Below are 576,716 nucleotides of genomic sequence, written 5' to 3'. Positions count from 1 at the left end.
CACTTTGGCTCAAGCTACCATCATTTCTCAGCTGAATTACTGCTGTAGCATCCTGCCTAGTCTCCCTACTTCCATCCTTGCAAAACATGCTAGGTCATGTTACTTCTCTGCTCAGAGCACCTCATTGGCTTCTTACCGCACACAGAGCAAAAGCCAAAGTCCTTACAATGGCCTAACAAGACCCGTTCATGGACCGAGACTAGTTACAATTCCAATCACATCTCCTATTATGCTTTCCTTCAGTCCCAGCTGTCTAACCATACTGGCCTTGCTCCTAAAACATGCTACATAAAAGTCCACCCAAGGCCCTTTGCACAGGCTTTTCCTGATCGGCTCTTCCCACTGATATCCTCATGGCTAAGTCCCACCCCTCCTTCAAGGCCTTGTTCAAATGCTCCTCTCTCATGGAGGCTACCTTAAGAGCCCAATTCTAAACTGCAACTTGCCACCCATTAGAGATCTTTATTCTCCTCCCTTGCTCTATTTTCTTTCCACAGCATTTATCACTGTGGCTGTCATGAGAATGTGCCGCTCAGACATCCAACTATGAGAATAAAATCGACCAGGGGTCCCAGCTGTTGTACTCTGAAATCCATCCCTGTATTTGCATCAAGACCGTGCCACTCAGGGGTTACTCCCAGCCATTGATTGAGTCTGGCAGGAATGCTAAAATAGGCTCATTCCTTGGAGACACAGGACCTCTCTGGTAGCTGACTTTGGCTCCAGCACTCTCTGATGGCCTTGCCGATCCTCCTTACACTGCACTGCAGGTTGGACTGTTTTCACCCAACTTTCCCTCCCTCTTGCCTTCAGTCTGGTCAAATATGCACCATGGTCTGACCACTCTCCCAGACCTTCCCAGCTCCAGCCTTTGCTGCCTACCTCCCCATTTTTTCTCATACTGTCATTCTCCTAATAAAATCAAACACATTTAATCCATCTTGGCATTTGTTTTTCAAAAGGACTCAGACCAACATAGTCATCTTCTCACCTCCTATATTTTGCTTGTTTATTATATTTATCTTTTACTGCCTTCTAGACTATAAGTTCCAGCAGAGCAGGAATTTTGTTTATCCATGTATCTCAAACATCTAGCACAGTACCTGACACATCATAGGGGCTCAACAAATATGTGCAGAATAAATGGATAACAAATGCTGAAAATTAGCAATTATTAGTATTATCAGCTAAATAAATGAATAAACACATGATGATCCCAATCAGTTATTACAGTTTTGCTCCCTCCTAAATTCCCTGATTCTCTTATTTAATCTAGTCCTCCCCTTACACTAGAAAACACTTGGGTTTTCCCATTACAGAAATGAGATTTAAGAGGTAAATTGGTTTTAGGAAAAGATCCAGACTAATAATTGGATGGCTGCCATCTGTTCTGAGCAGCAAATATGCAATTCTGACTGAGATATTTATCACTACCGCTCTCTTGTCTTTAATTTCAACCAGGATCTGCAGATACACAAAATCAAAATTTTTAAAGGTTTGATCTTTTAAGCTTAAATATCCATCCAATAGCATTCAAGCTTGGCCCACACCTGGTCAATTCTCCCATTCTCTAATCTCCCTAAATGTCCCTTGAGGATGTATGAGTAAAGACAAACTACACTCATGTATGACTTCAGACTGTGGAAACTGGTGAGTTTCACCTTAGGGTTCTATGGTAGGGTGACTTTAAATGACAATATGGGGAAATCTTTTCTCACTAGGGCCACAAAGGTCACCCAGAGGAGATCCCCACAGAGTTCTAACTAAGGGGTTTATAACCAGCTCTAAGTGTTCTGGGAGCTAGATGGAGGAGGAGGCTGGGGGCCCAACTCTTTCTCATAACGACTGATGTAACCTTCAGCCTGTGTTTCACATTGCCCTGTTTCTTGGGCAGAACTGATGAATGGCTATTAGAAAGTCCAGGTTCCAATCCTGGCATTGCTACTTATTACCTGTGTGACAAATGACCTCTCTGAGCCTCAGTTCCCTCATTTTTAAAATAGGGCTAATATCGCCAGTACCTTGTAAGAAATATCCAACGTAAAACATTTGCCTATAGAGAGTACTGAACAAATGTTAGCCATTATTATTACTGATATCAATAATGCAAAGGAAATAAGAACATCTGTTCAATGTTTGGGGTGTCCTTTTAACCTCTTCAGCTGAATGTTGATATGAAGGTGCTTGATAGCATCTAAACATGTAACAATGAGGTAGATGGTAATTAGGATTTATTACATCAAAATTTAATTAAAGAAATGGTAGGGGAAAGAACACAAAGTCAGTCATAAAGCTTCCCAGCCTCTGCTTTGACCTAAGAGTTTCGCTGGGCTTGACTTCCTCTTTCTAAAGGGCCAGGGAATACTCACATGGTGTCAGACTACATGAGTTACAGAATGTCTCATCACACTTTCAAAGTCTCATTCCTTTCTCTTGCATAACTGGTGAGGTCAAGATGGGCAACTTTCTGAGTGTCATTGCTGAATAGGATCCAAGAAAGAACTGCATTCCATAGAAATCCAAGACAAGAAATAAGGGAGGGTGGTACTTGACATTTAAACCACACTGAACACAGCCGGTGGACCAAGTTCTTAACAGAGTCACGTTAATGCCTTTAATTTCTCCATGACCTAAAGATTCCAAAATTTGAAACAAACTGCTGAAGTAGGAGGGGAAGGGAAAGGCAAGGGCAGCCTGACGTAAGTTTACCACTATATTAAATTCTAAAGTTACTCTAGAATTTTGTATTCTTATCTAAATGCAATTAAAGGAAGAAAGGCAAGCAAGTGACTTGATCCAGTCAAGGTAAGGCTTTGTCTTTGCAACTCTGGAGGACAGTACAGGTAAACAACTTTGTACAAATACACACAGACCCACACATGCAGAGATTTGCTTGTGTGTGGCTAGAGCAGAGGCTGATTAAGCACTCAGTGCATGGGCTTCTAGCGCTACTCCTAGGAAAGAATGAATTGGGTAAGGAACAGTTAATAAGAAAATGTGCCTTGCTAACTGTGCACATTACAACAAAGAGCTGGCAGCTCCTGAAGGAAAAGGGCTTGTACGGCTGCCGTTCAAACTTGTCAGTCAGCCCGTGCTAGCAGCCTCAGCGTCTGCTTCCCCAGCACACCCTCATTACATGTGTCTGGCCTGATCTGTACATCTGCTCAGAGACGCTCCTGCCGAGTCGGGGATTTCTGCTTTTCTCCACCGCTGCCAAAGCGGATTTCTCCCTGCTTCTCTGACACCTCCATTCCTCTCCCCAAGGAGGCTCCTGCTTTATGGTAGTTTTGGACTTCCCTCACTGGCTGCCTGTCCTTGACTTCTAGAATGGAAGAAGCTGAGCTGGTGAAGGAGAGACTCCAGGCCATCACAGTAAGTCTTGCATACAGTTATAACTCATGGAGAAGGTTGCTCATACAAACAACAGAAGCGTTGCTAGCTGCCCCGGCCACTGAGCCCCGTAAGTGGAAAAACAGAACTGTCACCTTTCATGGACGACGGGTCTCTGCCACTCTCTTAACCCTGGTGACCCTCTGTAACTCTTGGTTTTCCGAACCTGAGTACAGGGCAAATGTTCTTGATTTCCACAAAAACTGTGCCTATGTTTTAAATAGCAGTCAGAAGCTTTTAAGGCAGTTTGGTTAACCTTCTATGTACCTTAAAAAAAATGCAGATTTTCCTTAAATTTATATTCGACAAACAGTAGATCAAAAAACAGATCCCTAACTTGGAAACTTTTTTAAACAATTAATTCACCAAAAAGTTAAAATCTTTTAAAAGGAGGAGAGAAAAAGAAATAAAACAAATGACTTGAAACTTTTTATTTGTAGTTGTGGAAGTGTGTCCAGAAAGCCTAACAAAATTAAAATGAATGTCGTTGTACTTAAGCTAAGCATTAAACAAGAGAAAAGTAGGTAAAAGCATGTATCAGATTAATTCTAAGATATCAGTTTCCAGCAGAGTCACAAACTGAATAAGATCCTGATAAAGGAATGCAATGCATGCAATGCAATGGATTTGGAAAATATTTCGTTAATACCGGGAAGGAGAATAGTGCATTTTTTATGTTTGTTCTGGGAAAGAGTCAAAGTGTGAAATGAATTACTTTCCTTAAATGATCCAGCTTTTTTTTTTTTTTTTAATTTTCCAAAATCCTCTATTTGGCAGTAACCTGGAAATCTCTGGCACAATCACTTATCATTAGCTACAACTTATAATTTTTTTAAAGGAAAACCACTTTGGAAATCAACATCCCAATTTTTTCAGCATTTTCTGCCACTGAAATTAACCGTCAGGAGTACTTTTTAAAAACTGATGCATAATATCACAGATGCGGATTTATTAATTTCAATGTATATTGGACATTACTATCTATAAAAATAACTCTTCGTTGCCTTGTGGAAAGAAAACTGATGCAAAATCAGGGTGGGTAGAAAGATATTACTCTTTGCTCTTCAAAGTCCCACAGCATAAATTATTACTATGCTAAGCCCAATTTAGAATTTTTATTAGAAGGATACAATGTTTCAGTTCCACCCAGAAAGATGCAATAACTTGAAATATTTTCTCAGCCAATGGTTAGGAACCAAAAATCCACAGATAAAATTGGCACTTTTCCATAAGACAGTGTTCTCGAAATGTCCAACTTCTAATTAGTACATTTTCCTTTCAGAAAACCTTGGTTTGGATTATTGTTGGTTTTGCTTTGTTCTTTTCTGTTGTTAAACTCAGCCACCATTTCAGCTGTCCCGCTTTAAGGGACAGGAACTGGACTCTGCTCTGTTGTTTTTGGCGTGGGCCTTTTAGGTTACAGCTGTTGTCTAAAGGTTACTGTATTAGACTGTGTGACTTGTGTGGGCACAAGCTCCGCTTTTCCTGATGCTTCTATCTCCTAATTAACTAAATTAAATCATGTATCCAATGAAATCCACAAGTAGCCCCTTGTTCCACATTTTCCTTTTTGAATCACAGCCCACCCTTGCTTCCACCCTTTTTACACCCAGTGCACCTTACAACTCGTACTAAAGCGCATGTGTTCTAAAGGTATGACTGCATACAGTTATTCAGGAAAACTAGGAATTTTCACAGAGGGTTCCAAATGCAAATAGAACTAGAACAAAAGTCATAATGCCTTAAATGCCTTACAAGCAGACAAGACAATAAATAGGTTTTTGAATATACTGGTGTGTGTTTTTATGATCATTTAAAAAATAAAATAAAATAACAACTACTTTTCGGAATATTTCATTAGCTTAACCATATCCCATTAGAAAGAATTAAGCAAATCTCCAAAGTAAAATCACAAAGTAATTCTATTTTGGAAGTAAGATACTTGTATAAAGATTGTAGAGAAAAAATTGAGAAGAGTTTGTGGGAGCAAATCTCCAATAGTGTACACCTCACCAGACTAAGTCCAGTCACAATGGTCACCACCTAAAAGGAAAAAATGGAGCAGTGGTGTGTCCATGGAAACAACACATCCACTCATCTCCCCTGGACACCCTGGGAAATGCCAGCTTTCTCCACCCTTGCCTTACGCAGGAAGCCACCTCAGCTATTGCCCTTCCCCCTGGGGAAATGAAAACACACAGTGTCCAGAGAGTTTGCAGGGATTGTTTCACTTTTGGAAGTACTTAAAATCTTCAAAATCTCTGACCTAGACTAAAACTCAGAGACAATATCCTAATTTTAACTGTTTTCCTCTTATTTCCCTACACTGAAATAATTTTTATATACTTTATAAAATCATAAGACAAAATCAAAATCATAAGACAATTGCCCAATGTAACCCAACACAGCAACTCATAGGCACTTTGTTAGAAAAAATAAAAAACTTTTGACAGTCTAAGAAAGATCTATTTGATTATTATACTAAAAGTTATCCCTCCAATTCCTGGCTGTGTAATGAAATAATCTTCACTGTTATATTTATTCCACATGATTTTGAGCGTCCAAAAAGTCATTATTTCCACTGCAAGGAATTTAAAAAACAAATGTATATGCCTATAACTTGACAGACTCAAGTGCCAGTTTTATTGTTCCTCTTTTTAAAAAATCAGATTAAGCGTAGTAAGTAGATGGAATGTGACACCAGGCTCTCAAACTGAAAACAAAATTACTGTGATGGTGACATTCATTTCTCATATCAGTAAGTTGAATTTTAGATTAGTCAGAAGTCCTTCTCAAAGACTTTAAGAGGGGGAATTCCCTGGCGGTCCAGGGGTGAGGACTCTGTGTTTTCACTGCCGAGGGGATGGATTGGGTTGGGCAACTAAGATCCCGTAAGCCACAGGGCGAGGCCAAAAAAAAAAAAAAAAAACTTAAAGAGAATAAAGACAAAATTATGAAAGTACACAGAAATGATTGTTTAAAAGAAGGCACCTCATTTGGGTATACCAAATATGGGTTATATTTTGTACACTTACTCTCATGTTTCTCCTTCATTACTTTATCCATGTACAGGCATACCTTGGAGATACTGCAGGTTTGGTTCTAGACCACTGCAATAAAGCAAATATCATAAAAAAGCGAGTCACACAAATTTTTTAGTTTCCCAGTAGAGATAAAACTTATGTTTGGACTGCATAATACTATTGCATAACATAATACAGTAGTATTATGTCTAAAAAATAATGTATACACCTTAATTAAAAAAGACTTTATTGCTAAAAAATGCTAACCATCATGAGTCTTCAGCGAGTTGTAATCTTTTTGCCATAGTAACATCAAAGATCACTGATCACAGACAAAGAAATACTGTATGTTTTCACTTATATGTGAAATCTAAAAAATAAAACAAACAAATAATTATCACAAAACAGAAGCAGACACAGAGGAAAAACTAGTGGTTACCAGAGTAGGGGGAGAGGTGAGGGGCAAAATAGGCAAAGGAGATTAAAGGTACAAACTATTAGGTATAAAATAAATAAGTTACAAGGAGGTAATGTACAGCACGGGGAATACAGTCAGTATTTTATAATAAATTTGTATGGAGTGCAATCTATAAAAATATTGAATTGCTAGGTTGTACACCTGAAACTAATATAATATTGTAAGTCAACTATACTTCAATTTAAAAAAAAGACTGCTCACAATGAAAAAAGCCAAACAAAAAGATCCCTGATCACAGATCACCATAACAAATATAATAATAAAGAAAAAGTTTGAAGTATTGCAACAATCAGCAAAATGTAAAAGTGATCAAATGCTGTTGAAAAAACGGCGCCAATAGACTTGCTCCACGCCCGTTGTCACAAACCTTCAAACTGTAAAAAAAGAGAAAAAAGCAGTATCTATGGAGTGAAATAAAAGTGAAGCACAATAAAATGAGGTACACCTGTACCAACTCTTCACTTACTAAATTAATGGTCAAAGTATATCTTAGCCAAAGAGTTTAGTTTTCAACTCTAAGTGGAAAACAGGGTACTTCAAACTAATTAAATATTACATTGATTAAAAGGTCTCTTGAGGCTTAAGTTAGTACATAGTGTTTTAACAAATAGCGGATTTTGATACAAAAGGAGAGCTACTGAAGTAGGTGATTGGAAATGTGCTTTGAATATCACTGGAACTGATAATACCAATGTCTCCAGCGTTCTCAGGAAGAGTGAGATGAAGGACTGAAAGAGTTATCCCTACAGGGTTCCTCTCTGGAAGTAAACATGGTCCATACCAAAGAATGATGAAAAGGTGCAGGTAAATTTCCCTCAGAAAGAGCAAGATCCCCTTATGACCACTAATATCCTATACTGCTCACATCCTCCTCCAACAAGGAACACGTTTTCTTGTCTCCACTCCGATGGTGACATTAGAAAATACTGTTACTAAATACCATGGGGAGACTCAGACTGGAAAACTCCTAGATCTTAAACTGGCTAGAGATCATAGATTCACAAAAATAGGACTGTTTGGGGTGAGGGGGTTGAGCTCAGAAGAATTCTGAGAACTAGAAGCAATGTACAGAGAACAAACCAGCTGAGGAGAAAGGGGGTAAGAATAAAGCTGATATTTTTACTCTTTTCAAAGCTTAACCTTTAATGTTAGAAAGGCATGTTATCCACTCATTCTCTCATTCCCTTTATTCAATTTATGGTTATTGAGCACTTACTCTGTGCCAAACCTCACGCATTCACATTAAAATAAGTGAAGAAAAGGGAATCAGGAGTGTCAGGAGTGGTATGGGATGGGTTGCAATTTGCAGTAGCATGGTCAGGATGGGCCTCATGGAGAGGGTGACATTTGATCATAGATGAAGGAGGTGAGCTTGGTCAAAAGTTAGACAACAGCAATAATCACAAGGACAAGCACCTGCCTAGGACTGACTCCTTTTGGTAATGAGCCACTTAAAGGCCTGATGCTGGAATCTGAGCAACAGATTTGCAGGCCAAATCTGCTCATGACGCAGAATTATCAAGAGCTCTCACATTTCCCCGGATCCACTCCCTATTTTGTTCCACTCCCAAGGAATTTTTTCTCGACTTGTAAACATAGGAATGTAGGAGGTAGAAAGCTCTTTACATAAAACAGAAATCTACCCAATACAAAAGACCACTATTAAAACAATAACATAAATACACACAGGTTCTATTAATAGTTACTTCCTCAGCACGTTTCCTCTCACTAGACACCCCACCTCATCTCGTTATCTTTTTTTTCAATATCTGGAATCTTCTAACACTTAATAAAACAGTTAATGACCTCAAAGCAGGACCTGCTACATAATTTGTGAGGCCCCGTACAAGATGAACATGTGGGGATCCCTGCTCAAAAAGTGTTCAGAATTTCAAGGTGGTAACAGCAGAAGTTTAAAAGCATTCAGACTAAACACTGGGCCCTTCTGAGCATGGTGCCCTCATGTATGACTTCACAGGTCACATGTCCAAGAAGCCCAGGCTGCTGGCCAGGTACATTTTTTTTCCCTGTTCATTCTTCCCGTACAAATGAGAGCACGAAAACAAGTGCAAGCCAGCCTGGATCTTGACAGAAGTTAGACCTTAACATGTGTTTGGATTCCTGTGTTATTTAGAGCTCTAAGGACTCCTTAAAGTAATAATGACTAAAAGGAAGCATAATGAACCATTGTTCCACTGTACCTCGCGGTTAAGACAAAGTTACAGGAAGAGTTCCCAATTTGTCATGAACATCCCAAGACATTCACATAAAGATGGTATGTGGAGATACAGGAATCTCCTAAGTAAAGATGTCCTGTGCCACTATATTCAAACAATAAAGCCTCCGCAGAAGTTTCCACAGTGCTATACTGAGATTACATGTTTCTTCCAGAGAGGGAAAGGTTTCTTCAAACAAAAGTACTATGCCACATTTCTTTGCCAAACATAATAGCCCACCCACAAAGGAGACCATGTGATGAGGTATAATAATTTTGATAGCTTATTAAGGAAACTGCCTTTTGATAACCAGGGGTGGTTTTTCCAGTGTGCTACAGAGTGATAATGCTACTTTGCAAAGCCCTCTACTGACAAGGATCCCCATGAACTTTCTCAACATTACTAGATGGTGAAAAGGAAAAGCTTCTTTTATAGAAAACTGTGATTAAAACAAACCAGAGAGTAAGTCTAACAAGAGTCTAAGCAAGTACAGCATAGTTCAGGCTAAAACCAAAACAGAGCTTCCACTTCCTAATCTAAAGTCTCAAACTACCTAGCTTCTCTTGAAATAAAATAAGAATATTTTAATTTTTAATTTATTTAAATGGCAGTGGTGTCATTCTGGGGAGCTCAAGAAGTTTCCTCACCAGGAACCCTGTGACATGTCTATTTTTCTAAAACACCATAGGAGCAGTTTGAGTGAGATCTGAACTTACAGTTTTTATGTAAAACCCCAGTGACTGGATTCACACTAACCATTTCAGACATAGAGCCAGGTTATTTTCTGAACCTCTGGCTTCTGTCTTAAGCATCAAGTTTTCAATGTGTAACTGCATCAATGATTGATATGGGGTGATACAACATGTTAAAAGGAGCTACAAGAGCTACTCAAAATCAATCTATGCTAACAAATATAGATATAAAGACATATCCTAAGCACAAGAATTCTGCGATTAAAAATAATAATAACACCAAACTCCCAGTCCATCCCTCCCCCATCCCCCTCTCCCTTGGTAACCATAAGTCTGTTCTCTATGTCCATGAGTCTGTTTCTGTTTTGTAAATAAGTTCATTTGTGTCACATTTTAGATTCCACAAATAAGTGATATCCTATGGTATTTGTCTTTCTCTTTCTGACTTACTTCACTTAGTATGATAATATCTAGGTCCATCCATGCTGCTGCAAATGGCATTATTTCATTCCTTTTTATGGCTGAGTAATACTCCGAGGTATATATGTACCACATCTTCTTTATCCTTTCATCTAATGATGGACATTTAGGCTGTTTCCATGTCTTGGCTATTGTGAATAGTGCTGCTATGAACATAGGGGTGCATGTATCTCTTTGAATTATAGTTTTAGGAGTTTGGGGTTAGTAGATGCAAACTATTACATATAGAATGGATAAACAACAAGCACAGTTCCCTGTGCTACTGTATAGCACAGGGAACTGTATTCAACATCCTGAGATAAACCATAATGGAAAAGAATATTAAAAAGAATATATATATATACAAGCTGAATCACTTTGCTGTACAGCAGAAATTAACACAATATTATAAATCAACTGTACTTCAATTTTTTAAAAAAAGATGGAAAAAATAATAACAGTTTGGGGTTAACATATACACATTACTATATATAAAATAGATAACCAACAAGGACCTACTGTGTAGCAGAGGGAACTATCCTCAGTATCTTGTAATAACCTATAATGGAAAAGAATCTGAAAAAGAATATATATATATATATATATATATATATATATAAAAACTGAATCACTTTGCTGTACACTTGAAACGAACACATTGTAAATTATACTTCAATTTAAAAAATAATAATAACCTATTCTTGCATAGCATTTAGACTTTAAAAATAAAAACAAAAACTTTCACATTCATTATCTCATTTGTCCAAACAGTCGTATGAGTATTTTCAATAGCAGATGTTGCCATCCCCATTTTATAGGTGAAAAACCTAAGACCAAGGAAAGCTAAGGGGTTAGTTAAATAGTAGAAAATGGCAGAGTCTCTGCTCATAACATCACAATAAATTCTAGTAAACTTCAAAACCATAAACCTCACCCTTTTTCAGAACTTCCTCTGTTGTTCACTCTTAATAAAGTTTGAAGTGGAGCAAAGAGAAAAATCTATGGAGGTTCTGCTTCACGTAATACCCTTTTTTAACCCAAACCAGTCCTTCACACCCTGAAGTCTCCTCTCCTCTTTCCCAGGCTGACAGGAGTAGAAGTGGGAAAGGAAAGAATGTGATGCCATTGCAGAAGCATTTGTTATTGCTTTAACAGGATTGGGACAGAATCATTTTTTGGAGCATCCCATATTCTAAGCCTCGGAGTAGGCTTCCACTTCCACTACATAGTCTCTTCCCTTCCAGCCAGGATTTCTTAAGGCAAAGACATTGTTGCATCTCTCACAGCTCCCCCCAACACCGAGCTCCACACTAGCTGGAGCCCAAAAAACCCATTATGAATAAGTGAATGAGTGAATACCATCAAGCTGAAAGGAGGGAGAGAGCTAATGATTGTCCACCCAGCTAACAGATTTTTTTTTTTACTGAAGACATGGCCAAGTTTACCATCACCCTTTGATTATTTAGGAGTTTGTTTTGTGTTTATCCTTGTTTTGTTTTGTTTTGTTTTGTCACGATTCATTAGAACAAACAGGAAAGGGTAGACAAAGGAATAAAAGAGTAGAACATAAACCACATTCTATTTAGAGATCTGTCAGAATTTGTTGTAAAGCTGGGAAAGAAGACTAAATTTACTAAATAAAATGAGGTTTAGAAAATTTGTGCTTTTTAATTCACCCCATAAGTAGCAGTGATAACTACATCTAATTCCCATGGCTAACATATGAATTAGGGTTTTTCAAAGCTAAATTCAGAAATAATCATAGGACCAGGAGAAAACTTAGAGATTTCATCCACATTCCCATCCGCATTGTACCATGCTCGAGAGATGCTCATCCAGTTTCTCCTTGAGCACTTTCAACATCAGGTGGATTAATACCTCCCAAAATACCCTATTCCATTTGAGAACAACTCTCTGTGTTAAGAGTTCTGACATAATGTGGCAGAATCTAGTTTCCTTTAACTGCCTCCCAATCATGACTCTAGCCATTGAAGCTGTACAGCTTTATTTTCTTGATTTCAATCATTCTTCATATCACAGGCTCATTCTAGACACTCTTTTAAATGTCAGTGTCACTCTTAAAATTTGGTGCTGAGAGTTAAACAGAACACTCTGACCAGTACAGAGACCTTACTGCTATAATTTCCCTTGTTTGGCTAATCGTATTTCTACAGATATATTTGGGAAGTGATAAGGAGTAGTATAAGGAGCATTATATTTGGAATTATAGAAAATTAGGATCAATAGCAATTCCAACACTAGACCAACTTTATGACTTGGGGAAGCTGATAAACTCTCTGGTCCTCACTTCAGTGTCTCTAAAATTAATAATGAATTAACCTGAAAGCTCAGTAATAAGATACACAATAAATATACAAAAATCAATAGCTTTCTGAAAAACAATAATTAGTCAGAAATTGTAATGTGAAAACATCCCATTCCTGATAGCTACATTTTTTTTAAAACTGTTGAAACCTAAAAATAATCCTATTTAGAAAATGTGCAGAATTTATATGAAGAAACCTTTATGTTTTTATACCTACTGAGGAACTGTGCAGGATATATATAGTGAAACTTTACTAAGTGATATAATATATATGTCTAGAGAAGCACACCATTCCTTGAGGTAAAGTTTGAATACAAAAAAGCTGTCATATATTTTCAAATTTATTTTAAGCTTAATGCAATTCCGATCAAAATCTCTAACGAGGCATTCTTGTTCACTTCTGATGGCACCATGAAATTGCTAAAACAGGATGATTTGGCAATTGGTAAAAGAAAACTCAAAAACTGTTTTACCCTTTGACCAAGAATTTCATTAACAAGGAAATTTATATAAAGAAAAATAAGAGATGCATACAAGATGGATTCCTAAGATGTTCATAGCATAATAAAATCATTTCTTATAGTATATAGTACAAAAGTGTAAGCAAATTCAACGTCCAAAAATAGGCACTAGTTGAATAAACACAGTGCAAATATACATGTGTGTATATATATGCATGTATGTGAAATAGAATAATGTGCATCCATTAAAAATAATTTAGAGGGCTTCCCTGGTGGCGCAATGGTTGAGAGTCCGCCTGCCGATGCAGGGGACACGGGTTCGTGCCCCGGTCCGGGAAGATCCCACATGCCGCGGAGCGGCTGGGCCCGTGAGCCATGGCCGCTGAGCCTGTGCGTCCGGAGCCTATGCTCCACAACGGGAGAGGCCACAGCAGTGAGAGCCCCGTGTACCGCAAAAATATTAATAATAATAATAATTTAGAAAACTATTTAATGACATGGTATATCATTATGTTCATGATATATTAAAAAAATAAGATTACTAAGTGTGTAACATACAATTCAAATTTTATATGAGCTATAATATATCATGCAGATGTAAATCATATATAACACTAGCGATCTCTGATTATCTCTGGATAAAGATAATTACTATTAGAAGTAACTTTTAAAATTCCATCAGGGTGTGTGGTTTTTTTGTTTGTTTGCTTGTTTGGTTGATTGGTTGTTGATTTTTTTTTTTTTTTGGCTTGGTAGGGAGTGATGAAGCATAAGGAATTGGTTGAGTTTTCAATTTAGTTTCTATTGGAATGTAACAAAATGATTCCAAAGTCCAACTGGGAAAAAAAACTACTGCTACTAATCAAGACATTTTAAAGAAAAGCAACAAAGGAAAACTTGCCCAATAAAATGTTAAATTATCTCATTGGTGCTACATAGTACCAAAATCTATAACTAAAGACACTATACAGATAACCTAGAGCCAGGCCCTAATGTACATTTTTTGTGTGTAAATGATAAAAGTTAGTAAATGATAAAATTAGTAAACAAAAAAAGTAAACCAATAGGAAAGAATTCTTTGATAAAACTTCAGATTTAGTTTAAAATTTGGGAAAAAAATATTAGACCCTCAGCATTTACCATAAATCAAAATTAATTAGGCTGGATTTAAGAGGTTTTTTTTAAAACTCTTTAGGAAACTGGAAGAAAATATGGGTCAGATAGTCTGAATATATCAGATAGAAAATATCTCAGATAGTAAAAGATATTAAAAACATAAAAGCATTAGGAAAGGGCTTCCCTGGTGGAGCAGTGGTTGAGAGTCCTCCTGCCGATTCAGGGGACACGGGTTCGTGCCCCGGTCCGGGAAGATCCCACATGCCGCGGAGTGGCTGGGCCTATGAGCCATGGCTGCTGAGCCTGCGCGTCCAGAGCCTGTGCTCCTGTGCAACGGGAGAGGCCATAACAGTGAGAGGCCCGCATACCGCAAAAACAAAAAACAAAACAAAACAAAAAAACGCAACAGGAATAATCTTTCAGTAATTCTAGGAACACCATAAATAAAATTTAAAGGCAAATAGGAAAAATTATTTACAACTAGTATGGCAAACAAAAGGCTACTATTCCTAATTCAAAGAGTTCTTACAAATTGTTGATTAATTAATAAGCTTTACCCAAAAATAGGTAGCCATCACAAACAGGAAATTTTAAAAAATAAATAATACAAATAGCCAAGAAAATTATGAAAAATATTTGACCACTAATATCAGAAATCTGATTAAGACATCAAGATAAGACACTATTTTTGCTCTACTTATATTGCTAAAGGATCTTTTACTTATAATATTCCTAATTAGAGTGAGGTAATGGACACTGTTTTGCAGAAATATAAGTTAAAATAACTTTTCATTGAAGTCCTTTTACCAATCTGCATCAAGAATTTTTAAAACATCCGTACCCCTTGACGAGCTAACTAAATTCTAGGGACCAATAGTGAGGAAATAATCAGACAAAAGCGGTCAAAATTTTACAAATAAGGAACTTTATCATACAACTACTTATAACACCTAAAGATTCAAAACAACCTAAAAGGCAGAAAAAGGGAGACTGATTAAGCAAATTACAATATTCTGAATAAAATTCAATATATTTATTAATAAAATTCAATTAAATGAGAAATGCTCATGACACAATATTAAGTGCAAAAGGTGGAACGCAAAACTGTGTGTATGGGCGTCCTTGCGTGGTTTTCACATGTGTGTCTGTATAAATTTTCATATCTGTGTTTTGGGTACACTGAAGAAACATTGGAATAAAATGCACCAAAATGTACATAGTAGTTACTTCTAAAGTAGTGGGAGTATAGGAGATTTTTATATTTTTCTTTAAAGTCGTCTAGATTTTTGAACTGTTCTGCAATTAACATATCCTATAAGTTTCATAGGGTACATTTATTAATAATAAAGTTAATCATTAATTTGGGTCCCTTTTTCCTACCAGACAAGATGTTTGAAATCTTGGCTTAGTCATCTTCTATTTCATTGGTTCCCAAACCGGGCTGTTCATTACAGTTGCCTGGAGCAGCTTCTAGCAACAAGTCTTCCAGTGCACACCCACTTCACCCTTGAAATTATGGTTCAGAAAATGAGCTAAATATGTTTATGTTTACTTTTTTATTGGGATTAGTCTTTTTGTTTTTCTTTTTTATACAGCAGGTTCTTATTAGTCATCAATTTTATATACATCAGTGTATACATGTCAATCCCAATCACCCAATTCAGCACACCACCATCCCCACCCCCCCACCGTTTTCCCCCCTTGGTGATGATACGTTTGTTCTCTACATCTATGTCTCAACTTCTGCCCTGCAAACTGGTTCATCTGTACCCTTTCTCTAGGTTCCACATATATGCACTAATATACGATATTTGTTTTTCTCTTTCTGACTTACTTCACTCTGTATGAAAGTCTCTAGATCCATCCACATCTCAACAAATGACTCAATTTCGTTCCTTTTTATGGCTGAGTAATATTCCATTGTATATATGTACCACAACTTCTTTATCCATTCATCTGTCGATGTGCATTTAGGTTGCTTCCATGACCTGCCTACTGTAAAAAGTGCTGCAATGAACATTGGGGTGCATGTGTCTTTTTGAATTATGGTTTTCTCTGGGTATATACCCAGTAGTAGGATTACTGGATCATATGGTAATTCTATTTTTAGGTCTTTAAGGAACTTCCATACTGTTCTCCATAGTGGCTCTATCAATTTACATTCCCACCAACAGTGCAAGAGTGTTCCCTTTTCTCCACACCCTCTCCAGCATTTGTTGTTTGTAGATTTTCTGATGATGCCCATTCTAACTGGTGTCAGGTGACACCTCATTATACTTTTGATTTGCATTTCTCTAATAATTAGTGATGTTGAGCAGCTTTTAATGTGCTTCTTGGCCATCTGTATGTCTTCTTTGGAGAAATGTCTATTTAGGTCTTCTGCCCATTTTTGGATTGGGTTGTTTGTTTCTTTAATATTGAGCTGCATGAGCTCTATTTTTTTTTTTTTTTTTTTTTTGCGGTACGCGGGCCTCTCACTGCTGTGGCCTCTCCCATTGTGGAGCACAGGCTCCAGACGCGCAGGCTCAGTGGCCATGGCCCATGGGCCCAGCATGTGGGATCTTTCTGGACTGGGGCACGAACCCGTGTCCCCTGCATCAGCAGGCATACATCAACCACTGTGCCACCAGGGAAGCCCCTGCATGAGCTCTTCATATATTTTGGAGATTAATCCTTTGTCTGTTGATTCATTTGAAAATACTTTCTCCCATCCTGAGGGTTGTCTTTCCATCTTGTTTATGGTGTCCTTTGCTGTGCAAAAGCTTTTAAGTTTCATTAGGTCCCATTTGTTTACTTTTGTTTTTATTTCCAATACTCTAGGAGGTGGATCAAAAAAGGTCTTGCTGTTACTTATGTTAAAGAGTGTTCTTCCTATGTTTTCCTCTAGGAGTTTTATATTGTCCTGTCTCATATTTAGGTCTTTAGTCCATTTTGATTTTATTTTTGTGTATGGTGTTAGAGAGTGTTCTAATTTCATTCTTTTACATGTAGCTGTCCAGTTTTCCCAGCACCACTTATTGAAGAGACTGTCTTTTCTCCATTGTATATCTTTGCCTCCTTTCTCATAGATTAGTTGACCATAGGTGCATGGGTTTATCTCTGGGCTTTCTATCTTTTTCCATTGATCTAAGTTTCTGTTTTTGTGCCAGTACCATACTGTCTTGATGACTGTAGCTTTGTAGTATAGTCTGAAGTCAGGGAGTCTGATTTCTCCAGCTCCACTTTTTTCCCTCAAGACTGCTTTGGCTATTCAGGGTCTTTTGTGTCTCCATACAAATTTTAAGATTACTTGTTCTAGTTCCGTAAAACATGCCATTGGTAATTTGATAGGGATTGCATTGAATCTGTAGATTGCTTTGGGTAGTATAGTCATTTTCACAATATTGATTCTTCCAATCCAAGAAAATGGTATATCTCTCCATCTATTTGTATCATCTTTAATTTCTTTCATCACTGTCTTGTAGTTTTCTGCATACAGGTCTTTTGTCTCCCTAGGTAGGTTTATTCCTAGGTATTTTATTCTTTTTGTTGCAATGGTCAATGGGAGTGTTTCCTTAATTTCTCTTTCAGATTTTTCATCATTAGTGTATAGGAATGCAAGAGATTTCTGTGCATTAATGTTGTATCCTGCAACTGTACCAAATTCATTGATTAGCTCTAGTAGTTTTCTGGTGGCATTTTTAGGATTCTCTATGTATAGTATCATGCCATCTGGAAAGAGTGACAGTTTTACTTCTTCTTTTCCAATTTGTATTCCTTTTATTTCTTTTTCTTCTCTGATTGCCGTGGATAGAAGTTCCAAGACTATGTTGAATAATAGTGGTGAGAGTGGACATCCTTGTCTTGTTCCTGATCTTAGAGGAAATGCTTTCACTTTTTCACCATTGAGAATGAAGTTTGCTATAGGTTTGTCATATATGGCCTTTATTATGTTAGAGGTAGGTTCCCTCTATGTCCCTTTCTGTAGAGTTTTTATCATAAATGGGTGCTGAATTTTGTCAAAAGCTTTTTCTGCATCTATTGAGATGATCATATGGATTTTATTCTTCAATTTGTTAATATGGTGTATCACATTGATTGTTTTGCATATACTGAAGAATCCTTGCATTCCTAGAATAAACCCCACTTGATCATGGTGTATGATCCTTTTAATGTGCTGTTGGATTCTGTTTGCTAGTATTTTGTTGAGGATTTTTACATCTATGTTCATCAGTGATATTGGCCTGTAGTTTTCTTTATTTGTGACATCCTTGTCTGGTTTTGGTATCAAGGTGATGGTGGCCTCATAGAATGAGTTTGGGAGTGTTCCATCCTCTGCAATTTTTTGGAAGAGTTTGAGAAGGATGGGTGTTAGCTCTTCTCTAAATATTTGATAGAATTCACCTGTGAAGCCATCTGGTCCTGGACTTTTGTTTGTTGGAAGATTTTTAATCACAGTTTCAATTTCATTACTTGTCATTGGTCTGTTCATATTTTCTGTTTCTTCCTGGTTCAGTATTGGAAGGTTATACCTTTCTAAGAATTTGTCCATTTCTTCCAGGTTGTCTATTTTATTGGCATAGAGTTGCTTGTAGTAGTCTCTTAGGATTCTTTGTATTTCTGCGGTGTCTGTTATAACTTCTCCTTTTTCATTCCTAATTTTATTGATTTGAGTCCTCTCCCTCTTTTTCTTGATGAGTCTGGCTAATGGTTTATCAATTTTGTTTATCTTCTCAAAGAAACAGCTTTTAGTTTTATTAATCTTTGCTATTGTTTCTTTGTTTCTATTTCATTTTTTTCTGCTCTGATCATTATGATTTCTTTCCTTCTGCTAAATTTGGGTTTTGTTTGTTCTTCTTTCTCTAGTTTCTTTAGGTGTAAGGTTAGATTTTTTATTTGAGATATTTCTTGTTTCTTGAGGTAGGCTTGTGTAGCTATAAACTTCCCTCTTAAAACTGCTTTTGCTGCATCCCACATGTTTTGGATCATCGTGTTTTCATTGTCATTTGTCTCTAGGTATTTTTTGATTTCCTCTTTGATTTCTTCGGTGATCTCTTGGTTATTTAGTAACACATTGTTTAGCCTCCATGTGTTTGTATTTTTTTTTGTGTGTGTGTGGTACGCGGGCCTCTCACTGTTGTGGCCTCTCCCATTTGGGAGCACAGGCTCTCCGGATGCACAGGCTCAGCGGCCATGGCTCATGGGCCCAGCTGCTCCGCAGCATGTGGGATCTTCCCAGACCGGGGCACAAACCCACGTACCCTGCATCGGCAGGCAGGCAGACTCTCAACCACTGCGCCACCAGGGAAGCCCTGTGTTTGTACTTTTTACGTTTTTTTCCTTGTAATTCATTCCTAATCTCATAGCATTGTATTCAGAAAAGATGCTTGATATGATTTCAATTTTCTTAAATTTACTGAGGCTTGATTTGTGACCCAAGATGTGATCTATCCTGGAGAATATTCCATGCGCACTTGAGAAGAAAGTGTAATGTGCTGTTTTTGGATGGAATGTCCTATAAATATCAATTAAATCTATCTGGTCTATTGTGTCATTTAAAGCTTCTCTTTCCTTACTTATTTTCATTTTGGATGATCTGTCCATTGGTGTAAGTGAGGTGTTAAAGTCCCCCACTATTATTGTGTTACTGTTGATTTCCTCTTTTATAGCTGTTAGCAGTTGCCTTATGTATTGAGCTGCTCCTTTGTTGGGTGCATATATATTTATAATTATTATATCTTCTTCTTGGATTGATCCCTTTATCGTTATGTAGTGTCCTTCCTTGTCTCTTGTAACATTCTTTATTTTAAAGTCTATTTTTTCTTATATGAGTATACCTACTCCAGCTTTCTTTTGATTTACATTTGCATGGAATATCTTTTTCCATCCCCTTACTTTCAGTCTGTATGTGTCCCTAGGTCTGAAGTGGGTCTCTTGTAGACAGCATATATATGGGTCCTGTTTTTGTATCCATTCAGCAAGCATGTGTCTTTTGGTTGGAGCATTTAATCCATTCATGTTTAAGGTAATTATCAATATGCATGTTCCTATTACCATTTTCTTAATTTTTCTGGGTTTGGTTTTGTAGGTCCTTTTGTTCTCTTGTGTTTCCCACTTAGGGAAGTTCCTTTAGCATTTGTTGTAGAGCTGGTTTGGTGGTGCTGAATTCTCCTAGCTTTTGCTTGTTTGTAAAGCTTTTGATTTCTCCATCAAATCTGAATGAGATCCTTGCTGGGTAGAGTAATCTTGGTTGTAGGTTCTTCCCTTTCATCACTTTAAGTATATCATGCCACTCCCTTCTGGCTTGTAGAGTTTCTGCTGAGAAATCAGCTGTTAACCTTACGGGAGTTCCCTTGTATGTTATTTGTCATTTTTCCCTTGGTACTTTCAATAATTTTTCTATCTTTAGTTTTTGCCAGTTTGATTACTATGTGTCTTGGTGTGTTTCTCCTTGGGTTTATCCTGTATGGGACTCGCTGCGCTTCCTGGACTTGGGTGGCTATTTCCTTTCCCATGTTAGGGAAGTTTTCTACTATAATCTCTTCAAATATTTTCTCTGGTCCTTTCTCTCTCTCTTCTCCTTCTGGGACCCCTATAATGTGAATGTTGTTGCATTTAATGTTGTTCCAGAGGTCTCTTAGGCTGCCTTCATTTCTTTTCATTCTTTTTTCTTTATTCTGTTCCGCAGCAGTGAATTCCACCGTTATGTCTTCCAGGTCACTTATCCGTTCTTCTGTCTCAGTTATTCTGCTATTGATTCCTTCTAGTGTAGTTTTCATTTCAGTTAATTGTATTGTTCATCTCTGTTTGTTTTTTCTTTAATTCTTCTAGGTCTTTGTTAAACATTTCTTGCATCTTCTCGATCTTTGCCTCCATTCTCTTTCCGAGGTCCTGGATCATCTTCATTATCATTATTCTGAATTCTTTTTCTGGAAGGTTGCCTCTCTCCACTTCATTTAGTTGTTTTTCTGGGGTTTTTGTCTTGTTCCTTCATCTGGTACATAGCCCTCTGCCCTTTAATTTTGTCTATCTTTCTGTGAATGTGGTTTTTGTTCCACAGGCTGCAGGATTGTAGTTCTTCTTGCTTCTGTTGTCTGCCCTCTGATAGGGGCTTAGTTTTATTTTTCTGTCCCTTATAGGGCATTGGTTTTTTAAAAAACACATTAAGACAATCACTTTCAAATAAATATTCCTCTCTTTTCACATTTACACAAATTTCCAAAAGAAAAATAATAAGAAATTTTGTCAAAAGTCATACTAAAACCAAGATATACTGAATTCCCATGATCTAGGTTCCTGTGCTCCTCAGTTTCTTTACCTGCATATGGGGAATAAACATGGTCCATACTTCCTAGAGACTTGGGGAAAATTAAATTGATACATTTAAGTGCTCTAAATAGTTCCTGACACATAAAAATCTCTCAATAAATGTAGCTATTGTTACAACCATCATAGTCATCAGCAGCAGCAGATCTTAAAAAATGAAGCAGAAGAAATAGTCTTAAATGTTTTGTTTTTAATAACTGAATGCTATCTCTTAGACATTCCTTGTCTAAATACAAGACTGTTTAACAATTCATTCTACAACTTTGCCGGGTATTAACCAATACATTCACCAGTCATTAAATGTTCATAATTGACCTTTTTCTCTCTTCAAAAAACTGGGTCATTTGCCACTTTCAGCTTTCTGATGCCTCTTCACTTCACCCAAGATTCCAAGACTACTTAATAATATTTTCCTGTCATGTCTATAAATTTTTCTGCTCCCTGAAATGAAACCCATTGGAGTCTGAGCAGTTCTATCTTTAGTGCTTTATATCTTCTTGGGCTTTGATTTCCCTTTAAGCATATTTGTTCTACCCTTTCCAGGATCAAGATTATTCTCCTCAATCAAAAAGAATGGAAGTAAAATAGGAGTGAAGTAGTTCTAGTTTATCTCTGACATGTTGATATTACACTCTTCTCAGCAGTAGTCCTTTTGCTCCCAACATAACTTAAATATTGAATATATATATATATATTTACTTGTACACACATGCTTTTTGTGTCCTCAGTGTTTTTCACATGCTTCACATCTTGTCAGCCTGAATTTGTACCTTATTTACATATTTGTACATATTTGTACCTATTACAAATGGGTACCACCTGTTTATCTGTATTCTTGGTTTCACGAGCTTTGGGGAAGCTCCCGGTGATATTAAGCTATTTAGTTTGGTTTTGTTTAGTTCTCTTTTCTTTTTACTTGAGATCATTTTTTAATTGGGTATCAATATTTCCATTGGTAAATTGCCCATACTTCATGATCTGTCTTCCTTCTTAAAATGCTTGCCTCTTTTTCAAGAAATTTTTAAAATAATTTTTCAAGAATTTTTTTCAAGAATTTAAAAAATCTACTTTCATTGAAATGTAGTAAACCTCTAACTATGCTCAGGATTCAATTCTAGGAGCATTGTGTTAGCACATCCCTTTCCTTCAAGGTTATCATTATATACATTTCACCAGGAAGCTTTGCATTGTTGGTAGTATTTAAATCCAAATAGTAGCTTCTATTATTGTTCTTTTGAGACCTTAAACAGTGAAAATATCAGCAAAGGTAGTCAAGAAGTTACAAGATACTTCTATCAGAATGAATCTGAAACCATTTACCTAATTGAATTCACAAAGTTCTATTATCAATAATGTCTAATTAGTCCCAAAATAAATTTCCATATGTGTTCCCTTCCTCCAATACCTCTTAAATGTAGGTGTTTCACGAAGGCTCTGTCTTTAGCTCTCCTTTACATAAATATGTCTCTTGTCATGCTCTGATGTAGTCTCCTGGCCTCAGCTACCCCTTCCAAAACTCTGGCATCTTTATCTCTAGCTCTGACTTCCCTTCCGATCTAGCTCCATCCAACATTTCAACTACCTGCCAGATTACTCCACCAGGTTGTTCCAAAGACACCTCAACCTTGGTGTGAATCACCATCTTCCCCCCCAAACTCTCTTTCTTCTCCTGAATTTCCTATTTCTATTAGTGATTCTGTTCTCCTCTCAGTTTACCTGGATATAAAAGCCCTATACCCCATTTGACCTCTTCCTCTCCTGCATCCATATGTCATCAGTTGCCAAGTCCTGCTAATTTTAACTCCTTGGTATCTCTGACATCTACACCCTCTGTTACCTCTTGTTCAAGCTCTCTTGATCTTATGTATGAGTTGTAGCCTAACTGATTATCCCTTTCAAGTTGTCCTCCTTCAGTATCTATAAATCAGGCTATTTTAAACTTCTTAAAACATGGCTTTAATTCTATTATTCCTCTCCCTCTGAAAACCTTCCATTGCTCCCTATCTCAATATGTAAATAAATTCTAAACTCCTTTCCCTGCTTTTTAGTATTCTCTATTAAGGATTTATCCTCATTTCATTTTCTTATTTCATTTCCCTCTACTCTCTGTATGACAACTTGGATTCCAGACTTGCTATTCCAAATAATGTCCCAATTTTCTACAACAGGCCTTTGCTCACAATGAGCTCTAGAGGTGAATGCCCTTCCTCCCCACCCCCAGCCCTCCAGCAACTACCCAACATACTCTATTTGGATGCTACTTGAAAGCCTCTCCTAACCAGATCATTTAGAAACAACCACTCCCTTTTGCCCCTCAACTCTCACAAGACCTCACTTGTGCCTTAGTAATGACATTTATCACTTATTTCTTAGACTATAGTTCCTTGCACAAATGATTTTCCTTCTTAAAGACAATGTAACCTCCTTGGTGAAAGTATCTACTTCTGAATAATTTTCAAACATAGCACAACTCTTAACATCACCTTAGCATAGCATTTATAGAGAAGTTCCTAAGTGCTGAATAAATTAAAAATTATATAACTCAGGATCAATCCTGCCTTCTTGATAGATTCAAGCATTTTAGAATATTAGCTAATCATTAATCAATAATATCTCTAAAATACACTCCTAAGTATTGTGCTTACTTTTATCAAGTATGTGATTGTAGTAATATCAATGAATCATAGATGGTCACAATAGCTTTATAGTTGTACAATTTTACTAAATTAATTTTCAAAACAATTAAGAGCTAGGCTTTTACAGAACTGGAATCTGTGGGTGTCAGCTGCTAAAATATTCCAAGTCAGACAGCTGAAAATCTAGGCAATTGTTCATTGAACAAAACGTCTTTACTAGTTGAACACTGAAGAAGTAAACAGGACTTCTCTGGTGGTGCAGTGGTTAAGAATCCGCCTGCTAATGCAGGGGACACGGGCTCGAGCCCCGGTCGGGGAAGATCCCACATGCCGTGGAGCAACTAAGCCCGTGCGCCACAAGCACTGAGCCTGCGCTCTGGAGCCCGTGAGCCACAACTACTGAAGCCTGCGCGCCTAGAGCCTGTGCTTGGCAACAAGAGTAGCCACTACAATGAGAAGCCTGCGCACCGCAACGAAGAGTAGCTCCCGCTCGCTGCAATTAGAGAAAGCCTGCGCATAGCGACAAAGACCCAATGCAGTAAAAAATAAATAAATTTATTTTTAAAAAAAGAAGTAAACAGAAATATATGTTATTACGAAGTGAGAGAGTGGCATGGACATATATACACTACCAAATGTAAAATCAATAGCTAGTGGGAAGCAGCCACTTAGCACAGGGAGATCAGCTCGGTGCTTTGTGACCACCTAGAGGGGTGGGATAGGGAGGGTGCGAGGGAGACGCAAGAGGGAGGAGATATGGGGATATACGTATATGTATAACTGATTCACTTTGTTATAAAGCAGAAACTAACACACCACTATAGAGCAATTATACTCCAATAAAGATGTTGAAGAAAAAGAAATATATGTTATTCATATCTGACGTGCTGGATTATGACAAGTGTATATAGAGATGCTCAGGCTTCTGGGGAAATTCTGGGAAGCAGATGGCATTTCAATAAAAATCCATTTATTCCATGATAATTGGGAAGGAAGTAGCTGGCTATGATAACTTTTGGTATACTAGCAATAGAACTACATGTAAAACTTATAATTTATTCTGCCATAATGAAACTAAATTGTTGCCATATATTTTTCAGTAATGCTTATAGATCTTTATGAAATTTGGCAAAAGGATAATAACTTGCTGCTGATGAATATCTTATGAGGAAAAGTACTCCTATGTTAAAATAGAGTCATGCCCATAACATTATAAAATTACCTTCTTAACTTCCTAGACTGATATGAGACAGGCATCACATTACCTCTGAGTGACAAAACATTGGTATTCCTTAGCAACCCTTCGATAAGCATCGTGTTGCCAAAACACTTAGACGCCCTGCCTCTACCCACAGCTTTCATTACCTTATCACTAACCTCAGGACGAAACAAACAACCCAAACTGGTTACCGGCAGTGGTGGGGAAGCGTTGCTGGGTTCAGCAGTCACAGTCACACATACATAACGTGATCTTTTCTATGGGCTGTCCACACAGAGATGGGCGGTTGCATACCAGCATGCAGGGAACTAAAAATGTGCTCCTTTCTAATGAGGGGTCCTCCTCCGGTGCTGGTTGTGCTGGCCTCCAGACCTCAGTACTTCCCGATAGACAGGGCAATGGGGAAGGTGTGAGAAGCTGGACTAATTTCCCACTCAGGGAAATGGTATAGTGAATTGGCTAAGAGGCTGAACTCAGATTGCCTGACTTCAAATCCTGGCTCTGCCACTTACTAGTTGCGAGAACCTGGACTGGTTAGTTAATCTCCAGAAACTTCCATTTCCTCTTCTATAAAATGAAAATACTACAATATCTCTTTGTTATCATGACTATTAAGTGTAATATTATTATATCTCTGTTATTATGACTATTAAGGTTAAATAGTGCCTGAAAAATACTTACCAAAATGTTTGGTACAATAAGTTTAAACTATTACCAACATTTGCTCAGTAACAGTTTTGAGATATAATGGAGAACTGACTCACAGAGGTCTTCATAGTTTTTATTCCTAATGACCAGATTTCATCCAAACAAACAAGTGAATCTGAATATCGATGCGTGTTGCCTAGCTCTTTTTTTTTTTCCAAAAGAGCTGTTTATGAAAGTTAAAAAACAATACAGGCAAGGTCATATACACTTCTTACACACAAAGAGAAACATGACATAAATTTGGACAGCAATGTATTTTCAAATGAATGCTGTTACATTCAACAAATATACCTGAACTTATGCATCAAAAAGGAGATTTACCTTCAAAAGAGTCACATCAGGAAGCCATGCACTTGTTTCAATAACGCTGCCAAATATTTTTGGAACTCTTCCTTCTAAATTACCTCCTGAGCCTGCTTCAAATTCTTTTAGATGTCTTCATTGGAAACAAATGTTTACCTTTGGGAGTTTTCAATTTTGAAAGCAGATTTAAAAACAACTCATAAATAAGATGGAGGATAATGTCACCTCTGGTCAAAAAATAAGGAAATAAGGGCCTTTTTGCATGGCTTGTAAAACATCTCAAACAACTCCAGACATGGAATCTCTAAAACATTTCAGACCAATGGAACCATTATCAGAATTAGTGTGTTGCTTTCTGTGTGATTAACAGATTACATGTTTATTTACTTAATTGTATTAAACAAATACTTGTAGAGCACTATGTGTCAAGCCCTGTTCTAGGAGCCTTTGCATATTTTAGCTAATTTAATGCTCATCTTATGAGGTAGATGCCCTTATTACTTCTATTTTACAGATGAGGTAATGAGGCACAAAGTTAAGGGTTTTGTCCCAGGACACACAGCTAGTTAATGGCAGAGCCAGAAATTGAAACCAGGCTTTCTATATAGTATAGAGGCTATATTTTCTAAAAAGTACAACTTCTGTGTATAGATAGTTATTCTATCTGGGATTTTAAGGTATTGCAATTTAAACTTGGTGAAAGATACTATACCTCTTCATAAATTTTTTTTAACCTCTGCTAGAAGCCCTCTTAGTGTTAACATGCATTATCTGATCCTTCTTTTTTTTCTCTCTCTCTGCCCATAGCAAGGTTTACAGGAGGAAACAGTCTCACTTTCTAGTTTCCTCGTGTTCTATCGCTCTGTAGGCTATCCTGTTTTCCCACATAAGCAGATCTTTTACCCAGCAGTTTCTTCAGCCTTATGCCAGGAACAGTCTCTCTCCTCACAATGTTTCCTCATGCCTATTTCAAAACTCCCTCCTTAAAATTCACATTTTCCATTGCATCTCTAAGGAGCTCAATCTTGTTAGACTTAATGGGGAAGATAGAAAAGATGAGGGAGGAAGGAAAGACATTAAAATATTTTTAAATTCTCTTTGAAAAAGCACCTTATATCATTTTCCATCAGTAAAATGCTTTGAATGTCTCACTTTGCTCTCCTTTGCCTTGAAATAGGAGTTTCCAAAGCAGCTTCATACCAATGCCAAGAGCATACCACTGGCCAGCCATTCGATAATGACAACATCCCCAAGGAAACATACTTAAGCAAATTGAAAAAAATAGATTATGCTGGAACACTTTTTATTTCAGGATAAAAGAAAAATACAGGAAGAAATCTCACAGAAGCGTTTGAAAATAGAGGAAGAAAAACTAAAGCACCAGCATTTGAAGGTAACTTATGACTTTAATTTCATTTCAATGATTTTGCATTCAAATATTCTAATTGCACTCAAATTTCAGTAGTAAAGATGCTTTAGGAAGGAAAAAAATTCCAACAGTTATACTAACACCCTAATAACCACAAGGGAAGCCAATAAGCTAGGAATATTTGCATAAGAGACTAATACCTCCTGGCAAACATGTGGAAAATTGAAAACATGGTTTTATTACTTTTACCCTTTATTACTGAATTTCCTCACTTTCTTGGGTAACCTTGAGAATTCAGTCTTGATAGTTTGGCCCTGAATATAGTCTTGCTTAACATCCCTTGGGAGTGGATCCAGCTGGGAAGTCCGTTTTGAAATCAATGAAGAGCCAGCCCTTACCCAGGGCATGCAAAGCAGACAGTGTCTGGCCTGCTCAAGGATGCTCGTATTCAAAAGCTCAGTGCAATGAATTCAATGTTGTTTGAGTGTGGTTCAAGGTTCTGTTTTATTTTGTTTTGACAGAACATGAGATCATAACCAAAAATAAACCTCCATTTTTAAAATCAGACTTTACATCTTTCATGGGTGTGGTCATTTTGTAATTTAAGCACACTTAGTCTCACATTTTATTATGTAGCTTAGTCATAGGGTGCAACCAAATGACAAACAGGAGCTCCTTGTGAACAGGCCCAAGCAGGAAACTACTTACCTGGCAGGGCTTCTATCGATAGATGTAATAAATCCCTCAGTGAAACAATGCCGCACACTCGTGGGGTCTACAATCTTTTGGTAAACTTGCCGAATTTAGCTAAGTCCATCTTTCTGATGGATCAAGTAACCACCTCTTGAGAGAAAAAAGACACAGGTTAGGATTCCAATTAGCCTCAGCGCTCTGGATTCTGTTTGCTTCTTTGCTCCTATACAAATTGACATTTCCAATGTTTGATGAATAATTTCAATATGTAGTCAGCCTGCTATCCTTACAGTTTGTCACATTGAATTTACATGAGTAGGAGACATAGCCAAGAAATGCCGTGTGTACTCCCAGAAAAATCAATGAAATAACAAATTTTACCAAGTCATTGTGATACAAGTCAAATGAAGTCAAAAGCAAGTCTACAACAATTTTTGAGATAGGCAATCTCTAACTCCAAAATCTCCCTCTCTCTCTCTCTCTCTCTCTCTCTCTTTCACACACAAACATACACACACACACACACACACACACACACACACACACAATTTGGATCGCACAGTGAACTAATTACTGCTTCTGAGTAATTGCTATCCTTGCAGAATGAGTAGCCAAACAACATTAGAGTTCACAGTAGAAAAAAAGTTTTATATATCCTCTCTGTTCATTCTAGGAAGTAAGTTTCACACAGGAAAATTCTAACACACTGAGAGGTCCATTTCTGAAGTGACACCTCATTTCAATACTTAACAAAAACAGTCCAAAAAGTAATATATACTGTTCCCTATAGGTTTGCTTTCTGGATCCCAGAAGACCTCTTCTAATCCAATCCAGTCAAAGCATGTATCATGCTTTGGACTGCAGTACACAGTTGTGCAGATGGTATACTGCGTAAAGTTACCTGAGACAGGGGGGTGCTGAAATCCTGCCCATACTCCCTTGGAACAGTGCACTCTGGCACAGGGCTGCTTCTGTCTGGAGGACAAAGTTTCTTTCTCTCTGCACAAAAGTGCTGTCCACCTTCCCAAGCTGTGCACTGACCTGAAGGAGTAGGAGTGGGGAACTGTACCTTTTCCTAATTTGCATATTAATGCCTTAGAGACTAGCGGTAGCCTTGAGAGTTGTAGCCCTTCTGCTTGCAACCTACTGGGAAATTCAAGGTTAAGTAAATAATTAGTACAAGTTAAAGGATGATTTTTTTTAATTTAAGCATAAGTGTAAGCATTAGTAATTCTTTAATCTGGGGTGGCCAAAAAAAGTTCTGTTAAAGGTGTGGGATTTAACCTGAGTCTTAACTGATAAGTAGAAAACCTTCAGTCAATAAACATTTATTAAGTACCCATTATGTGCAAGGTACTAAGCTGGACATGAAGAATATAAAATAAGTTTGATCTGTGCCCTTAAATGGTAACTGACACATAAACTTATAATGACATTTATACTGTGATGAACACTATATTCAAGGCATCAACTGCAAAGGGAACATAGAGGAGAGAATGGCTGTTTCAGTAAGTACATTCTTCCAAGTTCTGCAGAAAATGGTTGGCTATTCCAACAGCAACTAGGCACAATTCCAAAATAGGGTTCAAAAATGTGCAGAAGTGTTCTAAAAATTGATTCCAAAATATCTTCACCAAGTCAAAAAAGCTCTGTTGGCTTCTGCAATTACCAGCCTTTCTTTTTATTTTCTTCTTCATCCATTTGTCTCCATTCCAGTGACTATCCTCACCACTTTCCCGATTGCAAATTATTTCATTACATGTCAATGACTCACTTTGAACAACACAAATGTAAATATTTACAAAGTGCTCCTTCTGGGTGAGCAGTACACACACTTCAAAATAGTTGTGGTAACTCACTCTAATATCCTTTAGCTCTGGAACCTGACATTCATACCAATGACATCCTGGAAAGGGAGTTTCCACGGCCATTAACAGCATTCTCACATTCAAACATTCTGAGACGTGTCCACTCTTGATCTTTTTGCCTAGTACTCAACCTAGAAAACTTTTCTGGAAGTCCATTTAAATCATGGTATGAAAAACTAATTTATTCTTAACGTCTCCTGTAACTGCTGTGCAGAATATAGAAGTGTTTCAAGAAAACCTTTCCCTAAAAGACTGCCAAAAGATCTACTACCTGCGTATCACTTATATTTTTATTTAGTTACTATGGCTTTTGATTCTGAATGTCATTGTTGTGAAATAGATTTTATTCTATTCCTCAATCTCATAGACTAAAGCATAAGTCTAAACTGTGACATAAAAGCAAAATAACTGTCTTGTGGTTACCACAATACGTGATTATACCATATCATTCTGATTGTACATCTAAATTATATATTTTATATTTAGAGGCAAAAAGTTCTCTGCCAGAGTTAAATGACAATTCCTGAACTATGAACAAAGCTTATAAGGCTAAAATTAAAATTATTCTTAGTCCTAACCAGACTAAGAACCAAGAATGAAGCCCCAAGATAACATAATTATGTCACAGAAGCCATTCTCCACCCTCTACAACTCAGCATCATAAGACCATCCCATCTGAGTGTTTCTTACAGTGATATGGATGTAATTGACTGAAACTATCCTTGCAGGTGGTTTGTAACAACTGTAATGTACTTTGATGGATGTCATCTATATTCTTTACTGTGCATTAGCTATCATCATATTCCATCAAATAAAAATAAACCAAAATCAAGGTAAATTCTTAAATGCTGATATATTGAGATTTTCTTGGCATATTATCAGGAAATAAATCTTGACCTTTTTAAATAATATTTACTGTGTCTGTGGGAACACATTTTTACAAACAACTGAACAGCTATAATTAAGGGAAAAGATAACATTATGGGAAGGAATCTGGCTACAAACTGGAATAATACAAACTGCTTTTATGGGGTGTGTTGTCCACATGAAATTTCTTGAAACTCTGAAAAAAACCAACACAAATATGATGATCTGGGTTGAGATAATTACTGACTTAATCTAGTGGTTTTCAAACTGTGTCCTGTGCATCTGTAGGCTTCCAGGCCCCCTCATTGCTTCAACTAGAGCAGGCCACATTTCATCTATTCTACAAGTTATAATTCCAAATAACATTTATTTGTAATCAGTGTAATATTTTTAATGATTTGAAAAAAAATTGCCTTAGTTAAAATAAACTTCCTTTGGTAATTATCTAGCCCAATCAACCTTATTTAAATTTATTTTAAATTCAGAGGTATTTACATTCCAGTTGTATTAATTCTGTTTTAAAAAACAAGCATGTTTTTTAAAAAAGACAAATATTCCTCTTACTTGCTTTCATTCTAATTCATTCTAATCATGGTGTTAGAGAGAGAAGTGTCAAAAAAATAAGGAAAATTCCCATTCTTCTCTTCTCACCATTTTAGAAACAGTAAATTCCCAGGGAATAGTTATTGAACAAATAATTTACAAAGGTAGATAGATATATAGTGACAGTACTTTTCTTCAGGAAAAAAAGAAGAAACTCAAGCACTTTGAAAATAATATCTAAAAGTTTTCCCTTGAGACACAGACAGGATGCTAGCTAAAGCCCCCTGAAGTTTACAGGTCTTCTTCATTTGCTTTGTCTTCTTAGGCTCAAGTCCAGGAATGTAATTATTTCATGCAAATTCGAGGGCATTTTTTTTCCACCTGATGAAACATAAATCTTTTTTGTTTTATTAAAGTTGACAAAAATTCAACTCACAAATATTTAGACAGATCGGTGAATTTTATGTATCATATGATTGGGACGAGTAGGGAGCTGAACGTAAAGGATATCTAGAACCAAGGAGGCTCTCAGAAGAAAGAAGGGGTACTGGGTAGGCAAAACAATAAATGTCAACCACAGAGCCTAAGACTGTCATTGAATTAGTTTAAGATACAATAGCAATCTCTTGTTTTGCCCACCATTCCAATTAATCCCACAAAAGATTTTACTTTTTTTTGGAGGGGTCACTATGTACTGTCACTGGGATGAATAGCAAATGGCTTCAAGGAGCTTGTTACTTTGACACAGATATACACCCATCAACCCAACAAATCATAGTAAGGCATCATCATGATGAGGTCCCTACATGACTGTTAAAAATACAGTAAATATACAGTATAGGTAAACATACACTGCTGTGTGATTCTGAAGAAGGAGAGTTCCCTGGGGGTGAAGTGAGGCTGGGGGTGGGGTGGGGGAAGATGCAGAGGTAGGACAGAGATCTTCATAGAGAAGGAGGACCTGAACTAGACCTTAGGATATACATAGGATTCAGATACATAAACCCTGGCTTTAGAAGGGGGTCAAGAAGGGTGCAAAGTAGGAAACTATCAGATTTATTCAGGCAAGACAGTGAGAGAAAACAATTTCTCTTTAATATTTCCACCATTGAAATTAATAAGATTTGAAAGCATTCAGATTTTGGAATTTTCGATTGATATAAGAACATATATTTATGTTTCCTGATATCAGAAAAAGGCCTTGAGGGAGAAATGGCTTCTAGATGGAATCAGCAGTGGAAAAGAACAGGAAGAGATGAAGAAACAAAATCAACAAGACCAGCACCAGATCCAGGTTCTAGAACAAAGTATCCTCAGGTATGGCCCTCTCTGAGATACTCCACAACTACCTTTATTTTGACTTTGTCCTATGTTGAATGTATAAAGGCCATTCTCCTTTTTAGGGGCACAATCAGATCTTCCATTTGGATTTCTAAGACTAAGAAAACACACCAGAAAGCAACAACAGAAATTTTGCTGTAAAGGTCCCCAAAACATAGCAACACGAGACTCATTTTTAAAATACATATGGGTGGGGCTTCCCTGGTGGCGCAGTGGTTGAGAGTCCGCCTGCCAATGCAGGGGACACGGGTTCGTGCCCTGGTCCAGGAAGATCCGACATGCCGCGGAGCGGCTGGGCCCATGGGCCATGGCCGCTGAGCCTGTGCGTCCGGAGCCTGTGCTCCGCAAGGGGAGAGGCCACAACAGTGAGAGGCCCCCGTATCGCAAAAAAAATAAAATAAAAAAATAAAATAAAATACGTATGGGTGACTTACCCATAGCCCTCTGAGCCCATTTCCTCATCTACAAAATGGTAGTAACAATATCTATCTTTCAGAGTTGTTGAACAGATTAATAAATGCATGTACTAAACTACTAGCACCTACCTGGCATTTGGCAAGAGAGCAAAAGCAGTTCTTCACTGCCTCAACCCCCTCTCTCATCTTAGGACAGGTGACAGTTATAAGAGTGTGTGCATACTCTCCCCCCATCACGCCTCTTCCCAGGCTCTCCTTTGCCTCAGCCATGACATTTTGGAAGAGAAGACACTGTAGGACTACTTCACTAACATTTTCTCTCTTCTACTTCTCTGATTGGTCACAGGGGTTGACTTCACTTCTCAGTGTCCTTTCCTGACCATCAAACACAATTAGTACAGACTCAGCAACTTCGGATATAGCAAGTAAAGTTTTTTAATTGCCTTGGCTTAAAATGAGGTGCTGGACCTGAAAAAAATTGGAAAGCTCAAATATAAGATAGGATTATTAATATTATCACAAAGTATAGATAGCACAGAAGAAAAAGGTGTGAGAAATGTCAGAATCATTTTCTAGCCCACACATGGAAAAAAGATGGAATTTTTTGTGGTATGATAATGACAATAATTTAAAGCCTACACATCTTTGAAACATAGGTAACTTTCAAAGCCTCACTCACTGCAAATTTGTTATCTTTTGTGAGGACCATAGGAAAGACCGGGAAGATAAAAATGTCCAATAGCTGTGCTATGACCACATTTTGTCCATACTCACGACACTATGTAAACAGATTGCATTAGGCCTTAAATTGACAACATGGAAAAAAAAAAAACAACTTTCTTTTTGCAACTGATTTTTATTTTACTAGCTTAATTTCATACACTTGTATATTTAATAGCTAAAATCATTGACTGCGCATTCTTATTTAGATGTTTTTAAATTAACCATTCTTTTAAAGTTATATTTTATAACTGAAATGTTTATATTTATAAACTCCTCAGTTGTTTGTTCAAAGATATGTACTGCTGCTGAATGGAAGATAGTAAATACTTTTAAAATAACTCAATAAATCAACTCTACAGTTTGGAAAACTTGATTATTCGTAAGGCATCCCTTAGCAAAAGCTTCCTAACAAAGTCTGGTTTAGCTGAAGATTGCTTTCCTCACCCTTCCACACACAATCCTTATCTCTCAAGGAGCTCTGAATTTAATCCCTGTAAACCCTTGCCCTGCACAGACACCTCCTTTCTTCCCCCTCAGAGCCCCTTCTTTGGAGTCTTTCCACATACTGAACACCTACAACTTTCTCTGCATCTGATGATAAATGAAGTAGTTACATATACTCAAAGTCCATTAACGAGTTTGGGCTGCTTTCTGAGTAATCCAAGAGCATTTACTAGGACTATACTGATTGCTTTCAGGCCTTGCCTGAATGCTCTGAGAATCACATAAGCTTCTAGGAGTTTTGGTAGTGGCTTGCCTAGTTAGGGCTCCTATGTGACGAAAGAGAGAGAAAAAGAGGGAGGGAGGGAGGGAGGAAGGAAGGGACAAAGGGAGGAAGAGAGAAGAACAAAAACAAGGAAGAGGAGGAATCCTATTTGCTGAGCCATATTATGCACCAGGCGCTTTGCCTATATCATCCCATTGAATCTCCATAACCCTATAAGGCAGGTGTTATGATCTTCACTTTTTGCAGAGAGATTAAAGAATTCACACTGTTAGGAAGTGGCAGATCAGAGACTACTTAATCTGACTATCCAATGCTGCCTATAAAATAATGGCACACAGCAACCTCTGTGGACTGAAAATTCATTATCTTGTAAGAAGTCTTTGAAGCATGTTCTGTCCCTTGGTTCTGCTTTCTCCAAACAGCCTTTACCACAATCAGGATCTTCTTCCACGTCCAACTAATGTCTTTGTTAAACTATCAATTAAATGTCTATTCATTACCCAATTTCTGGCATCTCACTGCGACTTTATTTTAGATCTTTAGGATGTCATTAACCCATCAGTGCTCCTTTATTAACACCAAACGATTTTAATCCCCAAATATAAATAATAATAACAGTAATGGTTCATTTTTAAATGGCCTTGTGCAATTTACAAAGCAGTTGCACTTCCATTAAGTCATTGATTACTCACAGCAACCCTAGAAAGAAAGCATCAACACCTCCATTTCATAGATGAAGAAATACGCTCAAAGAGGATAAGGGACTTCACTAAGATCACAGAGCCAGTAAAGGATAGATTTGGGTCTCAAAGTGAGTCAAATTCAGTGCTCTCCAGCTGTAAATAGAGAGCTATAGGTGTCAATGCTCTGGAAGTAGTAAAATACCTGACACCTAAGAGCAAACTGCATTGTTTAAGGAGTCGTCCTAAAAAAGATGTATTTGCAAAGAGCTAGTAAAGAATTTGCACCATCATGACCCATAAAGGCATATTTATCTCATTAAAAATGTGCAGGGAACAGAACATTCTAAAGCAACATACGGAGACAAAAAATAACTGTGCATTGTCAGTATTAAGCAGCCTCCACTACTGCCTAGCATTACAGAAATCACGTTGCCAAAGCAGCTTTACCTGATAACTGAACATTTTTTCCTCAGATATTTCTAAAGCTGCTAAATAATCAGGTACATGTTTTAAAATTCATTCTTTTTCAGAAACAACTACCCACAGTGCTTAAGAAGCTTTTATTACCAGCTAAATACAGTGCATTTTCCTGTAAGCTCTGAATGGCAACCAAGCCAACTGATGAGGTTGAAGTAGGCAGAGCCATCCTCCTTCCCTAAGCAGAGAAAGTATCCCAATCCCTGAATGTGATTTATCACCCTACTTAGGTGCCTGCTCAAGGGTAACATTTGCCATCTGCCAGGCCTCTCAGCTACAGGATAAGATTTTAATAGGCACATCAGAATAGAAATGTTGCTATTACCTCAGAGTCTGTAGCAAGGCCAGACTGCCCATGAAGTTTGCATTCCTTTTACTTCCACGGTTTCATGAGATGAACTGAAAGAGCATGGTCTTTGTCATTCAAATCCCTGTTCTGCCGACCATAGTTCATAAGCCTAGCCATGTTCTTTCATCTCTTTGGGCCTCAATTTCCTTGTCTGTAATAGTGGACCATCATAAGCCACTTCACGGGACTGGGATGAGTGAAACAACTTCATGAGTGCCTGACACATGGTAGGTGTTCAGAAAACATTAGATACTATTTCTTATAAGGAATCAAAAATAATTAAAAGAAGGACACTGCCTAGAGCTTTATCTGGAGATTTTCATCTTTTGGCTAAGAACTCTCATTTCTTTATGCTAGTACAAAGAATCTTTTTCTTTAAGTAATCTTAGGTTATCCCCCAACTAAGATTCTTTCCATATGGAAAATAACTGATGGATTTTCTTTATGGTTTGAAGACTAAAATGTTAATAATATCAGTTAATTTTTACAGAGCATTTGTTGTAGACCAGGCACTGTACTAAGCACTTCATATATATTATTTCGTGAATTCTCACAACCATCTTATGAGGGAGATAACATTTAACAGGTGAGAAAACTGACATTTATAGAGGCTAATTTGCCCCATGTCATACAGCTAAAAAATTAAGAGCCAGGATTTAAAATAGAATTAAAAGTCCTAATCATAAAAATAAATTGTGTCTTGGATCCATAGCAAAATTTTACAATAGTTAAATCCTACAAAAGCTATCCTCTACAGCATTTTTAATTTCCAATCCATGCTATCATTTCGCTTTTATATGCATCATTTTATAGAGACATTCATGTGACTCTTTATCATATTAAAAGCACTCAGAGTTTCCCTGACTCACACATAACCTTTAAGTAAAGTATGTCTTCATATTTATCCTCTCATTTTTCCTTTCAAAGAGAGGCAACATTTCAGAAACTAAGTGGGTTTCCATAGTTCTTGTTTCTGAGTCACACGTTAGCTCTGGAACAATATTAGGGAGCACTTTGACTTGTGCCCTGATTAATACCTTAGGAGAAAACATTCCCAGGGGGAAAACTCTATTGAACATCTTCTGAATCACTTTGCTCAAATTAGAGTTTCAATTTGCCTCCCAAATGAGCCCTGCTCTTAGTGTGACCACTGAACCCTTTACTTCCTGATTGTAGGCACAGGTGCAAATCCAGCACTGACTTCTCAATCCAAATATCCATGCGCACAGATTTATAGGCTGAATTAGAAATCCTGTTCTGTCACTTCTGCTGCTTTCCTCCATCCAATACCTACCCTCAAAAGACACCCCAAGCACCCTAAAAAGTGTCCAAGGGAGCTATGTCATTCACTTGCTAGGTTCCTCTTTGCTATCTAGCTACCCTGGAGTTCTCCATGACTCCCTCTGCCAAACTGCCTTGCATCAAGCTCCCTTCCACATACTTGCTACTTTTTGTACTGTGTCCAAAGACCTCTGACTTCAATTGGAGTACACAGAGTGCCTGAAAGAAATGTCATAAGCTTAAAATGCAAAAGGTTAACTGCCAAGGAGAATGATGCAAATATACTGCATTCCCTTTGAGAAGGATTATCCACTTCTGATTAAATGTTCCCTAGTAACATTTAATATTCCAAAGTACCCTTCGGACCATCTGCCTTTCTTTAATGCACTTTCATTCGTCTCCAAATAGGCAGAAACTGCCTTCCACGTATCATACTCAGGGGAAGGTGCATGTGAAGCTTGGATTTCTATGTGATTGAATGTCATGAGAAAAGCTGGATAGTGGGCTGTTATAGCAGCTATAGCTGACTCACATCACTTAAGGGAAATCCCTCCACAGGTGGAGATGGACAACTAGAAAATGCACTCTGCTCAACAGCACATAGAGCAATAAACTACTCAGTTAACTCAAAAGATAGCAGGCAAGATTCAATTTCAAAAAGGAACCCAAAGTACTGCTATAGAAATATAAAGGTTAAATGACTTTGTCGCTGGTTATGGCTTATCAAAGTTTAGCTCATTATTATTTCTATCCAAGTTTAACCACTACCTAATGTTCTTATCTACCTGTACAAACCAATTGTATCTTAGTGAAAATAATGTCTCATCAAACACAGTGGCACATGCTGCATGGAAAATATCACAGGCTAAATATTTCTGTCTTCCTGCTCTGACCCAACCAGCCACATCTAACATCACATTGCACGGAGATAGACAAGCTGCTCTTCTGTGACAACATAAGAGAAGATAAAGGGGGAAAAGGCAAAAAGGGAGAAAAAAACCCCACCATTTGTTTCTTCTTAAATTTGCTGTTGCCTAGAAACACACAAGAAATTATTCTGAGGCAATTATCTGAGTCAAAATCATTCCAAGCATGTTTTTCACTGCCAGTATTTGACTAACTGGTTTACCAGATTTGTAAGAGTTCATCTGCGGTTATTTTTAATTTCCCAGATATTCTGATTATTTTTAATTCAGGAGCTTTTTTAATTTAACAAAAAGAGCTAAGTTAACCAAATTTCCAGCATAAGGAAAGGGGGAAATTTATCTCCCCCCACAAAAAGATACAATTCCTAGCACATAGTAGGAATATCTATGACTACATAGCTTAATAAATGAATGAATGATGGATGGATGAATGGACTTGAAAATACCACATATTTAAGGAGACCAGATGAAGATCAGACATTGATTTGAATGTTAGTAAACTACAAAGGAATATCTTGAAATTTTTTAAAAAATAAAGAATAAACACCCAACTATCTTGAGTCAAGGGCAAAGTTACGTGGCTATCGTGCCCCTGGTTTTTGAGGCAATTGTTGATAGCATGTTTCACCACCTCATCATTTTACTTTCTCACTTTCCCCCTTCTTCATATGCTCTTTTATTTCCTTATCCCTGCCTTCCAGCATTCTCTCTTGCTCATACCTGCCAATCTCGTTTATATGTTAGTAGAAATAAGGATTAAATGGTTACCTAGAATAAACACTCCCCCACCACAATGGTAAGCTGAAAGGTAGATTAGAATAACCTCTGAGAGCCCTCTCCTCACCCGACTGTAATTCAGTAACAACAGCTATCCTTTACAGAGTACATATTATGTACTAAGCATTATTTTGAGAATGACAGTTCTCTGAAGGAAGTCTAATTAGCCTTGTTTTACACATACAGACACTAAAGCACAGAAAGCTACGAACCTTGTAACAACTGACCTGTAAGTCACACACAGATCTTTCTGATTCCAGACCCTTTCCATCATGCTTCACCCTGCTTATTCTTGATTCATTTCAATGAACATTTATTAAGAAACTGCCACATATAAGTCTTTGTTCTTCTAGAGGAGATTTAAGAATCATAAACTCCTCAAAGCAAATTTTTATTTGTTTACCTCTCTTTACATCCTTTAACTTTTCAATGTACTTTTACATTAAATATCTCATTCAATACAATATTTGGTAACTTGAAACACAAGTTTAAGGCAGTTAACAGGGATGTCATAGATCTTTGGCTGTATTGGCATGAGTAGAGAAGGAAAAAAGGAACAATTGAACAATCTAGAAAGTGGGAGGAGAGTTCGTTTCAGTGATCCATCTTCCAGGTGGCGGTCATGTTCAAAAGCAGAGACTCATTGTGTTAGAGAAAGGGTCTGTGCTGCCATAGGGCCTAGGCTTCCCCATTCCCCAGGAGAGTCCCCAGACACTAAATTTATAGCTCAGAAAACTTCCACACCACCCCCTTGCAATGCAACTTTTGTCTGACATAAAACAAATGTCACTTAGTTCATTTAGACCACCCCAGGCTAACTGGTCTTTGTTGGTTATTCTGTGTTATACTGAGGTTGGAATTTACATTTTTGGTGTTCAAATAATAAGAGTCCTGTTCTTGGCATCAAATATGAACAATTAACACTAGGCGCAAAGTCATAATGAAGTGGATAGAAAGTAGAAAATATAGTGGCTGCTCTATAATAGTGTCAGAGATAAATGTTAAGGGTTACAAGACACTAAGCCAGTAATTATTTCTGAATGGAGAGAGTCACTGGCTGTATACATCACTGAACATGTTTTGTCATTTCATAATATGGTTACAAGTAGTATATTCACTAAAATTAGTTTTCCCCTACAGCTTATTTTTTTTTTAAGAAAAAAAAGCTTTCCAAAATCATGGATAAGCATATCTGCAGTTAACTTGCCATGACCTGGCTACGACAGTATTTGAAGGTCACTGGCAGAACATCTGAGAAGCCCATAACTAACCAATTTGCCATATCACACCAACCTCCCGGGTGTACTTCTATTTGTGTTCATTTGAAAATCACATTTGTAACTCGCACATAAAAATAGCTTATTCTCTGAAAACCGGTTTGGATTCTTGTTTTTCATGGCAAATGCATACCTTAATTTACAAAATATTATTCTGAATGAGAGGGTTTGGTTTTCTACTAAATCACTCTCTTGAATGCCTACCAGGCAGTTTCAAATCGTGATAGTATTGTCTGCCCAAAAGATAATTGTTAATATTTACAGTTATATTAGAAGATGAGGTTCACCCCTGTAAAATCTGCTCACATGTAACTATAAATTATTCAGCTTTTCTAAACATCTGCTCTGTTCCCAATTATCAGAGCAAACTGACACTTGTTTCAATGTCACTGTTGGGCCAGCTCTCTGCTTCTAGTTATCTTGAAGCTACTGTGCTGTATTGCTTGTCCTGTTCTTCAGTGCTCAGGGTTAGAGGCAGTAGATCTGACTCGGGGCAAACAGTGTTTGCTGTATGCCAAATGCCCTTTAATTCTCTGGCAGGCTTACCCGTGGCATGTGATTGTTTGCACTTGTGGGTTAGAGCTTTCTTATTATACATGCTCTTCGGCAAGGGCCGATTGAAAGGCAATTCTTGTCCTATGTTCACGCATAGGAGCATTCTTCATCTTTTTTGATATACTTTTATTTCAGTTCGGTGAAAAAATATGCCTGACATGTAGTAGGTGCTTAATAAAATGTTTGTTAAATGTTTGATGAAAGTTATTGGACCCCAACTTTAAAAATAAAACAAAACAGCCTACTTTCTACCTGATTACATACTCCCAATTTTATTTGGAAAATATAGTTTGACATTCCCATTGGCCACATTATCTGTAAAGATAAAATATCTATAACCTCTGACCCATTAGTAATAATGTATCTGCCCATTACATGTGATCAACACACAACAGTCAAGAATACCTGATTAAAGTCATCAACTATGTGTATTCAATAGTATCCATTGCAATTTCAGAGCAAATTTTTTAGATGAGTTATGATTAAAAAATAAAATGACTCCCTTTTTTCATAGCAGACTTTAGCCATTCAATATTAACTAGCTTATGTCAACACAAACCATGTCAGATTTGATATATCATTTAGAAACATGTAAATTCTTTAACCACTTGGAGCAAAGACTGATTTATTATTCTATTGCTACTGGTGAACTGCCTGAAATGCAAGATACTAATGATTAATTCTGCAAATCAACAAAAAAAATTATGAAAAAATTTGTCACACCAAGACTCATCCTCCAGAAGGTTATACAATAATTAACATACTGGATTTTTTGCTTTAAAAGCCTCCAGAAGAACAGTGGCTTAAACAGGATTAGAAAGGTTCATTTTCCTCCTACACATAACAATCCTAGCTGGGAGAAATTCAAGGGAGGGGAGCGGCAACATTACATGAGATGATCAAGAGACCCTGTTTCTTTCTGTGTTATTGCTTTGCTACCCCCTAAGGGATGCCCTTGGTTGTAAGGTTAAAGGCAGCTGACCATCACCACATCTGCATTTCAGCTTAGGAAGGGGAAGATAAATGGAGGGCAAACAGCTCTAGTTTAAGGATATGACCTGAAAATTGCAGAGGTCACGCTTGCTAATACGCTATTGGCCAGAATTTAGTCACATGACATCATTTCAATGCAAATAAGACTGGGAAACGTAGTCTGTAGGAGGGCAGCAGGGAGACACATAAAACTCAGGGAGTTCTATTACTAAAAAGAACAGGAGAAATGGATTTGGGGAGAAATCAGTGGGTTGTCAAAGCAAACTAGCATATTCTTTCTTTAATTAAATAGACATTGTTTATTAAATTGCATTTATTAAATAGACACTATCCCCATAAAGGTTATGAAAATTCTAATAATGCTGGAGCACTGCTTTTTCTGTTCTGTCTAGAACGGTATTTTCAAGGACAGGTGTGTTTCTTTTTTTTTTTTTTGGAGTGGAGCACATTTTATTTTATTTTATTTTTGGGGGGGTGTTATACATGTTTATTATCTTTTCTTTTTAACCTCTTTATTGGAGTATAATTGCTCCACAATGGTGTGCCAGTTTCTGCTTTATAACAAAGTGAATCAGTGATGCATACACATATATCCCCACATCTCCTCCCTCCTGAGTCTCGCTCCCATCCTCCCCATTCCACCCCTCTAGGTGACAGGTGTGTTTCTGACGCTATATTAGCACCATGCTTGCTCTAAAATCATTGCTTTCAAGGTTGAAGATCAAATCCAAAAATGGACCCGGTAGGTTTTCTCTTTCACTGGAGTTGTCAGAGAGGGCCCTCCTCTCCCTAGAAAACTGAGGAAGAGAAAGGAGTAACTAATCATTATTTAGGAATTCCTCTATGTCAAGCCCTGTGCTAGAGACTTACAAACATTATCTCATTTACCTCCTCAAAACAACCCTTTGTGAATATTATTCCTTAAATGAGAAAACTGAAGCTTGGAGGGGGTCAATAATTAGGCCAAGTGAGTTAGCTTTGATATGAGCTTACTTTCTGTTTCCATGGGTAGAGCTGGGGGAAAAAAGTGGACCTCCCCCACCAAAAAAAACCCTCACGAAACATAGGTAAACCACCAGTCACCTCCTGTTCTCCCAAGATTCAGTGGGGAAGAAAAGAAAGAATCTCTGGCCCAAGGGAAGAGTCAGGGATTACAACTGCTTACAACTCCACGTTGAATTCAACACCCTGTTGGAGGCAAACATATCTGAGAGCCTGTAAGTCCCAAAAAAGAAACTGGGTCCTTCTTTGTCTAGCCTGAGGTGGGCTTGGAGAGGTGGTCCTAGCACGTCCATCAACTGGTCTCAGAGGTACATCAATAGTGGCACAGCCTGGGTCTAAGAACTGCTGACTCAGGCCATCCCAGAGAAGTGGCCATTTGGCACCCTCTCTATGTAGTCCTGGCTTTTAATAAGAGAGCTTGAGTTACCAAGACATAAGTATTAATTCATCAGTCCTTTCAAAGTATATAGCTAAAGCCAGTCATAAATTTAATTTCAAACATAGCATTGGTGGTTACATTCAAATTGTGGAGTTGTAATCAAATTGTATAACCAGCTTTATATTTAAGACCTAAAGCTTCCATTATTTTGAACAATAATCTTGTGTCCAAGCAAAGAAAATCTCTCTATAAAGTAGCACTAGGTTGGAAAACCTCAGACTCTTTGAAAAAGACTATTCTAAGAACTCCTACCAAAAACCAGACTCAAGCAGCCAAAGAGAAAAATGACAAAGCCTGGACTTTAATCCTGGTCGTACTGACTAGACCACTAAGCAGAGAAGTTCTCTGCACAAAATCACTCCAATGAAGACCAGGAGAGAAATATTAGCTTTACAGGTAATGAGTCAGCACTGTTACATTGTGGTAGACCCCAGCTAGCATTTCAATCTTCACTTTATTATCACAGAAAGTAAAAAAAAAATCCTTTTGTACTGTTGAGCAAATGAATGTTGTTTGTAAGTTCATAAGAATCCATTTTTTAAAGTTTTGTTCCCATCGTGGCTAATCAGCAGGGAGTTCAGAGCTCAGGCTCTCTTGGCGGAGACTTGATTTCAAATTCCATCCTGTCACAGGCTACCTGTAAGCCTCTGGACCAGTTGTCTTTCTAGGTGCCCAGTTTGCTCACCTGTTGAAAGGAACTAATAACAGTACTCCTGGGGGGTGTTGTGAGGACTAATTAGGCCAGTGCCTGGTACGGTGTAAATACGCAGTACATATTAAATGTTGTTATAATCGCTAACAAGTGAAGTACTGTAAGGTAGGGCATAAACTTTTGAATTTTTTTCTCCTGATTTCTCGTTTGTTTGGCGCCTAATAGCAAACCCCGTCAGGTTGTTAATCCTTGTTAACACCACCAAAAACTGAAAGAGATAAATGGACCCTTAGCAGCAGAAAAATTGCCTTCTGAAATAACCCTTTCTTGGCGCATGCAGCGTTAATGTGCTGTCCTTTTTCTAAGACAATAACTTGCATGTTGGAATTGGATGGGGGATATTATCTCATGATGATTAAGGAAAATTATTGCTAGAACAGTGCATGAAATGAAAGCTACCTGCTTTCACCTAGGGAGCTCTTGAAAATAACCCTCTTTTTCTCCAGCAAATAAGCAAGGAGAAGAAAGATTCCAATAATGGATAGCATTACAAATCCTTTTTCATGTACTTTGCTTATCTAAATTGGCACATGATGCCTGCTCACCATCTCTCAGAAACTGAGAGAGGTACTAACTCATCCATCAGACCCCGCCTAAGAGCCCAGGAGGCACCAGGAAGGATATTTCTCTTTCTCTGCTGCCTGTTTCTCACCAAACTGAATCAGCATTTCTAGGAGCTTAATTCCCATTCGGGAAGGTAATACCTTCTAGAGATGGGGGTGGTAGCACTTATGGAAATTCTAACCCATCAGCTGAGAGATAAGTAGATGAAAGTTAGAGAGTTATCCCCCAGCGATCTACCCGAAGCTTTCCAAGTAAAAAAAAATTAGTTTTACATATGCATGTATATACACATAAATTTATACTTTTATATGTAAAACTAAAATTTTATATATGCACACACAAAAATACAGACATACATATATACATATATGTGTATACACGAATGTACCTATACACACATACAGATATATAGATATATATTTCCCCAATTCTTCACTTATACTTGCTAAATTTTCTCTCCACCCGAAACCTTTAGAAAAGGATTGGATATGAGGCCCTAATTCAAGCCCTGCATTTTGTTTGGTTTTGTTTTCTTTTGGGCTGCACCACATGGCTTGTGGGATCTTAGTTCCCCAATCAGGTATTGAACCTGGGCCCTCAGCAGTGAGAGCACGGAGTCTTAACCACTGGACTGCCAGGGAATTCCCTGCATTGTTGGAGCTTCAAATCAGGGTTAAGTATACTCTCAATTATGAATGGTCACTGAGCCAGGAAATAAATATATATTTATATATAGAGAGAGAGCAATTTGAAAATCAAGTGAACCCAAATGATAATTTTCAATAAAAATAGGATGATCAAATTCTATTCAAAAAATAATAAGTTTGGATTCTATATTACAGCTAAATGGAAGAGAGAAATAATGAGGAAAAAGTAAAAATATACCAGAGGTAGATATTTCAAAATCTCTTGTAAAGCACCTATACTACACCAGGCACTGTATTAGGTGCCCAGCGTTTCTCCACTTCAGCACTATTGACAGTTTGAACCAGATAAGTGTTTGTTGTGGGGGACAGTGCCGTGCATTTAGGATGTTTAGCAGCATCCCCAGCCTCTACCCACTAGATGCCAGTATCACTTCTCAAGCTTTGACAACCAAAAATGTGTCCAGACATTGACGAATGACCTCAGAGAGGAGACTGCCATCAGTTGAGACCCACTGTACTAACTATACAAAGATAGCACCTGCCTACCAGTTGTAATTTTTGTTTTATGTTCCTTAAGAATCCTCATTCCTCAAAAACTTGGTACATCATCTGGTGTAGAGGTTGTGAGGACTCTTCTTCTACAGCTGGGCTACCACAGTGCCTGCCCCTCTGAGTTCTGGTCTTTTGAGAGGGTAGGCTAGAGAGAGGCCGGTTCCTTATCTTCAGTTACTATTTCCTAGGTCTCCCATTACTTCCACTGACATTCTAATCTTTTAGAAAGCTTTGTCAGAACAAAAAACATCTAAAGTTTTTCTCTTAATAATATTTATGTTATCCACAAATAATATACAGAATATATATATCAAATCAACATATAAAAATAGCATATTGAAGTGAGAATTTTAAGAAATGCTCTATATCAGTAAGCATCTCCTGGCAGAATTTTGCAATTCTAAGTAATTAGCACCAAGATACTTCCTTATTAACCTATTTAATGGAGAATTGGTTGTAATTGTTATAAAGAAGAGAAAGGGGTGCGTGTTTGTTTCTATTTTGTTTTCACAAACATATCATGATGTGTCATTTGACGACAACCTCATATTAATTCAGCTTTCACTGAGGACTTGAAAACCTTCAAAAACATTCATTAGCAGATACTCTGACGAGGTTAGCAGGCTTTCAACCTCATACTCTTACAATATTAGTCTGAAGATATTCATGAGAACTACATGACATTTCGTTATGCATGGGCCTCTCTACAGAGGAAAACAACTACCAATACCAGCGCATTTCATACTTCCCTGAGATGTAATTGCCCAGGGAGATCAAGAGCTCTATCTCTGTGCCCCAGGAATAGAAAAGGGCAGAGACAGGAGGAAACTAGCATTTGCCAAGTGCTCGCTATTTCTTTTATTTTATTCCTTATTAAACCCTACGAAGTAGATAACATTGCCCAGACCTCTAAATGCTTAATTGCCCCAGGATTCAGTCCTTGGAATCCCTAACTTTCTAGGAAATCTTATCCACTCCTATGGCTATAAATACCAACTCCCAACTTTATATCTTCAAACCCAGACTTCACTGAGCTCCCAACTTTTATATCTGTCCTCTCCATATCACCATTTGACTGTCTCACATTTAACACTTCCCCACCAAGCTCCTTCCTTCTCCTTTCCAGGTTAGTTTGGTCAATTGCATTCATATTTTTTCAATTATTCAGATTACAAACATTGGAATCACCTTTGACATCTCTCTTTCTCTCACTTCTCATATGTAATCTATTGACATAGCCCGGCAGCTCTTCCTTTGAAATATTTCCAGCATCCAATTACTTCTCACTCTTCTACCAGCAAGGACCCTGGATTAAGCCATCTTCGTCTGAATTATTTCAACAACTGAGACCTCCATGTTTGCCCCGCTCCAGTCTATTTTCAACACCGCAGCCAATGTAATTGTTTAAATTTCATGTCTTGGCATGTTTCTCATCTGCTCAGAATTCCCAAAGGCTCCCCACAGGCCTTACCATGCCGAAGGCCCCCTATGATCTGGCGGCTACCCCCTCTCTGACTTTATTTCTCACCACTCAGCTCCTTATTCCCTTGCCTCTCATTTCAAGTTTTCAAATTACTCTTCCCTCTCTATGAAGCACACTCCCACGACACCCTTGTGTGTCCCTCCTTCACTTCCTTCAATCTCTACTCAAATGACTTTGTCAGAAAACTCCCCATCACCACACTCTGTAAAATAGAGCCCCCTCCCCAGGCACTCTCCGTCTCCCTTATTCTGCTGTTTATAGTCCTTATGCTACTTTTTTCATGGAAACATTTTTCTTCATAAATAAATGTATATATGTGTGCATATACACATATTTGTTTATTATGTATATATATTTGCATATATGTGTGTTTATAAGTATATATATGAGATGTGTATATGTATATATACGTATATGTATATACATATATATATGTATATATACGTATATATATATATATAAAGTCCAGGGCTAGATTCGATCCTGGGTCATACACACACAACATTTACAGGAGTTGGCAAATCTAGCCCTGGCCTACTTTTTATATAGCCATGAGCTAGAAATTGTTTTTATATTATTAAAAGGTTATAAAATGGAAAATACGAAAGATGAATATGCAACAGAAACCAAACGTGGCCTGCAAAGCCTGAAGTATTTACTATTTGCCGGCCCCTGTGTTAGTGTGTTGTCCACTAGAATGTAAACTCCTTGAGGACAGGAACTCTGTTTTGTTCACTGTTATAACCCAGCAAATAGGATAGTGCCTGGTATAAAGTAGATGCTAAACAAACATTTTGAATGAATGAATGAAGAAAATGAGACTTAGCAAGGTCTGGTGACTTGTCTAGGGTCACCCAGGAACTTGACAGATGAACCAGAATTCAAACCCAGGTCCGCCTGGTTCCACAGCTGGATCCTGAGGTCCCAGAACTTTATACAGCAATGACTTGAAACTTCTTGTTTTCTACCCAAAAGCCCCTCATTAGACTGTCTCTAACATGCTGTCAGGTAAAGGACCCTGCAGAACAGGACATGGAATAGACATGGTGTATTGCAGAAAACCTTTGATAATTATACCATAATAACATTTACATCTGATATCAATTATATGTAATGTGCTTTCAAATACATCACTGCTTCTTAGCTTCACCATGTTTCTGTATAAAGTGAGGCAGGTGCTATATTCTCATTGTACATGTTACAAAACTGAGTTCCAGGCCAGTTAAAAGAATTGGCTCTCACAAGTCGTGAGTAGCAGAAACAGAATAATCCAGATACATCACTTTCAGTATAGAACTTTCTACTGTACCAACCAACATATATCCCCACAACTCTACTGATGGGCAAATGTGCTCCATGGATGTGGAGGGAATTTAATAGAATGGCATCACATCTCAGTAACTTCTGAGAAACCAGAGGTACTGCATTTTACTTGGAGTTCTATGATATGCAAGAAAACCTCCTCAGCTATAAACAGCCAACTACCAACAGCTAGGGGCAGGAGGAAAGTCAGAATTTTGAAACGAAAGCAATAAGTAGGAGAATGATCTGCTTGGACTTGTATTGGTGTGACAGTGGCACAGGAATTTTGAGCTGCCAGATGCATGACCATCTTAAAGAAGGAAGTCAAAATAACTGACAATTATCTTAGCTGACAGTAATACCCACAGCTGTCATCTCCTGAACTAGCGCGCTATATCGAAGCAGCCATCTTTTGAGGCAGCTTATTTGAGAGCTAGGAGTATTTGGCTGAGAAACTACATGCGTTTCACGGCTGCCCAGGGCCAGCTTTACTAACTTTGTGAATGCTAGTGGTTGTGTGTTTTTATCCAGGATAGAGGTCACAATGCCACACCCTGGAATTAACTTGAATCAGACATGTAGCTCTAAACTAGTCTAGATACCAGCTCAGAAAGCAACAATCTAATTTCAAATGTCTGTTTCTGTCCCTACGAGTTCCCTTATACTTTGTCAGGCTATGTGATAACATTTTTTTTCCTAGGAAACGTAGTCTCCATAAACAGCAGCAGCTGAGGCCACTGTACTAGATTTTGTCCATTTCTCACCTCTTCACTCTACTCTCTATAATATGGTACAACTTTTAGAGAACTGTGAAATTAAAATGAAGTGTCATTCTCAATGTTAGGATATGCAGGGTTTTTAAGTGTTAAATATCTATGATTTTAAATCAAATTTAATAATTATAATGTTACAAAGTGTTGCTTGGCTAGAAAATAAAATTATAATGTTTTCTCCAAACAATTTATATGAAAACTTGTGTAAGAAAAATTAACAATCTGAAGGATAATGACAGATGGACCATTCCTTTTGGTCCAACTTTAAACTTAAGTCTCTTTGTAAAACAAATCTCTGTTTCATGTGGAAGTAACATTAGTAGTCGCAATGAAGAAAATGGGACCAAGGGTCAAATATTTTACCTAAGAATCCCCTTTGTCAAAAATAAAAAAACTTTCATTGAAAAATGTTGAGCCAAATTCAGGTATTGGGTATCTTCTATGTACTTAATGTGATGTTTGGTGTGATGCTAAGTTCTTAGAAGGTATCTGGATACTTACATTTAATATTCCAAGTAAAGTTTGTGTATGGGGAATATATATTTGAGAGCTCTGTATTTGTACTGTCTTAAGTAATATAAAGTATATCTTTTTGTTCAGACTTGAGAAAGAGATCCAAGATCTTGAAAAAGCTGAACTGCAAATCTCAACCAATGAAGAGGCAATTTTAAAGAAACTAAAATCAGTTGAGAGGACAACAGAAGACATAATACGGGTAAGCGTTAGCTAATTTAAAAACTGAATCCCTCCCAAAGTGATTCCACAAATAGTATATAATTCTTCAAAGTATATCCATATATAGAATTTATTTTTTAACTGTATTAATCATGGAGAATTCTTTTTTCTTATAGTCTGTGAAGGTGGAAAAGGAAGAAACATCAGGAGGTATGTTTTTGAGCAGCCTATGCTATGTCTAACTGAGATATTTTTTGACAAGTCCACTGAATTTTTCCCTTTATTCTAAATATATTCTAAATATATTTTAAATTAATATTGATTTTACAGAGTCAATTGAAGACATCTATGCTAATATCCCTGACCTTCCAAAATCCTACATACCTTCCAGATTAAGGAAGGAAAGAAATGAAGGAATAGAAGATGATGAACAAAATAGAAAAGGTATACAAAAAATCTGTCTTCAATGGTAGGTTCTCAAATTCAGATTTTACAACATCAAATATTAGCAACTTGCTGTGACATTCTATCCTTCCAGGTTAAGCAATGGTCCATTTTACAAAGTTCCATGAGGTATGTGAGTCACTTACAAAAGTAGGGATAATGGGGTTACAATATTTATTCCACGCATTTCATTTCCCTGCAAACCAGGTAAGAACAGGGAAGATAAAGGCCTGAAGGAAACAAGAAGCTCTTAAAGCAAAGCTCTCCTGCTCAAAAATATCTCTCCCAACATATTCCATGTAGTAGACACTAGAATAAAATGAAATGAAATGAATGAAGTGAAAATATTCCCCTTGAGAAGGCTCGGCATTACTTACCCCCATGTGGGAATGATTTGCATGACACTAATACTTCAAAGCCCCAGGGAAAATGAAGGCTTGTATTGGAGCAGAGAGGGAACCTTTGAATTTTAGAGTGAAAAGAGAAGCTACACTCTATCTGCAGGAAGTAGTCATTCATTCATTCATTCATTCATTCAACAAATATTCAGTGAACCCCCTACTCTATGCCAAGCTCAGTTCTCACACTAAGAATACAGTAATGAATAAAACAAAAAATCTCTGCCCTCATAGAGTTGACATTCTAAGGGAGAAAATAGATTAAAAATTAGATAAACAAATAAAATATATCATATTAGGAAGTGAAAATACTAAAGAGAAGAAGAAAACAGAGAAGGGGGATAGGGCAAGTGTGGGTGAAGGTGTTGCAGTTTTATTTGGGTAGCCAGGGAAGCCCAAGAACCACTGGGCTACGGAGGAGAGATGACATGCAAGATGCATTCACAGAGGAAGGCGGGAGCACACAGTAAAGCAGGCAGTACAACGTTGTAATTTTGCCCAGGATCCCATTGGCTTTACTCTGCCAGTTAAAATCACAGCCCTCAGGATCTTGCCAGGGACATGAAGCAGATTTCAACTTCCCCAAAATCAACCAGTTCTCCCCAGTTCAGTTGTTTTAGTATAGCTGATAGTGCTCTATTTTTAGCCCTTCTTAAAAATGGGAGTGAAAATGAAAAGAAACATAAGGCAAAATGAGAAGCATGTGATTCTAGCCTACTCCCTCCCTCTTCTATACCAGTTCTACATTTAACAACCTCCCAGTTGGGAAAATTTTAGAACACTCCTCTCTAATTTCAACAGGCTGCTGGCCTGTGCAGCAAGGCTGTAACAATAAAATATACAGTGCTTGGCCTTTTATCTACAGTAATGCACAGAGCGATATATTCTTCCTCACTAAAAAAAAGATCTGATCCCTGAGCAATGTAAAGAATGTAAATCTGTTGTGTTGGATTTATTCATTAGAAAGGGGATATCTTTTGGTTCCCCAATGAAAATCCTTACCGTTAGGAACCATCAGTTTCTTTTCTCCAATCAGCTTCTCTTCTTCAATCTTTTCCATTTTTTCAGTAATTTCATACATCCTTACACAAAAACCCATGTCATTAAACTATTAGTCATTATATAATTAATGAATAAAATCAGAAATTTTAAAAAGACATTTCATAAAAGAACACAAAGGGGATACTTAATATAAAAATAAACACTGTGAAAGCTAGCTAGTTAAAAAGAGAAAAAGTTAACTAAATCAGGGATCAAATTTGTCTCTCGACAGCTTTGTATGCCATGGAAATCAAAGTTGAAAAAGACTTGAAGACCGGAGAAAGTACAGTCCTGTCTTCAATACCTCTCCCATCAGATGACTTTAAAGGTACAGGGATAAAAGTTTATGACGATGGGCAAAAGTCAGTATATGCAGTAAGCTCTAATCACAGTGCAGCATACAACGGCACCGACGGCCTGGCACCAGTTGAAGTAGAGGAACTTTTAAGACAAGCTTCAGAGAGAAATTCTAAATCCCCAACAGAGTATCATGAGCCTGTATATGCCAATCCATTTTGCAGACCTACAACGCCACAGAGAGAGAAGGTAACTCCTGGACCAAACTTTCAAGAAAGGATAAAGATTAAAGCTAACGGACTGGGTAATGATGTGAATAGATCCACACACAACATGGACAATGGACTTTCAGAGGAGAGCGGCAACAGCTTCAATCACATCAGTCCCGTTCGGCCAATACCTCAACCCCGATCGATGCTTCAACAAGCAGAGGAGACACCCCACACCCAGCAAAAGAGGCTGATGACTCCTTGGGAAGAATCCAATGTAATGCAGGACAGGTATGCTCCCTCTCCAAAGGCGGGACTGAGTCCCAGCGAAGCACTAGTTGGGAAGTCAGAATGCCAGGGTTCTTCACCTACTTGCCAGGAGGATGAGGAAGACATTAGATATAATATTGTTCATTCCCTGCCTTCTGACGTGGATGAGAAAGAACCCGTGACAATGATTTTCATGGGTTATCAGCAGGCAGAAGACAATGAGGAAGAAAAGAAGCTTCTGACGGGATATGACGGGGTCATCCATGCTGAGCTGGTTGTGATTGATGAGGAGGAGGCGGGTGAAGGAGAAGCTGAGAAACTATCCTACCATCCCATAGCCCCCTACAGTCAGGTTTTCCAGCCTGCCAAACCAACACCACTTCCAAGAAAGAGATCAGAAGTTAATCCCCATGAAAACAGAAACCATAAATCTCCCCACAAAAATTCCATATCCCTGAAAGAGCAAGAAGAAAGCTTAGGCAGCCCTGTCCACCATCCTCCACTCGACGTTCAGATAGCAGGAGATGGGACTGAGGATCCCTCCCTAACAGGTAACAAAAACGACAAGGTTTGTCACTGCTGTCTAGTCCTGTGATAATCTTCTCTTTGTGTTGTTACCAAACCCTCGTGCTTTCAGCTTTTTTTTGACCACTTCATAAGCTAATACATGCTAAGATTTTTTTATTAATGCTGATATGAACTGTTATCATCATAAGCAAAGTGACTAAGTCACTTCAAAAGATAAAGAAAGTGAAACAAAAATTTGTTGCCTTATTTGGGTACTGCATTGATTGACCTTAGTAACTTGAAATTCATCTTCTGGCATGGTATGGGTGTAAATGTATTTGAATTACTATCATGTTGGATCAATATTAGATCGTTTCCCATGAGAATCGAAGCCAGCTCTTTTTTTGTGTCTCTCTGTGATTTAAACTTCCTGCATAAGTTAACAAATTGCCTTAATTTTGCACGAAAAAACAAGAAACAAATTTTACTTTCAATGTGATATTTTATTACTTTGTTATATCTTGTTTCTCTATACTTTTATAATTTTATTAACTTTATTTCCTTAATTTTTCTATATTTTAAAAAAGAATATCAGTTTATTCTACATTATCTATAACATTTAATGTCACATAATCTTCCCTAACTTAGAAATTTCATTCTTTTATTTTCTAAACATTTGCATTCCACATATTCTCATTCTCTGTAAAGTTTTAGAGCTATCTAGCTTTTCTAGCATTGAATAGAAAATAACACTTTTTCTACAAAACTAATAGCTCATCAATTTTAGATTCTTTATTACCACTTGAATATTGTTTTCTACTTACTTTGTACTTTGTTACTACATTCTTTGTAAACAATAAATAAGAATATGATAAAATTAATTATAATAGCTGATAAAATGAATTATAATAGCTAAAGACATAAATCAAATTACCCAGACATACGTACTAGATCTGTGAAAGGAACAGTAATTTTAAATGTTCTAATAGAAGAATTTTCATTAAAAAGCAATAACTATTGAGTCCCAGCTAATCCAGCAATCAAAAAACCTAATAATTCTACAGAACTGTTGGTAGTACCTGCACCGTTCAGGAAGGATTCTTCCTCTGCAACCAAGAAACCCAGTCTTAGGTTGCCAATAATACGATAAAATGGACCTCTTCCATTTTTGAAGTAGTTAAATTAAACATACCTATTGTAAATTTAATTATCTGAAGAATTTCTAAGCTCTTGGTAAGTGCGCACTTATATTATCTTCCTAAATCAGAGTTGAATGGTGTGTCCGCACAACGGAAACCTGATAAAACTAAAATCTCCCTTCTGTTACGAGAATGATCAAACTTTGCAGCTTAAATTCATTTTTTAAACAACAACACCAAAGACTTAGAAAACAGGAGCATGCTGTTTATGGTCAAGAGCAGTGACATTACACACTATAAAACCTCCCATTTTTTAACTTGGATGTTAGCCAGCTCCTCCCGAACACCCTTATTCCTTCTCCCCTACCCATGTCAACACATATATCCCAGAGAAAAAGACAGGAAGTGACTAATGTTTCCAGACAACACTAATCATGCCACTGAACTAAAATAATGAAAACAGGAAGACCTTTTGCAGACAAAGTAACAATACAAATGTTGTACTATCAATCAAATCATCTTATAAACAGAATGCTCCAAATTCCTTGCCTTCTGTTATGACATCATTTTACATTCCCATTTTCCAATTCACCATGTGGATTACAGAACTGATATTTTTAATGGGTTTTTTAAAATAAGTATATCATATTGACATATGCCTTCAGGGTACGTCCATATTCATAGAATATATAGCCACCTATGCATTTCAATTTCACAAGCACCAACTAGGTTGAGTTTCTCCCTCTAAACGCCTCCCCCCAAAAAAAATACATATTGATACTTGAAAATCCACCATTTCAGTCCATTCCTTTATTTATGGTATAGGTGCCCTACTATATATAAATATTCCTAGTAGGCACAATAGTTAATAAGTGTAAGTCTCTTTTCTCTTAGTGTAAATGCTGTTATCAAAGCCTGACCTGAGAGCAATTTTTAACTTGAAAAAGAACATGAAGGAGGAAGAAAGATGGAAAAAGGTGGAGCCTGGAGACCCTAAAGATCAGATTTTTTAGCCAAAACTTTGAAAAGGATAAGACACAACAAGAAAATTTAGGCAAATTTATGTCCATTTATTTATGTATCAATAAATATAACAGGATCATGTTCAAAATATCTGGCTCAGTGCCGAATGCATCTAACGAGTGGCCCCTGTAAGCTTTTACTGGGACTCCCCTACTATCCCCACCAGCCAGACAGTTGACTCCCTTTGGTAATCCTCACCAACCTACTTTTGTACTCCTTTTAGCTCTGTTCTCCCTTCTTACAGATGTCAGTGGCATTTCAGGATGAAGAGGTAGGGAAACTCAGCTCCGGGGGATTCAAAAGCTAGTGGTGGCAAAATTGCCAACCTGTGGCAACCATTAGAAGCCAAGGAACACCGAGAGTAAGGAGGCAAGCTCTCTTCCCTCAAGTTAATACCAGCCAAAACTGTGCATCTGAATTGCTATGAGGAGAGGAGATATAGAACTGAGAAGAACAGAAAGGAGAAGTAAAAAGGAGAGCTGATGATTCAGATCTTTTAGCTGCTACACCAAGGGGCCTTCCCATTGCCAGAAGCTGTGTCCCCACACATCTACTTGGAACTCACACCATCTACTCACCGTAGGCCTAAAGAAAGGAAGAGCAGATTCTAACAATCTAGAATTCTTTTTTCCCCCTTAAGAAACGGGACAGTGAGTTACTGGATTACCCCACTCCTGAGGATGCAAACATCCAGGATGTCCTTTAAGAACTTCACTGAAAATCCACAGCACACTGGCTATGCCTGATTTACTGAATCTAAGTTGAGGAGTAGCTGTAGGGAGGAGGATTTTGCCCCAGCCTTAAAAGAGACCTTCAAAAGTCCCTTAAGATGAACGTTTCCTCTGTTTTCATTTTTGGTATGGGCAAGATAGAGGTCCAAAAATCCCAAAGTAAAACCTATAAAGACTTGCCTTCTGCCTTCTGCCTTCTTGCTGTGGAAGCACAGTCCTGTCCTTCAGTTTCACCGTCTGACATCTCCCAGCAATCGACACCATCCTCCTGGCTACAGAGCAAAGGAAATTCTCTCAGCTGGTCCTGAATTCAAGGGAATATTCTTGATCCTGCCACTGGAAATAATCATTTCCCTTAAAATTCCAAGGGAAATAAAGCTCTTTGACTTCATTTAAATGAAAACATTTCATATAAGTAGAGTGAAAATAAAAATGACCGTGGCCTTCTTACAATATTAGATCCCCAACCTTCTCGTATTTGTGAAAAAGAGCTTCTTAGAAATAGGGTCATTTCATTTGTTGATGGACAACTAATATATGGCTGTGAAATAAGAAAACATGATTTCCCTTTTTGATTTTTTTTAATTAAACAAAATTTTGCAAACAGTTAAATAGCTGGTTCTTGGGCCATATTACACATGATTGTAATGATCAGTGCCTTGAAAGCATCTCTCAACTTTTGGAACGTGACTGAGACAGCTATACTCTGTTCTTAAATATTAATGGCATGATACCAGAACATCAGAGAAATGTTATGAATTTTAAATCTACATTTTTAAAATGGTTTCTACATCTAATATACCATTAGCAGTGAAATATTCTCAAAAAGATAAATTTGCCCTTTGAAAGCACATATAACATATCTTGACAAAGACATTTTATCATGACTTCAACTCCTAAATACTGGTTCGTATCGTTTCATTATTAAAAATTTTGTTCTTGTTATTCTATATCCAAGGATGAAGCCCTTTGGGATAACCAAGTTTGATGAGTTAAAAGATAACCCAACCATCATGAATTAGGGTTTATGTCAATGCCTTTTTTCTCTTTAGTAGTACATAGCTCAGAAATATGCACAAAACAGTCATTGACCCATAGCTGTTTATCTATGGCTAATAGTGATACTGTGCACTAATCCTGTATTTACTCAATTTATGCTGTGTTTGCTCTTTTAATTTTTATAGAAATAGGTTCCTTCTAGTTCCGAACCTGCTTCTTCCCTAAGTTAACCATAGCTTATTATTTCTACTATCTTTTTATGCTACTAAAACAATGCTCACATTGTTGGATAAAATCATCTGAGGTATGTTTCAAACTTTCCTGCAATCTATGTAATGGTCATTTAGAGTGAAAAGTAAAGCTTTTTTTCCCATAACTCTCTCTCTATTTTTTCTTTATTTTGCAGCCTTAAGGATGAGAATGGCAAAGCTGGGGAAAAAAGTTATCTAAGAGGTGTACCATCTACGTAAACACCCTTTGAAGAAGAAACTAAGAAACATTTGCAAATTTCTCTTCCAGATATTTTGTTTCTTTTTCCTGAGATACAAAAAATTATAATTATACCCATATTAAGCCATGTGAATAAGCAGTAGTCATTATTTGAAACAAATACCAAAAAAGCTGGGGAGAACAAACTCTTAACTTTTCCAGTTACTTGACATGATTCAGTGGGGGGAAACCAACATATTTTTATTGTATTGATACCAAAGCATTTCTAATAAGAGCTTGTTAAATTTAAGAATAAAGTTATTTAAAATAGCCCGACTGTATTTTATTAACTGACCTTGTAATTTTGCTGACACAAAGATTGAAAGATCATAGGAAGCCACTGCACCTCATCACAGAAATATTCATCTTCAACTCTGACAAGTAAACATGCCATCCCAAGTCAACAAGGCTCTAAGACAACTACATCCTCTTGCTAAGGACCAATTCAATTGAGACTTAAAACTCTTTGCATACATTTTAAAGGTGCATGCAATAATTATCCTCATATTTGGGGACTGGATTTGGATTATCTTGATAGCGTACATGACTTTACAGTTGATAACCAATATGTTCAGTTTTCTTGAAATATCATCTTTTCTTTCATTCAGTTCAATGTGAATTCCAGGGTACAATGACTGATTATGACCCAAGACTGTTGGATGGAGGACTTCCCAAATTCTCAACACAAATCTGATCTAATGTTTGACCAATTCTTGTAAACAAGTTAGAATCCTAATATTAAAACATTATAAGAAAGTGTACAACATTTCATTCCTAAGTATTCTTGCCAGGATATTAAATCATGATTTGAAGGAGAATACTCCCATACCAATTATTTCCTGCCTTACCTTGTTATACTGCCCTCCATCCAACACCCTCAAAATCCACTCAAATACTTCTTCCCCTGGATCGTGCCAGTGCTAATTATCCAGGTCCTGACAAGTCTTTCAGTGAATGGTCTGTTTTCTCTTGGGAAAACACTGAATTGCCCTGGTGAGACCATGATGAAATTATCTTAGCTACTAGTGTGGAGGCAATGAGAAGTAAAACAAGCAGATCCTGATGAGGGCAAGCATTACCTGGAGAGCATCAGCCTCAGATGAGGTGTCTGCAAGGGGCAGTTGTTCTCTAGGAGGAAAGAGCTCCTCTGCTGGCCTGGAATGTTCCAGGAAATCTGGAAGGTCAAATTTCAGAAGCACTTTAATACAAACACCCCTATCCCAGGTCCAAGGGTCCCATTCCTTCCTTTTCATGCTTCTGACTTTAGCATAAGTGACTTGTCAAATCTGCACATTCTTTTGTAGCTCTGCCATCCTTGTGATTAAATCACTGGGTTTGGGTTTTGGTTTTTGTACACAAAAGTTTATTAGAACACTGCCTGGCACCTAGTAAGTGATCAATAAGCAAATGAATGAATAAGTGGTTCAGAAGGGGAAAGATGTAGTCTGCAAGGGGAGGCTGTGTAACACCAGTTGGGTTCAAGCAACATAAGCCTGAATCTGTCTGGCAGATCATGAGGCACGGACCGGGGCTTGTATGCAGAAGTGGCCCAGCATGGCCAGAAGGTGTGGGAAGTGGGAACTGGTCTTTTGCCTGGGGGTAAAGCGGGCGCTGCTGCAGAAATGGCTGCCAGGTGGGCAGAATGGGGTCTGAGTGCAAAGCTGGAACCGGTCAGTCAGGGCTGCTGAGGTGAGTCTGGACCATCTACACACCAATCCACTGGCTCCTGTGCTCAGGGAAAAGGAAAGAAAGCTGGAAAACTGAAGTGAGGTGCCTTCTTGCTGCTATTGCCATGCAGCATCCCTCCAGTACCCTCTACTGGCAAAGGCTAACATTGCTTCAGCTGGCAAAGAAGAAATGTTTACATCACAAAGCAGGGCAAAGAAGGGTGGATTTGGAGATGAAGCATTAAATGATGAAGATAAAGATGAAGAATTAAACTGGCACTGTCCACTCATTTTTCTACCCAGCTTCCGTGTTTATCTTTCTACATACTGTTGACCATTCAAGCAACTAAAAAACAACTGTTTCCATCTAATAAGATGCAGCTATCCTTTAATAAAAAAGATCTCACCTTCTCACCCAAATGAGGAGACACACACTCCCGAGTTATGCTACCCACAGCTAACTATATTCAACATTAAAGAACAGTTTTAGATTAAGAGAAAAATCCAAAACATAATACAAAGTTCCCATATACTCCACACCCAGTTTCCCCTATTATTAACATCTTACATTAGTATGGTACATTTGTTATAATTAATGAACCAATAATGATACATTATTATTAATTAAGGTCTTATAGTTTATTCAGATTTCCTTAGTTTTTACCTAATGTCCTTTATTCAGTTCCAGGATCTCATACAGAAAACCACATTACTTTTAGTTGTCATGTCCTCTTAGGCTCCACTTGGCTGTGACTGCTTTTCAGACTTTCCTCGTTTTTGACAAGCTTGACAGTTTTGAAAATTACTGGCCAAGTATTGTGTAAGATGTCCCTCTGTTGCAAATTGTCTGATGTTTCTTTCATGATTAGACTGAGGTCATAAGTTTGGGAAAGGAAGACAAAAGAGGTAAATTGCCATTTTCATCACATCATATCAAGGGTACATACTTTCAACATGAAAGTGCATACTGTTAATGTTGACCTTGATAACCTGGCTGATATAGTTTAGTCAGATTACTTCACTGTAAAATTATTCTTTTTTGCTGTATGCTTTGGCGGGAACTCACTATGCACAGCCCATACTTAAGGAGTAGGGAGTTAGGCACACTCTCCTTGAGGATAGAGTATCTACATCAATTATTTCAAATTCTTCTGCACAGGAGATTTGTCTATTCTCCCGCATTTGTTTATTTATTCAATCATTAATTTAAATCAGTGTAGACTCATGAGTGTTTACACTACACTTGAGTTATAATCCAACACAATTTGTTGCTCAAATAGCTCCAGCTCTGGCCACTGCAAGCTCTTTCAGTTTGTTCCTATGCACCTTTGACATACACCCATAAATGTTTTGAACATGAGATGACTTTCCATTTCATCAGGTCTTCTTTAGTTTCTTTCAATAATGGGTTGTATTTTTCATTGTACAAGTCTTACATCTCCTTAAATTTATTCCTCTTTTATTCTATTTGATGGTTGTGAATGGAATTGTGGGGGTTTTTTAACATCTTTATTGGAGTATAATTGCTTTACAATGGTGTGTTAGTTTCTGCTTTATAACAAAGTGAATCAGTTATACATATACATATGTCCCCATATCTCTTCCATTTGCATCACCATCCCTCCTACCCTCCCTATCCCACCACTCCAGGCAGTCACAAAGCACCGAGCTGATCTCCCTGTGCTATGCGGCTGCTTCCCACTAGCTATCTACCTTACGTTTGGTAGTGTATATATGTCCATGCCTCTCTCTCGCTTTGTCACAGCTTACCCTTCCCCCTCCCCATATCCTCAAGTCCATTCTCTAGTAGGTCTGTCTCTTTATTCCTGTCTTACCCCTAGGTTCTTCATGACATTTTTTTTTCTTAAATTCCATATATACGTGTTAGCATACGGTATTTGTCTTTCTCTTTCTGACTTACTTCATTCTGTATGACAGACTATAGGTCTATCCACTTCATTACAAATAGCTCAATTTCGTTTCTTTTTATGGCTGAGTAATATTCCATTGTATATATGTGCCACATCTTCTTTATCCATTCATCTGTCGATGGACACTTAGGTTGTTTCCATTTCTGGGCTATTGTAAATAGAGCTGCAATGAACATTTTGGTACATGACTCTTTTTGAATTATGGTTTTCCCAGGGTATATGCCCAGTAGTGGGATTGCTGGGTCATATGGTAGTTCTATTTGTAGTTTTTTAAGGAACCTGCATACTGTTCTCCACAGTGGCTGTATCAATTTACATTCCCACCAACAGTGCAAGAGAGTTCCCTTTTCTCCACACCCTCTCCAGTATTTATTGTTTCTAGATATTTTGATGATGGCCATTCTGACTGGTGTGAAATGATATCTCATTGTAGTTTTGATTTGCATTTCTCTAATGATTAGTGATGTTGAGCATTCTTTCATGTGTTTGTTGACAGTCTGTATATCTTCTTTGGAGAAATGTCTATTTAGGTCTTCAGCCCATTTTTGGATTGGGTTGTTTGTTTTTTTGTTATTAAGCTGCTTGAGCTGCTTATCAATTTTGGAGATTAATCCTTTGTCAGTTGCTTCATTTGCAAATATTTTCTCCCATTCTGAGGGTTGTCTTTTGGTCTTGTTTATGGTTTCCTTTGCTGTGAAAAGCTTTGAAGTTTCATTAGGTCCATTTGTTTATTCTTATTTTTATTTCCATTTCTCTAGGAGGTGGGTCAAAAAGGATCTTACTGTGATTTATGTCATAGAGTGTCCTGCCTATGTTTTCCTATAAGAGTTTGATACTTTCTGGCCTTACATTTAGGTTTTAATCCATTTTGAGCTTATTTTTGTCTATGGTGTTAGGGAGTGATCTAATCTCATACTTTTACATGTACCTGTCCAGTTTTCCCAGCACCACTTATTGAAGTGGCTGTCCTTTCTCCCCTATACATTCCTGCCTCCTTTATCAAACATAAGGTGACCATATGTGCGTGGGTTTATCCCTGGGCTTCCTATCCTGCTCCATTGATCTATCTTTCTGTTTTAGTGCCAGTACCATACTGTCTTGATTACTGTAGCTTTGTAGTATAGTCTGAATTCAGGGAGCCTGATTCCTCCAGCTCCGTTTTTCATTCTCAAGATTGCTTTGGCAATTTGGGGTATTTTGTGTTTCCATACGAATTGTGAAATTTTTTGTTCTACTTCTGTGAAAAATGCCAGTGGTAGTTTGATAGGGATTGCATTGGATCTGTAGATTGCTTTGGGTAGTAGAGTCATTTTCACAATGTTGATTCTTCCAATCCAAGAACATGGTATATCTCTCCATCTATTTGTATCATCTTTAATTTCTTTCATCAGTGTCTTATAATTTTCTGCATACAGGCCTTTTGTCTCCTTAGTTAGGTTTATTCCTAGATATTTTATTCTTTTTGTTGCAATGATAAATGGGAGTTTTTTCTTGATTTCACTTTCAGATTATTCATCATTAGTATATAGGAATGCCAGAGATTTCTGTGCATTAATTTTGTATCCTGCTACTTTACCAAAATCATTGATTAGCTCTACTAGTTTTCAGGTAGCATCTTTAGGATTCTCTATGTATAGTATCATGTCATCTGCAAATAGTGACAGCTTTACTTCTTCTTTTCCGATTTGGATTCCTTTTATTTACTTTTCTTCTCTGACTGCTGTGGCTAAAACTCCAAAACTATGTTGAATAAGAGTGGTGAGAGTGGGCAACCTCGTCTTGTTCCTGATCTTAGTGGAAATGCTTTCAGTTTTTCACCATTGAGGACGATGTTGGCTGTGGGTTTGTCATATATGGCCTTTATTATGTTGAGGAAAGTTTCCTCTATGCCTACTTTCTGCAGGGTTTTTATCATAAATGCGTGTTGAATTTTGTCGAAAGCTTTCTCTGCATCTATTGAGATGATCATATAGTTTTTGTCCTTCAATTTGTTAATATGGTGTATCACATTGATTGATTTGTGTATATTGAAGAATCCTTGCATTCCTGGAATAAACCCCACTTGGTCATGGTGTCTGATCTGTTTAATGTGCTGTTGGATTCTGTTTGCCAGTATTTTGTTGAGGATTTTTGCATCTATGTTCATCAGTGATATTGGCCTGTAGTTTTCTTTCTTTGTGACATCCTTGTCTGGTTTTGGTATCAGGGTGATGGCGGCCTCGTAGAATGAGTTTGGGAGTGTTTCTCCCTCTGCTATATTTTGGAAGAGTTTGAGATGGATAGGTGTTAGCTCTTCTCTAAATGTTTGATAGAATTCGCCTGTGAAGCCATCTGGTCCTGGGCTTTTGTTTGTTGGAAGATTTTTAATCACAGTTTCAATTTCAGTGCTTGTGATTGGTCTGTTCCTATTTTCTATTTCTTCCTGATTCAGTCTTGGCAGGTTGTGCCTTTCTAAGAATTTGTCCATTTCTTCCAGGTTGTCCATTTTATTGGCATAGAGTTGCTTGTAGTAATCTCTCATGATCTTTTGTATTTCTGCAGTGTCAGTTGTTCCTTCTCCTTTTTCATTTCTAATTCTATTGATTTGAGTCTTCTCCCTTTTTTTCTTGATGAGTCTGGCTAATGGTTTATCAATTTTGTTTATCTTCTCAAAGAACAAGCTTTTAGTTGTATTGATCTTTGCTATTGTTTCCTTCATTTCTTTTTCATTTATTTCTGATCTGATTTTTATGATTTCTTTCCTTCTGCTAACTCTGCTGGTTTTTTTGTTCTTCTTTCTCTAATTGCTTTAGGTGCAATGTTAGGTTATTTATTCGAGATGTTTCCTGTTTCTTAAGGTAGGATTGTATTGCTATAAACTTCCCTCTTAGAACTGCTTTTGCTGCATCCCATAGATTTTGGGTCGTCGTGTCTCCATTGTCATTTGTTTCTAGGTATTTTTTATTTCCTCTTTGATTTCTTCAGTGATCATTTCGTTATTAAGTAGTGTATTGTTTAGCCTCCATGTGTTTGTATTTTTTACAGATCTTTTCCTGTAATTGATATCTAGTCTCATAGCGTTGTGGTCGGAAAAGATACTTGAAACAATTTCAATTTTCTTAAATTTACCAAGGCTTGATTTGTGACCCAAGATATGATCCAACCTGGAGAATGTTCCATGAGCACTTGAGAAAAAAGTGTATTCTGTTGTTTTTGGTTGGAATGTCCTACAAATATCAATTAAGTCCATCTTGTTTAATGTATCATTTAAAGCTTGTGTTTCCTTATTTATTTTCATTTTGGATGATCTGTCCATGGGTGACAGTGGGGTGTTAAAGTCCCCTACTATGAATGTGTTACTGTCGATTTCCCCTTTTATGGCTGTTAGTATTTGCCTTATATATTGAGATACTCCTATGTTGGGTGCATAAATATTTACAATTGTTATATCTTCTTCTTGGATCGATCCCTTGATCATTATGTAGTGTCCTTATGTGTCTCTTCTAATAGTCTTTATTTTAAAGTCTATTTTGTCTGATATGAGAATTGCTACTCCAGCTTTCTTTTGGTGTCCATTTGCATGAAATATCTTTTTCCATCCCCTTACTTTCAGTCTGTATGTGGCTCTAGGTCTGAAGTGGGTCTCTTGTAGACAGCAAATATATGGGCCTTGTTTTTCAGCCAATCTGTGTCTTTTGGTGGGAGCATTGAGTCCATTTACATTTAAGGTAATTATCGATATGTATGTTCCTATTCCCATTTTCTTAATTGTTTTGGGTTCATTATTGTAGGTCTTTTCCTTCTCTTGTGTTTCCTGCCTAGAGAAGTTCCTTTAGCAGTTGTTGTAGAGCTGGTTTGGTTGTGCTGAACTCTCTCAGCTTTTGCTTGTCTGTAAAGGTTTTAATTTCTCCATCAAATCTGAATGAGATCCTTGCTGGGTACAGTAATCTTGGTTGTAGGTTTTTCTCCTTCATCTCTTTAAATATGTCCTGCCAGTCCCTTCTGGCTTGCAGAGTTTCTGCTGAAAGATCAGCTGTTAACCTTATGGGGATTCCCTCTTGTGTTATTTGTTGTTTTTCCCTTGCTGCTTTTAGTATGTTTTCTTTGTATTTAATTTTTGACAGTTTGATTAATATGTGTCTTGGCATGTTTCTCCTTGGATTTATCCTCTAGTGGACTCTCTGTGCTTCCTGGACTTGATTAACTATTTCCTTTTCCATATTAGAGAAGTTTTCAACTATAATCTCTTCAAATATTTTCTCAGTCCCTTTCTTTTTCTCTTCTTCTTCTGGAACCCCTATAATCTGAATGTTGGTGCATTTAATGTTGTCCCAGAGGTCTCTGAGACCGTCCTCAGTTCTTTTCATTCTTTTTTTCTTTATTCTGCTCTGCAGTAGTTATTTCCACTATTTTATCTTCCAGGTCACTTATCCATTCTTCTGCCTCAGTTATTCTGCTATTGATCCCCTCTAGAGTATTTTTAATTTCATTTATTGTGTTGTTCATCACTGTTTGTTTCATCTTTAGTTCTTCTAGGTCCTTGTTAAATGTTTCTTGCATTTTGTCTATTCTATTTCCAAGATTTTGGATCATCTTTACTATCATTATTCTGAATTCTTTTTCAGGTAGACTGCCTATTTCCTCTTCATTTGTTAGGTCTGGTGGGTTTTTATCTTGCTCCTTCAACTGCTGTGTGTTTTTCTGTCTTCTCATTTTGCTTATCTTACTGTGTTTGGGATCTCCTTTTTGCAGGCTGCAGGTTCGTAGTTCCTGTTTTCTTTGGTGTCAGTCCCCAGTGGCTAACGTTGGTTCAGTGGGTTGTGTAGGCTTCCTGGTGGAGGGGACTAGTGCCTGTGTTCTGGTGGATGAGGCTGAATCTTGTCTTTCTGGTGGGCAGGTCCACGTCTGGCAGTGTGTTTTGGGGTGTCTGTGGCCTTATTATGATTTTAGGCAGCCTCTCTGCTAATGGGTGGGGTTGTGTTCCTGTCTTGCTAGTTGTTTGGCATAGGGTGTCCAGCACTGTAGCTTGCTGGTCGTTGAGTGAAGCTGGGTGCTGGTGTTGAGATGGAGATCTCTGGGAGATTTTCGCCATTTGCTATTATGTGGAGCTGGGAGGTCTCTTGTGGACCAGTGTCCTGAAGTTGGCTCTCCCACCTCAGAGGCACAGCACTAACTCCTGGCTGCTGCACCAAGAGCCTTTCATCCACATGGCTCAGAAGAAAAGGGAGAAAAAGTAGAAAGAAAGAATTAGTAGAAGTAGAAAGAAAGAAAGAAAGAAAGAAGGGAGGGAGGGAGGGAGGGAGGGAGGAAGGAAGGAGGGAAGGAAAGAAAAAAGAAAGAAAGAAGATAAAGTAAAATAAAATAAAGTAAGATAAAATATAATAAAGTTATTAAAATAAAGAAATAATTATTAAGAGGAAAAAAAAAAAAGACGGCTAGAACCCTAGGACAAATGGTGGAAGCAAAGCTATACAGACAAAATCTCACACAGAAGCATACACATACACACTCACAAAAAGAGGAAAAGGGGAAAAAATCATAAATCTTGCTCTCAAAGTCCACCTCCTCAATTTGGGATGATTGGTTGTCTATTCATGTATTCCACAGATGCAGGGTACATCAAGTTGATTGTGGAGCTTTAATTTGCTGCTTCTGAGGCTGCTGGGAGAGATTTCCCTTTCTCTTCTTTGTTCTCACAGTTCCCAGGGGCTCAGCTTTGGATTTGGCCCCACCTCTGCGTGTAGGTCACCATAGGGCATCTGTTCTTCGTTCAGACAGGATGGGGCTAAAGGAGCAGCTGATTCGGGGGCTCTGGCTCAATCAGGCCGGGGGAGGGAGGGGCACGGAGTGCCGGGCGAGCCTGTGGCGGCAGAGGCCGGCGTGACGTTGCACCAGCCTGTGGCACGCCGTGCGTTCTCCCGGGGAAGTTGTCCCTGGATCCTGGGACCCTGGCAGTGGCGGGCTGCACAGGCTCCCCGGAAGGGGGATGTGGATGGTGACCTGTGCTCACACACAGGCTTCTTGGTTGCGGCAGCAGCAGCCTTAGAGTCTCATGTCTGCCTCTGGCGTCCGCGCTTTTAGCCGCGGCTCGCGCCCGTCTCTGGAGCTCCTTTAAGCAGCGGTCTTAATCCCTCCTCCTCGCGCACCAGGAAACAAAGAGGGAAGAAAAAGTCTCTTGCCTCTTCGGCAGGTCCAGCCTTTTCCCCGGACTCCCTCCCGGCCAGCCGTGGCGCACTAACCCCCTACAGGCTGTGTTCACCCCGCCAAACCCAGTCCTCTCTCTGCGCTCCGACTGAAGCGCGAGCCTCAGCTCCCAGCCCCGCCCACCCCAGTGGGGGAGCAGAGAAGCCTCTCGGGCTGGTGAGTGCCGGTCGGCACCGATCCTCTGTGCGGGAATCTCTCCGCTTTGCCCCCCGCACCCCTGTTGCTGTCCTCTTCTCCATGGCTCTGAAGCTTTCCCCCTCCACCACCCACAGTCTCCACCCGTGAAGGGGCTTCCTAGTGTGTGGAAACCTTTCCGCCTTCACAGCTCCCTCCCACTGGTGCAGGTCCCGTCCCTATCCTTTCGTCTCTGTTTTTTCTTCTTTCTTTTTCCCTACCCAGGTACATGGGGGGTTTCTTGCCTTTTGGGAGGTCTGAGGTCTTTTGCCAGCGTTCAGTAGGAGTTCTGTAGGAGCTGTTCCACGTGTAGATGTATTTCTGATGTATCTGTGGGGAGGAAGGTGATCTCCGCGTCTTACTCTTCCGCCATCTCCCCGGAAGTCTCCAGAATTAGGTATCCTTTGATCAGCAGCAGCATCTTTTGAAATTGAAGTTGGATAGATTATATGGTGATCTGCCTCTCTTCAGAGTTCGACTGGGATATATGAGCCTTGGGAAAGGTGATATCCAAGATCCATAATGGCTCTTCAGTTCCACAGTTCTACAAGCTCCTAGAAGATTGGAAGTGTGGGCAGAACCTCATCATAAAGAGGAAATCTTTTCAGATGAAAGCCTTTTAAGCCGGGGTCCCACAAGGGTCCTCCTGCCGGGTGTTGCTGGCCCCAAGGGAAAGCTTCGTTCTTTGATGAATGAACACGGAGACCGAAATATTTTGTATCAGTCCCCTTAAAGGAAAAGTTAGCTAGCCCCTGCTTTGGAGAATGGGCCAGAGTTTCTTGGTTCTTTTTATGTCAGGTAATTTTGGATTGTCGTCGGTACATCATAAAATAAAATACTGGATTCTCTTATTTTTCACCAATGAATATGGCTTCTTTTGTTTTAGCAGGCAAATAACTGGGTTGGACTGCAAACTCTGTTTCTTGTGTTCCAGCTCCAATCTCAAGTTAAATTTTTTTGTTTGGTCTAGCTGCTTTGCACCTGCGTTGTGCATGTGAACATATTCAGGGATCAGTCAGAGCTATGGGAAAACAGGATTTGGGATGCCCTCTCTAGTGTTTTCCTTTCCAAGAAAGGAACTCCCCTCCCTTCACCCCACTCTCTTGATAGCTGCAGTTGACCAGCCATCAGTCCTCTGGATTTCTAGGCCAGAAACACTGCAGTTCCCCTGCCACCCCACACCACATACACAGTTGACTTCAACTGTCCTGAAACTAAAAACTGAAAACAGGGAACTCCAAACAACTTTCCTCCTCTGAGTGTGGACACCTCATCCAAATCTTCCTGCTTCTCATCACTCTCTGGGGCTTTCAGACAGCTGCTTTTTGAAGCTTACTCTAGTTTTCTGAAGGAGAGTCTATTTGGCAGGATCTTAGCCATTACTGGCAGTGGAAATCACATATTTAGAATGTATGGGTTCAGGAAATTCTTATCCACAGAGCTTGATTACCATGTCTGAGTACCTGATTGGGAACCAAAATTTTGTTTATGTTCTTACAAGAAACCCAGAGTACAATACAATTTCTTTTATGTGTTTATAAGATATATGAAGAAGATATACTTCTAAAGATATCACAGGGAGATCAGCTTGGTGCTTTGCAACGACCTAGAGGGACAAGATAAGGAGGGTAGGAGGGAGGCTCTAGAGGGAGGGGATATGGGGATATATGTTTGCATATGGCTGATTCACTTTGGTGTACAAAAGAAACTAACAGAGTATTGTGAAGCAATTATAGTCCAATAAAGATCTATTTAAAAAAATAAAATAAAAATTGGGGGAAAAATCACTACTTAAGGTTTTTGGTAAAAAATAAAATAAATAAATTTTAAAAATTAATAAAATCCATGAAAAACCACTGGAGAAAAATAAAGATATGTTCTAGGAACTGTCTCTCCTCTAAACCAGAGTTATATGACCAGGCATTATATAAAATGACATTAACTTATTTGATAACGAAATAAGAAATTAAGCTGATACGAATTTTAGGGCAAGCAAACCTCCCAGATCTTTCCACCCAAAGATATAATCCAAGAGTAGTAATCAGATAAATATTTGTTTTACTGAGGTGAAATTCACATAACATAAAATAATCCTTTTAAAATGGCATTTCTTATATTCACAATGTTGTACAACCACCACCTCTATCTATCAACAAAATATTGTCAGCACCACAAAATAAAATCTTATGCCCATCATGCAATTACTCCCCATTCCCTCCTCCACTCCCTCCCCTCAAGGCCCTGGCAACCACCACTCTGCTGTTGCTATGCATTTACCTATTCTGGATATTTCATATAATCATAATATGTGACATTTTGTGTCTGATTCACTTAGCATAATAGGTTTTTTGTTTGTTTATTTGCTGTTCCTCTTCTTATTCCAGCCCTTTGATGTCTCTGGTAGCCATGGAGAAGCATAAAGTTCTGAAGGTTCATCTATGTGACAGCATGCATCAGTACTTCATATCTTTTTATGGCTGAATAATATTTCATTGTATGTATGTACCACAATTTGCTTATTCATTTATCTGTTGATGGACATGTGGGCTGTTTCCATCATTTGGGTATTGTGAATAGTGTTCCTATAAACATCAAATTTTTAATTATTTTTTTATTGTGGTACAATATACATAACACAAAATCTTCCACTGTAACTACTTTCAAGGATACAATTCAGTGCATTAAGTACATACACAGTGTTATGTAAGCATCACCACTATCAATCTCCAGAACAATTTCATCATCCCAAACAGAAATTCTGTACCCATTAAATAACAGCTCCCCATTCCTCCCTCTCCCCCAGTCCTGGGTAATCACCCTTCTACTTTCTATGAATTTGACTAGTCTAGGTACTCCAAGTAAATAAATCATATAATAGAGGTCCTTTCTTGTCTGGCTATTTCACTTAGCATAATGTTTTCAAGGTGAATATCAAATTTTTTATCAAATAAAAACTACACATTCCATAGGTAAAAACTACTAAAGTTTAACACTGTAATCAAAAGCAATGACATCATCAACAACATGTACAAAGCACCTTTTGCTGGTACCACTTCCTTCCTTCCTCATAACTGCCCTGTGAGATGGGCTTTACAGATGAAGGAATGAGGCTCGGAGAAAATGAGCAATTTGCCCAACGACATGAGTCTTATAAATCAGACAAGCATGCTTAGGTCTTCCAGCTCCGCTCCCAGACTCCCAGTCTTTTTTATGTACAGGGTTATCTGCCTCCCAGCATACCATTTATAAGGATGGTCAGGAGACACTTATGTAGAAGGAACAGTCAGGGAAGCCTCCAAAAACAAGAAGGATTTTTGAGCCAGAACTTAATAAACTAGTTTTTGCTAGAAAGAAGGGAACAGAAAGGGCATTCCAGGCAGATGACCATCAGTGACCTGGGTGCAGAGATGAGCCTGGTGGGTATTGGGCAAGAAGGAAAGAAGCAGGGTGTGCACAGTGACAGTGTGTAACCTAATCTGATTTGAAAAGAGCTTAGAAGAATCCTTTCTTTCATTCCCGTCTACAATGGATTATCTTAAACAAGGACCTTTGTCCTTTTTTTTTCCTTGCTTCACCAGAATATACAGACAAATAAAATTTCAGCCAAAAGCTACAGGTCCCCCCTAGGGCTTCCTGGCTGGCATCTGCTGCATCTGTCTCTTCCCACCACAACCTGGACTGGGACAAGATGTGGAGGGATGAATATCACTTAACACACATTAGAGCCAAAATCCTAATAACCAAGTAGGCACTTAAGTGTTATTCGATAACTTATGCCATAGGCTACCCACGTCCTTAAGATTGATTTCCAAAGATAAGAAAATAATAAAAACAAAAATAGCCTCAGTTATGAATGCTACCCCAACCACAACTTTCTAGAATTTGTTTCACTTTTTTTTCAAAAATAAATAGTTATTTTTATTTTATAGAAGAACCCATCTTTAAGAAGAAAACTCATGATTTTGCTATTTGAGGCAACATTGCTGAAGATATAAAGGCATTTCGTTTAACAATTACTCCTATCAAAAGATATCTTTAGGGCTTCCCTGGTGGCGCAGTGGTTGAGAGTCTGCCTGCCAATGCAGGGGACACGGGTTCGTGCCCCTGTCCGGGAAGATCCCACATGCCACGGAGCGGCTGGGCCCGTGAGCCATGGCCGCTGAGCCTGCACGTCCGGAGCCTGTGCTCCGCAACGGGAGAGGCCACAACAGTGAGAGGCCCGCGTACTGAAAAAAAAAAAAAAAACTTTAAAAAAACAGATTGTTTATTACAAAATCAAGAAGGAAAACTGAGAGGAGCAACGAATAGGCATTTTCAATTTGTAGATGTCAACCATTCATAAGCAGAAGAATCATAATTTGATATTAATGAAAAGGTTTGTTGGTCTACTAAGGTTAGATGACAAAGACTTCTTTGGACAACTCTGTATATCAATTGATGATATATCAAAATAGTGCCAACAGATGAATCAATGAAAAAGAAAAGTTAAAATAGGTTAGCCTCAGCACTGGAAATCCAGCAAGCTCACGAATTTGAAAACGAAACCCACCAAGGTTCATCTTCTCCTTAAACAAATCTTTCCTTGTCAAATGTATGATATAATTTCTTAAGAGAATTTTATTAACCTTTAGGCCCCTAATAATTGAAAGTTAGAGGAAAATATTTTAGTATACATTTAACTTTCTATACTAAACAAAACGTTTTTAAATAAAGGCATTCAAAAGGAAAGTTTAGACTGTAAATAGCCTGGCACTTATAGAACATAAACACGGAAAGTTCACATCTCAAACCCTAAGCTACTTATGATAAACACCTGTATAAAGAACAAAAACATACCATTTTACCCAGTGAAAGATGTAAGATACATCGCTGAGGCTATTATTTATGCCAGATAGAATTTAGGTCCTTGGATCAATCAGAAAGAACACATAAAAAAGTAAAATATGCCTCCCTAAACTTTTTATTTTAAGAATGTAGAGTTTTGCTTGTTTCCTCTGCCTAAGATAGTTATGTTCATTTGTTACAAGGTCACGGGAATGTAAAGGGAAGTATCAAACAACGGTTATAAACAATCATGGTTAGAAAACAAATAGAATTGAAACCAGAAAATAACATTGGTCCCTAATTTCAGTTTGTAACCTATAACTGTTAGGAAAAGAAAAAAAGACAGAAATTTTTCAAATAAATATTAAGAGTTGGTGAATTTTAAGAGAAATGCCATCCCAAGATATTATCTAAGTACTAAAAATGAATCAACACAAGTGAACAGTAACAAAGCAGTAGTATTATGGCGCCACCCACTGGCTAGAAGTCCTCATAGCAAACATGAGACCCAGTCATAAAATAGAAATTATTGGAACCGGAAGGGAAATAACATTGATAATTCTAATTCATTATAGCATCAGGATCTTCTAACAAAACAGTACCACCCATATTATTTTATTACCACAAGGACAAAGAATAACTCTTAAATATGTTCACAAGAGTGAATTTTATTAATTTTGAAATGCAAGTCTACAATCTCCAAAGGCTAAGACAACCTCAGAGTCAAAACAATTAGCATATAGAATGCCATTTTAGCTCTGTAGCTGAATATATAAAGACACTCTTAATCAGAAGATGCACACTTGCATTTCACTGCTAAGAAAGAAATTATAATATTAATAATATATTTAAATGTTAATGAAATGGTGTTAGCCCTACTTTCACCTTTACCAGGGAAGTAACAAAATACACGAAACAAAGGATATGTCCAAAACACTGGATCGAAAACGTGTTTCCAAAAAAATTTTTAAGAAAGGGGGTAAGGGGAAAAAAATCCTAAAAAAAGACCATTCAGATAAACTAGTAAAAATAAATGTTTTCTTTAAAGTACCACAGCACCTTTATAGTCCAAAATATATTTACCTTAATACTATCTGCATTTTATCCTATGACATCTTTTATGTTTTTCCAAACAGTTATTTTCTTACATGCTAACATTCTTAAAACTTCAGCATAAAAAATATTTGAGTCATTTCTCCTCAAGTACAATCTTCCCTTTAAGACTCAGAATAATATGTAAAAGCTTGACATCAGTTTGTAGCCCATAGGACCCTAGTGAATGTTGATCTCTAAAGACCAGACTTCCGAATTTCTCTACAGACATGGCCTGGTCTTCCTAATTAGAAGTCATGAATACACTCCAGTCGATACAGGCATCAAGTTTTTTGGCTTGATGATAATTATCACCTGGTCTGCAAAAGCCAAGGTCTTCGCTCGCTCATAGATGGTTGATTGCAGATAAGAACATAGTGAGAAAAGTCAAATTCCCACAGACATAGATTGCTAACACCGCCTTTTTAAAAGCATAACCCTGAAAGAAAAAAATTGAGATATGAAAAAAAAGAATAACTATCATTAAGGTTTGTGTCAATAAAGAAGAAAAAAAGACTTACTTCTGCTTCAGCTGCAGTAAATGACTGGAGGATCTGAATTCTATCATCATCCAATATTTCATCTGTCAAGAATAAGAACATAAGTTTGTAAGGCCAGTGGGTATGCAGATAAACTAATTCTCAAAAAAAAAAAACAAACCTGATTTGTAGCGTTTGCCGATTTCCAGGATGTTCATTCTCCCATTTCAAGTGACCAAATGTTGCAAACTTCTTGAATACTTAAGGCTCTCACAAATTAGGTCAAGCTGGCTACAGCATACATTTGTTAAAAGACTTTCTCCTAGTCAATAAACACCATACCAAACTCCTAACAATCCAAGTTTTAAGTACATATGTATTTTAAATGGCAAGCCATAATCTAGCGATCAAAAGTCCTTTAAGACTCAAAACCCATACAATATGGTAAATCAACTGTACTTCAATTAAAAACATCAAAGAAAGACTCAAACCCTATATATGTGACCCAATCAAGAACCAAAAAATGGTAGGACAGATATTTAGTACTCAGTTCCTAAAAGCCGCCCAGGCTCCTAGATTCACAGCACACACACTAGACAAAAAACAGGTTTTGTTTTTAGAAGGCCACCTTTACTTATTTGAGGGGCTGAGAACTAGATAGGACACAAAAGACAGTCAGACTAGAAATCAAGCTAAAATATCACTGATTCTCTACTAATCTCTTCTAATGGCTACGGGTATCTTACCCTGCCTAGAGGTGAGACCAAAACAGACCTTGCCACTAGAGAGCACCGGCAAAATAAATCCTTCCTATCTAGCATGCTGGTTAGCTGGCTACATATGATGTATAGGGCAACCTAAGTGACAGCACACAGGAAGTTTGTCAAATAGGTAAAATTTGTCTGCAGCTTTGCCCTGTGTTGACCATGGGCATCTCTTCTTCCTCCATCTCAGGGGTCTCTCAGCTCCAGGCATTCAGGGCTCTCAGTGCATTCTAGCCCCAAGTCAGACCAGCATGAAAAGTAAAAAGTACCTACAAAGAAGGCCTCTTCCCTAAAACCTCTTTCCCTTGCATTTTACTCACTGATTCTAATACTAATGAATATAAAAAACAAACGCAGAAATTTTCCACTATTTTTACCACAGACTGAGTAATCAAAAGAGAAACTTTTAGTAAGCTACCATGTAAGGGTCAACAATTAGTGTCAAGAAACTAATTATATTCCAATAGTTTGTATAAAAGTGATTCTACATAACACTGCTCTTTCAACAGGTTACCTTTTCTAGAGAGTCGGTAAGTGTGTACCTCCAGAACAATCTCTGTCCCAACATGCCAGGCTACAAATCCAATCATTGTATAGGTTTTCCATGGCCCAGGAAGATTCAATCCTGGTAAATCCATTCCCAGGAACATTGTTGCCACTACATTCATAAGGAATAAATACATATACTCAAATGCAATTCAAGAGGTAACGTGTATGCATGTATGCATGTGTGCTAATTATATCAAGTAAAATATACTAGAAGAGTTTATGATATCAATTAGATTAATATTTAAGACCAAATAGTTAATTTAGTCTTTTTTTTAATTTTAACACCAGAAAGGCTAAGATGGGAAATTATAATTACAATCTACCAATTGTTAAAAAAGAGGTACCCAAATTTTTCAAAATGTTTTAAGTCTGCAATGTAGGAAGGGAGAAACGTATGGAAACCATTTCTGATTATACCTCCCCTTCCACGAATTTCTATAGACTGTAGAAATGTGAGGGTAGGAGGTGTCAGCTTAGATATTTCTTACATAAAGCATCAAAGTACACTGGATAATTATACTTGACTTTTGAAAAACACCTTTCCCTGGAAGGTACCATCCCCATGGAGAAAACCTGGAGACAGAGGGCTGGGACCCTGTAGCCCACTTCAGCCCAACCCACGACTGACCCTCAAGTTGAGCTGCTTAAATGTTTGGTCATCAGCATAGCTTATTCTGTTGGCAAAGGCAAATGCTAAAAAAAAGTCTCAAAAGGAGAGTTTTAAAGTCATTTTAAAAACCTTGAAACTGAAGTAATGGCTTAAATAGTTACCTCTAGAAATTACTTTCTGGATTTCAATGTTTGACTGATTTCTCCTCAACAGCAAATTACTCCAATTACTAATGCATCTAAAAATCATTTAAGCCAAATTACAACTTGCAATATAAACAACCTGCAATTATATATGAATAAGTAGCATCACAATTACTTACCTGCTATTATTCTAGCAGCTGTTCCCATACTCCAATGAGTCCACTTAAACATTTGCCTTCTACCAAATAAAGAACCAGTCAGTATTCTTGAAAGTGATGGAACTACAATTAATTCCTAAGAGAATAAAAAGCATGTAATTTCCCTATTGCCTAGGAATTAGATATCTGAAATACATTTTAAAACCTTTTAAAGTAAGTATAATTTATCACTGAATTTTATAAGATGCAAAAAAGGAATTGGTTTCCCAACTAATGACATCTACATTAAAAGCATTTATAAATAAAGACTTAAGTACCTTGGGTCATGTAAAGGTGGTCTGAAGGCTGCCGAAAGAAGCTGAAGAACTGCTAAAATCATCACTATACAACCAAGGTATGGGTGATAACCTGCATGCTGAACAAAGTTATATCATTTTAATGGTCTCAATCTTGCCGATCGATTAAACCCTCAGGTTAAAAATAATACACACAGATGTATTCTTAGCGTTTTTCTGTAGCTTTAAACATTTAATAATGATAGTTATAATAACAGGCACCATTCACTGAGTGTGTATACCAGGCACATACTTTATACATATTATCACTAATGTTCACTATGATGCTTGACAGTTATCAATATCCCACTTCTACAAATGGGGGAACTGAGGGTCAGAGATATCAAGTAATGCATCCAAGGCCACACAGTGTGTAAATGGTTGTGGTGGAATCCATGCACAGAATGCTGCCTCTTCCCACCAGGATGTTAGATGACCATCAACACCAGCACAGCCATCTGAAGCCCACCTAGGACTAGTTAGTATCTGCATGTCAGGAACAATCAACCCAGTGTATTTTAATTACTTGTTCAGACCTCTATGTTTCCTGGAGCTGAAGGTTCTACTTGATTCCTTGTAACCCATATGCTTAACAGAGCCTTAGTCACTCAATAAATGTTTGCTGATCAAGAGAACAACCTGCACAACCACTGTATTAAAATCTCATCTCCTCTGTTCAGAACGAAGGTCTAAACCAAGAAAAATCATCAACACAATATCTCAACAGTTTCGGTTACACTCCTCCCTCAGTGATGTGTGCCTGCTGAAAACAGCAGACAGTTGGATTAGACCACTTTGCACAATTATTTCATTTAAAAACTTAAGAGAAGAATTAAGAAGATGCTCTAATACGTTACACGTTTAAATAGAGGGATATCACAGTCTGTTGTCACTGACTCCCATGCTTGGGAAGGCTCTAAAACGTGTGATCTAGAACAAGGACATAGTGGTTTCCAAGCCAAGATAGGACGATTTTGCAAATTAGGAACTAAAAGTTGACAGAAGAGCACTATAAAACTTTCAAGTCATGGACTCAGTTATACACAGATAAGTTATAACCTGGACCCTGGAGATGGAAAGTGCCTCTCTCTAATAAAAAACAGTAACAGCAGCAACAAAATTCTTCTATATTTAGAATGTGCTGGGACTATCCTAAGTGCTTTCAGTTAATTAACTCTCAACCCTCAGAAAGCCTATAAGATAGCTACTCTACTATCCCCACTTGAGTAAACCGAGGGACAGAGAAGTTAAGCAACTTGCCCAGGGTGTCCCAAGTAATAAATGATGACATGAGGATTTGAATCCAAGCAGTCTGGCTGTACAACTGTGCTCTTAACCTTTTTACTACCATAGTCATAAACTGCAAAGACTACAAACTACAAAGTTTACAAAATAAGTATTACGCTTGTCCAAGTACCTGGATAAAATAAAGTTTCAATATCTTGAGTCATATCAGAAAATCTTCATAATTTCCTTTTAAAAAAAATTAGGTTGACCATGGAGGTTCCTTAAAAAAACTGAAAATAGAGCTACCATACCATCCAGCAATCTCACTCCTGGGCATATATCCAGAGAACAGCATAATTCGAAAAGATACATACACCTCAGTGTTCATAGCAGCACTATTTACAATAGCCAGGACATGGAATCTAATCTAAATGTCCATCAACAGAGGAATGGATAAAGAAGATGTGGTACATATATACAACGGAATATTACTCGGCCATAAAAAAGAATGAAATAACACCATTTGCAGCAACATGGATGGACCTAGAGATTGTCATACTGAGTGAAATAAGTCAGAGAAAGACAAATATCATATGATATTGCTTATATGCGGAATCTAAAAAAAGGGTACAGATGAACTTATCTACAAAACAGAAATAGAGTTACAGATGTAGAAGGTAAACTTACAGTTACCAGGGGGTGGGGGAAGAGGGGTAAACTGGAAGATTGGGATTGACATATACACACTACTATATATAAAATAAATAACTAATAAGGATCTACTGTAGAGCACAGGGAACTCTACTCAGTACTCTGTAATGGCCTATATGGGAAAAGAATCTAAAAAAGAGTGGATATATATATATGTGTAACAGATTCAATTTGCTGTACACCTGAAACTAACACAACATTATAAACCAATTATACCCCAATAAAATTAAAAAAAAAATAGGTTGATCAATCTATAAACTACCTAAAAAGCAGAAAAGAGGTTTCCTAATAATATTGTGACCCAAGAGTCATCAATCTTAGCCCTTGTAACAACAGCCCAAACGGAAATATTAAATTTTAGTATCAAATTCTGACTGGCTCTTAAACTAGAAGAGTATAATGGAAGCACAGGCTCTGACCTTAGGTACATCTCCAATTCTCAATAAGCCTCATTCATTCATTCCATAAATATCTACTGAATATCTCATGTGCCAGAATCTGTTCTGGGTGTTAGAGATACAGTAGCAAACATACCAGTAAATATCCTGTCTTCTCATGGAGTTCACATACTAGTGTGAGAAGACGGACAAAGAAAAGATATAATATTTAAGTAAATTATCTGAAACGACGTAAGGTAAAGATTGCTTCAGGAAAAAAAATGAAGCAGAGCAGGGCTCTTTGAGAAGCTATTATTTGAGCAAAGACTTGAAGAAGGTGAGGGAGTAGAGGAGGCATGACCAAGGCAGAAGGAAGAATCTTTGCAAAGACTATAAAGCAGAATAAATAAATTAATTAATTAAAAAAAAAAGACTATAAAGCAGGAGCATACCTAGCATTAGCCCAGTGTGAAATGAAATGAGCTATTGGATGAGGAAAAGAGCAGATCAATTCAGAGAGTAACTGGGAGCCAATCATGGAGGACTTTGGTTTTAACTTTGAGAAAAACTGAGAGGCATTAGAGAAACCAGTTTGGGGCACAGGAATGACCTCATCTGATTTACATTTTTTAAAAATCACTCTGCTTCTTGGTTGAAAACAGATTGTACACGAGCAAGGGTTGAAGTAGAGAGATCAATTAGGTGCCGCCTGCAAAAAAGTCCAGGCAGAAGATGATGGTGGCTCGAAGTCACATAGTAGTGCCAGTGATGGTGAAAAGTGGTGTTTTTGACATGTAAAGCCAATGGGATTTCCTGACGGATTTGACATGGGGCGTGAGAGCAAAGTTAAGAATAATTCCAATGTTTTGGCCTAAGAAGGGAACTGCAAACAACTAATATGGGGATGGCAGCACATGGAGCAAGATTGGGAGGAGAGGTCAGGAACTCCGTTTGAGGTGCCTTAGACGTGCAAGTTGAGTTCCTGAGTAGACAGCTGTTTGTGTGAGTCTCAATCAGGGTAGAGGTCCAAGCTGGAGATACACATTTGAGAATAAGCCTCAGTTTCTTCATTTGTGACATGGGATTATTATCAATAACAACTTCATTTGAGGTTTAAATTTGATAACACATGTAAAGCACTTAGCACAGTTTGTTCAGTAGGAATGCAACTAATGTTAGCTTAGTGATAGTCATAGTATTAGTTAGAGAAAACCACTTACAGTGTTCATGTTCCTCAGATATAATGCTTTCAATTTGTACCATTCTATAGCAAGAAAATTTATTAAAGCTATATAGTGTATATTTAAAATTTGAGGCAGTCTAAAAGTACATTCCATTACCAAGTAATCTGCACTTACATTCTCACTTCATCCCTGACCACCAACCATGTGAAATAGTCATCAGATGATTCAAAAAGGAAGGAAAGAGGGATACGTGCAGAAATATCTTTTTACCCATCATCTGAGAATAAAACAGCAATCTCCTTTGGCACCAAAATGAATTTTAAACATATAAATAGAATAAAAACATTCTTTTTAAGATCTACTTACCCAATTCCAGCCTCCTCTGTAAATAAAAGGCAGAAGAAAAGCAATGAAAGTGAGGGCAGAAGTAGTAAGCATGAGCATTCGATGTACCTGCAAGGATGAAATCACAAATGAGAAGAGAGTTAACTACATAAGAGAAAGGAGATGACGTCACTATGAAGGTCATGGGATGAGATTCACAGAAGGCATGCATTCAATTGACACCTAGCCACAATTCGTGGTCAGTTAAAAACAAAAATCTTACTATTCCACTGAACTTTAAAGCAAAGCCTAAGCTGCCAACCTCATCATTCTAAAGCATCTGCCAAGAATTCACCTGCCCAGAACAGCAGGAATGGATATTTCACACACACAGAGCACTTACTTGCCAAGTCCATCATTTTCTTCCAAACACATTTATTAAGTTCCACCACCAAGCACAGTGCTTGGATACAATGAAACTGCAAGGAAACAGAAAGTACTGTTTCCTGGGGAGTCTGGGATTTAATTGAGCAGATAAGAAAACATATTTGAAATGTGTAATTCATTATCCAAATGAGGAGGATACCGAGAGTGAAAATGGGCACTGTTAGTTGATTATGTGAGGATAACTGGTGCAAACAAAAACTATCCCAGAGAATGTAGGACATATAATCACTATATACACAGATAGATAGATACACACACACACACACACACACACACACACACACACAGAGACATATATGGGGTGTGTGCATATATATATATACACACATCAGCAGAAAGTAGAACATATAGTCACCCTATATACATATAGACACCATAGTTTTAAAGACAGTGGAGGGTTTGAATTGGTAAAGAGGAGACATAAAGAGTTTTCCAGTTGGGAATATCCACATGAGAAGAGGGGGGAGAGAGAGAGAGAGAGCAATCAAAGGCAGAGACAGGAGCAAGGATATAGCAGTCATTACTGAGAACAAATAGAACAGATTAACACTGCCAGCCAAAAGCAAGAAACAATTTTAGATAAGGTAAATCTTAAAAGCTACAAATTTATATAAAGTTTCAAGAATACCTCTTATAAAGTCAAAACTGTTCCAATAAGCAGTATTTTTTTCTATAAGCAGACATGTACATTCTATCTCAACACATAGTCATTGATCTTCCACTATATGTGCAAATATCTATACTCCATGACAAATGAAAGATAAACGTTTGTTTTGTTTTGTCTTGAGGGGTATTTATTGACTCTTGCTCATGTTTCTATTAAAAGACTGCCTCCTCATCCCACGGGAAGGGACAGCATTAAAAAGGACACTTTTAATTTCTCTTCCCATCCACACAGGAGATACATGATCTTGACTGGTGAGCTAGGGACGGCCTAACATTCACTGGCCCATCAACCAGAGGACAGACCACTGCTTTGCAACATAGTAAGCACCCACTATTTCTTTCTTCTTCTCTGCTGCCTTCCTCAACCCATCTGTACTCAGTGCAGTGGGTAAATGTTCTTCTAGTCTCTTCTTCTGCAACTAGACGTGTAACTCAAGATCGTTTGGGTCCCAAAATCCATGTTCCAAAGAAACGCACATGGCACAGATACATTCTCCAATCCAGCCTGGCCCTTCATAGGGCTGTCTTTATTTTTTTTTTCCATCAAGTACCTTGTGTCTATTCTCAGTTGGTTAGGAAACCAAAGAGCAAAAAGAAATTATGAGGATTCCAAAATTACAACTATAACCATACATAAACAAAAAAAAAATCCGCTTACTTCATGTGTTTTCATGTTGCAATGTTCAAATAATATGGAAATTGCATTAACCTTTTTCTCCACCTACCTGAAACCAAGCTGCATCACCAAATAAAGGCTTTAACCAAACAGGTTTGAAGAACCGGGCAATCAGTACACCTACGCTAACTGTAGTCATCCATGCCACAAACATTAAGGCACCTACAGGTGAGAAAATGCAACGGTTGACAACACAGTCTAATTAAGCTGTCTCTTAAATGACCAAGCTAAATGCATAGAAAATGTAAATAGCCAACAAAAATACATTCAGCTGACATAAACATAACCTAAATATCAATGCTTTTACCACCACCACTACTACTTCTAATAGCTAACACTTCCAAAGCTCTTATTTCGTGCCAAGCACTGTCTCTGAGTGCTTTATGTGTATTAATCTAATTGATCTTTACAACAATTCTTATAAAGTATAATTATTATTCCAGTTTTGCTGTATGGAGAAGGAAAGCACAGAGAAGTTAAGTAACTTGCCCAAGGTTACTGAGTTGGAATTTGAACGCAGGCTGCTTTGAATAACTGTGCTCTTAATCATTATACTGTCTGAAGTTATACAGCCTTTCTGAACTTATCTCAGAATCTTCTCACATTTCACTCCAAAAAATAATGGAAAACAAATAGGCACATTACTTCTGAATCCAATTACTGTTCAACTAGAGCTACTGGTAGAAGCAAAATAGCAACAATAAAGATAGCTTCAAGCTTTATTGAAACTCTCACTAGAATGGATAACTCTGGAGAATATAAAGGAAATATACCAATTAAGGAAAGTTCCCACCAATATTAATACATTACAATAGTATAGTATACACTTACACTATTTCCCTATTTTTCAATCCCGTTTTTCAATAATCAACTGGACTACTTTTCAAATGGAATCAACTTTCACTTGTAGAACCAGAGTACATCAGAGCCTTATTTCTAGGCTACTGCTCTTCCAACTTGGTTCCCTTCATCACTTTAAGTATATAATACCTAAGTATAGCACTGAGTTCTTTGTATACCCTCAAATACTCGTACATTGATCAGTTCTTCAACAAAAAAATTGTATTTTTGAAACCAAACTACTATTATAATTAAACAATCACAAACCACTCTTTTATTAGCAATTTTTAATAAACGGTATAATTAATGTCTCATAAAAGTTAAATTAATTAACCCAATGATACTCAATCCTGGCTGCAATTAGAGATGACTATCGTACTTTTTTAAAATTACAGATGTCTTAAAAGCTGGTCTAGTGATTTTAATGTGCAGTCAGGGTGATTTTAATGTGCAGTCAGGGTTTTAATGTGATTTTAATGTGCAGTCAGGGTTAAAACCTGGTGATTTTAATGTGCAGTCAGGGTTAAAACCACTGAATTATTCCTACTCTTCATTTTTAATAAAAATTATCAAACATTAAAATAGATAATGCTACCTGCAAATGTTATTGTTTATGCTACCTACAAATGTTATTGATTTATGAACGTTTGCTAAATTATGCCTGGTACCATTCTCAATCTAGCCAGCACTAAATTTATTCCACAAAGTTAAGTATATTCCACAAAGCAGTAATAATGTTACACATGTAACTTACCATGAACCTTCAGAAGGAGTAAAGAATGGGATCCTCCTATGTTCTCTGGATAGCCTGTCACATTGTATTTGTCATATGTAATCAAAGGTTGCTGAGAATGCTTATGAATCCGACCTGAAATTTAAAAACAAAAAAAAAAGAAGACGACGAATTACTTTCTCAGGAGAGAAGGAATGGAGAGACAATGGCATGGCATGGAAACAAAATTTCTTAAGGTAATAAAAAATAAATAAATTTCAATAGACATGATATATATATATACTATTATATATTGATATTATATTAATACACATGTATTAATATAATATAAATATATGTAGTATTAGTATATAATATAATAATATTCATTATGTATAAAGTTAAATCTGTGCATGTATAGAATTATTCCAATTAGTCTGTGTATATGGGTATGTATGGGTGTGTGTTCATTCTGGGGATCTATCTTACAGAAATATTTACCAAAGGTATATCTATAAGCATGTTAATAGATACTTTCTTTTTACACTGGCTAAAAAAAAATTTAAACAAGCTAAATGTCCATCATTAGGAGAATGAGTAAATAAATTATGGAAAATACATTGTTTTTAGAATACAATGCAAGTGTCAAAAAGAATAAAAATAATTAAGAAATTTGATATGAGATATATATGAATCTTTGTTTCAAACAAATAAGTGTTAGACCACAGACTACACCTCAATGATTTCCAAAAAGAAATATTTATATAGGTTATATTATCTATCTAAAATGAAACAAATTAACAACAGAAAGCTAGGAAACAATGGTCCAGCTAGATATTTAAGAAACTCCTCTTCTAGGGCTTCCCTGGTGGCGCAGTGGTTGAGAGTCCGCCTGCCGATGCAGGGGACACGGGTTCGTGCCCTGGTCCAGGAAGATGCCACATGCCACGGAGCAGTTGGGCCCGTGAGCCATGGCCGCTGGGCCTGCGCATCCGGAGCCTGTGCTCCACAACGGGAGAGGTCACAACAGTGAGAGGCCCGTGTACCGCAAAAAAAAAAAAAGAAACTCCTCTTCTAAATAACCCTTGGGTTAAATAGGAAATCAAAACTTAAATCACAAGTCTTCTTAAAACGAATAACATTGAAGGCACTTACTTCATAGCAAAACACATGTGATGTAATTAAGGTACTATTCAAAAGAAGTTTTTAATCATCTTTAAAGCATTTCCTTAAAAAAATATAAAAAGACTTTAAAGTATTGAAATAATCATTTAAGTCAAGATGTGTTTAAAACAAAACATAACCCAGAAAACCAAAAAGGCGGATTGATTAAAAATAAAGGTAGAAATTAACAAACCAGTAAGTCTAAAAATGAGAAAAATCAATTCTGTAAAAGGCCAATAAAATCGATTGGTTTTTTGACAATCTGACCACAAGATAAAAAGAAATATCACAAACAATATTAGAAATGAAAACAGTGACATAGCTGCTGATATAGAACATATTCTTTAAAATTATGTGAAAATGCTATATACAACTTTAAGTCAGCCAAAAATATTTCAAAATCTAAATAAAATGGACGAATTTCTGAGGAAATCTAGAATTACAAAAATTGATCAAAGTAGTAGTAACTCTGGAGAATCATAACAATAAAAAATTTATTTTATTAGTCAAATATTTCCATTCCTAAAGTCTCAGGCTGTTATGTGGATGAGTTCTATCATACCATTTAAAAAATTTTTTAACTTTAAAAATTCATATTTATTTAAACTTTTCTTGAGTTCTTTCTATGAGATTATCATAACACTGAAACCAAAATGAGGCCAACATGCACACGCACACAAACGCACAGAATCCTATGACCATACACCAAAATCATTTATGAATATAGATGTGAAAAGCTTAAATAAAATATTGGTGAATTAAATCAATTATGCAATAATAAGAATAATAAGACATGACTTTCATCCCAGGAAAGTGAGGATTGTTCACCATTCAGAAATCTACAAAAGTAATGATAAACTTCAGCACACATCCATGACATGAACTCTTTGTAACATTAGGAACAGAATATTTCCTAAACACAATAAAATATACCCACCAGAAAAATACGACACGATACTGAATATCAGAAGCATTCCCATCAAAATCAGGGATAAGATAAGAATACTTACCATATCACCACTGCCATTCCACATTTTTCTGGGAGAAGTAAGCAATGCAGTGAGACAAGGAAAGAAAGAAAATGAGGGCTACTATGCTTGTCATTATTTGCACAAGATATGATGTTTCATCTAGAAAATCCAAGACCATCAACTGGAAAACTAGGTGGCTACATTCAAGATAAGCATTCAAAGATCAATAACTTTCCTATACACCAACAAATTTAGAAAATGTAAGAAAAAATAATCCCATTCACAATAGTTTGTATTAGAAATCTATAAAATACATAGGAACAAAGTAACATAAATAAATAAGCCCTACAGGAAGATATGAAGAAAACCACAGGATCTGAATAAATGAAATATCCCAATATACTCCTGGATAGGAAGACTCAAGGACGTTGATTATTCCACAAATTAATCTAAAATTTCATTTCAATTCCAGTCATAACTCCAATAGGATTTTTAATGAAATTTGATAAATCATTTCTGAATTTTATCTAGAAGAGCCGATACACAAGGAAGAGGCAAGAATTCCTGAATTCCTGAAAAAGAAGGCTAGGAGGGGTATCATGCTTTATCAAAATTCACAACCTATTATTAAGCTATAGTAGTTTCAACCAGTGCAGTAATAGACAAACAGATCACTGGAAGAATAAACTATAAACAAGTTGATTTACTGAAAGATTTTTAGTGTATAATAAAAAGGCTTTTGAAACAGTAGAGATAAAATGGACTATTCAAAAACTGGTGTTTGGACACCAGGTTATTCATTTGGTGAACTATTATATCATGGCTTGTTATTACAGAGAAGATCCGAGATAAAGCAGAAAACGAGAAGAGTTTTATATCGTGAACACCTAGAGACCTGTGTCAAGAAGAAAGAGACAATAACTATCAGAAGCTACAAAAATGTCAAAAAGAAAAGAATGAAAAAAACTATTGAAAATGACAAGAAACGCACTGAAGAATACAAAAATACTGTATTAGTAGAGTGGTAGTGATAAAAACCAGACCACATTCCTAACAGCCTGAGAGTCAAGTTGGAAGAAAAGTGTTTTTAAACTCTGATTCACCATGGAGCCATGGGCTAAGATGAACTTAACCTTCATTAAAGCAGAAGTCCATCATAATTTTGAAGTTCCACTGTATGGCTCCATTATAATTTAGGCGTTATGCTCTAAGGAACGTTGGGTTCATGTGTAGTACACGGCTCTACAGTATTATTCCTAAATTGTCAAAATAACAGGTCATGTGATAACAGGGTCTCTACTTCATTAATTATTTAAATTGGTAGATTTCCAGATTGGGAATTACTTATTCACCCAAGTGAGTTCTATCTTTCAGTTCAAACACTCAGCATTTCACATGACTGCTTATTTCATGATAGGATAAAGTCAGCTTTCTGGGGGCAAAACAGCAGTTAGAAAAACGTGTTAAATTTGTTTTACTAAATATGACAGTACTTTCAACTCTCAATTATCTTTAGTTTGCTTCTGACCCCTCTTCCTAGGTGACTTCTCCCATTGTGGGCCATTTCTCAACATTTTCTTTTTAAAGGAAAATACATATCTTATTTCTTTTCATTGATCAGGTCTGTAAATGTGTGCTGAAAAAAAATCAGAGTTTATTTATAAACAGAATAATTTACTCACAGGGAAGGTTTTTTTCCTCACTGACTTTGTGTAATGCATTAATTCCATTTGTCACCAATGGATTTCACCAGCCTTGTTTACAAGGGAATCGGGTAAAAATTTATACTGTTTTGTTCGTTGCATTTAGTAGACATGAATGTTCAATAGTTATTAAATTGTGATGTAAAGAAATGTGACAATATTCAGGTATCTGTTTTCTGAATGTTTCAAATTCCAATCTATGACCATTGTTGACACCCAGAGAAGAGAATAAAATTACCTGTGAAAGGGTGGAAAAAAACCTCAGCAGTTAGAAAAAGAACAGAAAGATAATTATGTGCTAGCTTACAGCAAAAATAAGGATAACATGAAAAATTAGTAGAAAATGAAAACCTGAAAAGTTATCTGAAATCTGAAAATGTTAAGCAATTTCCCCTGTATTTTAGTTTTGATCACTCTTGCTGAATCACTTTTGCATATTTGGATGAAGAAAGTAGTTAATTTTTCTATTTTTACTAATAATGTAGCATCCTTCAGAGCTTGGCATAGTCTTTAAGAATCATCTGAAGCATCTGACTCACCATGGTGTTCCCTCTGACCTTCAGACTGCCAGTAAACAATGCCTCCTGAGAAACAGATTTGCCCAGGACGACCTCATTCTACATTAACATGGGTTACAGAGATTATATGACTGCTTTGAAAAATGGTTTCAACCTAACAAAGTCTCACTGCTTTTAAGCAGTGCGCAGCATATAAATGATCCACATACATATGACTAGATATCAGAAGTGACAGTTGATTTATGTGGTAACTGTACTTTGTTCCCCAATACAAGGGAACTAGAAAGTGAATTCCCTGAAGCGGTAACGTTTAGATTTGGTTTTTTGAGGTTTTGTTTTGTTGCTTTGCACTCCACCAGTTTAAAAAAAAAATGGGGGGCTTCCCTCGTGATGCAGTGGTTAAGAATCCGCCTGCCAACGCAGGGGACAAAGGTTCGATCCCCGGTCCGGGGAGATCCCACATGCCGTGGAGCAGCTAAGCCCGAGCGCCACAACTACTGAGCCTGTGCTCTAGAGTCCACGAGCCCCAACTACTGAGCCCGCGTGCCACAACTACTGAAGCCCACGTGCCTAGAGCCCATGCTCCACAGCAAGAGAAGCCATGACAATGAGAAGCCCACGCACCGCAAGGAAGAGAAGTCCCCGCTCGCTGCAACTACAGAAAGCCCAGGAACAGCAACAAAGACACAACACGGTCAAAAAAAATAAAATAAATAAATTTTTAAAATTTAAAAAAAACAAAAACGAGTCTGTGACATATGTATATTTATGTTAATAAACGTATTTATGTACTATTGTTTTAACACATTATGACACTATTAAAATAGAACTTTTTAGTGAGATAAAATAAATCTAAGAAAAAAGTTCTGGTATTGTTTTCTGTATCCCCTGGACTACCTTACAATATGTACACCTTCGTTGGAAGAACATTGTCCTAGAGCAGTAAGTTATCGAACCACAGTATACAGAACAATTACCTGAAATGCTTGTTAAAATGCAGATTCCAAGCACAAACAACAGAGAGTGTGGGATGGAGCTAGGGAAACTGCCTTTTGAGCAGTCATTCCAGATGGTTCTGAAGCAGGTTATTTGAGCCCCATGCTTTGGGAAACACCACAAAACACAAGGTAGAGATTTTCCCTACCATGCCACGAGCACAGCAACACCAGCAGGAAAGGGGGATAAAACAGTGCTCTATTCTGTACATGAATCGTCCACAAACTAGGTTTTTCCAGGAAAATGTTAGAACTATTACTTAACATATTGTTTCTATCAGAAAATGCATTCCAAATTCTACAATGCTGGCCTAAGAAGAAATTTTTGGCATCACCATACACCCAAAACCACACATAATTTATTGCACAATAGAATTCACCCATTTAAATGACACTGCTTTTCTTTTAAAGTATAAACTTTTTAAGTATAAACTTTTTTAAAGTACAAATGCAAACTGTTAAAATCTCCTAGCAATTTGTCATCCATTCAAGTCAGTAATCATTTATGGAGCACCTATAACATGCTGGGCACAAAAGGAAGCAGTTTGATATGATGAAAAGGGCACAACTCCTGTAATTGCAACAGAGTTGGGTTTAATTCCTGACTCTGCTGCTTGGTTGATTTTGAACAAGTTACTTCACCACTCTAGGCTCCAGTTCTCTTATCTCCACAATGGGCAACATAATATCTATTTACAAAGCCTCTGTGAGAAATAAATGAGATATATGTAATATACAATAAGTGACAGCTGCAATAATAACAATAAGACAATAACCTGCACTTTAGAAATATTTGTTTAAAACTGCAAATATTTGACCTTCTCCTTAAAAATTTATTTCCCACATTTCCCATGTTAGAAAGTGAAACACTTGGGCTCTGAGGTCAAAGAGTTCAGGTTCAAATTACAACTCTACCATTTACTTGTCTGGGCAAATGACTTAACCTCTCTAAGCCTGTTTCCTGCCAGATAAAATAAGGTTAATAATAGTACTTATCTTATGTAGGTTTCTATGAAGATAAAAATGAAAACATTAATGATAGTGCTGAGCCAGCAACTGGCACTCATTAAGTACTAAGTAATTTTTGTTCATTATTATCATTTAACCAGGAAATTATTTCCAGCTACATTTGCTGTTGCTGGTGCAAGTAAGAATACATGATTTGACTAAGATAACCAAACATATCATCCACAACTAAAGCTGCAAATATTTCTAAATTTTCTCTAACACTGAGTTGATATTTTGTCCTGCTTTAAAACGTTTTGAATCCCTACTTTACTTATAGTACAAAATTTAAACCACATGAGAGAATATAAACTACTATATATAAAATAGGTAAACAACAAGGTCCTACAGCATAGCACAGGGAACTATATTCAATATCTTGTAACAAACTAAAATGGAAAAGAATCTGAAAAAGTATATATATATATACATATATATATATGTATATGTATATATATATATGAATCACTTTGCTATACACCAGAAACTAACACAACATTGTAAATCAACTATACTTCAATTAAAATTAAACCACATGATTGGGCTTCCCTGGTGGTGCAGTGGTTGAGAGTCCTCCTGCCAATGCAGGGGACACGGGTTTGTGCCCCGGTCCGGGAAGATCCCACATGCCACGGAGCGGCTGGGCCCGTGAGCCATGGCCGCTGAGCCTGAGCGTCCGGAGCCTGTGCTCCGCAACGGGAGAGGCCACAACAGTGAGAGGTCCGCGTCCGGCAAAAAAAATAAAAAATAAAAAAATAAACCACATGGTAGAATACGCAAGGCTTTTCACAATTCTGCCTGTACCACATTTCTGTTCCTGCTCCTCTTTTACCTCACCCTCATCCTTCCATTCTATATGCTCAGCTTTTCACCATTTTCAAAGTAGGCCATATGCTCAAAGTTTGGGGGTAGTATTATCTCCAGGGAGATGAGTCACTAAATATTACACTACCTTGGCATTTCCTGCAGTTCTTCAGAATATCATTAGCCAAGACCTTAAACAAAATCTAATTATTCTTATTAATATGTGTTGCAGTACCTACCAGGGCAGTCTTAAGTATAAACTAAACATTCAAACTCTTAAAACTACCTTAGGCTACACTTGGCATCAGACTGATTGAGAAGAACATGGGACAGGAAACACAGCACACCTGCAGGGCACCATGAGGCATTCTTTTTCAAAGGGAGGTCCTGTGGAAGCTCACTCAGCTGTCCAGGAGCTATTCTCTTTACCCCTCTCTACCTCCCTGGAGAAAGCTCAGGTCCAAGGCGATGAGATTCATACTGGATAGGACATCCACAAGAGCCGATATCTCCTGCAATAACCCCGAAGTCCTGCTTCTAGCATCCCTGCAAAGGATCTGCCAATGTCACTGCACTAAGGGAAGCCCAAAGACATGGCTTCTTACTAGGTATTTACTCCTGGTCGAAATGCAGTCTACCAGCCAGAAATCACTTTTATCATAAGCAGATTGCCTTATAACCCAGTAAACACTACCTTTACCTAGTTTCCAGGGGAACAAAGCTAGAAGGTCAACCAAAGTCAAATTATCAGGCAAAAATGGAAGAGGGTTTAATAACTCTTTACCCACAAATGTGTATCTTAAAAAAGAGCAATTACCATAGTCTCCCCCCAAAAAGAGGGAAAGGAATAAAGTGAGCAAAAAAAAACTTTAAAAGGTAGTTTTTTATCAATATACTTACCATGATCAGCTGCACCATCTGCTAGAAATATGTAGTAGCTTGCATTTAGATCAAATCTATTCTTAACCCCAGGAAAGGTAATGTTTCTTCTGAAAGAACACTGCATAACACCATCTGCCAACCTCCAAGCCATATCCTCAAGAGGATCCTGCAAACACATACAATGGGTCTTCTCAGCACTTTCCAAAGATTTGCTAAAAATAAAATATGATCAAAATCCTGACCTGTTCAATTTCCTTTCCCTAAGTTCCCCGTTCATGTTTTGTCTGCAGCGTCATTGTTTCCCCACTTCCTCTTTGAAGAGTACAAGAAACATATTCTCCCAGTTTATTTGTCTTTATCCCACTTGGCAAAGATAGTATTTTTACTACCTAGGCTAGAAACTTTGGCAGATGTACTAACTTCATCTGGCCACCAATATACAATCAACAACACTGAAGAAACACTTAGCAAGTAATACTCTAGTGGCCAAAATGCAACATGCAACTGGGGAGAAGTTCCAACCCCATGAGAAAGCTATGCAGAGAACAAAACATGTCATTAGATGATAGCTACTGCTCCATCAGAGCTCATTTGCTTGTCAGTTGCCATGTGAAAATGACACTTCTCTACCAGAAATAGGCCATCTTTGGCACAGGTGCCAACAACGGGCACTTAAGACAATTGCCCAAGGCACTGAACCAGTACCTACCATATGTGCACCTCTTTCTCACCAATCAAGAAATTCTGTGTCACTTACATAAGCCTCTTAAAAATCTGTCTGTAAGTTTTGGAAATGGGGCTGATGACCCTCTTAATAAACCATAAAATATTTTTTGTAAGATGCATTAATAAAAGGATTTAAGTAACACAAGCAAGAATTCATCTTTTCCTCAAAGAGAAACTTTTCTTACGCTTTCTAAAGCATAGAAAAAGGGCACAGTATCTGTAGTTAATACTGTACTATATACTGGAAATTTGCTAAGAGAGTAGATTTCAGGTGCTCTTATCACAAAGAAAAAGTAACTATGTGAGGCAATGGATACATTTATTAGCTTGACTCTAGTAATCATTTCACTATGTAGAAGGATATCAAAACATCATGTTGTACACCTTAAATACATACAATTTACATATATATATATATGTTAAAAATAAAACGCAGAAAGGCTTCTCCCAGATTATAGTAAGAGAGGAACCCTGCTGCCAGGCCCCTGCTTGGTCTCTGCTGCTAACTGCAGGTTTGGAAGCTATCTTGCAGCATAGCCATGCCACTGTCAGCCATGTAGCCAGAAGGTGGACCGGCCAGATGGAGATTCTCAGAATTTTCACACCTACCCTGGAGTCCATTACAGGGTGACTTCGCCCTGTCAGATGGGAAGGTTGTATGTGCACAGTCTGATCTTCAAGAATACACACATAAGCATCATCATCACCCTGAAAAACAATTGCAAGTGAGAAAAAGTTCAAGGGAATTTCATTTCTTTAAAAAAGAAAAGTCCCTGGGGCTTCCCTGGTGGTCCAGTGGTAAAGAATCCGGCTTCCAATGCAGGGGATGTGGGTTCAATCCCTCGTCAGGGAACTAAGATCTCACATGCCACAGGGCAACTAAGCCCACGCGCCACAACTACTGAGCTTGTGCGCCTCAACGAGAGAGTCCACGTGCTCTGGAGCCCGCACGCCACAACTAGAGAAAGAAAACACTCATGCCATAACTAGAGAGAAGCCCACATGCTGCAACTACAGAGAGAAGCCTTCAAGCCACAACGAAGACCCGACGCATCCAAAAAAAAAAAGCCCCTAATGTTATCAAATAGTATTTGATGCTTTTAAAACATAATTTACTGACTCAATCTTAAAACGATACCACAAATTCTAAAGAATTGGCTGTCTGATATATTAATTAAAAATGATTGTTATCATGCAAAAGCAATAAAATTTCAGTGTATTAAAATAGACATATAACATGGTTATATGCCCATAACCCATCATCAATTGAACACCACTGTTAATGCTTTTGCATATATTCATCCAAACCTATTTGTATTTATAACCTATTTTTCTCCCCAAATGGGAAAATATAAAGTTTTGTTACCTTTTTCACTGAACTTTTCATAAACGTTGCTCTGGATATTTATTTGTAAATAAATGTGTCCTACAATTTTCATAACTGTAAGTGCACTGCATTCTGTTGGATTTGGGGGGGTAACTTTTAAGATGTAAGGTACTATAATCTAATATTGTACACACTTAATAGATTTACTACTGCATATTGAGACCACAGTATCTGAGCTCAAGGGGGCATTCTTTGTCAGTCTAATTTTTATCTATCCTTTAATCTCCAACATTCCTTAGCTCTAAAAATTAAATCTTATTTAAAGTGACTATCGGAGGGCAGACTGCATCTTTAAAGCACATTTAAGTCACGGTACAAAAGAATAATCTGGATTTTAAATTCTTGCATATAGTTTTGGTTCTTTCATCTATTCTAAACTGCTCTCCATAAACTATCTAACAAGGTCTTTTATGTGCTTTAGTCACTAAACTCCTTAAACAAGATCCAAGACTAACCAGTTATGATTTAAATTTTGCTATGAATACCAATATGATATTCTAACACGTTTTAAATTTATTTTTTAAAGTTCCAGTTTTAACTCTCAAGTACATAACCTTAGCAAAGAAATTATTCCCTGTTACACATCTTATATTCAAATCAGAATTAGTGCAACTCAAGATAAGAAACTTGTAGTCGTCATAATTTAAACGGCTGCACACTACAGCTCACAGACCAACTTCAGCCTGATGCCTGTTTTTGTACAGGCCACAGGCTGAGGATGGTACTTACATATCTAAATGTGTTTTTTTTTAATTAAAAGAATAATATTTCATGACAAGTAAAAATATATTAAATCCAAATTTCAGTGTTTATAAATAAAGTTTTATTGGAATACAGCCACCAACTTACGGATAATCTACAGCTGCTTTAGCGCTATCACACCAGAACTGAGTAGCTGCAACAGAGATCATATGGCCCACAAATTCCCAGGTGGTTGCTATCTGGACCTCTGCAGAAAAAGTTGGCTGATCTCTGATTTAAATAAACAATGTGTGTTTTCTAGAATGTTTAGCATCAGTGAGGTATAGGAATTTTCTTGTTATTTAAAACAAAATTTAATATAACAGAATGGTTGATTTTGAGGCAAAGTGATGATAAGAAGTCAACTGAGTCATTAAGGCAGACCTCCCAAATACTGGAGAGGATGACAGGGATGGAGAAGAGGAAACTCTCAATTCTCACTACTCTACAATGAGGGTAAGATAAGGTGCTACGACAACCTTAGGCTCCAGGCAGCTGTAGAAACCCCAAATTTGGAGCATGGAAGGACACACATGAGGAGCTTCAACCAAATCCCTGAATTGGACAGAACCTCTTACCCCCGTTTGTTCCTCTCATTCCAGCATTTAGAATGCACTCTATGAGAAAATATCATGTGGAGGAAATAAAGATGACAACATAGTTCTTACAATCAAAGACTATGTTTTAATAGAGGAGACAGTTAAAATAGTACATGAAATATGATAAAACAGAGATTTAAACAAATTTAGACAAATTAGGTAGGGCCAAAGGATTGAAAAGGCTTATCAGAAAAGATAGCATTAACTAGGCCTTAGAGAATAAAAAATATATGTGGATAAGGTAGAGCTGCGATTAAGAGAAAAGTTTTTCAAACTGAGGAACTTCTAGGACCAAAGATACAGAAATATAAAAAATATAGGGAAACTTTAGGAAACAGGTAGTTTTGTGAGCTAAAATATATACAGGGTAAGGCCAGAAATGGACTTTGAAGAGTTTTGAAACTATGCTAAAGAAAAAAACATTTTCCTATAACTACTAAAGTTTCACCTTACCTACTAAAGGCTTTTGGGGCTAGGATTGAGATTACTTAAATGTGGTCAAAAACCATATTAACCTGAGTCTATTGTAAAAATTGTGGGATACTACAAAACAACTGGCCTAAAAGAAAAAAGGTAGGGTAACAGTTCTAAAGTAAAGGAGATTAAAGAGATATACCAATAAAATGCATTGAGTGATAACTGATTAGTCTGTATCAGAAATTTTTAAAATATACATATACATATGACTTTACTGGGATAATTGGGGAAATTTGAATATAGGCTCTATTGCATAAAATTATTATATATTGTGATAGTGATCTTATAGATAATTGTAGGAGAATATCCTTCTTAGGAAACACATGCTGCAAACTAGACTTAAAATGTCATGATATCTGCAACTTAATTTTCAAATAGTTCAGGGAAAAGAAATGTGTGTTAATATACAGTGAATAAGTCAATCTACACATACACACACACACAGAGAGAGAGAGAAAAAACAACAAATGTAGGTGAAGGGCTTACTGGTGTTCATTGTACTAGTCTCTCAACTTTCATGTAGGTTTAAGGCTTTTCAAAACAAAAAGTTGGGGTGCATGAGAGAAAGAAGCACCTGAAAGGTAAATAAAAAAGAAGAATCTAAATCACAAACGAAGTTTCCTTGAACACCAGAGAAGTTGGTGGCAGCAATGAATGAGATAGTCCCTAAATTGCCCCAGACAGTATCTGAAAAGAAGAAAGAAATCGACAATAGTAGTTGCTTTTTTTACTATTGTTGTTGATCATCAAGAATGGGAAACACAAAAGGACAGCAGGAGGGTAGATAATAAATTCAGTTTTACAGATGATGGTCTGTGTTGTCCAGAGTACTCAGCTGGAAGAGACCACCCAGCAGCTGGAAATTCCAATCTGGACACACACAAGAGAGGTCAGGATTGGGAACGTTCTGGAATTTGAGTGTTGAGAAATTATGTATAGAACGCAGAGAACGGAAGCTAATATAGTGTATATACTTGAATACTCTATCTCATATAGCAAAATTTCTGAGATGAGGAAGAGGTGTATACTTTGAATTTCAGTTAAAATTCAGATATTAGCAAGTCACTGTTAGCAAAAATATGGATAGTTGTACTTTCACCAATTTTAGTGATGAGCTCTAATACCAAAACAACTACTATCATTAATTTATAAACCAAACTGAAAAAGCTATAATTTAGGTTATCTAGTCAGTATTCATAACATCAGATACCTTCAGTATTTAAATTTACATTACATACTGATAAGAAATAGCAGGTCATAAAAATATCCTAAGATTTTTTAAATAATCAAAAATAGAAACAACCTCTTCAAAAATATTTTTGAGGATGATTTATTTTCCCCCCAATTTAGGCAAACAGGTGTACAGATGATTTTAATCATCAAATAGGGTTTCTCTGTAAATCAACTGCACCTGCATAATTAAGTCTTTTTTATAAACACTGTTGATGAGTACTATACTAGAAACATAAGATTTCTAAGTAAGATAAATATATCTTGAATTAGAGATAAAGGTTTTTGTGTCATCTATGCCTACAACTTCGAAATAACTGGTCTACTTGCAGGCGCCTCATCACAACACTCACTGCAACAATACTGTCTTTTCCTCTGGCTGACAGATTTTATGTGACCAGAAAAGGAAATGTGTTAGTATACTTTTGCATGAAGTTTGGCTACAAAGTGACTAGAATATTTTTAATGAAGTGACTAGAACACCTATCTAAATGTGTACCCTACCTTAGACATGCACCATAATGAAGCTACACACTTATTCCAACAAGGCTACCATTGTTAACCCTTGTTGGATTCATCTTCAGAGTTTCCTTCAGAGCCAGTTCCATTCACACAACAAGCCACCAACTTTCCTTACTGCTCTACAGTCATATTTTATTTTTAACCCAGCCCCCTTATGCACCTTAGGCATAAGGTTCATTTTTGCCAGAATTGAGAATACCCAAAAGGATATGCTGTAGGTCTGATGGTAATTACAAAACGGAAATGGGCAAAATGTTTTGAACAATTGCAACATCATTTGAACAAGTATAAAATTTCCCATAAAATCAACTTTAAAAAGGAAAGAGTCATAATTTATATGCTCTTTTTAGAAGTCGATGACATGTCTTCTATCTCATAGGTTTAAGGTATACCCTTCATTGAATGAAAAAAGATAATGAGCGCATTCTGGAACTATATAGTAAAATATACAGGTCATATCGTATATTACAATGACATCCCCCTAAAAAAGTTACACCTGGCTCCCTGCAATATTTGCAGCCAGCGTAACAAGGACCACCATGATTAGAGTGCACTTTGAAGGAAAATATTTGTTCTTCTATCACAGATTCTCAGAGTTCCTTTTCTCTTTTATTGAAATAATGATTTCCTTAAAAAGTGATGTTAAGTTTAAAACCTGACAGGAAGAAAACTCTCAAGAAAAGACGCCTTGCATTTGCTAATGTGGAAGTAAAAAGCCTTCTCCATTTGTAGTCATCCCCCTCCACAGCCAGCTCTGCTGGAACGGGACTGTCACATGTCCTGGCCTTTACACCCTTCTTCCCTCTCCCTGGGAAATCAGAACGCTAATGCAGAACTCTGCTCTTCCACACCACAGCACAAGGCTGCCACCTACAGAATCTTTTAATCCATTCAGCACTACCCAAGGAGAGGGAGAATCAGGTGAAAATAAATGCTGCCTTCTGTAGACCTGGTAAAGAATCCATTTATGCCTGGACATGCCAGGTTTAATTTTCTGCTTGGGAAATGTGCTGATGGTGGGGGGCAAGAAGATGAGCACCCCATGCTGTCGTTGCTGGCCACTTGAGAAAACTAGGAGTTGAAAAACATCACAAACAACATTTGTATGCAGAGCAACTTTTTCTTAACTGCACTTCCTGTTTATCACAGAGATAGACAGAGGTAGACAGATAAAGTGGCAAATCCACTGAAAATACAACTAACTTTCCTAATGTCCTAACTTTCCTCAGGACAGCCTTGTTCTTAGAGCTATGTAATTGCCCAACTCAAAGCTGCTTAAACTTAGAATCTAAGTTAGTTTCTCTGCCCTCCCTTTCCATTCCTCCCTTAAGTATGATAATTTGACTCTGGAACAAACAGCTAAACTGCTATTGATGAGAGCTCACCCCAGTGACTCTCATTTCATTACCACTTATGTAAGTGAAAGGTACAAACCATCCATTGGTCGTGAGAAAATGCAAAGGATAAATAGCCTTTACTGGGACCGCTCATTTCAACCATCACTGACTTGGCATCTCGCGTGAAGGACAAGAAGACACAGGCAAGCTCTTTCTCCGGGTCACAGTTCAAAGGACTCCTAATACAGAACTTCTTGTTCCCACAATCTGAAGCATTGAACTAGAAAAATGACAGGGGGAGAAAGTCAATTATCAAACAGGCAGTTCATTTCCAATGACAGAAGAGCTACTACTTTGAAGTATGGGTTTTAATAAGAATACGTTTTCATAATAAGGATTCAAACAAGGGAACAAAGACACATCCCAAATTAGAAATTATCAAAGCAGTAGTTAGGCTGTGAACTTTTAAACTTAATTAATTTTAATTAAACTTTAGAAGACACAACATTAATTGGACTGTAATTATGCATGAGTATTAAAATCCCTTTAATACACAAAATACTTCATGTTAATTATGTTCTGGAGCAAAGTTTCTGGTAAATTTTGAGAATTTCTTAGGGAATATTTACATCCACATTGACATTCTTGCCTAAAGGGTATCCTCTAGTTTTCAGAGATGGAATTTTTAAAAGCAAACCCTTAGCAAGTTTTATATTTAGATCCTGGACTCTGCTTCTAGAATTCAGGTTCAAATTTGACATTAAGATAATGTAAGAAAAAATGGTTACTCCTGGGCTTCCCTGGTGGCACAGTGGTTGAGAGTCCGCCTGCCGATGCAGAGGGCAGGGGTTGGTGCCCCGGTCCGGGAAGATCCCACGTGCCACGGAGCGACTGGGCCCGTGAGCCATGGCTGCTGAGCCAGCACGTCCGGAGCCTGTGCTCCGCAACGGGAGAGGCCACAACAGTGAGAGGCCCGCGTACCGCAAAAAAAAAAAAAAAAAAAGTTTACTCCTATATATACCACCACTCCAAATAATAGTAAGAACAATGATTTAATTCAGAGCTTCTTGGTGTGGCAAATAAGAAAGAACAATGATTTAATTCAGAGCTTCTTGGTGTGGCAAATAAGAAAGAACAATGATTTAATTCAGAGCTTCTTGGTGTGGCAAATAAGAAAGAGTATTGAAAAATGTCAGCTCTACAATATGACAGGGCAAACAAGCAGTTATCTTGTGTTAGAATGAGCTGTGACACGACATTTCAAAAGAGAGCTAAACATTACTTTAAGTAACTAGATTTAATGGGAACTGTACAGAAAAACTCTCATTTCTCCTTCTACTCTACCAATACTTCTGGCCACCAAGTGGGTGCGGCTATTTCGCACACTAAGCAATTCTGCAATTCTTTGGAGACATCAGCTCTGTGTCCTACAATTCAATTCTGTTCTGACACTATCTACCTGAAGTTAGTGTCAGATCCCACAAGTGAAGGGCTCAGTCCCACAAGACTGCACCCACTTCAGATGCCAATCACAGATGCCAACCACAAGTCCCAGGTTGTCACCTGTACTTCTGAATGGTCGGCCATAAATTGGAGGTTTCCAGCACCTAATCCTCAAGTTGGATAATTTACTAAGATGGCTCACAGAACTCAGGAAAATAGTTTACTTAGTAGATTACCAGTTTATTACATTGATAAAAAGATAACCCAGGAACAGCAAGATGGAAGAGATGCGTAAAGCAAGGTATGTAGGAAGGGGCACAGAACTTCTGAGGCACCACCTTCCCAGCACCTCCACGTGGTCAGGAAGCCAGGAGCTCTCTGAAACACATATTTCTGGAATCATTATGGAGGCTCCATCACGTGGACATGATGGATGTTTAGCTCAATCAGCCTCTCTCCCTTTTCTGGAGAATGGGGGGAGGGGGCCTGAAAGCTGCAAGCTTCTAATCATGGCTTGGTCTTTTTGGTGACCAGCCCCCATACGGGAGCGCACCAAGAGTCACCTCATTAGAACAAAAGATGCTCCCATCATCCAGGAAATTCCAAGGGATTTAACAGCTCTGTATCAGGAACTGGGGTCAAAGGCCAAATATTAACAGAAACCAGGTAGAAGCTGTTTTATTTTTTTCCTTATTTATTTCACAGGAACTTAAAGAGAAATCCTAGTCGAGTAGAGAGAACAAGCCATGAGGAGCTAGGAACCATGGGTTTTGATCTCTGCTCTCCCCTTTACTCCATCACGTTTGCTAAAGAACTTATTCTCTCAGGGTCTCTTTACCTTTAACTATGCAGCAGTGACCCTGAGGTCACTCCTAGTTCTCTACAAATGCCATCATCCTGTGACTCTGAATGAACCTCTCTATAATTAGAGATTATAACCTTGGTGCAGACATACAATCAAAAGCTCCAACAAGCGCTAAAGCCTTTTATATGAATTTATGGAAAGATAATAATCCTGTCAACAGATTCCTACTGGGAAGCTCAGGTCCAAACTGACTGTGGACTCGCCTAAAGCAGCTTTTAAATAAATAAACATTAACACTAAATAAACTGAGAACTAGCGCAAATAATAGATCGAATTGTTTGGTCAAACAAAAGTTCATAATAATGTAATCAAATGGCTCATCATATATTGCATAATGTAGAAAAGAAGGAAAACAAAATGAGACACTGTATTGGAGTACAAGAGCTTTATATAGTATGAAGAAACAAAGGGTTACAGGGCTTCCCTGGTGGCGCAGTGGTTGAGAGTCCGCCTGCCGATGCAGGGGACACGGGTTTGTGCCCCGGTCCGGAAAGATCCCACATGCCGCGGAGCGGCTGGGCCCGTGCGCTATGGCCGCTGAGCCTGCGCGTCCGGAGCCTGTGCTCCGCAATGGGAGAGGCCATGACAGTGAAAGGCCCGCGTACCGCAAAAAAAAAAGAGTTATAAAAAGACAAGAAAGGGAAGGAAGAGAAAAAAATGAACTAATATTTACTGAATATCTATTAAGTACAAAGCCATTAGAAATTAGTTCTCATAGTAATACTATGTAAGAGCTAGATATTATTTCTCATTTTACAGGTGAAGAGACTGAGACTTTAGGAATTAAGTAATTTTTCCAAAGTCAAACAGAAATTAGACAAATCAGGATTCAGGCCCAAATTTGTTCTTGCAACTGTAATAACCTACTTTACGACATTTTTCATTATATTCACTTCTGAATTGATAAGTATAATTTATCAGAATTGCTTTCAGTAAAACCTTTCTAATGTTTCTAATATGCATCACCCTTTCTAAGGTATGTTTTTTTAACAGTAATTCTTTTGAATCAGAGGGCTTAAATGGAATTCTAGCTGATAAGCTTGCAAAAGCGTTTCTGTGGTTCAACACACAGAATTCCCCAGTACTCACTGGCCTTAATCAAATAAGATTGAAGAGTGATATCACCATTTCAAGATTCTCCTCCAAATCTTGTCTAAATTTAGCTTAAGCTTGAAGTTCTCTCTCCATGTGTGATATCTGGCTGTGTTTTTTTGGGTTTTTTTTTAAAAAAAAAAGAATGGAAGAAGGCTGCTGCTTCAGATTCACTTTCAAATGAAAACATATCCACCGCTAGTACAGACTACATGTGAATGTCATAACCACACTTTGAACATGCAGGGTCTTACACTCCTCTTATTCTAACCTATAAATCATAATGTTACAATGAAGACTTCCTCCTGATTTCCTGAAGGGAATTCAAAAACTTGCTACCACAACCCAGGACAGCTACTTCTCTACACACGTTGCCAAGCACAGAACCACAATTTCTAAGGAAGCTGTTCCTTTAGATTGCATTTGGTGAAACCATAAAAATGTTACTTACTGATTTCGTTAAATGGGAGACTGGAGGCAATGTTGGCATAGGTGCTATGGTAGCTTTCGGTGTTGTAAAAGGAAGGACGTTTGGTTGTGAAATTATAGGACCAGGAATCCTCACCCAGTAGGTATCGTACTTCTCAACAACTGTGGCTCTGAAATGCAGTACCAGCGAGAGTGAGATTAGACAGAACCATGATTGTGGCCCACCATAATCAAATCGAAAAAAAAAAAGTAATGAACTAGGGACATACCACTTAATACAGGTATACCTTGGAGATATTGCAGGTTCGGTTCCAGACCACCACAATAAAGCGAATGTCACAATAAAGTGAGTAACAGAATTTGGGGGTTTCCCAGTGCATATAAAAGTTATGTTTACACTATACTGTAGTCTATTAAGTGTGCAATAGCACTATATCTAAAAGAAAAACAATGAATATACCTTAATTTTAAAATATATTATTGCTAAAAACTACTAACCATCATCTGAGCCTTCAGCAAATTATAGTAGTAACATCAAAGATCACTGATCACAGATCACCATAACAAATATAATAATGATAAAAAGTTTGAAATATTACAGCAATTACCAAACTGTGGCACAGAGACACAAGGTGAGCAAATGCTGTTGGAAAAATGGTGCCCACAGACCCACTCAATGCAGGGTTGCCACAAATCAATTTGTAAAAAGACAATATCTGTGAAGCCAAATAATGCAAAGCACAATAAAACAAGGATGCCTGTAATACCTGGCAAATCTCTAATGACTCTCTTCCACTTCATCACCAAATGAATTTTAATTACTCTCTCTCTCTCTCTTCTCTTTACTTGTCTATTCTCTGGGCATATTCACAGCAACCAGGAATGTCAGACCCCGGGACTAAAGTGCACAGATTTCCACTCCTGACATAAGAGAACATACTACTACTACTACACTTTTCATAGTGGTCAAATTATTCCAAAAGCCACGTGTAGCAGGCAGCTACAGCAAAAAGCTATATAGAGGCTGCATAAGCAACCATCAGTTCTTACTGGGGTCATATCCCCTTTCTCACATTCCACTCAACACACAGGTGCAAAGCTGCATTACTGTGTGCCGGTGACCTGTGCACAAAGTGAAGCAGAAAATAGTGCCAGGCCAGGAAAGCAATTCTCCCTTTAAAATATGTCTATAACACCACTCAGGAGTCATTGTATGGCTTTATGACATTCCATTTCCCCCTTGCATGTAAGATTAAGAGATAAGTACTATTCTAATTCTACTGAATTTCATAATTCTGAGGAGCACACATGATTTTACTTTTTTGACAATCTAATCTGCAAGTTGTGACACTGCAAAAAAAAAGTCATCCAAATTTCAGGACTGCTTCTTTTCATATTCTCATACTAATACAGGAAAAATCTATAAAAAAGTATTAGTCCATATACCATATAGACTCAAGTATTAATTGATGGCTCTTATTAGTGTGAAGGCACTACAACACTTCATTCACTCAACAAATGTCTATTAAGTGTCTATTAGGTCCTTGGTCCTGTGCTAAGTTCTCAGTATATATGCTGAAAAAAAAACAAACAAAAAAGCAAAACAGCCACTTACATCAGTAAGGTGGTGTCATTACTACACCACACCGCTGCCATACAGGTGAATGTCCAATAGGTATAAAAAAAGATACAGACTATCATTATTTCAATTATACTAGTTACTGAGTTGTAAACTCTTCTACTCACAGAAACTTTATGTGGTTTGGGGCACTGCTTGGAGCATTCCAATAGACTTTAATTTCTCTTTTATTGGATGGACTTGTGTGACTCACAGCTGATCCCTGAAATAAAATGGAAAAGAACTACCATTCAGACACTCAATAGCTCAACATAGCTGGAACTACAGCCATTTTGCAAAGTAATTTACCATTGCATGACCTTGGCATTGTGGTAGACTTTTATTTAGAACAGGGACTCAGGTGCTCAATAAATACATGTTGATTGATTGACACCAAATTAGCAGCCGGCTCTATGAACAAACTAGAGTCAGCAGAAATTTAAGAACTGAAGAGAGTTATGAATACTGAGTGTGTTGATGTTATATAAAGCCTGCTCATTATTTCATTTATACTGTAAGTTTATTTTTTATTAATAGATGCAAACAGAATGCATAAGATTCATCAAAAGAAAAAATTCCTGCCTCCAAATATGCAATATTATATTTTATTAATTACTTTCTCTTGAACAATCTTGTTTCCCACATTCTTTCACCTGGCAAATTCCTACGCATTCTTTGAGGTCTAGCTAAGATAATCTCCACTCTCTCAATTCCCTCCAACCTGTGTGCAGCACCTCTGCTATGCTTCTCACCCACCCTGTGTATGGTTCTAATCTAAGTCATCATACTATTCCATTTATGTGTTTGTCCTATATCCATACGTTCTACTTATGTGCCATACAGCATATGCCCATATGCTTTACTTATGTGTAAGGCTATGAGCTCTTCAAAGAACAAGTCCTGTCCATCACCATAATCCATGCAGGAAAGTTCCTGGTATAATAAATGTTCATTAAATTAATTAATTACAAAAATTAGACCTCTGTTCCACTCTAGAACTCTATCTTCAATATTAACATCTTTCGAAATTCAATATAATAGGAGTCTATACTATATAAAATATCAAAAGCCATAAACTCTTCAAGCTGCAACCCTACCTCTTCTAGGATGTTGTATAAAAATATCTTGCCAGTAGAAAAATTAGGGAGAAAGTCTGATCAACATGAATGTACTCAGATGTCTGCAATGCATGGGTAATGTCATTGTTTATCTTGCAAACACCACCTTGTAGTGAAAAGACCCATGGAAACTGACAGAAATCAGTTTCAAACTAAACACAAACCTGTATATCTTCACAGGTCAGAAGCTGTGACACTTGACTGTCAATCAATGTGAAGGAGCCAATAGGAGGGCCAGTCAAATTCTCATCACGTGCTTCTAAGAGAAAGCCTTTAAATGGTGGCCCTGACAAAGTAACTAAGAAACAAACAAAAAGATAAGTTAAGAGTTTAGCAACATCCCCCAAAAAACACTGTTTAAAGGAGGTACATCACCAAATCGGGTGTATATATAGAAAGCTACTCCAGGAGAGAAAACAGTAGAGATCATCCTATAGTCAAAGAAATTCTAAACCGTGTTCCACAGGACATTATTCCATGAGATGTAATAGCCATTCCACAGGGAAGAAAAGGTTGGTTATGGTCAGAGTGTGGTCCATGGGGCCAAAGTAGTTTGAAAAATGCTGGTTGAAAGTAAATACTTTTGTCTTTACTGCAAACGTCTCAGGCCCTTTAACATTCTACTGTGCAGTATGAAACTGTAAGAAATATAATATATATAACAGAGTGTTCCAAATTAATTTTCCATATACCCTTTTTGCTAGAGCGTATCTATTAATATTCTGCATTTCTAAAGCTGCAGAAAATAGAATTTGTAAAATGCTTTTATAGATACATCCTTAATAGACTATTAAGTTTCAGCCTACCTTTTGCCAGAATTAGGGAAACACAAGAGATTATACTATGTCAAGAAGGATAAGGGTTTAACATCTTAAGCCAGATAAAATAAGCTTTATTTTATGTATTTCTATTGAGTAAATAGTACTGTTAATGAAGATATATTAAATAATGACAAAAACATATTTTCAAACCTATTCTGGGGAATTCCCTGGCAGTCCAGTGATTAGACTTGGTGCTTTCACTGCCAGGGCCGGGTTCATCGCTGGTCGGGGAACTAAGAGCCCGCAGGCCATGTGGTGTGTCCCAAAAAAAAAAACACCTATTCTGAATGGATAGTAAATATACTACTTAAGTAATATAATCATCTGTAGTAGTTAAACACAAAAATGAGAAGTATAAGATCATGGTATCTTATAAAAGCAGAGGAACAGATTAACTGAAACTGTATAAATCCAACAGTAATAAAGATTCAATTTACAGTAAAAAAGTGAAATTCAAAATGTAAATTGTTAATACCAGCACAGTACCTTTGATCTGCTCTCCTGGCCTGAATGTCATCTGATTCACTGAGATGTAGTAAGGGGGATCAGACTGTGGAGTATGACCATGTTCAGGAATCATTCCACGGCATGACTTCGTTACTTTTCCATTGGGATAATTAGCCACAGAACTAACAAGCAACAGAAGTATGAAGGCACCAAGGGTAAATCCAGGAACTGCCATCTCAAAAAGAAGATTAAAAGCACATTATTTTTAAAGGTAATTAATTAAAATATAAATGCTTTCACATCACAGGATAGTAAGTTCTAGACAACTATTTACTTTCATAGTCAGTTAACCACATTCTCAAATATATGTACTATAAAGAATGTGATGTGTGAAGTTTGTCCTGGATTTGAATCTCAGCTCTACCAGTTACCAACTGTGAAACTTTAAGCAAGTCATTAAGTCTCATCCCTTACCTGAAAAATAAGGAAACGAAAACCCTCCTTTCAAAACTGTTTTAATAAAATTTAGATACAGCCAAAGGTCTGACAAGGAAGATAGTAAATGTTAGCTTTCATTAGCATGATGGGGAAATAATAAAATAATCCAGTAAAAGCAAAAGGTTTTGCTCCACTTCATCCTAGAAAGCTTAAAGAACAAATAAGAAATGTTTCTTCTGGATTTAAATATCATCACCTGAATAAAGCTCTGATATGATTTCTCCCAACTTCCCATTAAACTAGTCATGGTGACAATTTAATTTGCAACACTGAAAACTGAGGCTAACAACCAATTGCAAGAGACAGTATTTCTATTACCTATAGCCCAAATACTTCTGAATTAAGAAACATGATTGTTAACCCAGGCAATTTTCTTCTCTCATCCAGTTTATCTGCCTCTTACCATCTGCCTAACAGAAAACCAGTCCCACCCTTGTCTAGCTCACTTTGTGCATATATGCAGAACCTGCAAATCATAGTATTTAACAAGGCTAGAGGTAGATGGGCAGGGACATGTTATATGGCAGTAAAGTCCACACAGTGGACAGGCTGCAGATGAGAAGAGCTCAAAGGCAGTTCATTCTCGACAGAAATGGGCGTTTTCTATATATGGTCATAGACAAAAATAAAAGCACCCTTAGAATCACTAGAACAAATTATCCTTTTATAGTCATGTAAATTATAAACCCCACATTGGACCAGAGCTAAACTATAGAAATTCCTGCTAGACACCAGAAATTGTGCTGGAGTTATACTCTTTAACCAGCCCTGCACATTACACCAGTAGCTACCAAGTAGATAGCTTTGGGTCCAACTCTATACCCCTATCTTTCATCAAACATTGATGCTAGATAGAATTCTTCTTATTTAAAGATAAGCAAAAGGAACAAATGAACCATTCAAGAGCTTCTGAAAAATTCTATATCATAAGAGCAGCATAAGATTTCTCTGTAGACTCAGAGGAAAAGCATAACCCTGAAAATAGTTAATTACGATAGGAAACAATATTTAAGAAAATAACTGCTAAGGAATGGAGCAATAGAAAATCTTCTGTTCAAACATGGCTTCCAGGTCCTTTCGTTAGGGGCAGACCTGATTTTAGGACCATACAAGGTTTACTGGAGAGGATCAAGGTAATTATTTTAACCATGTGATCTTGGCTAAGTTATTATGAAAATTAAATGCAGAAATGTGCCTCACTCAAAGAATGGTACAGTGGGAAGAGTTAGTTTGCTTTAACAAATATTTATTTGGCACTGACTTCCTGCCAGGTGAAAGTGGAAACCAGACTTTATTTCTAGTCTCTGCTATGCATTAAGTAGCTGAATAACATCAATCAGGTCACTTAATCTCTGTCTCAGTTTCTTCATTTGCAAAATATAACAGATGAACTGGAATAAATTCAGGGCAATACTAATATTACGATTTTAGGATAAAGCAAAGTGGAAAAGCATACTGGGAATTATTAGAGCATGAAGTATAAGATGGGAAAGGGAAGTGACAAAGACACCACTACCTGTCATTCATTAGGAAAATATAACAAACAAGGTCAGCGAGAGAAGTAGACAACAGCAATTACTTTGTCCTTAGTCAGATACTGACCACTCAAGGTAAAGTTCTATTTTCATAACAATGGCCAATGACGGTTTCCCAGTTAATGATTTAAGGAAACTTTTTCAAATGAATACATTAATTCAATAGGCAATCTATGCCAACAGATTGCATAGTTATGAAAAGGAATAAAGAGTTATACGTGGAAACATTTAAGCTAAAATTATGGAATGTGGATATGAGCTATTATATTACGAGATCATTCGTCAAACCCTGGAAAAACTTGTATGATTTTTGTATTTTGTATGATTTTTACAGGTATGTAAAATTTTGTATGATTTTTGCAGGTTTTTAATATTTTGTATGATGTTTATAGGTTTTTAATATTCACATTCTACCATGAGTATAATATAGAGAAATAAAAGAAAAGATATCATAACTTGCATTTTGTCATCCCAGGACAAAGACAGACCTATTAGTTTAAAAGGTTAAAAGAGAGGTTATCCTGATTCTCTAACTGAAATATTACCAAACCTGATGAGATTTATACAGTTTTCTTTCTTGCCTGAAAGACAGGCACTTAGTAAAAAGGTATAGCGACTGCCTTTACCATGCGCTACATACATCTCACATGAAGATAAAACTTCAAAACGAGTGTATTCTTTATTATCTGAATACCAGATATTGATAGGCCACTCAATATGCTATTACTGAACTAGGCCCAGTTAACAGTAGCCAAAAGTCTCCAGACCATCTGTCTTACTAGTCTGTTATGGTCCAGGAAATGGTTCCCTCTTGTTGCTTCTTCCCACAACTAGAGTTACACTATTACAATCAATGATCGTATAGTACTATATATTTGCTCAATTGTTTCAGGTTTCCTAATCATCACTAAATGTATCTGAGGTTCAGCCACACGTTGGTAATGCAAGAAACAATAATTGTGTAAAATAGGCAGAATACAAATAATACAGCTAGTAACATTAATAAGGTCATAAGTAAGAATTTAAGCTAAGAACTTCCATTAGGTATAGCCCAGTATCTCCCCAGGTCACCTGACCAGTTTGTTTCACACCAATCACTATCTTTAAGGGAAATAATATATTGGCATCGTACATAAAGTTCACCAAAGATGTCTGCATGTACAAGGTGTGTGATGGGTAATCAATCCCTTACTGGATTGAGAAAGGAATGTTATTTTTCAAGGAGTTACATGACTGGTGCCAGAAGAAAAATCGATCTTTATGGTTGAGCAGGTATTTCTGCCTTTGGGGAAGTCTGGTTAACCCATAATACAGATGCATAGTGCACACTAGGGGGGAGGGAGGGGGGAGTGCACACACAAAGGGGCAGAGAAAAAATATTATGTTTAAATTTTTCTTGTATTGCCTTAAAACGTGAATATTTATTTCATCATAACCATAATATACAAACACTGCAGTCCCTAAAGCACTTAAATGCTCCATTCAAAATTTCCATCAAGTACATACTACAAACAATGTATAAAGTAAATAACTACTTATTCAATATTGTTTTTATTTTATTTTATTACTAAAACTGCAATGGCATTATATTCTTTTACTTTGTTATAAGTATAAAATTTTCAATTAACTTATGAGTTAAACATGCTTTAGTTTCTGGGCTTTTGGCCTAGTGACAGAACCACCATTTATAATATTGCTTCCATTAAAAAATAGAATTGAAATTCCAAGCTGAATTAAAAGTTAATTTTGGGACACAGCACATGTGTAATTTCAGCATTTCATCTAGGATCTGGGGCAAACCTGGTAGGCCTGTGACCAAAACCTAGATGGACTGGGGTTAGAGGTACAAATAGATGTTCACTTGTACAGTGAGAGAATTAGGCAGAAAGTTTTAGAAAAGTAGGTAGAACCAGAGAAGGATAAGGAGGTTGATAAAATCAGAAAAGTTAAGACTAAGCACAAGAGATATACAGAAAGCAATGAAATTTCTATAACAATAAGAAAGGAAAGGATTACATTTTAATACGGGGTGGGGGCGGGGGGGGGAATAAAGGGGCCATAGTGTGAATAAGAAGAAAAAGAAACAGACATTTGGTGGGAAACTGGTAGATAGTACATCTAATGTAATCCTTACAACAAGCAGATATTATCATCATTTTAGAGATGAAGAAACTGAGGCCAGGGAGTGTACCCGAAACCGTGTACACTTTTAGGATTAGAACCTAAATCTAACTCCAACATTCTCATTCTCTTCACTCCACATCATTGCTCCCTCCTTGGAGAGAGAAGGATGTGGAAAGTAAACAGGTACAGCAAGAATCCAAATTTCACAATGAACAATGTGAGTGGGGGCATGCTGTGACAAACGTGAAATCTAAATTAGCCTACTTGGGCTTCCCTGGTGGCGCAGTGGTTGAGAGTCCGCCTGCCGATGCAGGGGACACGGGTTCGTGCCCTGGTCCGGGAAGATCGCACATGCCGCCGAGCGGCTGGGCCCGTGAGCCGTGGCCGCTGAGCCTGCGCGTCCGGAGCCTGTGTTCCACAACGGGAGAGGCCACAGCAGTGAGACGCCCGCGTACCAGGGAAAAAAAAAAAAGTAGTACAATGCCTAAAAACACTAAGTTGCCAATAAATGGTAGTTGCCATTATTTATAATCACTAGCAACTTTCCGCATCACCAGTATGTGCTAATTTCTTCTGAACACTATTGTGGTTAAACAACGGAGGTTTCCATATATTTCTTTCATCTGCATTTAACTTGTTCAAGCTTTCTGAAATATTTCAGAAAATTTGCTCCCCTTCTTTCTAGCAATTTAACTTTACATTCATAGAAAACTTCCACATCAAGAGTTAAATTGACTTTGATAGCTGGATCTCAAATTATAGGGAAATTGAAAAACAGGTCAAGTATTTCCACTTCCCCAGATAAAAATGTTTCAGACTCCATTTTCACAGCAGGAAGTACAGAGAAAAATGATTTTTTAAATAAAAAATGGGAATTATGACATTTTCAGTAAAGATTCTAAAAAACATAGAGCATAAAAAATGGTGGCACAATGAGATCTGTCAGGTCTGACAACCTAAAATGGTTGAAAAGAATTCTGAAAAGAATTTAGAGTTTAAGTAAAAAGAAAGGTAGAGGAAACCACTGAAGAAACAGGAATTGGGAGCTCTCTGATATAATTCTGATTCCTCTAATCACAGCATCATCAGAAAGCAACTTTTCCACTTTATTCATTCTCTGGAAAAATGATTGGAAGCAAATATCTTATTACACACAGAGCTTTCATCTGGATCATTCCACATGGCCCTCACAATAGTCCTGTCCTAAAAACAATATTAGGTGCTAAGTGGAATGGTCCCTTCTCTAAAGGCACAAAACTAATAGATGAAACAAAAGCAAATACCATTAATATATCATTTAAATGATGTTACTATTTATTGAATGCCTGTTCTATTCTAGTCAACATAGTAGGTGCTTCACATGTATGAACTCTAATCCCTGGAAAAAACAAAAACGTATTTTTATTGCATGGAAATTGAAGCTCACAGAGGTTATTTAAAAAAAAAAAAAAAAAAACTACTGCCTAAGATCACATAGGGACAGAACAGGAAAAAAACTGCATTTTATTATGGCAATTGAGAGGTAAAGGAGAATATGATAGAAGCGCTAAGGGCTCACAACATATCAGGCATCATGTCAAGGACTTAGCACACATTCCTCAAAACAACCCAGGAAGGTGTGAGGGGTATTATTGTCCCCAGTATGTAAAACAGGGCACTGATTAAGATTCTTGCCAAAGTCACAGCAAATGAGTGGTGAAAAGTATGATCTCCAGTCTAGTCTGTGAGGTTTTAACCACTAAGTTATCCACAGCTTCAAATCAGACACTAAAAGCTGACACAGTAATCCCACAGGAAAAGGGATTCAGAATGAGCACACTTTGGGAGCAATAAAAGAAGTAGAGATAGAAAGAGCAAAGTGAGAATGGACTTTGGAGGGCAGTGAAGAATAGCCTAACTAGGTCCAAGGTCAAATGTTAGAAACAGTCGTTATAAAAAATACTATAAATCTGGTCTCTCTTCATGACCCTTACATGAAGATATCAATCCCCAAGACTGTTTTCCTTGACCCCCACATTTCTCTACAGGCTATCCCTTCCATAGCTTCAATTATCACCCCTGAATAATATTTCCCAAGCCTTTCAATTGCCCCCATCCCGCATCTCCACAATGCTTCAACTCAAATTTCCAACTATACATAGATTTCTGTTTGGATGACATTAAGCTCAATTTTTCTGAAATGAAATTCATTATTTTTTCCTCCAAACTAGTTCTTGAATCTGACTTTCCTATTTTGACGGTGGCCTATCAACACATTTCTAGTCAACAAGATTTGAAATCCCAGGACTTCCCTGGTGGCTCAGTGGTTGGGAGTCTGCCTGCCAATGCAGGGGACACAGGTTCAAGCCCTGGTCCAGGAAGATCCCACATGCCGCGGAGCAACTAGGCCCGTGCACCACAACTACTGAGCCTGCGCTCTGGAGCCCATGAGCCACAACTACTGAGCCCACGTGCCACAACTACTGAGGCCCACGCACCTAGAGCCCATGCTCTGCAATCGGAGAGGCCACCACAGTAAGAAGCCCGCACACCACAAGAAAGAGTAGCCCCCGCTCGCTGCAGCTAGAGAGAGCCCGTGTGCAGCAGCGAAGACCCAACGCAGCCAAAAACTGATTTAAAAAAAAAAAGATTTGAAAGCCCAAGTTCTCAAGATTTGACTCCAAACACTCTTTGGGACCCCAATTTCCAAATAAGTTCAGCAGATTCGACCTCCACCCTTCCGGACATCTACCTAGCCCTTCTGTTTCTCTCTTCTACCTTCCATTCCCTCTATTACATCTGTCTGCAGTTTTCCATTCGGACACCACCTTCAAGCACAAAGCCTTCATTATCTGTCACCCAGATTCATGAAATACTCTCAATTGGCCTCCCTGTTTCTGTATCTCCATTCGAATCCTACGCAACACCACAAGACCATTTTCCTAAGGCACAATTCTCATCATATCACTCCGCTCACCAAAAACCTTCAACAGCTTCCCTGGAATTATTCAATTAAAGACAAAAGCATTAGGCATTTAATGTGTATTCAGCCCAATCCATGTTCTATCAACAATGTACCATTTGTACTTATTTCTGGAACAAGTACCTCACTTTTTTTCCTCTCCATGTTCTGTCTTCTAACTGGGACCTCCATTATGCCATCCATCAAATTCCTACCTATGTAAAAACAGATATATGTTAAATGGGAAAAAAAATAGATACAGAAAATATCTGAACACTGTGCTTAAACTATGTTAAAAATAAAGGTACATTGCCTATTATTTCATGTAAAATGCAAAAGACTGATAATATCCAATATAAGCAAGCATGTGGAGAAATAAGTGTGCTCATACACTGAAGAGTATAAACTGCTGCAATATTTTTGGAGGAAATTTGACAATTTCCTACTAAACTAAAATATGTTTAATCTTTGACTGAGGAATTTCACTTCTAGGAATTTATCCTATAAAAAACCCCACACAACTAACAGCACAGGGAATACAGTCAACATTTTATAATAACTTTGTATGGAGTATATTCTATAGAAATGTGAATTACTATGTTGTACACCTGAAACTAATATAATATTGTAAGTCAATAATACTTCAATTTAAAAAAAAGAAAGAAAGAAAGAAAAAGAAAACCCCCACAATTATGCAATGATTATTTGTAATAGCAAAACTTTAAGACAATTTAGGTGGTTACAAAAATATACTATGCTATACCCAGACTCTAAAATACTGTGTACCCACCACTACAGATAACCAACAAGGATCTATATATAGCACAGAGAACTATATTCAATATTTTGTAATAACCTATAAGGGAAAAGAATCTGAAAAAGAATAGACATATACATATGTGTGCATGTAATTGTGTGTGTGTGTGTGTATATCTGAATCACTTTGCTGTACACCTGAACTTAACACATCATTGTAAATCAACTATACTTTAATAAAAACAATTTAAAAATAAAATACCGTGTACCCATTTAAAAGAATGAAATAGAGTAGACGACGACCAAAATAACAGCTAATAATTCCTGACTGCTTTCTAAGAGCTAGGCATTCTTTTAAGTCCTTTACGAGTGTTAACTCTTTTCAGAAAAGCTTAGGACGTGAATCTGCATGTACTTAGGTGGAAACATGCTCTTGTCACAATGAGGAATGAAAACAAGCAAACTACAAAATGATACATAATGTACCAAGTGCATATAAAAGAAAAGGGAAAAGAAAAAACACCATGCTTTAACCGTTCTCAATAGTGGTTACCCCCTAGGAAACTGTTTTCAATATGGGAAAAGAAGTGGACTTCTTCTTTTTAATCCTCTTTGAATTTTGCATATTTTTTAAAGCCTGTAGTGCTTTGTAATTTAAAAAACACTACAAGACATGCATATTTGAAGACTATAAAGAAACACATTAAATTAATTGTAAGGTGTTCAGATTTTTTTCTTTTTTCTATTTTCAAACATTCTATATTACTTTTACTGTTATTGTCATTCAAGGTCCATTTAAAATGCTATCAGCTACTCTGTCCTATGAGACAGTGTGTGGTAAGGACTTTGAAATCACACAGACCTAGGTTTGAATCCAGCAGGTACCACCTTAATGACTGACCTTGGACAAATTATTTAATCTCACTGGGCCTAAAATTTCTCATTTTGTTAGAGACAATGCTACCAATATCAAGGGATTTATGTGAGGATTAAATGAAATAACATCTACAAAACATTTAGCACAGTGCCCACCATAAAGGTCTTCCATTAAAATCCTTTCTTCCTTGGAATTTTGCCTAATTCCGCCAACTTTCACCAGTCTCTTCTGGGACGCTCCAAAAGCTTTGGTTTTTTTGCTAATAAAAAATTTTTCGGCCACAACTGGTTGACTTGTCTTAAGGCAAATTTCTGAAGGCAGCAAAGGCATCCTACTCCTTGATTTCCTTTCACAATGACTAGCAGACAACCTTGAAAACAGCACTCAATGCAATGTACTACAATGTGATTTCCAGGGAATCTGACATTACCTAAGTGGACAGGTGTGAAACAGAAGGTACAGCCAGCAAAAAGAATCCACGTACTGGCTTATTAAAAGACTTAGTAGAACACATCCCTTTAAACAAAACCATCCTTTAAAAAGTCTAGCTCGTTGTTTTCAGTAAATCAATAGACCAAATTTTAGCCTCCCACTTCTCCACTATCCAAGTAAACATTCAAATCCTTCTACTTTTTCATTAATTCAGAGAAAAAAGAAAATATCTGAACTAAGAAGTTTAGCTTTATAAAGAAATACTTCTAATAATACATTTACAAACGGAAAACTCCCCTTTGCCCTTAGGGCAGCACAAGACAGGGCAGAGGTAACACCTAGTCACCCCAGAGAGTCTCTGAAATTCTAAAGGCACACCAGAGGTGGGGGTGAGGGGAGCTAAGATTTCTAAATTAAAAGACACTTTAAAAGCCAAATAGGGCTCTAAGTAACCTCCATATAGGTAATTACGCCATTAGCTTTAGATAAAAAGGGAGTTTCCGTTGCTTAAAATTAAAAACAAAAAATAAAAACACTGATGCATGAATAAAGTCAATGCTTTTCATGATCCCAGACACGTCTCTACTTACAATCACCCTTTTCATGGGATTAAAGCTCCGTAGTCAAAGTCACGTGTCTTGTCATTAATCTAACTCGTTCGTGAGCACTCATTAGCTCAACACAAGCTCGCAAGCTCCAGAACAGTTTGTTAATAAAGCATCCATCCTGCGTCGCCGACCGCCCGGGTCAGCACAGGCGCCTGCTCTCTCAGTACTGTCACCGAGCTGGATTCAATTTGTAAGCGCTTTGCGAAGAGCTCGGACATAAAGAAAACAGGAGACACTTACCTCGAGAAGCAAAGGCAGCCTATCCAGCTTCCGGTTTTGTTACAACTTATATCTCATTTCAGCAGCTGGGTGGAGCCAGTTTACCCATAAAGAAAAGAGAACGTTTCCCAAACTGAAACGGAAAACTGGATTTGCAAGACCAGTGCTAGTCTTAGGACTCAGTTTCTGAGAATTAACCATTCTATTTTACACAAAGGAACACTTTTTTCCAACTAATAATTGTTTCACTGAGAAAATTAAGTTCTTGTCTTTTACTATAAAACCATTTGAAAATACAACCTGTTCTATATAATGCTAAGTAAAGACAAACCAAAGAACCTGTTTGTGTTTAGGTTAGGGTTGCCAAATTTAGCAAATTAATGTATAGGATGTTAAATTAGAATTTCAGATAAACAACAAATAATTCATTAACATAAGTATTGTCCTATGCAATATTGGGGATATACTTATATTAAAAAGTGATTCATTGTTTTCCTGAAATTCAAATTTCTATTTTATATGGCAACCCTATCTAGAGAATAACAGTAATTAGCAAACTATTCCAATTAACTACAAAAGGTGTAATAGAATCAGACTGCATAGAAATGAAGCCTTTGAAAGTGTAAATGACATAATGCAAAAGAATTCTTTTATTATGCAAAATTTACCTTGGAATTTAGGAGTTCTGTTTGTTTTTGTTTCTTTTTAAGCCTTTAATCATTGTTTTTCCAAGATTCTTTTTGCAAAAAAAAAAATCAGGTCTAGGAAAAGATAATGTTCTGAAAATATTAAACACTTCAGACCATGACTAACATGTGCAGACTGGAAAACAGACTTTGTCACAGACGCCGTGACCTGTGATCACTGGTTGGCAATCACACTAGTAAACTCTAGAACCATTTCTAAAGGGGAGAAAAGTAGGGAAAGAACACCATCACTTTAATCTTTCTCTTTAGGAACTTGTCACAAGTAACAAAAGCCCCCTTTACAGGATTTTAGAGAGAAGCTTTATATAAAGAAGATGCAGCTCTGGTTTTCTATCCTAAAGCTGCTTGGAACGTGAATGAATTTAAACTAAGTCAGTTGATCTTCAGTCCTTCTATATAAAGCGCCAAGTGGTGACATAACTTTCTCTAGTTTTAGTTAGACTCTTTCCAGTAATAGTCCCCAGTGGACACTTTACATGCCAAAAGCGTGATAAAAAGTCTATAAAACAAATAATTCTTAGAATATACTATCATAATCTTTAATCCTAAAGTACAGTAGAAAAAACTGAATGGAGAGGCTTAGCACTATCTAAAACTACCCTTTCCAGGCCTGTCATTTCCCTGAAAGTCCCCAGTTATAATTCCCCTTATCATTCCCTCCCAGAAGTTCACCTCTACGGGGTTCTTCATCAGCTACTTGTCAGCTGCCAGAAAGGAAACCCAATTTATTAAAGTCTACAATGGACCTTGGACTCTGAGAAGTACATACTAGCCTATTGGGGCCTGCTCTCATGTCTCTAAATTAGCAGTTCTCAAATTTTTTTGGTTTCAGGACCCCTTTGCAACTCCTAAAAATTATTGCAGCCTCTAAGAGATGTTTGGTTATGGGGGTGATGTCTGTCAATATCTATTGTATTAAAAAAAATAAAGTGAGAAATATTTAAATACTTATTCACAAATTCCACAAATTTATTTATGGACAAATGACAATAATGAACTCTACATGTTGACATGATATTTTTTTACTCTTGCTTTTATAAATGTTTTTCAAAAATAAGAATTTAGTGAGAAGAGTAGTATTGTTTAAATTTTTACAAATTTCTTCTGTGCCTGGGTTAATAGAAGACAGCTGAATTCTCATATCTTCTGTATTCAGTCTGTTGCAATATCATATAAGCACATCATGCAGCCACTGGAAAAATCTACTGCATACTCATAAGAGAATGAGAATGAATAAGGCAAATAAAGTATAGCAAGAACAATAATAACGATCTATTGAGCTTCTGTTTTGACCGAGGCACATGAATTATCCTATCCAAGTCTCACAAGGACTCTAGATAAAAGGTATTTGTTATGGACATTATGCAGCTGAGAAGGCTAAGAATGTGCCTCGCTAAGTAAATAGCCCAAGGTCAGGCAGAGAAAAGTGACAGACCCGGTTCTAAGCCAGAGCTATTAACTCTCTACACTGTCAAGTGTGAATGAGGGCTGATGGGCCAAGCTTAAAAACGGGAGCGGTGTGTTTCACTGGTGGCGCAGTGGTTGAGAGTCCGCCTGCCGATGCAGGGGACACGCGTTCGTGCCCCGGTCCAGGAAGATCCCACATGCCGCGGAGCGGCGAAGCCCGTGAGCCATGGTCGCTGGGCCTGCGCGTCAGGAGCCTGTGCTCCGCAACGGGAGAGGCCACAACAGTGAGAGGCCCGCGTACCGCAAAAAAAAAAAAAAAAAAACACAAAAAACGGGAGGGGGAAGGGTAAGCTGGGACAAAGTGAGAGAGTGGCATGGACATATATACACTACCAAACGTAAAATAGATAGCTAGTGGGAAGCAGCCGCATAGCACAGGGACATCAGCTCGGTGCTTTGTGACCACCTAGAGGGGTGGGATAGGGAGGGTGGGAGATGCAAGAGGGAAGAGATATGGGGACATATGTATATGTATAATTGATTCACTTTGTTATAAAGCAGAAACTAACACACCATTGTAAAGCAATTATACTCCAATAAAGATGTAAACAAAAACAAACAAAAAAAACCCTTCCTATTATAGTCAACATTTCATTAAAAATTACATTGAAGTAAAATATCTCCAATTGATTAGACCCTGCCTCAACTCAATAAAACCAAACCCACTGTCTAAAATGGACTCATTCTCACTCAGCCTTTAATTATGGCCATCTCATCCAAATTCATCCAAATTCATCCCCTCTTCTCTATCTCCACTGCCATCACTCTGGCTTAGGTCCTCATTACTTTTCAGCTGGACTATGGTCATTATCTACTAAGTGCCTCCAGTTTCTCATCAACCTAATAAGCCATCCCACATGCTATCATATTAATCTTTCTAAAGTATAAGTCACATCATGTAATTCTTCCGCTCAAAAAACCTTCACTTACTACTTATTACTGAATGAATGAATGTCCAGATTCCATATACAGATGGTAAAATGAAATAATATCTGTAAATCACAGTGCCTGACACAGAAGTGTTTAAAAAATCATACTTAAAAGAAAAAAAACTTTTTTTGATTTGTGAATGAGATGCCCCATCTTCCCAGTGCTTCACAATAAGAAATTTTTCCAAAATTACCCATGAACTTCTAACCAAACTCTGTTCACTAAATCCATATTTCACATGTTCTCTGAAAACACAAGCCATTCTCAGTATTAGATTAGTAGTAGCAACATTCTTCTTCATAATTTTCTTTCTACCAGTTCCAGGTCACTTCACATTATTCTCCTCTAAACACAGCCTACTCCTTAAATTACTCAACATAATGCGATTTCTCTATGATGAATGATCCTAAAGAATATCTGCCACTTCACCCAAACCCTGGCTAAAATTATCTGTGTCTTCAAAAGATAACTAACGTTGTGGAAAGTGTCCAAAACGTTTAGCTTATATGAAAAGGTTGTTTTGGGACAGCATTCTTGAGAACACGGAAATGTCCTCGCACACAAGAGACATCTGGCTGAAGGATCACAAATGGTTCCAGCACCTCTTTGAAGTGTTCAGAGAATTAAGCATCCTGGAACGACTTGTTCATGTTGTTTAAGAACAAGAAAAGCTTTAACAATTTAATTACTTTAATGGGTTCGCAAATGTTTTTGTACGAACTTGCCTGCAGGCCGAAACATATTTTGAAGCCGATGATCTGTATCTGATTTCTATTTTTTACTAGCTGAAAAACAAGCTCATTGTGTATCCAGTAAATAAATATGTGGACGGGCAGAGGTCTGGGACTCTTGACTGTTGGAGTCCTGAGTCCCCTGCTGTTCATCTGTTTAAATCCATTCTCCTTGTCCGCCTCTTCTTCGGGACCCGAACGACAACACTAATGTTATTACTGAGACCCAATTCTGACTTCTCTGGATAAAATTAATCTCTTGAAAAAATCTTTACTTTCACCATAATTTTTTTTACCATAAAAAAAATGGAGATGATCTGAAGTCATAAAAGTCTACTGTAATGTAAATACATAGAGGATAACTCTTTGTGGCACAGGACATTGCCTTCTAGTAATTATTTTCAATTGAGATATTTCCTTGTTGTAACACACTGTCCTGCTCATGTAGAATGTCTAAGCATTCCACTATTCGAGCTATAAAATACAGAAACCCTGCTCTACCCATTAATAGTGATAACCCAAAAAATGCCACTACACATTTCCAAAGTTGCAGCAGGAAGCAGATATAAGGTATGAGAGTGGATCCACTGTGTAAAGCTGTGATTAGATGAGTCACTCTGAGTCCCTGTGGAATGAAGCATTTTGCTTTTGAAGAAAATAAATACCAACAGGAGAAAGACCTAGAGTATTACCGCATTTTAGTAATAGTACTGCTTCTTTAGGTTGACAGGTGAACTCAAAAGAAGCTTGGCTTAAAACGAATGTGAAAAGGCAAAGGAGTGTGGTGAAAAGAGCACGAGATCATTCTAGACAAATCACTTATCTTCTCTGTTTTTGTTACCTCAGGAGTAAAAATGAGACTTCCCTGGTGGTGCAGTGGTTAAGAATCCGCCTCCCAATGCAGGGGACACAGGTTAGAGCCCTGGTCTGGGAAGATCCCACATGCCGCGGAGCCCGTGCACCACAACTACTGAGCCTGCGCTCTAGAGCCCACGAGCCACAACTACGAGCCCATGTGCCACAACTACTGAAGCCTGCGTGCCTAGAGCCTGTGCTCCGCAACAAGAGAAGCCACCGCAATGAGAAACCCGTGCACCACAACGAAGAGTAGCCCCCACTCGCCGCAACTAGAGAAAGCCCACGTGCAGCAACGAAGACCCAAACGCAGCCAAAAATAAATTAATTAATTTTTTTAAAAAATTAAGAAAAGCAAAAGAGTAAAAATGAGGGATTACAACCGGAACCATATATCCTCTAAGGTTCCATGCCAAATTCTGAATGCAGGTTTCTGATGTCCAAGAAGAGACACATAATGGACCAGAAAAATACTAGATTTTTAGGGCAAAGGTCACTTAAAAGGAAAAGAATTATCACAATCATCCAACAAATATTTTGTCAAGGACCTACAATATGGCAGATATTGTGCTAGGCACTAACCTATATTTGTACAAAATGGTTCTACATCTACTCTAATATACTGTGATTTCTTAGGTGGATGAGAAAGAAAAAAAAAGAAAAGAAAAGAAAGAAAGAAAGAAAGGAAGGAAGGAAGGAAGGAAGGAAGAGAGGGAGGGAGGGAGGGAGGGAGGAAGGAAGGAAGGGAGGAAGGGAGGAAGGAAGAGGCACAATTACCTGGTAAACCCATGTGCCTACACACACGCAGTCTCCAGAAGCTGGAGAGACAAGGAACAAATTCTCACCTAGAGCCTGTGGAGGGTGTGTGCTTCTGCCAACATCTTGACTTTGGCCCAGTGATATTGATTTTGGACTTTTGGCCTCCAGAACTGTGAGAGAATAAATTTTTGTTGTTTTAGATCCCAAGTTTATGGTAATTTGTGTCAAACAATAATCAGTATTGAGGCAGCAAAGAAAAAACAGCTTTATTTGGGGTCTTAGGAATTGCAATTTGGGAGACACAGATTCAGGGAAAACCGAAAGAGTGTTCTGGGGAAGAGAAAGAGTCAAGGGCCCACAAAGACTAAAGCCACATGGCTGCCAAAGAACCGTGACCACCCCTGATGCACGTCAGGAAACGTCTGTCCTCCAGGAATCATGAGCTGCTCTAGGGCAAGGGCCCAAACAAGCAGACAGGCTGCCAGGAGCCACCCTAGAGTAACGGTCCAACAAGGATTCTGAGTAGGACAAGAATCAAAAGACCAGATTTCATCCAGGCCAAGATGCACACAAGTCACACCTCCTCAATGGCCTCCTGGCTCATTTTAGAGAGCTCTCTTAGCAACACCAACTCCATTTTTATTTTCCTTTAACATTTGTTACAGTAGCCACAGGAAACTTATCAACTCCCCTTTCCAATTTCTTCTTTATTTTTATCAATTAGTGGTACCCATTTTCCTCACCACTCAAACTAAACCTGGAGGACTTTCAACGTTTTTGTCTCTTTCATATTTTATAGCTTAGAGTTTTTCAACTCAGAGCCACAACCCATTTGTCAGTGGACTGTAAAATCTTTAGTGGTCACAATCAGAAAACTGTTAATGAAATAAAATAGAAAAAAAATCTGAGAAAATACCTTTATATGATAAGGGTAAGTGAATGCTATTTCATGAGCTTTTCTGATTATGAGTAGATATATCCTGGTTTGTGAGATGAAATGTATTTCTTACTGTGGGCAGCAGCCCAAAATGTTGAAACCAATTGCTTTTAATTTCCCCAAGTCAATTATCAGTTCCTTCTTTCTCAATATTGTTGGGAATGAAGAAATTTTACTCTACCCTTCTAGGTTCTTCTGGATGGTTTAAGAATTAAATTGACACGAAACAGAATAACAAGAGAAAATCAAACAAAAGTTTAATAACATGAACACCTGGGAGAGAGCCAGGAAAACTGAGTAACTTGCCAAAATGGCCTAAATCCTCACCTTAAGTACCATCTTCAGCTAAAGACAAAAGAGGATGCTGGGGGTAGTAGTTTGGGCAATTTAAAGAGGAGGAAGGTAATTGACATAGAGGTAGAAAAGTAAATGTTTGGTAAATAAATGTTTGCTGGGCCATGCAGAGACTATGGGACACAGAGTGGACTCTGATCTCTAGGTCCAGCTGAGTCCCCATCCCTCCCCCTCCCCCGACCACACTTATATCTCTGGTGATCGCTCTATTCTGGGAACAGGCCCTTTATCTAAATTATTTAGGCAGCCAAGGAGAATGTAGAAGAGAGACTTCCTGAGTCTTCTGTTTCTTAAAAATAATCAGCTTCAATTAATCCTCATGCCAGAGAGACACATTTAGGGGTGGCAAATTTTGCTCCCCTACAATACTTATATGTAAGCCTTCTTCCCACAGACATTAGACTATCGAGGGCCAAAGGCAAAAACAGAATGTGTAAGAGAAAGGGGATAGGACAAAAAAAATAATAATAATAGGCAGTCTGGAAATAGTGAAACTTTTTGTCCATTTTTAGCATAAGTGAATTCACTGATAGCTAAAAGAGTCCAGTCTGGATGGTGTGCCATTGAGCAGGCTGGCTGGAGTCAACAAAGATAATAATTTCAGTAGTTTATGGATTCTCCAGGAAACTTTGATAATCCCTATGGAGCAAACAGGAGCAGCTGTCTCTTTATGATGGCTGCCATGTCTGTCCATTGGTCCCAACTCTGAGAGGCACTTCTGCACTCATCTAATACTCTCCTCTAGTCTCTTACTTCCCATCAGCCAACAGCAGAGCTGAGTACTGATCACATCAGTGATCTAAGTGCTTAGGAGCGTTGCTTAGTAACTAATCACTCCCAGTGCCTTCTCTGGGTCTAAATCTTTAACACACTGTTCTCTGCTGACCCCAGTAGGCCACGTTTGCTCTTCTCTAGCCTAAAATGGGATATTTTCTTTTAAGATGTTAAAAATAAGACTCTAAGTTCAGAACACTGAATAAATTCTTGACCTGAATTACTAATAACTTTACCTCTCTGAGAGCAAAGGAAGCAACAACCAGAACTTTATCTCTTGAGTCAATTCTGATCAGCGGAGAAATTTTGATGAATCCAAAGATAGAAAACTTGAGGGAAACAGGAAGAAATTGGAAGTGGTGGCATCTATTTGGATGGGAAGATTGGTGGGAAACAGGGGAGGAGCAGGTTTGAAGGGTAGAAACCAAGAGATGAGTGTTGGATATATTAGGTTTTAGATGCCATTAAAATATTCAAGTGAAGATATCTTTTCATATACATGTATGAAGATACACATTTGAGTCATTGGCACTATGGTGTGAGCATGGATGGAAAAAAGAAGAGGTCTAAAGAATAAGCCTCAAGTGCACTAATGTTTAGAGGCTGGGAAGAACAGGCAAGTTCAGTAAAGGAAATTGTGATTGATTGGCCAGTAAAGTAGGAAGATAACTGAGAGAGTCCCAAAATGTAGAAAGTGGTACCGGAGGTGGATGAGGTCCATCATGTCCAATGTTGCTGAGAGGTTGAATATACTGGAGACTAACAATTGACAAATGAGCATGGTTCTCAGAGTCACCTGTGGACCTCCTGCATCAGAATTACCTACTGACTAAAATGAGATTTCTGGGCCCACCTCAGACCTACTGGACAGACTTTGTAGGAAGGCACTCAGAACTGTGCACTTAAACAAGAATAGGGTTATTCTCACATACCCAAGAGTTGCTGTATTAGAGTTTTTGTCATTTGAATGATATCAGTCATTTCTCTAGACCCATGGTTCTCAGGCTTTAATATGCATCAGAATCATCTGATGGATTCCTTAAAACACAGTTTACTAGAACCCACCTCCAGAGTTTCTGATTCAGGAAGACTGGGGTAAACCTGAAAAATTGCATTTCTAACAAGATCCTGGCAATGCTAATGCTGTTAGTCTGTGGCTACAATTTGAGAACCACTGTACCAATTTTTTTTTAAAGGCCCTTTAAAAACAGAGTAAGAGGGGCTTCCCTGGTGGCGCAGTGGTTGAGAGTCCGCCTGCTGACGCAGGGGACGCGGGTTCGTCCCCAGGTCCGGGAAGATCCCACATGCCGCGGAGCATCTGGGTCCGTGAGCCATGGCCACCGAGCCTGCGCGTCCGGAGCCTGTGTTCCGCAACGGGAGAGGCCACAACAGTGAGAGGCCCACGTACTGCAAAAAAAAAAAAAAAAAAAAAAAAAAAACAGAGTAAGAATATGTGTGATTCAAAATGTAGCCCCCTTCCCTGGCTAATAAAACTCTAAGATAACATGGTCTTCGAGATAATAAATTTCTCTCAAGTTTTCTCTCTCTCACCATAGCTGGAATTTCTTCTTCAGGGAAGCCTCTGCTTTTAAGGCCTTTTAACATGCTCATCACTGCACCATGCTCACCCCAATATCTCGGACAATCTCCCTTACCGAAAGTCAACTGATTATGGACTTGAATCACATCTACAAAATACCTTCACAGCAACATCTAGATCAGCATTTGATGGAATAACTGGGGATTATAACCGAGCAAAGTTGTTGACATCAAACTACTGTATCTAAAATAGTGCTCCTTTTAACTCTCTACCCGTACCTTACTTTATCTTCTTCACAGAACTTATCACTACCTGATATTATGTTTACATATTTATTTCTTTATTTATGTATTGGCTAGCTCATCTGCTGGAATATAAGTTCTGTCAGGGAAAGAATTTTATCTTTTGGCTTTGCTTTTAACTACTGTTTGTTCAAATAATCTCCTATTTTGGACATTGTGTTTCATTCTGCTGTTTTATTATTATGAACAACATTAATGTAAATATTCTTGTATATACATACATCCTGGGTCACTTCTTCAATATTTAATTTTTAAAAGTAATCTTTTTTAAATGTCATTTTTTGGTTAATTTTTTTCAAGTCATGTTTATAGAAGTATAATTCTACAAAGAGTGAAATTTTCCCTTTTTAGTGTAGAGTTCTGTGATTTCTGACAAACATGCAGTCATGTAACCACCACAATCAAGAAACAGCATTCATATCACCTCAAAATGTCCCGTTGTGACCCTTTATATTCAACATTTGCCTCACCCCCACTCTAGAAACCATTTGTATTAGTTTGCTAGGACTCCTGTAACAAAGTACCACAAACTCAATTGCTTAAAAAATAGAAAATCTACGTCTCAAAGTCCGAAATCAAGTTGTCAGCAGGGTTGGTTCTTTCTGAGGGCAGTGGGGGAAGGATCTGTTCCAGGCCTCTCCCCTTGGTTTATAAATGACTGACTTCTTCCTATGTCTCTTTACATCATATTCCCTCTATGGTTCTGTGTCCGCATTTTCCTTTTTTATAAGGTCACTAGTGATGTTGAATTAAGGCCCACCCTAAAGGCTTCATTTTTAACTTGATTACCTCTGTAACGACACTACTCCAATAAGGTCACATTCTGAGATACTGGAGTTAGGACTTCAACGTATGAATTTTGGGGCAACACAATTCAACCCATAGCACCATTGATCTGTTTTCTCTCCTTATAGATTTGCCTTTTCCAGAATATCATGTGAATGAAATCATAGCTTCTATGGCCTTTTGCATCTGGTGTCTTTCACTTAGCATAGTGCATTTGAGATTCATCCATGTCGCATGTATCAGAAGTTCATTCCTTGTTATTGCTGAGTAATATTCCATTGTATGTATGTACCAGTTTGTTTATCCATTCACAAGCTGAAGGACATTTGAGTTGTTTCCAGTTTGCAGGAATTATAAGCATAGTGACTTATAAGTCTATAAACATTATAGTCATTATAAGTCACTGTAAACATTCACATACTGGTTTTTGTGTGCACAAATGTTTTCATTCCTCTTGAGTAAATACCTAGATGTGGGATTGCTAGATCATATGGTAAGTGTATGTTTAACTTTATAAGGAACTACCAAATTGTTTTCCAAAGTGACTGCTCCTTTTTTTTCATTCCAACCAATGATATGTGAGGATTTAAATAATAAATAAAATTGTATTTTGTGACATCATTTGGTAATACTTAAGGATATTAATTCAGTATTGCAGAAATGATGGAAGCAAGGGGTATAGTTTTAACTCAGAGGTTATCTGCCTACACCACTCCACCCCAAGAAAAGCCCTTTGTAAGTAGCCTATTCTGAGGGGGGCGGGGGGGGGCGGATTCTTCTAATTGCAACAAGTTGTTTATACATATTTAGTTCTTAAAAATTTTATCAAAATAAAACATGCAAATAGGTTTTTAAAAACCACGTAGTACAGAAGCCATATAATGAAAAGCAATCATTCTGTGTTCCTCTGTCCCCTACCATCGGTTCCCTAACCTAAAGGCAAAATCTTTTACATATATCTGCTTTGGTTTTTTGGTTATTACCATTTTTGTTAATAATATACTCTTCCTACTATTTCTTGATACAATACCTTTAGACATTCTTTATTAATTTCCTGCCACTCTCCTCTGTTCACTTCTACTCTCTATATGTTCATATCACTATTATTAGCTCCTCTAACTGGCTACTTTTGTGACTTAATATAATACCCAAACTTCTGTCTACTTGTCTCAAACAAAGACATCATCCATTGAATTTCTCCTATAGTAGATGAGGATTATAGGACCTGTAGCATTCTATTTATATTCCTTTCCCCATCCCCTCCCATCTTCTGTCAATAACTTGGTCAAGGTGAATAACATATTTACAGTCTATTCTGTAACCCTAATTAGGTCTTCCCTGTTTTGCCTGGAAATTGATTTCAAAATTGAAAACTATAAAGATATCTACATTATGATTACTGATTATTTTAGTATTGTTCACTGAAGAGTCAAGATGGATTTCCTAATTTATGTCTCCAAGTCTTGATCCAAGTGCCACTCAATATGACAATGTACAAAACAGATTCTCTTTTCTTACTTCCCACACATTGTTAGAAATCTAACTACACTTTGTGTTGCTTCATGTTTAGAATATTGACTTTCCCATACTGTTTAATGTTTCTTTGTTTTGCTTTGGGGTTTCTTAGAATCTTTTTGTTTTTCTTGTAGGATAAAGAAGTAAATGCATTCCACCCAATATCTTTAATATCATCCAGTTTCTTATTCATTCCATCTGTTGCTTAGAATCCATATCCATTCCATTTTCCTTTAAGTCTATAGATTTCCTATTTTCCACTAGATTTTAGATTATGAGTTTCTTGTATAGTTTTTTTTTTTGAAGATTTTAATTGTTTTTCCTTTCTAAAAAAAATGCATTGTATGCTCTTTGCCATGTCCTAAAGTTCTTACCTTTTTTTTTTTTTAACGGATTCAGTAGTTTCTTAAATTTTTCTGAGTATTGAAGGGCTTTATCTTGTTTCCAAATAGCTTCTGTTCTCTGAATTATCTATTTCCCTGAGAATCAGGTTTTTTCTTTCATTATTTTAGTTCCTCTTTTTTATATTGTAGGCTTCCTGCAAATGACAGGAGGTTCAGCTGCTTATTTCAATTTAAGAATGTGGCAGTGGAAAGTCTGATGAGGCCTCAACAGGAACAACCTCATTCTTCCTCCGGTGCATGTCTCTCACTCCCACACTACTGCCACACTCACTTCTCACACCAGATGTGTATGCATTTTTCCTCACACCAAGCAATTCTCTGAGACACCATCTAGGTGTCCTACAATTTAACTGAATTCTGACACTATCTACCTGGAGATAGCATCAGATCCCACAGGTTAAGGGCTCAGTTCTACAAGACTTCCCCCCACCCTCCCACTTCAGATGCCAATCACAAGTCCAGGTTGTTACCTAGGCTTCTGACTGACTGAACTGAAGGTTCCCATAACCCCCTCCTTGGGTTCAATCAATTTACCGGAATGGTTCCCAGAACTCAGGAAAACAGTTTACTTCTAAGATTACCAGTTTATTATAAAAGGACATAACTCAGGAAGAGCCAGATGGAAGAAATGCACAGGGCAAGGTGTGTAGGAAGCGGCACAGAGCTTCCAGGCCCTCTCCAGGCCAGCCACTCTCCCAGGACCACCACGTGTCCACCAGACCAGAAGTTCCCTGAACGCTGCACTTTTGGGGATGTTTGTGGAGGCTCCATCATGTAGGCATAATCAACCATGAACCAAATTTTCAGCCCCTGTCCTCTCTCTAGAGAATGGGGGTAGAGGGCTGAAAGTTCCAAGCTTCTAATCACAGCTTGGTCTTTCTGGTGACCGGGCCCCCTCCAGGAGCCCATCACATGTCAGCTCATTAGAACAAAACACATTCACAAAAATCCAAGAGATCTCAGTGTCCGCAACCCAGGTCAAACACCAGATATTGGAACAAACGACTGCTTAGGAAATTACAAGGATATTAGAAGCTCTGTGCCAGGACCTGGAGGCAGAGGCCAATGTTCATTGTCTCTATTGTCTCACGCCTTTTGTAAGAGGACAGGGCTTACGGTCAGATTGCTTTTGTTTTGGGGTGGGTAACCTATTGGAGAATCAGCCCAGACATCCTACTGGCTCCCAAATACCAAAAAGTTAATCAATAGATCTAAATATGTAGCTGTAGGTAAACTTTGAACATTACTGAAGGCACAAAGCAGATGTAAAGAAACTTCCAGTGGGACCACTAGACCAGGCTGAAGAATGTAAGCAGAAGCTCTGTACAAGCCCCACGTGGCAGCAGAGTCCTGGAGACAGCCAGGCTTAAAAGAGCTGCTGCCATTGCCACCACAGACCCAGAGTGGCTACCCATTCAATGCTAGGAGCGGAGAGTCATGAGCAGGACCTTCAGAGAGATGAGTTGAGGGGGCAGGAGGCTACCAGGACTCAGAGCTGCCCTTGTGGTGCAGGAGCTACATCTTCTTCTTTAGGCTATATTTTTGTGTTCACCCCCTTAACCTCGGCTCCAATAACAGTGCCTGGCACATAAATAGAAGTTGAAAGTCTCCCAAATGCTGAACTCTGAAAACATAATCAAATGTATCTCAGCGAAGAGGAAGAAGCAGCATTTGTGGCACACAACACTAATTTTTCCTCAGTGCTTATTCTTCCCTTCTCCTTTTAGTAATAGATACTCTTCCTCTTTTCAGCGGGGCATATGGCCACTCATCAAGGAAATACACTTCCCAGCCTCCCCTGCATTTTAGGTTACATGATTAAATTCTCTCCAGTGGAATGTGAGTGGAGGTGACAGAAGAAACCAAGCCACTGGATGATCTTGAGAAATAAAACCAACAATAGGCCTTGGCTTGCCTGTCTACTATTGTGTAAAAGAAAAATAAAATTATCTCATATTTTGTGCTTTCTGGTACAGCAACTGTGCTTATCCCTCAGCCAATACTGTATTCAAACAACATAATTTGACTACTGAAGGAGCTCTCCAACAATATCAAGTTTGAAACCAATGACTATATAGAAATGGCACCAAAGCCAAAGACTTATGACAGAGAGACTAAAGCCCAGAGTCAACTGAAGTATTTTAATATGCCAAGAAGATTAATAAGGGCCTACCTGCTAAGGAACGCTTAAAGTACGAGATTGAGGAAGATAGAATCTCACTAAGAGAGCCAGATAGGAAATTTAAAAATGGCAGTGGAAAATAGAACTATCAATGCCTATTTCACTTTTTTCTCAATCAAAGAGAATAATCTTGAAAGTGGAAAGATTAAAACAAACATGATCAGAGAGAATAAAATGAACAAGAGAGAGAGATGATGAAGTGCAGCTTCTGCATCTTGGGCCCAAATTACTCCAGCCACTGATGTCTTTTACCTGAAGCTTTGGTTCTCCCAAGTTTATAAATCAGAGAGCAGGTGTCAAATGCCAGACTCAGAGGTGCCTTAAAAAGACTAGTGAAAATATGCCCTTGGGGGTGGAGGGCAAGGCCTCGGAAGGTGTGGAACAAATGGCCTGATTTGTGAGAATTACTCGGATATGAATTCATCTGGTATTTTTTGTTTGTTTGTTTATTTGTTCGTTGTCTTATTTCCACACACACACACACATCATGTGTCAATTAAAATGTAAACAGAGACATTGTCAGTCTTGTTTTCCACTGTGCCTAGAATAGTGATTAGTACACCCACTGAGAGGGTTGCTTGATTGACTCTCTTCAAGCTTGTTTCTGGCACACAGACATGTTGCTGTTTCTCCCCGCTTAACAAAAAATTTCCGTGACTCCATTCCCCCTGACCAAAACCATCCCAATTTTTTTTTTTTTTGTCTCCCTGTTACAACATAATGCAAGAGTTGCCTGTACTCTCTGTATTGGTCTGCTCTGGCTGCCATAGCGAAATACCACAAACTGGGTGGCTTAAACAACAGCACTGTATTTCTCACAGTTTTGGAAGCTGAGAAGTCTAAGATCAAGGTGTCAGCTGATTTGGTTCCCAGTGAGAGCTTTCTTCCTGGTTTGCAGACTGCTGCCTTCTTTCTATGTCCTCACCTGGCCTTACCTCCATGTGTGCACATGGAGAGAGCAATCTCTCTTTCTTTCCCTTCTTATAAAGCCACTAAGCCTATTCTAAGGGCCCCAATCTCATCATCTAATTTAATCCCAATTACCTCCCAAAGCCCCCATCTCCAAATACCATCACACTGAGAGTTAGGGCTTCAACATATGAATTTGGGGAGATACAAACACTAAATCCATAACATTCTACCCCTGGTCCCCTCGAATCCATGTCTTTCTCATATGCAAAATACATTCATTCCATCCCAACAGCCCCAAAGTCTTAATTCATTCCCACCCCAAAGTCTTAATTCATTCCCACATAAGCTCTAAAGTCTAAGTCCAAAGCCTCATATAAATAAGGTAAGTGTGAGTCTCCAGGTATGATACATCCTGAGGCATACTTCCTCTCCAGCTGTGAAGCAAGGTATGTGCTTCCTAAATACAACGCTGGGCCAGGCATAAGAAAGACATTCCCATTTCAAAAGGGGGAAGTAATAAAAAGGGAAAGGTGATGGGTCCCAAGCAAGTTCAAAACCTAGCAAGGTAAATTCCATCAGATCTTAAGGCTCTGGAATAATCCTCTTTGGTTCAACACTGTCTTACTTTGTTCTGTGGCTTTGCTGGCAGTCATGGGGGTGGGGGTTGTCATGCCCACAAGGCTTTGCAGGTGGTCCCAGCCCCATGGCTCCAGAGGGGACTCCTAGTCCCAGGGTTTTATTTGGAGGTCGGAGGCTGTCTGGCCTATTGAGACTGAGGTGGACGCCCTGCTGATCTCTGAATCACCTTCGGGGTCACTTTTCCCTCTTCCTGAAGAGCAGCACACATTCACAGCCAAACAGCTCTATTGTCCTGTTCCATCAAATCCAGGAAGTCCAAAAGCCTTCCTTCATTTCATCCCATTTCCTTCCCATTCAGCTCATACTGGTAGTATTTCTATTTATATAATCCCATAAACTCTTTATCAAGTGAGAGTCCAGCCACATCCTTGGTATTCTCTTCAGAACACACTTTCTCATTTTTTGCAATATGGATAGGCCAAGAATTTTAAAATCTTTAAGTTCTGATTCCTTTTTGCTTAACAATCCCTTCTTCAATTCATATCTCTCCTCCCACGTTTTACTATAAGCTGTCAGGAGAAACCAAGGCATTCCTTCAACACTTTGCCTAGAAATCTCCTTAATTTGTGAAATAAAATTCATATTTATGGCAAGACAAGAAAAATTTAAACATAAAAATTCTTCTCTGCCCTTTGGCCTCCCCTCTCCTCACACTGTGCATTGTGTATCCTCATTATGCATTGACCAAACCTCCCCCATCAGCAGGAATACCTTCTCAACCATAAATAGCAACATTCTCCTAGCATCAAGACAACTCCTTGGGACTTCCCTGGTGGCACAGTGGATAGGACTCCACGCTTCCAATGCAGAGGTCCTGGGTTCAGTCCCTGGTCAGGGAACTAGATCCCACATGCATGCTGCAACAAGAGTTCACATGCCACAACTGAGGAGCCCACGGGCAGCAACTAAGGAGCCCTGGAGCTGCAACTAAGGAGCCCGCCTGCCACAACTAAGACCTGGTGCAACCAAATAAATAAATAGATATTAAAAAAAAAAAAGACAACTCCTTAAAAGATAACATTCCTTCTTGATCTTGTAAAGGGTCACATGATCCACCACGATGGCACTTAAAACTGGTTTATGTAAGCTGTCAATAATAAGTCATTTAATAAGTCATTTAATAATAATAAGTCATTTAACGTACAGCCCTCTGTCTCAAAAAACTTATATAAACTGTGTCTTGACTTCTAAAGGGTGGAAACGTTCTCAGAGCATCCTGAAATGGTCTTCCTGGTAATGGTAATCCTCAAATTTGGCTTGAATAAAATTTTCCAGTTCCTTCTTAGATGAACTGATTAATTTTTTGTCAGCAGTTAAACGTCCAATTTCATTGCTCAAAAGGTCTACATTTCACAAATCTAAAATACAACACAAATGAACATATCTACGAAACAGAAACAGATTCACAGACATAGAGAATAGACTTGTGGTTGCCAAGGGGCAGGGGGAGTGGGGGAGGGAAGGATTGGGAGTTTAGGATTAGCAGGTGCAAACTAGTATATATAGAATGGATAAAAAACACGGTCCTACTGTATAGACAGAGAACTATATTCACTATCCTGTGATAAACCATAATGGAAAAGAATATGAAAAAGAATAAATATATGTATAACTGAATCACTTTGCTGTACAGCAGAAATTAACACAACATTGTAAATCAACTATACATCAATAAAAAAATTTTTTTTTAAGTTCTACCTTCCACAGAGCACTAAAATGGGAACACAATTCATCAAGTTCTTTACCAGTTTATGCTAAGGATCACCTTTCCTCCAGTTTCCAATAATATGTTCTTCAGTTCTATCTGAGACCTCACCAGAATCACCTTTAATATTTGTATTTCTAGCATGAACCTCAAAATTCTTCCAGCTTTTACTCATTACCCAATTCCAAAGTCACCTCCCCGTTTAAGTGTTTGTTACAGCAGCTCCTCGCTTCTCAGTACAAAACTCTGTATCAGTCTCTGCAGAGAAACAGAACCAATAGGCTGTATATATTTATATATATATAGTGACTCAATTCCTTATAATAAAACTCTTTATATTTCCTTTATTTTTATATTTAATTTTAAAATTTTGTATATTTTTAAAATTTTATGTATATGAAGAGATTTATTATAAAGAATTGAGTCACACAATTATGGAGGCTGAGAAGTCCCAAGTTGGGCAGTCAGCTGGAGAACTAAGAGAGTCAATGACACCATTCCAGTCTGAGTTCAAGTCTGAAGGCGGAGAACGCTGACATTCTAGCCCAAAGACAGTCAGACAAAGAGACTCTTCTCTTACTCAGCCTTTTATTCTATTCAGACCTTCAATGCATTGGATGAGGCCCACTTTGAAGAAAGCGATCTGCTTTTCTCAGTCTACCAGTTCAAATGTTAATCTCATCCAGAAACACCCTCACAGACACACACAAAATATCTAGGCACCCTGTGGTTCAGTCAAGTTAACACATAACACTAACCAACACAGTCCCTGACTCCAGCTCTTCTCTTCCCATTCTCAGCTAAGCCCACCCCAACAGGTTTCTGTCCTCAGCACTTCATGGAAACTACTTTTGTCAAGGTCACAGTGTCCTCTGCTCTGCTAAGTCCATCTTCCTCATCTAGTTTGACATATTAGAAGGATTTGACATGGTGACCACCCCTCTTCCTTGATATATTCCATTTGACTCCCAGGACAGCACACTCTCTGTGATTTTCTTTACCACACTGGTTCATCTTTCTAAGCCTCCTTTGCTGGTTTCTCCATTTTTCCATGATGCCTTTTTTTTTTTTTAACATCTTTATTGGAGTATAATTGCTTTACAATGGTATGTTAGTTTCTGCTTTATAACAAAGTGATTCAGTTATACATATACATATATCCTCATATCTCTTCCTTCTTGCATCTCCCTCCCTCCCACCGTCCCTATCCCACTACTCTAGGTGGTCACAAAGCACCGAGCTGATCTCCCTATGCTATGCAGCTGCTTCCCACTAGCTATCTATTTTACGTTTGGTAGTGTATATATGTCCATGCCACTCTCTCACTTTGTCACAGCTTACCCTTCCCCATCCCCGTATCCTCAAGCAAATTCCCTAGTAGGTCTGTATCTTTATTCCCGTCTTGCTCCTAGGTTCTTCATGACCTTTTTTTTTTTTAATTCCATATATATGTGTTAGCATATGGTATTTGTTTTTCTCTTCCTGACTTACGTCACTCTGTATGACAGACTCTAGGTCCATCCACCTCACTACAAAATAACTCGATTTCATCTTTATTGTGGCTGAGTAATATTCCATTGTATATATGTGCCACATCTTCTTCATCGATTCGTCTGTTGATGGACACTTAGGTTGCTTCCATGTCCTGGCTATTGTAAATAGAGCTGCAATGAACACTGTGGTACATGACTCTTTTTGAATTATGGTTTTCTCAGGGTATATGCCCAGTAGTGGGATTGCTGGGCCGTACGGCAATTCTAGTTTTAGTTTTTTAAAGAACCTCCATACTGTTCTCCATAGTGGCTGTATCAATTTACATTCCCACCAACAGTGCAAGAGGGTTCCCTTTTCTCCACACCCTCTCCAGCATTTACTGTTTGTAGAATTTTTGATGATGGCCATTCTATTGGTGTGAGATGATATCTCATTGTAGTTTTGATTTGCATTTCTCTAATGATTAATGATGTTGAGCATTCTTTCATGTGTTTGTTAGCAATCTGTATATCTTCTTTGGAGAAATGTCTATTCAGGTCTTCTGCCTATTTTTGGATTGGGTTGTTTGTTTTTCTGATATTGAGCTGCAAGAGCTGCTGGTAAATTTTGGAGATTAATCCTTTGTCAGTTGCTTCATTTGCAAATATTTTCTCCCATTCTGAGGGTTCTCTTTTCGTCTTGTTTATGGTTTCCTTTGCTATGCAAAAGCTTTTAAGTTTCATTAGGTCCCATTTGTTTATTTTTGTTTTTATTTCCATTTCTCTAGGAGGTGGGTCAAAAAGGATCTTGCTGTGATTTATGTCGTAGAGTGTTCTGCCTATGTTTTCCGCTAAGAGTTTGATAGTGTCTGGCCTTACATTTAGGTCTTTAATCCATTTTGAGTTTATTTTTGTGTATGGTGTTAGGGAGTGTTCTAATTTCATAATTTTACATGTACCTGTCCAGTTTTCCCAGCACCACTTATTGAAGTGGCTGTCTATTCTCCGCTGTATATTCTTGCCTCCTTTATCAAAGATAAGGTGACCATATGTGCATGGGTTTATCTCTGGGCTTTCTATCCTGTTCCATTGATCTATATTTCTGTTTTTGTGCCAGTACCATATTGTCTTGATTACTGTAGCTTTGTAGTGTAGTCTGAAGTCAGGGAGCCTGATTCCTCCAGCTCCATTTCTTTCTCAAGATTGCTTTGGCTATTTGGAGTATTTGTGTTTCCATACAAGTTGTGAAATTTTTTGTTCTACTTCTGTGAAAAATGCCAGTGGTAGTTTGATAGGGATTGCATTGAATCTGCAGATTGCTTTGGGTAGTAGAGTCATTTTCACAATGTTGATTCTTCCACTCCAAGAACATGGTATATATCTCCATTTGTTTGTATCATCTTTAATTTCTTTCATCAGTGTCTTATAATTTTCTGCATAGAGGTCTTTTGTCTCCTTAGGTAGGCTTATTCCTAGATATTTTATTCTTTTTGTTGCAGTGGTAAATGGGAGTGTTTTCTTAATTTCACTTTCAGATTTTTCATCATTAGTGTATAGGAATGCAAGAGATTTCTGTGCATTAATTTTGTATCCCGCTACTTTACCACATTCATTGATTAGCTCTAGCAGTTTTCTGGTAGCATATTTAGGATCCTCTATGTATAGTATCATGTCATCTGCAAACAGTGACAGCTTTACTTCTTCTTTTCTGATTTGGATTCCTTTTATTTCTTTTTCTTCTCTGATTGCTGTGGCTAAAACTTCCAAAACTATGTTGAATAACAGTGGTGAGAGTGGGCAACCTTGTCTTATTCCTGATCTTAGTGGAAATGGTTTCAGTTTTTCACCATTGAGGATGATGTTGGCTGTGGGTTTGTCATATATGGCCTTTATTATGTTGAGGAAAGTTCCCTCTATGCCTACTTTCTGCAGGGTTTTTATCATAAATGGGTGTTGAATTTTGTCGAAAGCTTTCTCTGCATCTATTGAGATGATCATATGGTTTTTCTCCTTCAATTTGTTAATATGGTGTATCACATTAATTGATTTGCGTATATTGAAGAATCCTTGCATTCCTGGAATAAACCCCACTTGATCATGGTGTATGATTCTTTTAATGTGCTGTTGGATTCTGTTTGCCAGTATTTTGTTGAGGATTTTTGCATCTATATTCATCAGTGATATAGGCCTGTAGTTTTCTTTCTTTGTGACATCTTTGTCTGGTTTTGGTATCAGGGTGATGGTGGCCTCGTAGAATGAGTTTGGGAGTGATCCCCCCTGCTATATTTTGGAAGACTTTGAGAAGGATAGGTGTTAGCTCTTGTCTAAATGTTTGATAGAATTCACCTGTGAAGCCATCTGGTCCTGGGCTTTTGTTTGTTGGAATATTTTTAATCACAGCTTCAATTTCAGTGCTTGTGATTGGTCTGTTCTTATTTTCTATTTCTTCCTGGTTCAGTCTCAGAAGGTTGTGCATTTCTAAGAATTTGTCCATTTCTTCCAGGTTGTCCATTTTATTGGCATAGAGTTGCTTGTAGTAATCTCTCATGATCCTTTGTATTTCTGCAATGTCAGTTCTTACTTCTCCTTTTTCATTTCTAATTCTCTTGATTTGAGTCTTCTCCTTTTTTTTTGGGTTCGCGGGCCTCTCACTGTTGTGGCCTCTCCCGTTGCCGAGCACAGGCTCTGGACGCGCAGGCTCAGCAGCCATGGCTCACGGGCCTAGCCGCTCTGCGGCATGGGGGATCTTCCCAGAACAGGGCACAAACCCGCATCCCCTCCATCGGCAGGCCGACTCTCAACCACTGTGCCACCAGGGAAGCCCAGTCTTTTCCCTTTTTTTCTTGATGAATCTGGCTAATGGTTTATCAATTTTGTTTATCTTCTCAAAGAACCAGCTTTTAGTTTTATTGATCTTTGCTATCATTTTCTACATTTCTTTTTCATTTATTTCTGATCTGATCTTTATGATTTCTTTCCTTCTGCTAACTTTGGGGGTTTTTTGTTCTTCTTTCTCTAATTGCTTTAGGTGTAAGGTTAGGTTGTTTATTTGAGTTGTTTCTTGTTTCTTAAGGTAGGATTGTATTGCTATAAACTTCCCTCTTAGAACTGCTTTTGCTGCATCCCATAGGTTTTGGGTCATTGTGTTTTCATTGTCATTTGTTTCTAGGTATTCTTTGATTTCCTCTTTGATTTCTTCAGTGATCACTTCATTATTAAGTAGTGTATTGTTTAGCCTCCATGTGTTTGTATTTTTTACAGATTTTTTCCTGTAATTGATATCTAGTCTCATAGTGTTGTGGTTGGAAAAGATATTTGATACGATTTCAACTTTCTTAAATTTACCAAGGCTTGATTTGTGATACAAGATATGATGTAACCTGGAGAATGTTCCATGAGCACTTGAGAAGAATGTGTATTCTGTTGCTTTTGGATGGAATGTCCTATAAATATCAATTAAGTCCATCTTGTTTAATGTATCATTTAAAGCTTGTGTTTCCTTATTTATTTTCTTTTGGATGATCTGTCCATTGGTGAAAATGGGGTGTTAAAGTCCTCTACTATGATTGTGTTAATGTCGATTTCCCCTTTAATGGCTGTTAGTATTTGTCTTATGTATTGAGGTGCTCCTATGTTGGGTGCATAAATATTTACAATCTTCTTCTTGGATTGATCCCTTGATCATTATGTAGTGTCCTTCTTTGTCTCTTGTAATAGTCTTTGTTTTAAAGTCTGTTTTGTCTAATATGAGAATTGCTACTCCAGCTTTCTTTTCATTTTCATTTGCATGGAATATCTTTTTCCATCCTCTCACTTTCAGTCTGTATGTGTCCCTAAGTCTGAAGTGGGTCTCTTGTACACAGCATATATATGGGTCTTAGTTTTTGTATCCATTCAGCCAGTCTATGTCTTTTGGTTTGAGCATTTAATCCCTTTACATTTAAGGTAATTATCGATATGTATGTTTCTATTACCATTTTAATTGTTTTGGGTTTGTTATTGTAGGTCTTTTCCTTCTCTTGTGTTTCCTGCCTAGAGAAGTTCCTTTAGCATTCTTTGTAAAGCTGGTTTGGTGGTGTTGAATTCTCTTAGCTTTTGCTTGTCTGTAAAGGTTTTAATTTCTCCATCAAATCTGAATGAGATCCTTGCTGGGTAGATTAATCTTGGCTGTAGGTTTTTCCCCTTCATCACTTAAACATGTCCTGCCACTCCCTTCTGGCTTACAGAGTTTCTGCTGAAAGATCAACTGTTAACTTTTTGAGGATTCCCTTTTTTTTTTTTTAATTTATTTATTTATTTTTTTTAACATCTTTATTGGGGTATAATTGCTTTACAATGGTGTGTTGGTTTCTGCTTTATAACAAAGTGAATCAGTCATACATAAACATATGTTCCCATATGTCTTCCCTCTTGCGTCTCCCTCCCTCCCGCCCTCCCCATCCCACCTCTCCAGGCTGTCACAAAGCACCGAGCCAATATCCCTGTGCCATGCGGCTGCTTCCCTTTTATGTTATTTGTTGTTTTTCCCTTGCTGCTTTTAATATTTTTTCTTTGTATTTAATTTTTGATAATTTGATTAATATGTGTCTTGGCGTTTTTCTCCTTGGATTTATGCTGTATTGGACTCTCTGTGCTTCCTGGACTTGATTAACTATTTCCTTTCTCATATTAGGGAAGTTTTCAACTATAATCTCTTCAAATATTTTCTCAGTCCCTTTCTTATTCTCTTCTTCTTCTGGGACCCCTATAATTCGAATGTTGGTGCATTTAATGTTGTCCCAGAGGTCTCTGAGACTCTTCTCAATTCTTTTCATTCCTTTTTCTTTATTCTGCTCTGCAGTAGTTATTTCCACTATTTTATCTTCCAGCTCACTTATCCATTCTTCTGCCTCAGTTATTCTGCTATTGATCCCTTCTAGAGAATTTTAAATTTCATTTGTTGTGTTGTTCATCACTGTTTGTTTGCTCTTTAGTTCTTCTAGGTCCTTGTTAAATGTTTCTTGTATTTTCTCCATTCTATTTCCAAGATTTTGGATCATCTTTACTATCATTATTCTGAATTCTTTTTCAGGTAGACTGCCTATTTTCTCTTCATTTGTTAGGTCTGGTGAGTTTTTACCTTGCTCCTCATCTGCTGTGTGCCCATGACCTCTTAATGTTGGGATACCTTAGGTTTCAGTTCTTGGACATCTCCTCACCTTACAGTCTTTCCATTGGAGATTCTATTCCATGTCATGTGTATAAACACATCTCTATGTCCACAATTCTTAAAGTTACATCTTTAGCTCTAACCTCTCTGCTGAACTCTCAGTTCATATGTTCTACGATCTCTAATAGACATATCAACCTCAGCATGTCCAAAATTGAACTCTTACTATCTCCCACCTTCAGACATGCTCTATTCACAGCCTTTTCCACCTCAAAAGATAACTTTCAGCTTACGTGATTTCCATGTGTCATTGAATACTATGGGTCACTCCAGTTCTCTAGATATTTTCTTAGCTACTGTGACTCCACCTTCTCCTAGTTTTCCTCTGATGGCCCTGGCATCCTGAACTCAGCCTCCCACATGGACTTCTATCTATATTCTTAAAGTTTTGGACTTAAACATTAAGCTTCCTCAGACTTTCGCACACAAATCTGTTGCAGGAAACAGATCTGTTGCCGGAAACCAAATGTTTAAGTTTAGGACTTAAACATTAAGCTTCCTCAGACTTTCACACACTAATCTGTTGCAGGAAACCAATCTGTTCCAGGGCCCAAGAATGGGCTCTTATCTAACCCCAGAAATGTATTGTCTGAGGAGATGCACATGCTGGCAAGAGAATTTATTGGGAAGGGGGCGCCCGCGCAGAGAGCAGGAGTGCAAGGGAGCCCAGGAGAAATGCTCTGCCACGTGGCTGACAGTTGGGTTTTATGGTGATGGGGTTAGTTTCCAGGTTGTCTCTGGCCAATCATTCTGACTCAGGGTCCTTCCCGGTGGTGTGTACATCTCTCAGCCAAGATGGATGCCAGTGAGAAGGATTCTGGGAGGTTGGTAGGTCATACAGACTGGTGTCTCCTCTCTCCTTTTGACCCTTCCCAAATTCTTCTGGTTGGTGATAGCCTGTTAGTTTCACATTCCTTACCAGGACCTCCTGTTGTAAGATACCTCATGCAAGTGGTTACTATCGTGTCTGGCCAGGGTGGGCAGTTTCAGTCAGTGGTTCCCCTAACAAATCTATTTTTCCAAATACCCATTCTCCAAGCTAGAAACCTGGTGCTCATCATAGTCTCCTTTCACCTATCCTCTACATTTTATTGATCATCAAATCAATACTATCCTACCTTCAAAATATTGTTCATATGTTTCCATGTTTTTCTACCCCCTCTATCTTAATCCAGGCCCTCATTGCTTCTTGCCTCCTAGCTGGTCCCCGTGCCTCCAGTCTTGTACCCCCTCTAAATCCATCTACTACACTGGTTTGTATTTTTCTAAAGTATAAATCATTATATCATTTCCTTGATTAAAATCTTTTCCTGTTTAAAATATTTTCCATATTGAAAATCTTCTGTTTTCACTATCAAGTCCAAGCTCTGTAGCATAACACTCAAAGCCCTCTAGAATATGATTTCTGCTTACCTCTCTGGCATAATCTGCTACTTAGACACACTCTGCACTCACCATTGAAAACTCTTTGCAGTGCCCCACAGCCAAGCTTGTTTCAATTATGCTGAAAAGATAATATAGTACTTTCTGAGTTTAAGTTTATGTAAGCCTCTATACCAGAGCTAAATAAATACTGGTTTTCAAAAAGAGATATAAATTAAATTCTAGAAACTGCAGAGCTAGATGACAAGCCTCTAGAAAGCATTGGCTCTACAATAACATATATGAAATTTAGTGTACTTATAAAAAAACTCGTGGTTGTATTTTGGGATCAAGTTAATGGTCTATAATGACAGGGAGTCATTCCCTGTCCCTACCCTTGCCTTTTAGCACCACTTTCCTACCCATAGTCAAGTGTTTCATGGGGTAGGAAACATTTTTTAAATTAAGAATAAAGTTTAATATCAATCTAATAACTATAGCCACAATAGTGTAATACATCTTGAAGCTGACAAATTATCTGACAAGCTGTGAGCTCTCAGCTTTAGGCCAAGTTGTGCCACTGCTGGATTTAAGCCTGTCCAAGCTTGTTTGGGGAATGACATAGGCAGAACCCACAGAGCTCTCTTTGTGTGAGGAGCTGAGTTATCACCTGAGAAAGAAATTTTCCCAAAGGAATCAGGCAAAACAAGCTGATGCAGTAACAGAGCTTTGGTGGGAGGAGAAGGACAATTCTGAGCACAGCGTGGTGATTGTCAATTATATTTACTGCCAAGAACAATCTCCAAGGACTTATATTGCAGTCCTGTGAAGGGGAGAGTAATGTAAGCCAAACCAAAGAACTGTGTACTCATTATCTACTGTCATATAACAAATTAGCACATATTTAGTGGCTAAAAACAACACACATGTATCATCTCACAGAACCTGGGCATAGTTTAACCAGGTCCTCTGTTTCAGGGTCTCTCATGACGCTGCAATCAAGGTTTCTGGCATCTCATCTGAAAGCTCAACTGAAGAGGGATCTGCTCCCAATTTCACGTGCTTGTTAGCAGGATTCAATGATCTATGTCCTGTTGGGCTGGGGACCTCAGTTTCTTGCCTGCTGACAGCCAGTAGCTGCCCTCAGTTCCTTTTCACTGGGCCTCCCATACGTGGATGCTTGCTTCATGCATGCAAGCCCAGAAGGCAGTCAGGGGAGTCTCCTAGCAACATGGAAGTTTTAGTGCTATGTAATGTAAGTATGGAAGTGACACCCCATCACCTCTGCCATAGTCTGTTGGTTAGAAGCTAGACACAGATCCCACCCACAGTAAAGGTAAAATGGTTACACAGGGCATCAATACCAGGAAACAGATAATTGGGGACCATTTTAGAGTTTCTCTGTCTCAAACTGACTTATCAAAAACTCTAAGTCATTGACGTATCAGCAGCATGACTTTAGTACTGCTTTAACACAGTGCTACAAAAGAGAAGAGTATTTAATGATGGAACCTCATTGTGAGTTTGAAAGCACAGGGAACCTAGAGGGGACTAGGAGACAATCTGAGGTGAAGAGCACTAAAACACACTTAAAATTCTTTGTATTTTGGCTTAGGACAAGCCTTTATGGGAAAATACTCATTTGAATTCAATAAATGTAAATACCCACACGGTGGCAGTAGATGCCAGGAAATTCTAGGTAATTATAAGCCAGCGAGGTACAGAAGAGCAAATTTATCTTCCTATATGGCAACCCATGTTTTCCTTTTTGTCTAATGCTTCTTTCTGAGAAGACTCAAGAATTTCCGGGTCCTCTTCAAATGGATGTGATAAGGGATTGTCTCCTTCTTTATGTACATTCTGCCACAGTCTCCTCAAGCCCCATAAGTCTGGGATATTCCAGAGAGACTCCCTCAGAAATCTCTAGACTAGAAATAGGCACCAGTCTCTATATTCATGTTTGCCCCAAATTCCAGAGGGTATAATTCAAGTTCTCCTAATAATTTCATCACCATACTTCCATGACAGCTCCAGGGGAGACCTACGTGTTCTGTGACTCAGCAAGCATCCAACTGAGAAATAAATGCCCCTCTCCTGCTTCTTGCAGGCTTAACGATCTTTTCAATTAACTGTCTTAATGCTCTCCTGGATAGATCTGATAGATTCAACCCTTGGGAAAATGGTTGGGGGAAGAAATGAAAAGAACAATGATTCTGGAGTCATGGTCAGTTTGAATAGACTCCTTTTCTATAAGAATAGCATGAGGGAAGTGAGATTGCCTATCCTCATAAATCAGCTACTGCTGGTGCTCCAGGTCCTAGGCAGCCCTAAAGCAAGGGATTTAGCCCCAGTTATGCAGGGAAAACTTCTGAATTGAAGACAGGTACCTCCAGGGCAGACATCAACAAGACAGCATCAAGGTGGTCTGGATCAATCCCAACCTCACTCTCACTTGCTCCTAAGTACTGATAATAAGTACACAAGGATTTCTGGACAAATAAAAGGAGGGCCTTGAGGGAAACGGACCAGAACTGCTGCCAGTATAGGCCTGTAGAGCCTCATGTTCTGTTCTATATCACTAATGGGAGCTATTTCCACCCCAAATTATAAAAACATTAGCCTCAGTTACTTTTTTTAAATATTAGGGTTTGTAAAGAAGATTTCACAACTGAAAATAAGTGAGCCAATGCAATGTTCTTCACACCCTCAGGCAGCCTCCATCCATCTGATGCAGCTGTCCGCTGAAATATGCCAACTGGGCAGTTAAAAATAGATGGCAGCTCCCTTAAAGGAGTTGCATGATTGATTTCTATAGCCTTCCATATTTATTTGTCTAGATCAGTTGTCTCCAAATGTTTTTTCCTGTGTACACGTAAAAGGAATTTGAAAAACAATGTATACTTCACGAATTTTTTAAGTTGACCATCTAATGTTTTTTAATATGTTTAAAAGTTTATTTGTCCTTGGGTTAATATTACCTTATTACTAGAATGAGTCAGGATTTAGCTATTCCTGTTTTTCGTATATTTATAGCACTAAAAAATCTTATTTTTATACATAAGTAGATGAGAATGAAAGTTTTGTTAGTAAAATTTTAAATATATTAGGCATATATTTTGCATCTGATAATCAGAATGATATATTAACCTCAGAGAGGGAGAACTTGATTTAATAAAGCTGGTTTTCTGAAGTTTAGGGTACTATATCATAGGTGACTTTTTTTTTTTAATTTTGTTCTACATTCCTTATATATTAGTATAGGTCCTACTTTTTTAAAAGCATGGAAAGGAATCATGAGAAAAACAGAAAGACAAAGAGGAAGAGAAATAGAAAAAGTATCAGGTCCAGGGATGGATTCAGGTTTTGTTAGCCTGAAGCCTATATAACATGAGGTGCAGACCTCTTTAAAAAAAGAGGACAACATTATAAATTTTAAAAATTAGGTGGAAAAGTAAATATTTATGTAACATGAGAATAAAATCATGACAAATTATGCATTTTAAAGGATGATAAATTCCACAACCATCATATAACCTAGAAAAGTATAACAATATCAATAACAATATTAATTAATATCTCTATAACAATTTTTCTACACTTTCTGGCTCAATACTTTTAATCATCTCTTCAAATGGCAATGCCTTTTTATACCATTTTCTATGGGAAAAAGATAATCGAGATTTTTCCTCAACATAGTTGGTACATTTTATTATTGATAGTTTAGAAAAGCTATTTTCTGCTTCATTGTTAGTGGAAGTTACTGGTTAAGCCACATCCACCATTTCCTCCCAGTTTCTTTCTCAGGAGGTGCTTCTTGCCAGGGCAAGCCCTTAGAGACTCTAGCCCTTTGACTGGCCAGGCTAAAGCTCTGGCATGGGGGCCACAGCCCTGGGGACAGCTCTGCCAGGTCTCCTTGACCCCCTTTCTCACCTACCGTGTGAGAGTGCTGCTCTGATATGACTCCCTCAAGAGTAACTCATTATTTGATAATAGTGAGAATATGAAAGAGGTAAGTTAGTCAAACAACAAAAACAAGAATTGTCATTGCACCAGCTGTCCCACGCTATTGAATCTGGAACATCCCCCAAAGGGTCAAACTACCCCTTCACTAATGCCGTGCCTCACACTTACTAGACATTCATATTAGGCAGGAAAAGACAATGGTCTATGAAAGGTTTATGAGTATAAGAGGTTTCTCCAATAACAATATGTTGATTGTTCCTCTGAAGATTTTGCACCCCAGGGTGATGCATCATAGATGATTTGGGTGGATAAGAGGTATTTCTTTTGAAAAGTTGGGAAATGGTAACTGTAAAAGAGAATTTGGGCAAGGGAAAAGGAGAAACAGCATTAATATATATTCTCTGGTTGCTGGATATATTATTCTCCAAGGCTATACTGTTCTCTGATTCGAGCCAACATCGATACTGTTACTCCCATTATTCAAACCTTCTGTATCTTTTCTAATATTTTATCTGCTTAATCTATCATTAATTTTGTGATATATTTTGAAATAGTCTATTGTAATTGTAGAGTTATCAGTTTCTCCCTGTAGTTCTATCCACTTTTGCTTTGTAAATATTGAGTATGTTTTATTAGGTATACACAAGTTTAATATTGTTATATGTTTCTGGTGAACTGAATCTTATTCTAGCATTTATCCCATTATATTAATTACTAGTTCAGGAGCTTCCCTGGTGGCGCAGTGGTTGAGAGTCCGCCTGCTGATGCAGGGGACATGGGTTTGTGCCCTGGTCCGGGAAGATCCCACATGCCGCGGAGCGGCTGGGCCCATGAGCCATGGCAGCTGGAAAAAAAAAAAAAAAGTACAAACTTCGTAACTCATCATTCAAATTTCCCAATGACCTGAAATTCACTCATTTTCTCCTCACATACTAGAAAAACAATCAAACTGAAATCCTCACTAGCCTTACACAAATCCTACATCCCTTCTGCTTTCCACATATAATATTGAGATCATGGTATAATTTCCCTTCGCACTCTGCAAGTTCAAACCCTTTAAAGTCAATCTTAAAAGCCTCTTCTGAAAGTTTTTGGCATATTCACCCAAATAAAAATATTCTCTCCTCCTTTTGAATGATGTTATGGACTGAATGTTTGTGTTTTCTCAAAAATTCAAATGTTGAAGTCCCAAACGCCAATGTGACTATTTAGAGACAGAGCCTGTGATGAAGTGATAAAGGTTAAATGAGATCATAAGGGTAGGGCCCTAATCTGACAGGGCTGGTGCCCTTATGAGGAAGAAACCCCAGAGCTCTCTCTCTCCACCATGTGAAGGCACAGTGAGAAGACAGCTGTCTGCAAACAAAGGAAAGAGCTCTCACCAGGAATAAAATCAGTTGGCACCCTGATCTTAGACTTCCCAACCTCCAGAACTGTGAGAAATACATTTCTGTTGTTTAAGCCACCCAGTCTGTGGTATTTTGTCATGACAGCCTGAGCTGACTAACACAAATGACAACATACTACTTTATCAATATCTCTTCTTGGGTTTAGATTTTTTCCATTGAATTATCATTGCTCATGTGGCATGGTTTTTCTCAGTTATTAATGTCTAATAATTAATAATGATTCAAAGAACCCAGCAACCTCCATACCAAATAAATAATCTCACATGCATGCTTGCAGAACCAGGTTTACTTGTCAGATTTATATTTATTTGGTATCTTGTCATCAAAAACTTGAGTCCTTAAAAGTTTGTTTACAAGATCTTATGTGATATTTTAAAAACTAAAATGATTCTTTGTTACATAATCCTTAACCTCTGAGACTAAGATGTTTGTTTTCAAGGTTTGTTATGAAAAATTATGTCTACTTATGTATTTAATATAGGAATTTGAATATGTTCTTCAAATATAAAATATTTGAGTAATATTTTTAACTCAAAGGCTCTGATTTCACTGATTGTGTTAGAATGAATTCACCCAGCATAAAAATTGTTTGAATTCTCCTAGAATTAAAAAAGCACCTATTTCCCTTCTAGCATAGGTTATGCAAGTAAAGTGAATGACTATAGTAGAATTATTTTTAAAAACACAATGCAGAATCTCTACTTTTTCATCTATACAAATGTGCTTTGTATTTATATGGCATTTCTTTTTCCCAAACTCTTTAATTTATACATTACTCTGACAGTTACTGCATGCCTGAAATGTGTCATGAACTGTGTTGGCACTGAGGAAAAAAAATGAGCAAAAAAGTAGAAGATTTGCGACCACCTAGAGGGGTGGGATAGGGAGGGTGGGAGGGAGACACAAGAGGGAGGAGATATGGTGATATATGTATATGTATAGCTGATTCACTTTGTTATAAAGCAGAAACTAACACACCATTGTAAAGCAATTATACTCCAATAAAGATGTTTAAAAAAAAGGTTACACTAATCTTTCTTAAATTCCTTAAAAATAAATAAAATTATAAGAGAAATTGATATTTCTACATAACCATTAATGGGATTAGAAACTGGAATAACTTTTTGGTAGGTGTGACAACTGTGATAATATGTGTGCCTAATTCTATGAGTAATTTGACTTTTAGGAATTTATCCTGCAAATAAACTTTCACAAAATGGGGGGGAAAAAAGTGGAAGAGACAGATTATAATTAAATTTTTTAAATTACAGCTGATATTTACATAGTGCTTACTATGTTCCAGGCCCTGTTTTAAGCATTGTATATACACTAAATCATTTAAGACTCACAACAACCGTTAAAATAGGTTCTATTAGTATCCCCATGTTAAAGATAAGGAAACTGAGGCACCAAGAATTTAAGACCCAAGATTCCAAGCCAAGCAGTCTTGGTTTGAAAACCCTTGCTCAACTGTACTCACCTCACTAATCACACAAGTAAATGCAAAACTGCTACTGTACTATGCAGTAAGAAAGAGATATACAAAGGCCATTAAAGGCCTCCATAATGGGAAGTGGGAGCTGGTCAGGAAGAACAAGGAAGGTTCCCTGAGGAAGTCTGCTTGAGTTGAGATTGGAAGAATAGGTTAAGTTGCAGAGATGGGTGAGAGGAGTCTTCCTGGCAGACAGGGCAACAAATAAAATAGCCCTGTGGTAGAGCATGAACAAAGGACTGAACCACAGCTAGTTGCCTCAAGCAGGAACACAGGAGGGATGATGATGGAGGATGAGATTGGGGAGGGTAGAGAGCTATGAGAGGTAAGGGTGGAGGCAGATCATTTAGGCCTATCTAGGCCAATTTAAAGAATTTCACTCATCTTTTTTTTTTTTTTCACTCATCTTTGTCTATGTTATTCTGATTAAGAGCTAGTTTTCTACTTCAAAAGGTAGAGCTAGAAGCAGATTTTTTGTTTCCTCTAAAAGAGAAGGCTGTCACGGAAAGACTCACAAGCTATGGATAAACTACTGTATCCAGCTTTTTGTTGTTGCTGGTGGTGGGAGGGTTGACCTGTTCACCATACTGAAGCTAGTTCATCAAAGCTTGACGCACAAGTATAAAGGTGAATATTAAAGCTCTGCATGGGGATGAGAGTCCCCAGAAAAAGAGCAGAGTAGAAGAGAGTGCCAACATTTAATTGTCAATTGGCAGAGGATGAGCTCAAAAGATTTAAAGAAAGAGAAAAAGAAGGGGTTTGGGGGAGAGGAGAGAGGGAGAGAGAAGGAAAGAAAGGGTGAAAGAGAGAAAGGAAGGAAAGAAGGAAGGAAAACAGGAAGGAAGGAAGAAAAAAGAACAATCTGAGGGGTAAAAGGAAAATCAAAAGAGTGTTGTCAATAGAGGCAAGAGAAAAATGTTACAGGGCAGGAGATGTTAACAATTTCAGATACTACTGAGCTACCAAGTCAGATAAGCAATGAGATTTAGCATCGTGAAAGTCATTGGTAACCTAACAGGAGCCATGGGAATAGGGCAACAATTCTAAACCGGAGGCAATTTTGCTTTGCAGGGGTCATTTGGTAATGCCTGAAAACATTTTTGGTTGTCACAGCTGCAGGGAGAGAGCTGCTACAGGTATCTAGTGAATAAAGACCAGGGATGCTGCTAAACATCCTAAAATGTGCAGGACAGTGTCGCAAGTATAAAACATTGGCCTAAAATGCCAACAGTGCCAAGGTTAAGAAATCCTGAGATGGAGCAATGTAGGCAGAAGTTAGATTGGAAAAGGCTTAGAAATGGCTAGGTGGAAAGAAATAGAAACCGTTTTTCAAAAATTTGAACAGAGGAAATAGGGTAGTAACTAGAAGGGAATGAAGAAATCTAGAGAAAATTTCTCTCTCTCTTTCCTTTCCTCTCTTTCTTTCTCTTAATTGGGAGATACTTGATCCTGTTTTTAAAAGCTCCAATTGAAGAGAGTTTGAATATTCAGACAAAAGATAATCCATAATTTCAGGTACCTTAGAAGGTGGGAGGGAGTAAAATAAAAGTACCAGAGGAGGGGTTAGCCTCAGCAAAAATAATTACACCCATACTGTAATCGAAGGAAACTAGAATAGTATGGACAGATAATGGGACAGGTGATGCAGTTCTCATTTAAGGGCTGCTATTTTCTCTATAAAATAAAAATCAATATCATATTCTGAGAATCATGGGTGATGAGAGGAAGAAGGTTTGAAGAAGCTTGAAATAATCATTATGGAAAGTGGGAGAGAGCTTGACTGAGAATCCTTACAGGATTGCTGTACAGTTTGAAGTTGCTTTAATTACTTTTTTGTAATACCAATAGGCCCTATTGTGTAACTCTCTCCAGCAGTGCTTGGCTGCTCAGGCACAGATGCAGAGAAAGCAGACAGTTGGTTTATCTATGGTTGCAGTCTTTGGCAGATGCCACAAAGAAGACAGAAGGGGAAGTTTAAGCTATTAGCAACAGTATTATTGAACAGTACATCATGGAATCTTGCTGGACAAAGACAGATATGAATAAGGGAGACATATGGATGAGAAGAAAATGCATGAGTTAACGGTCATCAATAGGAGGACATTTTACCCAAGGCAAAATGGGAATATGGCAGTGACTTCAATCTATGCTACAAATATACAAACTGAGATATGAACTCCCCCAAAGCAGGGTATGCAGAACAAAGCCTTGATTATCATCAATAAATGTGCTGTACAAGGTGGGTCCCCTGAGGTTCACCAGAGCTCTGGGTGAATTTTACAATATCATATTAAAGAATATGCTTTATCGAGGAAACTCAAGGAGTCAGCAACAAGAAAAGTCACAGGTCCTTTGATTTTCCCATTTTTCCCATGAGGAAGTACGCAGGGCCCCTGGCCATCTGAAGGACACTTGGTCCAGTATTCTAGGGCAGATCCCCCACCTCACTGTTGCTCTCCTTTCTTACAGGGCAAGCATGATAGCAACCTTAATCAGAGGAGATAAGCACACAACATAAATGTTAGGCAGTCTGGATTGCATGCAATATATTTAAAGGGAGTAACTGTGAAAGCTAGCTGCCCAGCACCTGAGGACAGCGGAGATCATAGAAAGCTGTAGTTCCTGCAAGAGGGTAAAATAATGCCATCAGTCTAATAGGAAGCTGAGTTCAAGTGTGGCTTCTCGCACTGGTTGAAGGGTGATTCCTGGTTCCAGATAGCCCAGTGCTTCGGTAACCAAGAGTGAGCTCTCAGGGTTACTTTCAGACAATCCTGCCCCTTGTGCCATGAACTTTTATACATTATTCAACAAATGACATTTACAATAGCTTGTTGTAAATATATTTCAGCAGACTTCTCTCACTTTATTTCTTCAACATTCTGTGTGGTTTTTAAAGAAAAGGAAGAAACAGAGGATATGGTTTCAAAGTGAAGAGAGGTCTTATGAAACAAACCATAATGTTGTTGGCACTTATCAACTAAAAATGTTTAAGTGTAACTTACAGAGAATATCTCTAAATGTGATTTATGATACAGACACAAAAATAATATACATATAAATACCTAAATTTCATAATGGCAACATATTCCATGAGGGGTTTTTCCTTTTATAACAAAGATAGGGGAAAAAAAAAAAAGCTAAGAAAACAGAGAACAGAAAATGTCCAATAAAAATTTTCTTTAATTGGTTTAGAGTTCTAGAATAAAATAACAGAATGTTTATCACTAAGACACAGAAAGTATAGCTATTGCCAAGAGACATGAAATTTCTGAGGTCCAAGATTTCTGTAATATGAAAAGTTAAACAAAACAAAAAGTTGAACACAGCAGAGAAAGCTACCAAGTAGTCCTTTTTGTGGTTTTATTTTATTTTATTTTACTCTAAAGCTACTTAAAAATATGCAATATTGATATTAGTGGCAACTCACATTTATGATTGAATTTGGCAGTAAACAGAACCTCATTACCTCAATGTTATTGAGAGAGATGCCGTGGGAAAAAGTCTTCAAGTTGATCAGAGAGAGAATATGTCCCCTGGAAGCTAGAAGTGATTGTTTGTCTCCAAAAACAAAAATCATCAAGTGAAAAGAGGTGAAAAATATGGGGAACGCAAAAGAAAAAGTCCCTTCTCTGACAAAACAAGGAAGAGACAGCATAGGGCACACAATGTCACAGGTTTAGAATTTAAGAAACAACCAAATGAATTGGCTAGCTGATAGCCTACAGATTCCAGAAGAGTAGGAAGTAGAGTGTGCCTAAAAATAGAGGTTTAGGAAGGCATGACCTTGAGCCACAAAGGTATAACTAGTGCTTCTTAAACTTGAATGTGCTTACAAATCACCTGGAGATCTTGATAAAATGCACTCTGATTTAGTAGGCCTAGCATTAGGCTTGATATTCTGCTTTTCTAACAAGCTCCCAAGAGATACCAATGCTGCCTTGTCCTTGGATCACACTTTGAATAGCAAAGCATCACACTGATGACACCAACTTAATGTAGCATGCTGGGAACCCAAATAGAAACTTTCCACATATTTGTTCAGCCATAGAAATGTACAGACCTTCACAAGACTAGGAAATTAGTGACATGGAGAAAGAAGAGTTTATTAACTTTACATGTGAGTCATTGAATTAATTTTTGCTTTATGCTAACCAAACTTTTTTTTAAATTTATTTATTTTTTGGTTGTGATGTGTCTTCATTGCTGTGCATGGGCTTTCCCTAGTTGCGGTGAGCAGGAGCTACTCTTCGTTGGGGTGTGCGGGCTTCTCATTGCGGTGGCTTCTCTTATTGCAGAGCATGGGGTCTATGTGTGCAGGCTTCAGTAGTTGTGGGCTCTCGGGCTCTAGAGCACAGGCTCAGTAGTTGTGGCACACAGGCTTAGTTGCTCTGCGGCATGTGGGATCTTCTCGGACCAGGGATTGAACCTGTGTCCCCTGCACTGGCAGGCGGATTCTCAACCACTGTGCCACCAGGGAAGTCTTATGCTAACCAAACTTATTAACATAAACCTGTCATGAGAATACCTGTGCTATTTTTCAGATAATCCCAGAAGCACTGATAAAGCAATATATGCTCACCTGTCAACATTCTATGAAAATACACATGGGACTTATTATAAAAGACAATAGCACCCATTTTACATGGAAACTTCACAGGTGTAAATCTGTGGACTTATGTGAGCAGAGCATCTCACTTAACTGTCAGGTAAAGCACATGCTTTATAAGTTGAACCATGTGTTCAGGTGCCAAAGAGCACTGTTTCTTGCCCCTGCCCACTTGAGCTCTGTCCAGCAGAGAGGACTAAAGACATCTGACCAGCAGATTGCGCCCTGCTAATGAGAATACCTGGAATATGTCAAAGCATCTACAATTAGCCTATTTTCCTTCTGTTTCACTTCTGGGGTGACATCCCCCAGCCTATTAAATAGCAGCAGTCTCCTCCCCAAACATCATGCCCAATTCTCACTATGTTTCCCCAATCTTTTAGATCTGAGCAGCTATGCCAGTCCTGACTTGTGTTCTAATTCTGCAGCTAAGACTGGAACCTGGCAAAAAATCCTAGACAATATGGCTTCTGGGGGCCCTGATATTATGCTTAAGTCCTTGTGACCCTTCCCCACTTCTTCACTGTAGATCTGTCTGTGGTCCAACTCTACCCCCAAGAACAAAGATCCTGACATTTGACTAAAAGTATTATAATTAAGGCTATTTTTACCATAGCTTACCCAGTCAGATTGAATCCTTGCCTATTTATGCCATCCTGGACAGGATTCATGGCATCTCTGAAATTGTACTGTTTTATTCTACAAAAAAAATAGCAGTGTGCTCTAATATGTTCCCTCTGTCTGTATGTAGTCCATAATACCTTGTGACTGCACCTAGAAATCAAAAAACTTAGAAATTAGTTCCCTTCTACCACTGACTAGCCAGACTATATTACACAAGTCACTTTACATTTCAAGACACCATTTTTCTTATCTATAACATGGAGTTAGTTACTATCTTGTCTTCTTTGCAAAATTGTTGTGAAGATTAAATGAAATCATGAATGTTGCAATACTTTGAAAATCTGTAAAGTACTGTATAAGTATCAAATATTATCACTGATATTGCAAGTTTAATTTAGCAGATGAATAAATGACTTTTAAAAGCAATTTTTCCAAGTCTGGATTAATAAGTGACAGTTAACATCACATTCTGCTGGGATTTCCCTGGTGGTCCAGTGGCTAAGACCCCACACTCCCAATGCAGGGGGCCCAGGTTCAATCCCTGGTCAGGGAACTAGATCCCACATGCCTCAACTAAGACCCGGTGCAGCCAAATAAATAAGTTAATTAAATATTTTTTAATCTGCCTCTTGAACCCAAAGGACTAAAGGGACAACTTGATCTGTGGTTATGCTGCCAAATAAAATGCAACCAACTTACATGGCTTTAAGTACTCCTCTAGGTACTGACTAATAAAACATAACTACTGAACTAGTAGATGTCACAGTATCCTGTGGTTCACTTATTCTTTGTAGGAAAGCAAATTCTGTACTTCCATAATTTCTATTTTTTCTATTTTTGATATTATAAACCAATTAGATAATTATAAGATATCAAAAGGCAATTAGATTGTCTTGCACTGAGTAGGTTCCCAACAAATATAATACTAAATAAAGTATCAAAGAACTTTGTCAACCCAGAGATGATGCAACTCATGGTAAATCTGACCATATGAATATCTGACTATATGAATTATTCCTATAGTTTAATATTCATTTTCCAATATAGAAAATTTGGAAAAAATATATATAAAGTATAAATTGATTCCAAAGTATTCATACAAAAAAATCGTATTATTTCACTAAATATTTCTCAGTGTTGCTGAGAAATTCCATTTTGGTCCAAGCTCATAGTATCTCAAATGAAGAGATGGATACAAGATACCTAGGAGGCTAGACACTAAGTGTTAAAGCTTACAGTGGTAGTGAGAGTCCCTGGGACTGAGCGTCCAATTAGGGAAGAGGACAGCTGTAAAGACCATTCTTTTTTGTTTTTTTTTTTTTGGCGGTACGAGCAGGCCTCTCACTCTTGTGGCCTCTCCCGTTGCAGAGCACAGGCTCCGGACGCGCAGGCTCAGCGGCCATGGCTCACGGGCCCAGCCACTCCGCGGCATGCGGGATCTTCCCGGACCGGGGCACGAACCCATGTCCCCTGCATCGTCAGCGGACTCTCAACCACTGCACCACCAGGGAAGACCTGTAAAGACCACTCTTAAGCTTACCTGTAACCCTGCCTGATCCACAGTGGATGACGAGCTCCTAACAGGAGTATTATGTAGCAGAAAGTGCAACGCCAAAAATGGTCCAAGGATCAGAACTCTCTCCTATATTTATGGGTCCCACCTAGATCCCTCAGGATGCCTGTAAATTCTATGTGGGAGAGAGACATGTTGGAAGTCTCAACATCCCCAGAGACTCTCCTCCCCATCACCATCCCACACCTCCTTACCTTGTTGAGTGAGGGCATGTCAGTGAGGCATGCTTGGGCTTCCTCAATTTACTGCTCAGAAAACAGCTATCTCATGAGTTAGGTTGTCCAAGATCCCTCCCAGTCTTCCTGAAATGCAATATCATCCAACTATGTTTAGAGAAATTGCTCTGATTTCTGAAGTATGGATAGTTCCTCACTGTGCCTAATGCACATGTCCCCTATTTATACATTCTAGCTTAGAGATCATTGTATTGACACAAAAATTAAGGCTCTAAGAGTGACTTGTCCAAACAACTAGTTAGTGACTCAGCAAAGTTTTTAATCATCCTATCTGATGTGCACTCTAGTGTCCTTCCTTTTGTGCCACCTTGACTCCTAACAGTCCAGAATTAACACAAGAATGTTGTATGACATCTTTTTTTTTTTTTTTTTTTTTTTTTTTTTTGCGGTACGCGGGCCTCTCACTGTTGTGGCCTCGCCCGTTGTGGAGCACAGGCTCCGGACGCGCAGGCTCAGCGGCCATGGCTCACGGGCCCAGCCGCTCCGCGGCATGTGGGATCTTCCCGGACCGGGGCACGAACCCATGTCCCCTGCATCGGCAGAAGGACTCTCAACCATTGCGCCACCAGGGAAGCCCGACATCTTGATTTTAATGATACTATTAAGATATAACATGAAGGAATCAGAAAGCACCTTAAAATTTCATTACTTTTAAAATTGTTATTTTAAAATATAAAAAAAAAGTCAGTAAGCCTTGGGAAGGAGAGAAAGAAAAGTCAAGATGGGACCTAGAGAATATGTTAAATGAATATGATATGATTTATCAGTTCAAAGGCTAAATATTGAATCTGTTCTGAACTTAGTATATATTTCATATATTTGTACTTCAAAAATACCATTATTATCAAATTTAAGCCTCACTTTTTTCTTTTTAAAAGAAGAGTTATATTTCATTTATTTATTTTTAAATATCAATTACTCTATGTATTTATTTATTTTCAGACCTAAAGCAGGTATACTTTGCTATCCATTTTTCCTTCCAGTTTCAACGAGATATAATTAACATAAAGCACTGTATAAGTTTAAAAGTTGTACATCATAATGATTTGACTTGCATGCATCATGAAATGATTACCACAGTAAGCTTAGTGAACATACATCATTCTATATAGACGCAAAAGAAAAAAAAAAATTTTTCCCTGTGATGAGATCTCTTACGATTTACTCTCTTAACAACTTTCATCCTTCCCCCAACACCCTCCCCTGCCCCCCACTGCCTCTGGTAACCACAAATCCAGTCTCTTTTCCTGAGCTTGCTTGCTTGTTTTTTTGTTTGTTTTCAAAGTATAATTGACTTACAACGCTATATTAGTTCCTGATGCACAACATAGTGATTCTCAATTTTTTTAAAAAGTAAATTTTACTATGTTTGAATCTCTAACTAAATTCTTTCCAGTAAAACATTAAAAAGAAAAAGTGAAAACTTATTAGTATTTTTCTATAATCAAAGAAGCAATCATTTGCCTTGACAGGACATGTTACCTATGTTCGTGGAATAAACTTTCCAAAGTGCTGATTAATTTAGTCTTAAAGTTTTGCTGATTATCCACTATGCTACATTCATGATATACAAGCCCTTTATCACTGTGTAAGCAGTAAAATGACTCCCACAGTCACTGTAAATTGAGAAGAGGGCTTTTTTTAAACCTTAGGCAATTAAAATAGATTGGCCTTTGTAGTTATACCATTGACCTTTCATCAGAATTTACCTGATCATCAGTGAAATACTTGGGTCAAGTGTTCTGCTAAATTAGGTTATGTTGGTCATCAAATTGAGAGTCTATAAAGCAGGTGTCACTCATAGATTATACTTCATTTAATTTTATTTTTACACAGTGTACTGTGATGCTTTTCATAACATAAAGCCTACTTTGAAAAGTTAGTCAAAGTACCTCTATTTTCCAATTCTGGCTTTATATTACAGTTTGTACATCTACCCTCAGACAGCCTATCAACTTAACTTTTGAGAATTAAATAATGCATGAGCCTATACAGCTTTGGAATAAGAAAATAATCAATAGTGACATGGTTAAAAAAAAAAAGTACAATCCTCTCTTCATACCAAAATCTAAATATTTCAATTCAACAATACTAAGTCAAATTAAAATGCACAATTGCTCACTTTTGCACTATTTGCAGAACTTGGATACTTTCATATTTATACTTCACAATAAATTAACACTATGAAAGTTACTGAGTCTGATGCAATCTCTCTTCGGGAAAGGAGAGGGAATAAAGGGCAAGGGGAACACCGTTGTTCTTTGATACCCTCCAAGATGTTTTATTAAGTGTTTACTATACAACAATCTCCAGTTCCAGGTAACTGGGGATAAGGGGAAAAGATATTTTCTCCCCTCAAGAACTCACTCTCTGGGTGAGACAGACCTAAGACTGTTATTGTCAGGATATTTTATGCATTCTTCCATTTTGAAAGCTTTGTTCTGAGAAGTTTGTTTGTTTTCCACCATTTGAGCTGGGCTGTGGCTTTCCACCATGAAATCAGCTGTCCAAATGACTCTAATTCATAACTGAGAAAAAATTTAAACTTAACCAAAATTAATAATAATAATTAATTAATAATAAGAATACTACTTTTGAAAAGATAGTAAATGCAGCATTGTTAGCACCATGCTAGCCATGGACTCATTATAGTGTCATGAGAAACAGCAAATTCAAGCCCCGTGGCCTTTCCTATGACATTTCAAAAGGGAAAAGGAAATGCATATTCTTAAAAAGAAATAAAGGATCACCTCAACTGGTGCAGGAAAAAAGCATTTGACAAAAGTCAACATCCTTTTATTTAAAAATTCAACAAACTAGGAATAGAAGAAAACTGCCTCAACAAATAAAAGCCATGTATGAAAAAACCACAGCAAAATCATACTCAGTGGTGAAAGACTGAAAGTTTTTCCTTTAAAATCAAAAGCAAGGCAAAGATGCCCACTTTCATCACTTTTATTCAACATAGTACTAGTCCTAGCCAAAGCAATTAGGTAGGTTAAACAAATAAATAAGTAAACGGTATCCAAATAGAAAAGGAAGAAGTAAAATTATCTCTGTTCACAGATGTTATGATCTTATAGTCGAAAACCCTAAAGATTCCATGTACACACACAAAAAAGCAATTACAACTAATAAATAAATTCAGCAAAGTAGCAGGATAAAAGTCAACACAAAAAAATAAGTTGCATTTCTATACACTAACAATGAACATCTGAAAAGAAAATTACAAAAACAACTCCATTTGCAATACTATCAAAAAGAATAAATAATTAGGAATTAACCAAGGAGATAACAGAATTGTGCAATGAAAACTACAAAATATTGCTAAAAGAAATTAAAGACATAAATAAACAGAAAAATAACCTATGTTCATGGATTGGAAAGCTTACTATTGTTAAGTGTCAGTACCACCCAAAGTGATACACAGATATAATGCAATCTTTATCAAAACCCAATGACTCTTTTTTTGCATAAATACAAAAATCTATCATAAAATTCATATGGAATGTCAAGGAACCCCAAATAGCCAAAATAACTTGAAAAAGAACAAAATTGGAGGACTCACACTTCCTGACTTCAAAACCTACTACAAAGCTACAGTAATCAAAATAGTATGGTAATGGAATAAAGATCCATGGAATAGAATAGGGAGCCCAGAAATAGATCTTCATATACATGGTCAAATGTTTTTTGAGAAGGGTGATAAGACCATTCAGTGGGGAAAGGACAGTCTTTCCAACAAATGATGTTGGGAAAACTATATACCCATATCCAAAAGAATGAAGTTAGACTCTTAACTAATACTACATACAAACATTAATTCAAATTGGATCAAAGACTTAAATGTAAAATTATATAACTATAAATGTACATATAAATATATATATATAAACTACAGCTATAGTTTATATAACTATAAGCTACAGAACTACAAAACTCTTAGAAGAAAACACAGGCATAATGTTCAGGATATTGGATTTGGCAGGGATTTCTTGGATATGACACAAAAGGAACAGACAATAAAAGCAAAAAATAGACAAATTGGACCTCATGAAAATTAAAACTCCTGTGCATCAAAGGACACAATCAAGGCTTCCCAGGTGGCGCAGTGGTTGAGAGTCTGCCTGCCGATGCAGGGGACATGGGTTCGTGCCCCAGTCCGGGAAGATCCCACATGCCGCAGAGCGGCTAGGCCCGTGAGCCATGGCCGCTGAGCCTGCGCGTCCGGAGCCTGTGCTCCGCAACGGGAGAGGCCACAATAGTGAGAGGCCCATGTACCGCAAAAAAAAAAAAAAAAAAGACACAATCAACAGAGTAAAAAGGCAACCCATGCAATGGGAGAAAATATTTGCATATCTATATCTGATAAGGGATTACAATCCAGAATGTATAGAGACCCCAACAACAAAAAACCAAACAATTCCATTCAAAAATTGGCAAAGGACTTGAATAGACAGTTCTTCAGAGAAGATATACAAATGGTCAATAAGCACACGCAAATATGCTCAACATCACTATTCATTAGGGAAGTGCAAATCAAAATCACAATGATGTATTACCTCACACCCAACAGGATCACTGCTATCAAAAAAAAAAACAACCCCAAGACAAACCAAAAAAAAAAAAAGACAGAAAATAACAAGTGTTGGTATGGATGCAAACAAACTGGGAACACTTATGCATTGTTCACGGAATGCAAAATGGTAAAGCTGCTGGGGAAAACAGTATGATGGTTCCTCAAAAAATAAAAAATAGACTTACCATACGATCCAGCAATTCCACCTCTTAGTACATACCCAAAAGAATTGAAAGCAGGACCTTGAAGAGATATTGGTACGCCCATGTTCCCAGCAGAGGTGTAATCACTCCAACAAAGACTTAATGGATGGATGCTTTGGGCCTTGGACCAGGCTGAGAATATCTCATATATTCAAAGGAGTCTGTAGTGAAAGTAAGATTTCAAGGAAGGCTGAGATAGCAGGAAGGGCCTCTAGGCTCTGACCAAGCCAAGAAAGAATGACCAAGAAATTATCAGCTACATACATCAGTAGTTTTTGCCAACAGGATAACCAAGAATAAGATGAGACAGACATACTTCAGGTGATGCCAGTCCCTGCACAATGACCAGTTCAGGGTCATAGAGTTCAACTCCCACAATGCAACAAGTTCATGTGGGACCCTGCTCTGTGTGCCAGACACCATCTTAGAAGTAAGCAGAGGAAGAGGGGTTGAAACCATAAAACAATGATTTCAAAGAGACAGAGTTAAAGAGTTACTTAAATAACTGGATCAGAATTAGTTTTAAAACAGACTAAATTTTTTTTTTGTTTTCCATGCCTACCTAGCAGTTGGGGAATGGTAAAGAGATCAGAGCAGTTTGTAAGAATAAAGTATACATGGAAACAACCTAAGTGTCCATCAATGGATGAAGGGATAAAGAAGATATGGTATATATACACAATGGAATATTCTTCAGCCATGAAAAAGAAGGAAATCCTGCCATTTGCAACAATGTTGATGGACTTTGAGGGCATTATGCTGAGAGAAAGACAACTACTGTATGATATCACTTATATGTAGAATCTAAAAAAGCTGAACTTGTAAAAACAGAGAGTAGAATGGTGGTTACCAGGGCCTGGGGGAAGGGGGAATTGGAGAAATACTGTTTAAGGGTACAAACTTGCAACCAGTAGATAAATCCTGGAGATCTAATGCACAGCACAGGGGTTATAGACAACAATACTGTGTTATAAACTTCAAAGTTGCTGAGAGACTAGATCTTAAATTGTTCCCATCACAAAAAAGAAATGAATAAAATATGGACTGTAGTTAAGAATAATGTATCAATATTGGTTCACTAATTGTAACAAATGCATCTTACTATGTTAACAATAGGGGAACATATTGAAACTGGGTGTGAAGTAGTCAGGAAATCTGTACTTTCTTTGCAACTATTTTCTTAACTCTAAACTATTCTAAAATATAAAATGTATTAAAAAAATTTTTAAAGAATAAAGTATGGTTTTCTTATTGTATCTAAAAAGTGTAAATAACTTTACAACTTGCCATCCAGAGACAGAAAACACAGCCCCTGTCTAAGGGACCCCAGTGGGAAAGGGAGCTGTTATCATACAACATAACACAACATATACAACAAAGGATCATAGATAGGGAGCATCTACTCCAGACCCATGGGAGGGAGGGGAAGGCAGGGTAACTGAAGGAACTGTCCTGAGATGACTCTGTCTTAAATTAGCTAGAAAATCCATAGAAGCAAGAAAACAAACTCACTGTTGACACGGCCATAGATAAAGTAAGCAACATCCAACTTTAATTTCTAAAAACTTTATTGATTACCAGGCCATGGGGATAATGTTAGTGCCCTCAGATTTAGAGTTTACTGAACAGAATCACTGAGAATGCAATTGAAATCACATTCTTCCACTATCTGACCTTAAGCAAGTTACTTAAACTTGGGGACTCAGTTTCCTTGTCTTTAAGTTGGGGGTAATGACAGTGTTGTTTTGGGAATTAAATCAGTACATGTAATGGGCTTAAAACAGTGCCTGGTACCTCCTAGATGCTCACTAAATATTACTTGTTATTAGCTATTTATAGGGCATATATTCATTTTCAAAACATCTTATATATTTTATTTTTGCATATCCTTGGAAGAAAGATTACAGTTTAGGAATTGGGCACAAAAGAGGTTAAATGACTTGCATAATGCCTGAAGAAGAATGGTTTTCCTTAATTCTGTTTTCTTTAAAGAAAGGGCTTCCCTAAACAAACTCCTGGCTTCTCTTTGCTCTTTAACTTACTCCATTCCTGGGGAGGCAGAGTGACTTACCCGGTTGATAAATTTGGGAAGAATAACTGGGTGAGCTTGGCTCACCTCTGCCCTTCTTCCCTTTGGGAATAAACATGCAGTGAGCATGATTACCCCAGTCCTTTGTGACATGAAGGGAAAGTTGGCCAGTTCTGAAGTTTAGTTTTAGCAAGCTCATTTGGCTGACAGATATAAAGCCGTAGTCTCCCCGTTTGTTTTGTTTGTTTAGCAAGTGAATCATTGATTGATTCACCCCTAGGCTTTCTGACAGAAAACTGTGAGATGTTTGTGAAACATCTCTCAGTGCAGTCAGGCATGTTACATAATAAGTTTTTTTTTCCCCCCTTGGAGACATTCCTCCTGAGCCTTCCATCCCCGTGCTCCAAACTGTGTTGCTTTCTAATAAAGTGAAAAATAAAGTACCATGCAAACTGTGTCAGAGACTACTGGTTATCTGCCAAAATCCATTCTTTCTTTCCGTAATAACAGAACCCGGGTTTTGGGTAGTCTCACTGCTGACTAGATAAAGGTTGCATTTGCATGTACCTTGTGACTAAGTATTGGCTAGTGAGATGCAAGTGGAAATGTGTAGTATTTCCAGGAATTCTTAAAGGTAGGAAAATCACCCTTCTTCTCCTCTTCCTCCATTCTGTTCCCTGAATGTGGATATGATAGCTGGAGCTCTGGCAGCCTTATTGTACTATGATGAGTTCCACATAACAAGAGGAAGGAAGCTGTGAACTAGAGAGAGCCTGGCTTCCTGATGATGTTATAGAGCTGCCATGCCAGCTCTGAATTGCTCACCTCACCTATGGACTTTTATGTGAGAGAAAAATAAACTCATCTCTAGTTTAAGCCACTGTTGTTTTGTTTTTTTCTGTCATATGCAGCTGTAGTCACCCTGACAAACATAGAAAATTAACTTCAAGGTCCTCTTCCTTGTCCTTTCTCCTCAACCAGACTGCCTACTCTAAACCCTCCTATATGGAAACTATGCAGCCACTATTTTAACATAAAGTTAAATTTACTTGCAAGGGAAAATGATTTAGCATTAAATTGGAGACCAAAGAACTTTTTAAAGATCTAAGAATAAAGAAAAGATCACCACTAAAAATGCCCTCTTGAAGTTCCTCCTATCATGCTTTCCAAGCATTCCATGCACTGCTTTGGGCGAATTTGTTATATCAATGCTTAGGAATTCTTTAATGACTTTTCCTATGTTAGCTCTAAGAGCCCAAGATATTTTGTTTCAATAGAAATACAACTATATTTCCCTCTATATATGTACATCTCAATAAATTTTCAAACAAATATTTACTATATACCAACTAACACTTACTTCATTCTTAGTCTCCACCCTTCCTCAGTTTTGTACAACTTAGGCTGAAAACTTGGGCTCTGACTTTGCTCTTTGAATTCACCTTTATACTTCATGGAGTAAGAGACCTTTCAGTGATGTCTTTTGTCTCTGCCATGCCCTGGAATCCTCTTCATCTACTTTGTCTGACGGCCATCTTTGACCCAGCAAAGGCAACTAGTCATCACCCCTTCTTTCTTTTTTTTTTTTAATATTTATTTATTTATTTATTTATTTTATTTAAGTTGTGCCAGGTCTTTGTTGCGGCATGAGGGACCTTTAGTTGCGGCATGCGGACTCTTAGTTGTGGCATGCATATGGGATCTAGTTCCCCCACCAGGGATCAAACTCAGTCCCCCTGCATTGAGAGCACGGAGTCTCATCCACTGGACCACGAGGGAAGTCCCCATCACCCCTTCTTTTTTAAGGCTATCCTTATTAAAAGCCTAATTTTTGCTAAATGCTAAATGACACTATTTTATTTTATTTGTTTATTTCTGGCTGCGTTGGGTCTTCGTTGCTGCGTGTGGGCTTTCTCTAGTTGCGCCGAGCTGGGACTGCTCTTCCTTGCGGTGAGCGGGCTTCTCACTGTGGTGGCTTCACTTGTTGTGGAGTATGGGCTCTAGGCACGCGGGCTCAGTAGTTGTGGCTCGCAGGCTCTAGAGCACAGGCTCAGTAATTTTGGCGTACAGGCTTAGCTGCTCCATGGCATGTGGGCTCTTCCTGAACCAAAGCTCGAGCTCGAACTCGTGTCCCCTGCATTAGCAGGCGGCTTCTTAACCACCGCACCACCAGGAAAGTCCCCAAATGACACTTTAAATGCTTTCATTATTTCATCTCCTCTTCACAGTGACCCCACAAGTGAGGTGTTGTTCTCTCCATTTTATGGATGAATCAACTGTAATTCAGAGAGACTGAAACTAATCTGAGGTTTGTTTATCTCCAAAGGAGATGTTGTACTCTTTCCTTTTTGAAAAATCACTGTTTTTCCACACCTCTCTGACTTCAATTCTATTTCCTTTCCTATCTTCCCTTCTTCTCCTCACTGGCTATATCTGGATATTTCAAAACATGCAGAATAAATTATTCACCTTAGAAGGGATTTTGGAAACACAGTTCCAAATTTTATAAGATAAAACTATTAATAATATCAGTATACTATTGCTACAAAACAAAATACACAGAAAATACTGTTGAATATAAAAACCAAATAAGGCAGCCCCTCTACTTCAGACCCAGAAGATCACAGAATTGGGACCTAACCATAAATAATACCCCCAAATAACTCCCTTCCTTTCAGAAAACATACACATACATACACAAACCTGAAGAAAGCCCCTTCTGACCACAGCCCTTCTCCCACTCGCCAGCTGCATTAATATCAATGTTTTAGAAAACACTAGAGTCTCTGCCAAATAGCTGAGATCATCCATCAGTTGTTCCTCAAGGAGAGTCTTCTCCTAACAACTCCAGCATGAGATTATTGTGTATATATAGCTCGCTGTCACGCACAGGACAGGCACATGACAAATGTTCACCAAAATGAAAGCGGCACATGGCACCACTATTGCCCTAGACTGCAAATTCACTGGCATTCCAAGAACTTCGCAAATAGCATGCCAGGGTCTTTTCTTTTTAAGAAGGATAATATGTTGCTTATAAATTTAATCTTAGAGACACATCACATTAAATCATAATGTTTTCATTACTTAACATTCTTCACTTTCTTTCACAACATGAAATCTCCCAAATTAAGGCCATTTGGATTAACAAATCTTCTTTTTAAATTTAAGCGTTTGTTTAAGAAGAATTCACTACTAAAGCAATTCACTTCATCAATCTGTTTTACTTCTTATACCTGGCTGAAATGCTGGGCACTGAAGTGAGTGTTTTGCTGGAGGAAGGACAGGAGGCAAGGCTAATTTTGGAGCCCTGGTGAAGAGTGATCACCAGGTGGGCTGTGCGATGAGACAGTAATAGGAAAACCTGAATCCAAAGGGGGTATGGAAAGGAGAGACTGAAGACAAATATAAATGTGGACTATGTTTCACAACAGGGTCAGCGCTGATATTTGTACTTACACAGTACTTAGTGTGTATTAGGCACAGTTCTTAGGTCCTTGTTTAATTAATAGTAGGTACTATTTTTATCCCTACTTCACAGTTGGAAAAACCAAAGCACAAAGAAGTTGAGTATCTTCCAAAGCTTCACAGCTAGTTAGAGGCAGAGCTGGGATTCAAACCCAGGCACCATTTCATAATCATGAATTATTACGACTTTACACAGCATACATTCTACAGCAGTGGCTCTTAAACTTGTTTTTAACCCTGACCCCCCAGGAGGAATACATGACCCAGCATATCAAAACATAAGTAATAGAAACAGAAGTTTTGTGAAACAATACTTTTATTAGATGCAGTGCATTCAGAGCTTTCTTATTTCTTTTTTAAAATTGCTGGTTGCAACAAATAAATCAATTTTACAACCCTTAATGGGTTACGACTCACAATTTGAAAAACACTCCTTTGGAGACCAGGGCTACAAATGGTAACTCAGTATCTCCACTTGGATGTTTGATGGTCATCTCAAGCAAGTGGACAGTCATCTTCACTTGCTTATTGACAGTCTACAACAACGCTCCTGAATTTCACCCTCCAATCCTGCCCCTCCCCTTTGCTTCCTCTCTCACTAAATGACAGCTTCTTCTGCACTGTCCACATGCCACATGAAGCTATCAAGCACTTGAAATGTCGCTATCAGAATTGAGACATGCTGGAAGCGTAAAACATACACTAGATTTAGAAGACGGTACAAAAAAGGAATCTAAAATACCTCATTAATAACCTTTTATACTGACTGCATGCTGAAATCATGTTTAAGATACAGTTAAATACAATATATTATTAAAATTAATTTCACCTGTTTCTTTTTACTTTTTTTTTTGATGTGGCTACTAGAAGAATTTTAATTACCTATGTGGCATATTATATTTCTGTTGGACAGAAATAATGTCCTGGTTGCTCAGGCTAAAAAACTTTAAATCATCCTTGACTCCTTTCTCTCCACCAGCAGGTGGTGTAGGCTTCACCATTAAAATAGATTCGTAGTTCAACAACTTCTCTCCACCTTCACTGCTACACACACACACACACACACACACACACACACACATATACCACTATGTCTTGCCTAGATAATTGAAATAGCTTCCTAACAGGTCTCCTTGCTTCCTTCCTAACCACACCCTAAGGGTTATTTAGCTATTCCCTATAAAGTTGCCGAGTGACCCTTTTAAAAGTCAGTCAGATTACGTCACTGCTCTGTTCAAAATCCTCCAATGGCTCTTTTCCCCAGAGCAAAAGCGCAGGTCCTTGCAATGGCCTACAAAGCCTTTTAGGCCACTCACCCCTCCCCATCTATCTGTCCTAACTTTTTACCTCTACTCCACTCAGCTACAGTGACCTCTTTGAATTCACCAAGTATGCTCCTACATCCCAGCCCTTGCACTTCCTGTACCTATGTGTATAACCCTCTGCCCTGGATATACTCTACCTTCTTTCTCTGTTTTGGATCAAATGTCAATTTACCAGCAAGTCCTTTACTCATTATTGTACTTAAAACTGCAAACCACCCTCTCCTGATTCTTCCATAATTTCCCCTTCTTAGCTTTATGTCTTATGACCTTTAATTATTGTATGTAATTTACTTAATTTATCTGTCTGCTACCAATCACATGTAGGAGTTCCATGAGGGCAGTGACTTTGTTTCATTGCCGCATTCCCAGCACCTATGTGCCTGGCAAATTGTAGGTGTTCAATAAATGTCAGTTGAATGAACAAACGAGCTGTGGGTTTCCAAACTCAGTTTTGCACCACTTGCAACTAGCCATTCTCAGAAAACTACTGAAACAAGCAAACATTTCAGTATCTTTAGTTTTTAACCCATTATTCTTCTTGGACCTACAGTAATTCCACAGTAAAGAAAGCGAGATTCTTCTCCACACTCCAGATCTTTTGTCCATTTTCTCATGATCCCTAGGTGCCCTCCAAAGGCCCTGAAAAATGGGCTTTCCTTTTCCCTCAGGCATAAAATCTCCTTAGGCATCTGCACCATGTCTTGAATGTCTGGCCTAAAATATGTGCAGCTATAGCCAATATAGATTCTTAGTCTCAGACGATCTTCAAGTCTACGTGGTGTACATTAGGTGCAACCAGACGTTGTAAACACACGTGTATTTGCCCCTTAGTCGTTCACAGACTGGCCACACTTCACCCACCTAGTCCTTACATGTCTGTATTCAGGAATACGGGCCCGCTCTGTGATTGGACTAGAAATGTGGACATGCGAAGGATGTAATGTCTGAGACCGTAGCCAGGCCCCTCATTTTAGACACGGGGAAATCAAGGCTCAGGGAATTTAGGCCACGAAAACTTAGGCCACGTAACAAAGTTAAAACGAAGACACAAAACATAACGTGGTAGAAATGGCACAGGAAGCCAGGTGGCTTGCCTCCCGCCATTCAGAGGGTCCACAAAACGACGCTGTGGTGCAGCTCAACCTAGTTCGCGGCCCCCTACCGCGGCATTTTAATGTTCAACCATGCGCTCGCAGACTGTGAAAGGTGAGGTACGCACGCCCCAGCCGTCTCACCTTCTTCCGGGCGAGAAAAAAGGCAGCCCGCCGCCTGGTCCTCAGCCACCTCCTACACCCGGGCAGCCCGCGATCGGACTCTCGCGAGACTAGCGGTTGGGGCGAGCAGGTGCGGAGATTCCCGGAAGTGGGCGAAGGGACTTGTCAGCTCCCACCCAGGCTGTGTGCTCTCGAGGCCCAGTGGGGATCGAGGGGCTCCTCGGGGACCGGCGCGAGGCGGAGTCACGGAGAAGCTTTCTGTCACTCACACAGCGGCCTCGGCCCTGCCTCGGCTGCCGCCGCCCCTCCCTTTGCCCTTCACGGCGCCCGGCCCTCCTCGTCGGCGGCTTCTTTCTGCGCCTGGGCAGCCTGCCTTTTCCCTTTAACTTTCCTTTGCGTCTCCTCCCCCGACTGTTTTAACAACAGAGTCGCGGGCCCTGCAGTGTCCCAGAAGCGGCACGTATAACTTGCTCGGTGTAAGTGCTAGGAATGCCGCCGGCGTCCCGGGGAAATGCGTTCCTTCTATCTATAGCTCTGTATGTACGTTCTATGTCCACGGCAGCTATTCTAGGGACAACAACTGCTTCCTTCTGTTCTCATCTCCCCATTGGTGGCTTCCGACCCGAATTTGGGAATGGGGAGATCTCCCACCTGTTATCTTTGAGCAGGCTAATCTCTTGTAAGCAGAAGTGCCATATGAAAGTCTTTGAAGCCGGTTGGCCTGGGACTGGGAATTTTACCCCATCCCCCCCCACCCAGCTCCAGGCTTTCCAAAATGTATTGATTATGTAAAAATACTTCATTTTTTTAAACTGTAATTTTTGCTTCGGTCTTGTGCTCGAAGGGAGGAAACAACTATCAATTTGCTTTTTCTGATCTTATGTATAAGATTCATTCTTTCTCGTTGCTCTGCTAGGGTTAAAACACATTTTGAACATGTAAGTGTGGCTGTCAGCCTTAGAGAATCTAAGGTACAGTTATTTTCTTTATCTTGATTCCTTTTTTGTTTCGTAGGGGTACCTCATTCGATTTCGGAGTTCTTTTCATTCTTCTGAAAGATTTCAAATCCTCTAGAAGCCAAAATGGGACACAGTAAACAGATTAGGATTTTACTTCTGAACGAAATGGAAAAGCTGGAAAAGACCCTCTTCAGACTTGAACAAGGTCAGTAGTAAGTCATTTGATTAGCTCTGTGTCTTTTACATTTTTAATTCATAGTTATGTTAAAATTTCTTTTAACTTTTAGACGTCATTTCCAAGGACCTTTCTAAACCTGATTTGTGCGAAGACGTTGCTGTGTTCTAAACAATATCACTAATGAAAGTGGATTTTAGTTGAAAATGTTTTATTTATATCTGTCATGTTAGAATGAGAATAAAATTGTTCACTTTACTTTGCATTCTAACTTCTACTTAAGACAGAAGTTGCATTTATAATCGGAAGATTGACCATATTATTTCCATTAGCATTTACTATTAAAACTTGGGAAATTGCTTCATAAGTAATTTTACTTTGGGTATATCTGTAGTTTTGCTTTTTTATAGCTCTCGCTCTTTTCCTTTACCAGACATTTGAATTAGTAAACTAGATCACAGCAAAAAGTAAACTATTATTTATGTTTGTCAAAAGCCTCTCAACTATGGAGAAGGTAAAAAAGCTGAAAATATTTTTTTGCTGAAAAAGTGAAATAACTGATCAGGTTGTGTTGAAATATATTTGAGCTGTGATTTAAAAGATCAAATTATATTTCTATAAGACTTATCAAATAGATGCTTTATTTTCTTAGACTTTATATTTTTCAGCATTAAAAAAAGCATTTCACACTCATTTATGTTAATATAACTTGTGAAGTAGTCAATAGAAGTTTAATGTATGAAAAATAAAATACAATCCCCTTTATTATTGTACCAAATGAATGTTGATAGTAGTAAACATTTGAAGAATTCTTTTTTCCCTGAATTTCTCAAGAGCTAAATTTTAAAAAAAAATTTCATCCATCAAATGTGTTTCCTCCATGCCAAATCTTTATCTTCTTCCAACTTCAGCATTTAAGATCACTGAGTGCTTAGGCTTTCCTGACTCTGCAGTTTTCTGGTTTTAATTTTTTTTCCTACACTCTTAAGTATTCCTGTCAACTTGGTGGTGTCTTTTGCTGAGCTCTCTTCTTCCACATTTTAATTGTGTATATCTGCAAGGAATCCTTTCTTTTTCTGTTCTCCTGCCCTCAAAGAAGTATACATTCTCATGGCCTCAGCTGTTGCCTCCATACTGATGACTCCTTTTGGAAGAAAGGCCTTGAGCTTTGCTTGCTTCTTGGAAGCAAGCGAGTGTAATGGCAAGAGTAGGGAACTAGAATTTTCCTGGCTCTGCTGCTAACAAATTGTTTGACTTTGGGCAAGTCACATTAATTCTAAACATTAATTTATTTGTGATATGAAGGTATTAATTTCTGGTTTTCTACTTTCCTGAGTTTTGAGGCTCAAAATGAATAATAAATGGCTTTAAAGCCCTAAATAGATATAAGGCATTGCTAGATCGCTATAGCTGTCTATTCTCACCATCGATTCTTGGCTTCATCCTAGTATCATGCTATGGAAGAGCCTTAGGATAGCTCCAGTCAGATTTGCTTAAATTTAACATGTCCAAAACCATCTCAAAATTCTCAAATGTTCTTTATTTCTCAGCTTCCCTGTTTACTTTTCCATTTTCATAGTTTCCAAGGCTAGAAACTTTGTACTATTCTTTGATGATTTTTTCTCTTTAACTGAAGTCTCTTTTTAAGCCCTATAATTTCTTTCCAGATGTCTCCTCTTGCCTGCCTGTCTCTTCCATATGCCTGAATATGGATGCTGAAATAATCTTCTTATGCCATCTCTTCTCTTTTTATTAATTGGTGTTTATAAGGTCAAATTTAAACACCTCTGCCTGGCTTCCAGGACATTCTATAATGTCTATAATCTGCCTTCCTTAGCCAAGATTTTATCTCATTGTTCCTCATTATTGGTGTCCTATATCTTTCTAGTTCCCTTGTTAATTCCCTCCCCAGTGGCTTTTCTCATGCCTGTTGTTACACCTCCACTCCTGTCAGATTCCTGTATATCTATTAAATCCCTTTACTATCATTTTATGTGTTGCCTCCCTCTCAGCCTTCAGCTAAAATTCCACCTACTCCATGAAGCTTTTCCTTAATTTGTTATTATCTCCTTTCCTTGATTTCTGATTACTCAATGGGCATAGAACAGTTAAGTGCTTAAGAATGTAGCAGTGTCTAAAAGCTTATAGTGTCCAACTGGAGTTTAAGATCTGTGAAGATAGAAATTATTACAAACCTAATGCAGTGTACAACAGCTAATAAATCCTTGCTGGTTGATTACTAAAGTGCCATTTAAAGCTAGCCAGGCTATTTGAAGAGGGAACTCTGAAGGGTTTATAAAATAAGAATATGGTGACTCTGTAACTCTGGTTAAAGCCAGTAAATTCATCCAAATGATATAAATGAGAACATGTCGAATTTTTTTCGTGCAGTAATGATGTCATTGTATTATTTTAGAAGACAATTATACTGTGAAAGATGAAGAGAAGGGACATTGGAGACAAGAAATCATGGAGAAGGCTATTTTAAAAACATGTCTGGTTTAACTACATCAGGGTTGAAAAAAAAAGGGACAGAGTATGAGACATTTTAAAATTCATAAGACTTGGTGACCAATTAGGTGTAAAGAAAAGCTCTGGCAATTTTTGGTTCTTTCACCAAGCCCTTCTTCATTTTGCCTTCCTTTTCACTTTTCCCTAAGAAATGATTCCTGTGCATTTTCAAGGCTAATATCTCTATAGACTCTTCTAATTTAACAAGTACAAGACTGCATAATTATCTTTTCTAGCCAAATGATAGCCTGGCCCTGTATTTCCTATCTCTTTTAGTGGCAAATAATGAATAAAATCATTATTCCCTAAACCTGGAATTCTTCCATTTTTTATATAGGTTGGTCAAATTACAATTTCTATTTTTTTAAAAGAAAATATTTATAAAGATTCCTTGATTAGGAGTCAAGTTTATATAGATTGAGTGGAGGGAATGGGGTAGAAAAACTTAGTTTACAGTAATAGTTTAATCACTCGTCTTGCCAGTTTAATTGCCTGCAAGAGGGAAATGGCTAATCTGAGTAAAGTATTCCTTGTGTATGAGGAATAAGATAAACACACCATCTGCTGCTGTGCTAAGCTAATTTTAGCAAACCGAGCAATTAATTATGGAAGCTGATACACTCTAGGTATTCTGATGTTTCATTTACTGTATATAAAAATTTTAGTTTCAGGGATATGGATTAGAGGTCTACAGAGTGGCTATATATATATATACCCTTGGGGGTATGCACTGACCTGTCTATTGGAATATAGAAAGAATAGGATTTATTTCTCTTTCTTTTCTCTCTTTCTTTCTTTCTGTCTACGTATCTACCTATCTATTTTTGATTTTTAAAGTCAACTAAGGGGAATTTCCTGGTGGTCCAGGGGTTAGGACTCTGTGTTCTCACTGCCAAGGGCCTGGGTTCGATCCCTGGTCGGGGAACTAACAGCCCACAAGCTGCACAACACTACCAAAAAACAAAATTCTATTTTAATTAAAGTAATTAAATTTTGCTAATATATGAATTGGTATTGATGCTCACAGTTTGTACGTCAGATGCATTAATAATAAAAAAGATATATTCTGAGGAAAGAGTGGTGGTTATAGGTCTAGAAGAGGTTGGCAGTCATACTGCACTGGTTTGCTTGCATTATGTTGCCATGAATTACACTTTTACCTAAACCAGGTTAAGTAGATATACAAGCTATATTATCTTAAATAGTAGCATCTTTACAATACTTTGTAATGAGAGGTAGTGTAACCGTACATGCCTCTTTTACCTCAAGAGGTTGTCAAACTTAAAGATGAGTTAGAAAGTGTTTGAAATTTGCTGTTTGAGTTTTGTCCTTTTCAGAAATGACACACAGCTTTTTCTATAGTATACTTAGAAAATATTATCAGAAAAAATAAACACAATCTAACTCTGAGGTAAACATGAGTGTGAAAGTAAACTGCTTTTGTTGGGAATTGATGCTGTAGAGCAGAGTTCAACACATTTTTTTCCTGTAAAGGTTCAGATAGCAAGTATTTTCAGCTTTGCAGGCCATATGCTTTCTGTTGCAGCTACTCAGCTCTGCCATTGTACTATGAAAGCAGCCATAGACAATACATAAATAAATGGTGTGACTGTTCCAATAAAACTTTATTTACAGAAAGAGGGTATAGTTTGCCAACCCTTGCTTCAGGGAGAGCATTTTGAATATGTATTTTTAGTAACACTTTCATCATATGATTTTACCCATATAAATGAATATCTGCTCACTTTTAAAAGTTGATAACAAAGTTTTCTAATCTGTTTGAAATATACCAAATAAAGAATTTCAGTTGGTTTTCAGATCATCTCTTCAATATATAAAATGGGACATCTTCTCTTTAGCTTGTAAAAGCAATTGATGTATGTCAAGGAAAATATTTATATTTACTAGCACATTTCAACCAAAATATTTACATAACTGATGAATGGAATTGAAAAGTTAAGGTCATGGACTAGTAAACATACCTACCAAGAACTTTATCCATTGGGATTTGGGTATCTTTATGTCGTATTTTTTTCAAATCTGAGGTCATTAAATCAAGTATCAAAATAAATAGGACTTGGAATCTTTAAATTACTTTATCAGACAATATTAAACCAAGACTTTTAAAATTAATGAAATTTATTTAATCACATTACTTTCATGACAGATATTACCAATATTAACTTTCAGTGAGAGCCAAAAGATTTGTTCCATTAATTAGTAAATAAAATTAATTATTTAAAATATTGTTTATTTTATTTACATCTTATTCTTATTTTTGTGTTTTATAAATTACATGATCTATTAAATTATCATACACGTATATTATATAAATAAATATTCAAATTTGGAGACTACTTGTCATTTTTTTTCTGAAGGTAGACCACTGATACAAATACTGTTTTAGAGGTTTTGGATGAGTTTCAACCTTTGTTCTACAAGTTCTCTGAATCCTTTTGTAATTATAAAAACAATATTTGTATAAGCTGAACAAGGGACAGGTTATTTAGTTGTGCTCAGATGGCTAATCTCTGATATTTGTACTGTTCAAAATGACACCATTACTTCTGTAATAAATTTAATCATTCTTGCAAATATAAATATGGTTCTCACAGTCACTTAAGTATTAAAACGTCACATTTTAATTCTTTGGGCAATTACTTCTCAATCTATCTCTTCATAATTATAGCTCTAATATAAAAATGTTTCCTGATTTTATACCTTTTTATAAATTATAAAAAGGTATAAAAAGTCTTTTATTTATGCTTTTTGTTTCAAAACGAAATTGGGTTTATACTATCTAAACAATTTTGATACCTGCTTGCAGTGTCATGGTATGTGAATTCCACCTCCCTGCTTACTGCCACATTTCAGTCATACTTTTTTCCAGAAAGGATTTGAAAGGATCTATATAGATGCATAAAATATAAGAAAACAGTAAAAGTAATCATGTTATTAAATATCCCTTGATAATATGATTTATAGTGGCTTTATACTATTCCTGCTTACAGAATACCATAAGTTGTACCATAATTTAATCATTTCCAATCATTAGATATTTAGTTTGTTGTGAGTTTATTTAATTATAATAAACTGTGATGAACATCCTTATATATAATCTATATTTATATCACCGGTTAATTCCTCAGAAAATAAATGTCTTTATGAAATTATTGAGCCAAAAATCTAAACTTTATTAATATTCTTAGTATGTTTATGCCAAATTGCTTTATAGAAAAATTTGTGCATGTAGCTACTTGGAAAAGAAATTATTAGTTTCACTGTATAGTAAAAGTAAGAAGTAAAAATAAGTCCCTCAATTTTTGCAAAGTTACTTAATAACTACATTTGAATAATTTGTTTCTTGCTTGCTAAATCCATTTACTGTGAATAAATTTATATCCATATTTTGGTCCAATCCAGGAATATGGTTAGCAGAACTTATCACTAAATTATAATTTTTTCCAGGAATGCCTAGAACTTCCATTCCCTCATGTTATATGTATTGCAGTATATAAAACAGCATTCATATTTCTCTAGGCAAATACAGAAGTATTTAATTGGATTATCATAAATTGGAAGAGTCCAGCATTCTCTTAATGTCTTATACTGATATCTTTTCTTCACAAAGAATATCTTACCCAATGTTTAATATTGTGGTGTAGAATTTACCACCTGTCAAACATCACTGTGAGAGATTTACTTCTATCAAAGAGCAAGTTTAGACATGACTGAAATATATCTATGTGTTCTCTATTTCAGGATTTGCCTTGAACCAAACTGACATTCTTTATATATAAATAAATAGCAGTTCACACTCATATTTCTGATTCATATCACCACAGCAGGGTTCATTGTAGCTGTCTCCCTTGCTTATTGGTAACATCCTTCTCTGACAGTGAAAAACCTGGCTCTTATCACCTTTGTTTTTGAAAGATATTTTCAACAGGTATAGAATTCTAGGCTGACAGTTTTAATCTTTCAGTACTTTTAAAGATGTTGCTCCACAACCTAAGTGTCCATCAACAGATGAATGGATAAAGAAGATGTGGCACATATATACAATGGAATATTACTCAGCCATAAAAAGAAACAAAATTGAGTTATTTGTAGTGAGGTGGATGGACCTAGAATCTGTCATACAGAGTGAAGTAAGTCAGAAAGAGAAAAACAAATACCGTATGCTAACACATATATATGGAATCTAAAAAAAAAAAAAAGGTCATGAAGAACCTAGGGGCAAGATGGGAATAAAGACACAGACCTACTAGAGAATGGAATTGAGGATATGGGGAGGGGGAAGGGTAAGCTGGGACAAAGTGAGAGAGTGGCATGGACATATATACGCTACCAAATGTAAGATAGATAGATAGTGGGAAGCAGCCGCATAGCACTGTGCTTTGTGACCACTTAGAGGGGTGGGATAGGGAGGGTGAGAGGGAGGGAGATGCAAGAGGGAAGAGATATGGGAACATATGTATATGTATAACTGATCACTTTGTTATAAAGCAGAAACTAACACACCATTGTAAAGCAATTATACTCCAATAAAGATGTTAAAAAAAAAGATGTTGCTCCACTGTCTTCTTGCTTGCATTGTTTCCCATGAGAAATCTGCTGTCATCCTTATCCTTGTTCCTCTGTACATACTTGTGTCTTTTTTCCTCTGTGGCTGCTTATAAGATATTCTCATTTTCACTGGTTTTGACCAATTTGATTTTGATGTTCTTTGGTGTAATTTTCTTCATATTTCTTGTGTGGGGGATTTGTTGAACTTCTTGGATCTGTAAGTTTGTTGTTTTCACCAAATTTGAGAATTTTTTACCCATTATTTCTTCAAATAATTTACGTCTCCCTTCTTCTCTCCTTTGAGGACTCTTTATGTTAAGCCACTTGAATTGTCTGATGCTCTTTCAAATTTTTAGATTCTTTTTTCTCTCTTCGTTTCTTTTTGCATAGTTTCTATTCCTGTGTCTTGAAATTCGCTTATCTTTTTTTCTGCCACGTCTCACCATCCATTAAATCCATTGTCTGTATTTGTCATCTCAGACATTGTAGTTTTAATCTCTAAAAGTTTGATTTGTATCTTTTTCTTTTGTTTCGATATTTTCCATGTCTTGACCTAAATTTTTGAACATATGGAATGCAGTTATGATAACTGAAATCCTACCTTGTTTACTAGTTGAACATCTGTGTCACTCCTGGGTCCGTTTTCATGGATTGATTATTCTCCTTGTTATGGGTTTTGTTTTCCTCCCTCTTCATATGTCTCATAATCTTTGTTTGGATGCCAGACATTATTAATTTTACCTTGTTGGGTGCTGAGTATTTTTGGATTCTTATAAATGTTCTTGGTCTTTGCTCTGGAATGAAGTTACTTGGAAATATTATAGTCTTTTGAGTTTTACTTTTATGATTTGTTAAGCCAGTCTAGAACTATGCCCTTTCTAAGGCTCATTATTCCCCACTACTGAAGCAAGATCCTTCTGAACTTTCTACCCAGTGCCTCTTGAATTATGAGTTCTCCCAGTCTAGCTGGTGAGAACAAGCACTGTTCCTGGTCTCAGGTGTTTTTCTCAGAGACGTGCACTGATCCGTACTCTTCTGAATACTCAAGGGAGACCTTTGGCAGATCTCTGGAGTTCTCTGTGCAGCTTTCTCCTCCTTATCCACAACTCTCATCTGAAAACTCTAGCTGCCTTCATCTCCACAGATTCTTAGTTCCGTCTCCTCAACACAGGAAGTCAGTTGAGGTCTGCCTGGGTTCCTTCTCCCTGTGCCCCAACCTGGAAACTCTTTCAAGTTAGTAAGTAGGCAGGGGCAATTGTAGGGCTCATCTTGTTTACTTTCCATCTCTCAGGGATCACTGACTTTTGTTGCCTGATGTCAGGGTCTTGAAAAATCATTGTTTCATATACTTTGTCTGGTTTTTCTGTTTTTGGTGGTGGTTTCTTTCTTTTAAGTTTCAGGGAGCGGGGTAAATCCAATCCCTGTTATTCCATCTTTGCCAGAAGCAGAAGTCTCAGTCCTTTAGGTCTCTGTTTCCTCTGTGCGGAATGCCCTATTCCAGATATCCGTGTGGTCAACTCCCTCACCTCCTCTTTCTGTTTAGCAGTTTTTTCTTGGATGCTGGACATTGTGAATGTTCTGTTTTTATCTCTGGATTTTGTTGTCTTGCTTTAAAGGAGTGATAAGTTTTTATTTTAGAAGTCATTTACATTATCTGTGGATCAGCTTAATCCTTTTGAGGCTTGTGTTTAAGCTTTGATAGGATAGGTTTATAGTAATTTTTACGCTAGGGCTACTTTAACCCTATTACTTAAGACATGACTCTCTTGAATACAACAGGTGTTCAGCAAGGTCTCTTAACTCTGGCTGCTTAAAAATTGTAATGTATCCCAGGCCTGAATGAGCTCTGAGAATTGTTCAATTTACAGCTCCCACTAGTTGTTCTTTTCCCAGCCTTATGTAGTCAAACCCTACTCATGTACAGTTTAGTATTCAGGCAGACTCAAGATGACTCTAGGTAAATTCCTGGAGCTCCGTCTCTGCATAGCTCCCTTCTTGTCATACTCTGGCCTGAAAATTGCAGTCTCTTCACTCTCCGAAACTCTAATCTCTGTCTCCTCAACTCAGTGAGATTACTATTCCTGCTCCCAGTGTCACAGTCCAAAAAGGTCCCCTAGTCTGATAACTAGAAGGTTCATAGAAATCATTCTTCTCTCAGGCATCACAGTCCTCTCTACCTGTTTTTGAGAACAGTTGTTAATGTAGTTCTTTTAGTTTTTCATCAGAGGGCAAGTCCAGTACCAGTTACTCCATTATGATCAGAAGCAGACATCTTCAGAAGGATATTTTTAACACACAAGATATGTCATGTCACTCCTGCTTAAAAATGTTCACTGGCTCATTTCAGTCAGTGAAGAAGCCAAAATACTTACAATGACCTTTAAGACTGCATGATCTGGCTCCCCTGTTACCTTTCTTTCCTTATATCCTACTATTACTCCCACAGCTTATTCCAGTGTAGCCATGCTGACCTTTTGTTATTTCTGGAACCACCAGGCATGCTTCCATCCTAGGTCCTTTGTGCTCTCTGTCTCCTGTGCTTGGTCAGCACTTTCTCTCCATGGCCATGGTGAGCCATAAGGCTAACTCTCTCACTCCTCTCACGCCCTTCAACTTCTCAATAACCATCCTATTTAAAGCTGCTACTGTCTCCTCACCATCACTCCTTTCCCTCCTTTTTCTTAAACTGCTCTGATTTTTGTCCCTTAGCATTTATCCCTTTCTGACATACTACTTTTTCTTATTTATTTGTCATGTCCATTGTTTAATGGCTGCCTTCCCCCATTAGAACTCAAGCTTCACAAGGGCAGAGATCATTGTCTTTTTTGTCCCTTATTACATCATATGCACTCAGTACGTCATTTTTATTACTTTGTTGGATGTTTAATAAGTATCAAAAGTATAAATATTACTATACTTCTTTCTTCTCAAAAAGTTCCTTAAGCTTAAAGATTATAACCAGCAGAACTAAATTTCCCTGCCTTCATCAGTTATTATTACCCATCATTAATTAAAATGTTACACCCATGTTTAAAATATATATGCCTGAATTTCTAATAGACTTTACTATAGTCAGAATTTTCACATCCTAACAATTATAATCAAGGTTTAAAGTCGGCCTTGAACCAATAAAAATTTTTCTTTCATAATAAAGTTATAACTGTAGTGTGTTAACTTTTTTTCCTCTTAGGGCAAAATACTTGTAATACAGTACAGAAATCTCAGATATATTTTAAAAGAAATAGCCTAACTAAGGCAAAAGTGAGAATGTTTTGGCTTTCAGAATTCCAAGAAGGGCTTAAGTAACTAAACCATGAACAGTAGGTTTAGAGGCAGTAGCATGCTGGAGTTGCTGGCGTTGTCTCACAAGAGCTGATCATGCATATCTCTTCCCAGTTCCATGTTCAGTGATGCCATGTTGGTAGCTTGAGATGGACCATGGTGAGACTTGTTTCCTCCAGAAGTCAGCAAACACTGCAAATCAGGGTTCCTCACCACTCCTACCCCTGTCCCACTCAGCTCCACACAGCCACTTGTTAACCCTCTATTACCACATCTCTGGAGTTGAGCAGACATCAGGGACAACTGGAATCAGGGGCTCAAATGCCTCTAGAACTGTTAGAAATCTGAATTCTGCCTCTCTAGAGGTTGACTTCTCTCAGGGAAGACTGGCTTGCTCTATCTGGTAAGATAGTGTTCCACGATACCTCCCAACTTTTACGTACTATCACAGACTCTGATACCACAGAGAAACTCACTTTCTCTGCTGCAGTTTGAAAAATACCAGCGAAAGTCTCTAGGTAGATGCCCACCTCGGAGCAGTTCAGGAAGTGGGACGGAGGTAATCGTGGGAAATGGAATCATGTCATATCCCAAAGTAGCCATGCGACTAGGAATCAGTTTCCAGGAGAAGAAGAGAGGGACAGTACAGAGCAGACAGTTCTATGGTGTATACTGTATGTTAAAATACAAAATTAAGCTAAATTGAAATGCAAAGTGGTTCCAGAACAGCATTAAATATTTGAAGTTCTTTTAAACATAGTTGAGAAATCATCGTTGTATAATACTTTAAATAAAACATCTTTTTAATGTAACTTAAGTCCTGCAATGAGTTTATTAAAATGTGCTTTTTGTTTAGGGTTTGAACTACAGTTCCGATTAGGCCCAACTTTACAGGGAAAAGCAGTTACTGTGTACACAAATTACCCATTTCCTGGAGAAGCATTTAATCGAGAAAAATTCCATTCCCTGGAATGGGAAAATCCAACAGAAGGAGAAGATGATTCTGATAAGTACTGTAAACTTAATCTTCAACAAGCTGGATCATTTCAGTATTATTTCCTTCATGGGTAAGTCAGGCGTCCTGTATGTGAAAAAAAGAAGTTAATTTATTCTGTAACTTGAAGTTATCTAACTTGTAAAAAGTTACCATATGAACCATGGCAGTGCAATTTTTACAGGGCTTTCCTGAGATGCAAATAGAATATGATCCTTCAGTTTCTAGGAAGTAATTGTAAGCTTTTATTGCAACTTTTTAAATGATTTTATGTGCCTAGAAATATATTTTTAAATGGGACAATTTACTTTCCAATTAGAGAGTCAGACTATTAGATGAGAATTATTTTTCCTATCATTAATTGAGAAGTTTTTGTTTTTTCCTTAGAAATGAGAAAAGTGGTGGAGGTTACATAGTTGTGGACCCTATTTTACGTGTTGGTGCTGATAATCATGTGTTACCCTTGGACTGTGTTACTCTCCAGACATTTTTATCCAAGTGTATGGGACCCTTTGATGAATGGGAAAGCAGACTTAGGGTTGCAAAAGAATCAGGTAATGTCAGCTTTCTTTCTTTTCTTCTTCTTTAAAATAAATGTAATTATCTTCTGTGATACAGATTTCAAAGGCTTTAATTCTTTTAATTTCATTCCTTAGTACATTTAGTAACATAAATAGAACTGTATGAAATTGTTGTTACTTGACCATTTTTAGCCTACAAAAATGGCAAATTTTATGGTTCAACTGAATAAGTTAAGGAACTCTATGACAAAATAAGATTATTATTGTTTCTAAGACTTTACTTTGACATATAAAAATTAGTAAGCTACCAGAATGTGTTGGAATATATATTATCATGGACTTCCCTGGTGGCGCGGTGGTTAAGAATCCGCCTGCTAATGCAGGGGACATGGGTTTGAGCCCTGGTCCAGGAAGATGCCACATGCTGTGCAGCAACTAAGCCCGTGCGCCACAACTACTGAAGCCTGCACTCCTAGAGCCTGTGCTCCTCAACAAGAGAAGCCACCGCAACGAGAATCCCTCGCACTGCAATGAAGAGTAGCCCCCGCTCGCCACAACTAGGGAAAGCCCTCGCACAGCAATGAAGACCCAACGCAACCAAAAATAAATAAATAAAATATATTATCATTATATATAATTTTAATTCAACAAGCCTTGATTAATGGTATTCCATGTGGAAGTCATGTGCTGCCATACATACCAAGAGTAAAATGAAACTTAAGGTGTATTTTACTCTTAAGTAAAGGGTAATGTTAATTTTCTACTTTCGACTTGAACATAGAGTGAAGAAAGAAGTGAGAAGTTCACTGACATAACTAAAACAGAATACAAGTACTATGGAACATTAAAACTAGGAGAAAGGGCTTTCCTGGTGGCGCAGTGGTTGAGAGTCCGCCAGCCAATGCAGGGAACACGGGTTCTTGCCCTGGTCCGGGAGGATCCCATGTGCCACAGAGCGGCTGGGCCCGTGAGCCATGGCCGCTGAGCCTGCACGTCCGGAGCCTGTGCTCCGCAACGGGATGAGGCCACAACAGTGAGGCCAGCATACCGCAAAAAAACCCAAAAAAACTAGGAGAAAGATGTACTGATATACTTGCATAGGATATATTTTCTACATATAAATATATCAATTCAAGAAATATAAATTGAACCCCTAATAGTGATTAGGCATTGTGTGTGATTTTTTTCAAATACATCATCTCATTATCCCTATCTTGCATATGAGGACACTGATAATCCTGAAAGCTTTAAGTAGACTTGCTTGAAGTCACTTGTGGTACAGCTAGTATTTAAACCCAAGTCTTTAACCCCTTCTCTGGTAGCACGGTTGCCTTGCCATTTAGAATTACTTATGGAAGTTTAACCTTACATTTTGCTTAGTTTTAGGTATGTTTTTTCTTATAGTGGTCTTTGTTTCTTTTCTTGTGTTGCAGGCTACAACATGATTCATTTTACCCCACTGCAGACTCTTGGACTATCTAGGTCATGCTATTCCCTTGCTGATCAGTTAGAATTAAATCCTGATTTTTCAAGACCTAATAAAAAGTACACCTGGACTGATGTTGGACAGCTAGTGGAAAAATTGAAAAAGGAGTGGAATATTCTTTGTATTACTGATGTTGTCTACAATCATACTGGTATGAGCTTCATTAACTACTTCTATTAATTTTAATGAGAATATTATATTCTAATTATTTCATTCCTTGCTGTTTTATATAACATAAAGTTTGAAAACACAAGGGATGATTAGGTGTCCTTCAATTTAAAAATCGCTTTATACAATACCACTTTTTTTCTTTCGAAGAAAACAGTGTTAGTTGAAGATATAATCAATATGTAAGTATTTTACATGTGATGATTATAAAAACAGGAGTGTGATCATAGAAAAGACCACATATTTCAATTTACAGTATTAATACTTTACAGACCAACTAATGAATCTATATAGCCATAGCTCTGGTACTATAGCATATATTTGAAAAAACTGAATGGTGTTATTTGAAGAGAAAATTATTGGTAAATTCTTAGAATTTAAATTTGAAAATTATATCTTTTACATGTTAAAAGATATTATTGAAGTTAACCTGTTTGGGCTCCCAGGATTTCTTACCAGTATACAATTCTATAAAAATATATCAGAGGTTTCCAGATGCTGATCCTCAGGAAATGACTACTTCCATCAGCTATCAGAGTAACTGGGTCTGGAGAAGCCTCTGGCCCTGATCAGCTTTCAGTTTAACCCAGTGTACCTTGCAGATGCTCTTTTCTGTTTGCCATGATGTAGAAAAGTCAGGAAACCACTGACTTACATATGTAAACAACAGGAATTCCAGGTGGTACAAAACATTTAACAACAACAACAAAAATCTCTGGTGTGTGTGTCATAAAATTGTTTTCCAAGTAACCATAGGAACTATGAAGATGTTCAAAAGCTCAAAGATTTGGTTCATCAATATAGATAATAATCTCTAATGATAATAATAAACAATCAAAATTAGGCAAAGAAATAGGAACATTCTAAAATTTGTTGTTTCTGCATGCACCTGGAAACTAAGCATCAGGGTCCACAGTGAAAACTGCCTAATGTCTAAGAATTCAGTATTCTTCGCTTGAAAATTTGACGTTATTGATAACTACTTTGACATCTTTAATACTATTCACATCAAATTTATCAAACCACATAATGGCAGCGTATGAATTATGATATGGCTTAGGCAGCTGTAACAAAAAGACAAAAATATAGTGACTTAAGATTTAAATTATACTTATTTCTTATAAAAGATTAAGTAGGCATTCCAAGACTGGTGTGGTAGCCAACCCATGATAGGGAACGAAGTTCTTTCTCTAATGCTGCTCTGCTGCCTCCAGCACTTTGCTTCCATCTCTTAATCAAATATGGCCCCTCCAATTCCTTATATCACCTCCAACCGGTGGCAATGAGGAAAGGGAAGTAATGTCTTTTAAGGGCATGATCTGGTGTATATATCCCTTCTGCTCACATTGCGCCAGATAGGATTTTGTCTCTAGCTATAACGGAGCTTGCAGTGTAGTATTTTGTTTGTCAGCCATGTCTGTCGCTGAACCTTGAGAGTTCTGTTACTAAAGGAAAAAAGGGAGTATAAGGTTTGGAGTACAGTCACAGACTCTGTCAGAGACTGTATTTTCTAAAGCATTTGAGAGATTCTGTGTAATATAAAAGAAGTGAATGTTGCTTCCACCTTGCATGAAACGTGTTGAGTATCATAATGTCCTTTCTGTGATATAGGTTTTCATTAAAAAGTTACTATCCCGGGAAAGTCAGCTTCCAGAATGGTACTGTTAAGGGTTTCACAGACCCTCTACCCTGAAAAACAGCTGTAACTGATGAAAATTATTTTTAAAAAACTAAAGTCTCCGAAAATTGTCCTAAGGGCATTCAGCATATGGAGAGACATTTATGCAAGAATATGTACTAAACCTCAGAAAGGATAGTGAGAGTCTGTGACATTTGAACCACAACCTGCTCCTCCCTCCCTACCCTTCCCCAGTCAGAGTGATGATAGGTCTGTTCCTAACAGGTGCTGCCAAGGACACCAGGCTCCCTTTCTCCCTGGCTCCCAGTCTAGGGCTGTGGTTGCAAGAGGCAGGCTTCCAGCGTTTCTCATTCCCCGCTTTCAGCACTATGTTATGGAAACTATTCTAGGCAAGAGCAGATGAGAGGCCTGGGGCTCCCTTCCTCTGCCCAGCCCCCACTCAGAGAGAGAAAGTTCTACTTCATGCATGGCAGGTCAAGAATACTGGACCCTTGCTCCAGCTTGCTTGTGGGGTCAGGGTTCCACACCTGGAGGGGAAAGCCAAGAAAAGCAGAGGCTCCTACCCCTGCCACCACTGGTGGAGCAGTGACACAGATGTTCTGCCCCCGGGAAGAGATGTGCAGTAAGAACAGAGTAAGAATGGAACTGACTTTATTTGGTACATAGCATGGGAAAGTTCAAGCCTGTGAGCACTGTTGAAAACAATGGAGACTTCGGTGGTAAACAATCCAAAGGAGGCTGGTATCTTCATGAGAGCAACATGCTAAACCATAGGCCAGCTACTGGTCTAACAGAGAGAACCAGGGAAAGAGGCAGCTAACAAGAGCCTTCTTGGGGTCAGAACAAGCCTCAAAGACAGGCCTCAAAGACTACCCATGCCAAGGGACCCAAATTTAATTGGATCATATTGCAGTGCAATTTATGCTCCAGAATATTATCAAAAATAACAGCACAGTCAGCCTGAGTAACAGCTCAGGAGAGAAATAGCTGAGTGTGATACCAACAGAAGCAGACCGCTTAACAGATTTCAGGGAAAAAGACACTTAAGAGAGCCCTGCTAAAAACCACCATCACCCCAGGCTGACTACCCATGGCCAAGGCTGCACCCTCTGAGTCGCAACATCAGAGTCTGCACACTGTGGGAGAAATAGACTTCCCTAAAATAATCCAGACAAGTCACAAACCAGCAACCAAAAAGACCTGGAGGGGATGGGATCAGTATCCAGAATTGCTGCAACATACTATCTAAATCACCAATACTCAACAAAAAATTGAGACATGTAAAGAAACAGCAAAGTGTGGCCCTTACGCAAGAAAAAAACAGGCAACAGAAATCACCTTTGAGAAGTCCTAGATGTCATACTTGAAATAGACTTTAAAGCAAGTATTATAAATGTATTTAAAGAATCGAAGGAAACCAAATTAAAGCAGTAAAAGAAGATGTTATGATGATAGCCCATCAAAGAGGGAATATCATAAATAGATAGAAATTTTTAAAAAGAGCCAAATGAGAATTCTGGAGTTGAAAAGTAAATAACCAAAATGAGAAATTTCACTAGAGCTGTTCAGCAGCATGTTTGAGTGAACAGTGACTATGCAATCTAAAGAACAGAGAAAAAGGATAAAAATGAACAGAGTTTCAGTGAAATGTGGGACATGGAAACACCAGAAGGAGAGGAAAGAATGGAAAAAAATACTTGAAGAAATAATGGCTGAAAACCTCCCAACCTCCAACATTAATTTACACATCCTAAAACTCAGGGACCTCCAGATAACATAAACAAAAGAGAGCTACACTCAGACACATCATAGTAAAAATTTTGAAAGCCAAAGATTTAGGGAATCTTGAAAGTAATGTCTTGAAAGGCAGAGATTATCAGAGTCAATTAAAAAATAAATAAATAAAACAAGATCCAAATATATGCTGTCTACATGCCACACACTTTAAATTCAAAGATACAGGTAGGTTGACAGTAAAAGGATGGAAAAAGATAAACCTGAACTAGTTAGTTTAGGAGTTCCCTCTCTGACTGCTGCAGAGATGTCTCAGCCTTGGGCATACACAAGGTCTTCCAGACTGCCAGAGGTGAATGGGATTTCTTTTTAAGGCTGGCTTCCTAGAAGTCACCCTAGGTCAGAGTGTACTTCGTTGTTCACTCGGTGTGCCTGCCTCTCCCAGAATGAAACTAACCCCAGACTGGGAGGTAAGGGGAGAGGGCATCTCCCATCTTGGCCACACCTGCCTGGAGTAGAGCACTGGGGTAGAGCTTCCATAACACATGGTTGGTCGGGTGGGATAAGGGAGCAGGTTGTGGTTCAAGTGCCACAGACTCTTGCTATTCTTACTAAGAATTAGTAGGTTTTCTTGAATAAATGTTTCTCCATGTGCCAGATGCCCTTAGGACAATTTCCAGAGTCTTTCTTTACTGTGCTACTCTGGAAGTCCATCTTTCATTTTTAATTTTGATATGTATTAAGACATAGTTTGGAGTTTAACTCCTCTTTCATATAGAATGAGAAAAAATACTTTTATTACCTAATGTTTAGAATTCTTTCATTTTACACTTGATTTTGTTTCATAAAATTGAGATAAGAAACAAAGTTTCAGGATTTTACCATGTAAAAAGTTGGGGTTGCCTTAGTATTTTAATAAACGAAAATCCAAATTGGATATAATTATCATGACATTTTTCTCTTATATAATCTTGAATTTCAATGAGTATGGTGATAAATCTTGGGAAAACTATCTTGATTCAAATTTGGAGAATTATCAATTTAACTTTTATTATAACATCTGTGCTTCTTATGTATTTTGTCTATTAAATAAATACTAAGTAAATCAATGACTTACTAAATGATTTATCATATACGTGAAACTAAAAATAATAATGATTTTAAAACTCTGTAAGGATTGTAGTTGTTCTCAGCTGAGTGAACAAGGCATGACCACATTCACCTCAGCCATAGAGCAAAATGGTTAGACTGCAGATTCTGAAGAGACTTGCCCAGTTCTTTTTCTGGCTGTGTGACTTTTGCTGAGGTACCTATCTCAGGCTCTCATCTGTCAAATGAACATAATAGTATGTCCTATATCATTTGGAAGGGCATGAGGGTTAATAAATTAATGCACTTAACAGTTCCTGGCATATGGTAGGTATTGAAAAATTGTTACTACTTTCAGGTACATTAACCACTCCTGAGCATGAATTTACAGGGCATTAGTCCATTTTAAAGATGAAGCAAAATGTGTCTAGCTTTTATTTGTTTATTAATAAATTAAAACAAATTACCTCCAATGTTGTGAACACTTGAAATACCTTGCAAAACTCCTGATTCTGATTCTGAACTTACTGCTACAAATGGGTAATAAGATACAAGCTATACCCTTGTTATTTGAGTATATTTTTTTTAGCAGTTTCTCAGCCTCACTTGTATCAGTTTTATCGAAACAATATATCTTATTAACCTTTCAAGATTAGCTATACAAAGAGGTTGCCTATGAGAGAACTGAGTTTTCTTCCATCAGGATTGTCTAAGCAAAATTAAAAACAAAAACAAACAAACAAAAAAACCCTTTCTAGAATGAAGGCTCCATGAGCACCTGAACCTTGCTCCCTTATTTGCTACAGAATATCTAGCTCCCAGAACAGTGCCTGGGATATATGACACTTTCAGTGTAGATATATGTGGACCTATGAATGGATTTTGAGTTAACAAGCTGTCCCCAGGCAGTGCTATCATCACATGCTTGGGTAGATGTGCCTGGGCCTCAGCTGGAGTCTGGGCCAGTTTGAGAGATGTACTGAGAAGAGTGGGTGTGAGGAAAGAGAAGGACTAAAATGTAGCAAACCTCCCTCCAGGGTTTAGGGGAGATGAGAAGGAAAAGAGAGGGCACAAAAGAGAGAAGCAAAAATTTAAGGCAACCAAGATAACGACATCTTTTGAAAATCAAGGAAGAGGTCTTTTGTAAATCACGGAAGGACTAATCAGTAATGACAGATGTAGAGCTTGAAAGTGATGAAAATGAGAAAGTAACACTAAATTTCATGATTAGGAGGCTGGAGTAATCTCGGTGGAGCGCTGGCTGTAGAAGCAGACTGTAGTGGGAGAAGGAATGAGAGTGTGGGGAGAAAGTGGAAGCAGTAGATACAGGTTGGATTTTCAAGATGTTTGGTCTCGATACTAATAGACCCTACAGAACTTAGAGAAATAACTGCATTTAGATAAGTTGTGTGTTTGTACTCTTAGCTTTGGGGAGATACAAGCATATTTAAAGATCTAGAGGAAGGAATCTCACCTCCCTCTCCCACTCAAAAAAAAAAAAAAAACCCACAGGAATACATGATATGTAGGAGAAAAAGATATAAATGACATTTTGCATTCTAAGGATAGGTAAGAGAGAGAACCTAGAGCTTAGGTGGGGCCGAAGGAGGGCCCTGTCACTCAGGAGACCAGAAGTAAAAAGGAGAAGCTCCTGGGAAAAGTAAATGTCAGGGAACTCTTCTGCCCTAGAACCTAACAGCCAGACACTGAAAAGCCCAAACCAGAATTGAAGATACAGGTAACTTTCTGCTTTAATGAGGCCAGAGAACTTGAAGTCAGGGCAAAAGCCCAGTCTGCCTTAAAGGAAAAGATGTCCTTTAGGTTTAGAAGGAGGATTCCAAAATAAGTTCACCCAAGGAGCATCAAAAGAGGCCAAGGGGGCTTCCTTGGTGGCACAGTGTTTGAGAGTCCACCTGCCGATGCAGGGAACATGGGTTCATGCCCCGGTCTGGGAAGATCCCACATGCCGCAGAGCGGCTGGGCCCGTGAGCCATGGCCGCTGGGTCTGCGTGTCTGGAGCCTGTGCTCTGCAATGGGAGAGGCCACAGCAGTGAGAGGCCCGCGTACCGCAAAAAAAAAAAAAAAAAAAAAAAGAGGCCAAGGACAAGACACTTCTTAACTCCCACTGCAATAGTAAACAATTTATACAATGGAAAACTCTTACAACAGGAAAGAAAAATATATGGTGAAATAGATGATAGGATACCACAACCAAAAAATTGTTTTATACTAAAATATTGTTATAAAATATTGATATCTAATATATAAGAAAATGAGTGATAGATGTTGATATTTTATTTTACCTTTAAACTTAACTTCAGTTTAATTACATGATATTCCTTTATGTTTCCTTTTTCTTTAAGCTACTAAAAGTAAATGGCTCCAGGAACATCCAGAAAGTGCATATAACCTTGTGAATTCCCCACACTTAAAACCTGCCTGGGTCTTAGACAGAGCACTTTGGCATTTATCCTGTGACGTTGCAGAAGGGAAATACAAAGAAAGAGGAGTAGCTGCTTTGATTGAAAATGATCATCAAATGAATGTCAGTATGTATAGAGGAATACCACACTAAAACAATAGCAGAATTTCTAAAGTGTAAAGTAAATGTGTGGTTGAAAATCATTTAGAACCTGTCTTTTAATATGCTAAATAATGTTTAGTAAAAAGATTTTAAATGTGTATATTTTAACTATTGATATTTTCCAGTGCATTCGAAAAATAATTTGGGAGGATATTTTCCCAAAGATCCATCTCTGGGAATTTTTCCAAGTGGATGTTGACAAAGCAGTTGAGCAATTTAGAGGACTTCTTACACAAGGTACAGGATATACACTAGAATGTTTCTATCGATTTTAAGAAATCTAGTATTGCTCTTGAAGCGATAACTCTTCTCTTGGTTAACACATTATTAAATCTGTTATTATTATATGATATTTGTATTGTTTTTGATGCTCTAAAACTATGATTCTGGAAGCTATCTTAGAGTTAGCAGAGATATCTAAAGGGCATGTCATAATACATACTTATTTCCCTCGGGGACTGTTTCTTACACTGTTTCCTTAGCACAATGCTCAGAATACCGTAGAGCTCAATATGTATTTGTTAAATGCATGAATGGCAGGTAAGTAGAGCAGAGTATTTCAGCTGCCAAAGACTCAAAACAGTCTTTGAAACTGAGAGATGTATGTCCTCTGTTGGCCAACATAGGAATCTTAACTGAGGTAGAGGGGCTTCTAGCTGATGGCGCCTACCATTAAGGCTACCTAACCACTAGTGAGACTGACTCAGGTACTAGCCAGTAGCAAAGATAAAGAAACAGATCTCCCTGACAAAGTAGGATAGAAAAAAACATGCTGAAAGAGAAATTAGGGTTTTTCGGAGGCAAATTAGAAAAATTATAAAGAATGTATCTTCAATTAGTATAGGACAGCCTAACAGCAAGGATCTTTGATGGCTAGAAATCCTCTTCCTCATCCAGAAACTAGAGCTTGCGTAGGGCCCAGAAATACTGCCTTCAAAGTAGAAATCAGTATGACCTGAGGCCCAGGAAGCTTAGGGTCAGATTTACTCTCTCAACTTTCACAATTGTGTAACATCTTAATACATGAATTTTTTATATTAACTTTCCTTCATGTTTTATTTTACTGAAGATCTCCCCTTCCCTCTGATGTTTATAAGCTGTATTATTTATTTGCAATAATGTGCAAAAATATAATAAATGGAATGTGTGAGTTCCTCTCCCCCAAAACCTACTTACTAGAAGGAACTATCAATTAATAGTTTCTTGTGTTTCTTTTCAGACTCTTTTTGAAAGAAATTCCAATTTTATCTAATTATATATCTATACATTATATTTGTAAGTTTTATATTTATATCTATTTTATACACACACAAATAAAACTATAGCATATGGATTGTTTAACAACTTGTTATTTTAGTTGACAGCATGATCTTATTACAGCTAATTATTTCTTTTAACCTCTAGACAGAATACACTGTTTTAAAGTACTTGAATTTCTTTAGCCTTTTAGATAGACTATTTGCAGTTCATTTCTCATTCATTCAATACGTATTTATTGAATCAACTGTTATGTGAAAGGCGGTCTTCCAGGCGTGGGGATTCAATGGTGAACATAGTAGCAAGCCCTTGCCCTAGGAGAATTTATATTCTTATAAGCAGTACTATAGAAAATATATCCTTGTACATGTTATCTTTACTTGCTATGTGAGTAAATCTGTAGGACAAATTGTTAGACATAGAATTCATGGGTCAAAGGGTATACAGATTTCATGATAAATTTATGATAGATATTGTCAAATTGCTTTTCAACACAAGTTGTACCAGTTTACATTATCACTAACTATACCATCACCAATGTTAGATACCATTAATCTTTATAATCTTTGTCAATAAGGGAAAATATTCATTATTTTAATTTACATTTGCCTATTAGTGAAATATCTTTTCACATGTTAATTAGCCATTTATAGTTCTTCCATTAATTCCCTATTAATGGTCTTTCCCTATTTTTCTACTGGGTTGTTTGTCTTTTTCATATTGACTTATTATTCTTTGTGATTCCTTATTATAGTGGCCTCAAATATATCCTCCTAGTATGCTGTTGATCTTTTAACTCTTGTTTATGGTAGTTTTTCCCCCAGTGTAACCAAATTTGTTAATCTTTTCTTTTATGGCTTCTGATTTCACATTGTGCCTAGACCTTCAAACAGCAATCTATGTTTTCTTCTGATAATCTTATTTATATTTTACTTTTAAATATTTAGTATACCTGGAATTTATATAAAGAAGATATTTAACTTTATTCTTATTTTTAAAAATGATATTGAGTTGATAATCCATCCTTTTATACTGATTTGGGGTACCACCATGATACTTCATAATGTATAATCATACACTAAATACACATGGACCTGTTAGCTGTGCTATTCCAGTGATCTGTCTTTTAGTCTACCAGTACTAAAGACTTTTATAATGTACACTGATTGTGTAGCTTTTTCTCTTTTTTAAACACTTCTGGAATTTTTCATGTATGTTACTCATCTGGATTAACCTCAGAAAATACATATTAAAATCTATTTAATTTTTATCTTAGTTTGTTTGGGCCTTTATAAGCCATTGCAAAATCTTTTTAGAATAAGCCAGGTATTAATTAATATAAAATCAAACCCAGTGGAGGCAATCCTGTACCAATACCTGATTTATTAGGAACAAGTTCCAGAAGAAGAGTGAAAATTCCCCCCATAAAAGGTTTATTTACTTTTTTCATTTTTTATTATTATGTAAGAATATGCTTGTTGATGAAAAGGAAAACAGTATGAAAACAAACCTGTGTGCTTCTTTCAGAGAAAGTTAGGTTGTTAATATGACTTACTTTTTAGAATAGAAAGCAATCTTTGAGGAAAAAAAAGTCCTAATGTTAATGTATTTGGTAGCACCTGTGAAGAAAATTTGTACCATCAACATCCTTAATGCCCTAAAGAATATATAGAATAACTGAATGCCAACTGAGGTAGAAAGATGGGACTGAGGATGAACTGGTAGGAACTGCTGTGTTTTTCTTTTATAGTGTTTTTGGGTTTTTTTTCCTCAGTCAGTCTCTCTCTCTCTCTCTCTCTCTCTCTCTCTGTCTTTCCTTCCGTGTGTGTGTGTGTGTGTGTGTGTGTGTGTGTGTGTGTGTGTTAGATGGTGTGCAGGAGGATGGACAGGGAGGTGGGAAGGATGCTTATGAAATAAACATATATTTTATTTTCCAAGAAAAAACTATAAACTAAAAATATGAAATCAGTAACAGTTATAATCTCCTTATGCATAGCTGCATTTAAGATATAATATTTTCTTTCTTTCAGGAAATAGGAAAACAACAAAGCCTGATCCAAAACAACACCTTAAGATTATTCAGGATCCTGAATACAGACGACTTGGCTGTACTGTAGATATGAACGTTGCACTAGCAACTTTCATACCACATGAGTATGTTTTATATTTTACTACATATTAAAGAGTACTATTACTTGTAAACCTTTATGGATAGTATTATTTTCATGCTATTGTTAAAAGCCTGAATATAAAATGAAAAAAAGTAATTCACCATAATTCTACTACTTCAAACGCATGACATTTCCCCTCTTGTCTGTGTGCTGGTCCATGTTCCTATACATAAATGTAAAAATGTATACAGTTGGAAAACTTCTTTAGCCATAATTAAGATCCTGATGAATATATTTAAAGTTTCTATGACCATTATTAGAAAATTTTTAAATGTAGAATTTGTAAAACCATTAAATAATGTTTGTATTGCTTTATCTGTTTCAAGTAATGGGCCAGCCGCAATTAACGAATGCTGCAGTTGGTTCCGGAAGAGAATTGAGGAATTAAATTCAGAGAAGCATCAACTCGTGAACTATCATCAGGAACAGGTTTTACCTACTTCTTTTGAACTGCTGTTTTTCTTTGAGTGTTAATACTGTTTCTTGTTGTTGTCGTTGATGTAATATAATTTCATGTTTTCTAGGCAGTTAATTGCCTTTTGGGAAATGTGTTTTATGAACGACTGGCTGGCCATGGTCCTAAACTAGGACCTGTCACTAGAAAACATCCTTTGGTTACCAGGTATTCCATTTTTGTTTTCTTCTCATTAAAGGTTAAAAATTGAAAATTGTATTAAACTCTTCAAATTAACCTAAATGTTTCCTTTAATGTGTGACTCAGTACATTTCTTAAATTGAAATAGAAGTTTTGATCTGGTAACTAAGCTTAATATTAATTAATTTTGTTAGGCACATCTTTAGTTAGAGAAACTATCATTATTATGAACCAATTTATAATCATTTACATTCATGTTTCTGGAGGACTGCATACTTACTAATAAATTCAACGTTAATCAAATTAAGCAAGCATTTAGTTCCTTATACTTTAAGTAATATACAACATAGATTAGGCAACTGAAGTGTAGTAAAAACCTTTGCAAAATAATGTCAATTCCTCAGTGATTTTCTTAGTAATTTTATGAGATTTTTAAAGTTATTATTTAGAATGTTAATCAGATATGCTATTTCTCAAATCCTATTAGGTTTACTCAAAATGTCTACTGACGATTTTTTTACCTATATTGCAGTTTATTTCCCATAAATGGTGTCAAACTAATCTTTTCTATTCTATTCACTAGGGAAGAAGTTTAATTTTAATAGTGCTAATTCACATTCTCTCCAAGGAGTTTCTCTGTATGGATTTCATACTTGATTGTATCTCCCTAGATATTTTACTTTCCCTTTTGAAGAAATGCCCCTCTCCACAGAAGAATCTATGATTCATGTCCCAAATAAAGCTTGTTTTCTGATGGCACATAATGGATGGGTAATGGGAGATGATCCCCTTCGAAACTTTGCTGAACCAGGTATATCATTTTTGTTAACTTCTCTATGGATAGGGAAATAAAAGTTCACGGCAAGCTCAAAATATAAATTGTTTATTGATTTTTCCCCCCACTATGCTAGTGTTTTTAAAACTATTTCATTACAGATGCCAGAGGTGCATACAGTTTGAGAGAGAAGAGAAGGGATTGACAGGATGGGATTCACCTTCTTCTTTTCCCTCCTTTCCCTTTCTACCCCTTATCTCCTCAAACAGAATAGCTTTTATATATCTATTTTATATTGTGGTTCTGCCTAAGAGTTTATTTGGGCAACAATTTATTGCATTTTTAAAAGACATTTGAAACCTCTATTATTACAACTATTTACTATAAGAGATATTTTCACTCATTAGCCAGAGGAGTATTTAAGGTATTTGAATGGCAGTTAAACTAGAAACCAGTTGTTTTTAGATTCCCTCTCACTTAATACTAGCATCTTATTTTTCTACAGCAATTTCATTGCCAGGAAGAATTTTGCAGGGGACCTATCAATATATTTATTTTTTAACATTTTAGAATTAGAAGCCTGTTTTAATGACATTAAATTTAATTCAGAAATCTCATTTTTTTTTAAAAAAAAGAGTGTAGCTTTGGATTTAAGTATCTCTGCCCTCTCCTTTCTAACCATTCTAAATGAAAAAAGACATTCTTCTCTACACCGTGGATTTAATGTAACCTATTGCCAAAAATTGGTAGCAAGGTGGAGATGGAGCTTTAAATGTTTTTGGTAGAACTGTAGCTTTAAAGGCCTACTATTATTGTTTTCCTTCAAGAAGTAACTTAAATTTTTGCCATTAAGCACACATTTTTAGAAGAGACAATAAGGTACAATTTTAGCAAAATAGATATGAGATCCAAATTACTATTAACTTTAAAAAATTTTATCCCATGCTATTTTAGATGTAATTTTAACCTATATATGGTTTGTGTTAAAAATAGTAAATGTGTTTTAAAAACAAGTTTTTCCTTGAAGTAAATGTTTTCATTTTGTTTCTCAAACCATTGAAAGCAAGCTCCTTTCTTAACAGGTTCAGATGTTTATCTAAGGAGAGAACTTATTTGCTGGGGAGACAGTGTTAAATTACGCTATGGGAAAAAACCAGAGGACTGTCCTTATCTCTGGGCACACATGAAAAAATACACTGAAATAACTGCGACTTATTTCCAGGGAGTCCGTCTTGATAACTGTCACTCAACACCTCTTCATGTAGCCGAGGTACAGAAAAACAATTCATCTACATTAAGAAAAGAAATTCAGTATTCTCTCCTAGCTTTCCTTAAATAGAGTATACAAATATATGTTTCCTTTTGCTAGTTGGATACCAACATTGATTTGGTGGTAGTATTTAACACTTGCATAATTTGCATAGTTCTGACAATTTTTTGATGCAGCTGTTATGGAGTACTGGGCTATAAAATGTTTGAGTTAATATTTTTATTTTAAGTTAGGGAAGTACATTATATTGTCTCTGATAATACACACACAACCATATTGCTGTATATATATTATTAAAATATTCATATTTTAATATTAATATTTTAACAGAATTAATCTTATTAATATTTTAATATATAAATATTAATTTGTCTTATTCTTGTTATTTTTAGGTTGCTTTCAATACATTAGTAGCCACTGTGAAGTTGAATAGCTTATTTCATATTATAATGATTATTTAAACCCTAACATTACAGCATATTGAAACTATTTTAGCCTCATTGATTCAATTTTTATTAATTGTTTATAAAAATGTAAATGTAAACATAAAAGTTTTCTATTCCTCTTTGGGTTTTTTACAGTAACTTAAGCAATGCCAACACTTACAGCATTATCTTTTACCTTTTGCAGCTTTGTAAACACTTCAAATTTTCATTCTGTTTATAAGATCTTTGATAGTTTTCTAGTCACAAGTTAGTGTTCTTTGGAAATGTGTGCTTATCTGAAAAACATCTATTTCTATACTTTTAAAGCAGTATTATGATGTATATGTTTCAAGTCCTGTGATGAAAAACTGATTTGATTTGGAAGAATTTAATGAACATTAGTTAAGGTGGTAGACGTTTTTTAGCTTCAAAAAATGGCAGAGGATTTTTTGTGTGTGCCTTTATAGCAACATCAAAAAAAATACACTTTTAAGATTGTTATAACATTATGGCAAAAGTTAGAATATTAAAATTTAATTTGCTTAATTTTAAGTTACATAATCCTCTAGGATCTTATTTGATAGAATTTCAAGTATTTTATTAGTCTTTGTGTAAATGTTATGTTAAAAAAAAACTTTTTGGAACTGATCTTATTTCTGATTAAGAGTTTTGGGGGAAAAAAAAAAAAAAAGAGTTTTGGGGAATTCCCTGGTGGTCCAGTAGTTAGGACTCAGTGCTTTCACTGCAATGGCCCCAGTTCAGTCCCTGGTCAGGGAACTAAGATACTGCAAGCTGCAAAGCATGGCCAAAAAAAAAAAGTTTATTATCATCTGTAGGAAAAACTGGCTTCAGTCTGGTCAGACCTAATCTTTGCAATAGCTAAATGATTCACCAGTTGGGAATTTATCATGAATAGCTTAGTCAAGTGCCTGGAAATTAATGGTCTGATTAGAGGTATTAAAAACAAACATAAAACGGGGGGAAATCCTAGCAGAACTGCAGTGTTATGGTTTACATTTTTTAATGTGACACTAACATTTTTCTTCTTTCTTTTTTCCTCCCCCTTGTGTCCCTATATCTGCAAAATCTAATCTTCCTTTTTAACTGTTATATTGTCTTTATAAATTCTCTTGTTTCCTGTGTGTATTGGTCTGTTTTATGTTTTCTTACGTATGCACAATTACTTTTTTTGGAAATTCATCTTGGATTTCCATTTTGTCTTGCTACATGATATTTTCCTTTGTCAAATCCATGCCTAATCTTGCCTCCTCTCCTTCCCCTGCACCATCTTGCTTTTCTCTTTCTGTTACATTTGTAACTGTGCTTTTTGCAGTACATGTTGGATGCTGCTAGGAAATTGCAACCCAATTTATATGTAGTAGCTGAACTGTTCACAGGAAGTGAAGACCTGGACAATATCTTTGTTACTAGACTGGGCATTAGTTCCTTAATAAGAGGTAGGCTTATTGAAAGTGTTTTTCCCATCTAAAGCTTTAGTTTTTGTTTAAGTAGATTAAAAGGCATTTAATAGCTTTATATACAGCATTTAATAATGTTCAACATAGTTACTGTTCTTTTAAATATTCTACTCAGAATTTCCTAGTATAACTTAGTCTGTTTTCATCAGTAAAAATTTCCACTTTGGGGTAAAATATCTCATTTTAACTTGAAAGAGCAGTGGAATGAACTGATGATTCATGAACAAAACCATTTTTTTGGTTGTTGAAAATATACAAATCTGTTTTTCATCTCCTACCTGCCTATGTGATATAATCTTTAGATTTTTCTTCATAGATTTTATATAACCAACATCCTAATAAACAACATATATTCCCTTTGACCTGCATGAACCATTTCTCTGGTTAAGTTACAGAGAAGACTTTTTTGTCATTTAAACTAATGGACATTTGTTTAAATGTTTAAAGCTGTTTTATTTTTTATAATATTTATGTGGTCTTTTTTTGAAAATCAGTCATGATACGAAATCTAATCTCTTCTTGGACATTGATAATGAAGATTGTTAAAATATTCTGTAATGCCTTGCAGAGGCAATGAGTGCGTATGACAGTCATGAAGAGGGCAGATTAGTTTACCGATATGGAGGAGAACCTGTTGGATCCTTCGTTCAGCCCTGTTTGAGGCCTTTAATGCCAGCTATTGCACATGCCCTGTTTATGGATGTTACCCATGATAATAAGTGTCCTATTGTGGTAAGTATCTAACGTGTTTCTTGTATTTACTGATTTTGCTGAATGTTTTGATATTTAGTTCCCTGCTATTTAGTGGTAGTAATATCCACAAAACTTCAAAATAGTGCCTTAGTGATTGTGATACAAAGGTTTTTGAGCGTTTTGTTATTTGTTATCTTATCAAATGTATTTATGCACTTATTCTTTTACTTCATTATGCTATAGGATGGCACTTTGCATTTGAAAGAAAATAAACTTTTGGGTTTTTGTTTGTTTGTTTGTTTTTTTATTGTTTTCTAGCATAGGTCAGCATATGATGCTCTCCCAAGTTCCACGATTGTTTCTATGGCATGTTGTGCTAGTGGAAGTACTAAGGGCTATGACGAATTAGTGCCTCATCAGGTTTGTTTGTGTTGTTTTTTAAAATCTACAAGGCAGAAAACTTTGATCATTTTTACCAAAAGTTCTCATTGTAATTAAAACGTACACATGGCTAAGTTGTAATTTTGTTCAGATTTCAGTAGTTTCTGAAGAACGGTTTTACACTAAGTGGAATCCTGCAGCATCACCATCCAATTTCGGTGAAGTTAATTTCCAAAGTGGCATCATTGCAGCCAGGTGTGCCATCAATAAACTTCACCAAGAGCTTGGAGCCAAGGGTTTTATTCAGGCAAGAAACTAAATTTTCTAGGTTTCTTTCTTAAGGTTCAATTTTAGAGTCTTCCCAATTTGAGCACTAATGTGTTTTCTCTTTGTTTCTCAGGTGTATGTGGATCAAGTTGATGAAGACATAGTGGCAGTAACAAGACACTCACCTAGTATCCATCAATCAGTTGTATCTGTGTCTAGAACTGCTTTCAGGAATCCCAAGACTTCATTTTACAGGAAGGAAGTGCCTCAAATGTGCATCCCTGGTAATGGGATCTAAAAAGTGTTATTGTGATTATATTGTTAAATTGTTAATAATAATAAATATTATTAAATTGTTACATATCGTATATATTGTAACACAGTGCAAGTGTAGATGTAGTTGAGAAAAAGCATTAGAAATTTTTGATAGCTTATATTTTTACTACATGGAACAAAACCTGAAAATACTCTCAAATGTTAACATTTTTTGAGTTGTGAAGTGATTTTGTTTTCATCCTAATACATTCCCTTATCTCCTAATTTGTATAAAATGAACATGTATTTCTTCTATACCCAGGAAAATATATATGTATGTTCATGTGTTTGTATATATGTATATACATATATTCATATGTGTGTCCAAGTGTTTTTATGTATGTGTATACACACATTTACATATATAAACCAAAATGGAAAATAGTTTAATATTTAAGGCTCTTTATAATCCATCCTCACCTACCTTCCTGGCCCTGTGTCACTCCACTATTTCAACCAAATAGATATTTTCACTGTTCCCCAAGTAGTCTTACTTACACTTATTTATGAATTCTTTACATCTTTCAAGGACTAAAGTTTCACCTCCTTTGAGAATCTTTCTCTAAGTATTCAGTGAACTCTCTCTCCTCTGAACATAAAGTAATTATATTCTCTCTATATCACTCTGACACTTAGTTATAAAATACATCCTTGAGATATATCCTTAGTATTGCTTGATTTTTTTCTAGACATGTGTATTTCATTTCCTTCCTTATTATTATATATAATATATTATGGCATAACATGCTCCTGTGCATACAGCAGCTGTCCAAGTCTGTTGATTAATTGAGTGAATGAAGATTCTCATAAAAATCATCATATTCTATATTGGTTGCTAGTTGCTAAATATTCATAACTCCCATTTTTAGAAATTATCAACTTGAATAGTTTCAGAGTCAAATGTTTATTACTTTTTTTGACTAGTCACATGTTTATATTCAGTAATCTTATTTGGTTGTTGCTAATATACATACATAGTTTTACATGGCTGCACTCAGTGTATACAGTAGTTTCTCAGGGGTTTTTTTTTTTTTTTGTCAGTGATCATCCTTAAAACATTTTCCACTTTATCAGTCCACAAAATTGTGATTTTCATTATGTTAAATATTTCATATTTTATTATGTTAGTATTCCATTTTTAATATTTTGGGGTATGTTTAGCAGTGTTCTTTAAGATTTGAATATACACTAGGAATAATTCTTTTTCTTTTGAACAATTTTCTTAGTATATATTTCCAGAAGTAGATTTCTGGATCAAAAAGTCTTTCATTGTCAGATTAATGGTTCAAATTATTTAAATAATTTAAATAATAATGTTGCAGTTTTATATATCCTTTGGTCCAGCAATTCTATTCCCAGGTATATATCTGAGAAACTCTTCTGCATTTCCATTAGGAAATATGCACAGAAATATTTATTGTAACATTATTTATAGTAGAGAAAAACAATAACAATGTTAATAAAATGAATGCATTTTGGTATATTCATACAGTGGAATACTATTTGGCATTTGAAATAAATGAGGTAGAGCTAATTTATATTAGCTGAACAAACCTAAAAAATACAGTGTTGTCCAATAGAAAGGAAGTTGCAGAAATGTATATATAACTTGAATCACTTAAATAAACTTGGACATATGGAGAATAGTATATATTTGCTTAGGGAAACATACATATGTAGCAAAAATGCACAGGATCAATGAACTCCAACCTTCAGGTAGTGGTTGCCTCTGAAGGGGGAGAAAGGGTACACAGGGACATCAGTTGGATTTGGAATGTTTTCTTAAGTGAGGTAAAGAGATCTGGGTGTTTTAAATTTTTCCCTATTTTTTCTGTCTTTGAAATATTCCATTTTTTAAATGTAAACCTTTCAAGTGATCTACTTTCTCTCCACTCAATATTAGGAAGGTTGTATATTGTTCCCCAGAGCTAAGCCATAATTACTTGATGAGATCTCTTTTCGAATAAAGCTTTGTTAATTAAGTTGTGATTTTTTTTTAAAGCATTGTGTAAAAGCTGCATCTGGGGTAGAATTATCTACTTTCAGACTGTTTTTTTTTCTAATTAACTGATATTTCATATTCAACATTAAGTTAAGTGATTTAAAACCTCTTTACCAATTCTTAATTTCAGATGGTTTAATATGAAATTTTGCTAAAGTTTTTATATATTCCTAGGCAAAATTGAAGAAGTAGTTCTTGAAGCTAGAACTGTTGAGAGAAATACGGAACCTTATAGGAAGGATGCTAATTCAATCAATGGAATGCCAAATATCACAGTAGAAATTAGAGAACATATTCAGGTATTTGGGACTCTCATCCCACTACTGTGTTTAACATTTTAAGGACATTAGAGTTATTTATTGAACAGTTTTATATAATTTTTTTCAAGCTTAATGAAAGTAAAATTGTTAAACAAGCTGGAATTACCACAAAAGGACCCAATGAATATATTCAAGAAATAGAGTTTGAAAATTTGTCTCCTGGAAGTGTTATTATATTCAGGTATGTTAATTAGAGTTCAAACTGTTAACTTTACTTATATTTAAAGTGTTTTACATATCCTGTTAATTTTGAATAAATTACTCCTAAAAATTAACCATATTTTAATTAATGTTTTCAGAGTTAGTCTTGATCCACATGCACAAGCTGCTGTTGGAATTCTTCGAAATCATCTGACACAGTTCAGTCCTCATTTTAAATCTGGGAGTCTTGCTGTTGACAACACAGATCCTATATTAAAAATTCCTTTTGCTTCGTAAGTATGCCTTATTTTATGGAGATTTGCACTTTAATAACTGATAAGTTACCGCAAGCCTGATTTAAGCAGTTTTAAGAGTCCTGTATATCCTTGTTGCTTAAAGGATGGTCTAAGGACCAGGAGTATTTTCATCACTTAGTGTTAACATTTTGTCCTGTGGCTTGTGCCTGTGTATGCAAGCATGTGCTCTCACTCATACACTCCCAGATAGATAGATAGATAAACATGTATACATATATATGCTATACATATCTATCTATCTATATACACGTCTCTGTACACATATACACACAGGTTTTCTGAACTATTTGAGACTAAGTTGCATACTTCATACTTCTTACCACTTCATTTATTTAATGTCAATGCATTATTCTAATATATGGCTATACCATAATTTATTTCATCAGTCTACATTTTTTGGACAGCTGAATTGCTCCCAATTATTCCCTATTATGTATGTCTTTGTACATTCATCTTTGCATAAATCCTTTGTTATTCCTTTACTAATCAGATTAGCCCTTGCTAGGTGGTACCATATAGTACTAAAGAGTATGGGTTTTGAAATTTAAGGCTGGGTTTAACTCCAGCTTCACCACTGTCAGTATGATCTTGAACAAATTATTTAGACTTTCTTCATCTCAGTTTCCTCATCTGGAAAATGGGGCTTATAATAGTTCCTACCTCTTCAATTTTGTAAGGATTAAATAGGATAATGCATATAAAGCACTTAACACAATTCATGGCACATAACGAATACTCAATATATGTTTGATATCATGAGTACTAGGATAATTTCCAGGGTTGGAATTTCGGAGTTAGACTGTCTGTATATATGAGGCTTTTAATACTGCCAAATCTGCTCCAGAAAGATTATATTAATTAATATTTTCAGCTCTATGTAAAAGAGTCTAGTATCGCACATCCTTACTAATACTGAGTATACATTATTGTAATGTTTAACAGCATAGAGGATGCGACTAGACTGCTAGGGTTTGAGTCTAATTTCAGACTCTTAGCTGTAAGACGTAAGACCTTGGGCAAGTTACCTAAGATATAATTATAGTGACTCACAGAATAGTGTTTGACACAGAGTGAGTGATCAGTAAGTGTTAGCTATTAGTCAAATTGGTAAACATAAAATACTTTAAAATGATATCTCAATTTATTTTAAATTTTAAGCTAATTTTTTTGTTCATCAGCCATTTGTATTTATTTGGTGATATGTCATTTTACATATTAGCTCATTTTTCTGTTCCGTTCAATTGTTTTTGTTGTTTTTTAAGAGCTTTTATTAATAAGGGTATTAACTCTTAATTCAAACCATACTTAGTAGTTACATTCTAAAGAAAAATCTGTGATGAAGCAGTTTTGTGTTTCTATGGAAGGTTTATAAAATGCACATTCCTCATCAGAGCTACTTAGATTATTTTGGGACAAGATCAAGAAATCTACACTTTAATATGCTTTGCAGGTGATTCTTATGCAAGGAGTTCACTGACTACATCTTGAAAAATACTGCACTAGAATGGACTTGGTACTGAGGCTACTGATAGATTTGACTCACTCTTGATTCACAAATTGCCAAGGAACGGTTAGTCCCAGCTGGGAGGAGGGAGGCTAACAAAGACCGAGGGAACAAAGCACAGCTGACAGTTTTCTAAGCTCAGAGGATATGTATTCAGTTATATAAAATGAAATTATATAACTGAGTAGTTAGAAGTGCAAGAAAAGAAAGTAGAGTTTCAGCTGCATTCAGGTGTAGTCATTTACACAATCTCACTGCTAACTGGACAAAGCGAAACCGAGGCGATGATAGTTAAACACTTCCTTCTGCTCATTATCAAGAAACATCTTTATCTAAGAAAATCTGGTTTCTTAAACAACCAAGCTGAAGGGTAATGCAACCTTAGGAGCTGAAAGGAGAAGAGGAGAGGAATGTAGCAGTAGAGTAACACATGATTTCTAAGGTCGTTAACTGTGACTTTTGATTATCCTTTTATTGGTCCTTTGATAATTATTTTGAGTTTAAGATAATTAGCATAAAAAGTTCTTATTGCCCCACATAGGAGAATATAAAGAAGAGGAAAAACTAAGTCTGAACTAGAAAGATTAAAAACAAATTTATAAGATAAAGGATATAGCAACCAAAAGATTTTTCCAGTATACTTCTAATTAATAAAATTTAGCACTTGATTATTTCTTTGGCTTGGGAGAAATGTTACTTCTAATTGAGTTTTTAGCATGTGTATCCTCTAATTATTATTTATAAATGTATATTGTTTACAATGTATAGTATAATGCTGAGTTCCTAAAACATACATTGCTAAAACATTTTTTGTTATGATTCATATTTTCTTTATTTTTATTGAGAGCAAGTGAAATTTCAGTATGTTTAACCAGTTTTCTTTATTTTCCAACTTTTAGTATTGCCTCTAAATTAACTTTGGCTGAGCTAAATCAGGTACTTTACCGATGTGAATCAGAAGAACAAGAAGATGGTGGAGGGTGTTATAACATACCAAACTGGTCATCTCTTAAATATGCAGGTCTTCAAGGTAAGCAAGTATAAGGATAGTGAAACTTTTCGGGGTTTTTTGTTTTTGTTTTTGTATTTAAGGGTCATATGGTGTCTTCCTTATAGGAATAAGAGTATGGGCTCAGAGTTCAACTGCTTTGGCAGTTGAAATTATGGCTCTGCCACCTACTCATTGACCTCTGGCAAGTAACTTAAATTCTCTGTGCCCCAACTTCTGCCTCCATAAAATGTGAATAATATTGTCTGATTCATAGACTTTTATGAGGGTTAAATGAGTTCATTCATTTGGGCTCCAAATGGGACTAGGTTGTAAATATATTCATCTTCCTTTTTTGTCTAATTGGAAATATTTTTTTGTTGCATATTTGTTTTAACCTACAAAGAGAACTTTCAGTTAAATATTATGCAGTTAGAGTAGTTGTAAAGTGGGATACAGGAACTAAATATTTAACTATCAGTTTAATTCATTTGGCTGGTAATATTTTCTTAGATTCTTATCTAGGAAATTTGGTTTCTCACACATGTGTTCCTGGTTCATATAGTTTCCCACTTATCAAACCTCCTTTTCAACTCCTTATTTCTCTGTCCATCTAACCCATCTTTAAGGGCCAATTCACTTCTTAACATCTTCCACAAATCTTTCCTTAACTATTGCTTTCACAGTAATTTCTTTGTCCTCCAGACACCCATTGCATTTATCTATTATGTCTCTTATTAGCCCTTGGAATTTACTGCCTTATTTTAATAATAAATATAATTTTTGTATGAATCTTTATTATGGTGGTCAAGAAATAGGCTTTAGAACCACACTTTGTGGGTTGCACTGACTAGCTGTATAATTATATGGTAAACTCTCTGTGGCTCAGTTTTCTCATCTGTAAAATGAAGATAAAAACAGAATCTGGGCTTCCCTGGTGGCGCAGTGGTTGGGAATCTGCCTGCCGATGCAGGGGACGCGGGTTCGTGCCCTGGTCTGGGAGGATCCCACATGCCGCGGAGCGGCTGGACCCGTGGGCCATGGCCACTGAGCCTCCGCGTCCAGAGCTTGTGCTCTGCAGCGGGAGAGGCCACATCAGTGAGAGGCCCGCGTACAGCAAAAAAAAAAAAACAGAATCTACCACAAGGGGTTACTGTTAGAATTAAATGAATTAATACATGTAAAGTACTTAGACAATGCTTATAGTTCATGGTAAGTATTCAGTGATAATTAGCTTTAAAACTCCACTACGTAGACTGTACCTTGAGAAAGAACAATGTTTGCCTTTTGGGGCATTCTTGGTTTTTAGCTTTCATACCTTCTACAAAATCAAGCACATAAGAAGCTCTCAATAAAAATTTGTAAGACTTTTTGTGCTTATGACATTTTGTTTTTTTCTAAAATATTCTCATTTTCAACAAAAAATGTTTTATGCTGTGAGTAATAAAGAAATATATATCTTACCACTCTTAAGCAGATACCTACCATTTTCACTCTGAGCTGTTAAACTCCTTCTGTTTGCCTGAGAAGACCATACTTATGTGAACTTCTCTTCTGGCCTTTATGTTTCTTAAAGTTAAGTCCGGTTTTTTACTAATTTCTCTTTACCTTCTCATGAAATGATTTTTCTCATTCTTTCTAAGTATAATTGCCCTTCCCTGATTTATTTTTTACTCTATACCAATCCCTTTACCCTCTGGCAATTTAGTATTTCCAGCAGCCACCTGATATTTCCAGCAGGCTGTTAATAGCAACCTCAGATTAAATCACACTTAACCATTTCACTGACTTTTCTCTCCTCTAACCAAAATCCCCCTTCCCTACTTCTTGTAACAATACATATTCAGTCATGTTGGAATCCAGGAATCCACTTTTGGACCTGCCCCTTTTATCCTCAACATTTGATCAATAATTAATCAAAATTATTGTATATGTGTTCACCCCACATCAATAATCATGACTTCTGGATTTTTTTCTGTATTCTCTTTTGGTATACTATTTCCTTTTTATTTCCACGGTTATCATCCTGTCTAGGACTAAGTCCTGTCTACAAAACCAACTAACCAGTTTTCCAACCTCTTGATACCTTTTCCACAAATCATACCATCCCATTGGGTATCATCAGACCTCTCTTCTAAAACACTGCTCTGTCATGTCATTCCATTATTCAGTAAGTGGAGCTAACACTTACTGAGCAATATTTACCTTCCCTGAATATGCTAGGGTGTATATAGACCATTATTTTATACTGTCTTGTTTTCTAGATTTTTTTATGTTTTAAGCTTTGTTTCCTAAAGAAGATTATAAGCTTCCTGAAGGAAAGAATATCTTAAATTTATATATTTATTTTTTAATTTCTCAAAACATGCTATATACACAGTAAAATTAATTAAATTCTAACTAAATAAATTTATTTGAAATGAAGTCAATGAAGCCAATATAATTTTTTAAGGTGGAAATTACTACCTTATTAAATAATGAAAGTTGTACTCTTGCTCTGTCATTGAAATAATAGAATGTGCTATATATGCATAGGAATTCTAATACTTCTATCTGAGTAGTACTTGAGGATATGCCTGTATACCTCATTTTGATACTTCATTTAGTTCCAAGTACCTCCTGTTATATTTCAAAGAGCCTCTCCAAAACAGACTTTAGTTATTACCACCATAGGTGCTCTTGCTGTCTCTGAAACCAGTTCTATGATTTTCTTAAATCTTGCCTGAATATTAAGGAATCCACCACTTTTCAACTGTGAAAGGATATAGACTTATCAGTTTTCTTCCCCCAGATCCTTAGAGCAGGGAAGCTATGCCAATTGCCTTTGAATATTGTAATATTAAAATTCAAAAGAGCAGGACCAGCCCCAGAAAATAGGAATCTAGGAAAACTCCGCATAGCTCCTGTGACAGCAGTCCCCTTCAGTATGCCTTTGTATCTTGGTTCAAGTCAGTGTTGCCACACTTATCTCCAGCCCTGGGAAGTGCCACTAAGGACTGTGCAGTCCTTCTGTCTACCTGTATATGTGTTCACCCCAAATCTCTAGAGACTAGCAGCAGCCCAGGCTATGAGAACAAACTACCTTTGCCAGTGATTAAATTGTCATGATATTTCTCTGAATTTTCAGGATTAATGTCCATATTGGCAGAAATAAGACCAAAGAATGACTTGGGGCATCCCTTTTGTGATAATTTGAGATCTGGAGACTGGATGATTGACTATGTCAGTAACCGGCTTATTTCACGGTCAGGAACCATTGCTGAAGTAAGTAAAGCTATATTCTAGTCCAGAAAAACAAGGGCACAATAAGAAGTATATTAACATACTACATATAATATTTATATTGTTTTCTAACCTGAAACATTATTTTCTAAACTGAAACATTTTCCTCCCTTCTTCATCGTCTTTCAGTTCTAATAAGTGAAAATCTGGTTAATAGATTGCTAGATAGTAGAATTGCATGTTTGGATTTAGCTTTTAAAATACACCTAGCCTATAAGCACATCAAATTAACTCTTAAAATTATTTTATAACAGGTTGGTAAATGGTTGCAGGCTATGTTCTTCTACCTGAAGCAGATCCCACGTTACCTTATCCCTTGTTACTTTGATGCTATATTAATTGGCGCATATACCACTCTCCTGGATATAGCATGGAAGCAGATGTCAAGGTATATCCAGCAAAGCTTGAGTAGATAAGCATGTTTGTATAGAAGCCACATACAGTCAGTTTAAACACTCTTAAAAGACCAAAACATGAGGAATTGTCATACACACATAGAGCTGAAAAAGTTGATAAGTGGGTAGTAAATTTATTAACATCCTTTAATCTGGAACACACAAAAACAAACAGTTATTAAAATCTGTTCTATAAAACTAAAAAACGTGTTGATGGGAAATTTTAATTGTTTTATGTTATCTGTTTCCGTTTATTCCTTGACTTGTTAAGTTAATGGATACAATTTCGTAAATCTACACACAGCATTCTTTTTTCTAATTTTTCATGAATTAACAGAAAAAATATTCTTCTATTATGATAAAGGAAATTTGCCTTTATTGGTGAATTTCCCTAAAATGAAACCACAGGTCGGAATGTACCAGTGAAGAGCTGCCAAATCGATTTGGGCATGATCTCAGAAGGAACAAAACTTCAGCCCTACCATTTGTTTTACAACAGGCCTTTTAAAGCCAGCTAGACAGAATACTGGGTGAAATGAAAGCAGTTCTGAAACCTTATCCAAATTGAAAATTTTGTTCTACTGATATTAGCATTGTTACACATTTGTGTAGAGAGACTTTTTGAAGGGAAGAAACCAAGTAAAATAATATTGCCAAAAATTTTTGAATCAATGGGTATAAAATTTCAGGTATGCAAGATGAGTAAGTTTTGAGATCTGATGTACAACATTGTGGCTATAAATAACAATATTGTGTTGTACTCTTAAAAATCTGTTTTACACAGGTAGGTCTCAACTTAGTTGTTCTTACCCTAATAAAATTTTTTGAATAAATAAATGAATAATAAAAAATTTTGTATTTCCACACATAATATTTTGAACTCTATAACATTGTTGCAGCTTTGTTCAGAATGGTTCTACCTTTGTGAAACACCTTTCCCTGGGTTCAGTCCAAATGTGTGGAGTAGGAAAATGCCCTTCTCTGCCACTTCTTTCACCTTCCCTTATGGATGTACCATGCAGGCTGAATGAAATCACAAGAGAGAAGGAGCAGTGTTGTGTGTCTCTAGCTGCAGGTAAGAAATTATGTACAAGGTTAAATGTGTAAGTCAGGATTTGAGAGGACACTATGAAGAAATTATTATTAAAAAAACTCATGATGTTATTCAAGATTTCATGTTACTGCTTAGTAAAATTTCATAGGTATTCACTTGTAAAAATAATGACCGTTCTAACTATTTAATTACCACTGTGCACCAGACATTTATTTATGTGCATTTTTTATTGTGGCCAGTTAATCCTTTTTTTCATGTTTATTTTTCCAACTTATGGCATTTTGCATTTTTTAATCAAATTTGTTTTACTACCCTTTTTCCATTACACTATACTTGTTTCCCAACATTAAAAATTAACCCAACCTTGTAAAATTAACCCAACCAAGTTACAAAACACGAAACAAATGTTAAATAATTTTTATTATGTGTCTAATTGCAATCAAATGCTTTCAGCTCTATTGGTATTTTTCCTGAAAGTAGATTTAAAACCCGAATCAAGTAACAAGTTGAAATCTAAGCAAAATAGGCTTTTGGTTTCTTCTTAATAAATTTCAAGCTATTTCTAAGAAGTATTTAATATTTGAGTCCACTGAAGTTTAGAACTTTCCAAACAAAACTGAAAAATACTAACTGCAGGATGAAAGTAACAGTGTTGTCCATGTGAATTCCTCTGTTTACCCTTAAATTTGCATTTGCTCAGACCAAGAAAAAAGACCTAGTGGACCCAACAAATAAAAAAGAAGTTAACTTTTCATTTGGAATGATCATATGAACCTTCTGAATGTTTTAATTATGTAATTGTGTTTTAGATTTTCACTCAACTATTTGATCTCCTTCTGGTACTTTCCCCTGTGAATCCATGCAGATGGTCATAAAACTGAACAGGGCCATTGTGAAAAAAAGTTGATAGGCAGAATTTGATTTTAAAGCTTATTGTTTAGAAGCCTATTACATAGAATAGTGATCTCAACATTTTTGATTATTCACTGCTGTTGTTAAGCACTCCCAAAATAAATATACTGATATATTGATATCATAAATGATATACTGATATAAGCTATGATACTTGGTATGTTTACATATCAGGTACAATGTAAAACAAAAAGAGAAACTAAAAAGGTAAGTTCATAAATATAAATAGAAGTTCTGGGATTTCTTTCTAACATGCTAAAGGAGAGTTTTATATACTCCATACTAACAATATATAGGACTGTTCTCAGATTTGCAGATAGATTTCTTCGTTTCATTTTTAAATGAATACAAAGGCCAGGAATACCTTCCTTTGGTGACAGTGGTGCAATATATGTATATAATTTTAAGCTTTTATAATAATTGACAAGGTAGAAATCATTCAGAAGATGTGTGATCTTAAGTCATATACTCTGAGAGGTCAAAAAGTTAATACAAACATTTCCACACATCAGTGCTAGAGATTTTAGTTTTGACTTTTTAACAAAGACTAACTGCCTGTATTTTGGGGCATACCAACTCAAACTCACCCTTGGATCTATCTATACTTACATTTTATGCAAGGTATTAAGTGGATTAAAGTACCAGGAAGTCTGTGCCGCACAGAGTACTATATATATATGTGATAGCTGCTGTCATCATCATCATCAGAATTACATCATCAACCATATATTGGGTTGGCCAACAGGTTCCTTCGATTTTTAAAGTAAAAATAAAAGACACGTTTTTAATTTTCACCAAGAAGTCTATTGAACATCGTATGCACCGTTTTGTTCTATTACCTTCCCAAAACTTTTTATCTTTTTGAGCAAAGAACTGTTCCAGGTGCCTTTTACAGTCTTCCAGGGAATTGAAATTTTTTTTTTCCATTAAGAGAATTTTGTAAAGACCGAAATGAATGGAAATCCAAAGGTTCAATGTCTGGTGAATACAGCGGATGAATCAGAACTTCCCAGCCAAGCTGTACCAGTTTTTGCCTGCTCATCAAAGAAACATGTGGTCTTGAGTTATCCTGATGGAAGATGATGAGTTTTCTGTCGACTAATCCCAGATGCTTTTCGTCGAGTGCTGCTTTCAGTTGGTCTAATTGGGAGCAGTACTTGTTGGAATTAATCATTTAGTTCTCCGGAAGGAGCTCATAATAGAGGACTCCCTTCCAATCCCACCATATACACACATCACCTTCTTTGGATGAAGATCGGCCTTTGGTGTGGTTGGTGGTGGTTCATTTTGCTTGCCCCACAATCTCTTCCATTCCACATTGTTGTACAGTATCCACTTTTCATCACCCATCACAATTTGTTTTAAAAATGGAATGTTTTCGTTACGTTGCAGTAGAGAATCTCATGTGGAAATACGGTCAAGAAGGTTTTCCTCCTTGGGCTTCCCTGGTGGTGCAGTGGTTGAGAGTCTGCCTGCCGATGCAGAGGACACGGGTTCGTGCCCCGGTCCGGGAAGATCCCACGTGCCGCGGAGCGGCTACGCCCGTGAGCCATGGCCGCTGAGCCTGCGCGTCCGGAGCCTGTGCTCCGCAACGGGAGAGGCCGCAACAGTGAGAGGCCCGCTTACCACAAAAAAAAAAAAAAAAAAAAAAAAAAAGAAGGTTTTCCTCACTTAACTTATGTGGAACCCAAGATCAAAGTGATTAACATAACCAAGCTAGTGCAAATAATTTTCAATGCTTGATTTGGATATTTTGAGTATGTCGGCTATCTCCCATGTGGTATAATGTTGATTGTTCTCAATTAATGTCTCAATTTGATCACTGTCAACTTCAACTGGTCTACCTGATCATGGAGCATCGTCCAGCGAGAAATCTCCAAAAGAAAACTTTGCAAACCACTTTTGACAAGTTCAATCAGTCACAGCACCTTTCCATACACTGCACAAATCTTTTTGTGCGTTTCAGTTGCATTTTTACCTTTCTTGAAATAATAAAACATAATATGCCAAAAATGTTGCTTTTTTTCTTCCATCTTCAGTATTAAAATGGCTACACAAAAATTCACCAATTTTGATAAGTTTTTTTTTTTAATGCACGACAGATATGACAGCTGTCACAATACAGTATAACAAAATTATGTTGAATGAAGTTAAAGACAACTAAGCGCTACTAGAGCCATCTTACGGAAAAAACCAAACAAACTTTTTGGCCAACCCAGTATATAAACTGTATATGTGAACCATGTATAAACAATACCCAAAGTGTTTAGGGAAATTTTGTACCACTGTTTGAAAGACAATATAGAAAAAAACGTTTGATGTTACCTTTAGTTCTGATGTTTTCTTAACAGAAGAACATACAAGGTGAAGACCCAGTAAACAGAAACTTAAAGTTTTGTGAAGTATTGCCAATTTTTGTTTATCTTAGTCAAATTCTTTCACCTCTCAATTTACCTTTTATAATTAATCTTTTATTTCATTCATTCAGTAAATTTTTATAGTGATATGTACCAGTTACAATTTTCAGTGATATACTTTGGTAAACAATGCAAATGAGATTTCTGTTATCATGGATCTTATTTTCTATTGGGGAGAGACATTCATTCAACAAACCAGAAAACAAACAAGATATTGTCAAATAGTGTTAAGTGTTTAGAAAATAGTTACGAATGAATGCTGTGAACATTTTATGACCTCAGTTTTCCCTTCCTAAAATATTTGTTACATTTACTTCAGCATAGTTGGTTTTCTTGAGTGAAATGCTAATTTCCTTTACTTTCCTACTGATTATTGTTTTTAGTACAGATAACAATTATATTCTTTTCATGTTTTGTAAGAAACCAAACTCAATCTAAAAGTAAAATTTTAGATTTTATCCATCAGTCACTCTGTTTTACTTCATGCATAAAACCTGCAGTTACCTAGAATGTTCAGGTTATTTGGCATCTGAAATCCTTGTTTTCATCTGTAAAAATTGTCTCTGGCTAACAAACTATACACTTCTAAGTCATTTTAAGTCAATGGGAAATTTGGTAATAAAGTAACTCTATAGTGATAGATTAATAAACATTTAATTATGTATCATTAAGGTAATCATCTCATATTTAGATTAATTTGTTGCCTTCGAATTACACATAGAACCTTTTAAAATATATCATTACTATTATATTAAGAGTTTCTTGATGTGTTAATTATTTGACCTCTGATTTTAATCTTTAACTTTAATTTACTAAAAGAAAGTTTATCTGTGTTTAAAGACTCACACATTTGAACCAATTCAGATAAGCATCGCTCTCTAGCACTGATTCTTAATCTATTTTGGGTGACAGATTCCTTTAAGAATCAGATATGATTATGGAACCTCATCACACAAAAGTTGACATTAAGTATAGCCATACATTCTGCAGATACCTTAAGAGGGTTTAAAGACTCTTTTTAGCTCATCCTTGACCCCCAAGTTTAGAGCAACTCATCTATAGTAATGGAGTTCATAGGTTTGTGTATATTAAGGTTAATGTATTACTTTGTTGTGTTTTCTGTTAGGCTTACCTCACTTTTCTTCTGGTATTTTCCGCTGCTGGGGAAGGGATACTTTTATTGCCCTTAGAGGTCTGCTGCTTATTACTGGACGCTACTTGGAGGCCAGGTAGGAAATCTCTAAAAAGTTGCAATGTTCGCATGTTTTTCACATGCTCTTCAAACTTTTCTTATTCATCTATTCTCAACATTTGGGAGGCATGTTTTCCTTAGGTGTGTTTTTTAATTTTATTTTTTATATATTCAATTAATAGGATCGTAGAATTTCAAAGAAGTGAAAATCTTTAAAGTTACCAAATTCTAACCCTTCATGTTACAGATCAGGTTATCTTTAGCATTTGCTACTTTATTTCAAGTAAAACTAAAAAATGTATAACCATATTACTAACATCACTCACTAAAGAGTAAAATTTCTATGCCCAAGTTAAGTGTAAGAACTCAGATGAACTTTTAGGTAAAATTGGAAAGTCTGCCATTTTCTGTTCTTCCATAATGAAGGCATTGCTGGCTTTTTGACGGAGTCCGGTAGAAAGAATTATAATACCAGGTTTTCTTCTTTTTAATGTCAGACCTTGTAACCTCCAGTTTTATGTTTTCTAGACTTAAAATGGTGTTTTCTTATGTCACAATATTATGTATGAATTTATCGGAGGTAGAAAAGAAAGGCTTTACATCAGTGCTGTATAGTGTTCCACAAATCAGCAGTGTCACCATCATCTGACAGCTTGTTAGAAATGCAAGTTGTTGTTCTCTATGCTGGATCTGCTGAATCCAAACCTGGGGGTGGAAAGGGCAGATTTGGCAGATGGCAATCTGTGTTTTCGCAGGGGCTCCAGGTGATTTTCAGTGGCCTAAGACTAAAGTTTGAAATCACTGCTCTGCAAGTTAAAATTTGTAGCAAAAAAAGCATTTATATGTTACCTTATTTTGATGTCACCCGAGAAATAACTGGAGGTTTGCCTCTCCAAATGACAAGTTTTATTTCTGATCCTTTTAAAATTGGAAATTTCTAAGTAAGCATCAAAAATGTATTATATGCTTCCCTATACTAACCTAATATATAATAAGACCTTTTATTATGGACTTAAGATACTATTATGGGGCTGTAGAAATTTGGGAGGCTGTGTGCTTCTTCCCCAAATGCCCCTAAATGATCGTGATTAAGAAGTAGGAAGTGGAACGTCAGGAGCATAGTATAGTGGTTAAGAACTTGGGTTTGGGCCAGACTACCAGGTTCTAATCCTGGTTCCAAATGCCCACCTGACAAATTATTTGTTCTCTTTGTGCTCTTCGTAGAATGGTTATAGCACTTACTTTATAGGGTTTTTGTGAAGATTAAATAAGCTAATACGGTTAAAGTATCTAGAGCAATGTCTGCCGCATGCTAAGCACTCCATAAATGTTCATTTTTAAAATAATTATTTTTACTTTCATTGTTATCTGGGCTCCCAATGATCACTTCTATGTACTGTCAAAAATTTCTGCTACTTAGTTTTACATATGACTGTCTAGATCAGGCATCAGGTAACTATGGCCTGTCACTTGTTTTGTATGACCTATGAGCTAAGAATGGTTTTTACGTTTTTAAAGGATCATTAAAAAAAAAAAGAATATATGATGAGACCATATATGGCCAACAAAGCCTAAAATATTTACTGTCTGACCCTTTACAGAAAAAAAGTTTGCCTACCCCTGATCTAGATGACTTCCCAGAAGATAATGCATTTGTTACGGTAGTGCTAGCTGCTATGAATTATAAACTCTTAAATTTCAATGGCTTTTCACAAACGAAATTCATTTGCTTCTGATCCTGTACGGGTGTTGAGGAGGGAACTTTCTACTTAGTGGTGAAGGGATATAGGCTTCTTTATCTTCAGGATATACCATCTTCCAGGGACTCTAGGTTCTCTCCAGTCAGCTGGCAGAGAGGGAAAGAGAGCCTGAGGAACACACACCTGTTCCATGTACTTAACATTCTTTTGCCTTAGAATGCAGTCATCTGGCCACAGCCAAGTGTAAGGTAGGCTGGGATGTATAGGAAAGCCATTTTGGTGGACACATGGCTGTCTCTACCACAGATAGTTCTACTTCCACCCTCTGCAGAGATGTTCATGGACAGAGGACTTTTTATTCAACTTTCTCATGTATGACATGTTCTAGATGATTAAGATTGCTAATACTCTTTTTATTAATTGGAAGTGTCACAGTCCATACTAACACTTTGGTACTGCAAAGATAAAAAGTTCCTCTTACACTATAATTTAAGAGATGGGCGTGGGACTTCCCTGGTAGCACAGTGGTTAAGAGCCCACCTGCCAATGCAGGGGACACAGGTTCAATCCCTGGTCTGGGAAGATCTCACATGCCACGAAGCAACTAAGCCTGTGCACCACAAGTACTGAGCCCATGTGCCACAACTACTGAAGCCCGCATGCCTAGAGCCCGTGTCTTGCAACAAGAGAAGCCACTGCAATGAGAAGCCTGCACACCGCAATGAAGCGTAGTCCCCACTCACCACAACTAGAGAAAGCCCATGCACAGCAATGAAGACACAACACAGCCAAAAATTTTTAAAAATTTTTTTAAAAAGAAATGGGCATTGAACTGATATATAGAATTAATTAAATTTCTAAATGGTTTAGCCAAAAAGCGTTGAGGCCTAGAGATTTTAAATGCCTTTTCCAAGGTCATACAGATGGCAACACTAGGATTTAAATCTCAGTCTTCTTATTTCTCAGTTTCATGCTCTTTCTAGAATGCCATGCCATCTTACAAAGTTGTCATTTGGTGTATGATAGTAGAATAACACTTTGAAAGATAAAATATTCTCTACAAGTTTTTGAAAATAAATTATGTTTTTCAAGGTCAGTTTTTACCCATTTATTTTCTTACATGGTTGTTTTATTCTTGGTATCTGCTATTTAAAGTAATAAGATTCATGTTCTTAGTTCCTCAGATTTTGAAATACGAGGGATTTCAAAAGTAAAACCTAGAGCTATGAGGGACCTTAAAAATCACCCAGTCCAATCCCAAACTCCACAGATGAAAAAAAATTCTCCCAGAGGTGGTTAGTCACACAGATTGTTAGAGAAAAAGACAGGGCTAGGCTCAAGGTTCCTGACTTTTAATTCAGTGCTTATTTTATATTATGACCTCTTTCTACATGAAAATACAAAGAAATAAGGGCAGGAGAGAAAATACATAAAAAATAATGATTACCAAGAGTGACTTTTTTGTCTTCAATTTTTTAAGTGATTGTTTTCATGTCAAATGATTCACCTAATTCTGTTGTTTTAGGAATATTATTTTAGCATTTGCTGGTACCCTGAGACATGGTCTCATTCCTAATCTCCTGGGTGAAGGAACTTATGCCAGATACAACTGCCGAGATGCTGTGTGGTGGTGGCTGCAGTGTATTCAGGATTATTGTAAAATGGTCCCAAATGGTCTAGACATTCTCAGGTGCCCAGTTTCCAGAATGTATCCTACAGATGATTCTGCTCCTTTGTCTGCTGGTACACTGGTAAAGATCATTTCTTAAAATAATTTTTTTTCCTGAAAAATGACTTTTAGCTTCTAATATAAAATACATGTAAAATTAAGAATCTGAATCTTACAAATTCTTCAAATATTGGTATTTATTTAGCACCTGCTGCTACTATGAGAGATTACAGAGATAAGACTTGCTGTTTGCCTAAAGAGCTTGCAACATGGTAGAAGAGGTGATGTGTATATAATACAATCATTGCAAAAAAGAGGGAAGTGCTGTGTAGTCTCATAAAAGAAAGAGAGATGATCTAGTAGGTGGGTCTCAGGAAGGACTACAGAAAGTAACTTTCAGGTGAAACTTTTAGGTGAAAGTAAATTTCACCTAAATTAAACCTTGAAAGGTGAGTAGGATTTCATCAGAGATGAGGGAAGTTGTGAGAAGATATTAAAGATGAAATGAATAATAAAGCACAGGGTGGATTGACGCACAGTTTAGGACATACTGCTCAGTCTAGTTTGGCTTTTTGTGTAGGGTACCTATAGGGTAGTAGGGGATTGTGGAAAGGGTGGACCAGGTTGGAGAGCCTTGGCTACCAATCCAGGGAGTTCAGAGTTTATCTTATGAGCAGTGCAGAATGAATAAACATTTTTTTGTGTTCTTTTTTCCCCCAGGGATATTGTACTTTTGCCACTTCTGATCTGCATTTATGTTATAGTTTATTTGGTATGGAGCACTTCTAAGCTACCTCAGGGCTAGCATAGATTTATGTCACTACAATGTTTCTATCATGAAGTGTTCAAAGAATATTTGTCCAAAAATTTTTTTAACCTAAAGTAAATTACCATTATAGTATATAGTTTATCTCCACTGCTATGTATGTGGATGAATTAGAACAGCAATGCCAATTTAAAACTCAGATTTCTGTATAATAAGCTAGATTCATTTATTAGCTGAACTGTTCACTCTAACGCAGATTACACAAGCTCACAAGATTATTTTTCATGTATCAGCAAATTACAAATTATTTCATGTCACAGAATTTATAGTTAAAACTACAGCATGTTAAATGTTCATATGCCAAAGGTCTGATCTATTATATGATGTATAGGAGCTGCTTCTTTCCCCAGTCCCACCCCTTATCCCCGTTTCTCCTTTTAAGGGAAAAATATATGTTTCCACAAAACTTCAGTTGTGGAATTTGGGAGACGATAAGAAAAATGTGATTTCTAACAGAGGTAACATCCATTATATCTCAAACAGGATCAACCATTGTTTGAAGTAATACAGGAAACTATGCAAAGACACATGCAGGGCATACAGTTCCGAGAAAGGAATGCTGGTCCACAGATAGATCGGAACATGAAGGATGAAGGTACATAACTTTAGGTACATAGTAAAGATTTAGTGATGAGATGAAATTAAACCTTGTAATTGTTCATTTATTTCACAAGTATTTTATTTGTGTATAAAACTTCAGAATATAATAATGAAAAAGATTAAGAGTTTCTGATCTCACCAGTTTAGTTTTAGTTTCTAGAGGAAAGATAAAATGTTATATCTTTTGTCAGCCATTTTGAAAGGTAATTTTGGTGCTTGAATTTATAATCATAACAATAATTGCTAATAACTAAGTGCTTGCTATGTGCTAAGCATTGTGCTAACTACTTTACCTACGTTACTCCCATTTAACACTTCTGAGAACATTGTTCCCTTTTTTATTGATAAGGTGACTGAAGCAGAGTAGTTTGCCCAGAGTCACACAGGTGCTAAGTGGCAGAGCTAGGATTTCATCCATAGTTTGTCTGCCCCATAATCTAGGCTCTTATAAAATACTTTTTATAAACTGGTTTATTTGTATTCAGAGTTAAAATATACTTTTATAACCTCTTTGAAATTCATCATATTCCTATTTTTATGGCACACTGTCATCATCATTAGCCAGTGCAAGGCTAACAATAATTTATTTTATTACTCATTCCCCTAAGAGACATTCCAATGGGTTTGTTGTATATTCATGTATTGTCTTATAAAATATATATTGCTTTAAGTGCATGTAGACCTTTTTTTCAACTTTTTAATTTTGAAAGAATTGGGGATGGATAGAAAGTTACAAAAATGACACATAAGCGTACCCTGAACCCTTCATCCAGCTTCCCCCAATGAGGACATCTTATATAACTGTAGTACAATATCAAGATCAGGAAATAGATATTAGTGTCATACTGTTAGCTAAGCTATAGACCATATTCCTTTTTCACCAGTTTTACGTTAACTCATCTGTGTGTGTGTGTATGTGTGTGTGTGTGTATGTGTGTGTGTGTACTTCTGTGCAGTTTTACCTCATGTATAGTTTCATGTAACCACTACCACAGGTACAGAGCTGTTCCATCACCAAAGAGGTTTTCCTTGTGCTATCCCATTATAGTCACACCAACCACCCCTGGTCTCTAACAACTGCCAATCTGTTCTGCATCTCTATACTTTATCATTTTGAGAATGTAGATAAATGGAATCATATAGTATGTAACCTTTTGAGATTGGTTCTTTCACTAAACATAATTCCCCTTGAGAACTATCCAAGTTGCTGCATTTATCAATATTTTATTAGTTTTTATTGCTAAGTAGTATTCCCTTTTATGAATGCACCATTCATCTTTTGAAGGATATTTAGGTTGTTTCCAATTTTTTTGGCTAATACAAATGGAGCTGCTATTAACATTCATATACAGGTTTTTTTGTAAACATAAGTTTTCATTTCTCTGGGATAAATGCCCAATAATGTGATTGGGTGATGTGGTCAGCACATGTTTTGTTTTATAAGAAATTGCCAAACTATTTTCATTTCACATTCCCACCAGCAAGCTGGATAGATCCAGTTTCTCCACGTCCTTGCCAGAATTTGTTGTTATCACCTATTTTCAGATGTTCTGATAATTGTGTAGACCACTACACATTGTGGTTTTGATTTGCATTTCCCTATTAATGGTTTTAAACATCTGTTCATGTGCTTATTTACCATCCATATCCCCTCATTGATGAAATGTCTATTCATGTCTTTTATCCATTTTCTAATTGGATTGCTGGTTTTCTACTGTTAAGTGTGTGTGGTGAAATACATGTTTACCATTTTATCATAAAGTATATCATTTTAGCCATTTTTAAGTGTACAGTGCAGTGGCTTTAAGTACATTTGCACTGTTTTTCAACCATCATCGCTATCCATCTCCAGAACTTTTTCATCATCCCAAACTGAAACTATACCCAGTTAGCAATAATTCCTCATTCTCTCCCTTGCTAGCCCCTAGTAGCTACTAATCTACTTTCTGTCTCTATGAATTTGACTATTCTAGGTACCTCGTATAAATGGAAGTATGTAATTTTTGTCTTTTTATGTCTGGCTTATTTCACTTAACATTGGTATATCAGAGCTACATATACTATACTCTTATGCCCTTTGTTTAAACACTACCACATTCCTTTCCAGAATTACTGCACCAGTCTCTATTCCCATTAACAATCAAAGTAGCTTCTTAAGTGTCCATATGCCTACCAACATTTGGCATTATCCTCTAATGCCAAATATGGGTGTAAAGCCATATGTAATTGTTTTAACTCGCAATTCTCCTGTTATTGAATTTGAGTATTTGCTCATATGTTTATTGGCCTCTTTGGAAAGTTTCCTTTTCTATAAATTATTTGTTCATGTTCTATGCCTTTACTCATCTTTCTTTTGGCATTCCTGTATTTTTCATGTTGATTATCAGGAGTTGTTTGTTTATTCTAGATATTTGTCCATCATTAGTTTTAGAATTGCACAAACCTTTTCCCAATTTATCTATGGTGTTCTTCACCATATTTCATTTCAGAAATCCTACCCCACCTTCATGTCTCAAAGATAATCTCTCACATTAACTTCTATTAACTATGTGAGTTTGCCTTTTACAATTTTTTTTTTTTTTTTTTTTTTTTTGCGGTACGCGGGCCTCTCACTGTTGTGGCCTCTCCCGTTGCGGAGCACAGGCTCCGGACACACAGGCTCAGCGGCCATGGCTCACGGGCCCAGCCGCTCCGCATCATGTGAGATTTTCCCGGACCGGGGCACAAACCCATGTCCCCTGCATCGGCAGGTGGACTCTCAACCACTGCGCCACCAGAGAAGCCCTACAAATTTTTTTTAAAAGAAACAATTCGTTCCACTTTAATTCATTTTATTTTTGTTCTTATGATTCTTGTTTTCAAGACCTATATCTGTATTAATTTACCATGTCTATGTTCATTTCTTTAACTTATTAAAATCTAACAGAATAAGTAATTTAGTGTGTGCCCCTCTCCCTGAATTCCTATTTGATATTATCTAGGTGGAATTTCAGTTTGAATTGTTATGACTGTACTTCTTTTTGTTTTCTTTGGTTATTGCTTTTTCTTAGGCAACAATAAACTTTTATGTGTAATTTGATCATCTTTTCATTCCATCTCTCTTACTAGTATCCTCTAAGATTTATTTCTTTCCTTATTTGAGTTAATCAGATGAGCTTATTTATTTATGTTAATATATGAAAACCTCTCAGAACAGTGCCTACTACTACAGTGCCTTGCTGTAGTCATTTTATTGTTGCTATATGAGTATCTTTAGTGCTGCTATATGAATGTTTTTAAAGTTGGAACTTACATGTCAAGCGCTCTGAGGCCTTGTATGGCTGGCAGTATTTTTATTATGCTTTCATATTTAAATGACAGATTAGACATAAATGCTTTTTTTCTTAAATGCTTTAGAAAATATTATTCTGTTGACTTCTTGTTTCCAATATTGCTATTGAAAGGTATATGGACCTATACCTTGTTCCATTAGAAGTGATCTACTCTTTCTTTCTTGAAGATTTTAGAACCATCTCTTTGTCTGAATTCAGGATTTTACTCTAATTTTCCTTATCTGTTTCATTTGGTACTGTATGAGTGCTTTTAACCTGAGATCTTTCTTGATTCTAGGATATTTATCATTTTATTTCTTCAAGTATTTTCTTCCTTCTCTTTCCACTTTCTGGGGATACTTTTGTCAGGATATCTTTTGATTTAATTCTATCCCCATAGCTTTTATTTTATTTTATTATTTTTGTGTGTGTGTGGTACGCGGGCCTCTCACTGTTGTGGCCTCTCCCATTGTGGAGCACAGGTTCCAAATGCGCAGGCTCAGCAGCCATGGCTCACGGGCCTAGCCGCTCTGCGGCATGTGGGATTTTCCCGGACCGGGGCACGAACCCGCGTCCCCTGCATCGGCAGGCGGACTCTCAACCACTGCGCCACCAGGGTAGCCCCCCATAGCTTTTAGCTCTTTTTTTCTATTTCCTCCCTTTAACCATTCCTGCTACCTCTGGAGAATTTTTCAATCTTATCTTCCATCTCACTAATTCATTCTTAGCTGTGTCTATCTACTGTTTAGTCCCTTATTATCACTTTATTGTTTTCTTTATTTCAACTATTAAAAATTTCAGACCTAACGTCTCCACTTAGTCATTTTTAATGTCTTTTATTCCTGCTTCATGTTAATAATATCTTACCTATGTCTTTGAGGATATTTAATTTGCTTATTGTATATTATTGGTCCATCTTGTCCCGTAATTCTGCTTCATGTGAAATATGTTACTCAGTTTCTCTTTTTATATAGTCATTAGACTCCTCTGGTATCTAATGTTTATCTTTTCCCAATAATGTTTATCTTATCTTATCTAATGTTTATCTTTTCATATTCCCTTGATTTATCTTATCTAATGTCATATTTCATATCCCTTATCATATTTCATATCCCTTGTTTATCTTATCTAATGTTTATCTTTTCATATTCCCTTGATTATTAGCTACTCTGTAAGCACTGAAAAGAAGCAATCTCCTTAAGTTGTAACACAGCAGCCTTACGAGCCGAGGTGGAATAAAAGTCCAAATGTCTGGTCAGGTCTCACGTATTTTTTGTTTGTTTTTTTTTTGTTTGTTTGTTTGTTTTGGAGGGAGTTGGTTTTTTTTAAGGAATTTATTTATTTTTGGCTGTGTTGGGTCTTCATTGCTGCACACGGGCTTTCTCTAGTTGCAGTGAGCAGGAGCTACTCTTCTTTGTGGTGCACGGGCTTCTCATTGCAGTGGCTTCTCTTTTTGCGGAGCATAGGCTCTAGGCGCGTGGGCTTCAGTAGTTGTGGTCCACGGGCTCAGTAGTTTGTGTCTCGTGGGCTCTAGAGCACAGGCTCAGTAGTTGTGGTGCACAGGCTTCATTGCTCCACGGTATGTGGGATCTTCCTGGAGCAGGGCTCAAACCCGTGTCCCCTGCACTAGCAGGCGGATTCTTAACCACTGCACCACCAGGGAAGTCCTCACGTGTTTTTATTAGTTTCTCCCAAACATTATGTGACTTCTTCACATCAATACCTCACATATACTTCTGTAGTTTCTCCAGGGTTGATTGTGGGGAGGGAGCCAATAGCCTGGAATACTTTGCCAACTCATCAGAAAGTGCAAAAATAAATTTTCTACCCACTTTTTGCATTTGAAACAACCTATTCATTCATAGTCATTTTGACTTGTGTACCTTTTTGTATGTGTTCTTATGACTTTGTAGCTAAATCTCTGAGATTTACTCACTAAACATTGACTATCCAATTATTTAATATCAAATAAATTAAAAAGCTCTTTGCCTTTGTGTCATATATTTAATATCAAATAAACTGAAAAGCTCTTTGCCTTTGTGTATCACTTGACAAACATTTTCCAGAAGCTAGTACCTCTATTCCTAGCTCATAATAGAGGAAATAGGAAGAGGTAAAAGTAGCTTGCCCAAGGACATACATCAACCATCCATTAATAAACATAGGGGGAAGCATTCAATCTCACCAGTAATCAAACAAATTCATGTTAAAGTAGATCACTATATATATATATATATACCACATCTTCTTTATTCATTCATCTGTTGATGGGCATTTAGGTTGTTTCCATGTCTTGGCTATTATAAATAGTGCTGCTGTGAACATTGTGGTGCATGTATCTTTTTGAATTAGAGTTTTCATTTTTTCTGGATATATGTCCAAGAGTGGGGTTACTGGATCATATGGTAGTTCTATTCTTAGTTTTTTAAGGAACCTCCCTACTGAAGTGAGCCAGTGAACAGTTTTGAGCAGGAGTGATATGACCTAACTTAGATATTAAAAATATCACAGTGACTGCACCAACTTACATTCCCACCAACATTGTACAAGGGTACCCTTTTATCCACATCCTCTCCAACATTTTTTATTTGTAGGCTTTTTGATGATAGCCATTCTGACAGATAAAAGGTGATACCTCATTGTGGTTTTATTTTCATTTCTCTATTAATAGCTGTGTTGAGCATCTTTTCATATGCCTATTAGCCATCTGTATATTTTCTTTGGAAAAATGTCTATTCAGGTCTTTTGCCTATTTTTTTATTTATTATTTGGGTTTTTTTTAAATATACTGTGTTATATGAGCTGTTCATATATTTTGGATATTAACTGCTTATTGCTTGCATCATTTGCAAGTACTTTCTCCCATTCTGTAGGTTGTCTTTTTGTTTTGTTGATGGTTTCCTTTGATGTGAAAAAGCTTTTAAGTTTAATTAGGTCCCATTTGTTTATTTTTGCTTTTATTTCTTTTGCCTTAGGAAACAGATCCAGGAAAATATTGCTGTGATTTATGTTAGAGAGTGTTCTGCCTATGTTCTCTTTTAGTTTCAGGTCTTACATTTAGTTCTTTAAATCATTTTGAGTCCATTTTTGTACATGGTATGAAGGAATGTTCTTATCTCATTGTTTTACATGTGTCTGTCCAGTTTTCTCAGCACAACTTATTAAAGAGGCTGTCTGTTCTCCTTTGTGTATTCTTGCCTCCTTTGTCATAGATTAATTGACCATAGCTGCATGGGTTTACTTCTGGGCTCTCTATTCTGTTCCATTGATCTATGTGTCTGTTTTTATGCCAATACTATGCTGTTATGATTACTGTAGCTTTGTAGTATAGTCTGAGGTCTGGGAGGGTTATACCTCCAGCTTTGTTCTTTTTCCTCAGGATTATTTTGGCAATTCAGGGTCTTTTGTGGTTCTGTATAAATTCTAGGATTATTTGTTCTAGTTCTGTGAAAAAAAATGTCATGGGTATTTTGATAGGGATTTAAATCTGTAGATTGCTTTGGGTGGTATGGCCATTTTAATAATATTAATTCTTGCAATCTAATAGCACAGGATATTTTTCCATTTCTTGGAATCATCCTCAGTTTCCATCATCAATGTTTTATAGGTTTCAGAGTATAGGTCTTTAACCTCCTTGGTTTAGTTTATCCATAGGTTTTTGTTTTGTTTGTTTTGTTTTGTTTTTTTACTTTCTGATATTTCATTATTAGTGTATAGAAGTGCAACAGATTTCTATTTATTGATCTTGTATCTTACAACCTTGCTGAATTTATTTATTAGTTCTAATAGCTTTGGGATGGAGACTTTAGGGTTTTCTATATAGAATATCATGTCGTCTGCAAATAGAGACAGTTTTACCTCTTCCCTCCCAATTTGGATACCTTTTTTTTTTTTTTTTTTTTTTTTTTTTGCGGTACGCGGGCCTCTCACTGCTGTGGCCTCTCCCGTTGTGGAGCACAGGCTCCGGACGTGCAGGCCCAGCGGCCATGGCTCACGGGCCCAGCCTCTCCGCGGCATGTGGGATCCTCCCGGACCGGGGCACGAACCCACGTCCCCTGCATCGGCAGGCGGACTCTCAACCACTGCGCCACCAGGGAAGCCCTGGATACCTTTTATTTCTTTTTCTTGTCTGATTGCTGTGGCTAGGACTTCCAATACAGTGTTAAATAGAAGTGGCAAGAGTGAGCATCCTTGTCTTATTCCTGAATTTATCAGGAAAGCTTTCAGCTTTTCACCATTGAGTATTTTTGTTGGCTGTGGGTTTGTAATAAGTGGCCTTTATTATGTTGAGATATGTTCCCTCTATACTTATTTTGATGAGAGTTTTTATCATGAATGAATGTTGAATTTGGTCAAATGCTTTTTCTGCATCTATTTATTTCTTTTTATTTATTTATTTTTGACTGCATTTGGGTCTTTGTGGCTGTGCAAGGGCTTTCTCTAGTTGCGGCGAGCCGGGGCTACTCTTCGTTGTGGTGCGCGGGCTTCTCATTATGGTGGCTTCTCTTGTTGCACAAGGCTTCAGTAGTTGTGGCAAGCAGGCTGAGTAGTTGTGGCTTGCGGACTCTAGAGCACAGGCTCGGTAGCTGTGGCGCACGTGCTTAGTTGCTCCACGGCATGTGGGATCTTCCTGGATCAGGGCTCGAACCCGTGTTCCCTGCATTGGCAGGTGGATTCCTAACCACTGCACCACCGGGGAAGCCCTCTGCATCTATTTAGATGATCATGTGATTTTTTTTCTTTCCTTTTGTTAATGTGGTGTAACACATTGATTGATTTGCCTATGTTGAACTATCCTTGTGACCCTGGAATGAATCCAGCTTGATCATGGTATATGATCCTTTTTATGTATTATTGGATTCAGTTGGCTAATATTTTGTTGAGAATTTTTTCATCTATATTCATGAAAGATAGTGGCCTGTAATTTTCTTTTTTGTAGTGTTTTTGTCTGGTTTTGGTATGAGGGTGACAGTGGCCTAGTAGAATGAATTTGGGAGTGTTCCCTCCTTTCAGTTTTTTGGAATAGATTCAGAAGGATAGGTATAAGGTCTTATTTATATGTTTGGTAGGATTCCCCTGTGAAGCTTTCCACTCCTGGAATTTTGTTGGCTGGGAGTTTTTAAATTACAGATTCAATTTCACTTCTAGCAATCAGCCTGTTCAAATTGTCTGTTTCTTCTTGACTCAGTCTTGGCAGGCTGTATATTTCTAGAAATTTGTCCATTTCTTCTAGGCTATCCAATTTGTTGGCATATAACTATTCATAGTATTCTCTTATGAATTTTTGTATCTCTGTGATAGCATGTATTATTTCTCGTCTTTCATGTCTTATTTTGTTTGTTTGGATCCTCTCTATTTTTTCTTGACGAGCCTGACTAAAGGTTTATTAATTTTCGACAAAGTAACCTAGGTTGTAGGTTTTTCCCTTTCAGGACTGTAAATATATCATGCCACTCCCTTCTGGTCTGCAAAGTTTCTGCAGAGAAATCAGCTGATAATCTTATAGGAGTTCCCTTGTATATGACTCTCTGTTTTTGTCTTGCTGCCTTTGAATTCTCTTTATCTCTAACTTTTGCCATTTTAATTATGATATGTCTTAGTGTGAGCCTGTTTGGGTTCATCTTGTTTGGGACCCTTTGTGTTCCTGTACCTGGATATCTGTTTCCTTCTTTGGGTTTGGTAAGTTTTCAGTCATAATTTCTTCAAATACATTTTTGATCCCCTTCTCTTTTCTCCTTCTGGAACCCCTATATATTGACACATTTTATATTAGTACATAGATCTCATATGTTGCTTTTTTTTCCCATTTGTCTTTTTGTCTGCTGTTCTAATTGGATGATTTCCATTATTCTATCTTCCAGATCATGTATGCATTCTTCTGTGTCATTTAGTCTGTTATTCATTGCTTCTCAAGTGTTTTCTATCTCAGAAATTGAATTATCTCTTCTTTATTGGGTCTTCTTTATAGTTCCTTGTTAAAATGATCCCATGCTTAGATCAATTCTCTTTCTTAATTCAGTTAGCATTTTCATTACTACTAACTTTTTGAACTCACTGGTAGGCTGATTATCTCTGTTTCATTAATTTTTTCAGGGGCTTTCTCTTGCCCTTTCAGTTGGGAGTTCTTTACCATTTCATTTTGCTTAACTTTCTCTGTCTCTATGAATTTAGGTGAAACAGTTATTATCATGGTCTTGAAAGTGTGTTTTTATGTGAGGGCATCCCTGTGTGGACTACATGTGCCAAATATCTTTAGTGTGAGGGCTGGATTTGATGTGGACACAAGCCACGCCTTTCCTCAGGGTGTACTGGCCACTATCACCTTGATATGGGGTGTAGCTGGTCTTGTAGGAGCTGGAGCCTACACAGGGTGTGAGGTGGGATTTCTTCTCTGCTCAGTGGCAGTCACTGCCCTTTCAGGGTCAGGGTCTGCTCCCAAGTTTCTGGAGCAGGTGTCCTGACGGTCAGGCTCGAGTTGGCTCTGTTCCCTTTAAGTGTGTATTTTTCCTTCTCCCCACACTGGGGCCTTTGCCCCAGAGGTGGGGGGGGGTGCTATAATAAGTGGGGCTCATACACTTACAGAGTTCCAGTGTGCTGCCTGTGTAGGCATCCACTCAGACACAGTCCAAGGTCACATTTTTTTCCCCTGTTGTAGTTGTCCCAGATCTAGTGCAAGGTTATGGCCTGGAGTAGGCAGGGCTGAAGCATTCACTCAGCTGGCACTGGGATTCATGGCATTGTGGTTGTGGGAATTGAAGCAGCTTCACTCCTGTCAGAAATCCGGGCTGCTTCTCTGGCACTGTTTGAGTAAGTGCCAACAATGGCCACTGCCACCCTACCTGGACCACAATCCAGGGCCCCAGACTGCCTTCTGTGTCCCTGCATGGAGTCTTTTCCCAGGACCTGGCTGCCATAAATCCAGTGCCAAGCTGTGGCATGGAGTGAGTGGGGCCATGGTGTTTACTCAGCTCAGATTGGGGAGCACAAGGAGGCAATAGCCACTAGGATAGCCCTCTCTCTTCACCCTGTCTTATGGAAAGCCAGCACCCACATACTCCTCACAAGTGGAATCTGGGCTTCTCAAGCCATTCTGTCTGTCCCAGGAGTTCTCCAAACAGCCAAGGGAACTTGTCTTCTCCATATAGGACCCTAGAACTTGGACACCCAGTCTGTGGCTCTACCCACTCACTTCCCAGGGTGAGTGTCTGCCCATATGATCTCCCTTTTCCCTTATTCCCCTCCCAGGGACACAGGTTCCAACCCAATGCCTTTCTTTTCATCCTACTTGATTACATGGGAATAATTTTTGCAGCCTTGGTTGTGAAGGAGTTCTTCTGCCAGGTTCCAGTTAGTTTTCCATGAGAATTTTTCCAAATGTATATATATTTTTGATGTGTTTTGGGAAGAGGGGTGATTTCTACATCCTCTTACTCTGCCATCTTGATTCCCCATTGAAGGGAATCTTTTTCTTCTTTCTCAAAGTTGTTTTGGCTCTTTGGGGTCTTTTATGTTTCCATGCAAATTTTAGAACTAGTTCTGTGAAAAATGTCATTGGTATTTTGATAGGGATTGCATTGAATCTGTAATTTGCCTTGATAGTATGGTCATTTTAACAATTTAATTCTTCCAGTCCATGAGCACTGTATATTTTCCATTAGTTTGTATCATCTTAGATTCCTTTTATCAATGTCTTATAGTTTTCCAAGTACAGGTCTTTTACCTCCTTGGTTAGATGTATTCCTAGGTGTTTTAGTCTTTTTGATGCAGTTGTAAATGAGATTTTTTTCTTAATTTCTGTTTCCGATAGTTCATTATCAGTATATAGAAACACAACAGATTTCTGTATGTGAATTTTGTATCCTGCAACTTTACCAAATTCATTGATGAACGCTAGTCATCTTTTGATGGTGTCTTTAGGATTTTCTGTATATCATATCATGTCATCTGCAAACAGTGACAGTTTTACTTATTCCCTTCCAATTTGGATTCCTTTTATTTCTTTTTCTTGTCTGTTTGCTGTGGTTTCCAATACTTCCAATACTATGCTGAACAAAAGCAGTGAGAGTGGGCATCCTTGTCTTGTTCCTGAATTTAGCAGGAAAGCTTTTAACTTTTCACCATTGAGTATGATGTTAGCTGTGGACTTTTCATATATGGCCTTTATCATGTTGAGGTACATTCCCTCTATACACACTTTGCTGAGAGTTTTTAATCATAAATGGATGTTGAATTCTGTCAAAAGCTTTTTCTGCATCTGTGGAGATGATCATATGATTTTTATTCTTTAATTTTTTAATGCGATGTGTAGATACCACATTGATTAATCTATGAATATTGAACCATCCTTGCATCCCTAGGATGAATCCCACTTGATCATGGTATATGCTTTTTCAAGTTGAATTTGGTTTGTTAATACTTTGTTGAGGATTTTTGCATCTGTGTTCATCATCTCTGAGTTATTTAAATTTTTAATTTTAATTATGAAATATCTCAACATACAGATAATGATGTAAATTATACTTTGAACCTAGAACTGAAATTAGACAGATATTAACAATTGGCTAGATTTTCTTCAGATCATTCTCTTTTGTTTTGAAAAGAAATAAAACACCACAGATACCAGTAAAGTTTCATCTCTATCTCTTTCTCTTCCCTCACTCTCTAGAATTAACAACCATCCTATAATCAGGATTTACTATTTCCATGTATATTTTTGTATTTTGTGTGTTTATGTGTGTTTGAGTATGTGTAAATTATGTATGATATATATTATGTAGCATATATTCAGTATATCATAGTATATACTGTATAATGTATATTATGTATTTTATGTTTTCTAATTTTATACAAATATTATCATATTAGACATAGCCATATAGACATACATGGTTATATGTGTTAGTATTATCTATATTTTAAATTTTACAGAAAAGGCATCTTATTATGCATATCTTTTGCAACTTATTTACTCAGTCATTCTGATTTATCCATTTTGCTTTATGTAGTTCATTAATCTTAAATGGTATAGAGTTTCCCATTATATAACTAGACTAGGGTTTTTCTGTTCCTCTTCTCAGCAGTTTTATTTTCTTGCTATTACAAGCAGTGTTGCAATGTATATTCTTGTATGTGTCTCCATGTTCACATAGGTAAGTATTTCTCTAGAGTGTATGTCTAGAAACGAAATTATTATGTGGTAGAATATGCACATCTTCAACTTTTAAGGTATTACCAGATTACTCTCTAGAGTAGTTGTCCTAATTTATTATATTTTTATAAATGTTTTATTTTTCTTTTTTAGGTTTTAATATAACTGCAGGGGTTGATGAAGAAACAGGATTTGTTTATGGAGGAAATCGCTTAAATTGTGGTACATGGATGGATAAAATGGGAGAAAGTGACAGAGCTAGAAACAAAGGAATCCCAGCCACTCCAAGGTAGTGTTTATTTTTAGTGCTTATATAGTTATATCATTTGTAAAACTACATACTTGTGGAATCTTCTGTTCTATTAACCATGAAATCTTCATGTTAAATCAGTCAAAATCTTCCTTCCTTTCCCCTACTTCCCCTTCCACGCACTCCTTTTCTCTCCCCTAATATACACATACACAATCCTCTTGATATAAGTCATCAAGTAAAGCTATCTGTTCTCTTCTGGACGTTCTCATGGGTTGACTACCTGCAGGCACCTCAAAGGAAAGTTTTATGACTTATTATCCCCATAGTTAAGACATTTCTTTATAACATGAAGTGTTTTCTTTGTAAGTATTTCATTATTATTATCTTTTGTAAATATAGAAAACAACCAGTTGTCCTGTCTTTTATGAAATCCTTTCACTTTCTGAACATTTTCCCCTTAATTTTTAAATCTTTTATCCCATCATTTCTTTTTATGATTTCAAGTTCTTACTACAATATCAAGTCTGAGAAACTATTTTCTTATTCCAAATTTTATCTTCAATCAGAATTGTCAAAAAAAAATATTGAATAGTAGTTGTCATTACATGTTTTACAAATTCTTTTAAAAACCTGTTTATTTTGGTGAGTTATTAGATCTTATACTTCCGTTTCATTTTCCTTAAAAATGAGCTTTCAAATTATGATGTTTACCTTCCCTGACTTTCTTCAATTCAGTATCCCGTATTTTTCTATCTTTTTCACTGGAACTCTATCTCAGTATTCTCTGACTCCTACTTCTGCCTTTTTCCAGCAGCTATCTCCTTTTACTCCATAATCTCTATTCTACTTCATAGAATTTTTTTAAAATACATTAAGTTGGTAAGCAATGGCAAAGTAATAAGAGGAATGATTTCTTTTTTCTTTTAATTGGAGTATAGTTGCTTTATACTGCTGTGTCAGTTTCTGCTGTATAGCAAAGTGAATCACAATTTCTTATATATGCAGTGCACATTCCTATAAAGTGAGGATTTTTTTATAGACAGTCATTTTTATAATGTGTTATATAATTCTTCAAAGCTGTTTTTTGAATGCCCTTTCTTAAAAAAAATATTTATTTATTTATTTATTTGGTTGCACCGGGTCTTAGTTGCAGCTCGCCAGCTCCTTAGTTGCGGAACGCGGGCTCCTTAGCTGTAGTATGCGAATTCTGATTCATTGCAGCATGCATGTAGGATCTAGTTCCCTGACCAGGGATTGAACCCGGGCCCCCTGCATTGGGCGTGGAGTCTTTCCACCGCACCACCAGAGAAGTCCCTGAATGCTCTTTAGATAGTGCTTAATTTACTCATTGTCACAGAGTAAAATTTATTTTTAATTTTAGAGATGGGTCTGCTGTGGAAATTGTGGGCCTGAGTAAATCTGCCGTTCGTTGGTTGCTGGAATTATCCCAAAAAAATATTTTTCCTTATCATGAAGTTACAGTAAAAAGACATGGTAAGCTGTTTCTTTTGTTTACAAAGAAACTCCAAATGTACTGTCTATATTCTTAACCTACGTAATCATCATGTGACTCAACGAACTAGTATTAGAAAACCCTTAAGATTAAGGGGAAAGACAAACCATTAATTTACTAGTATGAAAACTGTAACAAACCTGATTACTAACCATATTTTTATAGCAACTTTGAACTGAGATATGAAGAGCATCATACTTATTTTTTTTCCTCAGTATGACTGTGAGCAAGTCAAGTTTTGGTGAACAATTATGAAATCTTTACATCTCTTTTTCTAGAGCAGTGCTGTCCAATAGAAATATAATTTAAGTCACATACATATTTAAAATTTTCTAGTACCTACATTTTAAAAAAGTTAAAGGAGACAGGTAAAATTAATTATGATTATATTTTTTATTAACTCAATATATACCAAATATTATTTCAACATATAATCAATATGAAATTATTCATGAACTATTTTACATTCTTTTGGGGAGTACTATGTCTTTGAAATGCAGTATATATATAAATATATATATATAAATACAGTATATACTTCTGGCACCTCTCAATTCAAACTAGCCTCCTTTCAAGTGCTCAATAAAGATAATTTTATCAAATGTAAGAGTGATCCAAACAAAGACAAATGATCTGGGATCATTTGTTAGAGTCTAATCCTTTTTTGGTAATACAATGAAAGATAATTTTTAATTTCTGGGTAGTGTTCTTCAAAAAGCCCTGACAGTTTTAAAAAGTGGATAATTTATTGACTAAATATTACTCTTTAGCTGTAACTAAATGTATGGGTTTCTTTGAGTGCCTAAAACTACCAAGTCTTTTGTAATGTTTCAGGAAAAGTTGTGAGAGTCTCATATGATGAATGGAACAGAAAAATACAAGATAACTTTGAAAAGTTATTTTATGTGTCAGAAGACCCTTCCGATGTCAATGAAAAGCATTCTAATCTGGTGCATAAACGTGGCATATACAAAGATAGTTATGGAGCTTCAAGCCCTTGGTGTGACTACCAGCTCAGGCCTAATTTTACCATAGCAATGGTTGTGGTAAGTGATTTGTTCTGTTCTTTCCAAATTTCAAAAATGTTATGATAGGGTTTATTTAGTTCTTTATTCCCATTTGTTTTCAAATTCATTGAATTGCTAAAAAGTGCATTGTTCACCAGCTAGTTTTATATGGTCTTTTCTGATGAATAAAGCATTATGCATATCACCATTAACCTATAACATTTGGTGTCAAAAAATAGAAAATAATGGATGATGACTAATGAAGTTCTTCTCAATAACACACATAGAAAATGATGATATTTGTACAGCACGCTGGCCCAAATGGATTAGGTCGCTGCCAGATCCAGCTGCTTCAGTTAGCCCCAGGCCCTACCCAGCTGTCTTGAAAGCAGAGGGCATCTGTATTTCAGCACACCTGTGCCATGACCAGTGCCTCAGCACACTAGTTGGAAACATCTGGACTAATGAACTAATATGGGTAGCTTCAATTCACATTACGTTTTCTTTGTTGTATTGCACTAATGAGTTCTGTCTAGCCAAGAATTCTGGACTCTCCTTATTTTCTCTATACCTAGTCTAAAAATACAGTAAAATAGAGAAGGTATGTGTTCTTCTATGCCCGCCTAGATGTTGCCACTTTGTCAAAAAGAGTATTAAATGTAGTATTATTAATTATAGTAGAATAAAAAATACTAAGGTACATAATGGTAGCTTTGATTCAGTGTGCATTTGATTTCATTTAACATTTAAAATTAATGCAGATTCTTAGTCACCAATGCTTTCTCTCCTTCTCTACATCACAAGTAAATTTACTCATACTATTGGAGTGCAAATCCTTCTGTATTATATTATGACCCTAAAAGCAAAAAATGAGTTCCAGATGAACTTGAAGCTATTGTAAATCTTCTAAAGAATGAATTATATGGGTTTAAATGTGTTCTGCCTTCACTGTAGCTGTGACAGCTTCATTCTGGAGCTAGTATACTTTCTTAAGTGACACAAGGAAACAATCACCTCAAACAGCTTTCCTAACCTCTAAGGCCAAGATCAGCACTTCCAAGTTGGCCTGATAAGATTAGGTCTGATTAGGCATCTGCACTTTATTTCTGACCGGCACTGTATTTTTAAAGTTTTCGTAATTTTCCAAGTTTATAGTCTATTTTCCAAAGTGGGTGGACACTAATTCTTCTGTGATCTTAAAAAGTTTGTATATTTGTTTTTAACACTCATTAGGCCCCTGAGCTCTTTACTACAGAAAAAGCATGGAAAGCTTTGGAGATTGCAGGAGAAAAATTGCTTGGTCCTCTTGGCATGAAAACTTTGGATCCAGAGTAAGTTATAAGTACTAAGAATTTTGTTCATATTATACTTAATATACAATTATATTCATATTGGCATGAAAAGTTTGGATCCAGAGTAAGTTAGAGTATAAGTATTAAGAATGTTGTGGATATTTTGTTTGTTTTTGTTTTGTTGCGGTACGCGGGCCTCTCACTGTTGTGGCCTCTGCTGTCGCGGAGCATAGGTTCCTGACGCGCAGGCTCAGCGGCCATGGCTCACGGGCCCAGCCGCTCCGCGGCATGTGGGATCTTCCCGGACCGGGGCACGAACCTGTGTCCCCTGCAGCGGCAGGCGGACTCTCAACCACTGTGCCACCAGGGAAGCCCCATGTTGTGGATATTTTATTGCATCAAGCCATAATTTTTTTTGCTTATCAATAAAATCCCTAAAATTGCATTCAAACTGAATTTTTAAAAATCGGTTTTGTATCTTCATTAACATCAGTGTTCAAAATGCCTTTGGCTTGTCCTATATTCAATAATCAGTAAAAGAATTTTAATTTTATAAACTAATATGTCATGAATATTTTCTAATGCCTGTTTTTTCTGACTGTAAAAGTCATACATGATTATCATTAACATTGGAAATATAGATGTATTGTCTCCTCAGAGACAACCTTGATTTTCTAAATTGTTGCTCGTAGTAGTTCCTTCCATATTTCTAAATGGTATGTGTTTGCACCTGTTTCTTGATTCTTTTAAATATTAGACATTATTTGCTTACTGCTTGCGATGACAGATGAGGATTTAACTCTGTCCTTACCTTGCCACAAACCCTTTCCATCCTCTCTAAGTAATTACACCACTATTTTTACTGAAACCAATAAATAATTTTGTTTTTATGATTATGTGTTTATCTCATTTTGTATTTCTTCTCTTTTTCAATTTTTTTTGAGTTTCTAATGACCTTTCTGTATTTCTTCTACTTTTTTGCTTTAAAGCTTGATACCCATCATCAATTTGCTTTCTCTTTCATGTATGAGAGATCCTCATTTTTGTAGTACCTTTACCTTTGTAGATTTTTCCTGACTTATTATGTACTCATTTCAGTCTTGAGATGCAAAATTTTATATGTATGTACTTATCTGCATTCTAGAGTATTCTCAATATTTTCAGAGGTGTTAAGAACCACTGGTCAAAACTAAAACCCACAGTAAAAGCTTACTCATTGCAAGTTCTATCTATCTCACTAAAAGAAAAAAAAAGTAATAATTTAATTAAACAGAGTGTAGATAACTGTCTTGTATTAAATGTTGCAGTGTTTGTAACTTTAATTTGTAAGTATGTGTAAATTGTGTGCATTTAGTTGCTATTTATAATCTAATAATGTACCAAGTTTACTTAATTTTAAAATAACTTCATGGAGAAGTTTAAAAAACAATCTTTCCAATATATAATAATTAATAAAACCTTATCTTTAATGTTTACTAATTCAAATTATTCTGTGTATATTTTAATTGTTATAAGTATATTAGAGGCTTAGTGAAATAATTAAATTCAACCAATATTTAGTGCCTCCTTGAAGGCAAGATATCTGTATATTTTGTATTTTTTGTATTAGGCAGTAAGTGTTTCTTAATCATTCCCTAACACATTCTGAATTCAGTATATACTAATTTAAGGTTAAATGGATGATGAGCTTTAGTCTAGAGATTGGAAAACAAAATAATTTGATTAGTTCTTACCTTTGCTATTAGGAAATTTTTCTAATGCTTTCTGTGTAATGCCTGATCTTTTTTTAACCTAAATTTCAATTATTTTGCAGTGATATGGTTTATTGTGGAACTTATGACAATGCCTTAGACAACGACAACTACAGTCTTGCTAAAGGTTTCAATTATCACCAAGGACCTGTAAGAATTTAATTTTTCTTCTTTGAATTTTCAATTAAAGTTATTTTTCAAATAATTTTTGATATCCACAGCTCTTTTTTTTCCTTCACTTTTAAATTATCTTTTTCAGGAGTGGCTGTGGCCTGTTGGGTATTTTCTTCGCGCGAAATTATATTTTTCCAAATTGATGGGTCCGGAGATTACTTCAAAGACTATATTTTTGGTTAAAAATGTTCTTTCTCGACATTATGTTCATCTTGAGAGGTAAGTCGTCAGGGCATGTAATTTTCAAAATTACTGTTTAGGGGCTTCCCTGGTGGCGCAGTGGTTGAGGGTCCGCCTGCCGATGCAGGGGACGCGGGTTCGTGCCCCGGTCCGGGAGGATCCCACATGCCGCGGAGCAGCTGGGCCAGTGAGCCATGGCCGCTGGGCCTGCACATCCGGGGCCTGTGCTCCGCAATGGGGGAGGCCACAACAGTGTGAGGCCCGCGTACCACAAAAAAAAAAAAAATTAATGTTTAGTCTATTTATTAGCTAGTAAATGGCATTTCCTTAGAATTCATTTCAGTATATTCTATGTGAAATCTGAAAACTTTACTCTTTAACACAAGTTCTATGTAATTTTCACCTTCTTTTAATTATTTTAGGTTGTTATTTAATTTAAAGACTTGATATTGCATGATTTATACATGTGGTGGAATAGTCTTTGGTTTTTAAAATTTAGCTGATATTTTTGGGTATGGTTAGCACAGGATAAATACAAAAACTAAAAGTCTCAGGCTGGGCCTTTTGAGTTAACTGATTTAAAGATATATCAATAAATAATCTTCAGAAATGATTTCATTATAATTAAAATATCAGTGTTGGTGTTTTGTCACCTCCTTTGTCCTAATTATTAGCAGATAAATAGTATCAGAGTTATGTGTCTTTATAAGATGATATAACTCAGTCAAAAGGTATCTTAATTTCACAAGTTCTAGATTAAACCTAGATATATGTACATCTTATTGCTCAGAATAATTATGCATAAATATGCATAAACATCATAGTTTTATCTCCTCTATTATAAGAACATGAGGGACTTCCATCTAGCAACATGAATGTTGTCAAAATTTTTCTTTTTATTTAAAGTTTATTTTCATTAACTTAAGTATAGTCACAGAAACCCTAATCCTGTCACACTTCTGCCTCATCTAGAGATTAAGTCTGAAGTCTGTGTGATGTGAACATTCTTATATTCCATCCTTTACTGGCCAAAGTATTTCTCAATATTTGCATTGCTTTTCTCTTTCTTCCTTTTTTTCCACGAGGAGTAAGAATATCTTGCACTGCAGAGATGATTCTTCTACTTTACCTATAATCACATACCTCCTACCTGTTCCATGACCTTGTCAAATAGTTAGCCTTTCTTGGTATTCCACTTGATGCCTCCTTCCTAAGCTACAAAGATATCTGTCAGCCTATCCTAAAATAAAGTCCCTTCATGCTGTTCCTGCCTCAAGCCTTGTTTTATCATTCTGTTCTCTTTTCAGTACATTTTCTATACAATTAACCTCATTTATTTTTCTTTTCTGACACCCAGTCAGTCATCACCACGTACAATCTGGCTTTTGTTTTGCCCTCACCACTCTGGTGAAGCCACTCAAGAAGATCCTTTCTGGTTCCCAGATCCCATGGCTTCCTTTCAGTTCTCTTCTTTGACCTGGCTATAGTATTTGACATTGTTGCTTTCCTCTTTTCATGAAAAACATTATGCTAGCCACAGCATTAGGCTTCTCTTGTTAACCTAGTAATAGTAACAACTATAATAATAGCAAATAATATTTATTGAGTAGCTACTATCTTCAGATATTGTTCTAAATGCATTCATATAACATTACTCATTTCATCCAAAAAACTATATAAAATAGCTACTACTATTATTATTATCCTATTATTGTTATTCACATCTCCACTTACTAGCTATGTGGCTGTGCGAAAGTTACTTAACTTCTCTGAGCCTCAGTTTCCTCATCTTAAATGGATGTGCTGGTATTGTTTTGAGGATTAATATATTAGTACATGTAACACGGACGAGATACTAACTCAAGATATGAGCTACTGTCTCTATTTTATAAATTAAGCTTAGAAAGTTAAGTAATTTATACAAAGTCAAATGGCAAGTAATTTGGTAGAGCTCTTGCTGAACTCCAGGCAAGCTGACTTCACAGGCTGTGCTCTTAACCACTACACTATTGGCTCTATTTACTGTTTTTCTGGCTTTGCTTCCTGGCACCTAAATATGTTCATTCTCCAAAACTCTATCCTTGATCTTCCTTTCTTTTCTATCTGACTTGTCTTCTGTTATATTTCACCTAATTTCACATCTTCACTCTTCAGGTAATTTTTAACTTTCATAAACTCCACTTCTACTTTTTAGCTACTGATAAACTTGTTACCTCGGATGGCCTTCTGCCATCACTCATTTTCTCTCACACGTTTTTTCTTCCTATAGTTCCCATCTTTGTTACAGTATTACCATTATTCATGCTCTGCAAGCTTAAACACCCCAGGTACTTTTAAATTTTACTTCATTACCTCTCCAGAACATCCAGATAGTTGTCGAGACTTGATTATAGTTCTGTTCCTTCTAACAGCCCACCGTGTTCCTTTCTGTTGCCAATGCCTGATTCGTAACTCATAACCTTTTCTATGGACTAGGCAATAACCTCCATACTTCCACTCTCTTTTCTCCATTTTGGCATATTACCCCAAACAAGATCAATCTTGTGGAAATATAACTCACAATTTTAATCTTATGTTTAAAAATCTTCAGTAACTCCCCACTGGCTACAGAATGAAATCCAAATTCTTTAATTCCCACAATTTTTTCTCAAACTACCTTTCCATTTTTATTTCTTGCTGTTTCCTGTAGCTACTTTTGATAGCATAATATGCTTTAACTATGAGCTTTGGATTCAGATTGAATTTCAAATTCTGTCCTTGCTGCTTATTTTTGCATGTGACTTTGAACAAGTTACTTAACCTCTCTGAATTAAATTTCTTCATCTATAAAATGAGAATAATATCTCATTACTTGCTGTCAAGACTAAATGAAAAGATAGATCAAAAATACTTGTCACCTGTGGGGAGGTGCATGGCCAGCACTGTCCCCACTAAGTCCTCAAGGCTTGTTCTCTTGGCTACATGAGGCTGGAAATGATGGAGTTCCGTGTCACTGCTTTCTACTGCTTTACCCTAATATGTAAAACTTTTTCCTCAATAAATGATAGAATAAGTAAAAAAAAAAAAAAAAAAGTCACAATTCAAGAAATGCTTTCATCTAAAGTGCATTATTACTTTTTAAATTGTCTATAGAATCTGTAGTAATGTCAATACTCTCATTCTTGATATTGATAAGTTGTATTTTCTCTTTTTTTTTCCTGATCTGCCTGGCTAGAGGCTTATCGATTTTATTGGTCTTCTTAAAGAACCACCTTTTGATTTCATCGGTTTTCTTTTTGTATTGGTTTTCAGTTTCTATTTTATTGATTTCTACTCTACTTTTTATTATTCTCTTCTACTTACTTCAGGTTAATTTGTCTTTTTCTGTTTTTTCAAGGTGTAAGTTGAGGTCATTGATTTAAAGACCTTTCTTCTTTTCTAGTATAGGTACTTAGTGCTATAAATTTCCCAGTATGTACTAAATTAGCAATACCCCAAAATTCTGATGTGTTGTGGTTTTTTTTTTAATTCAGTTGAAACACTTTCTGTTTTCCCCTTTGGTTTCCCCTTTGACTCATGTGTTATTTAGAAAGGTGTTATTTAGTTTTCAAATATTTGGGAATTGTCCAGCGATGTTTCTGTCACTGATTTCAAAATTAACTCTATTGTGGTCAAAGAATATATCTAATATGACTTATCTTTCTAAACTTATTGATACTTATTATATGATGCAGAATATGTTCTAACTAGGTCACTAAACTCTTTGCAAGTGAAAAACTGTGCCTCCTGCTGTCGTTGGGTAGAGTGTTCTTAAAATGTTGACTAGATCAAGTTGGTTGGTAGTGTTATACAAAGTACTCACAGATTTTCTGTCTACTTGTTCTGTGAGTTACCTAGAGATGGGTATTGGCATTTTCTGCTACAATTATGGATTTGTCTATTTCTCCTTGGAGTTGTATGGGTTTCTGCTTCAGGTATTTTGAAGCCTTATTATTAGATGCATAAGTGTTTGGAATTATTATGTTCTCTTGATGAATTGACCCTTTTATCATTATGAAATGACTTTCTTTATCACTGGCAATATGCCTGTGCTCCAAAATCTTCTTTGTTTGATATTAATATAAGCACTCCAGATTTTTTGTGTGTGTGAATCTGTTTTTTTAATTGAAGTATAGTTGCTGTACAATATTATATGTTACAGGTGTACAATATAGTGAGTCACAATTTTTAAAGGTTATACTCTATTTATAGTTATTATAACTCCAGATTTCTTTTGATTAGTTATGAGAATGATATATATATTTCCATCTTTTTGCTTTTAACCTTTTTGTGTCTTTATATTCAAAGTAGGTTTCTTATACATAGAGCATATAATTGGGTCTTATTTATCTATGCAGCCTGATAATCTCTTCCTTTTAATTGGGATGATTAGACCATTTACATTTAATGTGATTATTTATATGGTTAAGTATAAATCTATTTGCTTTCTGTTTATCCTGTCTGTTCTTTGTTAGCTTTTTCTTTTTTCCTGCTTGTTTTAGACTGATTATTTTATTTCCATTTTATCTCTTTTGTTGGCTGATTAGCTATTCTTATTTCAGTTTTTTGAATGTTTGCTTTAGGTGTATAGTATACATCTTTAACTTACCATAGTTTACTTTCAAGTGAAGATATAGCACTTCAAGTGTACTATAAGAACCTTAAAATAGTATAGTTCCATTTCTTCCCTTCAGACCTGTATGCTATTATTGTCATCTATTTTGCTTTTACATATATTATAATGCCCATACTACATTGTTATATTTTTCTTTCAATCAGTTATCTTTTGAGGTTATTTAAATAATACAGAAAAAAGTCTTATATAAATACATAGTTGCCAGTGTTCTTCATCTCTTTGTGAATATCCATATTTCCATCTGGTATCATTTTTTTCTGCCTAAGGACTTCCTCTATTATATCAGGTCTGCTCATGATGAATTCTTTAAGCTCTTGTATGTCAAAAAAGTATCTGCCTTCATTTTTTGAAAGGTGTTTTTGTTGTGTATAGAATTCAATGTTGACAAGTTTTTTTCTAGTACTTTAAAGTTGTTGCACTATTTTGACAAGAAATCTGCTGTCATCCTTATATCTAATTTGCCATTAATTTCATTCAGTGTATTTTTCATTTCATACATTGTAGTTTTAATCTCTTGAAGTTTGATTTGGGTCTTTTATATATCTTCCATGTCTCTGCCTAATATTTTGAACATATGGAATACAGTTACAGTAACTATTTTAATGTCTTTGTTTGCTAATTGATTTCTGGATTGGTTTCACTCGTGATATTCTCTTATTATGGTTAATATTATCCTGTTCTTTGCCTATTAGTGTTTTATTGGATGCTAGATGTAAATTTTACTTTCTTGGATGTTGGATTTTTTTCTGTATTTCCATAAAAATATTCTTGAACTTTAGTTTGGAATGCAGTTAAATTATTTGGAAACAGCCTGATCTTTTCAGGACTTGATTTTAACTTTTTTTGGACCTAACCAGAACAGCATTTAGTTCAGGACTAATTAGTCTACACTAATGAGTCAACACTCATCTGAGTTCTCTATCCCATTTCCCTAAAATTACAAAGTTTTCAAATCTACCTGGTGGGAATAAGCACTGTTCCTGACCCTCTCTGAATGGCAGGTACTACTTCATCTAATACTTTTGGGTGGTTCTTTCCGCATCCTTGGTTAGTTTTCTCTTGTGTATTTGCTGATGATTATGCTGCAAATACTTGAGTGGGACCCTTTACATGTCTCCAGAGTTCTCTGTTTGTACAATTATCTCATCTCTAGTACTCTGACCTGAAAATTCTAACTGTCTTGGTCTTTCTGGACTCTCAATTCCATCTCTTCAGCTCAAAGAGTCTGCCAGGATCCACCTGGGTTCCCCTCCCTTTGTCAAATCCTAGAAGCTCTCTCAAGACAGGAAGGTATAGTAATCATAGGACTCACTTCAATTTTTTTCTTATTTCTTAGGAATCATTCTTCTTTGTTGCTTAATATTCAGTGTCTTAAAAACTACTGCTTCGTATACTCTGCTATCGCCACCACATGGACCCAGCTCACCCTGCTCTAGCTCTGATATCCCATGCTGGGGTGCCACAAGACATAGATGCCCTCTTCACCTTCCTTGGGCCTGACAACCCCATGTAGGCCACTCTTATGCATGGATGCTCTCCTTGCACCACTTGGGCTCTGGACTACCCCCACCCTTGCTGTGAACTCCTTCCTCATACCCCCTAGACTCTAACATTCTACGCAGTGCTACTCCTGCTACCCTTCTCTCCTTCCCTCTTCAACTGTAGTTACTGACCTCCTTGGTCCCACCTAATGACTTGAGGAATGAATTTTTCAGAAAGCAAGGGAAAGGGGACTTCTTTATACAAGTATGGGTATCTTCCACGTTCTTGTGTTCATATCCAATTATGAGCAGCATTTAATGGTTCTGTAAGTTTGTTTTGTTTCTTAATTTTGATGCTATATTAGTTTGCTAGGAGTGCTGTAATAAAGCACCACAGACTGAGTGGCTTAAACAACAGAAATGTATTGTCTTATGGTTTTGGAAGCCAGAAATCTGAAATCAAGGCATTTGCAGGACCGTGTTCTGTCTGAAGGTACTAGGGAAGGATCTCTTTCAGCCCTCTCTCCTAGCTTCTGTCATTTCCTTGGCTTGTACAGCATAATTCCAGTCTTCTCAAGGCATTCTCCTTGTGTTCATGTTTGTGTCCAAATTTCCTTATTTTGTAAGAACACCAATCATATTGGATTAGGGGCCCACCCTGATCCACCTTAACTAGTTACATCTGCAACAACCCTATATCCAAATAAATACACATTCTGAGGTACTGAGGGTTAAGACCTCAACATATGAATTTTGAGGGGGACACAATTTAGCCCATTATAGATACTCAGGAACCCAACTTCAGTAATCTGACATGTTACTCTGAAGTAGTTTGAACACTTGAAAATGAATAAGTTTTCTATGTTTTCTATTTCTCTATGACAGTTTTTTGAAATATGGTACCTAGCTGATATTATTATTAATTATTATTCAAAATATTGCCATATTTACCTAATTGAATCATTTTTTCATTTTTATTATGAAATATTTCATATCTTCAGAAAAGTATATGTAAGTTACAAAGCATAATAATGAAACAAAAAATGAACCAAAAAAATGAAACATTACAGAATTCTGTATTTTTTTAAATTTTCATTTCATATTTAAGGGATTACATTACATCAAAATGAAGAATAAATTTGATATGCTAATAATGCTGTGTTTTGATAGTGAGATCTGGAATAAGTCATTAACCTTCATAAACTTCTCTTACCTCCTCTATAAATAGGAATAGTTATGATACCTACCTTATAGAGTTGCTGTGAGCATTAAATGAGATAATGTATATAAAGCACTTAGTATTAGAACATAATAAATGCACAATAAATACTAACTGTATTATTATTCAGGATAATGAGAAATTAGTATGGAAATTTAGATTGTTTTTAATTGGCATTCTTTTCCTAGTCATAATCCAGTGTTTCTTCATCATTTCATATTCATTTTATAATTTTGTCAAGATCAAACATAATACAGTCACATAATTACAATTTGAGTCTCATAAACTTACTCCAAAAGAAATAAAATTAGGCCTGAGAGGATGTTTGTATCTATACTTATATATTTCTTGGGATGGTAGTTTCCTCTGTTTTTAATACATAAAGGGATTCCTTTGTAATTGAAAGTCTTAAATCCAAAAGATTGAATATCAAAGAATAATTTCAATCTAAATTCTTTATACACAAGCTTTAGGATATTCTGTTTTATTTTGTAGTAAATGAGTAAATATTGTTTTCTAAAAGAGAAGACAAAATCACCCAGGTGTATTGCCTATTTTGTTAATCCAACAAGATATGTGTTTGATTATATCTCATAAAATGGCTTTTCTTTCTTTAAGATCCCCTTGGAAAGGACTTCCAGAACTGACCAACGAGAATGGCCAATACTGTCCTTTCAGCTGTGAAACACAAGCCTGGTCAATTGCTACTATTCTTGAAACTCTCTATGATTTATAGTTGACTCATGCATATGATTGCATTAAGTATGCAATCAATTTTATTGTTGAATGCAAGGTAATAATGTAACGTAAATGCTTTATCTGCACATGCTAAAGTCATTCTTAAAATCTCATTCATATAATACTGATGCCCGAGTTAGGTAAGACTGTAAAGCATTAGTTTTTCTTTTTCTTTTTTTCTTTTTTTAAATAGGATGTTTGTCTTTTGAATTCAGGAAGTATTCTTCAAATGCCTAGAAAAATCAATAATTTGAAATCCAGAGTTTGAAAACGAAAAAATCATGTAATCTTCTATTTGTACATAAGTGAAAATGAAATATGAGAATGTAATAATGAAAGAAATGAAAAAGTATCTTTAAATGGTGGTATATATTTTCTTCAGTAACAATATATACCAAATAGGCTGTGGTTAATTAATACTTTTACTATGGTATTTCTAGCACCTTCCACACTGCATTCAATAGATACTAAATGAATGCTGAATCATAGAAGTGTCCACCTGCAATATACGTTCATAACTGGAGCACAGATGTTTATAATGTGCTTTTATTTTTTTCACTGATATATTAACATGTTTTTAATATAATGAATTTCAACAGTATATTTAACATAATTTACTTGTGCTAATGATGCATAGGATATATGAAAAAACCACAAAGCATTAGGAATTTATTTTCTAAAAACAGTTTTATAAAATTAGTCTTGAGTGCCAGCGTCCTACTATGAGATGGTTTACCTTTTCGTAACGCAAATTGTTGGCCATGTTTATGAGAACTTTAAAGACAAAAAATACTATATTAGTTTTCTAAAACTTAATAACTATTTTTAGTTTGTGTGTAAAAGTGTATTATACTGGTTTCCTAGTAACCAAAATGTGTTGACAAGTTTAACATTGAGAACAATCTTAACATAATATAAATAGAGATATGAATTCAGTAGTTATCTTGAGTTCAGTATAATCATTTGAAAAGCTTTTCATGTTATTTTAACATACCTTAAATCTGGAAAAGTCATAAAGGAAAAAGGCTTTTAACATTTATATGATTTGACATTTTGTAATAGTACTTATTTTCTAGATGAATTTTTTTTTTACTGTCTGTTTTTGTCTCAAGAAGGCTCTTAAATTAGATCATTATACTTACAGTTGAAAGGAAATAGTTGCAAAAATCCATTTCATTTTTCAATTGTGTATTTATAGTTAAAATAATGGTGCAATAACACTTCTCAGCTAGAGGTCACATATCCAACCACCTTAACTCTGAAGAAGGAGTAAAAATAAAGAAGAAAAACAAGTAAGCTAAAACTTCTGAGTAGTAAAAATGTAAAAATGCTTCAGATACCAAATACCCATTCTCGACCCTCCTTTAGTTTTAACTAGCTTCGTTCCTGGTTTCCCAACCTAAAGCAGATTAAATCCTACAGATTTAACGACCATTGTGATAGTAATCTGACCACTGTCTATAAACACATTGATTTCCAAGTTTCCCTTCCTTCCTTGTTGCTCAACGTATAACCTTCTCTAACCTGTGCAGTTAAAAAGAATGACCTTCCTTGAGAGGCAGAACCATTAGTCATCAAAGATTCACACAGTTCTATTGTTCTAATTTAACTCCTATATTAAAAGTGGTAAGAAAAATAACCAAAAACCAACATTAAATATGTTAAATATAAAAGCAAGAAGCAATGGCTGGCTGATGATTAAATGTGATAAATAAATAAGTAAATGAATATATTAACTCTAATAAATAAATAATTGTCAAACAAGTTGACAATTTTAAATACATAACCATATTGGGTTATCTATGGTAGGGCAAATATCCACCTCAGTAAATTTTTAGGATATTGTGTTGCAGTAGAAAATTAAGTGATTCATATTCCTTACTAGGAATATTAATGAAAGAACATTGTTATAATCTGCATGGCCTATTTTAAAGTTTAAGAGGCATGTTACACATTACTTCATCAAAGGTTGTTAAAATAATAGTTTTAGACTTTAGAGGGATAAATGTTGACTAAAAAACATTTAAATAGAATACTTCATTCCTGAGTGATGTTGGACGAGGTACCATTATACTACATATTGAAAATGGTTCTGTGCCTTGGTTCTTAATTAATTCAAATCATTCTTACTTTTTAACTTGAGAAGTTTGCCAGTTTAACCAGTATGCTGTGATAACTTAATACATTTCAAAGATAATTGAGGAAACATGAGACCTGTCATCCTGTCTATGAGCATTATAACCTATGTGAACTGCAATGCATTTCTGATATGTCTTCAACTGCTCTATCTAGTAGGCAAATGTCATTTTTATGTCTGTGTGCCAAGAAAATAAAAATCTTTTCTAAAGGACTGTATTTTGCATTTATTCCATTATTTACCAGTTAACTAATTTGTTGATGCTGACTACTACCATTTATTCAGGGCTTGCTTATTTTGGGTGCTTTATCTTTTTGCAGGATGTGTGGGGACAAAGAGAGGAAGAAGAATTTTAGGCTGTTCGGTAATTTATTTAATTAGCTATGTTGAAATTAGAAGCAAAGTTAACTTTTGATGTACAAACTGATCTGTTAGCAGCTATACACTCCCCAGGTATTTCTTGAAATCTTTCACGCTACTGTGGATTTTTTGTTTACCTTTCTTTCATGAGTATGAGTGAATTTGTCAAACTTGCCAAACTTATTTATATAGATCCTCAATGTGCCAAAATAATAAACTCAAGTAAGTTGCTCAGTTTTGGGGTTTTTTTCCATTTGTATGAGATTTGAATTATTAAGTAATACTGATACTTTGTCATTTTGACACAATTTTTTCCTAATATATATTTCTTAATATATCTGGTATTGGTTGGAGGTTTTTTGTTTAACTTACAAAAGCTTTTCATTTTCCTTTGATCAAATTTTTTAGTGTTTATCTTTGTGAACTCTTCTATCTCTTCAAAATTTAATTGACATTTTAATTGTCCAATAATTTAATAAATTTTTGTTTCTGTGTTATATTCTGGTTTTATATTTATCTATTTACAGCAGCATACAGTATGAGTTGAGACATTACTTAGCTTTTCTTTCAAAATTGTTATATCCAAACTCATGAACTGAATTTGATTTGTAGTGATTCCTTTTTTAAATTATTGAATTTTATGTAATAATAGGGTGTACTTCTGGGATGTACCGTTGAAGTTATCTGTGCCTGTTCAGTCATTTAACTATTATAATTTTTGTTTTAATATTTGTTAGAGCTTTTCCTCACTGTCTTTCTCTCACTAATCCCCTACTCCTTTTTTAGAATCTTGTTTTATATACCTACCTATTTGTTCTTCTCAAGTACTTTTCCATGTCCAAAGAGTGTTCTCTTACCATTTTTACTAAACTTATACTTAACACTGTAAGGTAATTTGATAGGAATTGACATTTACAGTATTTAATCTTCTAAGAACATAGAGTGTCTGCATTTATTCAATTTTTATTTTTTTAGATTGCTGAAATTCTTCCTAATGTTTGTTTTGCCAGTTAGAATAAAAAACTCAGATTTAACAAACATTTATGAGCCCCTACCATATAATGGGCAATTTTATATTGGAAGTATTATACCTACTTTATGTATGAGAACATTGCTATAGCATCTTGCCCTAAGTCACACGACTGATAAATTACTGGACCAAAACGCAATCCCTGATCTTCCTACCACAAATCCTTTTTCAAAGATCCTCAAGACTGAAGTCTTCTGGCTCACCTTCATGCTTCTTGCCACCATCCATCCACAGGTCAAGCTGTGGCTATTATTAGTTGCCCACATGATTATGGAAATCCTTAGATGCTGTTCTGCTTGGGTCTATATATACTCCCTTAATATCCTGGTCAGATAATACATTTGACTCCCTGGTCAAAATGTATCTGCAGCAATCTGCCCTGATAGGATAACTGATATATTACTGGCTCAATATTCAGACTCAAAATGCATGAGTTAGGTTATACAACTTGGATAAATTTGCAAATATAAGTGTCTTATCAAAGTGAGACAGAGAGGGCTTCCCTGGTGGCGCAGTGGTTGAGAGTCCGCCTGCCGATTCAGGGGACACGGGTTCGTGCCCCGGTCCGGGAAGATCCCACATGCCGCGGAGCGGCTGGGCCCGTGAGCCATGGCCGCTGAGCCTGCGCGTCCGGAGCCTGTGCTCTGCAACGGGAGAGGCCACAGCAGTGAGAGGCCCGCGTACCGAAAAAAAAAAAAAAAAAAAAAGTGAGACAGAGAAAATTCAAAGGCAGTAGGGAACATATTGGTCCATGAGAATTTTGGTCAAAGGAAGCAAGTTATATCTATAGAAGTTCACTAACAAATATGGTACTTAATTAGGCAAACACTCAATATATTTATTGTAACTGATACATTTTGAAAGTGCAAAACTGAGCGCTAAACATCTTTTCTTATAATCATAACATAAGGAAGTGCTCCAAAGATGATTCATCTTGACTCCCACATCACACTCAATGAATCTTAGGCTTCACTTTTACTTGCCTGGGCTCTCATCTATTCCCCACTTTATATTTGCATTCTTGTCTTGTCCTTAAACAAACATAATGATTGCTTAATTGATCACAACTTACACCATCCCTCATAGAACTGAGGAAAACCTTTCTTGAACACTGCTTATATCCCACCACTGATCAGATGACGTTTGGGATACTCTATAATTTGGCCCCAATCTCATTTCAGTTTTGTTACAATAACTTTTCACTCTTTCCAAAGCTGATTACTTGCCACTCTGAGTCTTTGTTTTTTCAACTGTAAAAACAAGAATGATGGTAATACCTACCTTGCAGGGCAGTAAGAATTCATGAAGGCAACCCATAGTATGTTAGGATTAAGTTTGACTGCACATAACAGAGCCCATAACAGTGGTCTCTATGAGACAGAAGTCCAGAAGTGTGCAATCCAGAGCTGATATGCTGGTTCTGTGGTCATCAGGAACCAAGGCTAGTATCTAATGACAAAAAATATTCTATAATTTCTTATATATAATTTTCTTAATATGAATTCATTGTCTCCTAGATGTTGTGAACAAATGTACAATAACCTATTTACTTATTTTGATCAGTGGTTTCTCCAAATTCTTTTTCTTCTTGACTTCCCAAAGCCTTACCTTGAGGAGAAAAGAATTCAAGGTTTACATCTTTCAAATTAGTTGTAAATTTTATGGCTTGGTTAAAATAAGAACAAATTTTATAATTCATAATTTTATATTTACATTTTTAATTCATAATTTTATACTTATATTAAAGTTTAAAGAAGCAAAATAGCAATTATTGAAGTCTCTACTAATAAGGCAAGATGGAATTTTGTACAAATATTTGTTGTTTTCGGTTTGGGTGGTTCTCATCACTGGTGAAAGGGGAAAAAATGTATTTCAGCAGAAAAATAAATGAAATGGTTTGGAATAATTACCTAGAATGCAATTGTTTAATAGACTTAGAATTCCCTTGTTTCTGAGTGTCTTTAGAAAACATAAGCTTTTTTATTTAAAGCAACTTCAAAGCACTAACTCTAAGACCTAGAGTAGCTTTCTATTAGAGCTTCACTTAACTTACTGGAATTCATCTCTGCTTACTCGGAAGTAAACAAATATGTTATTTTGAATGAAGGGGATCTTCATTTCTGTGTGCTTCTCATAATGTGATTGTTCCATTGGGTCAATGGATTCTAGTGATTAAAAGATGTCGTGTGATTCTAATGTTTAAGAGATGCCATTTTCCACAAAACATAGTTCCCTAAACCAGTGATTCCCAATCTTTTATATATTGTGGAATATGTAGAAAAAGCTATTTAAACAGCATTTTGGTAGACGAAAGGAGGATGATTCTGGCTGCTGACAACTAGTCAGAGATGTTTGGCCTGTACGGCTAAAGAAAACTATCTCATTACTCTTGGAACCTTTTTACCATGGGGCCGCACATTAGTTAGAAAACTGCTCTCAACACAGAGGCTACTTTACCTTATGCCCAACCTAAGGAAGAGCAAACCATTTATAATTAAAGGGGTAATGGTTTGTTGGGCTTATTAAAGACATGGCTTATCAGTTTTCAGTCTAGAAACGTCTTAAGGAATGTTCAAGTACAAGTGCTTTCCTAGAGAAAAATTATTTTGAAATATATTGTCCATATAAAAAATATATAACATATGTGCACCTTTAAAGAAGATTAATTAAATGAATAACCATGAACCCGACACAGAATTGAAAACTGAAACAAATTTCCTGTCCCCAGTTTAAACAATACTGAGACCAAGCTAAGATAATAGCAGTGTATTCCAGGAATTCTGCTCTAGGAAGATAAGACTGTAAAATAACTAAAACAGCCTGCACAGCAGTATTTTTCTGATGAGATTTGCAGCAAGATTTGCTTCACAGGTCCTTGGGAATGGAACAAGCTTTACACTGAACACTGGGAGTCAAACACCCTCCAAATTCATCAAACCATCTGACAGGCCTGTGAGAGCCACAGCATCAAACTCAAGACAACTAGTCAAGCTGCTGTCTTCACAGAATAAGTAAGCAGGATGATGGAAAGGCCACATGCTGTGTGTTAGAGCAGGGGTCCCCAGCCTGTAGGCCATGGACCAGTAGCGGTCTGTGGCCTGTTAGGAAGCAGGCCGCACAGCAGGAGGTGAGTGGCAGACGAGCAAGTGAAGCTTCATCTGTATTTATAGCCGCTCCCCATTACTCGCATTACCACCTGAGCTCCGCCTCCTGTCAGATCAACTGCGGCATTAGATTCTCATAGGAGCACAAACCCTACTGTGAACTGCACATGCAAGGGATCTAGGTTGCGCGCTCCTTTAAGGATCTAATGCCTGATGTTCTGAGGTGGAGCTGAGGCGGTGATGCTAGTGCTGGGGAGCAGCTGCAAATACAGATTATCATGAGCAGAGAGGTTTGACTGCACAGAGACCATAATAAATCAGTTGCTTGCAGACTCATATCAAAACCCTATCAGTAAGCGGCAAGTGAAAACAAGCTCAGGGCTCCCACTGATTCTGCATTATGGTGAGTTGTATAATTATTTCGTTATATATTACAATGTAATAGTAATAGAAATAAAGTGCACAATAAATGTAATGCTCTTGAATCATACCAAACCCACACCCCACAACCCCATCCATGGAAAAATTGTCTTCCACAAAACCGGTCCCTGGTGCCAAAAAGGTTTGGGACTGCTGTGTTAGAGAATGCTCCCTAATTTAACATCATCTTTGAAATTACCAAAGTTGTTCTTAGGTGCTACATTTTATTGAAATTTAACTCGAGAATGCATTTACCAGATGGTTGTCATAATTCCTTTCCTATCCAGTCAGGTAGTTCAAGAATATTTTGTATGGGGACTCCCTTGGTGGTCCAGTGGCTAAGACTCTGCACTCCCAGTGCAGGGGGCCCGGGTTTGGTTCCTGGTCAGGGAACTAGATCCCACGTGCCGCAACTAAAGATCCTGCACACAGCAACAAAGATCCCATGTGCCACGACTAAGACTTGACACAGCCAAATAAATAAATATTTTAATATATATTTTATATAACCTACCATTTTAAAACTTGGATAACAAGTTTTTCCCTCTTCTTTTTTTTCTTCCAGTTTTATTTTTATATTTGACTCTTTTCTGTCTTTTGTAATCCTGTTGAAATGGTCATACATATATATATATATTTTAGAAATAAAAAAGTCCTATTTAGGAATAGCTGAACAGTTTTTTTAAAACCCTACTCTCCTTTTATCTCACCTTCCTTTTTTTTGTGGTTTCCCTTACTCCCTTTTCCTCCTTCTTTCTTTCCCTTTTTTCCCCTCTCCTATTTTATTTTATTCCTTGAAAGTACCTTATTCTTACCATAGGAACTATAAACATTGCATGGCCTCATAGCAGTATTCGCAGACAAAAAACTGCACAGCTTTGTGTTCAATACCTACAAAATCTAAAACTCCTTGGACTAAACTTTGAAAATAATTGTTCCAGTGACAAAGCAACCAGATTATTTGGTTCAATATCTTCGCTTTTGCAAGAACTCTGAGTGATTTTGACTAAGTTCCATCAATACCGTAATTCTCAGATTTTATACTAGAAATGTTATTTGTGTGTGAAGCAATTTCATTTTCTAATAATCTTTTAATATTCCCATTGTTCCTATAGGAAAAAAAAAAACTTCAGCCAAAAACATTCTAAAACAGCTTAAGTAGTCACAATTACGTCAGGTAAATATCTCAACTATTTATTTAGATCATTAAAACCTGTGTATTCTGATCCTAAGTTGTTGAACCAAAATGATTTTTGGTGTTCCAACTATACATATTTCAAGGCTTGTTACAATTGTGGGTTTTAACAGTTTTCTCTAAACTTTCATACCATAGATACAGGAAAATTATCGCATGGTACTATATATAATACAATCTTCATTATCATTAAATAAAGTCAGGCTATACCAGTAAAGATACCTGGAATAGATGTTTTACCCTTGGTAGTTTATTTCACTCCACATCTCCTCTTCGGGTTGTAATAATTTCCACGGTAAGAAGAGGGTGGGGGTGAGTAAAATGGGTGAAAGTGGTCAAAAGGTACAAACTTCCGGTTATAAAATAACAGTCATGGGCATATAATGTACAGCATGGCAACTATAGTTAGGAATACTGTACTACATACCTGAAAGTTGCTAAGAGAATAGATCTTAAAAGTTCTCATCACAAGAAAAAAAAATTTGTTAACTCTAGTGACGAATGTTACCTAGTCTTGTGGTGGTCATTTCACAATATATACAAATATCGAATCATTATATTGTACATCTGAAATGAATATAATGTTATATGTCAATTATATCTCAATTTAAAATTCTCAACAATAAAAAAAAATTATTATATGATGGGGAGAGGGAGAGAGATGACTGTTCTTCTCAGAAGAACCTTCAAAAAAGGGAAAAGTCAGTCAAGAGCCAGATGTGATTACAGAACAATTTGATTACAAATGGGAAATTAAAAATCCTGAAGGCAATAACCAAATAGTTCAAAGGTAATCAATAGAGTCAGGAAATTCAAACTTAAATTCCCAAGTTGAATCTTGAGCTGGATTAGTCCTATTTAATTATGTGATGTTTAAAAGTTAAAAGATATCTGAATCTTTATTTAGTTAAAAGTAGGACCTGAGGATTGTGTAATTATCTTTCTTTAGTAATTTTTAGCGACATATATATTTCTTCGGAATATTACATTAAATCTCATTCTATCTCGAGTAAAATATGCAGTTAAAGGGAAAAAATGAACAAAAAATTATTTGTAAATGTAGTGCACAGAGTTATTTATGCTTAGAAATTATAAAAATAAGCTCTTAGCATTCCTGACTTTACTTACCAAATGGTTTAATTAGCTGAATTTTCTACCCTTTCTTTCTTTTAACAATTAGTATACCTCTTGTGCTAGTATTGATTCATCTTCCAGTAAATGGTTACTCCTAATGATAGTTGTCTGGGAAGTAATACAAGAGATATTCTCTTGTACACAAAGTCTTTTAAGAAGGAAGGTAATGATGAGCTTTAACAACTGAGAGAGAAGGAAAGTGGGTAAGTGACATTTGGGTTACTTAAGTGAAGCATGTTGAGATGGGCTGTTCTACATGATTCTATGTTTCAGTTCCTGATGAAAACCCAACAAACAGGTAAAACATTTCCTCTCACCAATATTTATCATGGAGTTGTCAAAGACCATGTCATCTATTTCTGTAAAAATTGAAAACTTCCAAGTCACTGCCAAATGTTGGAATATTATAACCAGTCATTTGAAAATTTTAACCACTGTAAACGAGCAAAACCTAAGTTCTGTGCTATTTATAAAAACAAAGATGCTTAAGAAAATCACTAATTCGTTTTATATACTAATTACAAATTCAAACCCTGCTTAGAAAACTCATAGCCTCATTCAATATGGCATGTATATACTTTAACTTTTAAAAAATTATTCTGTATTCTACATCTTTTTCATTATTAAATGGGCCTTTCCTGATCCTAGAGACCAGATTTCCTTATTATACTCTCTCATCGGACTCTGTGAAATTTCTTTGCAGCATTTAAATAGTTACAATTCTACATTAGACATTATTTAATTAAAATACTTCCCCTGCTAGATAGACATTTCTAACCTGAAAACAGCATGAAGAATGGAGCTCAGTGCCTAGAACATTGTGATGGGGTTCAGGACACACTACCCCAAAATATGGCACCTTAACATATTGGATATTTTTAATTTTTTGGTTCTAGTGTATGACCTTTATTTCATGAAACCTTTTGAGAATTATTATGGGGGTTTTGAGGTTTCCCCTACAAGAAGAAATTTCCATGAGTCTTGTTCACCCTTGAATATTGTAGCCTCACATACAGCATATGCTCAATAAATTAATGACTAAAGTTCGTTTTGTCAGGACTGACAAAAGAGGACCACAGTGGCTAAGAAACATCCACAACTGAACTGAAATATGACATCACAGCTAAACAAATATGTTATTCTATCTCCCAGGACCTACAACTCGCAATCTGATATACGTACGAAACAGGTAAACTTTCTAGTTCACATTGAACTTGTAGGAGTTCTTTATTGAAGAGGTGCACTAAAAATTGGGATTTAGAAAATAGTGGCGCTTGGACAGGCCTAAACAGTCTTCTATAACGAGTAGAGGGATGGAGGTGAGAGTAAGTGTGGTACATCTGAGGAATGTGGGCAACACAATTTGTTCTGGGATAAATTATGATAAGATTAGATACAGGTTAAGGCCTTGAAAAGCAAACTAGAATAGATACAAATCAGCTACACCCACCAGGATGGCTAAAACAAAAATAGAAAATACCAAGTACTGGCATGGATATGGAGTGGCTGGAACTCTCATACACTGCTTATAGGGGTGCGAACTGGCACAACTGCTTTGGAAAACTATTTGGCATTGCCTAATGAGCTTAAACATACCAACAGTTCCATTTTGGGTATACACCTAAGAGAAACGTGTTCATATGTTCAACAGAAGACATACACAAGAATGTTGATAGACCAAACTTGAGACTTCCCAAATGCTCATTAACAGAAAATAGATAAATTCTGGTGCGTTTGCACAGTGGAGTATACAGCAGTGAGAAGAATGAACTACAGCTAGAGCAACTAGGAAGATAACTCTCACAAATAGTGTTGAGTCAGATGCAGTAGGGTACATATTAGATGACTTCATTTACATAAAATATGCAAATGAACAAAACTAATCATGCTGTTGGAAGTCAGGATGGTAGTTTTCCTTGTGTAGGGGGTGCAGTGCTTAGAAAAGGGCATGAGAAAGGCTTCTGGGCATTGGCAATGTTCTGTGTCCTGATCAGCTGCTGTTTATACGTATAAGGTCAGTTTGTAGAAAATCCTTGAGCTGCACAATTACGATTTGTGCAGTATTCTGTCTGTAGGTTAAAGTTCAATAAAATGTCCCCCAGCCCTACCATTAAAACCTGTTACAGAGCTCTTGTATTATTTCAATAGTAATTAATTTATATTTTGTGATTTACTACTTCAGGTTTTAAAGGTTCACTATCTGCTGGTGAAGTAGTCCTTTTTTTTTTTTATTTAGCGAAATGTATCCTTTCAGAATTATTACTCAGTTTGATCAGTAAACCTGAGTTTATCCTAATTATATTTATATAATGAGCTTGATTATTTTATAGGCTTCTAGCATATCCCAAATCTTTTAATCTATAATCAGTTTTCTCTCTTTCTCTTTTCTCTCTGTCTCTCACACACATCTTTTACACACTTCTAAAAAAAAATTAGAGCCTAAGTGTTACACAGATTTTTAGATGTAAGTATCCTGATACCCAGCTCAGCACTCTTCTTCCTGTGTCTCCACGGTGTAAGACAAGAGCTGGGTGCCTCTGGGGGACATCCCTGATGTAAGTGCTGCCATTGCCATTTTGTGACAACATGGGGCTCTACAGTCATTTGGACCAAGATATAAAATTGACCCTATCGTGGCGAGGTCGGGGAATTCAAGAAATTAGAATTCACATCAAAATGATATCAACATTTATTTAAAGTATTTGACTTCTAGGGAACATGGTAATTCTTCCTGTATTCTAAAGAGAATTTTCCAATTAAAAAACTTCTAATCATTATTTCTAGAATGTGACAAAAAGTCATCTTTGAAAACTTAGGTACAATTAAGCTTTTTTTTAATTCTTAAACTTATGATTATTTATTTATTTATTTATTTATTTATTATTTTTGGCTGCGTTCAGTCTTCATTGCTGCCCGTGGGTTTTCTCATTGCCATGGCTTCTTTTGGTACAGAGCACGGACTTCAGTTTGTGGTGCGCAGGCTCAGTAGCTGTGGCTCGCAGGCTCTAGAGCACAGGCTCAGCAGTTGTGGTGCACGGGTTTAGGTGCTCTGCGGCATGTGGGATCTTCCCGGACCAGGGCTCTAACCGGTGTCCCCTGCATTGGCAGGCAGATTCTTAACCACTGCGTCACCAGGGAAGTTCCTATGATTAATTTTAAGAAGTCCCTCCAAGAGCCATTCTGCAAGCTCAGTGAAGATACGGGAATGTGGTAGACAATCAGGAGTGCCCCCCATCAAGGGCCTGCTTTGCTGAGTGCTGAGCTCCGCTTGAAGCTGAGCAAGCTTCAGCAAGTGCCAGCAGAGGACAGTGTGTGCTCACCTTATGTCTCTGAGTCACCCCCACTGCTCTGACAGATGCGGTTGAACAGGTCTCTCCCGTTGGGGGAACCAACACTTTTAGCTAACTCAGGACTTTGCCAGCTGAAATCAGGGCATGTATGTTTGCTTTAAATTTCATAATGAATCTAACTTGATAGTAAGTTTAACCCTAATATAAATTATACTAAGACAGGGACTTTTTTCCCTTCTCATAAATGAAATTTTGCCTTCCTTTTTGGATTGATATTGAACATAATTATATCTGCTCTGCCTTGTTACCCTTTACATAAGCCTTTCCAAATATCCCCAAACTTCCCAGCAATCTAATGGGATAGGTGATATTTCTCTTTGAGAAGAATTGACCAATTCTAAAAGAAATGAGATGGCTTTTTGGCGGGGAGGTGGGGGGGGGGTGTGAACAGAATTATTTATTTATTTATTTGTATTAGAGTATAGCTGATTTGCAATGTGTTAGTTTCAGGTGTACAGCAAAGTGAATCAGTTATATATATATATATTATTTTTCAGATTCTTTTCCCATATAGGTTATTACAGAATATTGAGTAGAGTTTCCTGTGCTATACAGTAGGTCTTTGTTAGTTATCTATTTTATATATAGTGTGTATCTGTTAATTCCAATCTCCTGAGATGACTTTTTTAAATAAATCATTCAGTAAGAGACAGTACCAATTGTCAAAGTGTGCTCTGAAATTATGAATTCTTCACATTTTCATTCACGATGTCCTGGTAATTTTTCCAATTGTCATCAGTCTCTTTATCAGTAAGTCCATTCATGGAACTTTATAGAAAAGAAATCCCATATTGTGGTAATCATTTGTCAATATATATGTATAACAAATCATCATGTTGTTCACCTTAAATAAATATGTCAATTATATCTGAATAAAGCTAGAAAAAAAAGAAAAGGGACTAAGGCCGAAACCCCAAATTAAATACATATTATCTCAACAATAGATAAGGCTGAAATTTTAATTCATGAGAAAATTAAAGTTGGGTTTTTTTTTCCAACCAATAAAGAGATTTTAATTTCAGTTTAGTAATGGTATGGGAGAAAACAAAAAAACACTTTTGCATAAATCCTCTTTGGATAACGATGCCTATTAAGAGATGAGGTATTTCTATTGTTAAGAAGAAACAACATACCCTAAATGGAGTCACTTGTGTTAAGTCCACGTCACCGTCACCAAACCAGTTTATTACCTAACCTAATTGCAGTCTCACCTTCCCAGAAGTGAAACCTTTGACCAGTCAACCTATAATTAGCTGGTTGGCACTGAGGGAGGTAATCCGTACAGGCCCTCTGGTTCCCTTTAGGAGGGTGACCTTGCCTGAAACAATGCATTCTTTGCTAATAACTTCCTTTTCTCACAGCCCTTCCACCTTTAAAAACCTTTCCTTTTGGGCTTCCCTGGTGGCGCAGTGGTTGAGAGTCCCCCTGCTGATGCAGGGGACGCGGGTTCGTGCCCTGGTCCGGGAGGATCCCACATGCCGCGGAGAGGCTGGGCCCGTGAGCCATGGCCGCTGGGCCTGCACGTCCGGAGCCTGTGCTCCACAACGGGAGAGGCCACAGCAGTGAGAGGCCCGTGTACCGCAAAAAAAAAAAAAAAAAAAAAAAAACCTTTCCTTTTTTACAGTTTAGAGGAGCTCCCTTCTATTTGCTAGATGGGGTGCTGCCGGATTCATGAATCATTTAATAAAACCAATTTGATTCTTGAATTTACTCAGTTGAATTTTTGTTTTACACTATGCAGCCGATTTGGAAGATGATATTCCCACCGCCTTCAAATACTTTCCTGTAGTTAAGGGTTGGTAGGAAATTGAGTAAGATGGGAGACACTTCCTTATTGCAAAATATAAGAAGTTGGAGAGGTTGAAAGGCAAGCTCTGCATTCTCAGGATTCTTTAAAATGTCTCACTATTTTATCAATGGAACAGGATAGAAAGCCCAGAGATAAACTCACGCACATATGGTCAACTTATCTTTGATAAAGGAGGCAGGAATGTACAGTGGAGAAAGGACAGCCTCTTCAATAAGTGGTGCTGGGAAAACTGGACAGGTACATGTAAAAGTATGAGGTTAGATCACTCCCTAACACCATACACAAAAATAAGCTCAAAATGGATTAAAGACCTAAATGTAAGGTCAGAAACTATCAAACTCTTAGAGGAAAACATAGGCAGAACACTCTATGACATAAATCACAGCAAGATCTTTTTTGACCCACTTCCTAGAGAAATGGAAATAAAAACAAAAATAAACAAATGGGACCTAATGAAACTTCAAAGCTTTTGCACAGCAAAGGAAACCATAAAAAAAGACAAACAGACAACCCTCAGAATGGGAGAAAATATTTGCAAATGAAGCAACTGACAAAGGATTAATCTCCAAAATTTACAAGCAGCTCATGCAGCTCAATGACAACAAAACAAAAAACCCAATCCAAAAATGTGCAGAATACCTAAATAGACATATCTCCAAAGAAGATATACAGACTGCCAACAAACACATGAAAGAATGCTCAACATCATTAATCATTAGAGAAATGCAAATCAAAACTACAATGAGATATCATCTCACACCGGTCAGAATGGCCATCATCAAAAAATCTACAAACAATAAATGCTGGAGAGGGTGTGGAGAAAAGGGAACACTCTTGCACTGCTGGTGGGAATATGAATTGGTTCAGCCACTATAGAGAACAGTATGGAGGTTCCTTAAAAAACTACAAATAGAACTACCATATGACCCAGCAATCCCACTACTGGGCATATTCCCTGAGAAAACCAAAATTCAAAGAGTCATGTAAAAAAAAAAAAAAAAAAAAAAAAGAGTCATGTACCAAAATGTTCATTGCAGCTCTATTTACAATAGCCCGGAGATGGAAACAACCTAAGTGCCCATCATCGGATGAATGGATAAATGGATAAAGAAGATGTGGCACATATATACAATGGAATATTACTCAGCCATAAAAAGAAACGAAATTGAGCTATTTGTAATGAGGTGGATAGACCTAGAGTCTGTCATACAGAGTGAAGTAAGTCAGAAAGAAAAAGACAAATACCATATGCTAACACATATATATGGAATTTAAGAAAAAAAATGTCATGAAGAACCTAGGAGTAAGACAGCAATAAAGACACAGACCTACTGGAGAACAGACTTGAGGATATGGGGAGGGGGAAGGGTGAGCTGTGACAGGGCAAGAGAGAGGCATGGACATATATACACTACCAAACGTACGGTAGATAGCTAGTGGGAAGCGGCCGCATAGCACAGGGAGATCAGCTGGGTGCTTTTTGACCACCTGGAGGGGTGAGAGGGAGGGAGACGCAAGAGGGAAGAGATATGGGGACATATGTATATGTATAACTGATTCACTTTGTTATAAAGCAGAAACTAACACACCATTGTAAAGCAATTATACTCCAATAAAAAAAAAGTCTCAGTATTTTGATGACCCTTATCAGTTTAATCTTTTCCCTTTAGTTAACAAAGTAACTCAATCATTTCATATTTTGTTCACAGCCAATTGTGGAAGAGAATCTCTCCTATTCAACTCAGAGACTTTCAGGGAACGTGTGTCTGGAGAATATTTTAGAAACATGAGACATGATTGTACTTAAAATATGACAGTAAGAAGAGAGACAGGATCTCTCTTCTTAACAGTAAACTGTTAAGAAGAGAGATCCATAACCTTGGTCTTTTTTTTCCTGGATGAATTCAGGAAAATGCCAGTCTTAACCTGGCATTTTAAGTCTTATCAAACAAGTTGTAGATGGTGAATTAAGTTACCATAAGTTTCTGTTTGGTGCTGGGAAAAAAGAAAAAGATCCTGGATGTTTGGAGGGGGGTTGTTTGTTTGTTTGTTTTCACCTCAAAATGATCAAAAATTGCTCTGGCGTGTCATTTCTAGTCAAAGTTAGTGTTTTTGAATAATAAATGTGAAGAAACTTGAGGTCCACCATGACTTTCACATTTATGACTCAGAGATTTATATGTAAAAGAAAACAGTTATAAATATGACTTATGCAGATAATTATCTCCTCCTCATTTCTCCTTAATTGTAGGGATCTATTGTCAGGGAGGGGGAAGTTTCCCTTCTACCCCTCTTGAGTTCTTGTGGCTGACCTAATAATCACATTGACACAAGACAGATTAACAGGAGAAAAAGAAAAATTTTAATTCATGAGCGTGGAGGCCTCATAAAAATGGGAACTAAGAAGTGGCCAGAGCAGACAGTTTTTATACTTTTTAGACAAAACAAAAAACAAATTTGTGAGGAATTGATAGGACAAAAAAACTTAGGTTTTGGGTGCCCAATGAGTGAAGCATCATAGAGTTTGGGATTGGGGTAGTGAATTAAAGAAGTAACAATGTTTTTTATACAAGCTTCTTGACCCCCAAATTTATATCTAGCTTATTAAGGGTGTTCTTCTATCTCCAGATACAAGGAGTGCACCTTTCACATGAGAGATTTATTAAGTAACTTTATTTATTAAGTAATAATTCAAAAAGTCAATATACCACTGAAGCACATTTTGGAACAGCTTACCCTGGGCCACAACAGTTCCCTCCTCTGAAACATACCTGGAAGACTCACATATTAAAGCTGAGCTGCTGACTGCAGAGAGAGAGAAAGTGTTAGTAAAGTCCTCCATTTCACTGAATAATTTTCTTAGTTCTGAGGTCAGTTCAGTTAAACAGTTATATCTCATTTCAGGAGGCAGTGATGCAGATGGGCTCCCAAAGCTAGTCCTATGGTACAAACAATCAGGCCTTTAATAAGAGGCATTTATATGGAAACAAAAGAAAAAACAATGGTTAATGATTGGAGCAGATTATAAGCCAGTTTCTGAGCCCAGAGGGCAGTCAGTCAAAAAGATTTCTAGATGTCAGTGTCATGCATCTTTTGCAGTTTGAAATGTCTCTGATGATGTCATTGGGTGTTCAGGTGAGGTTTCTGAGAGACTCATACAGAAACAGGCACAAGGATTGTTTAAATGTGAGCTGTTTGTGGTAATTTCTCTGAAGTTTATATCAAACCACCTCGCTTCAGTTTGCAGGATTTCAGAAAAAAGGCAGTTTTAGTTCTCGATGATTCCAAATCAAAAGGATGTGAGAAGACTGGAAATGTTAGAGAGTTATAGCCAGATTTTGGAGGAAACTAGAAAAATTCAGGATCCAGTCCAGTTTTCAGGAAATAACAAAACCTCAAGGAATATTAATAGCACTAGAATCTAATATCCACAAGTGTGTATTATAGTTTCTATTGAAACATAATTTTTCTCTCTAAAATCACCCTCATTTCTATCAAAGATAGCCAAATTAAGACTGATTTGTTTGCAAAATAAGTTTAGATTTGATAAACTTGGTCTGATTATGTATATAAGTACAGCAAGAATAGCAGTTGGCCATATAGGTTCTTTTGTTATTTTTAATTTTTTTTAATTTTTTAAAATTTTTGGCTGCATTCCGTCTTTGTTGCCTCGCATGGGCTTTCTCTAGCTGCGGTGAGCAGGGGCTACTCTTCATTGCAGTGCCCAGGCTTCTCATTGTGGTGGCTTCTCTTGTTGCAGAGCACGGGCTCTAGGCGCAAAGGCTTCAGTAGTTACAGCACGTGGGCTCCGTAGTTGTGGCTCGCGGGCTCAGTAGTTGAGGCTCACGGCTCTAGAGCGCAGGCTCAGTAGTTGTGGCACATGGGCTTAGTTGCTCCGTGGCATGTGGGATCCTCCTGGACCAGGGATCGAACCCGTGTCCCCTGCATTGGCAGGCAGGTTCTTAACCACTGCACCATCAGCAAAGTCCCCATATAGGCTCTTTTAAATCTGCTCTGCTTGAACTTTTCATAATGAATTTCCAGATTGAACTTTAAATGCTTCTCAAGGCCTGGAAACCACACCAAAGACTTATCATCAGACTCACCTATAATACCTATGAATTTGGGTGAATTTCTCTCTTCTTGAGGTCCCCAAAATATCCTGAGGTTCCTGCACCTGCCAGGAAGTGACCTTCCTTACTCACCTGATAAGGCTGCCGGGAATCCTGTAAGTAAGGTACCAGGCTGATTTTCCAAGGGGCTTTATTGGCTCCATAAAGTCAACCTTTGTTCCTTCAAACTGTCTAGTCATATCTGAGTCTACATGTCTGAGTTTCATATATGACATTCTAGTCAAAGCCTTGGTAATATAACTAAATGTTTCCAATTGTGTCCTTTTATAAGGAGAACAGATTCTTATTGAACTTATGCAATAACTATATTGCCAAGAAAATAATACTTACTGAGAGTTTCTGAATTCTGAAGTGATCAGGTATGGAGAAAAAGATAAATGTTTCAATTCTGCTTACAAAGGTATAATTTACTAAGTTGCTGTAAGTCTTTAAAACAGTCCTTGTATCTAGAAAACAAAAGATTTAAAAAACAGTAATATTTGAGGCAAAAAGTCATAAAAATTATAATCATATTCATCAGTTCATTCAATCCTATGTAATTAATCCTTGTTCTCCTTGAGTCAAGTTTTTCCATTAGATCTGTCAACCTTGCCTGATGACTGAGGGTGATAGGGACAGTGATAATCCCAAGAAGTTTGCAAGGCTTTTGTTAAGGCTCTTATGAATTGCCTAGTGAAGTCAATGTCTTGATCACTGAAGGCTGTTGAAGGTATACCCAAGTAGGAAACATCTTTCCATTTTTTTGCTATTATGAGGGCATCGGACTTGCAGCAAGGGGAGGCTTTAACCCATCTGGAAAACATACACATCATAATAAGTATGTTTTGATAACCTATACTAAGTATCCATTGAATGAAGGCCAGTGCAGGTGTTCAAAGGGTCCAGAGGGAAGAGGTCTGAGTCCTCTGGGGACAAAAATAGTTGATTTCTTCTCCAGGGTTATGAACCTGACAGGTCAGGCATTGTTGGTAGACTGTTTTTGCAATTTTATAGAAGTCTTCCCACCAATGTCTACTTACAACTTGAGTCATCTTAAATGCACTATGGTGGGTGAAGGAATGCAAAACAAAAACAAAAAATGAGGTTTGTCAGGAAGCTGGAAGAACAAAGCAGCCATCTTGGGTTTCCTATGGCCCTCACCGTTGTTTAATTTACAGCTCTTGTTTATCCATCTTAATTTCTCTGATTCAGGAGCAGACTGTTGCCATGTTATAAGGCCATCAGGATGGCAAAAGTCGGGCAATAAGGGATCAATTTTTTTTGCAGAAGTAGAATAGACTTCATCTACATGTGCCAAAATCTTTACAGATTCTGTTGTTGTTGCCTTTGCGTGAGTCAAAGCATTTCCCTGATACTTAAGTTCAGTCCTTTTAGTGTGAGCCTCAATTTTGATAACATTTTATGCCAAGACATATAAGACTTTCAGGAATTTCACATAGTTTCTGGAACACGTATATTACATACCTATACAGACTCAACATAAAGAAGGCTTAACATTACTTCTTGACAATGCTTCCTATGTAATTTAACATATCAAATGCACCTAATTAATTTAATATATTTTTATAAGGAGAGAGAACAAATCTTTGAGATATTTCAGGGGCCCTCTGAAATACCTTATATCTCAAAGTTAGTTCTAAGTCAAAAGGACTCATTTAGATTTGATTTGGGGGAATTTTGTCAAAAATATCAAAAAGGTTTTAAAACAGTCAAATAGGTCACTGTGAAACAATGCTTAGTCATATATTTAACCAAAATAATAAAGACGTCATAGGCAAATATAGAAGGTTACATAGTCCAGAGCAAAACTTATCTCTTTTAATATTGAGAGGATTTGGTTTACTTAAGTAATCAAAGAACTGATAAAGACAACATAGAACATAAGTGATTATTTTGACAAGACATAAGATTTTTTTTTCTTCCCCTAGGCAGATTACTTAAAGAACAATTTTTCATAATCTCTTATTGTCAAGAACAGAACAATAGGAAAAAAAAAAGAGAAAAAAAACCCAACACTGTTCTTTTAACAGAGAAAAAACAAAATTCCATTTTACACCAGTTTACTTTTGACATTAAAACTTATTTACTTAATTAAATTCATTCCAATCTTACTCAGTCCTGACAACACATAAAATTCCTTTCTAGGGGCTTCCCTGGTGGCGCAGTGGTTGAGAATCTGCCTGCCAATGCAGGGGACACGGGTTCGAGCCCCAGCCCGGGAAGATCCCACATGCCGCGGAGCGGCTGGGCCCGTGAGCCATGGCCGCTGAGCCTGTGCTCCGCAATGGGAGAGGCCACAACAATGAGAGGCCCGCGTATCGCAAAAAAAACAAAACAAAACAAACAAACAAACAAAAAATTCCTTTCTAAAGATTCCTTTACAAATATTTACAACTTTTTATGCCCATTTTAGTTTGTCCCTTGTTTTCCTTCCCATTTAGAATTAACCAGCTTTAGGATAAAATCACTTTCTATTTCTTTAACAAAAACATCTCCATACCTTATACATTTTCTTACTCAAAAACACATCCTATTTCTATTATTACACTGTTGGTTTTAACCACATATATTAGTTAGAATTCTTAATCCTTTGAAATCTTAATTTTTTAGTGAAAATAAAGAAGTAAACAATTGTGAACTGTATTAAAATTTTATGTCTTGGCAAACTTATAAATACATTTTATAATTTCTAGAAACATACACTACTTCATAGTACAAGCTTTCAATAAAGCACCAAACATATTTACTAATAGACCCAAACATACTTAGTCTCTCTAATAAGAGGTCAAAAGTAGGTAAACTTAGACTTGTTTGGCAATTAATGTTCTAGTATCTTATCTTATTTGGAAATGATCTAGACATTCAATGAATTTCAATCATTTAACTTAGCAAAACTCAAAGGGTGTAAGTTACCAAAGAGATTTAGGAAATTACGTAGACATATCATAAAACAATTATTGTTAAAAAGTTCACCTAAAAAGTCTTATCTCATTTACATCTACTTAGTTCATTTGTTCTTTTTTTTTTTTTAATCATTTATTTTTGGCTGTGTTGGGTCTTCGTTGCTGCGTACGGCATTCTCTAGTTGTGGCAAGCAGGGGCTATTCTTCATTGGGGCATGCAAGCTTCTCATTGCGGTGGCTTCTCTTGTGGCGGAGCATGGGCTCTATGTGCATGGGCTTCAGTAGTTGTGGCGCGTGGGCTTCAGTAGTTGTGTCACGTGGGCTCAGTAGTTGTGGCTCACGGGCTTAGTCACTCCATGGCATGTGGGATCTTCCTGGACCAGGGCTCGAACCCATGTCCCCTGCATTGGCAGGCAGATTCTTAACCACTGTGCCACCAGGGAAGCCCAATTCATTTGTTCTTAATAATCATACATAGATTACTCATGAAAATTTCATGAGACATTAAAGCAGTTAGTCATTATCAAGTGTTTTATTTTTCTGACAAAATTTGCAACAGAGAGAAACATTTGCCCTTTGACTAACAAACCCAGGTAGAACAAAAGTTATTTATATGCATTATATTTAATGCTAATTCTGAAGACATGCCTATATTAATTAAATAAACAAGCTTAAAATTAGCTGTTATTTACTAAAGAATATCCTAGATCACATAAACTTGAAAAACATTTGAGTTATTTTTTATTACATTTTAAAGATTTTTTTATATGAGTGCTTGTTTGTTTAAGTCAATTAAATAGAACTCTTATAAATTAATTTTGGCAATACCATGCAGAGGTAGAAGGATACCATATTTATAACATACACATATAGACATATAGAAAGACACAACAAGAGATCTCATAGTTTCCATTTTAAAACTTTAGGTACAATACAAAACTCACTAGTTTATAAATGACAGTTGGAATAGCTATGATTATTCCTTCAGATGGCTAAAGTCTTTTATTATTTGTGGAGAAGACTATTAAGATCTGTATTTGTTGTTGACAAGCAATTTTAAGGAGGCTATTTGGGCAAGAGAGTACTTTTAACAGCTTGTGTTGAAAAAGGCCTCTTTCCCTTTTCTTTCCTTTAGTTTCAGATCTACCAATTGAGCTAATCTGGGCTCAGGATGTGGGCTGTGTCTACATTTCAAAGACATGATAAGATTTATAACTTTAAGGGACAGAGAAAGAAAATGTAAGTTTTCTCTTAGGAGTTTTGTAGTATATTTGTCTGTTGTCATAAGTCTTAAGGTAATTTTTTTTGTCTCAACAGGACAATTTTGCTCCAGTATCTTGATCTTTTATAATATCTACAAGATATTGAGAAATTTGAGAGAAACAGGCAAGGCCTTGGGACTGGTAAAGTTAGATGGGCCTTGGCTTGTTTCTAGTGTTGTACTGCTGGTTGTGTAGACATTTGCAAGACAGACAGTTGTTTCTATTAACCCTTGAATATTGGACTCCAGCTGATTTATTTCCCGATTATTTGTAGGAGGGCCTGGGAATTGCTGAGGAGACAGGGCAATTTTTAAGAAGGGGAATTTATGATGGACTTTTGTTTTCAGTCTGATTTTTGTTCTTTCTTCTTAATAAGGGATTCCTTACGGCCACTTATACTTATCTTTTTCTCCTTTCAGTTTGATCCTCCCGTAAGTACCAGTGTGACGGTTGTTTATGAGAGCTCTCTCTCAAAAAAAAAAAAAAATTCCTTTAAAATATAGTCAATTAGCCAAAGATGCAAGAGGCATATTCTCACAAGAGAATATGTAGCCCTCACAAGATCCAGAAAGTTCACTCTCGGAGATAGTCTAAGAAAGTAAAAGCCTTTCATTACTATAGGCAATAAGAATGGTACAGTGGAAACAGTGCCTCTCGTGTCCCACAAAAATGTGGGGTTCCTCACAGCCATAGACCCACTAATTTATGCCATCAGGCAGTTGCTACTGGAATGGGACTTTTCCAGCATTAACAAGAAACAAAGGTTGAGTTGATAAAGGCCCTTTACGGGACTTCCCTGGTGGCGCAGTGGTTAAGAATCAGCCTGTCAATGCAGGGGACACTGGTTCCAGCCCTGGTCCGGGAAGATCCCACATGCTGCGAGCAACTAAGCCCATGTGCCACAACTACTGAAGCCCGTGTGCCTAGAGCCTGTGCTCCGCAACAAGAGAAGCCACCGCAATGAGAAGCCCATGCACCAAAATGAAGAGTAGCCCCGCTCGCCGCAACCATGTGCAGCAACGAAGACCTAATGCAGCCAGAAATGAAAAAAAGGGGCCCCTTATGAACTTGGACCCCTTATAACAAAATCCCCTGAAAGCTGGGATGGCCAAACAAAGAGCATGCTCATTGTGACTTCGTGTCTCAGAACCCTATTCTATTCAATGGGACATCAGATGCACCCTAGTAAGTGCACCTTCTGCATGGTGGAAACCAGAGAGAATATTCTCACTGGACACAAAGCCAACTCTCCAGACATAGAACAAGGAAGAAGGAAAAACCTCATCTGTTTTTTATATATAGGAACCACAGCAAAGTCTATCTAAATAGACACCAGTCTGATGAGAACTGTTAACTCACCAGTCTGTACGGTCAGCTTGCAAGCAGACTTATAGGACCCATGCCTGCGGTCTGCCCTGTTTCTTCCTCATTATGACAAACAACACAATAGACAGAGACAAAGAAAAAGTGACCCTCTCTGGGAGGAAAAGAATCCCCAAGAGTCGCTAAGTCCAAGGGACTAGCTCCACAAATATTTTCTCCCACTAATCTAAATTGAGAGAGAGAGAAAAGGGGCTTTCACCGCTTTCCCTTCCACCAGACCTTGCAGGCAGAGATCTGGGAGGCTGACGTGGTAAGAAATCTTAACTTCTGTTGGCCTTTGTCAAATGTCCAGGATTCCTCAGTTGCAGCAGCTTTAAGGCAGGAAACAAGGTCCAGCCAGCCTCCTGCCTGACTCGCCAACTGTTAGAGAGGGGGGAATTGCCCCCTCTACTCATCTTGAGTTCTTGTGGCTGAACTAATAATAACATTGACACAAGACAGGTTAGCAACAGAAAAGGAGCAAATTTTAATTCATGAGCATGGAGGTCTCATAAAATGGGAACTAAGAAGTGGCCAAAGTAGGCAGCTTTTATACTTTTTAGACAAAGAAACAATACATTTTGTGAGGAATTGATAGGACAAAAAAACTTAGGTTTTAGGTACCCACCCAATGAGTGAAGAATCCAAACAGAGTTTGGGATCGGGGTAGTGAATTAAAGAAGTAACAATCTTTGTTTATACAGGCTTCTTGGCCTCGAATTCTGGGGACAAGGGAGTCCTACCTCCAGATGCAGGGCGTGCACCTGCTTTCAGGGAGACAGAAGGCAGGGTCAGAGTATCCCTCTTGCATTGGCTATCTCTTAAGTAACTTTAATTCAAAATAATCAATATGCCACCAAGGCACATTTTGGGGTATACTACCCTGGTCCCCAACTTTATGATTCAGGTCATTATGATTCTAAATTCAGAGCCTGGAAAAAGAGAAGCTTTAGAGGTTAAGTTGATCTGCACAATAAAGAGTTGGAAAAAACTGGGAAAGAAAAGAGAACTGTTGGAAAGTTAGATGAAAAGAGTGACATAGCTGAGTTCATCCCCACCCCACCTCCCTCCACCTACCACCTGAGTAAATGAATATTTCTATGTTTTCTCAACTCTGAGTCTTGCTGGGAAGGAAGATCCTTCAGATCAAGTGTAGAGTAATATTTTTATGAAGTAAAATGAAATTCACAGTTAGTGTTCAAACATCTGTTTAACTCTAAGCTTTAGCAAGAGATGCTACCCAAAACGCTGACAATTCAATTTGTTATTCTTTTTTTTTTTTTTTTTTGCGGTACGCGGGCCTCTCACTGTTGTGACCTCTTCCATTGCGGAGCACAGGCTCCGGACGCACAGGCTCAACGGCCACGACTCACAGGCCCAGCCGCTCCGCGGCATGTGGGATCTTCCCAGACCGGGGCACGAACCCGTGTCCCCTGCATCGGCAGGCGGACTCTCAACCACTGCGCCACCAGGGAAGCCCTGTTATTCTTTAAAAAAAATTTTTTTATTGCTGTATAGTTGATTTACAATGTGTGCCAATCTCTGCTGTACAGCAAAGTGACTCAGTTATACACATATAGACAATTCTTTTTTTTTATATTCTTTTCCATTATGGTTTATCACAGAATATTGAATATAGTTCCCTGTGCTATACAGAAGGACCTTGTTGTTTATCCATCCTATATATGATAGTTAACATCTGCTAATCCCACACTCCCAGTCCTCCTTCCCTCTCCCACACTCCTCCCCCTTGGCAACCACAAGTCTGTTCTCTATGACAATTCAATTTGATTCCCTGCAAATACCTCTCACACTCTCTGGTGGAGATGTTAACATTACCAAAGAGCAATAAACTAAAGACAGAGGAGGCTTAGGGGAATGTTTATCATTTAAAAATATTCAGAAAGTAGAAAATTTGGCACCAGCAAATTGAGAGCTGAGAGTTCAAATGAAGGAAAGATGGTCATCATCTACACAGTTCGCCAGAAGCTGGAAGAAACAATAAATCCTGAAAAATAGTAACTAGGACACAGTTCAAGATAACAGGCAGGACATTCGGGCCTTGGCTTCCCTTCGCTTCACAGACCAGTTTTAATCAGAATGCTCTGCAGGCCAGTGCAGGGAAATGAACTGTGTGTTACAGGTCTGCAAATAGAGAAAAACAGACATCGAGAGTAAGCCTTTAGAAAATTTATGGCAGTCTGACATTGCCTGATCAGTGTGATTTCTATTTCATTTTTAGTAGCTGCCTTTTATTGTGTTTTACCAAGGTACAATCCAAAATGATTCGAGGGGAAAAGAATTGGTCTTTTCACTAGGATAATTGAGAAGTTCTGCCCTAGTCACCACTGCAAAGAGATTCAAATGTGTCAAGGCTTATCTGATGTAATAGTAGAAGAGGCCCAACAGTGATGTCCTCCATGGTCTCGGGAGCTTCATAGGAACAAATTCAGTAAGAACGCCTTTGCCATAGAGGGGAACAGAATTTTGAGAACAGTTCGGTGCTTGTCAATCAACTCTATTTTCATTTTTCTCCATGGATACGTAGGTCTGAGTTCTGGAGAGAGAAAAGACTGCAAGAAATGCAGAAAGATTTTCCCTAAAGGTTTTCAAGCAGGAAACAAGCAGCACTAGCTAGAGACTTCCTCTAACTGCAGATAAAATAAGAGGGATAACACACCATTGTAAAGCAATTATACTCCAATAAAGATGTTAAAAATAAGAAGAAGAAGAAGAGGGAAAGAGACATTGCATCCCTCATAGCAGACCCTCAGTTTGCTTCGTTTGCTTCTGGTAACTGCCCAGTTTGAATAGGAGGCAGCGAGGTGGGAGCACCTAGACTCTATTTCTATGTGCTGAAAGAAGGTGGCAGTACTGGAAGTGGGTGTGATGTTTGGAAGAGCAGGGCAGCCACCATTGGGAGGCTCATGTGCAATTGAGAGCATGAGAGGTGATGCGAAGGAGATCACACAGCAGAGCCACTGCAGCAGCCAGCAAAGTGAACTTGTTTATGAGAAGTGAATCCCAGTGAAACCCAGGGTGTGTGACATTTGTAGGTGTATGCAGACCTCACAAAACCCATAGAAACTTGAGCTATTAATGTTAATATATGGAGTGGGTAGGAAGAGCACCCCTATAAAGAAGGCTGAGAAGGATCAAAGGACTACTCAGAGAAATAAGGGAAAGAGACAAGAGAGTGGCCTTAAGGAAACCAGAAGAGTATCACGGTAAAACACACAAAGAGATCAAGTATCTACTAAGTTTAGCAAAACTGAGGTCACTGGTGACCTTACTGAGAACAATGTTAATAGTGTGTTTGGTTGAAAGCCCTCCTATAATGGATCAGTGGTAAGTAAGAGGTAAGGAAGTCGAAACATCAAGTTTCACATCAAGACGAGTGTTCTTTCAAATCAGTAGATAGCAAAGGGAAGAGAAGATCAGTGGAGGATAAGGTCAAATGAGAGTTTTTTTGTTTATTGTTGTTGTTGTTGCTTTTAATAGGAGAGATTTAACCCTGTTTATATGTTGAAGGGGATGAACCACAGAGGAAGAGTAGCAATCAGAGCATTCAATGGAGTAAGCTGTCCGTGGATGAGGGTGCAGAAGCGGGCAGGATCATAGCATAGATAGAGGTATTAACCACTGAGAAAGGAGAGAGGTACAGATCAGTGAAGATACAAAATGGTTTGTACGGGGTTCCATTAGAGTTCTATTGCTGTGTAAAAAAATTACCACAAATAAATTACCATTTATTAACTCACAATTCTGTAGGTCGGAAGTCCAACATGATGTGGCTGGGTTCTCTGAGCTGAGTCTCACAGAGTGAAATCAGGGTGTTGGTCAGGTTGTAGTTCTCCTCTGGGGTTTGAGGAACTTTTCCAAGCTCATTCACATTGTTGGCAGAACTCAGTTCCTTGCAGTTGAAAAACTGAAGCCCCCAGTGTCTGGCTGGGTATCTGCTGGGGGCCCCTCTCAGCTCCTAGAGGCCTCCTGCAATTCCTTGCCACATAGTACCCATAGGCAGTTCACAGTATGGATGCTTGCTTTCCCGTAGGCCAGCCAAAGCACATCTCTCTGATCTCCTGTGACTAGCCAGGGAAATCTCTCTGCTTTTAAAGGCCCACCTGACTAGGTTTGGCCCTCCAGGGATAATCTCCCTGTCTTAAAGTCAACTGTTTAGAGACCCTAAATACATCTACAAAATCCCTTTTGCTATTAACAAAGACAAAAACTGGATAGGTAAGGGTATTAACTTTATTCAAGCTATTGCAATAGGGAGAGTATCCCAGATCCAAAGATCAGAGTATCTCAGAGATGGTTTTGCCTTAAAATTTCATAGAGAAGGGTAAACAAGTTGTAGATAGAGTGATCTACAGTTGGAGTTGTTTGCAAACAGAGAAGGTATCAGTCAGCTTAACAGGATATGTTTATTTCCTTGTGGATAGCTGGTGTATTAGTCAGGGCTCTCCAAAACAACAATAACAACAACAACAAAAAACAGAACCAAAGTGTGTATAGATAGATATGAGGAGATTTACTATAGAGATGGACTCACACAGTTATGGAGGCTGAGAAGTCCCACAACCTGCCATCTCCAAGCTAGAGAACCAGGAAATCTGGTGGTATAATTCAGATTGTGCCCAAAGACCTGAGAATCAAGGGGTTGGTGGTGTAAGTGCCAATTCCAAAAGCCCGAGAACCAAGAACTCTCACGTCTGAGGACAGGAGAAGATGGAGGTCTCATCTCAAGCAGAGAGAGGGGACTCACCCATCCTCCACCTTTTTGTTCTATTTGGCTTTTAAAGGATTGGATGACTTCCACCCAGCCCACCCACATTGGGAAGGGCCATCTACTTTACCCAGTTCAACAATTTAAATGCTACTCTTTTCCGGAAACACCCTCACAGACACACACAGAAATAATGTTTTCCCAGCTATCCAAGTATCCCAATTAAGTTGACACATAAAATTAGCCATCACAGCTAATTTCAGGGTGAAGAAAGTTCTAATCTCATCTAATCACGAGACAAAGAACAAGAAGTAGGAGGTTCTGTTGGGCCTTCTCAGTAAGTTCATACAAAAAAGGAAAGGTGTATGTTTGGCCGTGTCACAGGTAGAAGATAGTGGAGTTATCCTTACGTCTTACAAGAGTCGTGGGAAAGAGTCAACAGGAGAGTGTGAACTCTAGAATGCAAGCTCATACATCTCCAATTCTTTGTTCAAAGAATAAAGCTTTCCTTTGCTTATGAACTGAAACAAAGAAACAAACAAAAAAGTGAACAGGGAGTCTTATCTAAGTCGTATGGGGAAGGATGGTTCTTTGCAGGAAGCCCTTTCCTGGGACACAAAATTTTGATGGGGGGTGGGGGATTTCTTAACTGCTGCTCTTCTCCAAGAACATAGGGCTTAGGTGAAGTTCAACACTGTCTCTTTTGTTGAAGACGAATGAATATCCTTTTTTGCTGAACAATTCAGAGGTGAGAATAAACCTCTTGAGGAGGGTCAAGCAGGGTCCAAGAAATAATCTCTTAAAATCTCTTTTTGGTACTGTTTCTTCAAAATCAGTTGAACCATTTATGGAGAAGTGATAGAAATGTTCAGTTGTTTTAGAGTCCTGGACATCAGATATGTTAAAAAAGGAATGTCTGAAATGAAGATACGAAGTATTAATATGAAAGTTTGTACTAAAGTAAATAACCTTAAGAGCTGCACCTGAGAGTAACCTGTCCAATGGATTCTAAGAAGTTGGTGGAACACCACTCACTGAGTTCCTTGAAGTTAAGATGTTGATGCTCTTGGTGATGTGGTCCACAGCCTTGGTTACCTTTCATGTAAGGGCATATGTGACCCAGTATCTTGCCAAGCTTCTTTATTGGCCCAGACAATGGCTTGTCCAGGGAAAAATCCAACCCATGCATGGTCTGCTATGGTGATGAGTCCTTGAGTCCTTCAAGTTTTATATGAAGTGACTGGGCTTTAGCTCATGGGGTTTCTTCTGATCCTGGGATTAAAGGCCAGTGCAGCACACAAAAGGAATCTGGATGGTCAGATTTTAGTTTCTGAACACGGGAAGCACAGAGTTTGGAAAGCTTAGTTTAGAGGGTTGTAGCCAGATATTGAAGGAATCTGGAAGAATGGAACATTTGGTAAGTTTTTTTGTTTGGTTTTGTTTTGTTTTTTTTTATTTGGTAAGTTTTAATGATTTGTGTTAGGTAAGAGGATCCAGTCCAAATCATAGGTAGGTTCCTAAACTGGTTTTTCCACAAGGGTGGGGCGGGGGTGGGCCGGGGTTGGGGGGTGGGGAGGAAGTCACTTAAATCTCTACCAGAGAAGATGGAGTTTGCATATCCATCAATTACCTGTAATTTACTAAGTGAGCAAAGAGCACAAGGACAATAAACAAGGCTAGAGTCATAACTCTGACTATTGCTAACTTGGGATTAGAGTCAGAAGGGTGTGGTATTGTTTTCCACTGAAACACAAAATCTCTCTCTATAGTCACTTCCTTGTTAAAGATAACCTCAAAGAAAGATTATTTTTGATCATAAAATAAATCTGGTCTCATAAAATTTAGCCTGAATATTTACATAACTGCAGCAAAAATGGTATTTATCATATAGTACTTTTAAAATGTGCTTTGCTGGAAGTTTAATAAGAAATGTCAAATTGGATTTTCAAAAGCCTCTTCAGCTAAGAACTCACCGTCAGATTTCACTTGTAGTATTATAAACTTGGGTAAATTCCTCTCTTCTCAAATTCCCGAAATGTCCTAAGGTTCCTAGGCTTGCCAGAAAGGGACCTTTGTTACTCACCCTGTAAACCAGAGAACAGTCCAGTTTTTCTAAGCATGCTTTGTAAGAATTAGTGCCATAAAGTTAACTGTAGTTCCTTAAAAATGTCTGGTCATGGGCTTCCCTGGTGGCGCAGTGGTTGAAAGTCCGCCTATCGATGCAGGGGACACGGGATCGTGCCCCGGTCCGGGAAGATCCCACATGCCGCGGAGCGGCTGGGCCTGTGAGCTATGGCCGCTGAGCCTGCGCGTCCGGAGCCTGTACTCCGCAACGGGAGAGGCCATAACAGTGAGAGGCCCGCGTACTGCAAAAAAAAAAAAAAGTCTGGTCATATCTGATTGAATTCAGCATTATTCTCAATTATTCATTCCAGGCAAGGCCTTAGTTGCATAACCAATGTTTTCAATTAAGTCCTGTTAACAAGGAAGACAGACTCCTATTGAAATTGTGTAAATACCTACATTGCTATGAAAATAAGAATACTCAATAAGAGTTTTCGAATTCTGAAGGGGTCAGGAAGAAAGAAAAAGATAAATGTTTCATTTTCTGTTTACAAAAGCAGAGTATACTAAATTATTATGAGTTATAGATAGCTTAAGAAGAAAGAGAAAGGGGTTCCTTTATCTAGAAAATATAACATTAACATCAACAATATTCTATTGGCTTTTAAAGGATTGGATGACTTCCAATCCACAATCATCCCTCATCAGTTTATTCAGCCCTGTGTAATTAATTTTTATTCTACTTGACCTTGGGTTAGCAGTCTCAGGAACCCATCTGTTTCTGGACTAGAGTTCTGGAAAGCCAAGAGTACCTGGGCACAGGACTCTGAGAAAGTCCATCTTTGTTGACACACTCTGGCCTGTGGCCAATTGCAGGTCCTTTCAGGAAAACGTCAGAGTAAAACAAAAAATTATCTGTAGATGACAAGTGACTTAAAATGGCTGTGGTTAATTTATTATTGATAACTTTCAAAAGTAAAAGATCTGATGATGGGACTTCCCTGGTGGCACAGGGCTTAAGACTCTGAGCTCCCAATGCAGGGGGCCTGGGTTCGATCCCTGGTCAGGGAACTAGATCCCACGAGCATGCTGCAACTAAGACCTGGTGCAAATAAATAAATAAAATAAAAATTTAAAAAGATCTGATGAGAGTTGATTATTAGAATAATGAAACTGACAAAGAAGACTGTTTCTGTGACATCCAAAACAAAGTCAATCCAAAAGAAATTTTAGACAAAATATCTATAAACATAACAATCCTATTTTCAAAGACCAGTGTATATTACATTTATTTTATGAAAATGAAAGAATATAATCTTTACAGAGAAAAAAACTTTAGATTCAACATATAATAATCCTGAGACATAACATACCATGGATATTCTAAGTACGTAATTAGAATATACCAGGAATATATCAAATTTATCAGGTAAAGAGATTCAGTAGAATGGAGTAAGACCTTAATATTTGTGTATTCATAGAACTCCATAGGTAAGTGATATGAATTCCCAGTTTAAAACCATTGGACTAGAAGAAGCTACATTCGAATTAAAGAAAGTGGAAACTAACTTAACATTTTAAAAAATTACTGAAATTATGATTGTATTCATTATCCTTTTGTTGTCTCATATCAGGCAAAGTAGCACTCAACTCTAATAAATAGAAACATACTATAGACAGTGAGGATACTGACAAATCTCTAGGAACTTCTCAAACAACATTTAATTTCTGAAATATTTATATTAATAATATGTTATCTATACAAAATTAGCGTAGGGAAGGTTAAGCTTTTCTTCTGATTTGACAACTCTTCCCATGCAGCTCATTAATAGTAACATATCAAATAAACCTAATTATTTCTAGAACCTCTCTTTTTATAAGATAAAAGAACAAATTCTTTGTGATTTTTCAAGGGCCTTCTGAGAAATCAGTTTTAGATGGAAAATATATCATTTGGAATTTGATATTTGGAATGCAGAATATCAAGAATTGTTAGGAGGTTTGAACACTTGCTTAAATAGAATCATGGGTTACTGTGAAACAATACTGGGCCACCTATTTAACCACAATGAAAATATTTGGTTAAATGCATTAAAAGTGTACATAAGGGATAACATGATTGTAAAGAACCTAGCTCTTTCAAAAGTAGGAAGACTTTGTACTCTTAAATAATCAAGGACATGATCAAATCAACATAAAGCACAGGAGGTCATTCTGATACGACACAAGATCCTTGTTATACAGGCAAATTACTCAGAAGGTAAAGAAAAATCTCTTACAACCTCTTACTAAATAAAGCAGGCAAGTAATCCAAGAACAGAGAGAAAGCTAAAGTCTAGTTTTTATCAGTATATGTGCTACTAAAACACTTTTTGACAATCTCATGAATAAATCCATTAAACTTTAGCCACTTTTGACCACCACAATTAAAATTTCCTTTCTGAGAACCTGCTACAACTTTCTATATCCATCCCAATTTTTTCCTACACCTTCCTCCTTCTCATTCTAAAACAAAGAGTCGGTTTACTTTAGCAGAAAACTTCTCTTTTTGCTTAACAAAAACCCATCCTGCATACCTTGCATACAGAGTTCCTCTCTCCCACTATTGCTCTCAGTAGAGACTCATTTACATATATTGATTATAACTTTTAATCACAGTCACTTCTATTTCACAGGGAAAACTAAGAGGTTAGGTAATTGTGACTATCTGTAATACACTAGCATTTCTGGCAGATCAGCAGAGCTTATGAATGTACATCTCACAACTTTTTATAGCCATACATATCCCAAAGCTGCAAAAAATGAACACATTCATTAACAGATCCAAATATATACCCTCTGTGTATCAATAAAAATGAGAGGCAAAAGTGTACAAAAATTATATAAACTAAAAATTATGCTTTGCAATTAATGTTTCAGTATCCTATCTATTCTACTTAGAAATGATCTAGGTTTCTATGAATATCCATTAATTAACTCAACTTAGCTTTTGTCCAAGAGTTTAAGTCACCTAGAGATCTTGGAAGCTATTTCAAAGAGGACATATTACAAAACAATTACTATTGAAATAAAGTCTGCCAGAATAACAATTCAATTTGGTTAAACACAAATTTACATTTTTCATAATCTTAAACATATAGTTGATATATGCTAGCTTATTTGATCAGTAAATGAACAAGTTTATGAAAAACATACCCAATTAGAATAAATATATATCAAGAAAATATGCTTATTGCTAATACTCAGAAAATATAGCTTTTTATTAAACCAAGAATATTAAACGTGTCATTTGCCAAAGATTTACCTAAATAATGTGAACTCAAATTCCTAAGCCATTTGCATTAATATTATATATATATAAAAAATAAAAATTTTTAGATCAATTTCCTTAATTTCTGGGAATTTTAGAATTAGATAAGGCTTACTTATCTCTAAATCACTCCAAGTAGCACTCTTTTAAGAGATTTTATAATCTGGTAGTACCATGAAGGAAAGAAAATATTACATACTCACAGGCACATAAACATATATACAGACCCAAACAGAGAGCTTATAGCTTCAATTTTTAAATTTCAGTCAATTTTGTATTTCAGCCAAGTAGGAAAAAAAAGGGGGTTTTGTTCTCATCAGGTACAAATTTTAATTAGTTAATTAATTTTATTTATTTATTTTTGGCTGCATTGGGTCTTCATTGCTGTGTGCGGGCTTTCTCTAGTTGCAGAGAGCAGGGGCTACTCTCTGTTGCGGTGTGCGGACTTCTCATTGCGGTGGTTTCTCTTGTTGTGGAGCGCAGGCTCTAGAGCGCAGGCTCAGTAGTTGTGGCACACGGGCTTAGTTGCTCCGCAGCATGTGGGATCTTCCTAGATAAGGGCTCGAACCCGTGTCCCCTGCATTGGCAGGTGGATTCTTAACCACTGTACCACCAGGGAAGCCCCTAGGTACAAATTTTTCATTGATTTGAGTTTCAAGTAGACAGAAAAAAACAGAGTAATAGACCAGATTCTCTGCTATGCTTCACCCACAGAGGCAAGATTTCTATAAACCATTTAAAACATTTACAGAGGTCATCAAAAGTTCAGCCCATAAAACCAAAAGAAGCTAGCACCAGAAATCAAGCCAGTACTCAAAAAGAATACAAATCAAGTCCTTACTGTGCTGCTGATGGACAGGAGTCTGGAACACAGATCCACATGTGGGACTTGCTGTTGAATATCTGTGTAAGGTCGGATCTTAACAAACGGCACCGCAAAACAGAGGAAAGCTTCAAGTGAGCTTTATTAGGGAGCGCTCCCGGGCGAGGTTCACTGGTCCGAGAGAAAGGAGCCAGAGAAGTCGCACCCGGGCGAGGGTTGGGCAAGATTTTATAGGGGAAGAAGGGAAAGGGGTGTGGTGAATCTGGGAGGGCGCAGGGTATTCCTTATTTGGTGGTCTTTTCGGGTATCCTGGGGGACCGTTAGTCCCGCCTCTCGAAAGGCGGGAAGGCTGGGCTGGGTTCAAAGTCCCCAGGGCAGTTCCTGGAACTGGGTGGTCTGGAATGTCTCCAGGGCAGTTTCTGGAACTGGGTGGTCCGGAATGTCTCCAGGGCAGTTTCTGGAACTGGGTGGTCGGGAGAATTTCGGTCTGATGCAACCTGTGAATCTGATTGTGTTCCCCTGCCTCGGGCCAGTTGGCCTTACAATCTGGATCTCCAGTCAAGAGTAGAGCACAAAGGGCATGAGGAGTTCCCCTTGCTTGGATGGAGTAAAGAGGGATTGAGGGAGAGGTCCAGTCCCATATGATTCATGGCACCACACTATTGAAGACAAAAGCTGGACAAGTCAGGATCTTGATTTTATTCAGGCTATTAGAGAGAGTGGATTAGAGAATCTCAGCAAGTGGTTTTGCCTTGGAGTTTCATAGAGAAATGCTGTGGTCTGAACTTTTGTGTCCCCCCAAAATTCATGTAGAAATCCGAATGCCCAATGGGATGGTTTTGAGGTGGGGCCTTTGGGAGGTGCCTAGGTGTGAGGATGGAGCCCTCATGAATGAGATTAACGCTCTTATAAAAGAGAATCCATGGAGCTCCCTATCCCCTTCTGCCATGTGCGGATACAGCTAGAAGGTGCCGTCTATGAATCAAGTAGCAGGCTCTCACCAAACGCCTAATCTGCCAGCACCTTGATCTTAGACTTCCCAGCCTCCAGAACTGTGAGAAATAAATTTCTGTTGTTTATCAGCCACGCAGTCTGGCATTTTGTCATAGCAACTTGAACTAAAACAGGAAGGATCAACAAGTTGCAGATAGAGTGATTTACAGTTGGCATTGTTTTGCAAACAGGGGAAGTCTCAGTTGGTTAGCTGAACAGGAAATGTTTTCCCCTGTGGTTAGCTAGTTTCAGGTGGACCAAACAGTTCTAATCTCAGCTAATCAATCATGAGACAGAAAATGGAAGTTGGACGTTCTGAGTCTGCCCATGTCAGAGGATTCAGGTAAAAGGAAATTGTCACAGGTAAATGGTAGGGTCAACTGTGAGTCTTATGGGAACCATGAGAAAGTTGGACAGCAAATCTTATTTAAGTTGTATTGGGAGAAGTGGTTCTTTATAGTAAGCCATTTCTCAGAACCTGAAAGGGTAGAGGAATTTTGGAAAACAAAGGGTTGGGGGGATTTCTTAAGCACCTCTATTTTCCAGGCTCAGGTAAAGTTTAACATTGACACTATATAACACAATCTAATCATGGGTGTGACACCAGGGGCAGAGAACATTGGGGCCATTTTAGAATTCTGCTTACAACAGGGGTAGTTCAAGAAGCTGAGAAAGTTGCCTAATAACTTCAGTTTTCTCTTTGAGGTATGTGTGTGACGGGGAGGGTTGACATAAGGAGGAGGGCTGTCTAGAGATTTGTGAAAGCTTGAAATGATTACTGTGAAACATAGAGTAAGTGAATTGAAGATATTGAGTAGACACGTTATTTAATACCAGAGACTGTAAATTTGCAGTGGCTCTAATCCACTAAGTTACGTGGTTGTGTAATTTTCTCCAGGAATCTTCGGCAGATTTGTTAACTGAGTGTATGAGTGGAAAAGGAGATCAGTGGACTGATCCAGGTTAAGTAATTCTGGGTGAATAGAAGTACAAAAGGACATGGCAGTGGATGGTAACAGGAAGAAGTTATGGACATTGGGGGTCAAATCTAGGTAGAAAAAGAAGAAAGAAAGAGGGGAAAGATAGAATAAGGCAAATGGAGGAAACAAAATGACTAAAAATCCTGAAGAATTCAAATAGATAGGTATAGTGAGTAAAGAAATGACACAGCTGAAATGAAAGGAAGTTCTGGATAAATACTGGACTATTGAGATTTATTATTTCAGGGATGGAGCATCATGGTGATAAAGTCTAAACTGTAGTCATGGGTATAGGTGGCTAAAGTACAGTAAAAGAAATAGACTGTAAATCATGTGGTAATGCTCCTGAGAAATGTGGAAATGTGGTTAGCAGATGTCAGGGATAAGAAGGGGCATAAGGTGGGAGAATAAAGATGGCAAAGGAGAAATTTTTTCCTTGTCAGTGAGAGAATAATATTTTAAAAGTAGCAGTGAGGAGCTAGAAAAAAGACAACACAATCTTTCAGATCTGGAGCAGCTGTTTAATTGAGGGAGTGGCCTTCCTAGCACAGAATTTAAGAGGGAGGAATGTCAGTACCTTGTTAACATACATATTTCCCAAATACTTGGTACCTCCCTAATAAAAAAAAAAAGGGGTAGCATAATACTTATATTTTCGTCAAAGGCCAATTTGCTGAAAATACCATCAAAACAACCTGCTGCCAAGACAAAATTGAATTTATAACGTAGTGTTGGTAAAGGTATTTTATATAGAGAGATAGAGACAGAGAGGAAGAGAGAAAGAGACAATTTACTTTTTTAAAAAGGTGTCCAGTTCTATTAGGTTTAACACATGCATAGATTTATGCAACCACCACTACAATCAGAATACAGAACAGCTCCATCACCCCCCAAATTTCCTTATGTTGTTTCTTTGTAATCAAAATTTCTCTCCACCTCTAATCCCTGACAACTACTAATCCCTCCTACTTGGTCCCTGGATGTCATATAATGGAATCGTACATTGTATTGATGTACCTATTCAAAAACAATCGGGGCATTTGCAGATTTGGGCAATCATGAATAATGTTGCTATAGACATTCATATATAGGATTTTGTGTGAACATAAGTTTTTAATTCTCTTGGGTAAATAAATACCTAGGAGCAGGATTGCTGGGTCATATAAGTATATATTTAACTTAATAAGAAACTGCAAAGCTGTTTTCCAGAGCAGCTACATGATATTGTATTCCCACCACCAATGTATGATAGTTTCTTTCTTCACATCCTTGTCAGCACTTATTGTCAATTTTTGTTTGTTTGTTTAGCCATTCTAATAGGTGTGTAATGGTATCTTACTGTGATTCTAATTTACGTTTCCCTAATGGCTAATGCTGTTGACTATCTATTCCTGTGCTTATTTGTTATCTGTATATCTTCTCTGAGAAAGTGTCCTTTCAAATCCTTTGCCCATTTTTTAAATTGGGCTTTTTCGTATTGTTGACTTTTGAGAGTTCCTTGTAAATTCTATATACAAGTACTTTGTCAGGAGATTTTAAAATATTTTCTAGCAGTCTACAGTTTGTATCTTATTTCTCTTAACAGTGTCTTTTGCAGAAAAAATATTTTGAAGTTTTGATGAAGTCCAATTTATAACTTTTTCTTTTATGGATTGTACTTTTGGTGTCATATCTAAAAATGCTTTGCCTAACTCAAGGTCACAGTGATTGATTTCTTTCTATGTTTTCTTTTTTTTTTTTTTTTACTATTTTATTTATTTATTTATTTAGTTGCTCCAGGTCTTAGTTGCAGCCAGCAGGCTCCTTAGTTGCAGCTCTTGGGCTCCTTAGTTGTGGCATGCAAACTCTTAGTTGCAGCATGCATGTGGGATCTAGTTCCCTGACCAGGGATTGAACCTCAAGGCCCCTGCATTGGGAGCATGGAGTCTTAACCACTGTACCACCAGGGAAGTCCCCTATGTTTTCTTTGGAATGTTTTATAGTTTGGGGGGTTTTTTGAGGTTGAGGTTTATTTTGTTTTATTATTTTATTTCATTTCATCTCATTTCATTTTGCATTTGGATGTACAACTTTTTTTCCCTACCATTTGCTAAAAAGAGCATCCTTTATCCATTAAATTGACTTTGTACCTTTGTCAAAAAGCAGTTGACTATATTTGTGTCTATTCCTGGACCCTATTCTGTTCCACTGATTATATGTGTACACTTTCACCAATATCACACTGTGTCGACTACTATAGCTTTATAATGATTCTTAAAATTGGGTAGCGTACATCCTCTAATTTTGTTCTTCAAATATTCTTTTCTGCACTAATTTCATTCTCCTTTCCTCCTGCCTCTCAAATGCATTAAATGTTAGACAATTTGATATCATCCTACAGTTCCCTGAGGCTCTGTCCAATTTTTTTCCAATATTTTCTCTCTGGTTCAGATTGGATAATTTCTGTTGATCTTCAAGTTCACAGACAATTTCCTCTTTTCCATTCTGCTATTGAGCTATTGAGTCTTGTTCTGGTAATTCTGACATCTGAGTCATCTCAAACTGGGATTTGTTTTTTCCCTTGTGAGTTGCTACAATTTTCTTGCTTCTGTTTTATTTTTTTAACATTGAGTAATATTGCATTATATCCTGGATGTTTTAATTGCTATGTTGTGAGACTCTAAGCTCTGTTAAAATCCTCTGGAGAATGTTGAGTTTTTCTTTGTTTTGCTTTAGCAGCTGGTTGTCCCAGTTGGGTTCAGGCCAAATGTCTTAGCCTGCCTTCTTTGGGCCATGGTTCCAATGTAATTTCAGTTTTCAAACATTTGCAGTATTATTTGGATCTGTTCTATATGTTTCCCCCAGGGGCTAAACGAGCCTGGGTAGTGGTCTTTACCATAGACCAATGTTCAAAGCCTTTGGTCTTCTTTATCAGATTAGTTTCACACATGAGTTCCTGGGGTGATCCTAGAACTTCACACACATATATCTATAGGATTCACTTTTTGAGCTCCCCCCTCTCAAAATCTCCACAACATTCTCTGGCTCCAAGGGTTTCTTCCCCTGGTCCTGTGGCCAGAATGCCTGGCTTTCAGTCTTCTGTGCTATCAGACAGACACCTCCCACAACTGGATCTACCTTCAAGGCAGATCAGGAAGCTCAGCTGCTGATGCACTCACTGCCCTTAACCACTGCCCAGAGAGAGTGCAGCTTTGGAAGTGGAGCCCTGCAGAGCCAATAGAGGAAAACAAAACCAGGATATTTCCCCATTCTCTGCATTCTTCAGGGGTCCCTTTTCCCATTCCTCTTATTTGAGAGAGTGATTTTTCTCTTGGCTGTGCCCATTGCAATGTTCCAGAATTTGGGTTGCCTTGAGACTAAACCAGGAAATAATAGAGGGAAAAAACCAGGGAACTCACTATTGGTCTTACTTTTGAGTTTTGATTTCCTTCCTGATTTGTCTGCTATTATTTACTTTTCAGAGTCCTTAGTTTCTTTATGTATTCGGTTCAGGATTTTATTATAGTCACTGGGAGAAATAGAATAGAGTATGTTTATGCCGTTTAACTAGAGCTGGAACCTATACTTTTAATAATAATTCAAGAAATTTTGCTATGTGGGTGTGACCTATTGAGATATACTTCCACAAGCTGTGTGTTAAGTAGGCTGTATTGCTTTAAACATATTTGAAGTAGAACTCTCCTAGCTTAAAAATAATGTCTTTTGTGCTAACAAGCACTTTCATTTTCACAAGTCTTATTATAAATTTGTCTTTTTACACATTATGGCAATGCTTAAAGTCACATGAGTAGACATTTCTCTCATACCATAGACTTGAACTTGTGGTACATAGCAGCAGGCAGAGATTTTAAAGATGGTTATGACAGAGATATGCTTGACTTGATCCTTGCCTAAAGGCCTAGTTCTAATAGCCTTTTTTTGTTCCAAAGGCTACTCAGTTTTATAGTTTACCAATTGGAGACAAAAAGCCTATTCAATTTTGTAATTTACCAACTGAGGTGAAAAGCATTTGCCACTCCCAACCCTGAAAGTTCTTGAACTTCTCTGTTCTCTTTATTCCTTTCCATTTCTGCTTATAAAAAAGTCAATTATTTCTTGAGTGCTTCTCTTTCGTGAAGCATCTTGTCAAATGCAGCCAACACTAACCAACATATACAATTAACATTTGTTTTCTACTTTCTTCTCCCAGAGCTACAAGCCTACTACGTTCATTATTTACCTTCCAAGTTATTGTAGGTGACAGTTTTATCAAATATTCCAATGCATAACATAATCATTCTTCCAGCTTATAAAATCAGCTTACTTGAACGCTAAGCCACTTCTACAAAAGGAAGGTTTTTATTAAAACACACCCCATCTCTGGGTATCAATTTCTGTATCAATCAATATATGCCAGGTTTTGTCAAAATTTTAATGACATACAATAACAAAGATTTATTTCTTGTTCATGCTGAATGTCTGTTGCCGGTTGCTGAGGACTTCACTTTACAGCTCCTCACTCTATGTAGGCTCATGGAATCATGATCATGAACATTGCCAGACTCAAAGCAGAGAGAAAGAGAGTTCCAGAGGATGACAAAATAGCAATTCAATGCTATGGCCCTTGTTGACACACAATCTGCTTACAACTGATTGGCCATGTCGGGGAGAAAGAAATTTTCCTCTGCTCTTCCAGGCTCTTCTGGCTGGTCTAAGAATTAAAGTTGACATGAGACAGATTAAAAGTAGAAAATCAAACAAAAGTTTAATAACATGTATACATGAGAGAGACCCAGGAAAACTGAATAACACACCCAAATGGCTGAAATCCTCACCTTAGACATCATCTTCATCTAAAGACAAAAGAGGGTGTTGGGAGTTAGTGGTTTGGGACTTCAAAGGGGAGGAAAGCAATTGCCGTGGAGATGGAGAAGCAAATGTTTGGTAAGCAAATGTTGCTGGATCATGCAGAGACAGTGGGACACAGAGAGAAATTTTAACAAACAGACTTTGCTAGGTTCCTCCCTCTACATGCCTAGTTCATACTACAGTCCTCTATTTACATTCTTCAGGCAGCTAGGGGGTAAGTCAAAGTTTCTTCCTGAGTCTTTTGGGCCATGATTGTTTTCAACTCGAAATTATCCACATACCAAAGAGAAATTTTGGGGTGGTAAATTTTGTTCCCCTATGGCCAGACTAGTCATGTGGTCCCATTCAACCATAAGAGCGTCAGAAAGCACAACCTACCACATGTCCTGAAGGTAGAGAGCAGGAAGTATTTGTGGACAGCATAATCCAAGTGCATATGAACTGTATAATTAAATGTACTCTAGGACTATATAGAGGCCAAACTTCACTCAGTTGCACCCCCTCAACCATTCTCAGACTTAAGAGGCCCCTGACCAGCTTTAATAGCACAAGTACATAGTATGTACCTTTCTCCTAGACTTCCACAAAAGGATCTGTGGTGATTTTGTCAGGTAACTATGCCAGGTAAAAGAGAATCCCCTGACTCTGAGATAAAACCAATTCACTGATGCCCAGACAACCAAATTTATCTACCAGAGACTTAAAAGAATATCAGGTTATAACTGATGCTTTGACCAGAATCAACAAGATCCATGGGGCAGCAATCATCCAGGTTAATTCTCCCAGTTTCTGAATATATAGAGCAAATGGCATCACTTCCATTAAAACACCCCTTGATCCACTCCCCCCAGACAAAAGTAAGTCTGTTATAATAGGAAAAGCCAAGCAGAAGCCCCTCCTTGGAAAAGAAGGAAATAAAAAGTAAATTCCTTTCAAACCTGTCAAATAGCTGTTCTATAGAGTGTTGAACTCTACAGATCTATCAGGAAGCAAAAGAATCACATGACTATTGAGCTATTGATGATATGGAAGTGACCTCATTCAACTTCTCTTAGAGGTAAATGATGGACAAGCAAAACCTTTGGCTATACTTTCCACACAGGTTCTTTGCCCTGAAGAACTAACAAGAACATGCCAGATTCAGCTAATTTGGTAGCTTGAGAGAACAACTGGTTTTTCCTGTTTGTGAGCTATACTTTCAATTCAATAGTTTTAAGAACTATAATAGCATAGAAACAAAGTATAAGTGACACCTGGAAACCTGAGATTTAATTCCCTAAGCACTGACATTTTTTGTATTTTAACTGTTTTGGTAAGCAATTCTTTAAAAATATAAATTGCCATAGTCCATGCTCTCTTTCTTTCTTTTTATCTTTTCGTCTTTTCCTATGGAGTCTTAAGCCATTAAAGATTATAAACTATCAGCCTTGACTCTGCCTGAAGATACTGATCTGGGGAATGTCACTTTGTGTGCATAATGCTTGCAGTATCATCTGCACCACAAATAATTTAATTTAGTCTTAATTTCTCTGGGCCACTCTTGGAAACTGCAGTTATTGTGCAATATTATAATGTACTCATGCTTTCAATAGGTTTGCCAGATTTAGAAAATAAAAATATAGGATACCCAGTTAAATTTTGAATTTCTGATAAACAATAAATTCTTTTTAGCTTAAGTATTGTCACTTGCACAACCTAAAAGTTGCAAGTTCAGTTTTATTTGTGGATCTTACTGAGGACTGTAGCCTGGGAGACAGCCTCTTCAGATAGCTCTGGGGAACCGCTCTGAAGAGTTAAGGGAGGAGCCAGGATATATAGGAAGTTCCTGATGAAAACAAAACATGCAGTCTAACATCAAAAGATTACTGCTAATCACAAAAAAAACATCTAAAGTTAATTATGTTAGTGCTTTTCTCTCTATGGACCAATACATTGAAATGATTCCTTAGATATACATCTCAACTATTTAAGGCCAGTATCCAGAAGCCTAGCCTGCTTCCTGTCTTTCTCCATCCTGAATTCCCCTCAGGGTGCTAGGGGTGGGGTGCTCTGCCTTGGCTGGTGGCTTGATCCTTGTACAACTAGAACGGTGGGCGACACTGTTTACTGGAATGGCAGGCAACATTCCCTTTCCACAGTGTACACCACATATTGCATATACTAAACAATTATTCATTGTTTATTTGGAATTCAAGTTAAACTAGGTGTCCTGTGTTTTATCTGGCAGCACTAATCAAGTACCAGTGAGATACCTAGTCCTGTTTGGCTCGAGCTGCCCTTAGACTGATATGTTACTCTAATTTGTCTGTCTTTAGGGTGTCAAAATTTTGCCTTTCATATCTGTTATCATAGAAACACCAAAGCCGGTCCACTGCCCCAGTGCCCCCAGATTGCTGTTTTTCTCTCTTCCTTCACAGCCATCTCTGTTCTTCACTGATACTTCTACCCCTATTGCTACTTTTGCTGCCTGCCACCTTTTTTCTATACTGTGCTCATTCCTTTTCTGTTCCATTTTTTCTTCCTATGACAGCTAAGTGTACTGTTTGAAAGCATGGACTTAAAGGCAGACAAATTAGAATTTGAATCCCAGTTCACCTTTCAGTACATATGGGAGCTTCAGTAATTACTTAATGTCTGTAAGCCTCAGGTTCTCCTTCTGTAAAATACAAGTACTAATGTCTACTTTATAGGGCTGTTATGAGGGTTAAATGAGATTGATACAGGCAACCTACTCAAAGGTACAATCCTTACTGGATTATTATTACTAAAAGAGCTTCAGGCCTTGGGTGCTGACTTGAATCTTTAAATGTGTTGGATGCCTAGACTTGCAGTTTAGGCTCTGCTGGATACTCTTCCCTGGTGAGCTTTTGTACTGCCTGGCTTGTCTTCACCACCATTACCAACCAGTTCAGGTCCGTTCAGGAAATACGTGTTAAGTTTCTACTACTTCTACTCCAGCTAGGTGCTGGAGATCCGGAGATAAATAGGATAGCACTGACCTCAAGGAGACTGTTGGGCAGAAAGGATATATATAAATCAGATCACAATACAGTGAAGTAAAATATTTTGATATGCACAAGATGCCTCAAGATGTTATGGAACCACAGAGAAGTTCAGACCCCTGGGAGGAAGGAAGCAAGAAAAGGCTTGAAGTTTGTGATAATATCTGAACAGAGATTTAAGAGATGAATGGGGCTAACTTAAAAAAAATATAGGCAGGGGCTTCCCTGGTGGCGCAGTGGTTGAGAGTCTGCCTGCCGATGCAGGCGACGCGGGTTCGTGCCCCGGTCCAGGAAGATCCCACATGCCGTGGAGCGGCTGGGCCCGTGAGCCATGGCTGCTGAGCTTGCACGTCCGGAGCCTGTGCTCCGCAACGGGAGAGGCCACAACAGTGAGAGGCCCGCGTACCGCAAAAAAAAAAAAAAAAAAAAAAAAAAATATATATATATATATATATATATATATAGGCAGGAGCAGTGGAAACATATTCTACATTCAGTGAACAGCATGAGGAATAGGAAAAGGTACTATGAATGGTATATATGGGGAAACTCAAAGCTGTTCAGTGTTGTTAGAGTATAAATTGTAAAGCTAGGAGAGGTTAATGAAAGTATTACTTTCTTTTGGTCATCAGTTTTGGGACTAATATCTTTACATCAGTTGTGGGTCTCATATATTTAACCCTCTATTTTCATTGTTGTTTTTGTTTGTCTAGAGTTTTGGTCATTTTCCAAGATGACAAAGCACATGTTACTATTTTGTAATTAATAAGTGTCTCCATGTCCCTTTTTTTCATTTTAAAGCTTTTTGAACAGACTAAAAGCTCTTTTTTTTCTCTAAAAAGCTGTACTTATGTCATAAGGTATACTTTTTCTGCTCGTGTATTTTTAAAATATTTTAAATCTTTTTTTCCCCTTACAACCACACATAATTACTACTATTTTTAAAATAAATATATATTCATTATATATTATCTATATCTATCTATCTACCTCTTAATCTTAGAATAGTGCCTAGCTATTATTATGATGCACCAGGCACATTATACTTCCAAAATATATGGACAAACATTAAGATCTGATATATATTCCACCATCCGGGGAATTTCTCAAGATCATATTACAGAACAGTTTAAAGCCAGTTATTCTACTCTAACAGAGTTATTTAATTTTATTTTACTGCTCTCTCTGTTTGTGTTTCTTGGACGTAGTTTTACTCATTTGCAATATAAAGCATTGTGTTAAGAGGAAAGGGACAATCCTACTCTATCTACTATTTGGCTGCGCTGCTTTGGGCGCGGCTCTGCCTCAGGGTCTAAGCCAGGGTGGGAGAATTGGTTGTTTCCAACCGAACAAGCTTTCCAGATGACTGGGTGGCAGCCTGCGCCACAGCGAATCTCTTTGGTTTTCACTGTCAGTGACAGTCATTTTTAGAAGCGGGTTTGTTTCCTTCCCGAATCCACCTCCTCACTCCCTCTCCGGGTCCTTTGCCCCAAAAGGAGTTTGACTTTACTTTCGCAGTCTGACACCCTGGCGCCCTCCGCCACCGGGCAGCCCGGCAGAGGCCCGCCACTGGAGTTACTCTGTCCGCCAGGTCCCCTCAGGACACACCCAGCAGGAGGCACTGCCCGGGACGGTGAAGCCGGCACCGGGGGTCGCCCGTGGGGCCGCCCGGGTGCCTCGCCTTCGGGATGGAGCCGGCCAGTGCAGAGCTGCGGCCACCAGAGCGGAGCCGGGAACGGTATTCGCTCGGGTCGAGGAGGAAGCCGGAGCATTTGGGGGACTGGACCGCGGGAACCCGGAAACGTCTGGGCCGCACCGGGCCGGCGGCAGCGACGGCGGCGGGAGCGGGCGCCGCTGCGCTTCTGGGGTCGCGGGGGACCCGGCGGGCGCCGCAGCCTGGGGGGCCCGGCGGAGCTGAGCCGCCGCCCCCAGTGCGCGCAGCCGGCCGAGCGGCGCGGGAGGTGAGTCTGGCGCGCTCCTGGGCGGCTGCGGGCACGGGGAGGCCGGTGACCGTGGCTCCGGCCAGGGCAGTGATGTGAAATCCGTCTGAGTGAAGGGGACGGTGTGGATAGACTTTAAGTACTAGCTAAGTAGGGGTGGGAGTGGATGAAGTGACACGTTGTTAAGTCCGAGGGAATATATGAGGAATGTGCTGGGTGGAAGAGGAAAAAAGGGCCCGGGGAAAGGGGTGTGTCAAGCGAATGAAAAACGCAGTGTTTGCCTTAGAGGCTGGGGCGTGGGGAGCCGCGGCCGGAGGGCCAGGCTGGCGGTCATTCCGTCAGCGAACTTCCCCGGAGCTCCTGCTCGGTGTGTGGCCCTGTGGCAGGTACCGAGCCACCAGACGGGGACGCTGCGCTGAAGAAGCCGCAGGGACTTCAAAAAATGGAAAAGCAGTCCTTGGTAAGGCTAATACATAGGCAAGGGCTGTCTGAGGCCAGGCGGGATTCCTATCAGAACAGGTGTGTGTGTTGGGAGAGGGTTCTGAGTGTTTAGGAAGGGAGCATTTTAATTAACATTTATTTAAACCAACTAAACTCCGGGGAACGCTGGTTCAAATGAATTAAAGGATAATAATATTAAATGTAGTACTGGGCCTTGCTTAGTAAAACACGTGTCATTACTTTATGGTAGAAGACTGAGTCTTTTATTATGTTCTCTTACATGTAGTATTTGAAAATGGAACCAGAGTTAAGTTTTTTGTTTTCAATCAACATTCAACTTTGGTAGTTAAAGATGAAATTTTGGTACAGTTTCTCACTTCGTGCGCTTACTCATTTTCACTGGTAAACTCAGGTTGTTTCCTTTAAAGGCATGACTTCTAAATTTATATTTCCGGTCCTAACTTTCCTCCCAAGTATTGATTCTACTTTTTCAGCATCTCAATTTGCTTCTTCCCTTTTTCATTCCTGTGCTTAACGTGGCTTCTCTTTCCTCTTCTTACTTATGCTATAGCAGTGGCTAGACTTGCTGCCCTCAGCCTGTCTTCCTTCCAATAACTCCCCCGCCGATACTGCTTTTTAAAGCCAGAGGTCTTGTGTATTCTTTTCCCTCAGAAATACTCGGTGACTCTCTATTGAATCCAGAATAAATTTAAAATTATTTAGGGTAGTATCCAAAACTCTTCAAAATTTGTAGCTGTCCATGGCTCCAATCAGATCCAAAATCAGAAATCAGTATCATTGGGCTGATATCAAAGTGTCAAAGGGACTATGCGCCCTTTGGAGGCTCTAGGAGAGAATCTGTTCTCTTTTTCATCCAGCTTTGGTGGCTGCCAACATTCCTTGGTTTGTGGGTGCATCACTCCAGTCTTCAAGCCCAGCATCTTCAAATCTCTTTTTGCTCCATCTTTACATTGCCTTCTTCTCTTGAGTATCTGTATTTTCCTCTTCTGTCTCTTATGAGGACACTTACGTTGGCGTTTAGGCCTCACTTAGCTAATGCAGGATAATTTTCCCATCTCAAGATCCTTAACTTAATTTCATCTGCAAAATTCCCTTTTCCAAATAAGGTAACATTTACAGGTTTTAAGGATTAGGACCTGTTGTTGCTCAGTAGGGTTATCAGCAGTTGGGAAGAGTTGACCTAAAGCAGGGAAGGGAGGATAACTGGAACCTGCCGGCACCTTTGCTTCTGTTTCACCACATTTAACTGAGAATCGTCTGGAGTAATGGCTGTTGCTTCACTTCTGCCTTCCAGATCTTGTGCAGGTTTTGTGTTTAGCCAATTCTGACCTGGCACCATATAGAGAAGGGGATTTGCGGAAATGTGTTTGAGTTTAACCAAGTTGATACAGTAAATACAAGGACCATAATAATACAAGGATCATAATTTTCCTATGATATTTTCCTGTTATACACCATGTCATAGCAGTTTACACCCTTATACTGTTTCTTAAATTATTTGAATAATATGTGTCTTCCATGCTAGAGGATAAGCTCTATGAAGAAACAGATTATATTTGTTTTGTTCATCATTGTGTATCAGTGCTCATCATAGTTCCTGACCATAGTTAGTATTTAAATATTGATGGTGAATTGTGTGATACCTTTATTTTCTACTTCTGACCGCATCTCCTGAATCTTGAAACCTTACTAATGGTTAGTGCCTGTGGACCTGTCATGGAGGAGGAATTTTTCTTCTACTCTTCTAGGTTCTTCTGGCCCGTCTAAGAATTAAATTGACATGAGACAGATTGAGGAGAAAAATCACACAAAAGTTTAATAACACGGATACATGGGAGAGACCCAGGAAAACTGAGTAACTTGTCAAAATGGCTGAAACCCTCACCTTACATACCATCTGCAGCTAAAGACAAGAGAGGATGTTGGGGGTAGTGGTTTGAGGCTTCAAAGGGGAGGAAAGCAATTGACATGGAGATGTAAAAGCAAAAGTTTGATAAATAAATATTTGCTGGGCCATGCAGAGACAGTGGGACACAGAGTGGACTCTGATCTCTAGGCTCTGCCTAGAGTTTCCCTCCACCACACATAGCCCATATTCTTAATTCTTTGCAGATATCTCTGGTGATACTGTGGAAACAGGCCATCTATCTAATTTTTTTTTTTTTTTTTTTATCAGTTAGGGGAAAGGTCAAAGATCTTGCTGAGTCTTTAGGGCCTTCACTGTTTCCAGCTTGAAATAACCCACATGCCAAAGAGATATTTTGGCATGACAAGTTTTGCTACCCTACAGATCCTACCCGGATTGTACAGTAGTCTCTGTTCTTTATAGAATACCTTTAACATCAGCCTTTAGCTGTAAGTGGTGGGAAGTGACCATAGCAGAGTGGTAGAGCAGAATGGCACAGGGATGGGGAAATGAGAGGGTGAGAAAGGAGTACATTTTTACATGGCACCTCACATTAGAAGGGGATCTTAGGGCTATATTTATTAGGTCTTTATGTTTTCCCAGTCACTGACATTATGTAAAGAGTACAATAATATTGAATAATTTATAATCTAAAAATTAGAATGCAGATAGGTTTTATGTTTGTTAAGTTGAAGAAATAGTTGAGTACTATTGATTTTATCTGAATGTAGGAGTGGAAATTCTGCAGTCTGTAGAAGAACAAGTTAAAAATTGACACAGTACTCTAACTTACATACAAGTGATATTGTCTTATGTAAACAGATACCTGATACCTTGAGGAAGAAAAGGAAGGAGAAACAATGAAAAGTTGTTTAACTTAGAATGTAATAGGAGTCATAGAATGTAAAGAGTCAGTTGTTAAGTGTTGTCGAGCAGGATTTTGCTTTTCTTAAGCACTTAAGAGTGAACTTAAGTTCACTTAGTGGAACTTATTATTTTTATCATAGAAACAAAATTGACTATGTCAATAATGTAAAGTACCTTTAATTCATATTTCTTTCGCTTTTATAAATAAGATTTTGGGTTTTCCACAGGATTATTATGGACTTCAAGTACAACATATTGTTGCTACTTTTGGAGAATACTGTCTCTACTTCTGAGATAGTTTAGCAGGAAGATATATAAATGCCAGTGTCAGAAGTAAAGCCAGTTGTGATGAATTTTGTCATTATTTAGTACACAGTTGTAGGTTGCAGTTTTAAAGTTTTGGCATCATGGAAGATAATGAACAAAAAATTGCAGCTGAGGTCAGCATTACTTTTTCTGTTCATTTACTTGGAAAAACTTTGAAAGGTTTGTTTTTATACCAATAGCTGTTTCTGACTAGTGTAATGTGAATTTATATTTGCATAGCACTTTAAAATGTGTGTGTTTTCATATGTACTCTGTTGTGTCATTAACCTAAAATAGATTATAATATTATACTTAGGGAGTATATTTCAGAACTAATGTTTAGAAAATGTAAATATAGCTCACTCTAAAAACCTAAAGTTAGAAATTTAACCTTTTGTTTTTATAATAGAAGGAAAATTGATTTGCAGAATTACTTAGGTACTTAGTAGTCTTTAAAAATCTGTATAAATTTTTTTTTTTTAAGTTGCTAGTCTCTTTCCTGCCTAAAGGAGTTCCTTTAGCATTTGTTGCAAAGCTGGTCTGGTGATGCTGAATTCTCTTAGCTTTTGCTTGTCTGTAAAGCTTTTGATTTCTCTGTCAAATCTGAATGAGAGCCTTGCTGAGTGGATTATTCTTGGTTGTAGGTTCTTCCCTTTCATCACTTTAAATATATCATGACACTCCCTTCTGGCTTGCAGAGTCTCTGCTGAGAAATAAGCTGATAACCTTATGGGAGTTCCCTTATATGTTATTTGTCATTTTTCCCTTATTGCTTTTAATATGTTTTTTGTCTTTAATTTTTGTCAATTTGATTACTATGTGTCTCTGTGTGTTTGTTTCTCCTTGGGTTTATCCTGCCTGGGACTCTGTGCTTCCTAGAGTTGGTTGACTGTTTCCTTTCCCATGTTAGGGAGGTTTTCAGCTATTATCTCTTCAAATATTTTCTCAGGTCCTTTCTCTCTGGCTTCTCGGTCTGGGACCCCTATAATGCGAATGTTGGTGTGTTTAATGTTGTCCCAGAGGTCTCTTAGGCTGTCTTCATTTCTTTTCATTCTTTTTTCTTTATTCTGTTCCGTGGCAGTGATTTCCACCATTCTGTCTTCCAGGTCACTTATCCATTCTTCTACCTCAGTTATTCTGCTATTGATTCCTTCTTGCGTATTTTTCATTTCAGTTATTGTATTGTTCATCTCTGTTTGTTTGTTCTTTAGTTCTTCTAAGTCTCCGTTAAACATTTCTTGCATCTACTCAATCTTTGCCTCCATTCTTTTTCCCAGATCCTGGATCATCTTCACTATCATTATTCTGTATACTTTTTCTGGAAGGTTGCCTAACTCCACTTCATGTAGTTGTTTTTCTGGGGTTTTATCTTGTTCCTTCATCTGGGACATAATCTTCTGCCTTTTCATTTTGTCTGACTTTCTGTGATTGTGGTTTTCATTCTGCAGACTGCACGATTGTAGTTCTTCTTGCTTCTGCTGTCTGCCCACTGGTGGGTGAGGCTATCTAAGAGGGACTGGGTCTTGCTCTGGTGGGCAGGGCCATGCTCAGTAAAACTTTAATCCACTTGTCTGCTGATGGGTGAGGCCATGTTCCCTCCCTGTTAGTTGTTTGGCCTGAGGCAACCCAGCACTGGAGCCTACAGGCTGTATGGCAGGGCTAATGGTGCTCTCTGGGAGGGCTCATGCCAATGAATATTTCCCAGAACTGCTGCTGCCAAGTGCCCTTGTCCCCACGGTGAGCCTCACCTGCCTGCCGCCTCTGCAGGAGACCCTCCAACACTAGCAGGTAGATTTGGTTCAGTCTCCTATGGTGTCACTCCTCCTTTTCCCTGGGTCCTAGTGCACACATGAGTTTGTGTGTGCCCTCCAACAGTGGTGTCTCTGTTTCCCCCAGTCCTGCGTAAGTCCTGCAATCAAATCCTGCTGGCCTTTACAGTCAGAGTCTCTGGGGATTCCTACTCCTGTTGCCAGACCCTCAGGCTGGGAAGCCTGAAGCGGGCCTCAAAACTTTTGCTCCAGTGGGAGAACTTCTGTGGTATACTTGTTTTCCACTTTGTGGGTCGCCCACCCGGCGGGTATGGGATTTGATTTTATTGTGATTGCACCCCTCCTACCATCTCACTGCAGCTTCTCCTTTGTCTTTGGATGTGAGGTATCTTTTTTGGTGGGTTCCAGTGTCTTCCTGTTGATGGTTGTTCAGCAGTTAGTTTTGGTGCTCTTGCAGGAGGAGGTGAGCACATGACCTTCTACTCCACCATCTTGAGCCAATCTCTCTATATAAATGTTATTACAATTTAAAGACATTGACTAAAGATTTAGTTTTGTGGAACTTTTAGTGGCTGAAGACATAACAGCAAAATGCAGATATTATTGTCTCAGTAGAATAATGGGCTTCATACACAGACCTAAAGATTATACATGTAACCTATTGGATATAATGTAGCCAGACTGATTTTCAGGTTTACCTTCAAGTACCTATCTCTGTTTGAAAAGATAAATAGAAATTATTAGTATATAGTGTTTTGAATATTTCAGAACTTAGTTAATGCATATCTAGTGCAATAATGATGGTATAAACAACTAATTTCTCACTAACCCTGATTAATATAAGGGTGGAAGTAGTAGTAGTGTGCATTAATGATATATATACTTTGTGTAATATATATTTTTTAAATGTTTAAGGCCTGTAAAGTATCTCAGAATTGGCTGACAAAGCATTGTAAAGGCAGGGATCTTAGGGAGCGACTTTAATGGAAATGAGGGATATGTAATTAGCATATAAAATGTACTTAAATTATACCTTCTAGCATGTTTGAAAAACCTTTTTTTCCCCCTTAAGAGTAATAAATAATTACTGAGAAATTTTTTGAACTCTTAATGAGCTTACTAATATTTTTTGCACACAATTCTAACCAAGTCATCATCAAATCCAAATGAATGGAGCTTATTAGATGAATGAAGTTTTTGTTGTACATTTTTCTTTCAAGAGGTGAGATGGCATTTAAAAATAATAAAATTTAACTTTGTAAATACCAAACTTATCTAACAATTCAGGAGAAAAATAATGATTGGAAAGCAAGTACAAGATCTTTTATAGTGACTAACCAAATCCTGAAATATTCCTGTGCAAAGGACTTTTAGAAGTACTAGCAGTGTGACTGTATCGAATAAGTATGATTATAGTATACACACACATACACAAAAATTATAATTATACATTATTATTATGCAATAATTATACACTAATAGTTTTACAATAGTTAATGATTATATATGTTATGTATTACTATATGTATACTCAAAGTTTACAATTTAAAAATTGAGACACTTTCAGATGAAAAAATTGAAATTACTTTAATAAAATTGTGTGTGTGTATTAGAATTGGAAGAGACCTGAGAAATCATATACAATATTAAATTTTAGCAAAATGGCTTGAAATATTTGTAGCTTATATAATATTTAGTAGCTACTTGTTGAAAAATTTTAAGAAAACTTTTAAATAAATCTTTAAAAGGAAAAGAAAGGATCGTAAATGTTTATCAGTAGGAGAATGGGTAAATAGAAGGTCTGCTTATTTGTTGGAACAACATAGAGTTATTAAAAGCAATGAACTAGGTCTGTATATCAATGTAGATGGCAAAACAATGCTGAATAAAGTAAGGAAGATGCTGAATAATGTATACAGTTTGATACCATGTATGTATATTAAAATATTTAGGCTTACGGATATTTCTATATAGGTGTATAAAATTTTAAAAGTGCACTGAAATACATACTCCAAATGTATGATAATAGGGGAAGGGAAAAGGAATAGGACTTAGAATTTGGCTTAAAGGGGACTTTAACTGTTGTGTTTTATTCCTTTAAAAAAGGAAAGGTAAGCAAATGTGACAAGATTGACAATTGTTAGTTCTGGGTGGTAGAATCATGGATGTTTGTTATATTCTTGGTACTTTATTGTATTTTTAAAATCCATTTTTTTCCCTCAAGAAAGATCTATTATTTTTCAGGAGAATTTGGAACTTTGTGATTACAAGACTAGTTTCTATATAACTAAGAATCCCCAAAAGTTGTTGAAATCCTTTCAGTGGGAGTATGAAATGGTCTAGGTACTTTATTTTACCTTTGCTGCTAGTGTTCTTGAGTTTAGAGATTTCCAAAAAACTTAATAAAAATTGACAGAATCTATATCAAAATATTATTAGATGTCTTTGAGTGGTGAGATTATGGTTCAAATTTTTACTTATTAATATAATTTTTAAGTTTATTAATTTTTTCTCACTAATAATATGCTACTTTTTAAAGTAAATAAAATAATAAATGCTTTTTTAGAAAAACCAGAACAAACGAAAACAAAGGAAAGCAATCCAAATGAAATAGTGCCATTTACTCTAGTGACCAGGAAGAATACATTTTTCAGGTCTTAGCTGTTAAGGTAGAAGTGGAGCATCTAAGCATCCTGTCTCTTTGACATTGCTATAAATCTGAGAGCCTCACTGAACTCCAAGTGGGTTTACGGAGCTTAGTAATCGGGGTCTTTAATGGAACATGGGTAGTAATTTGTGGACTGGTTCATGACGTTTTTGAAAGTAAACTGAATGAGGCTCCATTTGTGAAAGAACCTAACAGTTTCTTATTATTGATATAAAAGTTTCTTGGATAGGAAATTTTTATGAAACAGAATGATCTGGAAACCAGAAGATTGGCAACACCTGAAAGGATAAAAGAAGGGGAATTCGGCGGTAAGAGAAAAAAATGTAGGAGAGACTGAATTTAAATCTTAAACATGAAATTGGTAAAAGATTGTTTTCAGTTATAATGAGAAAATATTATAGACTTTACAAGGAAGAAACAGTGTTACTCTTGTAAATTATAGAGGTGGAACATAATCTTTTTTTGGTCTATTTCGTGTTTATGTATTTGCTTTGCATTTAGGGGTTGTATTAAGTGAAAGTACTAACTTTTACCTATATTGTACTAAGTGAAAGTACTAACTTTTACCTATATTGTACTCCAACCAAACTAAGTATTTGTATATCTTAGAAATGCTAGTATTTTGAATTTTTTCATTTTGAGTTTTTTCTTCCCTTAGGCAGAATTGTAAATTAAATTGTAATTCTTTACACGTGATCTAGTGCAAATGAGCATGTGTTTGCATGTATTTTACTTCTCAACTTCATATTAGAAAAGCAACGCCGTTCTTTCCTCCTGTGTGTCTCCTCTACTCCTCATACAGGATGCTTCACTTCTGACACTTCTGGTCATCACATGTATGTGAGGTTTTTCCCCACACCAAGCAATTCTCTGCAACACCAGCTGGTTGTCCTACTTCAATTCTCACACTGTCTGTCTGGAGATGGTATCAGATCCCACACGTTAAGGGCTCAGTCCCACAAGACTGCTCCCACCCCACGTCATATGCCAATCACAAGTAGTAGGTCCTCAGGTTATGCACAACTTCTGTCTGACTTGTACTTGGCTACAAATCAGAGGTTCTCACGACCTTCTCCTCATGTTTGATTAAATTGCTATAGTGGCTCACAGAACTCAGGGAAACAGTTATGTTTACCAGTTTATTAAAGGATATGATAAAGGATACAGATGAACAGTCAGATGAAGAAATACATAGGGCAAGGTCTGGGAAGGTCCCCAGCACAGGAACTTCTGTCCCCATGGAATTGGGGTGCCTCACCTTCCCTGTGTGGATGTGTTCACCAACTTGGAGGCCCTCTGAACCCTATAGTATTGTGATTTTATGGAGGCTTCATCATGTAGGCAAAATGGATCATTAACTCCATTTTCAGCCCTTTTGCCTTCTCAAGAGATGGGGAGTAGGGGAGCTTGGGGGATGGGGCTGAAAATTCCAAGCTTCTAATCATGGCTTGTTCTTTCTGGTGAGCAGCTCTCTTCAGAAGCCATCCAGAAGCCTGCCCAAATTTGCCTCACTAGAACAAAAGACACTTCTATCACCCAGAAAATTACAAGGGTTTCAGGAGCCCTGTGTCAGGAACTGGGGTCAAAGACCAAATATTAGAACAAAAGATGCTCCTAGTGCTCTTATCACTTAGGAAATTACAAGTGTTTCAGGAGGCCTGTGTCAGGAGCCAGCACCAGAGACCAATATATTATGTTTTTCTGTTATCTCACAGACTTAGAAAAACAAAACAAAACATTGTGAGAGACTAAAAATATTACGAACTGTATTATCACAGTGAATGTTTATATTGATGTTGTATGTACTTGGAAATGGAAAAGCAAAATTGTACAAATAGTGTATCCTGGCTTAGAATCTGACCTTTAAATTTTCATTTGAAAAGAAATCAGAGTATTGCTGTTGTAACACATACATTATGGTCTTAGTTGTACAGAATAAACAAAAGACTTTCTTGAACAGGTTTGAAATAATTGTTTGACATTTCCCAGGAAAATCAAATGCATGTGCTAAATGCAGATTGCTGGCAACTTGTCTTCCTTTTATACAGAGATAAAGGCCACTGGGAAGTCATTTGAAATTCTACAGTAGCTTGTAATGGGATCTGCAGAACTTGATATTTAACTTTATAACTGTTATTTTCAATTAATAATTATAAGACCTTGAACAAGTCATCTAACTTCTCTGTTCACTATTTTCTGTATTTTAAAATGAAGATATTGTACTAGATGATTTCTAAAGCATCTTCCACTTCTAAAATGCTATAATTTTATTTCACACTAGGATTCTTCTGCTAATGTAGATTTATAAAAATGAGATAGTTGGTTGATAAAGTGGTTGTGGCATTTTACATTCCCACTAGCAAAGTTGAGAGTTCTATTTGCTCTAAATCCTCTTCAACACTTGGTAGCATCAATTTTTAAGATTTCAGCTATTCTAATAGGTGTATAATGTTATCTCATTGTGACTTTAGTTTGTATTTCTCTAATGACTGTGATGTTGAACATCTTTTCATGTGCATATTAGCCATTCATTTATCTTTTTTTGGTGAAATATCTATTGAAATCTTTTGTCCATTTTAATTTGGGTTGTTTGTCTTCTACTCATTGTGTCGTAAGAGTTCTTTATAAATTCTAGGTACAAGACCATGGTCAGATTTTTGTGTTGAGAATATTTTCTCCCATGATGTGTTTTGCCTTTCATTATTTTTACAGTGTCTTTGGAAGAGTAGATTTAAATTTTGATGATGTCCAGTTTTTCCATATTTTTCTTTTATGGTTTGTGCTTTTTGTATCCTAAGAAATCTCGGCCTATTTTTATTTGGCTATGATTTTCTCCTATGTTTTCTTCTTGAATATTTATAGTTTTAGCTTTTTTAAAAATAAATTTATTTATTTAATTTATTTTTGGCTGTGTTGGGTCTTTGTTGCTGTGCATGGGCTTTCTCTAGTTGCAGTGAGTGGGTGCTACTCATTGCGGTGGCTTCTTTTGTTGCGGAGCACGGTCTCTAGGCGCGTGGGCTCAGAAGTTGTGGCACATGGGCTCTAGAGCACAGGCTCAGTATTTGTGGCGCACAGGCGTAGTTGCTCCGCGGCATGTAGGATCTTCCCGGACCAGGGCTCGAACCCGTGTTCCCTGCATTGGCAGACAGATTCATAACCACTGCACCACCAGGGAAGTCCCTGTTCTGGACTTCATTCTATCCCATTGACCTATTCTTCTGTCCTTATGTCAATATCAGTCTTAATTACTAGGGCTTTATAGTAAGTCTGGAATTTCAGTAGTTTAACTCCTTCAACTTTATTCTTCCTTTTCAAAATTGTTTTGCTGGTCTAGGTCCTTTGTATTTTCCTATAAATTTTAAAATCAATATCAATTTCTTCCAAAAAGTCCTTCAGAGATTTTGTTTGAGATTGAATCTTTAGATGAATTTGAAGCAAAGGATGTGACCTGGGGTGGAGAGGCAGTTGAATGATCATGCACACTACATTAAGTCCTTCCTTGAAGGAGGATCTTAGTGGAGCATCTCCAAGTCTACATACAGTGGTTGATAGTGTTGTTCAAATCTTCTATATTCTTACTGGGTTTTGTGTGTGTATATTCTATGAATTACTGGGAAAGGTGGGTTAAAATCTCACATTCTGACTGGATTTACCTGTTTTTCTTTTTAGTTCTGTCAGTTTTTGCTTTATGTATTTTGAAGCTATGTTATTAGCACATATACATTTATAATGGTTATATCTTCCTGATGTGTTGATTCTTTTATCATTACAAAGTGTCCTTTAATTCTAAAAATAATTCTTATGTAATCTGTTTCGCCTGATATTAATCTAACCCCTCCAACTTTCTCATAGTTATTTTCCTCATGGCTTTTATCATTTTCCATACTTTTACTTTTTAACATATTTGTATCTTCATATTTAAAGTGAGTCTCTTAGAGTTAATATTAAATTGCTTTAGGAAAAATACAGAAACTTTGCTACTTTTATTATTGAGGGAAGCCAGGTGGAGGGTACATGAGAACTTCTGTTCTATTTTTTTCAACTATGTAAGTCTAAAATTATTTCAAGAATGTTTATTATTGCCTGTTGGTTGCTGCATTTTTGTAGTAACTTCTCTAAAATTCTTGTCTGATAATTCCAACATCTGTATCAACTATATGTTGTTGTTGTCTGTTGATTTGTCCTTATTCATCCTAGTTGAGATTTTTTTCCCTGTCTTTTGGAATGATGAGTATACTCATTTTGGATTGTATCCTGGACATTTTGAGTGTTATGAGACCTTGGTTCCTACTTAAATCGTCTATATTAGTAGGCAGCCACTGGAGAGGGAGGAATGGTGCTGCGTCTTTGCTGACATTCACCTTATGTAGGGCAGGAATGGTTGGCAGGGCTCTGCCCCCATAGTCTTTGTGGCTGCATCCTGGTGGGGGATGGGAGGGCCACCACCTCTGTTGTCATTTTTGCAGGGTTGGGATGGTCAGCAAGGCTCTGCCCCATAGATTATACAGCACCCATTTGGGAGGGTTGCATCCTTCAGGGCTGCTGTCTTCCCAGTCCTTTGGTTGGAGACAGTGGGTTTTTTCTTATGGTTTTTTTGTTGTTGACCTACACCTGTTGGTGGTTCCAGGTTGTAAACTGCTGTCACACCCAGGGTGAGATACATGAATGGCAAAAAATCTCAAGATCTTTTAATCACTCAAGATCTGCAGTCTCTAGCCAGTCTCTTTTCTACAAGAGTCTCCTTGTAGTTGCTTTGTCTTTGGTCCAAGGTTTATAGTTGTAATTAGCAGGAAGAATAGGATGGAATGCACTTTATCTTGTTTGGAACCAGACATCTCTTACTGGTTTTTTTTGTTGTTGTTGTTTTTACTGGTTTTTAAAATATTTATAATTTCTGTATTTTCTATTTATTTGCCCTGTGTATTTTGTTTTTCAGGCAAATGAAGATAAAACAATGTCAGCCAACCTAAAATACCTTTCCTTGGGAATTTTGGTCTTTCAGACTACCAGTCTGGTTCTAACGATGCGTTATTCTAGGACTTTAAAAGAGGAGGGGCCTCGTTATCTGTCATCTACAGCCGTGGTTGTTGCTGAACTTTTGAAGATAATGGCCTGCATTTTATTAGTCTACAAAGACAGCAGTAGGTATCTAGGTTTTTTAAGTCATTGCAATTTATTTAATTATTTTGGAGTTATTCACATGTGAGATATATATATAGTATATATGTATAGATACCTATATATATGACATATATATATAGGTAACTACACATTTGAACACTTGCATTATTGAAGAACATTTCAATTTTCATTTTATTAAGATGGTTTTAGTCTAGTAATAAAGGTATTTTATTTTTATCTATGTTATGATTCATGTCCTCTGGTTAATGCTGTAAATATGAAACAGTTTCTTGCATTAATAATAATTTGAGAATAAGTAATTTAGAGGAGTAATAATTTTTTACTAAAGTCAAGGCTTTTTTATTTTATTTGCTGCATGATTAGTCCAGCAGTGACTAATTTGATATAGTTTTTTTAAAAAAAAATCTTTATTGAGGGAATTCCCTGGTGGTCCAGTAGTTAGGGCTCCATGTGGTTAGATTATTTGGGGGTACATTAAAATGAAAAACAGACTTTTTCATGTTTTTATATATCAAACCAAATGAGAAGACAAGCAACAGATTGAGAGAAGATATTTACATCACAGGTAATCACTAATAATTAATATCCAGAATGTACAAAGAACTCCCACAACTCAATAAGAAAAAGATAAGAAACTCAACAAAAAAAGGGACAAAAGATATAAATAGGCAACTCACAGAAGAGAAAACCTGGGTGGCCAATCAATGTATAAAAAGATGTTCAACCTCTCTAGCAATCAGAGAAATCAAGACTCAATTCCACTACCCTCATACTGCTAATGAGAAAAATATGTGACAGCATTAATTATTTAAAAATTTAATTTTAAAGATGAGCTTATATTTTATATTTTTTCTGCTAAAACTAAAATAATCTTTTGGTAACTTTTGTTTTACTTACATAATTTTTTTACCATTATTTTAGTCAGGAAAGGCTGAATATCAAGTAGCATTCTTTAGTTATTTTCATTTTGGAAACTAACACATTGTTACTCAACTAAACTCCAATAAAAATTAATTTTTAAAAAGGTATTTTCATTTTAAAACAGTTTTCATAAAGTTTGCAAGTTTTATGTTGCGAGAGAAAATCATCTGTGAAGTGTATTGTTGGTAAGGTGGTAGGGTTCCTTAGAATTTCTCCCTTCTTTGGGGATTTATATATCTCTTAAAGTTCTTTGGACATTTTTTTGTGATTGATACTGTGGGTTGGCTAGCTCAGAGTCCATTTTTAACTCCTTTCTCACTTTCTTATATCTAATGTGGAGAATATAAAAGAAAATAATTGATTTTCCAGCTCCCTTGCAGCAGGGAGTAGTTATGCAACACACAGTCTTGGTCAGTGAGAGGGAAGAAGATGCCTGCTAGGCCACTGTTTCCTCCTCTTCTTTCTTCCTTCCGGAAAGAAGAACCAGAGGTGCATCAGTCAGTTGGCAATCTGTTGCAAAAAATCATGTAGACAATACATGAAAAGCATGAAAATAAAAAGCCAATATATATACAGAGAGAGCTAGGTCCCTGATGTCATCATGGAGCTGCTGTAGCAGCTTTTGACCTGGACTCATGACATGTGAGACAAATCCCTATGGGTTTGAGCCACTGTTGGTTGGGTTTTCTGTTGTTTGAGCCAAACCCACCTCCTGATATCCTTCTTTTTATGATTAAAGTCTTCATAATTATTAATTGGCATTAATGGCTGATGATAAAATACATTATAAAATACAAGGTATCAATATTATAATATTGCTATGATAAAGTAAGAATACTTGGTTGACGAATACTTTGAGGTTTTGGTTATCATAAATACATATGTGTATATATAATCAATTTGATTTATTTCCCAATGAAATATATATTTAATATTTGAAATATTAGCATCATTAAAGGTATAGGTATACCTTATTTTACTGCAGATATTGTGTTTTTTATAAATATAAGATTTGTGGCAACCCTCCATTGTCAGATGATGGTATTTTTTTAGCAATAAAGTCTTGTTTTGTTTTGTTTTTTTGCGGTATGCGGGCCTCTCACTGTTGTGGCCTCTCCCGTTGCGGAGCACAGGCTCCGGACACACAGGCTCAGCGGCCACGGCTCACAGGCCCAGCTGCTCCGCGGCATGTGGGATCTTCCCAGACCGGGGCACGAACCCATGTCCCCTGCATCGGCAGGCGGACTCTCAACCACTGCACCACCAGGGAAGCCCTAAAGTATTTTTAAATTAAGGTATGCACATTATTTTTTTAATACATAATCTTATTGCCCAGTTAACAGACTACAGCAAAGTGTAAACATAACTTTTATATGCACTGAGAAACCAAAAAAAATTCTTGTGACTCACTTTATTGTGATACTCACTTTATGGCAGTGGTCTGGAAATGAACCTGCAATATCTCTGAGGTACGTCTGTATATTTTAGACCTAAAAGGATCTTAACATGTAGCCAAATTTTCATTTTTTACAGGTGAAAAAACTGAGGACTTCAGAGAGAGTATGTAACTTATTTGGAGTTACTTAATTATTGATTTTGTCCATTTCATGTTTTTTCTAGAATGTAGTCTAAGAGCACTGAATCGAATACTACATGATGAAATTCTTAATAAACCTATGGAAACACTTAAACTTGCTATTCCATCAGGGATATATACTCTTCAGAATAATTTACTCTATGTGGCACTGTCAAATCTAGATGCAGCTACTTATCAGGTATTTAGAATACATTTCTAGTAGTGTTTCTAAGAAAGAAAGAAACAAACAATAATATTAGCTGTTTTCTTTTTCAGGTCACATATCAGTTGAAAATTCTTACGACTGCATTATTTTCTGTGTCGATGCTTAGTAAAAAATTAGGTGTGTACCAGTGGCTCTCCCTAGTAATTTTGATGACAGGAGTTGCTTTTGTACAGGTAACTATTCAAGATAAGTATAACTTTTACTTTTATCACAGTTTCAGACCTCATTTTGGAAAATATGGTTCTGTTATTTGTTGAAGAAAATGCTTATTCTTACAACTGACATTTTTTGAGGGCTTCCTTTGAGCAAGATACTACATTGGGACTATAAATGACACAAAGAAGTAGAATCAAATTATCTGACGTAAAGAAATGAACAGTCTATTTAGGGAAATAAGACACTGTATGTAAAACAAAGCTGTTTTTTACTGAGTATCTGGACATTTGAGATCAACCACTCCCTTCCTATTGTCTCTCAGCTTCCCTGATACCACTCGCTCCTGGTTCTTTTCACATCTTTCTAATGATTCCTTATTGGTTTCCTTCCTGGGGTCCTCTTTCTTGATATTCCCATTAGATATTGTGTTGTTGATAGGCTTGTTATTTCTCTTAAATTATTTCCTTATTTTTGGAGATTTCATTCTTTCTGAAGGTTTTTATTAACACATATGCTGATAGCTTCTTGGTCTGTGTCATCAGCTCTGGTTATCACCTCTAGTTTCAGATTTATATATCTAAAAGCACATTGGACATCTTTGTTTGGTTGTTCAATAGGCCTTATAAACTCAGTGTATCCAAAGCTGCACTTTACCTTTTCCCCACCAAACCTGTTCTTTATTTCTGTTTTTTCCAGTCATGATTTACTTAGCCTGAGAGTTGTCCTAGACTCTTCCTTTAGCCTGTATATCCAGTCAATCACTAAGACTTTCTGACTCTGCTTTCTAATACTTCTTGATTCTGTCCTTGTCTATCACTAACACTTCCACATTTCATGCCTTCTTTGTGTCTCAAGTAATCTTTTGCCTCCTAATTGATTTTTTTTTTTAACTTCTGTCTTACAATTCAGCCTCCACTTAGTCACCACTGTGGTCTATCTAAAAGAAATCCAATCATGTCAATCTCCTGCTGTCCAAAGCCCCCCTCCCCTACAATCACTTTCCTCAGAGTGTGGTATGTATATTTTGAATAAATATTTCTAATAGTTATTTAAGTGGTTATTAGAAAAATATAATTGGCATATCAAACCCATATTTTCATAGATTCTGCTTAAGGTAAGGTAAAGTTGGTATTCCGTTTTTAAAAGTGAGGTATTTTAGGGCTTCCCTGGTGGCGCAGTGGTTGAGAATCTGCCTGCTAATGCAGGGGACATGGGTTCGAGCCCTGGTCTGGGAGGATCCCACATGCCGTGGAGCAACTAGGCCCGTGAGCCACAACTACTGAGCCTGCGTGTCTGGAGCCTCTGCTCTGCAACAAGAGAGGCCGCGATAGTGAGAGGCCCGTGCACCGTGATGAAGAGTGGCCCCCGCTTGCCACAACTAGAGAAAGCCCTCACACAGAGACGAAGACCCAACACAGCCATAAATAAATAAATAAATTACTAAACTCCTAGCCCCAACATCTTCTTTTAAAAAAAAAGTGAGGTATTTTAAATTAAAATATCAAGTAATAGGTTAGGGAGAACATACATTTGACAAAAACCATGAAGATGATAGGGAAATAAGTGAAGTTTTAGGAACACTGATCTACAGAATAAAGCTCAGAATGGTTAGCATGAAATGGACCTTCCATAATGAAACATCAGCTCCATACTCATTTTTGCTGCTCCAACACTTCACACTCTGAATTTCTACAACTGAACTGCTTGTGGAGGCTATTTTGTGCATCTGTGCGTTTATTATACTTGTTCTCTTTTTTAGGGTATTTTTGAAATTATAAATTACAACAGTAATATCACTATGGGGAAAAAAAAGTGATTCTAAGTTTTTCTTTCAAAAGCTCTTCTCTGCAATCCCCCAGAATGGTATTGGCTGTATTTTTACCTTAAGGTCTAAGAGTGGACTCTAAATGTGTATTTTGTAAAATATTATAGGAATTAAACTTCAGTTTTTTCTTTTTGTTCAGTGGCCCTCAGATTCTCAAGAGCTTAATTCTAAGGAACTTTCAGCTGGCTCACAATTTGTAGGCCTCATGGCAGTTCTCACAGCATGTTTTTCAAGTGGCTTTGCTGGGGTTTACTTTGAGAAAATCTTAAAAGAAACCAAACAATCAGTGTGGATAAGAAACATTCAACTTGGTAAGTTTTAAATGTTTTCTAATATTATTTTTAAAGGATTATATTGTTATGTTTAAAGATTTCTGTGTTTTCCTGTTTTTCTTAAAAATTTTTTGGCCACACCGCAGAGCATGCAGGATCTTAGTTCCCCAACCAGGGATTGAACCTGTGTCCCCTACACTGGGAGCACAGCATCTTAACCACTGGACTGCCAGGAAGTCCTATGTATCTTTAATTAAATAAACCTTTTATAAAAGCTGCTGTTGATGCAAATATCTGTCAGGGTTTTTGCCTTTTGAAAAACTGTATTTTAAATGAATGTCTTTTCAAGAATATGGAATTTTGGGTCTGTGCTCATAAGAATGTATGAAGCCTGTTTCTGTCCTCACCATTTGGAGCCTTTGTCTTTGGGTGCTGTGTTTTCCACAGATGTTGCAAATAACTTAACATATTTTCCTCCTGGAAAAAGAGATTAAGATAGTAAAAAAAAAAAACCAAACAAAAAAAGATAGTAAATTTAATTATATGATGCAGTGTTATCAGCTACAGTCACCATGTTGTATATCAAATCACCACAATGTACACTTCAAATGTCTTAGAATTCTACTTATCAATTATACCTCAGTAAAGCTGAAAAAATAGATACTTAAATGGAGCAAGTTTGAAATGAAGAAATTTTGTCTCTTTAAAATCTTACTATGCTTTTTTATTTCAAATTGTTACATTTTAGCTTTTAAATACTACAGCATTTTTCTAACTGAAGGTGAATAGTTTAAAAGAAAAAAGAGATTGCCTTTGAATAGATATTTAAACTATTTGTATACAGTATTGTAATATTTAACTCCTCATACAAAGATTTCAGAATTTAGTATTCTTGTCATATTCATTTTGGAAGATGCTACATGTGAGAAGCAGCTCAACTGCAAATCAACATGTTCTGTTTTAAGCCTCTGTCCCTGTGACTTTGGAGCTCATCTTTGAAACCATTGTTTTTTTTCTTTGAAGCCACTGTTTTTTTCTTCACATCAGCTTAATAGCTATACCATGTTTCCTGATAGCAGTCATAACAGGCCCTTCCAGGCCCTATACAGTGAATTGTCTGTAATCCTAATGGCCTGTATTTTAAGACAAACCTTCAAAATTTGATTAAAGTCCATTCTTTCAGCTGTTTTCACATAATATGATGACAAACAGACTGAACCTTCATTTTATCTCATAGTATTTATTTGTTTCTCTTCAAAATTTGTAGAAATGTATCGTGTGTTTTTTTTTTTTTTAAGAATGTCAAGGTAAATATTTTTGAAAACAAAATTAAATTAGCTTCCCTTTGTTCAGTTTGTCTAGAAGGCAAGTTCAGACTTGAAAAGCATTCACCATTTCAGAAAGAGTATATCTATAGCATAGTGGTTAAGAACTCTTGGTTTGGTAGTCTGACCACTCAAATCCTGATTTTTTTTTTTTTTTTGCGGTACGTGGGCCTCTCACCGTTGTGGCCTCTCCTGTTGCGGAGCACAGGCTCCGGACGTGCAGGCTCAGCAGCCACGGCTCATGGGCCCAGCCGCTCCGCGGCATGTGGGATCTTCCCGGACCGGGGCACGAACCCGTGTCCCCTGCATTGGCAGGCGGACTCTCAACCACTGTGCCACCAGGGAAGCCCCAAATCCTGATTTTATTACCTACCACGTGTGTGGCATTACAGAACTTACTTAACCTTCCTCTCTGCTTCCTCATCTATAAAATATACTTAATTATGGTACTTATTTCATATGTTGCTATGTGGATTAAATGAGATAATACATGTAAAGTGTTTAGAATAAAGTGCCTTGTGCTTTATTAGTGCCTAAGCACTTATGTCAGCTATTTACATTAATACGCAAATATCAGAAAAGAAAGAAATATTCAGGTTTGTATGAGTTACCCCAAATTTTCTCGATTTTAAGATAAAAATGAAAGGTCAGAATTCATGACTGTGGTATTTCATGGATTTCTTATTCTTTGGTTTGACCTCATAACACAATCTAATGGTAATGGTAATAACTCAAAGTTTTGAAAAGGATACATAAATAAGTTATAGAACTCGAGATTACAAAAACAAAACAATGTATAGAAGTTTTCAAACATCAACGGTCAAAGATTAGCTAATTGATAAGATCCAATATTAGCCACAGAATGGAGAAGCAGGAACTCTTGTTGCCTTAGGTTGCTAGGAGTACAGTCTTCCCTTGGTATCTGTGGGGGATTGGTTCCAGGACTGCCGTGGATGATCAAGTCCCTTGTATAAAATGGTGTATAGTGTTTGCATATGACTTATGCAATCTTCTCATATACACTGAATCATCTCTAGATTATTTATAATACCTAATACAGTGTAAATGCTTTGTAAATAAGTTGCTGTGCTGGCAAATTCAAGTTTTGTTTTTTGGAACTTTCTGGAATATTTTTTTTACATTTTTGATTCACGGATGGTTGAATCTGTGGATGCAAAACCTGCGAATATGGAGGGGCAACTGGTAGACTGATGTAACCTTATTGGATCTCAATTTGGGAATATATAACAAAATTTTAAATAAATTACAGCTTTAATGTAAAAATTCCATGTCTGGATAAGAATTTATCCTACAGATATAAATATTTATACAAGAGAACAAAGATAAATGTCCAAGTTTATTCATTTCAGCATTGGTTACAATTGTGAAAAATAGAAAACATTTAGAATACTGGTTAAATAAATTATCAATATGATTAAATGGATCATAGACTTCAAAACCTCTCTGCCTGGATTAAAATCTTGAATCCATCACTAACCAGCAACATGAGTTTGGGCAAGTTTATTTAACCTCTCTTTGCTTCAGTTTGTTCATCTGTAAAACGAACTAGAAGTGTCCACCTCATAGGGTTGTTATATGAGTTAACATACATAAAGCACTTAGTACATTTTGTTGCATGTGGCGTTATATGTGTATTTCATACTGTTATTGTCCGTACGATGGAATATTACGCAACTGATAGAAGAATGCAGTAGATCTGTACATACTGACATGTGTATACTCTTCTGTACTCTATACATTTTTTTAAACTATCAAGTGTTATTTTTATAATTAAAAAAGATATGAGTAATACCCTTGGAAGTGTTTATTTTTGTGATTTTGTATTTTTTTCATGTTCTGAATTAGACATATTAAAATAATAGAGTTGGCATAAATAAAATTTTAGAAAGAACATTTCACATCCCTTTTAGTTCTTTTTCACTGTGGAATACTTTGAGTAGTTGCGGCTTTATAAAAAATTGCTTTACCCTGCACTCTTTGCATATCTTACTACAGACTGCCCCAAAGAGATGACCCCTGTAATATCCATTTCTTTATTCATAGTTTAGGATTGCTCCAGGAAATCTTAGATCCAGTAGTCATGTGATAAGCTCTGTGGTAGAAGTAAGGGATTCAGCAGTGAATAAGACACATTTCAGGCTCTCACTGAGCTGACTTTCCCTAACAGTGAGACTTCAATAACAACATTCTGATGTTGCCTATGGCTGACTGTTTCTTAGCTCTAATTTTTTGTTTATTAATTATTGTACATCCAAAATTTCCAAATAGAGGAAAATGCTGGACCACATACCTGAGCTATTATATCTGCATGTATGAATGTGAATATATGAAAATCTAGATCTAGCAATAGGAAGATATAAGATACAATGAAATACACCAAAAGTGAGCATTTTAGAAATATTTGAATGGGAGAGCCATTTCGTCCTGGAATGTATACACTATATTTTTTCAGTCCTCCAAAGTTGGTAATCTCTGTTCTTTTATATATCCCATGTCTATATTACAGTCATAATATAGTACTAAGTATACTTTTCTTAAGTTTATATAATTATACAAGTAAAAAAATTTTAAAGTAGTCCAATTTTATTGAAAAGGAAAAGTTAAGTTTAAAATTATTTGGAATGTTTATAGAAAAATATCTCTCCAGGCAAACTAAATGATGTTTGACATAGACTTTACTTTTATTTTAGGTTTCTTTGGGAGTATATTTGGATTAATGGGTGTATATGTTTATGATGGAGAACTGGTATCAAAGAATGGATTTTTTCAGGGGTATAACTGGCTGACCTGGATAGTTGTTGTTCTTCAGGTAAAGCATTTAAAGTCTTACATTTATGCTAATAAATTTTATTTTAATATAGAGAATCAAAGTAGCTATGATATACTGATATAAGGAAGAAGGGTCCCTCCTATCAGTACTCTCATTATCTCTAGTTTATTCAGGGAAGTTAAAATAGAACTGATCTAAATGCTGTAATGAAAACTTATTTGAAAATGAATCATGAATGAACTTTATGGTATTTAAATTTAACATAACGAAAATGCAAGTTTAAGAATAAAAGTTGAAAGCTGAGGAGAAATATAACTTGTAATTTTTCTACTGTTCTGATCATTTTACAGGAAGTCTGTGGTCAGCTATTTCAGGCTTAAGAAGCAGGTCTAGATATTTAAATCTGTAACAGTTTATAGTTTACATTTTGGTTACATATTGGAGTACTCCTATCAAATTACCTCGGCTTATAACTTGAAATTATTCAAGGGTTGAGTAATTTCATCTTCAAAAAATACTTACTGAGTACTCTGGAGGATACAAAAATGAAGATAGAAGTCGCTGCCTTCACAAAGCCTTTCTCTAGAGGTATTTGAAGCTGTAAGAAACAAGGTCCCTTAGGGAGGATGGGTGAAGGTAGCAAAGGATAGTTGTGTTTTGAAAGCAGGAAGGATACTTCTATTTTTAATATAGGAGAAAAGGAGACAAGGGTAGTGAAAATTCAGAGAAAATTTGAGGTAGAGATAGGGTAAGTCAGGAGAGTTTATGTATGATGGCTTTTATCCTATCAAGGAGGGAAGCTCTCTTTCCTTAAGAGGGGCTAAAGACTTGAGAAAAATTTAAAAGGTTTGGTACAGTTGGTATGAGGGAGTAAATAGGGGAATGAGAACACTGCTAAGAAATACCAGGACTCAAACATCAATCTGTAGTGAGCTCACTTGAAATAATTTGTAACTTTCTCTCATAAAGCTTCTACCATTTGAAGAGGTACAGTGAAAGTGGGTAACCCAGACTTGGGAGCTGATATGTAGGGTTCGGTAGAAAACAAAACTATGAGATATGGTAAAACTTTGTTATTTAAGTAGCCACAATTTGGAATTTGAGAGGGATTTGGTAGAAAGTTCTTCACTCTTTTTTTTTTGCGGTACGTGGGCCTCTCACTGTTGTGGCCTCTCCCGTCGTGGAGCACAGGCTCCGGACGTGCAGGCTCAGTGGCCATGGCTCACGGGCCCAGCCGCTCCGCGGCATGTGGGATCTTCCCGGACTGGGGCACGAACCCGTGTCCCCTGCATCAGCAGGTGGACTCTCAACCACTGCGCCACCAGGGAAGCCCAATTCTTCACTCTTAAAGAGAATGATTAAAGTGCTTTAGGAAGAGTAATCTGACAGCAATGAAAGGTAGATTAGAATGGGAAGAAACTAGAGGAAGAAATCCAAGTTAGGCTATTAAAAGGCTAGTAAAATAACTTTCAAGTTACAGTTTATTTTTAATCAAAAGTAAAAATATTTCACTAATCAGTGTGTCCAATTTTCCCACATTTGTCTGAACAAGTGATGTTTAATTACTAAATTGGATGAGGATAGATGTTTTATTCATAATATGGTCAAACTCCATTATAACAAACTTCAGATTATGCTGGTAGTTACTTTGTCAGATACCTTTTGAAATAAGGGGGCTACTGAACAAAACCTATAAGTCCATTTGTTATGAGATGTTTAATAAAAATCACTTACTTTAATGGGATTAGGTTATAGGACAAAGTCTGAAGCTTCATTGAGATTGTTTTGAAAAGCAGTTTTATATATGTTTATTTTTTAAAATAATCTTTTAAAACTTCTGCAGGCACTGGGAGGCCTTGTAATAGCTGCTGTTATTAAGTATGCGGATAACATTTTAAAAGGATTTGCAACCTCTCTGTCCATAATATTATCAACACTGATATCTTATTTTTGGCTACAAGATTTCGTACCAACCAGGTAGTGTATTCTTTTCTATTTCTTTAAACCTCCAAAAGTATATAGAAAAATAAGAGTCTTTCATAAGATCTAATCTGAAAAATTTTGTTCTATTACAACTTTTGAAGAAATATAGTAAGATTCATTTATCTTTTTTTGTTGTTGTTGGTATGCGGGCCTCTCACTGTCGTGGCCTCTCCCGTTGCGGAGCACAGGCTCTGGACGCGCAGGCCCAGCGGCCATGGCTCACGGGCCCAGCTGCTCCGCGGCATGTGGGATCTTCCCGGACCGGGGCACGAACCCGTGTCCCCTGCATCGGCAGGCGGACTCTCAACCACTGAGCCACCAGGGAAGCCCCCCATTTAACTATCTTTTTAAAAAGGTTTCAAACTAAATGCATGAAAAAAAATCTAACACTGGAAAGCAATTTATACAATTTGGCTCGCCAGAATTTTCTCAATAGATCTGAATAGGTTTTTTTCCCCAAAGTTACAAGTCATATTTTTAAAAGTTAATAAGTCATAAAAGTCATAAAATAAGTCATATAATTACATTTTTAAATGAAGAATTTATATAGCTAAAGCCAAGAGAGTAGGTGACATTCTTGAAGAGGATAGTTTGTTTATATAGAGAAGGTGGCTCATGAGAAAATTCAATTAGGTGGTGGCAGGGAGAAGAATAGTCTGAAAAAGAATTGCAAAAGGAATGATGGGTGAGGCAGGAGACCCAGGATCGTGTAGTGTCATGGATGCCAAGAGAGAAGACAGAGTGAGGAAGAGTAAAGTGTAATAAAGTTCTATTTTTTTTACAATTACTAATTTGTAATCCCAGAGTAATGAGATTATGTTTTAATGGATTCCAGGATACCATTCATGGTTTCCTCTAACTTCACTCCCCTCCTTATCTTCTCGTTCTCTAAACTTCGGGAGTACTCTCTTCATCTGTCCTTGGACTTCTTATATCTGCACTCACTCCCTTGGTGATCTCTATTCTCACGGCTTTAAATACCATCTATAGGCTAATAACTCTCAAATTTAAATTTGAATTCCAGGCTTTTATATCTAATTGTCTGTTTGACATTTTCTTCAATGTCTAACTCATTCCCCATCTCTGTCAGGGTTCCCAATTTAGTAAGTGGCAGCACCTTCATTCTTTCAGTTGCTTAGGCCAAAATCCTTTCTGACTTAGATAGGAACACAGTATATCCACAGTAACCTCAGAGAAGGCAGACTCTATAGCTATGGATATAGATAGCTTTATAAGAGGAAGTTAAAATGTATGGAAATTTTAAATTTTCTTAGTGAAGTAAGGTCGTCAGCTTCTCTTTACTATTCTCTCACATGTCATTCTAATCCAGAAGCAAATCCTGTCAATTCTTCCTTTTTAATATCTCCAGAAGCTGATCATTTCTCACAACCTCTACTGCTACCACCACGATCCAAGTCACCCTCATTTATCGTCTAGATTAAGGAAATAGTCTCCTGACTTGTCTCCTTGCTTCTTCTCTTCACCTGTGTCCCTGAATTTTCTCCATTCAGTAACCAGAATGGTTCTTTTCAGTGTAAATCAGATCAGACTCAGAAACCCTCTAATTGCTTCCTATGTCACTCAAAAGTTGTCACCATCGACAGCCTATTTGCTTTGGCTTTTAGCTACCTTTCTATCCTTACCTGATATTACTTTCCTCTTGTTTACCTTTTTTTAATTTTTTAATTTTTTAATTTTTTTTTTTTTTGCTATTGTAACTTCTTTGCTATGGGCTTTGACTTGCCCTATTTTTCTTGGAAAACGCATCCCCTACATATTCACATGGCATACTCCCTCATGTCCTTAGATCTTGGCTCAAATATCCCTTTATCAAGAGATCTAAGAAAAAGCACCCCCTCTTCCAACATTCTTTCCTCCTGTCTTCAGAAGACTTACCACCATCTGATAATAAGTAAGCAAGGCTGGAGTTTGGCACATAATAGATACTCAGTATGTTTGTTGAATGAATGTTCAAGACCTTAAAAGTTTAATACAGTTAGTAAAATTAATTTGTGTTAGTGAGAGTGAGATAGGATTGTGGGTGGAATTTGATAGTAGAAAAATGTAATATGCTCATTCTGTTTCTATATTGAACATTTATGGTTTGGTTCTTCTCTAGCAACTTGGACAATAGGTCTGGGACATGCGTGTTGAAATCTGTAATTTTTCTGAGGCATGAATTTAAAAGTATTTATGTTTTTAACTTGATACGGGAATGAATTACTTACATTGAGACAACCGTAATAATTAGCACCTATGTCTTAGTGATGCTTTATTCCCTACGTATTAAATGGGGAAATTACATGCTTTAATATTATTTGAGAATGTTTGGAACTTGTATATTTTTAGGGTAACTTAAAAAGGCATACCTTTTTCAAAAAAAAACATCAAATAAGGCCAAAGTGTTAACTTTAAATCTTCAAATCATGCAGGGAATAAACAAGTAAATGATCACGTAAACCAGCAGAGGGACAAAAGAGTAGGAGTTTTTCAGTAAGCTACATACCTGTGTTTGTAAATCCATGTTTCTGAGGGAGCATGTAAGGTATGTTGGGATGAAGCTAAAAAGAGAAAAGACAATGATACTGTTATTATTGAATGAATGAATGTTTTGAGAATATGCATAGGACACCAAGTCAGATGGAGAAGACAGGTTATTTTTCCTAAAATAGATAGCTAGGCCCTCCATCTTTATGTATTCTTTCTTTTGTGGAGAACTTCTATTATCCAATAAATGCAATGATCTATATTGTGAATATAATAATATATTTTCCTTTGTTATACCCATTTCACCTCCTGAAAGTTTTTTGGTTTCTCAGAAGTAGTACCCCTGACCCCCGTACCTGCCTTTCTGATTGTTCCTTTGGTAACTGTCAGTCTTCATTCACTCTCTTATCTATCTCATCCACTGCCATGTCTTACCTGTCCTCTCTATGAAGATAACTCTAGATCCCTATTTTCAACTGACTGCTAGACATCTCTACTGATATATTACCAGTATTCCCTTTCCTATTTTTTTTGTGCTCATTATTTTGCTTATTGGTATTACCATCCTTGTATTTAGGCTTGCTTATTCTTTTATCAAAAATTTATTGTGTCCACTATATGTCTGCCTGCCAGTGTACTAGATCCTGGAAAAACAGGAATGCCTGAATAAGATATGATTTTCTATCTTCAAGGAGATCACAGTGACTGGAGAGATGGGCATGAGAATAAATTATAACTATGATCAATGCAGCAATGGAAGTATATACACAATTCCATTAGAAAGAGGGGGCTCAAATCCTTGAAATATTAAATTCTGATAGCTTTTTCCTTAACAAAATTATTTCTCTCAGAACTACCTAAAAAATAGCTGGCTTGGGAAGCAGGGGTTTCCTGACAGTAGATAGTCTAGTACAGCGGTCCCCAACCTTTTTTGGCACCAGGGACCAGTTTTGTGGAAGACAGGTTTTCCACAGCCTTATGGGGAGGGATGGTTTCGGGATGATTCAAACACATTACAGTTATTGTGCACTTTATTATTATTACATTGTAATATATAACGAAATAATTATACAACTCACCATGATACTGACAAGAGGCAGAGCTCAGGCAGTAATGCAAGTGATGGGAAGTGGCTGTAAATACAGATGAAGCTTTGCTCACTTGCCTGCCGCTCCCCTCCTGCTGTGTGGCCCGGTTCCTAACAGGCCAGGATTGGGGACCCCTGGTCTAGTAGATCCTGTTAGAAATATCATACAATGGGTTCCTACGGTGGGTAGAAAGTTGGATCAGACAACTTTCCAACTGAGCATGTGATTCTATGCAATTCCAGATTTCTGGAAAGTTAAGAGAAACTCATAATGATTGACAAAGAAAGTGCTCAGTCAGAAGCTTATGCAGCCTAAATAGTTACCAAATATTCCTGTGGTAGTAATTTTCTTCAAGATATTTACATTATAGGAAGTTTTATGTTCTCTTAATCTTATATGTATATATGTATTCAAGGTGTTTGAAAAGTTACACATCTGCATCAAGTCAACACTAGATTTATCATAACAGATAATGATTAAGCTCCCTATATATGCTAGGTACTAGGAATATAATGATGAATGAGGAACACATGGCAGCAGGGAGCAGAATGTAAATAACACATTATTTACTACAGTGTGATAAAGTGTTACCATAGAGTAACTCTGCTTAAGGGAGTTAGTCTTGGAGACTTAAGACCTGAGTTATTATGAATAAGCAGTTTTCTTGGGAGGGACACTGCAGGCAGAGGAATAGCATCTACAAGGATACTGCCCTGAAAGGCATGTTGTGTTCACTAAATGGAGTGGCTGAATTATAGATGGGGTGGGGTGGAGTGTGGGAGATAAGGTTGGAAGGACCATATTATGAAGGGCCCTTTAACTCATAATAAGGATTAGTGATCTTTTTCCCTTATAGAACATTTTTTTTTTGAGGCAGGGGAGTGATTTCAAACTGTTAATAAAAACTGTAAAAGCAAGACTAATTCATGTCCCTGTAACAGCACTTGAAGAATGTACATGTTAAAAGTTAAGACTGATATTCCAGTTTACATTCAGTTTGAGTTCCAGTACCAGTTTAAATTCATTTCCTGTTTATAGTAAGGTATATTATATATATGGATAGATAAACTAAAGAAGAAACCAAGTCTTCCTGCATTCAGTCTTATTTCCTTTTGTAAAGCATCCTATAAAAATCCTGAGTTTTGCTTATTACTACCTTGTATTTTAAACTGAACTTTACTGTGGTTTGAAAAGAATGCAATTTTCCCTTTATATATTCAAATTTTTAAAAAAATCGAGATCTCTTATTATTCAATGTATTATAGGCAAAAGGCACATTACAATGAAATACTATATATACATATATGTATAACTGAATAACTTTGCTGTACACCTGAAACTAACACAATATTGTAAATTAACTATACTTCGATTTTAAAAAATGGTTTTGAAAAAAGATGAAATACAACCTTTTATACATCTTTGCTTTGGGAGACTACAGTATAGCACAGTGGATGAAAGTGCAGGCTTGGCTCTAGAGTTAAACATACCTGAGTTTGAATTCTATCTCCCACTTCAAGCTGTGGGACTTTAAGCAAATTACTTAAATTCTCTAAACCTGTTTCCTCATATATAAACAAATGAGGACAGTGCTAGTCCTTCCTTATAAGGTTGTTGTGAGAACTAAATGAGATAATGCATGTAAAACACTTAGCTAAATATCTGGAATGTAGTAAGTACTCAGTATTTGTTAGCCATGTTACTGGAACATTTTGTCCCAAATTATATTTGTTTTTATAGTAAAGAAATATGACTTGTTTTGTTTTTAATCTGATTTTCTCTTTTTCATTTCTTCTTCATCTATTTAGTGTCTTTTTCCTTGGAGCCATCCTTGTAATAACAGCTACTTTCCTATATGGTTATGATCCTAAACCTGCAGGAAATCCCACTAAAGCATAGTGGTAATACTGTCTTTATCTGGTTTTTCACAATGGTGCACTAGGAATCTCAACATTAATCCTGCACAGAGGACTTCTACAGATTCTAAGAAAAAAATCATCATGCTGAATCTGATCATAATGTTCAAATGGTTTGAAAATATGAAAGTTTAAGGATAAAATATATGTATATGTAACAAAATGCCTATTGCATCAAGAAATCAAAACTTGAAAGTATTTCCAGGGATTAGAATAATTATTGGAGGAAACTTGAAATCTGAGTTTAAAAAGATTTTATGTTTTTGATTGCTGCAGAAATATCCTATGCATTCTTTGCAAGAGCACACAACAAATGTCAGACATCAATTTTGCAAATTAGATATATTTAATCTTATTAAATGTTTTTTATCTTACTCTTTCTGTACAGATATATCAAATAACATGGATATTCAAAGTTTGAAAATTATAATTACCTATAAAGCTGTGAAGAAATAGGATGATTTGAAAAACATTTTCATGTATCTCAGATTTTTATATTTATACAGAAGATTACTAAACAAAAGATTGCTATATGTTGCAAATGTTCAACTGCATAAAAATTGATAAAGTAACATTCTGGGTCTGATTTGTCAGACAATAAATTTCATATTTAAATTTAATGTAAAGAAATATACACATCTATTTCTCCACCTACATTTTAAGATCTTTTAGTGCTTCAGAACTGCTGGAAGCAAGCAATCCAGTTGTTCCTGTGCTAGATAGTAGCCAGTTACTTTTACACTAATGGAGTTTTGTCCTTAATCTCTTAATTGTATTTCTTTTCTGTAAATCAGATAAATCCTTAATATTACTTTAAAATAAATTTCTGTGTGTGTTAATTTCCATTAAAGTTTTAAAATGTAATTTAAATACTCATAATAATTTAAAATAATAATTATTGTCTAATGTCTCCATTTGGAGAATTTTGAACTATCAAAGCATATACTGTATAATAACTAGAGCATTTTTAGATGAATATTTTACTCATTGATCTGTAAAAACTTCTTTTAATGTACAACTGTTGACAAAACCAAAAAAATAGTAGTACAGATGTCAATAAATTGAGACCAAAATGACTTTTCTTGGAGACATTCCAGATTGCCATGATATTACATTATTTTAAATGGCACTGTAAGTATACATTCAAGGCTGCTCAGAAGAACTTTCTAGGCCTCTCATAAACCCACCATTCCCAGGAATTCTCTGATGCATGTCTGGGAGAGGCAGCTGAATTCTGAATTCCCTTTCTGTGACCCTACAAAAGCTGCCAGGAAGGAGCCACAGCTTTGCTATACAATAGTGGTTTCCTTTCCCTTTGATTAGCACTGGAGTTGAGATTGCAAATTACATGAGTTATTTAATAAATTGGTTCAGGGAGAGGAAATATAGCAGAAATGATCAAATGAACAGGTGGGCACAAATACTTTCTAAAATTGGAATATGGGTTTAATTTAATTATTGACTAGAGACAGAATTACCTATTATGTATAGGAATTTATTTTTTTCTTTCATACATTATATATTTTTAAAAGTCTCCTGTTCTAATAGTATAAATCTGTAAAAAATAAATATTTTTATATAATTCTAATGGATTTTGTTAAACAAAATTTGGCTGAAAAATACTATGTTACAAACTGTTGGCTATTCTTGGCTAATTAGGACTGGCTGTGTTACTTTGCTGAGGCAAACCTAGCCTCTACAGGACAAAAGCCTAATATATTCCATACAGAGTTTTAAAAAATGCTTAAAATCACAAAGTATTTTAAATTAATCTGCTGGTGATTCCAAGTTGGCACCAAGCAAACTTTCTGGAACTCTGACTTACCACTTTCAGTGACCACCTTTTAGAGTATTTATTTAATAACTTTACCACAATTTGAGAATGGTGTTTTTAGACTGTAACAACATTCAGGCTTACATCTTATTACTTACTGCTAAGGGAAATCTAAATCCTATAATGCACAGAATTCAAGACTAAATATAAAGATTTATGTTCAGCTCACACTGAAGTACTGGTTGGGTACTTATGTGTTAATTCAGTGTGCATTCATAATTAATTGTTAATTCAGGTTTAGTCTCAATTTTAACACTTCAAAAAATGATACAGCAAATTATTGGACATCAGACATGTTAGTTACAATAGTAATATATTTTCAGGTGTCCAAAATAACACAATTTTCAAGATTCCCACCAAAGTTTATAAAATGTAATCAAGAGTTCTGAGAAAGGGCAAAATAGTCTATTTGCAAAGCAAACTTTTATTAGACAGGCATAATTTATATTTTGCTTTTCTAGTAGGTTTGAAAACGTTATTAGAGATTTGGTTGTGTAGTTTGTGATTCATAAAGAAATAATCATTTGAGAAGGTGGACCTGTATCCTAGATCATGTCATATATACAGATAATGCTGTTTTCTTCTGTGTGTGCTGTATATTTTGATGACCTCCAGAAGCCTTATTGTATCAATCTTTTATAATGATGACTCCTTGATTATTTAAATTCTTATACTTTTTAGAGTTTACATGTTACTACTTTGTTCATTATAAAAATGTGCTAACTTATGGGAGAAGAGTGCCAACTGATAGTTCTATAAAACTTAAGAATATGGTATTTTGGAAGAAAATTTTGAAATGCAACATGTAGATGTATCAACACAGTAATATTATCAATTCTATAATAAGTGATTTTTAGAGACATTGTAGACTACTTTTATGGTGGAAAATGTAGTTTAGAGATGCAAAACTTAAATATTTACATCAATTTATATTGAATGTCACAATTTCATAGAAGGAAAGGTGGTTTGATATTTAAACTAGAATCTAAAGAGACAGAATCTGAGTGGAAATTAATTGACTTTGTGCTCAGTAGACTTAGTGTAATACAAACTATCCTTAAGAATTGATACACTTTTCCTACATATCAAATTATTAGACTTTTAAAATGTCATTGTATAGTCACCTGAGTTGTTTTGTTTTTAAAAACAGGGTTTAGCATCACTCATTTTATTTACACTTTTGTTGTCATAATATTTAATTACATATGAATGTATGCTCTACATAAGAAAGAGTTTATGAAAGTTATTTATGCTATATCGAAAGTCATCTTAAGGATCTCCCAGATATGTAGCATATTTAAAGTAATTATAGGACCAAAGAAAAAGCACCTTTATCAAAACCTGGTCCTATGTGCCTTGCTTTACCAAATACCTGATTTTTCTGGAGGACATTACTGTAATTCACAATTTTGGACACATAGGCAAAATTAGGATGTTTCAAGAATATAATTCAATTTTTTCATTGTTTCAACATTTGCTATTTAAATCCATTATCTAACAGAATATTAAAATAGGTATATTATACAAGTATTAGTGAACAGAACTTATTTAAATAAATTATGGTACTATTGCTCCATCATTGAAATTTTGAAACTTTAACAATTGTATATAACTGTCATTTTGGTTTTTTATTTCTTATTATAAGATATAATTTACTGTGATTTTTAAACTATTTTTTTAATGATTTGGATTCTGAATTTGTCTATATGTGTATTTCCTTTGTTTAGGAAGATTCTTTTGGGTTTGGGGCTGTGATTTGTATATTTAAATTTTTTATGGACATAATTCAAAGGAATCTGTAAATTGGTCTTTTGTTAAATGGCTTTTTAATTGATAAATTTCTCTTTGTCATTTTTTGGTATCCAGTTATTATCTATTCAGTAGATTTATGGAAATAGATTATTTTCATAACTATGTAAATTTTTTCCTATATTTCCTTGTTTCCCTGTTCACCCGTGCTTGACTTAACCATGAATTAGTCTCCTCTCTATATATCAAAAATGACTCACTGAGCCTTTCCCTACCTCTCAAGTTACCTTTATCATGTGTGTGATCTTCCTTTTTACTAGCCTATGCCTTAGCATGAAAGACTGGATTTTATTTAAACTCATTAGAATTTCTCTACCTGTATGATGATACCAGTCTAAAATTTTTTTGCTTTAAATAAATTATCTCTTTGCTAGCCTCAAAGTTAAGAAATTACAGTAATCGGTATATATTTTTTTCATATTTGTTTTTTGGCTGCACCGCACGGCTTGGAGGATTTTAGTTCCCCGACCGGGGATCAAGCCCGTGCCCCCTGCAGTGGAAGCACGGAGTCCTAACCACTGGACCGCCAGGAAATTCCCAGTTTTCTTCATAATTTGAATATAATTGTTTCTATTGTGACTATCAATTCAATGCATAGAGATCAAATGATAAGCAATATAAAGGATTTTATTTCCACCTTTATTACTGAAGTAACCTTGTACAAAATGCTGTTTTAAAATGTTACTAAAATAATATCAGCATTAAAATGTATACCCTTCTTTGGTATCTTCTCAGAAGCACTAACTGAAAATCTTTAAATATTTTTTTTATTGTAATACTTTCATTGAAAGTATATCAAAATCCTTGAATCCTGTGCTATGCAAATACGCCTCATAATCTAAATCTTATAGATACCACTGCCGTTCAACACAGTCAGATAGTGACCAGTGTTAGTAATCATAATTGTCTTTCTTACTGTTCTTAAAAAGAGAATTTTTTCAAAGCAGGATTGATTACATACACATTCCAGAGGAGAGAATATCAGAGGAAATAAATTGCCGAATTTCAAATCCCAAAGATTTGAAATTGTACTATAGTAGAGTGTCTTGGTGACTATAAATTCAGAGGTTTCCCAAATTCACCTTCAGGCTCAATAATTCACTAGAAAGAACTCACTGAAAGCTATTATAATCACATTTATTCCAGAGAAAGAATACAAGTTAGAACCAGCCAAAGGAAGAGACACATAGGGCAGAGTCTAGGAGGGGTCCAAACTCCAGTCGTCCTTTCCAATTGTCCACTCCCTGTGGAGTCTTAGACAATGTTATATACTCTGGCCACAATTTATGATACTACACGCAAGTACTGCCAATCGGGAAAGTTCACCCACGCTTTGGTGTTCAGATTTTTACTGAAGTTTTATTACTTGGCATGATTGATAGATTCTTTGCACACATGGTTGAACTCACTCTCCAGCCCTGACCGTCCCTGGAGAACTAGCTGACATCAGGCTCTAGGGGCTCATGTTAGCATAAATTATAAGATGTGATTTGAGGAGCCCAATATGAATAACAAAGACACTCCTCTCACTGGGACCTCCTGACGATAAAGGCCAGAACTCTGGGTAAGGCCAAATTCCTTACACGGTGGCCATTCGTCTCTCATACACATACTTCTGAACTGATGAGGATGACACAAGCAATGACAATTGTTTATGGAGACATTTATACATTGTCATTTTTAATTTCAGAAATTTTGTGAAATGATTCTGAACATGACTCAAGGGCAGAAAAACATAATCAGATACAGTGCTAAGTAGTATATGTAGTATTTATTTAGTTTTCAGTTCTGATATTTAATTACAATTTTATTAAATGTTGGAATACTTAAAAGACATTTAAAAATTAATTTATAAACTTTTAATCTATGCTGTATATTAACATACAATTTTGAGCTAATTTTATTTATTTAGAAGATCTAATTGGCTTTTTTGACGATTCATGAATTGGGCAGCATCCCATCTAGCAACTAGAAGGGTGCTCCCTGAGCTAACTGTAAATTACCAGTAGCCATCACTTTAGTTTGGCTCATAGTAGGCCTTCACTGTTAACTGACAGCTCCACATTTCCAGTCATCCTTTATTGGGGTTAAGTATCAGCCCTCCATTGGATCTAATCAGGTTTTTTCATTTATGCATTTATTTACATTTATTTATTTAGGGTTTCTAATATGTTAAAAGTAACTTCTTTAAAACAAACAGTAATGATACTCCTTTGGGAATAGTTTACCTGAGATACACACGTTCATCCTTTTTTAACTTGAACTTACTGAGGATTTAAAAGAATAATGAATGCTGTTACAGTGTTTTGGGGTAATCATCTGAAAATTCACTCTAAAAAAATGTACTTTAAATGTAAAGTATTTAAAAGGTTTAGTTAAATGTGTTAAATCAGACTTCACTTGTATATTTTAAACAAAATCTGTGGATGTGAGTTTATGTGTGTGTTCTTTTAAAAAACATTGTATATACAAAAACACAATTTCTAATAATTGAGGGTTTAAGTTTTCTCCTTTAGGCTGAAGTTTTATTATGTTCCATTTTATTCTATTTTGCTTGGATAGTAAATACAGCAATTAAAAATTATGATGCTAAGTGCTTTTTCTAATATATGCAAGCTGCTTCAACAGGTTTTTAAAGATAGCAACAGTAATATTTCTTGGATGCTAATAGGATTACAGAAAAGGACAGAGGTGAGTTTATGTTTCATTTTACGGCTGTTTCAGAATACTGCTATGAATTCTAAACTTTTAAAATCTGAAGCTTACTTTGGATGTTATATATATATAATGCCCCAAATTTTCATTACTTTATATTTGTCTCCATTCATCTTAAAGGCCTTTTTGTCGCGCCGCACAGTTTGCGGAATGTTAGTTCCCTGACCAGGGATTGAACCTGGGTCTCGGCACTGAAAGCGCAGGGTCCTAAGCATTGGACCGCCAGGGAATTCCCCTGTTTTTGCTTTTAATATTTCGTTTTTATACTGTTATTGCTGTTTTAATGACTTCAATCATGCTATGATTGTCAGCTTAGTTTTGAAAAATTCATGGGTCATCTCCGTGTACTCACAAAGTAAGCATTGTTAAAAGACCTTTTTTTTTTAATTTAAATTTTCCCCAGCTTCTCATTTTGAAAAAATTTTAAAGTATATAAAAGTTGAAATAATAGTATACCCATTTGCCATCCACCTGAATTCAACAATTAACATTTTGCCATACTAGCTTTATCAGGACACTTCTAAAAATATGGACATTTTTCTAATTAAATTCAATCCCATTATCACACTTAAGAAAATTTAATTTTATTGTATCACCTACGTTCATATTCAGATATTTCCAGTTGTCTCAAAAAATGACCTTTTACAGGTTTTTTTGGCTTTGATCCAGGATTCAGATGAGGATCATACTTTCTATTTGATTGTCTCTTTTAGTCTAGAAGATCCTTCCCTGTACCCCAATGGCTTTTTTTTCCCCATGATGTGACTTTTTGAAGAGTGTAAGTCACTTGGCATCCATCCATGATCTGTCAATATCCTTGATTTGTTCCCTTTATTCTTTGCATTTCCTTCAAACTGGAAGTCTGTAGGTTTGATTAACTTCAGGTTAAATGTTTTGGAAAAGAATATTTCAGATTATCTTTTACGTTTTATATTGTATCACATTAGAAGACACATAATTCTAGATTGTCTCATTGATGATAATCATTCAGTCAAGGTGGTGACTAACAGATCTTTCCATTGTAAAGGTCATTTTCTCCCCTTAGTAATTAGTATTCTTTAGGGTAGTATTTTGGCACCATGGGAATGTTCTTTTTCCTACCAGCCTTTCACTCAATGGTTTTAGCATCAACTGATGATTCTTAACTGAATCATTTATCACACTGAGGTGCAAAATAGTGATTTAAAATTTTTTAATTCTCTAATTTTCTTCTACATTTATTATATAGTTTCTATTCCTCTATTTTAAAAAGACTATTTTCCCTCCTTTCTTGTTCCCAAAGCCCTCTTTTTTTTCCCCAGATCACTGTCCTTAATCTTCAGTGTAAACATTATAGCTAATTACAGTCACAGTTTTGTTGTTTTGTTTTGTTTTTCTGTTTGTTTTTTTAGCTGTGCCTCACGGCTTATGAGATCTTAGTTCCCTGACCAGGGATCGAACCCAGGCCCTCAGCAGTGAGAGTGTGGAGTCCTAAACACTGCATCTCCAGGGAATTCCCCAGTCACATTTCCTTTTGATGTTCATATTGTAAGCCAGTAGCCAGTGGAGGTCACTAGAAGCTAGCTTCTGTTCTGTTAGACATGACCACATTAGTCTCTGAGGTCCTCCTTGCTTCAGGTACAACAATATGTTCTAGACTTGCCTCGTACTTGTCCTGTTCCAAAGCTGGGGAATATCAGCTATTTCTCCAAGGAGCCCTATCTATTCCTTTTAGGGGGAATGGAATTTGAACTCCATTTACTTATGAGCCATATATCAGTGGGCAGAGCTAGGAAATAACATTTTTAAGAGTTCATGAATTTAAATCAATGTTTACAATTAAAAATTAGTATTACAAGCTATTTTCTTTATATTTGCCTCTCTTTTCTCTTACAGTGAAAATATTGGTTCTGAGTAACATTAGCATATTTGCTTATATGTTTTATTATATAGCTTATGTTTCAGCACTACAATACCAGTATTACTAATGGAAAACATATTGAATAAAATTTGCAGTTCTCTTTGTCCTTAGAATAGCCCACTGAGAGTATGTTCAAAAGTTAATGTAAATTACTATTTTCTCTACATGGTTATGCTATCACTGTGATCTAACTAGTTTAGTTTGTTTTTGTTTGTATTCAATTTCATATTTAATTTAAAAATTTTATTGCTTTTGAATACGTGAAGCATTTACATGGTTCAAAGTTAAAACTATATAAAAAGTATACTCAGATTAGCCAAGCTGCCATGCCTATGCCTCCAGCCCATTCCTAATCACCTCCTATAGATAATTATTTTCATTAGTTGCTAGTTTATCTTTCCTGTGTTTCTTTTAAAAAAATAAAGTGTGTACATTGCTATATTTATTGCGTTTCACCCTGTGGAGTGTGTTCCTTGCTTTTAAAATTTCTTTTTATGTTTAGAAAGGGTTTTCTGTTCTAGTGGTTACCTTTTTACTGATAACATTTTATGTAATGCCATAAAAGACCTCTTTTTGCTTGTTTAAGCTTCTACTATTTGCCGTTTTAAATGTTCTTTGACTCCCATCTAATTGCCTTTGTGACAACCAATGAACTTATTCTACTCCTTCCATCTTCTCATATTTTTTAGTTGCCTTATTTCTATTCGAAATGTTTTAGAACATATAACATTTACACACTATTTTTTCACCCTAGTCCCTGCATTTGTTATAAAATTAAATATATTTTAAGTATATTTAATACTCTTCACCAGTACTTTAGCTGAAGGCTCCCCAGTCAACTCTTGGCTGGATGAAGCTCTTCTAGTAGAGTACTCAAGGAGGGCTTGTAAGTACAATATTCCTTAAGTTCTAGCATGTTTAAAATTTCTTCTAGAGCCTAGATACTTTAAGTACAGCTTGATGAACTATAAAATCTTTGGCTCACACTTTGAGTTTTTTTGAAAATGCTGCTCCATTGTTGTGTTGCTTGGTGTTATTGTCAAGAAATCTGGCACCATTTGATTTTTTTTCCCCCTTTGGAAAAAATATTAACTTTGTTTGTTGTTGTTGTTTTTTTTTCCTGGAGGCCCAGATAATTTTTTCCATGTCATTTTCTCTTTTTTTCCTTATAGCTGATTTATTCTTCTCCTCCATGTTCCTTATTTTCATGTGTATCTGTTCTCTCTTAGGAACCCTGTAATTTAGTTTTCATTTTTTAGATGATTTTACTATTTCAGTAAATTGCCTGAGTTTGATCAACTCTCATCTTCCTGTTGAGTTTTTAACAGTTTGTTACATTCTTTCACATCTGCAATTGCTCATTTAATGATATTTAATTCATATTGGAGTGATGTATATAGTTTTCCTCTGCTTCATATTTTCTAGAGGGTAGTATTTTAATTTAAAAGTTTTCATTTTCTGTTTTCCTCTTATAGTAGCCTTTTATGGGGTTTTGGTGGCTTTTTCTGTCCCTCGTAAAACATGTAGGATTTTCTTGGATCAGCCAGAACAGATTGTTCTACAGAAGGAAGGGGTGAAAGAATGTAGGTGACTGTTTCATAGTTAAGGAGGCCCTCTTCTGTTTGTATGGTAAAGTGCAGTTTCTTTAATAAACGGCACATTTGGGGGGATTGGATTCTGCCATACAATCTTGTTTCTTTAGGAATATTTAGCTTCAGCCACTTGCCCTTCTCTCCAAGGGATTTCTCTCCCTTCCAAAGTGCCTCATGAAGTGTTCTCATGAAATTTCCAAATACTGGTTCTTGCCTGTTTTCAAGCCTGATTATTCACCTTCTCATTAATTTTGGGAACTTCCAGGATCCTTCCAAATCACTCCATTTTGCTTATGTTAGCTAATGCTAGTTTCTGTTGACTATAACCAAAGAACCCTAAGTGACACATCAACCTCTTAACTTAAAGTTCGTGAATCTTCACAACCCCAAATCACACAGAAAGCCACAAGTATATGCACAGTAAGTCTGTTACAAGAGTCATCTCTTGTTTACTATTGCAGCTCTTCTAGCACAATGCCTGGGACATTCTGGACATTCAATATATGCTAAATTTCTCTTATTACCTTTTTTACAACAGCACTTACCACAATTTGTAATTATCTTCATTTTGTGTTTGTTTTATAACTCTGTCCCCCAGTATAATTAAGCTCTACATACATAAATATCATCTATTGATGTATCTCCAGTGTCTAGTAAAACTGTGACAGACACTTACAGGCTCTCAAATTTTTTTTTTTTTTTTTTTTTTCCAGTACTTGGGCCTCTCACTGTTGTGGCCTCTCCCGTTGCGGAGCACAGGCTCCAGACGCGCAGGCTCAGCGGCCATGGCTCACGGGCCTAGCCACTCCGCGGCATGTGGGATCTCCCCGGACCGGGGCACGAACCCGTGTCCCCTGCATCGGCAGGCGGACTCTCAACCACTGCACCACCAGGGAAGCCCTCAAATATTTTTTTGAATGACTAAACAATAATCAGTTGTTAAGGATGATAAAGCTGGTGCAGCTAGATGAAGTATGATTTTGAAAAAGGTCAGAGTAACTGCACAATAAATGATCTTACCAGCCCTCTCTATCCATCCAAAACAAACTACTGGGGATTTAACTATGAAATCTATCTCATCTTACTTTCTCTAAAGAACTTCAAGTCAGTTTCAGTAAGAGAATATTTTTAAACAAATGTTGAGTTTACTTATTGAGGAAACATGTAACTTGAATTACCAGGCTAAAATGCCTTTCTTCTCCCTTCCATGGAAATTGATTTGTTTTCTATGTCTAATCAGTTATCGAAATAGAAAATTCAATCAAATTTATTTTTTAACATTTTAAGATAATTTCAAGCTTACAGAAAAGTTGCAGTAATAGTACCAAGAACATACACTCCCTTTACCCTGTGTATTAGTTATCTATATAGCTGTGTGCCAAATTACCCCAAAGCTTAGTGGCTTAAAACGAGTACTTTTTATCTTACAGTTTCTGAGAGTCAGGAAACCAGGAGTGGCTTAGCTGGGCAGGCATTGCTCAGGGTTTCCTGAAGTTGCAGTCAGGATGTTGGCATGGGTTGCTGCCAGCCAAAGCCTTGAGCAGGACTGGAGGACTGGCTTCCAAGATGACTCACTCACATATCTGTTGGTGGAAGGCCTCAGTACAGTGTCCTCATGACATGGCGGCTAGTTTCCACTAGACTTGGGTCCTGAGTGAATGAAAAAGAGAAAGCTAGCGGGAAGATGCAGAGCCTTTTATGACCTAGCCTAGGAAGTCAGATACGTCACTTCTACAATATCCTATTAGATAACAGAGCCACTAAGCCCAGCCCACACTCCGGAGAAGGGGAATTAGACTCCTCTTCCAGAAGAGAATATCACTGAATTTGTGAAGATATCTTAAAACCACCACACAGAAATTCACTATTTTTTTTATCACCTTGCCATTTTGCTTTATCACTCTCAACCCCCTCCTCTCACATACATACATGCTATTTCCTAACCATTTTAGAGTAGGTAGCATGCATCACATTCCTTCACTCCTTAAGACTCCGGTGTATATTTCTTAAGGAAAAGGATATTCTCTTACATAACACAGTAATCGCACATTTAACATCGTGATACTTTAATTTGAAGTCCATACTCCACTTGTGACAACTGTTAATTAACAGCGTTAATTAACAACGTTAATTTTTAAACACGGTAAAACAGGTAGTGGCCTAGACTATGTAAATTTTTATTGACAGGGATTAGAGAAAAGATCCTGCCTGGGGCCAGGGAGCTCCTGGAAACAGGCGGGCTTCAGCTGAGCTCCAGGCTTTCTCTACCCCCGCCCCCGGCACCAGAAGGACAAAAGACTAGGAAAACTCAGTTTATCTTTACTCCTTCAGTCACCCACTATTTCTGTAAAACTATTTCAACCGTTTCCTTCGGTTCCGGTGTTGGTTAGAACACAGTTGGAGACAGCCCTCATAGTTGAGGACACCTGGTTAAAATTCCAGTGCAACCGTTTATCAGCTGTACTTCCACTAGTAGGTAACTTTTAGAAACTTAAATTCTTCCTCTGTTTAGGGGATCTATAACCGTCCCCAGCGCCCAGGGCTGCGGTGAGGGCTGAGCGAGCTGGTGAACGGAGAGCACACGGATCTCTCCACGCGCCGCTCCCTCCACCGGCTGCCTCGGCCGCGCGCCGCCCGCTTCCCTCGGGGCTTCCCTTCGCGGGCGCAGACTGCCCAGCGGCTGAGCGGGCGGGGCGCGTCACGTGGGCGGGGCGGGCTGGTCGACCGATCGCACGATGTGACGCGCCGCCGGAGGCAGGCCGGGCCTTCAAGATGGCGGCGGGCGCCCCGAGCGGCTCGGCCCGGCAGTAGTGGCGGGACGGCACTCGCCGCTGGGGCCGGCCGCCCCGGGAGTGGCTGCAGCAACGCCAGGAATCGAGGATGGTAAAATGACCCAGGGGAAGAAGAAGAAACGGGCCGCGAACCGCAGTATCATGCTGGCCAAGAAAATCATCATTAAGGACGGAGGCACGGTGAGCTGGGGTACCGCGCCGGGTAGGGTCTTCTGGGGCCCGGATCTCTTTCTGCCCCTAACGCTGACGCCTGCAGCCGCCCCCGACTGCCCCTGCCCTCCCTCACCCCTCCCGCGGTGCCGGTGTCTCGGGCTCCCGGGCCCCCAGTGCCTGTGCTCCAGGGGCTTTCCTCCCTCGCCCCGGCCTGCGGCCTCCGGGGCCCGTCCTCTCGAATGGAGAAGCCGCCCGCCTCTCCCGCACCTGCCACCCTTTCCTTTGGCCGCCCCTGGAGGCCCTGCGGCCTTGAGCCCACGAGCGCCTCAGCCGCGGGGAGGAATCGACGCCGGGCTCCGCTGCCGGGCGGTCCCCCGGGTCGCCGGGTCGTAGCTGGTTCCGCCGTCCCCTTCGCCTCCGCAGCCTCGCCTGCGCCGTCCAGGCCCCGCGAGGCCGTGGCCGCGCTCTGGAAGCGGCCGGGAGCAATCCCTGCCCTCCCATATGCTGCTAACCAGGTGGCATCTGGCGCGGCGACCCCACTGGGGCCCCGTAGTGCGCTCGCTCCCTTCTTCCACGGCGTTCTGGGTCAGTGCTCCTGCTCTTGGCTGCTTCCAGTACGGTAAACACTGTCAGAAGGTGGGCTTTGCTCCTCACTTCCCGCAGTCTGGAGCGTGACGGAGGACACCTGGGGCCTAGACTTCAATCTGCTAGTTTTCAAAGAAGAGTCATCACCCTGTTGTTTTAAAATCACCTGGTGTATTTTAAAACAAAAAATACTAGGTAGAGTTGATCATGGGCTGAGGATTGGAAGACCTTTGAAAGGAAGACAGATTGAGGGCAAGGAAAAAATTTTTGCTTTTTAGAAACAGTTGTCATCACAGTCAACTTTATGCGTTGTGCTGTTAACCGGCAGGGGACGTAGGCCTTTTAATTGACAATAACTCGCCTATACTTTTTTTTTAGCTGAAAATTCTCCGTTGCTACACTCTCTGGTCTTTGTTGCATTCTTTGATATCACGTTCCGAAATAGAATGCAAAGGTGAAATACATACTTCACTTTTCCGAGAAATGTGCAGAAATGGTTCCTTTTTTCCATATTTGTTTGTGTTTTGTTGGAGCCCTCAGCTACTAGCATAGTGCTAAATATGTAATTAGGTCGCCATTGAGGATTTGCTAAATTCATTTGAAATCAGAGACAACTTTCTTTTGACATTTCAGAATACGGCCCAGTTAGTTATGCTAAAATTTAGAAAGCTTGGGACATATGTAGCAATTTCAGAATATACTTTTAGTTAACTGTCAAATCCATAGATGTCATAGCTTTGACATTTGGTGAAAAAAGAAACTTTGAAATTCAAGTCTTCAGATCTTTTTGTTGTATTTAATTTATTATTTAATTAATTAAAACATTATTTTGATTAAGTCAGTTATGAATTGTCATGGCTCTTTTGACCAAGTTGGTTAGAACTACTATGTGGGGAGAGAAATAGCTTGAAAGAATACTGGTTGCCTTTGTCAATCATAGGGATTTGATATTTTAAGTTCATCTACAATCTAAAAATTGAAGCATCAAAGAATTGTATTTTGTAAAAGCAAGTGATATTTAAGATTAGTAATTTTTAAAATGAATTTATTTATTTATTTTTGGCTGCATTGGGTCTTCATTGCAGCGCTCGGGCTTTCTCTAGTTGTGGCGAGTGGGGGCTACTCTTCCGTTGCGGTGCACGGGCTTCTCATTGCGTGGCTTCTCTTGTTGCAGAGCAGGGGCTCTGCGCGGGCTTCAGTAGTTGTGGCTCGCGGGCTCAGTAGTTGTGGCTCGCAGGCCCTAGAGTGCAGGCTCAGTAGCTGTGGCACACGGGCTTAGCTGCTCCGCGGCATGTGGGATCTTCCCGGACCAGGGCTCGAACCCACGTCTCTTGTATTGGCAGGCGGATTCTTAACCACTGCGCCACCAGGGAAGCTCCTAGTATTATTATTATTTTTTTTTTTTATAAAAGATAAGAATGAAGCTGTTTTCAAGAAACACACCTTTTACCTTGTAAAGTTCAGTTTTGTTACCTCTGACTTTTTAAATTTCGCTTTATAGCAATTAAATCCTGGGCGATTTGGAAGAGGATTTTTTTTTTTTTTATCTTGATATTTACTGAAGTTGTAGTGAATTCATAGCTTGCTTTTGGACACAAAATACAGTTTTTACCCCATCATAAAATAAATGAAAGCTTCTTTTGAGGGATGTGGTCATGGGGGTATTATCATTTATCATCTTTGTACACTTATGCTGAACTTTCCATTCTAAGAGCACTGGACACCTCTTTAGAATAGGGACTTTGTTTATGCATCTTTTAATCCTACAGGGCCTACTATGTGAATTTAAAGTGATAAAAACACATTTAAAGTGATTTTTAAAAATGTGTCTAGTAGCACATTCTTAAGATGATTTTTTTTTGCGGTACGCGGGCCTCTCATTGTTGCAGCCTCTCCCGTTGCGGAGCACAGGCTCCGGACGCACAGGTTCAGCGGTCATGGCTCACGGGCCCGCTCACGGGCCCAGCCGCTCCGCGGCATGTGGGATCTTCCCGGACCGGGGCACGAACCCGTGTCGCCTGCATTAGCAGGCGGACTCTCAACCACTGCGCCACCAGGGAAGCCCTTAAGATGATTTTTTAGTGTAATTTTATTTATTCCCATATATAATCAGGAGATATTTATATTTCTAGAAGTGCCAGGGTAATATTTTGCAGTATTTGTATTTTAATCTACTCTAGCTGTAAGTGAAATTATAGTAGTCATAATTATTATAGTCATAAAAATAGTTTTAAAATGACATTTACTTCTCTACCTGTCTACTTAAAAATTGGTCGGACTACTGTTATGAACATCCATGTGTCTGAGGCTATATGGTCATACATGACAGGCTCTGAACAGTATTTCACATCCCTGGCCAATGGTACTGACCTGATCCCCTTCCATTTTCTTCCTAGTGTTCAACAATGTTAAGATTATTTTGCTTTGTCCTTCTGCTAATGGCATCTTTGTAAGCTTGATCAACCAGTTGTAATATTCATAAACAAAATTAGTAATGAGCTGTTAATTTGTCAAAAGCTTAGCACATACCTATTGTAGTTTTTAACAGTTTTGAAGAAGTGAACCCTTCTAAGCGAACCAGGTTAATCATAAGTAACTAAATGTTTTTTTCTTGAAATTGTATTTCAGTTGGCGCTGAAGCCAGGGTAAGGCTGACTATTATGTTGTTCATTTGAGTAGTACACAATTAAGATAAATTACGTGAAGGTGTGTGATTCTGTATCAGGAATTCTTAACTTGGGTCTGTTCACCCTGAAGTTGTTTGCAAAATTTTCTTTGACTACACATTTTTCTAGGGAGATTCCACAAAAGGATCCATATTTCCTGAAAGTTTAAGAACAGTTGTTCTATATGAAAACAACATAAGTAACTAAAGAATAGTTTCACAGGTTAAATTCAATAAATATTTACTTAATCATCTACTTATACCATTTTACTGATGAAAGTAGCTGTGACATTATTGGTGATTTTGCTTTTTGAAGCATCAGCACATAGGATTACAGTGTTTAATTATGTTTTAATGTATGTAACATTTTGCTACATCTCTTATTCATTGCAGACCATTTAGGACAGTTGAATTGAAAGTGCATTCTGACATTTTAGAATATTTCGGGTTTTGTTGTTAAATCATTACCATGTATTAGCAGATAGCTTATAAGTATTCTTGGTAGAGGCTAAGAGCCAAAGAATTACTTACACGAGTTATTTGTATTATCAAAGATAGAATTTTCGTTATGATTTTTTAAAGTTTTCTTTGTTTTGTATTGTGATCTTTGTTTTGTGAATACAGTTGTGAGTCTGCGTCTCTGACAAAGTGAAAAATGTCCATTTTTTTCACAAGTGAATTGGTGAAATGACTTTAAAAATTAGATAGAAAGCAAGGCATATGTGTATTGCTTTATTGGAAGTACCTGAAAAAAGTAAAATTGGCATTTCAGATATGCCCAGAGATGCAGAGCACCAGATACTTATTCCTGATATCTCTGATTTTAATCAGAATAAGTAGGAGTCAAAAATCATTTCAAATGTCTGGACCTAAGCTCTGATCATTTGCACTCTTCACCTGCTAGGATGGCTGAAGGAGTTGCAGAATAGCTCTTTGTAGCCCCCAGAGAGCAGCTTCTGGTTCCTAGAGTGCAAGCCATGAAGAGGGCCATGGTACCTTTCAAAAAGCAGCTGTTCTTTGAAATCAGTAGAGCATGCCTAGAAACATCAGGATGTATGTATGTCCTTGGCAAGCTTGTGGCAGTCAGAACCATGAATGACTTACCTCCTTACCTCCTTGAGTCAACATTTGCTTTAGGTTAGTGTGTTTGAGGGTAAATTAGTAAACAGTTTTCTCAGTTTATATTTCCAGTTTGTCTTACTATAGTTTGAAGACCTGCTTTCCAATATCATCTGTGGAAATTCACTTACGGTTGAAGTGTTGAAGTTAAGTAAAAAGAATAGCTTTTCTCAAGTATCATTCTGATAAGTATATATGATTTAAAATTTTCAGTTATTTAAAAGCTTGAGTTGTCTTTTGGCATTTTTTTGAATTAGAAGTGTCAATTAAAGTAACAGGTGACCATTTCAGCCAGGGCGCATCAAGATCCCTGAAATGGGTTTATTTCTTTCAGAGCCAGATATAGTAGCTTATTCTTAATAATAGGTCTACTTTCTCAATAGTGTATAAATACAGTTATGAATTCTACCACAGGAAATACTTCTTAGGGAGTCTTTTTAAAACAAGAGGTGGTCTATATTTTATCATTTAGCTCTATAAATTGAGTAATTAGAGATTACCCTAAGACCGGTCTTGAGCTTAGGCTCCGTCTTAGACTTTGGTGACAGTTTGATTTTTGTGTTGATGGGGGTTTTTAAATTTTATTTTAACTTTTTAGTGAGTTTAGTTTGTAGTCATATGAACTGTGTAACCAATTCGGTGTTCATGGGGATAAGCACTTAACGTAATGATTTAACGGTCAGCCGCATATTTTCCCCTCAAGAATGGAGAGGGATGCAATAGATTGTCATGTTACTTATCTTTTCAAAATTTACCTCAAAGCAGTACAGTCTCAAGCTGTAAACCTTCTTTATTTTTTTAAGAGTAAAACTTGATCTCACTATACTCTTTTTTTTTTGTTGTTGTTGTTTTTGTGGTACAAGGGCCTCTCGCCGCTGTGGCCTCTCCCGCCGCGGAGCACAGGCTCCGGATGCGCAGGCTCAGCGGCCATGGCTCACGAGCCCAGCCGCTCCGCTGCATGTGGGATCTTCCCGGACCAGGGTATGAATTCGTGTCCCCTGCATCGGCAGGCGGACCCCTAACCACTGCGCCACCAGGGAAGCCCCTCACTATACTCTTGTTGAATATTTATAGGAAGTGTATTCCACTCTGTTTAGGGGCAATCTAACCAATACCTCTTCAATTCTGTAATATACAAATATTGAATATCTCTTTTAAATTGATCCATAATGTATCCATAAAATAACTCTGAAGTCTCGCTGCAAATTAAGCCAAAGTGACTTAATTAGTATAATGGTGTCTCTACATGTTTATGGTGATTCATACTTTCAGGATATAAAGGATCAGTTTTCTTTTTGTTCACAAATGTAGTAAACCTTGCTTTGCCTGATTAAGGTCATAGAAAATAAGAAAACACCAGCTGACTTTGTGAGAGAGGAAACATGATGCCAAATACTAGTAGTAAAGCCTTATTTCCTCCAGTTATTCCATAATGTGGCAGGATCCCAGGAAAGCAGCTCTGTAGTTACGATATTCTCTATAGAAATTTTTGTTTTAGTGTTCTTCCATGGAAAGCTCCAGGTCTTAGATGTCTATAATTAAGAATCTTTGTCTTTTTTTGTGTAAGACTTTTACATTAAATTATTTTAGTAAACTTAGTTATATATTGTTCAGAGAAAATTCAGTGTTTCTTTCTGAAGATTTATTTTATCCTCATTCTCGATTGATAACTTGTCAGTATTAAATTCTAAGTTCAAAATTATTCTCCTTCATACCTTATTTTTTTTCGTTGTGTTTTTTATTTCCCCAACTTTTATTTTGAGAATTTTCAAAACTACAGAAAAGTTGCAAGAATAGCATAATATCTATTTGCCCATCCCATAGATTTGTGATTCAGCAATTGTTAACATTTTGCCACATTTGATTTTCCTTTCTCTATATATATTTTTTCATTTTTTTCTGAACCATTTGAGTTAGTAGTAGACATCATGACACTTTATCCCTAGAACATTCAGGATGCATCACCTAAGAATAAGGATATTCTCCCACATAACCACAATATAATCATTATATTCAGAAAATTTAACACTGATACAATAATATTGTGTAATATATAGGCCAGTCACATTTCCCCAATTTTCCCAATAACGTCCTTTATAGTCTTTTTTTGGATGCAGAATTTAATTATTACATTTAGTTGCCATGTCTCTTCTGTCTAGAATAGCTTTTTGTTTATTTTTGATAATATTGACATTTTTAATAGTCTAAGCCTTTGTTTTGAAGAATGATCCTCAGTTTGGCTTATTCTCATGGTTTACTCACATGATAACATTCTATTTAATAAAAAGGATTGTAATGCCCAGTTACTGGTGGAATTACTTCTTTCTCCTGGCCAACAACCCATATAAGTCCCTGATTCATTGATAGGAATATAACATAAGTTATTAAAGTCCATATTCCCCACAATAACTGCTGGATTCATAAACTCATATTGATTGGACAATCATAGATGTGGAATTTGAGAGTTAGATGAGGATTTAGGTAAGAAATTAATAGTTTACCCCTAACTGCTAAGAGAGGTAAAGTGACTTAAGTCATTTAACAGCTACTGACTCTCATGACAAGGGTTATCAGTCAGTCCATGAGCATGAAATACCCTTTCTGTACTAGGCATTGAGCTATGCATTGCGATACTAAGATGGTTAAGATTGGATCCCTACTCTTAAGTAACAGTCTGTGGTAATATATGCAGTGTAACTACTGCAACGAGTGTAGCTCCAGACTTGGGTGGGCTTTGCAGTTGCCTGGATTGACTGATCCATCTCTTATATGCTGTATTGGACTGTAAAATGGAGATAACAGTATCTAACTTGAAAGGTTAGAAGGGGTAAATAAGATTATGAATTTAAATCATTCTAAGTCTTTAGTGATTTTTTTATTATTTTAATCTCATGTATGTGTACAGTAAACCCATGTGATAGATGATACAGTAGCAGACAATAAGAGTATAGAGGAGGGAGTTAATAGGGGAAGTTGCAAATTTAATTAATGAATATATTGCCCTTTTAACAATATTTAAATACAGTAACCATATACTGAATGCCTAAAGTGATAGGTAGAGGAGACTTACAGAGTAATTCATTTCAGTTCTGCAAACACTTATTAAACCCTTTTGTGCTATGCATGTACCACATGCTCCAGATTGTAGAAGAATAAAGCACAGGGCCTGCCTCAGAGAGCGTGAGCTTGAAAAAGGTAAATTTAAGTTAAATAAAATGAAATAGGTACTTTACAAAACAAAATATAACTTTGTAAAAGTTATCTAGTGTTATAGAAGACTAAATAAGTAGATTTTTAAAAGGCTTAGGCAAAAGCCTAGATGATGAAACCAAATATGTTACCAATGGAAAGTATGCTTTGGGAAATGGAATTAGATTGGAGGGTGGAGGTGGGGTTAAAGGAGATTGTCCCTGACTTCTGAGGTTGAAGTTAGAGGTGACTGCCATGGAATCATCTCTCATGCCTCCATAAGAGGGAAATTACTCAGCTGAATGGACTTTTGGCATAGTAATTATTACGCTTTTAGGCGGAATATCTTGGCATTTGGGGTTGGGTACGTATTAGTTTATGTTCAAATTTGTCTCCTTCAGAATTTTCCACTGTGTACCTCTTAATTCTTTTGAGAATCTTCAAATGTCATATGTTGATATGATCTCATTATGCTGAACTTTCTACTCTTGATGCTGTAAACCACGCACTGGTCAAATATTTGCCCCCTACCTGTCTGTTAACCCTCTTCCCTTAGTCTTTCTGCCCAGGCCATGACCCTTGTATTCTTCCCAAATTGTCCTGGAATTTTGATTATGGATCGGTATTCCGTTAAAACTTAACATCAAAAGTCCTGCCTAGAAGTTTCTGTAATTCCAGATTAGTAAAATATTTTAAAAATTTGTCAGTTTTATTAAGATCTTGTATTACTTTTGAATTCATTTAAAACAGGATAGATGACTATGGGTATAATACAACTCTCAAAATTACTAGTACCTTAGGGCAAGCAGCTGTCTCTCTCCCTGCCCTGCCTTAACACGCACACACGCACACGCGCACACATGCACACACACACACACACACACTTTTTTTCCCCCAACTCTGGGAAATATGAGAGAATGGCTTAGGAGGGACAAGCATATGCAACTACCTATCTTTTACATAGTTCTTCTCTTAGATAAGTAAAACATTTTCCTCTTATTTATTTATTTTAAAAAAATATTTTATTTTTATTTATTTTTTAATAGATCTTTATTGGAGTATAATTGCTTCACAATACTGTGTTAGTTTCTGTTGCACAACAAAGCGAATCAGCCATATGCATACATATGTCCCCATATCTCCTTCCTCTTGAGCCTCCCTTCCATCTTCCGTATCCCACCCCGTAGGTTATCGCAAAGCACCGAGTCCATCTCCCTGTGCTATGCTGCTGCTTCCCACCAGCCAACTATTTTACATTCAGTAGTGTATATATGTTGGTGCTACTCACTTTGCACCAGCTTTGCCCTCCCACCCCATTTCCTCAAGTCCATTTTCTGTGTCTACCTCTTTATTCCTGCCCTGCAACTAGGTTCATCAGTACCTTTTTTTTTTTTTTAGATTCCATATATATGCGTTAGCATACGGTATTTGTTTTTCTCTTTCTGACTTATTTCATTCTGTATGAGACTCTAGGTCCATCCACCTCACTACAAATAACTCAATTTCATTTCTTTTTATGGCTGAGAAATATTCCATTGTATATATGTGCCACATCTTCTTTATCCATTCATCTATCAATGGACATTTAGGTTGATTCCATGTCCTGGCTATTGTAAATAGAGCTGCAATGAACATTATGGTACATGTCTCTTTTTGAATTATGGTTTTCTCAGGGTACATGCTCAGTAGTGGGACTGCTGGGTCATATGGTAGTTCTATTTTTAGCTTTTTAAGGAACCTCCATACTATTTTCCATAGTGGTTGTATCAATTTACATTCCCACCAACAGTGCAGGAAGGTTCCCTTTTCACCACACCCTTTCCAGCATTTATTGTTTCTAGATTTTTTGGTGATGGCCATTCTGACCGACGTGAGGTGATTATTTTATTTTATTTTATTTTATTTTATTATTTTTGGCTGTGTTGGGTCTCCGTTGTGTGCGCGGGCTTCCTCTAGTTGCAGTGAACAGGGGCTACTCTTTGTTGCTGTGCGCGGGCTTCTCATTGCTGTGGCCTCTCCTGTTATGGAGCATGGGCTCCAGGCGCTCGGGCTTCCGTAGTTGTGGCTCACGGGCTCTAGAGTGCAGGCTCAGTAGCTGTGGCTCACGGGCTCCAGAGCGCAGGCTCAGCAGCCGTGGAGCACGGGCTTAGTTTCTCCACGGCATGTGGGATCTTCCTGGCCCAGGGCTTGAACCTGTGTCCTCTGCATTGGCAGGCGGATTCCCAACCACTGCACCACCAGGGAAGCCCCTCTTATTTAAAGTACAGTCATGACTATTAGAAAAGATTTAGAAAATTCAGAACAACATAATAAACAATTTTATGTCACTTAAAATCACTACCTAATATAACTGTTGTTAACATTGAGGTGAGTTTTTATTTTGTTCTTCATAGTTGAAATTACACAATTTTATATCCTCCTTTGATTTTTTTAAATTTAACATTGCCATAAACATTTTTACTTGTCATTAAAGATTATCAATAAACAGTTTTTGGCTGCATATTATTCTGTCTAATTTATATACCATGATTTGATTATAGGCTATGTAACTAAAGGTTGAACATTTAGATTTCCATATTTACTACTATAAACGATGCTGCTGTGAACATCTTTGTGGTGGAGCTTTTACTGAATGTTTGGTTATTTCCATGATAGAATGTTATGAGCTATTTTTAAAATTATTTGTTTATATTCTTTATATTGTTATAGCATCATAGTGCTTTTGTATTGGTTTTCATGAATGCTTTACCTAGTTAAGATATTAATCTTTTGCTATTTCTTGCATAGTTTACTCATTTTGTTTTCTTTAAATTCAGCTAATGCTGTACGTGTTTTTCTCAAACTAGTATGCCTAAAACTAATCTTTTATTCTTTCCCTTTTCTTCACTGTCCAGCTGACCAAGGCAGAAACTGAAATCTTTTCATCTTTGATCTTCTCTACCCTCCTCTGCTACATCTAGTCATCCACTGACTGAGTCCTTATTCTACCTCTTAAATGTTTTTTTGTAGCCATTCACTTTGCTCCATCCCTACTCCCTCTATGTTATTAATTCCTTTGCAAAGCTTTCCCAACACTGTCCTTGAATGATTAAGTGTTCTTCACTTAAGCAGCCACTTCCAGGCTTTTGGCTCTATGTGTATATTTATACACATTGTTATGAAATTATCATCTTACTTTTTATCAGTATTCCTCAGACAGTTTTCCAAGGAACTCAAGTGTTGGTGAGATACTGTCTCTTATATGACAGAGGATTTCATGGTCAAGTTTGGAAAATAATATCTTCTTGGAGATTCATAATATAAATAATATAATATAAATTAGCATGTTAAAGGCCCTGAGAAGTTCTACTTGGCATTTTAATAGATGCTGAGTGTGTGTGATGGTGAACAAAACTAGTTTGGAGCTTAACGAAATCCTGTGGACATTTGTTTTTACCTTATCTATTTGGTACTGGGCATTACCCCTTCCTTCCTAAAACTGCTGCTTTGTCATGTGACACTGTATTCTCTTGATTCTCCTGATGTTTCTCTGATTGTTCCTTTATCTTCATGGGTTCCTTTTCTTCTGCCCACTGCAGTTGACCCATGAACAACATGGGTTTGAACTGCCTGGGTCCACTTATACATGGATTTTTTCAATAAATACATGCTACAGTACTACATGATCTGCAGTTGGTTGAATCCACAGATGCAGAACCTGGATACGGAGGGCTGACTGTGAAGTTATACATGGATTTTTGACTGTGTGGGGCTCGGTGCCCCTTAACCCCTGCATTGTTCAAGGGTCAACTCTACTTAAATTTTGGTGTTTCTTGGGGCTCTGTCGTAGCCCACTGCTCTTTTCAGACTTCATCTCACCTACTCTGGTGGTTTCAAATATCACATTTGCTGCTAACTAATTGTTTTAATCAGCCCTCAGAGGACAATAGAAATGTTTTAAGTACAAGGGTTATCTTGTAGATGGAATCTGAAGTAAATCTGAGCCTCATGGGGAAAAAAGAGCTAGGAAGCTACCAGCTTCCACTAGTAGACAACCAAGCTAAAAACTTGGAAGTCTTCTTGACTCTCCCTCCCACATTTATCAGATTCTTTCAGTTTCAAATCCTAAATTCTTATTTCAGTTCCCTCCCCTCCAGCATCCATGCCACTCCCCTATGTCATGCCCTCATCACCTTTTGTTTGAACTGATTCTAATAGCCTGCTTCTGCATGCAGTTTGCTCCTGTTACATCCTTTAGGAAATCATCGTGATGTATTGAAAAATGCAGGTCTCATCACACCATTCTCTTGCTTAAAACTTCAATGGTTTCCTGTATCTCTAGAGTGAAGATGAAAAACTCCTTACCAAAGCTTAGAGGCTACTTCTTCTGCCTTCCTTTCAGCCTTAAACTGTTATGGCCGTTGTCTACTTCGTCTGGTTTTTTTTCTCTGATGTGATTATCCACACTACTTCATTTTCTTGCAGTAACCTTTCCTTGCTTCCTAACTTGTATATATCTCTTTTACTGCATTTACGTATAAGCAGATGATTATTGTGAGGCCTCTTCCTCTCTAAACTGTGAGGTCCTTGAGATCAGGGAGTGTGTTTTACTGGTTTTTGTAATCCCAGCACCTCTGGTACTCTGAATGTTTGTTGAATGAATGAGAATGAATACACTCATTCCCAGCCATGGTCCTTCAGCTCTTATGTCTCCCAGCCCCTACCCCACCTCTGTTGTCTCTGATTCCTCAACTGCAGGTTCTCATACCAAGGGGGTTTTCAGGTACCTGTATTCTGCAGGTTGGGAGAGACATCTATTTTTATAAAATGATGTAGCATCGTTTTTAGTGTATAGAGAAATCCAAATACTATTAATATTTTGCACATAAGACTACTGAATATATTTTTAAAACTTAAGTATGACATTGTTATATGTATTCATTAAAGTTGTCTTTCTGTTATATAAACTTGTTAATGGAGACTGAGTTAATGTTATTGGTCATTTGCTTTTCTATCAATTTAATATTGCCCTTAGAAATATAAAACCCAGCAACTGAAGTAATTCTTAAGATATCTCTAGCAGCAGTATAAAGTTAATTTTGTAATGTCTTTCTTGTGTATATCAAGTCCAAGATCTCTCATATACTACTCGGGACTTTTCTGCTTTTGAACCATGTTGGTGTCTATTACCATTCTTGCCACATGATTCATTTATGTTTTGGGATGAGTGCAGTAGCCTCTTAACTTTCCTTAGTTTTGCCCCCTTTTAATCTATCTGTTACATCTTTGCCGGAATGATCTTTCTTAAAACTTTCATCTGATCACATGAGTCTTACTTAACATCCTTTAGTGGCTCCCCATTGCCTTCAGGATTGAACATAGACTCCTTAGCATGGAAGTTAGCCCTGTGTGCCTCTAGCTCATCTCTCAGTACTCTCAGTGTGGAGCCCGTGCTCTAGTTGTACTGAACCGTATGAGTCCTGTAATGCCTCCTGCTCTCAAGCCTTGCCACCTTGGTGCAGGCTGCTTCCTTGACTTCTGCTGTCCTCGTTCCCACTCTTGCTCCTGGCCTACTTCCTTTCAGCCTTCCTCCTGGAATTCTGATACTCCCCACCCTACTCTGGATTCTGTGTTCCCATTGCACACGGTGCTTATATAATGTATGTATTTGTTTCCTTGTCTGCCCCCATCACCTTGAGGACAGGGACAGTGAGTGTCCAGATATTTGGCATAGTGCCCAATACATGAATGTTCTCCATAAATATTTATCGACTGTTGTCATTGTTAGTAATTCTGGAATGCACCATTAATGTTTTAAAACTCTGTTTTTGTAGCCTCAAGGAATAGGTTCTCCTAGTGTTTATCATGCGGTTATCGTCATCTTTTTGGAGTTTTTTGCTTGGGGATTATTGACAGCACCCACCTTGGTGGTAAGTAATCTTTTAACTTATTTATCACTGACTTTAAAATTTCTTTTTCTTTGGTTTCAGGAGGGAAATAAGTTTGGGGAGGAAAAAAAGGCTCTTTTTTCTTTCCAAGGTTAATTCTCCCACCAATATCGTCAGCCCTTTAGTACTGTATTTTACTGGTTTAGTTGTCTTTTCCAACCTTTACTTCTTCCTTACTTTTTAGCAGGGCTTGGGCAGGTGTGATTCTTCTGGTGAACACTGGACAAGTTTAAGCAGGGCTCAGTCCCCGCTCTGGGGAAGGTGGAAAGGATTCTTATACTGACAAGCTTAGGAAGAATGGTGTCTGTGCCCTGAATCACTCAACATTATTATTTTGAGATTCATTCCTGCAGTTGCATTTTCCAAATACAAGTTTCTTTTAGTTTAGGCAGAGGATCTAGAGGTAACCATCTAGAGAGGTCATTCTTTTCATAGCTCTAAGCTGATTTTACTCAAATATTCCCAGGTTTAGAACCTCACAAAAAGACCTCCCTGCCAGACCAAACATCTTAGGTGATAGCTAGTTTTCTCCTGTCGGTTTAGATGAGGGGAATGGAATGAAGGAAGGAGTAATGGTAGACCTCTATGATATCTTGAAAGGTATAATCAGGATAAATGTACAGCTTTCTAAATCCCAGAAGAACAGATTTTTAAAGAGATATACTTCCTTGTTTTTTCATGAGCTTGTTTGTTGATACACAAAAAAGACTTTTATAAAAAGTTCATAAATTGATCATATATAGATAGATTGAACTAGTCTACTAATCATTATGATTATGACATTTGTAACCACATTATACTGTAATAACCTGATGTCAAGGGGCTACTGTGGTGTTATAATAACTGTGTTCTCACACCTTTGTATTAGTTTTCTAATATTAGAGTGTGCTTATTTATAATCTACCAATTTAACATATAAATCTGTCTGGTGGATCATTAGTCCTATGGTTTAAAGTACTTGAGCTTTGTAATAGCAGTTTGTATATATTTATATAATGATGAGTCCAGGCACTGTAAATACGTCTAAGCACTGTAAATACATTACTTTAAATCCTCAAAACCACTTTATCAATGAGGAATTAGCCTCATAATGATGCCGAAAGCTCAGCCTCTCTGTACACTGGTGCCGAGTCAAATCTTGGAGGCAGAGTTTTGGGTGAAGTAGAAGAGAATAGCTTTATGGCTTTGCCAGGCAAAGAGGAACACAGCGGGCTCCTGCCCTCTGTGAAACTATGAATATGTGTCCCAACCTGGGAGGATTTGATGAAGAGTTTTATAGCAATAGTTCAAGGGTGGAGTTGATAAGATTAGGTAGAGTATGTGTAGGGCCTGCACTCCTTTAATCTCTTCTCAGGTAATCTTGATGAGCTTCTCTGGTTCCTTTAGTCTGGCCTCAGTTGGTCTTCTCTGGTATGGAGAATGCTGACATCTTCCACTTGTTGGTTTTAATTCTATAAATTCTATAAACCATATTGTTATGTGTGTCCCTTGAGATGGAACCAGGATCCTGTCCCAAGGCTGCACTATTGTTTCTTGACTGTTCCTGCCTTGACTCTGCATCCCTTCCCTTCCTGGATTAGCAACTGTTCAACTGTTCAAATCTGCCCTTTGGAACTCAGGGAAGGTCATGGAGCTGAACAGAAAGGCTCCCTGTGCCCAGGAGACCCTACAGGGTCCTCCTCATTTTCAATAATACAGATGAGGAAATTAAGGTTTAGAAGAGTTAAGCAACTTGTTACTCTGATAGTAAACTGCAGTTTTGGTTTTAAACCTAGGCTTGTTTTGTTCCTAGTGCTCAGTCTTGGAGAATACTGGTAGCAAGTGGTTCATACCCATGTTTTAGGTAGTTGAGTTTATCTGCAGCGCAACTACTAGCTAAGTAGAGAGATTAAAATATTGGGTAAACTGTGAGCAAGCCATCCAAAAAAAAGCTTTTTGTGATGATTCCATAATTTGTCATCATGATTTGAAGTGCATGTAGCTGTTTTTTAAATTCGTATCTCATTTATATTTTTTAGATATCTCAACTTTTTGTCTAACTTTGGTATCATTTTTTCTAATTGGACAAAAAGATTGTCTTCTTTAAGAACAAGGAAGAAATCCAGTTATTTAGATATAACTGCTTGCTTGTTAGTTCATTTTTCATAGCTATGGGAAAACTGTGTGCTTAATACGTTCTTAACTATTTTTTGTTGATTAAAAAATGGATAGTACCTTTGATTTTTCTTTTTCTCTCTTTTTTCTTTTACTTTTTAGAATACTGAATTGAATTATGGTCAGGAAAATGAAAAGTGCTAATTTGGGACTTAATGAATTATTTTTCTATTGCCAGCATAAATACATATCTTAGAATAATTGCTATAACATTGTTGCCAATTATTTTATTTATGGAAAGACTTCTTTCGCCCCATTGTTGTTGTAACAGTTACTCTTAATTCCCATGTTTTTTTTTAATACTTGAATATTTAAAAATGGTGAAATGATGAGGTGTTACATGGGGCAGTTGTCCATAATATTATCATAGTCATAATTCTTTACCTTTTTCAATTTTTCACTTCATTATTTTTTTTAAATCAAGCTTTCTCTCATGAAAAATAAGTTCAAGTATAAATGAATGTTAAGCTCAGAGTTTTATTTTTCTGATTCTTTTCTCATCTTTAATGTATACACATTTTAAAAAATAATTGCAGTGTTTGTGCTCTACATTTTTTTGCTTGATGGGGAAAACCTTGGGTAGTTTAGGCAAAACAAGGATTGAATTGTAGAGATTAGATGTATCTAAGTGTTGAGATTTGTTATACTCTTGGTACTTACTGGTGTTTTGGCCTTTGGGCATTGGAACAGCAAGAATCTTTGAAACATCATTGAAAAATAGTTGTGTATGGGAAATCTATATATATATACAGTTCTCTCTCTCTGTTACATATGTTACTTTTTTAGTAATTAGAAACACAGTGTCTGCCTGTTGTAGACCATTAAGCAATGTGAAATGTGTAAGAACAGGAGAGTTCTCCTGCAGTCTTACTCATCCCTCCAGGCAACCATCAGTTTAGGAGATTTTGGCTTCAGGGTAGGCTTTACCAGCCCCATTAGGACAGATTGGCCAACTGGAGATGAAGGTTTCAGCTGTTAGAATGTGGTATCTATTAAGTCAGTGATTTTTTTAAACCAGAGGTGAATATTAGTGATACCTGTTTTTGTTTTTTCCCCCAAATACCTGGCCTTACAACCTTTCTGGCTGAAATCAGAGTTTTCAAGGGGGAGCCTCAGGCATGTATATTTTTTTAGAAGTGATTCTCATATATCTAGTATATATCACTAATTAAGAACCAATATACTAATTCACTGTGGGCTTTTAAAAAAGGTTTTGCTCATTTTGAGACTTTCTGCTTGCAATTTTTTATTGTTGTTGATTTTATTAGCAGGCTTTTTCTCTTTGTTTTGAACTCCTATACTCCCCCGTGTTGGGGTGTGAGGAAAAGTGAGTTTTGGGGTAGAAGGTACCAAATTGTAGCACTTTGCTCTCTTTTCCAAAAGTCTGTTAACCTTTAAACATTTTATTTCTGTCTTATGTGTTTTGAAACTGATTATAAATGGTGCCTGCTAGAGAGTCACAGCTCTTATTCATTTAAAAAGGGAAAGTGAGGATGAAGATATATTTGAGTTTATTTGCATTTTATGTATCTCTCTCTTCCCATACATAGCTCTCAAAAATTATAAAATTTAAGCATTTCAATTTTCAAAGATACTCTTTGAATTAATTCATTTAACGGATAACCAAATTTAAAACATATTAATTATAATAAATGTTTGGTGTTGGATTTATAGTAACCTTCATTTTAAAAAGTAATATGAAGTTAAAAGAAATTAAAAAAAATTTTCATGTGGTTGCAATTATCTTTGAGTTTTAAGCCCATGGAGCTTGCAGAACACTGTTCTAGAATACAGTAAAAGAACAAAGGCTGCGTTCTATGTGGAGGACCTGCCCAGGGCAGGATGGTGAAATCTCCAACAAGGGGATTTACGTTAATTACACAGAAGAATTTTATATTGACATTTTTAAGGACAGTAATCTAACACTTTGAGAGGTTATGACTATATGGTTGGTTCATAGTGGGTGTTCAGTCAGTGATTATTGATTGACTAAATAATATACATTTACATAAAGAGAATTAATGACAGTTGGACTAAGGATCTATAATGCTAAGAACTGGTTTCACTTTTTGACAGACCTATGGTTCTAGAAATACTAGGCCAATATTTGATGGTTCAGGTTGCTAGATGCACAATCCATGTTATGGAGCAAGACCCTGCACTCCAGTCCTCCAGCATCTCTTCTATGGCTTAGCATTCTTTGCTCAGAGATAGTCCTGAAGCATTTAATAGTTTAAGGACTATTTACTCTCAAAATTTTTTAAGTTCTTAAAAATTTTAAGATCCATAAAATTTATTGGAAAATGACACATTTTTTTCCTATTCAGCCCCAGTGCTTAAGGGTCCCCCAGAATCAAAAATCTTTACAACCAACATTTTTATTACTTCTTATATTAATATTTGTCTCTGTGTTAAAATTTTTGTTAAAAAAAAAAGTGAGGGTTTGTTTATCTTTAGCTATACTCCTTTGGAGGGGTTATAAAAGTTTTTATTTTGTAACATTTGGTTAAACAATTTGCATAATTGTCGTTATATTAAGTCATTTTGAAAGCAGAATTTATAATCTGTTAATTATGAACATTTGTGAACGGTTAATAGTGCCTCTATTGATGAGGCACTAATAGAAATAAAAATATATAAATATATAAAAAAATATAAATATAAAAATATATTAAATGCAAAGTGTAGTAGATATAGTGCCTGTCTGCCCTTAAGAAGTTTGAAATATAATTGAAAAGAAATATTTATCAAATACCTGAAAAGATGAAAAATACAAGACCTAAGTAACAGAGTACTGTAATATAAAAAATATTAGAAAGCTATATGTGATGACCAAGGGAGTGCTGTAATCACCCATTATATGGTCCTAAAGGAGAAATTGATTGCTTTGGACAGGAAAGTTTGGTAGCAAAGGAGCAATATGGAAGATTTTGGGGTCGACTAGATAGGGAAGATAAGGGGAACAAACATTTATGGTAGATAGGATATCATGTGTAAAAGTATGAATATTGGAAAGCATAGGAATATTTCTAAAGTAGTGAAAAGACCAGATTGATTGGAATGGAAGATGGCTTGGCAAAGTGAATTGTTAGAAATAAGATTTAGCGTATTACAAAACTTCTTGTAAGCATTCGTTATGTCCTTCTTTCTTTTTAACACCAAATCCATTCTTTGTCCCTAGAAAGAATTGGCCCTTAGTAATAACTGGAACAAAAGCAGATTTAAGTTGTTATGAAAGGTTTGGGGATAAGGAGTTTAAATCTTTTTCTCTAGTACAAGAACTAGCAAACTATGGCCAGAGCAAATACTGCTAGTACCCTGTTTTTGTAAATAAAGTCTTACTGGAACACAACCATGCCTATTCATTTACATATAGTCTATGGCTGCTTTTATTGAGTTGAGCACTTGTGACAGAGACTGTATGGCCTGCAAAGCTAGAAAAAACTGAAAATATGTACTGTCTGGTTCTTTACAGAAAAAGTTTGCACCCACCTTCTTTGGATCCATGGGTCTTCACTATAAATAATAAATAATAGGGTTTTTCAACTATCGAGATTTGGGGCCAGATGATTATTGTGGGGGAGGGCTGACCTGTGTATCGTAGGATGTTCAGCAGCCTTCCTGACCTCTACCTCATAGATGCCAGTAACATATTTTCTTTCCCCTGACCCCCGCCCTCCCCGATCCCTCATGTTATGATAAAAATGTCTCCAGACATTGTCAGATGTCCTCTGGGGGTCAAAATCACCCTCCGTTGAGAATCACAAAATATGTGAATATCATAAATATGTGATTTTTTCCATATTAGTGATTTTCTTTGAATACTAAACATTTCTAATTTTATTTTTACATAAAAGCTAATTTTTGTTAAATTTCTAGTTATTGGCAGAAGAGTAACTGAAGAAAAGCGAGCCTTCTAATCCTTCTAAAGGTTTTACTTGCAGGATGTTAGAAAGTACAACCAGCATAGTTTTTCTTCCTAAAGAGAAGATTTTCCGACCTGTCTCATTCCCCACATTGCCATTCTCTATTGTTTTTATTGAGAGACAGTATGGTATAATGGAAGAAGCATTGGCTTTAAGTCAAGCAAGAACTCAGTTGCCACATCTGTAAAGTGGTAATATCTAATTCATAATATTGTTAGGATTAAGTAAAAGTATATATAAAGCCTCTGATACATAGGCTGTGAAAATGGTGGTTGCTGCTTTTTATTTTTTTAGTTACCTTTCCCGCAGTTACTTTCTCAACCAATGAGTTCCCAATGGTTCACTTGTTACCCAGTGAACAAACTGATGCCATGTGGTTTGAGACCAGGCCTTGGAAAGGATAAAGAAACTTGTTATACATTTTCATGGGTTGGGATTTTTTTTTCTTTCTTTCTTACCTTATGGAATCTCTAGGTCCACTTTTTGGCAATTAAATTTTCCCTATTTATTCTCCTAGTCTCCTATCTTAGATAATACACCTGTCTGTAAAGGGAGTTATAAGTCAGTCGGTTATATGTTGGAAGCAGGATAGCATAGTGATTAAAAGCATGGACTTTCAAGCTTGACTTCCTGTGGTCACTTTCAGTTTTGCTACTTACTATGTAATCTTAGATAAGACATTTAACCTCTCTGTGTATCAGTTTTCTAATAGGGCCATTACGAAGAATGAAAGGAGATAATGTGATAAAGTGCCCAATTTAGTGCCTTGTGACATAGTAAATGCCGTATAAATGTTTGGTGTTATTAGTATTTACTCATATGCATAGTGTCATACAAACCTGAAAATTTATATGAAATAAAATTGGATTGTGTTATGAAGGGATGTTTTACGTTTTACTAGGACTAAAATGTAGCATGAGCTTTTTATTTTGTTCTTATTCTTTAGGTATTACATGAAACCTTCCCTAAACATACATTTCTGATGAATGGCCTAATTCAAGGAGTAAAGGTAGGATCAATCATATATATATATATATATGCATGTACACAAACATGCACAAATATACTTATGTAAATATATGTAATTCTGCCAGTTTATTAAGTTAGTTGATCAATCTCCTAAGTATTAATTTTTACAATTGGAGTATATCTTGGGGGATTACTTAGCACTTTTTAAATGAACTGGGTTTTAAATATGATTTGACTTACATATAGCCAACTATGTATAATAATGATAAACCACATCATAACAAATTTCCCCTGTGTTTTATGTGTTGGCACTTTCTTTACAAAGATCTGAGTGCTTTTTGTAAACTAGCAACAAGAATATAGATTGAAGAGAAAAGAACTATTTAAAAAATGCATGAGTATAAAATATATCAATATGGTAAAGTTTTGATTATTCTACATATTCTTTACTCTTGGTTCCATTTGATCAACAAGTTTATAAACTGATAATTAGCATATGATATTCCTTCTAGAATTGCTAGAGTTGTGGTTGAGAATTCATTAGAACGTTTTGTGTTTAATATGCTACCACAGCCCGCAGATGGTTCTGTATGGTCTTGGGAAATTGAAAAATTATATACAGACAAGAAACAAGTTGTTTATCTAAAGTTTGGTGATATACTTATTTTAGAAATAAACTTGTTTAAAATTCTTCTGTGGTAGTAAAATGATTTATTTTTGGCTCATCAGTATACATAGTATATGTATTTTCTTCATTTAACTTTTTTTTTAGGGTTTGTTGTCATTCCTCAGTGCCCCACTTATTGGTGCTCTTTCTGATGTTTGGGGCCGAAAATCCTTCTTGCTGCTAACAGTATTTTTCACGTGTGCCCCAATTCCTTTAATGAAGATCAGCCCATGGTACGTGCACATTCAGATTATAGCAACTAAATATCAACTGTTAATTGTTTTCTGAATATTCCCTTATTTTTTCCACTTTTTTTCCATCTTATCTATGTAGGTTTTTAATTTATTTTTCTAATACATTTATTCTTTGATACACATAAGAGGGCCTTTAAAAATATAGTAGCTAAGTAATATAACAGTAAGTAATAAAGTTTTTTGAACTAGATGCCACTATAGGAAGCATGTAGACTACCAGTTAATCTGCTTTTGGATTTCACAGCCCAAATTTCAAAACAATATTTTAGGTACTGGATAGGGTTGCTAACTTTTTCTTTTCTTTTTTTTTTTTTTTGCGGTACGCGGGCCTCCCACCGCTGCGGCCTCCCCCAATGCGGAGCACAGGCTCCGGACGCGCAGGCCCAGCGGCCATGGCTTACGGGCCCAGCCACTCCGCGGCATGTGGGATCCTCCCGGACCGGGGCACGAACCCGCGTCCCTTGCATCGGCAGGCGGACTCCCAACCACTGCGCCACCAGGGAAGCCCTAACTTTTACTTTCTTAAGTAGGATGTTAAACACAACGTTTATCATCATTATCTATATTAATTAGGAATAGATTTTGTTATATATCAGTAAAGTCCCAAATAATCGTTTCTTAAAAACAAGGAAATTCACTGCTAATTTCTCTCTCCATATAAAAGAAGTCTGGAGTTGAGTAGTCCAGAGCTGGTAGGGCAGTTCCCGGGAACCAGACTTTTTCTATCTTCATGCTCTGCCATCCTCCACTATCACCTCACTGTCCAGATGGCTGCTTAAGTGAGCTCCAGCTTGTGTCACCTTCAGGCAGAAAAGATGGAAGGAGTGGCTACAAAGAGCATACTGCCTTCCTTTAGGGAAACTATGGAATTCCCACCCAACCTCTGCTTGCGTCTGTTTGGTCAGATTTCAGGCATACGCTGCTCCTAGTTACAAGAGGCTGGGCTCTTGGCCACCCTGATTAAAATCAAGTCTTCCACTGAGGAGGAAGGGAGGGAAAGCTCACAAAGAGAATGATTTTCCCAAGATAATAGAGCCCAATTTAGTTGTAGATTTTTTAATTCTTTGACTAATATTCTACTCCACTTGAATATTAATGTTAGTTAATTCTATATCATAGATCGGCTGTATTTCCATGGTGAATCTAGAAAGGTCAGGGCTATTTATGAGGCAGGATCTTCCTTCCTCTCATAGGTGAGATATAACTCTGAAGGCCAAACCCTTGATGAATGCTAATCATTTAAATGAAATCTTACCAAACAAATCTAGGGCATGAACAAGTTATTTGCTGTGGAAAGCAGCATGTTAGAAAAAAATTGGTAAGCAATAAAGTCCCGGTGGCATGATATTTTGAAAGTGCAATATGATTTCACTTGATTTTAAAAACTAAACATCAGCATTACAATAGAGACTTCTTATTCTCAGCCAGGTATTTTTGAATCATGTATAGCAAAATGTAATTTGCTTTTTAAAATAGCTTTTGTTCATTTTATTTTGGACACTGCCATACAGGTTGTTTTGCCAACATTTGAAGAACTAAAGATAGCTTATGGAAAAACATCTAGTTTCTATATATAGACTCAAGATAAATATAGACTAACTTGTCCCTCAGTTTTATTTACTGGATTTTGTTTTTTTGTGTAGTACTGTGATGGGAAATTGTAATAGATGAATTATAGTAGACTCTAGTTTGTTGCTATTTTTAGTAGAAACAATAACAAAGCCACTTAACAATTCAACAATTGGGTAAAAAATTGACCTGAATACATTTTCTAATTTTAAGTATTCCCGCATAGTAGCTGAGTTGCTATCGAAGGCCCACATCTAGCCCTGTTTACATAATATCTGGGGCTTATGATTTATAGAAGAATTAATCTATGAACTGTCCTAGTAAGCTGTTGACTGAAATTAGGTATACGTACATTAGTTCACTTATAAAAATGAAGATTAAGGTAATAGTAATTGTTTTCTAACCATTTCTTGTCAATTATCTTTCAATCCTAGGTGGTACTTTGCTGTTATCTCTGTTTCTGGGGTTTTTGCAGTGACTTTCTCTGTGGTATTTGCATATGTAGCAGATATAACCCAAGAACATGAAAGAAGTATGGCTTATGGACTGGTATGTATTTTTAATCTGTACCTTTGTGTCTGCTGAAAAACACCATGTTATTGTCTTTTATTACAAGGAGTGCAAGCCTTTGCATTATAAGATTTATTTTTGCATAAGTACATTTTATAATAAAATCATCCATTAGACTACATTAAATTTTTTTTCAGTACAAAGCCATGTAAGTTTTGATATTTTCATTCAGTCAGTATTAGTCACACAGATTTGAAATTACAGTGGAATATTTTTACCTTATATAAGTTCTTTTTAATAGAATACTAAAAGAACTATTTAATATGTAATGAGTTTTAAAATTAATATTATTTAATGGCTAATCTAAAATATAATAGGTTAACACCCATCTCAGGGATCCCAAACCTTCTTGGTGGCTTTCTGGGCCACACAGAGTCTCTCTCATATTTTTTCTTTTTTCTTTTCTTTCTTTTTTTTTTTTTTAACTTAGCTTTTTTAATAATTAATTTTTATTGAATACGTCTGACATAATAACATTATTTAACTTTAAGGTGCACAAAGTGTTACTTTGATCCATTTATATATTGTAATATGATTGCTGTTATAGCTATATTTATCACATTACATAATTATAGTACAATATTGTCTATATTCATTTTACTTTGCATTGGATCTCTTTGGCTTATTTACTACTCCTTGCAAGTTTGTCTCTCATATTCTTTTGTTTTTGCTTGTGGACATGTGTTTATATCACTTTTAACGTGGAAGAATCATTTATAGCTAGATTCAGCCCACAGGCAGTAGTTTGCCAAATTCTGGACACTTAATGTCTATCGAATCTAGAAATAAAATAAGTTAACAGATCACTGTTAGCCAGAAGTAGGACAGTGATGAGCTTCAGCAGATAGGGAGCAAGCATCTTTTGTTAAATAAGGACTGAGTATTGTGTCAGGTTGAATCTTACTTTTATGAGAGTCTGTTGTCTTTGATTCAAAGATCAAAAAATATAACAAAGAATCATGGAATTAAGAGGATTTGGAGGGAAATACCTATAGTGAGAAACATACCAAAAAAACTAATGATCAGTTGTAAACTCAAGAACATTAAATGATATGAAGTTAATTATAGCCAGGATGTTTTAAAACAGCTTTATTGAGATATAATTTACATACCATAAAATTTGTCCATTTTATGTGTATAGTTAAATCAATTTTAGTAAATTTATACAGCTTTGCAACATGCCCACAGTCCAGGTTGTTTCTGTTTTTCCTAAGGTAATTTATTTTGTCATAGCCAAATCTTTGAAATTAATAGTTTCAACCTGGAAGCTTTATGTATTGAAGGCACATCTAGTAAATGACAGTTTCAATCTTCTAGAAATAATATGGCTGCAGATAAAAGGGAATAAAGTGATCTTTGTGGTCATCTTTCTGTCTGGCCAGAAAAAAATAGCCACCAGGGAGGAGAATCTAGGAGAAGGGAAATGACATGAAATACCTGCACTCTGATTAGACCTTTGCTCTCTCCTATTCCCAGATACCTCACTGACGCTTACAGTGAGAACCACTGCCCCTTTCCCAACTCCAGTGCCAGAGCTCTGCTCATAACCCAGGTCTCTCTGAGACCACAGCTCACTGTAATGAATTTTTAGAGCTACTGTAACAAAATACGACCACAATACAGTTTTAGAACATTTCCATCAGCCCAAAAAGTTCCCTTGGGCCCATCTGCCATCCGTCTCCACTTTACCTCTGACCTCAGGCAATCACCAGTCTACCTTCTGTCTCTGTAGTTTTGCTTTCAATAGAAATTTCATATAAATGAAATAATGCAAAATGTAGTCTTTTGTGTCTGCACTTAGCATAATCTTAGGAGGTTTATCTATGCTGATACATATATCAGTAGTTCCTTTTACTGCTGTGTAGTATTCCACTGTACAGGATATACCACATTTTGTTTATCCATTCACTAGTTGATGAACATTTGGGTTGATAGCTAGATGTTTATAGTTATTAGAATTTTATGTACTTGTCAAATAAGTGCTTGTGTAAATAAGCACTCCTGTGAAGTTTAAATCCTCCATGCAAAAGTCAGAAAGAGCATACAAACAGAATAAAGCACAAGAGTAGGGAGCAGAAGCTCATGCACCTATAACATTAATTTCTAATTATCCTCTGAAGAATGTGGTCTCTATCATTTGTTACCTGTTGTCACATCTATTGTTGATTTGCAGGCCACTGTCCAGTAGGCCAGATATTTCTGGGATTAACAGTTTTTCTCCCCCTGTTTTCTATACTTTAATCTGCATCTTCACCAGACTTGTATGGGCTTCCTCAGGATGTTAGAGAGACATGGTTAGAGATGGGCTCAATCCCAAGGATGGATGATCTCGTTCTTCCTAACCCTGCCACCTAATGATGACCAAGCTCAGATTTGTGCTGCGGCTTAACACTATTACTGCTGAAAAGATAAACTTTAAAGTCTTTAAGCTTTATTTCAGCCAGCTTTAAATATGTATCAAAGTAAACATTCATTTAATTTTAACTTTAATATTGGGGGAAAGGTCCCAGTGGCATTGGATTTCCTTAGAGTATTGTTTTAGACTCGGTTCACAGAGCACTGTGGGATTATGGAGGCACCCTAGGGGCCAGCATGCCTGGCAGTCGGGGTGGGCTGGGTGTGGTAATCCAGGCCCCCAACCCTTCTTCAACTAAAACAGTTTTTTATTTTTAAATCTGTTTTTACTTACAAGTTTGTCAGTAGGATTTATTTAAACAGAGGGCTCCAAGGCTTAAAAGAAAGTTTGAAGCCACTATCTTAGAGGTTATTACATATTTTTTAGTTAAGAATCTAATTCTTTTCTCTTTCTGCAAAAGAAGAAAGTATAAGAAAACTGGCATAGGTAGGAGGAGGAAAGGGAAACTGCAGCAGGAGGACTGACATAAGTCAGAGTCTCTGTGGTGTGGAAGTAAAGGAGCCAGATGTCCTGCCTAATCTCTTTCTATTGATCTTGGTTTGTTGCAGGTTTCAGCAACATTTGCTGCAAGTTTGGTAACCAGCCCTGCAATTGGCGCTTATCTTGGGCGAGTGTATGGGGACAGCTTGGTGGTGGTCCTGGCTACAGCGATAGCTCTGCTAGATATTTGTTTTATCCTTGTTGCTGTGCCAGAGTCATTACCTGAGAAGATGCGGCCCGCGTCATGGGGAGCGCCCATTTCCTGGGAACAGGCTGACCCCTTTGCAGTAAGTTTATGCTTTTTCATTCACTTTGACAAAAAAATGAATGTGTGATTCAGCGCAGCATTAATGTTTTGTTGTGGATGTTTCTTTGGGGAAAACATCATGATGGATTTTTAAAAATATTTTGAAATACTTTTCAGAATACTTTTGGGGAGGATGAGAATCAACTGGGGGGAAAAAAAAGACAACTAGCTATCTGTATATACACTGCCAGAAGATATCTCTGCATGTTCTTAAGAATAGTTCAGTGTTTTGATATAAAACCTTGTATTGGTCTCTTTCTTCTTCTAGTCCTTAAAGAAAGTGGGCCAGGACTCCATAGTGCTGCTGATCTGCATTACGGTGTTTCTCTCCTACTTACCGGAGGCAGGCCAATATTCCAGCTTTTTTTTATACCTCAGACAGGTAAAATTCTGTTCTACCAAGGTGGACTTTTCTTTCATTGTTGAGTGCCTTAGTACAAAATATTTACTCTTGAGAGAACTTTAAGAGCAGGGACTTTTAGAAATGACTATCATTTAAAAAATAATGGCTCACTAGAATTAACCTCCTGTTCAGTGTGGCTGACGTTCCTTATGCATTTCTATGAAGACTTTTGGCTTAGGCAAAAAGAGATGATTTTCCTGTCAAAGTGTGTCATTTGAGCTTGTTTATGTTATGTGTAGCTTATACGGGTGATGGGATGCTTTAATCCATTCACCTGCTCCAGTCTCTTTGTGATTTAGAACATATATTTGTAAAGCAGCTAGCCAAAATAAGAGCATTAGTTCTTTTCTCCTTGACACTAATCTTACTAGGCAGAGATTTAAGCCTTTATCAGTACTTGTAAAAAGCACAAAATGGTGCAATATTTATTTGTAAAATGGATTTTGAGTGCTTGATAGCGGTCTCCTATTTAGGAAATCAAAATTACGGGATTTAGATTTACTTAATCTAAGTTATGTAGCTATTATTTTCAGTATCTAACACTTATTATAATTTTGGTCCTCAGTGAAAGCCAGATTCTTCCTCTGAGGAGTTACTTGGTTACAAATGAATTGCATTTTCTTTTTCTGGCTGATTTAATGTTAATATACAAGTAGTTGCATTAGTATGGTATTTGTTATGCTTATTTTATTAATGTTACTTTTTCTGGAAACCTTCTAGATTATGAAATTTTCACCAGAAAGTGTTGCAGCATTTATAGCAGTCCTTGGCATTCTTTCCATTATTGCACAGGTGAGTTTCTTTTTCATTAGAGGGAGAGATGTTCGAAGGTTCGGAAACATAATTCTGTTAGTATAGGTAGTATTGATTAGATTTGGGGGACTGACACGAACTAATCAACATATGATGTGTAAACCAGAAAGACAGTTTATTGATTTACACTAGCGTATTCACCTGTATAAAATCAGAAATTTTACGTTAGTCTTGTTCTACTGTTGATTGATTCATTCAGTAAATATTTATTGAATACCTATCATGTGTCAAGCGCTCATGATCCCTGCTGTTGTAAAGTTTGCATTCTTGTGGGTTAAGAGAATGAGTAAGCATGTCAGTGTAAACATATCAGGTGTAATGAAAACTATAGAGAAAAAGGGCACAAGGGATGTAGAGCGTGGCTGGGGGCAGGGTGTTATTTTATTTGGGAGGGTCGGGAAGGCTTTGCTGATACAAGTGACATTTGAGCAGAGAACCAAAGGAATGAGGAACAATCGACTGGAATACCTGGACGAACAGTCCACTGGAATATGCCAGAACAGAACTACAACTCTGAAAGACAATTCCTGGCAGGTGTAAGAAAGAGCCAGGGGACAGTATGGTTCTGGTGGAGTGAACAAGGGAGAGAGTGTCAGGAGATGAATTCTGAGAGGTGGAGAGGGACCAGATCGTGTGCGGCCTTCTGGGTCATCATAAGACTTGACAAGAAGATAGGAGGGTTTTGAGCAGAGAAGTGACATGAAAATATTTTTATCTTGGAAACCCAGTTGGTAGCTGGTGGTTGTTTGATGAATAAGATATTAATCAACAGAAGAATCTGGATTTTCTTAGGAGATATTTCATCTGGCCTTTAGACTATCTCAGTTCCACTCTTTCTCCTTTCTGTGGAAAAAACCCCTCCCATTTCTTTCTGTTGGGCTATGTTTTTTCCAGACTCTGTAAACAATCTACTCTAACACTCTTTCCCACCTTAGATCCAATCTACTAGGTTGCAGCTTTTTCTGTTTTATTCTACTCTTAAAATGGAAAGTAAAGTCCATTTAATAGTACTTTGGATGTTTCACCAGCTTGGAGGTAGGATTGCTTCTGCAGATCTCATCATTTATGAATTTCTGGTAGATTTAGTGATAGGCTTCAAATTTAAATTTAAATTGTATAATATACTTCCCCCAAGGCCTCAGAAATATGCTCTTTAGCTTCGGGGGGAAATATATTGTTGCCCATATATAAAAATAGCTTAAAAAAAAAACCTTTCTGAACACAAAGGAAAGTGTACTAAGACTAGAGCTGCATGAATTATCAAATGTTAAACTGACCTTGAATCCTGAGATAAATCCAGCCTGATCATTATGTCTTATCTTTTTCATATATTGCTGAGATTAGATTTGCTACTATTTTATTTGATTTAGATCTTAAAGAGAACAGGCTAACATTTACTATAATGACACTTAAAGAGGTTAGTAGTTGTAAGGTCTTAAGTTCCGTTTCATACTTAACTGAGCAGGCAAGCTGTAGGTGGGCACCTAATAAATTTGGGCACACTGTAGACTTCTTGAATGATGAGTTGAAGGTGCTTTAGAGGAAATCTTCCCTCTGCTCAGTAGATTGCATCAGGCATAAAGGAATACAGGATGGAAAACAGTCCCTAAGAGCTCAGAATTCAGGAGCGCAGACATGTGAACGCAGGAGGGGGCGTGGTTGGGTTTGCATTGGAAAGAGCCCTGCAGCAGCAGGGTCATGAGGGCTGTGAATCTAGAAGGAATGAGCCACGACCCAGCCAGCGTTGCTAGCACAGCAGATACTGTAAACAGAAACATGGTCTACAAGGAATACAGTACTTAAATGACCACTCAGCTTTTGGGGCCTACACAGAAGCATAGTTTTTGAGATGTAAAATCACATTTCTCAAAGTGAGAAAATTAGTTGAACTTCAAAAACAGGTGAATAGGCATATGTAGTCTGCATGTAAATATTGATAATTAAGTTTATGTCATTACATGAATTAAAATATCAAGTAAAATTTATAGCCCCAAAGGAAGAAGCATTAGCTTATGCTCTCATTTATGGCAAGTATACAGTTGAGAATGACTTCTCCCCTGTTGACCTCTAAGTGAAAGACTAGTGTCTTTGACTCTCCTCTCCAGTAGCACAGAGCCTGCCTCTCTTTATTTTCTTGCTTGCTCTTGTGCCTTTGTTCCTGCCGTCCTTACTGCATCCCCCTTTCACCCCCTAAGTATACCTTCTCTGAGTTCTCGTATTAACTTGGGTGTATCTCTATCATGGTACAGAATACACCATATTATGAATTTTACCTCTGTTTACTATTTTTGCCTCAGTAGCTTTGTGAGCTCTAGTAGAGCTCCAAGAGGATTGCGAGGTCAGAATTACATCATATTTGTCTTGGTCACTCTAACACCCTGCACTGTGCCTGCAGCCCAGTAGGTGCTAAATTAGAGGTCATTGGTTTTTTCCCATAGTGATTTTAAAACTTTAAAAAGTAGTAGTAAGCATTTAAAAATTGGGAGGTGTGATATAAAAATATGGAAATGCAGCTTCTCCCCCAAATGAGGAGATGTGGTAACATGAATGTGACCTTCAGTGGAAGCCCCATGGTTGCTGTCCCCTTCGGGCCTTTGCTCTCTGGTTTGCCATAGGCCCCATCACTTCCTTGGCACCAGCAGGCACGAGTTCATAACATTTGCACTCAATAAACGTTTACACGAGTGCATGGAGATAGTTCTACACATTTCCTCAGTGCTGTCACACACCTGGTGGGCATCTCACCCTTGACATGGCTGTGACTGCAACCTGGCTTCCTTCCACCCAGTGCTGTTCATCTCGTTCAGTGGCATCACCACTCTCCTGGCTGTTGGGGCCAGGAACCTTGGTGCCATTCTTGATTACTTTTTTTCTCCTTCTCCCACACCCGGCACATCAGATGGTATCTCCTTTCACTTCTCTCCAAAACATATTTTGAATTGAAGCACTTCTCACCATCTCCATTACTAGGAGCCTAGTCTAAGCCAAGACCGTAGCCTCCATCTGGTCTGTTTCCATGTTTGTCTCCCTACGGCTTGTTTGCCACTTGGCAGAGGAATTGCTGTAAAGTGGGAATTGAGCCATAGTGCTCTCTTGTTTAATATTCCCTTCCTGTCACAACCAGAATGAAATCCAGGCTCTCGACGTAGCCCCCGTTTCCTCCGTTCTCCGTGTCGTTGAACACACTCCAGCCCAGGGCTTTGTGCTTGCTTCACCTGCAGCCGCGCGCTCTTTGCCCAGATACTCACATACCTCCTCCTCCTCACTCAGCTCTCGCCTCAGATGTCGCCTCAGAAGGGCCTTCCCTGCACATCCTGGTTGGAGCAGCACCTCTATCACATTACCCTGTCTTATTTTCTTAGAACAGCTACAACCTGGAATTATCTGGTTTGATAAGTATGCTTACCTCCGTTTTCCCTCTACTAGGAGGTAATCTCTTTGCTGACCAGTACTCTGACCTGGGTCAGTGCCCTCAGACCTAGAATAGCCATTGGATACAGTAGGAACTGGGCAAATATTTGTTGACCGAGTGACCAAAGTTGATGTCAGTTAACTGTTAATTAGCTGTGTCATCTTGGTTAAGTCATAAGTCATTTTAACCTTTACGACTTGGTTCTCTCTCTTGGTTCTCTCTGTTCTCTTTAAAATTTTTTTTTTTTTTTTAAATAAAGAACTTATGCTAGGTGCTGGGGATACAAAGATAAATGAGAAGGAAGTCCTTGCCCTTGGGAGAGAATCGATGTCCCAGTTAGAGTATCATATACACAGGAAGTTTTTCTTCTCTGAGTGCTCGCTCTGGGTGAGTTCCCTTTCATAGCTGTGGTTGTTGAAGAATGTACTCCAGGGCTCTGTGCTTTGTGGAATTCAATCTCACGCTCACCCGATTTAAGGGAAAATCTCAGAGAGGAAAGCTGTGAGTGTTAATTGTTCAAGAATCCTTAAAAGGATCTTCATTTGCTTCCCGCTGGCTTATTTGTGATTAAGCCTGATTAAACTCTTAAATGATTGTCTCAATTTAAAGAATTTTAAACTTACACTTGATAATTTTGAGTTTAGAGTATCAGCCAGTCATCAAGTAGTGATTTCCTGAATTATTTTCACTTCTTCCTCTATGGACTTAATAGCTATCTTAAGGGGTATGTTTAATACTAATGTCCCCAAATGTTTGCTGAATTTTTATTAACTTTGAGAGAAAAGCAAGAAAACCCAATTCATAATGTTGTTTATTAAATGTGCCGGGCACAATGCTAAGTATATCATTTCATCTAACTCACATGACACAGTTTTGAAATAGGTACTATTATCACAGTCTTTTAAGAGACCAAACTGAGTTTCAGAGTGAAGTGACTTGCCCAGGGTCACATGGTTAGAGCCAAAATGATGATTAAGGCTGTTTTTCCCAAGGCTGTGTTCTTAGTTATTAGCCTACACGACTCCCAAGTCATACTTGTTAAACTGATCTACTGTTCATAAAAGCATCAGCAATAGGTTAATTTAGGTGAAGGATATATGAGTAATTGTACTGTTTCAGCTTTATTTAGTCAGCGTTTTGGATTAACTTGGACCTGTAAAAACTTTTTTAAAGCTATTACATAACAGGGATCTCTAAACCATGAGTTAGAACCTTTCAACCCTACTGTTTACAATTTCTGATTTTAAGTGGTCCTCAGTAGAAATGTACTGAACATGAAGTTCACCTTTTCTATTTTCAGTTTTCTGACTTTTCCCCTGAATCTGGATCTGTGTCAGCAGAGGCACCTTTCATCTGCTTATATGACCTGGAGTAATGGTCTCAGATATATTCAGGGCAATTGTTGCTGAAAAGCCAAAATGTAGAAAGTGGTAATAGTCCTTTTATATTATAGATTGAAATAGGTCACCAAATAGCTTTTTTTCTTTTCAGTATTAAAAAGCTTATTCTATTCTAATAAGCCACTTTGATTTTTCATATTTTCTAGACCATAGTCTTGAGTTTACTTATGAGGTCAATTGGAAATAAGAACACCATTTTATTGGGTCTGGGATTTCAAATATTACAGCTGGCATGGTATGGCTTCGGTTCAGAACCTTGGTAGGTACAAATATTTTAATTTTCTTAATTTTGGTGTTTGCCGTGTTTTTGTTTTTTTCAGCTTTATTGAGGTGTAACTGACAAAACTTTTATATTTCTTAATTTGCTTCTCAATTAAGGCTTAGACTTTAATCTGTCTCTTAATATGCTTTTTTTCTTTCAAAGTATATATAACACAGGTTTCTCACTTGTGTATTTGTATACTCTATAGTGGCTTGAGGATAGCAGAGTGACATTTTGTATCTAAGCAACAGGTTGGGTTTTTGAATGAGATGGAGTTTTTCAATTTCTAATGAGCATTTAATCCAGTTTAGTTTGTCAGAAAAACACATGTAATCCCAAAGCAGCAAGGTTAGGGAAAAAAAGTTGAGTAACACCAGTGATCATTACTGATGGCAAAGAAGTCCAGTTGTTTTGGTCCCGGCTTTATGCTGGGAAAGCTCTCTGCTTTTCTTGCCAGTCTGGTTTCCTGCAGGGAGGTAATGGTAATAATGCTGCTGTCAGGTTGCGCATGCACACCTTTGTGCTCAGGTATTACAGGACTGAACTCCACAATGTGCAGTAGTGTTTCATTCAACTGAACACATCATCTCTGTTTGGACTTGGATATGAGTAAGCACCAAGAGTGTGTTTTGATGGATGTTTTATTTTTCTGTCTAGACTTGCAAAAGAGGTGCTCACAATTTATCGAAAACATTTCTTTTAAACATCAAGCCAGTAGCACATTTAGATCAAATTAGTGATTTCTTCGCACTGAATCACAGGTCTCTGGGAACCCTGCCGTTCTACTAGCGAACGTTTGGAAACATTTAATGATGTTTCTCTACATTCTCTCCCCACCTGCCCAAGTCCTGCAGAAATAATACCCAACACACTTTACAGTTTAGATGTGATGTGTGATATCCCAATTCTACATTGAAACCCACAGCATTCTTGTGAATAAGTCGTTGTTTTTCTGCTTTCTAGAAGAGTAAACAGGGTTAGACTTTTAAGTGACTTCTCCAGTCACATAGGAAAGAAGGAAGAGCAAGTATAGTTCTTTTTCCTGTACCACAGCCATTTCTCTTACTTGATTTTAAGTATGTATTTTGACTTTGACAGGTACAGTGGAGAAGAATAATAACATACTATTTTTGTTTTGCTGCTTTTGATTGCAGGATGATGTGGGCTGCTGGGGCAGTGGCAGCCATGTCTAGCATTACCTTTCCAGCTGTCAGTGCACTTGTCTCACGAACTGCTGATGCTGATCAACAAGGTGAGTTGATAAGACCCAATGATAATTATTTAAAAATACAGAATATTCTAATCCTCTGTTCTGTCTCTTTCCTAAGTTCTGAAACATAAGCGTATCTTCAGGGTAGAGAATTTTAAATTGCTTTCATTGTACTCAGTACTCTGTAATTGCCCAAATGGGAAAAGACTCTAAAAAAGAGTGGATATATGTATAACTGATTCACTTTGCTGTACACCTGAAACTAACACAACACTGTAAATCAATTATACTGCAATAAAATTTTTTTAAAATAAATAAATTGCTTTCACTGCAAAGAGGAAAAGCAGATTCTAGGGTATTATCCTTAGGTAGATAACCTTGTCTCTCACTGTGAATATGTGGCCCTGTCTGTTCTTTTGCTAGAAAATTTAGTGATGAAGGTTAGTCACCTTATATTCACTAACCATTTATTTATTACATAAACAATATGCTATGATGTTCTAGACATCTCAGGGATACGCAGATAACCCTTTCATTAACACTGTATGTTTGTCACCTAAAGACACATAGAAAATGTATTTTTATTGTCTTACACTTTTGTGGCAGGAACACTTAATTCTTAAAATACTAATAGGTGAGGAATAATTCTTTGAAAAGCCTGTTTATGTCAAAAGGAAAAACAGGGGCATTACAAAAGAGTGGCAGAGGTCACTTAGTTATAAATAAGGAAAGGCCTGTGGCCAAATCAAGCTGCATTTTAAATTTGGGATAAGATCCCAGAGGTAAACAAAAATCAAACTCTATAAAAAGGGGCTATATTTGGGGTCTTAAGTAGCTGCTTGGGGACAGAATTTTTAACAGCTGTGCTTATGAACTCATGCTGATTTTGAGCCAACATATTTTTTTTTAAAGGAAATACAGTGCTTTTGCCCCCTTGTTTCTACATTAGACCTGAGCTTACATTTGCATCAGATAGCTCACTATACTTTGTAGAGCTTCTAAGTAATTTTGATGCCACTGCAGTAAGTTGCTAGTGTCTGGTAAGTTTTGCCTTTAGAATAAGTGATTTCATGTTTGTATCGGTTCTAGGGTAGGAAAAAATAAGTGGTACACTAAATAACTTGTTTAAACAATTCAGGTGTCGTTCAAGGGATGATAACAGGAATTAGAGGATTATGCAATGGTCTGGGACCAGCCCTTTATGGATTCATTTTCTACATATTCCATGTGGAACTTAAAGAACTGCCAATGACAGGAACAGACTTGGGAACAAACACAAGCCCACAGCACCACTTTGAACAGGTAATTATAAAAATATAGTTCATTTGGCTGGATTGAAAGGTGATGTTTTTTGGTCACTAAAGCTTTTATTTGAGATTCTTAGATTGAATAAAAACACTTAAAACCAAAGCCTAAGGGACTATGTCCTCCTATATACATACTTCTTTATAAAATTGGCTGTGTGTTCTTTTCTTCCCTTGATAATTAAAAAATTATGTATTCTAGTTTGTCTTAGTATACTTAGTGGCATAGGTAACAGCCATTTGTCTATACTACTGTTTGTCTTTCATCTGAGGCTTCTGGAATGTTAGAGGTTCCCTGTATCAGGTCTGCCTTCTGTAGAAGAATCAGTTAGGTGCTGGTAAACATCTTTGTTCACTTGCTCGCTATACTCCCCTCCATACAACTGAAAACATTAACAGCGAAACACATTATTTTAGCCAGTACAAACAACTCATTAGTTCCCTTGTATTTAGCAGAGTTCTACTCTAATCTTCTAACCAGTTAAGACTACTTTTCAATAAAAAAGAATGTTTGTCTGTGGGCTCTACACAGGTAAAACTGGCAGTGCAAGGTTTTGCTAAGAATGAATGTGATTTGGGGCTAAAACACAGGTCTGTTTGATTCTTCTCATGGTAACGACATTATCTGTGTTTTCCTTACTTTGTCACTAGAGAATGTAGTTACCTTTTTAACAAAGAAAATGGTAATTGATTCTGCTACTGTAGTTAATATTATATACTACTTGATTTTACTTGTGAGATCTCCCTGTTTTCCTCTTGAACTAACAAATTAAGTGAAGGTTCATAGAATGTGTTCAGATTTTATGCTATAAATGACAATATATTTTTGCATGTATTTGTTTTTAAAAAATCTTTTGGCTGTTTCTTGGGTCAGCTGTTATCCCCCAGAATTTTATGTTGAGAGTGTGACAGTGTTTCTTTTCCCCTTGAAAAGGGAATGTTTTTTCTAGCTGTGGCTTTAATGAAGAAAGAGAGGAGTCATTGGCTTATAATTCACAGCAATCAGTTACTACTAAAAGATAAGCAATTTCTTGTTATGAACAAAGAAGTCTTTGCAAAAATCCTAATTCTCTTTTCCTTCCTCAGAATTCCATCATCCCTGGCCCCCCCTTCCTCTTTGGAGCCTGTTCAGTACTGCTGGCTCTGCTTGTTGCCTTGTTTATTCCGGAACATACCAATTTAAGCTTAAGGTCCAGCAGTTGGAGAAAGCACTGTGGCAGTCACAGCCATCCTCATAGTGCACAAGCGCCAGGAGAGGCCAAAGAACCTTTACTCCAGGACACAAATGTGTGACAACCGAAATCAGGAAGACTTTTCTATCAGCACCCAGGTCTTAGTTTTCACCTATAGTTCTGGACGTACATTCCATTTCCATCTACAATGTACTTTAAGATTGTCTTAAGAAATGTATCTGCATGAACTCCGTGGGAACTAAAGAAAAGAACTGGACAGTTTTCCAAAGATGTTACAATTTCTTTTGAAAAGAAACCTTTTTGTTTATTAGCACCAGTTTCTTGCCATTAAGCTTTTTGTTTTATTATACATCCTTTAATTAAAATTTAAAACTATATATGTAACTTCTTAGATACTAGCAATGTCTCTGCTACCATTTCCTTCAGGTGTTGAGCTTTAACTATTTATGCTGACTCGCAGTGAGACAGAATAGGTAGTATAGTGTGGAACTGTTCATTTTAACATTGTAAAATCGTGAGTCAGATTTTAATATTGTAAAATCTTGGGTCAAATAATTCAAAGCCTTAATGCAGATGCACTAAAGTAAAGAAATGGTAAATGAACTGTTTGCATTTAAAAAACAAAACTCTTAAGAAAACTATATTAAATCTGAATCATGTTTCAAGCTTGTTTGTAGTAATTTTATTTTAAACATTATTCACTACTGTTTTTGAAATGAGAAAATATCAGCCATTTAGAATTTAAATTGGGGCGTTTGGAGCCTGTAAATCTAAATGCTGGCTCGCATTTGTTCCCCAGCTACTTATACTATACCACTATTCTTTTAATGTTTGCATAATCATAAGAACCTCAACACTTGAATACATAATCTAAAAATTATATAGTAAAGCTGGTAGCCTTGAAAATGTCAATGTGATATCTATATGTAGATAAATATATATAGTGGCCTTTCAGGACTGTCACAGTAACACTTTATTTACAGAGCTAATGTTTGTCCTAAATTTTCAGGACCCTAGAAGAGAGCTTTATACAATTACTGATGTGAATTTCTCTAAAGTGTATATTTTTGTGTCCAGTTATATTATTTAAAAAAGTGTTACTTTGTAAAAAATTGTACATAAAGTATTGTATAGTTTACACTGTTTTCATCTTATGTGTGGTTACTGCTTAATGCTTTTTAAACTTGGAACATTCACTATGGTTTAAATAAGGTCTTAAAAGAAATGTAAATATTCTGTTAATAAAATTAAATATTTTAATGATTTTTTTTTAAAGAAAGTCTTGATCTGTGATTCCCTTATGAGGGCTGTTTTGGCTTTGTTACTATATTTTTACAGTAACAAATCAAAGCATTATACCTTCTCCCTTTGAATCCATTTCATTTCCCTCAATAAAATACTGTTGTAGGAAGACAAAAGCAAAGAAATGAAAACTTAGTTCACAAATTAACTGTAAGTACTTAATTTTCTAAGCACAGGTGTTATAGGTCAGTCCTATGTTTGTTTTTACATACTGCTTACATGTCAGATTCCCAAAATATTAATACTTTATTAACAAAGCTCACAGTTTACAGAAATACATTAAATGCAATATTTTGATTATTAACACATGTACAACTGCACACAGCAAAACAATTTCAAATAAAAGTTTAAGAGGTAGATCAAATAATTAGCACACTCGAAAGTCTGTGTATATATATTTAATACCAAAAAGTCTTTAGCAAGTTTGATATCAAAATGATCTCTATATCTTTTGGGAATTCTCCCAGTTTTCCATGTGTGGATATGGAAAAGGATATCTATATTTAAAAAAAAGAGCTACCTGTATGTCATTTATCCTATCCAAACCCTTGTCACAAAGTTTTATATTACATACTATTTACAGGAAAGATTCCAATATTGCCAGAAAGTTTCTTTCCAGATTATTAGTGCTTTCAAGTTATTATAACTGAGTATTCTTACTAATATAGTATATCTAAATGACAAAAAAATATATATAAAAAGTGACTACCTAATAACAGTTATTAAATTTTTTAGTTTAAGACAGCTTGTGGTTACCAGCAGTTTCAAAAGTATCATAAGGAAAGACTCAATACTGTGGCTTCATAAAAAAATTAGCAAATATTTTTTGTCTTACCATGGAAGCCAATAACATTAGTAGGTCATCAGTATCCTGAAATGTCTCTCTTCCTCATCTGTGTAATAAGGTCCTTGAAAATATTTTTTTTAAGTATCACATGAGCATGAGCAATCTCTGCAAACAAAATGATTTAGTTTTCTTAAGAGAATGCTACTCTACTGGATGGTTGTCTGTAAGAAAACAAAATGCAACCCTGTGATCCTGGGTGAATTTTTTTTAAATTACCTCATTTTTCCCAAGGAACAATTCTTATTTGAAACTTTTAATTATAGGGAAGAGAAGAAAGTTGTAACTTCTAACATTATTCATTTTGCCTACTTTACTAATAAGCAAACATGAAAATGAACCTATTTTGATATAAGCAAAATGAATATTCATGATGCTCTCAGTAATTATTTTGTGTAAGTACTAATTTTTAAAACAAATATTCCACCAATACAGATTTAACTGCATAACAAACAAAACTCCAAATGAAGGAGAAAAACTGGATGACTGTAGACTTCCAGGAAGCATTAAAATCCATAAACTGCACCTCAAATGACTAAAAGCACTTTGTACCTAATCTGGTCATATAATTAGACTGTCCAAGATTTTCTGTACAATAAATTTATCAAAATTACTTAACAGACTTATTCAAAAGATAATTTAAAGGTTTCAAGGAAAATATTTACTTGCTATGAAGAATTTATTCATTTAAGGTAATTTCAGGACTTTTCCCTTTACTGTAAATATCAATAATATATCTCAAAAAAAAAAAAAAAAAAATAATATATCTCAAGAGATAATTATTTTCCCTTAAAATTCTCAGGTGGCAAATTTAAAACTTTTATTGTACTAATGAAAAGGATAAAATGAATTGATAGCATTCTTTGGTTTCATACTAGTATATATATCTGAGCAGGTTTTAATTAACTGAGTTATTGAATATGATTAGAATGTCCCCTTACAAGGATCAACTCTTTCCTTAGAACTTCTGAGAATTTCTAAGGATTAGTTTAATAAAATTCATACTATTATTCTACAAAACACCATGTTCCAAACTAAAAAGAATCTTCACCCATTCCCTAGTACAAATATGCCCCTCTAAACTGCATAAACGACAGCAGTGCTTAAAGGATCCAAACAATCTAATACAGTAGCTCAAGTAAACTTTGAAACTTGCTTATTCAGAATTTCATCTGTGTTGTTTCTATATTAAAACCATGCTGAATTTCTAAAATTTCAATAAAAATAAAAGATGACACTAGGATTAACTGTTTGGTAGCTGCCCAGGGAAATATGCTGAAGATGTAGAAGGGAGGACTACGGGTTTGGAAGATGTCTGTAATGCTCCTAAAGTGCCGTCTTTTTGATGGTCTGCAAATGAGGACAAAAAAAGATTATCTGCATTCACTTAAGTCTTTATATAATACATTTAATTAAACCACAGTGTACAATCCACTTCAGAAATGTCTTCTCACCTGGATTATTGAATAGATTTTGGTTGAGCCCACGTAAAGGAATGCTGTCTTCCCTTTTCTTCAGATATTTGGATTCCAGCCCTAAATTTTCAGCACTTGAAAGGAAAATAGTAATTATTTACTTATTTTAACAAAGTCTTACTTTCGCTTCAGTAAAGTTTGAATGTTTAATCTATATACATACATATACTATGTATGCAATAATATAAGTTATATTTATAGCTTTGTTCAAAACAAATCCCATTTTTCACTGGGTTCTTAAGCAAATAATTCATCTATTCATAAACCAAAGTATACTTCTTCCCAGTAAAGAGTAAGTTATCTTTTTCCTTTGACCAAAAGCTCCTCAAAATTTTGTTATGCTTCAAAGTTGTCATTATTAAACATTAGTACACATTGTACAATAATGAATTCTGGTCAGATGAATACAAATATGAAATTTTGAAAAAACAAAGGAGGGGATATTTCTGTAGTTGTATTTTTCCTCTTTCAACCACGATATTCCTTCTTTCTAAATCTGTCTAGTATTAACAGTTTCTATATTAGTACACCTGCAAGAAGTTCAGGGCTCTTGCAAAACAATGACATTTTATCTTTAAAATTAAATGATGGTCTTTTCCCAATTTTCAGAAAAGAATTAAGTGGCTGAATAGGTGTCTTTTCCAATTTAAAATTTTTTCTTTAACCTTTGCCACTTGTTACTAGCTGACAACAAAACAAACCAATTCTAAACAAAAATCTCAAAATAGCTGAACAGTCCCAATTTTATGGACACGATTATGTTTGATTTTGTACCACAAATATGATCTGTAAGTAAAATTGTTCTTAGTGTGGTATGATGGAGTTAAACAAATAAACAACATGGTGTTCTACCATTAATATGAATTCTAGGTGCTCTGCCACTAACAAATATGAGCTTAAATATAACAAACACATACATTTCAGGACTTCAAAGAATTCTCACTTTTAAAAAACAGAGGCTCATAAACATTAACTATTTTAATACTCATCTTGGTACTAATTTTAGAGGAGCCAATGAGTGAAGAGAGCTGGAATAAGAAGCCTCTTTGAGCCATGACAGTAATTTTTTAGTTTGCAATATACTGGGGATGGTGACAGCTCATGATAATGAGTGCCAGCAGACAGGCCTTAAAGCGATTACATTTTAAGTAAATAAAGGCACAATAAGAAAACAGTATTACAAACAAAGACTACCCAGAGAGACAAGTTTGCATCTATAAGTTGTTTACTCTAGCTACAACTCACTGATTCAGCAAACTTCAGTACATAAAACCTGCTTAAGATCTGAAAAAATAGGCAAAGAATCTCTGAGTAGGCAAAACAGAAGTCACAAATTGGCACTAAAGCTTACTTATGTTAGCTTGGCTAGGGGGCAACCTCACAAACCCTTTTACTCTTATCTACCCCAGAATTCTAACAGTTTAACCAGCTGATTTCTCAGTTTACTTTACACCAGAAGCAATTACTCAGAAAAACAAAGAGCTTCTAGAGACAGACACAGCCATACAGGAAAACAAAAGCAAAACAGCCAACTCTGAGGAATTTAAAACATTTCTATCTATTTGCCCAAGAATATATGAAAGGGTGTTCTTCACTTATGTAGGAAAATCCCTTTTAAAAAATTAAATTTTACTATATGTCTATCCTACAGTTTTAAAAAATGTGAGAAACCTCTTTCTTATAGCTAAAAGGGACTAAGTCAAATCCCACTGATCAGCAACTTAAAACGTTACATAAATAAGTGGTCATAATAGCTTTCAAACACTGATTAAAAACTCCCTTTCAAAATTACAAACATTAAAAAAAATTACAAACATTAAATTTTATGTCAAGAGCTTACTTTTCCTTATCAGTTGAGCAAGGCATACTAACAGTTGTTCCTGATTGAACATCTCCTAGTGATGTACTTGGTTTTGGAAACTGCAAGTTAAACTGCACCTGTAAAGAGGGAAAACATGTAACTGAATTAGTGAGAACTGAGACAGTTCTATATGGAGATAGGTGGTTAAATTTTTTCTCTGATGAATATAGACCACAGAAGTTCAAGCTATATAACACAAGCACATTTTATTGAGAAGATTTAATTTAAAAATCCATTTCTCCTTGACAAAAAAGTTCCTGTCATATCAGCAAGATGAACAGCACAAATTATCTTAATTATTTTGAAACAAAAACATGAACACTAATACATTTAAATGTTATTGATGCTAAAAGTAACCAAATACCACGATGATGCATTTACCTCATGCATTCTGAGAATTCTTCCCTTTTCACGAACTTTAAGCCTGTCATATTTAAGGATTCTAAATGAGTGCTAGGAATTTGAATACTGAAATAGTCAAAAGCAATCCAAGAATCTATACAAAAGTCCAAACTAAAATATCAAGCATATAGTATGTAATAGTTTATTTAAAGGAATAATGACTATGACTGAGGGGGTTTCATACCAGGAATGGGTTCTATGTTAGGAAGTCTATAAATGTAAGTCACCATACTAATAAATCAAAGAAAAAAGGTATGATGACTCGCATAAAGAAAAAAAAAAGAAAGAAAGAAAAAAGGAAAAAGGCATGAGAAGATAAATATCTATTTTTGGTAAAAAAAAATCATAATAAAATAGGGAGAGATACTAGCTTAATAGGATAAAATTATAAATGAGAAAGGTATATGCTGCTGTCCTTGGCTATCAGGGTTCAATATTCTAAAGATATCAGATCACATTAAATACAAAGAGGATTTTTAAAAAGTGAGATAAGCTGATTTTCATATTCCTTATAGAAAAATAAACATGCAAGAGTGAAGAAAATTTAAAGAGTATATTAATACATAATATAGTTTCCAGCCACCAATAATTAGAAAACCAGACAAAATAAACAAAAAGAATGGTCCCAAAAACTGAACAACTGGTAGGGCAGAACTGTGATCTCTAAGAAAAATGTGATCCCTACAACTGACCCAGCTTTTTAATTAGAGGTACTTCCTGACTATAGGGACAGAGAAAGAACATAATTGCTAAATGGAGGAGATTAAAATCAGTTCAGGGAGGATGAGGTGCCTGGAGGCTGCAAGGCAGAATTCTGAAGAAAAGGGAGCTATAAAGAGAACAAGCCCCAGAAATCTACACATGAATCCCCTTGAGTTTTTGCTGAGTACTAGGAACATGCATAGGGTAAAACTCCACAATGCTGGGCAAATAAAAATGGGAGTTTCAAGCTGAACAATTTCCAAGGTTCATAATCATGGAGACAAAGTGGACAGTCCTTGGTAATCATTTAGGGCATTCTGTGGGGAGCTTCGTAACAGGGCTGAACTATCCTTGAGTAAAAGCTACTTTAAATGCATCCTAGTAAAGCTAAAGGAAAAAAGAGAAAAACAAAAAAACTCAAAAAGGACCAAGGGATCCACAAGTAACTTAAATAACTGCCACCCTTTAAAGGAAGATAACAAAATTCAGATAATCAACAATGTAGCATTAACAATGTTCCACATCCTATCAGAAATTATTAGAGGACTTCCCTGGTGGTCCAGTGGTCAAGAATCTGCCTTCCAATGCAGGGGATGCGGGTTTGATCCCTGTCGGGGAACTAAGATCTCATGCCATGGGGCAACCAAGCCCATGTGCCACAACTACTGAACCCATGCACCTCAATTAGAGAGCCCGCGCACCGCAACGAAGAGCCCTCACTCTGTGGAGCCCATGCACCGCAACAAAGATCCCATGTGCCACAACTAAGACCCGAAGCAGCCAAAAATAATAAATAAAATAAATATTAAAAAAAATTATTAAAAATGACAAGTAGGAAAACATGCGTCATACCAAGAAAAATCACTCAACAGAAACAGATCCAGAGATGATACAAATGATAGAATAAGGATGCACATGTTAAAACAATTATAACTATGAACAAGGATGTAATGGAAATTAAAAGTATGAGAAAAATGCAAGATATAAAAAAAGAATGAAATGGAACTTCTAGAGATGATAAATATCTAAAATGAAAAGTTCTCACTGGACAGAATTAACAGCAAATTAAACAATGCAGAAGAAAAGATTAGTGAACTTTAAGAAAGCATTAGAATCTAATATATATACAATGAAGCAAACGAACAGACTCAATGGGACTATATCTTGTGATCAACCATGAGTAACTGTAATACTAAAAGGAGATAATAAAAAAAGTGAAGAGGGGCTTCCCTGGTGGTGCAGTGGTTAAGAATCCACCTGCCAATGCAGGGGACATGGGTTCAAGCCCTGTCCAGGAAGATCCCACATGCTGCGGAGCAACAAAGCCCGTGTGCCACAACTACTGAGCCTGTGCTCTAGAGCCTGCGAGCCACAACTACTGAGCCTGCGTGCCGCAACTACTGAAGCCCGTGCGCCTAGAGCCCATGCTCCACAACAGGAGAAGCCACTGCAATGAGAAGCCCACACACCGCAACGAAGAGTAGCCCCTGCTCACCACAACTAGAGAAAGCCCACGCGCAGCAACGAAGACCAACACAGCAATAAATAAGTAAGTAAATAAATAAATGTTTTAAAAAATAAAAAAGTGAAGAAATAATGGCCAGGCCAAAACTGTTCAATCCAGGCAACTATGGAATGATGGCTTCAAAATGCTGAAAGGAAAAAAGAAACTTGTCAACCCAGAATTCTAAATGTAGAGAAGATAAATTCAAAATAAAAATGTTATGAGATTTTTATGAATTTCCCACAGACATGCACTATAAGAAGTCTTAAAGAGCTGCACTGTAAGAAATCTTCATTACAGGAGAAAGGAAAATGATACCAGATGAAAATGTAGATCTACATAAAGGAATAGAGTTGTGTAAATAGTAAGTATATGGGTAAAAGGACTTTTTCCTCTCTGTTTAATTTATTGAAAAGATATCTGATTGTTTAAAAAAAAGTGGGATTTATAACAAATGCAGAAGTAAAATTTTGACAGTAGTTAGCAGGACAGGAATGAGGAAATGGAATTACTGTAGGGTTCTTACATTATATGGAAAGCAGTATAAAATTTTGAAGATAGATTATGATAAGGTGAAGATGTATACTGTAAACTCTAGAGCAAACAAAAACTAAAGCCAATAAGTAGAGACAAAATAGAATGCAAAATAAAATCAGCAATTAATTGAAAAGTCAGGATTAAAGTAGAAAAGAGGGACAAAGAACAGATGGGATATATAGAATACAAACAGCAAGATGATAAAACGTATGAATATATACATTAAATTTTAAATTGTTAAAGACAACGTCAGAATGGATGAAAATATAAGAGTCAGGTATAGAATATCTAAAAGAAATCCAGTTTAAATATAAAGACACAGATTGGTAAAAGTAAAAGGAAAGAAAGTGATACATCATGTAAACACTAAGAAAGCCAGAGTACAATATTAATATTAAGGTACAGTCTTCTTTCTGTTCTGAGAAACGAAAAAAACAAATTCCTAAGGGTCAAAGAGAGTGAGGAAAACCCCCCTTCTTTCACAGTTGTCTTCTGCCCCAACCCTCAGGCAATTCAATGGAAACAGAAGCTACAGGGGTAGTAATGATGATAACAGCAGTGGCCAAGCAGGCACCTAAAACTCTGAAAGAGGGCAATCACACCCTCTGACCAGAAGTGCTGTGGTCTCACAAGCATGATACAAATTCTCATTATATTTTTTCTCTCTCTGTCCTCCCAACGTTTGGCACCAGACACAGACACAATTGCAGGAACTGTGTCTTAGACCAAGGGAATTTAGGTCCATGATTTCTAGCCAGTTTTCAGGAAGAAGGACTCAGGGGATTCTGAAATCTGGGGGGAAATCAAAGAGACAAAGGAACTCAAGAAAGAGATCCTATAAAAGCTGTATATGAACTACTGGGTTCTATTCTAAGCTGGACATGCAAGATCTGACCATAGTCACCATACCAAAGGCTCTGAGAACTGAACTATGGAGTAAACCACCACCCAGGTCACAGAACAGGCACTAGATGGTGTACACACAGACAGATCCAAATAACACGGGCAAACTCTTTAAGAACTGAACTGACACAGAAACAGCAGCCTACAAACAGTAAGTCAGAATTTGCAATATGAACATAACAAAACTATTTGCTACAAAAAACAATTTTTTTAATTAAAAAAATTTTTTTTAATTCACATTCTCCTTAGGATTTAAACAAGATCTAGAGTCTCATAATATTCAATATTGGATCCAGACAGAATCCAAAATCACTCAAAAAAGAACCTGTAAAATCTAACTAATCTGCAAGGCAAAAAACAAGCCAACAGATGTCAACTCCAAGATGGCAAAGATATGGAATTATCAGAAAGGCAGTTAAAAGTATCTATTATAACCATGTTCTAAGAAGTAGAAGTGAATACTCTTGAAATAAATGTAAAGAAAAAGTCTCAGTAAAAAAAAAAATAGGACATGTAAAAAAGAAACAAATGGAAATTTAAGAACTGAAAAAATTCACTGGATGGACTCTATAGCATTAAACTGTAAGATCAATCAATAGGAATTATCATATCTGAAAAACAGAGAAAAAAGAAAGGAAGAAGAGAGCCTCATAGACCTGTGGGAAAACATACATGGTCTAACGTTCATGTTGCCTGAGTCCCAGAAGGATGGGGGAAGAGTGTAGGGCAGAAAACATTTTTAAGAAATAATGGTTGTTGGGCTTCCCTGGTGGCACAGTGGTTGAGAGTCCGCCTGCCAATGCAGGGGACACGGGTTCGTGACCCGGTCCGGGAAGATCCCACATGCTGTGGAGCGGCTGGGCCCGTAAGCCATGGCCGCTGAGCCTGCGTGTCCGGAGCCTGTGCTCTGCAACGGGAGAGGCCACAACAGTGAGAGGCCCGCGTACCGCAAAAAAAAAAAAGAAAAGAAATAATGGTTGAACACTTCCAAAATTTGGTAAAAGGTAGCAACTTAGAGATTCAAGAAACCTAGCAAATCCCAAAAAGGATACAAATAAATTCATGCCTAGACACATCATCAGACTCCTGAAAACTAAAGGAAAAGAATAAATCTTGAAAGCAGCCTGAGAAAAAGGATGCATTATATATAGTTGAACAACAGTTGGAATTTACTGCTGATTTCTCATCAGAAATCATGGAAGTCTGAGGGAAGTAGAATATTTTTAAAGTGCTTAAGGAAAAAAAACTATAAATACATTATTCTATGTCCAGAGAAAATATCATTCAGGAATGAAGGTGAAAGAAGCGTGTTTCCAAGATGAAGAAAAACAAAGAAACTTCTTTGCCAGAAAACCTCCTCTAAAACAAAAGCTAAATAATATTCTATTATTCAGGGAAGTGATATCATGGAAAACATGGAATACCAGGAATAAAGGAAGAGCAACAGAAATGGTAAACAGGGATAAATATAATGGACCATGCTTCTCCACTCAAGTGTTTTATACATATGTATATTGGTTAATAGTAAAAATTACAGCACTGTCTGATAGTTTCCAATGTATAGCTGTAATACATATGACACACCAAAACAAAGGGGTAAAGGTAAAGGGACTATACATGGTAGTAAGGTATTTATATTCCACTTGAAGTGGTAAAATATTAATTCTATACATACTGTGAAAAGCTAACTATATTTATTATGATGCCTGGAGCAACCACTAAAAAAAAAAAGTGTACAAAGAGATATAATAAAAAACACACCAGAAGAACCAAAAAGGAATATTTTTAAAATGTGCAAATAATCCAAAAATGAATTCAAGAAAGGGGAAACAAAGGAATGAAAAATAGAGGGAACAAACTAAATATGCCCTTTACCTGAAAACCATTTTAAATAGGATATACACAAGTTTAAAGAAAAAGGTTGGAAAAAGATACTCCATGGAAACACCACTCGAAAGAAAACCTGAGTAGCTATATTCATATCGAACAAAGTAGACTTCAGAGCATGAAAAATTACCAAAAATGAAAGAGGAAATTACATAATGATCAAAGGGTCAAGCAACCAGGAGGACATAACAATTATAAAGGTGTATGCACTGAACAAAAGAGCTTCAAAATACGTGAGGCAAAAAAATGATAGAATTAAATGGAAAACTGATAGAAATGGAAACACCCATAATAATAATTGGAGATATCCAATACTGGACATACTCCTCTCTCAGTTAACTAATACAAAGTCAACAAGGATGTAGAAGAACTGAACAAAATCCACCAACTGAATATGACTAACATTTAGATCAGTGAAGTTTATCCCAAGAATGCCAGGCTTATACAATATTTGAAAATCAACATAATACATCTATTAACTGATGAGAGAAAAATCACACAATCATATCAATGCATTAAAAAGCCACTAGTAATGAGTTTAACAAATGAGTAGAGCAAGTTTTCAGGATACAAGGTCAATATACAAAAATCAATTACATTTGTATACAGCATCAATGAATATTCTGAGAAAGTAATTAATCAAACAATTACATTCACAATAGCATCAAATGAGTAAAATACTTAGGAATAAACAATAAAAGAAATGCAGAATCTAACATTGAAAACTGTAAAACACTGATGAGAGAAATTAAAGGATACTTAAATAAATGGAGAGGCATATTAACATTCATGGATTTAAAAATAAAATGTTGTCAAAATGACATTTATTCCAAAATTGATCTATAAATTCTATATATCCTATCAAAATTCAAGCAGGCTATTTTGTAGAAGTTGACAAGCTGAATCCAAACATTTATATGGACATATTAAGTATCTAAAATAATAAAACAAGTTTGAAAAAGAAGAGAGTTGGTGGATTTATACTACTCAATTTCAAAACTTAATATTATTAAGTCACAGTAATCATGACAGTGTGGTATTGGCACAAGAACAGACAATCAATGAAACAGAATTAAGAGTCCAGAAATTCTTACATTTATGGTCAAATAATTTGCCTAAATCAACAGTATTTAACAACTGTTACTGAGAGAACTGGATATCAACATGCCAAAACAAAACAAAAAAACCCAAGACCCTTACCTCATTCCATACATAAAACTCATACTATACATAAAAAGTAGCTCGCAATGGATCACAGATCTTATTTTCCACCTGTGGTTGCACAGAGTTCTTAGATACAACTCCAAAAGCATGATCAACTAAAGAAAAAAATTTGATAAACTGGACTTCATCAAATTAAAAACTTTTTGTTCTTCAAAAGAGAAAATAAAAGAGAAGCCACAGACTGGAAGAAATATTTGCAAACATTTATCTGATAAAGGACTTGTATCCAAAATATTTAAAGAACTCATAACTCAAGAGAAACAACCTAAGTTTAAAACAGGCAAAAGATTCAAATAGATATTTCACCAAAGCAGATATACTGATGTCAAACACACACATAAAAAACTGCTCTCAACCTCATTAGCTTTTAGGGAAATGCATGCTAAAATCACAAGATACTTCTACACATCTACTAGAATGCCTGAAATTAAACAACTGACCATATCAAGTGTTGATAAGCATACAGAACTTGAACTCTCAGACTGCTAGTGGTAAATGGCACAACCACTTTGGAAAAGTGTGGTAGGTTCTTAAAAATCAAATATATATTGACAGCCAATCCATTCCTAGGTACTCACCCCAGAGAAATACAAAGACTTGTACCCAAATGTTCATAGCTTTATTTGTAATACCCAAAAGCTGAAAATAACCCGAATGTTCATCAATTGATGAATGTATGGATAAGCAAGTTGTGGTATATCCATACAACGAAATACTACTGAGCAATTAAAAGAATGAACTACTGATACACACTACCACCTGGAAAAAGCACAAAAAAGTCATGCTGAGTGAAAGCAGACATAATGTATGACTCTATTCATCTGAAATGCAGAAAGGCAAATTTATAGAGACAGAAAGCAGATCAGTAGTTGCCTAGGGCTGGGGGCAAGAGTGTGGATTGGCTTCCCTGGTGGCGCAGTGGTTGGGAGTCCGCCTGCCGATGCAGGGGACATGGGTTTGTGCCCTGGTCTGGGAGGGTCCCACACGCCGCAGAGCAGCTGGGCCCGTGAGCCGTGGCCGTTGGGCCTGCGCGGCCGGAGCCTGTGCTCCACAGCGGGAGAGGCCACAACAGTGAGAGGCCCACATACCACAAAAAAAAAAAAAAAAAAAAAGTGTGGATTAACTGCAAAAAAGCACTAAGGAACATTTTGGGGAAACGTAAATGCTCAAAACTGGACCATCATGATGGTTTCACAACTCTATAAACTGACTGAAATTACTGAACTGTAGACTTAAGCATGGGAGGATTGCATGTATGTACTATAATAAAGTTTTAAATTTTTTCAAAAGGCACCTTAAAAAGAGTAAAAAGATAATTCCAAAATTGGGAAATAACAGTTAACATATAAAATCAATAGCAGACCAGTGAATGTTCAGAATATATAAAGAACACTTATGATGTCATCTTACAGGGGTTAAACATCCCAAACAGAAAATGAATAAAAGAAATAAAGAGAAATTATACAGAAGAGTAAACATAATCCATAGATACACAAAAAGATGTTCCTCACTTAATAATCAGGGAAATGCTGATTAACATCAGTCACTAGATAGGCAAAATGCCTCTGACCCAGTTCCTTTTAAGAATTTGTCCTACAGTAAATACATACACACCCAACATAGGTACACCTCAATACATAAGGCAAATGCTAACAGCCATAAATGGGGAAATCTACAGTAACACAATAACAGTGGGGGACTTTAACACCACACTTACACCAATAGATAGATCATCCAAACGGAAAATTAATAAGGAAACACAAGCCTTAAATGACACATTACAACAGATAGACTTAATGGATATTTATAGGACACTCCATCCAAAAGCAGCAGAATACACTTTCTTCTCAAGTGCACATGGAACATTCTTCAGGATAGATCACATCATGGGTCACAAATCAAGCCTCGGTAAATTTAAGAAAATTGAGATCATATCAAGCATGTTTTCCGACCACAACGCTATGAAATTAGATATCAATTATAGGGAAGAAAAGTGTAAAAAACACAAACACATGGAGGCTAAACAATACATTACTAAATAATCAATGGATCACTGAAGAAATCAAAGAGGAAATAAAAATATACCTAGAGACAAATGACAATGAAAACATGACAATCCAAAACCTATGGGACGCAGCAAAAGCAGTTCTAAGAGGGAAGTTTATAGCAATATATCTTACCTCAAGAAACAAGAAAAATCTCAAATAAACAACCTATCCTTACACCTAAAGTGACTAAAGAAGAACAAACAAAACCCAAAGTTAGCAGAAGGAGAGAAATCACAAAGATCAGAGTAGAAATAAATGAAATAGAGACAAAGAAAACAATAGCAAAGATCAATGAAACTAAAAGCTGGTTCTTTGAGAAGGTAAACAAAACTGATAAACCTTTAGCCAGACTCAACAAGAAAAAAAGGGAGAGAATCCAAATCAATAAAATTAGAAATGAAAAGGGAGAAGTTGCAATGGACACCACAGAAATACAAAGGATCATAAGAGATTACTACAAGCAACTACACGCCAATAAAATGGACAACCTAGAAGAAATGGACAAATTCTTAGAAAGATACAACCTTCTAAGTCTGAAACAGGAAGAAATAGAAAATATGAACAGACCAATCGCAAGTAGTGAAATTGAAACTGTGATTAAAAATCTTCCAACAAACAAACGTCCATGGCCAGATGGCTTCACAGGTGATTTCTATCAAACATTTAGAGAAGAGTTAACACCTACCCTTCTAAAACTCTTCCAAAAAATTGGGGAGGAAGGAACACTCCCAAGCTCATTCTACGAGGCCACCATCACCTGATACCAAAACCAGACAAAGACATCACACACAAAAAATTACAGGCCAATATCACTGATGATCACAGACACAAAAGTCCTCAACAAAATACTAGCAAACTGAATCCAACAACACATTAAAAGGATCATACACCATGATCAAGTGGGATTTATCCCAGGGATGCAAGGATTCTTCAATATACACAAATCAATGTGATACACCATATTAACAAATTGAAGAATAAAAACCATATGATCATCTCAACAGATGCAGAAAAAGCTTTTGACAAAATTCAACACCCACTTATGATAAAAACTCCCCAGGAAGCGGGCTTAGAGAGAACCTACCTCAACATAATAAAGGCCATATACAACAAACCCACAGCAAATATCATTCTCAATGGTGAAAAACTGAAAGCATCTCCTCTAAGATCAGGAATAAGACAAGGATGTCCACTCTCACTACTATTATTCAACACAGTTTTGGAAGTTTTAGCCACAGCAATCAGAGAAGAAAAAGAAATAAAAGGAATCCATACCGGAAAACAAGAAGTAAAACTGTCACCGTTTGCAGATGACATGATACTATACATAGAAAATCCTAAAGATGCTACCAGAAAACTACTAGAGCTAATCAATGAATTTGATAAAGTTGCAGGATACAAAAATTAATGCAAAGGAATCTCTTGCATTCCTATACACTAACAATGAAAGATCAGAAAGAGAGATTAAGGAAACAATCCCATTTACCATCACATCAAAAAGAATAAAACACCTAGGAATAAACCTATAAGGAGCCAAAGACCTATACTCAGAAAACTATAAGATACTGATGAAAGAAATCAAAGATGACACAAACAGATGGAGAGATATAACATGTTCTTGGATTGGAAGAATCAATATTGTGAAAATGACTATATTACCCACAGCAACGTACAGACTCAATGCAATCTCTATCAAATTACCAAGGGCATTTTTCACAAAACTAGAACAAAAACTTTTACAATTTGTATGGAAAAACAAAAGACCCCAAACAGCCACAGCAATCTTGAGAAAGAACAGAGCTGGAGGAATCAGGCTCCCCGACTTCAGACTATACTCTGAAGCTACAGTCATCAAACAGTATAGTACTGGCCCCAAAACAGAAATATAGATCCATAGAACAGAGATGAACCCATGCACCTAGGGCCACTTAACCTATGACAAAGGAGGCAAGAATATATAATGGAGAAAAGAGAGTCTCTTCAATAAATGGTGCTGGGAAAACTGGACAGCTACATGTAGAAGAATGAAATTAGAACACTCCCTAACACCACACACAAAATTAAACTCAAAATGGATTAAGGACCTAAATGTAAGACTGGATACTATAAAACTCTTAGAGGAAAATATAGGTAGAACACTCCTTGACATCAATCACAGCAGTATCTTTTTTGATCCACCACCTAGAGTAATGAAAATAAAAGCAAAAATAAACAAATGGGACCTAATGAAACTTAAAAGCTTTTGCACGGCAAAGAAAGCCATAAACAAAACGAAAAGACAACCCACAGAATGGGAGAAAATACTTGCAAACAAAGCCAACTGACAAGGGGCTAATTTCCAAAATACACAAACAGCTCATGCAGCTCAATATCAAAAAAAGAAACAACCCAATCAAAAAATGGGCAGAAGACCTAAACACATTTCTCCAAAGACATACAGATGGCCAACAAACACTTGAAAAGATGCTCAACATCACTAATTATTACAGAAATGCAAATCAAAACTACTATCACCTCATACTGGTCAGAATGGCCATCATCAAAAAATCTACAAACAATAAATGCTGGAGAAGGTGTGGAGAAAAGGGAACCCTCCAACACTGTTGGTGGGAATGTAAATTGGTACAGCCACTATGGAGAACAGTATGGAGGTTCATTAAAAAACTAAAAATAGAGCTACCATATGACCCAGCAATTCCACTCCTAGGCATATAACCAGAGAAAACCAGAATTCAAAAGGATGCATGCACCCCAATGTTCACTGCAGCACTATTTACAATAGCCAGGACATGGAAGCAACCTAAATGTCCACTGACAGAGGAATGGATAAAGATGTGGAACATATATACAATGGAATATTAGTCAGCCATAAAAACGAAATTGTGCCATTTGCAGAGACATGGACTGATGTAGAGAATGTCATACAGAGTGAAGTAAGTCAGAAAGAGAAAAACAAATATCGTATAATATCCCTTATATGTGGAATCTAGAAAAATGGTACAGATGAGCTTATTTGCAAAGCAGAAAGAGTCACAGATGTAGAGAACAAACTTATGGTTACCAAGCGGGGAAGAGGGGGTGGGATGAACTGGGAGATTGCGATTGACACATATATACTCTTATGTATAAAATAGATAACTAATGAGAACCTACTGTATAGCACAGGGTACTCTGCTCAATGCTCTGTAGTGACCTAAATGGGAAGGAAATCTAAAAAACAAGTGGATATATGTATACATACAACTGATTTACTTTGCTGCACAGCAGAAACTAACACAGCGTTGTAAAGCAACTATACTCCAATAAAAATTAATTAAAAAAGAATTTATCCTACAAATCTATTTGTACAGACACAAAGAAGTATATACAAAGGTAACTACTGAAACATGTATGACTATCTAGATTGAAAACAACTTAATCATCCATTAACAGAGCACTATTAAATTATCGTACATCTATATACTGGAATACTTCTAAGTTATTAAAAACAAACACGCAAGGAAAAACTTACATTCTAATACATGAAAATGGACCTGTACCATGATAATACTGTTAAACGAAAAAAGCAAGGTGTAGAACAGTGGGCATGTACTATTTATGCTTATCTATACCAACACTCATGTATACAAACATACAGACATATACATATATCCTTATATATATTTTAAGTATTTTTCGAATATATCACAAAAAACTCCCCGGATTTCTTCTCTGAGGAGGAGACTAGGGACCACAGGAGGTACATTTAGACAATACATCCTCTTAAATATTTGGGAGCTTCCCATGCTTATATATTTTTATCTATTTTTTAAATAGTTAATACAAAAGAAATAAAAATTAATTTAGAACCATCTGTGGAATGAGATGGTTAAGCAAACTGAGAAATGCTATCCCTAGAAAAAAATCTGTCTCTGAATAAACACTGTGGGCTAAACACTATCAAAAATTAATCAATCATCTGATCTCAGTTCCTTTCTTACTGCAGAAAATCCCTCACCTACTGCATAATCTCCAGGATGAAATCTGATCATGTTTGACTTTGTGAATTTATGCCACACAAAAAGAATCAGAATCAGATATTCTAAAGTTTTTAAGAGATTCTGTCACAAGTACTTTCTTTGACATCAAATAACATCTCCTCTTTAATAACAGGTTAGTCTGAAAGATACTACAGTTTACCATCATAATGTGTTTTACCACAAACTGTACTTTGTCTTGTTCATTGTTATACCTCTTGCAACTAGAACAATGTCTAGCCATAGCAGACATTCATTAAATATATACCAAAAGAATGAATCCTTAGAGATTACTGTCTTCAAAAATAAAAGTGAAGAAACAAGTTATTTTGTCTATTTTGCTTTAAAAGTATCAAGTGATCTTTCTATTTGTCAGCATGGCACAATCTTTTAAAACACTCCTATGTATTTCCTTCAGCATGATTTTGTTTCTTTCTTAATTTAACTCATGTTATTCTACATCCTCACAGTTAAACAACTACTTGAATGTACTAAATCTTGACAGTAACATTTTAAGAAATTAGGTATATCACAGATTCAATGTCATTAAATAATTTAATTTTTTTTTTTACCGCAACTAAAAGGAACATGTTTTAATCGCCATAGCTGCTAGCACAAGACTACCTAGATTAGTGGTCTCCACAGCAGGCAGTGATTACAACCGCCCATTGGGGTATGAGAAGAAAATCTTTTAACTTTGATTTATATACATTTTTTAATCTCATTCTTTAATTTCTATTTTGGAATACATTTTACTATTAATAATAACAGATAACATTAATGAAGCACTTATGTACCAGGAACTATTCTAAGCAAATGCAGCTGCTCATTTTAATAATCACAAAAATCCAGTAAGATAGATAAAATTATTGCTCCACTTTACAAATGGAGAAACTGAAACAAAACAGTTGGATATTGTTTTTTGTTTGTTACTGGCTTGCCCAACTTCATACTGACAGAGGCAGGATTTAAACTCTAACAACAGATTCCATGTTTTTAACCATTATAATTGAGTAGTATATGCATTCAATTCACAAATAAATAAATATTCATGTATCAGAGATTCAAACTCATAGTGTATTAGGGTTTTTTGGTTGTTGTTGTTAGGGATGCATATCAAAAGAAGATGGAGATCAATAATATAGGAGACACTGAAAGTCTTGAGTCAGTATTTAAGAACAGGATTGTTAAAATGATTCCTCTGATTTCAGAAGAGCTATAAGAAAGGTAATCTTTAAGTCATATTTAGTCCTACCAACTAAGCAATTATCTGTACTAGTTCCTGTCCTCATTTTGGACATTATATATATTCCTGGAAAGCTGTTTAAAATAAAAAAGCAATTGTGAATTTGATAATAATTCTCAAGAAAAAACTGTTATCAAGACATAAGCACGCGTGAGCATACTGATATTTATTTTAAAACAACAGTATTCCTTTGATTACACATATCTAATTTTCAATAAGCAATATAAGAAAAGCCAATTAAATGCAACTAAATACTCTTTACATAATAACATTCTAAGCATAAAAACTCAGGCTTAATTCTCATTTCACTGAGAATTCTCAATAGCTCCAAATAGTAATTAATAAGGTTATGGTTAAAAAGAAGTACATGCCTAAGCAACAAAGCAAACTTATTTTTAGGGCAGCCCAAAACTAATTTGAGAAAGCGTTTATAACAGCAGTTTCAAAGTACTCAATTCTACATTTTATAAAATATTCTTTTCAAAAATGTTTGTCCCCATGATTTAGGAAAAAATCAATTTGGACCTTAAGTTAGGAATGAAAATAGAATCACTGGCTCATCTGGGTGGATTAAATTACAGTGAAAATAGAATTATAATACATGTGAAAACACTGTATATAACTAAGACAGTAATAACAATGATGAAAAACTCAAGTGAGCAGAGAAAAGCCTTCGCAAATAAATCAAGGTTTGGAGGGATTGCTAAGCATGTGCTATTTGAGATAATGTTGCCAAAACTACATTTTATAATTTGTAATAACCCTGCCCATCAGACCCTTAAATTCTGACAATGGGATCCAAAATGTCACCACAGCTAATATGCCAGCAGTATGAAGTCAGTAATCCTAGATAAGTTTGAGAGTTCTAGAAGATATAAGTAGAAGAATGAATAAAAATGGAGAGGCTGAACAGGAATAAAAAATGTTTAAACATACTGATACCTAGGTTATTATAAATTATAGTAACTCAAAAAAAATCATATAATGTAGATAATATTTCCTATAAGCATATACACTAGATATTCAGAAATATATTCATCTAATACATCACCTAATACACTTAGCAACTGATCAAAGAATAAATTAATTTTTTAATTAAAATTTAAATTGCTTTTTTTTTTTTTAAAAAGGTATTAGAATTGGCTACCTTTGGTCCTGAAACTGGGTGGATGCTATTTTTGGCAGCTATAGGATGAGGAAAGGTATTCTGGAATGCAAATGCAGAGGAGACAGGATAACCAATCCCACAAGTTGGGTAAGTCAGTCTACTATCAACCTAAAAATAAAAGCATAAAAGAGGTTAAGGATAAGAAATTAGTTCTAAATGGTATTTGGTGATCCAGGAGGCATTAACATCTGTTATAATAACTAACAGTTAAGGACACTATCCCAGAAGCCGATTTTGTTTATCATGACACTACAAAACTCTGCTTCATTATATAACATATCATGAGGCTGGAATACCTTTGGCCCAGAGGGCTTTTCAGAGTGGCTTTGCAAGCTTAGACAAAACAAAACCACTGGACCTGCCTTTGAACTGAAGTAAAACAAAGACCTCTGAACCATCTTGGTTCCCTCGAGGCCTCAAATTACTGAAAAGGGGGTTGAGGGGTAGTCATAGATCAAAAGGCCAATAAGGGATAAATAAAAATAATTTTCTGCCAGATTGAGTAAAAACAGTATTTGTGTTCTTAGAAATAATTTGCTCTGCCACTAATTTTCAATATAGTGACACCACCATTAACGAACATCATGAAAAGTTTGTTTTTACAAGAGGACAATTACAACACAAATCTTAATAAGCACTCATGTACAAAAGTGGCTGTATGACAAAAATACCTTTTACACAGCTATTTATCATCAGTCATTGAGGTTAAACCTGTCAAGTTTTTTCAAGTTTGTAATTCAGTACCAGGCACTTCACTCTGCACCTTTTCCCAAATTAGCACAAATTCTTTCCCTTTAAACATCAAGTACTATCTCATTTACTAGAGTAGATTAAAAATTCTATTATGGATTTGCATTTTAAATCCTCTGCCAATGCCCTCCAGTCAAAGACCACCAGAAACATATCTAGAGGTGTACTCACTCTTTGCAACAAGGAAGACTGAACACCACGTAGAACCTAGTAAGAGAGGTGTCTCAGTAAGACAGTGTTAAAAGGGAGTTATTTATTGGACTTAGTCATGTGTTAGGTGAGTTAAGGAACAGTTTAAGAACACAGGGCTTTGCTGTGGACTGGATGCTATCAAGAAACGGGGATAACTATATGACAGGGTATCTGAATAAATCTTATCTAATAAGGCAGGATGAATGTATAAAGGCTGAAGCTATAATTAGTAATGAGCAGCAGTCACTCACTTTAGCCAGGATAGGATACTTGCCCATTTTTGTGGTTTGGCAATGTCATATTCTTGTCTGTGTTCAGACATGATTATGAAGTGGTCTTGTTTTTGTCTTGATCCATCACAGAGAGTGGCCTTGCCTGATGCTGATACTCTGTGAAATTGTTTATGTTCAGCAGGAGAACCCCAAAACCTCGCTCTGAGTGCAAGGTCAGTTCCCAGCAATCCCTAGACCTAGCTGATATTACCAAGCCAGATCCAGGTACTCGGAGCTAAAAAACTCTAACGAGTTTCTTCCAGAATCTAGAGCTGACAAGCCTGGTAATAGGGTTTTTCTTTCTCTCTTTTTCTTCTAATAGAACTCAGATTAGGCTCCTCCACTACAGTGTCAAACTTGAGCCCATACCTTGTTCTCCCTTACTGAGGCCTCCTAAATACTTTGTGTGTGTGTTAACAGTTTTTCAGCACATTTGGCATTAGTTAATACTGAGTGATTTCAATGTCCATTAAAATCTTACAAAGAAGTGTACCCTTAAAATATAGCCTCTTTGTTAAGAATAAGTGTACCTTTATGTCCCACTTCCAAATGGAACTTAAACTCTACTTCAGTGCTAAAAATTGTAGGACTCTAGTCATATTAGGTACCAGCACCTAACAATCTGGAAATATGTTTGTTTTAGAAAATTTACTAAGACCACTCACATCTTAATTTAAATCTTACCACATTAGAGTTAGGAGAAATTCCACTTCTGATGGTGTTGCTACTAGAATGTACAGGTGGAGTGGTTGAAGGTCCCAATACATCTTGCTTTCTCACTAGCTGATTTTCATTTAATTCTTTATTTAACCATGTGATTACTTAAATAAAAGAACAAGTAACAAGGTAAAGAATTTTGAATATTTTTATTTTTCTAATAATTTTAAATATTTAAAAATTATATTGACTTTTTTAATTTAAAGTTTTTAAAACTACCTTATATCACAGGAGAATAACATAGGTTCACCTAAATTTTTGTCATTAAATATTCTTATTTTAGCAACTGCCACATAGGACTCCTTATTCTTTTACTATCAGAAGCACATATTTCTGCTAGTCAAGGATCTCTTTAAAGGCTTTCATTTCCAGAATGATACCTTCCAGTTTATTTAAAATTCAAACTCTTATTTCTCATAATCAGTATCAGAAACTGAGAAAATGTTAAAGGCCTAATCTCATATTTTTGTTTCAAATAGTTCATACTATTACCAGTAGGTAAACACAGCAATTATAACAAGTAGTAGTAAAGAATTTAAATAGTAAATTATAGTTAATATTTTCAACACTTAATTTTGGGTTACTGACACATGTAATAGGGTTTTTTTTAATAATGATGGTAACTGTTTTACAGGACAGTTGATATAATTTACTACAGCAAAGACATTAAGATGGTACATTTAAAGCAGATTATTTGTATATAGCAGTACCTTGATTTACCTAGTCTTATGAATTCAAATAAAAATTTCAGGTTAAGAATAAAGCTACAAACCTCATTTACATAAAAAGGTAAAATACTTACACTTCTCATTATTTTTTAGAAGTTGTTTGCTTTCTTCAAGTTTTTGAACTGTAGCTTCTAATTGTTCTTGTAATTTGCATACCTGAAATATGTTAATCCTTATAGTAAGCATAATAAAGACTAAAATAAAGACTGAAGAAATGTATTACTATTCATTAAATAATTAACAGCTATTAATTACTATTAAATAAGAAAGGAATTAGCTCAGCAGTGAAATAAAATATATAATTACATATATACACACATATACATACACATATATACGTATGAACACTCAAGGTATCTGAGTCATGATAACTAACTTTTCAAACTGAAATAGGTTATTAAATTCTATTGATTATAGTCACGTTCTTTTGGGGAAAAAAAGCCAAAACTATTCTCTGATATAACGAAGTAGAAGTTTTAAAAATACATGAGGAAATTCATTATGCTTTGCAAATAGTCACACACGCAAAAATATAAAATATTAACTACCTCTTGCTCTTTAATTCGGAGAGACTGTACAACATCTTGTAATTCTTTTTGTTCCTTTTGTAATTTTTCTTCCTTCTCAGCCAAGAGTTTCTCTTGCTGAATAGTTACTGTATTCTTTAGTTTCAATTTACCCATTAAGGTCTTCAGATCCCCTTGCAACTTTTTGATAATTTCATTTGCCTGTAAAAGAGCTTTATATGTACATCTCTACATAATCCAATGAAATATCAATATTCTATTAAGTTTTTAAAAACAAACCTTAAGAAGTTCAGCTGATAATGATTTTATTGTAGCTTCAAGTTTTCCTAGTTGTACCTGATTTTTCTCACCATTTTCTTCTAAAGCCACCTGATACATATTTTTAAAAACATGAATAATTAGGAAGTCTGTGTTTATTCAGGAAAAGTATCATTTATAAACGTGATCATTTATAGATCATTTATAAACCATCAATTTGTTTAGAAAATTTTAAAACAGACCTTTTGTTCCTGGATTGTATCAAATGCTTCTTTTGTTCTTAAAACAAGCTGATCCTTATCCTTGATTTCCTGTTCTAAAACAGCCACTTTTGTTTGTAGATGATTAATATGCTTTTCTTTTTCATGGCACTCAGCATCAAGTGTAGAATTCTCTCTTCGCAAAGAGAGGACTTCTTGCTTAGCCCGCTGGAGCTCCTAGAGGAGGAAAAAAAAAAGTTGCATTATGAAAAAGGAAAGTTGGCTGGTTCGGTAATTTATAATTAAGATATTTAAAACAGAAAAATTGTCTTTAATAACTTTAAAGTTCTAGTACTGGTATTCTTTTAAAGAAATGAAGGTCTCTCTAAAGGCACATGTAACTTGTAGATCTGAAATATAATTGTAAAATACACTAGTATCTAATGCAATGACAAGGGAAAATAAAACAATCCTTATTTATGAATAAATTACTAGAACTTTTGAAAACCAGTAACAAGAATTTTCTGATGTCTTGAAATCTACAGTTTAAAAAAAATCACTTAGGTAATAAATGCTCATTATAACAGAATTTCAAAATACATAAAATATATAAATGAAAAGAAAGCCCTATCATTCTACCACCAAAGCAGTGACTCTCAATCTAGTCTGCATATTGAAATCACCTGGAAAGCTTTAAAAACTACTGATGCCTGGTACCATGCCCAAGAGATTCTGATTTCATTAGTGTGAGATATGGCCTGAGTTCTTCAACTGTTTCCAAGGGTAGCCAAGGAATCATGCATGAGTTATTGTTAACTGACAATAATTGTTAATTAAAAACAGATTATTATACTAAGTGAAGTCAGAAAGAGAAAGAAATACTATATGATATCACTTATATGTGGAATCCAAAATATGATACAAATGAACATATTTACAAAACAGAAACAGACTCACAGACATAGAAAACAAACTTATGGTTACCAAAAGGGCAGCTGGGGGGCAGGCTGGTTATAAATTAGGAGTTTAGGATTAGCAGATACAAACTACTACGTATAAAATAGATAAATAACGAGGTCCTAATGTATATCACAGGGAACTATATTCAATAACCTATGATAAACCATAATGGAAAATATGAAAATAATATTAAAAAATAGTTTTTAAAAATATCTATACTAGATCACATCTCAATCAGCTAATATCAGTCCAAATGTTGCCAGTATACTATACTAAAGCCCAGTATGTAGTATTCCTAATTAGTTTTCGGTTTTCACAAAAACTTTACAAAATAATTTTATAGTATTATACCATAGTGGTTTTAGAAACACAGACTCTGCTATCAGGCAGACTTAGAATACAAATCCTGGCTCTTCTGTGTGACCCTGGGAATTACTTAACCTCCTTAAATTTCAGTCCCTTATTTGTAGAATAGAAAAAACACCTCATAAATTATTTAATTTCATCTTCACAAAAACCCTTACATAAACTACTTAGCATATTGCCTGGCACATAGTAAATACCTGATAAACGGTAGTAATTACTAATTTTAGGGTACTAATCTCTAAAAGGTATAATTTAACATAATTAGGTAACAATACTCAGAAGTTTAAAAAAGAAAATTCCCAGGACTCATAATTTGCAAGTCTTATGCAAAGCTTGGAAGAAATATTTTGATTACATTATATGAAAATCAACATAACAAAGCACACTGTTTATATACACTGGCCAGTGTCAGTGCTAAAACAGAAGAAACCACGTAGCATTATAATGAAGTATTCACTATCCAATGTACTATGCAGGCTGAAATGTTTTACTAACTGATGTGAAAGGTGAAGAGGGTAGTGAGAAGGACTGAAGACATCTAATTGTTAGGACAGAATGCTGTGAGGATCTGAACATAAAATCAGTCAGGCTTTAGGGCTTCCTTCGTGGCGCAGTGGTTGAGAGTCAGCCTGCTGATGAAGGGGATGTGGGTTCGTGCCCCGATCCGGGAAGATCCCACATGCCACGGAGCGGCTGGGCCCGTGAGCCATGGCCACTGAGCCTGGGCGTCCGGAGCCTGTGCTCCGCAACGGGAGAGGCCCAACAGTGAGAGGCCAGCGTACCGCAAAAAAAAAAAAAAAAAAAAAATCAGGCTTTAGAGTTTCTAAGCATAACAGACTGGTCAAATGGAGTTGGATGTCTTGTGAGCTAGAATAACACTGGAGATCTTTACATTCAAACATGACAGACTTAACAAAATCTACATATGTTTTCTAATAACTCATATGACAATAATGTATAATAATGCTAGGAAGGAGTCTATCATCACTGGCAAAGTATCAACAAAAGTACCACTATAGCAAAATATTTTAAATGTCTCTGTTGCCTAAAAGAACAAGGTAGTACTAGAGACAGGTAAATAAAGGATTTCAATCCTCACTTTTCTACTTATGGCCATGCCAACTTGGGCAAGTTACTTAAGTTCTCTGTGCCTTAGTTTCATCATCTGTAAGATGGGGATAATAACAGTACCTTCTTTAAAATAATTGTTATAAGAATTAAATGAGTTAATATATATGCAAAGCACATAAAACAGTGTTCAGTAAGCATTAGCTATTATCATTTCTATTATCATTAGCATTATTATTTCTAGACACTAAACTTCATATAGTTGTTTAATATGTTGAGTAGACTGAAAGAAAGAACCAGCCCTGCCAACACTGAGCACCCTGAGCCACAGACACTGTGCTGATGTTGAAAGTACACTGAAAGATCTGCGGGCTGTGCCAAAGAGCTGCTACTCAAGGCCCCAACAAAAAATATCCAAGTTTACCTTAGCGCTGTTCTCAATTAGTCCATTTTATTAGATTTTCGATTCTCCATTTTTTTCGTTTTGTCTGAACTGACTACCCTAAAACTACAAGAGATCCTTGCAGAGCATCCAGAACACCACCCGTACAAGTAATAAAGTAATAAACAAATTAAAATCAAGTCACTAAATTAAACTGTGCTTTTAAATTGGGGGGGGGGAAGACCAACCCCAACGTTCCATACCTCTTCAACACCAGACAGTTTTGTTTTAAGTTCTCTGATGGTAGAGTCTCCTTTATATTTCCTTTCAGTGAGGTCTTTATTAGCAGATTCTAACTCAGACAATCTGTTTTGTAGCTGCTGGACATTTCGTTGATGGAGGATTTCTAAATCTTTTTTCTGTTGTTCATGCTGCTGTTGGTATCGAACCTGTGCCTATTATATAATAAAATACAGTACCAAAATTCAAAGAAAAAAAAATACAAACATGAGATTTGAAGAAAAAAAAATCTTAATTATTCTTCTTTATAAGATTTCCTTGCTTTTAAGAGAATCTATTTTCAATTATGGGTTTCATGAAAAAGAAAAGTCAACAAAGTCAAATTTACCACTATCATCTTGTTCATAATTTCTTCTTCTCCTAAACCCACATGTTTAGACATAATGGTCTTCAAATTAAGGGAAGAATGATATAGGATTAAGTTAAAAAAGAAAAAAGCAAATTGCAAAATAGTATATATAGTGTGAACCTATTTCTGAGAAAACAAATGAGCAGGTACATAAGGAACATTCAGTGTTTGCTTTAAACCACATTATACTGTTTCAGTTTTTTACAACCAGTATATATGTCTTCTAATGAAAGAAACATCTAAACTTGTAAAATTGACAAGGTATTGCTCAGTCTTACATTTAGTTGTTACATTTCACCAACAATAAAATTTGAACATAGTTGTAACTCTGAAATCTCTGGTACCTCTTTGAATCATACCACTAATCTATCTTAATAATTTCTGTTGTTGGACTTGGAGGGCGTTATGCTAAATGAAATAAGTCAGAGAAAGAAAAATACTGTATGATATCACTTATATGTGGAATCTAAAAAATACAACAGACTAGTGAATAAAACAAAAAAGAAGCAGACTCACAGATACAGAGAACAAACTAGTGGTTATCAGTGAGGAGAGGGAAGGGGGAGGGGCTATATAGGGTTAGAGGATTAAAAAAGAGTTATTATGGGATTATATAAAATTATGCATGTGAAACTTTAAAAACTGTAAAGCACTACAGAATTTAAAGAATCTTTCATTCAATAACAAATTTTAAAAATGTTAAATAATTTGTTGATGAACACTATCAAATCCTAAATACATTTAAAAAATAAAGAGTATTTTTCTCATTATGAAAGTTATACATTCTCTTAAAGGCATAAAGAAAGAAATCACAAATAACCGATGATCTCATCCAAGGTGTCATTCTAAATATTTAGGAATATTCCTTTCGAGTCATTTATACGCTTATACTGACACCACACATACACACATAACACACATAGTTAAATTTAACAAAATGAGACCAACCTGCTTACACAATTTAATCATGCTTTTTAATCCTTTAGCATTTGCACCTCCTCACATCATTAAAAAACTCTTTGTAAATACTTTTAATAGCTGCACAATATTCTATCCCATGGCTATACCATAATGCAATTAACCCCTGCTCTACTATGGATACTGAGTTCACAATTTTTCACAATTACAAATAAAACTATGGTTAATATTTTTGTACATAAGCATACATCCAAATTCAGATTATTTCCTTTTGATCAATTATAGGTCAAAAATATGTAAACAAATATAAAGCTTGATACTAGTTCCAAAACTGCATTCCAGAAATGTTGTACCCATTCAAAAATTCCTACCACAAAACCAGGAGAGTGTCTCTCTCATAAAATACTTTGGGAATTTTACATGAGTATTTTAAGAATTCCTCATTTTTGGAAACTAAAATTGAGAGAAGAAGGAAGAAAAAGAGATAAAACAGAAAAAAAGAGTCCATACAAAACTGAAAATGCAACCTTGGAAGAAAACACTCAAGGAGCAATCAAGAAAAAAATAACAATGAGCAAACTGGTACAGATGCTAACTGTAACTGTCTAAGAGGATAATTAAACACACTGAAGGCAACAGAGACCAAAGATTATAAACATAAATAACTGGCTTTAGGGCTTCCCTGGTGGCACAGTGGTTGAGAGTCCGCCTGCCGATGCAGGGGACACGGGTTCGTGCCCTGGTCCAGGAAGATCCCACATGCCACGGAGCAGCTGGGCCCGTGAGCCATGGCCGCTGAGCCTGCGTGTCCGGAGCCTGTGCTCCGCAACGGGAGAGGCCACAACAGTGAGAGGCCCGCGTACCACAAAAAAAACAAAACAAAACAAAACTGGATTTATCCCAGCGATAATCAGAATTTTGGAGCTTTTGTTTTAAAAAGTGTAATGGATAGAATTACAATATTTACATTTTCTACTTTGTTTATTTCAGGTGATTGTGATGTACACTAAAGTCTTAAAATCACTGCCCTATAGACTATCTATCAGCAGGAAGAGAAGAGTGGCTTGCTTGGTTTTAAAGTCTCAAAGGACTGATTCACAATCCTATTAGAAAATGCAGTAAGGAATGCAAACAAATCCTTCAGTCATTCTGGTGTTATAAACAAATACACTTATTATGAGACTTTTAGAACCTAACTTGTTTGAAAATAGAGGCAAAAAAACCTTTAGTAAACAATAGAAATTAATGAAATCGGGGTGGGTGGGGAGACAGTATAGAACTAATTAATGAAAGAAAAAACTGGTTCTTTAAAAATACTACAAAAAACCAGACAAACAAGTCTCATTAAAAAAAAGACATTAAGAATGTAAGAGAAATGGTATGAAGACTTTAAAAATCATAAAACAACATATAAGATATTTTACTAATACATTTAAACACAAAGATGAAATACATGGCTTTTTAAGGAAATATAACTAACATAACTCAAGAAAAAACAGAAAATCCAAAAGGACCAATAATCATGAAGGAAATCAGAAAAGAACCTAAAGAAAAATGCCTTAAAAAGGCATCAGACCCATGCACACGGCCCGCCTGAGCTGAGGTGCTAGCGGTAGCCATTCCACACTAGGAACTCCGGTCAGAAGAGCTGGGTGCAAGGCCTCTGCACGAGGCCCCCTGTGAGCAAGTGAAACCCAACTAAGCACAAAGGGAAAAAGAAACGAGTCTTAGAGCTGTGACTATTTTCAAGGCTACTGTTTTTCTCTGTGGAACACTGCCTTTGGGGCAAAACAAGGAAGAAACAGGTGATTCTAATGTGTAGCGCAGAAGGAGAACCACTGCAGGCCAGCTTCTCCTACTGTCAAGGTACTCCAGCCGTGCAGCGGACAGGGTCTTGGTGCTCCAGCAGGGGGTCAGGCCTGAGCCTCTGAAGTGGAAGAGCCAAGTTCAGGACACTGGACCACCAGAGACCTCCTGGCCCCATGTAATATCAATCAGCGAGAGCTCTCCCAGAGATGTCCATCTCAACACTAAGACCCAGCTCCACTCAACAACCAGCAAGCTACAGTGCTGGACACGCCATGCCAAACAACTAGCAAGACAGGAACACAACCTCACCCATTAGCAGAGAGGCTGCCTAAAATCATACTAAGTTCACAGACACCCCAAAACACACCACCGGATGCGGTCCTTCCCACCAGAAAGACAAGATCCAGCCTCATCCACCAGAACACAGGCACCAGTCCCCTCCACCAAGAAGCCAACACAAGCCACTGAACCAACCTTACCCTCTAGGGGCTGACACCAAAAACAACAGGAACTACGAACGTGCAGCCTGCAAAAAGGAGACCCCAAACACAGTAAGTAAAGTAAAATGAGAAGACAGAGAAATACACAACAGATGAAGGAGCAAGGTAAAAACCCACCACAACAAACAAATGAAGAGGAAACAGGCAGTCTACCTGAAAAAAAATTCAGAGTAATGATATTAAAGATGATCCACAATCTAAAATGATAGTAAAGATGATCCAAAATCTTGGAAATAGAATGGAGAAAATACAAGAAATGTTTAACAAGGACCTAGAACAACTAAAGAGCAAGCAAACAATGATGAACAACACAATAAATGAAATTAAAAATTCTCTAGAATGAAGCATAGCAGAGTAACTTAGGCAGCAGAACAGATAAGTGACCTGGAAGATAAAATAGTGGAAATAACTACCACAGAGCAGAATAAAGAAAAAAGAATGAAAAGAACTGAGGATGGACTCAGAGACTTCCGATACCAAAACCAGACAAAGAGGTCACAAAAAAAGAAAACTACAGGCCAATATCGCTGATGAACACAGATGCAAAAATCCTCAACAAAACACTAGCAAACAGAAGCCAGCAGCACATTAAAAGGATCATACACCATGATCAAGTGGGGTTTATCTCAGGTTTACCCCAGGAGCACATTAAAAGGATCATACATCATGATCAAGTGAGGATTTATCCCTTCATTGTATGCAAATCAATCAATGTGATACACCATATTAGCAAATGAAGGATAAAAACCATAATATGATAATCTCAATAGATGCAGAGAAAGCTTTCGACAAAATTCAACACCCATTTACGATAAAAACTCTCCAGAAAGTAGGCATAGAGGGAACTTACCTCAACATAATAAAGGCCAAATACGACAAACCCACAGCCAACATCGTTCTCAATGGTGAAAAACCGAAACCATTTCCACTAAGATCAGGAACAAGACAAGACTGCCAACTCTCACCGCTATTATTCAACATAGTTTTGGAAGTTTTAGTCACAGCAATCAGAGAAGAAAAAGAAATAAAAGGAATCCAAATCGGAAAAGAAGTAAAACTGTCACAGTTTGCAGATGACATGATACTATACACAGAGAATCTTAAAGATGCTCCCACAAAACTACTAGGACCAATCAATAAATTTGGTAAAGTAGCAGGATACAAAATTAATGCACAGAAATCTCTTGCATTCCTGTATACTAATGATGAAATATCTGAAAGAGAAATCAAGGAAACACTCCCATTTACCATTGCAACAAAAAAGAATAAAATACCTAGGAATAAACCTACTTAGGGAAACAAACGACCTGTATGCAGAAAATTAAAAGACACTGATGAAAGAAATTAAAGATAATACAAACAGATGGAGAGATACACCATGTTCTTCGACTGGAAGAATCAACATTGTGAAAATGACTATACTACTCAAAGCAATCTACAGATTCAATGCAATCTCTATCAAACTACCACTGGCATTTTTCACAGAACTAGAACAAAAAATTTCACAATTTGTATGGAAACACAAAAGACCTCAAATAGCCAAAGCAATCTGGAGAAAGAAAAATGGACCTGGAGGCATCAGGCTCCCTGACTTCAGACTATGCTACAAAGCTACAGTAATCAAGACAGTATGGTACTGGCACAAAAACAGAAATATAGATCAATGGAACAAGATAGAAAGCCCAGCGATAAACCCATGCACATACGGTCACCTTATCTTTGATAAAGGAGACAAGAATATACAATGGAGAAAAGACAGCCTCTTCAATAAGTGGTACTGGGAAAACTGGACAGCTATATGTAAAAGAATGAAATTAGAACACTCCCTAACACCATACACAAAAACAAACTCAAAATGGATTAAACACCTAAATGTAAGACCAGACGCTATAAAACTCTTAGAGGAAAACATAGGCAGAACACTCTATGACATAAATCACAGCAAGATCCTTTTTGACCCACCTCCTAGAGAAATTGAAATAAAAACAAAAATAAACAAATGGGACCTAATGAAACTTTAAAGCTTTTGCACAGCAAAGGAAACCATAAACAAGATGAAAATACAACCCTCAGAATGGGAGAAAATATTTGCAAACAAAGCAACTGACAAAGGATTAATCTCCCAAATATACAAGCAGCTCATGCAGCTCAATATCAAAAAAACAAACAACCCAATCCAAAACTGGGCAGAAGACCTAAATAGACATTTCTCCAAAGAACATATACAGGTTGCCAACAAACAAGTGAAAGGATGCTCAACATCACTAATCATTAGAGAAATGCAAATCAAAACTACAATGAGATATCACCTCACACCCGTCAGAATGGCCATCATCAAAAAATCTACAAACAATAAATGCTGGAGAGGGTGTGGAGAAAAGGGAACCCTCTTACACTGTTGGTGGGAATGTAAATTGACAGTCATTATGGAGAACAGTATGGAGGTTCCTTAAAAAACTAAAACTAGAACTACCATATGACCCAGTATTCCCACTACTGGACATACAATCTAAGAAAACCATAATTCAAAAAGAGTCATGTACCACAATGTTCATTGCAGCACTATTTACAATAGCCAGGACATGGTAGCAACCTAAGTGTCCATCGACAGATGAATGAATAAAGATGTGGCACATATATACAATGGAATATTACTCAGTCATAAAAAGAAATGAAATTGGTTACTTGTAGTGAGGTGGATGGACCTAGAGTCTGTCATACAGAGTGAAGTAAGTTAGAAAGAGAAAAACAAATACAGTATGCTAACATATATATATGGAATCTAAAAAACAAAACAAAAAAGGTTTTGAAGAACTTAGGGGCAGGACAGGAATAAAGATGCAGACTTAAGAGAATGGACTTGAGGACATGGGGAGGGGCAAGGGTAAGCGGAGATGAAGTGAGAGAGTGGCACTAACATACATACATTACCAAATGTAAAATAGCTAGCTAGTGGGAAGCACCCACATAGCACAGGGAGATCAGCTCATACTTTGTGACCACCTAGAGGGGTGGGATAGGGAGGGTGGGAGGGAGACGCATGAGGGAGGGGATATGGGGATCTATGTATACATATAGCTGATTCAGTATGTTTTACAGCAGCAACTAATACAACAATGTAAAGCAATTATACTCCAATAAAGATGTTAAAAAAGAAAAATTGTCAAAAAAAAAAAGACATCAGATCCAAATGATAAAAGGCTAATTCTATCAGGCCTTCAAGGCACAGATAATTCTTCATTATTTGACTGTTCCAAAGCATAGAGAAAACCAGAAAATGTTTTCATACCTTTCCTGACGCTAGCATAATTCTAATACCATAGTCCAAAATCCATAATTTTAATTAGCAGACTAAGACAGAGTGCAGGATAATAGTAATCTCAGACCAATCTCATGTGTGAATATATATACAAATGTCCTAAATTAAATATTAGCAAACTGCTTCAACAGGATATTAAAAATCTTTGACTAAATATTATCCTCTGAATTCAAAATTGGTTCCACTTTTGGAAATCTATTATTATCATTATTTTACTACTAAAGTGAGAAAAATGATTATTTGGTTAAATCCCCAAAAGTCACTTCATCTGACTTAGCACTCTTTGGAAGCCAGACAGAAGAAAACTTTCTCAAAAGCAGAGCAAACATCATTCCTACTGGAGAGGTATTTCAGCTATTTACCAAAAAAGATTAACTTACCAAAATTAATACCCAGAAATCTCTTGCATTTCTATACACTGACAGTGAAAGATCAGAAAAAGAAATTAAGGAATCAATCCCATTTACCATCTCATCAAAGAATAAAATACCTAGTAATAAATCTACCTAAGGAGGAAAAAGACCTGTACTCTGAAAACTATAAGATGCTGATGAAAGAATCGAAGATGACACAGATAGAAAGATATACCATGTTCTTGGATTGGAAGAATCAATATTGTCAGAATGACTATACTACCCAAGGCAATCTACAGATTCAATACAATACCAATCAAATTACCAATGGCATTTTTCATAGAACTAGAACAAAAATTTTACAATTTGTATGGAAATACAAAAGACCCCAAATAGCCAAAGCAATCCTGAGAAAGAAAAATGGAGCTTGAAGAATCCAGCTCCCTGACTTCAGACTATACTATGAAGCTACAGTCATCAAAACACTATGGTACTGGCACAAAAACAGAAATACAGATCAATGGAACAGGACAGAAAGCCCAGAAACAAACCTGCACACCTATGGTCAATTAATCTACAACAAAGGAGGTAAGAATATATAATGGAGAAATAAAAGACAGTCTCTTCAATAAGTGGTGCTGGGAAAACTGGACAGCTACATGTAAAAGAATGAAATTAGAACATTCTCTAACACCATACACAAAAATAAACTCAAAATGGATTAAAGACCTAAATGTAAGACCGGATACTATAAAACTCTTAGAGGAAAACATAGGCAGAACACTCTGTGACATAAATCACAGCAAGATCTTTTTGGATCCACCTCCTACAGTAATGAAAATAAAAGCAAAAATAAACAAATGGGACCTAATGAAACTTAAAAGCTTTTGCACAGCCAAGGAAACCATGAACAAAACGAAAAGACAACACACACAATGGGAGAAAATATTTGCAAATGTAGCGATTAATAAGGGATTAATCTCCAAAATATACAAACAGCTCATACAGCTCAATATCAAAAAACCACCCAGTCAAAAAACGGGCAGAAGACCTAAGTAGACATTTCTCCAAAGAAGACATATAGATGGTCAAAAAGCATATGAAAAGATGCTCAACATCACTAATTATTAGAGAAATGCAAATCAAAACTACAGTGAGGTATCTATCACCTCACACCAGTAACAAAAAGTCTACAAACAGTAAATGCTGGAGAGGGTGTGGAGAAAAGGGAACCCTCCAACACTGTTGGTGGGAATGTAAACTGCTACAACCACTATGGAGAGTAGTATGGAGGTTCCTTAAAAAACTAAAAATAGAGCTACCATATGACCCAGCAATCCCACTCCTGGGCATATATCTGGAGAAAACCATAATTTGAAAGGATACATGTACCCCAGTATTCACTGCAGCACTATTTACAGCAGCCAAGACATGGAAGCAACCTAAATGTCCATTGATAGAGGAATGGATAAAGAAGATGTGGTACTTATATACAAAGGAATCTTAGCCATAAAAAAGAATGAAATAATGCCATTTGCAGCAACATGGATGGACCTAAAGATTATCATACTAAGTGAAGGAAGTCAGACAAAGACAAATACCACATGATATCACTTATATGTGGAATCTTAAAAAATGATACAAATGAACTTATTTACAAAATGGAAACAGACTCACAGACTTTGAAAACAAACTTATGGTTACCAAAGGGAAAAGGAGGGGGGGTAGAGATAGATTAGGAGTTTGGGATTAACACACACACTACTATATATAAAACAGATAATCAACAAGGACCTACTGTATAGCACACAGAACTCTACTCAATAATTCTGTAATAACCTATATGGGAAAAGACTCTGAAAAAGAATGGATATACATATATATATATAACTGAAATCACCTTGCTATACACGTGGAACTAACACAATACTGTAAATCAACTGTACTTCAATATAAAATAAAAATTAAATTAAAAAGCACTGAAACAAGATAGGGATTCCACTATTATTTATCATTTCTCTGCATAAGAAAAAAATGATATAAATTTTGGAAGAGATAAATTACCATTTTGTATAGTTTACATATCTACCAGAAAAACCTAAGAGAATCTCCAAAACTATTAGAATATGTAAATTAAAATGCAAATCTGTAAATATAACCTAGAATTAATGGGTATGACATTAATACACATTAGCAATAAACACTTAGAAATTATCACAGTAGAGGGGTGTGATAGGTGGTCCCATTTATAGAGCAAAAATCTGTAAAATCTCTAGGCAAAAATATTTAACAAGAACTGTAAAAGAAAAAAAGAAAGAGAAAAGGAGGTAAATGAAGAGTAAACTATAAACCTGTTTTAAACAAATAAGACCTGAATAAATGAAGAGATATTTCTCTACACTGGACAAGAAAATTCCAAGGATATCAGTTCTACCCAATAGTCCAGAAACAAGACCAAATAAATAAAGGAATTTAGTATATATTAAAGGTTGCATTTTAAACCACTGGGAAATATGGTATTTTAACAACTCACTGACTATATGCCAAAAAAAATCCATCTCATACTCCAGAAAAATATACTCCAAACAGATTAAAAAGTTAAATTCAACAAGAAAATTACAGAAGTATTAGAAGAGAATACCAGAGAATATCTTTCATAACCTTGGGGTGGCAAAGGCTTTCCAAACATAAAATGCAGCCTTATACCATAAAAACACAGATTGAAAGACTGGATGACAATCAAATAAAAAGAACTATAGGGACTTCCCTGGCGGTCCAGTGGTTAAGACTCTGCACTTTCAATGCAGGCAGCGTGGGCTCGATCCTTGGTCGGGGAACTAAGATTCTACATGCTGCATGGTGCAGCTCAAAAAATAAATAAATAAACAAAATCTTTAAAATAAATAAAATAATTTAAATTTAAGAATATAAAAATTGGGCTTCCCTGGTGGCGCAGCGGTTGAGAGTCTGCCTGCTGATGCAGGGGACACAGGTTCGTGCCCCGGTCCGGGAAGATCCCACATGCTGCGGAGCGGCTGGGCCCGTGAGCCATGGCCGCTGAGTCTGTGCGTCCGGAGCCTGTGCTCCGAAATGGGAGAGGCCACAACAGTGAGAGGCCCGCGTACCGAAATAAAAAAAAGAATATAAAAATTGAAAAAAGAACTATATATGGCAAGAAATACTAATAAATGCAAATGACAGGCTAAAATACAATGTTTATAATATACATAGTAGGTAAAGGTATAATATCCTTACTTTACACCAGAAATGAAAAGGCAAGCCATGGACAAAAAATATTCACAGTGCATGTATCTGACAAAGGACTCAGGTCCAGAATATACAACGAACTCCTACAAATCATTAAGAAAAACACGGACTGCACAATTAATAAATGGGCTGAAGACTCAAATGGGCACTTCACAAGAAAATATCCAAGCAGTCTATATACATATGAAAAGGTGTTCATTATGAGGTACTACCATACAGCCACTGAATGGCGGTGTGATCTGACATATCCACTTCGGAAAACTGTTTGACAGTTTCTACTAAAGCTAAACATATGCCTACACTAGAACCTAGCCATTCTAATCCTAAATATATACCCAAGAAAAATGAGTACCTGTGTTCACAAAAAGACATGTACAAGAAAGTTCGTAACAGTTTAATAATAGCAAAATGTCAGAAACAATTCAAATGTCTCCCAACAGGAAAACAGATAAGTTACAGCATGTTCATATAATAGAATCCTACACAACAACAAAAAGAAACACACAAGAATATAACTGAATCTCAGAGATATTATGCTGAGTGAAGGAAGCCACACACAAATAAGTACATACTGTATGTGTCCATTTATCTAAAGTTCAAGAACAGGTAAAACCTGTTTTGAAGTGATGGGCTTCCTGTGGGAGTATGAAATGGATTGAGAAGGCACACAAGGAAACCTAAAGGGGTGGTACAATTTTCTGAATCTTAATTTGGGTGAAAGTACACATAAACTGTTATCAAGCAGTACCCTTAAAAGCGAACATTTAGCAAGGTGCAAAAAGCAAAAATAGAATTTTATATTAAAGAATAATTTAACATTAATTAAAGAAATTAATATGATATAAAAGGTATAAAATACTGTAAATCCACACTACAAAGCAGTAGAAAATGAGAGTCACACAGGGAAAGCAAAAGATATTAAAAGAAATAATCCACAGAAGAAATTAAAATGGCCAAAAGTCATATTAAAAGATACTTATCTTCACTAAAAATCTAAGAAATATAAACTAAAATTAATACTACTATAATACCTGTCCGGTAGCAGATATTAAGAAGGTTAATATTATCAGGAATATGGGGAAGTAAGTATGATCATACACTATCTTTGGGATTCCATTTGGTACAACATTTTTGGGTGGCGAATTTGCAATATCCGTTAATATTTTATATGGGTATATTGCAATCTCACTTCTAGGAATAAAAATGTTCACTGCAGTATTATTTGCAGTAACCAAGATCTGAAGCATTTAAATGTCCATCAGTTAGTAAGTACTTAAATAATTTATTTTATGTCCAAGTAATGAATACTACTCAGCTACTTCTGAACTGATAAAAAAAAAAACAATATCTATGATATCAAGTTAGGTGAAAAAAAGTTACAATCAATATATCCATGAGGACCTTGTTAGCTTAGAACAAAACCAAAACTCAGGTGTGTACATATCTCCCAATTTACATATTTCTAAATTTATAAATATAAACAATTATTTATAAATTGTATATTATTTACATATATAAAGTCTGGAAAAACAAATATCAAAATGTTTATAAATTATCTCTGCGTAGTAAGATTTTTAAGGATAGACTTTTAATTTTTATATACTTCCGTACTGTTTGAAAATGTTAAAGCAAGCATGTATTACTTTTATAATTAACAAAATGACTAACGGCAATAACAAAATATTTTTCCAGTTCTTTTTAATATTCATACCTGCAAAGCTTTTTCCTTCTCATTTGTCAGTTCTTGAGAATGCTTATTTGACAATGTTGCTGTGTGTGATGCCCATTCATTCCGTAACTTATCTAATTCTTGGATTTTTTCTGATAATGTCTGTAGGAGAGTTCAATATGAAATATTAAAATTCTTGAATATGTTATTAGATTGGAACATGAAAATATTTGCAAAGTATATTAAAGGAGATGGAATCACAGCTTTTTAAGACATACTCAAAGCCTTTTCTTACACAGATCTTTTTGTATTTAAAGAAATCAACATTAGAATAAAAGCAATTTTAGAGTTAAAATGGTCCACAGTTTAACAATCACTAACCTTTTAGTTAAATCTGGCTCTTCGCCTCTCAATCCTCTCCTCTGGCATTAAGAAAAAAAGAAACCCAGGGTAGACCAAGTCATAAGTAGTACAGATGACCTTAAACAACACAGGTTTGAAATGCACAGGTACGCTTATACTCAGATTTTTCTTCAAGAAATACGTACTACAATACTACACAATCCACGGTTAGTTGAATCTGATGATGTGGAACCATAGATACGGAGGGCTGACTATAAACTTATGCAAGAATTTTCAACTGTGCAGGGGGCCGGTGTCCCTAACCCGCGTGTTGTTCAAGGGTCAACTGTAGTTTACTTATACACCTAAAACCTAGAAACACAGGTTCCCAAGATGGGCCACGTGGTGCAGGACAATTTTCTACCTGAAGCCATGCAGCTTATCAGATACTTTGGTCCTCAATTTCAAGGAGTAGCTATGACTGAAATGATGATAAGCCTATCAGAGGAATTAATTCTAAACTTAACAGAAGGAAGGAAGGGAAAGATTTAGAAGACAGGAACTGAAAAGCCATTTAGACAAGAGGAATGAGGTGAATTAAAGAGGAGCAGAACATATGACAGATACTATACATTATTTAATGAAGACTTGGAGAAAATGTGTCATATACTGGGGATAACAGAAATGTTTGGATAGAATAAACTATCAAGAAGAAAAAGCATCAGATTAAGACAACTGGTAGGGGAAGGGTGGCAAAAAGGAGGGGGAATTCAATGGCAGTGTGCTTTGAAAAAAAATACACAAAAGCCTAGATGTGATTCAAGAAGCAATTCAGAACCTATGTTTGGATGACTTACAAAGACAAAATGAAATTTGAATTACCTTTTGTGTGAAATTCAGTTGCCTGGTAACATCATCTAGTGATTGTGTCAATGATAATTTTTCTTCCTATTTATAAAAATAAAAGTATGCAGCTTATAATTTAATTTAATCATCTGTAGCTGTGCTACTCAAAGTGCAGCAAAGTAAGCATCAGTACCACCCTGGGAGTTTGTCAGAAATACAGAATCTCAGGCTCCACCTCAAACCTTCTGAGTTAGAATCTGCACGAGCAAGATCCCTAGAAGATTTGCCTAACCCTTAAATCTTGAGATGCACTGATCCATAGTGTTTGACTAAAAAGACTTTCTGAAAACTCTTACAAGGCATCCCAATGTTGTTTCCTTGTGCTACATACCTGATATAGTTATAGAGCACTTTCTAATCTTCAAGACACTTCCATATATTTTATCTCATTTAAGACAGCCTAGAGAGGGTACATATTTCCATACATATCTACCAGCTGATGAAACCAAGACACCAAGAGTTTAAGTGACTGCTCAAGGTCACAGAAAATCAGTAAAAACCCTGGGACCTCAGTTTCTCAATTCCTGGTCCAGTTCTATCCTGTTGTACCTTAACTAAAACAATAAAGTCAGTACATGCTATAAAAATTTCCTGGGGGCTTCCCTGGTGGTGCAGTGGTTGAGAGTCCGCCTGCCGATGCAGGGGACACGGGTTCATGCCCTGGTCCGAGAAGATCCCACATGCCGCGGAGCGGCTGGGCCCGTAAGCCATGGCCGCTGAGCCTGCGTGTCCGGAGCCTGTGCTCCACAACAGGAGAGGCCACAACAGTGAGAGGTCTGCATACCGCAAAAAAAAAAAAAAAAAAAAAAAAATTCCTATACATCTTTAAAAGAACTTTATTCAGAAAACAAAATCTAATAGCAATATAGCTTATCAGTGGTTTATCAGAGAGCTCTGGGACTTATTTAAAAGATTAACTTAAATTTAAATCTTACCTTGCTACATTTCAAACAGTCTGCTAGAAACTTCTTTATTTCCACATCATTTCCAGGTAACAGTTTTAATGAAAGGTGTGTAAGATGCTTAAAAGGATTTGTCTCTACCACATTTAAAAAAGCAGGTGAGTTATCCAAAATAGCTTCTGGAGAAACTAACTGTAGCAAAAACCTTTGAAAACAAAGTGTGACATAACACATTTATGAGACAGTGAAACTCTCCCATTGAATCATGAGCTCTATTGGATCATCAATGATTAAAAGGATCAGAAAAGGGAGCATACTGGAATCATAGGAGCCAATATGAAAGGATTCCCAACGGTAAAATTGGATTAATTAGTGTAAACAGTAAAATGGAGATTTATCTATTGATTGAAAACAATGAATATATAAATGTCCACGAGTTCACAATGAGAAACAGATGAGGAGAAGAAAACAAAACACTAAAAACAAAAACAAATCAAAAACCCACTGAAACCACAAAAGTAACTAGAGTAACAACTCCTTACTCTGAAAACTGACAATTTAAAAGTAAGAATTGAGCATGTATCCTTTCCTGTATGAATTTTCAGAGTAATCAAATAGCTCTAATTGATAAAGGAAAGTTCTTCTTTATAGAAGAATTATATCTAATAAATATAGGAAGAATGATGGAACTGGAAAAGCATAATTTTATAGTTGCTAATTAATTCAAACAAGAATCGTCAATTGATGAAATTTATACATAAAAGGTTTGGGAGCTTTACAAGGAAAGGATCACGTGTTACACTAAACAAATACAGATATATGTGCACACAAAATCTTATTCTTCCCTTTTTCCAAGTTCATTACAAAAACATATACTTGAACACTAGCAACAAAACTATCAAAAAGAGAAACTAAGGAAACAATCTCATTTACAACTGCACCAAAAGGAATAAAATTTCTAGGAATAAACCTACCTAAAGAGATAAAAGACCTGTATTCAGAAAACTGTAAGACAAGACACTGATGAAAGACATCGAAGACGATACAATCAGATGGAAAGATATACCATGTTCATGCACTGAAAGAATCAATACTGTTAAAATGACCATACTACCCAAGGCAATCTTCAGATTCAATGCAATCCCTATCCAAATACCAAGGGCATTTTTCACAGAACTAGAATAAAAAAAAAGTTTTAATTTATATGGAAACACAGAAGACCCTGAATAGGCAAAACAATCTTGAGAAAGAAGAACACAGTTGGAGGAATCATACTTCCTGACTTCGGACCATACTACAAAGCTACAGTAGTCAAGACAGTAGTATTGGCACCAAAACAGACACATAGATCAATGGAACAGAACAGAGAGCCCAGAAATAAACCCACACACTTATGGTTAATTAATCTACGACAAAGGAGGCAAGAATATACAATGGGGAAAGACAGTCTCTTCAATAAGTAGTGCTGGAAAAACTGGACAGCTACATGTACAAGAACAAAACAGAAAATTCTCTAACAGCACATAAAAAAATAAAACTCAGAATGGATTAAAGACCTAAATGTAAGGCCGGAAACCATAAAACTCCTAGAAGAGAACATAGGCAGAACACTTTCTGACATAAATTGTAGAAATATTTTTTAGATCTATCTCCTAAAAGAAAAGGAAATAAAAGCAAAAATAAACAAATGGGACCTAATTAAATTTAAAAAGCTTTTGCACAATGTAAGAAAACTATCAACAAAACAAAAAGACAACCCACTGAATGGGAGAAAATATTTGCAAATGTTATGACCAAGGAAGGGCTAATATCCAAAATACATAAACAGCTTATATAACTTAATATCAAAAAAACAAACAACCTGGAAAAAAAAAAAACAAAAAAAAACAACCTGACAAAAAAATGGGCAGAAGACCTGAACAGACATTTTTTCAAAGACATACCGATGGCCAAAAAGAACATGAAAAGATGCTCAACATGGCTAATCATCAGGTAAATGCAAATCAAAACCACAATGAGATATTACCTCACACCTGTCAGAATGGCTATCATCAAAAAGAACACAAATAACAAATGTTGACGAGCATGTGGAGAACAGGGAACCCTCCTACACTCTTGGTGGGAATGTAAATTAGTGCAGCCACTGTGGAAAACAGTAGGGAGGTGTCTCAAAAAACTAAAAACAGACCTACCTTATGACCCAGCAATTCCATTCCTGGGTACATATCCAAATCAAACAAAAACACTAATTCTAAAAGATACACGTACCCCAATGTTCATAGCAGCATTGTTTACAATTGCCAAGATATGGAAGCAACCTAAGTGTCCATCAACAGATGAATGGATCAAGAAGATGTGGTATATATACACAATAGAGTACAAAAAAGAATGAAATTTGTCATTTACAACAACATGGATAGACCTAGAGGGTATTATGCTAAGTGAAATAAGTCAGGAAAGACAAATACTGTATGATATCACTTACATGAGGAATCTAAAAAATACAACAAACTAGTGAATATAACAAAAAAGAAACAGACACAGATATAGAGAACAAACTAGTGGTTACCAGTAGGTAGAGGGAAGGGGGGAGGTGCAATATAGGCGTAGAGGATTAAGAGGTACAAACTGCTATGTATAAAATAAATAAGCTACAAGGATATATTGCACAACCCAGGGAATATAGCCAATATTTTATAATAACTATAAATGGAATATAACCTTTGGAAAAAATATATATTTGATGCTGTTAAACATTTCAGGTAACTTTAATGGCTTTGCCAAAACATGAAAATTAAGGGGCAAATATTTCTGATTTTATAAATTTGAGATTTATGAACCTCTCACCACAGCTTTGAAAACAGACAGAGGTACTTATATAGAATATTTTCCCATCAAGTTGTCTTACAAAGAAGAGTCTGTCTTTAGGGAAGTTTAATGATATAGTGCTCTCCTGAGACTTACCTTGGAATTTCTTTGGCATGTTCTTGAGTACACTGCTGAAGGAGATCTATGAATTTTTGTGGGAAAGCTGAGAAGTCTATCAGAAGACCTTGCTGGAATTTTAAACTATACAGAAGACAGGAAAAGAAATTCTTTTAGAATTTTAATTACTGTATTTAATTACAAATAACATCCTGAAAGACTATTCTTTTATTTACTGAACACACATTATAATCAAGAATGAAGCTAGGGAACTTTGATTTTTATAGAGTTTATTCAACGGGAGGGAAAAGGTCAATAAATCTAGCTAAAGCTCCAAACTTCTGAGCTGTTAAGCAAAATGCTGATCATCTATCAAATATTTATTTTCAAAAACAGCCTGAATAATTACAGTATAAATAGTCCAGTGTTCCCAAAATGCCTCAATGTTTCTAATAGGTATGTGTTTCAAAGAGGATAGTACCGATACATTCACAAAACTTAAAAATTTACTTATTCCTAGATCAAAGACCAGAAAAATAAATATAGTTACCTCTGAAAATCTTCCTCTGATATAACAAGGTTATACAGAAAAAATGGATCAGTATCATCAGTCAGACGGATAACTAAATCCTAAAAGAAAGATTGTTATTTTTAATGTTTTCAGTAGATTTGGCTTTTAGAGTAATTTCTTCCTTCTTGGAAATGAAATCATCTAGTATTATCAACATATCACTGTTATAGTTCAGACAGCTGTCTTCTGGTGCTGCTGGGTTTTCATTGGTCTTTGGAGACTTTAGCATCTTAAATAGGGTTAAATATTCTGCTCCTTGAGAGCCACATGGAGTGGAAGGTGGGAAGGAAAGGGGTCTATAAAAGCTAATTAAATGCTAGGAGTTGTAAGTTGAAGAATATATCATTCTATCAGAGGCTTAAGAAAGTTTAGACCCAGCCCTTGCTGCACTATGATACCATAACGAAAGTATTCTTTACCACTGATCATATCATAATCAATTATATTTTCAGTTTCCCTCAAGTTAATTGTCTGGTATTTCCGAAGTGGTAAATACATCAGCAGAAATGACAAACAATCATCTACCCTAGATAAGAAAGGAACATTTGTCTCTCAGGCAGAGGACAGGGGTATCAGGTGACAGGCTGTCAGGGCTTCTTCCTAAGAGCCTACCTATTCTCTCCCACTCTTAAGTGGCCACTGATGTGGAACCCTATCTGTTTTCAGTTTCAAATGAAGTGAATACCTTTCATAAAGACCATTTTATCACAGCAGCTAAAGCTGACAGAAAAGTACACAAAAATTATGTATTTCAGAGCACACTGGCACAAGGAAAACAGGACTAGCAAGATGATGGGCTAACAGATTAAGTTTCTACTTAGAAATAATATCTACTTGTGGCTACTGAGGAACCACTAGGGTCCTAGAAAAATCTAAACCACTTTTATGAGTAGAGCTCATAAAATGAAAAGGTACAGTAGGCATAGGAATAACATGTAAGAAGTATAATATATAATCTCTACCCTAGAAAATTAGCAACCTAGGTGTTTGCTCTGCTTCAGAAGGCACTGTTTCTTAAAGCAGCTTCTATTTAAGTATTTCTTGAAATCCACCCCAAGATGCTATAAAAAACTGAAGCTGCTACTAACACCATTAGATCCTTGAATATGTACAGGGAAAGCTATGACAGAGAAAACAGATGTATTTCTTAGCCCTCCATTCTATATCCTCATTTCTGTTAATGACTCATACTTTTAAATCAGATTAGAATGATGTTCTAAACACCTCTCTTCAAAAGGCAAAAAGATTCAAAACTATCTCCCTGCAGTGCTTCAATTCATTCTGTTCTCACATTTACATGAAACGCCAATTCTACAGAGTAGCAATATATATTCTAGCAACTTAAAAAAGTGTAATGGGGGAATTCCCTGGAGGTCCAGTGGTTAGGCCTCTGAGTTTCCACTGCAAGGGGGCACGGGCACAGGTTTGATCCCTGGTGGGGTTCGATCCCTGGTCTGGGAACTAAGATCCGGCAAACCACAAGGGGTGGTCAAAAAAAAGTGCAATGCGGCAAACCTAAGGAGACTGTTGTCCCAATCCCCAATTCTTGCATGCTTTAGGAATATATGATATAATAATCTCTCAGTTGTTGTCTTAGTAGGTTCTACCACCCCAGATCTGCAAGTTATAAAATGGCCCCAAATTAAAAAGCAAGATGATATAACAAAAGATCTCACATTCTTAAAGAACAAAAATAATTATAATGTACAGAATTACCGTATCTCAAAAAAAGAAAAATATTTATTTCAAAAGAAATAAATACCAACCTTTCTGTGAACTGGATTAGAAATTGATTGTAGTTCAATGCTCAGTCTAATACTCACTCTCCTGTATGAAAAGATATGCCCATCTATCAGAAACATTCACATGAAATGAATTATTACTACCATTTGTATAGCTAACATTTTCCATCTTAAGCCACAAGATCCTCCACAGGTTGTCCCTAAATTATGAACAGATGTTTGGAAAGCACCCTGGATTTGAAGTTTAAGTTCCTATTTTTCTACAAGTAAGCAATGAGGTTTTTAACCTGAGGATAAATTTTTCTCTCCTGTAAAAAGAGGTTGTCGTGAGGATTACATGAGATAAATGATGTGGAATGCCTACTGTTAGCCTGGTATACAACCTTACTGGCCTGATTCTCAAATAACATCTACTGAAAGACAAACCATCAGTTTTATAACAATTTTTCACATTAAAAAATACCACCTGAAATGACCAAATTGATTTATGAGAGATTTCATTTGAAAATTTTAAAGTGTGAATAATATTAAAATACTTTAATGTTTACAACAAAGGAAATAAGAAAACATGTTCACTTCCCTTATGCATACACAAAAAAATTTTTTTTCAGATTCACAAACTACATCTGATCAATAGACTCTCTATGCAATATATCCACAGAAGTATGGTCAACAAGTTTATTATCTATCTAATCCCAGAGTAAATCTAAACCCTAAAGGGAAAAAACCATAGTGTTACACATTCTATACTGCATCTTAGAAAACCCAGTATTGAACAGAGGCATATAAATAAAGGTGCTCATAAACATTAATTAAACTGAGCAAAAATGTTTAAATAATTCAGGAAACAAAGGAGAAATGGTGAAAAACATCTCTGCATAAGTGCTTCTCAAATTATTCTGCTAGAATTAAATAACAATGGTCTTTCCCTAATGTGAAGGGAAAATAAACTAACAAATTGAATTTGTTCAGTTTTAAGTTATTCTTTTAAAGATGTTTTAAACTTTTTCCACATTCTACTACTTCTACAGAAGTACAGACAGAGTAACCGAGTGTTGATGGAAAAACTTGGTAATAGTTGACTAAAGCTAGATTCAATTGTTTAGTTTTTTTTATGCTCTGACTTGTAATTTATATTGGTTAAATACATGTCATTTTAGTTAAATTTCTTATTAAACATATGACTGGATATTAAATCTTAGTTCACATGACGAGGTTACCATAACTTGTATATTATCTAAAAAGGAACAAGGAGCACTGGTAAACACCACAAAGGTAGGAAGAATTACCTTTAAAACAAGAGAATGTTTTGTTTCTGTCTCTCTAGTATCCAAAGCAATGTATGTGAAACAGATTAAACTCCTACTCCAATTCCACTTAAATTAAGTGTTCTTGTGGGGCAGGAAGAAACCTTTCAATTCCCTAACTTATAAAAAAAAGTGGAAAAAAAGTGAACTAAGTTAGGTTTGTGAGGGCCTTTTCAGCTCTACAATGTCATTATGTTTCGTTTTCATCTTTTGAAGTTTTTTTTTTTTTTTTTTTTTTGCGGTACGCAGGCCTCTCACTGTTGTGGCCTCTCCCGTTGCAGAGCACAGGCTCCGGACGCACAGGCTCAGCGGCCATGACTCACGGGCCTAGCTGCTCCGCGGCATGTGGGATCCTCGCATGTGGGATCCTCCCGGACCGGGGCACGAACCCGTGTCCCCTGCATAGGCAGGCAGACTCTCAACCACTGTGCCACCAGGGAAGCCCCTTTTTAAGTTTTTTTCTAGTACATACTGCCAAGTGATATGACACTGTGGTTGATAACTTTACACTTTTAAAAGTGTGTCACACTTGATAAATTTGTAAAAACATTCAAGAAGCATCCATTAAATAAAGTATTCTCTACATAATACTGGAAGTTTTATTACTATGATAAATTTCCAATCATATTAATGATTTTGTTGCATATATTCCAAAAGCCTATATGCATTAGATGCTGGGGGGAAAAAGAGGAGGAGAAGCCCATAGATTAAAACTATTCCCCACGCTTACTTCAAAAACCTCCAGAGAAATATCTTGTAGAAAAGCATGAGCTTTCAGAGGATCTGAAATCACAAATCTTACTTCCTCCACTGTAATGGTTAATGTCATAGGAACAATATAAAACGAAGTTTAAAAAACAATTTTAAAAATGCTATTTTTCAAAATAAATGTCACATTCTGAACAATGCATAAATCTGCATAACATTCTCCCTGTCAGTTAGATTCAGCAGAACTGGATTCTAGCCCACCTCTGCCACATAGTAGCTGTGACCTTAAACTCTCAATTCAAACAAAAGCTACTCTAAGCCAGGTACTATGCTGGGTGCTAGGGATACAAACAGAAATAAACATGGTTCATGTTCTCAAATTGAGATCAGATTAAATGACTTTACCCTAAGGTTTGCTTCTGATTGTATTTTAAAGCTTCAAGAGAGAGGAGGGAATGGTTACTAGCACTTACCAATTCATTCACTACTGAGTGCCTGCTAGACACTTTGCTTATATCGTCTTATTTAACAACAATAATGCCAAGTAAATATTATCTCTGCCTTACAAAGGAAGAAGCTGAGATGCACAGAATTACAAATTTCGTTAAGGTCACACTGCAGAGCCCAAATTAGAACTCAGACTTTTCACCTACACCATGCTAATAAATGATTAAGGACAATTAATATCAACTTAGGCAACTTTGAAAAGGTCCCTATAGCAAAAGAATTTTAAGACAGACCTAGAAAGTTATGAAAGAAAAAGCATTTGAGGTATCAGGAAAAAACGGAGTAAAGGTATGATATTGAGAGAATATAGGGTACACTTGGGATAACAAGTAGTCCTGTGTGACTACTATATTGGATAGAGGAGCTTAGGGAAAAAAAAAATGAAAAAGCAGGTTGGTGTCAAACCATGGGCTTCAAAATTTTGCATCACTTTCCTCCAGACAGAGTTCTCTGAGCACTACCACGTCCTCAACTGAAGTCCCTTTTTCTCTATGACTTTAATTCATTTACATTACTTCATGCATTAATCATACTTTAATAATAGCTTATGTTTACTGAATGCTCATTAAGTTCCAGGCGCTGTTCTAAACACTTTATATGTATTAACTTATTTAATACATGCTCATAATAATCCCACAGGTAGGTACTTTTATTTTTATCAATTTAAAGATGAGGCACAGAGAAGTAAGAAAAATTGTACAAAAGCAAGCAGTAAGTGGTAGAACTGGAATTTAAACCCAGACAGGGACTTCCCTGGTGGTCCAGTGGTTAAGAATCTGCCTTCCAATGCAGGGGACATGGGTTAGATCCCTGGTCAGGGAACTAAGATCCCACATACTGCGGGGCAACGGAGACCACACGCCACAACTAGAGAGTCCGCATGCTGCAACTATAGAGCCCATGAGCCACAACTAGACAGCCCGTGTGCCGCAACCAAGACCCAACGTAGCCAAAAAATAAATTAAAAAAAAAAAAAAACAACCCAGACAATGTGGCTCCATAATCTGAACTATTTTTTTTAATGTACAAAACAGAGGGATTATATATCCTTTTTTTAATTGAACTATAGTTAATTTACAATGTTGTGTTAATTTCTGCTGTACAGCAAAGTGATTCAGTGATAAATATATGTATTTTTTCATATTCTTTTCCATTATGGTTTATCATCGGATATTGAATATGGTTCCCTGTGCTATACAGTAAGACCTTGTTGTTTATCAGAGCCTGAACTCTTAACCAGTGCTGTGCTGCCTCTCAAAGGAAGATATTTTTGTTTCCCCTGTTAAAGTGTGAGTTCCTTGAGGGCTAGAATGAAAATTGTTTTTTTGCTCTTGCTGCCGTTGGAGGAAGGTGGTGAGGAGGAAGGGAGCTTCTCAGCACCTAGGACAGTGCCTGGTACGCAGTAGGCATTCATAAATATTTGTTGAGCTGAACTGGCCTTGACTACTTTTAACTAAAGAGTCTGGACTGTTTTTCCTATAAGTCAAGGGTCAGCAAACTTCAGTTGTAAAAGGCCATATAGTAAATATTTTAGGCTTTGCAGGCTATAAGGTCTGTCACATTTATTCATTTCTGCCCTTATACCACAAAAGCAGCAACAGACAATTCTTAAACAAATGAGAATAGCTAAATTTAATAAAACTTTATTTACAAAAAAAGGTAGTGGGCTATCTGGCCCACGGGCTCTAGTTTTCTGACTCCTGCTATAGGTGATACGAATATACGAAAAGTTTCTAGACAGAAAGTCTAAAAATGCTGAAACTGTGTTTTAAGAAGATAACTGTGATGACAATGTAGTGAGATGGAGAAGAGCTAGGAGTTTCAACATTGGGATCAGGAATTACGCCCTCCCTTTCTTTTATCTTTCTGTAATCATTCTAGAACACAGCTGTCCACAAATATAAGGCATATATGTAATATTTAATTTTCTAGAAGCCACATTAAAAAATTAAAAGAAACAAATAAATTAATATTTAATTAACCCTATATATCATTTTTGTCACCTTAACACATAATCAATATAAAAACTGAAATATTTTACATTCCTTTTTTCTCCTAGTAAGTCTTCAAAGTACAACATGCAACTTACTCTTATGCACATCAGTTCAGCTTAGCTCCATTTCAAATGTCCAACAATCACAGTGGCTCCCATACTGGGCAGCACAAAAGAATGATCAACTAACCTATAGATCTGCATTTACAGCTGCTGGTCTTGGTACCATCTCCTTGCCTGGCCTGCCAATTGATTCTGAATCGAATTCTGCACTATATACTACTTTCACATTACTGGCAGCTCAATATAGCAATGTCTTCGTTTTTTATATGTCACATTTCCACACCATTTAGCCTTCACACACATTTTCACACCTGATCCTCCTAACAACCAACCATGTAGGTAGGCCTGCTATATCAGCTTTACAAAGGAGGAAACTTACAGTTCAGAGAAGTTAAGAGACAGCTGACACTCAGTGGTGGAACTGAGACAAAATTGAAATCTCCTGACTTCCAGCCAGATCTCTCTATTTAAGCCTCAACAGCACCACCTCTTTAGTCAGTTGTAATTTCGCATTTACCTGTGAGACTGGCCTTTACTTCCTCCCCCACTGGACTGTGAACTCCACGAACACAAGGACTTTTTCCTGACCATTGTATCCCCAGGGCCCAGCAAGGCGTTTTGCAAGTATGCAGTATTTGTTGAATGAAAAAATGAATGGATGAAATTGTAGTTTTCCCCAACTGTCTTTAGTCTATTAAACGTAATCTATTTTTAGTAACTAATGTGAAAAAAAGGCAATATACCATAAAGTTGATTTTTTTTAAGTCGAAGCTTAAATTTATTTCCAATATAATTCAAAGAAGAAAGAAAAAAAAAAAAAAGGCTGGGAGCCAAGGCCTGAGTTCTAGTGCCCGCCCTGCTGTAAACTCGTAAGCCCTCGAGTAAATGAAGTTCTCTGGGCCAGAGTTCTTACCTGTCAAAAAGAGAGAAAGGGGCTATACTGTCCACGATAATGTTCAGCGATAAGATCTTTTTTTTTTTTAACGTGATGCAGGTCAGCGTCCCATTTCTCACACCCTTCCCTCCTCAGCAACGGCGGACTTGGTGAGAGGTAGCCACTAGGTCCCAGCTAGGTCTCCCTCCACGTCCCGGGGACTCCTGCCGGACACCCAGCCACACGCCGGGGCCCACTGGCTGGAGCCGCCATCTTTCCCCCTTGGCCCGACCCCAACCGCCATCCGCGGGCACGGGGTAACGCTGACCTCACCTCTCCTCGCAGTCTTTGCATTTCACTTGCAACGGGACGAGGTGCTGGAAGAGAACCTGGCTCATGCTGAACCGCTTCCCCGGCAGGTGTGCGGGAAACTCCAAGTGCGGCCCGCAGCACTAGCCTAAAAGACGTCCGGGTCCTGTTAAAGTTTGAGTTTGGCGCTCGGTTTCCGCGGAGGAGGCGGGGAAAAAATAAAACAGAGGGGCTAGGCGGGAAGTTTGGACCTCGCCAGCCACCATCAGCTTCTTCCGGTTATTTTCGGCGGATGGGGCGGTAGTTCCGGGCATTATCCTGCGTGGCTGGACCCGAGGCAGACATATTTGTTAAGGGAAGGAGACCCGAGAGAACCTGACAACTTTTCCTGTCTTCACCCGATCAATGCTTGCCACCCAAAGTGAGACCTGAATTATGGCGGCTTCTGCGCCGACGCCGCACGGAACTGGCTTTCCAGCAGAGGGGCGATGTGGCTACTATGTGGAAAAGAAGAAGCGCTTCTGCAGGATGGTGGTGGCAGCAGGAAAAAGGTTCTGTGGTGAACACGCTGGAGCCGCGGAGGTCTGGTATCGCCTTACCCTCTCGAGAGTCGGAAATAAGTTTCCTGGTCCGGCACCTCCCCTCTGACAGATTTCTGCTTCAGTCCCCTGGATTTTCCAGCTTTTCCTGTGATAAACGCAGTCCTGGCCTCCCTAGGGAGAGATGATGAGCCGTAGTGAAGTGCAGTGTTTTCTTGTACTAAGTAAAGCGCCAGCAGTGACCCGTTTATCTTGATACCAACTCATGGTAATGCTAGATTTTAGTTTTACGGCAGACTACCGCTTCTTGCCCTCCGCTCACTCTCCGCCTTCCTGATGGGAAATGGTGGTTTAGAAAGAAGAGTGATCAAAGAAGCATCCCAAGGTTTCACTAATTGTGTTTTCATTGTTCCGTGAGTGATAATAACTTCTTGTCAATGCGGTTGAGAGAAACTTTTTAAATTTTTTATTTAGACGTACGGTCTTTTGAAAGCAACTAATAACTACTTTGCTGAAAAGGGGAAGGAAAGATTTAAAAACATGTAAGAATTGACTCTCCTTTTAAAATTGAGAACAGAAAGTGTACAGTTTTTGTTCAATTATACTTATGATTGTATTGTCAAACAACATATTTTTAGTATGTGTGTTTCTTTAGGATATATATGATAGGAAATTTAAAAATCAAGAACAGTAAAATGCTAATAGAAAAAGAGCATGTTTAATAGGTTTTAGAAAGATTAAACCAAAGAGACAAGCATCTGATTTTATGCCTTCTGAATGTCCAGTATTATTTACATTATTTTTCTTTGTTAGATGGTTTATCCTTCTAGGCACTATCCAGTACAGATAACCCCAGAACCCCTTCATCTCCTACTGTCCCTCATAGCTATAGCTCTAGTTCATATTTTGATTTGGCTAATATTTGCCTAGGGTGAAGTGTACTGAAACAAGCTTATTCTTGTTTTGGAATGTGAGTGACCTGTGATTTATGGGAACTCTTTGAAGTACACTCTCTGTTGTATTGGCTGGTTTTGAGAGCACCAGCAAACATCCCCTGATTGAAAAATGAACTTTCTGATAGGAGGAGGATTTTGTTCTCACTCTAAGGCCTTACACTTCACCTTAATCAGACACCCAGAGGTGACTGCAGACGGTGACAGTGGTAGAATATGAATAGATCCTTACAGGGTGATCCATATTCCTGGAGAGGAATGACATCATGTTATTAATCCCTTGAAAAAAGACTGCAAAACACTAAGTGGAAACAGTTTCCATGACTATGATTTGGTTTTCAATTTTGGGCATCCTACTGAATCTGTAATTTATGTTATAATTGGATGTATTGTTTCCGTCTTTTTTTTTCTTAAGTGTCATATATGGCTGAGATCACTTGTACTCAGTTTTACCCAGTGGTTCTTAAATGGGGCTGATTTAGCACCCCCAGACAATGTTTGAAGACATATTGGTTGTCACAACTGAAGAGTGTTTCTTGCTTCTAGTGGAGAGAGGCCAGAGATTCTGCTAAACATCCTACAATGGACAGGACGAAAAAGAATTATCCAACCTGAAATATCAGTAGTGCCAAGGTTGAGAAGCCCTGTTTGTAAACCCAAATAATAAATGTTAAAAGTGCTTTTCTCCCCTACTCTATCATTAAGCTTTGGGAGGTTAGTATAGAGTCTTCTCTTTCATGGAGGTTAGACTTTCAAGTCAGCAAATAGGAAAGAATAATGTACTATATTTTCAAAAGATACTGAAAAGTCTCTTAGCATGTTCATGAAATTCTGTGTACATAGTTTCATGAATATGCTGGGAGGCAGATCAGAACTGAAATAAACTGAAAAAGGAATTCTTAATGCTAATCGTGAACACTTAGCATTTACTGTATGAACAGCACCATGCTAAGCAGTTTTGTTTTGTTTTTTTAACCTATTAGCTCACTTAATTTTTACAACCCTTAGGAGGTAAGATATATTATTCTCATCTTTCAGATGAGGCAGTAAGACTACCTCAGATTGTAGAGTTAGGAGCTGATAGTTAGGAGCCTGATAGATAGAACTGGGAGTCATACCTAGGTAGTCTGGCTGACCTTTGGTTTTAACTGTTATGCTATCCTGTTACATACAGATTCATGTCAGTGTTGGGTAGACTTGCCAACACTATTAATTCCTTTTTTTTTTCCTGAGTATATGTAGTTAAATCCGTGTAACTTAGAAACGAACAGGATGTAACTCTTCTATACTAAAAAGTTGCAAAGCTAGTAGAGTAAGGCCACATACCAAATGGTTAAAATACCATATAGACAGTCCCCAACTTACAATGAATGGTTTGACTTATGATTTTTTTGGATTTATGATGTTGGAAAAGCGGTAGGCATTCAGTAGAGAGTGTACTTTGAATTTTGAATTTTCATCTTTTCCGGGGCTAGCGATATGCACTGCTGGGCAGTGGCAGGGAGCCAGGGCTTCAAGTCAGCCACGTTATCATGAGGGTAAACAAGTAATATGCTTACTACCATTCTGTACCCATACAACCATCTGTTTTTCACTTTCAGTACAGTATTCAATAAATTACATGAGATATTCAACACTTTATTATGAAATAGGCTGTTAGATGATTTTGCCCAACTGTAGTCTAATATAAGTGTTCTGATCACATTTAAGGTAGACTAGGCTATGCTACGATGTTCAGTAGGCTAGGTGTATTAAATGCATTATTGACTTAAGATATGTCAACTTATGATGGGTTTATCAGGTTGTAATTCCATCATAAGTTGAGGAAGATCTGTCTTTCTTTGTTTCTGAGATACTTTTTTTTTACTTTTTTTTTCACATTTTAACATCTCTGAAATTCGAATGCTTCTTAAAATCAATGACATGTTATAATTTAAATTGGCAACATTTTTCCTTTCTTAGTAATACCTAAAATAATAGTGTATATTATAGTCAGTGCTGTCATAGATTCAAAATTCCATATGTAGGCCTTTTCTATAACGTGTTTGAAGCTATAGACCCTGGTTGTCCAAAGCATTATTTGCTCAGATATACATAAACGAGCTACACCAAAGGTGTTTTTTTAATTGAAGTGTAGTTGATGTACAGTGTTATATGTTACAGGTGTACAATACAGTGATTCACAATTTTTAAAGGTTATACTCCATTTATAATGATTATAAAATATTGGCTATATTCCCTGTGTTGTACAATATATCTTTGTAGCTTATTTATTTTATACGTAGCAGTTTGTACCTCTTAATCCTCTACCCCTGTACTGCCCCTTCCCCCTTCCCTCTCCCCCCGGTAACCACTAGTTTGTTCTCTATATCTGTAAGTCTGTTTCTTTTTTTGTTATATTAACCAGTTTGTTGTATTTTTTTAGATTCCACATATAAGTGATATCCTACAGTATTTGTCTTCCCTGTCTGACTTATTTCACTTACTATAAAACCCTCCAAGTCTATCCATTTTGTTGCAAATGGCAAAATTCCATTCTTTTTATGGCTGAATAGTATTCCACTGTGTGTATATGTGTGTGTGTGTGTGTGTGTGTGTGTGTGTGTGTGTTTGTGTATATATATACCACATCTTGATCTATTCATCTGTTGATGGACACTTAGGTTGCTTCCATATCTTGGCAATTGTAAATAATGCTGCCTTGAACATTGGGGTACATGTATCTTTTCGAATTAGTGTTTTTGGTTTTTTTGGATCTGTACCCAGGAATGGAATTGCTGGGTCATGAGGTAGTTCTGTTTTTAGTTTTTTGACATTCCTCCCTACTGTTTTCCGCTGCACCAATTTACATTCCCACCAACAGTGTAGGAGGGTTCCCTTTTCTCCACATGCTTGTCAACATTTGTTATTTGTGTTCTTTTTGATGATAGCCATTCTGACAGGTATGAGGTGATATCACATGACACTGGAGATTTTTGTTGTTAAACTCTATGACCTGATTTTGCCAGTGTTTTGTTAATGTCCTTGTAAGGTTTCCTTACCTTGTTTTGGGATAGCATAAGCTTATGATTACACTGAAGTTGTATCTAGTATCTTGATATTTTATTCAAATAAATATGCCTTTTTTTTTTTTTTAATTAGGAAGAAAATGCTCGGAAAAGAATCCTGTGTCCTTTAGATCCAAAACAGTAAGTATGGGTCAGAGAAGGGTTTTTCTGTGCTGGAAACAGTGATTATCACAGTCTTATTTTAAATAATTTTCTCTTTAAATTTAGCACAGTATATGAAGATCAACTAGCAAAACATTTGAAAAAATGTAACTCAAGAGAGAAGCCAAAACCTGTAAGTGTTTGATCAGTAAAACTGAATGGTGAAATGTGTGGTATGTAATGTTTATATATACTTAGTAGATTACAAATGTGAATTTTTAACAAGGAGGCTTAAATATGGCAAATACATTTGAGTGTATATAAGACATCAGATTGTGAATCCACTTAGACTCCTAATTGAGATAACAGAATTTTATGCAAGAAGAGTGGTATTCAGAGAATAATTCCACAGTTTAGTTATTCAAAAATATTTACTTAGTGCCTACTAAATTCATTTCAATAAAATATGATCCCAGCCTTCATGGAAATTACTTGAGACTGGTAAGTAACTTGTAAATAATGGGCATTATTTAATAAGTTCAATGAAAGAAGTAAGTACACATGTGATAAGAGCACATACTTGCATTAAAATTAAATCCAAGGGGTCAAGAAAGGCTTCCCAGAGGGAATAACACTTGAGCTAAGTCTTGATTTGGCAAAGAAAAGAAAGAAGAATCTTTCTAAGTGGAAAGAGCTATATGTGCAGAGGCAGAAATTGAGAAACCACTTGAGGTTTTCAAGGAACTTGTACTTATTCTAAAAGATACAGGGAACCATTGAAAGATTGCAAGTGAGGAAATGGTGGGGTCAGATTTATCTCTTAGAGCAATGTGGGAGGATGGCTTGCAATCAGAAGGTCTAGTGAGGGGGGCATTGCTGCAATCCAGGTAGGACATGATAAGAGACTGAATTAAAGAGGATGGAAAGAATATAGATAAATGCAAGAATTATTTAGGTAGCAGAATCAATAAAAGTTGTTGACTGATTGGAAATTCGGAGTTGGATATGTGAGTCCGAAACTCAGTAGAGGGGTTGGGCGAGTAATAAAGATTCAGAAGTCAAATACATACAGATCATAGGTGAAGCTTTGGATTTTTAAGTTACCCAGGGTAAGAGATTAGTTAGAACTGGGGGGAAGTTGGGGGACTTGTTTATTCAATAGATATTAATTGAGCACTTACGCCAGACATTGTACCAAGCACCCTGCTTAAAATAACATGAAAATCTAGTGGAAGGGATAGAAAATACAATATTATATGTGTTAAAATAGATTAATTACAGAGTGCTATGGAAGAATAAAGGAGAAGAGCCTAACCCTTTTGGGGGAGGACATAGGGGTTTAGAGAGATGGGAAAGGAGTCAAGGAGGCTTTTCTGAAGGAATGTCATAAGATGAGACCTAAAGGTCAAAGGAGAGTCATCCAGACAAGGAAGAAAACATGGGTAACTCACATGACAAGTATGAAATACAAGGGGAGAGCTGAATAGAAGATGAGAGGTAGACAGGAATTAGAGCATGAGACCAAGGACAGAGCTCTAGGTGACACTGACACCTAAAAGAAACGAGTGATCAGCTGTGTCTAGCATCACAGTGGAGTCAAGTAAGGTAGGGACAGAAAAGAATCCGTTGGGTTGGCTATATGGCAGTTGTTAAAGATCAAAGAGTTTAGCAAAATGCATGTTAAATAGAGTGGAGTGGGCAGAAATCAGACTGAAATGATATATGAGTAAATGGAAGACAAGGCAGTAGAAATCTTAAGTGTCAACTATTCTTTTAAGAAACTAGTCTATGAATGGAACTTGAGAGGTAGAATAGCAGTCAGAGAGGAAGGTAGGACAGAAGGAGTGTGTTTTAAAATGGGAGGGACTTCCCTGGCAGTCCAGTGGTTAAGACTCCACGCTTCTAATACAGGGGGCATGGGTTCGATCCCTGGTCAGGTAACTAAGATACCATGTGCCGCGCGGTGTGGCCAAAAAATGAATTTAAATAAATGATAGATAGATAGATAGATAAAATGGGAGAAAAGAGTTTTATTTGTATGCTTAGAGTAATGAGCCAGTAGAGAAGAAGAAGTTGGAAATAGAAGAGGGCATCACTGTTAGTGTGAGGCTCCCCAGGAAGCAGGCAGAAATAGGGTACAAAATAGAGGTCGAAGGGAAGAAATAGCTCTTCCACTTACGTAGATGGGAAGTAGTATAAGATGGATATCAGTTCAGGTAAATTTGAGCTGACAGGAGGTTAATTGAGAAAGATGTCATTTGATAGCTACACTTCCTTGCTGAAGTAAGAGATAAGGTGATTAAGGGAGGTGATGGTATAGTAGGAGATTTGAGGAGAGAGGTAAAAGTTTAGAATTAGAGTTATGCAGAATAATTGCTAGGCATCTTTGAGAGTCAGACTGATGGAGATACTGAATTTGAACTGGCACCAGTCCAAATGACTGAGGAGCTTTGCTTCAGCAGTGTTCAGCAGTTTTAACTTTCAAACTATTGGGAGTTAAAAGTCATATTAGGGCTTTCCTGGTGGCGCAGTGGTTGCGAGTCTGCCTGCCGACGCAGGGGACATGGGTTCGTGCCCCGGTCCGGGAAGATCCCGCATGCCGTGGAGCGGCTAGGCCTGTGAGCCATGGCTGCTGAGCCTGCGCGTCCGGAGCCTGTGCTCCACAATGGGAGAGGCCACAACAGTGAGAGACCCGCGTACCGCAAAAAAAAAAAGACAAAAAAAACCCAAAAAACGTCATATTAATGCAGGCATTCGGTTTTGTAAGGGTGGGTTTGACAGAGAACCAGATTGTGAAAGATAATGATAACAATGGTACTGAGTGTCCAGACTGGGTGGCATGAAAGGGAAGCCAGAAATTAGCTGAGAAAAAAATAGACTCTTTAAAAGGTGAAACTCTTTAAAAGGTGAAAGAATATGATTAGGAACAAGAGAATCACTATACTTTGTACTAACATAGTACAAAGTTATAGTCAGAGAATGGGCTAATGAAGTTTAAGGTTTCAGAGGTTAAATGGTTCATAGTAACACCAGAATCTAGAGGCCCCCTGAAAGTAGTTTGCCAAAGTGGAGCAAAGGTCATTAGAATTAAAAAGGTCAAGCAGAGCTGTTTGTTGGATGCCTTGAAAACATAGTCAAATTGGCTGAACTTAGTGGAAAGAACAGCTTGGTGTCAAAGTTCTTAATGAATATTGGATAATGACCAACAGATTGATAGTTGACAACTGCTGGGAGAATTAGAAGATGTTTAACAGCCCACTGTTTCTCAGTGGGGGCTTTTGGCATTTCGAGTGCGACAGTCCTATCCTGTGCACTTGAGAGCATCCCTGTTTTTAGAATTCCTGGCTTCTGAGTGGAAGATGACAAAGGCCCTTGTCAAGAAGTATGAAGGATTTGAAATTTAATCTTATTTTCAAGCTAACAAGTTAGCCTACCATAGGATTGTGGATGCTGGAAGAAGATATGAGACTCCTGGGTCAGAGACAAAGGGCTTTATTACTCACTGCACAGCAAGCAATGTGAGCTTCTTGTCTGCATCAACTCCCTTTGTTCCCTAAGTGCCCTCAAGTTGAAGTGGTCTTGGTGGATGCTGCACATGTTTGTGCACAGCTTGTGTCATAGCTGAAGAAGGCCAAGCTTAGGAAATACATCTTTTTAAATGAGCAGTAAGGAAACCTGCCTCACCTTTGTTCCATAAGTAGACATTTCTTTATTGTATTGTACAATAAGCAGGCCTGCCACTGCTCTAGAAGGAGACACTACTTCTATCTTCCAAGATTGATTGGTATACAAATGTCCTTGCAAAGATAGTCTAGAATAGAGGGGGGTCAATGCCTTTGCTTATAAGACTTACAGAAAATTGAGAGACCTGTAGATAATTGTCTCCCAATAACACCTCTCAGTCATTTTGAGAACAAAATATCCCCATACATTTCCAGATGCCTCCCAAGTGAGAACTAGTAGGACAAATGGCATAAGTTTAAAAAGAAAAATATTTTTACATAAAGATGTGTAGAAGATTGTTTCCTTAATTTCTCTTTCTGACCTTTCATTGTTAGTGCATAGGAATGCCAGAGATTTCTGTGCATTAATTTTGTATCCTGCAACCTTACCAAATTCATTGATTAGTTCTAGTAGTTTTCTGGTGGCATCTGTAGGATTTTCTTTGTATACTATGTATATATCATGTCATCGGCGAACAGTGACAGTTTTACTTCTTCTTTTCCAATTTGTATTCCTTTTATTTCCTTTTCTTCTCTGATTGCTGTGGCTAGGACTTCCAAAACTATGTTGAATAAGAGCGGCAAGAGTGGACATCCTTGTCTTGTTCCTGATCTTAGTGGAAATGCTTTCAGTTTTTCACCATTGAGAATGATGTTTGCTTTGGGTTTGTCATATATGGCCTTTATTATGTTGAGGTAGGTTCCCTCTGTGCCCACTTTCTGGAGAGTTTTTATCATAAATGGGTGTTGAATTTTGTCAAAAGCTTTTTCTGCATCTATTGAGATGATCATATGCTTTTTATTCTTCAGCTCGTTAATATGGTGCATCACATTGATTGATTTGCGTATATTGAAGAATTCTTGCATTCCTGGGTCAAATCCCACTTGATCATAGTGTATGATCCTTTTAATGTGTTGTTGGATTCTGTTTGCTAGTATTTTGTTGTGGATTTTTGCATCTATGTTCATCAATGTAATTTTCTTTTTTGTGTGATATCTTTGTCTGGTTTTGCTATCGGGGTTATGGTGGCCTCACAGAATGAATTTGGGAGTGTTCCTTCCTCTGCAATTTTTTGGAAAAGTTTGAGAAGGATAAGTGTTAGCTCTTCTGTAAATGTTTGATAGAATTCACCTGTGAAGCCATCTGGTTCTGGACTTCTGTTTGTTGGAAGATTTTTAATTACAGTTTCAATTTCATTACTTGTGATAGGTCTGCTAATATTTTCTAATTCTTCCTGGTTCAGTCTTGGAAGAAATTAAGGAAACAATCTCATTTACCATCTCATCAAAAGGAATAAAATACCTAGCAATAAACCTACATAAGGAGGCGAAAGACCTGTACTCAGAAAACTATAAAACGCTGATGAAAGAAGTCAAAGATGACATAAACAGATGGAGAGATATACCATGCTCCTGGACTGGAAGAATCAACATTGTGAAAATGACTCTACTACTCAAAGCAATCTACAGATTCAGTGCAATCCCTATCAAATTACCAATGGCATTTTTCACAGAATTAGGACAAAAAATTTTACAATTTGTATGGAAAGACCCTGAATAGCCAAAGCAATCTTGAGAAAGAAAAATGGAGCCGGAGGAATCAGGCTCCCCGACTTCAAACTATACCAAAAATCTACAGTAATCAAGACAGTATGGTACTGGCACAAAAACAGAAATATAGATCAGTGGTACAGGATAGAAAGCCCAGAGATAAACCCACACACACATGGTCACCTAATTTATGACAAAGGAGGCAAGAACATGCAATGGAGAAAAGACAGCCTCTTCAATAAGTGGTGGTGGGAAAACTGGACAGCTACATGTAAAAGAGTGAAATTAGAACACTCCCTAGCACCATACACAAAAGTAAACTCAAAATGGATTAAAGGCCTAAATGTAAGACTGGATACTATAAAACTCTTAGAGGAAAACATAGGAAGAACACTCTTTGACGTAAATCTCAGCAGTATCTTTTTGGATCCACCTCCTAGAGTAATGAAAATAAAAACAAATGGGACCTAATTAAACTTAAAAGCTTTTTCACAGCAAAGGAAACCATAAACAAGGCAAAAAGACAACCCTCAGAATGGGAGAAAATATTTGCAATTGAAGCAACAGACAAAAGATTAATCTCCAGAATATATAAGCAGCTCATGGAGCTCAATACCAAAAAAACAAGCAACCCAATCAAAAAATGGGCAGAAGACTTAAATAGACATCTTTCCAAGGAGGACATGTAGATGGCCAAGGGGCACATGAAAGGATGCTCAACATCACTAATTATTAGAGAAATGCAAATTAAAACTACAATGAGGTATCACTTCACACTAGTCAGAAGGGCCATCATCAAAAAAATCTATAAATAATAAATGCTGGAGAGGGTGTGGAGAAAAGGGAACCCTCTTGCACTGCTGGTGGGAATGTAAATTGATACAGCCACTGTGGAGAACAGTATGGAGGGTCCTTAAAAAACTAAAAATAGAACTACCATATGACTCAGCAATCCCACTACTGGGTATATACCCTGAGAAAACCATAACTCAAAAGGACACACGCACCCCAATGTTCATTGCAGCACTATTTACAATAGCCAGGACACGGAAACAACCTAAATGTGTAATGGTGAATGGATAAAGAAGATGTGGTACATATATACAATGGAATATTACTCAGCCATAAAAAGGAACGAAAGTGGGTCATTTGTAGAGATGTGGACAGACCTAGAGTCTGTCATACAGAATGAAGTAAGCCAGAAAGAGAAAAACAAATATCGTATACTAACTCATATATGTGGAATCTAGAAAAATGGTACAGATGAACCTACTTGCAGGGCAGGAATAGAGACATAGACGTAGAGAATGGACATGTGGACACAGGGGAGGAAGGGGAGAGTGGGACGAATTGGGAGATTAGGATTGACGTACATACACTACCATGCGTAAAATAGATAGCTAGTGGGAACATGCTAATAAAGCACAGGAAACTCAGCTTGGTGCTCTGTGACGACCTAGATGGGTGGGATGGGGGGGGGTGTCGGAGGGAGATACAAGAGGGAGGAGATATAGGTATACATAGAGCTGATTCACTTCCTTGTATGGCAGAAACACAACATTGTAAAGCAATTATACTCCGATTAAAAAAAAAAGAGAAAGAAAAAAACATGTAGAAGAAAAGTGATGACTACCCCAGTTAGCCCCTCAGTAAGAAGAAAGAATGTTGCCTTTACTTTCAGGTATGCATGGAGGTTATCTTCCTTACCTAAGTGTCAGGCTTTAGTTAAAGCAAGCAGGTTGAATATGTGTTCTGGAAACAGTTTGAGAGAAGAAATGAATTTATTAAAAATGGAATACCCCTGTGAATTTCCTGGTGGTCCAGTGGTTAGGACTCGTGCTTTCATGGCCAGTGGACTGGGTTCAATCCCTGGTTGGGGAACTAAGATCCCACAATCCACATGGCATGGGCAAAAAGAAAAAAAAAAAGGAATACCCCTGCACAGATTCCATTGCATGCTGGGACACAGTGGAAAGGAAGGGGAGAAAAGTAGTGGGATGACGAGATAAGAGGAAAGAAATGCAGAACAGTGTTTAGTACACTATGTATAACATGAAACCCAGGTAAAATCTTATCACTCGTTTGTTTACTAATAGTTGTAGTTAATTTTCTCTTATAGTTTTGCCAGTCATCCAACAAAATATTCTAATACCTGCTTTCTTCACCTGTTCCACTTAATCACTGGTTTCCGTTATTACCCATAATAGGTAAAGGTAGCAGCATACAATCCACATGTTACCTTTCTCCTATCTGCGTAACTAAAGCCCATTGCTATGCATAATGTCCCAGGAGTTGTTTTCACTTTCAAAACAGAATTTGTAAAAATTGTGCTGTTTCATTCATCTATATCTACGTGGTCTGATATGGTAGCCACTAGCCATTAACTATGGCTATGTAACTATTAAAATTTGAGTCAATTGAAATTAAATAAAATTGAAAATCCAGTTCCTCAGTCACACTAGCCGTATTTCAAGGCTAATAGCTACCAAGTTGGCCAGGATAAATGTAGAACATTTTCATTGTTGCAGAAAGTGCTATTGGACAATGCTAATCTAGATCCTTACCTAGGGTCTCTCTCTCTGAAAATGGACTATAAATATCTCACTATGTTAATTTAAACAACATAATATCACAGGACATTTCTATTTTAATTAGTATTTTAAAATAGAAGAAATCAGACCTAAACCATTGTAATATTTTTTCTTATCTCTGCTTTTGGCCCTGCTGCCTATCTGATAAACAGCCATTTGTAGTTGGGTCTTTGTTTTTGCTTTAACCATTAGCAAAAATGACACAGTCCTCAGTCTATGCTGGAGACAGGTAAAAACTTTAATAAAAATTACTAATGAATTTCTTCAGACTATAAATATTTATTCACATAGCCACCTCACTAGAATGTAAGATCCGTGAACACAGAGATTTTTGTCTGTACTATTCTCCACTGTGGTAAATCCTCAGCACCTAAAGCAAGTTAAGGACCATAGTAGTCACTCAGTAATTATTTAATGAATAAATGAACGGGAGAAAGGGAGGATGGCAGGTACAAAGTATTGGAAGAAGGCACGGATCAGTTTTTCAGCTTAATTTTTGTGAACTCGTCACGTTAATAACGGTATTGTTATGGTTTGGTTTTGTTTTTATTCAGGACTTCTTTATTCAAGATATTAATGCAGGCTTAAAAGATGAAACAGAAATACCTGAACAATTAGTAAGTACTTGACTTTTTAATTTTACAAAGTATTTATGATCATCTCCACACTGTAAATAAGCTGTGTTCCAATTTTTGGAATAAATTAACTATTTTGATTTAGAGTGCATTTTCTTATAGAATCAATGTTATTTATTAGTTCCCAGACCAGCTCACGCCCCATTTTTGTATATAGGTTCCAATTTCTTTTCTCTCTGAAGAGCAGATGGAAAACTTAATTAAGAAACTGAGAAAAGCAAGTGAGGGTAAGTCTGCCTAAATTTGCAAGTTAAATTTTTTTAGAATAATCAGGTGGTATATGAGTTAATTCCACTGTGGTTTAAGAGATATTACTACCATTGTTTAGAGCCCTATGGTTTCATGTTTGGTTGTTTAAGCTTTTGTGCTTTTATTTGGCACAGGTTTGAACTCTACACTTAAAGATCAAATTATGTCCCATCCAGCGTTGCATGATGCCCTTAATGACCCTAAAAACGGTGATTCTGCAACCAAACATCTGAAACAGCAGGTATGTTTAGCCATAGTAACTCTACTAAAAATGGCCTTTTTGTTCATTTGTCAAAGCTAACATTCTGTTGTTTCTAAATATAGTTATTAATGAGATTTTGTTTAGATTATCTTTCAGGGTACAGAATCCCCATTTCAAAAAATGTATATAAAAATATATAAAAATCCTTGGAATGGATATGGTTCTGAGTATTACATGTTAAATATTTAAAAGCAAGAGAAAAGCTTTAAAGCCAAACAAAAATTATCAGTGTGAACATGCTGCCCTATATAGAAATTATCTTGCTATTTTCCCATTTGAGCCGAATGTTTTTGCTCTAGTTTATAAAATAATCTCGTGAAGTTTGCAGGCTTCTATTTTAGGTAACATTGAAAAATTAAAGTTACTTGGTCCAAGAAGATGCTTTGTTGAGTTTGGAGCAGGAAAGGGAAAATTATCTCATTGGGTTGATATTGCCTTAAAAGATGCTGAAAAAGTTCACTTCATCCTAGTAGAAAAGGTGACCACAAGATTCAAGGTAAGTGAAATCATTGTAGTCTATTGGTAACCAAACTTTGTTTGCACTTTTCTTGTTTGGAAAAAAAAAATGATACTCAGAAACAGGCCTCTTAAAGAAAATGAATTTTTTTGTGTTTATTTGATTATAGCTTTTTATTCTAATTATATTGATGATTTAAACTGAAGGTAAATTTTTTAATCTAAATTTTGATAGTTCATTGATCTGAGTTCTTAAAATATTTACAGAGATAAGAAATTATGTGGAAAGAGCCAAGCTCAAGCTAGGAGTTAAAAGTCTTAAGTCCTAACCTACATCTGAAACTTACCAACTATTTGTTCAGTAAACATTTATTGAGCATACCACAAGCACCTTAATAGATATTGGGTAAAGTCAAATAAGACAACGTCCCTATGTTCTGTTACTTATGAAAGAAGAGACAAACAGATAAATGATTATAGAAAAGGGTTAAAATATAAAAAAAGGTCATACAGAGTACAGTGTAGGTTCAAAGGAGGGAGTGACAAGTTTTACTGCAGAGAAGGGCTGGTGAATGGCTACACAGAAAAGGTGGTGCTTGAGCTATATCTTGAAAAGTGGGTATTTGCTAGATACAGGGTTTGAGAAGCATTCTAGGAAGCAAGAAGAGTGTAACTAAATGCCCGAAACAGCAGGGAGGCATGGAAACATTTCTGTGTGATGGAAGTCCATGGTGCGAAGTAGAGTTCAGCAGTGATGAGATGGGAGAGGAGGCCTAGACTCTGGAAGGGCTCATATTTTATGCGAAGGGAGGAGTTTGACTTTATCCTGCTACAAGCTGGGGGTACAGTGGAAACAAGATTTAATTCTTGTCTTCAGGAAGCTTACATCTAATGGGACAGACTTATAAGTATCTTGGCTCAGTATGCTAAGTGTCTTATGATAGTGATAAGTACCAGATGCTATAGGAGTGTGAAGATAGAGTGCCAGCCTCAGTCTAGTGTGGGTCACTGAAGTTTTCCTGGAGGAGGTGGTAGCTTAGAGGAGATTGAAAGAATATATAAGAATTAGTGAAGTAAATAGAAAAGGGTTTTAAAAGTTCCTCCTAGCAGTACCATTGAAGCTGTGTCAGAAGAGTGTGAACCTTGAATTAGAGAGATTAATAATAAGATCATTATTATCCAGTAATCCAGGTAAGAAATGGGCCAGAGCTAAGGATGTTGCAATGAGATAGAGAGGAATGAAAGAGTGTGAGAAATGTTATGATGTTGGAAGCCCCGAGACCTGGTGACTTGTTATCCATTAAGTGTGAAAGAGGAGTTCTTCTGGTGACCTTTTGTGCCTTAAGTGACTAAGTGGTGTGCTTCCCTCAGATAGGGAATACAGAAGAAGGAAAGGGAAAAATAGTTTGGAGGGAGAAATAATGAGTTCAGTTTTGAATGAACTTGCTGTTGAAGTAGAGCTATTTATTATCTATGAACCTTAATTCCTTCATCAGTGAATTGGGAATTTTTAGAGTTAAAGGAAATAATGTGTACATAATAATTTATAGAATGTTCAAGTCTTATAAAGATGTACAATATTTTTATTTTGGAGTTTTCATCACAGAATATACAATCTTAAATTTTTTTAATTAACAATTCTACTTTTTAAACACTAAAAACTAAGATGGAAAATTATTTGCTGTGAATTTTGAAAACAAATAGAAATCTTTTTTCATAAAGCTTTTGTTCTTTTTTTACATAAAAGGCATTGTTATAATAATGTTCTATTTGCGCAGGTAGATGGCAAACACAGAAAGAAAAATTCAGTGTTTGAGAGACTTCAAATTGATATTCAGCACCTGTGTTTGAGTAAGTTGCATAACTTGCAGTTGCTCGTCCATAAATCATAGAAATTTCAAACTCTGAGGGTTGCTTAGAAATCCAATCCCACAGAACACTGCTTCAGGGAAAACAGAGATTAATCCTTTGTTAATATAGAATGTTATATCTAACATTTAGGTAAATATAAATAGAATTAGGGTTGAAACTTTAAGAAATTGTTTTTCAGTATCAACTAGGAATGAAGTATCATACTAGGGAATAGCTTAAAAGTTTTGAGAATATGTCCTTATGTTGCTTCTTTATCCTGTTTAAATTAATTACTGAGTCTGTTCATACCATACACTAGCCTTCTGCCTATAGTTAACATGACTTTAGCTAAACTATTACAGAAATGAGATAGTTCTCTGCCTAGCTAATATGTAAAAGATACTTTCTGCCTAGCTAATATGTAAAAAATACTTCCTACAATTTCATACACACACACACACACACACACACACACACACACACACACACACACACACACACACACACACACACACACACACATCAGTCATACTCTTTCATGCCCTTTCTGTACCTTTTGGGTTTCCCTGGTGGCGCAGTGGTTGGGAATCCGCCTGCCGATGCAGGGGACACGGGTTCGTGCCCCGGTCCGGGAAGATCCCACATGCCGCGGAGCGGCTGGGCCCGTGAGCCATGGCCGCTGAGCCTGCGCATCCGGAGCCTGTGCTCCGCAGCGGGAGAGGCCACAACAGTGAGAGGCCCGCGTACCGCAAAAAAAAAAAAATAGTTTTTCATATTATTTAAAATGAAAATATGGGCTTCCCTGGTGGCACAGTGGTTAACAATCCACCTGCCAATGCAGAGGACACAGGTTCGAGCCCTGGTACGGGAAGATCCCACACGCCACAGAGCAACTAAGCCCGTGTGCCACAACTACTGAGCCTGTGCTCTAGAGCCCGCAAGCCACAAGTACTGAAGCCCGTGTGCCTAGAGCCTGTGCTCTGCAACAAGAGAAGCCACCACCACAATAAGAAGCCCACACACCGCAACAAAGAATAGCCCCTGCTTGCCACAACTAGAGAAAGCCCGCACGCAGCAACGAAGACCCAATGCAGCCAAAAATAAATAAATAAATTTTAAAAAATAAATAAAATGAAAATAATGCAAACATATGCCAGCAACCTCTTCTGCTAATTTAAATTCAGCCCTGTGACGCAAACCACAGCTGGCCCCTGTAGTAAATAAAATTTGTTTATTGAGTTAATAGTTAATTTAAAATTTTGTTTACTTGGTCTTTTAAAAATGTGTTTGTTTTAAGGTCCTATTGTATAGCACAGGGAATATTCAGTATTTCCTGGTAAACCATAATGGAAAAAAATATGAAAATATACATATGTATAACTGAATCACTTCGCTGTACAGCAGAAATTAACACAACATTGTAAATCAACTATACTTCAATTTAAACAAAAAGGTATAACTTTAAAATTTGTATTTGTTTTAATACATTTACCAAGTATTCTGTTAGTTTCTATCTTCCTGAAAAATTCTCTCCTGGATCCTTCAGATACATTCCAACGTAGACTGGGTGCCCTCTGTTCCTGGAGCACAATTGTCAACCTTAAAATTCTCTTCATTTTCATCCTGGGGATTCCCTTCACTCTCCTAGGTTGGGATTTATTTTTCCACATCTTATCACACATCTTCCTCTATGGATTTACTGTCTTTGGGGAAAGCACCTCCTCCTATAGCTTCCTGAGAAACAATTGGATTAGAGATAAATTTGAGACCTTGCATTGTCTGAAAATATCTTTTACTTTACCCTTACACTTGATTTGTCTGGGTATTTCTATTTCTAAGAATTTTGAAACTATTACTCCACTAGTATTGTTGTTCAGAAGTTCAGTGCCATTCTGAGTCCTGATCCCTTGTGTGTCATCTGCTTTTTTCTTTACAGAGATTTATAGGTTCTTTTCTTTGTCCTCAGTGTTGTAAATTCTCACAGTGATGTGTCTTGATGTAGTTATATTTTTATCTGTTGTACTGGGCACTTGATGGACTCTTTTGTGTATAACAGTGATTCTCAACTAGAAGCAGTTTTGGCCCTCAGGGAACATTGACAATGTCTGAGACATTTTTCGTTGTCCTAAGAATGCACATGCTGCCAGCATCTTGTGGATACAGGCCAGGGAGCCTGCTAAACCAGAGACCTGCTAAATATCCTGTAAGGTACAGTATAGCTCCTGACAACAAAGAATTATTGGGGCCGAAAGTTAATAATGGCAAGGATGAGAAATCCTGATTGAGAGATTCCAGTATTCTCAGCTTTCTGGGAAATTTCCTTGCATTCTTTCTTTCATAATTTTCTCTGCTCCATTTTTTCTTTTCTCCCTTAATGGAAGAACTTTTATGATTTAGTTATTAGACCTCCTGGAATGGTTCTCTACTTTTCTTGACTTTACTTCTCTGTTCTATATCTTTTGCCTTTTTTGTATACTTTCTCAGATTTCTTCAACTTAATTTCTTCTGTCATAGTTTTAATTTCTAAGATTTTTTTTCTCTGAATTTATCTTTGTAACCTGTTCTTTTTTCATAATTATACTATCTTTGTGAGGATATTAATGATTTTTTTTAGAAGTATCCTCCCTTCATATTGTATTTTCACTAAGTTGCTCTTTTCCATTTGTTTTGGTCTGTCTCTTTCAACTTAGAGGCTCTGCTCAAACATCTGTGCTTTTTGATGGTGTGTTCATAGTGAGGACTGAGGGACTAAGAGCTCTGAGCCTTCAGGTGGAGTTGTTGACTCTGAGCTCCAGTTTGGAATGACCTGTCTAGAACATGATCTTTCCTCTTGGGCTGGTCAGGTTCCCCAGAAAAGACTCTTCTGATCACCTGCCTAGAGGGTAAAGGTCTGATTACCAACATTCTGGGACCCAGTGACAAGAGCTTAATCTATACGCATACTCACTTAATCCTGCTATTTTACCACACTTCAACTTTCAACTTCCTATTATCCTTCAACCCAGTGACCTCCTGTTTTACTTGCTTGAGAGAATTAACCTACAGTTTTCCACCACTTGGTAAAGAGGTAGTCACCAGGTGGCTATGAGGTGAGGATCTGATTACTTGTTAAATAGACTTTGTTCAGGCACACTCTGTTATCAGTAACTAACTCAGCTCTACTTCCAAGGTTCCTGATGCCCCCAATTCCATAAGGGCTTTCTTAGACAACCTTTCTCTTCACCCTGATTGAGGATAAGTTTCTTGAACCACCTTACACAGGCAAACTATTCCAGTTGGTACCAATTTCTTCTCCTAGTATGTGATATCATCTGAAAGCAAGCAACAAAGAATTTGAAATATTTACTAAGGACCTCCATTGGACAATTCACTGTGCTGGGCGCTGTAGCTGGATTTGTAGGGGGAAACATACTTTTCATTTCAGAATCTTAGAAAAAGGAAAATGAATAGGGAGGAAAAAATGGAAGCCATAACTGTGATATACTACATTTTACTGCATTACCTTGTAGATGTCTTTTTTTATTTTACTTTTATACTACTATTATGAATATTTTCTTTTATTCATATTCAGAACAGTGTGAAAGCTAAAATATCTTATCCTTGATTATCAAGATATAATGAAAGCTATATCTTTAGTTTGATTATAATATTGAATATAGTATTCTATAATATAAAGTGTCGGTTGTATTATATGTATTTATCATATATATTAGTTATGCAAAATAAATCTAGTAAGGAAACTTTTGAGTCCTTTTATCAATGGGTAATAATATTTAACAAAATAAGGCTTCTACAGGGTAAAGTCCTGAGTCAGTATAGAAGAAATAGCATTGGCCTAAAAGTCAAGAAATTAACTCGGGAGTAAAGAACCAGCTGGGTCGAGGTGGGAAGAAAAGGAAGACAGAAAAATTTTTAACTCTGATTCTGGCTATGTCCGTAGCCATCTGTGTTACTTATCAAGTCACTACATCTTTGAGCCTCTTATTCCTAAGCTATAAAGTGAGAATTTTTTGTCTGTGTCTCTTTCAGCCCTAAAATTCAAAGATTCTAATTAGTTCTCTCTTTGGGAGGCCACTTAATGCCTTAATTCACAAGAGAGCTAACTTAGTTCTCATTTCTTTTTATTTCAGACAAGATTCCTTTGCTAAGCAAAGAAAAACTACCTGTGGTAGGAATTGGAAAACATCTGTGTGGTGTGGCAACAGGTATGTAAACATACTAATAATGTCGAGACGAACACATTAAGTTTTAGCTTAACATGGTCTCAAATATTTAAAGAGTCTCTTTTCAGTAGTTTTTATCCTTTGTTTGCAACTGATTAATCTTCATAGTAGCACTGGCCCTGTATTATATCAGATTTACAGCTTTCCTACTTATCTGCTCATTTTGGCCATTTTGCAGGATGAATTAAAGAGTTTTACGTGTAAATACTGTGTCATATGGAACCTTAAAGTTCGTTGGGTTATACTTCAACCAAAAAGGAAATAAACCATTTATGGAAACTGTATGATTCTATCCCAGAAGCTACTCATTTTTTTAGAGGAGTTGCTTGGGAAGGACTCTGAAACTTCTCCCGCTAGAAGATGATTATGTATCAGGATTCTAGGGAACACAAAAATGGAAACATTAAGACGTGCCTTAGCACTTGGATCCATCGGATGTAGCATGATAAAGTAGAAAGAACATGGGCTTTGAAATCAGATAGTACAGGGTTCAACTTTGCTGTATAACCTTGGCAGATTACTTAACCTTTCTGAGCTTTGGTTATCTCGTCTGTAAAACGAGGATAACAACATATAATTTGCCAGTTTACATATAAAGTGTCTGGCACATATCAGTGCTCAATAAATGTTAACTATTGTTATATCTTCTTCTGGCTTCTGCTAATTTCATGTCTACCCATATGGGGAACTTGGAGCCTCCATAAGAGTTATTCAAGTTGGCTGGAGATGACTTTAAGTATTATATATGTGTTGTCCTTCATAGTTTTTAGATGATTTTCACGTACCTTGTCTCATTTAACTCTCATAAAAGCCTTCTGAAGTAAGCCAGTTCTGTCCTGGGGAGGAAACAAAAAATGCTCCTTTACTCCTACCCATCTAACCCAAGTTTCTCAGAAATCTTATCTACACTGGCCATTTCTCATTGTTCCACACACTTTTTCCCTCCTTGATTCACTCTATCTGAATTCTCCCTTCATCACTCTATCATCATCTTAATGAAAAATCTCTGCTATTGTTGCTTACCCTTCTGGAAATTCTGTTTTCTTCTCTTTTGTGACATTCTTTCCGGGTTCTTCCCCTACATCTGTGCCATTCTTTCTGTATATCTCATGGTGTCTTTCCACTACTTGTCCTTTAAATACTAATACTCAGACCCATCTTCCACACACCTAATGTGTCTTTCCCCTTAAAACTATTCAGTAGCTCCCAGTCACCTACACCTTAAAGTCTAAGCTCTTTAACATGACATCCTAGTCTTAATCTGGCCTCTGCCTTCCTCTCTTTGCCACTTTCTGCCTCTATATCTATTGGTCTATACATTCTAACCCTTCCCGTATACTATAATGTGTCCATTTCTAAACTGATCAATTTCTACTCCTTCTTCAGCTCATTGTCACCACTTTCAGGGAACCTCCCTAAATAAGATACTCCTCCTTAGTGTTTATCATAGTTGCCTCTGCATATCTGGAGCTCATTGTATATTAATTTTCTGTTTATATATCTAATTCTGAATGAATTTGTTCAGAATTTATTTATTTATTTATTATTTGAATGAATAAATAATCTTGGCCACAAATGTGCTGTGTTTCCTTGTCCCTTTCTAGGTACGTGGCTTTGTCCCTCAAGTTCTCTGTAAAGGAGGGGGTTGAGATGGATTGCTAAAGCTCCTTCTGATTCTAAAATAACTTCATTCTTTTAATAATTTTTCTGATTATCCCCATTTCTGAAAACCATTTACTTAAGTAAAACAGTGACTGAATATCTTTTGTCAGAAAATAATAGTTTATAAAATAATAGATCAGCTATCGCCTTCTCCAAATAACACGTTCCTGATAGTTTGTTGACTTAAATTCATATATTGTACTATATATACTAGTAAAATATCAGATCATTTACTATTCACTTGTGACATCGTGCGATAATAAAGTTTAAAAATACATATGTTTTTGATTGATCAAACACAGTGTGACATTCTAATCAGACAGAAAATGTGGGTTTTACAGCATATATTTGGAGTCTTTCCAGTATTGTCAATAATATAGCAGTCGTCAGTGGGAAATTATCATAATCATCATAAATCCATTTGTTTAGTTTTTAAGTGGACTATAAATTTTTCATTTTAATATAGAGTTCACTTTTCTCTAAGTTTGTGTTTATTAATCATCATACATCCACAAAGCCTTGCACATGAAAAGCATTCAGTAACTATTTGCTGAATGAATGTATAACTATAGTAAGGCTACTCAGCAAGGCCTACTTTCCACCTTCTGACTCCACTCTTCTCAACTCTTCACTATTTGCTGTGAACATCTTACATTTCAAGACTGACACCTAACATCAACTTAGCAGATGCTTAGCCAATGCCTTTCCTCTTTCTTTCTTTGGGTTCTTTAAGCTCAAAACTTCCCTGGAATGTTAAATATAGAGACATAAATTTTTTCTATACAAGTCGTTTCCTTAACAAGGGTAGGAGAAATGAGAGCAAATTTGAGTAGTTGGACAAAAAGTTTTCCAAATTTTAGATCTTAAGCTTCACACAGTTTTTTTGGGGAAGTTGACTTTATGCAGAATAAATCATTAGAGAAAATGGTACAATAATGAGAAAAGGGCAAATATGAACAAAGTTGATAATACATGAAAGAATTAGTACAAGTATAGAGCTAAGTAAGTTTTTGTTGGGCTTTTAAAAACCATACTGCCTAATAAATGTAAAAAATACTTATTTTTAAAGATGATGTGGTTTGGGGGGCCACATAATTGTGTTTGCAGATCTTGCATTACGATGTTTGGTTGAAACCTATGCTGCCAGTTGTGAGGAAAGGAATGAAGAACCTTTAGCCAAACGCGTAAAGAATGATAAAACAGAAAAAGAAATTAACACTTTGGCCAAGGAAGGAAATGAAAAAAATATCCCAGAGAAGTGGACCCCTGTGGCTGGCATTGTTATTGCACTCTGTTGTCACCACAGGTGTGATTGGAGACATTATGTGGGCAAAGAATATTTCAGGGCTCTAGGCCTTGGAGCAGTGGAATTCCACTATTTCCAGCGAATGAGTAGTTGGGCGACTTGTGGGATGCAAAAAACATCTTTGGAAGCTTCAAATATCTCCACAAAAAGAAAAGATCAACAGAATGATGGCAGTGAAGAGCATGATGATGGAGGATACAGAATCACAGATGACAGCACTGAGAGTTTGCCTGGGTAAGTGACTACTTTGAAATGCACAACACTAGGGCAGAAATACTTTATTATTACTATACTTTATTTTTAGATGAATATTACCAAAAATTCATTCATGAAAATATATTTTACTAAAAAAATATATATATGTATATTTTACTAATTTTAGAATAAGTTAAAATATACACACTTTAACTGTGGCATTAATAAAACATATCTTGGGAGCATGGGACATAGCACATAGTATGTTGTGGGTTATTTAGCAGCTTATCAATGAATAAGACTAAAATAATTTGTTATAAGGTTTTACAGAATTTTAACAATGTGTTGTGTGTGTTTATTCAATTTAGGTTTCTTAATGTTGAAGAAAAGAAGAAAATAGGGCATCTTTGTAAATTGCTGATTGACCAAGGCCGAATCAACTATTTACAGCAGAAAGGATTCAATCCCGCTTTACAGTACTATACAGACCCTCTGGTGTCTTTGGAAAATGTATTGTTAACTGCTTTACCAAATCATTCTTCATCACCAGAAACAACTGCTTAATGGAAAAGAAATTTTGAACAACATCTGTCTTCCACCAAAAAAAATTTTTTAATTGTATTTTTATATTCATGAAAATATAATTTAAATAGCAGATAATATGAACTTTAAAAAATGTGGCCTCATTGAACTTTGGTAATGGCTTTGTTTTTTACTTTAGAAGTCCAAACATTAGAGAATTCACCAAATTCCCAAAGTAATCCTCTTCAGCAGGGCATCTTGAATTATATTATCCATCAGCATTTATAGAGTTTGGTAAAGTAGTAGAGCAGTTGACTTGGTTACCTGAAACACACATAACATGTCAACATGTAACTAGCACATTAACTTTCTATTTGCATTAATTTTGGAAATTTACTTTCTTTTGGTTTTATTTAATACTTTTTATTTTTCAAGTTCAAGATGTAATAATCAATTGTCAGTTTATAACAAGGACCAATCTGAGAAGTTGGTTTATGTATGGATTTTTTGTCCAGGCAGATCTAGAAAGAATAATTAATTGTGATTATTTGTTTCTACTGCAAACAAATTCAGAGATGTTCACAATCAATTAATGAATTCACCTTCAGATTTCAAGAGCCATACCTGTGTTTAAATATTATCAGAATTTGTCCATGACAGACACCAAAACTAAAATATATATATATATATATATATATAATTTTTTTTTTTTTTTTTTTTTTGCGGTACGCGGGCCTCTCACTGTTGTGGGCTCTCCCGCTGCGGAGCACAGGCTCCAGACGCACAGGCTCAGTGGCCATGGCTCAGGGGCCCAGCCGCTCCACGGCATGTGGGATCTTCCTGGACCGGGGCATGAACCCGTGTCCCCTGCATCAGCAGGCAGACTCAACCACTGTGCCACCAGGGAAGCCCCTAAAAAGATATTTTCAAGGAAAAAAACTATTTCACTTCATTTTTTAAATTAATTATCTAGTGAGAACTTCTAAAAAGATACTTGTAAGCCTAATTCACAAATTAAATTGAAATTTGCAAATAACTTCTGAAGTTAATTAGGTGTCATATCTTTTAAAAGGTCATTTTTACATATACAAGAACAAATATATTCTCTCCTGTTTGGGAAAATAATTTGGAATAAAGTAGAAATTAGATAGTGATACCAAAAACCTCACTTTCGGGCCTCATTTAGCTCATAAGCAGTTTCTATGCACAAGAAAACATTAAACCAAACATATGGTAAGACTGTTAGTCTTTTCCTCATCTTATCCTTGGTTTATTTCTGCCTTATTTGTAAAACTTATCTTAATCATTGTACATTTGCCAAGACAAAGATACAGAATTACTGATTGTAGATATTTATAATGATATTCTTAGGTAACTATTATTTGTAGGTCTATGATTACCTTAATTATAAATTAGAAGTCTAGCTCATTTTTAGTTTCTGACCTTTCTACTTTAATCTTACATGTCTTATGAGACTGCCTAGGTTCAAATCCCAACCCTACTACTTGATCTCTTTGTGCCTCAATTCCCCACTTAAAATGGGCGTGATGAAGATAATAATAATACCTCACAAGGTTGTTATGAGCATTAAATGAAATAACACATTAAAATGCTTAGAACAGTTCTAAGTACAGAGTAAGTACTCAATAAATATTAACCGTTTTTAATAGTAGTAATTCATAACAATATTTTTAATGAAATAGGCAGACTTGGTTTTATTATGTTTAAGTTGTAACCTTTTTTCTCTTGTTATAAGTTCTGTGTCAAATATTATTAAAATAAGGTAGTTTGTTTAAATTAGCTACTCATGCCCCCAACTCAAGAGAACATAAATGAAGATAATAATACGTCGTTCAATAATTAACCTGATTTTACTCAGTTAGGCAATGCTAATTTGTGTTATACAGTCTGTTTTGCTTCATTCAACAATTTATGCCCAGAAATAAAAGCTATGCTACAACAGGCATTATCTCTGTTATATTTCATAAAACATACACACACACACAATTATACTGATAGAGTCCTGTGGCCCAATGAATGTTTCTGACAATGATACCAAGTCCTCTATGGGAAGATAAGGTTGTTCTTCAACATGCCAGGTGTACCAAGATTATTGTTTTCCCCAACCTTGCTTATTTCCCTTAAGATTACATGAGACAGTGAATACATGGGATATGCATTATAGCTGTTTCTCGACCTGCAGAATTTGCAGGTTCAGCAAACTCCTTGAACTTTAGATTGATCTACACAACTACCTCTTCCTGCATGTCCCACAGATATATCAAATTTACTGTTAAAACTGAAGCTCATGTTCCACTTCTACCACCAAACCAGCTTCTATATTTCATTTCCCCATCTCAGCACCACCATTCATCCAGTTGCTCTAACCAAAAACAGATTCATCCTGGACTCCTCCCTCTTCTCATCTTCAGTCATCAATTCTGTCTCCTGCTTGGCTTTTATATATTTATACTGTACTTTTCAAACCTAGGCCCCAAACTATTACAGCTTTTTTACATATCTTCCTCCAGTCTAACCTCCATGTTACTGTTTCTGTGACCTTGCTACAACAGATCTAATGACCTCTATTGGATGTTGGTAAAAATATTTTCTCCAGCTGAAAATACTCTCATATCTGTTTGCTCAGATTCTACCTGTTCTTCAAAGTAACTATTTGAAGAGGTAACTAAACTCTACCTTTTAACTCAAAAATTCTTCACATTTTAGTGAATTATAAAACCATGTTTTCCATTACTATACTATTTATTTTTTTTATAAAGCTGTTCTTTTAAAATTTATATTTTATTTATTTTTGGCTGTGTTGGATCTTCGTTGCTACATACAGGCTTTCTCTAGTTGCAGTGAGCGGGGGCTACTTTTCCTTGCGGTGCACATGCTTCTCATTGCGATGGCTTCGCAGCATGTGGGATATTCCTGGACCAGGGATCGAACCCGTGTCCCCTGCATTGGCAGGCGGATTCTTAACCACTGCACCACCAGGGAAGTCCTATTATATTTTTTATTAACAGAGAGTTATGCTGTTTGTCCTCTTCCCCTAATCTTGGGTTAAGTTAAAGTCATTCCTTCCTTAGTTAAAAAAACAACAAAAAAGGTTTTAATTCTAAATTATCAGAGATAAAAGTGATTGAAGCCTATATATCAAAAACTCACATTTTAACTGTTGGCTAAAATCTATGTTCTCTTGATATTTTTCATTCCTAGGCACAGTAGCAAAATAGTTTTCATTCCTAGTCAAAATATTTCTTTTTGCTATTTGTGGATTATTGTAGACAAAGAGGAAATGGCAGGGAAGGTAGTGTTCATGAGTAAACTGACATGACAAACGATAGATGAGGTAATGAAGCTTTAAGAATTACATCTTCATTCACTTGGTCGTGCTTCAAGTGCTTGACCAAAGAAGTTTATTTCCTGACTCTACTTGAAAGATTTTCAGTATCTTTACAACCTTTCTCTCCAAGCCTTTATCAAAATCGTGAACAGATTAGAATTTCACTTTTTTTTGCTTCAACAATATTAACGAAGAGACCAGAATTTGACAAAAGGTAAGATGGAACGAAAAGTCTATAAAGGAATTTATATATATATATATATATATATATATATATGCGTTCCTCTATTAAAAAGAATTCTTAACCTGTGTTATGTACAAATCTCATACCTGCTCTCCGTGACTCCTGTATGTACGTGTGCATAAACTGAAGGCCGAATAATTCCCTTTCCTCTTCCTCATCTATGTTTTCTCCAGGAGGAAGTGTTACTTCCAATTTCAGTGGGTTGTCTCGGAAGTTCACAAACCTAGCAGTTAACCAAAAAACAGTATTTTTATAGGTGCCATAGAAGTGTACATTTATTTTCCTGGAGAAAGATCAAGTGGTAATATACTAAAATTACTCTTTTTTTTAACTGGTTTCAGTAACTGAACATCTTGGTGAGATGTGATATATCCCAAGAATCTTTAAATTTCTTGCCTAGAAGAAAAAAGTATTAGCTTTAGACAACTTATTTTCCAAGCTTGTAAAAGCAACTATTAGTCCATAGCATATGTGTAATGTGGTACACTTTAACTTCCAAGAGCAACCCTAATGCATCTCAAATATACAATTAATGCTATGAACTTAAATTTTCTGCATATTTTATAAAGCATGTCTTATTTATCATTGTATCGTCACCATCTAGTACAAGGCTTAGTAGTTGCTGAATAAGTAAATGAATGATTTTGTTATGAAAGTTGTGAGATTTGGTGTGAATTCTCACATCTTATGCTCACTGTCAGGAAATTAAGTTTTGGAAGTTATTTGAGGGAGTTCTGTTAGTAATTAACTTAGTAAAAAGTTATATTTACCTCTAACGTAATTGCCTTGTCCATTTGTAGTTATTTAGGAAGAAAATAATCACTATTCTTATGGTTTTGGTTTATCGTGGATAAAACTGTATCGTGGATAAAGTTTGTTAGCAGTTATAGAGATGATTTTCAGGAAAATGTCACCAACACAGGGCATTCCTTAAAGCTGATAAAGCCCAGTACAGCTTTAGTTTCAAGGATTCTTTCTTGAATAATTTAGACCAGTATTATATTTATCCTCTTTATAAATTATAGAATTTCAAGGTTGGAAAAGATTTTTAAATGTATTCATTTATGTGAATGAGAACTCAAATCTGTTAATAACAATTTCTTTATATTACTTTGTTCTGCAGCCAGAAAGGAACATGTCAGTTCTGTGTCTACAACTTTTACCTTAGATTGGTCATCTCTTCCATGCACACTGGAATATCTTTCAGTTTATTGTTGCTGAGAACAAGAGTACCCAGATTTTTCATATTGCTGATTGTTTCTGGCAAGCATGTTATTTTATTCCGTTGGAGCCATAATGTGTGTAGACTTTGCATTCTGAAAAATTAAGAGGTTCCTGTGATTAATCACATACAATATGAAAACCCTGGTTCTTATTAACCCAAAATTTTTTTAAATGTCATCTTGTATAACATCTCCTTTAACCAGTATACATATTGAGTTAACTGACTTCACATTACCTTATTTTAGGGAAACTATGACAAGGGAGATTTCAATCTCTACCTACTGTATAGCTCTCATCATGTAGTGGTAGAAATTAAATCAATGTATTCTAGAATTCTTCACTATTCTCATAGGATTTCTTGCAGAAGACCTGCTAAAAGGCTATCTAATCTGAATTAGAGTCTTAAGAGGAAACTCAGAAATTATTAATATGCCCATTTAGGGCAAGGCAAGTATGCATAATGGTTAACAGCATGGACTCTGGGGCCAGGGTGCCTGGGTCCAAATCCTAACTGGCACACTTACTAACTGTGATCTTGAGCAATTTACTATCATCTCTACATTAGTTTCCTCAATGTTTTTAAAGTGCACAGAAGTGCCTGGCATGCACTAAGCAATGTTGTTATTGCTGTGGCCTATTCTTGTCAATTTGTTCAAGTCAGATAGCCAGTTTTTCTCTCCCAAACCCGCCCCCCCCTTTTCTTTTTTTGGCTGTACCACGTGGCTTGTGGGATCTTAGTGCCCTGACCAAGGATCAAACCCAGCCCTCTGCAGTGGAAGCGCTGAGTCCTAACCACTGGACCATCAGGGAATTCCTCAAAACCCTTTTTTTTTTTTTTTAAATTTGGAGTACATGAATATATTCTGTTAAAAAGTAGCATACATTATTTGGAACTAAATAGATCTATTGTGATTGATTATGCTTGGGGTCCCCTGTGTTTTGTCTATTCTTTCTTATTTATCATAGAGAGCTTCAACATGTCTCTTGGTAGCAAAAAAGTTATTTATGTTACCTTTCTACAGTATCAGGAAGTTGTTCAAGTCTGTTGCTTCCCATATCAAGCCACTCAAGGGCAGGCATGTTCAACACAGCAGGAGGGATTGTAGTAAAGTGGTTCATACTCAGATCAAGGTGAGTAAGCTTTAACAAGTTGCTGAGCTGAAGAGGAAGGCAAGGTTTTTCAAAATAAATGTCAACAACGTAAACTACTAGAACACCCACAATGGTAAAGGAGATATATCACATCAAGGATTGTCTACATGATGCTTGCACTTTATTTAGTCACAGCAGTCCACAACAAATTTGAGATAACAATAATGCTAAATAACCTCCAGATAAATGAAAAACTCTCTCATAGAAAGTTCATCTATTCAAAGAAAGCTTATCTTCCAAAATAACCAAGCTCCAGGGTTTATAGCACCTGCCTGGCAGAAGCTTTTTTTTTTCTTTCTGGGAGTAAATATATGTTATGTTTTCCTTTTATCTAGTAGTTGAGATTTTCTTGGGAAAACCCAGACTTCAGAATAATAGTTACTTTTGTTAACCCCCTTTCTTTGTGCCTGATGCTTTTTTTTTTTTTTTTGCGGTACGCGAGCCTCTCACTGTTGTGGCCTCTCCCATTGTGGACCACAGGCTCCGGACGTGCAGGCTCAGCGGCCATGGCTCACGGGCCCAGCCGCTCCGCAGCATGTGGGATCTTCCCGGACCGGGGCATGAACCCATGTCCCCTGCATCGGCAGGCAGACTCTCAACCACTGAGCCACCAGGGAAGCCCGTGCCTGATGCTTTACATAACGTTATCTCAGTCATAGAATTTACTGTTTGGTAATTCTATTTTTAAAATGAAAACATCAATAAAACATTTATTAAGACTATATAACAACACCAGTGTGCTCAGCTTAAGAAAACAAATATATCAATATGACTGCCCTCAATGTACTTCTTCCTTCTTCCTCTTTGAAGATAACTCTATCCTGAATTTGGTATCTATTATTTCCATGCATTTTTTAAATGTTTTTATTACTATACATAAATACATGTTTTCTATATAGTTCTCTCTATATATTACTATTATGTGTATTTTTCATAAACAAAATTATCTTTATATGTTTTTGAATTTTATTTAAAGATGATGATACTGTACTTATCTTTCTTTAACTTGCTTTTTTCTCTCAATATCAGTCTTTATATGTATTCACATTGATGCATATAGCTCTAGTTTATTCATCAACTTTACAAGGTGAGTACCTTTTTTCCCTTTTATGGACAAAATGGTTTAGAGAAGCCATGTGACTAGAAATGATGGAGCTATGATGTGCACTCAAGTTTTCGTGGACCTAAAGCTGCAAAATTTCTAAATTTCTCTTTCCTCTGTAGTGAAAATTTCAAAATGTAAGAATTTAGTTAACTTTTACAAAAGACTCTCCATTTAGCTAGGCAAGTTCTATGTTTTATTTCTATCTCAGGGCACATTCAGATTCATTCCACAACTTTAACACCTCAAAAAATGCACAAATACAGCGTTTTATGGGTAATGCAAAAAAGCAGTTTTCCATTTAGTAGGTGATATTTCTCTAGCTTTATAATTCGTCATGAATGAAACACTTTTCAAAACTTGTCATCAGACTTTTAAAATTTTCAAATGATTCAGAATAGTGTATAAAAAGATTGTTTTTACATTAGCATAAATTTGTTTGTGTGTTACAGTGTGTGCAATTTAATGGCTGAGAGTTAAGTCTCCTGTTGCAGATTTCTCAGTGGGACTAGAACTCTTTGGTTTTAAAAGCTTGAAGAAAGATATTAAAACCATTATAATCTAAGTCTTAATTTTGCATATGTGAAAACTGAGACCTAGTTATGTAAAGTGGTGTGTTCAAGGCCTCACAGCTACTTAAAGGCCACACTTGGAAATAATTCCAGGCTCAAGATCTCAGTTCACTATTTGTTCCTGTAAAACGTATTTCTTTAAGTAAAGACATTAAGGTAAAGACAGGTTAAGAGACATGCCCAAATTCACATAGCTTTTTAGTGACGGAACCAAAGCTAGAAACAAAATCACAATAATTAAAAATTAGAGGGCTTCCCTGGTGGCGCAGTGGTTGAGTCCGCCTGCTGATGCAGGGGACATGGGTTCGTGCCCAGGTCCGGGAGGATCCCACATGCTGCGGAGCGGCTGGGCCCGTGAGCCATGGCCGCTGGGCCTGCGCGTCCGGAGCCTGTGCTCCGCAACGGGAGAGGCCACAACAGTGAGAGGCCCGCGTACCGCAAAAAAAAAAAAAAAAAAAAAAAAATTAGAAATAAAATGTTTATTGGCCCTCTTTTAGGTATAAAGAAATTGTCCCTGTGATCATGATTTTCATCATAATCAAGAGTATACATTTCACTAAACTGAACTATTATAAGATCAGATGGATATAGCTATAGAAACTATGTTTTACTTGCAAGAGCAACAATAATTGGTGCATGTTTACTGGTTTGGGGAGGAAAGTGACATTCTTACCAAGATAAAGTGGGAAAGGGGAATAGTCTTTCATTTTGAGTTTTATTATTTTTCTTAACTTTTATCTTGCAAAATCATTGTTTTCAAGGCAAAGCACCAAGGAAATTTCCTTTGCTGATTCTAAGAGCCTTAAATATGCTTGAAAAATGACAGGAATGTCTATATCTCTATGATCAGTTTGGTCTTACCAAGAACAAGATATCATACCAAATCAAAGTTTGAGGGCTTTCCAAGCCCACTGCCTTGCTTTACTTGGTAGAGCCTAGGACGCTAGCAGACACTTTTCCTAAACTGAAGAATTCATGTCTTTTTACTTTACCTCTATCTCAAAAGCTGATCACCTATAAAAACTAACTAATAAACAAAAGAGTTTTTCTGTCACCACATTGTGCTTTATGATAATCATTTATTCATTCAATAGGCATTAAGTAACATCTACAACCTAGGCTGTACCTTCAATTCTGGGAAGTGAAATAAATAAGATTCTCACTCTGGCCTTCAAGGAGATCACTAATGATGTCAGTACTGTAACAATAATAGAAATAGCTTTTTATGCTAAATAAATCTTTCTCTAATTAAAAACATGCTTTATAATAATAGGAAATGGTTTTCTCTAAACATTTTCTGAAATAAAATTTATAGCATTCTTCCATTAGTGTTATTTTTAATGATCACGCAGTGGAGAAGTAAACCACCAGTAGAAGGAAAATAAAATCATAAGTATTTATATCATTCTGACCTCTTGTGGAAGATCACATATATCTCTGTTAACAGCAAGTTCAAGTTTCTCCAGTCTGGCACAGTTACTTAGTTCCTTGGGGACAGTTTTGATTTTGTTGTAACTAAGAATCAGTTCCTGAAGTCTAGTGAGCAGTCCTACGGGAAAATAATACGCAGTAAAGAGCAGAGGGATATAAAATAATGTTTCCAGTTACTAAGTATTACAGCATAACTTACTTGCCCGTTTCATATTGGCAAATTCACACTTAGGCTCTTCCCTTTTCCCACTATGTGTCTTGCCCCTTCTTCAGATAAAGAGCTGGTGATTTATCAGTGCTATAGACAAAAATATTTTTTTTATTCGGTTTTATCTATACTATATCCTGACTAGTTTTCCATTTGGGGATTTTTTTTTTTCCTCATTTAAGGAATTATTTCTAATTTTCTTTCTTGTCTTCAATTTTTTCCCTTCTAGGAGAAATAACCAAACCAACAATATTGTTTCCAGAATCTACACAATATTATTTCCAAAGAGACTTCTCTTGCATTGAAATCTCATCTTGAATCACCTCAGTAAATCCAGAAGCTTGAATCCCCTGGAAGCTTCAGTTTAGACTAGATGTTTAAAATTTTAAGATTCGGGACTATATAAAGATGAGATCTTTATTCCATGTATCAAAAAAAATTATCAGTGAAAAACACAGGAATAAAAGCAATTTTCCTTACCAATTCCTCGAGGTATGTCTGAAATTGTGTTTCGAGATAAATCTAACACTATAAGGTTCTGGAATCTTCCAATGAACTCAGGAATTTTCACCAAGCCAGTTCTATGAAGTTGCCATTCCTGTAGCTGATTTAGTTTTAGTAGAGAAGAAGGGAGGGTCTAAACTCAAGTAAAAAAAATGAAAGTTACTATATTACTTAAATTATTTTAGTATCATGATATACAGAAATATGACTGTAGAGATACTATTTGATTTGTAAAAGAACTTAGGAATATTTTTTCTTTAATGGGTTATATTTCCAAATACTTTGTGCTACTTCTAAGTTTTAAGAACTTCCCTTTTTTGGTGGGTGCTAAACCTTCAAACCCCAATCATAATAACATAAACAGAAATAACATATTTCAGTCAATATTGCACACACATAGAGCTGTGTTCTAAAGATTCTATTTTATTAGGCTTAACTAGAATACATATGTTACTGAACATGAGAATATGGTGGCTAATTGAAATTATAGAGAAAAAGATCATTCTAATCCAAACTTCTCTTCCCATTCTGTTTTGAAATAGTTTAGTTTTTTTTTAAGCAGATTTTCTTTTAATTTAAGAATTTTAAAAGTTTCAACTATACTGAACTCTATGCCTTTTCCCTTTCAGCCTAAAGTAGCCAAAAGACAAAATACAGGCGCTAACCCCCTAGCTAAATATACTGATATGTATGAAAACAAACACTGACTCAAGGGATAGAGGTGGCCCTTGTCAAACTTAGAGTAGGCCTAATGTAATTAAGCAACTATGTTTGTGTGTGTGTGAGAGAGAGGGAGAGAGAGAGAGAGGGAAAGAGAGAAAGAGGAGATAATGTGAATTTGGTTGTGGACCTAAGAAAAAGATTAATATACATTTCCATTTTGTGAAGTTTTAACTGAGCATTTGCTGTTTTTTTTTACTTTAAGGCCAAAGCTTTATTTAAAACACCTTCCGCTGCTTTTAGTTGAGCATTTGCTTTGAAAAAGCTACACGATTTTTGTTAAGCAGATGGTCATCTTTTTACGGAAAATGAGAAATTACTTATTAGAAGGATTAGTGGGAGAAATATTACAAATGACTTAAATTTAGGCAGAGTTCAAGCACATTGGTTGAAGTTTTGCAATAAACAGTTGTGAAGTTACATTAATTTTCAGTTCATGTTGCCCAAATTCATTTGGTACATTATTAGAATTCCTAACTATTCCAGACTTAAGCACATAATTTAAGAATCATTCTCTCAACTCTCCCACAAAATGCGAAATATAAAAAATCAAATATTACTTCTATAAAGCTTACCTTCCATTCCTCATTTTCTATCTTCAAAATGACCCTTCCATCTTCCCTGGTGACCTTTTCTCTTAGCTTGGTTAAGCTCACTCGTTCTTCCCAGATTCGCACTAGCCTAGGAGACCAGGAAATCATTTTAGTTCACAGGTAATGACATAGGTAGCATTCACTTTTGTATGAAAAAGTGACCCATCAAAAACAACCACTTGGGGGCTTCCCTGGTGGCGCAGTGGTTGAGAGTCCGCCTGCCGATGCAGGGTACACGGGTTCCACGGGTTTTTGTTTTGTTTTGTTTTGTTTTGTTTGCGGTACGCGGGCCTCTCACTGTTGTGGCCTCTCCCGTTGCGGAGCACAGGCTCCGGACTCGCAGGCTCAGCGGCCATGGCTCACGGGCCCAGCCGCTCCGCGGCATGTGGGATCTTCCCGGACCAGGGCACGAACCCGTGTCCCCTGCATCGGCGGCGGACTCTCAACCACTGCGCCACCAGGGAAGCCCGAGGATTTTATTTTAATGAACAGAAAACCAAATAAAAGTATAATATTTGCTATCTATATATGTTTGTGTTTGCAAAACATTTCTATGGAGTCTGAGTATTTTTATCCACTGCTTGTCTGAAAGTTAATTAATCTGCTAACAAGTGCACTGTGGCAATGGTTATGTGTGGCCTTCTAGACTGAACAGCTAAGCTTCCAACAGATGTGGTTAAGTGAGACAAAGTGTATACTGCCATCTATTCAATTACACCACGTTTTATAAAAATAGAACTATTTAAACAGTAGACATAATGATTATTAATTACTTATTACTTACTGAAATATATGTATTTCAGAGCAAGATTTAATGATGGGCAATGAAGTGTGTTATTCCCTAACGTTTAATTTCAATTAAAGAATTCATCAAGCACCCATTATATGCTAAATACTATGCTGGACATTGTGGATACAAAAAGCTCTGTCCTTAATGAGTGAGGCTAACTATTATTAAACAAGTTTATTTCCATCTCTTAAATGATTCATTAATTCTTTCTGGCTCTGTATTACTATGATCTAAGTCCAGAATGTATCACTTAATTTGGTGACCATGGGCAAGACATCTCACCTCTAAGGACCTTGCCGATAAAACATGGGGTTTGGATTAAATAATATCTAAGGTCTCTTCTAGCTCTAGTATTCTATAATTCCTACACTGTTTATTTTAAGCTTGATGTTCTTTCAAAGTTTTGAACAGAAATTTTCTACCTCCTCTAAAACCCTTTTATTATAGCCTAAAGACTTTCTCCAATGTTGTTATACCAACTCTTACCCAAGTGCTTGCTTTCTTCAAGGCAGCTTGGCATCCAAAGACAGAACAATTTCTGTTTAAACTTAAGGCTTTTTGAGCTAAATCTTTAGCCTCTTTTAGCTGAGAGAAGAAGCATTAGATTACATTTTTACCCCTTGCCTGTTTTGTACAGAGAAAACTTGACGCTGCTGAAATTAAATGATTCTTAACTAGACACATATAACAGGTGAAATTCAAGAGTTTAGAACCAACTTGTGATTTCTGACCACAGTTTTTTAAAAAGTGGATAGGATTTATGAGTACTCGAGTCAATAGAGAACAGAGAACAGACTTGTGGTTGCCAAGGGCGGGGTGGGGTTTGGGATTAGCAGATGCAAACTAGTATATATAGGATGGATAAACAACAAGGTCCTATTGTATAGCACAGGGAACTATATTTAATAGCCTGTGATAAACCATAATGGAAAAAAAATATATATATATACACATATAACTGAGTCACTTTGCTGTACTGTAGAAATTAACACAACATTGTAAATCAACTATACTTCAATAAAATTTTTTAAAAAATAGTACTTGAGTCAAGTTTGTCATAATTGTATAATATAAACATAATATGTGTCATAAGAGTAGTTTTACACATTTCAGTCTAGGGAAATATAAGACCTAAGGTGAACATAAGCTTACTGAGTCACATTGCTTAGGTATGAATACAAGTGAATACCAGTTCCACATTTATTAGCCATGTGATCTTTGACAAGTTACCTAGGCCTATCCTTCAGGTTTTCCATCTTTAAAATGGAGAAAATAATATCACCTATGTGTGGCAGAGACTGCTTATCATTCCCCAGTATCTGTTACTCCTCTTCTTCCTCAGTAACAGATCCTCTAAATTTAACTGGGCACAAGACTTCATTTAGCCATCCTCCTTTGCAGTTAGGTATGGGTCATATGAAGCTTTGGCTAGTGAGATGTTAGCAGAAATAGTCATGTGTGCAACTTCCTGCTGGCTAGAATCAAGTACATTGGCCACAGTTGGTGTATCTATGTATTTGGGGCCATGAGGTGACTAAAGTCCATTCCTAAAGGAATGGAGACTGTGCACAGTTGAACAACAAGATAAAAGCCTGAATGTGTGACTCAGTGCAGTGCTGTGCCAGCCCTCTTCTTTGCTGGGAGAATGCCAGTTATTTCTAAGTGTTTACACTTCCTCCAAGTTACCCAAGTATAAATCTTAATTTGTCTAAACCAATCATACAATCTCATTTCCCTGGAAGGTAATTGGATTAGGGGTGTACTAATGACCCAGTTCTGGCCAATGAGAGGTGATGGAGAAGTTTGATGGAGACCTCAGAAAGGTTTTCTCATTCTTAAAGAAGATACAGAAATAAATAATTCCTGCTCTTCTGATAACATAATGATGCCTGGCTGTGATGCCTGGAAGTATACCAGTCATCCTGTGACACTGAGAGAAGCTAACCTGAGGACTAAACTGACACACTGATAAAAAGAAGCTGAGTCTTTAAAACTGTTGAAGCTTTGGAATTGCCTTACCTCAGGACTTCCTTATTGTTTAACCCATTTTTAGTTGAGTTTTCTGTTATTTGCTGACACAAGACCATTTTTTTAAATGAGATATAACTGACATATAACATTATATTAGTTCTAGATGTACAACATAATGGTTTGATATTTGTACATATTGCAAGACTATTAATGTTTAGAAAGAGACCTAACAAATGATAACTGTAGGGGGCTATGTGGAATCTATGAGGAAAGGGGCTATCCTTGCAAGAGTAGTAGGATAATTTGGAGATATCCAATGAGGAAGGTAGGTTGGTATCAATGAGGCAGAGGAAGTGAGAGCCGAACTATTTAAGTATAGCCCAAATAGAGGAATCAGGTGATCCACAGGGGCCCTGGCTGGAACTCACAGCTATTTAAATAGGTGAGAATCTACCGTACCTTCTACTGCCAGTTGTTGTTTTAGATCCTAGGGAATATAATGTTGAACAAACAATCTCTGAAAAGTAGACTAAATGATACTAATCAAACTTTGATGAAGTTGAACAGACTCCTAGGACAACTACTATTTTCACTTACAGACACTTGTATTTTTTGTGGCCCCCATCACATGGCCACACTTAATTGTCAGGTGCTTCCTTTAGTTATATTTTGGGTTTTCAGTAAACAGAAACCTCTATCAAATTCAATAATAGGCATTTAATAAATACTATTTTTAATAATGAGGATGTTATGAATTTTTGCTAATTCAAGATAATAAACATGTTATAGCATACTTTTGTTGAAATTCCTTCTCTCGCTTCAGGTCTTCATTGTATTTCTTTATTCTTTTCTCCCAAACTTCCTTTACAGCATTGACAGCCCCAGTACAAACCACATTGTCTGACATGACTTCTCCACATTGTCACAGAGTCACCAACTTCATTTTGAATAGCTGAATCACAGATGCCATCTCAGAAAGGGCCTGATTGTACCAGAGGAAAGAAAAAAAACAGTAATGTTTTAGAATGTTTACTGAGTACCACAATGATCGTAATAGCTTTTTATTGAACACATTCCACGTTCCCAAAACTATTTTATGCACTTTACATGCCATATTTCACTAAATAATTCTCATATAAATATCATGACATGGGTACTTTTATTGTCTCTAATACACATGAGAAAACCGACCCCTAAAAAAGGTGGGCAGTTGGTTAAGGTCTCATCTCTAATAAGTGGCAGAGGGGGGAACTGATGCCAAGTCTACTTCCTTTGTTACTATTAATTCACAATAATGAAAAACTGCAACTGGTTTACGTGTCCAATTATAAGGAAATGTTTAATAATGGATATACAAGATAAGCAGGTATCTTGGTATATCTGCTTAATCTAAATGCTATATGTACAAGCTGGAATTCAGTTAAGTGGGATATATTGGTATTGTTTTCTCTTGTGTAAAATAAATTGCAAACCGGACTCATCTAACACTGAGGATTGTGATGTGAATCTCAGAAATGAGAGGAAAATAATAATAGGGGAATGGTTATGTAAATTATGGCAGATCTATCTGATGGAATGCTCTTTGTCTTACAAATAATAGTATTGATTTTTCACCAGATTATATTAGTAATAATGAAAAAATTTGATTCACAATTAATTTAACTATTTTGTTCAAAATTCAAGAAGTCAAAGATGTCCACAATTACCACTTCTATTCAACATTATACTGGAATGCAATAATTCAAGAAAATTAAATAGAAAGGTATAAAGTTTGGAAAGGAAAAAGTGAAATTTGCAACAGCATAGGAAAAAAGGTACTCTCATGCACTAAAGGTGACAGTATATATTGTTATATTCTCTATGGAGAGAATTTTAGTAATATCTATCAAACTTACAGAGCCACATTCACACTCATAAGAATATATACTGTAAATATTTTCAATTGTAAAATGACATATTACAAAGTTATTCACTATGGTGTTTTTCATAACAGCAAAAGATTGGAAACAACATACTTTCCACCAATAAATTATAGTACATGCATATCATGGGAAATTATATAGCTCCATAAAGAAGGAAAACCTTTTTTTTTTTTTTTTTTTTTTTGCGGTACGTGGGCCTCTCACTGTTGTGGCCTCTCCCGTTGCGGAGCACAGGCTCTGGACGCGCAGGCTCAGTGGCCATGACTCACGGGCCCAGCCGCTCCGTGGCATGTGGGATCTTCCCAGACCGGGCAACGAACCCGTGTCCCCTGCATCGGCAGGCGGACTCTCAACCACTGCGCCACCAGGGAAGCATGGAAAAGCATTTTATATACTGATATACCATGATCTCCAAAATGTATGACTATGACAGTTTATTGTCCATTCTAATTAATATGGATACTTGGGTCCCAGATTTTTGCTATTATGAGTAATAATTTTTGCTATTATGAGTAATACCGTTTCTAAAATTCCTGTTATCTTCTTGTTGCTCAAGTGGTATTATTCCTATTGTGTATATACCCAGGATTAGAATTGCTAGATCACTGTGTATGTGACTGTTCAAACTTTTAAGATAGAGCCCAATTGTTTTCCAAAATGATTATGCCCATTTATACTCCTACTACAACTGTATAAATGTCCCCACTGATGTATATCCTCACCAATACACTACTACATAAAATGATATCTCACCATGGTTATCATTTATGCTTTCCTGATTAATAAATGTTCCAGGCTACTAAACAAAGATTGTCCAGTTGAATAAAAGACAAAATCCTGTGTATTGTTTACAAAAGGCACATCTAAAACATAAAGATAGAAAAAAATGGAAATACAAAAAAGAAAAAGATCACTCCTAGGTTTATACTCAAGAGAAATGAAAATATATGTTCACACAAAAACTTGTACATGAATGTTGATAGTAGCATTATTCTAAGAGCCCTAAAGTGGAAAACAAATGGCTATTAACTAACGAATGGACAAACAAAATGTGGTGTATCCATACAATGGAATGTTATTCTGGCATAAAAAGGAATAAAGCACTGATACATGCTACCTCATGGAGAAATTTTGAGTAAAATTATGCTGATAGAAGCCAGACACAAAATACCACAAATTGTATAATCCCATTTATATGAAATGTCCAGAATAGGCAAATCCATGAAGAAAGAAAATAGATTAGTGATAACCAGGGGCTTTGCAGAGGGGGAAATAGGAGGGATTGCTAAGAGTACGAAGTTTCTTTTTTGAATGATGAAAATCAACTTTTTGAAATAAATCAACCTATGAAAAAGCAAAGCTTTATGGCTAACAACCAGAATGTAATAAATGTGGTACATCTTGAAAATATAAAAATAAAAGTACTTTTAATAGAATGTGGAAGAAGGAAATGGGGAAGTAGAGGGTAGGGGAGTCAAGAGATACTGTCTATACGTTATGGAACAAGAAATAGAGATTTAAGTTATAAGGCAATCAAAAGAAATTAAAATAGGGATATAACTCTATGGGGGTGCAAGTGAATTTAAGCATCATCTTTCATAATGAAACTCCATAGATAATGTCTAAAGCTGAGAAGACACAGCATAACTGCCTTTGGAAAAAAAAATGTATTATGGAGATAACCACTGAAAACTAATCCTGAAATAGTTAAAATGGTTACTTCACAACAAAGGAGGCAAGAACATACAATGGAGAAAAGACAGCCTCTTCAATAAGTGGTGCTGGGAAAACTGGACAGCTACATGTAAAAGAATGAAATTAGAACACTCCCTAGCACCATACACAAAAATAAACTCCAAAAGGATTAAGGACTTAAATGTAAGACCAGACACTATAAAACTCTTAGAGGAAAACATAGGAAAAAACACTCTTTGACATAAACCACAACAAGATCTTTTTTGACCCACCTCCTAGAGTAACAGAAATAAAAACAAAAATAAATAAATGGGACTTAATTAAACTTAAAAGCTTTTGCACAGCAAAGGAAACCATAAACAAGACAAAAAGACAACCCTCAGAATGGGAGAAAATATTTGCAAATGAAACAACAAAGGATTAATCTCCAAAATATACAAGCAGCTCATGGAGCTCAATATCAAAACAACAAACAATACAGTTAAAAAATGGGTGGGGGCTTCCCTGGTGGCGCAGTGGTTGAGAGTCTGCCTGCTGATGCAGGGGACACGGGTTCGTGCCCTGGTCCAGGAAGATCCCACATGCTGCGTGAGCCATGGCTGCTGAGCCTGGGCATCCGGAGCCTGTGCTCCGTAACAGGAGAGGTCACAACCGGGAGAGGCCCGCGTACCGCACAAAAAAAAAAAAAAAATGGGTGGAAGACCTAAATAGACATTTCACCAAGCAAGACATACAGATGGCCAAGAGGCACATGAAAAGATACTTAACATCACTATTAGAGAAATGCAAATCAAAACTACAATGAAGTATCACCTTACGCCAGTCTGAATGGCCATTATCAAAAAATCTAGAAACAATAAATGCTGGGAAGGGTGTGGTGAAAAGGGAACCCTCCTGCACTGTTTGTGGGAATGTAAATCGATACAGCCATTGTGCAGAACAGTATGGAGGTTCCTTAAAAAACTAAAAATAGAACTACCACATGACCCAGCAATCCCACTACCGGGCATATACCCTGAGAAAACCATAGTTCAAAAAGAAACATGTACCACAATGTTCATTGCAGCACTATTTACAATAGCCAGGACATGGAAGCAACCTAAGTGTCCATTGACAGATGAATGGATAAAGAAGATGTAGCACATATATACAATGGAATATTATTCAGCCATAAAAAGAAACGAAATTGAGGTATTTGTAGTGAGGTGGATGGACTTAGAGTTTGTCATACAGAGTGAAGTAAGTCAGAAAGAGAAAAACAAATACCGTATGCTAACACATATATATGGAATCTAAAAAAAAAAAGGTACTGATGAACCTAGAGGCAGGACAGAAATAAAGAGACAGACATAGAAAATGGACTTGAGGACATGGGGTGGGAGGGTAAAGCTGGGGCAAAGTGAGAGTAGCATCGACATATATACACTACTGAATGTAAAATAGTTGGCTGGTGGGAAGCAGCAGCATAGCACAAGGAGATCAGCTCTGTGCTCTGCGATGACCTAGAGGGGTAGAATAGAGAGGAGGCGACGGAGACTCAAGAGGGATGGGATATGGAGACATGTGTATGCATATGGCTGAGTCGCTTTGTTGTGCAACAGAAACTAACACAGTATTGTGAAGCAATTATACTCCGATAAAGATCTATTTTAAAAAACGGTTACTTCTAGGGTGATAGAAATGGGGTGGATAATATTGCTTTTCATCATTAATCTCTAAATTACTGATTTCTTTAAACTAAAAGTATGCAGTGTGTGTGTGAGAGAAGGACAGAGACAGAGAGTGGGAGAAAAATGTGTTGGTATTACAGAGGGAAAAAGTTTAATGTTTCAGGATGAATGTATAAGTGACAATATGCAGAAAATTATTAGGAGGAGGTCCTTATTTTAAGCAATGCATGTGGAATTTAAACAGGAACAGATCTGCAAGACCTTTTTGCCATCAAGAAACCTTGGGATATTTATGCTAATATTCCAACCCCCTGTCCAGTTACAATTTATTACCTCAGATGTAAGCAGGTTTGAAGTAGTTATTTGTCAAATAATAAAGTTTAAAATCTCAAGTATCTACAGGTAAATGTGTATTTTACTGGACATATATAACTATTCATGTGCTCATTCATGTCCTCGCTTGCCATTAAACTTTGGTCAACCATCTGTTTTTCTGTAATAGCGACCAATGCCCCTTTGAGGAAAACAAGTCAGTAGTGATATGTGTGTCTGCCTTCAGCATGGGATTGTGTTCTCTACCTTGATTACCACAACAGAAAAGCACATCGCGTGGCAGTGAAGTAGGCATGGCTGTGACATGACTCAGGAGTCAGCTTCCCAGAGTCAGAAGAAAACAAAAGAAATACAATCTCAGAAGAAATACTTCTTGACTTCTGGGGAAATCAATCTTCCTGAGGAGGACAACTACATGAATGACTATGAACCTCCAAGAGACTTTTAAATTCAATTCCAATTTTAGTTGTACATTCCAGCAAATACTGACACAGTATAAACATCAACAGCAATTTATTTATATGTCAAGAGTGGGAAAAAATGTTTTTGAAAACTACTTACCACAGTCGGTAGATGCAAACGCTGACATGCCCAAAGTTAGTGCATCAGCTAGGAGTGGATTGCTGGGAGAATTGTTTTCAGTGTGACTCCGAATGATTAAAATCCTCAGTCAGACTGTAACCAAGTGAAATGTAATGTCAGCCTAGTTCTAATTTTAGTTCATGGTCAAAGCTGAGAATAGCAAAAATCACATGGAGCTTCTGCACAAAGGATCAGCTGATAAAGTATGTGAGTGCATTCCGTACACTGCAAAATGCTGCACTGCAGGTATTATAAAACCATTAGGCGTAACTATTTCTAAGCTCCTGAAAAATAATTCCTATTGAAAGTCCTTCCACTTTTCATGATTTATACCTTTTGAGTATTTAATAGAATTTAATGAATCTGTTCCAAGCAAAGAAATTGAGAAATACACAGATGTATGGCATAACAAAAACCCTACCTAGGAAGCCATAGATATTTAAATATGTAAAGTTTCAACTGCTTCAGAAAAAAAGAAAAATGAAGGTGTGGAGAATTTCAGGTAACAGATGAGCCCCAAGCTTCTGCTGCACCCAAGTTTCAGATTTAGTTATCTCTTAATTCTCATCTCTTCAGACTTCAAAAATAGGAGTTAATTCCAAGTTCTTTAAAAATACATGTATTTATTTTTTGAGTTGGTAATATATGAACATGGAACAAAATTCAAAAGATGATGAACACTTCTCACCTCCAGCCATTAAGTTCTCTTCTCTGAAGGCAACCACAATTGACAGTTACTTGTGCGCCCTTCCAATGATGGTCTGTGAATTTACAAGCATGAATATGTCTATATTCTTTAAAAGCGCACACACATGCTGGTATGCACACACACACACATGGTGGCATACTATATACATTGTTCTATACCATGTTTTCTTACTCAGAATATCTTGAAAATTGTTTTACGTTAGCATATTTAGAGTTACATCCTTCTTTTTAATGCCTACATAGCATTTTGGTGTGTAGGTTGGTCATCATTTGTTTAGTCACTTGGACACTTCCAACAACCTCAGTACTTTTAAATGCCTGATTATTCCATAGAAATTCTCTAATGCTTCTATAGTGAATAGGCTCAGAGAGGTTGCTCAAGATTACAGAAAGAGTAAAGAAGATCACAGAACCTAAGCTCTAGTCTCCCAGTCCAGAGAGTTTGCACCATCCCCCATGTGGCTGCCTTGAATATGTTCATAAGTCAACACTGAAGTTCAGGGAGGAGTTCTGTTTCCATTTAAAAGACGACTAGGGCTTCCCTCGTGGTGCAGTGGTTGAGAGTCCACCTGCCGATGCAGGGGACACGGGTTCGTGCCCTGGTCCGCGAAGATCCCACATGCCTCAGAATGGCTGGGCCCGTGAGCCGTGGCCGCTGAGCCTGCGCGTCTGGAGCCTGTGCTCCACAACAGGAAAGGCCACAACAGTGAAAGGCCTGTGTACCGCAAAAAAAAAAAAAAAACCAACCAAACAAACAAAAGACTAAATTGTCCCTGTGGAAACAATTTAGATTTATTTCTGCCTTTGGCATTGTCTACAATTAAATTTTAATTTGACAATGTTTATAGAAAACCCATAAATTTCTAAGCTTTTCTCTCCTTCTCTTATCTAGCCTCTTATTTTCCATACTCAGATCTAAGAGTCAACACTGCCAGAAGGGAGACCAGTTGAGAAGTTGTTAAAGTGATCTACACTAGAGAAATGGCAGGGAGAGTGGGGAAAAGTGAACAGATTTATGAGCTATTTATGAAGGAGATTACAGTTTTAGTGATTTGAGGACAACAGGGGATTAGAGAGAAAGAAGAGATAAGGTGTGTATAGTGAATATCTGTCATTCATGGCTGCCCCAAATCTTGCGAACACCTTCTCCATAGTTTGATAACCCCCTCATTGTGAATCCCACTTTACCAAGATAGAATTAAGGGAAAAAATCCCAGTCTCCCTTGCTACTGGATTAGGGAATGTGACTGAGGTTCTGCTAATCATATACTTTGATTTTAGACGCAAAGAGTGTGAGGAAAGAGGCTGGGTGACTGCAGTCCATTTTTGCTGGTATGCGTACAGCAGACAATATATTCAGGGGTCAGTTTTGGCAGCAAGAGTTTCCTGACCACAGTAGACACAGCTAGCTCTGGAGACAGCCTCAGCAGCACCCTTACTAGGCCAGTTCTGTATTGTAGCTCCAGGAGTTCTTTTGTGAACTAATATCCCATCCTTAAACTTGCTAGGGAGAATTCTGTTATCTGCATCTGAGAAAATGACACAACTATTTTAACGGTTTCGTGTTATGTTTCCAAAAATATTCTTACATTGCTATTTCTTCATATACCAATTTCAGAATCACCTATTGACTTTGTACCATGAAAGATGAAAATTCTGTGGTCTCAAACCACCCACTCATTATCCTGTATCTCTCCTCCTGTCCTCACAATCTAGTTCTACCACAATTTTTGTTAAATCAGTATTCATTATTATTATGAAAATATTATTCATAGATGAACTAAATAGTGGATATGATTACATTCCTTTGCTTTGGAACTTTGTTTTTTCTGGAGTTAAGTGTACTTTTTAAACTTGCTTAATTTTCTGTGTACCTATTACTATATCTTTATATACTTGAATATCCCAGCTCCCACTTGTACCTTGGACAAGTTATTTAATTTCTCTGTGCCTCAGTTCTTTATTGGTAAAATGCAGATAAAAATTAGGGCTTCTCATGGGCTTTTGTGAGTATTAAGTGAGTTAACATATGAAAGAGCTTGGACAATGCCTGAACGTAAAAAGTACTCAGTGAGGGTTTGTTATTATTTCCACCCTCCAGTAGTGGAGCCAGGAGAAGGGAGGAGCTGGGTGTGGATTTGAATGCCATATGATCATAAGAAGATTGGCTAAGTCTAAAGGCATTTTCTTCTGTGACTGAGACGAAATTAAGGAGAAGAAAGCTTTACAGTGAAGGGGAGATAAACGAGCTCATCTTAAGTGGCTTCACTCTTCACACAAAGTATCTCATTGTACATTGTTGCACACATTGGTTTATCCTTTCCTGTCATTGTGTGTTTCCAGCTGCTTGGTGCCCAGGTTTGCATTCTGAGGTCCCTCAGGAATATATTTCATTGGAATCTATGGCCCTGACTGCATTCAATTGCAATGCTTGTGTTTAGAAAAAGAAAACAAATCTAGAAGAGGGCCAAGTGGGATGGCCAGGTGAGAGAGGGAATAAAAAGCACATTAAAAATATAACGTCATCCGAAAGAACTCAAAGCAGGACTCGAAGAGATATTTGTACACACCATGTTCATCACAGCAATATTCACAATATCCAAGAAGTGGAAGCAACACATGTATCCACTGACAGATGACTGGATAAAGAAATTGTGGTGTACACCTACAATGGAATATCACATGCTACAACATGGATGAAACTTGAGAACATTATGCTAAATGAAAAATTTTAAAAAGTCACGAAAGAACAAATTATATATCATTCTACTCACATGAAGTACCTAGAGTAGTCAAAGTCACAAAAACAGAAAGTAGAAAGGTGGTTAATAAAATGAGGAAATGTTCATGATACCAGTTACAAGAAAGAAAACGTTACAGACCTTTTGTTCTATTCAGGTATTCACTTGATTGGATGAGTCCTACCCACATGAAGGGGTGAAATCTGCTTTACTCTGTCTACCTATTCAAATGTTAATATCATCCAGAAACACCGTCACAGACATACCCAGAATAATGTGTGACAAATGTCTGGGCATTCTGAGGCCCAGCCAAGTTGACACATAAATTAGCCATCACAGTAGGCATCCCTATTGTACGCACAAAAAATCCAAGGTTTAGAGAGAGTAAGGGACTTGTCAAAGACACAGCTGGAAAATAGCTGAGCTAAATTCCAACTCAAAGGGATCTAGCCCCCGAATCTTGATCATTGGGCTATTCTGCTTCCTCTTAAAAACAAGGTTATGGAAGTTACACAGAACTATATGTGTAGATGGACACAATATCAAAGCAATTCTTTTTATGACTGCTTAATTTGTCTATTGAGAGGCAGTGAATGAAGATGGGAGAACACATGTAAAAGTAACAGGGGGCTGAGAATAGTTCATGCTACCTCGTTCTATTTCCTTTTCACCCTATTCCACCATAACCTGTGTTAATAAATGCAGAAATTTAGAGAAAGATTGTAACGTTTTTAAACACATAACACCAAGTAAAGCAGTTATTACCTTGTTTTTTTTAAATTGATTTTATGAACCTAGAGCGTCTTCTTTTACAAAGTATAATAAAACAATAGGATTAATAGCTGTTTAGTCAAACTTCTTCCCACAAATTCTGACAAGACTACAGTACTATAAGTAATCATATCAAGCATACAAGCCTCTATTTTGTGTGTGACCCATTCATTCAAATAAGAACAGGAGAAAATAATGGAACACAGGGGAAAATGGAAAATAAGAGTGTATTACCTTGGGATTTTTATTTTTATTATTAATTTATTAATTAATTTTTGGCCACGTTGGGTCTTCGTTGCTGTGTGCGGGCTTTCTCTAGTTGTGGCGAGCAGGGGCTACTCTTGGTTGCGGTGCACGGGCTTCTCATTGCGGTGGCTTCTTTTGTTGCCGAGCACAGGCTCTAGGCGTGCGGGCTTCAGTAGTTGTGGCACCGGGCGTAGTTGCTCCACAGCATGTGGGACCTTCCTGGACCAGGGCTCAAACCCGTTTCCCCTGCATTGGCAGGCGGATTCTTAATCACTGCACCACCAGGGAAGTCCCTACCTTGGGATTTTGATATGTAATGCTCTTTTTATGACTCCCTAGAGTCCTTTAATAAAACAAGTAAACTATTAGCAATTTGTCAGAATGCAAGGCTTTGAAACAGAAACACCATATAACTCTGGAGAACAAAGAAAAATAAATATATGAGACTTACCCTCATTTATCAGATCAATAATTTTTCAATGTTAAAAATTCTATCTTGCAAAGATAGAATTTGAAGGCTCTATAACTGCACTTCAAATATTTGAAAGACAAACAAGAATACTTTAAAAACTGATTTGTTCAGCTCTAGAACTTTCTGGAACACTGATATTCTTTAATGTGGAAATGTTCCAGTAAAAAAGGTTGGATGAATGTATGTGTGTGTGTGTGTGTGTGTGTGTGTGTGTGTGTGTTTGTGTACCCAAAGTCCTAAATAACAGATCACATACCTGCCCAATATTAGGGAGTTAGCTCTTCTCCATATTTTGATACTTATATTAGAAAGTTATAGCTACATACTAACTTGTTCCACTTTGTCTGACAAAACAGCTATTTCCTCCTGAGATGGTAGGAAATACCATTAGGCACCAAATGTCTTTCCCCTGGAGCTCCGGCTCTCAGATTCTAGCCAGTCTCAAATGACTTCTGCCACATTACTCCATAGAGTTGCAATGTTTTAATAACTTTAATAGTGAAGTTACTAAAATGGCTGAGAAGAGTATTTCATTTTAAGTGTTAATTATTCCCTTTTCCCTATTATTAAGTAAGTGTTTTGTAACAAAAAGTTTATGTATTTCACCAGGCATGTACTTAAAATGTACTTCTGACCTTGAGACTTTTGTGCTGGTTGTCATTTTTGATAGATAAACACACACACACACACACACACACACACACATCATTTCCCTAAACCAATCAACGGTGGAGACACAAGAAAATATTACATGAAAACCATTTATTCTACAGCCTACCGGGGATGGGCCAAAAATTAGAAGGTCATGGAAATGATTTAATCTTCATCTGTGAAAAGTATGCTGTGAATCCAGGTAACAAATATGTCATTTAGCCAACAAAATACAAGTGAACAAAACATAATTTCTCTTATAAATGAAGTGGTTGCCATATTTTTTCCCTTAAACTGTCTTTCTTATGTAAAGATAATTCTCACATGAAATATAGAACCTAGGCAATAGTACTCAATATTATGTAACTTCCTTGGGCAATTTAAACCTAAAATCAGATGAACACAAAATAAAAGCCATTATAATCTTGCTTTGAAAGAAAAGAAAATAGAAAAAAAGATACCCCTTCCAAATATTGACACAAAAATTGCACTGGCTTCCTATATGTTGAATATTTTTACCTCATAAAAAATTGAAAAGATATGCTCCTTCTGCTTTTATTTTTATGCAATGCTTTTTAGTTCTATGGAAATAAAAGTTACACTAAATTTTAAACTTTTCACTGGATAATTTTGTATGAATTACATAATCCTTTGTTTCCAGGATATTGACCCAACTTTTGAGATATTGTATACATTTCAAAGGGGAACTACAAAAATTATTTTTTCATATGTCCACAAATACCATGCAGAACCTTTAATAGCTAATAAAGATAGAAACTATGAGGATTTTTATTGTATTTAGAAAGTATTATAAACTGAAAAGGAACATCTTATGGAAAAAAATGCTATTTTATTGAAACTGGAACGCACTGCATTTATATATCAATATTTTTAATATTCACAAACTTATTTGGGAAACTAGGGCAATAAATGACAGTGGTCGTTTAAAAAATTATGCCATGTCTCTGACAATTTGTCCTGCTCTGTCCAAGCGACACTTGAACCAACGGGGCCCTTCTAATCTTGTGCCAGAAACACAATAAGACTAAGGCCAGGTTCTGGTGCAGTTTGTGAGCCTTTGGCTTGCAGAGTTGTTAGTCTGATGGCTTAGCCTGTGGATTCCTCTCCGTCACATTTGAATATCTAATGTTTCAAATTGTTATAGTCATGTTCAGATTTATATTCATGTCTGCAGTTTCCAATTACTTACTTAGACCTGCCATCAACTTAGTTAACTTGCCTTGGTTACTGCACTCTGAACTCTGGCTGCATTTTTCAAGGAAATTAAACTGCTAAGTTTTTCCAGATAATTGCACTCTGTACAGGCTTTATAACTTTTTTTTTTTTTTTACTTTCCTTTTCACCATATTTTTAGAACGACCTACCACATACTTAGAAGCTTCTTGCAGCAAACTGGAAGTTAAATAGTTTACTGCAAGTTTAACCCAGTCTGATGGCTTCCCTGGGAAGGCGGGTGGTGGGGGGGGCAGTGTGCTGCCCCTGAGAGGAGGCTGCCACCCGCTCAGCTGAGAAGGTGAGCCCACCTTTAACTGTCCTGACTTCCCCTGTGTCTAACCTAAATTCTTGATCTCCCACCTGTTCTCATTTCTTCCGTCCTCTTAGTAAGACCCACAACAGCTGTTCTCCATGCTGGGCGTTGTAACATTCCACATGGTAAAAGCCTGATATAGATGGCTTCTTCCTAACAGAACTGCCATTTTTCTTGTCATGCTTCGGTTGTTTTTGTGGCTCCCCTCTGGACCGTCTCCAAATTCTTCTGCTCGGTTTTAGCAAGCTGGCCTAGAGTTCCCTCACAGGGCTCTGACTCGCATATGAATTAGCTTGTGGTCAGAGCCCTTCTGCTCAGTACCGGGACTGCCTCCTCCTAATGAATTTATTTCCTTTTAATTCTAAGCTTGCAAACATCAAGGATTCATGATACCTTCAGTGTTCGCCTAAATGCGAATGTGTTCTGTCACGCTGAAAAGCCTGTAGTTATTTTGATGGGGTAACAATGGTAACATGACCCATCTGTGGTTTGGCATAAATAGTTCAGAGTTGACCTGGTCTGTCTGATGAGATGTCACTGAAACGTGTGGTGACCTTGAGTTGCTAAAGAGTGAAAATGAGCTTAGGAGAGAAGTGGATCCAGAGAGAACTATTTAGGAAACATTTGGGAGAGAGATGTGGCCAGACTTTTGCCAAGCGCACAGGTGAGTAGTAGGGAAGGGAAGCCAAACTGCAAGGAGTTCAAGACCACCCATTCAATTCTAATTGAACCCAAGTTAGGCAAAGGCAGGAAGGAGCAGGACGGAAGCTTGTCCATTCAGTGTCAGGCAGAGGTAACAATGTGAAAAATGAGTGTTTTGAGTCTTCTTTTAGGCAGAGGGAAATTAGCCATTAAAGAGGTAGGGAGGTTGTTTTTTTTTTTTGCGGTACGCGGGCCTCTCACTGCTGTGGTCTCTCCCGTTGCGGAGCACAGGCTCCGGGAGCACAGGCTCAGCAGCCATGGCTCACGGGCCCAGCCGCTCCGCGGCACGTGGGATCTTCCCGGACCGGGGCACGAACCCGTGTCCCCTGCATTGGCAGGCGGACTCTCAACCACTGTGCCACCAGGGAAGCCCGGTAGGGAGGTGTTTTTGTTCGTTTGTTTTTGTTTTGGTGGTGGGGGGGGATTATTTTAAAAATAAGAACAGTTTTCTCTCTCTGTTTATTTTATTAGTTAGGGCAGCACTGTACGGCAGAATTTTCTGTGATGATGGATATATTCTATATCTGCTATGTCCAATATGGTAGCCATTAGCCACATGTGGCTATTTAAATTTAAATTTATTAAAATTAAAATCAGTTTCTCAGTTACACAAGCCACATTTCAAGTGTGCAATAGCCACAATAATTAAAACTTAAATTTAAATAGTCACATTCGGCTAGTAGGTATTGCACTGGACAGCTTGGAGTTAGGGCATTATTTTGCGATTAGTCTCCAGATAGTGTCTTAAAACAACAAAAGTTTATTTTTCACCTGCATTACATTCAAACCAATCAGTGCTAGTATATGGGGGATGGGGGCTTTGCTGGTGCCCCCACTGTGTGTAGCTGCCATCTTCACCATGCAGGTTTCTCCGCAGTGGAGAGAAAGGAGAGTGTGGAGGAGTTCTTGGGAGGTTTAATGGGCCACATCTGGAAATGGCCTACATCACCTCTACCCATATTCTAATGGCTAGAAATAGATCACACGGCCCTACCTAACTGCAGGCTAAGCTGTACATATTTAACTGTGTGCCCAGAAGGAAAATGTAATGGCTCTATGGACATTCAACATTAAACTTCCACATTTATCAACAATAAATTTTTTTAAATTTAAAGTGTTCTGAGTCTCTAATGACTTAGCTATGAAGAACTGGAAATTAATCTTAACTAGTGTGCCAAGGGAATCTTAACTAGCTTAATTGAGGAATGATTGGGAGAGCAGAGGATCAAAAGGGAGCAAGGCCAGGTTTCCCCTGCCCACTTGGGCCCCCGGGAGCCTGCTGAGATTCCCGGGCCTGAACCTCTGCCCACCGAGGCCCCCTCCAGCCAGCAGGTCCTGAGGGAGTGGGAGGGAGGGAAGGGGGAGCAAAAGTAAAGGCTGGACCCCGGGGACCGGCACCCCTGAGGGGCAGCTGGGAGAGGGGAGGAGTTCCTACACCCAACGGGACGCACCCACAGTTAGGGGTCCAGCAGGGACGGGGGAGACCCTGGGGGAGACAGTGGGGGAGGGGCACGAAGGAACGGAAGGGAATGTGGCCAGTGCTTTCCCCGTCCACTTAGGCACCAGGGAGCCTGTTGGACTCCTGGACCTAATCCTCTAACCTCGGAGCCTCCCTCCTGCGGTGCAGAGCCCAAGCCCTGCTCCTACACCCTCACCCAGGGCCCTACCTCTGAGACGCTCTCCAACACGCTGGGCCTGAACCCCACCCACACACCCTCAGGGCCCTACCTGCAAACTCGGGAACTCCACGCTCCACAGGCCTCCCTTTCCACGCGCTGCCTCTCCCCTTCTGTGCAGGTCCTAAGCAGAGGCCCCGCCACACTCTTGAACGCGGCCCAGCCTAGGCTCCGCCCCCAGGGCCTTTCCCTGCTGCGTGGATCCTGAGCCTATGCCCCGCCCCATGCTCAAACATCACACCCCCACCAGCCTAGGTCCCACCCCACCCTAAACCCTGGCCCTACCTAAGTTCTACCCCCGCCTAAACTCCGCCCCCATAGCCAAGGCTTTTTCTTTCTTTTTTCTGCTGCGGTTTTGTTTTACCTTGTTGCAGTTGTTTCCATTATATTTTTATTTTTCCTAATATATTTTTTGTCTTTCTAATTTTATTTTGTTTTTTATTCTTTGATATCATACTGCTCCTTTTTTTCTTTCTTTCTTCTTTTTTTAACCATGCCACGAAACTTGCGGGATCTTGGTTCCCAGGCCAGAGGTCGGGCCCAAGCTCCTGTGGTGGGAGCTCTGAGTCCAAACTGCTGGACTAACAGAGAACCTCAGACCCCAGGGAATATCAATCGGAGTGAGGCCTCTGGGAGGTCCTCATGTCAGCACCAAGACCCAGCTCTACCCAACTGCCTGCAAAGTCCAGTGCGGGACGTCTCAGGCCAAACAACCAGTAAGACAGGAATACAGTACAACCCATCAAAAAAAAAAAAAAAAAAAGACAAAAAAATTTGTTATGGACGAGGGAGCAAGGTAAAACCTACAAGACCAGGTGAATGAAGACGAAATGGGCAACCTGCCTGAAAAAGAATTCAGAGAAATGATAGTAAAGATTATCCTTGGTCTTGGAGGGACAATGGAGAAAATACAAGCAACATTTAACAAGGATCTAGAGGAACTGAGAAGCAAACAAACTGATGAACAACACAATTACTGAAATTAAAATTGCTGTAGAGGGAATCAATGACAGAATAGCTGAGGCAGAAGACCGGATGAGTGAGCTGGAGGATAAAATGGTGGAAATAACTGCCAGGGAGCAGAATAAAGAAGGAAGAGTGAAAAGGGTTGAGGACAGTCTCAGAGACCTCTGGGACAACATTAAACGCACCAACATTCGAATTATAGGGGTCCCAGAGGAAGAAGAGAGGAAGAAAGGGTCTGAGAAAATATTTGAAGAGATTGGAGTCGAAAACTTCCCTAACATGGGAAAGGAGATGGTTGGTCAAGTCCAGGAAGCGCAGAGAGTACCATACAGGATAAACCCAGGGAGAAACATGAGAGACACATATTTATCAAACTGTCAAAAATTAAATACAAAGAAAGAATATTGAAAGCAGCAACGGAAGGGCACCAGGTAACGTTCACGAGAATCCCCATAAGTTTAAAAGCTGATTTTTTGGCAGAAACTCTGCAGGCCAGAAGGGAGTGGCAGGTCATATTTAAAGTGTTGTGGGGGGGGGGGGGACCTACAACCAGGATTGCTCTACCCAGCAAGGAACTCATTCAGATTCAACGGAGAAATTAAAACCTTTACAGATAAGCAAAAGTTAAGAGGGTTCAGCACTACCAAACCAGCTTTACAAAAAATGCTGGGGGAGCTTCTCTAGGCAGGAAACACAAGAGAAGGAAAAGACCTACAATAACAAACCCAAAACAATTAGGAAAATGGTAATAGGAACATACATATCAATGATTACCTTAAATGTAGAAGGATTAGGTGCTCCACCAAGGGACATAGACTGGCTGGGTGGATGCAAAAATAAGATCCATACATACGCTGTCTACAAGAGACCCACTTCACACCTGGGGACACATTCCAACTGAGAGTGAGGGGATGGAAAAAGATATTCCATGCAAGTGGAATTCAAAAGAAAGTTGGAGGGCTTCCCTGGTGGCACAGTTGTTGAGAGTCCGCCTGCCGATGCAGGGGACACGGGTTCGTGCCCCGGTCCGGGAAGATTCCCACATGCCGCAGAGCGGCTAGGCCTGTGAGCCATGGCCACTGAGCCTGCATGTCCAGAGCCTGTGCTCCACAACAGGAGAGGCCACAACAGAGAGAGGCCCGCATACCGCAAAAAAACAAAAACAAAAACAACAACAAAAAAAGAAAGTTGGAGTAGCAATTCTCATATCAGACAGAATAGACTTTAAAATAGGGACCATTACAAGAGATGAGGAAGGACACTATACGGTGATCGGGGGATCAATCCAAGAAGAAGATATAATAATTGTAGATGTTTGTTCACCCAACATAGGAGCACCTCAATGCACGGGGTGGATGCTAACAGCCAGAGAAGGGGAAATCGACAGTAACACAATAATAGTAGGGGACTGGGCTTCCTTGGTGGTGCAGTGGTTGAGAGTCCGCCTGCAGATGCAGGGGACACGGGTTCGGACCCTGGTCCGGGAAGATCCTACATGCCACGGAGCAACTAAGCCCGTGCGCCACAACTACTGAGCCTGTGCTCCAGAGCCCGCGAGCCACAACTACTGAAGCCCACACGCCTAAAGCCTGTGCTCCGCCACAAGAGAAGCCACCGCAATGAGAAGCCCAAGCACCACAACGAAGAGTAGCCCCCGCTCTCCACAACCAGAGAAAGCCCGTGCACAGCAACGAAGACCCAATACAGCTAAAAAATAAAAAAACAAAGACCCCCCCCAAAACCCCAACTCCATAGAGCTTTAAAAAAAAAAAGGGACTTCCCTGGTGGCGCAGTGGTTGAGAGTCCGCCTGCCGATGCAGGGGACACGGGTTCTTGCCCCGGTTCGGGAAGATCCCACATGCCGCGGAGCGGCTGGGCCCGTGAGCCATGGCCACTGAGCCTGTGCAGCCAGAGCCTGTGCTCCACAACAGGAGAGGCCACAACAGTGAGAGGACCACATACCAAAAAAAACCAGAAAACAAAAAACATAAAAGGATGTGTGGGACCATGTTCCAATAAAACTTTATTTATAAAAAAATTATGTAAAGGTAGCTATAAACAACAACACAACAATGATAGTTATACTGTTCAAATGTGGTGAATATGACTATGGACACAGTTGCTTTCTGAAATTCTTTCTGAAAGTGGCAGGGCATAAATCAATAAATCAGTAAGTCAATAAATTAAGTAGTTTCTACTTTTTTGGCATAGTAAATGCAACTGTAATGTGGGTATTGTTTTCCCATATAAATAACATTGGAGAATTTGGCTGTGTTATTTCCTGCTTGGCCTCAGATAAGTCATTGCTTTGCTTAATCACATGGTGTAGTGGCATAAATGAATCATTTGTAAACATTTTAAAAAGCAAAATAATGATCCAAGTTCTATAAAATCTAAAATGAGCTTGAAAGCACTAAACATTCTGATTAACTGAGGAATTACAATGAACTATGAAATATACACAACACATAGAAAATGTAACTGTCTTTTGTTCAAAATTTAAAACAAATGTCTTACCAATTATAAGGAGGTTTGAACAGATTCCTTTTCCTCTAGATACTTTTCCTTGTAGCAAGCATAGCCATTCAGAGTCATTCCATAGATACAAGAGCGGCCTCATGGCCATGGTTGCTTCACATTATACTTTTCTGGGTCATTGGCAATGCTTCAATGCTACATGAGGACTTCATTAAAAAAGGTAATCAGATCCAGGGCATAGATTTCTTTTGAAGTCAACCAGCACATACTGAGTACTAGTCAGTTGAGCTGGGGCTACTGAGCGGGTTCACAGGCCAGCAGTGAAGACATACTCATCCAGCTACATCACTGCATGAGTCCTGTTGGAGGTGTGGACAAAGAAGGAGAGAGAGAGGAAAAATAAATATTGATTCAAACGTAGGGAGGCACAGTCAGAGGAGGTCTAAAAAAGGAAGTGACTTTTGTTCTGGATTTTCTTCTGGTGGAGAACAGAGTGGAGAAACAAGCCCAGCAAAGGCATGGAAACATGAAATACACTGCATGTTGTTTTCAGGGAACGGGGACTAATTCATTGCGATGGAAGCTTAGGACAATAAAGGGCATAAGAGGATCTTCTAAAACCCAAATTCTGTGCTTACCTCTTTCTAGTTTTTGAGTGCTTGTACCTGGGGAAGATAAGGAACTGTCTGCAAGGACTGAGACCCCAATCCTTTCCTCTGGAAGCCTCAGGATTTTCCTTTGATCATCTCTCGAAGCACGTGATATCGTCTTCATGCTTTGCTACAGGCCACCAGGAACAACTGGGAAGTCACTGCAGGCAGCTTCAGGTTTCACTCTCATGCCTAAAGGAAGCATCCTGTACTCTGAGAATCCCCAATGGCCAGCTCTTCTACAGTTTGGTTCTGGTGTGTAAAGTCTGGCTCAGTAAAGAGAACAGGAGGATGTTGGTAGATCCGGTTCTGAGGTGAACTGACATCATGCTTCTCTCATAAACTACTGCTGCAGAGAATTCATACCACCAAAACTCCTTCCTTTCGGTGCCTGGAGAACACAGGGCCTTCAGGGAGTATTTCAAACTGCTAAGACCCCTAAGACAAACAAAAACTCTCTTTCTTTTAGCTCAATAATACCAGTTCCTCAAACAGCATAAAATCATGGACAATCCTGGCATTTGGAACACGAAGTGAGGTATAGTAGTTTAGCTTTGTATACTTCTTTAGCGTATGTTAATCCACACGCATCTAAGTACTTAAACTCTGTTTCTTCAAATGGGGCTAATCATTGCACCTACCTCACAGTGTTTCTGGAGAGACGAAACGAATTAATATACGTAAAGCATTAGCGGTGCCTGACACTATTATAATTATTGTCTCAAATTTTACTCAATTTTTCCCTCTCTACCACTATTTCATGAGCATAGAGGCTAGATGACTCATTAATTAGAAGCTCTTTTATGTGCACTCTGAAAATATTATGCTCAGATGGTACAGCCCTTGCATATTGCTCCCTAAGTGTCTGGGCTCACGTAGGTCCCCTATGTTGCTTGCCTCATGAAAAGCAACACCAAAACCATAACCTGAAGAGCTTGAATGGCCTGTGTCTGTGTGACCTAAGGACAGAGTCTATCTTATTATTAGGTGTACAGTTTGTGAGGCAGGATTGATGAGGCAGGCCTAGTGTGTAAAGGAGACACAGTGATCTAACCTCAGTGAGAAAAGACAGTTTATAGGGAAGGAGCAAAACCACCATGAAGAACTGACTGGAGATACAACTCAACTCTAGAAGCACTGCTCTCCTCCAAGTTACTGGCACAGACCCACTTCCGGTGAAGGCTTTAGTCACCAGCCAGAGTTCTCGCTGTGAGGTCAGAAACTTCATCTATCTTCTTCATCTGTATCCACAGTGTATATCCCAGGGCCTGGCACTGAATACATATATTCAGTAATAAATATGTGCAGAATGAACTAGTTAATCAGTTACAGGGTGAATGTTAAATAAGTCTGAAGACTTCAAGGAAAGGTTTGTACTTCGGGGCTGTAGGGTAGTGCTGAGTGAGTTCCATCATCTTTCTCAAACCGTAGTTTACTTAGAAGTCAGCAAAGAAATCCATCAAGTGATCTTTGGGACCCACTTTGGAAAGCCATGGGAAATGCCGAAACAGGCCTGTGGGCTCTCTTTTCCCTACGTAACCACTCCTTGGAATGTTTCAAGATTTGGTACATTTTGATCTCTAAAATGGAAATTAATACCAATCTGGCTTCTGTCCTTCAAACTTCCTTCCCTATTGTGCTTCCTTTTCAAAATCAGAGGAACACCCTACATAATGAATAGAACCTTGATTTTCTTGTTGGGCGCTCCCAACGATAATTTGGGGCCAATAACTTTGGCTTCTGCCCCATGGACATATAGTACCTTCCAACCTCCAGACATACTAGTGACGGACTTGAATTTTCTGGCTTCTTCCCTTTAGTTTCCACCTTTAGGAATATGGCTAAGGCCTTGCTCTAAACAATTCCCGCCCTATGATGTGTGGAGCCCTGTGGATCAGCTACTAGGGCTGTGCTCCTGGCCCCCTCATCCCTCCCAATGGATCCTCTTATCTTAAAGGTCCAACACACAATGGGAAGCAAATCCTTTGCTGAATCCTCAAAGGATGAGAAAAAAGAGAAGGTGGTAATGGCAGGGATTTGGGATACAACAGATAGCTCAAGAGTTTATTCTGAGCCAATGATGTTGGACTTTTAGGGGAACATATTACATACTTATTTCAAAGCTCTTGTTCTCCTAGATTTCACATTTCTTTTTTTTTTTTTTTTTTTTTTGTGGTACACGGGCCTCTCACTGTTGTGGCCTCTCCCGTTGTGGAGCACAGGCTCCGGTCGCGCAGGCTCAGTGGCCATGGCTCACGGGCCCAGCCGCTCCGTGGCATGTGGGATCTTCCCGGATGGGGGCACGAACCCGCGTCCCCTGCATTGGCAGGCGGACTCTCAACCACTACGCCACCAGGGAAGCCCTCACATTTCTTAAGTGAAGGGGACATTTTTACTGATCATGTCATTCTTCACTTAAAATTCTGTAAATGCCATCAACAGGGAATTGGTTAAATTATGGTACATCCTCTCCTCATCTTCCCAGACAGGATCAGTAACTTCTATTAGATGCTCTTATAGCACCCTGTTTTCTCCTACTTAGAAGTTAATTATATTCTTATTTTTATGATTTTGAAATATCTGTCTCGCTCCCTAGACTGTAAGCCCAATGAAGGCAGGAACCATGAGGATGGGCATTGTGTACCCACTGCTTAGCACCACACTTAGTATACAGTAGATGTTTGCATTTAATAAATGCAAACAATAGAATATTATGCAGCCATTTAAAAGTATCATAATGTGGAACTGTTTATTGACTCATAATGTTAAATTTAAAAAATCAAACTATAAAATAGTAGATACAGCACAACCTTATTTTCATAAAAAGAATAGCTATGTATACAGATACCTTGATCAAAATGTTAATAGTGGTAGGATTATGGTTGATTTTATTTTCTTTGCAACTCTTCATATTATCTGAATTTAAAAAATAACATTCAGTAGATCCATTATATTCTGAATTATACATCATTTCCATTTTGAAAAAAATCAAGTAGACATTAAAACAACTTTTTCTGTCACAAAACTTCACTTGAACATACAGTATTCAATTAGACAATATTAGAAACAACATGAATTTCTGATTCAAGTGGGCCTCTAACAAAATGATCATGACCTTTATTTCTGTGCAAAATTTATTATTTTATTTTAATGTCCATAATTACCCATTAGTCTTCTCTCTCCCCTTATTCATATTCCTTCTCAGGATATGAAGAATAGAATAGACCCTAACTTATTAATCTATCCTATTTTTTTAGCTGAAGACCAAGAAAGTAAAAAAAAAAAGTTAAAAGGCAATGGACTTCTGAATGTAACACAATGTCAGTGGTTGCTACATTTAAAGTACCTTCCTTACATTGAAGCAAGGTTGTAAAGGTGAAGTTTTTCTCAATAAAACACTAAACCATTACCAAATTCTAAAAGTATATCCACTTTAAACAAATACTTTTAGTGGCCTTACTGGCTATAAAACTATAATTGGGCATTTTTAAGATTAGCTTATAATTTTCCCTTTTAAAAGATATTAATTTATACAAATAAGATATTTACAGATGATAATCTCTACAGAGCAACACACTCCAGGATATCTTAAAAGGTAAATACAATTGCACTTATTTTATACAATAATTTGCATTCTTGTGGGGAAATAGAAAATACTTCTGCATATAAATTCCTTTTCCCAACTAAGTATAATTGAAAAGTTTCATTAAGAATTAGTTTAGAGACTTCACTGATGGTCCAGTGGCAAAGAATCTGCTTTACAATGCAGGGGATGTGAGTTCAATCCCTGGCCAGGGAACTAAGATTCCACATGCCCAGGGCAACTAAGCCTGTGAGCCACAACTACTGAGCTCACGTACCTCAGCTAGAGCCCGTGCGCCGCAAACTACAGAGCCCGCATGCCCTGGGGCCCGCACGCCACAACTAGAGAGAGAAAACCCACACGCCACAACTAGAGAGAAGCCCGCATGCCACAATGAAGATCCCGTGCCGCAACAAAAGATCCCGCATGCCTCAACGAGTATCCCACATGCCGCAGCTAAGACCCGATGCAGCCAAAAGTAATAAATAAAATAAAATTTTAAAAGTTTATTAAAAAAAAGTTAGTTTAAAATAAAAAAAGAAAGAAAAAAATAGGGCAAATACTGTATATGGCAGTCTGTCTTTCAGTAATATTCATTTTGTTGTTCCTGCCAGTTTCAATCCATTGACACAAAGACCTCAGCACTATATTAAGAAGGCGTACTATGACCTATAAAATGTGACAGCCCAGGAGAACTATTATACCATTATTCCTTTCCAGTAAAATCTCTAACAGAATAGTGATACATATTGTGTCTCAGAACTGTAATCATACATTACAAATCATCTACAATACAAACTGCAATGAGGAACGTGTGCTGCACAGCTGGGCTCTGCATTTTCTTTTGAAGTTCAGAAAGTTCAAGGATGTCTTATCAATCTTCATTTCAGATCTAGTAGCATAAAAGCTGGGTTTTCTAAGTAGGATTTCCACAAATTGGAGAAGTGTGACATTGTAGCACCATCAATAATTCTGTGATCAGCTGACCAGCTCACATTCATTATCTGGGCCTTATATACTTCCCCTTTCTCGTTAAATCGGGGAAGGGCCTACAAATAAGGAAAAGGACAGAGTCAGCCTTCACTTGCTCAAAGCAAGCTCTCGTAAAAACAATGGTGAAAGATTAGGCAAATCTCCCTCCCTATAATAGAGAAGAAATGGGCATCCCAAATGACTTTTGATAATGCTAACTACTACTCTTCCCATCTTTGTGAGTGTGTGCTTCAAGCTTTCAGAGTTTCTCCAAAGTATTTCCTGTCGTCTGTATAATTTCCGTATGTACAGTAAACTTCGTTTCAGATTTCAATTATTTAACAGCTATTTATTGAGCACCTACCATGTACCAGGTACTCTGCTAGACTCTGGGGATAAAGCAATGAACAAAACAAATAACAATCCTTGCCCTCTTGGAGCTAACATTTTAATGGGGAGAGACAGACGATTAAGATAAATAAGTAAAATATATATAGTGTGTTAGATAGTGAAAAGTGCAAATGAAAAAATAAAGCACTTTGGAATGGAGATAGAGATTATACGCAGGAGGTGGAAATAGGGGAGAGGTTGCATTTTCTTTTTTAACAGGTGGGCAGGGAAAGCCTCACCAAGAAGGTGTCCTCACTGAAGGCAGTGAGGAAGCAAGCCATATGGACACCTGGAGAAAGACGGGGGGAAGCATGGCTGGAGTGTTGGAGGACCAGCAAAGTTGGCAGGGAGGCTGCATTGGAGGCGCCGGGGTGAGAGGTGGGAGATGATACAGAAGGAGCAGGCTGAAGAGGGGCATGTTGCTAAGACAACAGTTATGCTTCCCAGTCTGCCTCTGACTTTTCCAAAAACAGATTTAAGAAAAAGCGAATTCATTGCAGGTTAGTTTTTTTTTAAATATATCAAAAGTGAATATATATCAAAAATATATTATCTTTTTATAATGATATAAAAAGATATACAAAATGCAAGCTCCACCTCTTATCGTTAGGTTCAGTAGACATAAAATCACTCTGTCAAAGGGCAACGAAGGTTTCTGAGCCCTACTCTCCCCTTCTGTAGTTCTCCCCTCAGAGCCCGGATACAGCAGTCACAGCCTGATGTGGGTCCCAGTCGCACTGAGTGGCACCAGTGTAGAGCCATGGTAGGCCGCTGCAGCTAGTTTGCCTTTGATTTGGAGTGAGGTGAGAAGCTATTGGAGGTTTCTGAACAGAATGGCCAGTCACTGAAAGGAGAAGACTTCAGGTGAGAGGGTGTGGTGGTGAGGGAAGGGGCAGGAAATTGGAGATGCCTAGTTAGACTTCTGAGTAGGAAATAAGAGTTTGGAGTTCAAAGGAGAGGTCTAGTCTGGTCTGGAGATATAAACTTGGGAGCCATCAGCATATAAATGGTATTTAAAGCCATGAGACTGGATCAGATAAAGAAAAGGGCAGAACTGAGCCCTGGGGTCCTCCAATGTTTAGAGATGGGGAGATGAGGAGGTACAGGCAAAGGAGACTCAGAGGGAACAGGCACTAGGTAGGGGGGAAGCAGACTAGCGAGGTTTTCTGCAAGTCGCAGTGAAGAAGGTTTTCCAAAGAGGCAGTATTGATCAACTCAAGCGCAGCTAATAGGTCAAGAAAGATAAGGAATGAGAATGGAGGAATGTGGAGGTTTTAGTGACTTAAGACTATTTAGTGACAGTGTAAAATTTACGGTGAAAACAAAAGATAGCAAAGGAGAGATGACCCAAAGGGAGAAAGGAATGAAATACTGTCCCTACCCAACAAGGATTAACTACATTAAGTCACTATGCAGATTTATACTTTGAGAACTATGCTTCATAACCTGAAAAAACCATGAGTGAGATGATTCTGAAAAAATGCATCTCACACAGATAATTGTACACCAATGTTCACAGCATTATTCACAATAGCCAAAAAATGGAAACAATCCAAATACTCATTAGAGATGAATAGATTAACAAAATGTGGTATATATTGTACACACAGAGTCTCAGTTTGGGATGATAAAAAAGTTCTGGAGATGGACGGTGGTGATTGTTGCAAACAGTGTGACTGTACCTACTGCTGCTGAACCATACACTGTGATTAAAATGGTAAACTTTGTCGTGTATAGTTTACCACAATTATATACCTATATGTACAATTCAGAAGAAAACAAACTGCTTTCAGGAAAAGGGAAAACAAAACTTTGTTAAATAGGTATGATGGTTTGTTTGTAAGCTGCAAGAAGTCAGAATTCTGTGAGAATCAAATGCTGAATGCTTGTTGGGGGCAGACGAGTGATAGAGAAGTTAATCCCTTAGAGAAACTTCCGATTTGGACAGAACAGTGTCATGCTATGTGTTCTTATTTTTCTTCCCTGTCTCTTCCGTGGGCCAGAAGGGAAAGTAGAGCTAGAAGAGGGAGTAACTTAGCAGCCAAAGTACCAGCTGCTAGAAAGCAAATCAAAGGCTGAATGAAAGTATCTGTGAAGATTTTGGATGCCAACATGAAAGTAATAAACTCATGAAAAGTAAGTCCCAGAGATGTTCCATGTGGAAGCATTATAAATACAGAGAAGAAGAAAGGTTCTTCTGAAAACGTGAAGATCAAAATCAAGGTTAATGTAGTGACAATGACATTTAATAATGGTGGTACTGAAATGGTATCTATGAGCTTATTTCTTTAACTTGGGTGGTTCTCAGCCCTGAGTTAATAGGGATGCCCAAGCCCCAGCCCCACCCCACCCCAAATTCTGGTGCAGTTGGTATGGGGTGAGCTTGGGCACTTTTTTCACACTCTCCAGATGATTCTAATGTGTAGCCAGGGTTAAGAATCACTGCAACCCTTATTCTAAGTCAGTCTCCTATAACATGGCCACATGGGTTGTTGTTTAATATGTAAATTTTGGAGGTTCTGTCCCCAAGGCCAAGAAATCTGCATTTTTAACTGCACTCCCAATGATTCTTGAACAGAGCAACGTTTAAGAAAAACGCTCTCAATGGTGTTTTACCGTTATAAATAATAATTTGGATTGGCTTACTATTATTCTTTGGTATTCTGAAATAAAGATATTTTGATAGACTCAGATTGGCTACATTTGTGATTATTCAGAAAGGCTCACACCTGTGCCTGGCATCATCCACAATGGTTGATCCATACGGAAACAACCCAGATCACAAGCATTTACTCTACAGAGAGGCAGCCACCGGAGTTACAGACCTAGTTCTTAGGAAGAAGTAATTGGCTTACTAAACCCAATACCATACTCAGACCTACGAAGTGAGGGGAAAAACCTCAGAAACGGTTACTCTTCTTTGTTTTTCCTATCCCAATTTGCTTAAACTCTTTTTTCAACTATGTAACAAACATACCTTAATTTTTCCCAGGGCCCCAATTGCCACTTCGGGTGGCAATATCACTGGTCTGGCGTAGGTACCACCAATCTAAAAAACAAACAAAATAGAGTAGAAAAATTAAGCTTCTGAGGAACAAATGGCAAATTAAAGTTTATATTTTTAACTGAGCATATGGTCACAAATCTTAAGTTATGGTTTATGAACTTGAATATTACTATTACTCACTGATCCAATGTTGGAAAGAGTAAATGTTCCTCCTGTAAGGTCAGTGGTGCTGAGCTGACCTGCAGAGCCCAATTTCTGGAGGCGGTTCAATTCAGTGGCGATCTCAAATATGGAGCGGACCTGAATATTTTTCACATTAGGTACAATCAAGCCCTGCTCTGTATCCATTGCTATCCCAATGTTATGAGAAGCCTAAAAATAAACAAACAATTATACAGCAGCCTTTTCATAAGCTAGCAGAAAAGAAAGTCTCAACTTTTACTGCCTTATGAACTCAACTATAGAAAACTATTTTCACCATATTGGTGATGATTTAAAAGAAATAATTTTAAAAGTTTTTTTGAAAAAGATAAATTTTTTTTGGTAAGAATATAGGGCAATAGATTATTTCCATCCATTGTTAGTGGAAGTGTAAGCTGGTATATACTTTCTGGAGAACATTTAACAGTACATACCAACATTTACAAAAACGTGTGCTAAGGAGGTAAATGCAAAAGTATGTAGAGATGAACAGAGATGCTGAGTCAGATTGCTTATAAGATTGAAAAAGTGCAAATGATCAAAATGCTTATCAATAAGTCACTGGTTAAACAAATGATAACAAAGCTATATTTATTGACATGTAATGATGTCTAAAACATATTAAATAGAAAATAGTTAAAAACGTTTTAAATTTAAAAAGATATATGATATTATATATATATATAATATATATAATTCCATTTTTTTTCTTTGCGGTATGCGGGCCGCTCACTGTTGCGGCCTCTCCCGTTGCGGAGCACAGGCTCCGGACGCGCAGGCCCAGCGGCCATGGCTCACGGGCCCAGCTGCTCCGCGGCATGTGGGATCTTCCCGGACTGGGGCATGAACCCGTGTCCCCTGCATCGGCAGGCAGACTCTCAACCACTGCGCCACCAGGGAAGCCCCATATTTTTTAACTGTGTAAAAATAAAATCCTAGAGAGATGTACATCTCAGCATAAAGTGAGTTATCTTAGGATTATGGGACTGAAGGTAAGTATCACTATTTTCTTGTCTGAATTGTTTGCAACAAGTATATACTTAATGAGGAAGTTGTATTAATAACATGAAAAGATTTTAGATCCAACCCCCCCAGAATGTAAAGCTCACTTCCTGGTTATATATTTCTAATAAGAAATATAAGTAAGGGCCGCATCCTCAAAAGAGTTCTCAGCCTTAATGAACTTTCACTCCAAACAGAAGAGTTCACTCAACGAATTCAAACTTTCAGTACTTTGCTCATTTAAATGATTCTTGTTTTATTTTATTTATTTTTAAAATTTTAAAAAATATTTACTTATTTTTGGCTGCACCAGGCCTCTAATTGTGGCACACGGGCTCCACAGCGCTTGGGGCTTAGTTGTCCTGCGGCATGTGGGATCTTAGTTCCCCGACCAGGGATCGAACCCGCATCCCCTGCATTGGAAGGCGGATTCTTAACCACTGGACCACAAGGGAAGTCCCTTTGTTTATTTTTTTAAATGGGTATCAATACACAAGCATGTGATTTTATTCAATTTTTTTAAAAAAAAATATTTATTTGGCTGTGCCGGGTCTTAGTTGCGGCACGTAGGATCTTCGTTGCTGTGTGCGGGATCTTCCTGCGGCGTGCGGGATCTTCTTGCGGCATGCGGGATCTAGTTCCCCGACCAGGAATCGAACCCGGGGCCCCTGCATTGGGAGCGCGAAGTCTTAACCACTGGACCACCAGGGAAGTCCCTAAATTATTCTTGTTTTAAAAACTGCAGGAATTCCATTTTGAGAGAGCTCTTCTGTTTGCAGAGAGGATATGTACGATGGGAAATGTAAACCATTGCCTCACAGCTGTATATTTCCATTATTTTAACCAGAAAACCAAAAGGCATTAAAAATGGCAATCTGCATATCTGAATAGTATTATTAACCAGTAAAACCAACATCAATAGCAACAGATTTATCTTCAGTTTAATGTTTTACCCCACACTTTAATTTCCAGTTTGAAGAAGATCACCACTTGAGGTATAATAGAAGCTTCTTTAACCTACAAGCACATTTGCACTTTTATTTATCACAGCACATAGCCAACCTTATATGTTATGTTCTGGCAGTTTTCATCCACAGAAGCATTAAGGATAGGAAACTGTAGTAATCCCAAGGAAGCAGCCTGTTTAGAGAGAGAAATACAATGTTAGCACTTTTAACTTGGAAAGGATAGGGGATTTGAAGCAATAAGATGGAAACAATGGAAGGAAAGAACTCTTATTTAAGCTGAGTTTAATTGCAAGTCTACATGTACCAGGCATATTACTCCCTATGTTACCTCCCAGCAATGTGGAACTAGGTTACCCTTATCATTTAAGAATAAAAGATAAAGTAATCAGGGAGCTTGTAAACATCAAGGAGATTTTCAAAGTAACTATGCAGACTGACCAAAGTACCAAAAAAAGGTCTAAATTCTACGTTTTCCTCACTTACATGTAGAGTCTTAGGGTTTCCATGAGAAGCAAACCTGTAGTTCAAAGAAACACTTTGAATTAAAACACAAAAAGGCAAGGCTTCCCTGGTGGTGCAGTGGTTGAGAGTCCGCCTGCCGATGCAGGGAACATGGGTTCGTGCCCCAGTCCGGGAAGATCCCACATGTCACCGAGCGGCGGGGCTCGTGAGCCATGGCCGCTGAGCTTGTGGGTCCGGAGCCTGTGGTCCGCAACGGAAGATGCCACAGCAGTGAGAGGCCCGCATACCGCAAAACAAAAACAAAAACAAAAAAGTAGTAAGCTATTTTCCAGTGTAGAAAGAACAAGTGATAAGGATTTGAGAGGCCAGTGTTCCACCTGGTGTCCTTGGCCAAGTGAAGGGCAGAGCTGGTGCAAACATTTACTTTAGAGCCTGTTTCCCAGAATTGATGGCATTTGTGCCTTCTCCTGCCTTAATCTCTCCCTTTCCTTTTTCCTTTTTTCTCTTACTACCATTTCTCTTCTGTCCATGTTCAGATTTACCTGTCTCCAAAATATTCTTTATAGCTGTTTCTCTGCCCATCCAGGATCTAATCAAAGTTCACACACTGCATTTGGTTGTCATGCCTTATAGTCAGTTTAAAAAATAGGAAAATAGGGAATTCCCTGGCAGTCCAGTGGTTAGGACTCCACGCTTTCACTGCTGTGGACCTGGGTCAATCCCTCCTGGCTGGGGAACTAAGATCCTGTAAGCAGTGCCAAGTGGCACAGCCCCCACAAAAAAAAAAAAAAAAGGAAAATAAAAATGCTTTAAATTGTCCCTAAAAAGAATTCCCTCTCCTACTGCCTTCATCTTGTCCAATTAAGAGTTCTTTATGTGCATTGTGTTAAGTGTTATTTTTGTCTGTGGGTCAGTGGTCTTGACAGAAAAAAAGAAATCATATCCTTGAACTAGACAGTTAAGGAAAGTTTTATTAAGCATTTGATTTGATAACTATAACTTTAATCTTCTTTATATAAAAACCCATAACTAAGGTTAAAGTATTATACATTAAAAACAGTATTTTGAGTATAATCCAAATTTTGTAAAAGGAAAAACAAGGTGTGTGTCCACAGATAAGAGGTCATTTTCTCCCCCTGTACAATATTTTGTAGTATTTTCCAAATGTTCTAAAATTATATAGACTGGAAAAAAATGTTATTTAAAAACAAAGCATATTAACTTTTATTTTCAAAATAAAAATCAGATATTTCATTCAGACTGGAAGAATAAAGAAAAACAATCATGAAATAAATTTAACATATTAAAAAGCTGGACTGTCCTTGTTGCAAAACAGACTTGTCACAGGAAGCAGTAAGAGGAGCCCAGTCTGAAACAAGAAGGTGGCACTCTCTTCTCCTCCCCGTGAACTTCTCCACCGGGGTCTTCAACTCATTCTGCCCTCATGCTCAGGCATTGTTCTATCAGTGCTTCCCATTCACACATTTTTTTTTTTTTTTTCCAGTACGCGGGCCTCTCCCTGTTGTGGCCTCTCCCGTTGCGGAGCACAGGCTCCAGACGTGCAGGCCCAGCGGCCATGGCTCACGGGCCCAGCCGCTCTGCGGCATGTGGGATCTTCCCGGACCAGGGCACGAACCCGTGTCCCCTGCATCGGCAGGCGGACTCTCAACCACTGCGCCACCAGGGAAGCCCCGCATTCACACATTTTTAACTTTCCATTTTCCAGCTCTTTCCCTCAGCCTACAGACCTGCTCAATTTTTCCTTGAGGGTGTGCAGGAGGGGAGGGAACAGATGGAACCTTTCTTCAATCTACTCCAACCACCGTAACTGTCACCTGCACCTATGCCCTGTCTGCCTTTCTGCATATTTTTTCAGGTTTCTCCTCTTCCTCAATTTCTTTCATTCCCCAACTAACTGCAACCAAGCTTCTACCTCAACAATACTTTATTCAGTAAGTTCTGGCTGAGGCCACACATGACCTCTTCATTACCAATCCAATAGCCTGTTCCCATCCCTTATCCTATTTGACCTCTGTAATGCATATAACCATTATCTACTTTCCTCTTAAAACTTTTTCCTTGTCTCTCGGTGTGAGAGGCTGAATCAAAGGCCCCAATCTGTAAGGAGCCTCCTTATCCAAGTCCCTTGATAGTGCTCTTGCAAGCTGATTCTGAGCTTAGTCATGTGACTTGCCTTGGTCAATGAGTTAAAAACAAACTCAATGCAGCACAGTTTGGGGAAAGTGCTAACATTCTGCTTCCTCTCTTCATCCCCGGCAGGACTGAGACCATGTGCAGGCTAGCATACTGGGCAGATAGGAGAGACATCCAGAAGAGAAATGAGTCATCCTCACTGAGGCCACCCTACACCAGCTGGCCCCTAGCCAATCTAGTACCTGTCTATAGACATATAAGTGAGCTCTGCTAAGATCAGCAGACAGGTCCTGCTCACCTGTAGATTCATGAGAAATAATAAACGGTAATTGTTTCAAACCATGAAATTTGGGGGTGGTTTGTTATACAGCAATAGATACACTTGGCTATTAAGTGACTCTTTTCTGGTTCTCCTATTGTCAAACCACTGACCCCACTCAGCCTCTTCCATTGCCTTTGCCAACTCAGTTTCTACCTACCCCTTAAACACTGATGTAAAACGCTTAGCCTTCTTTTCTTCTCCTTCACACATAATTTGGGTGATCTCATCCACCTGTTTCAATTGCTGTGTCTCTACAGATGACCCTCTATAGCTGTAATATAGTCCAGATCTCTCATTTACTGGCACCTACTACATCTCATGTTTATAGACCATCTCTTTCCCTGTGAGGGTAGTTGTTAAAAAGATGGACATGTAGGAGAACAGCTTCTGCCTTACAAGACTCAGCATCAGTGAAGAGACAACTGAGTATAAACACTTTCAAAACATTGAGACAAACTGCAATGAGAAACAAAAGGCCATTTAACTCAAACTGTGACAGCCACTGGCTTCTGTAGGAGGAACCGGCTTCTGTACTCTGTTCTACACTGGAGCAAAATTTGGTGTTTAGGATGCACATGTATTTGATCAAGGGAGGAGGCGGCAGGTCAAGTTGTGTATTCCAGCAACTATGTGTAGCTTAATCTGACTATAGCGGAGAGAGTGACTGTGACAGAGAAGACTGGAGAGGTGGGTGGCAGAGACGCATAGAAATACATTTTTTACGCCACGTTAACGCATTGAGAAACCATCCTGAAGGCAATCCTGAAGGGGAACCGTTGAAAAGAACCACGGAAAGGGCTGGTAGGAAGCCACACTGGATTTAGAGACAACAGTATGCATTTTTTGAGAAAAATGGACCAGAACCGAAAACTTAGCTTCTCCACTTGTTAAATGTAAATTCTTGACAAGTTTCTCAACTTCTCTGAGTGCCAATTTCCTTAAATGGAAAATGGGGATAGCAATATTTACATGTTAGCATTATTCTGATCATTAAAAGAGAGAATGTATACAGCACGCTTGGTACGGGGTCAGGCATATGGCCGCTGCTTTCTAAATGGTGGTTAGCGGGCTGCTCAGGGTCAGCTGATGGCCTTATTCTTCTGATACTGGCACCAAGGCCTAGTACTAGAAATGATTCCCAGAGGCCTCAATATAAGTTTGTTGAACAGTGGAAGATCAACACCAAGTCTCACTTTTCTTCAAATCAGGACTTTGCTGGAGTGATCCTTTCAGAATTAAAGGCTTTATCTACATGGCAGGACAATCCTCACCTAGCTCAAAGAGATAAGTCGATAAAAATCTGACACAGAAATTTCAATTTTATAAACTTCCATGAAACAAAGAGAGTGTCCTTGTACATTTTTCTAACTATGTGATGTTGTGAGAAATATATTTTTATTCAAACCCATAGTTAACACATTGCATATTTGCAAAACAAAATTTAACCGTCTTACTCAAGCCTTGTTTGAAATGACTAAAATCTTACCTTTAAGAAGAAGGGCATGAAGGAGAGTTTAATTCCACGAGCAAAAGCAATGGGTTTTAATTCTTCTCGTAGCTTAACCAGTTCAGTAAGGTCAACATCATCACAATACCCAAAATGAGGTATCTTCAGGGCTGCAGACATGGTCTTGACCATTGCTTTGTGAAAGCCTGGAAAACATTAAATATACATATATATATACGTATATATACATATATGCATATATATATGTACTTCATAAAAATTCTTAAATCCTTTAATCCCTTTAAAAACTAAAATAGAAGGTTTTCTAATGTTACTTACTCTTAATTAAACTCTTCCTCTTGGAGCTACCATCTTCATTACATAACTTGAAAGCCAATAATTTCAATGCTGAAGAATTGACTATAGCACAACACCCAGTGTCAACTGTAATAATATAACAGGTAACTGCTTTCAACACTGTGGTATATAAAAAATTCAAAAGGTGGCTTCTCTGGTGGCACAGTGGTTAAGAATCCGCCTGCCAATGCAGGGGACACGAGTTTGAGCTCTGGTCTGGGAAGATCCCACATGCCGCAGAGCAACTAAGCCCGTGCGCCACAACTACTGAGCCTGTGCTCTGGAGCCTGTGAGCCACAACTACTGAGCCCGCGTGCCACAGCTACTGAAGCCTGTGCACCTAGAGCCTGTGCTCTACAACAAGAGAAGCCACTGCAATGAAAAGCCCTTGCACCGCAACGAAGAATAGCCCCTGCTCGCTGCAACTAGAGAAAGCCCGAGCACAGCAATGAACACCCAATGCAGCCAAACAAAAAAAATAATAACAATGCCAAAATAATAATAATAATAATAAATTCAAAAGCCATGTATTTACACAATGACTTCTTGCAAAGCCACTCTTCTGGAAGTTAATTATCCTAAGAGTTTGTAAATAACAAATCAGAAGTAGTTGTTTTGAAAGCTAACAAAAAATAATATTTAAAATATACCAAGCAAGTCTTCAAACAGAAAAAATATCTGTACGCAAATTTATACTCTAAGAAACCTGCTAACATGTTACTCTTCAAAAATTATCAGTATATATTAAAGCTTTTCCTAGAAAAACTGTAATTTCATCATGTTGAAGTAGCTTCCCCTCAAATAATTACTCTATTACCTTACATTACTATTATTATTACCTTTTATGGGTTCTGTTCTGTCTTTGCCTGTGAATACTGGAGGTTTTGATATTGGTATAGGAATAATTCTCTCTTTTGGTTTTGGTGGAGGTGGCATAATTTCAGCTTTTGGTGAAGGAGGTAGTATAGCTCCTGTTTGCTTTTCCAGATAGCTGAGAATATCTTCTTTAAGTATTCTGCCATCTTTTCCAGAGCCAACAACTTCACTCAGCTTAATCTAAAAAATGACACATTTTAATGCTAAAAATAAAACTACCTAAAAATAAATAAACCCATCACTGAGGTCTCTAAGTGAAATTAAATGAACTGAAGGTAAAAAAAGTATCTCTGCCCAATAAATTAGTATAAGGAAATAACATTTTAATCTTCTCAATAGAATGCTATAAACTATAGCTACTCTTCCTAAGTGATCATTTGTTACTTTTGTACTTACTGTTCATTTGCCCATGCGGTAACAATGTAATATCTACATTGTATATAGCTATTTATGAAAACACATTTTTAAACAGTCAATTATTTCTAAATTTCTTGCATAATTCTTATTTGATTTTTTTCTATTCTTGGAGACTACATAAGAAGAACTGAAAGTTTAAACAAGAGTTAAACACTGTAACAAATGTAGACCCCTGTTTCTGACCTTGGCTACCAGTAAACATGTAATGGTTAAAGTAATCATCCTATAAAAGCTCTCTTGAATTGGTTTTTTTTCTGATGGCTGTTTTAGAAAGATCAGTACAAAACACTGAAATTAACTTTACTGAGGCATACTTGGAATGTGAGTTCCTTGGTCCAAGTTAAGGGTCAAATAGTTAAGTTTTATTATTGCTTTCCACAGAACAAACAACAGATGATATAATTCCACTTTCTACTGGGCACTCATGATACTTTTTGGAAACATTTGTGATCTGGCTTTATTTAATCACTTCCTATGTTTGGTAATAGAGATAAAATATTTCACTAAATTGAACTATATTTAAATAAAAAGACACATTAGCTTGGATGATATCCTCACGCATAGTGTACATTAGTTAAACTCTCAAGGTTAAGTCCTATTTCATTTGTATTAATGCTTCTCTAAGAATGACCACAAAATAGTAAAGGGCTTTATCACATCAAACATTTAGTTTATAACAAATGAACTCTAAGAATTTAAACATAATTTTTAGGTAATTACAAACAACTGTAAGTGCCATTGGTTTTTAATTTTAGACAAACTCAATAATTAATATACAAACTACAAAAAAAAGGGGGGAAAAGGTGATTTTATAATAAATCTGTTATTTAATATCTAGTAATTATACAAATGCTCTAATTATACACATCTTTAGGAAAAGGAAAGCCACATCATATATTTCTACAGGTAGTCCTTTTATATAATTTTAAAAAAAATGGTAAAACGTTTATAGCTTTCAAAGCAATATATAAGAGCGTTATTTCATCTGCTGCCCTTAACAGTGTAGTGTTCCATATTACTATTTCTATTTTTCTGTTAAGCTAAATCGTCTTCATGTTTAAACACATTCAATGGCTAATAAATTTTCATTAAGGGTTTATAACATAATTTTCCTAAGCATTTCCCTGATTTTGAACACATGTGTGCCTTCTAATTTTTGGTTATATAAAACACTTAATATATCCTAGATTATCTCCTTGGGATAGTTCCCCAATGGTAGGATAACTAGCTGAAGGAGAATGAACATTTTAATGACTCTTATTACCTATTCCCAAAATGTAAACTTTTTTCCCCCCAACTGTAATTTAACTACTTCTCTCAAAAACAGACAGACAAACAAAAGCCTGCATTGTGAGGCATAGTGGAAAGAACTCAGGCTTTGGAACCACACAGATTTGTGCTCAAATCCCCAGTTCAGCTACTTACTTGATTTTAGGCAACTTAATCAACTTCTCTACCTTTTCTCATCTGCAAAAAGGGGATAACCCAAACCAGTCTACAAGTTACTGTGAGGATTAGCGATAATGTATGTATAGTGTCTGGCTCAGAAGTGCTCAAATAATGGAGGCATCAATTGTTGAGACACTATTAATGATTAAGAGCACTGGTTTTAGAGTCACAGAGACACTCACAGAATCCTGGTTCCACCACTGGGTTAGCTGTGTGACCTTGGACCAGTTATTTGACCTCTCTAAGTCTTAGAAGGGCTCTTTGTCTCAGAGTTGTGAAGATTAAATGAGATAACATGTAAATAATTAGCACAATGCCTAGGAGCCATCTCACTTTGGAGGTAAAGCAGCAATGACTGTCAGGTAAGAGGGAAAACAGAAGGCCAGGCTCCTTGACTCAAGTCAGTATAGCTCTATGGTTTTCCCTACCTCCCTGGGATCAGGCAGATCCTTGGGACTACATCCTTGCCTGGCCCATTTCCCATCCCTTCCCTGTACGCCTTCCTTCATTCCTAGTAAAGATGATCACTGTCTCAATCAATCAACCATGTGTTCCCAAACCCTTGTCTCAAGCTATGCTTGTAGGGTACCTGATCTAAGACACTAGTATTTACAAGTTCTCAATAAATGGTAGCCCTGACTGTTATTAGGATCTCAGGAAGAATAATAAATCCACATTTCTCAATTAACATGAATAATAAGTTCACAATTTTCTTTTCATTGCTCGTGAGGACTTTTATGCAACTATCACTTTTTAGTAACAGACATTTTCATGTTTCCTTTAATCCCAACTTGAACCATCTCATCATGGGATAGCTAGGTAATTCTTCATAGATACACATGTATACCTTCTGTGTGATCTCACACTTAAATATTAAGAAAACTTACATTGTTTTCCATTGCAAGGCGACGAACTGCAGGAGTTGCCAGTGTTTTTTGGCCCTTTATCTCTTGGTGTGTGTGTTCATCATGGGACACAGCAGGAGTTTCAACAACATCTTCTTCTGAATCTGGTAACAAGGTAAAATTTTACTCTTTAGTAGAAAATATTGAAACGACTAAAACAACAAGCTTAGTGTCTTATATAAATAAATTCAAATTAAAGTATACAGTCAAAAAGCATAATAGATGAGCTACTTCAGAATGGGAAAACACAACTGTAAAATGGAAAAACATACAAGGGTACTAGAGTGAGTGAGAGGGGTGTACGGGTACCAGGTACTGTTTAATGATTATTATTGCCTGCTGTTTACTTCATTTCTGTTAAAATTATGTAGCAGCTACAAGTTAAAAAATGCAAGTTTCTTTCATAAATTTTAAAACACATTGTATTGTAAACATTTTCCTAATAAATTTCTCATATACATATGAAATGAGAATCAAATGTGAGGTAAATTACATGAATCATGTAAAATCTGTGACAATCTTAAATGCTTTCCTAAGATAATATAGCATTTAAATTTTTTCTTTGCTTTGAATATGGCTTAAGGAATGCTGTGGAAGGTTTTATTTTCATGGCTAATACTAATTTGGTTGTTTTATTCTCTAACTGTAGAGTAGTGATATAAGAAAAACTATCTTGGGCTATTAGCATGTATTTTTGCAACCAAAAAGAAAAAGGTTTTAAGAGCATTTAATTGTCAAAGTTGGATGTTAGGAAATCAGTGCTATAGTACAGCAGAATCTCTGTGGGAATAAGTAAACTAGAGCCAACCTCTGAAAATCAGCAGAAAACTGAGTTAGATTTGACATTCTATTCTAAGCAAATAAAAATTTTCCACTGCTAGAAAACTATGGAAAGACATTCTATTCATTCATTCCTCCTCACTAGTCTATGAATTGGTCTGGTGGAGCTCTCAAAGTTCCCCTACGGTTAAGGAAGAGAAAAAACAAACACTTTGTATTGAACATGAAGAGTAGTAGAATATTCCACTCCAAAATGTGATTGTAGGAGTTCAGAACATACCACCCCAACATACGCCACTTTGGTGTACTGATTATTTTCAAGAGCTGTACGCACTTGAAAAACAACAAATGCAGGGAGAGGCTTACTCTGAACTCTCTTCATGTACCTAAAGACATCCAAAAGGAACTCAACTGTCAGAAACTCCCTCCCTAGGAGTTTCATCCAACCACGGAAGATTGACTCATCACAGGAGAAGAGACTAGAAATCAGCAACACATCCATATAAACTTTTGTCACAAACTATCATACCTCCCATATATTCTTCTAAGAGCCAATTCATCCTTCCTAAAAATCACTTACTCTTCCCTAAGAGGCCTACATCCCTCCTCCCCTTTCCCTATTAAGAAGGTATTTAAACCTGAATCTTAAAGCCACCTCTCTGAGTTATTCATTTTTCCTGGGTATCTCCCAGGTATACATGACGTCTACATGTTAATAAATTTGTTTTTCTCTTGTTCATCTGTCTTTTATTACAGGGGTCTCAGCTAAGAACTCAGAAGGTACAGGGAAAATTATTCTTCCTTCCCACAATCACCTAGTATATATCGTACACTGCACTACATATGTAATAGCTTAATCTTCACTCCAGTGTGTAAGATAGGTGTTATTATCCCCATTTTACAGATTAAAAAAAATGAGACTTGAGATGAAGAGACTGGCCCATGGTCACACACCTAATAAACTGTGAAGAGCTGGGATTCAATCCTAGGGCTGACTCAGTTTGTGCTGTTTCCTTTAGTTTATGGCTGGCCCTAGTAGATTTTCTTTCTGGTCAAATAAGCTGGAATATAACTTCTACAGCTCCAGGCATAATTTTATTGCATAAAATTGCATAATTGCATAATTTATGCATGATTGCATAATTTATGCATAATTGCATAATTTTATTGCATTTTGAGAAGCCCATAATTTTATTGCATTTTGAGAAGCCCTGGGCTTCATCTGTTGAAGTTACTGGAGAAACTAGCAAGAAAGATTAGCATTAGGAACTAAGATCCAAAGAAAAATCAAGGGGGTTCAGCTGTAGGAATCCCAAATACTAACTTGAATAATGCATATTTGCTACAGTTTGAGAAATGCATAAATGCCCAGACATATCATATACAAGTTATTATATAACAGTTCCAAAATATCATGTTATTTATTGCTACTCACCTTTCTGGAAAACAGTCTATATATCACCAAGTAGTACTGCCTTTTGGAATAACTTCGGTGTAAGTATTAAGTAATAAAACAAAGATTTGCAGGAAGTCACTCATATTATATATGAGTTGTAGTTGTCATGTAGTTGTGGGCAGAAAGTTCTCTTAATACTAAAATACTACCTTGCTAAGGACATTGGAAAGCCAGGGATGATTTAACAGAGATTTAACAGAGAATATCTACCAGAAAGCCATTTCCATGATCCAAGGGTTTCCAGTCTTTTTGTTACCTTGATCATAGAACTTATCTTAAAAGTGACACAGTAGAGAATAAGTAAATCATAAGGAATGGAGGGAATGTCATTTTCTAAATGGATGAGTGTTTGTGGCATGATGCCAAGATAAACGGAGTGATCAACATCAAATCACAATTTCGCACAGATACAAAAGGATATTTGGTTCAGAACCTAACAACTAGGAAGAAGATCTAGGAAGATGACCAGATCTTTCAGGCAGCAGAGAAAAGAACGGTTTCTAAATTCAACTTAGAGAGCTAGCGGCCACAATAACTTCTATTAGCATTTGATTCAATAACCTTAGCCCTGATAGAGATTGCACATTAGAAAAAGTTACAGTTTTGGAGAAAGTTGCTGCTGGTTCAGTTTTGCTGATGCAACAATCTGTTTCTGTTACCGTGCCCTGTTACCTCGATGAAATAGAGATTGCAAGCTATACAACTGGGAAACCAGCAAAGTCAAGCTGTCCTGGTTATTCTGGTTCAGCCTTTGAACTGTCAGCTTAGCTATAAACTGCGACATGTTTAACACAGGGGGAGGCCCATATTGCTACCCCCCAAATGTGGAATGCTTATTACTTTTTCCAGATTTAATTAAACATATGATTGTTCTATGCAATAAGAAGAAAGTGTGGACAGTAAATCAGAGGATGACTAAAATAAAACCATGGTGATCTTGATGTAAAACCAGAGTTTGTGTAACAGAGTGGGACCTGGCAGTAACTCCTGTCGTTTTTCAACTTTTTGAAGAGTAAGTCCTAACATTTGACTCCTTCCTATTGTACTTCACATAGATGACTAAGATGATGAAGAAATTATTAATAGTAAATTCTAGTTTGTACTTTCCCCTGAAGCTATTGGACATAATTGTTTTCATATCATGAGCTTATAAACAGGAACCTAGTATTTTTATGATTGCAACCGATCAGACTTTGAAAAGCAGGAAGTTTTTTATTGTAAGTTAGAAAAAATATTCTTTTCAGGATTGTTTTTGGACATGTGTATGGTAAAAATACAACTTAAAGTGTTTTAATATAAATGTTAAGTATTTGGCATAATATTTTGAGGAGCTTAGTTAAACGTAAAGGACTTCTGTGACTTTTCACATTAAAATGTCAAATTCTTTCCAAATGAGGCTTCGGGGAAAATGATCTTGATCATATTGGCTTTGGTTATAATTCCATTCATTCAATGTACTCTATTCCTTGCCTTTTAAAATAACTAATTTTGATTCTGAGAAAATTAAGAATTCCAGTGTGATAAAGGCAATTTTTCTTTTATGCAAAAATGAAGTCTTAGTAATTTTCAACTTAGTTTTGTATTCCAGGTATGGAGTTGCCTTAAAAAATCTTTTGAAACTTGTTTAAGACATAAATAAATAAAAATAAAATACTACCTTGTTAAATAGCACTTGAAGCAATTTTCTCAGTTTTTTTATATGATTATACTTATATAAAGTATACTTTATATACTTATTTTCTCCTTTGATGTTCACAATAATGCTACAAGAATGCAGGGCACATTCTTGATTTTACCAAAGTAGAAACAGACTCTAAGGGGGATGGAGTTAAGACTAAGCTAAAATTTCATGACTCTCCCCAGCTGATGTGCTTTTCACTGCTCTTGCACTATACTCTAATATGTGGGATTTTATTCCCTCAGTAGTAGATTTAGATACAGTTTTTAAAACCTTAATTAAATTTTAAGAAAGAACAAAAGGACTCTGGTAAATAAGTTTTTATCATGAAGACTGTCAATTTAGTGTTGCTGGAATTCATCATGTGAAGAAAATTATAATAAAATGATATTATTTCATATTAAATAAAAGAGTAATTTGAATTAGTAAAAATATTAAAACTGTGTGATTGCAATGGGAAATACTTTTGAAATACCAAAGCACTCAAAGGTTTTTGAAAGAGTTGTTTTTGTAAGAAGCTTTAAACTTTTCCTCCCTGCAAAACTTCTTAGGAAGACCTTTCTTCATAGCACAAATCTAAACCTTAGTTTAGTTTCTGCTCAAATCATCATAAATTGAGAATTAATGACGTCTAAACCAATGAGATTGCATAGCATTTTCTTTCTCACTTCAAATTACTGAAACAGCTAATTCAATCAATTCAGTCTACAATTAGCTATACAAAATAAGGTTTTAGTTACGATGATAGGTGTTCATGTTAAAGGGTAAATGCAATATAACAGCAGAATAATATAAAAGTATTCTGCTACATCTTATGTCCCTTCTGCTATAAAGTATTCTGCTACATCTTATGTCCCTTCCTCTCTTTCCTTAATACTTCCCCATGGTGGCAAGACTCCTCAATTAGAGCTAATTAGGTATAGTAACTCTCCACTTGTCTGGTGGTCAAGCATTCTGGCAACTTAATGTTGTACACAGCTGTAGGTGCAGAACACCTAAAACCGTGCCACGCAGCCTCAGTATTAAAACCATACACTTGCTCCAGAGAAAAGTCATTTAGACTCTCAATCACAACCTATTTTCTCTTCTTAGCACATATTTCTTAACAACTTGGTTATCTGTATTGCCAGAAAGTTAGGAAGGAGAGTGATGGCCTGGCACAATGACAAGGCTAAGGGGTAGGCTGAAAAAACAAAAATCAGAGGCAGAATTGTGTTTTTCCCAGAAAAATGAATGTTCATTAACATGCGTTTGCATAATCAAAAAAGATTTTAGGTTATACCCAATATCCTCCATTTAAGAAGGCATAAAATATGTAGGTTTAAAAAATAAATAAAACTACTGATTCCCATTAAATAAATGGTTTAGAAAAGTTTGGGTTCAAAAAGCTTTACTTGTTTAGAAAAGTGAGGAGTCATCCTACTTTTTAAAATAGAGGTTAGAGAAAGCCAGGTTAGCTGTAAAGAGAACTCATGGCAATATTCTTAAAACTGAGTTCACAGCAGACAACATACTGAGACGTGGATCAGCTTTGACATAATCTTGATAATATTAATTAACTAAATTTCAATTTGTAATTTTTTTTTAAACAGCATAAATGAGTCTAGTAAGCTCTTTTCAAGTAGAGTCTACCTACAGTCAGAGCACTCAGAGATAGGAGTTGGAGGTCACAAATACTTTTTCCCTCATCAGAATTATCATGACACTCCAGTCTTGAAAAGCAGGCTGCAACACCATGTTACAAAGAGAGTACCATAGAATATTATTTAAACAAGCATTAAAAGACAGGATTTAATTTCTGTTACTGCTATTAAGACGTCTACTCTTGATCCCTTACACTCTTGATGGTTCTATGCTACAATTATTTCCCACCTGTAAAATGGACATCATGTGTCTTATACTTCTAAAAGACTTTTTTAGGTAATTTTCTATTTATAGTATAATTGGTTTTCTTGGCACTAAAACGAGGAACAGTATAGACAAATTCAGTATTACTACAAATTCTTGTTTAAGACAGGCACACAAAATATTTAGAAACTTTTCCTGTTTCCAGAATTTAAAAAGAGGCACACATAAATTTCTTAGTAAGTTGAACCTACTATTCTATAGGCTTGCTTATTTATTTTATGCTTCATAGTCATTCTTACAGTAAAAAACAATAAAAATTACAAGAAAACATAAATATAAAAGCAAAAAGGTACACACACAAAATAAAATTAGCATGCAAGGCAATTATTCAGAATACATTTTGAATTGCAAATGAAATAGAAGAGCTAACAATGATCAGTTCTCTATGAGGAAAATTATCAGATAATTTTTACTCTGAACATAACCTATCCAATCCCATTAAGTTTTTACAGACATATAATAAACTGCACGTACATAAAATATAAAATTTCATAAGTCTTGAAATATATATATACCCATAACTATCACCAAAATCAAGATAATGGACATATCACCCCCCAAAGTTTCCTTATACTCCTTGGTAATTCCTCCCTCCTAACCTTCTGCCTCCTTCCTACCCTATCAGCAGGCAACCACTAATGGGTTTATTGTCAAAATATATTAGTTTGCATTTCTAAAACTTTATATACATAGAATCATACAGCATGTTCTCTTTTATGTCTGGCTTCTCTGACTCAGCATAATTTTTCAAGATTCATCCATGTCATACAGGAAATTAATTTTTGTAAAAAATTATCTAGAAAAAATATAGCCCCTCCTGAAAAAGTTCTATGATTTTATAATTTGCTATATCAAGACTTATTAAGTTGGATTTCATTGGAGATACCAAAAGAAACTCTAAAAATAAAACTCTAAGAAAGAAAAGGAAACAATAAAACCCCCCACAAATCCCAATTTTTCACTTGTTCATATACAGTCAGCCCTGGGAATCCACAGGTTCTGTATTCATGGATTCAACCAACTGCTGATCGAAGATACACAGAAAAAAAATGTATGTAGGTTATATGCAAATACTACACCATTTTTTTTTTTTTTGCGGTACACAGGCCTCTCACTGCTGTGGACTCTCCCGTTACTGAGCACAGGCTCCAGACGTGCAGGCTCAGCAGCCATGGCTCACGGGTCCAGCCGCTCCGCAGCACGTGGGATCCTCCCGGACTGGGGCATGAACCCGTGTCCCTTGCATCGGCAGGCAGACTCTCAACCACTGCACCACCAGGGAAGCCCACTACACCATTTTATACAAAGGACTTGAGCATCCGCAGATTTTGGTGTCCCTCTCTGTGTGTGTGTGTGTGTGTGTGTGTGTGTGTGTGTGTGTGTCCTAGAACCAATCCTTTGCAAATACCACAGGATGACTATAATTTGCTTTTGTGGACAGCCTAGATAGGTATCTAAGCTGGTCTACAGCACTTGACTGGGTATTCTAATTTACTAACATCCACAATAATGTTCAGCATCTTTGGTTGTCTCAGTTTATGCCAAGAGTATAATTCTTTCCTTTCTAGGTCTTAACTGAATGAAAGAAAAATCTATACCTATTATCTTGTTGATCCATCAAAATAATTCTGTGTTTATTTCAGGTAATTTTTAAAGGTAAATTCTTTTTTGTTTTTAATATTCCTAAATCATGCCTTTCAATAGAAATTTGGGGTCAAGATAATAGCACCCCTAGTACCCAGATTATGGTCTCTTATTTATTCCACATTAAAAGGAAAAAGAGGCCCTCAAGGAATGGATAATTCCAGGTCTGGGGTAGGAAAAGTATCAATATAAGGTGAGTCCCAGATCATCTCCTTGTGCCAAAAGCAAGGAAGGTTTTGAAAAGTAACAGCGTCATGTTAAAAGAACACACAGAAGCCACCTTGAAATGGTCACCACTATTAATGATTTGAGCATTAAAAAGAATTATAATAAAAACATCAGGTCAAATGAAATATAAACAAAGAGAATGTTGGAAAAATTAATATCACCATTTGAAGGGCCTATTAAAGTAACTCCTTATTTTAATAATTGGTAAAGAAAGACTGGAATGTCTTTCCAGTAGGAACTGTATTTCATAGTAACAAATAGCCCCAATTGATGAAGGAAGGGATAGCTCCACTTTACAGAATAATGCCACCTAATAATGTTAAAGGAATCCAAAAATCATCATTCTACAACCACTAAAATAATTGTGGTATGGTTATGGCAAGGGTATGGTTATGGTTCCATGTTTAAACTTAGCATTATTACACCAGGTCATCCAGACGTTATTTGTGTCCTGATATGGAGAAACATGAAGTACATAATATTTCCATGATGTAGATTCTAGCCAAAATATTTAACTGCAACCTAGCCTTTAAAACTTACTTCTAGTTTACAGGAAATATAAAGAAGAGAGGAACAAGTCAAATACCACCATGAAGAAGCAACAAGTCTAAAAGATGTGACATTCTGCAAAACAAATGCTACCATCTCTTCAGCAAGTCAGTGTCATGTGGGGAAGTAGGACCTAGATTAAAAGAGACCAGGTGCAATTTGTAGTCCTGTACTAGACTCTAGCTTGAACAAACCAATTGAAATTTCAAGGACGTTTTGGTGGCAACTGGGGAAATTTAAATTTAGATATGGTGTGACTACCAGATAAAATGAAAATGTATTGTTATGAAAACATGTAGAGTCATTAACTAAGCAAACACATTAGAATGTACCAAATACAAGTCTGGTTAAAAAAATACCAAAATGCAAACAAAAATTAAATTCAAAGAAAAAATATTAAAAACAGCAAAGAAAAAGCAAAAATAACATACAAGGGAATCCCCATAAGGTTACAGCTGATTTCTCAGCAGAAACTCAACAGGTCAGAAGGGAGGGGCAGGATATACATAAAGTGATGAAAAGGAAAAACCTACAACCAAGATTACTCTACCCAGCAAGGATCTCTTTCAGATTCTATAGAGAAATCAAAACCTTTACAGACAAGCAAAAGCTACAAGAATTCAGCACCACCAAACCAGCTTTACAACAAATGCTAAAGGAACTTCTCTAAGTGAGAAACACAAGAGAAGAAAAAGACCAAAAAAACAAACCCAAATCAATTAAGAAAATGGTAATAGGCACATACATATTGATAATCACCTTGAATGTAAATGGATTAAACACACCAACCAAGACACAGACTGGCTGAATGGATACGAAAATAAGACCCTTATATATGCTGTCTACAAGAAATCCACTTCATACCTAGGGACACATACAGACCGAAAGTGAGGGGATGGAAAAAGATATTCCATGCAAATGGAAATCACAAGAAAGCTGGAGTAGCAATACTCATATCAGATAAAATAGAGTTTAAAATAAAGACTGTTACAAGAGATAAGGAGGACACTACATAATGATCAAGGGATCAATCCAAGAAGAAAACATAACAATTATAAATATATATGCACCCAACATAGGAGCACCTCAATACATAAGGCAAATGCTAACAGCCATAAAAGGGGAAATCGACAGTAACACAGTAATAGTGGGGGACTTCAACACACCACTTACACCAACAGACAGATCATCCAGACAGAAGATAAATAAGGAAACACAGGCTTTAAATGACACAACAGACCAGATAGACTTAATTGATATTTTTAGGACATTCCACCCATAAGCGGAAGAATACACTTTCTTCTCAAGTGCACATGGAATGTTCTTCAGAATACATCTCATGTTGGGTCATAAATCAAGCCTTGGAAAATTTAAGAAAACTGAAATCGTATCAAACATCTTTTCCAACCACAATGCTATGAGATTAGAAATCAATTACAAGAAGAAAACTGTAAAAAACACAAATACATGGAGACTAAACAGTGCACTGCTAAATAACCTAGAGATCACTGAAGAAATCAAAGAAGAAATTTAAAAACACCTAGAAACAAATGACAACAAAAACACAATGATCCAAAGTCTATGGGATGCAGCAAAATCAGTTCTAAGAGGGAAGTTTATAGCAATTCAAGTTCACCTCAAGAAACAAGAAAAATCTCAAATAAACAATCTAACCTTACACCTAAAGCAACTAGAAAAAGAACAAAGAAAACCCAAAATTAGTAGAAGGAAAGAAATCATAAAGATCAGAGCAGAAATAAATGAAAGAGAAATGAAGAAAACAATAGCAAAGATCAATAAAACTAAAAGTCAGTTCTTTGAGAAGATATACAAAACTGATAAACTTTTAGCCAGACTCATCAAGAAAAAAAGGGAGAGGACTCAAATCAATAAAATGAGAAACGAAAAAGGAGAGATTACAGCTGACACCGCAGAAATACAAAGGATCATAAGAGACTACCACAAGCAACTATATGCCAATAAACTGGACTACCTGAAGTAATGGACAAATTCTTGGAAAGGTACAACTTTCCAAGATTGAACCAGGAAGAATTAGAAAATATAAACACACCAATCACAGGTAATGAAATTGAAACTGTAATTAAAATCTTCCAACAAACAAAAGTCCAGGACCAGATGGCGTCACAGGCAAATTCTATCAAACATTTAGAGAACAGTTAATTCCTATCCTTCTCAAACTCTTCCAAAAATTTGTGGAGGGAGGAACACTCCCAAACTCATTCTACAAGGCTACCATCACCCCAATAACAAAACCAGACAAATATCACACACACAAAAAAATTACAGACCAATATTGCTCATGAACATAAATGCAAAAATCCGCAACAAAATACTACCAAACAGAATCCAACAGCACATCAAAAGGATCATACACCATGATCAAGTGGGATTTATCCCAGGGATGCAAGGATTCTTCAATGTATGCAAATCAATCAATGTGATACACCATATTAACAAATTGAAAAATAAAAACCATATGATCATCTCAACAGATGCAGAAAAAGCTTTTGACAAAATGCAACACCCATTTGTGATAAAAACTCTCCAGAAAATGGGCATAGAGGGAAACTACCTCAGGATAATAAAGGCCACATATGACAAACCCACAGCCAACATCATTCTCAATGGTGAAAAACTGAAAACATTTCCTCTAAGAAACAAGACAAGGACGTCCACTCTCACCACTATCATTCAACATAGTATTGGAAGTCCTAGCCTCGGCAATCAGAGAAGAAAAAGAAATAAAAGGAATACAAATTGGAAGAGAAGAAGTAAAACTGTCACTGTTGCTGATGACATGATATTATAAATAGAAAATCCTAAAGATGCCACCAGGAAACTACTAGAACTAATCAATGAATTTGGTAAGGTTGCAGGATACAAAATTAATGCACAGAAATCTCTTGCATTCCTATACACTAACAACGAAAGTTCAGAAAGAGAAATTAAGAAAACAATCCCATTTACCATTGCAACAAAAAGAATAAAATACCTAGGGATAAACTTACCTAAGGAGGCAAAAGACCTGTACTCAGAAAACTATAAAACACTGATGAAAGAAATCAAAGATGACATAAACAGATGGAGTGATATACCATGCTCCTGGATTGGAAGAATCAATATTGTGAAAATGACTATACTACCCAAAGCAATCTACAGGTTCAATGCAATCCCTATCAAATTACCAATGGCATTTTTTACAGAAAAATTTACAAGAAATTTTACAATTTGTATGGAAATACAAAAGACCCCAAATAACCAAAGCAATCTTGAGAAAGAAAAATGGAGCTGGAGGAATCAGGCTCCCCGACTTCAAACTACACTAAAAAGCTACAGTAATCAAGACAGTATGGTACTGGCACAAAAAGAGAAATACAGATCCATAGAACAGGATAGAAAGCCCAGAGATAAACCCACACACATATGGTCACCTTATCTTTGACAAAGGAGGCAAGAATATACAATGGAAAAAAGACAGCCTCTTCAATAAATAGTGCTGGAAAAACTGGACAACTACATGTAAAAGAATGAAATTAGAATGCCCCCTAACACCATACCCAAAAATAAACTCAAAATGGATTAAAGACCTAAAGGGTAGGATAGGGAGGGTGGAAGGGAGACACAAGAGGGAGGAGATATGGGGATATATGTATATGTATAGCTGATTCACTTTGTTATAAAGCAGAAACTAATGCACCCTTGTAAAGCAATTATACTCCAATAAAGATGTTAAAAATAAAATAAAATAAAATAAATAAATGTAGGGCCAGACACTATAAAACTCTTAGAGGAAAACATAGGCAGAACACTCTATGACATAAACCACAGCAAGATCCTTTTTGACCCACCTCCTAGAGTAATGAAAATAAAAACAAAAATAAACAAATGGGACCAATTAAACTTAAAAGCTTTTGCACAGCAAAGGGAACCATAAACAAGATGAAAAGACAACCCTCCGAATGGGAGAAAATATTTGCAAAAGAAGCAACTGACAAAGGATTAATCTCCAAAATATACAAGCAGCTCATGCAGCTCAATAGGAAAAAAACAACCCAATCCAAAAATGGGCAGAAGACCTAAATAGACATTTCTCCAAGAAGATATACAGATGGTCAAGAAGCACATGAAAAGCTGCTCAACATCACTAATTATTAGAGAAATGTAAATCAAAACTACAATGAGGTATCACCTCACACCTGTCAGAATGGCCATCACCAAAAAATCTACAAACAATAAATGCTGGAGAGGGTGTGGAGAAAAGAGAATCCTCTTGCACTGTTAGTGGGAATGTAAATTGATACAGCCACTATGGAGAACAGTATGGAGGTTCCTTAAAAAACTAAAAATAGAACTACCTTATGACCCAGCAATACCACTACTGGGCATATACCCTGAGAAAACTATAATTCAAAAGGAATCATGTACCCCAATGTTCATTGCAGCACTATTTACAATAGCCAGTACATGGAAGCAACATAAATGAATGGATAAAGAAGATGTGGCACATATATACAATGGAATATTACTCAGCCATTAAAAGGAATGAAATTGAGTTATGTGTAGTGAGGTGGATGGACCTAGAGTCTGTCATACAGAGTGAAGTAAGTCATAAAGAGAAAAACAAATACCGTATTGTTAACGCATATATATGGAATATAAAAAAGTGGTACTGATGAACCTAGTGGCAGGGCAGGAATAAAGACACTGACGTAGAAAACGGACTTGAGGACACAGGGGGAGAAGGGGAAGCTGGGACGAAGTGAGAGAGTGGCATGGACATATATACACTACCAAATGTAAAATGGATGGCTAGTGGGAAGCTGCTGCATAGCACAGGGAGATCAAGTTGATGCTTTGTGACGACCTAGAGGGATGGGATAGGGAGGGTGGGAGGGAAGGCTTAAGAGGGAGGGGATATGGGGATGTATGTATACATATAGCCGATTCACTTTGTTGTACAGCAGAGACTAACACAACATTGTAAAGCAATTATACTCCAATGAAGGTGGGGAGAAAAAAAATACCGAAATGCATATGTACATGTGTCTAGAAAAATGTCTGGAATGACATACATTAATGTGTTAAGGGTGGTGATTAATGAGTTGTAGGAATGTGTTTTCATTTTCTTATTTTTGTGTTTCTGCATTTTGTAACTTTCTACAATGCACGCATCCTGTTTTTATAATAATAGAAATTAAATAAATAACAGGAAGGCTTTAATAAGTTACCTTCCAGCTTTTGGAGGCAACATGTTATAGCTGAAAATATTCTCGACAAAGACTCCGGACATCCGAGTTCTAAATTTGGCTTTGTCACAGCCATTGGGCAAATTACCCAGTGATTCTTCATTCATTAAACTGGAATACCTCACAAATAAGAATAAATAAAATACTAAGTGTGAAACATTTTATAAACTATAAAGTGTGACTATGATATTAGTTATTATATTATTGTACAGACTGCAGGACTAAGAGTCAGCCAGCCACTCTAATTCAGACTCCTTCTAGACTTCCAAATTACACTACTGAAATGTCTTTATCTCAGCACTTCTAGATAGATCGTGGGCTTAGGGTTGCATCACAGACTCTGCTCCCCCTGCCCCCACATCAAAGCTTCCTAGATGACATAACCTTGGTGTATCACAACAATGCCAAAGGGAACTTCTGATGTAGAGAGCCAGCTATTTGCTACCATAGGGACAGCGCACTGTTTTAATTTTCCAGTAAACTTCTCATAACGAATTCCCTTTTGTCAGGACATCTACTGCTTATAAGTTCTATGGTTGCTGCTGCTTCTGAATGCTAGTTTCTTTGCTTCTCATTCTGATTTTCCTCCTTTTGTCTTCTACTTCTCTTTAAGAAATCTGGCTTTCATAACCATCACCAATGAGTGTGTTTCGGTTTTCGTATCAGCGGCAAACAAAGCAATCCCATTATGTGAGATTTAATCTTTGCATATTCCAAGTTTTATTAGTGACCAGTGTTTAAAGCTTGAATCTTTAATTCCCAAGAGAGCTTGTTGCTTCTTTGAACACCAAGGTTTCCAGAAGGCAGGCCTCCAGATAAATGAAGTATTACTGTACATGTTTTTAACATGGTAACATGGTCAAAAGGTAATCATGCATCACAGAGTACCTTTCCTATTTTCCTGATTTCAGCTTCTAAACCCCCAAATCAAATCCTGTAAGTTGTTAAAAGTAAACTCCAGTTTCAATTGGTACCCAACGACAAAAGGACAGCAGTAATCAATTTGGCAAAATAGATGAACATATATATACAGTACCTTTTAAAGCTTCCGTTTCTATGTCTACTAATGGCTTTCCCACGTAGGCAATATCGTCTAGATTATAATATAGTTTTTTAATGACTCCATCGTAACGACTAGTGATAGTAACAGAAGCTTTATCACTTTGAACTTCACAGATGCTATCAAACTGAGACACTGTATCTCCTTCTTTTACATACCTAAAGGAAAAAGATGCAAGACACTTTTACATGAGCAATGATAATTACAGATCATCTTAACAATATAAATGCTACACTGAATTAGATCAGTATCCATCGAGCCCAGCATTTGGTCCCAGATAGTATACCAAAGAATGTTTTAGAAGAGACTACAGTGGCTTCCTGAGGCTCTTTGATGCCCCTTCAAGAAATATAAAAAATTTCAAAATAATTAAAAATTCATAGATCTATAATCAAAAATTTTAATTAATTTGTCAGGTTTTCTGCCTCAAATATGAAAAATGTATTTTAAAAGTGTTATTTCCTTTTATTGTCTTAGGCTTTATCAAATTTTAGTAATGCCTATTATTTCTAGAATTAATTTTTTTTTTTTTTTTTTTTTTTTTGCGGTACGCGGGCCTCTCACTGTTGCGGCCTCTCCCGTTGCGGAGTGCAAGCTCCGGACGCGCAGGCTCAGCGGCCATGGCACACGGGCCCAGCCGCTCCGCGGCATGTGGGATCCTCCCGGACCGGGGCACGAATCCGTGTCCCCTGCATCGGCAGGCAGACTCTCAACCACTGCGCCACCAGGGAAGCCCTAGAATTAAATTTTAAAAATTGATATCCTCAATATAATTCCTTTTTAATTTCATGAATTTTAGTTTGAGTTCTTAGTCTTTGTTTCTAAGATGGCTAATAAGTTTCAGATTCAGGTTCTTCTGACCTGAGGTCATTGCTCTTTCCTTGATCCCACAATGCAATAGATACAAAATCATAAAGTACATTTATGTTATTATAGTCCTCTTCTAACCTACAAAGCAATTATAATGAGAACTGCAGGGAAAGAATGTTCAGGTGGCTGAATCAGATTTTTGAAAGGATCTTTAACAGTATACAATTGTGGGAGAGAATCTACTGACTCACCTTAACTGTTACTTCTAGAAATCTTTGAAAATTATTTCAGTACCCAGAGGTGTTTCCTTTTTTTCCAGAAAGGGAAAGAAAGAAAAGGGATAGAAGGATGACTAAGTAAAGAGCTTTTTAATTTTTGTTTCAAGCCTTATTTTTTAACCTTTCAAAAATTATTTTTTGATTCATGTCTTTTGGTTTAATATTGTAACCTTTTCTAAAACTATAGGCAAACTCTCAGGTAATGGTGAGTCAAATGTACTTGCATTCTTACTGAAGTCATTTTCGGTAAAGAGACCTTAGACTACATGATTATTTTAAAATAGTTTGGAAAAAAGTTCTAAGTTCATACATTAAATGCTTTTCAAAACACATGGTCATATCAACTTAATATCTTTTAGAGGCAAATTTCTCTTTTTTAGCTGAAGTGAGGGGTGGGTAGTGAAAAAATTTTTTAAAGGAGGAAAAAATAATCCTTAATAAATTACATTGAATAAAATGCCATACTGTAGGATGAATTGTGCCACCAGCATATTGGCAACACAAACTAGATTACCTTATTGCTTTAAAAAAATCATATATGTTACAGAAAGAGATGTCTCAATTTAAATAGATTTCTACTTATTTTTATACTTACTTAAAAAAATTTTCAGAATAACTTACCATTCTTTAACAGTTACTTCTCTAATTCCTTCACCAATGTCTGAGAGTTTGAACTGAACAATCTGTCCCTGTAGAGCTTCGAAGACAAATGAGAAATGATCTCATTAAATATGTAATGTATTGCTAATAGACAGATGCTTTGACATCTAAAATTAGAAAATATTCTCAAGCAGAGGCAGAAGTTATTTCATTTTTATAGATTTTAAAAAGCATTTTATAATGTTTATAATCTCTTCATTATTCATAACTACCCAAGATTTATATAAATTATTCAGTGACACAGACCTATTGATATTGCCACTGAACTGACATTTTCCTATTTCCAAAATAATGTTCTTTTACAAGGATATAGGAGGCCCTTCCAACAAATGAGATTTTGCAATAATAGCAATGAACAGAAAATAGAACAAGATATTAGACAAAGGGAGGTTCAGCTGGATCTCCTTGTTGCATGTTATGAAACTATAATAAACATCAATGGCCTGCTCTTAAATCTCTTTTGACTTCATACCACTCTTCTCATTCCCGGTGTCTAAAAATCAGGCAGATCCATACCTAGAAGGCTTGGAAAATTCTTATTCGCTCAAATGATGTTCTACCAACTTCTTAAATTTTAGTCTTCTATTTTCTCTTAGCACTTTTTTTTACTCCTTTTCAAATTTCTACACCCTCTTTATAACACTTAGATGCCAATGATAATTTATGGTAATTATTCCCAAGACAGAAAGTATGTATGGATCCTCTCACTTTTCCAAATTAACAAATGGCTCCGAAGTGACTGAAGAGCGCTCCTCTATCTTTAAACTACTATTAATCAAAATTGCTTATAAAATATACAACAAGCTGATTAAGGTAGGAAATTTTTCTTTAATAAATATGAGGAGATTAGTAGTTAAGAAATACGAAATACACTTTTGATATGGAGGTCTTAAGCACCTCTTGTTTCCTCTCTAGTAAGTGGGGCCTCTCACAGCCTGCTGCTCAGAGTATAAACTGGAACCTTTCTGAAAAATAGTTTGGCATTAAGAATCAAAAACCTTAAAAAAAAAAAAAAAGTCTGTTTCTTTGACTCCGTAGGTAATTTTACTTTTAAGATTTTTTTTTCCTTGAAGAAATACAGAGGTACACGAAGATTTCTGCTCAGGAAGAGTTATCATAGAGTTATAATAAAGAATTGGAAACCAACTGAAGTAATCAAAAATGGCAAGTAAGTACACCATGTCACCTCTATACAAAGCAATATTATGCAAGGACCAGCATGTGAAAGGGCATGGGAATATGATACTATGCAGCCTGGTTAGGGAATGACAAACACTTCCGTACAGCTGAGGATAGGCTACGTGGCAAGAAATAAGCCCAGATTTAAGGCTTTGTGCCATGATGAGGTGAGGTGTTTGGATATCCTAGAGGTAATTAGGAACCAGTGGTAAATAATTATGGTCATTAATTCTTTGCAGCTGTTCCCATTAGAGGTACAGTTTATCTTACCACTAGTTAAATCTACACTGGCCTATGACTTGTTTTTACCAATAGAGTACAGCAGAAGTAAAGTTGTAGGTTCTGGAGCGCAAGCCTCACAGGACCTCACAGCCTCCACTTTCTCCCTCTTGGAATGTGCCTTGAGATCCCCATATAAGGAAGCTGTTCTAGTCTACTGGAGGATGAGAGACACCACATGGAGGAGAAATGAGATGCCGCAGCTAAAAACCAGCACCAACTGTCAGACACATGTGTAAGACCATCTTGGACCTTCTGACCCAGATGACCTTGTAGCTGAATACAGTCACATTAGTGAGCCCAGGTGAAACCAGCAGATGACCTTGTAGCTGAATCCAGTCACATTAGTGAGCCCAGGTGAAACCAGCAGATGACCTTGTAGCTGAATCCAGTCACATTAGTGAGCCCAGGTGAAACCAGCAGAGGAGCCACCCGACCAACCCACCCCCAGAATCCTGAGGAACAATAAATCATTGTTCCTTTAAGGCACTAAGTTGTGGGGAAGGTTATTATTCAGCAATAATTGGCTGATAGGAGTCCCATCTACAATTTCAGACCTATAACTTTATATCTATAATTTTAGAGAAAAATATCTCTGGCAGGAATGTGATGGAAAGGACTGGGGGAGGGGTGGCAGAGAAAGCAGTTAGGAGGCTATTGTAGGTAAGAAACTGAAGTATAGAACTTAATATATTTAAATATTTTCAAAGCTGTCTGAAAAGGCGAAGACAGATTTAAAAACATTTAAGATGTAATATTACCATATCTTGGTAATCAACGTGATGTGAGACAAGTATCGAGATGGCTTCAGGTTTCTAGCCTAACTGTTTACTGAGTTAGGGAAGAATTGGAAGAGGATGTATCCCAAGTATGTAGAACAGTGCCTTGGGATTTGCTCTCACAAGAATACAAAGTTGGATACTATGTTACTCCCATTTTCCAAATGATGAAACAGAGAGAAATTAAGTAACTTGGGTCAGGTTACACAGCTAGTAACCCAAAGCTCCTTAAGTGTTTAGACACTAGGGTAGGAAGTTGGAGTTTCTGCTTGAATGGCCTCTATTTTCTCTGAGAAGTAAAGAGAAAAGATCAACTTTTGAAAATAGAAATCTTTTTTTTTTTTTTTAATGGTGAAGATAAGGTTTACATATCTTAGGGTGATGCGGAAGAAGACATATACAAGGCATGGAAGGACTAATTGATCTCAGGGGTTGGATCCGCCTGGAATTCCGTTATTCTTCATCACTAGCACAGACTAAGGCACTATGTATCTGTCAAAAGCTTAACGTTGTAACGGAAGTCTAGGGTTCTTTACCAGGGTTCTAAATAGAACATCAGGGAAAAAAAAAGTTTTAGTGCCTTTGCCAAATCTAATACTTAAGTCTCAAGTTCTTTGCAAGGTAGAAAAAGTTGGGGGAAATGTAATTAAGTGGTAAAAGCCAGAGAACTTTGTATTTACACAAGCACCTCATCACACTATCTTAACATGACAGATTAAGTGCCTCATCCAAAAAACAGTAATACAGTGAGTACAAGGATACAATCTACTAAGTCAACAATTTAATCTAAGTCATATCAATGCTGACTGTTGCACTTAGGTAAGTCATATGATAAAGAACAGAAGGCCCAAGAGAACCCAGTCCCAGCATTATGAAGACACAAGTATTAAGGGAAAGTATGTGAAAGGGGAGTGGGTGCAAAAAAAAGAAAAGAAAATGAGAATTGGATAGATGTGGGGAGAGCAAGGAGGGCCAGGCTAGAAGCAAAAGGTCAACTTTTTTACTTTGATAAGTCTTCAGTTACTGAATAAATATAAAACACTATGCTGTACAGGCTATTCTGAGATTATACTTACCAGCAGTTGTTTTCAGCAGCTGATGTGGATGATTATACTTGAATGAAGGATAACCAAAGAAAGACACAGAGTTTGGTTTCAAAACATGAGTATTACCACATGTTTGAAAGTAGCGGACACAACTCTAGAGATGGGAAAACAAAACAGTAAAAGGTTTTATAAATGATCTTAATGGCGTATCTCTAAGTATATACTGAATTTCAAGTCTATTCTAAAAGTAGAACAATCATTATCACGATATAAACAATATGAAATTAGGCTGAAATCAGAACACTTGGCATCAGTGACAAGTTTCTGGTTAAGGAAACAAAGGAATTCAAACCCTAGCACACAGAATATTTTCTTGTTCTTTTGTTTATTTATTTATTTTGGCCATGCCGCGAGGCATGAGGTATCTTAGTTCCCCAACCAGGGATTGAACCTGTGCCCCCTGCAGTGGAAGCAGGGAGTCCTAACCACTGGATCGCCAGGGAATTCCCTTGTTTAGTAAAATTATATCCTGATTTGTCCACATGCTTATGATCCTTGCCTAAAATTCCCTACGGAAGTAAAAAAGTTTTAACAATGTTTTCTATATAAACACAACAGCCTGTAGGTGTATTTGAGTCATTAAAGGCTTCCTGAAATAAAACAACTAAAGAATTCAAAAGTGACTGCTAGCAGGCTTCCCTGGTGGCGCAGTGGTTAAGAATCCACCTGCCAATGCAGGGGACACGGGTCTGGGAAGATCCCACATGCGGTGGAGCAACTAAGCCTGTGTGCCACACTACTGAAGCCCATGCTCTAGAGCCCGCAAGCCACAACTACTGAAGCCCGCGTGCCTACAGCCTGTGCTCCGCAACAAGAGAAGCCACCGCAATGAGAAGCCCACGCACCACAATGAAGAGTAGACCCCGCTCGCCGTGAAAGCCTGAGTGCAGCAACGAAGACCCAACGCAGCCAAAAATAAATAAATAAATAATCACTTCTTTATTCTTAAAAAAAAGTGACTCCTTTAGCATCTAAAGACACAGAAAAACACACATAGTATTGTCCTCAAAGGTTTTCTTATCACAATTTATAGATGACTCTTTAGATTTAACTATTGATATTTTATATAAAATCCTAATATAATAAAATACAATGTTACAGAAATAAGTAAGACTGAATGTATTTCATTTGGTATATCAAAACCTAAGTGTGTGAAAGGTACAATATTTTATTTTGAAAGTTAACATTTCAATGTTATTAATACCTGATAAACTACATCACACTTTTTTTAAAAAAAATTATACAATTTTTAAAGGTTACAGTCCATTTACAGTTCTTACAAAATTTTGGCTATATTCCCCATGCTGTACAATACAACCTTGAGCCTATCTTACACCCATAAGTTTGTATCTCCCACACTGTCACCCCTATATTGCCCTCCCTCCTACTGGAAACCACTAGCTTGTCCTCTATCTGTGAGTCTGCTGCTTTTTTGTTCTATTCACTAGTTTGTTGTATTTTTTAGATTTCACACATAAGTGATTACATACAGTACTTTTCTTTCTCTGACTTACTTCACTTAGCATAATGCTTTTCAAGTCCATTCATGTTGCTGCAAATGGCAAAATTTCATTCTTTTTTATGACTGAATAGTATTCCATTACATACATATAGATAGATACATAAATATATGTATGTATATCACATCTTCTTGATCCATTCATCTGTTGATGGGCACTTAGGTTGCTTCCATATCTTGGTAATTGTAAATAATGCTGCTATGAACATTACGGTGCATATATCTTTTCAAATTAGTGTTTTGTTTTTTTTGGATATGTACCCAGGAGCGGCATTGCTAGGTCATATGGTAGTTCTATTTTTAGTTTTTTGGAGAAACCTCCATACTGTTTTCCACAGTGGCTGCACCAATTTACATTTCCACCAACAGTATACAAGGGTTCCCTTTTCTCCACAACCTTGCCAACGTTTGTTATTGGTGTTCTTTTTGATGATAGCCATTTTGACAGGTGTGAGGTGATATCTCATTGTGGTTTTAGTTTGCATTTGCCTGATGATAAGTGGTGTTGAGCATCTTTCATGTGCCTGTTGGCCATCTGCATTTCTTCTTTGAAAAAATGTCCATACAATTCTGCCCATTTTTTAATGTTGAGTTGTATGATTTGCCTTGATCAAATTTATCAAAGGGAGCAGTGGAAGGAGCTCAAGGACCAAACTGTTGATGACTGTAAATGTCAAATTAAGGAGTCTGAACTCATACATTATGGGTTATTGAAGAAAAAGGATTAATCGTCCAACAAACGAAAGTCCAGGACCAGATGGCTTCACAGGTGAATTCTATCAAACATTTAGAGAAGAGCTAACACTGATCCTTCTCAAACTCTTCCAAAAAATTGCAGAGGAAGGAACACTCCCAAACTCATTCTATGAGATCACTATTACCCTGATACCAAAACCAGACAAAGATACTACAAAAAAACAAAATTACAGACCAATATCACTGATGAATATATAGGCAAAAATCCTCAACAAAATACTGGCAAACAGAATCCAACGACACATTAAAAGGATCATACACCATGATCAAGTGGGATTTATCCCAGGGATGCAAGGATTCTTCAATATACTCAAATCAATCAATGTGATACACCATATTAACAAATTGAAGATTAAAACCATATGATCATCTCAATAGATGCAGAAAAGCTTTTGACAAAATTCAACACCAATTTATGATAAAAACTCTCCAGAAAGTGGGTATACAGGGAACCTACCTCAACATAATAAAGGCCATATATGACAAACCCATGGCAAACATCATTCTCAATGGTGAAAAACTGAAAGTATTTCCTCTAAGAAAAGGAACAAGACAAGGATGTCCACTCTCACCACTATTATTCAACATAGTTTTGGAAGTCCTAGCCACGGCAATCAGAGAAGAAAAAGAAATAAAAGGAATATTGGAAAAGAAATTGGAAAAGAAGAAGTAAGACTGTCACTGTTTGCAGGTGACATGATACTATACATAGAGAATCCTAAAGATGCCACCAGAAAACTACTAGAGCTAATCAATGAATTTGGTAAAGTAGCAGGATACAAAATTAATGCAAAGAAATCTCTTGCATTTCTATACACTAATGATGAAAAATCTGAAAGAGAAATTAAGGAAACACTCCCACTTACCACTGCAACAAAAAGAATAAAATACCTAGGAATAAACCTGCCTAGGGAGACAAAAGACCTGTATGCAGAAAATTATAAGACACTGATGAAAGAAATTAAAGATGATACCAACAGACAGAGAGATATACCATGTTCTTGGATTGCAAGAAGCAATATTGTGAAAATGACTATACTACCCAAAGCAATCTACAGATTCAATGCAATCCCTATCAAATTACCAATGGCATTTTTTACAGAACTAGAACAAAAAAATCTTAAAATTTGTATGGAGACACAAAAGACCCCGAATAGCCAAAGCAGTCTTGAGGGATAAAAATGGAGCTGGAGGAATCAGACTCCCTGAGTTCAGACTATACTACAAAGCTACAGTCATCAAGACAATATGCTACTGGCACAAAAACAGAAACATAGATCAATGGAACAAGATAGAAAGCCCAGAGATAAACCCACACACATACGGTCATCTTATCTTTGATAAAGGTAGCAAGAATATACAGTGGAGAAAAGACAGCATCTTCAATAAGTGGTGCTGGGAAAACTGGACAGGTACATGTAAAAGAATGAAATTAGAACACTCCCTAACACCATACACAAAAATAAACTCAAAATGGATTTGAGACCTTAATGTAAGACCGGACACTATAAAACTCTAAGAGGAAAACATAGGAAGAGCACTCTTTGACATAAATCACAGCAAGATCTTTTTGGATCCACCTCCTAGAGTAATGGAAATAAAAACAAAAATAAACAAATGGGACCTAATGAAACTTAAAAGCTTTTGCACAGCAAAGGAAACCATAAACAAGACAAAAAGACAACCTTCAGAATGGGAGAAAATATTTGCCAATGAACCAACAGACAAAGGATTAATCTCCAAAATATATAAACAGCTCATACAGCTCAATATTAAAAAAATAAACAACCCAATCCAAAAATGGGCAGAAGACCTAAATAGACATTTCTCCAAAGAAGACATACAGATGGCCAAGAAGCACATGAAAAGCTGTTCAACATCACTAATTATTAGAGAAATGCAAATCAAAACTACAATGAGGTATCACCTCACACCAGTTAGAATGGGCATCATCAGAAAATCTACAAATAACAAATGCTGGAGAGGGTGTGGAGAAAACGGAACCCTATTGCACTGTTGGTGGGAATGTAAATTGATACAGCCACTATGGAGAACAGTATAGAGGTTCCTTAAAAAAGTAAAAATAGAATTACCATATGATCCAGCAATCCCACTACTGGGTATATACCCAGAGAAAACCATAATTCAACAAGACACATGCACCTCAATGTTCATTGCAGCACTATTTACAATAGCCAGGTCATGGAAGCAAACTAAATGCCCAAAGATAAAGAAGTGTGGTACATGTATACAATGGAATATTACTCAGCCATAAAAAGGAACGAAATTGGGTCATTTGTTGAGACGTGGCTGGATCTAGAGACTGTCATACAGAGTGAAGTAAGTCAGAAAGAGAAAAACAAATATCGTATATTAACGCGTATATGTGGAACGTAGAAAAATGGTACAGGTGAACCGGTTTGCAGGGCAGAAATTGAGACACAGATGTAGAGAACAACCATATGGACACCAAGGGGGGAAAGCGGTGGGGCGGTGGGGATGGTGGTGTGATGAATTGGAAGATTGGGATTGACATGTACACACTGATGTGTATAAAATGGATGACTAATAAGAACTTGCTGTATAAAAAAATAAATAAAATGAAAGCATAAAAAAAGAAATTAATCTAGGGGTGTGTGTGCGTTAGATTATAACAGGTAAAGCTTGGAGAGAAAGGACAAAGTTAAGGAACAATTATTGTATTTGAGGCATGAAATGACAGGCTCCTGTCTGAGAAGATTTAAAGTAGAAAAAGAAAGCAAGCAACATTAAGTGCAATAGGCATTATGTGATAAATAGCGATTGAGTGGCTATTAAGAGAAAGCTAAAACACATTAGTGAAGGTGCCGACTAAAGGTATAAAAAGGAAAACAGAAGGATAAAAATGGAAGGGAGGGGCTTTGCTGGTGGCACAGTGGTTAAGAATCTACACAGGTTCGAGCCCTGGTGCGGGAAGATCCCACATGCTGCAGAGCAACTAAGCCCGTGCGCCACAACTACTGAGCCTGTGCTCTAGAGCCTGTGAGCCACAACTACTAAGCCCACGTGCCTAGAGCCCGTGCTCCGCAACAAGAGAAGCCACCGCAATGAGAAGCCTGCGCACTGCAACTAAAGAGTAGCCCCCGCTCGTCACAACTAGAGAAAGCCCACGCACAGCAATGAAGACCCCACGCAGCCAAAAATAAATAGATAAATAAATTTATTTTAAAAAAATGGAAGGGAGAAGGAGAAAAAGATAATTTTTCAAGTATGAAAGACATTGTCTTCTACAAACAACACACAAAAAAATACAAAGTAATGAAAAGGCGGTTTAGCAGATTCACATAATAAGGAAATAAATTAGTAATAATTCAGCAGGCAGTTGTTGAGCATACCTAAAGACAGGATTGTTCTATGCTCGAGAATTCAAAGCTAAATAAGATGTAGAATAGAGTCTCTGAATTCAAATTGCTTACACTTTACTGCAGGAAGACAGACAAAATAGAAAAATTCAAGATAATACGGTAAGTTAATCAAGAGTCAAATGCATGATGCCGTAGGGGAGTATAAACACAACATAATAAGGCTTTCTTAATAATTTACTATAGGTGATAAGACCTCTTGTTGCTTATGATTTTTTATAACATATGGAAAAAATAGACTTTTTTTTACTGAGTCGTTCAACAAATGTTTATTGAGTACCTACTATGTGCCAGGCATTTAGGATTAGAGAACAAAATTGATGTGATTCCTTCCCTTATGGAAGGTATAGTCCATACTGTGAAAGATAAAAGCAAGTAAACAGATGATTACAACAGTGTTATAATGGGGGAGATAGTGTTAAGAAAACATAAAGGAGGGAACCTATCTGGAGAAAGTGAAGTAAGACCTAAGGATGAGTAGGAGTCACCCAGGGGGTGAGATGTGTTGCAGAGAAGTCTATAGGGGAGTAAGGCAAGAGTCTTTAAAGCAGAGGAAATAGACGTGCAAAGGTCTGGAGTCAAGAGAGAGAAAACAGCCTGTGTTCAATTAACTGAAATTGTTCAATATACTTCTAGCGTAGTTTAGTGTGAGCTAAGGTTGAAGTGTCAGAGTGGGGACTGGGTAGTTAGGTTTTAGCAAGGAATGAAGCTGGAGAGTTTGGAAGGATCCAGATCATATATTGCTTCATAGTCATTTGAATTCTGAACATTTTGCTGAGAGCAGTTTTAAGCAAGGAAATGACATTCTCAAATTTGTGTCCTACTTTATAAGATCACTCTGGCTACACTATGGAGAACGGGTTAGAGAGGCACAAGATTAGAGGCAGAAAGTCCAACTTAGAAGGTCCAGGATATCTGCAGCTGGAGACAGCTTGGAGAAAAATGACTAGATTTTTGAGATTTACAGGCTAGAATCAAGAGAAACAGGTTTGAGGGTTTAGTTCCAGAGCCTAGAGTCTGATGTTCCTCAGAGACATTATAACAGTCACTGTGAGGTGGCTAAAGGCTAGTCCTTCCAAGCTCCCTTGTGCTAGCAGTGGCCATGTAACACAGTTCTAGCCAGTGTGTCTGGATGGTACCACCACTTCCTCCTTACTGCCCTGAATACAAAGTTGTGGCAGCCCTCTTGTGACCCTGAGGGAAAGGCCAAAGGAATTGCTAAAATGACAACCCTGATAATGATAAGCTACTTAATCAATCCCAGCTGCCATCTAACTTTCAGATGCTTTGTATACACGGATACTTGATTTCCTACTTATCGGTTGGGTTTACTACTTACAGCTGAAAAACACCTAAACTACATGCAATTTGAAGATTTCCAGGACAGTGAGATACATGGGTCTGCAGTAAAGCTGGCTGGAAGACTGGGGAACTTCAGGAATCATCAGCATATAAATGGCAACTAAATTTGAAGAAGTGGATGAGGTAACCCTGGAAGCGCAAGAAGCACAGAGAGGGGCAAAGTCAGAACCCTTAAAAACACCAATATTTAAAAGTTAGGCAAGGAAAGAGGAGGAGGTTGGGATAAAGTGTTCAAAGATGTAGGAAAAAGAATACCAGGAAGCTGGTGTCACAGAAGCCAAGCATGGAGAGCTTTCCAAAGAAGGGAGGCCAATACCCACTAAGGTGCTGCTGAGAAGAGCTTTCTTCTCTTGGTTACCTCCTACTTAGCTTTCACAAATCTCAAATTATACAGTATCCTCTGGGAACTCTCTGACCCCCCAAGATCCCTCCTATGTGTCTCTGTAGCTCTAGGCACTTGTTCCATCTTCTCATGCTGTGCTGTAATTGCTTGTCTTGTCTATCTCTGCCTTTCTTCCCCGTGCCACACCACAAGGCTGTAATTAAACCCTGAGGGGGCAGAAATCAGTGTCTGTCTTATTCATATTTGCACCCCCAATTCCTAGCACAGTACCTGGTACATAGCAGGCTCTTGGAAGGTTTTGTAAGATCAGGGGCCCAACACTGTAGGAAAATTCTGAAGAGGGGACCCAGGAAGAAAAAAGCTATGCAAATAGGATGAAACACTATGATTATTGGGATGTTAATCGTTTGGTGCTAGAAGACTGTATGAAAGGGGAGAAATGAAGGAAAAATGGTGGTGGGTCTTAGCTCTGGTGATTTAAAAGGTTGGAAAGATACTGGTGCAAATGCAGGAGATAGGTTTAAACCCAAAGAACAAAGTTCGAGCCTCTCAGCTGCTTGGAGGCAAGGACCTATGGTGTTACGCTTTCCTTGCCCAGTCTCTTTCTCTAGACTGTAAATTCCTTGAGGGCAGGGGTCGTATTATCAGTGTCTGAAACTAAGGGGTGCTCAATAAATGTTTACTGAATATAGTATATCTCTGTTTCCCCAGTGCCTACCACAATGCCCGGTACCCGGATGGTGCTCAATGAAAGGCTACTGAACGAAAGGATAGCTGGGCTTCGGGTGCAGATGAAGCGGGAGGGCGACCGAGTCACGACGTAAGTGCGCCCAGGTAAGGAGAGAGAGTGGGTTTCCAGACAGGTTGAGCGCCACCTTCGCTGCCCTTCGTTTTGCATACATCCCTCCACCTCTCCATCACGCGAGCCCTGTACGCGAAGCACTAGGAGGACAAAGTAACACACCTCTCCCGGGTGACTCCGAACAAATCACTCCTTCCCGACCTCAGATCTGCCCAACCTGCTTACCAGACGCCCGGCAGTCCGGCTCCAGGTCCTCAGCACACACGCTGCAGCCATCTTACTCCGGAAATGACAACTGCTCTGAGGTTGGAGGAGTTGCCTGCGGGGGACCTATTGGGAGCCGGGAAACGAGCCTTCCCCTGAGGCCTGAGCGGCCAATGGAGAGCGAAGGAACGAGCCTCCCACCCAACAGCCAGTCAGGGAGCGGGGCGGGGCTGAGATAACCGTTGGGGAGGGGTGGGGAAGCCCTGCGGAGTGGGAGAAGAGACAAGTGGGGAGGAGGGCTGCCCAAATTTAGTTTCAGGGACAAAGTTGGGTAAGGCACAGCTGTGTAAGTACCTGTGCGCCAACGATCATATTTTCAGTGCAAGTAATGGGGGAGATGGAGTATGTTAAGGAAACAAAGGAAGGGCACTCACCTGGAGAAATTTACGTTGAAGTAAGATCTGAGGGGTAAGCAGGAGAAAGCAAAAACAAAAACAAAAACCTTCCTTCAGCTTGTATTGTAACTGATTGATTACAGAAAATGGGACATTTCTATACTTTGTAGCAAGGATCTGTACCGCTAGTTGAGTCAAGTCTATACTGGAATACTTCCCAATGACGGGCATTTCTTACTCGCATTGTGTTCTTGGTTACCGAAACTGGCTTTTCGATTTTTTATTTTTTTCATGGAAGATAAACAAGGTTACCGTAATGTCTAAGACAAATGTCATCGCCATTATCTTTCCTTTTTAGGGAATCTGTCAGATGTAGCTGCCCAGCATATGCAAGAATGTCAGACATACTACCTGTATTTATTTGCCTCTTGGAGAAATGTCAAATTGAGGTCAGTGGAACTGGTAAAGAAAAGATCAGAGCTCTAATGGTCAATCCTCCTCACAGCAACTAAGAAACCAATTTCTAGAAATGTCCACGATGATATTTGTCTGTTCTTCCTCTTATAAGGGAATGAAAATCTGTACAGATGTCTAAAGAATTACAGAGAACAAAACCGGAACAAAGACAAAATCATAAATTCTCAACACTGAAGATTAGTGGCCGTAAAACAAAATCTCAGGTACTTCACAAATTCACTGTCGGATATTACTCAAACTCCCACTTTTTATTTTGCTTTATTTGCCTTTCAGTCTATTTCACACACACACACACACACACACACACACACACACACACACACACACACAAACTGTAAGCAATAGATTTAAATCATAACCTTTATAAGAAAACCTGGGATAGTCAAAGAACTTTGTTTTTTTTAACTTTCCCACTAACAAAACATTTTATAGGCACAAATAATATATTTCATAATACTACATGCATGTGTTTGTATAAAAAGATTAAGTAGCTGTGCCTTTGAATTGAATTATTTTTCTTCCCAGAGCCCCTATACTACCTTTTTCCTCTTAACTTTCCCTTTGACTCTACCTTCTCTTAAGGAAATGTCTAGTTTACTTCTTTTCTTTTATACTCTTTACCTCAACATGATTACTGCTTCCAAATTCAGTATGGTATGTTTCCTTATCCTTCCTTCCAACATCAAGAGATATGCCACATATTCACTAGTTAATCCTTTCACTTGAGCTCGAAAGAACCAAATAACCCATTTCTTCTCTTTTTAAAAATTTAATTGAGGGAATTTCCTGGTGGTCTAGTGGTTAAGATTCTGAGCTTCCACTGCAGGGGGCCTGGGTTTGATCTCTGGTGGGGGAACTAAGATCCCACAAGCTGCGCCGGTGTGGCCAAAAAAAATAATAATAATAATAATTGAATGATTGATTGTTACCTGGAAATTCTACTCTTAGGTATCTACCCAAGAGAAATAAAAACATATGTCCACATAAAGACTAGTACAAGAATGTTCTTACAGCCTTATTTATATTAGCCAAAACGTAGAAACAACCCAAATGTCCTCCATACGTAAATGAATAAACAAACTGTGGTGTATTCATATAATGGAATATTATTCATCACTAACAATGACTGAAGTAATGATACATGCTTTAACATGAATGAACCTCAAAAATATTATGCTAAGTAAAAGGAGCCAGATCCAGAAGGTCACATATTGCCTGATTCCATTTGTATGGAATGTCCAGAGAAGGCAAATCTATAGAGACAGAAAGCAGATTAGTGGTTGCCTGGCACTGGGGGTGAGAATGGGGAATGACTGCAAAGGGGCAAGAGAAAGATTTTTGTGAACAATACGGAGATTTTTAATATATTTACAAAGTTGTAAAACCATTACCACCATCTAATTCCAGAACATTTTCATCACCTCCCGAAAGAAACCCCATGCCCGTTAGCAATCAATTCCCATTCTGGAACTCCCTCCCACCCCTGAGTCCCTGATACTACTCGTCTACTTTCTGACTATAAATTTACCTGTTCTGGACATTTCATATAAAAGGAATCATACAATATGTGGCTTTTATGACTAGCTAATGTTCTCAGGGTTCATCTATTTTACACATGTATCGGTGCTTTACTCCTTTTTATGGCCGAATAATATTTCATTTTGCAGATATAAATATTTTTGTTTATCCACTCATCAGTCAATAGATATTTGGGTTGTTTCCACTTTTGGGCTATTGTGAATGCTGCTATGAACATTAATGTGCAAGTTTTTGTGTAGATATGTGTTTTATTTTTCTTGGGTGTATACCTAGGAGTTGAATTGCTGGGTTGCACGATAACCCTATGTTTAATTCTTTGAGGAACTGCCAGACTGTTTTCAAAGGTGGCTGCACCATTCCACATTCTCACTAGCAGTGTATGAAGGTCCTGGTTCCTTCACATCCTCATCAACTCTTGTTATTGTCTGTCTTTTTCATTATAACCATGCGAGTGGATATAAAGTGATATTGAAACGGAGCAGGACCCTACGGTCCTTGCCCCCCGCCCCCCATATCCTCAGCCTGCCTTTTGTCTGTGGAAATACTTTAGCCAAAGAATAAGTTTAATCAGAGAAGTGAGAAAATACAGAAACAAAGGAAAACAGTCAAAGGAGACCAAATAATAATAGTTTAATCATTAAGCATAGTCAAGGACCTTTATTTCCTCCTTAAGGGCTATAGATAATATTCTGGGCCATATCCTGTGAGCTGTTTTGCAGCTACTGAAGCCCCCACCAGGTGAAGGAGGATGACTACATGATGACCAAACTGAAGCCATGACATAAGCTTCCACAGTTCTGAGAACTGGCCTCAAAGAAATGGGAACAAACCCTGGAACTAAAGATTAATCAGTAATCTTGAAACAACCAAGATGATGCTGATCAGACCACCACATTACTTATTTCAAGATGACTGTCAGAGCTGACTATGCTGTTCTGCTCCCTCCCTCTGCCTATACAGCCCTGAAACTCCCCTTTAAAAGCCCCTGTCCCCTGAGCAACAATCAGGAGCTGGTTCTCTTGCAGGAGTCCACCCCCCGGTTGCCGGCCTCCGAAATAAAGCAAACTTTCCTTTCCTACCAACACTTGCCTCTCAAGAATTGAGAGAATTGTCTTTGAATTATCTTTCAAGTAGTGTTCAGTAATATTTCATTGTGATTTTGATTTGCGTTTCCCTAATGATGAATGATGCTGAACATCTTTTCATGTGCTTATTGGCCATTTGTATATCTTCTTTGGAGAAATGTCTATTCAAATCCTTTGCCCATTTAAAAATTGGGTTGTCTTTTTATTTTGGCATTGTAATAGTTCTTTATATAGTCTAGATACTAGACTCATCAGATATATGACTTACAAATATTTTCTCCCATTCTTTTTTTTTTTTTTTTTGCGGTACACGGGCCTCTCACTGTTGTGGCCTCTCCCGTTGCGGAGCACAGGCTCCGGACGCGCAGGCTCAGCGGCCATGGCTCACGGGCCTAGCAGTTCCGCGGCATGTGGGATCTTCCTGGACCGGGGCACGAACCCATGTCCCCTGCATCGGCAGGTGGACTCTCAACCACTGTGCCACCAGGGAAGCCCTCTCCCATTCTTTAGTTTGTCTTTTCACTTTCCTGATAGTAACCTTTGAAGTACAAAAGTTTTTTTATTTTAATTAAATTGAAGTCCAATTTATTTTTAAAAAATTGTGCTTCGGGTGTCATAGCTCAGAAACCATCAACTAATCCAAGGTTATGAAGAGTTATATCTATATCGTCTTCTAAAAGTTTTATAGTTTTAGTTCTTACATTTAGGGCTTTGACCCATTTTGAGTTAATTTTTAAAATATTATGGGAGATATTTAAGTCTTTAAATCATCTTGAAATGGTTTTTGTGTATGGTGTGAAATACAAATCCAATTTCATTTTTTCTTACAGTTAACCTGTTGTTTCCACACCATAAACTGAAGAGTTCTTCTTTTCCCACTGATCTGCCATCTCATCTGTCAAAGAAATCAGTTTAAGGGCTCTAAGTAATCTATTTATCACTGTACCAACCTCACATTATCTTAATTACTTTAGTGTAGAGAAATCACTGAGGGGGCATGGAAAGGAGACTTGACCCATAAGCCCACCCCCACCCCCGCCTCCCGGCAAACCGGGGGCGTGCGAATAAGCCAGAACTGCAAACAGTCCTGGATGCTTTGGGCACTGATCCATGAAATGTCCTCGGTATAATCAGAATAATGGGAACACAAGGAAATGTCCTTGTGCTGCTTTTGAGCTCAAGGACGAAGCAAGGCAAGTCTTCAAGAAAGCCCACTGTTGCTTGTATAATCAGTGAAAGCATATGTAGCTGCTTTGGCATTTCTGGAATGTTAAGAAAACAAATGTTAAGGTGTAAACATAGATAATGCTTAAATAAAAGTCACCACAGCAGGATGGGACGGCGCTGTATTGCCTGAGCGAGCAGCAGCCCTCTACTGTTGTGTTTCTGCACAATTCATCTCGTGTGATGAGCTTACTTTCAGCCCTGTCATAAGAAACTACAACATTTGGCGCCCGAACAGGGACCTGAAGGTAAGTCTCGAGGTCACGCGGGACCGAAGGGGATTTTTGTACGCTAAAGGGTAAAGCGAAACCTTCGGGAAGAGTAGAGTCATGGGGAATTCTCCCTCAGTGGAACGTCACTACATTAGACTCCTGAAACAGTTATTCCGGAGTTCTGGAGTGAAAGCGAAACAAGAATCTTTTGATGAATTGTTTGCGGAGATTCGTAAACATTGTTACTGGTTTCAACCTACTGGTCATAACCAGTTGAATTTAAAAGTTTGGAAACAGGTTATGCGAGCATTAAGAAGAGCTCATCAGTATGGAGACCCTATATCTGTCCGTGTCTGGTCTCTCTGTAATCTAATTTCTCTTGCCCTAGAATCATTACAATCTGAGACTGAAAGAGAAAATGGGGCGCGCCCTCAGCGTCCGAATTCTGCTCCCGATCACTCTGCTACTTTTCGTACTCTGTCCCGTGAATCTCCTATAGAGGACCTTCCTCCGCCTCCTCCTCTTATGTCTGAGACAGGAGAGGATTTTTCGGGCTCCAGTGATGAAGGGGCTCTTTCTGATGATGATAAAGGTCGGGAGCAAGCTAGTAAACAAAATGAGATGCCACTTTCTCAACAGAATGAGATTTCTGATATACTTTCAAAGTTGAAAAATTTGATGGCTAAATTGGAAGAAAATAAAAACAATGCTACCACCTCTTCATATCAGGAGCCATGTCCTACTATTCCTTCGGCTCCTCCTTTAGAATTAGCTGCTTATCCTGTTGGAGCCTCTCGTCAGTTTCGATTTCCTCTAAAACCTGAATGTAATAAACTTTTATTGGAAGAAGAGATGAATAAGGAAGAAAAGCAATATTCTGAACCATTTTTTGCTTTCCCTATTGTTAGACAAGCTATGCCTGCTAATGATCAATTTCCGAATGGATATATGAGTGTTGAGTATAACCCTCATGATTTTAAAATTTTTAAAATGCTAAAAGAAGCCATTAAGGCATATGGGATGCATTCTAATTATGTTCAAGGACTTTTGTCTGGGTATGCTTCCAAAAACATATTAATTCCTCAGGATTGGGAGGCACTTGCCAGGACTGTTCTTGAACCTGGACAATATATGCAGTTTAAGACTTGGTGGAAAGAAGAAGCTGAAAACATGGCAAGGACTAATGTGGCCCGTAATCCTCCAGGACCACTTTTAGATGAATTAATAGGAGCAGGGGCATTTAGTAATGTACAAGCTCAAGCTCAATTTGATGATTTACGAATCATTCAAATACGTATGTGTTGTTTGCGAGCATGGCTACGAGTGGAACCCCCTGGAAAAACAGCACAATCTTTTACTAAGTTAATGCAAGGGCCTGGTGAGCCTTACACAGATTTCTTGTCTAGATTGCATGCAGCCATTCAAAGAGCTGTAGCACAAACAGACGTGCAAGATTTATTATTACAATCCTTGGCCTTTGAGAATGCAAATCCTGAATGCCCGAAGGCATTGCGGCCTTTACGAGCTGTAAACGCTCCACTTGAAGAGTATATAAAAGCTTGCCATGATATTGGATCTCCTACTTATGCCAATTTACTTGCAGCTGCCATAACTGGAGGGTTGAAAGATAATCATACTAAATGTTACAATTGTGGAAAGTATGGACATATGAGGCGAGATTGTCGAAAAGGGCAAGGCCAAATATCAAAACAGGTTAAGAATGAACAGCCACCTGGTATGTCGTCGGTGTGGTAAAGGACAACACTGGACTAATAAATGCCGTTCCAAAGGGGATAAGTTAGGAAATCTTTTGCCTCCACGAGATAATGTCTCGGGAAACGGGAAGCTAGGCCCAAGCCGGGGCCGCAACAACAATACGGGAAAAGCGACGGTAAATTCTCAACGGTATCTTGTAAGCAATGGCAGCTTTCATCAGACACTACAGGACAATCTCAACATCGGCTCTTAGTTACTGATCTCATGCATGCTACCAGCGGCAGTGCTGCCGTTGACTTAATTGCTCCTCGAGATTGTATCCTTACGCCAGCAGGAGTTCACAAATTAGCTACAGGAGTTTATGGGCCTATACCTGCAGGAACCGTGGGACTATTATTAGGACGAAGTAGTTTGACTCTGCAGGGTGTAACAGTTCATACTGGAGTTACTGATGAGGATTATAACGGAGAAATTTCCATTATGATTTCTGTTACAAAACCTACAGAATTTAATAAAGGACAAAGAATTGCTCAATTGTTACTGTTACCATGTATAAAACAAGCAGCCGCCCCGGTAAAGCGTACTGGGGGGTTTGGCAGCACGGGAAAAAATGTTTTTTGACAATCCTTTATCGATGATCAACGTCCCCAATTAACGATTACCTTTAATAATAATGTGAAATTTACGGGCCTTGTTGATACGGGAGCCGATGTGTCTATAATAAAACAGTATGAATGGCCTTCACTTTAGCTTCATAGAAATTCTGGGTTTTGAGAGGACAAGTACCCTTCATTCTTTTTAAATTATTCTTGCACTTTTGTTCTTTCATATAAATTTTAGAATTGTCTTGTCAGGCTCCTTAAAAAAGTCCTGTGGGCATTTGATTGGAATTTTACTGAAACTATATTTTCAATAATATATCTAAAGATTCTTTGAGGTTTTCTTTTTTTAACTTTTTATTTTATATTGGAGTACAGTTGATTAACAATGTTCTGTTAGTTGCAGGTGTATAACAAAGTGATTCAGTTATACATATACATGTATCTATTCTTTTTCAAATTCTTTTCCCAGTTAGGTTGTTACAGAATATTGAGCCGAGTTCTCTGTGCTATACAGTAGGTCCTTGTTGGTTATCTATTTTAAATATAGCTGTGTGTACATATCAATCCCAAACTCCCTAACTATCTCCCCCCACCATAAGTTCATTCTCTAAGTCTGTGAGTCTGTTTCTGTTCTGTAAAGTTGTATCATTTTTTAAAGATTCCGCATATAAGCAATATCATACGATATTTCTCTTTCTCTGTCTGACTTACTTCACTCAGTATGACAATCTCTAGGTCCATCCATGTTGCTGCAAATGGCATTATTTCTATGTAGGTGATCATATCACCTGTGAATAATGACGGTGTTGTTTTAGTCTGTCCAGTCTTGTGTCTTTCATCTCTTTCTTGTAAAATCTGACTAGACTTCCATCATCTGTTGAAAAGAAGCCATAACTGTGGGTATTACTATCTTGTTTTGATTTTAAAAGGTCTCTTATGTTTTACCATTATTTACTGTTATTAAGAATGAACTTTGCTGTAGAGTTTTCCAGATGTCCTTAATCAAGGGAGTTTACATTTATTCCTAGGTTCATTTGCTTTTGTTTTATCATAAATAGATCTTGATTTTTTTCAAATGCTTTTTCTTCATCTATTAATGGGATCTTAGGTTTTTGATATAACATCATAACATTTTTCTAATGTTAGAATGATATTCAGTCCCAATTTGGTCATACTATATAGTATTTCATAAATGTTGTTGGATTTATTTGTTAATATTTTGATTGATCCTGGTGCATCTGAATTTATAAAATTTATAAATTTTTCTTCTCCATGTCATCTTTGTCTGCTTTTGTATCAGAGATTGGGTAAAGTATATGCATTCCCAGGCTTTCTCTGTTACAAAAGTGGTGGAATGTTGGGATTAGGAGACAATTGTGTTCACATCAGAGCAGCACGGTTCATAACACAGTATGCTAGTTAACTGTGTGGCCTTGTAGCAAATTGTTTAACACATGCAGCTGTAAATCAGAGTAAAAACTGTAAGTACTTCAGCAGGTTGTAAATGCATGCAGTGGCTAAGTGCTCAATAAATGTTGACTTTTTTTATGATTTATCATATTCTAATTGGTGCTCCCTCTTTACTTAACTGTAAGATAAGTACAGTACATTATTATCATTAAGAAGAATGACATTATAATTTATCACTTTTCAGTCTCTACAATATACTTCCAATAACTTCGAGGCAGAAAATACCTTACTCTTCTTTGCTTACCTAGAGGCTTGCATATGATTTGGTACTCAGTTAATGTAGGAACTGAACCACAAGCGGAATCAAGAAGCGGGTTGTCGTTCCTGCCCTCCTCTGAAGTGAATTACGTTAGTGGCACTGTTCATTGCAGTCATGAACTTGCACTCATTCTCGGACAAGGTGGCATAACTTTGGCTTTTTTGAGCATTATATTACTGATTCTGATTCTGTCCTTTTCTACTCATCCCCAAATAAATGGTGTCTAGCAGAAGAAAAAGAGATAATACTCTACACACACACACACACACACACACACACACACACGAAGAACGAGAGGCTCATGGGTATCATCAATGCACCAGGGACACATTTTAAGGGACAGGCTGCAGAGAAGGCAAACCCGACCAGAGAGAAGGTGGTCGGTGCATTGCAGGGACCTTTCCTACATCTTCAGCTCTAAGAGTCTCCAGTTCTGGGTACGGCAGGATCCCCGAGAAAACAGAGATAAACACAGATGCTTGCACAAGCCTGCGAGACAACTGGAGGATCCGACTAGAGTTGAAAGGGAGGCTTTCGGCAATCTGCGCGTTTTGCTGTGTTCAGGGCGCAAGTCTTCCAGGGACACATTTCCTTCCACGCTCCAGGGAACCTCCCCGGCCTCCACCCCTCCTGCTGGACAGCTTCCCGTTTGCCGGAATTTTATGGGTGCCGCCTCTTTAAGCGCCGCGCGGCGCGCATGCGCCCTGGCTGTGGGCCTGGCGAACCCGGCTTCTGCACGCAGAGCGGCTTGGTTTGGGTGGGGCGTTCCCGGAGCCGGCGCGTCCTCCGCCTTTACGCGGAGTCCAGCGACCCCGAGCGAGGAGAGCGCCTCCGGAGTTGAGAGGCAGGACCCTGCGTCTCCTCTTCCTCCCGCTCGGGCCGAGGCTGAGTCGCGGTTGGCCAGGCCCCAGGACGCCCCCCATGGCGGGCCCGCGGGTCGAGGTGGACGGCAGCATCATGGAAGGGGTGAGTACCGAGCCCGAGGCCTGGCGGGTTGCGGCTGCCGTCCGGGCTGCGGCACAGAGCTTGCTCATCTGATGTTCTCTCTCTTCTCTCCGCACCAGGGCGGGCAGATCTTGAGGGTGTCTACGGCCCTGAGCTGTCTCCTGGGCCTCCCCTTGCGGGTGCAGAAGATCCGAGCAGGCCGCAGCACGCCGGGCCTTAGGTAAGTCGGGGAGCCAGGCGGCGGGACTGGAGGTTGGAGAGCGGGCGGGGGACAGGCCATTGGGAGATGGGGGAGGGTCTTGGCGCTTGGAATCTGGAGCCCGGCGGTGATGCTGGGAAGATGCGCCGGCCCCAGGGTTGAGGACTCTGCAGCCGGGCCGCAGGGGCGGCGGGACGTTGTTCGGGGCTGGGCGGTTAGGCGTAGCCGGGCTTGTGCGCCCTTGAAAGTTTCAAGGGGCAAGTTCAGAAAATAGGCCCATGTTTTCTCTATTTGGCTAGAGTTGTCTCGTTTCCTAATGAGTTATCTTTTAAACGGTTTCCCCGCCTCATCGGGCATTCCAAGTACCCGGAGAGCTCGTAGCAGCGGGCAAGGTAGATCAGGGCAGAACAGCCTCTAGGGCCGGAGGAAACCCCACTTTTTAACCAGTGCATTTTCTGCTGCCGCACGTTTTATAGTCTCATAAGGACCCTGAGATGTGTCATTCCAGCTTTCATTCAGACCTTTAGGAAGCTGTGGATACGACCAGGATTATCAGTTGTAGGAGAGGGGAAAATGTTGACAGTTGACTTTGTTTCTTCTGTCTGGGAAGCTAGGCATGCCACTATTTTTTAAGTGTCAGGTATATGCACCTGTTAGAAGAGGACCCAGGGGGAAGACAGACTGATTCCTTGTACTTTTTATATATTTCATTATAATGGATCAACTATCTCTTAGTCTTTTATCCACACTCCATGTTGAAATTATTAAAAGGCAATTACTGATATGTGTGAATAGTAATTCTCTGTCACAGCAGTAGTTTGCAGTAACCCATTTCACCAATAGGGAAATTAATTCATTAAGGCTGTGTGAGGTATTTTATTAGTTTGCTAGGGCTGCCATAACAAAATACCACAGACTAGGTGGCCTAAACAACAGAAATTTATTTTTGCACAATTCTAGAGGCTGGAAGTCCAAGATCAAGGTGCTGGTAGGGTTGATTTCCTCTGAGGGCCATAAGGGAAGATTCTGTTTCAGGCCTCTCTCCTTGGCTTGGAGGTGACCACCCTCTTGCCCCCTCTTCCCATGCTCATCCCTCTGTGCATGGGCACCCCTGGTATGTCCTAATCTTCTCTTTTTGTAAGGACACCAGTGAGAGTGGGTTACAGCTCACTTCTGACAGCCTTTTTTAATTTAATCATCTCTTCAGAGGCCTTATTTCTAAATACAGTCACATTGTGAGGTACTTCAACATATGAATTTTAGAGGAACACAGTTCAGCCCATGCAGGTATCATAGATTATTCAGTGAAATGCAAGTGAGACTGGTGGCACTTAGGTAGTTTTATTAGTTTTCCTCTTTCGCATACTTACAATTTGCAACAATATTATCAGCATATATGTTTATAGTTAAAATAACTGGTCTGGAAGGAACCCTTAAAATAATGCCTACCAGCAGGTAGTCTACGTGCATAAAAAGCCAAAAGGAAGCTCTGGCACTTACTATGGTTAGAGCTTTCTGTTTTCTTGCCATTGAAGTTTTGTAAATGTGTCATAAAAAGTGGGGATATAGGCAGTCTGAATGCACACGTTTTGATGCAGTATTATGACCTGAAGGCCTCAGCATTTATCTGGACTGGAAATGATTCGAGATTTCTGTGATGGGCAACTGGAGGGGGCAGAAATCGGCTCAACAGAAATAATGTTTACGCCAGAGAAGATCAAAGGTGGAGTCCACACAGCAGATACCAAGACAGCAGGGTATGTGTCACTTACATTCCATTTAAGTGTGGGTTTTGGAATTAGACCTGGATGCACACGCAGGTACTACCACTTACTGGACAAGTTGCTTAACCTCTTTGAAGCTTTAGTTTCCTCACTTTTAAAATGGAGATAAAACACTTACCTTTTAGGGTTAGAGACTGTGTAAAGTCTCAGATACCTAATTGCTTCCTAATTGTAGCTGTTGCTATACCTATCTAGAATTTTCTCACATGTGTAGTATAGCGTATTTGTTTCTTTAGTTTTATTACTTAGAAAATGAATATCTGAAAACAACTGTAGTTTCATGCTCTATAGTGCTAGTAGTCTTTGTGGTGTAGCATATTTAGTTCTTGGCTTACAGCAAATTATGAGCCATCTTCTACTTTTAGTCTAGGTATTTTTGTTATCTTTTAATAGATACTTATACAGCCCTATTTAGAAATTTTTATATATGATCTTGGCTTTTCCTCCCCATTGAAAACTGGATATTTAACAATTAAATTGAGCCTTTATCCCTTTCCAAGAACCCCTCCTTTTATTGGTAAAACATGGAGAGCAGTTTTTGTGTTTTCTGTGTTATTGGCTGATTGTTATTGTAAGCAGCATCCTTTATCAACATCCTATCCATTTACTAGGAAATCTGGTAAAGTAAGAAATAGTACTGTAAACCCAATGCCAGTTTGTTTCAGAAATGACTGTTTCAAAAAAATTATGATTTTTTTTTTAGCTTAAAATGTTTAGTGATGATTGAGATTTGAATTATGATGTGAATAGACTTCTGCTAAAAGGGGCTTGCTGCTAGGCCTAAAGTGAAGTTTGCCAAATGAGAACTTTCTTAAGGGGATTAAAGCATTTTGAGATATCTTTATAGTCAGCTTATTATTTTGGGCATTCTCTGGTACAAAAGGGGGGAAAGAGTTATAGTTAATCAGCTATCTAAAAATTAACACAGAATCATAGAATTTTGAAGCTACAGGAGAGAAGATAGAAACCATGTGTTCCAACCCTTCCTCCACTTTGTGAATGAGAGAGTGAAGACCATCTGGTGTTAAGTGATAAACCAGAGGTCGTAGAGTAAGGGTCAGAGGTAGAATTAGAATCTAGGCCTTCTGGCTTCTAATCCACTAGAACGTGTGGGCAGTGAGTTGAAGGTTGATAATCCAGCTTCATTCAGTAGACTCAAACAAGCTTGTTCCTAGTCAGAAAACACATCTTATTTATTTGAATTCTAACATTTTCATCCCTAACTGTGATTACAGTACCATGTGTTTTCTCATGTCTACCTTTGTCTTTGCAATTCCTTACTCTTCTAATATTAAGGTTTTCTTTAGTCTTCTTAGAATCTGATTTTATTGAATGGAAGAGAGACACTTTAGCTGTGTTGGGTTTCTCAGGGAATAAACAGAAGTTCAGTAGTTGTAAACCTATGGTTTATAGTAAACTGAACATTTCCACGTTTTTTTCACTTGCTCCTAGGCTCAATTCCTGAGAACAGGGATTATATTGCATGCATTTTCTCTTATAATGCCTAACACATTATACAGTCAATAAATATTTACTGAATTAATGACATGCATTATCAGTGATAGAGACTGTCTAACTCAGTACACCTGCATCATTGCTATAAGAAAGTTAAGTAAAGGCTATCTTTTGGTATGTAGAGGCTATGTTGCGCTCCTTTTCAAGCTACAGTCTATGTATTAATATGATTGTTTTCCCTTGACTTTGGAGAAGGGCGATAACAGCTCAATTAGAAAATCTGACCGTTTCATTTTATAAAATGCTACATATTCTATAATTATTTCTTGTGATTTCTCACATTATTTGACTATAAAGACCAAACAGAGGTGAGTTATGGTAGGGATTATCTCCTTAACAGTTTTTTCCATGTAAAATATTTGGCTATCAGTCTTTGTAAAACATTACTCTATCATACCACAGATGCCAACATGGTAGGAACTATATCTTTTTTTTTTTTTTTTTTTCTTTTTTTGCGGTACGCGGGCCTCTCGCTGTTGTGGCCTCTCCCGTTGCGGAGCACAGGCTCCGGACGCGCAGGCTCAGTGTCCATGGGTCACGGGGCCTAGCCGCTGCGCGGCATGTGGGATCTTCCTGGACCGGGGCACGAACCCCTGTCCCCTGCATCGGCAGGCAGACTCTCAACCACTGCGCCACCAGGGAAGCCCTTTTTTCTTTTTTTTAAACATCTTTATTGGGGTATAATTGCTTTACAATGGTGTGTTAGTTTGTGCTTTATAACAAAGAGGAACTGTATCTTAATATCTGGAACGATGCCTTGTGCATGGTGGAGACTCAGATACAATCATTAGAATATTTCCAGACCTTGATGGTTTTGAATGCATTTTCATAAACTGTTACTTTTAAGAATCCTTTTGTAAAAACGTTGTAAAGATGCTTTAATTAATTTTTTTTTTTTTTACTCCTTTGTAAGATAAAGAAAAGTGTTAGGACTTAACCTAAGATCACACAGCTAATGTATTTAGTATTGGATTCAAACCCAGATTTGCTTATCATTTAAGGCCAGTTCCTTCTACTGCGAAATACTAATCGGATGTTATCATTCAGTCACTGGAGTGTTTTTTAACTTTAAACTTGAGGGCGTGTACCTGCCTTCTCAGTTGTCTGTGCTTCAGCTAATGGTGATATGTAGTTATGTCTCTCTCTTGAGACTTTAAAAAGAAAATGCAGCTAAGCCTGTTCTGCCTTCTCCTTAGGAGTGTATGCCTCTTGATGCAGGTCTCAATGCCCTGTGCTCTCTTTGCTGCTTGTCCATCAGAACTTCGTTTGAAAGGTGGAACTAATGCTGAAATGGCACCACAGATTGATTACACAGCCATGGTAAGGGCTTTTGTTGCTACTGGTAAACTAAGATGATCTCACATAGTATTCTGAATCTCCATTCTCTATTTAAATATATCCTGAGTGTTTTTGTGTACATAGCTGTTTAATTTCTTAATGGTGTCTCGTTATGTTGTGGGAGAGGATAATTATTTTAGATTGCGTGTTGTATCTTAGAGCTGTGCTCATAGTGAATTCTTTAAAAAGCCTCAGTTATTATATACATTATATTACTTGTATTTGTATTATATTACTTATATAAGTCTGTTAGTTTCTGAATACAGGGATTATGATTTGGAAGAAAAACTCAAAGTAAGAATTAAATACTATGTTTGACAGGATTGGCGAGGATGTGGAGAAATTGGAACGCTTGCACACTGTTGATGGGAATGCAAAACGGTGCAACAACTATGGAAAACAGTATGGAGGTTCCTCAAAAAAATTAAAAATACAACTACGATATAAGCCAGCAATCCCACTTCTCGGTATTATCCTAAAGAGTTGAAATCAGAATCTCCAAGAGAAATTAGCATTCCCATGTTCATTGCAACACTATTCATAATAGCCAACATGTGGAAACAATCTAAATGTCCATTGATGGATGAAAGGATAAAGAAAATGTGGTATATACATACAGTGGATTACTATTTAGCCTTAAAAAAAATAAAAGAAATTCTAGAATATGTGACAACACAGTTGAACTTTGAGGACATTGTGCTAAGTGAAATGAGCCAGTCACATAAAGACAGTACTGGCATGATTCCACTTATATAAGATATCTAAAGTAGTCAAATTCATGGAATCAAAGAATGGAATGGTAGTTAGGGGAAGGGGGAAATTGGGGAGTTCATATTCATCGGACATAACTTTTCAGTACAGTAAGATAAACGAGCTCTAGAGATCTGTTGTACACATTGTAACTATAGTCAACAACATTGTGTTGTACTCTTAAAATAAATCTCATGTTAAATATTCTTACCACAATAAAATAAAATTTTAAAAAATAATTAAATACCATGATTTGACTATAAATTTTTAGAATGATAAAATTCAGTATTGGCATGCTTATACAACTAGTGGGAGAGAAAAGTGGTATCATCTTTTTTTCTCCAGGTTTATTGAGGTGTGGTTATTTATACTAAAATTCACCCTTTGTAGCATACAGTTTTGTGATTTCTGATGTATGATTGTGAACCAGCCACCACAATCAAGATAGAGAATTACTGTAGAAAATTCCGTTATCCCTCTTTGTAGTCAATCCCACCCCTCCACCCTTGGCAATCAGTGATCTGTTTTCTCTAATAGTTCTGCCTTTTTTTCAGAATGTCATATAAAAGAATAATACTGTATATAGCCTGTTGAGTCTTGTTTTTTTCCCTTAAAATACATCTGATTAGGGGGAGTAGGATGGGGGAGGGATGGATTGGTAGTTTGGAATTAGCAGATGCAAACTATTATATAATAGAATGAATAAACAACAAGGTCCTACTGTGATAGACCATAATGGAAAAGAATATGAAAAAGAATTCATATATATGTATAACTGAATCTTTTTTAAATAAATAAATAAATAAATAAATTTATTTATTTATTTTATTCTTGCCTCCTTGGGTCTTTGTTGCTACACGCAGGCTTTCTCTAGTTGTGGTGAGCAGGGGCTACTTTTTGTTGTGGTGTGCAGGCTTCTCATTACGGTGGCTTCTCTTGTAGCGGAGCACAGGCTCTAGGCCTGCGGGCTTCAGTAGTTGTGGCACGTGGGCTCAGTAGTTGTGGCTTGCGGGCTCTAGAGCACAGGTACAGTAGTTGTGGTGCATGGGCTTTGTTGCTCCGCGGCATGTGGGATCTTCCTGGACCACCGCGCCACCAGGGAAGTCCCATAGCTGCATCATTTTGCTGTATACTAGAAATTAACACAACATTGTAAATCAACTATACTGTAATAAAATAAATTTAAAAAAATACATCTGAGGGTTTCCCTGGTGGCGCAGTGGTTGAGAATCTGCCTGTCAATGCAGAGGACACGGGTTCGAGCCCTGGTCTGGGAAGATCCCACATGCCACGGAGCAACTAGGCCCGTGAGCCACAACTACTGAGCCTGCGCGTCTGGAGCCTGTGCTCTGCAACAAGAGAGGCCATGACAGTGAGAGGCCCGCGCACCACGATGAAGAGTGGCCCCCGCTTGCCGCAACTAGAGAAGGCTGTCGCACAGAAACGAAGACCCAACACAGCCAAAAAATAAATAAATTAAAAAAAAATACATCTGAGAGTCATCCATGTTGCTTGTATCAGCAATAAAAGCTAAGTAGTGTTCTATTATATGGATGTTTGTTTATCAGTACCAGTTTATCCATTCATCAGTTGAAGGACATTTGGACTGTTTCCAGTTTTTGGCAAGTATGAGTAAAGCCACTATAAACACATACAGGTTTTTCTGTCTGAACATAAGTTTTTATTTGTCTTGGGTAAATACCTACAGAGGGGTTGCTCAGTTGTAATCGTAAGTTTATGTCTAACTTTATTGAGAAACTACCAAATTGTTTTGGCATACAACGTGGCTGCGTTGTTTCGCATTTTCACCAGCGCTGTAGGAGAGTTTCAGCTCTTCATCCTCCCCAGCGCTTGATAGTCTCAGGTTTCAGTTAAAAATTTTTTTGCCATTTTAATAGGTGGTACAGTCTTTTAAAATTCAGTTTGATAGGATGTATAATGAAAGTTAAAGTTAATCTCTCTTCACCTAGTAATACCACTTCAAGGAAATGACTCTAATTAAATATTGCGAAATGCAGCAAAAGATAATGTTAAAGGTATTGGAGCACAGCATTATATACTATAATTATTGTTATATAATATACATAATTATGTAATAATGAAAACTTGGACAATGGTTAGGTAAATTATGCTAGAATGCCATGAAGTCGTTCAAATATTTTTTAGGAGGAATTTTATAATGTTGGGAAAATGCTTTTGTTTATAATGTTAAATGGGGAAAAATGTATAAAATGTTGTGTATGCGGTGAGATTTCAACTATATAAAAAATAACTGAGAACGCAGAATGGAATGCTATTCAACACCCCCTAATTTCTTACAGTACACTATATTGAGAAGGTGAGGAAATACTGGCCTCTGGAGTTAAAAACTGCTAGGATCAAGTTTCCTGAGTTCTGATTTTTTTTTTTTCATTAGATAGACTTGCACAGCTCTGATTAATTAAATGTTAAACTTTTGATTTTAGCTACGTCAGTTATTTTATTTGAAAAATAGAACTAGCCTACACATTTTTATATCACTGTTTATCCATGGTGTTTCTTTACTACTTCAGTGCAGAGCACTTTTGTTTACTAAATATACTTGCTGACAATGAATATTGGTGATTAAAGTAACAGTAAACTGATTTTTTCAGGTTTTCAAGCCAATTGTTGAAAAATTTGGTTTCACATTTAATTGTGACATTAAAATGAGGTAAGTTACTTATTTCTTAACCCTTTGACCCACTACTTGTGCTAAAAATAGTGGAAAAGTTAGATCTTGGAGAACTGTCATTCCGTAACCCACTTAATACGTATCTTATAGGAAGTAATAGTACTTCGTGGCTTAAAAACAGTAAGCAGCAGAGGCATGGGGACTTGAAAGGGAATTGCTACACTGAGGCACCTTTATATCTGGAATTATCCATGCTCACCACAGACAGAGTGCTCACTGTGTGCAGACAACTGGAATGGGCACTGCAGGGTCATAAAAGGGATTCTGTTCCATAGAGCAACCAGAATTATTTTTCTGAGAGACATGTTGGGCATTCAGGTTATTTCTCTGTAAGGCTTCCCTTCCCTCTGTAAGGCCACATAGTAAAAAGGCCATATTTCTTGTTGTAGCATTTAAGTGATTTGCAATCTTATTCCAATTTACTTTTCTAGCTTTATCCTCCCTCCCCTCCATATAGTCTAACTACATGATTGCTGCCATTCCCTAAACATACTTTGTACCTTCAGACTTCCATATCTTTGTTAATGTTTTTCTTCCCCTGCTCTCCTAAAAATTGGAAATCCTACGTTTTCTGAAAATGAAACTTGTAATTTCTTATGTGAATTGTCAGTGACTGTGCCTCAGTTGGAGTTCCTATTTACATCTCTCTTGTAGTCCTGCTTACAGCCTGGCTTGTGTCCTAGTAGATTATATGTGGAGCCCCATCTTACCAGATGGGGAGTTCTTTGTGGATAAGAGCATTGTCATTCTCATCTGCGTGTTCTCAGCATCTCTTATAGAATAAGTGACACTAAATATTTGAGTTGAAATTTTATTAGTGGTTCAGCTACTAAGTATTCATCATATATTTATTGAGCACCTACTATGTGCCAGACATTGTTTTAGGCACTGGAATATAGCAGGAACAAAATAGACCAAGCTCCTACCATTAAGTAGCTTAAGTCTAAAACAGCACTGTTGAATAGAACTTCCTGTACTGAGGGAAATGTTCCTTATCTGTCCAGGATGGTAGTCACTTGATACATATGACTATTGAGCACTTGAAATGTGGCTAGTAGGATTGGGGAGTTAACTTTTAAATTTTATTAAATTTAAATTTAAATAGAGAATTCCCAGGTGGTCCAGTGGTTAGGACTCTGCACTTTCACTGCTGAGGGTGTGGGTTCAGTCCCTGGTTGGGGAACTAAGATCCTGCAAGCTGTGTGTCCTAAATAAATAAATAAATAGATTAATTAATTAATTAATACTCATTTATTCACATGTAGCTTGAGTCTACCATATTGGACAACACAGATCTAAAACATTATTTGGAAGTTTCAAACATGAATTATATAGTTGGATATCACTCACATGTTATTTTATTGTAAATATTGAGCTTTATTTTTGTCGTGCAATCAGTTTATGTAAGTATTCATGATACTTTTCATAGGGGCTACTACCCGAAAGGAGGTGGTGAAGTGATTATCCACATGTCGCCAGTTAAACAGTTGAACCCAATAAATTTAACTGACCGTGGCTCTGTGACTAAGATATATGGAAGAGCTTTTGTTGCTGGTGTTTTGCCATTTAAAGTAAGCTATCTAATTCACTTTACTGTATACCTGAAACTAACACAACATTGTAAATCAACTATACTCCAATAAAAATTTAAAAAAAATAAAGTAATAAAAAATAAAGTTGTCTAGATGATCTTAGAAGTGTATGTATGTCTTGATAAGTATTATATCATCTAAATTTTGAAATTATTGAAAGAACTTAATTTTTAAATAAATCTTTTCATTAAAAATTTTTCTTAAAATTCTGTGTTCTCTACTGTTGAAAATTGTGTTTTTATAAGATGTATGTAAAAGTTATTAATTATATGTCTTTGAAGGCTTGAAAGCAATTGTCAAAATAATCATTAATTTATTTTATTCTATTTTTTTGTCTTGCCAAAATAGGTAGCAAAAGATATGGCAGCGGCAGCCGTAAGATGCATCAGAAAGGAGATTAGGGATCTGTATGTTAACATCCAGCCTGTTCAGGAAACTAAAGACCAAGCTTTTGGCAATGGAAGTGGAATAATGTGAGACAATATACTTTTTCCTAGATGTTAGTTGAGAGAGCCCTGAAATAATTATTCTATTTTAATTAAAGATTTGTCATTTTTTTTGTTTGTTTAAATTTGTAGTTTTAAGAAGATATATTTTTAAGGGCATTCCTACCTAAAACAACAGTATGATGAATTATGATGATTATTTTATTCTGAATTTCTTTTCTGAGGATGGTTTACCTTTTATTACATTATAAGAGCCTTTTTGTTTATATAGCGAACTTAAATGTTTAAGCTAATCAGAAGTTAGCCTTTGGGCTTCCCTGGTGGCACAGTGGTTGAGAGTCTGCCTGCCGATGCAGGGGACACGGGTTTGTGCCCCGGTCCGGGAAGATCCCACATGCCGCGGAGCAGCTGGGCCCGTGAGCCATGGCCGCTGAGCCTGCGTGTCCGGAGCCTGTGCTCAGCAAACGGGAGAGGTCACAACAGTGAGAGGCCCGCATACCACAAAAAAAAAAAAAAAAAAAAGTGAGCCTTTGAAGATGATCCTAAGAGAAATATTTCCAGTTGCTTTTCTATATCTCAAATGTGAAATCAGTTTACAAGTAAATATTAGATACGGCAAAGATCTATTTAAAAAAGAAATATAGTATATTAATCCATTTAGTAGTTATTGATTTATGTGTTATAAAAATGCTTTAATTAATATTTTTGAAGAATAAAAGTATCTTTTGTGGATATTTAAATTTAAGCTTTCTTTTTCAGATTTTCTATTAAAGGGTTTAAAGTAAATACATTTTCTTTGTATGATAATACTATCTAAAAACTATAAAACAAAACCAAACATCTCTGTCGAAAGACCTTTTCATTTAAGATAATGAGTGCAGTATGCCTTTGAAATGGTACCCCTTAGTGCTGATGACAAGACTTCTGGGAGGGCCATTCCTTACCTATGAGTGGATTAGAATCTAGTGTGACTTCTTGTCCAAAGTGCTGAAAGATACTCTACTCTGATGAAGATGGAGAATGCTAATCATGCTGCTCTCTATATGAAGACTTTCACTTTTGTAATATACTAGCCAGATCTAATTCTGCTTATTTAATAGTCACTGTTCTCCTGTGTTGTATTTGCATGTAATTTTGGAATATTTATAGCATAGATAGTAATACTTTTTTTTCCCTATATAGCATTATTGCTGAGACATCCACTGGCTGTTTGTTCGCTGGATCATCGCTTGGTAAACGAGGTATAGCTAAATGAAGGGGGTCCACTGTTCTCAGTGCTACTGTACAATTCTTTAATTATCTGTCAGGATTAGGATGTTGTAGAATGATGGATAACAAGTTTGAAAGGATATGGTTAACTGATTCTATTTTAGAGTCAATTAAATTTTCAGTCTTTCCCCCAACTTTATGCTTTTAAAATTTTCAAACTTATAGAGAAGGTGAATGATTAGTGAATATCCATACACTAGATTCACTGGTTATGAACGTTTAGCTACGTGTTGTGTGTGTTTCTGAACCATCTCTATGCAGGTTGCAGGTACCAAGTCTCACCCCTGAATACTGCAGCGTGTCCATCCAAATAGTATCCGCATAATCACACTACCATTTTTATACCCAAAGAATCTATTATATATGTATTTTTTTTAAGATTTTTTTTTGATGTGGACCATTTTTAAAGTCTCTATTGAATTTGTTACAATATTGCTTCTGTTTTTATTTTTTGGCTTTTTGGCAGTGAGGCATGTGGGATCTTAGCTCCCTGACCAGGGATTGATCTCGCACCCCCTGCATTGGAAGGTGAAGTCTTAACCACTGGACTGCCAGGGAAGTTCCCTGTTATATTCAGACATAACCAGATACCTCCAAAATATTCTTTAGAGCAGAATGGGGTTTTTTGTTTGCTTGTTTGTTTGTTTTTGAGCACACACAGCATTTGTTTGTCATGTCTGTTTAGTTTTTTTTTTTTTAAACCACAGAATAGTCTCTTCACCTTTTTTTCCTTTCATGATATTTACCTTTTGAAAAGTCCAGGCCATTTTCTCATAGGATTTTCCATAATTTGAATTTGTCTGATTATCTCATGATTAGATTTATTCAGGTTAAACATTTTTAGTGAGAATATTGCACAGGTGACTTTGTGTACATTCTATTGTATCACATCAGGGTGCATGTAATGTCAGTATGCCCTTTATCAGTACAGCTCACTGATCACTTGGTTAAGGTGGTGTTCTCCAGGTATGTCTGCTATAAAGGTTCCTTATTTATTTATTTATCTACGTACCTATCTGTCTGTCTGCCTGCCTGTCTCTACCATGCTTCGCAGCATGTGGGATCTTAGTTCCTCGACCAGGGATTGAACCCGTGCCCCTTGCAGTAGAAGCATGGAGCCCTAACCACTGGACCAGGGAATTCACCTTTTCCCATTATAATTAATAAATACTCTGGGATAATACTTTGACACCATCTGATCATCCTCTCTGAATACAACTTTCATCCAGTGGTTTTAGTATCTGTTGATGGTTCTTCCCTGCATCAGTTATTACAGTGTTGATTTCAAAATACTGAATGTTTTTGTGAAAGGGAAATTTCTGTAGTATTTGGTATCTTTGGGAGAGTAGATACATGTATGCATCTGTTGGTTAGTATTTAAAGTTACTTTTGCCATTGAGGCAACTTCTAATTGAACTTTTCACTGTGTGGCAGTTGATTGCTTTATTCCTACTTTGTAGCATCTTTAAAAGATGCTTACCCTCGCTATGCCATTTAACCACATTATTACTGCTGAATACAAAACTTCAGGTAATTTTAGTCTGCTCAGTTGGTTGATCTAGATACAGTTGGGTGTCAAATCTAACCAGTGTAATAGAATAGGTAAAATCAACACCTTTGGTTGACTGGACATAAATGAATTCTGTTTAAAACCGTGCTGTTCAATGTGTGGTTGGCGGACAGGTAGCATATGGGTATCATCTGAGAGTTTGCTGGAAATACCAATTTTGGGGCCCACCTCATGTATCAGATCAGAATCTTTGAGAGTGGGGTCCAGGAATCTGTTTGAACAAGCTCTCTAAGGTATTATAAAATTTGAGAAATAGTGATCAAAAACATATTTAGTGTATACTCATTACTTGTTAGGTGCAGTGAGGAATCAGCATGGATCAGTGAGCCGCTACATGCAATGTCTTTAAGCCTTGAGAGGGCAAAGATAATGCAAAATATAAAGCAGAGACTAGGACCCTATGTTACAAGTAGTAAGTGCTTGGCAGGCATTGGGTGGAATGTGAGTTTAGTTTGTTTGTATTATCGTTGGGTACCAAGATGTGCCAGGTACTATGTATGAAGGATTCAGAAGTAAGAGTCGCCATTTCTGCCTCCTGGCTTAGTCTGGCAGAGGAGACAGACCAGTGCTGTGATTGTTCTATCCCCAGGGCACCATAGGAGCACAGGAGAAGAACAGCTTATTCTTTGGGGGCTGATTGACCCCAAATCTGTCTTGTGCCATTCAGTGATCCTCCCGTGGGTTCTGTAGATAAGTAGAAGTTAGCCAGATAGAAAAGTGAGAGCTAAGGAAGAAGGACAAAGGAAAGTGCTGACATAAAAGTGTAGTTCTGTGTTTGGGCAACTAGAACCATATGTGATGAGTACAGGATCTGGGTCAATGCAGAGAATGAGGTTAGAGAGGTCAACAGATAGTTGAAGGGCTTTATAGGCCTTATAAAGGAGTTTGGATTTCATCCTGAAAACATAAAGATTTTAAGGAGGGATGTAATTCCAGGTCTTTGGAAGTTAGTCTGATAGCTGTGTAGAGGATTAGAGGAAAACCATAGTGGAGGCAGGAAGACAAGAGTCTGTTAACAGCAATCCAGGTCAGAAATGGTGAGGACCTACACCAAGGAAATGCAGGGACTGAGTCTAGAGAGATGAGTACTGATATAAGGGTATTTAGGAGGGTGAATAGACAATTTGGTGATTAGCTGGAAATGGGGGGTGAGGGATGCAGTGTAATGACCTTCTAGATTTCTAACTTGGGTAACTGGAAGTACTTAAAACTTGTGAATATGGGAGGTAGAGTTAGTTTGCCAGGGTAGAAGATAGTTTTGGATATGTTGTATTGACATCATAAAGGGACCGTTACTCTGTTAAGAGCAGTACTTGGAATTAACTTTACTGACAGCCCTGAAAACGTTTCTTTCCTAATATTCCATAAACATTTTTTTTCACTTTGTCATATGAGAGTTTTTACTTTGAAGTTGTCTTTGGACAACACTCATGTAGAATGCACAGTACTTATTTTTAGACTTATAGTGGTAGGAGGGAATAGAGGATAGAGCAGCAACACTTACTGAGGTTGCCTGACTCCTTCTGGTGCCTGCCCTTGTTTCCTGTCAGGCACTTAAGTCAAAGGAGATGTCATTAGCAATTGCAAAGACCTTGGGGTCTTCTCTCTTAGTCTAGGTAGTCTATATATTAAGCATCTCAGAGAATGTCATGGATCCCAATATCCAGATCCCCTTTTTATTTCTGATTTAAATTAACTAGAAAATTACTAGACTCTGAATCCTAATGTTTAAGCGTTATTATCAGAAGCAACATTGGCTGGTTGTGCACACCACCATATGTATTAGAAGCAGTAGGTTGTAACTAGTCATGTTTTTGTCATTGTCTCAGTTACTAAAACTATTTTGACCTTAGTTTCCTTATCTATTGAGTGAGAGAGTTAGCCTGAAGAATATCTGAAATCCTTCCAGTTATAACATTCTTTAATCCTGTTGCAAAGGTGAGGTTTGTTTGTGTTTTTTTTTTTTTTTTGAGAGAATCTTGCAGTTTTAGATGGAGGCAGTGTATTATAACAGAGAGCACTAAACTGAGAGCAAGAAGACCTAAGTTTTGGTCCTATGTCTGTCATTATCTTACATGGTGACTGCGCTTTCCTTACCTGAAAAATGAGATTGGACCATTATCTATGTATAAAAATCCCTTCCAACTTTATATGATTGCTATATGTACAGAATGTATTTGTGTTTACATAGTTGAATATCTGTGTATTCGTTGATTTCTCATCTTTCAGTTAGTGTTCTTTACTATGGGACAAATCAATTTGCTAAGATGAATTATGACTCTGGTTTATCAATCCTATTTCTTATGTATGGAAACTGCCTAGCTTGTAGTAAGCACTTTTTTTCCTCCTTCAGTAATGTGGTAATTCATGGCATCTCTCTGATGCTATAATCAGTCCTTTAGCTTTCTCTGTTCAGCCTGATAACTATTTTATAGTTTTGTCCTTTTAATAAGCTAGAAGACACCCCGAATCATTGAATATTCATTTTAATTTGTTATAAACCATCAAAATTGAGACCATTTTAAGAAACCTCTAGAATATCAGAAGAGTATTTGTCAGAAAAGCCTTAAGTTTTCAGAAGAAACTAGGATTTTGCTCTTTTGTTTAGAACATAATACTAATAAGAAAAATTCTCATAATTACTTCATTTTGTTCAGTTGCCACAGACCGCTAGTAATAGGTGGTAATTATGTTAGATCCATTCATACCATTATTCGCTCTCAAGGCGGCTGGGTAGGAAGGAATGTGAATGGCTCTGAGAAATACTTTGCCCCTACACAGAGAAACCTTAGTGTGTCTACTGCTCTCTGATACTATTGATACAAAGCCAGGAATTCCTTCCTTCTCCTTCACATCCTCCATGCAAATTTTAGCCATTCTTCAAGGTCTCACCTAAGTCCTTCATGTTCCATGAAACCTTCTCAAGTTATTCTAGAACCTATAATTTCCTTTTCTGAAATCTCATTGGATATATAGTTTATACCATAGAGCTTAGCACTTATCCTCAAATACTCTTATATATGAGTATTTTCTGATGTCTCCTTAGCAAAGGAACCAGTTTCTATCACTTAGTATGGTACACACATAGTAGGTACTCAATATTAACTATTTTTATTAATAGCTTATTATAAACCAGTCTTGGTAATAGAAGCTTTATAAATATTATCTCTAATTTTAGCAAGTTTGCAACTTAGGAATTATCATCTCCATCTCCATCTGGAAGAAGAGATGGAAAAGGCAAAGTGGTTTACCCAAGAAGTCAAGATTCATACATATTCCAAACCACTTCATTCAGTCATGTAAATACTTGCCTGATTGATGTTGTGAAGATAGTTTAATTTGTTATATTATTATAATAATTGCTGTAAGGGAAAAAATGGTTAAAATTTGATTTCCCCTATTCTGGTAAATTTTATCAAGACATACATATAGTCAAATGAATTTCCAAATATAAAATAAAAAATAACTACATTCTCATTTTTCAAAGGACATTTTCATTTGTAGCCAAGGTTTCATTTAGTTTAAAGTAAATAAAAAGAATCATTTGACATTCCACTACTTCTGATGGACTTATTTTGTATTCAGCATTGTACCAAATACTTGTGGTATGTGTAGAGAAGTAGGAAGTAGAACATGGGAATAAATTTTCTGACTTACTTTCAAAGTTAGGTGATACCGGCAAATTCCCTGGTGGTCCAGTGGTTAGGACTCCGTGCTCTCACTGCCAGGGGACAGGTTTAATCCCTGGTCGGGGAACTAAGTTGCTGTAAGCTGCGTGGCACAGTAAATAAATAAATAAATAGTTCAAATCTTAAAGGAATAAAACTTTATGATATTTGATCTGAGAATTTTTATCTGTTCTTCCTTAGATGAAAATTATCTGACTTTAAAAAAAAATCCTTTAATTCTAATGGAATCGGCTGCCGACTAATTGTAGCATATATGAATTGCAAATTTAAAATTTTGAAATCAAGGTGTAGTGTTATAGGGTCATAACTTAGTTGTAAATTGGTTTTATAATTAGTACTTCTTTTTTTTTTCTTTGGCCACGCCGTGTGGCATTCGGGATCTTACTTCTCTGACCAGGGATAGAACCCGTGCCCCCTGCAGTGGAAGCACGGAGTCTTAACCACTGGACCTCCAGGGAAGTCCCCCTATAATTAGTACTTCTTAAACAGGGCCAAAGCAGCCTGTTTTTTCTTCCACTTGTGCATTTAATAAAATATTTGCATATGCTAAGCTCTCAGAAGATTAAATATACATGAAGATCTTATCCTAAAGGTTGCATTGGGTGAGTTCAGAGGCCTAAAAGATATTACACCAGTGCTAACTGGGATATATTAAACTTTTTACCTCTTAGTAATTAATTTAGTTTTTTTTACATTGTGCCTGTTGTAGGTGTTAATGCAGACAAGGTTGGAATTGAAGCTGCTGAAATGCTGTTAGCAAATCTTAGACATGGCGGTGCTGTGGATGAGTATCTGCAAGACCAGGTAATGACACTTTTAGGATAAAAACCATCTAAGCCTATTAGATTCAAATATTGGGCAATTAGATTGAATATAAATTTTAGTCACTGACTTTCAGACACTGATTGGTATGTCCTAGTTCAATCCATTTTTTAGGTATTTTTCTGGAATTTATATACCATAAATTTCAGTTCTCATCTTACTTGACCTGGCTACGGCATTTGGCACAATCGAGCACTCCTTCCTTCTTGAAATACTTTCTTCGCTTGCTTTCTGAAATACTGTTATTATCTTTGTATCTCGCTAACCTTACATTCTAGTCTCTTTGCAAGTTTGTTATTGTTTTTTGCCTCTTCTCAGCTTGTAAATTTTGGAGAGCCCTTGGCTTAGGCTCTTTTATCTGTATTCAGTCCCTCAGTTATTTTGTACAGTCTCATGGCTTTAGTACCATCTGTATGCTGACAGCTCCTAAATTTATATCACTAGCCCAGACCTTTCTCCTTAACTGCATGCTCATAATATTTCTTATGCCTGTCAACATCTCTGCTTGGATGTGTCATACACCTCTCAAACTTAATATATCTACTCACATTGAGAAGTGCTAGTGAATATTTCCAAATACAGTCTTTTTATGGTGCACTGTCTTGACAGATTTTCCTTTCTACCATAGTTTTTTCTCCTTAGTAGCAAATCAGATGTCTGTGTTTAGAAATGTATTACTCAAGATTTCTTGACCAGTTTCTTAAGACAGTTTTCCTTATTTCTAGTCTCTTCCTTCTTACTAGTCTACACTCCAGTAATTCTGTATTAGTGTATTTATTTATGTGTTAAAATGTTGTAATTCTAGAGTATGGAAGAAACTTTCATATTATATATAATAGCTTGCAAAGATAGTTGGTCTGATTAAATTTATTAACTTTTAACTCTATATTCTTAAACATTAATTTTAAAAATCTATATTGAGGTCTGCTACTAAGCATTTCTGTGCTATACCACAAACTTTTGGTAACACAGGTTTTGTATCATCTTAAGACTTTTGGAAACCTAAAGAAATAGAAATTCTTTTTTAGCTATGTTGATTTCTAGTATCAATAGTATTTTCATATGGAAAGCAGTAGAATTTTAACCCCAAATATTAGTAAATGTGTGAGAATTTTCTTCTTGTTCTTTTTTTAACAGTTGATCATTTTCATGGCATTAGCCAGTGGAATTTCCAGAATAAAAACAGGACCAGTTACACTCCATACCCAAACGGCTATACATTTTGCTGAACAACTAGCAAAGGTGAGTATTCTATCAGAAAGAGTAATTGATTTTCATTTTGGCCAATTTGGAGTCACATTTTAATCAACAGAAAACTTAATAGTAATTGTAATTGCTCTCATTCGGTGAACACTTCCTACGTGGCAGGCACTGAGCTCGCTCAGCAGTGAAGCTGAGTTGTCTCACTCTGCATGACCATTTTAGGTGGCTATTTATTATTAATCCCATTTTACTTATGAGTCTAGTGAGGCAGAGGAATTAATTGCTCAAGATAGTTTCTTAGTGGCAGGACTGAGCTTTGAGCAAACTGGGAGAGCATACATCTAAGCTCATGTGTGGTAGGTACTGCCTTCCAGTAAGTGAAGATGTTTTAATGGGAACTATAAAATCAAATCACAAGGGGTTTGCAGTGGGCTCTAAACTTAAATTATTTATATAAAAATTTTAAATGTTTTATTTTATTTTCTTGTGATTTTATTGGGGTAGACTAGAGTATTTGCTGGACTTCTAACACTTACCAGTCCTTTCAGCTTCAGAAAAGTAGATTTATAATTTTTTTTTTTTAAATTTGGCTGCACTGCATGGCTTGTGGGATCTTAGTTCCCCGACTAGGGATCGAACCCGGGCCCTCGCAGTGAAAGCACTGAGTCTTAACCACTGGACCACCAGGGAATTCCCTAGATTTATAATTTAGAAAATAGAGGAAAAAAGCTGTCCCTAACTCCCCCTTGCCAGTAAAACCACTCTTGACGTTTAGGTATTCTCCTCCTCTCTTAAAATTGTTTCTCTTTGCATTTTTTTGCAGTTAATGCATACAGCTTCATTTCTTGCTTTTTTCAGTAATGTGTGGCATATTTCCATTTTGCCATAGTCTTTATAATGTAATTTTGTAAAATACTATGAAATTTATAACTCAGAATTTTATGAAGGAAGGTGCTGACCTTAAGTATTTTAAAAAGTTATAAAAATAATGTATAGTAGTATTAAGAAATTAAGCATTACAGAGGTGTACCAAGCTCAAAGCCACGGTTGCCCTATTCCTAACATGTTATTTGTATGATTCTTAATAATATGTACTTTTTTTGTTGTTATTAGAAAGGATAGGTAGATTTTGGTTAAATTGTGGGAAAAGGCTTGATAGGAGGCAAAGGCAAATTATATTTGATGTCAAAAGATAGTTAATTGTATTTTTTATTATTCTACTTATGCTGTATTTTGTAACTACTATTTGTCTCCCCACGTAGACTGTGATCTCCTTGATAGCAGAGACAAGGCTGTATTCATTCTTTTCTTTTTTTTAAAATAAATTTATTTATTTAATTAATTTATTTTTTGCTGCATTGGGTCTTCGTTGCTGCACATGGGCTTTTTCTAGTTGGGGCGAGCGGGGCTACTCTTCATTGCGGTACACAGGCTTCTCATTGCGGTGGCTTCTCTTGTTGAGGAGCATGAGCTCTAGGCGTGTGGGCTTTGGTAGTTGTAGCATGCAGGCTCAGTAGTTGTGGCTCGTGAGCTCTAGAGCACAGGCTCAGTAGTTGTGGCACATGGGCTTAGTTGCTCCACGTCATGTGGGATCTTCCCGGACCAGGGATCGAACCTGTGTCCCCTACATTGGCAGGCAGATTCTTAACCACTGTGCCACCATGGAAGCCCTGTATTCATTCTTTCTACAGTACTTTGCACATAGTAGACACTCACATGTTATTTGAAGTGAATACACAGTGGAAAGTGCCGTGAACTGGAATTTTTAGCTCTGGTTTCTTGTTCAGCTTTGTTGTGTTTTAACTCAGTGATTTGGGGCAAAGGTGCTTCATCATTCTGTGTCTCAGTGCAGATAATTCATCAGTAAGGTCAGAGAGTGTGCTGTAGTCCCTATGGCTCCTTCCAACTCTAAATTTTTGTAGTTTTCAGTAGGTTTATATATAGGCTAGAAATGATTTCCATAATTGTTACCTGTGTTTCATATTTATATAGTGCTTATAATTTGAGAAAAATATATATACTGTATAAATTGTTTGTCTAGCTCAGAATTCAGATTCAGTGTTTATTCATTCAACAGTAATTTTCAGTGTCCAGTGTGTCAGTGCACTGCCACATAATACTGAAACTGGAATAATTTGTAAATATTACAGTTCAACAGGGCTTCGGAGTAGTGGTTTTCAAATTGTATTTCAGAGAATCAAAAGGTTTTAGGCATACTTGAAATCCCTTTGTCACAAATTCAGTCAGCCTACTTAGTTGTTTTGATTTTAATTCAGTTTTCTTAGAATGAATACATTTGCTTTTTAAAAACTCATGTTTCCACAAATAATGATAGAGGTCAAATGTTTCAAAGCCAAACTTGAATTAGTTAAGTGAAAAATACGTTAAGCCCAATAAAGATGAATGAAGATGTTAATTGTTACCTCCCTCTACCTTTCTGCTCTGAACTAGGTATTTTAAATAGTATATTTAGGGAATTAAATTAGCAAGAAAATTTGAGGGAATTAAAGGGTATTTCTGTACTTGACAAGATAAAAGAAGTATAAATGCTTCAGTGCCATGTTTTAGAAAAATTTTAGGAAGTAGGTAGTAGAGATGCATTATTATTAACAGTTGAGATTTAAAAATTTATATTTGCTTAAGCTGTACTCCTGGGGGGTTCTGATTCAGTGGGTATGGAGTAGGGCCCAGGCTGTATATTCTGACAGAACTCCACAGGTATGTATACATCTGAACAAGGACCATCCTTCTGGAACAGAATATTTTATATATAGGCCATTGAATTTCTCATGAGTCATTTGATCTTTGTATCTCTAGCTTCAATAAAATGAGTTTGGTATTAACTACTGCCTATTTAAGCTGGAGTTGTGGGCTCGTCCCTCTATCGCTTTTCATATTATTTATATACTAAATGCTCTTCTGGTTTCAGGCTAAATTTACTGTGAAGAAATCAGAAGATGAAGAAGATGCTTCTAAAGATACTTACATTATTGAGTGCCAAGGAATCGGGATGACAAATCCAAATCTATAGGGTATTTGCCTCTTAAATGATACCTCAATGATGTATTGCACTAATCATTTCATAAATATTATATAGAACAATGAATAAGCAGTAACTTATTAAAGGACCTGACTTAAATTTAGAGATGAAATACAGAAAGTTCTAGATTTGCTGGGACTGCTTCGTCCTATTAATCTCACTTTGACTGTCTTCTGAGATAGATAGGGACAGCGAAGTTTAAGAGTTGGTGAATATGTATGATAGCTGATTTCAGTATTAAAGTATTGAAATAAAATATTCTTTTCACCTGAAGTGTGTTTTTATTTTTGATATAGTATATTAAGTTAAGGATGTAGATTTGATCTGTAATTTGTGTATGATTCTAATCACTACTAGAATCTCATGTAAAATTTAATGAGACAACTTTGTACACATGTACTTGCTGTGTCAACAATAACATTTAATAAGCATTGTCTTATTATATGTATCTTCTTTCTAGTGGGTATTTGGTAGATATTGATTTTGAATCTGTTGAATATGTTGTGAAAGCTAAACAATGAGAATTGCAAATTTTCAACCCTAGTAAATTTGGCCAAATCAGCCCCAGGTATGTTTTTGTTTGGCTTATAGTATTAAAAAAATAATTGCCTTTAGAACAGAATTCTTTTCATTACTCTCTATTGTCTTACACCTAGCCTGTTCCACATTTAGATTACTTCCTGGTCCCTGTAGGCAGTTGAGGTTGTGACTCAAATGAAACTAGTTTTATGTAACAGCTAAATATGCCATATTGTAGTATAGTGAGGAATTCATTCAGACTTAGTTCTGTCTTGGACTTAATCTGGTAATGATTAAAACGTAGTACAAGATTGGGATTGACATATATACACTAATATGTATAAAATCGTTAACTAATAAGAACCTGATATATAAAAAAATAAAATAAAATTCAAAAAACACCCAAACAAACAAAAAAAACATAGTACAAGATACAGATCCAGAAGATGATATTATAAAACATTCAGAAAGTGCAGAATTAGTCTGTATAAAAAGGTGTAATGAAAATAACTACTCCACGTACATAATCGTAATTCTTGTCAGTGATTTCTGTGGCCTTGGACAGTTGAGTTCAGTTTGTTTTAAATATGATGATGATAGTATTGCTTGCTATTTGTATTTTCAGGGAGTAAATTTTATAAGTTAATTTCTATAACACATAAGGCATGAAATGTCTTTCTATTTTAGAGTCAAACTACACTTTTAGTATAGCTGTTGGAGGGGCTGTGATAAGTTTGGGGGTTTTAAGACTAGTGATGATATCTGCTGCTTCTGATGAGGCGTGTGGCAGTGTTAACGAGGTAGGTTGGAATGCAGAGATTGGGAATTTTGGAGCAAGAGATTTAAGGTCAACAGTGTACATGATGGGTTTATGATTAATCTTGGCTTGGGTGTGTCACAACTGTTAGTCTCAGCTTGGGTAAAATAAAGGTGGGACTACTGCAAAGAAATTTTTGTGAAGTTCTTGAAGAAGATGTTTATTTTCCTCAAACAAAATTGTACTTCTGTTCCTACTTCTATATCTGAAATTGTATTGATATTTCAGTATGCGTCTTCATTTTTTAATAACGACCTAATCCAAGTAATTCTGTTGATTGGACCCTATGTGCACAATGGGTACATTTAATATTTTGATATTCTTTAAAAATATTCTTTAGTGACTTTCAAGCACGGGTATTCATACCACTTGAGTTTCACAGAGCCTTCCCATGAACTTCAAGTTTTCAGATGTCAGTAGTTTTTAGAGAATATGTTTCCAAATTTCTCTACTTAAATATGTACTTCTTTCTAAAATAGAGTTGCTGGCAGTCAAAGTAGGACTTTGCAGTTTCTCCTTTTTAGCTTCTCTTTCACAATCTCCATTTTTCCTCTCTACAAAAGGAAAGCTTATTTTTTACCCAGTCTAATTTTCCTATGGTGTATTCCCCTGGAATATAAGAAAATCTCAAAGGCACCAAATAAAGGGACAAACTGAAATATTAGTCTCTGAAAAGTCTTCTCAAACTAAGAGATAAACCTGTACCTTATTATATATATTTGCATGATTTTAAGTAAGGAGATGAAAGCTCCAATGTTTCTTTCCACAGATCAACATGACACCTTTAAATAAAGCTTATTTTTCTGATTATTAGGAGAAACATTTTCAGTAGCTTTGCTGAAAGGCTACTAGAAAATGTAAATCTTTTTTTTTAAATTAATTTAATTTAATTTTATTTTTGACTGCGTTGGGTCTTCATTGCTGTGCATGGGCATTTCTCTGGTTGCAGTGAGCAGGGGCTACTCTTCATTGTGGTGCGCGGGCTTTCATTGCGGTGGCTTCTCTTGTTGCGGAGCACGGGCTTCTAGGCTTGCAGGTTTCAGCAGTTGTGGCCCACGGTCTCTAGACTGCAGGCTCAGTAGTTGTGGTGCACGGGCTTAGCTGCTCCGCAGCATGTGGGATCTTCCTGGACCAGGGCTTGAACCCATGTCCCCTGCATTGGCAGGTGGATTCTTAACCACTGCACCACCAGGGAAGCCCTAAATCTGTTTCTTTTTAAACTTTGGTAGATTACCACTTAGTAAGAATTGTGAGTTACATCTCTGCTATCTGTTCACCCCTACCATGTGGAGTGTGTTGTAGCTTCTATAATCTATATTATTAATATTTTGTAAATAATACACACAGCAATTATATATTTTTAAGCCCCACACTTGATAACTTTTTGTTATTGATATCCATTGAGCTCTGTCTCATCCCAGTAATTAACATTATCTGTCCATAGATACATGATCTAATTTTTTAAAAAGGAACATCAGTCTCATTAAGAGATATATTTCATTTTTTTCATTTTTTTTCCCCCTATTTTTTCGCCACAGTGCATGGCATTCAGGATCTTAGTTCCCCTACCAAGGATCAAACCCGTGCGCCCTGCAATGGAAGTGCGGCATCTTAACCACTGCACCGCCAGGGAAGTCCCAAGAGATGTATTTCCATAAATTTTACTTTTATATTTAGTGGCATATCAAAGCATATGTTTGTTATGCTCCATTGTATAATAATGCTGATAGTAATTAATCAAGCCAGAAGAAATTAAAAAAAAATTTAAGAGTCTTGTGTTCACTGAAAATTTTAAAACAATGTAAATTAAAATACATAGAGAAATATAACGAGGTGAACTTTTAAGCATAAAACTATAAAATTGTGGGGGAAGGGAATGTATTTTTTTAATGGAGATGGTAGATATTAAACAGCTATGGTTTTTAGAGTCTAGTGGATAAATTTGAGAGTGATGGAATAGTTTTATTTTAAAATGACAATATTTATAACATTGATTACCTTCTTTCCTAGAACTGTTGAAACTTATGATGAAAAATTTTGAATCCCAGATCTGTTTAAACAGTATTTATTTGTGTGTCCGTGAGGATGTTTCCGGAAGAGATTAGCAGCTGAATTGGTGAACTGAGTAAAGTAGATTGCCCTCCCAAATGCAGGTGTGCTTCATATAATCCTTTGAGGGCCTGAATAGAACAAAAAGGTAGAGGAAGGTTGAATTTGCCCTTTACCTGATTGCTGGAGCTGGGGCATCAATTTTTCCCTGCCCTTTGTGCTCCCCATTCTCAGGCCTTCAGACTCAGACTAGAACCTACACCATTGGCTCTCTGGCTCTCAGGCTTTTGAACAACACTTCTGGCCTTCCTGGGTCCCCAGTTTGCAGATGTGGGACTTCTCAGCCTCCATAAATCACATGAGCCAATACCTTGTAAGTCGCTCTCTGTCTATATGTCTTTCTGTATATCTTTCTCCTATTGGTTCTATTTCTTTGAAGACCCCATGACTAATACAAGTGATTTTATCAGAACCTACAACTTTGAAGGAGGGGCTCTCTGGGACTTATCATGTCTCTCAAGAAAGCGTACTGTTTAGCTGGTTATCAGACCTCAGGAGCATTGTGGTTGGTACTCAGACTTTGAAAGGAGAGGGATGCAACCTGGCAGGTGCTTAGATGGTTCAGGTGGTACGGCCCAGCAGGTGAGGGAGCACAGCGGAACTAATATCCTTACTGCCAAGGGAGCGTAGCAGGGTATGTGGCAGGGCCAGCTGAAGAAAGCTTGGTTGGAGCCATAGCTGGCGGCTGCTGTTGTTGCTGCTGCTGGAGCATCCCTGACAGGACCTGAAAGCAGGAAGAGTCCTTTCTTCTCTCCTCTTTCCAAGTTCCACCTTGGGCTTCCCTTTTGCAGAATCTAACCAGAAACCAATTGGCAAGGGAGTCTGGAAGTTTTAGTTTGTACACCCAAACATCATGAACAGAGTCTTGAAAGGTGTGCTTGGAGCTGAGAGACAGTGAATAGCTATAGCAGAATCTATTTTTTTTTGGTCGTTCAATATCCATTTACATGTTTCTATCTTACAACAATAACATTCTTTGCTTTTGCTTCACACGATGCAACTATCCTTTTTACAAACAAAGATATTTCCGTCCTCTTCTTCAAAAGAAATCTAAAATCCCAACAGTCACCATAGCCATCTCTGGGGGATGTTTTTATCTGTTTTACTCAATCCCAACTAAATAAATATTCTGTAGCATACAGACCAAATTGTAAAGTTAATCACCAGTAATAGTCCTCATAGAAAATAAAGAGGGACAATGAAGGGCAAGGAAAAAATAAGTAAATATATATTAATATATACATAAGGAGGAAGGAAGAAAATTTGCATAACTGCTGCAGTTGTGCGCACTCATATCTGCTATAAATTCTCTGTTTTCTCTACCCTCAGCTGGCACCACAGCCAGTCAGCATTCTTTTCCTGATGGAGGCAATACAAAACTTCACTCCCAAAGGGTCTAAATCTTAGTGGTCTGTGTTTTGTTTTTTTTTTAACATAGGCAAATAAAACAATGCTTTATTTCTAATACCTAAAAAAGTATTCTAATATAACATTATTTCAGGAGGTAAACCCACATGTATTTTTCTATATTTTTATATCATTGTATAATTTAAAAACACCTAAACACCCTAAATCTGTTCTTAGTGGTCTGTCTTTAATGTGTTGCTGTAGTTTTGCCTTAACTTGTACAACCAGATTTGAGAGAACTCAGAGAATGCCTTGGGCTCTAGACATAGTCCTCCTGGACTGTTATAGCAGCTACTCAGTTTACCCTTAGTAATTGGGAGCAGTTGCCCCAGGAAAAGCAATGATCTCTTCTTTGTTATTTCAATAGCATGAGAAGCTCAGCATTGCCAGTGGAAGTCTTATCTTCCAGTTCATTGGAGGTATTGTCATGTTCTCTGGTGGGAGCATTCTGCCTTTGGGAATTAAAACCTCTAAACCAAGAGCAATCAAACTTGCAAGGATGGAAAACAAAATTTGGGCGGGGTGGTTGTAATTAACTATTATATTGAAGGAGCCTCTCCCACTTCTACCCCTTGGTTCATGTATTCAGGCTATGGGAGAAAAGAATATATTAGTTTCTGATCCCAAGAAAAGCCTACATCCTACAGGATAGCGCCCTAACCTTTCAGTGTGTTGTTTCTCAGCTGGCACTGTGACTGATTCACTAGGCTCTTTTATCAGCTCTCCTGCTTCTGAGGGATATCCTTCCTACCTGGCAAGACCAATAAACCCAGTGGGCATGAGCTTACTGGCACACTTTTTTAGTTGAGAAATGAGTTCCTTGGTCAGAAGCAATATTGTGTAGAACAGCCGTAAGTCCACAGATAGTCGTTATATTTATCGATTATTGCATAACAGATTGTTTCAAAATTTAGCAGCTTAAAACAGCAAACATTTATTATTTCACAGTTTCTGTTGGTCAGGTGTACAGGACCAGCTTAGCTCGGTGGTTCTGGCTCATGGCATCTCCTGACGTTGCAATCTAGCCAAGCCACTGGGCAGAGTTACAGTCACCTTAAGGCTTGAGTAGGGTTGAAGGATCTACTTCCAACCTCACTCATAGTTGTTGGCAGGCTTCCTTCAGTTCCTTCCAGGCTGATAAACTGTGGGCCTTTCCATAGGGCTTCTCACAGCAAGGCAGCTTGCTTGCTTTCCCTAGTGTGAGTGGAGAGAGAGAGACAGACAGACAGACAGACAGGCAGAGATAGATAATGACCTGAAAATGGAAGCCACAGTCTTTTTATAACCTAATCTCAAGTTACATCCCATCATTTTGCATATTCTATTAAGTAGCAAGCCGCTAGTGCAGCTCATACCCAAGGGAATGGGATTAATGGCATGAGTAACAGGAGGTGGGGATCATTGAGAACGATTTTAAAGGCTGGCTGCAACAGTCATGCTAGCAAAAGCACAGGCCACTAGGGTTTTAGAATAGATAACTATCCTTTTCAGAAACAGCTCTTGGTTTGCTACTGGATCCTGGTACCAACTGAACTTCTGATCTGGGACATCTAAGAGACCATATGACCTGAGCTTCCTAGGATGAACTGGATGTTTTCTCATCCACCAAGATACAAGGTTGGTTGAAGGCGTCAGCAATCCAACATCAAGTGGAAATGGTGTAAATAAGATTAAGTGCAAGCAGCTCCTGAAGACATAAGCATCTGACTGAGGAAGAAAAAAGCTAAGGCCTAGTTTACAGCTGGTTTTCACAGTGTGTTGGCATCAACTGGAAGCAGATGGCTGCAGCATTACAACTCCATTCAGGGGTGTCCCTGCAAGACAGTTGTGGTGGGAAATCCTCTCAGCGAGTAGAACTTTGAGCAATGCATTTGTCCACTGTGTCTGCGTTGAGAGATGGTCAAAAATGCAAATATACTGATTCATGGATACTGGCTGGCAGTTTGTCTAAAAGTTGGGGACTCAGAAAAAAGTTTTGGCAGGTTGGTGACAAAGAAGATGGGAAAGAGGTATGTGCATGAAACTTTCACAATGAATATAGAGTGTGAAAAAAAATTGGGTCCCGTAATACTCAGCAAAGGGCATCCATGTAGAGGAGACTTTCGGTAAACAGGTGGACAAAACGACCTGCTCTGTGAGTGACAGGCAGCCTCCTTCTGCAGTTACCTCAGTGCTTGCTCACCAGTCACAGTGGTGGGGGTAAAGGTTATGTGTGGGCCCGACAACATGTACCCACCCCGCTCCCCCAGGGCTGGTGTGGCTATCCTCATTGCTGAGCGCCTAACCTGCCAACAGCAGAGACTGATGCTGTGCCCTTTACACAGCCCTTTCCCCAAGAAAGACCAGAAGGATACCTCGTGGCAGGTCGATCACAATGGAGGGGGCAGAAGTTTGTCCTCACTGGAAAGAACTTCCTCAGGATATGGGTTTGCCACTCCTGACCACAATGGTTCTGCCAATATGACTATCCTTGTACTAATGGAGATTTGACACAATATTGCTTTTGACTAAGGAGTTCATTTTTTTTTTTTTTTTTTTGGTACGCGGGCCTCTCACCGCTGTGGCCTCTCCCGTCGCGGAGCACAGGCTCCGGACGCGCAGGCTCAGCGGCCATGGCTCACAGGCGCAGCCGCTCCGCGGCATGTGGGATCTTCCCGGACCGGGGCACGAACCCGCGTTCCCTGCATTGGCAGGCGGACTCTCAACCACTGCGCCACCAGGGAAGCCCAGGAGTTCATTTTTAAGTCATCCTTATGTTACAAAAAGGCAGCTTTCTTGGAAGAAAAGAAAAAGAGAAGGTAGGAAGGTAATATATCAAAATGTTAAAAGTAGCTGTCTAGTGGGAATTGCTGTTTCCATTTTTCCCTTTTTTCCAAATTAGCATGTATCTGGAGTAATATATTAAAATAAATTATGAGGGCAATTGAAGATAGTTTTTAAACTGCACTCCTAAAAAAGTTCAGTTTCCTGACTCAGGATTTCCTGAAGGCTACTCTTTTTTTTTTTTTTTAATTAATTTTTATTGGAGTATAGTTGCTTTACAATGTTGTGTTAGTTCCTACTGTACAGCAAAATGAATCAGCTCTACATATAAATATATCCCCTCTTTTTTGGACTTCCTTCTCATTTAGGTCACCCCATTGCATTAAGTAGAGTTCTCTTGCTGTACACTATGTTCTCATTAGTTATCCATTTTATACATAGTATCAATAGTGTAAATGTGTCAATCCCAATCTCCCAATTCCTCCCACCCCCTTTCCCTCTTGGTATCCATACATTTGTTCTCTATGTCTGTGTCTCTATTTCTCCTTTGCAAACAAGATCATCTGTACCATTTTTCTAGATTCCACATATATGCATTAATATGCGATGTTTGTTTTTCTGACTTCACTCTGTATGACACTATCTAAGTCCATCCACGTCTCTACAAATGACCCAGTTTCGTTCCTTTTTATGGCTGAGTAATATTCCAAGGCTACTCTATTTTAATCATGATTTCAGTTTGGTTATTTTCAGGCAAAGACTGTTGCAGTCTCAGTCAGTGATATTTCTGTATAATCTCAGAACTTCAGTGTACCTAAGCCTCCAGGGAGGCATAAACATGAAAACTCTCAATCCACCTCTCTGTCCTGGAAATACTGACTGGGTGACTCTGGGTGGGATGTAGGAATCTGTATATTTTAAAAAGGAGTCCACCCTTGTTGAGGTGGTCCACATAACATCCTTAAAGGAACACTACTCCAGGAGGCTCCAGGGCTGGGGAAAAGCTAGGAAGAATTCAAGTAAGACTCTGGGGAAAAAAACAGGTGTAAGTTGTTATTCTGTTTACAGTAGGATCAGATTCCAGAAATACAAGTAGAAAGACAACCCCAAATCCTTTTTCCTTTGCTTAGCATTGATTCAAAATGTAGCACGTCATTGCACTCACATTACCAATCTAGGTATGCAGAACAGTTCTCTATCTGCATGAGAAAGGCTACACAGCATAATGGGTGCTGGTATCCGATTGCTCTTTCACGACCATATCACAGCCGCCTCCAAAGCCAGTGGAGACATCTGAATTTGAATACGAGCTTCATCATTTATTAGTTGTTGATTTTGGGTGAATTAACTAAGCCCTTGGAACCTTGGATGTTTCATGGGAATAATATTTTTGAGCTCTTACAGAGTATGAGTTCTGTTGAAAGACTTAATCATTGTAGACCTCAGTTCTTCTATAAAATAAAGAGGACTAGAATCTGATATTCTTTCCAGCTCTAAAATTCTTTGTATATTTTACTAGGATCCTATTTTTATTATAAACTAAGTGAAAACATTCAGATACTTGCAGAAAACAAAAAATCACAATGTAGAGATGAAAGCTGTTAAAATCTGGTTCCTTGGGCAGATTTTTTTTTTTTTTTTAATAATCAGTATACTCCTAAATAGAATAATGAAGGATAAGGCAGTGATTACTTCAGCTGAAACGAGACTACCTGGTGAAGCCATAGGGTCTCCTGAATTACAGGCAGTCTTTGGACCTGCCCCCTAAGTGCTGCGTTATCAGACAAATCCTGTGAATGTCCTCAGTGGACTCTCTATCATGAAAAAGCGTGTCTACTGATGACAACCTGAAGTTCCGTCACACTGATCCTGACGTTACCAGCTCCAAAGTGGAGTATATGGAGAGTAGATGATGCTAAATTCCTAAGGAGCCTTTGAGCTAAAATAGGGCATGGCATCTCATCTCACCTCTGATGTGTCTCAGATTTCCCCCCTCTCTGTCACCACCAGCGAATACAAAGGGGAAGGGTTTTCCTATCAAAGACCAGGATCCTGGAATCCTGCCTTTTCCCCACTTTCTCTCATTTTCCTGGCACCCACCTGTCTACTCCAACACACATTGTCTAGGTTTGTGTAGACAACTGACCTCTGCTTCACAGTGGGGCTTCTGAGACATGAGTACTCCCTAGTTGGGAGTTTTTTCCTCAAGTGCACTTCATATCATTCAGTTGGTTTACACAGTTACTAAATCTCCTAGGTAGGCATACTTGCCAAACAGTCTTGCAGGTTTAAAGTGCTAAGCAGATACTCTTCTTGGAATTCCACCTAGCTCTTAGGTCTCTATGGGGACCTCACCCCTGGGAGTATAGTTACTCTGATGGCTCTTTCTCCCTTTTCCATACTCTGGGTCTTTCTGTTCCCTGGAGGACTTTCCCTCACCCTGAGAGGGAGCAGGCAGCATCACTGAATCAAGGAGAAACAAAAGTAAATAAACGAGGTTCAAGAAAGCCAGTGAAAAGCCCAAGAGTGAAGCAGAAGAGAAAACAGAAGGGCTACTCTCAAGTCACCCTGCGAGAAAAATTTCATGAGAGTCCGGGGTCATGTAGAAGTTATAGGTCAAACCAGGGGAGCACTCAGGAAACCAGAAGCAGATACAGAGCAACGCAAATAAGACCTTGAAACTGAGCTGAGAAAGGAAGCACTATGTAGGGTTCTCTTTTTGCTGTCTTGCTGAATTCTTGTTGCATGACGGATGCAGGTGACTTACTTTCCCAGACAGCCTGGTCCAATGCAGGGTTGAAAAACTCACCTCGCCTTTGATGAAAGAACTTTATTCCATTCGGGGTGTAATCCAGATCTATACTCTGGCTTTTGGCAAAAGTGGCAATGATTTTTCTTTGTCAGTTTGGCTGGTGTAGCTTCTCTTCTGCCCCAGAGATGCTGCTTTTTCTGTCACTCCTGTCTTATCCATAAAGATTCTAGATAATCTATTTTTCCCTGTCTCATTTTTTTGGTTTGTTTTTTTCTATCAGACAGTGATATTCTTTGGATTCTTCCTTTTGAGTTTCTCTCTCTTCTTATTTTTCTCCTTTGTCGATGATCTGCTGTCACATTCACTTTTATACCCTGTGCTTTTTTCTGGCAGGTATTTTGGTTATTCTCATAGAGTTTCCCCACCTTTCTCTTGCAGATATTTTTTAGCTCATCATAACTTCAGTCCCAGTTTCTCCTCATTGTCAATCATCTTAGATAAAGTAGAGATTATCTTGTAGGAATTCTCTTGGTTGAAATACATCTTTAGCTTTTTCAGTGTGGCTACCAACTTGATAGAAGTTTTATTGTCTTGCACTGAAACAATGTATATCAAATAGGATGTTTTATACAAGAATTTAAACATTTTTGTTTTTTCAATTCAGTGATTATTTAAGAATTAATATAAGCATATTCAGGATCATCATAGCAGCCAAATAATGCTATGAAAGTTCAGTATTCACAGTTGCACATATAGACACCAAAGAGAACAGAAGTAGACTTAACATATAAGTGACGTGTTTGAACAAAGTGAAGGCTGAATGAGATGAATATTTTTCAGTGATTGAAATACAGAGAACCAGTGGGAGAAGTGAGTTACCACAGCCAAACTAAAGCAAACCTATGCTTTGGCAGTTAATACTATGCCTTGTTTAAACCAAATCACATCATTAATTACCTGAAATTAATGTTATTAATTCACTTCTGGATTTGATGATAATTAATTTGTAAAATTTTCAAACTTTTTAGTTGTATAAGAGTTATATGTATAAGGGGCTTATAACTTTTTAATTTGAGGATATTTACATAACAATAAAAAACCCAATTTATCGGGCTTCCGCCAAGATGGAATAAATTTACCCTTCTGCCTGAGACAACTTAAAAAGTGAAAAAAATATATATGGAACAATAATTTTCAAGATATTAAGCATCAGTCAATGAAGGATAGTGTTCTTTGAGAGATAGAAAACAGCGCCCTGTAATTGCCCCAGCTGACTGCCAAGAGAAAGTTTTCAGGCCATGGCACAGGGAGGGAAAACCCAGGTGGAGCCTGGTGAACACTCTGATTTGAAGATACTGACTGAGATCTTGAGGTAACCTGGATGGCTAGAGTTTGCAGGACAGAGTACTGGGGAGGAGAGAGAGTGAGCATCACAGAGAAGTCCAAAGACCTGTAGAGGGTTCCCCTCAAGTATTCAGCAGGGTACTGAAGAGTGTGTGCACATGAGGAAACTAACTGAGGCCGTGGAAGAGTCACGCAAGAGGATTAGAGGAACTAACACTTGGTGTTCTCACAGGGCTAAGAAAATTACCTGTCCGCTGCCCATTCCCGCCCTCCCCCCACCTCCTGCCAAAGTAGAAAACCTCATAATTCATAGGACATTGTATAGAAAACTCAGAACAGTCATGGCTCAGAAGTGAGGAATAATTAGCCCTAGAATAAATGCTGAATTGGGCGCACCTAACAATCTTGAAAGACAGATCTAAAAGGGCCAACTGTCTCCTACTAACTTATCTATGGCCCAGAACCAATCTCCAGGCTATTTGCAAGAATACAAAAATATCTAGCTTCTAACAAGGGAAAAAACAATGTTTGGCATCCAATCAAAAATTACCAGGCAGGGCTTCCCTGGTGGCGCAGTGGTTGAGAGTCTGCCTGCCGATGCACGGGTTCGTGCCCCAGTCCGGGAGGATCCCACATGCCGCGGAGCGGCTGGGCCCGTGAGCCATGGCCGCTGAGCCTGCACGTCCGGAGACTGTGCTCTGCAATGGGAGAGGCCACAACAGCGAGAGGCCCGCATACCACAAAAAAAAAAAAAAAAAAAAAAATTACAAGGCAATCAATGCTGCAGGAAATATGAACCATAACTATAGGAAAAATACATCAATAGAAACTCACCCAAAACTGACAAAGATGTAATTATACATGACAAATTTAAAATATTATGACTGTATTCCATATGTTCAAAAAGCTAGAGGAAAGATTAAATATGCTAATTAGAGACATAGAAGATATTTTAAAAGATACAATAGAACTTTGAGAGATGAAAACAATGATATCTGACATGTCACAGAGACATCCATCCAGTGTAATTCCCCTTATGAAAACTTCAAAAACATGCAAAACTATACGTTTATTTTATTGGGGTGCAATAAATCCCAAGATAATGCGAAAACTCAATATTTAGAGAAGTAATTACTCTAGGGTAGGGGGAGGGTGAGACAAACAGGCAACAAAAGGCACAAAGCAAGTTTCCAAAGTGCTGGTGATAGTCTATGACTCGAGCTGGTGGTAGGCATGTGGGATGTTATATTGTTCTAAAAAGCACACACAGATATGCCATTTTGTATGTATATTTATATTGTACATATGTGTAATATACACATTTCATAACATATTTAATAACAGAAAAGATTACTCTGGTAGCCATGTGGAAGAAGGGAGATTAACAGAGTCAGGGAGAAAATTAAAGCCACTCATGCAGTAGTGATAAAATGGGAAAGGACAGCAAAGCTCACAAGTCTGTTGAAATATAATTTAGGACTTGTTAATTAAGTGGATGCTGTAGGTTAAAGGAAAAAAATGAGGTTTTTTTTCAGTTTCCTAGCTTGTAGACTTGATTGATTGGCGGCTCCGCGCGGCAGGTGGGATCTTAGTTCCCCAACCAGGGATTGAAACTGCGCCCCCTGCAGTGGAAGCAGGGATTCTTACACTGGACCGCTAGGGAAGTCCCTGAGACTATACATTTTTATGAATTAATAGAAAATTTCTGAAAGGCTAACTATAAACTGGCAACATTGTTGCTTTCATTGGAGAACAGAATAGTTCCAGGCCCAGGAGGCAGGGTGTCTCTTGAAATCTGAACCGTGTTTGTGTATTAATTACACAAAAAATGGAAAGCAAAATTAAAGAGTAGAGACTTTTGTTTAGCTCAGATATGGCTGCTCTAATTTAATGATGGGAAAATTTTGGTAGTAGCAATATGATTATGGAAATGACTTCACCTGTGTTTGGTGATCTGCTGCTAAATTAGGCTAAATAGCAAATCTTTTGTGTTTATCATAGGCTAGGATGGGAGTCAGGGTTGACTGTGCTCTGGTCAAGCGCTGACTCTTGCTGAGGTAAAATGCGGGTCCCAGGGTTGCCCCTTCAGTAGGGCAATGGGCGAGGCTGTCACCATGATTGACATGTTTAGCATAACAGCACAAAGAAACTATAAAATATTCCCAGGTGGATCCTTGTGGCTAGCAGCACCATTTAAAAACTATGAGCTGAGGTTGAGCCTTGACACTATCTTTCTGTATCTTTTTCCTGGTCATGATCCTCTCCTGCATATAATCTTGCACACATGTTAGCTAGTCCTCAGTAAGCTGCTAACTTACTGATAAAGTCTTAAGGTATTAACCCCTCAAGAGGGTTCTGCATTTTTATCAGAAATCCTAAAAATAAAAAAACCCCTCAAAACAAAAAAAAAAAGAATGTTGTTGTACACTTTCTAATATTTATGCCTTTTCCTTTATACTATTTGACTAATTACTAAGGCTAATCTTGCCTCTCATTTTATAATGTCATTTACATAATATAAAAATTTTGATCATTGTTTAATTTTTATTCATACTTTACCTCATTTCACAAAATATTTTCAGAGACTTGTAATAAGCACATACCATAAAGTGGTGAGCTACAAATAAATTAAAAATCAGGCTCAGAAAAATAAAAACTAGAGTAGAAAGTCGTGCCCTGGTATATAAGTAGAACACAAATGAACCACTAGAATTGAGTTTCAAGTATGGTCTAGGATTCCTGGCGAAAGTGAAAAAGGAGATGTGATATGTTACTAGTTATTCCCTCCCCCTCCCACTGCCATCCCCCCCAAAGCCCACTATTTCCTTAAGGGAAGTATATAGCTTTTCCTACACATGACCCTAGAAGAAATTTCTCACCTGGGCTATAAGCTTTTATTACCACATTCAAATCCACATACCTTTGCAAAATAAAGGACACAAAACCAAAGAGAAAATAAATTTTAGCTGAGCACTGGACAATGAAGGGAAAGTAGGTATAGCTGACATGACTTCAGAGAGCTGTGTATTTGTTTACCAGTTTATATCTCAGTATCAAATAACCAGGGATTTAAGAATCCTCGTTCGTGTGCTTCAGAAATATCACGCGACCACCTGGTACAGTTGGATCATTTTGGGGGTTCATATGAAAACAGTTGAAGTGATGTTCACTTGAAAATTTTGTTTGCTGAACTTTGTGGTACATATCATTGTTTTATAGCATATTT

At 37.0% G+C, this 576,716-nt stretch overlaps 10 protein-coding genes and 1 long non-coding RNA gene across 36 annotated transcripts; 7 read left to right on the top strand and 4 right to left on the bottom strand.

Moving 5' to 3' along the window:
* The first annotated feature begins 2,676 nt into the window (after positions 1 to 2,676).
* PALMD (palmdelphin) lies at positions 2,677 to 58,122 on the top strand. Its single transcript, XM_030868775.3, has 9 exons — positions 2,677 to 2,699; positions 3,265 to 3,372; positions 27,645 to 27,725; positions 32,865 to 32,989; positions 50,272 to 50,386; positions 50,523 to 50,556; positions 50,677 to 50,790; positions 52,462 to 53,556; positions 57,811 to 58,122. Exons 2-9 carry the CDS (start codon positions 3,328 to 3,330, stop codon positions 57,852 to 57,854), a joined length of 1,653 nt encoding a protein of 550 aa, XP_030724635.1. The 5' UTR covers positions 2,677 to 2,699; positions 3,265 to 3,327; the 3' UTR covers positions 57,855 to 58,122.
* Positions 58,123 to 70,008: 11,886 nt separating this feature from the next.
* On the bottom strand, positions 70,009 to 169,419 carry FRRS1 (ferric chelate reductase 1). 11 transcript variants are annotated; one of them, XM_060302327.2, is made up of 20 exons: positions 169,135 to 169,417; positions 156,254 to 156,361; positions 124,601 to 125,771; positions 122,386 to 122,469; positions 114,103 to 114,173; positions 106,900 to 107,095; positions 105,757 to 105,890; positions 104,603 to 104,697; positions 102,879 to 103,026; positions 99,125 to 99,307; positions 93,344 to 93,442; positions 92,027 to 92,174; positions 84,009 to 84,122; positions 82,464 to 82,576; positions 80,668 to 80,754; positions 76,785 to 76,882; positions 76,489 to 76,547; positions 75,522 to 75,665; positions 74,286 to 74,347; positions 70,010 to 74,203 (listed from the first exon to the last, which is right to left on the bottom strand). In XM_060302327.2, exons 5-20 carry the CDS (start codon positions 114,160 to 114,162, stop codon positions 74,111 to 74,113), a joined length of 1,833 nt encoding a protein of 610 aa, XP_060158310.1. In that variant the 5' UTR covers positions 114,163 to 114,173; positions 122,386 to 122,469; positions 124,601 to 125,771; positions 156,254 to 156,361; positions 169,135 to 169,417; the 3' UTR covers positions 70,010 to 74,110. The 11 variants fall into 11 exon arrangements, 9 of the variants coding, with proteins under 9 accessions (XP_060158345.1, XP_060158310.1, XP_060158299.1 ...); XM_060302316.2 differs by lacking the exon at positions 156,254 to 156,361; XM_060302356.2 differs by lacking the exons at positions 114,103 to 114,173; positions 156,254 to 156,361 and having other exon boundaries at positions 169,135 to 169,419.
* AGL (amylo-alpha-1,6-glucosidase and 4-alpha-glucanotransferase) lies at positions 169,245 to 248,846 on the top strand. 3 transcript variants are annotated; one of them, XM_030868785.2, is made up of 34 exons: positions 169,245 to 169,589; positions 170,128 to 170,277; positions 181,466 to 181,676; positions 181,991 to 182,157; positions 183,558 to 183,761; positions 190,604 to 190,785; positions 190,950 to 191,061; positions 194,112 to 194,235; positions 194,579 to 194,681; positions 194,777 to 194,874; positions 195,519 to 195,658; positions 196,705 to 196,892; positions 198,651 to 198,774; positions 199,364 to 199,527; positions 199,807 to 199,908; positions 200,021 to 200,176; positions 200,270 to 200,420; positions 202,628 to 202,752; positions 202,842 to 202,954; positions 203,073 to 203,207; positions 205,635 to 205,765; positions 208,851 to 208,987; positions 209,260 to 209,393; positions 210,300 to 210,475; positions 214,910 to 215,012; positions 218,201 to 218,426; positions 219,654 to 219,765; positions 232,383 to 232,518; positions 233,864 to 233,976; positions 234,830 to 235,041; positions 236,236 to 236,333; positions 238,108 to 238,195; positions 238,305 to 238,438; positions 246,372 to 248,846. In XM_030868785.2, exons 2-34 carry the CDS (start codon positions 170,196 to 170,198, stop codon positions 246,487 to 246,489), a joined length of 4,599 nt encoding a protein of 1,532 aa, XP_030724645.1. In that variant the 5' UTR covers positions 169,245 to 169,589; positions 170,128 to 170,195; the 3' UTR covers positions 246,490 to 248,846. The 3 variants fall into 3 exon arrangements, with proteins under 3 accessions (XP_030724645.1, XP_060158278.1, XP_060158286.1); XM_060302295.1 differs by having other exon boundaries at positions 169,245 to 169,653; XM_060302303.2 differs by lacking the exon at positions 169,245 to 169,589 and adding an exon at positions 169,673 to 169,792.
* Positions 248,847 to 293,128: 44,282 nt separating this feature from the next.
* SLC35A3 (solute carrier family 35 member A3) lies at positions 293,129 to 326,521 on the top strand. The gene is made up of 8 exons (XM_030868799.3): positions 293,129 to 293,401; positions 306,295 to 306,499; positions 309,042 to 309,196; positions 309,274 to 309,396; positions 311,344 to 311,515; positions 315,513 to 315,631; positions 317,436 to 317,569; positions 322,959 to 326,521. Exons 1-8 carry the CDS (start codon positions 293,129 to 293,131, stop codon positions 323,047 to 323,049), a joined length of 1,272 nt encoding a protein of 423 aa, XP_030724659.1. The 3' UTR covers positions 323,050 to 326,521.
* A 2,625-nt stretch (positions 326,522 to 329,146) lies between these two features.
* Positions 329,147 to 373,897, top strand: MFSD14A (major facilitator superfamily domain containing 14A). Of its 3 annotated transcripts, none has more exons than XM_030868794.2 (12): positions 329,147 to 329,400; positions 349,233 to 349,328; positions 356,373 to 356,435; positions 357,168 to 357,295; positions 359,320 to 359,434; positions 362,420 to 362,638; positions 362,927 to 363,040; positions 363,782 to 363,853; positions 368,833 to 368,945; positions 370,103 to 370,200; positions 371,297 to 371,460; positions 372,549 to 373,897. In XM_030868794.2, exons 1-12 carry the CDS (start codon positions 329,293 to 329,295, stop codon positions 372,753 to 372,755), a joined length of 1,497 nt encoding a protein of 498 aa, XP_030724654.1. In that variant the 5' UTR covers positions 329,147 to 329,292; the 3' UTR covers positions 372,756 to 373,897. The 3 variants fall into 3 exon arrangements, with proteins under 3 accessions (XP_030724654.1, XP_030724655.1, XP_060158187.1); XM_030868795.2 differs by lacking the exon at positions 329,147 to 329,400 and adding an exon at positions 335,649 to 335,888; XM_060302204.2 differs by lacking the exons at positions 329,147 to 329,400; positions 349,233 to 349,328 and adding an exon at positions 335,649 to 335,888.
* On the bottom strand, positions 372,893 to 426,044 carry SASS6 (SAS-6 centriolar assembly protein). Of its 5 annotated transcripts, none has more exons than XM_060302184.1 (18): positions 425,852 to 426,044; positions 420,091 to 420,151; positions 418,304 to 418,383; positions 417,793 to 417,897; positions 414,862 to 415,033; positions 413,903 to 413,968; positions 412,721 to 412,840; positions 400,458 to 400,649; positions 397,461 to 397,655; positions 397,240 to 397,329; positions 396,982 to 397,161; positions 396,508 to 396,589; positions 395,673 to 395,809; positions 394,696 to 394,731; positions 393,754 to 393,882; positions 378,117 to 378,214; positions 376,256 to 376,350; positions 372,893 to 374,909 (listed from the first exon to the last, which is right to left on the bottom strand). In XM_060302184.1, the coding sequence occupies exons 1-18, from the start codon at positions 425,914 to 425,916 to the stop codon at positions 374,821 to 374,823; spliced, it is 1,992 nt and encodes a 663-aa protein (XP_060158167.1). In that variant the 5' UTR covers positions 425,917 to 426,044; the 3' UTR covers positions 372,893 to 374,820. The 5 variants fall into 5 exon arrangements, with proteins under 5 accessions (XP_060158167.1, XP_030724647.1, XP_030724648.1 ...); XM_030868787.2 differs by lacking the exon at positions 372,893 to 374,909 and adding an exon at positions 375,558 to 376,178; XM_030868788.2 differs by lacking the exon at positions 372,893 to 374,909 and adding an exon at positions 375,558 to 376,151.
* Positions 426,045 to 426,134: 90 nt separating this feature from the next.
* Positions 426,135 to 451,657, top strand: TRMT13 (tRNA methyltransferase 13 homolog). 5 transcript variants are annotated; one of them, XM_030868796.2, is made up of 11 exons: positions 426,138 to 426,409; positions 430,461 to 430,507; positions 430,595 to 430,661; positions 438,887 to 438,949; positions 439,125 to 439,194; positions 439,351 to 439,457; positions 439,807 to 439,974; positions 441,713 to 441,785; positions 445,916 to 445,990; positions 448,778 to 449,210; positions 449,540 to 451,657. In XM_030868796.2, exons 1-11 carry the CDS (start codon positions 426,263 to 426,265, stop codon positions 449,733 to 449,735), a joined length of 1,446 nt encoding a protein of 481 aa, XP_030724656.1. In that variant the 5' UTR covers positions 426,138 to 426,262; the 3' UTR covers positions 449,736 to 451,657. The 5 variants fall into 5 exon arrangements, with proteins under 5 accessions (XP_060158225.1, XP_060158230.1, XP_060158219.1 ...); XM_030868797.3 differs by lacking the exon at positions 426,138 to 426,409 and adding an exon at positions 426,445 to 426,634; XM_060302242.2 differs by lacking the exon at positions 449,540 to 451,657 and having other exon boundaries at positions 426,135 to 426,409; positions 447,613 to 448,919.
* LRRC39 (leucine rich repeat containing 39) lies at positions 449,761 to 482,846 on the bottom strand. Its single transcript, XM_060302268.1, has 10 exons — positions 482,755 to 482,846; positions 469,735 to 470,516; positions 464,348 to 464,535; positions 460,775 to 460,880; positions 459,456 to 459,612; positions 458,749 to 458,885; positions 455,523 to 455,668; positions 454,450 to 454,602; positions 453,373 to 453,509; positions 449,761 to 450,017 (listed from the first exon to the last, which is right to left on the bottom strand). The coding sequence occupies exons 3-10, from the start codon at positions 464,458 to 464,460 to the stop codon at positions 449,962 to 449,964; spliced, it is 1,005 nt and encodes a 334-aa protein (XP_060158251.1). The 5' UTR covers positions 464,461 to 464,535; positions 469,735 to 470,516; positions 482,755 to 482,846; the 3' UTR covers positions 449,761 to 449,961.
* Positions 482,847 to 483,635: 789 nt separating this feature from the next.
* Positions 483,636 to 530,045, bottom strand: DBT (dihydrolipoamide branched chain transacylase E2). 3 transcript variants are annotated; one of them, XM_060302228.1, is made up of 12 exons: positions 529,947 to 529,996; positions 522,384 to 522,418; positions 521,509 to 521,632; positions 518,157 to 518,232; positions 516,424 to 516,605; positions 501,860 to 501,981; positions 499,070 to 499,286; positions 497,913 to 498,079; positions 493,583 to 493,660; positions 491,498 to 491,689; positions 491,288 to 491,359; positions 486,101 to 487,997 (listed from the first exon to the last, which is right to left on the bottom strand). In XM_060302228.1, exons 6-12 carry the CDS (start codon positions 501,869 to 501,871, stop codon positions 487,830 to 487,832), a joined length of 906 nt encoding a protein of 301 aa, XP_060158211.1. In that variant the 5' UTR covers positions 501,872 to 501,981; positions 516,424 to 516,605; positions 518,157 to 518,232; positions 521,509 to 521,632; positions 522,384 to 522,418; positions 529,947 to 529,996; the 3' UTR covers positions 486,101 to 487,829. The 3 variants fall into 3 exon arrangements, with proteins under 3 accessions (XP_060158206.1, XP_060158211.1, XP_030724666.1); XM_060302223.1 differs by lacking the exons at positions 486,101 to 487,997; positions 522,384 to 522,418 and adding an exon at positions 483,636 to 483,756 and having other exon boundaries at positions 529,947 to 530,045; XM_030868806.2 differs by lacking the exon at positions 522,384 to 522,418 and having other exon boundaries at positions 529,947 to 530,045.
* Positions 530,046 to 530,741: 696 nt separating this feature from the next.
* LOC138842850 (uncharacterized) lies at positions 530,742 to 534,295 on the top strand. The gene is made up of 3 exons (XR_011377788.1): positions 530,742 to 530,769; positions 530,889 to 531,000; positions 534,252 to 534,295. It is a non-coding gene; the product is annotated as an uncharacterized lncRNA (long non-coding RNA).
* Positions 534,296 to 539,224: 4,929 nt separating this feature from the next.
* Positions 539,225 to 562,039, top strand: RTCA (RNA 3'-terminal phosphate cyclase). Of its 2 annotated transcripts, XM_030868807.3 has the most exons (11): positions 539,225 to 539,870; positions 539,969 to 540,069; positions 541,662 to 541,805; positions 544,544 to 544,667; positions 548,069 to 548,127; positions 549,578 to 549,719; positions 550,089 to 550,213; positions 551,369 to 551,427; positions 557,424 to 557,518; positions 558,674 to 558,778; positions 561,669 to 562,039. In XM_030868807.3, the coding sequence occupies exons 1-11, from the start codon at positions 539,826 to 539,828 to the stop codon at positions 561,768 to 561,770; spliced, it is 1,101 nt and encodes a 366-aa protein (XP_030724667.1). In that variant the 5' UTR covers positions 539,225 to 539,825; the 3' UTR covers positions 561,771 to 562,039. The 2 variants fall into 2 exon arrangements, with proteins under 2 accessions (XP_030724667.1, XP_030724668.1); XM_030868808.3 differs by lacking the exon at positions 539,225 to 539,870 and having other exon boundaries at positions 539,977 to 540,069; positions 541,647 to 541,805.
* Positions 562,040 to 576,716: the final 14,677 nt, after the last annotated feature.

The sequence above is a fragment of the Globicephala melas genome, chromosome 1 (genome assembly GCF_963455315.2).
Source record: "Globicephala melas chromosome 1, mGloMel1.2, whole genome shotgun sequence".
In the NCBI taxonomy this organism is placed as follows: domain Eukaryota; kingdom Metazoa; phylum Chordata; class Mammalia; order Artiodactyla; family Delphinidae; genus Globicephala; species Globicephala melas.
The sequence above is the reverse complement of the archived record's forward strand: the minus strand, read 5'-3'. Positions and strand labels throughout refer to the sequence as shown.

What these genes read in the sequence shown, in the direction of transcription:
- LRRC39 (XM_060302268.1), bottom strand. Translation starts at nt 464,460, where the DNA reads ATGTCAGACAATGTGGTTTGTACTGGGGCTGTCAATGCTGTAAAGGAA. An exon ending in AGACATACCTCGAGGAATTG is followed by an intron (nt 458,886 to 459,455) that starts GTAAGGAAAATT and finishes ATTTTCCCGTAG; the next exon opens with GACTGCTCACTAGACTTCAG. An exon ending in TATGTGATCTTCCACAAGAG is followed by an intron (nt 455,669 to 458,748) that starts GTCAGAATGATA and finishes CTTCCTCTTCAG; the next exon opens with CTCAGCAACTTGTTAAAGCT.
- TRMT13 (XM_030868796.2), top strand. Translation starts at nt 426,263, where the DNA reads ATGGCGGCTTCTGCGCCGACGCCGCACGGAACTGGCTTTCCAGCAGAG. An exon ending in TGTCCTTTAGATCCAAAACA is followed by an intron (nt 430,508 to 430,594) that starts GTAAGTATGGGT and finishes CTTTAAATTTAG; the next exon opens with CACAGTATATGAAGATCAAC. An exon ending in CAGAAATACCTGAACAATTA is followed by an intron (nt 438,950 to 439,124) that starts GTAAGTACTTGA and finishes TTTTGTATATAG; the next exon opens with GTTCCAATTTCTTTTCTCTC.
- PALMD (XM_030868775.3), top strand. Translation starts at nt 3,328, where the DNA reads ATGGAAGAAGCTGAGCTGGTGAAGGAGAGACTCCAGGCCATCACA. An exon ending in CAACAGAAGACATAATACGG is followed by an intron (nt 50,387 to 50,522) that starts GTAAGCGTTAGC and finishes TTTTTCTTATAG; the next exon opens with TCTGTGAAGGTGGAAAAGGA. An exon ending in AAAGGAAGAAACATCAGGAG is followed by an intron (nt 50,557 to 50,676) that starts GTATGTTTTTGA and finishes TTGATTTTACAG; the next exon opens with AGTCAATTGAAGACATCTAT.
- FRRS1 (XM_060302327.2), bottom strand. Translation starts at nt 114,162, where the DNA reads ATGGATGGCATAATGGAGGTCCCAGTTAGAAGACAGAACATGGAGAGG. An exon ending in AGATGGTGCAGCTGATCATG is followed by an intron (nt 84,123 to 92,026) that starts GTAAGTATATTG and finishes TTTAAATTTCAG; the next exon opens with GTCGGATTCATAAGCATTCT. An exon ending in TTACCGACTCTCTAGAAAAG is followed by an intron (nt 74,348 to 75,521) that starts GTAACCTGTTGA and finishes TATTCTTGACAG; the next exon opens with ATGAAATATTGGATGATGAT.
- AGL (XM_030868785.2), top strand. Translation starts at nt 170,196, where the DNA reads ATGGGACACAGTAAACAGATTAGGATTTTACTTCTGAACGAAATGGAA. An exon ending in TCGAAACTTTGCTGAACCAG is followed by an intron (nt 195,659 to 196,704) that starts GTATATCATTTT and finishes CTTTCTTAACAG; the next exon opens with GTTCAGATGTTTATCTAAGG. An exon ending in GGAAGTGTTATTATATTCAG is followed by an intron (nt 202,955 to 203,072) that starts GTATGTTAATTA and finishes TAATGTTTTCAG; the next exon opens with AGTTAGTCTTGATCCACATG.
- SLC35A3 (XM_030868799.3), top strand. Translation starts at nt 293,129, where the DNA reads ATGGAGCCGGCCAGTGCAGAGCTGCGGCCACCAGAGCGGAGCCGGGAA. An exon ending in TAGATGCAGCTACTTATCAG is followed by an intron (nt 309,197 to 309,273) that starts GTATTTAGAATA and finishes TTTCTTTTTCAG; the next exon opens with GTCACATATCAGTTGAAAAT. An exon ending in GGATAGTTGTTGTTCTTCAG is followed by an intron (nt 315,632 to 317,435) that starts GTAAAGCATTTA and finishes AAACTTCTGCAG; the next exon opens with GCACTGGGAGGCCTTGTAAT.
- MFSD14A (XM_030868794.2), top strand. Translation starts at nt 329,293, where the DNA reads ATGATGCTAAGTGCTTTTTCTAATATATGCAAGCTGCTTCAACAGGTT. An exon ending in GCCTAATTCAAGGAGTAAAG is followed by an intron (nt 356,436 to 357,167) that starts GTAGGATCAATC and finishes CTTTTTTTTTAG; the next exon opens with GGTTTGTTGTCATTCCTCAG. An exon ending in TTAATGAAGATCAGCCCATG is followed by an intron (nt 357,296 to 359,319) that starts GTACGTGCACAT and finishes TTTCAATCCTAG; the next exon opens with GTGGTACTTTGCTGTTATCT.
- DBT (XM_030868806.2), bottom strand. Translation starts at nt 529,997, where the DNA reads ATGGCTGCAGCGTGTGTGCTGAGGACCTGGAGCCGGACTGCCGGGCGT. An exon ending in GCCGGACTGCCGGGCGTCTG is followed by an intron (nt 521,633 to 529,946) that starts GTAAGCAGGTTG and finishes TCCCATCTCTAG; the next exon opens with AGTTGTGTCCGCTACTTTCA. An exon ending in TCATGCCCTTCTTCTTAAAG is followed by an intron (nt 493,661 to 497,912) that starts GTAAGATTTTAG and finishes CTCTCTAAACAG; the next exon opens with GCTGCTTCCTTGGGATTACT.
- SASS6 (XM_030868787.2), bottom strand. Translation starts at nt 425,916, where the DNA reads ATGAGCCAGGTTCTCTTCCAGCACCTCGTCCCGTTGCAAGTGAAATGC. An exon ending in CTAATCCAGTTCACAGAAAG is followed by an intron (nt 418,384 to 420,090) that starts GTTGGTATTTAT and finishes TCTTTCTTTTAG; the next exon opens with GATTTAGTTATCCGTCTGAC. An exon ending in ACTGTTTGAAATGTAGCAAG is followed by an intron (nt 413,969 to 414,861) that starts GTAAGATTTAAA and finishes TTTTATAAATAG; the next exon opens with GAAGAAAAATTATCATTGAC.
- RTCA (XM_030868807.3), top strand. Translation starts at nt 539,826, where the DNA reads ATGGCGGGCCCGCGGGTCGAGGTGGACGGCAGCATCATGGAAGGG. An exon ending in ACGGCAGCATCATGGAAGGG is followed by an intron (nt 539,871 to 539,968) that starts GTGAGTACCGAG and finishes TCTCCGCACCAG; the next exon opens with GGCGGGCAGATCTTGAGGGT. An exon ending in GCAGATACCAAGACAGCAGG is followed by an intron (nt 541,806 to 544,543) that starts GTATGTGTCACT and finishes CCTTCTCCTTAG; the next exon opens with GAGTGTATGCCTCTTGATGC.